Source organism: Phasianus colchicus, chromosome 40 (assembly GCF_987193195.1).
Source record: "Phasianus colchicus chromosome 40, bPhaCol1.hap1.1, whole genome shotgun sequence".
In the NCBI taxonomy this organism is placed as follows: Eukaryota; Metazoa; Chordata; class Aves; order Galliformes; family Phasianidae; genus Phasianus; species Phasianus colchicus.
The window spans coordinates 1,770,190-2,307,320 of record NC_143475.1 but is presented as its reverse complement, the minus strand read 5'-3'; the positions used below and the strand labels follow the sequence as shown (position 1 = coordinate 2,307,320).

Sequence of the window (537,131 nt, the reverse complement as noted above, 5' to 3'; positions counted from 1 at the left end):
AACCCTAACCCTAACCCTAACCCTAACCCTAACCCTAACCCTAACCCTAACCCTAACCCTAACCCTAACCCTAACCCTAACCCTAACCCTAACCCTAACCCTAACCCTAACCCTAACCCTAACCCTAACCCTAACCCTAACCCTAACCCTAACCCTAACCCTAACCCTAACCCTAACCCTAACCCTAACCCTAACCCTAACCCTAACCCTAACCCTAACCCTAACCCTAACCCTAACCCTAACCCTAACCCTAACCCTAACCCTAACCCTAACCCTAACCCTAACCCTAACCCTAACCCTAACCCTAACCCTAACCCTAACCCTAACCCTAACCCTAACCCTAACCCTAACCCTAACCCTAACCCTAACCCTAACCCTAACCCTAACCCTAACCCTAACCCTAACCCTAACCCTAACCCTAACCCTAACCCTAACCCTAACCCTAACCCTAACCCTAACCCTAACCCTAACCCTAACCCTAACCCTAACCCTAACCCTAACCCTAACCCTAACCCTAACCCTAACCCTAACCCTAACCCTAACCCTAACCCTAACCCTAACCCTAACCCTAACCCTAACCCTAACCCTAACCCTAACCCTAACCCTAACCCTAACCCTAACCCTAACCCTAACCCTAACCCTAACCCTAACCCTAACCCTAACCCTAACCCTAACCCTAACCCTAACCCTAACCCTAACCCTAACCCTAACCCTAACCCTAACCCTAACCCTAACCCTAACCCTAACCCTAACCCTAACCCTAACCCTAACCCTAACCCTAACCCTAACCCTAACCCTAACCCTAACCCTAACCCTAACCCTAACCCTAACCCTAACCCTAACCCTAACCCTAACCCTAACCCTAACCCTAACCCTAACCCTAACCCTAACCCTAACCCTAACCCTAACCCTAACCCTAACCCTAACCCTAACCCTAACCCTAACCCTAACCCTAACCCTAACCCTAACCCTAACCCTAACCCTAACCCTAACCCTAACCCTAACCCTAACCCTAACCCTAACCCTAACCCTAACCCTAACCCTAACCCTAACCCTAACCCTAACCCTAACCCTAACCCTAACCCTAACCCTAACCCTAACCCTAACCCTAACCCTAACCCTAACCCTAACCCTAACCCTAACCCTAACCCTAACCCTAACCCTAACCCTAACCCTAACCCTAACCCTAACCCTAACCCTAACCCTAACCCTAACCCTAACCCTAACCCTAACCCTAACCCTAACCCTAACCCTAACCCTAACCCTAACCCTAACCCTAACCCTAACCCTAACCCTAACCCTAACCCTAACCCTAACCCTAACCCTAACCCTAACCCTAACCCTAACCCTAACCCTAACCCTAACCCTAACCCTAACCCTAACCCTAACCCTAACCCTAACCCTAACCCTAACCCTAACCCTAACCCTAACCCTAACCCTAACCCTAACCCTAACCCTAACCCTAACCCTAACCCTAACCCTAACCCTAACCCTAACCCTAACCCTAACCCTAACCCTAACCCTAACCCTAACCCTAACCCTAACCCTAACCCTAACCCTAACCCTAACCCTAACCCTAACCCTAACCCTAACCCTAACCCTAACCCTAACCCTAACCCTAACCCTAACCCTAACCCTAACCCTAACCCTAACCCTAACCCTAACCCTAACCCTAACCCTAACCCTAACCCTAACCCTAACCCTAACCCTAACCCTAACCCTAACCCTAACCCTAACCCTAACCCTAACCCTAACCCTAACCCTAACCCTAACCCTAACCCTAACCCTAACCCTAACCCTAACCCTAACCCTAACCCTAACCCTAACCCTAACCCTAACCCTAACCCTAACCCTAACCCTAACCCTAACCCTAACCCTAACCCTAACCCTAACCCTAACCCTAACCCTAACCCTAACCCTAACCCTAACCCTAACCCTAACCCTAACCCTAACCCTAACCCTAACCCTAACCCTAACCCTAACCCTAACCCTAACCCTAACCCTAACCCTAACCCTAACCCTAACCCTAACCCTAACCCTAACCCTAACCCTAACCCTAACCCTAACCCTAACCCTAACCCTAACCCTAACCCTAACCCTAACCCTAACCCTAACCCTAACCCTAACCCTAACCCTAACCCTAACCCTAACCCTAACCCTAACCCTAACCCTAACCCTAACCCTAACCCTAACCCTAACCCTAACCCTAACCCTAACCCTAACCCTAACCCTAACCCTAACCCTAACCCTAACCCTAACCCTAACCCTAACCCTAACCCTAACCCTAACCCTAACCCTAACCCTAACCCTAACCCTAACCCTAACCCTAACCCTAACCCTAACCCTAACCCTAACCCTAACCCTAACCCTAACCCTAACCCTAACCCTAACCCTAACCCTAACCCTAACCCTAACCCTAACCCTAACCCTAACCCTAACCCTAACCCTAACCCTAACCCTAACCCTAACCCTAACCCTAACCCTAACCCTAACCCTAACCCTAACCCTAACCCTAACCCTAACCCTAACCCTAACCCTAACCCTAACCCTAACCCTAACCCTAACCCTAACCCTAACCCTAACCCTAACCCTAACCCTAACCCTAACCCTAACCCTAACCCTAACCCTAACCCTAACCCTAACCCTAACCCTAACCCTAACCCTAACCCTAACCCTAACCCTAACCCTAACCCTAACCCTAACCCTAACCCTAACCCTAACCCTAACCCTAACCCTAACCCTAACCCTAACCCTAACCCTAACCCTAACCCTAACCCTAACCCTAACCCTAACCCTAACCCTAACCCTAACCCTAACCCTAACCCTAACCCTAACCCTAACCCTAACCCTAACCCTAACCCTAACCCTAACCCTAACCCTAACCCTAACCCTAACCCTAACCCTAACCCTAACCCTAACCCTAACCCTAACCCTAACCCTAACCCTAACCCTAACCCTAACCCTAACCCTAACCCTAACCCTAACCCTAACCCTAACCCTAACCCTAACCCTAACCCTAACCCTAACCCTAACCCTAACCCTAACCCTAACCCTAACCCTAACCCTAACCCTAACCCTAACCCTAACCCTAACCCTAACCCTAACCCTAACCCTAACCCTAACCCTAACCCTAACCCTAACCCTAACCCTAACCCTAACCCTAACCCTAACCCTAACCCTAACCCTAACCCTAACCCTAACCCTAACCCTAACCCTAACCCTAACCCTAACCCTAACCCTAACCCTAACCCTAACCCTAACCCTAACCCTAACCCTAACCCTAACCCTAACCCTAACCCTAACCCTAACCCTAACCCTAACCCTAACCCTAACCCTAACCCTAACCCTAACCCTAACCCTAACCCTAACCCTAACCCTAACCCTAACCCTAACCCTAACCCTAACCCTAACCCTAACCCTAACCCTAACCCTAACCCTAACCCTAACCCTAACCCTAACCCTAACCCTAACCCTAACCCTAACCCTAACCCTAACCCTAACCCTAACCCTAACCCTAACCCTAACCCTAACCCTAACCCTAACCCTAACCCTAACCCTAACCCTAACCCTAACCCTAACCCTAACCCTAACCCTAACCCTAACCCTAACCCTAACCCTAACCCTAACCCTAACCCTAACCCTAACCCTAACCCTAACCCTAACCCTAACCCTAACCCTAACCCTAACCCTAACCCTAACCCTAACCCTAACCCTAACCCTAACCCTAACCCTAACCCTAACCCTAACCCTAACCCTAACCCTAACCCTAACCCTAACCCTAACCCTAACCCTAACCCTAACCCTAACCCTAACCCTAACCCTAACCCTAACCCTAACCCTAACCCTAACCCTAACCCTAACCCTAACCCTAACCCTAACCCTAACCCTAACCCTAACCCTAACCCTAACCCTAACCCTAACCCTAACCCTAACCCTAACCCTAACCCTAACCCTAACCCTAACCCTAACCCTAACCCTAACCCTAACCCTAACCCTAACCCTAACCCTAACCCTAACCCTAACCCTAACCCTAACCCTAACCCTAACCCTAACCCTAACCCTAACCCTAACCCTAACCCTAACCCTAACCCTAACCCTAACCCTAACCCTAACCCTAACCCTAACCCTAACCCTAACCCTAACCCTAACCCTAACCCTAACCCTAACCCTAACCCTAACCCTAACCCTAACCCTAACCCTAACCCTAACCCTAACCCTAACCCTAACCCTAACCCTAACCCTAACCCTAACCCTAACCCTAACCCTAACCCTAACCCTAACCCTAACCCTAACCCTAACCCTAACCCTAACCCTAACCCTAACCCTAACCCTAACCCTAACCCTAACCCTAACCCTAACCCTAACCCTAACCCTAACCCTAACCCTAACCCTAACCCTAACCCTAACCCTAACCCTAACCCTAACCCTAACCCTAACCCTAACCCTAACCCTAACCCTAACCCTAACCCTAACCCTAACCCTAACCCTAACCCTAACCCTAACCCTAACCCTAACCCTAACCCTAACCCTAACCCTAACCCTAACCCTAACCCTAACCCTAACCCTAACCCTAACCCTAACCCTAACCCTAACCCTAACCCTAACCCTAACCCTAACCCTAACCCTAACCCTAACCCTAACCCTAACCCTAACCCTAACCCTAACCCTAACCCTAACCCTAACCCTAACCCTAACCCTAACCCTAACCCTAACCCTAACCCTAACCCTAACCCTAACCCTAACCCTAACCCTAACCCTAACCCTAACCCTAACCCTAACCCTAACCCTAACCCTAACCCTAACCCTAACCCTAACCCTAACCCTAACCCTAACCCTAACCCTAACCCTAACCCTAACCCTAACCCTAACCCTAACCCTAACCCTAACCCTAACCCTAACCCTAACCCTAACCCTAACCCTAACCCTAACCCTAACCCTAACCCTAACCCTAACCCTAACCCTAACCCTAACCCTAACCCTAACCCTAACCCTAACCCTAACCCTAACCCTAACCCTAACCCTAACCCTAACCCTAACCCTAACCCTAACCCTAACCCTAACCCTAACCCTAACCCTAACCCTAACCCTAACCCTAACCCTAACCCTAACCCTAACCCTAACCCTAACCCTAACCCTAACCCTAACCCTAACCCTAACCCTAACCCTAACCCTAACCCTAACCCTAACCCTAACCCTAACCCTAACCCTAACCCTAACCCTAACCCTAACCCTAACCCTAACCCTAACCCTAACCCTAACCCTAACCCTAACCCTAACCCTAACCCTAACCCTAACCCTAACCCTAACCCTAACCCTAACCCTAACCCTAACCCTAACCCTAACCCTAACCCTAACCCTAACCCTAACCCTAACCCTAACCCTAACCCTAACCCTAACCCTAACCCTAACCCTAACCCTAACCCTAACCCTAACCCTAACCCTAACCCTAACCCTAACCCTAACCCTAACCCTAACCCTAACCCTAACCCTAACCCTAACCCTAACCCTAACCCTAACCCTAACCCTAACCCTAACCCTAACCCTAACCCTAACCCTAACCCTAACCCTAACCCTAACCCTAACCCTAACCCTAACCCTAACCCTAACCCTAACCCTAACCCTAACCCTAACCCTAACCCTAACCCTAACCCTAACCCTAACCCTAACCCTAACCCTAACCCTAACCCTACCCTAACCCTAACCCTAACCCTAACCCTAACCCTAACCCTAACCCTAACCCTAACCCTAACCCTAACCCTAACCCTAACCCTAACCCTAACCCTAACCCTAACCCTAACCCTAACCCTAACCCTAACCCTAACCCTAACCCTAACCCTAACCCTAACCCTAACCCTAACCCTAACCCTAACCCTAACCCTAACCCTAACCCTAACCCTAACCCTAACCCTAACCCTAACCCTAACCCTAACCCTAACCCTAACCCTAACCCTAACCCTAACCCTAACCCTAACCCTAACCCTAACCCTAACCCTAACCCTAACCCTAACCCTAACCCTAACCCTAACCCTAACCCTAACCCTAACCCTAACCCTAACCCTAACCCTAACCCTAACCCTAACCCTAACCCTAACCCTAACCCTAACCCTAACCCTAACCCTAACCCTAACCCTAACCCTAACCCTAACCCTAACCCTAACCCTAACCCTAACCCTAACCCTAACCCTAACCCTAACCCTAACCCTAACCCTAACCCTAACCCTAACCCTAACCCTAACCCTAACCCTAACCCTAACCCTAACCCTAACCCTAACCCTAACCCTAACCCTAACCCTAACCCTAACCCTAACCCTAACCCTAACCCTAACCCTAACCCTAACCCTAACCCTAACCCTAACCCTAACCCTAACCCTAACCCTAACCCTAACCCTAACCCTAACCCTAACCCTAACCCTAACCCTAACCCTAACCCTAACCCTAACCCTAACCCTAACCCTAACCCTAACCCTAACCCTAACCCTAACCCTAACCCTAACCCTAACCCTAACCCTAACCCTAACCCTAACCCTAACCCTAACCCTAACCCTAACCCTAACCCTAACCCTAACCCTAACCCTAACCCTAACCCTAACCCTAACCCTAACCCTAACCCTAACCCTAACCCTAACCCTAACCCTAACCCTAACCCTAACCCTAACCCTAACCCTAACCCTAACCCTAACCCTAACCCTAACCCTAACCCTAACCCTAACCCTAACCCTAACCCTAACCCTAACCCTAACCCTAACCCTAACCCTAACCCTAACCCTAACCCTAACCCTAACCCTAACCCTAACCCTAACCCTAACCCTAACCCTAACCCTAACCCTAACCCTAACCCTAACCCTAACCCTAACCCTAACCCTAACCCTAACCCTAACCCTAACCCTAACCCTAACCCTAACCCTAACCCTAACCCTAACCCTAACCCTACCCTAACCCTAACCCTAACCCTAACCCTAACCCTAACCCTAACCCTAACCCTAACCCTAACCCTAACCCTAACCCTAACCCTAACCCTAACCCTAACCCTAACCCTACCCTAACCCTAACCCTAACCCTAACCCTAACCCTAACCCTAACCCTAACCCTAACCCTAACCCTAACCCTAACCCTAACCCTAACCCTAACCCTAACCCTAACCCTAACCCTAACCCTAACCCTAACCCTAACCCTACCCTAACCCTAACCCTAACCCTAACCCTAACCCTAACCCTAACCCTAACCCTAACCCTAACCCTAACCCTAACCCTAACCCTAACCCTAACCCTAACCCTAACCCTAACCCTAACCCTAACCCTAACCCTAACCCTAACCCTAACCCTAACCCTAACCCTAACCCTAACCCTAACCCTAACCCTAACCCTAACCCTAACCCTAACCCTAACCCTAACCCTAACCCTAACCCTAACCCTAACCCTAACCCTACCCTAACCCTAACCCTACCCTAACCCTAACCCTAACCCTAACCCTAACCCTAACCCTAACCCTAACCCTAACCCTAACCCTAACCCTAACCCTAACCCTAACCCTAACCCTAACCCTAACCCTAACCCTAACCCTAACCCTAACCCTAACCCTAACCCTAACCCTAACCCTAACCCTAACCCTAACCCTAACCCTAACCCTAACCCTAACCCTAACCCTAACCCTAACCCTAACCCTAACCCTAACCCTAACCCTAACCCTAACCCTAACCCTAACCCTAACCCTAACCCTAACCCTAACCCTAACCCTAACCCTAACCCTAACCCTAACCCTAACCCTAACCCTAACCCTAACCCTAACCCTAACCCTAACCCTAACCCTAACCCTAACCCTAACCCTAACCCTAACCCTAACCCTAACCCTAACCCTAACCCTACCCTAACCCTAACCCTAACCCTAACCCTAACCCTAACCCTAACCCTAACCCTAACCCTAACCCTAACCCTAACCCTAACCCTAACCCTAACCCTAACCCTAACCCTAACCCTAACCCTAACCCTAACCCTAACCCTAACCCTAACCCTAACCCTAACCCTAACCCTAACCCTAACCCTAACCCTAACCCTAACCCTAACCCTAACCCTAACCCTAACCCTAACCCTAACCCTAACCCTAACCCTAACCCTAACCCTAACCCTAACCCTAACCCTAACCCTAACCCTAACCCTAACCCTAACCCTAACCCTAACCCTAACCCTAACCCTAACCCTAACCCTAACCCTAACCCTAACCCTAACCCTAACCCTAACCCTAACCCTAACCCTAACCCTAACCCTAACCCTAACCCTAACCCTAACCCTAACCCTAACCCTAACCCTAACCCTAACCCTAACCCTAACCCTAACCCTAACCCTAACCCTAACCCTAACCCTAACCCTAACCCTAACCCTAACCCTAACCCTAACCCTAACCCTAACCCTAACCCTAACCCTAACCCTAACCCTAACCCTAACCCTAACCCTAACCCTAACCCTAACCCTAACCCTAACCCTAACCCTAACCCTAACCCTAACCCTAACCCTACCCTAACCCTAACCCTAACCCTAACCCTAACCCTAACCCTAACCCTAACCCTAACCCTAACCCTAACCCTACCCTAACCCTAACCCTAACCCTAACCCTAACCCTAACCCTAACCCTAACCCTAACCCTAACCCTAACCCTAACCCTAACCCTAACCCTAACCCTAACCCTAACCCTAACCCTAACCCTAACCCTAACCCTAACCCTAACCCTAACCCTAACCCTAACCCTAACCCTAACCCTAACCCTAACCCTAACCCTAACCCTACCCTAACCCTAACCCTAACCCTAACCCTAACCCTAACCCTAACCCTAACCCTAACCCTAACCCTAACCCTAACCCTAACCCTAACCCTAACCCTAACCCTAACCCTAACCCTAACCCTAACCCTAACCCTAACCCTAACCCTAACCCTAACCCTAACCCTAACCCTAACCCTAACCCTAACCCTAACCCTAACCCTAACCCTAACCCTAACCCTAACCCTAACCCTAACCCTAACCCTAACCCTAACCCTAACCCTAACCCTAACCCTAACCCTAACCCTAACCCTAACCCTAACCCTAACCCTAACCCTAACCCTAACCCTAACCCTAACCCTAACCCTAACCCTAACCCTAACCCTAACCCTAACCCTAACCCTACCCTAACCCTAACCCTAACCCTAACCCTAACCCTAACCCTAACCCTAACCCTAACCCTAACCCTAACCCTAACCCTAACCCTAACCCTAACCCTAACCCTAACCCTAACCCTAACCCTAACCCTAACCCTAACCCTAACCCTAACCCTAACCCTAACCCTAACCCTAACCCTAACCCTAACCCTAACCCTAACCCTAACCCTAACCCTAACCCTAACCCTAACCCTAACCCTAACCCTAACCCTAACCCTAACCCTAACCCTAACCCTAACCCTAACCCTAACCCTAACCCTAACCCTAACCCTAACCCTAACCCTAACCCTACCCTAACCCTAACCCTAACCCTAACCCTAACCCTAACCCTAACCCTAACCCTAACCCTAACCCTAACCCTAACCCTAACCCTAACCCTAACCCTAACCCTAACCCTAACCCTAACCCTAACCCTAACCCTAACCCTAACCCTAACCCTAACCCTAACCCTAACCCTAACCCTAACCCTAACCCTAACCCTAACCCTAACCCTAACCCTAACCCTAACCCTAACCCTAACCCTAACCCTAACCCTAACCCTAACCCTAACCCTAACCCTAACCCTAACCCTAACCCTAACCCTAACCCTAACCCTAACCCTAACCCTAACCCTAACCCTAACCCTAACCCTAACCCTAACCCTAACCCTAACCCTAACCCTAACCCTAACCCTAACCCTAACCCTAACCCTAACCCTAACCCTAACCCTAACCCTAACCCTAACCCTAACCCTAACCCTAACCCTAACCCTAACCCTAACCCTAACCCTAACCCTAACCCTAACCCTAACCCTAACCCTAACCCTAACCCTAACCCTAACCCTAACCCTAACCCTAACCCTAACCCTAACCCTAACCCTAACCCTAACCCTAACCCTAACCCTAACCCTAACCCTAACCCTAACCCTAACCCTAACCCTAACCCTAACCCTAACCCTAACCCTAACCCTAACCCTAACCCTAACCCTAACCCTAACCCTAACCCTAACCCTAACCCTAACCCTAACCCTAACCCTAACCCTAACCCTAACCCTAACCCTAACCCTAACCCTAACCCTAACCCTAACCCTAACCCTAACCCTAACCCTAACCCTAACCCTAACCCTAACCCTAACCCTAACCCTAACCCTAACCCTAACCCTAACCCTAACCCTAACCCTAACCCTAACCCTAACCCTAACCCTAACCCTAACCCTAACCCTAACCCTAACCCTAACCCTAACCCTAACCCTAACCCTAACCCTAACCCTAACCCTAACCCTAACCCTAACCCTAACCCTAACCCTAACCCTAACCCTAACCCTAACCCTAACCCTAACCCTAACCCTAACCCTAACCCTAACCCTAACCCTAACCCTAACCCTAACCCTAACCCTAACCCTAACCCTAACCCTAACCCTAACCCTAACTCTCAGACCTACCTCCAAGTGTGATCCAAGTTGTGATTATGACAAAGCAAGACACTCCACAGCATTAAATGACTCAGCAATAATACTTGTTAAATCACTATTTTCACAGAATCATATGCACAGAAACTATACCAGCATTTATACCTTGCGAAGTACATCAGGGTTACCCATATTCATTACAATTCCCAAACTTAGTTTACAGCCACAGCATTCATATATTCTGTACATGGCACAATGCAATTTATAGGTGCAGTATCCATACATTCCATATGTGGCACAACACAGCTTACAGGCGCAGCATTACAGAGATTGAATATGTGGCACAATGCAGTTTAGAGATGCAATATACACTTCCTCCATACAGTTTAACATACGTCAGATTAACCAGAGTAAGGTCACAGAGCCTCCATACCGCATTAATGACATTACATTTTCAAAAACATTATGTATTGCAATCCACCTCAAAAGCAGTTTAGATCTCAGCCCATCCAAAACAGAATGCAAGTCTCAGACTGGCCGGAAAGGAAGGCGAATGACCTCCAACGGCCCTTGGGTGTTGCTTACAGGGTTTGGAGCCCTGCGGTACAAACAAACAAAGCAAAGCTAACCCAACCCCATAAGCACAGCTACAGCCTATTTGATTGAGATTAATTGACTGTACATGCTGAAATCAGCACAACTCTCAAAATGGCCACAATGGGGCACGACTCTCAGACTGGCCGGGAAGGAAGGCAAATGACCTCCAACGGCCCTTGGGCATTGCTTACGGGGTTGGGTTAGCCCTGCGGTACAAACAAACAAAGCAAAGCTAACCCAACCCCGTAAGCAAGGCAAAGCTGAAGCCAATTTGGTTCATGCAAAATGACTGCAAAGCTACAGCCTATTTGATTGAGATTAATTGACTGTACATGCTGAAATCAGCACAACTCTCAAAATGGCCACAATGGGGCACGAGTCTCAGACTGGCCGGGAAGAAACACAAATGACCTCCAACGGCCCTTGGGTGTTGCTTACAGGGTTGGGTTAGCCCTGCGGTACAAACAAACAAAGCAAAGCTAACCCAACCCCGTAAGCAAGGCAAAGCTGAAGCCAATTTGGTTTACATTAATTGAATGCAAAACTAAAGCCAACTTGGTTGATGCAAAATGACTGCAAAGCTAACACCAATTTGGTTGAGATCAATTGATTGCACACGCTCAAGTCAGCGCAACTCTCAAAATGGCCACAAAGGGGCACGAGTCTCACAGTGGCCGGGAAGAAACACGGATTGCCTCCAACGGCCCTTGGGCGTTGGTTATGGGGTTGGGTTAGCCCTGCGCTAGAAACGAACAAAGCAAAGCTAACCCAACCCCATAAGCAAGGCAAAGCTGCAGCCAATTTGGTTTACATTAATTGAATGCAAAACTAAAGCCAATTTGGTTGAATTAAATTGAATGCAAAGCCAATTTGGTTGATGCAAAATGACTGCAAAGCTAACACCAATTTGGTCGAGATAAATTGATTGCACACGCTGAAGTCAGCCCGACTCTCAAAATGGCCACAAAGGGGCACGAGTCTCACAGTGGCTGGGAAGGAACACAAATCGCATTGGAAGGAAGCGTTGGTTGGCCTGGGAGTAGAAGGGGGCTAAGGAAGGGTGTGTTGGATCGCTGTGCTGAGGCCAATGGGATGAACTATAATGAGACTGAGTGCCGCGTCCCCACATTGCCTGCAATGAACTTGGGCGGTGGTAGGGGCTTGTGGCAGAGCGAAAGGAAGACTATGGAAAGGGAACGGACCGGGGGATGTGGGTAACGGCTCGACCGAACCGAGCTGGCGGTCAGTGTGGAAAGCCTGGAAAGTGCGGCAAGTCATCGACTGGGAGTACCGAAGGATCTTCACCTGTAATACAGAGAGACACGCTTTAGAAAGAGGAAGGCCGAGACGCAAACGACGCTCACCGTAAGCCCGCCCCCACAAAACATGGGAGCCAAACACTACTCTGACAAATTGAGTAATATTAGGGTTAGGAGTGTTTAACAGGGAAGCTGTAAGTGTTTTTGTTAGTGTTACACAGAAGGTTACAGATGGGTTTAGTGCCCAATTCAAGGGTAGGTTCAGGGTTAGTTTGGACAGTTACTGCAGTTATCTACACAGTCATGGTTACAATTAGCACTGCATTTGGGGTTCAGAGCTCATTAGGATCAGGGTGAAGGTATTAGGGCTAGGTATATTAGGATTATGCTCAGAGTGACCGTTAGGGAAGGCCAAGGCAAAACCGAAAGGCAAGGAGAACACCCGAGAGAACACCAAAACAGAGGGCAAAGGCAAAGATGAAACACAATGGAAGGCAACAGCAAAGGCAAAGGGACGGCGAAGGCGTGGTAACACCAAAGAGAAGGCCTCGGCAGAGGTCAGGCCCGAAGAGAAGGCTGCAGAGAACGCCAAAACAGAGAGCAAAGAGAACAACGCAGAGAAGGCCAAAATGGAGGGCGAGGTCCATGAGAACATTGCATGGAAGGCCAATGCAGAAGGTCAAGGGCGATGGCCAAAGAGAACACGGCAAGAAGGCCAAAACTGAAGGCCAAAGAGAACGCCGTAAGGGATGCCAAAACAAGAGGCCAAAGGGAACGTGGCAAAGAAGGCCAGGAGCAATGGCCAAAGAGAACGCAGCCAGGAACGCCAAAAATGAAGCCAATGAGAACGTCGCACGGAATGCCAGAGCAAGGGGCCAAAGAGGACGCTGTAGGGAATGCAAAAACAAGAGGCCAAAGAGAACGTGGCAAAGAAGGCCAAGGGCAGTGGCCAAAGAGAACGCAGACGGGAACGCCAAAACTGAAGACCGAAGAGAACGTCGCAGGGAACGCCAGAACAGGAGGCCAAAGGGAACGTGGCAAAGAAGGCCGAGGACAATGGCCAAGAGAATGCCAGGGGGAACAACAAAATGGAAGGGCAAGAGAACACAACAGGGAAAGCCAGGGCAAAGGGAAGGAGAACACCGCAGTGAAAGGCCAGAGGCAAGGAGAATGCAGGAAGAATAAGACAGGCAGCATTCGGGGCACCGTGAAATGTAGAAATGAGCTCTGGAAACCCCACCTTGGTCTCGCTAAGTAATGGGTGAACACTGGTGGGCGTGCATTGCCCTTACCTGCTGGGCAGACAATTACCAGCCAGCACAGTGAAGTTCCGGGCATCCCAGGAAATGCAGATTCCGGTCCCTTGCTGTTCCCATGAAGGCCCGCTCATCTCTCCGTGCAGTTGTTACGGCACTCGGGAGGACCGCGGCTCTGCTGCCACCTGCTGAACACAATACAGTAATGAAGGCGCTGCCCCACATATATAGGGCTGCACCCTCTGCATGTTGCTCTAATGATGACACAAGGGAGCGTTAGGGATATAATTAATGCTATTTATACGTTTGAAGGTACAGTTAGTTTAACAACAGTATTCTGCTCTACAATTACAATTAAGGTTACTTTGACAGAAAATATGGGGCATTATTTTTATGTCAGCATTTAGGGTAAGGGACATTTTTAACTTTGGGTTAAGGGTTTGGTTTACAGATACGCTGCAGGTTAACATAATTATTGTGACAACTCCCATTCAGCTGTGGGTTCGGGTCAAGGTTAACGTGAACGCTGCCTCCCAGCCATTCCCAGAGTGCCAAAGGCAAAGGGAAGCAGAACTCCCATGGAAAGCCAAGGTAAATGCAAAGCAAACAGCCAAGGTTAAGGCAAGGGCAAAAGCAAAGAGAGCAGCCAATGGAAAGCCAAGGTGAGAGCAAGGAGAACGCAACAGGAATGGCCAAAATATATAAAGAGACCACAGCAGGAAAGGCCGAGGGCAAAGGACAAGAGAACAAAGCAGGAAATGCCAAAACAGAAGGCCAAGGGAACACGGCATGGAATGCCCAGGCAAGGGCTAAGAGAAAACATGGCAGAAAGTGCCAAAATTGGAGGCCAAAGAGAACGCGACAAAGAAGGCCAATGCAGAATGCGGCTGGAACGCCAAAACAGGAGGTCAAAGAGAATGCCGCAGGGAACGCCCAGGCGAGGGCCAAGAGAACATGGCAGGAAATGCCAAAACAGGAGGGCAAGAGAATGCTGCTGGGAACGCCAAAACCGAATGCTGAAGAGAATGTGGCAACAGAAAGCCAAGGGCGATGGCCAAGAGAATGTGGCATGGAACGCAAAAACAGGAGGGCAAGGGAATGCCCAGGCAAAGGCAAAGGCCACGAGAAGGCAGAAGGAAATGCCAGGAATGATGGCCACGAGAACACAGAAGGAAATGCCAGGGATGATGGCCACGAGAACACAGAAGGAAATGCCAAAACAGGAGGGCGAGAGAACGCGGCAGGGAACGCTGAAACCGAATGCTGAAGTGAAGGCAGCAAAGAAAGCCAAGGGCAATGGCCAAGAGAATGTGGCATGGAACACAAAAACAGGAGGGCAAGAGAGTGTAATAGGAACAGCAAAGGCAAAGGGAAGGAGAACACCGCAGTGAAAGGCCAAAGACAAGGAGAACACAGAAAGAAAAGGACAGGCAGCCGTTTGAGCACCATGAAGTGCAATAAGAGCACTGGGAGCACCATGTTGTGCCATGCTATGGAACGGGTGAACGCTGGTGGGTGTGCATTGCCCTTACCTGCTGGGCAGACAATTACCAGCCAGCACAGTGAGGTCCCGAGGCACCCCAGGAAACGCAGACTTCAGTTCTGGCTGTTCTCATGAAGACCCACGCACCTCCATGCAGTCGTTCCGGCACTCTGGAGCAGCGCAGCTCTGCTGCCACTGTTGGAACAACACAGTACTGAAGGCACTGCCCCCACGTGTAGGGTAGTGCCTCTTTCACAAACGTGCACTGCAGTGCTCCTTTCTCAGAGCAGCGTGGCTGCACTCTGTGCACGATGCTGCTCACAGCAGCACTGCAGCTGGGAACAACAGACGAGGAGAAGGCTCAGGGACCCAACAACATTTTACCTTCCCTCTTCTCTGATAACTGCTCATTAGACACAGCCCTCACCTTTGGTTTGGTAGGTGGGGATTGAGGAAGCAATGCCAGCCCCACAGACCCCTCCCCATCCCACACTGTGATGGGACATCAGGTTCTAGACCACCTGAGGACCCGAACATCCAGGAGTCTTCGGGTCCTGATGAGTCCCAGAGTTCTGAGGGAATTCACCGCTGCAGTCACTGAGCCACTCTTAGTGGTGTTTGAGAAGTCAAGCAGTCAGGTGAAGCCCCTGGTGAGTAACAAGGCAACAGCACACCTGTTATTAAGGATAGGAAACTACCACCACGTCAGTCTCACCTCTGTGCTGGGAACGATCACGGAGCAGATCCTCCCGGAAGTGACCCTAAAGCACACGTTCCAGTGCATCACCACCCTCTGTGTGAAAAGCTTCCTCCTGATAACCAACCTAAGCCTCCTCTGTCTCAGTTTGAAACATTTCCCCTTGTCCTGTCCCTATCCACCCTCGTAAACAGCCATTGCCCCTCCTGCTTATGCCCTACCTTTGAGTACTGGAAGGCTGTGATGAGGTCTCTCCAGAGCTTGCTCTTCTCCAAGAGAAACAATCCCAGTTCCCTCAACATTTCCTCATAGGAGAGGTGCTCCAGCCCTCTGACCATCTCAGTGCCCTCCTCTGGACCCGCTCCAAGAGCTCCACGTCCTTCCTGTGCTGGGGCTCCAGGCCTGGACGCAGTGCTGCAGATGGGGCCTCACAAGAGCTGAGCAGAGGGGGACGATCGCCTCCCTCTCCCTGCTGGCCACCCCTCTTTTAATGCAGCCCAGGATACAGTTGGCCTTCCAGGCTGCAAGCACGCTCTGCTGGCTCATGTCCAGCTTCTCATCCACCAGGATCCCCGAGTCCTTCTCCGCAGGGCTGCTCTCAAGGGGTTCTACGCCCAGTTTGTATAAACATCTGGGATTGCCCCTCATCAGTAACATAAACAGTGGGATCAAGTGCACCCTAATGACATCAAGCTGTGGATGCAGTGACAGCCCAGAGGACAGGATGCCATGCAGAGGGACTCAACAGGCTCAGTAGGGGCACAAACCCAAGTGCAGGGTCAGCAGCTGGGATAGGGAACACCCACCACCAAAACGTGCTGGGGGATGAAAGCATTGAGTGCAGTCCTGCCCCGTAAGGCCTTGGGGGTACTGGTGGGTGGGAGCTGGACACAAACCAGCAATGGGCCCTTCCAGCCCAGAAAGCCAACTGTATCCTGAGCTGCATCCAAAGATGTGCGGCCAGCGGGCGAAGGGAGGCGATCCCCGCCCCTCTGCTCTGCGCTGGTGAGGCCTCACCTGGAGAGCTGCATCTGGGTGTGGAGTCCTCAGTGCAGGGAGACGTGGAGCTGTGGGAGCACATCCAGAGCACAGCCACAGATAGGAACCGAGGGACAGAACACCTCTCCTGTAAGGGGAGAGACCTGGGCTGCTCAGCCTGGAGAAGTGAAGGCTCCGAGGTGACCTGGTAACAGCCTTTCAATGCCTAAAGGAAAGAACAAGGGAAAAATGAGGCTAGATACATGGAAAATGTCTTCCAAGTGAGGGTGGTGGGGCAGTGGAACAGGTTGCCAGAGACGTGGTGGATGCGCTGCCCCTTTCAAGGCGAGGCTGGGTCAGGCTCTGAGCAACCTGCTCCAGCTGTGGATGCTCACTGTGGGAAGTTGGACCGCATCGCAAACCTACCTGCACACAAGCAGAGCACCAATGTGGGGCTCACGGTGTTCATTACCTGCTGCACAGATCTCACACCGCTGATTAGAGGAGCACAGGGAACCCTTAAACCCCATTGAGCTGGGAAATGAAGTCAGAAGAGACACAGAACATAATTTAATACACAGAATGCCCCTAAAAGACTACATTGGTTCAATTAACACGTGGCACTGTGCATCACAGCCATGAAGCAGGATGATGTGGGAGCAGACAAGCCACCTTTGGAGACCCAGATTGGAGATTATGAGGTGAGAAGCACTGAAGAGAAAACAACACACATAGCAGATACAGCTGCTCTAATCCAGCTTGAGATTCCCCCAGAAAGGCAGAGCTCACAGCTCTGAAATAAAGCAGGAATCGCTCCCCCCATTCTAAGTGCTCCCCCACACCCCAAAGGAAGCAGCCTCCAGGTTCAGGCGCTGCCCTTACAGCTACCAGCCCTTAAATGCAGTTAGGATCCCCCAAAAAGGGCAGATCACAGCCCCAAAATAAAAGCAGAGCCACTTACCCCATCCCAAGGACCAACGCTCACCCACACCTAAAGGAAGCAGCTTCCAGGCACAGATGGCTGCCAGCCTCCAACGCAGTCAGGATGCCCCAAAAAAGGGAGAGATCACAGCCCTGCAATAAAAAAGGGATCACCCATCCCAAGGAATAAGACTCACCCCATGCTCTCAGGGAAGCACTCCCCAGTTCAGATGCTGCCCCTGTGCTTCCCAGCCCTTAAATGGGGCCAGGGAGGGGTGGAGCCCGGCTCAGCCCCACCCACAGCCGAACTGCCCCCAGCTGTGCTTGTAGGGCTGCACCCCTCCCAGGTGCTCCATCACAGCTTTGGGCCGTGCCCTCACAGTGCCTATATGGCCATAGGACAAAGATAATGAGCAAAACGAATGCCTGCCAAGGGAGGCCTATGGCTGCATGACCTGCCACAGCCACACACTTTGGTCCCAGTCTGTCCTCGATGCCAGTTGGTGGCTCTTCTAACAGATGGAGGAGCACAGATCTCAGTGCTGGCGCAGCAGAGGCTGAGATCTGTGTGAGCAGCAGCAAAGGCTGAAATCACTGCTGGCAATGCAGAGTGCTGTTTGCACACCCACAGCTCCCAGGGACACTCAGCTGTCAATTCACAGCCCTGCGAATGGGAGCTGCTGAGTCAGGGCCTGAACCACTGATTGATCACCTGAGGCAAGGACTGAGTCAGCTGTGGGAGCACAGGTGAAGGCATTCAGCTGTGAATGGAAGGGTGGAGCCTGGCTGCAGCTCTCCTAGACCCCATTTAAGGGCTGGCTGCCACTGGGGAAGGTTCTCTGCTGTGGTGCTGTGGTTTTTGTTGTTGGTGTTCTGCCTCAGAACATCACGTAAAGTGAGTTGAAGATTTCGAGTGCTGGTCCTTGTTCTGCCTTTACGGGCATTTGGGTTCTCAGAGGGGAGGAGCAGCAGCAGCAGCATTCCTCAGAGTGCAGAGGAGGGAAGGTGGAGCTCCTGGCTGGATGGAAGCAGAGGTATGAGCTTCCCTGTGTAAGAACTCGTGTTTGTCGCTGTTTCCCTCTCGCGTTGTTTGATTTGGTTGGATTTAGTGTGACCTGTTCTCCCAGAAATACAGGACTTCACCGAAAATATGGAAATTCCTCCCAGAAATACCTGTTTATCCCCTGAGATACGGCTTTTTTCTCCCAGAAATACTTGTTTTCTCATTAAAATGTGACTCTTTCTCCTCCTATAACCCCGCACAAATCCTCCAGACCCCAAAGTCCCCCTTGTCCTCCATGCCCCCCCATATACCCTCACGATTCCCCATAGACCCCCCTGACCCCCTACGGATCCTTAAGTCCTCCTTGCCTTCCATGCCCCCACAATCCCCTATAGAGCCCTACATCCTTTATGCCCCCCATAAGCTCCCACCATCCCCTACAGACTCCGGCCCACCCCTTTGTGGCCCCATTGGCACTGCACAGCACCGCCACCACCCACATCCTTTTCCGTTGTGGGGCGGAAGGAAGCGGCGGCCCCACAGTGTGGCAGCAGCGCCATGGCCGGCCCTATAACCGCCCTTATGGGCGTCGTGCTCGGGGGTGAGGGGGGATCCCATATTTGGGGGTGTCCTATGGGGGTTGCTATGGGGTCAGGAGGGTGCTATGGGGTGCTTTGGCCCCATGGTGACCCCACTGTGCCCCCCCCCCCAAGCTCTGTTCTCCCCTATGGGAACCTTCAACATCCATCCGACCCCACAGCGGGTCCTGGAGGTCGCGGGGACCCCCAGCTTTGGTTATGGGGTGCTGACGCTGCCGGAGGGACGGTAAGGATCCACGGCCCTATATGTGACCCCAAATCGCCGTTGGCTGTAGGACTGCCCCATATTTGGCTGTGTTCCCCTACAGGGTGGTTGTGGGGGCTCCAAATGTGGGGCGGTTGTATGGCTGCCAGGTGCAGAGTGGGGAGTGCAGGGAAGTGGAGTTATGGGGTGAGTAGGGCCGGGGTGTGGGCTGGGATTGGGGTGGGATTGGAGTTGTGGGGGGATGGGGTGGGATTGGGGCTAGGATTGGGATGGGGTGGTATTGGGATGGGGTGGGGATTGGGATGGGATGGGGTGGCGGTTGGGGTCAGGGTGGGGCTGAGATTGGGACTGAGGTTGGGATGGGAGGGTTGTGGGGTGGGTCGTGAGGGGGTTGTGGGGTGGGATGGGGGGGGGGGGGGGGGGAGAACGACCCCAATGTGATCCACAGGGAACCGCAGCGCTGCCCATATGGGAATGGCTCTGAGCCGGGATGGGAACAACACCATCGTGAGTAGGGGATGTGGGCTGGGTGGGGGGCAGGTATGGGGCTGATAGGGTGCTGAAGTCTGCCCCACAGATCATCTTTCATGGGGTCTCCATGGGGCGGCTATGGGGCATCTTTGGGGTCTCTATGAGGCAGATATGGGGCTGATGTCTGCCCCACAGATCATCTTCTGTGGATCACAGAGGAACTCTCTGGGGTTTCTATGGGGCGACTATGGGGCTGATGCTCCTATGGGTCTCTATGGGGCAGCTCTGGGGTCTCTCTGGGGCGGCTATGGGGCAGCCCTGAGCCCTGCCCCACATCCCAGGCTTGCGGCCCCGGGCTGAGGTGGGAATGCAACCACAACATCCACGTTGGGGGGGTCTGCACCGTGCTGGACCCCGAACTGCGGCCACTGCAGGTGTTGGAGGCTGGACATCAGGGTGAGACTGGGGGGGGTGTGGGGCTGCCCCCCAAGCTGTGGGTCCCTATGAGTCCCTATGGGTCTCTATGGGGTCCCTACATATCCGTATGGGTCCCCATGTGTCCCCATGTCCGTCTGGGGCAGGCTGTGTTCCCAGCATGGTGGACCTGGTGTTCCTGTTCGACGGCTCTGGCAGTCTGAAAGCACATGAGTTCAAGGCCATCCGGGATTTCATGGTGGAGGTGATGGAGCAGCTGAGCAACAGCTCCTTCAGGGTGAGCACCGGGGGGTGGGGGCCTCTCTGGGGTCTCTGTGGGCCTCTCTGGGGTCTCTGTGGGCCTCTCTGGGGTCTCTGTGGGCCTCTCTGGGGTCTCTGTGGGCCTCTCTGGGGGCCCTACGGGTGTATAGGAGTCTCTATGGGTCTGTACGTGTTTCTGTGGGTCCCTATGGCGTCTCTGTGGTGTCGGTATGGGATGTCCGCACATCCGTTTGTCCATCAGATCGCAGCCGTTCAGTGCTCCGATTTCCCTGAGCCCGTGTGTCTCTATGGGGTCTGTAAGGGGTCTGTGTGGGCGATGTGGGGTCTCCACGGGGCCCCTGTGGGTCCATAGGAGTCTCTATGGGGTCGCTATGGTGTTTCTATGGGGTCCCTATGGGGTATCTGTGGGGCAGCACGGGGCCTCCACGGGGTCGCTGTGGTGTCAGTACGGGACGTCCGTCTGTCCGTCAGTTTGCAGCCGTGCAGTTCTCGGATTCCCCGGAGCCGGTTTTCTCTCTCCGCGATTACTCGGAGCGGCCGCAGCCCCGGGAGCTGCTGCGCGACGTCCGGCAGCAGGGCGGCTTCACCGACACCTTCAAAGCCGTCCAATATGTCGCGTGCGTGTCAGCTGACCGCCCCACGTGACCGCCCGCCCGTCACGTGACCGCCCGCCTCCCTGCGCTCGCTGTGTCTCCTGGCACCCTGTCACGTGACCGCCCGTCTCTGACTTCGGGCCGCGCGACCGCCCGTCTCTGACTTCCTGTCACGTGACCACCCGTCTCTGACTTCGTGCCGTGTGACCGCCTGTCTGTCACGTGACCGCCTTGTCTGTCGTGTGACCGCCTGTCCGGTGACTTCCTGTCACGTGACCGCCTGTTTTCGTGTGACCTCTGTGACCACCTGTCATGTGGCCGCTTTGTCTTGTCACGTGACCACCTGACTGTGAGTTCCTGTGACGTCCTGTCATGTGACCGCCCGTCTCCCCGCACTCACGCTGTGTCTCCCTGCGCCGCATCATGTGACTGTGTCATGTGACCGCCTGTCAGTCACGTGGCCGCGCGCCTCCCCGCGTGGCGCTGTAGGTGCTCTCAAGGCCCCCCGCCGTCCCCGTGTCCGCCCCCCAACCCCCCTCTCCCCGCAGGGAGCAGATCTTCACGGTGGAGAACGGCTCCCGGCCCGGCGCCCGCCGGGTTCTCATCATCATCACCGACGGCGACGCCACCGACAGCGGCACCGTGCAGGCGGCCGAGGAGCGCGGCATCGTGCGCTACGTCATCGGGGTGCGGGGCCCCCGTAGGGACCAGCCCCATGGAGAGGGACCACCCCCATAGGACCCCCCCCACCTGACCCACCCCCCTCCATGGAGACCCCCCACCTGACACCTCCCCCCCATAGGAGCCCTCACAGAGACACCCCCATAGGACCCCCCCCAGAGACCCCTGCTACATAAACCCCCCCCATAGGACCCCCCCCTGCCCCCCCCAACATAAAGCCCCCCATAGAGACCCCCCCCCTCCTAACTCCCCCCTCCCCAGCTGGGTGAGAACTTCAATAACGACGAGAGCAAGAAGAAGTTGGAGCAGCTGGCCTCCCAGCCCAGCCACCATTTTGTCGCCGTGCTCAAAAAATTCGAGCACCTGCAGGGGCTCTTCAGGGAGCTGCAGGACCGGATCTACGCCATTGAGGGTGGGGTCACCTGGGGTCACGGGGGGGTCGTCGTTTGGGGTCACATGGGGTCATCGTTTGGGGGCACACGGGGGTGTTCGGGGTCGTCTTACGGGGTCGTTTGGGGTCACGTGGGGTCATTTGAGGTCATTATTCAGGGTCATATGGGGTCACATGGTGTCATTTGGGGGCGTTTAGGGTCACGTGGGGTCATTGTTTGGGGTCACCATGTGGGGTCATTTGGGGTCACCATATGGGGTCATTTGGGGTCACCACATTGGGTCACCATGTGGGGTCATTTGGGGTCACCATAGGGGTCACGGGTGTAATTTGGGAGCATCATCTGGGGGTGTTTGGGGTCATCATATGGGGTCACTTGGTGTCACTTGTGATCATTTGAGGTCGATCTGGGGACACTAATTGGGATCATTTGGGGTCTTTTGGGGGGCCATCATTGTGGTTCCCCCCCATTTCCAGGCACTTCAGCTCAGCACCGCTTCCATTTGGAGCTCAGCAACGCCGGGATCAGCGCAGCCAGCTTCAATGTGAGGAGACCCCAAATGGGGGGGGGGGTATGGGGGGGATATGGGGGATATGGGGGGGATATGGGCACTATGGGGTCCCTATGGGGTCCCTATGTGTCCCCATGGAGTCTCTGTGGGGCTCTATGGGGTCCCTATGGGGTCTCCATGGGTCTCTCTGGGTCCCCCAGGGCCGGCTGCTGACGGGGGCGGTGGGGGCTGACAGCTGGGCAGGGGGGCTCCTCCAGATCGACCCCCCCCCAGAAAGCTTCATGCCCAACCCAGAAGAGGACGGAGCCAACGCATATCTGGGTGGGTGGGGGGGGGCAATACAAAATGGGGGGAGAAAGTGGGGGTTCCAGGGGGGGAGCAGTTGGGGGGGGAGAAAATGGGGGAAGACAAAATGGGGGGTCCTGTGGGGGGTGGCACAAAATGGGGGGGCCACAAAATGGGGGGGACAGCTGGAGGTCCCATGGGGGGACAAAGTGGGGGGGGACAAAATGGGGAGTTCCCATGGGGGGGGGAACAAAAAATGGGGGCCCCACGGAGGGGAGGGGGCTGAAAACTGGGGAGTCTAGGGGGGTCCAATGGGGACTCAATGAATGGAGGGGGATAGCAGAGATTAATTAGGGTTAATTAACGAGCTGCTGTCAATTACCCTTAGGTTACGCCCTGGTGGGGGTCCCGTGGGCCGAGCGACCCCTGCTGGCTGTCGGAGCCCCCCGGCATCGGCATGTGGGGAGCGTGGAGCTGCTCTGGGGGGGGGACGGGGGGTGGCAGAGACTGCAGAGACTGGATGGGGAGCAGGTGGGGGTCTCTAGGGGGAGTCTATGGGGTGGGGGGATTTATGGGGTCCCCGTGGGGTCTCTATGGGGTGGGGGGACTTATGGAGTCCCCGTGGGGTCTCTATGGGGTGGGGGGATTTATGGGGTCCCCGTGGGGTCTCTATGGGGTGGGGGGATTTATGGGGTCCCCGTGGGGTCTCTATGGGGTGGGGGGACTTATGGAGTCCCCGTGGGGTCTCTATGGGGTGGGGGGGACTTATGGAGTCCCTATGGCGTGGGGGCCCCTATGGGGTCTCTATGGGGTGTGTACAGGGTGAGGGGATTTATGGGGTCCCTGTGGGGTCTCTATGGTGTGTCTATGGGGTGGGGGGATTTATGGAGTCCCTATGGCATGAGGGCCCCTAGGGGGTCTCTATGGGTTGTCTATGAGGTGGGGGTCCCTGTGGGGTGTCTATGGGATGGGAGTCTCTATGGGGTCGTTATGGGGTGCCTATGGGTTGGGGGGATTTATGGGGTCCCTACGGGATCTTTGTGGCGTCTCTATGGGTTGTCCACGAGGTGGGGTCCTGTGGGGTCTCCATGGGGTGTGTGTGGGGTGGGGGTTCCTACGGGCTCCCTATGGGTCTTATGGGGTCTGCACGGGGTGTCTATGGGATGGGGGTCTCTATGGGGTCGTTATGGGGTGCCTATGGGTTGGGGGGATTTATGGGGTCCCTACGGGATCTTTGTGGGGTCTCTATGGGTTGTCTATGGGGTGGGGTCCTGTGGGGTCTCCATGGGGTGTGTGTGGGGTGGGGGTTCCTTCGGGGTCCCTATGGGTCTTATGGGGTCTGCAGGGGGTGGGGGTCCCTGCGGGGTCCCTGCGGGTGCCCACGGCTCCCGCTGTCCGCAGGTCGGCTCGTACTTCGGCTCCTCGCTCTGCGCCCTGGGCGGCGCCGGCCGCTCGCTGCTGGTCGGAGCGCCGCTGTTCTACGATGGGAGGAGGGGGGGCAGAGTGCACGTCTACCAATGGCGGGGGGTGAGCGGGTCACGTGGTGGGCGGGGGTCACGTGGTGGGCGGGGGTCACTTTGGGGGGGCTGAGTGGGTCGCGTGGTGGGGGCTCACGTGATGGGGGGTGTGTCACGTGGGGGTGTCACGTGGGTTTACCCCCCCCATATGCCCCCTTATCCCCACATCTGACTCCATACCCACCCCACATCACACCCCGTAACCCCCCACCCTCTTCCCCCCCATATGACCCCCCATCCCCCCCATATCCCCCAGACCCACCCCATATTCCCCTGTACCCCCGTATCCCCCTACCCCACCATATAACTCCATGTGACCCCATCTCCCCCGTACGACCCCATCTCCCCCCCATACCCACCCTGTACCCCCCGTATGACCCCACATCCCCCCCATATCCCCTACAGGACCGCCTGCAGGCTGTAGGGCAGCTCTGGGGCTCAGCCGGGCAGCCTTTGGGGCGTTTTGGGGCGGCGCTGGCGGCTCTCGGGGACTCGGATGGGGACGGGGAGCCCGAGGTGGCCGTGGGGGCTCCGATGGAGGACGGGGGGCGAGGAGCCCTTTATGTCTACAGGGGGGTGCGGCAGCCGCTGCACGTCCAGGTGGGCACCGCTAGGGGGCGCTATGGGACCGGGGGTGGGCGCAACTATGAGGCGCTGTGGGGTACGGCTATACGGCTACCGCTAGGGGGCGCTATGGGGCACCGCTAGAGGGCGCTATGGGGCGGTGGGCTAATGGCGTACGGCTATGGGGTTACCGCTAGGGGGCGCTGTGGGGTACAGCTGTGGAGTTACTGCTAGGGGGCGCTATGGGGCGGGGGTTGGGCTATGGGTTACCGCTAGGGGGCGCTGTGGGGCACAGCTATGGGGTAAGGCTACGGGGTTGCCACTGTGGGGCGCTATGGGGTGTGAGGTGAGGTTATGGGGTGTGGGGTGGGCTATGGGGCACAGCTATGGGGTGTGGGGTGGGCTATGGGGCGCTATGGGGTGGCTTTATGGGATGGTGGCTCTATGGGGTCGCTTCATGGGGTTTCCTGTGGCCCCATAGCGCCTGGAGGGCCGCGCTTTGGGTTTGGGGTTGCGGCATTTTGGGGCGGCGCTGCATGGGGCCGAGGATCTGAATGGGGACGGAATGACGGACATCGCCGTGGGGACGGATGGACGGGTCGTCATCATGAGGTGGGGTTGGGGTTTGGGGTTGTTTGGGGTTATTTAGGGTTTAAGATTTGGGGTGGTTTGGGGTTGTTTTGGGGTTGTGTGGGATTTGGGATTGGGATGGGATTGGGGTTGTTTGGGGTTTGGGATTGAAGTTGGGGTGGGATTGGGATTAGGGTTGGGATTGGGGTGGGATTGGGGTTGTTTGGGGTTTGGGATTGAAGTTGGGGTGGGATTGGGATTAGGGTTGGGATTGGGGTAGGATTTGGGATTTGGGGTTGGGGTGGGATTGGGGGTTTGGGGTTTGGGATTAGGGTGGGATCGGGGTTGGGATGGCTGTGGGATCATTATGGGATCATTATGGGATGGCTACGGGATCCCCACAGCTCGGTCCCGCTGCTCTCGGTGGCGGCTCAGCTCTCGGTTTCGGTTCGGCGCCTCCCAATCTTCTGGGGTCGCTGTGGGGTGGCTGGCGACGCTGTGGGGCTGCAGCTCTGCTTCCATCCGCATCTGCACAGCCCCACGTACAGCGGTGAGAACCCTACAACCCGGCCCTATAACCTACAACCCAGCCCTACAACCCGGCCCTATAACCTACAACCCAGCCCTCTAACCCAGCCCCACGAGTGACCCCATAACCCCACAAGTGACCCCATAACTGACCCCGTAACCCCGCAGGCCAGCTGCAGCTCCCCATCGTGTTCTTGCTGGCCGTGGACCCCCAGCGCCGTTTGGGTCGGGGGTCTCTGAGTTCCGGATCCCAAAAGTGGGAGGGGCGGCTGGAGCTGCGGGGGGGGCAGCAGTGCCTCAATGAGAGCCTGAGTGTCCAGGTAGGGGGGGGCGACCCTATAGGGGGGGGGAAAATCCCATATTGGGGGCAAAAACCCCATTTATGGGACAGCGACCCCATATGGGGGGCACAGACCCCATTTGGGGTCGCTGACCCCACTTATGGGGCGCTGCCCACCCCACAGCCGTGCCCCGATGACTCCCTCACCCCATTGAGGCTGGCCGTCAATTTCTCCCTGGACCCCACAAACTACTCCACAGACGACCTCAAACCCGTCCTCGACCCCACAGCCACGTCTGTGTGGATCGAGGTGGGGAAGGGGGGATATGGGGGATTTTGGGGGGGTTATGGGGGGTATGAGGTGGGTATGGGGGGGCATATGGGGGATTTGGGGGGGGATATAAGGTGGGTATGGGGTGGGGATTGGGGGATATGGGAGGGTTATGGGATGGCTATGGGGGATCTGGGGTGGCTATGGGGGATTTGCGGGGCTTATAGGGTGGGTATGGGGGATACGGGGTGGTGTGGGGGATATGGGGCCATATGGGGCGGGCATTTGGGGTCAGAGCCGTGAGTGAGGGGAGGTGGCACGGGCAGCTCCCATTCTCCCCCATTCTCCCCCATTCTCCCCCATTCTCCCCCATTCTCCCCCATTCTCCCCACTGCCCCCCATTGCCCCCCGCTCACCCCCATGCCCCCCATTGCCCCCATCGCCCCCCATCGCCCCCCGCTCACCCCCCCGCCCCCCCGCTGCCCGCAGATCCCCTTCGAGCAGCACTGCGGCGCGGACGGGCTGTGTCAGCCGGATTTGGAGCTGTCGGAGGTGGCGCCCCCTGGCGGCTGGGTTCAGCTCGGAGGACCGGCGGCTTCGTTCAGCGCCGCTTTCAGGCTGCGGAACCGCGCCGAGGACGCGCGGAGCGTCAGCGTCTGCATCCGGCACCCCGGCGGCACGGCGCTGCGCAGGGCCAGGGCGGCCGCGGAGGGGGTGCGCGGCCCCACGTGGCCCCACATGGCCCTACGGGGACCTATGGCCATATACGGCCCCAAGGCTCCATGTGGCCCTATGTGGACCTATGGCCCCATCGGAACCCTATGGCCCTATGTGGATCTATATGGCCCCATATGGCCCCATGGCCCCATCGAAACCATATGGCCCTATGTGGTTCTATGGCCCTATATGGCCCCATAAGGGCCCTATATTGCCCTATATGCCCCTATGACCTTATATTGCCCTATATGCCCCTATGACCCTATATTGCCCTATATGCCCCTATGACCCTATATTGCCTCATACGGCCCCATCAAAACCATATTGCCCTATGGCCCTATGTGGGTCTATGGCCCCATATGGCCCTATATGCCCCTATGGCCCTATATTGCCCCATACGCCCCCATCAGAAGCATATTGCCCTATGGCCCTATGTGGTTCTATGGCCCCATAAGGCCCTATATTGCCCTATATGCCCCTATGACCCTATATTGCCCCATATGGCCCCATCAGAAGCATATTGCCCTATGGCCCTATATGGCTCTATGACCCTATATGGCCCCACTGGAGCCTATGGCCTCATTGGTCCCATGTCCTCATATGGCCCTATATGGCCCTACGTCCCTTTATGTCCCCAATGTCCCCATATGGCCCTATATGGCCCTACGTCCCTCTACGGCCCCAATGTTCCCATATGGCCCCATTGTCCCCCCCCAGGACTCAACCCCGGTGCCCATCGACTGCCGGGAGCTGACAGTGGGGACAGACGTGGGGACAGACGTGGGGACAGACGTGGGGACAGACGTGGGGACAGACGTGGGGACGCTGCTGTGCCACGTGGGACATCCCGTACTGCGAGCCAACAGCACTGTGAGCACGGGGGGGATTTGGGGTGGGATTTGGGGTGGGGGTTATGGGGGGGAATATGGGGGAGATATGAGGGATATGGGGTGGGATTTGGGTGGGGGTTATGGGGGGGAATATGGGGGAGATATGGGGGATATGGAGTGGGATTTGGGGTGGGGGTTATGGGGGGGAATATGGGGGAGATATGGGGGATATGGGGTGGGATTTGGGGTGGAGGGATTATGGGGGGATTGTGGGGGGATACGGGTTGGAATTTGGGGTGGGGGTTATGGGGGGGGAATATGGGGGAGATATGGGGGATACGGGGTGGGATTTGGGGTGGAGGGATTATGGGGGGATTGTGGGGGGATACGGGTTGGGATTTGGGGTGGGGGGTTATGGGGGAGGATATGGGGGGAAATGAGTAGCTATGGGGGGGGTATGGGGGCAGAGGGGGGGGATATGGGGGGGTAGGGGTATATGGGGTGCTGGGGGGTCTGGGGCTGACGTTGCTGCTGTGCCCCCCCAGGTGCTGCTGGAGGTGACCCTGGAGGTGACCCAGAACCGATCGTGGGGGGCGAAGCTGCGGGTGTGGGGGAACGCCAGCAGGTGGGGGGGGATTTGGGGGGGTGGGGGGTATGGGGGAGATGTTGGGGGGGGCATTATGGGGGGGTATGGGGGGGATTTGGGGGGGTGGGGGGTATGGGGACGTTATGGGTGGGTATGGGGTACGTGGGGGGGATGTGGGGGGGGATATGGGGGAGTTTAGGGCGATTTGGGGGAATATGGGGGTGACAATGGGGTGTCGTTGTGGGGTGACCCCTCTGTCTGTCCGTCCGTCCGTCCGTCTCCCCCAGCCCTAACGAAGCTGCGGAGACGTTGGGTGACAACACGGCGTGGTGGAGCGCCCCCGTGCGGTACCGAGTGGGAGTGGTGGCCACGTGGTGAGGGGAGACCCCGTAAAAACCCCATGGAGACCCCATAGAAACCCCGTAGGGACACCACAGAGACCCTATAGCCCACTAGGGACCATAGAGAACCCACATCCACCAAAGGGACCCCAAAGGGACCCCAAAGGGACCTCACATCCCCCATAAGGACCCCAGACTGCCCCACAGCCCCTACAGAGACCCCATAGGGACCCCATTGGAACCTATGAAAACCCATAGAGACACCATAGAGACCCCATAGGGACCCCCATAAGGACTCCATGCGGACCCACAACCCACAGAGGGACCCCATGGAGACCCCATAGCTCCCGTAGCGACCCTATAGCTCCCATAGCGACCCCATAGAGATCCCACGAACCCCATAGGGACCCCCAAGACGGCCCCACAGTCCCTATAGTGACCCCAAAGAGACCCCACAGCCCCCAGAGGGATCCCAAGAGGCACCACACAGCCCCCATATGGGCCCCACAGCCCCCATAGGAGACCCCCGGGATGGGACCCCTAAATGGAACCCACCCCTTTTCCCCCCCTCAGGCTGGAGGACTCCACCCCGTACCTCAACTTCACCCCAGGACAAACCCACAGCGCCGTGCTGAGGCACCACTACCAGGTGCTGCCCCCCATCACCCCCCTCATCGACCCCCCCACCCACTTTTCCCCTTCCCCCCCCACTGACCCCCCATTCTCCCCTTCCCCCCCATTCTTCCCTCTCCATTCATTCCTCCCTTCCCCCCCCATTCATTCCTCCCTTCCCCCCCCCTTCATTTCCCCCCCCCCTTCATTTCCCCCCCCCCTTCATTTCCCCCCCCCCATTCATTTCCCCCCCCCCATTCATTTCCCCCCCCATTCATCTCTCTCTCCTTCCACTCATTCATTCATTCATTCACTCCCCTCTCATTCACACCTTTTCTTCCCCCCATTCATACATTTCCCCCCCCTCTCCCTTCATTCTTTCTCCCCCCCCCTTCATTCTTCCTCCCTTCCATTCACACATTTTCCCCCCCATTCATTTTTTCCTCCCCTTCCCATTCATTTTCTCCCCCCCCACTCATTCATACTTTCTCTCCCCCCATTCATACACTCCCCCCCCATTCATTCCTCCTCCCTCCATTCATTCATTTCCCCCCCCCCTCACTTTTTCTCCCCCCATTTCTATTACAGGTTCAGACTCTTCTGCCCCCCCCCCTCGGTGCCCCCCTCCCCAACCTCACCGCCTTCGTCCTCCTGCCCCAAACGCTGCCCCACGGCCTGGCCTGGCAGCCCCACGTGCACCTGGTGAGAGCCTAAAACTGCCCCATAACCACCCCATAGCACCCCATAACCGCCCCATAACCCCCCATACCACCCCATAACCCCCATAGCACCCCATAGCACCCCATAACCCCCCCATAACCCCCATAGCACCCCAAAACCCCTCATAGCACCCCATAACCACCCCATAACCCCCCATAGCGCCCCATAACCCCCATAGCACCCCATAACCCCCATAGCACCCGATAACCGCCCCATAACCCCCATAGCACCCCATAGCACCCCATAGCACCCCATAGCACCCCATAACCGCCCCATAACCCCCATAGCACCCCATAGCACCCCATAACCACCCCGTAACCGCCCCATAACCCCCATAGCACCCCATAACCACCCCATAACCCCTCATAGCACCCCATAACCACCCCATAACCCCCCACAGCACCCCATAACCACCACATAACCCCCCATAGCACCCCATAACCACCCCATAGCTGCACCATAACACCCCACAGCCACCCCATAATGCCCCACAGTGCCCCACAGCACCCCATAACCACCCCGTAACCCCCCATAGCACCCCATAACCGCCCCGTAGCCACACCATAACACCCCCCATAGCGGCCTTTAGCACCCCATATTCGCCCCATAACTGCCCCATACCACCCCATATCCGCCCCATGGCCACACCTTTACACCCCCCATAGTGCCTATAGCACCCCATAACTGCCCCATACCCCCCATAACCCCATAACACCCCATAACCCCCCATTGCTCCCCCACAGGAAAATGGAGACCACTGTGAAGAGATGGGAAAGGAGGAAATGGAGCCGCAATGGGGCCTGGAGAAGGTGAAGTTCTATGGGGTCAGCTATAGGGTGGGGGGCTCTATGGGGTCATCTATGGGGCTGGGGGCTCTATGGAGTCATCCGTGGTGCTGGAGGGGGGGATCTATGGGGTGGGGGTTCCGTGGGATCATCTATGGGGTGGGGGGGAGAGCATTTCTGGGGTGGGGGCTCTGTGGGGTCATCTATGGGGTGGAGGGGGATATCTAGGAGGTCACCTATGGGGTTGAGGGGCCCTATGGGGTCTGACCCCCCTCCCCTCCCACAGGGCTGCGTCCCCCCCGACCCCCCCCTCCTGTTCCGCTGCCCCCTGGGACCCCATGGGGGGGGCAAAGTGCTGCTGAGTGCCAGCGTGAGACCCCCATCCCATAAACAGGTATGGGGGCGGGGGGATGGGGTGGACATGGGGTGGACATGGGGTGGATATGGGGTGGACATGGGGTGGATACGGGATCGCTATGGGGTCCCTGTGGGGTCGCTATGGGGCCCCTTTTTGGGGTCTCTATGGGGCACTACGGTTCCCTGTGGGGTCCCTGTGGGGTCCCTATGGGATCTTTATGGGGTCCCTGTGGGGTCCCTATGGGGTCCCTATGGGATCTTTATGGGGTCCCTGTGGGGCCTCTGTGGGGGCACTATGGGGCCCCTTTTTGGGGTCTCTATGGGGCACTACGGTTCTCTACGTAGGTCCCTATGGGGTCCCTATGGGATCTTTATGGGGTCTCTGTGGGGTCGCTATGGGGCCCCTTTTTGGGGTCGCTATGGGGCACTACGGTTCCCTACGGGGGTCCCTATGGGATCTTTATGGGGTCCCTATGGGGTCTCTGTGGGGTCGCTATGGGGCCCCTTTTTGGGGTCTCTATGGGGCACTATGGTTCCCTACGTAGGTCCCTTTTGGGGTCCCTATGGGATCTTTATGGGGTCCCTTTTGGGGTCCCTATGGGATCTTTATGGGGTTCCTTTTGGGGTCCCTATGGGATCTTTTTGGGGTCCCTATGGGGTCCCTATGGGTCTCTGCTCTCTGCCCCCAGCCCCCGTCCCGCTCCCGGTTCTGCTCCCTGCTCCGCTTCTCCTTCGGTTCCGAGCTGTTCCTGAATGGCATCGCTGGCGCTGAGAGGGGGGCGCAGGTGGGGGGGGTCCTAAAATGGGGGGGGGGTCCTAAAATGGGGGGGGGCGTCGAGAAATGGGGGGGGCCCTTAATGGGGGAGGGGTCTAAAATGAGGGGAGGAGGGGATCCTAAACTGGGGAGGGGTTCCTAAAATAGGGGGGGGGGGCCTTAATTGGGGGGGTCGTAAAATGGGGGGGGGTCTAAAAGGGGGGAAGATGGGGGTTCTAAATTGGGGAGGGGTTCTAAATTGGGGAGGGGGGGGGGTCTAAAATGGAGAGGGGGGTCCAGAAATGGGGGGGAGGATCTTGAAGTGGTGGTGGGGATCCTAAATCGGGGGGGGGGTCTAATTTGGGGTGGTGGTCCTAAAATGGGGGGGGGGTGGATCCTTAATGGGGGAGGGGCTGTAAAATTTGGGGGGGGGTCCTAAGTTGGGGGGGGGTCTTACAGGGGGCGGGGGTCCTAAAATGGGGGGGGGTCCTAAAATGGGGGTGCATAATGAGGGGTGCAGAATGGGGGGGGGGGTCCCTATGGGTGGTTCCCCATGACGTGGGGGGGGGGGGTCACCAATTACTGAGCTAATTAACGAGTAATTAATTACCGCAGGGTGTGACGGAGGTGGAGCTGCTGCCCGCCCCCCCCCCGCTGCTGCTGATGTATTTGGGGGGGGCGGCGGGGGGGGCGCTGCTGCTGCTGCTGCTGGGGGTCGTCCTGCTCAGGGTAATTAGCGGGGGCTTAATTAGGGGATCGTTAATTAAGGGAGGGGGGGGTGCGAGGGGGGGTGTTAAAGGCGAGGGGCTGATGGGGGGGGTAATTAATTGTGGGGGAATCATGGGGGTGGGATGGGGGGGTGGGGATTAAAAGGGAAATTAACTCATTAATTAGTGGGGGTAATTAATTAGGGGGGTCTGATGGGGGGGTAATTGATTATGGGGGTCTGAGAGGGGGGTAATTGATTGGGGGGGGCTGATGGAGGATAATTAATTGGGGGGGGGGGGGGACTTTGATGAGGTGGGAGGTCTAACATGGGTGCGGCCAAAGGTGAATTTATTAATTAGCACTAATTAAGGCTTTTTTAATTGCCTGCAGTGCGGCTTCTTCCGGCGCGGGTACCGGCAACGGATGGAGGGGGGGGGAGGGGAGGAAAAAGACCCGGATGTTGGGGGAGGGGAGGAGGAGGAGGAAGGGGAGAAAAAAGACCCGGATGTTGGGGGAGGGGAGAAAAAAGACCCGGATGTTGGGGGAGGGGAGGAGCAGCTGAAGGAGCACTGAGGAAAATGGGGACCCCCCATTAATCCCCCCCCCAAAATGGACCCTGCTGAGACCCCCACCCCCCTCCCTGAGCCCCCCCCCCACTTTTTGGCCATCGATGCCCCCCCATAAAGCGACCCACAGACCTCACCCCCCCCTCCCAATGAATCCCCCCGTGGACCCCCGCCCCCCCCCCCCAGAATCCCCCTCCCCAAACGACCCCCCCATGGTCCCCCCCCTCCCATGGACCACCCCCAATAGCTGCCCCCCATAGCCTCCCCCCCTTCAGTGGAACCCCATAATAGACCCCCCCAACCCCCCCCCGGTCCTCTCCCCTCCAACAGACCCCTCCTCAAAAGACCCCCCCCCCCAAATAATAACCCCCTGTGGACCCCCCCCCCAATAAAGCCCCCAGCACCCACCCCCCAATAGACTCTCCCCAATTCACCCCCCCCAATGGAAGCCCCCTGCCAATAGCCCCCCCCCATTCTTCCCCCCTCCCCATTTCCAACTTGTGAGACCCCCGGCCCCCCCCCGAATTTCTCTCCCCCCCCCTTCCCCCCCCCCAATTAGCGTTAATTGCAAGTGAATAAAAAAATGTTTCTGTCCCTTTAATGACAGCCTCGTGGGCGGTCCCAAGGAGGGGGCGTGGCCTGCGCCAAGCCCCGCCCCCCGTCATTCACAACCCGAGAGGGGAGGGGGTACAGCTGGCCACGCCCCCACGCCAAAGCCACGCCCACTCCAATTACAAAGCACTGGAAGGGGGCGGGGCCACGATAAGGGGGGCGGGGATGTACGGAAAGGGGCGGAGTCACGTGCATCTGTTGTGGCCAATTGGAGGGGGCGGGGTTACATGGAAGGGGGCGGGGTCTCGGAGGGGGCGTGGCTACAGGGAAACTGGCCTCCGAGGAGCAGGTTCAGAAAGGGGGCGTGGCTACAGGGAAAGGGGCGTGGCCTTTGGATCGATCACGTGGGAGGGCAGGGCTGCACTGATTGGGTGTGGCCATGCGAGGGGGCGTGGCATCTGGTGATTGACACGTTCTGGCCACGCCCCTTCCCCTTAAGCCACGCCCCTTTGTATTGACCCTAACGGCTGCAAGCGGAATGAACGGGGCCGAGTTAATTAACAGAGCTGCTATTTAAGAAAATTAACTGGGGAGCCTTAATTTAATGAAAACCCGTAATTAGGGTCTGCTCAATTAAAACCAGCTAGGAATAACGAAAGGTCCATAATGAGGGTCTTGAGAGGTCAATGGAAGGGGGGGGGGGGCTTGATGGAGGGGGGGGTGGGGTCCTTCCTCTGCCTCCCCCCGAGCAGGCGGGCAGTGCCACGTGACAGGAAGTGACGTCACGGAGGGGGCGTGTCTTAGGCTGAGCCCGCCCCCATCTCGGCCGCCCACTGCTCGGGGGTCAGCGTGCGCTGCTCCAAGGCGTGGATCCGACCCAGGGCTGCACCCAGCGCTGCGTTCACCAACCTGGGGGGGGGGCTGGGGTCAGTGTGGGGCTGGGGGGTGTGGGAGGGGGCTATGGGGTGGGGGAGTGATGTGGGGAGGTGAGGGAGCTATGGGGCTGGGGGGGTTGTGGGGAGGGGGGGGGTTGTGGGGGGTATGGGGCTGTGTGGGGCTGTGGGGTGAGGGGCTGGGGGGTCAGTGTGGGGCTGGGGGGTGTGGGAGGGGGCTATGGGGTGGGGGAGTGATGTGGGGAGGTGGGGGAGCTATGGGGCTGGGGGGGTTGTGGGGGGTATGGTGCTGTGTGGGGCTGTGGGGTGAGGGGCTGGGGGGTCAGTGTGGGGCTGGGGGTTGTGGGAGGGGGCTATGGGGCTGGAGGGACCTATGGGTTGGGAGGCTGGGGGGTCAATGTGTGGGGCTATGGGGGGCTGGGGGATCAGTGTGGGGCTGTGTGGGGTGTGGGAGGGGGCTATGGGGTGGGGGAGTGATGTGGGGAGGGGGGGGAGCTATGGGGCTGGGGGGGTTGTTGGGGTTATGGGGCTGTGTGGGGCTGTGGGAGGCTGGGGGGTCAGTGTGGGGCTGGGGGTTGTGGGAGGGGGCTATGGGGCTGCAAGGGGTGATGTGGGGCTGGGGGGGGCTGTGGGGTGGGGGGCTGGGGGGCTATGGGTGACTGTGGGGTGGGGGCTGGAGGATCAGTGTGGGGCTGAGGGGGCTGTTGGGGGGGTCTATGGGGTGCAGGGGGAGAGGTGTGGGGCTGTGGGTCCCTGTGGGTCTCTATGAATCTCTATGGGCATCTATGGGGTTTCTATGGGTCCTTATTGGGTCCCTATGGGTCTGTCTGGGTCCCTGTTGTGTCTCCATGGGGTCCCTATGAGATCTGTATGGAAACTCTATGGGGTCTCTATGGGTCCCTATTGCATCTCTATGGGTCTCTCTTTGGGGTCTCTATGGGGGTTCTCTGGGTTCCCTACGGTGTCCCTATGGGGTCTTTATGGGGTCACCCCATACCGGTGTCTCTGCAGCAGCCCCATTCCTCTGAACGCCGCCGCCACCACCAGGACCCGGAAGCTGCAGGCGCAGCGCGACGCCGCCGTGTCCTCAACTTCCTGTGGGGCACAGTGAGAGCGCCGCCCCATAGCAACCCCATAACCACCCCATAACTGCCCCATGACCGCCCCACAGTGACCCCATAACCGCCCCACAATCCCAAACCCCATCGCCATGCCTCATAACCCCATATCTCCGTATGCAGGACCCCACAACACCCCGCGGTGAACCCTATAAGGATCCCATAACCCCATAGGGGCCCCACCACCCCATAAGGACCCCATAACCCCACATGCGGATCCACAACCCCATATCCAAACGCATAACCCCACTAACAACATAAGAAAGTCATAAGGGCCTTGTAACCCCATATCCAAACCCACAACCCCATCAACCCCATAAAGACCCCACAGGGACCCCACCACCCCATAAGGACCCCAAAAGGGCCCCATAACCCCATAAGGCCCCATAAGGACCCCATAAATCCATATCTGGACCCACAACGCCATTAATCCCCTAAGGGCCCCATAATCCCTTAAGGACCCCATAGGGAACCCATAGGGACCCCGCCACCCCATAAGAACCCCAAAAGACCCCATAACCCCATAAGGCCTCATAAGGACCCCATAACACCATATCCGGGCCCACAACGCCATTAACTCCATAAGGACCCCATAACCCTTTAAGGGCCCCATGAGGACCCCATAACGCCTTAAGGAGCCCTTAAGACCCCATGAGGACCCCATAACGCCTTAAGGACCTCGTAAGACCCCATAAGAACCCCATAACTCCATATCTGGACCTACAACGCCATTAATTCCCTAAGGACCCCATAACGCCTTAAGGACCCCATAAGACCCCATGAGGACCCCATAACGCCTTAAGGACCCCATAAGACCCCATGAGGACCCCATAACGCCTTAAGGACCCCATAAGACCCCATGAGGGCCCCGCAGCCCCATAAGCGCCCATCGGGAGCGCGGAGCGCTGACCACGTGCTCGGCTCCCAGCTCCTTCCTCAGCCGCTCCCGCAGCGCCTCGGCGCTCAGCTCCAGATCCGCCATGGCGCCGCTTCCGCCCGCCCGGGACAGCTCGGCCAATCGGAGCTCGGATCGGTACCGGAGAAGGCGGGAACTTCCGGGATGGTCGTTCCCGGGAGAGCGCGGGGGGTTGTGGGTAACGAGGCGGATGTGGATCTTTAGCGAGGCGACGGGGTAGGACCGGATATGGTGGGAACTTCCGGACAAACCATTTCCGTTTACGCGCGGGGCATTGTGGGTAAAAAGGCGGAAGTGGATCATTAGCGAGGCAATGGCGGCAGGACCGTAAATGGCGACAACTTCCGGGCGATCCATTTCCGTTTACGCGCGAGGGATTTTGGATAGCGGGGCGGAAGTGCATAAGTAGTGAGGCAACGGGGCTAGGACCGGAAATGACGGAAACTTCCGGCACGAACCGTTTCCGTTTAAGCGCAAGGGATTGTGGGTAGCGAGGCACAGGTACACCATTAGCGAGGCAGCAGGTACGAGCGGCGGAAAAGGCGGGAATTTCCGAGTTAACCATTTCCGTGAGAGCGCGGAGGATTGTGGGTAACGAGGCGGAACTATATCATCATTGTGGCAACGGGAGAAGGACGGGAAACGGCGATAACTTCCGGGCTGGCCATTTCCGTGTGAGAGCGGGGCATTGTGGGTAGCGAGGGGGAAGCGCGCCGTCAGCGAGGCACCAATCACCGTGACCGGAAACGGTGGGGAAGGGTGCATGCGCATTCGCTGCGGCGGTCACGTGGTGCCGCGGTCACGTGACTTTTCCCGCAGCCGGCAGCGATGGCGGACAGCGATGGAGGCGGTGAGCGGGGAGCCGTCGGGATCCGTGGGGACGCGCGGGGACCCCATAGGGACAAATGGGGACACCCCATAGGGACACATAGGGACCCCATAGGGACACATAGGGGGACCCCATAGGGACACATAGGGACCCCATAGGACCCCATAGGGGCACACAGAGGTCCGTGGAGATTCAGAGGGCTCCACTGGGACCCATAGAAACCCATAGAGACCCCATGGAGACCCCATAGAGACACATAGAGACCCCATAGGAACCCATAGTGACCTATAGGGACCATGGAGACCTATTGAAACCCACAGGGACCCCATAGAGCCCCATAGCGCCCCATAGAGCCGCACAGCTCCCATTTCTGCCCCACAGACGAGGACCCCCCCCCCCATCCCGCATGGAGAACTGCCGCAACGGCGCCGCCTTCTGGTGAGTGGGAACCTCAGATCTATGGGGCGCCCCATAGATGTGGGTCGGGCAGTTATGGGGCGCCCCATAGATCTGTGTGTCGGGCACTTATGGGGTGCCCCATAGATCTGTGTTGGGCACTTATGGGGCGCCCCATAGATCTGTGTTGGGCACTTATGGGGCGCCCCATAGATCTGTGTGTCGGGCACTTATGGGGCGCCCCATAACTGTGGCTCAGGCTTTTGGGGCTGTGCAATAACTTCCCCTATGTGGTGATGCTGAGCGCCGCCCACGACATCCTGCGGCCCAATCAGGTGAGGCTCTGCCCCTCTTGGCCCCGCCCCATCGTAGCCCCGCCCCCAATGATTTCACCACGCCCCCTTTCCCCCCTGCCCGATTGGCCCCGCCCCCGTATTTGGCCCCGCCCCCTCGTTGGCCCCGCCCCCTTTCTCCCCCACGCTGTGCCCCCACCCCTTCTGGCCCCGCCCCATTATCTGACCACGCCCCTTGTTTTGGCCCCGCCCCCGCGCTGAGGCTCCGCCCCCTCTGTTGCCCCCAGCTGCCCCCCGCCCCACAGAACGGCTCCAGCCCCGACTGCGGCCCCATCTCTACTGGGGTGAGCGGGGCTGTGGGGCGGTTATGGGGCGGTTATGGGGCGGTTATGGGGTGGTTATGGGGTGGTTATGGGGTGATATGGGGTGTTATGAGGTGGATATGGGGTGGTTATGGGGTGATATGGGGAGCTATGGGGGGCTATGGGGGGCTATGGGGTGGTTATGGGGTGGTTATGGGGCGCTATGGGGTGATATGGGGTGGTTATGGGGTGTTATGGGGTGGTTATGGGGTGATATGGGGTGGTTATGGGGGGCTGTGGGGTGGTTATGGGGTGATATGGGGTGCTGTGGGGTGGGCTGGGGGCGTTACGGGGTGTTATGGGGCTCTATGGGGTGGTTATGGGGTGGTTATGGGGTGCTGTGGGGTGGGCTGGGGGCGTTATGGGGTGTTATGGGGCTCTATGGGGTTATGAGACCCCACTTATGGGTCCAGGCCGCACTTATGGGGTAGAATTGTGGGTCTGGGCTCTCAGTGGGGCAGCCCATAAATCAAATGTCCCTATGGGGCGCCCCACAACTTATGGGGCACCCTATAACTCATGGGACACCCCACAACTTATGGGGCACCCCACAACTTATGGGGTGCAACTTATGGGGCACCCCACATCTCATGGGACACCCCACAACTTATGGGGCGCCCCACAACTCATGGGGCACACTATAACTCATGGGACACCCCACAACTTATGGGGCGCCCCACAACTTATGGGGCATCCTATAACTCATGGGACACCCCACAACTCATGGTGCACCCCACAACTTATGGGGCGCCCCACAACTCATGGGGCACCCCACAACTTATGGGGCACCCCATAACTTATGGGGCGCCCCACACCTCATGGTGTGCCCTATAACTCATGGGATGCCCCACAACTCATGGGACACCCCACAACTCATGGGGCACCCTATAACTCATGGGGCGCCCTATAACTTATGGGGCACCCCACAACTTATGGGGCGCCCCACAACTTATGGGGCAGGCGGTGCTGCTGGCCGACATCCTGCCCTCGTTGCTCGTCAAGATGGCCGCCCCTTTCGGGGCCCACCTGCTGCCCTACAGGTGAGTTATGGGGCGGCCCTATAAGAAGCCCCACGGGGCGGCGGCCCTGCGAGGATCTGTGGGGCGGCCCCATAGAGGCTTCACGCCGTCGCCCCATTGATTTCTGCCCCACAGCATCCGCGTCGTCGCCGTCGCCGTGGCCGCGTGGGGGGGCTGCTCTGTCGTGGCCAGCGGGGCCGGGGTCGGGGTCAGCCTGGGGGGTGAGTTGTGGGGTCGCTTATGGGGTTATGGGGTTATGGGGTTATGGGGTCGTTTATGGGGTTATGGGGTCGCTTATGGGGTCGCTTATGGGGTCGGGTATGGGGTTATGGGGTCGGGTATGGGGTTTTGGGGTCGGTTATGGGGTGGGGGGCTGCTCTGTCGTGGCCAGCGGGGCCGGGGTCAGGGTCAGCATGGGGGGTGAGTTGTGGGGTTGTTTATGGGGTCGCTTATGGGGCGGGTATGGGGTTATGGGGTCGCTTATGGGGTCGCTTATGGGGTGGGTATGGGGCTATGGGATTATGGGGTTGGTTATGGGGTTGTAGGGTTGGTTATGGGGTGGGGGGCTGCTCAGTCGTGGCCAGCGGGGCCGGGGTCGGGGTCAGCATGGGGGTGAGTTGTGGGGTCACTTATGGGGCGGGTATGGGGTTATGGGGTTTTGGGGTCGATTATGGGGTTACGGGGTTGGTTATGGGGTCGCTTATGGGGTGGGTATGGGGTTATGGGGTTATGGGGTCGGTTATGGGGTTACGGGGTCAGGTATGAGGTTGGTTATGGGGTTGTAGGGTTGGTTATGGGGTTATGGGGTTGGTTATGGGGTCGGTTATGGGGTTGTAGGGTCGGTTATGGGGTTATGGGGTCGGTTATGGGGTTATAGGGTTGGTTATGGGGGTGGTATGGGGTTATGGGGTCGTTATGGGGTTGTGGGGTTATGGGGTCGGTTATGGGGTCAGGGAGTTATGGGGTTATGGGGTCGGTTATGGGGTTATGGGGTCGGTTATGGGGTTATGGGGTTGGTTATGGGGGTGGTATGGGGTTATGGGGTCGTTATGGGGTTGTGGGGTTATGGGGTCGGTTATGGGGTTATGGGGTCGCAGAGGGGTGTTTATGGGGTGTTTATGAGGTGTTTATGGGGTTTCCATTTATGGGACGTTTATGGGGTCACACAGCTGTGTTTATGGGGTCTCCATTTATGGGATGTTTATGGGGCCGCACAGGGGTGTTTATGGGGTGTTTATGGGGTCTCCATTTATGGGGTGTTTATGGGGTGTTTATGGGATGTTTATGGGGCCGCACAGGGGTGTTTATGGGGTGTTTATGGGGTGTTTATGGGGTATCCATTTATGGGGTGTTTATGGGGTGTTTATGGGGTTGCACACGAGTGTTTATGGGGTGTTTATGGGATGTTTATGGGGTCTCCATTTATGGGATGTTTATGGGGTCGCACAGGGGTGTTTATGGGGTCTCCATTTGTGGGATGTTTATGGGGTCGCACAGGGGTGTTTATGGGGTCTCCATTTGTGGGATGTTTATGGGGTCGCACAGGGGTGTTTATGGGGTGTTTATGGGATGTTTATGGGGTCTCCATTTATGGGATGTTTATGGGGTCGCATAGGGGTGTTTATGGGGTGTTTATGGGGTGTTTATGGGGTGTTTATGGGGTCGCACAGGGGTGTTTATGGGGTGTTTATGGGGTCTCCATTTATGGGATGTTTATGGGGTCGCACAGGGGTGTTTATGGGGTGTTTATGGGATGTTTATGGGGTGTTTTTGGGGTCGCACAGGGGTGGCTCTGGCCAGCGCCTCGTCGGGTCTGGGCGAGGTGACGCTGCTGACACTGAGCGCGGAGTACGGCAGGTTTGTGGGGTCTGTGGGGTTTGTGGGGTTTGTGGGGTTTGTGGGGTTGTGGGGTTTGTGGGGTCTGTGGGGTTTTGTGGGGTTTGTGGGGTTGTGGGGTTTGTGGGGTCTGTGGGGTTTGTGGGGTTTGTGGGGTTGTGGGGTTTGTGGGGTCTGTGGGGTCTGTGGGGTTTGTGGGGTTTGTGAGGTTTGTGGGGTTTGTGAGGTCTGTGGGGTCTGTGGGGTTTGTGAGGTCTGTGGGGTCTGTGGGGTCTGTGGGGTCTGTGGGGTTTTGTGGGGTTTTGTGGGGTTGGGGGATTTATGGGGTTGGGGGGGTTCTATGTGCTCTTATGGGGTTCCTATGGGGTTGTGGGTGTTTATGGGGCGGGGGGGTTCTATGGGCTTTTATGGGGTTCCTATGGGGTTGGGGGGGTTCTGTGGGTTGCTGTAGGTTTGGGGGGGTTCTGTGGGGTTCCTATGGGGTTGGGGGGGATTTATGGGGTTGGGGGGGTTTATGGGGTTGGGTGGGTTGCTATGAGCTCTTATGGGGTTGCTATGGGGTTGGGGGGTTCTGTGGGGTTCCTATGGGGTTGGGGGGGATTTATGGGGTTGGGGGGGTTCTATGGGCTCTTATGGGGTTGCTATGGGGTTGGGGGGTTCTGTGGGGTTGCTATGGGGTTGTGGGCGTTTATGGGGCGGGGGGGTTCTATGGGCTTTTATGGGGTTGCTATGGGGTTGGGGGGTTCTGTGGGGTTCCTATGGGGTTGGGGGCGTTTATGGGGTTGGGTGGGTTGCTATGGGCTCTTATGGGGTTGCTATGGGGTTGGGGGGGTCTGTGGGGTTCCTGTGGTGTTGTGGGCGTTTATGGGGCGGGGGGGTTCTATGGGCTCTTATGGGGTTGCTGTGGGGTTGTGGGCGCTTATGGGGCGGGGGGGTTCTATGGACTCTTATGGGGTTGCTGTGGGGTTGTGGGCGCTTATGGGGCGGGGGGGTTCTATGGGCTCTTATGGGGTTGCTATGGAGTTGGGGGGGTTCTGTGGGGTTCCTGTGGGGTTGTGGGCGCTTATGGGGCGGGGGGGTTCTATGGGCTTTTATGGGGTTCCTGTGGGGTTGTGGGCGTTTATGGGGTTGGGGGGTTCTATGGACTCTTATGGGGTTGCTATGGGGTTGTGGGCGCTTATGGGGCGGGGGGGTTCTATGGGCTCTTATGGGGTTCCTGTGGGGTTGTGGGCGCTTATGGGGCGGGGGGGTTCTATGGGCTCTTATGGGGTTGCTATGGGGTTGGGGGGGTTCTATGGGCTCTTATGGGGTTGCTATGGGGTTGGGGGGGGTTCTATAGGGTTGCTATGGGGTTTGGGGGGATTTATGGGGTTGGGGGGGTTCTGTGGGGTTCCTGTGGGGTTGTGGGCGCTTATGGGGCGGGCGCTGCTCCGGGGCGCTGCTGACTGTGGGGCCGCCCCACAGCTCGGCGCTGTCGTGCTGGGCGTCGGGCAGCGGCGCGGCGGGGCTGGGGGGGGCGGTGCTGTACGCGGCGCTGACGCAGGGGGGGCTGCTGAGCCCCGCCACGGCGCTGCTGCCGCTGCTGCTGCTGCCCCCCGCCATGCTGGGCAGGTAGGGGGCTGGGGGGGGGGGGTATGGGGGATATGGGGGATATGGGGGATATGGGGTTTGGGGGGGTTATGGGGTGGGATATGGGGTGAGGGGGGGGATATGGGGGGTTATGGGGTGGGATATGGGGTGAGGGGGGGGATATGGGGGATATGGGGAATATGGGGGATATGGGGGATATGGGGGATATGGGGGATATGGGGTGGGGGGGGATATGGGGGAAATGGGGGATATGGGGTGAGGGGGGGGGATATGGGGGATATGGGGGATATGGGGTGGGGGGGGATATGGGGGAAATGGGGGATATGGGGTGAGGGGGGGGGATATGGGGGATATGGGGGATATGGGGTGGGGGGGGATATGGGGGAAATGGGGGATATGGGGTGAGGGGGGGGGATATGGGGGATATGGGGGATATGGGGTGGGGGGGGATATGGGGGATATGGGGGATATGGGGGATATGGGGTTTGGGGGGGATATGGGGTGGGATATTGGGGATATGGGGTGGGGGGGATATGGGGGTTATGGGGTTTGGGGGCATTATGGGGTGGGATATGGGGTGGGGGGGATATGGGGGGTTATGGGGTGGGGGGGGTTATGGGGGGGGATATGGGGGGCATATGGGGTGAGGGGGGGATATGGGGGATATTGGGGGTGTGGGGGCGATATGGGGGGGATATTGGGGGGTTTGGGGGGGAAATAGGGGGGTGAGGGGGGGATATGGGGGATATGGGGGGGGATATGGGGGATATTGGGTGGGGGGGGATATGGGGGATATGGGGTGGGGGGGGGTTATGGGGTGGGGGGGAGATATGGGGGGGGATATGGCGGATATTGGGTGGGGGGGGGATATGGGGGGTTATGGGGTGGGATATGGGGTGAGGGGGGGGATATGGGGGATATGGGGGATATGGGGTGGGCTGGGGGTGTGGGGGGGAAATGGGGTGAGGGGGGGATATGGGGTGGGATATGGGGGGGATATGGGGGGGGATATGGGGGGGATATGGGGGGGATATGGGGGGTTATAGGGTGGGATATAGGGTGAGGGGGGGGATATGGGGGAGGTTATAGGGGTTATGGGGTTTGGGGAGCTTATGGGGGGGGTTATGGGGGGGGATATGGGATGGGGGGGTTATAGGGGGGATATGGGGTGGGGGGCATATGGGGGATATGAGGGTTGCGGGGTGGGGGGGGGTTATGGGGTGGGATATGGGGTGAGGGGGGGTTATGGGGGGGGATATGGGGTGAGGAGGGTTATGGGGGTTATGGGGTTCGGGGGCATTATGGGGGGGATATGGGGTGGGGGAGGTTATGGGGGGGATATGGGGTGAGGGGGGGATATGGGGGGGATATGGGGTGGGGGGCGTTATGGGGTGGGATATGGGGTGGAGTGGGGGCTGGGGTTTATGGGGGGGATATGGGGGGGATATGGGGTGAGGAGGATTATGGGGCGGGATATGGGGTGGGGGGGGGGATATGGGGGGGATATGAGGTGAGGGGGGGGACTGGGGGGTTATGGGGTGTGGGGGGGGATATGGGGGGATGTGGGGTGGGGGGGTGGGATATAGGGTGAAGGGGGGGTTATGGGGGGGGGAAGGGGTGGGATATGGGGTGGGGGGGGTCTATGGGGTGGGTTATGGGGTGTGGGGGAGTTATGGGGTCTCTATGGGGTCTCTATGGGTCCCTATGGGGTTTCTATGGGGCAGCCCCACATCCTCCCCCCCCCCCCCCCCCCCCAGTTTCTTCTTCCTCCTCCGCCCCCCCCGCCCCCCCCCCGAGCAGCGGCCGCTGTTGGAGCCGCGACCCACAAGTGTGGGGCTGAGCCAGGAGGAGAGGAGGGCGGTGCTGAAGGTGGGGGGGGTTATGGGGTGGGGGGGGGGTATTATGGGATGGAGGGGGGTTATGGGGTGGGGGGGGTATTATGGGGTGGCTGTGGGGCAGCCATGGGGCAGCCGTGGGGCAGCTATGGGGCAGCTATGGGACGGCTGTGGGGTCTCTAGGGGCAGCTGTGGGGCGGCTGTGGGGCAGCTATGGGGTATCTATTGGGCAGCTATGGGGCAGCCATGGGGCAGCCATGGGGCAGCTATGGGGCGGCTATGGGGCAGCTATGGGGCAGCTATGGGGCAGCTATGGGGCGGCTATGGGGTATCTATGGGGCAGCTATGGGGCAGCCATGGGGCAGCTATGGGGCAGCTGTGGGGCAGCTGTGGGGCAGCTGTGGGGCGGCTATGGGGCAGCTATGGGGCAGCTGTGGGGCAGCTGTGGGGCGGCTATGGGGTGGCTATGGGGCGGCTGTGGGGTATCTATGGGGCAGCTGTGGGGCAGCTGTGGGGCGGCTATGGGGTGGCTATGGGGCGGCTGTGGGGCAGCTGTGGGGCAGCTGTGGGGCAGCTGTGGGGCAGCTATGCGGTCTCTATGGGGCAGCCATGGGGTGGCTATGGGGTATCTATGGGGCAGCTATGGGGCAGCTATGGGGCAGCTGTGGGGTATCTATGGGGCAGCCATGGGGCGGCTATGGGGTATCTATGGGGCAGCTATGGGGCAGCTATGGGGCAGCTGTGGGGTATCTATGGGGCAGCCATGGGGCAGCCATGGGGTATCTATGGGGCAGCCATGGGGCAGCCATGGGGTATCTATGGGGCAGCCATGGGGCAGCCATGGGGTATCTATGGGGCAGCCATGGGGCAGCCATGGGGTATCTATGGGGCAGCTGTGGGGCGGCTATGGGGTATCTATGGGGCAGCTGTGGGGCGGCTATGGGGTATCTATGGGGCAGCCATGGGGCGGCTATGGGGTATCTATGGGGCAGCCATGGGGCAGCCATGGGGTATCTATGGGGCAGCTGTGGGGCGGCTATGGGGTATCTATGGGGCAGCCATGGGGCAGCCATGGGGTATCTATGGGGCAGCCATGGGGCAGCCATGGGGTATCTATGGGGCAGCTGTGGGGCGGCTATGGGGTATCTATGGGGCAGCTGTGGGGCGGCTATGGGGTATCTATGGGGCAGCCGTGGGGCGGCTATGGGGTATCTATGGGGCAGCTATGGGGCGGCTATGGGGTATCTATGGGGCAGCCATGGGGTGGCTATGGGGTATCTATGGGGCAGCTATGGGGCGGCTATGGGGCATCTATGGGGCAGCCATGGGGCGGCTATGGGGCAGCCATGGGGCAGCTCGGTGTGACTGCGCCTCCCCTCAGGTGCTGCTGCGCAACGCGGCGCCGCTGAGCCTCGTTTATTTCTGCGAGTATTTCATCAACCAGGGGCTGGTGAGCAGCGGGGGGCGGGGTTGTGGGGTTTGGTTGTGGGGTCTGTGGGGTTTTGTGGGGTTTTGTGGGGTTGTGGGGTCTGTGGGGTTTGTGGGGTTTGTGGGGTCTGTGGGGTCTGTAGGGTTGTGGGGTCTGTGGGGTCTGTGGGGTTGTGGGGTTGTGGGGTTTTGTGGGGTCTGTGGGGTTGTGGGGTCTGTGGGGTTGTGGGGTTGTGGGGTTTTGTGGGGTTGTGGAGTCTGTGGGGTCTGTGGGGTCTGTGGGGTTTGTGGGGTCTGTGGGGTTTGTGGGGTTTGTGGGGTTTGTGAGGTCTGTGGGGTTTGTGGGGTCTGTGGGGTTTGTGGGGTTTTGTGCGGTCTGTGGGGTTTGTGGGGTCTGTGGGGTTGTGGGGTTTGTGGGGTTTGTGAGGTCTGTGGGGTTTTGTGCGGTCTGTGGGGTTTGTGGGGTCTGTGGGGTTTGTGGGGTTTTGTGCGGTCTGTGGGGTTTGTGGGGTCTGTGGGGTCTGTGGGGTTTTGTGGGGTTTGTGGGGTCTGTGGGGTCTGTGGGGTTGTGGGGTTTGTGGGGTTTGTGGGGTTTGGTTGTGGGGGTCTGTGGGGTCTGTGGGGTTTGTGGGGTTTTGTGGGGTCTGTGGGGTTTTGTGGGGTCTGTGGGTCTGTGGGGTTTGTGGGATCTGTGGGGTTTGGTTGTGGGGTCTGTGGGGTTCAGTTGTGGGGGTTGTGGGGTTTGGTTGTAGGATTCAGTTGTGGGGTTTGGTTGTGGGGTCTGTGGGGGCTGTGGGGGCTGTGGGGTTTGGTTATGGGATTTCTTTATGGGATGTATAGGATCTGTGGGGTTTGTTTATGGGGTTTGTGTATGGGATGTATGGGATCTATGGGATTTATGGCATTTATTTATCGGATTTATGGGATCTATGGGGTTTGTTTATGGGATTTGTCTACGGGACCTATGGGATCCAGGGGGGACTTATGGGGGATCTATGGGGCTGGGGGCTTTATGGGGCCGCGGGGATCTATGGGGGATCTGTGGGGCAGAGATGTGGGGCTGGGGGCTCTATGGGGCGGGATGCTATGGGGCGGGATGCTATGGGGCCGGGGGTCGCTGTGGGTCCGGCCCCAAAGCTGCCGTCGCCCCACAGCTGGAGCTGCTCTATTTCCCCACATCGTGGCTGACCCACAGCGAGCAATACAGATGGTGAGCTGTGGGGCTGCCCCATAGATGGGGGAGCTGCGCGGGGCTTACGGGGTGCTATGGGGGGATATGGGTGCTATGGGGTGCTATGGGGTGGTATGGGGGGATATGGGGGGGATATGGGGTCTTATGGGGTGTCTATGGGGTGCTATGGGTGCTATGGGGCGCTATGGGGCACTGAGGGGGCGCTATGGGGCGCTGTGGGGCACTGATGGGATGCTATGGGGCACTGATGGGGCGCTGTGGGGCGCTGTGGGGCGCTGTGGGGCGCCGTGGGGCACTGATGGGGCGCTGTGGGGCACTGATGGGGAGCTATGGGGCACTGATGGGATGCTATGGGGCACTGATGGGGTGCTATGGGTCACTGATGGGGCGCTATGGGGCGCCGTGGGGCACTGATGGGATGCTATGGGGCACTGATGGGGCGCTGTGGGGCACTGATGGGGCCCTATGGGGCACTGTGGGGCACTGATGGGGCGCTATGGGGCGCTATGGGGCACTGATGGGGCGCTGTGGGGCACTATGGGGCGCCGTGGGGCACTGATGGGATGCTATGGGGCGCTATGGGGCACTGATGGGGCGCTGTGGGGCACTGATGGGATGCTATGGGGCACTGATGGGGCGCTGTGGGGCACTGATGGGGCGCTGTGGGGCGCTATGGGGCGCCGTGGGGCACTGATGGGGCGCTGTGGGGCGCTATGGGGCGCCGTGGGGCGCTGTGGGGCGCTATGGGGCGCTATGGGGCGCCGTGGGGCTGCCCGCAGGTTCCAGCTGGCCTACCAGAGCTCCGTCTTCGTTTCCCGGTCGTCGCTGCGCTGCTGCCGCTTCCGGCGCATCTGGGTGCTGGCGCTGCTGCAGGTCTGCCCCACAGCCAGGGCTGCCCCATAGCCGCCCCATAGCTGCCCCATAGAGGCACCATGGCTGCCCCATAGAGACCCCATAGCTGCCCCATAGCCACCCCATAGGGACCCCATAGCTGCCCCATGGCTGCCCCATAGAGACCCCATAGCTGCCCCATAGCTGCCCCATACAGACACCATGGCTGCCCCATAGAGACCCCATAGCTGCCCCATAGCTGCCCCATGGCTGCCCCATAGAGATATCATAACTGCCCCATAGCTGCCCCATAGCTGCCCCATAGATACCCTATAACAGTTCTAAGATACCTCAAAACTGCCCCATATGGACCCCATAGAGACCCATAGAGACCCATATGGACCCCATAGAGACCCATAGAGACCCATAGGGACCCATAGGGACCCCATATGGACCCCATAGAGACCCATAGGGACCCATATGGACCCATAGAGACCCCATAGAGACCCAATAGGGACCTCATAGGGACCCACAGAGACCCATAGGGACCCATAGGGACCCCATAAGAACCCTATAGAGACCCACAGAGACCCATAGAGACCCCATAGGGACCCATAGGGACCCCATAGAGACCATAGGAACCCCATAGAGACCCATAGAGACCCCATAGGGACCCCATAGAGACCCGTAGGGACCCCATAGAAACCCCATAGAGTCCCATATGGACCCCATAGAGACCCATAGAGACCCCATAGGGACCCCATAGGGACCCATATGGACCCCATAGAGACCCATAGAGACCCATAGAGACCCCATAGGGACCCCATAGGGACCCATAGGGACCCCATAGAGACCCATATGGACCCATAGGGACCCATAGAGACCCATAGTGCCCCCATCGTGCCCCATAACCGCCCCCCACCTCCCCACAGGGGCTGACCGCAGGGACCCTGCTGTGGGCCGTGGTCTCCCATTGGCTGCCTTCCTTTGGCCCCGCCCTCGCCCTCGTCCTATTGGAGGGGACCGTCGGGGGCGGGGCTTACGCCAACGCCTTCTGCAACGTCAGCGAGGAGGTGCGGCGCTAGGGGGCGCTGTGGGGGGGCTGGGGGGCTGTTATGGGGGGCTATGGGGGGGTATGGGGGGTTATGGGGTATTATGGGGAGATATGGGGGGTTATGGGGGGCTATGGGGTGCTATGGGGGGCTATGGGGTGGGTATGGGGAGATATGGGGGGTTATGGGGGACTATGGGGTGGCTATGGGGGTTGTTATGGGGTGGCTATGGGGTATTATGGGGAGATATGGGGGGTTATGGGGTAGTTATGTGGGGCTGTGGGTTGTTATGGGGCGCTATGGGGTGTGTATGTGGAGATGTGGGGGGTTATGGGGCGCTATGGGGTGGGTATGGGGACATATGGGGGGTTATGGGGCGCTATGGGGTGGGTATGGGGAGATGTGGGGTACTATGGGGGGCTATGGGGTATTATGGGGAGATATGGGGTACTATGGGGGGCTATGGGGTGGTTATGGGGTGCTATGGGGGGCTATGGGGTGGGTATGGGGAGATATGGGGTGCTATGGGGGGCTATAGGGTGGGTATGGGGAGATATGGGGGTTATGGGGGGCTATGGGGTGTTATGGGGGCCTGTGGGGTGGCTATGGGGGTTGTTATGGGGTGGCTATGGGGTATTATGGGGAGATATGGGGGGTTATGGGGTAGTTATGTGGGGCTGTGGGTTGTTATGGGGCGCTATGGGGTGGCTATGGGGTGCTATGGGGGCACTGAGGGGCTATGGGGTGGCTATGGGTGGCTATGGGGTGGCTGTGTGTCTGTAGGGCGGGAGTACGGGGGGCTTTGGGGTGGTTATGGGGTGGCTGTGGGTCCTTATGGGGTCCTTATGGGGTCGCCATGGGTCCCTATGGGTTCCTACGCGACCCCACGTGACCCCCGCCTGGCCCCGCCCCCTCCCCCAGGCCCCGCCCCCCGCGCGCACGCTGGCCGTTTCCGTTTCCGCTCTGTCGGACTCCGTCGGCATCGCGGCAGCGGCGGCGGCGGCGGTGGGGGCGCACCGCCTGCTGTGCCACGTGACCTGAGCCACGTGACAGCGAAGCCCCCTGCGGCACGTGACGCGAGGAAACATTCGACACGTGACCGGAAAAAAGGCCCGCCGTCACGTGACACTACAACCTTCCACCCCCCCCCCCCCCCCCCTTTCGCCCCTTTCCCTGGGGCACGTGACTCCGGAAAAAAGCCCCTCGCCACGTGACCGCTGGAAACATCGCGAGACCGGGAAAAGGCCCCAAGTCACGTGATCCCTTAAACATCGCGAGACGCGAAAAGCTGAAGATGGGGGGGCCTTTGCGTCACGTGACCCCGGAAAACCTCGGGAGACGGGAAAAGCTTTTGTGTCACGTGACCCCGGAAACATCGAGAGACTGAAAAGAAGCCCGCGCCACGTGACTCATTTATTTCCTCGTGACCCCGGAAGCTCCGCTGCACGTGGTCAATAAAGGTCTCGCCCCCCATTGGCCGCCCGCTGTGTGGGCGGGGCTTGAGGCTGGGGAGGGAGCGGAAGTTACGTGTCGCGCTCTTCCGCCGGAAACGGACTGTCGTCACTTCCGTCGCGCCATCTTGCGCGGAGTGTTGAGAGCGCCTGTGAGCGCGGGGGGGAGGGAATCTGTGGGGCGGGGATCCGTGGGGCCAGGATCCGTGGGCCCGAGCTGTGGGGCAGAAATCCGTGGGGCGGAGCTCCGCTCCTCCCATTGGTTGCGCCATTGAGTGGGCGGGTCTTCTGTTGATTGTGGCGCCGTCGCGTTTTGTTGGCGTCACTTCCGGCGGAAAGGGGCGGTTTAAGCGGGGCGGGACTTCCGGCGCGTTCTCTTTTACGGCGTTCGCTTGGCGGCGTGCGGAGCTGCGAGCGCGTGGGGCCGCTGGTGGGGTTTGTGGGGCCGTTTGTGGGGTTTGGGGGCCGTTTGGGGGCCGTTTGTGGGGTTTGGGGGCCGGGTTTGTGGGGCTGGGGGCCGTTTGGGGGGTCGGGGTCGGTGTGGGGCCTGTGGCGTTGCTATGGGGCCCTATGGGGCGGGGTGGGGTTCTGTGGGGCGGCTATGGGGCCGTTATGGGGCCGTTATGGGGCCGGGCTCTGTGGGGTCTGGGCTCTGTGGGGTCAGGCTCTATAGGGCCGGTCTCTATGGGGTTTGGTCTCTGTGGGGCCGCCCCATAACCGTTCCCCCATCTGACCCCGCAGCGCCGTCGTCGCCATGTCGCGATTCTTCACCACCGGATCCGACAGCGAATCCGAGTCGTCTGCGTCGGGAGATGAGCTGAGCTCCAAACCCACGGCGGGGAACTACAGCAAGTGGGGCCATATAGGGCCGTATGGGGCCATATAGGGCCGTATGGGGCCGTGTGGGGCCATATGGGGCCGTGTGGGGCCATACAGGGCCTTATAGGGTCTTATGGGGTCTTATAGGGGGGTTATGGGGTCACATAGGGGGGTTATGGGGCGGTTATGGGGGTGCACTGAGCTCCAACCCCACAGCAGGGCACTACAGCATATATGGGGTCTTATAGGGTTGTATGGGGCTTTATAGGGTCTTATGGGGTTTTATATGGGGGTTATGGGGTCACATTGGGGAGTTATGGGGCGGTGAGCTGAGCTCCAACCCCACAGCAGGGCACTACAGCATATATGGGGCCTTATAGGGTTGTGTGGGGCCGTATAGGGCCGTATGGGGCCTTGTAGGGTTGTATGGAGTCTTTTAGGGTCATGCAGGGTCTTATAGGGTCTTATGAGGTCTTACAGGGGAGTTATGGGGTCACATAGGGGGGTTATGGGGCGGTTATGGGGGTGAGCTGAGCTCCAGCCCCACAGCAGGGCGCTACAGCACTTATGGGGCCATATAGGGCCGTATGGGGTCTTATAGGATATCTGTGGGGTGGGTATGGGGCAGTTCTGGGCTATCTATGGGGCAGGTGTAGGGCCGCTGTGGGGTGGCTATGGGGTATTTTTGGGGCAGTAGTGGCAGATGTAAGGGGCGGTTATGGGGTGGTTTGGGAATATTTGTGGGGTGGTTATGGGGCCGTTATGGGATATCTGGGAGCGGTTATGGGGTCTCTATGGGGCAGCTATGGGGTGGTTAGGGGGTATCTATGGGGCGGTTATGGGGCGGTTATGGGGCGGTTATGGGGCGGTTAGGGAGTGGTTAGGGAGTGGTTAGGGGGTCTCTATGGGGTGGTTAGGGGGTGGTTATGGGGTATTTGTAGGGTGGTTAGGGGGTGGTTATGGGGCGGTTAGGGAGTGGTTATGGGGTCTCTATGGGGCAGTTATGAGGTGGTTATGGGGTATTTGTGGGGTGGGTATGGGGCGGTTAGGGAGTGGTTATGGGGTGGTTATGGGGTCTCTATGGAGTATTTGTGGGGTGGTTATGGGGTATTTGTGGGGTGGTTATGGGGAGGTTAGGGGTTACTTATGGGGTGGTTATGGGGTGGTTATGGGGTGGTTAGGGGGTATCTATGGGGCGGTTATGGGGCGGTTAGGGAGTGGTTATGGGGTCTCTATGGGGCAGTTATGGGGTGGTTATGGGGTATTTGTGGGGTGGTTATGGGGTGGTTATGGGGTATCTATGGGGTGGTTGTGGGGTATCTATGGGGTATTTGTGGGGTGGTTATGGGGAGGTTAGGGGATATCTATGGGGTGGTTATGGGGTGGTTATGGGGTGGTTATGGGGCGGTTAGGGGTTACTTATGGGGCAGTTATGGGGTACTTATGGGGTGTTTGTGGGGCCGCCCCTTTGCAGGCCTTTGCTGCTCAGTGAGGATGAGGAGGACACCAAGCGCGTGGTGCGCAGCGCCAAGGACAAGAGGTGGGGATTTGTGGGGTTTTTTGTAGGGTTTTGTGTGGGGGGGGGGGGGTTGTGGGGGCCACGGTGGGAAGATATGGGGTGGGAGGTGGGGATTTGTGGGGTTTTTTTGGGGGGGGGGTTGTGGGGCCACGGTGGGAAGATATGGGGTGGGAGGTGGGGATTTGTGGGGTTTTTTGTAGGGTTTTTTTTGGGGGGGTGGTTGTGGGGCCACGGTGGGAAGATATGGGGTGGGAGGTGGGGATTTGTGGGGTTTTTTGTAGGGTTTTTTGTGTGGGGTGGGTGTGGGGCCACGGTGGGAAGATATGGGGTGGGAGGTGGGGTGGTTGTGGGGTTTTTTGTGGGGTGGTTGTGGGGTTTTTTGTGGGGTGGTGTGGGGCAATGTCATGGGGTTTCTGTGGGGCTGTATGGGGTCTGTGTGGGATCCTATGGGGTTGTGTGGGATCCTATGGGGTTGTGTGGGATCCTATGGGTCTGTATGGGATCCTATGGGGTTTTCTGGGATGCTGTGGGTCCGCCCCACACATCTGTGGGTCCTGCAGGTTCGAGGAGCTCTGTAATTTGGTTCTATTTTTGTGGGATTATGGTTCATTTTCTATGGGGTTGTGGCTCATTTCTATGGGGTTTATCCCAACTATATGGGTCTGTATGGGTTCCTATGGGTCTGTGTGGGATCCTATGGGGTTGTGTGGGATGCTATGGGTCCGCCCCACACATCCGTGGGTCCTGCAGTTCGAGGAGCTCTCCAACCTGATCCCATTTCTATTTCTATGGGGTCATGGTTTGTTTCTATGGGGTTTATCCCAACTTTTGGGGTCTGTATGGGATCCTATGGGGTTCTATGGGACCCTATGTAGTTCTATGGGATCCTGTGGGTCTGTGTGGGATCCTATGGGTCTGTATGGGATCCTATGGGTCTGTATGGGATCCTATGGGGTTTTCTGGGATGCTATGGGTCCGTCCCACACATCCGTGGGTCCCGCAGGTTCGAGGAGCTCTCCAACCTGATCCCATTTCTATTTCTATGGGGTCATGGTTCGTTTCTGTGGGTTTTATCCCAACTTTTGGGGTCTGTATGGGTTCCTATGGGGTTGTATGGGATCCTATGGGTCTGTATGGGATCCTATGGGGTTCTATGGGATCTTATGGGGTTGTGTAGGATGCTTTGGGTCTCTATGGGTTCCTATGGGGTTGTGTGGGATCCTGTGGGGTTCTATGGGATCCTGTGGGGTTCTATGGGATCCTATGGGGTTGTGTGGGATCCTATGGGGTTCTATGGGATTCTATGGGGTTGTGTGGGATCCTATGGGGTTCTATGTGATCCTATGGGTCTGTATGGGATCCTATGCGGTTCTATGGGATCCTATGGGGTTCTATGGGTTCCTATGGGGTTGTGTGGGATGCTATGGGTCCGCCCCACACATCCGTGGGCCCCGCAGGTTCGAGGAGCTCTCCAACCTGATCCCATTTCTGTTTCTTTGGGGTTATGGTTTGTTTCTATGGGGTTTATCCCAACTTTATGGGTCTGTATGGGTTCCTATGGGGTTGTGTGGGATGCTATGGGTCCGCCCCACACATCCGTGGGCCCCGCAGGTTCGAGGAGCTCTCCAACCTGATCCGAACCATCCGCAACGCCATGAAGATCCGCGACGTCACCCGGTGCCTGGAGGAGTTCGAGCTGCTGGGCAGAGCCTACGCCAAGGCCAGGGGGGTGCTGGACAAGGAGGGGGTGCCGCGCTTCTACGTCAGGCTGCTGGCCGACCTGGAGGACTACCTGAACGAGGTGGGGGGTGGGAGGTGTGGGGCAGGGTGGGGGGGGTGTGGGGCAGGAGATCGGGGGGCTGTGGGGCAGGATGTGGGGCAGGGGGTGCCGCGCTTCTACGTCAGGCTGCTGGCCGACCTGGAGGACTACCTGAACGAGGTGGGGGGCGGGGGGTGTGGGGCAGGGTGGGGGGGGTGTGGGGCAGGAGATCGGGGGGATGTGGGGCAGGATGTGGGGCAGGGGGTGCCGCGCTTCTACGTCAGGCTGCTGGCCGACCTGGAGGACTACCTGAACGAGGTGTGGGGCGGGGCGTGTGGGGCAGGGTGGGGGCAGGGGGTGGGGTGGGTGTAAGGGAGGCTGTGGGATGGTCTGAAGGACTGTTGGAATGGGATGTGGGGCAGGAGGTGTGGGAGCTGTGGGGCAGGATGTGGGGCAGGAGATGTGCAAGCTATGGGGCAGGATGTGGGGCAGGGGGTGGGGGGGATGTGGGGCAGGGGGTGCCGCGCTTCTACGTCAGGCTGCTGGCCGACCTGGAGGACTACCTGAACGAGGTGTGGGGCGGGGGGTGTGGGGCAGGGTGGGGGGGATGTGGGGCAGGGGATGGGGGGATGTGGGGCAGGATGTGGGGCAGGGGGTGCCGCGCTTCTACGTCAGGCTGCTGGCCGACCTGGAGGACTACCTGAACGAGGTGTGGGGCGGGAGGTGTGGGGCAGGGTGGGGGGGATGTGGGGCAGGGGATGGGGGGGATGTGGGGCAGGATGGGGGCAGGGGGTGGGGTGGGTGTAAGGGAGGCTGTGGGATGACCTGAAGGACTGTTGGAATGGGATGTGGGGCAGGAGGTGTGGGAGCTATGGGGCAGGATGTGGGGCAGGAGATGTGGGAGCTATGGGGCAGGATGTGGGGCAGGGGGTGCCGCGCTTCTACGTCAGGCTGCTGGCCGACCTGGAGGACTACCTGAACGAGGTGTGGGGCGGGGGGTGTGGGGCAGGGTGGGGGGGATGTGGGGCAGGGGATGGGGGAATGTGGGGCAGGATGTGGGGCAGGGGGTGCCGCGCTTCTACGTCAGGCTGCTGGCCGACCTGGAGGACTACCTGAACGAGGTGTGGGGCGGGAGGTGTGGGGCAGGGTGGGGGGGATGTGGGGCAGGGGATGGGGGGGATGTGGGGCAGGATGGGGGCAGGGGGTGGGGTGGGTGTAAGGGAGGCTGTGGGATGACCTGAAGGACTGTTGGAATGGGATGTGGGGCAGGAGGTGTGGGAGCTATGGGGCAGGATGTGGGGCAGGAGATGTGGGAGCTATGGGGCAGGATGTGGGGCAGGGGGTGCCGCGCTTCTACGTCAGGCTGCTGGCCGACCTGGAGGACTACCTGAACGAGGTGTGGGGCGGGGGGTGTGGGGCAGGGTGGGGGGGATGTGGGGCAGGGGATGGGGGAATGTGGGGCAGGATGTGGGGCAGGGGGTGCCGCGCTTCTACGTCAGGCTGCTGGCCGACCTGGAGGACTACCTGAACGAGGTGTGGGGCGGGGGGTGTGGGGCAGGGTGGGGGGGGTGTGGGGCAGGGGGTGGGGGGGCTGTGGGGCAGAATGTGGGAGCTGTGGGGCAGGGGTGGGTGCGTTTCTATAGAACTCTATGGCACCTTTGCTGTACCTCCATGGGGAAACTCTATGATGCTTTTGCGGGCAACTCTATGGTATTTCCATGGAGGAAGCTCTATGGTACTTCCGGGGGAGAGCTCTATGGTATTTCCGGGGGTAAGTCTATGGTACCTCCATGGAGGAAGCTCTATGGTATTTCAGGGGGCAAGTCTATGCTATCTCCATATGGGAACTCTATGATTCCTTATGGGGCCCTGTGGGGTTTTATGGGGCCCTGTGGGGTTTTATGGGGCCCTGTGGGGTTTTCTGGATTTGTATGGCTTTATGGGGTCCCTATGATTCCCTGTGGGGTTTTATGGGTCCCTATGGGTCCCTATGGGGTTTTATGGGTTCGTATGGCTTTATGGGGTTTTTATGGGTCCCTGTGGGGTTTTATGAGTTTCTATGGGTCTCCGTGGGATTTTATGCGTCCCTATGGGGTTTAATGGGGTCTTATGGGCTCTCTGTGGGTCCCTGTGGGGTTTTATGTAGTTCCTGTGGGTCTCTATGAGGTTTTGTGGGATTTTTGGGTCTCCATGAGGTTTTTATGGGTTTTTGAGGTTTTCTGGGTCCTTACGGGGTTTTTAGGGGGGTTTTATGGGTCTTTATAGATCTCTATGGGGTCGTTGTTGGTCCCTGTGGGGTCCCTATTGGTTTCTATGGGTTTTTATGAAGTTTTGTGGATTTTTGGGGGGTTCTTGGGGGTTTTGGGGGGTTTTTATGAAGTTTTGGGGGTTTTTGGGGGTTTTTATGAAGTTTTGTGGGTTCTTGGGGGTTCTTGTGGGTTTTTATGAAGTTTTGTGGGTTCTTGTGGGTTTCTATGGGTTTTTATGAAATTTTGTGGGTTCTTGTGGGTTTTTATGGGTTTTTATGAAGTTTTGTGGGTTCTTGGGGATTTTTATGGGGTTTTTATGAAGTTTTGTGGGTTCTTGGGGGTTTTTATGGGTTTTTATGAAGTTTTGTGGGTTCTTGTGGGTTCTTGTGGGTTTTTATGAAGTTTTGTGGGTTTTTATGGGCTTTTATGAAGTTTTGTGGGTTCTTGGGGGTTCTTGGGGGTTTTTATGGGTTTTTATGAAGTTTTGTGGGTTCTTGGGGGTTCTTGTGGGTTTTTATGAAGTTTTGTGGGTTCTTGGGGGTTTCTATGGGTTTTTATGAAGTTTTGTAGGTTCTTGGGGGGTTTTATGGGTTTTTATGAAGTTTTGTGGGTTCTTGGGGGTTCTTGGGGGGTTTATGGGTTTTTATGAAGTTTTGTGGGTTCTATGGGGTTCTTGGGGGTTTTTATGGGTTTCTATGGGTTTTTATGAAGTTTTGTGGGTTCTTGTGGGTTTCTATGGGGTTTGCTGGGTCTCTGCAAGTTTTTATGGGGGGGGCATTTTGTGGGGGGGTTTTGTGGGGTTTTTGTGGGGTCGCTGACCCCTTTCCCCCCCAGCTGTGGGAGGACAAGGAGGGCAAGAAGCGGATGAACAAAAACAACGCCAAGGCGCTGAGCACCTTGAGGCAGAAGATCAGGAAGCACAACAGGGACTACGAGGGGCTCATCAGCGCCTACAGACAGGTGGGGGGCGAGATGGGGGGTGGGGGGGGGGATATGGGGGGCTATGGGGAGGCTGTGGGGTGTGGGGAGGGGAAATGGGGGGTTATGGGGGGCTACGAGGGGCTCATCAGCGCCTACAGACAGGTGGGGGGGAGATGGGGGGCTGGGGGGGGGGATATGGGGGGTGGGGAGGGGAAATGGGGGGGAAATGGGGGGTTATGGGGGGGAAATGGGGGGCTATGGGGAGTGGGGAGGGGGTATGGGGGAGAAATGGGGGGTTATGGGGGGGCTACAAGGGGCTGATCAGCGCCTACAGACAGGTGGGGGGGGAGATGGGGGGCTATGGGGAGTGGGGAGGGGGTATGGGGGGCTGGGGGGGGGAATGGGGGAGAAATGGGGGTTATGGGGGGGAAATGGGGGGCTATGGGGAGTGGGGAGGGGGTATGGGGGAGAAATGGGGGGTTATGGGGGGTTACGAGGGGCTCATCAGCGCCTACAGACAGGTGGGGGGGGGAAATGGGGGGCTATGGGGGGGCTGTGGGGTGTGGGGAGGGGAAATGGGGGGCTGGGGGGGATATGGGGGGTTATGGGGGGCTACGAGGGGCTGATCAGTGCCTACAGACAGGTGGGGGGGGGAAATGGGGGCTGGGGGGGGAAATGGGGGGCTGTGGGGGGAAATAGGGGGTGGGGAGGGGATATGGGGGGGGAAATGGGGAAATATGGGGGGCTATGGGGAGTGGGGAGGGGAAATGGGGGGTTATGGGGGGGGCTACGAGGGGCTGATCACCTACAGACAGGTGGGGGGGGGAGATGGGGGGCTATGGGGGGGAAATGGGGAAATATGGGGGGCTGTGGGGGGGGAAATTGGGGGCTATGGGGGGGGATATGGGGGGTGGGGAGGGGAAATGGGGTGGGGGGGGATATGGGGGGGAAATGGGGGGCTGTGGGGGGGTGGGGATTGGAATGGGGCGGAAATGGGGGGCTTTGGGGGGGCTGTGGGGGGGGAAATGGGGGGCTGGGGGGGATATGGGGCGGAAATGGGTGGGGAGGGGAAATGGGGGGCTATGGGGGGGGGAAATGGGGAAATATGGGGGGCTGTGGGGGGGGAGATGGGGGGCTATGGGGTGTGGGGAGGGGATGTGGGGAGAAATGGGGGGCTGTGGGGGGTGGGGAAGGGAAATGGGGGGGAAATGGGGGGCTGTGGGGCAGCTATGGGGCGCTGTGGGGTCGGTGTGGGGCAGGGAGTGGGGTAGGGTGGTTGTGGGGCAGCTGTGGGGTCTCTATGGGGCAGCTGTGGGGCAGCTGTGAGGCACTGTAGCACTATGGGGTCGGAATGGAGCAGTTATGGGGCAGCTGTGGGGCAGATGTGGGGCCGCCCCATAGCGTGGCTGCTGCCCCACAGAACCCCGAGCAATCGGCCGACGAGGATGAGGAGAAGAAGAGCCGGGACTCCGAGGGTGAGTGTGGGGCGGCCCCATGGATCTGTGGGGCGGCCCCATGGATCTGTGGGGTCTGTGGGGCGGCCCCATGGATCTGTGGGGCGGCCCCATGGATCTGTGGGGTCTGTGGGGCGGCCCCATGGATCTGTGGGGTGGCTCCATAGATCTGTGGGGCGGCCCTATGGATCTGTGGGGTCTGTGGGGCGGCCCTATGGATCTGTGGGGTGGCCCCATAGATCTGTGGGGTCTGTGGGGCGGCCCCATGGATCGGTGCTCTGGGTCTCTGTGGGGTCCTTATGGGGTCTCTATGGGGTCTCTCCCTATGGGGTGTTTATGGGGTGTTTATGGGGTCTGTCCCTATGGGGTCCCTGTGGGGTGTTTATGGGGTCCCTATAGGGTCTCTATGGGGTCTCTCCCCACGGGGTCCCTATGGGGTCTCTATGGGGTCTCTCCCTAAGCGTCTTTATGGGGTCTCTTCCTATGGGGTCCCTATGGGGTGTTTATGGGGTGTTTATGGGGTCTCTCCCTACAGGGTCCCTGCAGGGTCCCTATGGGGTCTGTCCCTAAGGGGTCTTTATGGGGTCTCTCCCTACGGGTCCCTATGGGGTCTTTATGGGGTCTCTCCCCACGGGGTCTTTATGGGATCTTTCTGGGGTCTTTATGGGGTCTCTCCCTATGGGGTCTTTATGGGGTCTCTCCCTGTGGGGTGTTTATGGGGTCCCTATGGGGTCTCTCTCTATGGAGTCTCTATGGGGTCTCTCCCTATGGGGTGTTTATGGGGTCGGTCCCTATGGGGTCTTTTATGGGGTCTTTGTGGGGTCTCTCCCTATGGGGTCTTTATGGGGTCTCTCCCTATGGGGTCTTTATGGGGTCTCTCCCTGTGGGGTCTCTCCCTATGGGGTCTCTCCCTATGGGGTGTTTATGGGGTCCCTATGGGGTCTCTCCCTATGGGTCCCTATGGGGTCTCTCCCTATGGGGTGTTTATGGGGTCCCTATGGGGTCTCTCCCTATGGGTCCCTATGGGGTCTGTCCCTATGGGTCCCTATGGGTCCCTATGGGTCCCTATGGGGTCTCTCCCTATGGGGTCCCTATGGGTCCCTATGGGGTCTCTCCCTATGGGTCCCTATGGGGTCTCTCCCTATGGGGTCCGTATGGGTCCCTATGGGGTCTGTCCCTATGGGGTGTTTATGGGGTCCCTATGGGGTGTTTATGGGGTCCCTATGGGGTCTGTCCGGGTCCCGCAGGCTCGTCCAGCTCCGAGGACGAGGATGATGATGGGCTCAGCGCCGCCGCCTTCCTCAAGAAGAAGGACGGGGGCAGGGCCAGGAGATCCGAGGTGGGGGGCAGCTGGGGGGCAGCTGGGGGGTAATTGGGGGACGGGGGGGTTGGGGGGCAGTTGGGTGGGGTGTGGGGGCACTTGGGGGGCAGTTGAGGGGTAATTGGGGAGGGGGGCAGTTGGGTGGGGTGTGGGGGGCAGTTGGGGAGTAATTGGGGGGCAGGGGGTGTTGGGGGGCAGTTGGGTGGGGTGTGGGGGCACTTGGGGGGCAGCTGGGGGGTGTGTGGGGCAGATGGGGGGCAGTTGGGGGGTAATTGGGGGGCAGGGGGTGTTGGGGGGCAGTTGGGTGGGGTGTGGGGGCACTTGGGGGGCAGCTGGGGGGTGTGTGGGGCAGATGGGAGGCAGTTGGGTGGGGTGTGGGGGGGCAGTTGGGGGGTAATTGGGGGGCAGTTGGGGGGTGTGTGGGGGGGCAGTTGGGGGGCAGTTGGGTGTGTGGGGCACTTGGGGGGCAGCTGGGGGGCATTTGGGGGTGTGGGGGGGTACTTGGGGGGCAGCTGGGGGGCAGTTGGGGGGTGTGTGGGGCAGATGGGGGGCACTTGGGGGGCAGTTGGGGGTGTGGGGGGGCAGTTGTGGGGCAGATGGGGGGCAGATGTGGGGGTGTGGGGGGGCAGTTGGGGGGCAGTTGGGGGTGTGGGGGGGGCAATTGGGGGGCAGTTGTGGGGCAGCTGGGGGGCAGTTGTGGGGCAGATGGGGGGCAGCTGGGGGGCAGTTGTGGGGCAATTTGAGGGGCAGGAGGGGGTCGGGGTCTCTGTGGGTCTGCAGGGCTCCCTATGGGGTCGCTGTGGGGTTTTATGGGTCCTTATGGCGTCTGTCTGGGATGCTGTGGGATTTTATGGGTTTTTATGGGGTTCTTTAGGGCTCCCGTGGGTCTCTATGGGGTTTTATGGGGTTTTGGTGCCAGGACTCAGAGGCGTTGGACTGGGAGGAGTGGGGGGAGCTTTGGGGTCCCTATGGGGTCTCTATGGGTCCCTATGGGATCCTATGGGTCCCTATGGGTCCATGTGGGATCCTATGGGGTTTTTATGGGGTTTTTGGTGCCAGGACTCGGAGGTGTCGGACTCAGAGGAGTGGGGGGAGCTTTGGGGTCCCTATGGGGTCTGTATGGGATTCTGTGGGTCTCTACAGGATCCTATGTGTCCCTATGGGTCCCTATGGGTCCATGTGGGATCCTATGGGGTTTTTATGGGGTTTTGGTGCCAGGACTCGGAGGCGTCGGACTGGGAGGAGCGGGGGGAGCTTTGGGGTCCCTATGGGGTCCCTATGGGTCCCTATGGGGTCTCTATGGGTCCCTATGGGTCCATGTGGGATCCTATGGGGTTTTTATGGGGTTTTAGTGCCAGGACTCGGAGGCGTCGGACTCAGAGGAGTGGGGGGAGCTTTGGGGTCTCTATGGGGTCTCTATGGGATTCTATGGGGTCCCTATGGGATCCTATGGGTCCCTATGGGTCCATGTGGGATCTTATGGGGTTTTTATGGGGTTTTTGGTGCCAGGACTCAGAGGCGTCGGACCGGGAGGAGTGGGGGGAGCTTTGGGGTCCCTATGGGGTCCCTTTGGGATTCTGTGGGTCTCTATGGGGTCCTATGGGTCCCTATGGGTCCATGTGGGATCCTATGGGGTTTTTATGGGGTTTTTGGTGCCAGGACTCGGAGGCGTCGGACTGGGAGGAGTGGGGGGAGCTTTGGGGTCCCTATGGGGTCCCTTTGGGATTTTGTGGGTCCCTATGGGGCCCTATGGGTCCCTAAGGGTCCCTATGGGTCCATGTGGGATCTTATGGGGTTTTTATGGGGTTTTGTACCAGGACTCGGAGGTGTCGGACTCGGAGGAGTGGGGGGAGCTTTGGGGTCCCTATGGGGTCCCTATGGGATCCTATGGGTCCCTATGGGTCCATGTGGGATCCTATGGGGTTTTTATGGGGTTTTTGGATCCCAGGACTTGGAGGAGTGTGGGGAGCTTTGGGGTCCCTATGGGGTCTCTATGGGATTCTATGGGTCTCTATGGGATCCTATGTGTCCCTATGGGTCCCTATGGGTCCATGTGGGATCCTATGGGGTTTTTATGGGGTTTTTGGTGCCAGGACTCGGAGGCGTCGGACTGGGAGGAGCGGGGGGAGCTTTGGGGTCCCTATGGGGTCTCTATGGGTCCCTATGGGATCCTATGGGTCCCTATGGATCCATGTGGGATCCTATGGGGTTTTTATGGGGTTTTTGGTGCCAGGACTCGGAGGCGTTGGACTCGGAGGAGTGGGGGGAGCTTTGGGGTCTCTATGGGGTCTCTATGGGATTCTATAGGTCTCTATGGGTCCATGTGGGATCTTATGGGGTTTTTATGGGGTTTTTATGGGGTTTTTATGGGGTTTTTATGGGGTTTTTATGGGGTTTTTATGGGGTTTTTATGGGGCTTTGGTGCCAGGACTCGGAGGCGTCGGACTGGGAGGAGCGGGGGGAGCTTTGGGGTCCCTATGGGGTCCCTTTGGGATTTTGTGGGTCCCTTTGGGATTGTATGGGTCCCTATGGGTCTCTATGGGTCCATGTGGGATCCTATGGGGTTTTTATGGGGTTTTTGGTGCCAGGACTTGGAGGTGTCGGACTCGGAGGAGTGGGGGGAGCTTTGGGGTCCCTATGGGGTCCCTTTGGGATTCTATGGGTCTCTATGGGTCCATGTGGGATCTTATGGGGTTTTTATGGGGTTTTTATGGGGTTTTTGGTGCCAGGACTCGGAGGCGTCGGACTCGGAGGAGTGGGGGGAGCTTTGGGGTCCCTATGGGGTCCCTTTGGGATTCTGTGGGTCTCTATGGGGTCCTATGGGTCCCTATGGGTCCATGTGGGATCCTATGGGGTTTTTATGGGGTTTTTGGTGCCAGGACTCGGAGGCATCGGACTGGGAGGAGCGGGGGGAGCTTTGGGGTCTCTATGGGGTCCTATGTGTCCCTATGGGTCTCTATGGATCCATGTGGGGGTTTTTATGGGGTTTTTCTGGGGTTTGTCTGCGTTTGTCCAGGACTCGGAGGACTCGGAGGCGTCGGACTCGGAGGAGTGGGGCAGCTCGGGGTCGGGGACGGATTCGGAGTCGGACGAGGAGGAGGGGAAGTTCACCTCGCTGGCCTCCAAGTTCCTCAAGAAGTGCGCCCCATAGCTGCCCCATGGCTGCCCCATAGCTGCCCCATAGCTGCCCCATAGCCACCCCATAGCCACCCCACAACTGCCCCACAACTGCCCCACAACTGCCCCATAGCTGCCCCATAGCTGCCCCATAAGTGCCCCACAGCCGCCCCACAGCCGCCCCATAGCCGCCCCACAACTGCCCCATAACTGCCCCACAGAAACCACACAGCTGCCCCATAGATACCGCATGGATAACCCACAGCTGCCCCATAACTGCCCCACAGGAACCCCACAGCTCCCCATAGCTGCCCCACAGCCGCCCCACAGCCGCCCCACAGCCGCCCCACAGCCGCCCCACAGCCGCCCCACAACTGCCCCACAACGGCCCCACAGCCGCCCCACAGCCGCCCCATAGCCGCCCCATAACTGCCCTACAGCTGCCCCATAGGAACCTCATAACTGTCCCACAGCCGCCCCACAACTGCCCCACAGCTGCCCCACAGCTGCCCCACAGCCGCCCCACAACTGCCCCACAACTGCCCCATAACGGCCCCACAACTGCCCCATAGCTGCCCCACAGAAACCCCACAGCTGCCCCATAGATACCGCATGGATAACCCACAGCTGCCCCATAACTGCCCCATAGCGACCCCACAGCTGCCCCATAAGTACCCCATAGCCGCCCCACAGCTGCCCCACAGCTGCCCCATAACTGCCCTATGGCGACTCACAGCTGCCCCATAGCGACCCCAGAGCTGCCCCATGTGCCCCATAGCTGCCCCACAGAAACCCCATAGCTGCCCCACAGCTGCCCCATAACTGCCCTATGGCAACTCACAGCCGCCCCACAGAAACCCCACAGCTGCCCCACAGCTGCCCCATAGGAACCTCATGACTGCTTCATAACTGCCCCACAGCTGCCCCACAGCTGCCCCATAACTGCCCCACAGCTGCCCCACAGCTGCCCCATAACTGCCCCACAGGAACCCCATAACTTCTTCATAACTGCCCCACAGAAACCCCACAGCTGCCCCATAGATGCCCCATAACTGCCCCATAGGAACCTGCCAGCTGCCCCATGGGAACCCCACAGCTGCCCCATAGATGCCCCATAACTGCCCCATAGGAACCTGCCAGCTGCCCCATGGGAACCTCACAGCTGCCCCATAGATGCCCCAAAATCGCCCTTTTTCACCCCAAATCTCCCCCCATATCCCCCATACCCACCCCATATCCCCTTTTCTCCCCCAAATTCCCCTTTTTTTCCCCATTTCCTCCCCCAAACCCCCCCCGTCCCCCCCCTCTGCCCCTTTTTGCCCAAATCCGCCCTTTTTCAGCCCAATTCCCCCCTTTTTCCCAGGGAGGAGGAGAAGCGGGGCGGGGAGCGGCGGCGGGAGGAGAGGAGGAAAAAATCCCACAGGCGGAGCCAGAGGTGCGAGGAGGAGGAGGAGGAGGAAGGAGAGTGGGAGCGCGTGCGGGGGGGGGCCCCCATGATGAAGGTAGGGGCCGGGGGGGGCTGGGGGGGTATGGGGTGGATATGGGGTGGATATGGGGCTGTGGGGTGGAGTTATGGGGTGGTTATGGGGCTGGGGGGGGGGCTGGGGGGGTATGGGGTGGGGTTATGGGGCTGGAGGGGGGCTGTGGGGTGGTTATGGGGTACTTATGGGGTGGGTTTGGGGTTATGGGGTGGGGTTATGGGGTGGGGTTATGGGGTGGATATGGGGCTGTGGGGTGGAGTTATGGGGTGGTTATGGGGCTGGGGGGGGGGGCTGGGGGGTTATGGGGTGGTTATGGGGCTGGGGGGGGGCTGTGGGGTTATGGGGTGGGGTTATGGGGTGGTTATGGGACTATGGGGTGGGGTTATGGGGTGGGGTTATGGGGTGGATATGGGGCTGTGGGGTGGAGTTATGGGGTGGTTATGGGGCTGGGGGGGGGTTATGGGGTGGCTGTGGGGTTATGGGGTGGATACGGGGCTGTGGGGTTATGGGGTGGGGTTATGGGGCTGGAGGGGGGCTGTGGGGTTATGGGGTAGGGTTATGGGGTGGATATGGGGCTGTGGGGTTATGGGGTGGGGTTATGGGGCTGGAGGGGGGCTGTGGGGTTATGGGGTGGGTTTGGGGTTATGGGGTGGGGTTATGGGGCTGGAGGGGGCTGTGGGGTTATGGGGTGGGTTTGGGGTTATGGGGTGGGGTTATGGGGCTGGAGGGGGGCTGTGGGGTTATGGGGTGGGGTTATGGGGTGGATACGGGGCTGTGGGGTTATGGGGTGGGGTTATGGGGCTGGAGGGGGGCTGTGGGGTTATGGGGTAGGGTTATGGGGTGGATATGGGGCTGTGGGGTTATGGGGTGGGGTTATGGGGCTGGAGGGGGGCTGTGGGGTTATGGGGTGGGTTTGGGGTTATGGGGTGGGGTTATGGGGCTGGAGGGGGGCTGTGGGGTTATGGGGTGGGGTTATGGGGTGGATATGGGGCTGTGGGGTTATGGGGTGGGGTTATGGGGCTGGAGGGGGGCTGTGGGGTTATGGGGTGGGTTTGGGGTTATGGGGTGGGGTTATGGGGCTGGAGGGGGGCTGTGGGGTTATGGGGTGGCTATGGGGCTGGAGGGTGGGCTGGGGGGTGGGGTTATGGGGTGATTATGGGGCTGGGGGGGGGTTATGGAGTGGTTGTGGGGTTATGGGGTGGTTATGGGGCTGTGGGGGTGCTGTGGGGCGGCTGTGGGGCAGCTGTGGGGCAGCTGTGGGGCGGCTGTGGGGCAGCTGTGCGGTGTCTATGGGGCGGCTGTGGGGCATCTGTGGGGCATCTGTGGGGTGGCTATGGGGCGGCTGTGGGGCGGCTATGGGGCAGCTGTGGGGCGGCTGTGGGGCGGCTATGGGGCAGCTGTGGGGCAGCCGTGGGGCGGCTGTGGGGCGGCTGTGGGGCAGCTGTGGGGCAGCTGTGGGGCAGCCATGGGGCAGCCGTGGGGCAGCTGTGGGGCAGCTGTGGGGCAGCCCCCCGGATCCGCGCCCGCAGGAGAAGCCGAAGATGTTCGCCAAGGGCACGGAGATCAGCCACGCCGTCGTGGTGAAGAAACTCAACGAGATCCTGCAGGCCAGGGGCAAGAAGGGCACCGACCGGTGCGTGGGGCGGACCCACACGTGTGGGGCAGGGGTGTGGGGCCGGGGTGTGGGGCTGACCCACACGTGTGGGGCGGGGCTGTGGGGCTGGGATGTGGGGCTGACCCACACGTGTGGGGCGGGGCTGTGGGGCTGGGATGTCGGGCTGACCCACACGTGTGGGGCTGGGGTTGTGTGGGGTGGGGATGTGGGGCTGGGTGTGTGTGGAGCTGAGCCACATGTGTGGGGCTGGGATGTGGGGCTAAGGTGTGGGGCAGACCCACACGTGTGGGGCAGGGCTGTGGGGCTGGGATGTCGGGCTGACCCACACGTGTGGGGCAGGGGTGTGGGGCTGCGATGTTGGGCTAAGGTGTGGGGCAGACCCACACGTGTGGGCGCGGGGATGTGGGGCTGGGCTGTGGGGCTGAGCCACGTGTGGGGCCGGGGTTATGTGGGGCAGGGGTGTGGGGCTGAGACATGTGTGGGGCAGGGGGTGTGGGGCTGGGATGTGGGGCTGACCCACACGTGTGGGGCAGAGGTGTGGGGCTGGGATGTGGGGCTGACCCACACGTGTGGGGCGGGGATATGGGGCTGAGACACACGTGTGGGGCTGGGAGTGTGTGGGGCTGGGGTGTGGGGCGGGGGGTGTGGGGCTGAGACACACGTGTGGGGCGGGGATGTGGGGCTGACCCACATGTGTGGGGCTGCAGTTGTGGGGGCTGGGATGTGGGGCTGAGCCACACGTGTGGGGCTGGGATGTGGGGCTGAGCCACACATGTGGGGCTGGGGTTGTGTGGGGTGGGGATGTGGGGCTGAGTGTGTGTGGGGCTGAGCCACATGTGTGGGGCTGGGGTGTGGGGCGGGGGGTGTGGGGCTGACCCACACGTGTGGGGCGGGGATGTGGGGCTGACCCACATGTGTGGGGCTGCAGTTGTGGGGGCTGGGATGTGGGGCTGAGCCACACGTGTGGGGCTGGGATGTGGGGCTAAGTTGTAGGGCAGACCCACATGTGTGGGGCGGGGAGTGTGTGGGGCTGGGGTGTGGGGCTGCAGTTGTGGGGGCTGGGATGTGGGGCTGACCCACACGTGTGGGGCTGGGGTTGTGTGGGGCTGGAATGTGGGGCTGAGACACAAGTGTGGGGCCTGGATGTGGGGCTGGGGTTGTGTGGGGCTGGGATGTGGGCTGACCCACAAGTGTGGGGCCGGGGTTGTGTGGGGTGGGGATTGTTTGGGGCTGGGATTGTATGGGGCTGACCCACACATATGGGGTGATGCTGTGGGGTGATGCTCTGGATCTATGGGGCGGATCTATGGGGCAGATGTGTGGGGCTGACCCCCATCTATGGGGCGGATCTATGGGGCAGGGCGGCGCAGATGGAGCTGCTGCAGCTGCTGGTGGGGGTGGCCATGTTATGGGGTGATGCTGTGGGTGATGTTATGGGGTGATGCCCTGGATCTATGGGGCGGCTCTGTGGGTCTGACCCCCATGTGTGGGGCGGATCTATGGGGCAGGGTGGCGCAGATCGAGCTGCTGCAGCTGCTGGTGGGGGTGATGCCGTGTTTGGGATGCTGTTATGGGGTGATGTTATGGGGTGATGCTCTGGATCTATGGGGCGGATCTATGGGGCGGCTCTGTGGGTCTGACCCCCATGTGTGGGGCGGATCTATGGGGCAGGGCGGCGCAGATCGAGCTGCTGCAGCTGCTGGTGGGGGTGGCGAAGGAGCACAACCTGGGCGTCCCGCTGGAGGTGAAGATCAAATTCAACATCATCGCCTCCCTCTACGACTACAACCCCAACCTGGCAACCTACATGAAGGTGGGATTTGGGGGATTTGGGGGATTTTATGGGGGATTTGGGGTGGTTATGGGGGATTTGGGGGGCATAAGGGGGGGATTTGGGGTGGATTTGGGGGGGATATGGGGGGATTTGTACGACTACAACCCCAACCTGGCCACCTACATGAAGGTGGGATTTGGGGGATTTGGGGGATTTGGGGTGGGATATGGGGGATTTGGGGGGGATAAGGGGGGGATAAGGGGGGGATTTGGGGTGGTTATGGGGGATTTGGGGTGGATTTGGGGGATGTGGGGTGGGATATGGGGGATTTGGGGGGGATAAGGGGGGGATTTGGGGGGGATTTCTATGACTGGAACCCCAAACTGGCAACGTATATGAAGGTGGGATTTGGGGGGAGATTTGGGGTGGATTTGGGGTGGGATATGGGGGATGTGGGGGATTTAGGGTGGTTATGGGGGGACTTGTGGGGATAAGGGGGGGGTTTGGGGTGGTTATGGGGGATTTGGGGGAGATATGGGGTGGATTTGGGGTGGATATGGGGGGATTTGTACGACTGCAACCCCAACCTGGCAACATATGTGAAGGTGGGGGGGGATTATGGGGTGGGATTTGGGGGATTTGGGGGCTGTGGGGTGGGATATGGGGGATTTGGGGTGGTTATGGGGGGACTTGGGGGGATAAGGGGGGATTTGGGGGGGATGTGGGGTGGATTTGGGGTGGATTTGGGGGGATGTGGGGGGATTTGTACGACTGCAACCCCAACCTGGCCACCTACATGAAGGTGGGGGGGGGATTTGGGGTGGATTTGGGGGATTTGGGGTGGTTATGGGGGATTTGAGGTGGGTTATGGGGGATTTGGGGGGGATATGGGGTGGATTTGGGGGGGATATGGGGGGATTTGTACGACTGCAACCCCAACCTGGCCGCCTGCATGAAGGTTGGGGGGGGGATTTGGGGCATTTGGGGGGGATTTGGGGGGGATTTGGGGGGGATTTGGGGTGGTTATGGGGCATTTGGGGGGGATAAGGGGGGGATGTGGGGTGGTTATGGGGGATTTGGGGGGGATATGGGGTGGATTTGGGGGGATATGGGGGGATTTGTACGACTACAACCCCAACCTGGCAACGTGCATGAAGGTGGGATTTGGGGGGTGATTTGGGGGGGATTTGGGGGATTTGGGGGCTGTGGGGTGGGATATGGGGGATTTGGGGTGGGATATGGGGGAACTTGGGGGGATAAGGGGGGGATTTGGGGTGGATTTGGGGGATTTGGGGGATTTGTACAACTGCAACCCCAACCTGGCAACATATGTGAAGGTGGGGGGGGATTTGGGGTGGGATTTGGGGGATTTGGGGGCTGTGGGGTGGGATATGGGGGATTTGGGGTGGTTATGGGGGGACTTGTGGGGATAAGGGGGGGATGTGGGGTGGATTTGGGGTGGATTTGGGGGATTTGGGGGGGATATGGGGGCATTTGTACGACTGCAACCCCAACCTGGCAACGTACATGAAGGTGGGTTGGGGGATTTGGGGTGGATTTGGGGGATTTGGGGGATTTGGGGTGGATTTGGGGGATTTGGGGTGGGATATGGGGGATTTGAGGTGGGTTATGGGGGATTTGGGGTGGTTATGGGGGATTTAGGGGGGATATGGGGTGGATTTGGGGGGATTTCTATGACTGGAACCCCAAACTGGCAACGTATATGAAGGTGGGATTTGGGGGGAGATTTGGGGGGGATTTGGGGTGGATATGGGGGATGTGGGGGATTTGGGGGAGATATGGGGTGGATTTGGGGGATTTGGGGGATTTGGGGGGCATAAGGGGTGGATTTGGGGGGGATATGGGGGGATTTGTACGACTGCAACCCCAACCTGGCAACGTACATGAAGGTGGGTTTGGGGGGGGATTTGGGGGGGATTTGGGGGATTTAGGGTGGTTATGGGGGGACTTGTGGGGATAAGGGGGGGGTTTGGGGTGGGATATGGGGGATTTGGGGGAGATATGGGGTGGATTTGGGGTGGATATGGGGGATTTGTACGACTGCAACCCCAGCCTGGCCGCCTGCATGAAGGCGGGTTCTGTGGGTCCCTATGGGTCCCTATGGGGCACAGTGCATTTCAATGGGCCGCTCTGTATGGCGGGTCCTTATGGGGTCCTTATGGGGTTTTTTATGGGGTTTTTGTGGGGTCCCCCAGCCGGAGCTGTGGCAGAAGTGCCCTATGGGTTCCTATGGATTCCTATGGGTTCCTATGGGTTTCTATGGGTTTCTATGGGGCACAATGCATCTCAATGGGCCGCTCTGTATGGGACGGTCCTTATGGGGCCCTTATGGGGTTTTTTATGGGGTTTTTGTGGGGTCCCGCAGCCGGAGCTGTGGCAGAAGTGCCCTATGGGTCCGTATGGGGTCTGTATGGGGTCCCTATGGGTTCCTATGGGGCACAATGCATTTCAATGGGCCGCTCCATATGGGGCAGTTCTTATGGGGTCCTTATGGGGTTTTTTATGGGGTTTTTATGGGGTTTTTATGGGGTCCCGCAGCCGGAGCTGTGGCAGAAGTGTCCTATGGGTCTGTATGGGGTCTGTATGGGTTTCTATGGGTTTCTATGGGTCTCTATGGGGCACAATGGATTTCAATGGGATGCTCTGTATGGGGGGGTCCTTATGGGGTTTTTTATGGGGTTTTTGTGGGGTCCTGCAGCCGGAGCTGTGGCAGAAGTGCCCTATGGGGTCCGTATGGGTTCCTATGGATTCCTATGGGTTCCTGTTGGTTTCTATGGGTTCCTATGGGGCACAATGCATTTCAATGGGATGCTTTGTATGCGGGGTCCTTATGGGGTTTTTTATGGGGTTTTTTGGGGTCCCGCAGCCGGAGCTGTGGCAGAAGTGCCCTATGGATTCCTATGGATTCCTATGGGTTCCTATGGGTTCCTATGGGGCACAATGCATCTCAATGGGATGCTCTGTACCAGGGGGTCCTTATGGGGTTTTTTATGGGGTTTTTATGGGGTTTTTGTGGGGTCTCACAGCCGGAGCTGTGGCAGAAGTGCCTGTGCTGCATCGAGGAGCTGCTGGATGTTTTGTTCGCCAACCCCCACATCTTCATTGGGGAGAACGTGCTGGAGGAGAGCGAGAACCTCAGCAACCCCGAGCAGGTGGGTTATGGGGTTTTTATGGGGTTTTATGGGGTTTTATGGGGTTCTGGGGTGCTGGAGGAGAGCGAGAACCTCAGCAACCCCGAGCAGGTGGGTTATGGGGTTTTTATGGGGTTTTATGGGGTTTTATGGGGTTCTGGGGTGCTGGAGGAGAGCGAGAACCTCAGCAACCCCGAGCAGGTGGGTTATGGGGTTTTTATGGGGTTTTATGGGGTGCTGGGGTGCTGGAGGAGAGCGAGAACCTCAGCAACCCCGAGCAGGTGGGTTATGGGGTTTTTATGGGGTTTTATGGGGTTTTATGGGGTTTTATGGGGTGCTGGAGGAGAGCGAGAACCTCAGCAACCCCGAGCAGGTGGGTTATGGGGTTTTTATGGGGTTTTATGGGGTGCTGGGGTGCTGGAGGAGAGCGAGAACCTCAGCAACCCCGAGCAGGTGGGTTATGGGGTTTTTATGGGGTTTTATGGGGTTTTATGGGGTTCTGGGGTGCTGGAGGAGAGCGAGAACCTCAGCAACCCCGAGCAGGTGGGTTATGGGGTTTTTATGGGGTTTTATGGGGTGCTGGGGTGCTGGAGGAGAGCGAGAACCTCAGCAACCCCGAGCAGGTGGGTTATGGGGTTTTTATGGGGTTTTATGGGGTTTTATGGGGTTTTATGGGGTGCTGGAGGAGAGCGAGAACCTCAGCAACCCCGAGCAGGTGGGTTATGGGGTTTTTATGGGGTTTTATGGGGTGCTGGGGTGCTGGAGGAGAGCGAGAACCTCAGCAACCCCGAGCAGGTGGGTTATGGGGTTTTTATGGGGTTTTATGGGGTTTTATGGGGTTCTGGGGTGCTGGAGGAGAGCGAGAACCTCAGCAACCCCGAGCAGGTGGGTTATGGGGTTTTTATGGGGTTTTATGGGGTGCTGGGGTGCTGGAGGAGAGCGAGAACCTCAGCAACCCCGAGCAGGTGGGTTATGGGGTTTTTATGGGGTTTTATGGGGTTTTATGGGGTTTTATGGGGTGCTGGAGGAGAGCGAGAACCTCAGCAACCCCGAGCAGGTGGGTTATGGGGTTTTTATGGGGTTTTATGGGGTTTTATGGGGTTTTATGGGGTGCTGGAGGAGAGCGAGAACCTCAGCAACCCCGAGCAGGTGGGTTATGGGGTTTTTATGGGGTTTTATGGGGTTTTATGGGGTTTTATGGGGTGCTGGAGGAGAGCGAGAACCTCAGCAACCCCGAGCAGGTGGGTTATGGGGTTTTTATGGGGTTTTATGGGGTTTTATGGGGTTCTGGGGTGCTGGAGGAGAGCGAGAACCTCAGCAACCCCGAGCAGGTGGGTTATGGGGTTTTTATGGGGTTTTATGGGGTTTTATGGGGTTTGATGGGGTTTTATGGGGTGCTGGAGGAGAGCGAGAACCTCAGCAACCCCGAGCAGGTGGGTTATGGGGTTTTTATGGGGTTTTTATGGGGTTTTATGGGGTGCTGGAGGAGAGCGAGAACCTCAGCAACCCCGAGCAGGTGGGTTATGGGGTTTTTATGGGGTTTTATGGGGTTTTATGGGGTTCTGGGGTGCTGGAGGAGAGCGAGAACCTCAGCAACCCCGAGCAGGTGGGTTATGGGGTTTTTATGGGGTTTTATGGGGTTTTATGGGGTTCTGGGGTGCTGGAGGAGAGCGAGAACCTCAGCAACCCCGAGCAGGTGGGTTATGGGGTTTTTATGGGGTTTTATGGGGTTTTATGGGGTTCTCGGGTGCTGGAGGAGAGCGAGAACCTCAGCAACCCCGAGCAGGTGGGTTATGGGGTTTTTATGGGGTTTTATGGGGTTTTATGGGGTTTTATGGGGTGCTGGAGGAGAGCGAGAACCTCAGCAACCCCGAGCAGGTGGGTTATGGGGTTTTTATGGGGTTTTTATGGGGTTTTATGGGGTTTTATGGGGTGCTGGAGGAGAGCGAGAACCTCAGCAACCCCGAGCAGGTGGGTTATGGGGTTTTTATGGGGTTTTATGGGGTTTTTTATGGGGTTTTTTATGGGGTTTTTATGGGGTTTTTTATGGGGTTTTTATGGGGTTTTTATGGGGTTATGGGGTTTTTGTGGGTCCCTATGGGGTGTTATGGGGTGCTATGGGGGGTTCTGGGGTGGTTATGGGGTGCTATGGGGTTTTATGGGGTTATGGGGTCTCCATGGATCCCTATGGGGTGGTTATGGGGTGCTGTGGGGGTTATGGGGTCATTTTTTGGTCATTGTTGGGTCTTTTTAGGTCCATTTTTGGTCACTTTGTGGCCATTTTTGGGCGTTTTGTGGCCATTTTTGTGCATTTTGGGGCCATTCAGTCGCACTTGGGGGGGGGGGTGGATCCGTTTTGGGGCATTTTGGGGTGAATTTGGGTGTTTTTGGGTCCTTTTGGGGGTCCATTTCTGGGTCATTTTATGTCCACTTTGGGTCACTTTGGGGCCATTTTGGGGCATTTTGGGGCCATTTTTGGTCACTTTGGGGCCATTTTTGGGCATTTTGGGGCCATTAAGTCGCACTGGGGGGGGGGTGGGTTCGTTTTGGGGCATTTTGGGGTGAATTTGGGTGTTTTTGGGGTCATTTTAGGTCCGATTGTGGGTCATTTTAGGTCCACTTCGGGTCATTTTGTGGCCATTTTGGGGCATTTTGGGTCACTTTGGGGCCATTTTTGGGCATTTTGGGGCCATTCAGTCGCACTGGGGGGGGGGGAGGGCACTTTGGGGTGAATTTGGGTGTTTTTGGGGTCATTTTAGGTCCGATTTTGGGTCATTTTAGGTCCATTTTGGGTCCATTTTGGGTCACTTTGGGGCCATTTTGGGGCATTTTGGGGCCATTTTGGGGCATTTTGGGGCCATTCAGTCGCACTGGGGGGGGGAGGGGGGGTCCGTTTTGGGGCATTTTGGGGTGAATTTGGTCATATTTGGGGTCATTTTAGGTCCGTTTTTGGGTCATTTTATGTCCATTTTAGGTGTTTTTGTGTCACTTTGGGGTCATTTTAGGTGCATTTTTGGTCACTTTGGGGCCATTTTGGGGCATTTTGGGTTCATTCAGTCGCACTGGGGGGGTGGGTGAGTCCGTTTTGGGGCATTTTGGGGTGAATTTGGGTGTTTTTGGGGTCATTTTAGGTCTGTTTTTGGATCATTTTAAGTTCATTTCAGGTCATTTTGTGGCCATTTGGGGGCATTTTGGGGCCATTTTGTGGCCATTTTGGGTCACTTTGGGGCCATTTTGGGGCATTTTGGGGCCATTCAGTCGCACTGGGGGGGGGTGGATCTGTTTTGGGGCATTTTGGGGTGAATTTGGGTGTTTTTGGGTCCTTTTGGGAGTCCGTTTCTGGGTCATTTTAGGTCCACTTTGGGGCCATTTTGGGGCATTTTAGGTCCATTTTTGGTCACTTTGGGGCCATTTTTGGGCATTTTGGGGCCATTCAGTCGCACTGGGGGGGTGAGGGTCCGTTTTGCGGCATTTTGGGGTGAATTTGGGTGTTTTTGGGTCCTTTTGGGGGTCTGTTTTTGGATCATTTTAGGTCCATTTTGGGTGTTTTTGGGTCACTTTGGGGTCATTTTAGGTGCATTTTTGGTCACTTTGGGGCCATTTTTGGGCATTTTGGGTTCATTCAGTCGCACTGGGGGGGTGGGTCCGTTTTGGGGCATTTTGGGGTGAATTTGGGTGTTTTGGGGGTCATTTTAGGTCTGTTTTTGGATCATTTTAGGTCCACTTCGGGCCATTTTGTGGCCATTTTGGGGCATTTTGGGGCCATTTTGAGGCATTTTGGGTTCATTCAGTCGCACTGGGGGGGGGGGTGAGTCCGTTTTGGGGCATTTTGGGGTGAATTTGGGTGTTTTTGGGGTCATTTTAGGTCTGTTTTTGGATCATTTTAAGTTCATTTCGGGTCATTTTGTGGCCATTTTGGGGCATTTTGGGGCCATTCAGTCGCACTGGGGGGGGGGTGGGGGTCCGTTTTGGGGCATTTTGGGGTGAATTTGGTCATATTTGTGGTCATTTTAGGTCCGTTTTTGGGTCATTTTATGTCCTTTTTAGGTGTTTTTGTGTCACTTTGGGGTCATTTTAGGTCCATTTTGGGGCCATTTTGGGGCATTTTGGGGCCATTCAGTCGCACTGGGGGGAGGGGGGTCCGTTTTGGGGCATTTTGGGGTGAATTTGGTCATATTTGGGGTCATTTTAGGTTTGTTTTTGGGTCATTTTCGGTCCACTTTGGGTCATTTTGGGGCCATTTTGGGTCACTTTGGGGCCATTTTGGGGCATTTTGGGGCCATTCAGTCGCACTGGGGGGAGGGGGGTCCGTTTTGGGGCATTTTGGGGTCATTTTAGGTCCGTTTTTGGGGTCATTTTAGGTCCATTTTTGGGTCCATTTTTGGGTCTGTTTTTGGGTCACTTTAGGTCCATTTTTGGCCATTTTGGGGCCATTTTGGGGCATTTTGGGGCATTTTGGGGCCATTCAGTCGCACTGGGGGGGGGTGGGGGTCCATTTTGGGGCATTTTGGGGTGAATTTGGTCATATTTGTGGTCATTTTAGGTCCGTTTTTGGGTCATTTTAAGTTCATTTCGGGTCATTTTGTAGCCATTTTGGGGCATTTTGTGGCCATTTGGGGGCATTTTGGGTCACTTTGGGGCCATTTTGGGGCATTTTGGGGCCATTCAGTCGCACTGGGGGGAGGGGGGTCCGTTTTGGGGCATTTTGGGGTGAATTTGGTCATATTTGGGGTCATTTTAGGTTTGTTTTTGGGTCATTTTAGGTCCACTTTGGGTCATTTTGGGGCCATTTTGGGTCACTTTGGGGCCATTTTGGGGCATTTTGGGGCCATTCAGTCGCACTGGGGGGGGGTGGGGGTCCGTTTTGGGGCATTTTGGGGTGAATTTGGTCATATTTGTGGACATTTTAGGTCCGTTTTTGGGTCACTTTGGGGTCATTTTAGGTGCCTTTTTGGGCATTTTGGGGCCATTTTTGGGCATTTTGGGGCCATTTTTGGGCATTTTGGGGCCATTCAGTCGCACTGGGGGAGGGGGTGGGTCCGTTTTGGGGCATTTTGGGGTGAATTTGGGTGTTTCTGGGGTCATTTTAGGTCCGTTTTTGGATCATTTTAAGTTCATTTCGGGTCATTTTGGGGCCATTTTGGGTCACTTTGTGGCCATTTGGGGGCATTTTGGGGTCACTTTGGGGCCATTTTGAGGCATTTTGGGGCCATTCAGTCGCACTGGGGGGGTGAGGGTCCGTTTTGCGGCATTTTGGGGTGAATTTGGGTGTTTTTGGGTCCTTTTGGGGGTCTGTTTTTGGATCATTTTAGGTCCATTTTGGGTGTTTTTGGGTCACTTTGGGGTCATTTTAGGTGCATTTTTGGTCACTTTGGGGTCATTTTAGGTCCATTTTGGGGCCATTTTGGGGCATTTTGGGGCCATTCAGTCGCACTGGGGGGGTGGGGGTCCGTTTTGGGGCATTTTGTGGGGAATTTGGTCATATTTGGGGTCATTTTAGGTCAGTTTTTGGATCATTTTAAGTTCATTTCGGGTCATTTTGTGGCCATTTTTGGGCATTTTGTGGCCATTTTGGGGCATTTTGGGGCATTTTGGGGCCATTTTGGGGCATTTTGGGGCCATTCAGTCGCACTGGGGGGGGGGGTGAGTCCATTTTGGGGCATTTTGGGGTGAATTTGGGTGTTTTTGGGGTCATTTTAGGTCTGTTTTTGGATCATTTTAAGTTCATTTAGGGTCATTTTGGGGCCATTTTGGGGCCATTTTGGGTCACTTTGGGGCCATTTTTGGGCATTTTGGGGCCATTCAGTCGCACTGGGGGGGGGTGGGGGTCCGTTTGGGGACATTTTGGGGTGAATTTGGGTGTTTTTGGGGTCATTTTAGGTCCGTTTTTGGATCATTTTAAGTTCATTTTGGGGCATTTTGTGGCCATTTTGGGGCATTTTGTGGTCTTTTTAGGTCCATTTTTGGTCACTTTGGGGCCATTTTTGGGCATTTTGGGGCCATTCAGTCGCACTGGGGGGGTGAGGGTCCGTTTTGCGGCATTTTGGGGTGAATTTGGGTGTTTTTGGGTCCTTTTGGGGGTCTGTTTTTGGATCATTTTAGGTCCATTTTGGGTGTTTTTGGGTCACTTTGGGGTCATTTTAGGTGCATTTTTGGTCACTTTGGGGTCATTTTAGGTCCATTTTGGGGCCATTTTGGGGCATTTTGGGGCCATTCAGTCGCACTGGGGGGGTGGGGGTCCGTTTTGGGGCATTTTGTGGGGAATTTGGTCATATTTGGGGTCATTTTAGGTCAGTTTTTGGATCATTTTAAGTTCATTTCGGGTCATTTTGTGGCCATTTTTGGGCATTTTGTGGCCATTTTGGGGCATTTTGGGGCATTTTGGGGCCATTTTGGGGCATTTTGGGGCCATTCAGTCGCACTGGGGGGGGGGGTGAGTCCATTTTGGGGCATTTTGGGGTGAATTTGGGTGTTTTTGGGGTCATTTTAGGTCTGTTTTTGGATCATTTTAAGTTCATTTAGGGTCATTTTGGGGCCATTTTGGGGCCATTTTGGGTCACTTTGGGGCCATTTTTGGGCATTTTGGGGCCATTCAGTCGCACTGGGGGGGGGTGGGGGTCCGTTTGGGGACATTTTGGGGTGAATTTGGGTGTTTTTGGGGTCATTTTAGGTCCGTTTTTGGATCATTTTAAGTTCATTTTGGGGCATTTTGTGGCCATTTTGGGGCATTTTGTGGTCTTTTTAGGTCCATTTTTGGTCACTTTGGGGCCATTTTTGGGCATTTTGGGGCCATTCAGTCGCACTGGGGGGGTGGGGGTCCGTTTTGGGGCATTTTGGGGTGAATTTGGTCATATTTGGGGTCATTTTAGGTCAGTTTTTGGATCATTTTAAGTTCATTTCGGGTCATTTTGTGGCCATTTTTGGGCATTTTGGGGCCATTTTGGGGCATTTTGGGGCCATTTTGGGGCATTTTGGGGCCATTCAGTCGCACTGGGGGGGGGTGGGGGTCCGTTTTGGGGCATTTTGTGGTGAATTTGGGTGTTTTTGGGTCCCTTTGCAGCCGTACCGCGTGCGGGGCTGCATCCTGACCTTGGTGGAGCGCATGGACGAGGAGTTCACCAAAATCATGCAGAACACCGACCCCCATTCCCAGGGTGAGAAATGGGGCAAAAAGGGGCGGCTTTGGGCAAATCGGGGGCGGGGGGGGGAGAGGGGGGGATTTGGGGGGGAAATGGGGGGAATTTGGGGGAAATTGGGGGGGATTAGGGGGAAAAGGGGGGAATTTGGGATAGGATGGGGGGAAAGATGGGAATTTGGGACAGAATGGGGGGAAAAGGGGGAATTTGGGACAGAAATGGGGAAAAAGGGGGAATTTGGGACAGGATGGGGGAAAAATGGGAATTTGGGACAGAATGGGGGGAAAAGGGGGAATTTGGGACAGAATGGGGGAAATGGGGAATTTGGGGGGGGGAATAGGGGAAAAAATGGGGGAATTAAGGGGGGGAAATGGGAAAAATAGGAGAAATGAGGGCCGTGGCTGCAGCGCCCCCTGGAGGCTCGGCGGTCCCCTATGGAGCTGCTCCACCTCCACCCATTCTGCCCCAATTTCTCCCAATTTTCACCCCATTTCTGCCCGTTTTTTCACCAGTTTCCACCAGTTTTGCCCTATTTCTCTCCCTTTACCCCAATTTTGCCCCATTTCTCCCCCATCACCCCCCCTTGCACCCCATTTCCAGCTGCATTCCGCCTGCAGCGCCCCCTGCAGGCTCGGATGTCCCCAATAGAACTGCGCCACCTCCACCCATTCTGCCCCAATTTTGTCCCTATTTCCCCCATTTTTCACCCCATTTCTGCCTGTTTTTTCACCAGTTTCCACCAGTTTTGCCCCATTTCTGTCCCTTTGCCCCAATTTTGCCCCATTTCTCCCCCATCACCCCGCCTTCCAACCCCATTTCCAGCTGCATCCCAGCTGCAGCGCCCCCTGGAGGCTCGGAGATCCCCTATGGAGCTGCTCCTCCTCCACCCATTCTGCCCCAATTTTGCCCCAATTTCTCCCAATTTCTGCCCGTTTTTTCACCAGTTTCCACCAGTTTTGCCCCATTTCTGTCCCTTTGCCCCAATTTTGCCCCATTTCTCCCCCATCACCCCCCCTTCCCACCCCATTTCCAGCTGCATTCCGCCTGCAGCGCCCCCTGCAGGCTCGGATGTCCCCAATAGAACTGCGCCACCTCCACCCATTCTGCCCCAATTTTGGGTCAAAAAAATGAGATTTTGGGTGAAAACAAACGTTTCTTTGCCTGCTTACAGAGTACGTGGAGCACCTGAAGGCTGAGGGCCGCGTCTGTGCCATCGTGGGGAGGCTGCAGCGTTACCTCCAGGCTCGGGGGTCCCCTGAGGAGCTGTGCAGGGTTTACCTGCGCCGGGTCCTGCACACCTATTACAAGTTTGACTACGCGGCCCTGAGGAAGGAGCAGGGATTGGAGGTGAGATTGGGGCGAAATCCGGCGGTTTTGGGCAATTTGGGGGTCATTGGGGTCATTGGAGTTCATTGGGAGGCATTTTATGGGGCTGTATGGGGCTCTATGGGGGTCCTGGGGGGGTTTTTGGGGGTCACATACCCCGTATTACGAGTTGGACTATGCAGCCCTGAGGAAGGAGGAGGGATTGGAGGTGAGATTGGGGCGAAATCTGGCGATTTTGGGCAATTTGGGGGTCATTGGGGGTCATTTGAGGTCATTGGGAGGCATTTTATGGGGGTCTATGGGGGCATTTGGGGGTCCTGGGGGGGTCTGTGGGGGGCACACACCCCTGTTATGAGTTGGACTACACAGCCCTGAGGAAGGAGCAGGGATTGGAGGTGAGATTGGGGCGAAATCCAGTGATTTTGGGCAATTTGGGGGTCACGGGAGGTCATTGGGGTCATTGGAGGTCATTGGGCGGCATTTTATGGGGGTCTATGGGGGGATTTGGGGGCATTTGGGGGTCCTGGGGGGGGTTTTGGGGGGCACACACCCCTATTATGAGTTGGACTACGCAGCCCTGAGGAAGGAGGAGGGATTGGAGGTGAGATTGGGACGAAATCCGGCGATTTTGGGCAATTTGGGGGTCACTGGGGTCATTGGAGGTCATTGACGGCTCTCCATGGGGTCAGTGGGGGCACTTGGGGGATTTTGGGGGGTAAATGGGGGATTTGTGGGGGGATGTGGGGCCCTGTGGGGTGGCTGTGGTGTCTGCTCCTTGCTCTGCCCTATTTGGAGCTCTTATTCTCCCCTTTCTTCTCCCTTTCTCCCCATTTCTCACCCCCATTTCCCCATTCCTGCCCCCCATCTCCCCCGTTTCCCCATCTCACCCCATTCCTGCCCCCATTTCCCCATTCCTGCCCCCCATCTCCCCCGTTTCCCCATCTCACCCCATTCCTGCCCCCATTTCCCCATTCCTGCCCCATTTCTCTCCATCCTGCCCCCCATCTCACCCCCCTTCCTGCCCTCCATCTCACCCCATTCCGCCCCATTTCTCCTCCCTTCCTGCTCCATTCCTCCCCATTCCTGCCCCCCATCTCTCCCCCATTTCCTGCCCCTTTTCTCCCCATTCTTGCCCCCCATTTCACCCCATCCTGCCCCATTTCACCCCATCCTGCCCCATTTCTTCCCCCTTTCTCCCCATTCCTGCCCCTTTTCTTCCCAACCTGCCCCCCATCTGACCCATTCCTGCCCCATTTCTTCCCCCTTTCTTCCCATTCTTGCCCCATTTCTCCATATCCTGCCCCCTATCTGCCCCCTTTCTCCCCATTTCTACCTCATTTCTCCCCATCCTGCCCCCCTTTCTCCCCATCCTGCCCCCTTTCTCCCCATTCCTGCCACATTTCTCCCCATCCTGCCCCCATCTGACCCCATCTCCCCCATTGCTGCCCCCTTTCTCCCCATCTCCCCCCATCTCCCCCCCCACAGCCCCTCCCTCGCACCTCCTCCCACCCCCCAAAGGAAGCAGCAGCAGCAGCAGCAGGAGGAGGAGGAGGAGGAGGAGGAGGAGGGGAGGCAGGCCAGGAAGAGGAGAAGAAACAGCGAGCGGAGGAAGAGGGGGGGGAGGAGAAGAAGGACGAGGAGGAGAAGGAGAAGAAGGAGGAGGAGGAGGAGGAGGAGGAAGACTCGGCAGCCCTGATGGAGAGGCTGTGCAAGTTCATCTACGCCAAGGACCGCACGGACCGCATCCGCACCTGCGCCATCCTGTGCCACATCTACCACCACGCCCTGCACTCGCGCTGGTTCCAGGCCAGGGACCTCATGCTCATGTCCCACCTGCAGGACAACATCCACCACGCCGACCCCCCCGTGCAGGTGGGGCCTGGGGGGTCCCTATGGGGCTCTATGGGGTGATATGGGGTGATATGGGGTGATATGTGGTCCCTATGGGGGTCTATGGGGTCCCAGGGACCTCATGCTCATGTCCCACCTGCAGGACAACATCCACCACGCCGACCCCCCCGTGCAGGTGGGGCCTATGGGGTCCCTATGGGGCTCTATGGGGCTCTATGGGGTGATACGAGGTGATACGAGGTCCCTATGGGGCTCTATGGGGTCCCTATGGGGCTCTATGGGGTGATACAAGGTCCCTATGGGGCTCTATGGGGTCCCTATGGGGCTCTATGGGGTGATATGGGGTGATACGAGGTCCCTATGGGGGTCTATGGGGTCCCAGGGACCTCATGCTCATGTCCCACCTGCAGGACAACATCCACCACGCCGACCCCCCCGTGCAGGTGGGGCCTGTGGTGTCCCTATGGGGCTCTATGGGGTCTCTATGGGGCTCTATGGGGTGATACGAGGTCCCTATGGGGCTCTATGGGGTCCCTATGGGGCTCTATGGGGCTCTATGGGGTCCCTATGGGGCTCTATGGGGGTCTATGGGGTCCCAGGGACCTCATGCTCATGTCCCACCTGCAGGACAACATCCACCACGCCGACCCCCCCGTGCAGGTGGGCCCTGGGGGGGTCCCTATGGGGCTCTATGGGGTCCCTATGGGGCTCTATGGGGTGATATGAGGTGATACGAGGTCCCTATGGGGCTCTGTGGGGTCCCTATGGGGCTCTATGGGGGTCCTGAGGGGCTCTATGGATCACTAAGTGGCTCTATGGGGGTCCCTATGGGGCTCTATGGGGTTATACGAGGTTCCTATGGGGGTCTATGGGGTGATATGTGGTCCTTATGGGGCTCTATGGGGTCCCTATGGGGCTCTATGGGGTGACAGGAGGTCCCTATGTGGCTCTGTGGGGGTCCTGAGGAGCTCTATGGATCACTAAGTGGCTCTATGGGGCTCTATGGGGTGATACGAGGTTCCTATGGGGCTCTGTGGGGTGATACGAGGTCCCTATGGGGCTCCTTGGGGTGATATGTGGTCCCTATGTGGTCCCTATGGGGCTCTATGGGGTCCCTATGGGGGTCTATGGGGTCCCAGGGACCTCATGCTCATGTCCCACCTGCAGGACAACATCCACCACGCCGACCCCCCCGTGCAGGTGGGGCCTATGGGGTCCCTATGGGGCTCTATGGGGTGATACGAGGTCCCTATGGGGCTCTATGGGGTGATACGAGGTCCCTATGGGGCTCTATGGGGGTCTATGGGGTCCCAGGGACCTCATGCTCATGTCCCACCTGCAGGACAACATCCACCACGCCGACCCCCCCGTGCAGGTGGGCCCTGGGGGGGTCCCTATGGGGCTCTATGGGGTCCCTATGGGGCTCTATGGGGTGATATGAGGTGATACGAGGTCCCTATGGGGCTCTGTGGGGTCCCTATGGGGCTCTATGGGGGTCCTGAGGGGCTCTATGGATCACTAAGTGGCTCTATGGGGGTCCCTATGGGGCTCTATGGGGTTATACGAGGTTCCTATGGGGGTCTATGGGGTGATATGTGGTCCTTATGGGGCTCTATGGGGTCCCTATGGGGCTCTATGGGGTGACAGGAGGTCCCTATGTGGCTCTGTGGGGGTCCTGAGGAGCTCTATGGATCACTAAGTGGCTCTATGGGGCTCTATGGGGTGATACGAGGTTCCTATGGGGCTCTGTGGGGTGATACGAGGTCCCTATGGGGCTCCTTGGGGTGATATGTGGTCCCTATGTGGTCCCTATGGGGCTCTATGGGGTCCCTATGGGGGTCTATGGGGTCCCAGGGACCTCATGCTCATGTCCCACCTGCAGGACAACATCCACCACGCCGACCCCCCCGTGCAGGTGGGGCCTATGGGGTCCCTATGGGGCTCTATGGGGTGATATGGGGTGATATGGGGTGATACGAGGTCCCTATGGGGCTCTATGGGATCCCTATGGGTCCCTATGGGGCTCTATGGGGCTCTATAGGGTGATACGAGGTCCCTATGGGGCTCTATGGGGTCCCTATGGGTCCCTATGGGGCTCTATGGGGCTCTATAGGGTGATACGAGGTCCCTATGGGGTCTATCTGGTCCCTATGGGGCTGTAAAGCCCCATATCTCCCCCCAGGACCCCCATAGAGCCCCATAGTCCCCATATCTCCCCCTGAGACCCCCATAGAGCCCCATATCTCCCCCCAGCACCCCCTTAGTGCCCCATAGATGCCCCCAGGACCCCCGTATCTCCCCCTGGGACCCCATATCTCCCCCCAGGACCCCCACAGAGCCCCATATCTCCCCCTGGGACCCCCATATCTCCCCCCAGGACCCCCATAGATCCCCCCAGCATGCCTTCAGAGCCCCATATCTGCCCCCAGCACCCCCTTAGAGCCCCATAGATGCCCCCAGGACCCCTGTATCTCCCCCTGGGACCCCCATATCTCCCCCCTGGACCCCCATAGATCCCCCAGGACCCCCATAGAGCCCCATATCTCCCCCCAGGACACCCATAGATCCCCCCAGCACCCCATAGAGCCCCATATCTCCCCCCAGGACCCCCATAGATCCCCCCAGCAGCCCCATAGACCCCCATAGATCCCCCCGGGACCCCCATATCTCCCCCCAGCACCCCCACAGAGCCCCATATCTCCCCCCAGGACCCCTATAGAGCCCCCCAGCACCCCCATAGACCCCCATATCTCCCCGCAGCACCCCCATAGAGCCCCATATCTCCCCCTGGGACCCCCATAGATCCCCCCAGCACCCCCTTAGAGCCCCATAGATGCCCCCAGGACCCCCGTATCTCCCCCTGGGACCCCCATATCTCCCCCTGGGACCCCATATCTCCCCCCAGGACCCCCTTAGAGCCCCATATCTCCCCCTGGGACCCCCATAGATCCCCCCAGCACCCTCATAGACCCCCATAGATCCCCCCGGGACCCCCATATCTCCCCCCAGCACCCCCATAGAGCCCCATATCTCCCCCCAGGACCCCCATAGATCCCCCCAGCATGCCTTTAGAGCCCCATATCTCCCCCCAGGACCCCCGTAGAGCCCCATATCTCCCCCTGGGACCCCCATATCTCCCCCCAGAGCCCCTGTAAATCCCCATATCTTCCCCCAGGACCCCCATAGATCCCCCCAGCACCCCCGTAGACCCCCATAGATCCCCCTGGGACCCCATATCTCCCCCCAGCACCCCCATAGATCCCCCCCAGGACCCCCATAGATCCCCCCAGCACCCCCTTAGAGCCCCATAGATGCCCCCAGGACCCCCATATCTCCCCCTGGGACCCCCATAGATCCCCCAGGACCCCCACAGAGCCCCATATCTCCCCCTGGGACCCCCATATCTCCCCCCAGCACTGCCATAGATCCCCCCAGCATGCCTTCAGAGCCCCATATCTCCCCCCAGGACCCCCTTAGAGCCCCATAGATGCCCCCAGGACCCCCATATCTCCCCCTGGGACCCCATATCTTCCCCCAGAGCCCCTGTAAATCCCCATATCTCCCCCTGGGACCCGCATAGATCCCCCCAGGACCCCCACAGATCCCCCAGGACCCCCATAGAGCCCCATATCTCCCCCCAGGACCCCCATAGATCCCCCAGGACCCCCATAGAGCCCCATATCTCCCCCTGGGACCCCCATAGATCCCCCCAGCAGCCCCATAGACCCCCATAGATCCCCCCGGGACCCCCATATCTCCCCCCAGGACCCCCATAGATTCCCCCAGCACCCCCATAGAGCCCCATATCTTCCCCCAGGGCCCCCATATCTCCCCCCAGGACCCCCACAGAGCCCCATATCTCCCCCTGGGACCCCCATATCTCCCCCCAGGACCCCCATAGATCCCCCCAGCATGCCTTTAGAGCCCCATATCTCCCTCCAGGACCCCCATAGAGCCCCATATCTCCCCCCAGCACCCCCTTAGAGCCCCATAGATGCCCCCATAGAGCCCCATATCTCCCTCCAGGACCCCCACAGAGCCCCATATCTCCCCCCAGCACCCCCCTAGGACCCCCCCCCCTCCCCATTGCCTGTCTCCACCCTTCACATTTCCCCCCCACCCCCCAGATCCTCTACAACCGCACGATGGTGCAGCTGGGGATCTGCGCCTTCCGGGCCGGGATGATCAAAGATGCCCACAACGCCCTGCTGGACATTCAGTCCAGTGGCAGAGCCAAGGAGCTGCTGGGCCAGGGGCTGCTGCTCAGGAGCCTGCAGGAGAGGAACGCCGAGCAGGAGAAGGTGGGGGGCTGGGGGGGAGATATGGGGGGAAGTAGGAGGGGAGATGTGGGGCAGGCAAGGGGGAAGATGGGGGAGATGTAGGGGGGAGATGTGGGGGAGATGTGGGGGGGAGATGGGGGAGATGTGGGGGAGATGAAGGTGGGAGATGTGGGGGAGATGTGGGGGGGAGATGGGGGGGATGTGGGAGGGGAGATGGGGGAGATATAGGGAGAGATATGGGGGAGACGAAGGTTGGAGATGAGGGGAAGTAGGAGGGGAGATGTGGGGCAGGCAAGGGGGAAGATGGGGGAGATGTGGGGGGATATAGGGGGAGATGTGGGGGGGAGATGGGGGAGATGTGGGGGGGATGTGGGAGGGGAGATGGGGGGGATATAGGGAGAGATATGGGGGAGATGAAGGTTGAAGATGAGGGGATGTAGGAGGGGAGATGTGGGGCAGACAAGGGGGAAGATGGGGGAGATGTGGGGGGATATAGGGGGAGATATAGGGGAGATGTGGGGGAGATGAAGGTGGGAGATGTGGGGGAGATGTGGGGGGGAGATGGGGGAGATGTGGGGGGGAGATGGGGGGGATGTGTGGGGAGATGTGGGGGAGATGAAGGTTGGAGATGTGGGGGAGATGTGGGGGAGATGTGGGGAAGATGTGGGGGAGATGTGGGGGGGATGTGGGAGGGGAGATGGGGGGGATATAGGGAGAGATATGGGGGAGATGAAGGTTGGAGATGAGGGGAAGTAGGAGGGGAGATGTGGGGCAGGCAAGGGGGAAGATGGGGGAGATGTGGGGGGAGATGTGGGGGGATATAGGAGATATAGGGGAGATGTGGGGGAGATGAAGGTTGGAGATATGGGGGGGAGATGTGGGGGAGATGAAGGTTGGAGATATAGGGGAGATATGGGGGGAGATATGGGGGAGATGAAGGTTGGAGATGTGGGGGAGATGTGGGGGGGGAGATGGGGGGATATAGGGGGAGATATGGGGGAGATGTGGGGGAGATGAAGGTTGGAGATATGGGGGAGATGTGGGGGTGAGATGGGGGAGATGTGGGGGAGATGTGGGGGGGATGTGGGAGGGGAGATGGGGGGGATATAGGGAGAGATATGGGGGAGATGAAGGTTGGAGATGAGGGGATGTAGGAGGGGAGATGTGGGGCAGGCAAGGGGGAAGATGGGGGAGATGTGGGGGGATATAGGGGGAGATATAGGGGAGATGTAGGGGGGAGATGTTGGGGAGATGTGGGGGAGATGAAGGTTGGAGATGGGGGAGATGTGGGGGGGAGATGGGGGAGATGTGTGGGGGAGATGTGGGGGAGATGAAGGTTGGAGATGAGGGGATGTAGGAGGGGAGATGTGGGGCAGGCAAGGGGGAAGATGGGGGAGATGTGGGGGGATATGTGGGGGGATATAGCGGGAGATATGGGGGAGATGTGGGGGAGATGAAGGTGGGAGATATAGGGGAGATATGGGGGGAGATATGGGGGAGATGAAGGTTGGAGATGTGGGGGAGATGTGGGGGGGGAGATGGGGGGATATAGGGGGAGATATGGGGGAGATGTGGGGGAGATGAAGGTTGGAGATATGGGGGAGATGTGGGGGTGAGATGGGGGAGATGTGGGGGAGATGTGGGGGGGATGTGGGAGGGGAGATGGGGGGGATATAGGGAGAGATATGGGGGAGATGAAGGTTGGAGATGAGGGGATGTAGGAGGGGAGATGTGGGGCAGGCAAGGGGGAAGATGGGGGAGATGTGGGGGGACATAGGGGGAGATATAGGGGAGATGTGGGGGAGATGAAGGTTGGAGATGTGGGGGAGATGTGGGGGAGATGGGGGGGGAGATGGGGGGGAGATGAAGGTTGGAGATGTGGGGGAGATGTGGGGGGGAGATGGGGGGATATAGGGGGAGATGTGGGGGTGATATAGGGGAGATATGGGGGGAGATGTGGGGGAGATGAGAGTGGAGATGAGGGGATGTAGGAGGGGAGATGTGGGGCAGACAAGGGGGAAGATGGGGGGGGAGAAGGGGTTGACCTCTGACCCCTGTGACCCCAGACCGCCATGTGACCCCTGACCTCTGAATTTGACCCCAAGTGCCACCCTTCCCCCCTCCCACCTGGATCTGCTGTGACCCCCCTGACCCCACGTGACCCCTGACCTCTGACCCCGTGACCTGTGACCCCTCAGTTAGATGCGCATCAACCTGGAGCTGCTGTGACCCCATATGACCCCCCTATGACCCCTGACCCCCGTGTGACCCCTGACCTCTGAGTTTGACCCCAAGTGCCACCCTTCCCCCCGACCTGGATCTGCTGTGACCCCCCTGACCCCACGTGACCCCTGACCCCACATGACCCCTGACCTCTGACCCTGTGACCTCTGACCCCTGAGATGTGCATCAACCTGGAGCTGCTGCAACCCCCCATGACCCCCCTATAACCCCATGACCTCTGACCCCACGTGACCCCTGACCTCTGACCACATGACCTCTGACCCCTCAGATTTGCATCAACCTGGAGCTGCTTCAACCCCCCTATGACCCCCCTATAACCCCCCTATAACCCCATGACCCATGACCTCTGACCCCTGACCCCCGTGACCTCTGACCCCCTGCCCTTTGCCCCCCCCCCCCGCAGGTGGAGAAGCGGCGCCAGGTTCCGTTCCACATGCACATCAACCTGGAGCTGCTGGAGTGCGTCTACCTGGTGGCGGCCATGTTGCTGGAGATCCCTTACATGGCGGCCCACGAATTCGACGCCCGGCGCCGGATGATCAGCAAGCAGTTCCACCACCAGCTGCGGGTCGGGGAGAGGCAGCCCCTGCTGGGTACGGCCTGCCCCATGGCTGCCCCATGGCTGCCCCATGGCTGCCCCATAGCTGCCCCATAGCTGCCCCATGGCTGCCCCATAGATAGCCCATAGATGGGGCATAGAGGTGCCATAGAGTTCTATTGAGGTATCATAGAGTTTCCCATAGAGAGACCATGGAGGTACCATAGAGTTCTGCGGAGGTACCATAGAGTTCTGCGGAGGTACCATAGAGTTTTGCGGAGGTATGACAGATACACCATAGAGACCCCATAGAGACCCATAGAAGATGATCTGTGGGGCAGACATCAGCCCCATAGCTGCCCCATAGACGGGTCATAGGGATATCATAGAGTTCTATTGAGGTATCATAGAGTTTCCCATAGAGAGACCGTGGAGGTACCATAGAGTTCTGTGGAGGTACCATAGAGTTCTGTGGAGGTACCATAGAGTTTTGCGGAGGTACCATAGAGTTCTGTGGAGGTATGACAGATACACCATAGAGACCCCATAGAGACCCATATAGGATGATCTGTGGGGCAGACATCAGCCCCATAGCTGCCCCATAGACGGGTCATAGGGATATCATAGAGTTCTATTGTGGTATCATAGAGTTTCCCATAGAGAGACCGTGGAGGTACCATAGAGTTCTGCGGAGGTACCATAGAGTTCTGTGGAGGTATGACAGATATACCATAGAGACCCCATAGAGACCCACAGTGATCCATAGAGATCTATAGAGACCCCATAGGGATCCATGCAGACCTCATAGAGATCCATAGAGACCCATATAGGATGATCTGTGGGGCAGACATCAGCCCCATAGCTGCCCCATAGACGGGTCATAGGGATATCATAGAGTTCTATTGAGGTATCATAGAGTTTCCCATAGAGAGACCGTGGAGGTACCATAGAGTTCTGCGGAGGTACCATAGAGTTCTGCGGAGGTACCATAGAGTTCTGTGGAGGTATGACAGGTATACCATAGACACCCCATAGAGACCCATAGAAGATGATCTGTGGGGCAGACATCAGCCCCATAGCTGCCCCACAGCAAGCAGTTCCACCACCAGCTGCGGGTCGGGGAGAGGCAGCCCCTGCTGGGTACGGCCTGCCCCATGGCTGCCCCATGGCTGCCCCATGGCTGCCCCATAGCTGCCCCATAGCTGCCCCATAGATAGCCCATAGATGGGGCATAGAGGTGCCATAGAGTTCTATTGAGGTATCATAGAGTTTCCCATAGAGAGACCGTGGAGGTACCATAGAGTTCTGTGGAGGGACCATAGAGTTCTGTGGAGGTACCATAGAGTTCTGCGGAGGTACCATAGAGTTCTGTGGAGGTATGACAGATATACCATAGAGACCCCATAGAGACCCACAGTGATCCATAGAGATCTATAGAGACCCCATAAAGACCCCATAGGGATCCATGCAGACCTCATAGCTGCCCCATAGCTGCCCCATAGATAGCCCATAGATGGGGCATAGAGGTGCCATAGAGTTCTATTGAGGTATCATAGAGTTTCCCATAGAGTTCTGTGGAGGTACCATAGAGTTCTGTGGAGGTACCATAGAGTTCTGCGGAGGGACCATAGAGTTCCATGGAGGGACCATAGAGTTTCCCATAGAGAGACCATGGAGATGCCATAGAGTTCTTGGAGGTCTCCTAGAGATACCATAGAGTTCTATAGAAATCCGCTTCTTGCTCTATGGGGCCGCCCCACACCTGAGCCTAAGGGGCCGCCCCATATCTCACCCTATGGGTCTCCCCAACCCCCTCACCCTATGGGGCCGCCCCATCTCTCACCCTATGGGGCCTCCCCACACCTGACGCTATGGGTCTCCCCAACCCCCTCACCCTATGGGGCCGCCCCATCTCTCACCCTATGGGGCCGCCCCATCCCTGCCCCCCAGGCCCCCCCGAGTCGATGCGGGAGCACGTGGTGGCGGCCTCGAAGGCGATGAAGACGGGCGACTGGCGGAGCTGCCATCGCTTCATCGTCAACGAGAAGATGAACGGAAAGGTGTGGGATCTGTTCCCCGAGGCCGACAAAGTGCGCGCCATGCTCGTCAGGTACGGGGCTGGGGGGGTATGGGGGGGTTATGGGGGGGTATGGGGTGGGAATCAGGGGGATAAGGGGGGATATGGGGGGATATGGGGTGGGAATGGGGGGTTATAGGAAGGTATGGGGGGATATGGGGTGGGAATGGGGGGATATGGGGGCATATGGGGTGGTAAGGGGGGGTTATGGGGGGATATGGGGTGGATAAGGGGGGATATGGGGTGTTATGGGGTGGGAATGGGGGTTATGGGGGGATATGGGGTGGATATGGGGGGTTATGGGGGGCAAGGTGTGGGATCTGTTCCCCGAGGCCGACAAAGCGCGCGCCATGCTCGTCAGGTAGGGGGCAGGGGGGGTATGGGGGCATATGGGGGGATATGGGGGCATATGGGGGGGTTATGGGGGGGGATATGGGGTGTTATGGGGGATTATGGGGGGATATGGGGTGGGAATGGGTGGATATGGAGGGATATGGGGGGATATGGGGTGGATAAGGGGGAATATGGGGTGGATATGGAGGGATAAGGGGGGATATGGGGTGGATAAGGGGAATATGGGGTGGATATGGGGGAATAGGGGGGGATATGGGGTGGATATGGGGGGATAAGGGGGGATATGGGGTGGATATGGGGGGATATGGGGTGTTATTGGGTGGGAATGGGGGTTATGGGGGGGTATGGGGTGGATATGGGGGGATAAGAGGGGATAAGGGGGGTTATGGGGGGGTCAGGGGGGTTATAGGCAAGGTGTGGGATCTGTTCCCCGAGGCCGACAAAGTGCGCGCCGTGTCGTCAGGTAGGGGGCTGGGGGGATATGGGGGGGTTATGGGGGGATATGGGGTGGGAATGGGGGGATATGGGGGGATATGGGGTGATAAGGGGGGATATGGGGTGTTATGGGGTGGGAATGGGGGGTAAGGGGGGATATGGGGTGGGAATGGGGGGATAAGGGGGGATATGGGGGGATTTGGGGTTGGAATGGGGAGGATAAGGGGGGATATGGGGTGGATATGGAGGGATAAGGGGGGATATGGGGTGGGAATGGGGGCATATGGGGGGATATGGGGTGTTATGGGGGTGGGAATGGGGGGATATAGGGGGATAAGGGGTGAATAAGGGGAGATAAGGGGGGATATGGGGTGGGAATGGGGGATATGAGGTGTTATGGGGGGGTAAGGGGGAGTGTTGGGGGGTTATGGGGTGGGAATGGGGGGTTATGGGGTGTTATGGGGTAGGAATGGGTGGTGATAGGGGGATAAGGGGGGATATGGGGTGGGAATGGGGGGCTACGGGGGCATATGGGGGGATATGGGGTGTTATGGGGTGGGAATGGGGGGGGTATGGGGGGGTATGGGGCGGCAATGGGGTGGTTATGGGGCAGTTATGGGGCGGTTATGGGGTGGCTATGGGGCAGTTATGGGGTGGCTATGGGGCAGTTATGGGGCGGCTATGGGGCGGCTATGGGGCGCAGTGGGGCGGCGGTTGTGGGGCGGTTATAGGGCAGTTATGGGGCGGCTATGGGGCAGTTATGGGGCAGTTATGGGGCGGCTATGGGGCGCAGTGGGGCGGCGGTTGGTGCTGACGCGGGCGCCCTGCAGGAAGATCCAGGAGGAGTCGCTGAGGACCTACCTGTTCACGTACAGCAGCGTCTACGACTCCATCAGGTGCGCCTGCCCCACAGCTGCCCCATAGCTGCCCCACAGCTGCCCCACGGCTGCCCCACTGCTGCCCCACTGCTGCCCCACTGCTGCCCCACAGCTGCCCCACAGCTGCCCCATAACTGCCCCACGGCTGCCCCACGGCTGCCCCACGGCTGCCCCACGGCTGCCCCATAGCTGCCCCACGGCTGCCCCATAGCTGCCCCACGGCTGCCCCACGGCTGCCCCACGGCTGCCCCACGGCTGCCCCATAGTGACCCCATAGCTGCCCCACGGCTGCCCCATAGCGACCCCGCAGCTGCCCCACGGCTGCCCCACGGCTGCCCCACGGCTGCCCTATGGCTGCCCCACGGCTGCCCCACGGCTGCCCCATAGTGACCCTATAGCTGCCCCACGGCTGCCCCATAACTGCCCCATAGCTGCCCTACAGCGACCCCATAAAGGCCCCATAACTGCCCCATAGAGACCCATAGAGATCCCAGAACTGCCCCACAAGTGAGGGAGACTCCGTGAGACGCCAGAGCTGCCCCACAAGTGAGAGACCCCACAGCTGCCCCACACTGACCCCCCCGCCCCACTGCGAGGTCCTCCAGCCCCACTGCGAGGTCCTCCAGCCCCACTGCGAGGTCCTCCAGCCCCACTTCCAGGTCCTCCAGCCCCCCTTCCAGGTCCTCCAGCCCCCCTTTCCAGGTCCTCCAGCCCCCCTTTCCAGGTCCTCCAGCCCCACTTCCAGGTCCTCCAGCCCCACTTTGAGGTCCTCCAGCCCCACTTCCAGGTCCTCCTGGTCCCCTTTGAGGTCCTCCAGCCCCACTTCCCAGGTCCTCCAGCCCCACTTCCAGGTCCTCCTGGTCCCCTTTGAGGTCCTCCAGCCCCACTTCCCAGGTCCTCCAGCCCCGAATTCCAGGTCCTCCAGCCCCACTTTGAGGTCCTCCAGCCCCACCGCGAGGTCCTCCAGCCCCCCACTTCCAGGTCCTCCAGCCCCACTGCGAGGTCCTCCAGCCCCCCTTTCCAGGTCCTCCAGCCCCACTTCCAGGTCCTCCAGCCCCCCTTTCCAGGTCCTCCAGCCCCCCTTTTAGGTCCTCCAGCCCCACTTCCAGGTCCTCCAGCCCCACTTTCCAGGTCCTCCAGCCCCCCTTTCCAGGTCCTCAAGTCCCCCTTTCCAGGTCCTCCAGCCCCACTTCCAGGTCCTCCAGCCCCACTGCGAGGTCCTCCAGCCCCACACTGACCCCTCCCACCCCACAGCATGGAGATCCTGGCAGCCATGTTCCAGCTGGACCTGCCCACAGTGCACAGCATCATTAGCAAGATGATCATTAACGAGGAGCTCATGGTGCGTGGGGCGGGGGGGGGGGGGTTGGGGGTCCTTATGGGGTCTCTGTGGGGGGGTTGGGGGTCGCTATGGGGTCTCTATGGGGCTCTATAGGGTTTCTATGGGGTCTCTATGGGGCTCTATAGGGTCTCTATGGGGCTGTATAGGGTTTCTATGGGGTCTTTATGGGGAGTCTGGGAGTCGCTATGGGGTCTCTGTGGGTGGTTATGGGGGTCTGGGGGTCACTATGGGGTCTCTATGGGTCACTGTGGGGGGTTGGGGGTCGCTATGGGGTCTCTATGGGGCTGTATAGGGTTTCTATGGGTCTCTGTGGGGGCTGGGGGTCGCTATGGGGTCTCTGTGGGGTTTCTGTGGGTCACTGTGGGGTCTCTATGGGTCACTGTGGGGGGGTTGGGGGTCGCTATGGGGTCTCTATGGGGCTCTGTAGGGTTTCTATGGGGCTCTATGGGATCTGGGGGTTGTTATGGGGTCTCTGGGTCGCTATGGGGTCTCTATGGGTCGCTGTGGGGTTTCTGTGGGTCGCTATGGGGTCTCTATGGGTCACTGTGGGGTCTCTATGGGGCTCTGTAGGGTTTCTATGGGGCTCTATGGGATCTGAGTGTTGTTCTGGGGTCTCTGGGTCGCTGTGGGGTTTCTGTGGGTCGCTGTGGGGTCTCTATGGGTCGCTATGGGGTCTGTGTGGGGGCTGGGGTCTCTATGGGGCTCTGTGGGTCTCTATGGGTCCCAGTAGATCCCTATGGGTCCCTATGGGTCCCAATGGATCTCTATGGGTCCCAGTGGGTCCCTATGGGTCCCTATGGGTCTCTATGGATCCCGGTGTGTCCCTATGGGTCCCAGTGGGGACCTATGGGTCCCTGTGGGTCCCAATGGATCTCTGTGGGTCCCAGTGGGTCCCTATGGTTCTCTATGGGTCCCAGTGGGTCTCAGTGGATCTCTATGGGTCCCTATAGGTACCTATGGGTCCCAGTGTGTCCCTATGGGTCCCAATGGATCTCTATGGGTCCCAGTGGGTCCCAATGGGTCCCAATGGCTCCCTATGGCTCCCTATGGCTCCAGTGGGTCCCGGTGGGTCCCCGTGGGTCCCGGTGGGTCCCTATGGGTCCCAGTGTGTCCCTATGGTCCCAATGGGTCCCAGTGGGTCCCTATGGGTCCCTATGGGTCCGTATGGCTCCCGGTGGGTCTCTATGGGTCCCAGTGTGTCCCTATGGTCCCTATGGCTTCCATTGTGTCCCTATGGGTCCCTATGGCTCCGTATGGCTCCTGGTGGGTCCCAGTGTGTCCTGGTTGGTCCCATTGTGTCCCTATGGGTCCCTATGGGTCCCTATGGCTCCCGGTGGGTCCCAGTGGGTCCCCGTAGTCCCAGTGTGTCCCAATGGTCCCTATGGGTCCCTATGGGTCCCTATGGGTCCCTATGGGTCCCTATGGCTCCCGGTGGGTCCCCGTGGTCCCAGTGTGTCCCTATGGCTCCCTATGGTCCCTATGGCTCCCGGTGTGTCCCTATGGGTCCCTATGGGTCCCTATGGGTCCCTATGGCTCCCGGTGGGTCCCCGTGGTCCCAGTGTGTCCCTATGGCTCCCTATGGCTCCCGGTGTGTCCCTATGGGTCCCTATGGCTCCGTATGGCTCCCGGTGGGTCCCAGTGTGTCCCCGTGGTCCCAGTGTGTCCCTATGGGTCCCTATGGCTCCCTATGGCTCCCAGTGGGTCTCTATGGGTCGTAATGGGTCCCTATGGCTCCCTATGGCTCCAGTGGGTCCCAGTGTGTCCCTATGGTCCCTATGGGTCCCTATGGTTCTCTATGGCTCCCAGTGTGTCCCAATGGGTCCCTATGGGTCCCAATGGATCTCTGGGTCCCCGTGGGTCCCAGTGTGTCCCTATGGGTCCCTATGGGTCCCAATGGATCTCTGGGTCCCCGTGGGTCCCAGTGTGTCCCTATGGGTCCCTATGGGTCCCAATGGATCTCTGTGTCCCTATGGGTCCCTATGGGTCCCTATGGCTCCTGGTGGGTCCCAGTGGGTCCCTGTGGGTCCCTGTGTGTCCCTATGGGTCCCTATGGCTCCTGGTGGGTCTCTATGGGTTGTAATGGGTCCCTATGGGTCCCAATGGGTCCCTCTGTGTCCCCGTGGTCCCAGTGTGTCCCTATGGGTCCCAATGGGTCCGTATGGGTCCCTATGGCTCCCGGTGGGTCCCAGTGGGTCCCAGTGTGTCCCTATGGGTCCCAATGGATCTCTGTGTCCCAGTGTGTCCCAATGGGTCCTTATGGCTCCCTATGGCTCCCATTGTGTTCCTATGGGTCCCTATGGCTCCCGGTGGGTCCCAGTGTGTCCCTATGGGTCCCAATGGCTCCCTATGGCTCCCGGTGGGTCCCCGTGGTCCCAGTGTGTCCCTATGGGTCCCTATGGCTCCCATTGTGTCCCTATGGGTCCCTATGGGTCCCTGTGTGTCCCTATGGCTCCCGGTGGGTCCCCGTGGTCCCAGTGTGTCCCTATGGCTCCCTATGGCTCCCGGTGTGTCCCTATGGGTCCCTATGGGTCCCTATGGCTCCCATTGTGTCCCTATGGGTCCCTCTGTGTCCCCGTGGTCCCAGTGTGTCCCAATGGTCCCTATGGGTCCCTATGGCTCCCTATGGGTCCCTGTGGCTCCCCGTGGTCCCTCTGTGTCCCCGTGGTCCCAGTGTGTCCCTATGGCTCCCAATGGCTCCCAATGGCTCCCTATGGGTCCCTATGGGTCCCTGTGGGTCCCTCTGTGTCCCCATGGTCCCTGTGTGTCCCCGTGGTGCCAGTGCTGTCGCCCCGCAGGCGTCGCTGGACCAGCCGACGCAGACGGTGATGATGCACCGCACGGAGCCGACGGCGCAGCAGAACCTGGCGCTGCAGCTGGCCGAGAAGCTGGGCGCGCTGGTGGAGAACAACGAGCGCGTGCTGGACCACAAGCAGGGCTCCTTCGGCGGCTACTTCCGAGGTCGGCCCCATAGCGGCCCCATAGCGGCCCCATAGGTAGCCCATAGATAGCCCATAGGTAGCCTATAGATGGCCCATGGCTGCCCCATAGGTAGTCCATAGGTAGCCCATGGCTGCCCCATAGCTGCCCCATAGCGGCCCCATAGGTAGCCCATAGATAGCCCATGGCTGCCCCATAGCGGCCCCATAGCGGCCCCATAGCTGCCCCATAGGTAGCCCATAGATAGCCCATGGCTGCCCCATAGGTAGTCCATAGGTAGTCCATGGCTGCCCCATAGATGCCCCATGCCTGCCCCATAGCCCATGGATAGCCCATAGATAGCCCATAGATAGTCCATAGTTGCCCCATAGATGCCCCATAGGTAGCCCATAGGTAGCCCATGGCTGCCCCATAGATGCCCCATGCCTGCCCCATAGCCCATAGATAGCCCATAGATAGTCCATAGTTGCCCCATAGTTGCCCCATAGATGCCCCATAGGTAGCCCATAGGTAGCCCATGGCTGCCCCATAGCCCATAGATAGTCCATAGTTGCCCCATAGTTGCCCCATAGATGCTCCATAGGTAGCCCATAGATAGCCCATGGCTGCCCCATAGCGGCCCCATAGCGGCCCCATAGCTGCCCCATAGGTAGCCCATAGATAGCCCATGCCTGCCCCATAGCCCATAGGTAGCCCATAGATAGCCCATGCCTGCCCCATAGCCCATAGATAGCCCATAGATAGCCCATAGCTGCCCCATAGCTGCCCCATAGGTAGCCCATACATAGCCCACGCCTGCCACATAGCCCATAGATAGCCCATAGGTAGCCTATAGATAGCCCATGGCTGCCCCATAGCTGCCCCATAGCGGCCCCATAGCGGCCCCATAGCGGCCCCATAGGTAGCCCATAGATAGCCCATGCCTGCCCCATAGGTAGTCCATAGGTAGCCCATAGATAGCCCATGGCTGCCCCATAGCCCATAGATAGCCCATAGATAGCCCATGGCTGCCCCATAGCGGCCCCATAGCGGCCCCATAGGTAGCCCATAGATAGCCCACGCCTGCCCCATAGATGCCCCATGCCTGCCCCATAGCCCATGGATAGCCCATAGGTAGCCCCTAGATAGCCTATAGATAGCCCATGGCTGCCCCATAGATACCCCATAGATACCCCATAGCTGCCCCACGCCTGCCCCATAGATGCCCCATAGGTAGCCCATAGATAGCCCACGCCTGCCCCACGCCTGCCCCATAGCCCATGGATAGCCCATAGGTAGCCCATGGCTGCCCCATAGCTGCCCCATAGGTAGCCCCATAGCCCATAGATAGCCCATAGGTAGCCTATAGATAGTCCATGGCTGACCCATAGCCCATGGCTGCCCCATAGGTAGCCCCATAGGTAGCCCATAGCTGCCCCATGGCTGCCCCACGGCTGCCCCATAGCTGCCCCATAGATAGCCCCATAGCCCATAGATAGCCCATAGCTGCCCCATAGATGCCCATGGTTGCCCCATAGCCCCTGGCTGCCCCATGGCTGCCCCATAGATTGCCTTTAGATAGCCTCATAGGTAGCCCATAGCTGCCCCATAAGTGCCTCTCTGCCCCATAGCTGCCCCATAAGTGCTTCCTTGCACCGTGGCTGCCCCATACGTGCCCCATAACTGCCCTATAGCTGCCCCATAAGTGTTGCTCTGCCCCATAAGTGTTTCTCTGCCCCATAGCTGCCCCATATTTCTCTGCCCCATAGCTGCCCCATAAGTGCTTCCTTGCACCATGGCTGCCCCAAAGCTGCCCCATAAGTTCTTCGCTGCCCCATAAGCGCCCTATAGCTGGTCCCATAAGTGCCGCTCTGCCCCATAGCTGCCCCATAAGTGCCGCTGTGCCCCATAAGTGTTTCTGTGCCCCACAGATCAGAAGGACGGCTACCGGAAGGGGGACGGCGGTTACCTTCGCCGTGGGGCCTACAGACAACAGGAGCGCTCCTCCAACTACTGACCCACAGCTCTGCCCCATAGACCACCCTGCCCCATAGACCGCCCTGCCCCATAGATGGCCCTGCCCCATAGCACAGCCCTGCCCCATAGATGATGGCCCTGCCCCATAGCACAGCCCTGCCCCATAGATGGCGCTGCCCCATAGATGGTGCTGCCCCATAGCACAGCCCTGCCCCATAGATGGCGCTGCCCCATAGATGGCAGCCTTGCCCCATAGATGGCGCTGCCCCATAGATGGCGGCCTTGCCCCATAGATGGCGCTGCCCCATAGATGGCGCTGCCCCATAGATGGTGCTGCCCCATAGATGATGGCCCTGCCCCATAGCTGGCGCTGCCCCATAGATGGCGGCTCTGCCCCATGGATGGCGCTGCCCCGTAACTGCTGGCCCTGCCCCATAGCTGGTGGCCCTGCCCCATAGGTGATGGCCCTGCCCCATGGATGGCTCTGCCCCATAGATGGTGCTGCCCCATAGTTGGTGGCTCTGCCCCATAGATGGTGGCTCTGCCCCATGGATGGCGCTGCCCCATAGATGGTGCTGCCCCATAGTTGGTGGCTCTGCCCCATAGATGGTGGCTCTGCCCCATGGATGGCGCTGCCCCATAGATGGTGCTGCCCCATAGTTGGTGGCTCTGCCCCATAGATGGTGGCTCTGCCCCATGGATGGCGCTGCCCCATAGATGGTGCTGCCCCATAGTTGGTGGCTCTGCCCCATAGATGGTGGCTCTGCCCCATGGATGGCGCTGCCCCATAGATGGTGCTGCCCCATAGTTGGTGGCTCTGCCCCATAGATGGTGGCTCTGCCCCATGGATGGCGCTGCCCCATAGATGGTGGCCTTGCCCCATAGGTGGCGCTGCCCCATAGATGGAGGCCTTGCCCCATAGATGGCCCTGCCCCATAGGTGATGGCCCTGCCCCATGGATGGCTCTGCCCCATAGATGATGGCTCTGCCCCATAGAAGATGGCTCTGCCCCATAGCTGGTGGCTATGCCCCATGGATGGCGCTGCCCCATAGAAGATGGCCCTGCCCCATGGATGGCTCTGCCCCATAGATGGTGGCCTTGCCCCATAGATGGCGCTGCCCCATAGATGGTGCTGCCCCATAGATGGCAGCCTTGCCCCATAGATGGCGCTGCTCCATAGATGGCGGCCTTGCCCCATAGATGGCGCTGCCCCATAAATGGTGCTGCCCCATAGCACAGCCCTGCCCCATAGCACAGCCCTGCCCCATAGATGGCGCTGCCCCATAGATGGCGGCTCTGCCCCATGGATGGCGCTGCCCCGTAACTGGTGGCCCTGCCCCATAGGTGATGGCCCTGCCCCATGGATGGCTCTGCCCCATAGATGGCGGTGCCCCATAGCTGGTGGCTCTGCCCCATAGATGGCGCTGCCCCATGGATGACACTGCCCCATAGCTGGTGGCTCTGCCCCATGGATGGCTCTGCCCCATAGAAGATGGCTCTGCCCCATAGCTGGTGGCTCTGCCCCATGGATGGCGCTGCCCCATAGAAGATGGCCCTGCCCCATGGATGGCTCTGCCCCATGGATGGCGCTGCCCCATAGCTGGTGGCTCTGCCCCATAGCTGGTGGCTCTGCCCCATGGATGGCGCTGCCCCATAGCTGGTGGCCCTGCCCCATAGATGGCGCTGCCCCATAGATGGCCCTGCCCCACAGATGATGGCTCTGCCCCATGGCTCTGCCCCATGGATGGTGCTGCCCCACAGATGGTGGCCCTGCCCCATAGCTGCCCCTGCCCCATAGCTGCCCCTGCCCCATAGCTGGCCCTGCCCCCCAATAAAGTAGTGCTGGTAGCGAGCAGTTTGTGGTTGTGATCACTTGTGGGGCAGGGGGGGTTCTGCCCCATAGATTGGCCCGCTATGGGGCGCGGAGGGCTTCTGCCCCATGGTGTGTGGGGCGCTGGGGGGTCCCGCCCCACATCTATGGGTCCCACCCCACACTTATGGGTCCCCCCCCACATCTATGGGTCTCCCCCCCACTTATGGGTCCCGTCCCACATCCATCGGTCCCCCCCCACATCCGTGGGTCCCACCCCCCATCTATGGGTCCCACCCCACATCTATGGGTCCCACCCCACATCTATGGGGCTGCCCCACATCCGTGGGTCCCACCTCCCATCTATGGGTCCCCCCCCCACTTATGGGTCTCACCCCACATCTATGAGTCCCCACCCCACTTATGGGTCCCACCCCCCACTTATGGGTCTCACCCCACATCTATGGGCCCAACACCCACTTATGGGTCCCCAGCCCCACTTATGGGTCCCATCTCCCATTTATGGGTCCCACCCCACATCTATGGGCCCCCACCCCACTTATGGGTCCCCACTTATGGGTTCCCACCCCACATCTATGGGCCCCCCCCCATATCTATGGGTCCGTCCCCCCCCCACTTATGGGTCTCACCCCACATCTATGGGTCCCACCCCCCACTTATGGGTCTCACCCCACATCTATGGGCCCAACACCCACTTATGGGTCCCCACCCCCACTTATGGGTCCCCACCCCCACTTATGGGTCCCACCCCCCACTTATGGGTCCCATCCCCCCACTTATGGGTCCCACATCTATGGGTCCCACCCCACACTTATGGGTCTGCCCCACACCCGTGGGCCCCACACGCACCCCACAAATCACTTTGGAGCCTTTTATTCCCCCCCCCCCAAAGAATTGGGGGAAAAAAAGCAACAATAAAACCCCCAAAATACCAAAAAAGTGCAGAAACGGCCCCAAATCCGCCACCCCGAGTGGCTCCGCCCCCCAAGTGTGGGTCCCCGCCCCCCAAGTGTGGGTCCCGGCCCCATAGCGCTGAGCTCCGCCCCCCAGCTTGGGACGTTTTGACCCCAAATCGGCATTTCTGACCCCAAAATCGGGGCTCCCTGCCCCCCAAGTGTGGCTCTCCGCCCCATAGCAGCAACTTCAGCCCCAGGTTGGGATTTTTGACCCCCAAATCGGGGCTCTCTGCCCCCCAAGTGTGGGTCCCTGCCCCCCAAGTGTGGGTCTCTGCCCCATAGCAGCGAACTCGGCCCCAAAGTTGGGATTTCTGGCCCCAAATCGAAGCCCTCTGCCCCCCAAGTGTGGGTCCCTGCCCCCCAAGTGTGGGTCTCTGCCCCATAGCAGGGAGCTCAGCTGCAAATTTGGAGTTTCTGCCCCCAAATTGGGCATTTCTGACCCCAGATCGGTGCTCCCTGCCCCCAAAGTTGGTATTTCTGACCCAAAATGGGCATTTCTCACCCCAAATCGGGGCCCCCTGCCCCCCAAGTGGGGGTCTCTGCCCCACAGCAGTCAGCTCAGCCCCCAAAATGGGCATTTCTGCCCCCAAAGTTGGCACTTTTCTGCCCCAAAAATGGGCATTTCTGACCCCAAACTGGAGATTCCTCCCCCCCCCCCCAGTGGACATTCCTGACCCCAAAGTTGGCACTTCCGCCCCCAAAAGGGGCATTTCCGGTCCCCAAAAGGGGTATTTTTGCCCCCAAAAATGGGCATTTCCGGTCCCAAAGTTGGCACTTCCGCCCTCAAAACGGGCATTTTGCCCCCCAAAAACAGGCATTTCCGGTCCCAAAAGGGGCATTTCTGCCCCCCAAAACAGGCACTTCCGGTCCCAAAGCCGCCATTTCCGGTCCCAAAGCCGGCATTCCTGCCCCCAAAATGGGCATTTCCGGTCCCAGACGTTGACATTTCTGACCCGAAACGACCATTTCCGGTCCCCAAAGCAGCCACTTCCGCCCTCAAAGCCGCCACTTCCGGTCCCAAAGTTGGCATTTCTGCCCCATAAAATGGACATTTCCGACCCGAAACGGGCACTTCCGCCCTCAAAGCCTCCACTTCCGCCCTCAAAGCCGCCACTTCCGCCCTCAAAGCCGCCACTTCCGCCCTCAAAGCCGCCACTTCCGGTCCCAAAGCCGCCACTTCCGCCCTCAAACGCTGCCTTCCCCCCCCCTCACCTCCACGGTCTCCTCGTGGGACAGCGGAGCGGCGCCCCTCCCCCCCCCCGACTTTGGGGGCGGCGGCGGCCGCCGTGGGGCGGAGGGGGGCGGCGGCGGCGGTGGGGCGGCGTGGGGCGAGGCGGGGGATGCGGGACGGGGGGCGCCGGGGGGCGGGGAACCACGCGGGGCGCTTCACGGCTCCTCCGCCCCACTGCCGGATCGGGCCGCCCCACAAGTGGGGGATTCCGCCCCATAAGTGAGGGAATCCGCCCCGTAAGTGGGGGATTTTGCCCCATAAGTGGAGGATTCTGCCCCGTAGGGGGGCGATTTTGCCCCATAAGTGGGGGAATCTGCCCCATAAGTGGGGGTATCTGCCCCATAGAGGGCCCAGCCTGCCCCATAAGTGGAGGACTCCGCCCCATAGAGGGTCCAGGCTGCCCCATAGGGGGGCCATCCTGCCCCATAGCGCCGTGCCCCACAGCGGGAGGACCCCGCCCCAGAAGTGGAAAACCCTGCCCCACAGCGGCGGGATGCTGCCCCATAAGTGGAGGAATCCGCCCCACAGCGTCTTCACCCCTCCCCACAGCAGCGCCCGCAGCTGCGCCAAGACGCCCGGCGGCGGCCGAGGAGAACCGGGGGGGGCGGCGGGGACGGGGAGGCGGGAACGGAGCCGAAGCGGCGGGGAGGAAGAGGAGGAGGAGAAGCGCGGCGCGGCGCGGGCCGGGCCGTGTTTGGCCCGGGGGAAAAGGAGGAAAAGGCGGCGCTCCGACGCGAAGCCCAGCGCGGAAAAAGCGGCGAAGACGCGCGGCGGGAGGCGGAGGAGGAACCGGAGCCATAGGCGCCGCGCTCCGCCCCACGCTTCCGGTTTCTTCGCCCACGCTTCCGGTCCCATCGAGTGCGCTTCCGGCGCGCCGCCGGGCCACGCTTCCGGCGTTTCGCGTAGCGCTTCCGGTACGCCGCCGCGACGCGGTTTTGGTGTTCTGTACGGCACTTCCGGCGTGGCGCTGCGCCGCGTTTCCGGCGTTCTGTATGGCGCTTCCGGTGCGACGCTGAGCCACGCTTCATGTGTTCTGTACGGCACTTCCGGCGCGCTGCCTGGCCACGCTTCCGGCGTTCTGTACGGCACTTCCGTTTCAGCGCTGCGCCGCATTTCCGGCGCTCTGTACGGCACTTCCGGCCCGCCGCTGGGCCACGCTTCCGCCGTTCTATACGGCGCTTCCTGCGCTCCGTCCCGCGCTTCCGCCGTCCCGCGCCGCGCTTCCGTCCCCCCGCCGCTCCTCCACGCTTCCGTCGCTCCCCCACCCCTCCGTTCCGCCGCCCCGCCCCACGCTTCCGCTCCCGCGGCCCACACTTCCGGCGCCCGGCGCCCCAAGATGGCGGCCGCCAGGAGGTAGAGCGGCAGGAAGAGGCACGGGGCGGCCAGCAGCACGGCGGCGGGCAGCAGCACGGCGGCGCCGTGGGGCAGAGCGGCGGGGGACGCGCGGGGCCGGAGGGCGGCCAGGACCCACAGCGCCCCCACCGCGCCCCATAGCGGGGCGGCGCTGCCCCACAGCGGCCCGGCCGCGCCCCATAGCAGCGTGACGGCGCCCCACAGCAGCCCCGCGGCGCCCCACAGCGGCTTCATTCTGCCCCACAGCGGGGCCGCGCTGCCCCATAGCGGCCCCACGGCGCCCCATAGCAGCGTGATGGCGCCCCATAGCAGCCCCACTGTGCCCCATAGCGGCCCCGCGGCGCCCCATAGCGCCTCCGCTGTGCCCCATAGCGGCCCGGCTGCGACCCATAGCAGCCCCACGGCGCCCCATAGCGGCCCTCCTGCGCCCCATAGCAGCGCCACGCTGCCCCATAGCAGCCCCACGGCGCCCCATAGCGGCGCTGCGCTGCCCCACAGCGGCCCCACGGCGCCCCATAGCGCCTCCACCGTGCCCCACAGCGGCCCTCCTGCGCCCCATAGCAGCGCGATGGCGCCCCACAGCAGCCCCGCTGCGCCCCACAGCGGCCCAGTTCTGCCCCATAGCAGCAGCGCGGCGCCCCATAGCGGCCCCACGGCGCCCCACAGCGGCCCCACGGCGCCCCACAGCGGGGCTGCGCTGCCCCATAGCGGCCCGGCTGCGCCCCATAGCAGCGCCACGGCGCCCCATAGCAGCGCCACGCTGCCCCATAGCGGCCCCACGGCGCCCCGTAGCGGCCCGGCTGCGACCCACAGCAGCCCCATAGCGCCCCATAGCGGCCCTCCTGCGCCCCACAGCAGCGCCACGCTGCCCCATAGCAGCCCCACGGTGCCCCATAGCGGCCCCACGGCGCCCCACAGGACCCCCACGGCGCCCCATAGCAGCCCCGCAGCGCCCCACAGCGGCCCCATAGCGCCCCACAGCGTCCCCGCGCTGCCCCACAGCAGCCCCACAGCGACCCACAGCGCCTCCCTGCCCCACAGATCCGCCCTGCCCCACAGATCCGCCCTGCCCCATAGACGAGCCCCGCCCCATAGCACGGTCCCGCCCCATAGCGAATCCCTGCCCCACAGCGCAACCCTGCCCCACATCTCCCTGCCCCACAGCGCAGCCCTGCCCCACACCTCCGTGCCCCACAGCCGCGCTCTGCCCCACGGAATCTCCCCGCCCCACAGCTGGGCTCCGCCCCACAGCCCCACGAGGCCGAGGCCGATCCGTGGGGCCTGCAGGAAGAGCAGAGCAGCGCACGCAACACACGCGACACGGACCCACACGCGTGTGCTGGCGCGCGCCGGGGGCGGGGTCACGTGATCCGCCGGGAACACGCGTGTTGCTGCGTGTTCCGCGTGCTCTGCGGGCCTCACGTGGGGGGTGTGGGTCACGTGATCGGCGTCTGTCACGCGTGTTGCTGCGTGTTCCACGTGTGTTCCGTGCTCCATGTGGGTCACGTGATCGGCGTCTGTCACGCGTGTTGCTGCGTGTTCCACGTGCGTTCCGTGCTCCGTGTGGGTCATGTGTGGGGCGTGGGTCACATGTTCCACGTGTGTCACGTGATCGGCGTCTGTCACGCGTGTTGCTGCGTGTTCCGCGTGCGTTCGGTGCTCCATGTGGGTCACGTGATCTGCGTCTGTCACACGTGTTGCTGCGTGTTCCGTGTGCGTTCCGTGCTCCGTATGGGTCACGTGAGGGGTGTGGGTCACGTGTTCCACGTGTGTCACGTGAGCTGCGCCTGTCATGTGTGTTCCTGCGTGTTCTGCTGCGTGTTCTATGTGTGTTGTGTGTTCCGTGTGCCCCGCACGGGTCAGGTGTGGGCTGTGGGTCACGTGTTCTTCGCGTGTCACGTGTGCTTCTGCGTGTTCTACACGTGTCCCGTGTTCCATGCGCCCCACGCGTGTCGCATCTGGGACACGTGTCACGTCACCTGCGTGTGTCATGCGTGTTCCTGTATGTTCCGCGCCGGTTCCGTGTTCCGTGTGCCCCGCCTGGGTCACGTGTGGGGTGTGGGTCACGTGATCTCCGTGTGTCATGCGTGTTCCCGTATGTTCCGTGCGTCCCGCGTGTGTTTTCCCGTGCTCCACGTCCTCCACGTGTGTTGCTGCGTGTTCCACACACACGTGTTCTTCACGTGTTCCATCCTCCGCGTCTCCCACCTGTGTCACGTGACCCACGTGCGTCACGTGTTCTGTGTTCTCTTCTTCACGTGTCGTCACGTGTTCCGTGTTCCCTTCACGTGTCGTCACGTGTTCCGTGTTCCCTTCACGTGTCGTCACGTGTTCCGTGTTCCCTTCACATGTTGTCACGTGTTCTTGGGGCACATCCAGGTCCTCCTGCTGCTGCTGGAGCTCCTGCCCCATAGAAAAGGGGGTCAGACCCACAGATCCCTGCCCCACAGATCCCTGCCCCATAGATCCGTGCCCCATAGATCTGTGCCCCATAGATCCCTGCCCCATCGATCTGTGCCCCATAGATCCCTGCCGCACAGATCCCTGCCCCATAGATCCGTGCCCCACAGATCCCTGCCCCATAGATCCCCTGCCCCATAGAACCCCATAATTCCCCACTTAGGATCGACCCCCCAACCCCACTTATGGGGCTGCCCCACACCCCCACTTATAGGGCCACCCCACACTCCCACTTATGGGGCCGCCCCCCAAGCCCACTTATGGGGCCACCCCACACCCCCACTTATAGGGCCACCCCACACCCCCACTTATGGGGCCGCCCCACACCCCCACTTATGGGGCCACCCCCCAACCCCACTTATGGGGCTGCTCCACACCCCCACTTATGGGGCCGCCCCACAACCCCACTTATGGGGCCGCCCCACAACCCCACTTATAGGGCCGCCCCACAACCCCACTTGTAGGGCCGCCCCCCAACCCCACTTGTGGGGCCACCCCACAACCCCACTTATGGGGCCGACCCCAACCTCACTTATGGGGCCGCCCCACACCCCCACTTATGGGGCCGCCCCACAACCCCACTTATGGGGCTGACCCCGAACTCCACTTATGGGGCCACCCCCCAACCCCCACTTGTGGGGCCGCCCCCCAACCCCACTTACAGGGCCGCCCCCCAACCCCACTTACATGGCCGCCCCCCAACCCCACTTATGGGGCCGCCCCCCAACCCCACTTGTAGGGCCACCCCATAACCCCACTTATGGGGCCGCCCCCCAACCCCACTTGTGGGGCTGCCCCACACCCCCACTTGTGGGGCCGCCCCCCAACCCCCACTTGTGGGGCCGCCCCCCACCTCGTCGTCGTCGTCGTCGTCCCCCAGCGCTTTTCGGATCAGAGCCGCCATTGTTCCCTGCGGCCGCTCGGCCACCACGAACTCGTGCTGTGGGTCAGCGGGGGGTCAGCCCCACTGCGGCCCCATGGCTGCCCCACAGCTGCCCCATAGCGACCCCATGGTGACCCCATAGCTGCCCCATAGGGACCCCACTGGGACCCCATAACCACCCCATAGCAACCCCATAACCGCCCCATAGAGACCCCATAGTGACCCCATAACTGCCCCATACGGACCCCACAGCTGCCCCATAGCGACCCCATAACGGCCCCATAGGGACCCCATAGCTGCCCCATAGGGACCCCATAGAGACCCCATTGCTGCCCCATAGCGACCCCATAGTGACCCCATAGCTGCCCCATAGAGACCCCACAGCTGCCCCATAACCGCCCCATAGCGACCCCATAACTGCCCCATACGGACCCCATAGCTGCCCCATAGAGGCCCCACAGCTGCCCCACAGCTGCCCCACAGCTGCCCCATAGCGACCCCATAACCGCCCCATAGGGACCCCATAGCAACCCCACAGCTGCCCCATAGAGACCCCATAGTGACCCCATAACCGCCCCATAGGGACCCCATAACTGCCCCATAGCTGCTCCACTGCAACCCCACAGCGACCCCACAGCTGCCCCATAGAGACCCCACTGGGACCCCATAACCACCCCATAGGGACCCCATAACTGCCCCACTGCCGCCCCATAGGGACCCCATAGGGACCCCATAGTGACCCCATAACCACCCCATAGGGACCCCATAGAGACCCCATAGCAACCCCACAACAGCACAATAGGGACCCCACAGCACCCCACAGCACCCCATAACCCCCCATAGCACCCCATAGCACCCCATAACATCCTATAGCACCCCATAGATCCCCCCCAGCACCCCATAACCACCCCACAACCACCCCATAACCACCCCATATTCCCCCAGCACCCCATAACCACCCCATAACCCCCCCAGCACCCCACAACCACCCCATAACATCCCATATTCCCCCCCAGCCCCCCATAACCACCCCACAACCACCCCACAACCGCCCCATAACCGCCCCATAACCACCCCATAACCACCCCATAACCACCCCATAACCCCCCCAGCACCCCATAACCACCCCATAACCACCCCATAAGCACCCCATATCACCCCATAACCGCCCCATATCACCCCATAACCACCCCATAACCCCCCCAGCACCCCACAACCACCCCATAACACCCCATATTCCCCTCCAGCCCCCCATAACCACCCCATATCACCCCATAACCACCCCATATCACCCCAAAACCACCCCATATCACCCCATAACCGTCCCATATTCCCCCCCAGCACCCCATAACCACCCTATAACCACCCCATAAGCACCCCATATCACCCCATAACCGCCCCATATCACCCCATAACCCCCCCATAACCACCCCACAACCACCCATAACCGCCCCATATTCCCCCCCAGCACCCCACAACCACCCCATAACCACCCCATATTCCCCCAGCACCCCATAACCACCCCATAACCACCCCATATCACCCCATAACCCCCCCACAACCACCCCAAACCACCCCATATCACCCCATAACCACCCCATATCACCCCACAACCACCCCATATCACCCCATATCACCCCATAGCCACCCCATATCACCCCATAACCACCCCACAACCACCCCATAACCACCCCATAACCACCCCATAACCCCCCCAGCACCCCATAACCACCCTGTATCACCCCATAACCGCCCCATATCACCCCATATCACCCCACAACCACCCCACAACCACCCCATAACCCCCCCACAACCACCCCACAACCACCCCAGCCCCCCCCCCCCGCCATCCCATAATGCCCACCTGCAGCAGCAGCTCGGATCGGGGCCGGCGCTGCGGCGCCCTCTGCAGGCAGCACTGCACGAAGCTGCGGAACGGCGCCGACCTCAAGGGGGGGGCAAAGGGCAGGGGTCAAAGGTCAGGGGGCGAAGGGCAGGGGTCAAAGGTCAGGGGGCGAAGGGCGGGGGCAGCACTGGGGGTGTTATGGGGGATCTATGGGGTGCTATGGGGTGTTATGGGGGATCTATGGGGTGCTATGGGGGGTTATGGGGTGGTTATGGGGTGCTATGGGGGATCTATGGGGTGCTATGGGGGGCTATGGGGGATCTATGGGGTGATTTGGGGGGTTATGGGGTGCTATGGGGGATCTATGGGGTGCTATGGGGATCTATGGGGTGCTATGGGGTGCTATGGGGTGATTTGGGGGATCTATGGGGGGTTCTGGGGGATCTATGGGGTGCTATGGGGGATCTATGGGGTGGTATGGGGGGCTATGGGGTGTTATTGGGTGCTATGGGGATATATGGGGTGCTATGGGGATATATGGGGGATGTATGGGGTGCTATGGGGGATCTATGGGGTGCTATGGGGTGCTATGGGGTGCTATGGGGATCTATGGGGTGCTATGGGGGATCTATGAGGTGCTATGGGGCAGGAATGGGGTGGTTATGGGGTGCTATGGGGGAATATGGGGTGCTATGGGGGATGTATGGGGTGCTATGGGGGATCTATGGGGTGCTATGGGGGGTTATGGGGTGGTTATGGGGTGCTATGGGGGATCTATGGGGTGCTATGGGGTGCTATGGGGGATCTATGGGGTGCTATGGGGGGTTATGGGGTGGTTATGGGGTGCTATGGGGATATATGGGGTGCTATGGGGGATGTATGGGGTGCTATGGGGGAATATGGGGTGCTATGGGGCATCTATGGGGTGCTATGGGGTGCTATGGGGGATCTATGGGGTGTTATGGGGGGTTATGGGGTGATTTGGAGGATCTATGGGGTGATTTGGGGGATCTATGGGGTGCTATGGGGGATCTATGGGGTGTTATGGGGGGTTATGGGGTGATTTGGAGGATCTATGGGGTGATTTGGGGGATCTATGGGGTGCTATGGGGGATCTATGGGGTGTTATGGGGGGTTATGGGGTGCTATGGGGTGATTTGGGGGATCTATGGGGTGCTATGGGGGATCTATGGGGTGATTTGGGGGATCTATGGGGTGCTATGGGGGATCTATGGGGTGATTTGGGGGATCTATGGGGTGCTATGGGGGGTTATGGGGTGCTATGGGGTGTTATGGGGGATCTATGGGGTGCTATGGGGATCTATGGGGGGTTATGGGGGATCTATGGGGTGCTATGGGGTGCTATGGGGGAATATGGGGTGCTATGGGGCATCTATGGGGTGCTATGGAGTGTTATAGGGCGTTGTGGGGTGTCTATGGGGCAGCTATGGGGCAGCTATGGGGCAGCTATGGGGCAGGTTATGGGTCTCACCATCCGTCGCCCCTGAGCTGTGGGGCGCAGCTCTGTGCGATGTGGTACTTATGGGGTGTCTATGGGGCAGCTATGGGGCGGCTATGGGGCGGCTATGGGGCAGCTATGGGGCGGCTATGGGGCGGCTATGGGGCAGCTATGGGGCAGCTATGGGGCAGGTTATGGGTCTCACCATCCGTCCCCCCTGAGCTGTGGGGCGCAGCTCTGTGCGATGTGGTACTTATGGGGTGTCTATGGGGCGGCTATGGGGCGGCTGTGGGGCAGCTATGGGGCAGCTATGGGGTGGCTATGGGGCAGCTATGGGGCAGGTTATGGGTCTCACCATCCGTCGCCCCTGAGCTGTGGGGCGCAGCTCTGTGCGATGTGGTACTTATGGGGTGTCTATGGGGCAGCTATGGGGCGGCTATGGGGCGGCTATGGGGCAGCTATGGGGCGGCTATGGGGCGGCTATGGGGCGGCTATGGGGCAGCTATGGGGCAGCTATGGGGCAGGTTATGGGTCTCACCATCCGTCGCCCCTGAGCTGTGGGGCGCAGCTCTGCGCGATGTGGTACTTATGGGGTGTCTATGGGGCGGCTATGGGGCAGCTATGGGGCAGCTATGGGGCAGCTATGGGGCAGCTATGGGGCAGGTTATGGGTCTCACCATCCGTCCCCCCTGAGCTGTGGGGCGCAGCTCTGTGCGATGTGGTACTTATGGGGTGGCTATGGGGCGGCTATGGGGCGGCTATGGGGCAGCTATGGGGCGGCTATGGGGCGGCTATGGGGCAGCTATGGGGCAGCTATGGGGCAGGTTATGGGTCTCACCATCCGTCCCCCCTGAGCTGTGGGGCGCAGCTCTGTGCGATGTGGTACTTATGGGGTGTCTATGGGGCGGCTATGGGGCAGCTATGGGGCAGCTATGGGGCAGCTATGGGGCAGCTATGGGGCAGGTTATGGGTCTCACCATCCATCCCCCCTGAGCTGTGGGGCGCAGCTCTGTGCGATGTGGTACTTATGGGGTGTCTATGGGGCGGCTATGGGGCGGCTATGGGGCAGCTATGGGGCAGCTATGGGGCAGCTGTGGGTCTCACCATCCGTCGCCCCTGAGCTGTGGGGCGCAGCTCTGTGCGATGTGGTACTTATGGGGTGTCTATGGGGCGGCTATGGGGCGGCTATGGGGCAGCTATGGGGCAGCTATGGGGCAGCTGTGGGTCTCACCATCCGTCGCCCCTGAGCTGTGGGGCGCAGCTCTGTGCGATGTGGTACAGCGCCGCCATGGCGTTGAGGGCAAACAGGGGCGGCTTCCGCTCCGCTGTGGGGCAGCGACGCAATGGGGCGGAGGGACGGCGTATGGGGGCACGTATAGGGACATAAAAACGTATAGGGTCACATATAGGGACATAGAATCGTATAGGATGACATATAAGGACATAGGATCGTATGGGGTCACGTATAGGAACACATATAGGGACATAGAAACGTATAGGGTTACATATAGGGACACATATAGGGACATAGGATCGTATAGGGGCACGTATAGGGACATAGGATTGTATAGGGTCACATATAGGGACACGTATAGGGACATAGAAACGTATAGGGTCACATATAGGGACACATATAGGGACATAGAAACGTATAGGGTCACATATAGGGACACAAGATCGTATAGGGTCACATATAGGGACACATATAGGGTCACATATAGGGACATAGGAGCGTATAGGGTCACGTATAGGGACACAAAAATGTATAGGGTCACGTATAGGGACACGTATAGGGACATAGGATCGTATGGGGTCACATATAGGGACACATATAGGGACATAGAAACGTATAGGGTCACATATAGAGACATAAGATCGTATAGGGTCACATATAGGGACACGTATAGGGTCACATATAGGGACATAGGAGCGTATAGGGTCACGTATAGGGACACAAAAATGTATAGGGTCACGTATAGGGACACGTATAGGGACATAGGATCGTATGGGGTCACGTATAGGAACACATATAGGGACACATATAGGGGCACGTATAGATTACATATAGGGTCACGTATAGGGACACATATAGGGGCACGTGTGGGGACATACAGGGACACGTATAGGGTCACATATAGGGACACATATAGGGTCACATATAGGGACACATATAGGGACACATATAGGGTCACATATAGGGACACATATAGCGTCACAGGGGGTCACATACAGGGTTACATATAGGGACACATATAGGGACACATATAGGGACACATATAGGGTCACATATAGGGACACATATAGGGACACAGGGGGTCACATATAGGGACACATATAGGGACACATATAGGGACACAGGGGGTCACATATAGGGTTACATACAGGGACACATATAGGGTCACATATAGGGACACAGGGGGTCACATATAGGGACACGTATAGGGTCACGTATAGGGACACATATAGGGACACAGGGGGTCACATATAGGGACACGTATAGGGTCACATATAGGGACACATATAGGGACACAGGGAGTCACATATAGGGACACGTAAAGTCATATAGGATCACATAGAAGAACACAGCAGGTTGTACAGCGTCACACGGGGACGTATGGGGTCACCCCTATGACCCCATATGACCCCCATGACCCCCCTTACGACCCCCCGTGACCCTATATGACCCTATATGACCCCACAGCACCTCCTATGACCCCGCATGACCCCGTCCCACCCCATATGATCCCCTATGACCCCATACGACCCCCTATGACCCCATACAACCCTAATGACCCCATGTGACCCCTCGTGACCCCATATGACCCTGTCCCACCCCATATGATCCCCTATGACCCCATACGACCCCCTATGACCCCATACAACCCTAATGACCCCATGTGACCCCTCGTGACCCCATATGACCCTGTCCCACCCCATATGATCCCCTATGACCCCATACGACCCCCTCTGACCCCATACGACCCTGATGACCCATGTGACCCCTCGTGACCCCATATGACCCCGTCCCACCCCATATGATCCCCTATGACCCCATATGACCCCCTCTGACCCCATACAACCCTAATGACCCCATGTGACCCCTCGTGACCCCATATGACCCCGTACAACCCCATATGATCCCCTATGGCCCCATACGACCCTGATGACCCCATATGACCCTGTCGCACCCCATATGACCCCATATGACCCCACACAACTCCCTCTGACCCCATCCCACCCCGTCCCACCCCATGTGACCCCGTTCCACCCCATATGACCCCAATGACCCCCCCGTGACCCCGTGACCCCCCATATGACCCCATGTGACCCCACAGCACCTCCTATGACCCCCTATGACTCCCTAGAACCTCCCCCCACCCCATATGACCCCATATGACCCCGATGACCCCCCATCCGACCCCGTGACCCCCATCCGACCCCCCATGACCCCATACAACCCCATATGATCCCATATGACCCCATACGACCCTGATGACCCCATGTGACCCCCCGTGACCCTATATGACCCCGTCCCACCCCATACGACCCTGAAGACCCCATACGACCCTGATGACCCCATGTGACCCCCGTGACCCCATATGACCCCATATGACCCCATCCCACCCCATATGACCCCCTGACCCCATACGACCCTGATGACCCCATATGACCCCCCGTGACCCCATATGACCCCGTGACCCCCATATGACCCCATCCCACCCCACATGACCCCACACAACCCCCTCTGACCCCATCCCACCCCATATGACCCCATACGACCCCGATGACCCCATCCGACCCCGTGACCCCCCTGTGACCCCGTGACCCCCCGTGACCCCGCACCCAGCTCGATGCAGGTGATGCCCAGCGCCCAGACGTCGGCCCTGACCCCATCCCACCCCATACGACCCTGATGACCCCATGTGACCCTGTGACCCCCATGTGACCCCGTGACCCCCTCATGTGACCCTGCGACCCCATATGACCCCACAGCACTTCCTATGACCCCCTATGACTCCCTATAACCCCGCCCCACCCCATATGACTCCATCCCACTCCCTATGACCCCATATAACCCCATATGACCCCGATGGCCCCCATATGACCCCCCGTGACCCCCATATGACCCCGTATGACCCCACAGCACCTCCTATGACCCCTCATGACCCCGTCCCACCCCATATGACCCCATACAACCCCCTCTGACCCCATCCCACCCCATACAACCCTGATGACCCTATGTGACCCCATGACACCCCAGGTGACCCCGTGACCCCCAGGTGACCCCGTGACCCCCCCGTGACCCCGTGACCCCGCACCCAGCTCGATGCAGGTGATGCCCAGCGCCCAGTCGTCGGCCCTGACCCCATCCCACCCCATACGACCCCCATGACCCCATACGACCCCGTGACCCCCCTTGTGACCCCGTGACCCCCAGGTGACCCCGTGACCCCCCGTGACCCCGTGACCCCGCACCCAGCTCGATGCAGGTGATACCCAGCGCCCAGACGTCAGCCCTGACCCCGTCCCACCCCATATGACCCCATACGACCCTGATGACCCCATACGACCCCGTGACCCCCCAGGTGACCCCGTGACCCCCTTTGACCCCGTGACCCCCCCGTGACCCCGCACCCAGCTCGATGCAGGTGATGCCCAGCGCCCAGACGTCGGCCCTGCCGTCGTAGCGCCCCTCGTCCATGGCCAGGATCACCTCGGGGGCCATCCTGGGGGGCAGCGGGGGCTGTGGGGTGGCTATGGGGGGCTGGGGGGGGTTATGGGGTGCTATGGGGTGCTATGGGGGGATATGGGGGGCTATGGGGTGCTATGGGGGGCTGTAGGGGGCTGTGGGATGACTATGGGGTGCTGGGGGGGTTTATGGGGTGCTATGGGGTGTTATGGGGGGCTGTAGGGGGCTGTGGGGTGGCTATGGGGTGCTGGGGGGGTTATGGGGTGCTGGGGGGGTTTATGGGGTGCTATGGGGGTGTTATGGGGGGCTGTAGGGGGCTGTGGGGTGGCTATGGGGTATCGTGGGGGCTATGGGGTGCTGGGGGGGGATATGGGGTGCTATGGGGGGATATGGGGGGATATGGGGTGTTAAGGGGTGCTATGGGGGATTATGGGGTGCTATGGGGGGATATGGGGTGCTATGGGGTGTCGTGGGGCCTATGGGGTGCTGGGGGGGTTATGGGGTGCTGGGGGGGGATATGGGGTGCTATGGGGTGCTATGGGGGGTTATGGGGGGTTATTGGGTGCTATGGGGTGCTATGGGGGGCTGTAGGGGACTGTGGGGTGGCTATAGGGTGCTAGGGGGGGATATAGGGTGCTACGGGGTGCTATGGGGTGTTATGGGGTGCTATGGGGGGCTATGGGGGGTTATGGGGTGCTGTGGGGTATCGTGGGGGCTATGGGGTGCTGGGGGGGGATATGGGGTGCTAGGGGGGGATATGGGGGGCTATGGGGTGCTATAGGGGGCTGTAGGGGGCTGTGGGGAGCTATGGGGTGCTGTGGGGTTCTAGGGGATGCTATGGGGGGCTATGGGGTGCTGAGGGGTGCTAGGGGGGATATGGGGTGCTAGGGGGAGTTATGGGGTGCTAGGGGGTGCTATGGGGGGCTATGGGGTGCTGAGGGGTGCTAGGGGGGATATGGGGTGCTAGGGGGAGTTATGGGGTGCTAGGGGGTGCTATGGGGGGCTATGGGGTGCTGTGGGGTGCTATGGGGGAATATGGGGACTATGGGGGGCTAGGGAGTGTTATAGGGAGCTACGGGGTGCTATGGGGGGATATGGGGGGCTGTAGGGTGCTGTGGGGTGCTAGGGGGGCGATATGGGGTGCTAGAGGGGGTTATGGGGTGCTATGGAGATCTATGGGGTGCTAAGGGGGATGTATGGGGTGCTAGGGGGTGCTATGGGGTGCAAGGGGGGCTATAGGGGCTATGGGGTGCTATGGGGTGAAAAGGGAGGTAATGGGGTGCTATGGGGGCTAGGGGGGCTACGGGGTGCTATGGGGGGCTGTAGGGGGCTGTGGGGGGTTATGGGGTGCTATGGGGGGCTATGGGGGGTTATGGGGTGCTATGGGGTGCAAGGGGGTGCTGTGGGGTGTCATGGGGTGATATGGGGCTCTATGGGGGACTATAGGGGTTTATGGGGTGCTGTGGGGTGCTATGGGGAGTTATGGGGTTATGGGGTGCTATGGGGCCGATCTATGGGGCAGATCTATGGGGCAGATCTATGGGGCAGGGCCGATCTATGGGGCAGATCTATGGGGCAGCCCCATACCAGTAGGGGGTTCCCACGAAGCTGCAGGCCGTGCTGCTGTGGGGCAGTTCTATGGGGCAGGGCCAATCTATGGGGCAGGGCCGATCTATGGAGCAGATCTATGGGGCAGGGCTGATCTATGGGGCGGATCTATGGGGCAGGGCCGATCTATGGGGCAGATCTATGGGGCAGCCCCATACCAGTAGGGGGTTCCCACGAAGCTCCAGGCCGTGCTGCTGTGGGGCAGACCTATGGGGCAGGGCTGTGCTATGGGGCAGATCTATGGGGCAGGGCCAATCTATGGGGCAGGGCAGATCTATGGGGCAGATCTATGGGGCAGCCCCATACCAGTAGGGCGTTCCCACGAAGCTGCAGGCCGTGCTGCTGTGGGGCAGACCTATGGGGCAGGGCTGTGCTATGGGGCAGGGCCGATCTATGGGGCAGGGTTGTACTATGGGGCCAATCTATGGGGCAGGGCCGATCTATGGGGCAGATCTATGGGGCAGCCCCATACCAGTAGGGGGTTCCCACGAAGCTGCAGGCCGTGCTGCTGTGGGGCAGATCTATGGAACCGGGTTGTGCTATGGGGCAGGGCCGATCTATGGGGCAGATCTATGGGGCAGGGCCGATCTATGGGGCAGATCTATGGGGCAGCCCCATACCAGTAGGGGGTTCCCACGAAGCTGCAGGCCGTGCTGCTGTGGGGCAGACCTATGGGGCAGGGCTGTGCTATGGGGCAGGGCTGATCTATGGGGCAGATCTATGGGGCAGGGCCGATCTATGGGGCAGATCTATGGGGCAGCCCCATACCAGTAGGGGGTCCCCACGAAGCTGCAGGCCGTGCTGCTGTGGGGCAGATCTATGGAACCGGGTTGTGCTATGGGGCAGGGCCGATCTATAGGGCAGATCTATGGGGCAGGGCCGATCTATGGGGCAGCCCCATACCCATAGGGGGTTCCCACGAAGCTGCAGGCCGTGCTGCTGTAGGGCAGATTTATGGGGCAAATCTATGGAACAGGGCTGTGCTATGGGGCAGGGCCGATCTATAGGGCAGATCTATGGGGCAGGGCCGATCTATGGGGCCGATCTATGGGGCAGCCCCATACCAGTAGGGGGTCCCCACGAAGCTGCAGGCCGTGCTGCTTTGGGACAGGGCTGTGCTATGGCGCAGGGCTGTGCTATGGGGCAGATCTATGGGGCAGGGCCGATCTATGGGGCAGATCTATGGGGCAGGGCTGTACTATGGGGCAGATCTATGGGGCAGCCCCATACCAGTAGGGGGTTCCCACGAAGCTGCAGGCCGTGCTGCTGTGGGGCAGACCTATGGGGCAGGGCTGTGCTATGGGGCAGATCTATGGGGCAGGGCTGATCTATGGGGCAGGGCCGATCTATGGGGCAGATCTATGGGGCAGCCCCATACCAGTAGGGGGTTCCCACGAAGCTGCAGGCCGTGCTGCTGTGGGGCAGACCTATGGGGCAGGGCTGTGCTATGGGGCAGATCTATGGGGCAGGGCTGATCTATGGGGCAGGGCCGATCTATGGGGCAGATCTATGGGGCAGCCCCATACCAGTAGGGGGTTCCCACGAAGCTGCAGGCCGTGCTGCTGTGGGCCGCAGACCCGAAGTCGCTGAGTTTGACGCGGCCCCGCGGCGACAGCAGGACGTTGGCGGCCTTCACGTCTCTGTGGGGCAGAATTGGGGGGGGTGTGGGGTGGGGGCAGCTTATGGGGTGGGGATGTGGGGTGGGGGGCAGCTTATGGGGCGGGGGGCAGGATATGGGGTGGAGATGTGGGGTGGGGGGCAGGATATGGGGTGGAGATGTGGGGTGGGGGGCAGCTTATGGGGTGGGGATGTGGGGTGGGGAGCAGAATATGGGGTGGGGATGTGGGGTGGGGGGCAGCAAATGGGGTGGGGGGCAGGATATGGGGTGGGGGGCAGGATGTGGGGCTGAGATCGGGGTGGGAGGGAAGGTTATGGGGTCGGGGGGCAGCTTATGGGGTGGGGATGTGGGGTGGGGAGCAGGATATGGGGTGGGGGGCAGGATGTGGGGCTAAGATCAGGGTGGGAGGGAAGGTTATGGGGTTGGGGGGCAGCTTATGGGGTGGGGATGTGGGGTGGGGGGCAGCTTATGGGGCTGAGATCAGGGTGAGGGGACAGCTTATGGGGTGGGGGGCAGGATATGGGGCTGAGATTGGGGTGGGAGTTCCCAGCTTATGGGGTGGGCAGCTTATGGGGTGGGGATGTGGGGTGCGGGGCAGCAAATGGGGTGGGGGGCAGGATATGGGGCTGAGATCGGGGTTGGGGGGAAGGTTATGGGGTCGGGGGGCAGCTTATGGGGTGGGGGGCAAGATATGGGGTGGGGATGTGGGGTGAGGATCACAATATGGGGCTGAGATCAGGGTGAGGGCAGGTTATGGGGCGGTTATGGGGCAACCATGGGGCAGCTATGGGGCAGCTATGGGGCAGCCGTGGGGCGGTTATGGGGCAGTTATGAGGCGGTTATGGGGCAGCCGTGGGGCAGATTATGGGGCAGGTTATGGGGCAGCTATGGGGCGGTTATGGGGCGGTTATGGGGCGGTTATGGGGCAGCTGTGGGGCAGCTATGGGGCAGCCATGGGGCAGTTATGGGGCAGCCATGGGGCAGCCATGGGGCAGTTATGGTGCAGCTATGGGGCGGTTATGGGGCAGCTATGGGGCAGTTATGGGGCAGTTATGGAGCACCTATGGGGCAGCTATGGGGCAGCTATGGGGCGGTTATGGGGCAGCTATGGGGCAGCTATGGGGCAGCCGTGGGGCAGCTATGGGGCAGTTATGGGGCAGCCATGGGGCAGCCATGGGGCAGCTATGGGGCAGCCATGGGGCAGCTATGGGGCAGCTATGGGGCAGCTATGGGGCGGTTATGGGGCAGCCATGGGGCAGCTATGGGGCAGCTATGGGGCAGCCATGGGGCAGTTATGGGGCAGCCATGGGGCGGCTATGGGGCAGCCATGAGTTGCTATGGGGCAGCCATGGGGCAGCCATGGGGCAGCTATGGGGCAGCTATGGGGCAGTTATGGGGTGGCTATGGGGCAGCTATGGGGCAGCTGTGGGGCAGCCATGGGGCGGCTATGGGGCAGGCGTGGGGCAGACCTGTGTATGACGTGGATGCGGTGCAGGTAGGCCAGGCCCTGCAGCGCCCCATGCACGATGGCGCCGATCTCCGGCTCCAACAGCGCGGGGTGCTGGGCTGTGGGGCACAAATCCCCATGGGGACGCGTAGGGACACGTAGGGACCCCATAGAGAGACCCCATAGGAACACATAGGGACAGACCCCATAGGAACCCCATAGGGACACATAGGGACACATAGAGACACCCCATAGGGACCCCATAGGGACACATAGGAAGACCCCATAGGGACACCCCATAGGGACACATAGGGACACATAGGGACACCCCATAGGGACACCCCATAGGGACACATAGGGACCCATAGGGACACATAGCGACACGTAGGAACAGACCCCATAGTGACCCCATAGGGACACACAGAGAGACCCCATGGAGAGACCCCATAGGGACCCATAGGGACCCATAGCGACACATAGGGACACATAGGGACACCCCATAGGGACAGACCCCATAGAGACCCATAGGAACAGAACCCATAGAGACACCCCATAGGGACCCATAGGGACAGAACCCATAGAGAGACCCCATAGGGACACATAGGGAGCCATAGAGAGACCCCATAGGAACACCCCATAGGGACAGACCCCATAAAGAGACACCCCATAGCGGGACACCCCATAGGGACAGACCCCATAGGGTCCCCATAGAGAGACCCCATACAGAGACCCCATAGGGACCCATACGGACAGACCCCATAGGGACCCCATAGACAGACCCCATAGAGAGACCCCATAGGGACACCCCATAGGGACCCATAGGGACCCCATAGAGAGACCCCATAGGGACACATAGGGACAGACCCCATAGAGAGACCCCATAGGGACAGACCCCATAGGGACCCCATAGGGAGACCCCATAGGGACACATAGGGACAGACCCCATAGAGAGACCCCATAGGGACCCCATAAACAGACCCCATAGGGACAGACCCCATAGGAACCCCATAGAGAGACCCCATAGAGAGACCCCATAGGGACAGACCCCATAAGGACCTCATAGGGAGACCCCATAGGGACACATAGGGACAGACCCCATAGAGAGACCCCATAGGGACCCCATAAACAGACCCCATAGGGACAGACCCCATAGGAACCCCATAGAGAGACCCCATAGAGAGACCCCATAGGGACAGACCCCATAAGGACCTCATAGGGAGACCCCATAGGGACACATAGGGACCCATAGGAACACCCCATAGGAACACCCCATAGGGACACATAGGGACCCATAGAAACACCCCATAGGAACACCCCATAGGGACACAAAAGGACCCATAGGGACACGTAGGGACACATAGGGACACCCCATAGGGACACCCCATAGGGACAGACCCCATAGGGACCCCATAGAGACACCCCATAGAGAGACCCCATAGGGACCCATAGGGAGACATAGGGACAGACCCCATAGAGAGACCCCATAAGGACACACAGAGAGACCCCATGGAGAGACCCCATAGGGACCCCATAGAGAGACCCCATAGGGACCCCATAGAGAGACCCCATAGGGACACCCCATAGGGACCCCATAGGGACCCATAGGGACCCATGGGGACACATAGGGACACATAGGGACACATAGGGACACATAGGGACCCCATAGGGACCCATAGAGACCCATAGGGACAGACCCCATAGGAACACCCCATAGGGACACATAGGGACACCCCATAGGGACCCCATAAGGAGAGACCCCATAGGGACCCCATAGGGACCCATAGGGACCCATAGAGAGACCCCATAGGGACAGACCCCATAGGGACCCCATAGGAACCCTTAAGGAACCCTATAAGGACTCCATAGAGACACAAAAAAACCCATGAAGACCCCATAGGGCCCCGTAAGCAGCAGCCGCCCCACATCCGCCCCACATCCGCCCCCAGCCCCACATCTGCCCCACATCTGCCCCACATCCGCCCCACATTGGCCCCACATCCGCCCTCAGCCCCACATCCGCCCCACATCCACCCCCAGCCCCACATCTGCCCCACATTGGCCCCACATCCGCCCCCAGCCCCACATCTGCCCCACATTGGCCCCACATCCGCCCCCAGCCCCACATTGGCCCCACATCGGCCCCCAGCCCCACATCCGCCCCACATCGGCCCCCAGCCCCACATCCGCCCCACATCCGCCCCACATCCGCCCCCAGCCCCACATCCACCCCACATCGGCCCCCAGCCCCACTCACGCTGCAGCAGATCGGCGGCCGAACCCACACAGAACTCCATGGCGATCTGTGGGGAGATGTGGGGCTGCAGCGCCGCCCTGCCCCATAGCTGCCCCACAGAGACCCCACAGCTGCCCCATAGCTGCCCCATAGCTGCCCCATAGCGACCCCACAGCTGCCCCATAGCTGCCCCACAGAGACCCCACAGCTGCCCCATGGCTTCCCTATAGAGACCCCATAGCTGCCCCACAAAGAACCCACAACTGCCCCATGGCTGCCCCACAGCTGCCCTATAGTGACCCCACAGCTGCCCCACAGCTGCCCCACAACTCTCCCCTATAACTGCTCCCTCCCACCCCATATCCCTCTCAAACTCCCCCATATCCCCCCCAGCACCCCATATCGCCCCACACCTCCCCCTGCCACCCCATATCCCCCCATATCTGCTCCCTCCCACCCCATATGGCCCCCTAACCATCCCATAACCACCCCATATCCCCCCCCATATCTGCCCTTTCCCACCCCATATCCCCTCATATCCCCCCTCCCACCCCATATCCCCCGTATCTGCTCCCCCCACCCCATATCCCCCCCATATCCTCTCCAAATCCCCCCTCCCACCCCATATTCACCCCCTCCCACCCCATATCCCCCCATATCTGCTCCCCACCACCCCATATGACCTTATATCCCCCCATACCCCCTCCCTCCCACCCCATAACCCCCCATACTCCCCCTCCCACCCCACATCCCCCCATACCTCCCCCTCCCACCCCATATGACCTTATATCCCCCCATACCCCCTCCCTCCCACCCCATATCCCCCCATATCCGCCCCCTCCCACCCCATATCCCCCCATATCTGCTCCCCCCGCCCCATATCCCCCCATATCCCCCCTCCCACCCCATATCCCCCCATATTCCCCCTCCCACCCCATATCCCCCCATATCCCCCCCCATACCTGCCCCCTCCCACCCCATATCCCCCCATATCCCCCCTCCCACCCCATATCCCCCCATACCTGCCCCCTCCCACCCCATATGACCTTATATCCCCCCATACTCCCTCCCCCCCACCCCATATCCCCCCCATATCCCCCCTCCCACCCCATATTCCCCCATATCTGCTCCTGCCCACCCCATATCCCCCCATATCCCCCCCCATACCTGCCCCCTCCCACCCCATATCCCCCCATACTCCCCCTCCCACCCCATATCCCCTCATATCTGCCCCCTCCCACCCCATATCCCCCCATACTCCCCCTCCCACCCCATATCCCCTCATATCTGCCCCCACCCACCCCATATCCCCCCCATACTCCCCCTCCCACCCCATATCCCCCCCTAGCTGCCCCCCCCCACCCCACAGGACCCCCGGTGTCTCACCCACACGCAGTGCCCCCTCAGAAACGCCCCCCTGCCCCTGACGGTGTGGGGGTGCTTCAGCCTCTGCAGCAGCTGCACCTCCCTCACGATGTCGCGCCACTTCTGGGGGGGGGACACAGGCACTCAGACCCCAAATGTGCCCCCGGGACCCCAAACGGGACCCACCGACCCACCCCGTAACCCCCACCGCCCCCCACATCCCCCCGTATCCGCAGTATCCTCCCACATCCCCCATATCCACCCCACAACCCCCCCATGACCCCAATACCCCCCATATCCACCCCACAACCCCCCCATGACCCCAATACCCCCCATATCCACCCCACGTCCCCCCCATGACCCCAATACCCCCCATATCCACCCCACAACCCCCCCACGACCCCAATACCCCCCATATCCACCCCACAACACCCCCACGACCCCAATACCCCCCATATCCACCCCACAACCCCCCCACGACCCCAATACCCCCCATATCCACCCCACAACACCCCCATGACCCCAATACCCCCCATATCCACCCCACAACCCCCCCATGACCCCAATATCCCCCATATCCACCCCACAACCCCCCCATGACCCCAATACCCCCCATATCCACCCCACAACACCCCCATGACCCCAATACCCCCCATATCCACCCCACAACCCCCCCATGACCCCAATATCCCCCCCACACCCCCCATATCACCCCATAACCCCCCCATATCCCCAATATCCCCCCTACATCCCCACTATCCCCCCATATCCCCCCACAACCCCACTATCACCCCAAATGCCCCCAATATCCCCCCACTACCCCCCATACCCCCCATATCCCCCCCACACCCCCCAATATCCCCATTTCCCCCCACACACCCCCCATATCCCCCCCATATCCCCCCCATATCCCCCCACACCCCCCATATCCCCCCCATCTCTCCCCCATAACCCCCCTATTTCCCCCCCCACACCCCCAATATCCCCCCCATATCCCCCCCATATCCCCCCCACTCCCCCAATATCCCCCCCATCTCCCCCCCAAACCCCCCAATATCCCCCCCACACCCCCAACATCCCCCCCATATCCCCCCAAACACCCCCAATATCCCCCCACTACCCCCCATATTCCCCCTATTTCCCCCCCACACCTCCCATATCCCCCCACGCCCCCATATCCCCCCCATCTGCCCCCACACTCCCAATATCCCCAATATTCCCCCATCTCCCCCCCACACCCCCAATACCCCCCACATCCCCCATATCCCCCCAATACCCCCCACATTCCCAGTATCCTCCATATCCACCCCATATCCCCCCTACACTCCCAATAGCCCCCATATCCCCCCCACACCCCCAATATCCCCCCAGATACCCCCCATCTCCCCCCCACAGCCCACAATATCCCCCCACTACCCCCCACACCCCCCTATTTCCACCCCACACCCCCAATATCCCCCTTATTCCCCCCATATTCCCCAATATCCCCCCAGATATCCGCCATCTCCCCCCCCACACCCCCGTATCCCCCCCATATCCCCCCATATCCCCCCACTACCCCCCATATCCCCCCTACTTCCCCCCCCACAGCCCCCATATCCCCCCATACCCCCCCATATCCCCCCACACCCCCAATATCCCCCCCATCTCCCCCCCATAACCCCCCTATTTCCCCCCCCACACCCCCAATATCCCCCCATATCCCCCCCCAAACCCCCAACATCCCCCCACTACCCCCCATATCCCCCCTATTTCCCCCCCCACACCCCCCATATCCCCCCACAACCCCAATACCCCACATATCCCCCCCACACCCCCAATATCCCCCCCATATTTCCCCTATTTCCCCCCCCACAGCCCCCATATCCCCCCAATACCCCCCATCTCCCCACCACACCCCCCATATTCCCCCACACCCCCAATACCCCCAATATCCCCCTCACACCCCCAATATCCCCCCCATATTTCCCCTATTCCCCCCCCACACCCCCCATCTCCCCCCAATACCCCCATCTCCCCCCCAAACCCCCCAATATCCCCCTCACACCCCCCATATCCCCCCAATCTCCCCCCCACGCCCCCCACCTCGTTGCTGTGCTTTCCCCCGTAGAACATCCTCTTGATGGCCACCACCTCATTGGTGCGCGTGTCACGGGCCTGCGCACACGCGTGGGACGCATGAGGGACACGTGTGGGACACGGGAGGGACACGGGAGGGACACGCGTGCGACACGGGAGGGACACGCGTGGGACACGGGAGGGACACGTGTGGGACACGGGAGGGACACGCGTGCGACACGGGAGGGACACGCGTGCGACACGGGAGGGACACGCGTGGGACACGGGAGGGACACGCGTGCGACACGGGAGGGACACGTGTGGGACACGGGAGGGACACGCGTGCGACACGGGAGGGACACGCGTGGGACGCATGAGGGACACGCGTGGGACACGGGAGGGACACGCGTGCGACACGGGAGGGACACGCGTGCGACTCGGGAGGGACACGCGTGCGACACGCAGAGACGCAGAGGAGCACGTGAGCGACACGCGGTGACACATGAAGAAAGGTAAGCACACACACGGTAGCATGCAAGGATACAGAAAGGACACATAATAACACGTATGTTGCATGAGAAACATATGAAGAAGAACAGAGACACGTGAAGAGCATACAATGACATGTAGGTGCACGCAAATGACAAACAACGGCAAATAGGAACACGTGAACAACATACAATAACACGTAAAGACTAATAAGTGGCAAAGAATGGCACGTAGGAACACGTAAAGAACATGCAATGTCATGTGAGTGACACATGATGCAAAACAGAAACACGAGAAAGACATGTGATGACACGTAGGCACACGTGACTAACATATGATCACACACAGCCACATATAAACATTGTGCAATGACACATGAGAACATGATTAACATGCAGTGACACACGGGAACACGTGAGCAACATACAACGGCACATGGAGACACATGAAAAACACAGAATAACACATGGGGACATGCGAGTGACATATAATGACACATAAAAACACACAAATAACACACAATAATGCATAAAAACACACAAAAAACATACAGTAGCACGCAGTGACACGAGAAGAACATACGGTGACACGCAAGGACACGCCAGGGATGCGTAACAACACATGGGAATGCTGAAGGGCCACACAACGACACGTAAGGACACGTGAAGGTCACGCAATGACACGTGCAAACACAGGCATGACGTACGATGGCATGTATAAACACAAAATACATGCATCAACACACGGAAACATACAAATAACACGTAACAGCACGCAGAAACATAAAGAACGCATAATAGCACATACAAAGGAAAAAATAATATGCAAAGACATATAAGAACATGTATGTTACACATAATGACGTGTACTTACACATAAAGGACATAAGATGCTGCATGGAAACACGCAAATGACGTGTACTGATGCAACACAACATGTAAATGACATACAGTGACACATGGAAACACGGAAGCAACGTGCAATGACACATCTGGCCACAGCAATGACACACAACAACACGTGAAAACACAGAAGCAACACACCACTAACACGTGGCAAAACAGGCGACACCTGAGTGACATACAGCAGCACGCGCACACGCGTGACACACGCGTGACACACGCCACAACACGCCATCACCCCGCAAAGACACGCAGCGCACACGCAACACCACACACCAACGCTCTGAAACACGTCAGGACGCGGAGCAGTGACCCGCGCCGACACGTAAGGACACGCGTGACGAGGCGCGAGCACACGTATGAGGTCCCGTGACGCCGGCACTCACGCGGAACACGGCTCCAAAGCTGCCCCTGCCCACCTCCCGCAGGTCCTGGAAGCGCCGCGTTGGGTCCTCGGGGCTGAACAGCGCCGGGTCCTGCGGGGCGGGCATGGCCTGCCCCATAGCCACCCCATAACTGACCCCGAAATGGCCCCACAGCCATCCCATAATAACCCCGTAATGGCCCCATAGCCACCCCGTAACTGACCCCGAAATGGCCCCACAGCCACCCCATAATAACCCCGTAATGGCCCCATAGCCACCCCGTAACTGACCCCGTAATGGCCCCACAGCCACCCCATAATAACCCCATAATGGCCCCACAACCACCCTATAACGGCCCCATAGCCACCCCATCACTGACCCCATAAAGGCCCCAGAACCACCCCATAATAACCCCAGAACCACCCCATAACGGCCCCATAACTGACCCCATTGTGGCCCCAGAACCACCCCATAATAACCCCAGAACCACCTCATAAAGGCCCCATAACTGTCCCCATAATGGCCCCACAACCACCCCATAATAACCCCAGAACCACCCCAACACTGATCCCATAATAACCCCATAACCACCCTGTAACTGACCCCATAAAGGCCACATAACGACCCCATAATAACCCCATAATGGCCCCACAACCACCCTATAATGGCCCCATAATGGCCCCACAGCCACCCCATAATAACCCCATAATGGCCCCATAGCCACCCCGTCATTCACCCCATAATGGCCCCACAACCACCCCATAATGGCCCCACAACCACCCTATAATGGGCCCATAATGGCCCCACAGACACCCCATAATAACCCCGTAGCGGCCCCACAACCACCCTATAACAGCCCCATAGCCACCCCATAATAACCCTATAACGGCCCCACAGCCACCCCATAATAACCCCATAACGGCCCCACAACCACCCCGTAACTGACCCCATAACCACCCTATAATGGCCCCATAACCGACCCCATTGTGACCCCATAGCCACCCCATAGATAGCCCTGCCCCATACAGACCCCATAACTGATCCCATTGTGGCCCCATACCCACCCCACAGACCCCACAGACCCCAAACCAACCCCACAGGCCTCCCTCGCACCCCACAGACCCCCCTCCCACCCCATAGACCCCACACCCACCCCATAGACCCCACTCCCACCCCACAGCCCCTAAAGAGCCTCCCCCATCCCACAGACCCCCCTCCCACCCCATAGACCCCACACCCACCCCACAGACCCCACAGTCCCTATAAGCCCCCCTCGCACCCCACAGACCCCCCACTGACCCCTCAACCCCCCTCCCACCCCATAGACCCCACTCCCACCCCACAGCCCCTATAGAGCCCCCCCCATCCCACAGACCCCCCTCCCACCCCATAGACCCCACACCCACCCCACAGACCCCACAGTCCCTATAAGCCTCCGTCACACCCCACAGACCCCACACCAACCCCACAGCTCCCTCTCCCATCCCATAGACCCCACTCCTGCCCCACAGACCCCACAAACCCCACACCCGCCCCACAGACCCCACAGTCCCTATAAGCCCTCCTCACACCCCACAGACCCCACACCAACCCCACAGGCCCCCCTCCCACCCCACAGACCCCACACCAACCCCACAGGCCTCCCTCTCACCCCATAGACCCCACACCCGTCCCACCGCCCCTACAGGCTTCAGTCCCACCCCACAGACCCCACAGACCCCACACCCGCCCCACAGACCCCACAGTCCCTATAAGCCCCCCTCGCACCCCACAGACCCCACACCGACCCCACCACCCCCCTCCCACCCCATAGACCCCACTCCCGCCCCACAGCCCCTATAGAGCCCCCCCCCATCCCACAGACCCCCCTCCCACCCCATAGACCCTACTCCTGCCCCACAGACCCCACAAACCCCACACCCACCCCACAGACCCCACAGTCCCTATAAGCCCCCTTCGCACCCCACAGACCCCACACCAACCCCACAGCTCCCCCTCCCACCCCATAGACCCCACTCTTGCCCCACAGACCCCACAGCCCCTACAGGCCCCAAACCCACCCCACAGACCCCACAGTCCCTATAAGCCCCCCTCCCACCCCACAGGCCCCCCTCCCACCCCACAGACCCCACACCAACCCCACAGGCCTCCCTCTCACCCCATAGACCCCACACCCGTCCCACCGCCCCTACAGGCTTCAGTCCCACCCCATAGACCCCACAGACCCCACACCCGCCCCACAGAGCCCACAGTCCCTATAAGCCCCCCTCCAACCCCACAGACCCCCCACCAACCCCACGACCCCCATCCCACCCCATAGACCCCTCACCGACCCCACAGACCCCACTCCCGCCCCACAGCCCCTATAGAACCCCCCCCCACCCCACAGACCCCACACCCGCCCCACAGCGCCTGTAGGCCGCGGGCCCAGCCCCACAGATCTGCCCCCCCCCCCCGCCCCAAAGCCCACACGAACGCCCCCCGCCCCATAACCCCGCCCCATAGACCCCTCAGCCCCCTCCCCGTGACCCCGCCCACACCGTAGAACCGCCCCCCAACCCCGCCGCCCCGCCCCGCCGTTCCTCACCGGTTCCCGTTCCACCGCCGCCGCCGCCACCGCCCTCTGCAAAATGGCGCCGCGGCTGAGGCGCGCCGGAAGTTCCGGTCCCGCGCGGAGTTGTGCGCATGCGCCGGGCGGCGAGCCACGCCTCTTTACGAGAGACGCTCACATCTCATTGGCTGGAACCGAATCACCGGGAGGCGATTGGTCGACGGGGCCGCGATGTGATTGGTTAACGGTAGATAGAGGGCGGGACTGAGAGCGAAACCGTGAGAGGATCCGCGCGCTGATTGGTTAAAGCGAAGGAGAAGGGGGCGGGTCCGAGAGCTGATTGGCCCGACTGGCCGACGCGCGCATGCGCGGGAAGAGAAACGCAAAGGGCGGGAACAAAATGGCGGCTGTCTTCTGAGGGTGCGCTGCTCTGGGGGGGGCCGGGGGGGGCACGGGGGTCTCGGGGGGGAAATTCGTGGGGCGGGGGGGCGCGGGGGGGCGGGGGGGTCGTTTTGGGGCGGTTGTTGTGGGGTCCGAGGGGTTTTTTGGGGGTGTTTTATGGGGGGGGGCGGCTGAGGGCCTCCGTGGGCCTCGGGGGGGTGGGGGAGGGGCTGGAAGGGTGGGGGGGGGGCTTATGGGGGGGGGTTCTTTGCCCCCCCTCCCCATTTTGTTGTAATTGTGGTCGCCCCCCCAATATTATTTCTTTACGGAGCCCCCCCCGCTTATTTCCTCATTTTGGGGTGCCCCCCCCCCCATATTTCCTCTTTACGGGGGGGTTCATGGGGGTCCCCCCCCCATATATTTTCTCTATAGGGTTCCCCCCCCCCAATTTTTCGCCCTTATTGAGGTCCCCCCCCCATAATTCGTCCCTATAGGGATCCCCCCCCAATTTGTCATTTTTGGGACCCCCCCCCCCAATATTATCTTTCTCTGGACCCCCCCCATATTTCTTCCCTTCGGTGCCCCCCCCCCATTATTTCCTTTCTATGTGACCCCCCCCCTCACCAAGACCCCCCCCCCCAAATCTCCTTACGATCTCTTAATCCCCCCCCTTTTAGGACCCCCCCCTTATAGGACCCCCCCCCCAAAATGGCGGTGACGACCCCAGACGACCCCACACCGACCCTGTGCCCCCCCCCGGACCCCCAGCCATTCCGACGCCCCCCCCCAACCCCCCCAGACCCCCAAACCACCCCCCCAATACCTCCACTTTGAATCCCCCCCCCCAAAATCTCCTCATTTCGGGGTCCCCCCCCCAAAATCCCTTCACTTTGTGCCCCCCCCATCTGTGCGACCCCCCCCCAACGTTTTCTCCTTTTGAGACCCCCCCCAATATTTCCTTTTTTGTGACCCCCCCCCCCCACCAAGACCCCCCCCAAACCTCCTTATCATCTCCTATTCCCCCCCCCTTTTAGGACCCCCCCCTTATAGGACCCCCCCCCAAAATGGCGGTGACGACCCCAGACGACCCCACACCGACCCTGTGCCCCCCCCCGGACCCCCCCAGCCATTCCGACGCCCCCCCCCCAACCCCCCCAGACCCCCAAACCACCCCCCCAATACCTCCTCTTTGAAGCCCCCCCCCAAAAAATCTCCTCATTTTGGGGTCCCCCCCCCAAAATCCCTTCACTTTGTGCCCCCCCCATCTGTGTGACCCCCCCCAACATTTTCTCCTTTTGAGACCCCCCCCCAATATTTCCTTTTTTGTGACCCCCCCCCCAAATCTCCTTATGATCTCTTATTCCCCCCCCCTTTTAGGACCCCCCCCCCCCTTATAGGACCCCCCCCCAAAATGGTGGTGACGACCCCAGACGACCCCACACCGACCCTGTGCCCCCCCCCGGACCCCCCCGGCGATTCCGACGCCCCCCCCCAACCCCCCCCAACCCCCCCACCCTCCCAATACCTCCTCTTTGAAGCCCCCCCCCAAATATCTCCTCATTTCAGGGCCCCCCCCCCAAAATCCCTTCACTTTGTGCCCCCCCCATCTGTGCGACCCCCCCCAACGTTTTCTCCTTTTGAGACCCCCGCCAATATTTCCTTTTTTGTGACCCCCCCCCCCCACCAAGACCCCCCCCCAAACCTCCTTATCATCTCCTATTCCCCCCCCCTTTTAGGACCCCCCCCTTATAGGACCCCCCCCCCAAAATGGCAGTGACGACCCCAGACGACCCCACACCGACTCTGTGCCCCCCCCCGGACCCCCAGCCATTCCGACGCCCCCCCCCCAACCCCCCCAGACCCCCAAACCACCCCCCCAATACCTCCTCTTTGAAGCCCCCCCCCAAAAAATCTCCTCATTTTGGGGTCCCCCCCCCAAAATCCCTTCACTTTGTGCCCCCCCCATCTGTGTGACCCCCCCCAACATTTTCTCCTTTTGAGACCCCCCCCCAATATTTCCTTTTTTGTGACCCCCCCCCCAAATCTCCTTATGATCTCTTATTCCCCCCCCCTTTTAGGACCCCCCCCTATAGGACCCCCCCCCAAAATGGCGGTGACGACCCCAGACGACCCCACACCGACCCTGTGCCCCCCCCCGGACCCCCCTGGCGATTCCGACGCCCCCCCCCAACCCCCCCAAACCCCCCCCCCATCTCAGGGGGGGGCGGCGGGAGAGGAGGAAGAGGAGGAGGAAGAGGAGGAAGAGGAAGAAGAGGCGGAAGACGAAGAGTGGGGGGTGGAATGCAGCGACGAAGAGTTGAATTTGGGGGGGGGCAAAACGTGGCTGCCCCCCCCCGAAGAAGTGCTGAGGTTGTACGAATGCATCGCCCGGGTTGGGGTCCTTCCTCTCGGTGCCCCCCCCCGGCCACGAAGAGCCCCCACCCCTGAGAGACCCCCCCGAAATGAGGAGGAGGGGGGGGGGGAGATGGGCAGCGGCACAGCGAGGAGGAGGAGGAGGAGAAGTGAGTTTGGGGGGGGGGGCAACGCCATTTTGGGGGTCCTGGGGGGCCGGTTGTGGGGGGGGGCGTTTCTTGGGGGGGGTGGGGGGGATTTTGGGGGTGAAACCCCATTTTTGGGGGGGTGGGATGGTTGGGGGGGGGGAGAAATGATTTGGGGGGGGGGGAAACCCGATTTTGGGGTCCTGGAGGGGGGAGGTTGGGGGGGGGCAGCATTTTTGGAGGGGGGGGCGTTTGTTGGGTGGTGGGGGGTGGGATTTTGGGGGGGGGACACCCCATTTTGGGGGGGGGAAACCTAAAGGTGGGGGCATTCTGGGGGTCCTGGGGGGCGGTTGTGGGGGGGGGCAGCATTTGGGGGGGGGGGGCAACCCATTTTGGGGGTCCTGGGGGGCCTGTTGTGGGGGGGGGGCGTTTCTTAGGGGGGGGGGGCGCCATTTTGGGGGTGAAACCCCATTTTTGGGGGGGTGGGGTGGTTGGGGGGGGGGGAGAAACGATTTGGGGGGGGGAAACCCCATTTTGGGGGGCCTGGGGGGCCTGTTGTGGGGGGGGGGGGGCGCCATTTTGGGGGTGAAACCCCATTTTTGGGGGGGTGGGATGGTTGGGGGGGGGGAGAAATGATTTGGGGGGGGGAAACCCGATTTTGGGGTCCTGGAGGGGGGAGGTTGGGGGGGGGCAGCATTTTTGGAGGGGGGGGCGTTTGTTGGGTGGTGGGGGGTGGGATTTTGGGGGGGGGGGCACCGCATTTTGGGGGGGGAACCCTAAAGGTGGGGGCATTCTGGGGGTCCTGGGGGGCGGTTGTGGGGGGGGGCAGCATTTGGGGGGGGGGGGCAACCCATTTTGGGGGTCCTAGGGGGCCTGTTGTGGGGGGGGGCGTTTCTTGGGGGGGGGGGTGGTGGGGGGGGGGAGAAACGATTTGGGGGGGGGGAAGCCCCATTTTGGGGGTCCTGGGGGGGGCCTGTTGTGGGGGGGGGGGGGCGTTTCTTAGGGGGGGGGGGCGCCATTTTGGGGGTGAAACCCCATTTTTGGGGGGGTGGGGTGGTTGTGGGGGGGGAGAAATGATTTGGGGGGGGGGAAACCCCATTTTGGGGGGCCTGAGGGGGGCGGCTGTGGGGGGGGGGCAGCATTTTTGGGGGGGGGGCGTTTGTTGGGTGGTGGGGGGTGGGATTTTGGGGGGGACACCCCATTTTTGGGGGGGTGGGATGGTTGGGGGGGGAGAAATGATTTGGGGGGGGGGGAACGCCATTTTGGGGGTCCTGGGGGGGCCTGTTGTGGGGGGGGGGGCGTTTCTGGGGGGGGGGGGGCGCCATTTTGGGGGTGAAACCCCATTTTTGGGGGGGTGGGGTGGTTGTGGGGGGGGGAGAAATGATTTGGGGGGGGGAAACCCCATTTTGGGGGTCCTGTGGGGCCTGTTGTGGGGGGGGGCAGCATTAATTTGGGGGGGGGGGCGTTTGTTGGGTGGTGGGGGGTGGGATTTTGGGGGGGGGACACCCCATTTTGGGGGGGGGAAACCTAAAGGTGGGGGCATTCTGGGGGTCCTGGGGGGCGGTTGTGGGGGGGGGCAGCATTTGGGGGGGGGGGGCAACCCATTTTGGGGGTCCTGGGGGGCCGGTTGTGGGGGGGGGCGTTTCTTGGGGGGGAGGGGGGGGATTTTGGGGGTGAAACCCCATTTTTGGGGGGGTGGGATGGTTGGGGGGGGGGAGAAATGATTTGGGGGGGGGGGCAATTCCATTTTGGGGGTCCTGGGGGGGTGGTTGTGGGGGGGGCAACCCCATTTTGGGGGGCCTGTTGTGGGGGGGGGGGCGTTTCTTGGGTGGTGCGGGGCGCCATTTTGGGGGTGAAACCCCATTTTTGGGGGGGTGGGATGGTTGGGGGGGGGAGAAACGATTTGGGGGGGGGGAACCCCATTTTGGGGGGCCTGGGGGGCCTGTTGTGGGGGGGGGGGCGTTTCTTCGGGGGGGGGCGCCATTTTGGGGGTGAAACCCCATTTTTTGGGGGGTGGGGTGGTTGGGGGGGGGAGAAACGATTGGGGGGGGGGAACCCCATTTTGGGGGTCCTGTGGGGCCGCTTGTGGGGGGGGGCAGCATTAATTTGGGGGGGGGGCGTTTGTTGGGTGGTTGGGGGTGGGATTTTGGGGGTGAAACCCCATTTTTGGGGGGGTGGGATGGTTGGGGGGGGGAGAAATGATTCGGGGGGGGGGAACCCCATTTTGGGGGTCCTGGGGGGGGGCGCGGTTGTGGGGGGGCAGCATTTTTTGGGGGGGGGGGCGTTTGTTGGGTGGTGGGGGGTGGGATTTTGGGGGGGGGGGCACCCCATTTTGGGGGGGGAACCCTAAAGGTGGGGGCATTCTGAGGGTCCTGGGGGGCGGTTGTGGGGGGGGGCAGCATTTGGGGGGGGGGCAACCCCATTTTGGGGGTCCTGGGGGGCCTGTTGTGGGGGGGGGGGCGTTTCTTAGGGGGGGGGGGCGCCATTTTGGGGGTGAAACCCCATTTTTGGGGGGGTGGGATGGTGGGGGGGGGGAGAAATGATTTGGGGGGGGGGAAACCCGATTTTGGGGGGCCTGAGGGGGGCGGCTGTGGGGGGGGGGGGCAGCATTTTTTGGGGGGGGGGCGTTTGTTGGGTGGTGGGGTGGGATTTTGGGGGGGGGGGGGCAGTTGTGGGGGTCATTGGGGGCCATTTTGGGTAAAAATTGCCATTTTTGGAATCATTGGGGGCCCATTTGGGTTAAAAAATGGCATTTTGGGGTCATGGGGGCCATTTTGGGGTGGAAAATGCCATTTTAGGGTCATTGGGGGCCATTTTGGGGTCAAAAAATGCCATTTTGGGGTCATTGGATGCCACCTTGGGTCAAAAAATTCCATTTTGGGGTAATTGGGGGCCATTTTGGGTCAGAAAATGCCATTTTGGGGTCATTTTGGGGCCATTTTGGGTCAAAAAATGCCATTTTGGGGTCATGGGGGCCATTTTGGGTTGAAAAATGCCATTGTGGGACCATTGGGGGCCATTTTGGGGTGAAAAATGCCATTTTGGGGTCATTGGGGGCCATTTTGGGAAAAAAATGCCATTTTGGGGTCATTGGGGGCCATTTTGGGAAAAAAATGCCGTTTTGGGGTCATTGGGGGCCGTTTTGGGGTGGAAAATGCCATTTTGGGGCCATTGCGAGCCCTTTTGGGGTGGAAAATGCCGTTTTGGGGTCATTGGGAGCCATTTGGGGTTGAAAAATGCCGTTTTGGGATCATTAGGGGCCAATTTGGGTCAAAAAATGGCATTTTGGGGTCATGGGGGCCATTTTGTGTGATTTTGGGGTCACTGGGGGCCATTTGGGGTCAGAAGTGCCATTTTGGGGTCATTGGGAGCATTTGGGGTCATTGAGGACGATTTTGGGTCCGAAAATCCCATTTTGGGGTCATTGGGAGCCATTTTGGGTCAAAAATTCCATTTTGGGGTCATTGAGGACGATTTTGGGTTGAAAAATGGCATTTTGGGGTCATTGGCAGCCACTTTGGGGCAAAAAATCCCATTTTGGGGCCATTTTGGGAGCATTTGGAGTCATTGGGTGCCACTTTGGGTCAAAAAATGCCATTTTGGGGTCATGCGGGGTCATTTTGGGTCAAAAAATGCCATTTTGGGGTCATTGGGCACCATTTTAGGTTGAAAAATGGCATTTTAGGGTCATTGGGTGCCACTTTGGTTCAAGAAATGCCATTTTGGGGTCATTGGGAGCCATTTTGGGTCAAAAAATTCCATTTTGGGGTCATTGGGTGCCACTTTGGGTCAAAAAATGCCATTTTAGGGTCATTGGGGGCCATTTTGGGGTCAAAAAATGCCATTTTGGGGTCATTGGATGCCACCTTGGGTCAAAAAATGCCATTTTGAGGTAATTGGGGGCCATTTTAGGTTGAAAAATGCCATTTTGGGGTGATTGGGGGCCATTTTGGGTCAAAAAATGCCATTTTGGGGTCATTGGGCACCATTTTAGGTCGAAAAATGACATTTTGGGGTTATTGGGAGCCATTTTGGGTAAAAAAAATCCATTTTGGGGTCATTGGGGGCCATTTGGGGTGAAAATTGCCATTTTTGGGAATCATCGGGGGCCGATTTGGGTTAAAAAATGGCATTTTGGGAATCATTGGGGGCCAATTTGGGTCAAAAAATGGCATTTTGGGGTCTTTGTGTTCCATTCTGTGTGATTTTGGGGTCATTGGGCGCCATTTGGGGTCAGAAGTGCCATTTTGGGGTCATTTGGGGAGCATTTGGGGTCATTGAGGATGATTTTGGGTCAAAAAATGGCATTTTGGGGTCATGGGGGCCATTTTGGGGTGGAAAATGCCATTTTGGGGTCTTTGGGGGCCATTTTGGGGTGGAAAAGGCCGTTTTGGAGTCATTGGGGGCCAATTTAGGTCAAAAAATGCCATTTTGGGGTCATGGGGGCCATTTTGTGTGATTTTGGGGTCACTGGGGGCCATTTGGGGTCAGAAGTGCCATTTTGGGGTCATTTGGGGAGCATTTGGGGTCATTGAGGATGATTTTGGGTCAAAAAATGGCATTTTGGGGTCATGGGGGCCATTTTGGGGTGGAAAATGCCATTTTGGGGTCTTTGGGGGCCATTTTGGGGTGGAAAAGGCCGTTTTGGAGTCATTGGGGGCCAATTTGGGTCAAAAAATGGCATTTTGGGGTCATGGGGGCCATTTTGGGGTGGAAAAGGCCGTTTTGGAGTCATTGGCGGCCAATTTGGGTCAAAAAATGGCATTTTGGGGTCATGGGGGCCATTTTGTGAGATTTTGGGGTCACTGGGGGCCATTTGGGGTCAGAAGTGCCATTTTGGGGTCATTTGGGGAGCATTTGGGGTCATTGAGGTCGATTTTGGGTCGAAAAATCCCATTTTGGGGTCATTAGGTGCCATTTAGGGGCCATTTGGGGTAAAAAGAGGCGTTTTAGGGTCATTGGGGGCCAATTTGGGTCAAAAAATGCCATTTTGGGGTCATGGGGGCCATTTTGGGGTGGAAAATGCCATTTTTGGGTCTTTGGGGGAGCCATTTTGGGTCAAAAAATGCCATTTTGGGGTCATTGGGGGCCGTTTTGGGGTGGAAAATGCCGTTTGGGGGTCATTGGGAGCCAATTTGGGTTGAAAAATGCCATTTTTGGATCATTGGGGGCCAATTTGGGTCAAAAAATGGCATTTTGGGGTCATTGGGAGCCATTTTGGGGTGGAAAATGCCATTTTGGGGTCATTGGGGGCCATTTTGGGGTGAAAAAATGCCATTTTGGGGTCATTGGGAGCCATTTTGGGTCAAAAAATGCCATTTTGGGGTCATTGGGAGCCATTTTAGGTTGAAAAATGCCATTTTGGGGTCATTGGGAGCCATTTTGGGTCAAAAAATGCCATTTTGGGGTCATTGGGGGCCATTTTGGGAAAAAAATGCCATTTTGGGGTCATTGGGAGCCACTTTGGGTCAAAAAATGCCATTTTGGGGTCATTGGGCACTATTTTAGGTTGAAAAATGCCATTTTAGGGTCAATGGGTGCCACTTTGGGTCAAAAAATGCCATTTTGGGGTCATTGGGAGCCATTTTGGGTCAAAAAATTCCATTTTGGGGTCATTGGGTGCCACTTTGGGTCAAAAAATGCCATTTTAGGGTCATTGGGGGCCATTTTGGGGTCAAAAAATGCCATTTTGGGGTCATTGGATGCCACCTTGGGTCAAAAAATGCCATTTTGAGGTAATTGGGGGCCATTTTAGGTTGAAAAATGCCATTTTGGGGTGATTGGGGGCCATTTTGGGTCAAAAAATCCCATTTTGGGGTCATTGGGCACCATTTTAGGTTGAAAAATGCCATTTTGGGGTCATTGGGCACCATTTTAGGTTGAAAAATGACATTTTGGGGTTATTGGGAGCCATTTTGGGTAAAAAAAATCCATTTTGGGGTCATTGGGGGCCATTTGGGGTGAAAATTGCCATTTTTGGAATCATCGGGGGCCGATTTGGGTTAAAAAATGGCATTTTGGGAATCATTGGGGGCCAATTTGGGTCAAAAAATGGCATTTTGGGGTCTTTGTGTTCCATTCTGTGTGATTTTGGGGTCATTGGGCGCCATTTGGGGTCAGAAGTGCCATTTTGGGGCCATTTGGGGAGCATTTGGGGTCATTGAGGATGATTTTGGGTCAAAAAATGGCATTTTGGGGTCATGGGGGCCATTTTGGGGTGGAAAAGGCCGTTTTGGAGTCATTGGCGGCCAATTTGGGTCAAAAAATGGCATTTTGGGGTCATGGGGGCCATTTTGTGTGATTTTGGGGTCACTGGGGGCCATTTGGGGTCAGAAGTGCCATTTTGGGGTCATTTGGGGAGCATTTGGGGTCATTGAGGACGATTTTGGGTCGAAAAATCCCATTTTGGGGTCATTAGGTGCCATTTAGGGGCCATTTGGGGTAAAAAGAGGCGTTTTGGGGTCATTGGGGGCCAATTTGGGTCAAAAAATGCCATTTTGGGGTCATGGGGGCCATTTTGGGGTGAAAAAATGCCATTTTGGGGTCATTGGGAGCCATTTTGGGTCAAAAAATGCCATTTTGGGGTCATTGGGGGCCATTTTGGGGTGAAAAATGCCATTTTAGGGTCATTGGGGGTCATTTTGGGGTCAAAAATGCCAATTTGGGGTCATTGGGTGCCACTTTGGGTCAAAAAATGCCATTTTGGGGCCATTGGGAGCCATTTTGGGTTGAAAAATGCCATTTTTGGGGTCATGGGGAGCCATTTTGGGGTGGAAAATGGCATTTTGGGATCATTGGGGGCCGTTTTGGGTCAGAAAATGGCATTTTGGGGTCATTTGGGGAGCATTTGGGGTCATTGAGGACGATTTTGGGTCGAAAAATCCCATTTTGGGATCATTAGGTGGCATTTAGGGGCCATTTGGGGTAAAAAGAGGCATTTTGGGGTCATTGGGGGTCACTTTGGGTCAAAAAATGCCATTTTGGGGTCATGGGGGCCATTTTGGGGTGGAAAATGCCATTTTTGGGTCTTTGGGGGAGCCATTTTGGGTCAAAAAATGCCATTTTGGGGTCATTGGGGGCCGTTTTGGGGTGGAAAATGCCGTTTGGGGGTCATTGGGAGCCAATTTGGGTTGAAAAATGCCATTTTTGGATCACTGGGGGCCAATTTGGGTCAAAAAATGGCATTTTGGGGTCATTGGGAGCCATTTTGGGGTGGAAAATGCCATTTTGGGGTCATTGGGGGCCAATTTGGGTTAAAAAATGGCATTTTGTGGTCATTGGGGGCCATTTTGGGGTGAAAAATGGCATTTTGGGGTCATTGGGGGTCATTTTGGGGTGGAAAATGCCATTTTGGGGTCATTGGGGGCCAATTTGGGTTAAAAAATGCCATTTTGGGGTCAGTGGGCGCCATTTTGTGTCAGAAATCCCCATTTTGGGGTCATCGGGTGCCATTTTGGGATGAAAAACGCCATTTTGGGGCCACTGGTTGCCACTGTGGGTCAGGAAATGCCCCTCGGGGGCCACATTGCCCTGATTTTGGGGTAAAAAAGGCCGATTTTGGTGCATTCTGCCCTCAGAGCTCCGGTGCCCACAGAGTTTGACTTCGAGGACGAACCCACGGCGCCTCGCAGCGCCCTGATGGAGCGCCGCCGCACCCCAGGTCCCACAGATTTGGGTCAAATTCCCCCGGATTTGGGTTTCTCTCTTGTTTGGGGTCGTTTCTGCCCTTTTTGGGGTCGTTTCTGCCTCTTTTTGGGGCCGTTTCTGCCTCTTTCTGGGGTCGTTTCTGCCTCTTTTTGGGGCCGTTTCTGCCTCTTTTTGGGGCCGTTTCTGCCTCTTTTTGGGGTCATTTCTGCCTCTTTTGGGGCCAATTTTGGGCCAAATTCCCCCCAGTTTGGGTTTCTCTCTTTTTTTGGGGCCATTTCTGCCCTTTTTGGGGCCGTTTCTGCCTCTTTTTGGGGCCGTTTCTGCCCTGATGGAGCGCCGCCGCACCCCAGGTCCCACAGATTTGGGTCAAATTCCCCCGGATTTGGGTTTCTCTCTTGTTTGGGGTCGTTTCTGCCCCTTTTTAGGGTTGTTTCTGCCTCTTTTTGGGGCCATTTCTGCCCTTCTTGGGGTCGTTTCTGCCTCTTTTTGGGGCCGTTTCTGCCCTGATGGAGCGCCGCCGCACCCCAGGTCCCACAGATTTGGGTCAAATTCCCCCGGATTTGGGTTTCTCTCTTGTTTGGGGTCGTTTCTGCCCTTTTTAGGGTCGTTTCTGCCTCTTTTTGGGGTCGTTTCTGCCTCTTTTTAGGGTCGTTTCTGCCCTTTTTGGGGCCGTTTCTGCCTCTTTTTGGGGCCGTTTCTGCCTCTTTTTGGGGTCGTTTCTGCCCTTTTTGGGGTCGTTTCTGCCTCTTTTGGGGCCAGTTTTGGGCCAAATTCCCCCCAATTTGGGTTTCTCTCTTTTTTGAGGGCTGTCTCTGCCTCTTTTTGTGGCCATTTCTGCCCTTTTTGGGGCCGTTTCTGCCTCTTTTTAGGGTCGTTTATGCCTCTTTTTGGGGTCGTTTCTGCCCTTTTTGGGGCCAATTTTGGGCCAAATTCCCCCCAATTTGGGTTTCTCTCTTTTTTTGGGGCCATTTCTGCCCTTTTTGGGGTCGTTTCTGCCTCTTTTTGGGGCCGTTTCTGCCCTGATGGAGCGCCGCCGCACCCCAGGTCCCACAGATTTGGGTCAAATTCCCCCGGATTTGGGTTTCTCTCTTGTTTGGGGTCGTTTCTGCCCTTTTTAGGGTCGTTTCTGCCTCTTTTTGGGGTCGTTTCTGCCCTTTTTGGGGTTGTTTCTGCCTCTTTTTGGGGTCGTTTCTGCCCTTTTTGGGGTCGTTTCTGCCTCTTTTTGGGGCCGTTTCTGCCTCTTTTTGGGGCCGTTTCTGCCTCTTTTTGGGGCCGTTTCTGCCCTGATGGAGCGCCGCCGCACCCCAGGTCCCACAGATTTGGGTCAAATTCCCCCGGATTTGGGTTTCTCTCTTGTTTGGGGTCGTTTCTGCCCTTTTTAGGGTCGTTTCTGCCTCTTTTTGGGGTCGTTTCTGCCTCTTTTTAGGGTCGTTTCTGCCCTTTTTGGGGCCGTTTCTGCCTCTTTTTGGGGCCGTTTCTGCCTCTTTTTGGGGTCGTTTCTGCCCTTTTTGGGGTCGTTTCTGCCTCTTTTGGGGCCAGTTTTGGGCCAAATTCCCCCCAATTTGGGTTTCTCTCTTTTTTGAGGGCTGTCTCTGCCTCTTTTTGTGGCCATTTCTGCCCTTTTTGGGGCCGTTTCTGCCTCTTTTTAGGGTCGTTTATGCCTCTTTTTGGGGTCGTTTCTGCCCTTTTTGGGGCCAATTTTGGGCCAAATTCCCCCCAATTTGGGTTTCTCTCTTTTTTTGGGGCCATTTCTGCCCTTTTTGGGGTCGTTTCTGCCTCTTTTTGGGGCCGTTTCTGCCCTGATGGAGCGCCGCCGCACCCCAGGTCCCACAGATTTGGGTCAAATTCCCCCGGATTTGGGTTTCTCTCTTGTTTGGGGTCGTTTCTGCCCTTTTTAGGGTCGTTTCTGCCTCTTTTTGGGGTCGTTTCTGCCCTTTTTGGGGTTGTTTCTGCCTCTTTTTGGGGTCGTTTCTGCCCTTTTTGGGGTCGTTTCTGCCTCTTTTTGGGGCCGTTTCTGCCTCTTTTTGGGGCCGTTTCTGCCTCTTTTTGGGGCCGTTTCTGCCCTGATGGAGCGCCGCCGCACCCCAGGTCCCACAGATTTGGGTCAAATTCCCCCGGATTTGGGTTTCTCTCTTGTTTGGGGTCGTTTCTGCCCTTTTGGGGGCCAATTTTGGGCCAAATTCCCCCCAATTTGGGTTTCTCTCTTTTTTTGGGGTCGTTTCTGCCCGTTTTGTTGCGGTTTCTGCCTCTTTTGGGGCCATTTCTGCCCTTTTTGGGGCCAATTTTGGGCCAAATTCCCCCCAATTTGGGTTTCTGCCCCTTTTTGGGGCTGTCTCTGCCTCTTTTTGGGGCCGTTTCTGCCTCTTTTGGGGCCAATTTTGGGCCAAATTCCCCCCGATTTGGGTTTCTCTCTTTTTTGGGGGCCATTTCTGCCCTTTTTGGGGTTGTTTCTGCCTCTTTTTTGGGGCCATTTCTGCCTCTTTTGGGGGCCATTTTCAGCCCACCTTTCCCCATTTTTGGCCCAACTTCCCCCATTTTCAGCCCAATTTCCCCCATTTTTAACCCAACTTCCCCCATTTTTAACCCAACTTCCCCCCATTTTTGGCCCAATTTCCCCCATTTTCAGCCCAATTTCCCCCATTTTTAACCCAATTTCCCCCATTTCTCCCCATTCATCCCTCAGTGCCTCCCAGCAGCAGCGCGGCCCCATTTTCTCCCATTCTCTCCCCGTTTCTCCCCCCGTTGCTCCGCCCCCATCCCCCCTCCCCCCGAATTTTAACCGATTTCCCCCTTTTTCACCCCATTTTCAGGCAGCGCCGCCCGACGCCGCCGGGAGGCCCGTTTGGACAAAGTGTTGTGGGACATGCAGCGGCACCGCCGCCTGGAGGAGCAGATCCTGCGAACGGGCCGCGACCTGTTCCCTCCCAGCAAGTACTGACCCCAAAAACGCCGCTTTTCGCCCCAAAAAACGGGGATTTCACCCCAAAAACGGACCCGAAACGGAGCGGCGGGGCTGAAAAAGCGCCGCTTTGGGACTTCCGTCGCGTGCTGATGACGTCACTGAAGCCACTTCCGCCCTTATGCCTTCCTTTTCCGGCCGAGCCTCGCTGCTCAGCCAATCAGAAGCCGCCGCCGGCGCGGTTGGACGAAGCGCTGTGCGAGGAGTGGATCCTGCGCACCGCCCGCCGCTTTTTCAGCCCCCCCCGGCAAACGCTGACCCCAAAAAGCTGGGATTTCACCCCAAAAATGGGCCACGGGGCTCCAAAATTCCCCTTGCGCGGCAACAGCGCGGCTTTGAACTGCGGTCGCCTTCTGATGGCGTTCCCGCGCCGACTTCCGGCTTTATTCCCGCCTATTCCGGTCGAGACGCTGTGCTCACCCAATGGGAAACGGCGACCGGCTGCAGCCGGCCAATCAGCACGCGTGGCGAGCCGGCGGCCAACCGGAAGCGTGGTGCTGCGCGGTGCATGCCGGGAGCGGAAGTTGCCCCCTCAGACCCCAAATAAACGCCTCCAGACACCAAGGTGCCGCGTGTGGCCCCTTCTCACCCCGCAAATTCCGCCCCCCAGACCCCAAAGACCCCCGGCTGCCTCCCCAGCCCCAAACAACCGCCCCGCCTTCCATCCCCGTTGTGCACCGACGCCGCCATCAGCTTCCGCCGCCGGTTGTTACCCTCACAGAGCCAACTTCCGCCTTTCGTCCCGCCTTTTCCGTCCGGGCTGAAGCCGTCAACCAATCAGAAGCACCCCTCGCCACACGCCGGAAGCGGAAGTCTCCCCCGCCGGCTCTGACTTCCGGAGGATGAACGGAGCGGCGGATCCCGATGGCGGCGGGGGGAGCGGCTGCCGGCGGCGATACCGGGCCTTGAAGCGGCGCCTGCGGCTGCTGCTCTACGTGAGGGGCGACGGGGTGTGGGGCAGGGCTGTGGGGCCGGGTTGTGGGGCAGGGCTGTGGGGCCGGGTTGTAGGGCCGGCTGTGGGGCCGGGTTATGGGGTTGGCTATGGGGCAGGGTTATGGGGCCGGGTTATGGGGGAGGGTTATGGGGCAGGGTTATGGGGCAGGGTTATGGGGGAGGGTTATGGGGCAGGGTTATGGGGCTGGCTATGGGGCAGGGTTATGGGGTTGGTTATAAGGTGGGTTATGGGGCGGGGTTATGGGGCAGGGCTGTGGGGCTGGGTTATGGGGCCGGATTATGGGGTTGGTTATGAGGTTAGCTGTGGGGCCGGGTTATGGGGCAGGGCTGTGGGGCCGGGTTATGGGGTTGGTTATGAAGTTGGTTGTGGGGCTGAGTTATGAGTCTGGCTATGGGGTTGGCTATGGGGCTGGTTATGGGGCAGGGTTATGGGGTTGGTTATAAGGTGGGTTATGGGGCAGGGTTATGGGGCCGGGTTATGGGGTTGGTTATGGGGCTGGCCGTGGGGCAGGGTTATGGGGCAGGGCTGTGGGGCCGGTTATGGGGCACAGTTATGGGGCAGGGTTATGGGGTTGGTTATGAGGTTGGTTGTGGGGCTGGGTTATGGGACTGGCTATGGGGCCAGGTTATGGGGCCGGGTTATGGAGTAGGGTTATGGGGCTGGCTATGGGGCTGGTTATGGGGCTGGGTCATGGGGTTGGTCATGGCGTTGGTTATGAGGTTGGTTATGGGGCAGGGTTATGGGGTTGGTTATGAGATTGGTTATGGGGTTGGTTATGGGGCCGGGTTATGGGGTGGGGTTATGGAGTTGCTTATAAGATGGATTATGGGGCGGGGTTGTGGGGCAGGGTTATGGGGTTGGTTATGGGGCTGGGTTATGGGGCAGGGCTATGGGGCTGGCTATGGGGCAGGGCTATGGGGCCGGGTTATGGGGCAGGGCTATGGGGCAGGGCTATGGGGCTGGCTATGGGGCAGGGTTATGGGGCCGGGTTATGGGGCTGGGCTATGGGGCTGGCTATGGGGCTGGCTATGGGGCTGGTTATGGGGCCGGGTTATGGGGCTGGCTATGGGGCCGGCTATGGGGCATGGTTATGGGGCCGGGTTATGGGGCCGGCTATGGGGCTGGTTATGGGGCCGGCTATGGGGCAGGGTTATGGGGCCGGCTATGGGGCAGGGCTGTGTGCTGAGGCCTTTCTGTGGGGCCGCCCCCCCATAGGAGCAGGAATGTTTCCAGGAGGAGCTGCGCCGCGCACAGCGCCGCCTGCTGCGCGTCTCACGGGACAAGAGGTGCTGCCCCACAGCTGCCCCACAGCTGCCCCATAGCTGCCCCATAGCCGCCCCATAGCCACCCTGCAGCTGCCCCATAGCTGCCCCACAGCTGCCCCACAGCTGCCTCATAGAAACCCCACAGATGCCCCATGGAGATCCTAAAGAGATCCCACAGCCGCCCCACAGCTGCCCCACAGCCGCCCCATAGCTGCCCCATAGCTGCCCCATAGCTGCCCCACAGCTGCCCCATAGAAACCCCATAGATGCCCCATGGAGATTCTAAAGAGATCGTACAGCTGCCCCACAGCCGCCCCCACAGTCGCCCCACAGTCGCCCCATAGCTGCCCCACAGCCGCCCCACAGAAACCCCACAGATGCCCCATGGAGATCCTAAAGAGATCCCATAGCCGCCTCACAGCCGCCCCATAGCTGCCCCGTAACACCCCATAGAAACCCCACAGGTACCTCCTGCAGATCCCACAGCCGCCCCCCAGATGCCCCACAGCTGCCCCATAACCGCCCCATGGAGATCCCACAGCTGCCCCACAGCTGCCCCACAGCACCCCATAGATGACCCACAGAGACCCCATAACCCCCCCATGGCCCCACATATTCCCCCCCCTGTGCCCCCTAGGACCCCCAAACCCCCCATAGTGCCCCATAGGACCCCGGTGTGCCCCCCAACCCCCCCTGTGCCCCCCTGTGCCCCCCCTCACCCCCCATAGGACCCCATGTGCCCCCCAGGACCCCCACAACCCCCCATAGTGCCCCATAGGACCCCCGTGTGCCCCCCAACCTCCCATCCGACCCCACAACCCCACACGTGCCCCCCATAGGACCCCCCAGGACCCCCAAACCCCCATAGGGCCCCCTAGGACCCCATGTGCCCCCCAGGACCCCCTGTGCCCCCAACCCCCCATAGGACCCCATCACCCCACATGTGCCCCCCATAGGACCCCCCAGGACCCCACAACCCCCCATAGGGCCCCATAGGACCCCCATGTGCCCCCCAACCCCCCCCTGTGCCCCCTGTGCCCCCCATAACCCCCCATAGGACCCCCATAGGGCCCCCATTTGCCCCCCAACCCCCCCTTGTGCCCCCCCCGATCCCCCATAGGACCCCATGTGCCCCCCAGGACCCCCAGGACCCCCCATAGGGCCCCATAGGACCCTCATGTGCCCCCCAACCCCCCATGTGCCCCCCAGGACCCCCATAGGACCCCATGTGCCCCCCAAACCCCCATAGGACCCCCATAGGGCCCCCATTTGCCCCCCAACCCCCCTCATAGGACCCCCCTGTGCCCCCCCCGATCCCCCATAGGACCCCATTTGCCCCCCAACCCCCCCTTGTGCCCCCCCAGGACCCTCCTGTGCCCCCCCTGTGCCCCCCCAGGACCCCCAGGACCCCCTTTGTGCCCCCCAACCCCCCCCGTGCCCCCTTTGTGCCCCCCAGCTTCCTGCTGGACCGGCTGCTGCAGTACGAGCAGGTGGACGACGATTCCTCAGGTAGGGGTAAAAGGTTTGGAGGTCGTATGGTAACGTATCGCGATATATCGTGATATGTCGTGGTATATCGCGACTAACCAGATTATCACGTAGTAATATATCATAACGTGTTATGGTATATCTTGATGTATTGTGGGATAGGTTTATAAATGACGACGTATCGCGACGTGTTGTGTTCTGTGGGCAGTAATTGCAATTGCGTATCGCGATATGTTACAACATAGGATGGCATGTTTTTTGGCAAATCGTAATATGATGCGGTATATATCGCGATGCGTTGCGGGATATGGCAACGTATCGTGATGTTATGCGATGTTTTGCAACATGTCGTGATATATCACAATGCGTTATGGCATATCATGTTGCGACGCGACATTTGGGACATGTCACAGCACATCAGGCTATGACGTTCCACACCGTGAGATCCCGACATATCGTGACATATTGTACTCTATCGTAACATATCACGTTATGTCGTGATGCATCATAGCATATCGCGACGTCATGTCTTATATCTTGATGTATCACGACATATCGCGCTGTCATATCGTGACTTACAGACTCCGACGCCACCGCCTCCTCCGACAGCGATGGGGAAACGCCCAAAGGGGCGGAGCCGCCTCCCCTTAAAAGGTAACGGGGTGGGCGTGGCCTCCACAAGCCCCGCCCTCTTTTTTGCCAACATGGCCGCCACACTCTGCCTTCTCCCCCCCCCCGTCCAATAGGAAGCGCAGCCCCACAGGGGGCGGAGCCTCACCGCCGCCCGCCCCCAGCCTGGCTCCACCCACTTCCTACCTGAGCGCCGTGAGTCACTGCCGCCAAGATGGCTGCCCGCGGGTGGGAGCCGCCATCTTGGGGGGGGGGGCGGAGGGGAGGCGGTGGGAGGAGGAAAGGATTTTGGGTGTGGGGGCGGCCATTTTCTAATGGGAGCCGCCATCTTGGGGATGTGGGTTCCTCCATCTTGTGGGGGGGGTGGGGGCCGCCATCTTGGAGGATGGCAGCCACCATCTTGGGGGAAGGGGGCCGCCATCTTGGGGAGTGGGCACCACCATCTCGGGGGGGGGTGGGGGCCGCCATCTTGGGGTGAGGGTTCCTCCATCTCATGGGAGGGGTGAAGGCCGCCATCTTGGAGGATGGCAGCCATCATCTTGGGGGCCACCATTTTGGGGAGTGGGCGCCACCATCTTGGGGTGCGGGTTCCTCCATCTTGGGGGAGGGGTGGGGGTGGGGGCCGCCATCTTGGATGATGGCAGCCGCCATCTTGGGGGAGTGGGCGCCGCCATCTTGGAAGGGCGCGTCGCCATTTTTGGGGGTGCGATCCGCCATCTTGTGATCAGACCCCACCCCCACGGCTCTTCCTGACCTCTGACCTTTGCCCTTTGCCCCCCCCCCAGCTGGCCTCCCCCCCCTACAGCCCCTTCCCAGCGGATTACCTGGCCCCCCCCGAGCGGCCCCGCGGCCCCACGCGCCGCAATAAGGGATCCCGGCGCCTGCAGGTACGCCATCACCCTGCCCCATAGATCCCAGTCCTGCCCCATAGATCCCGATCCTGCCCCATAGATCCCAGTCCTGCCGCATAGATCCCAGTCCTGCCCCATAGATCCTGATCCTGCCCCATAGATCCCAGTCCTGCCCCATAGATCCCGATCCTGCCCCATAGATCCTGATCCTGCTCCATAGATCCCAATCCTGCCCCGTAAATCTCAGTCGTGCCCCATAGATCCCAGTTGTGCCCCATAGATCCTAATCCTGCCCCATAGATCCCAGTCCTGCCCTGTAAATCTCAGTCCTGCCCCATAGATCCCGGTCCTGCCCCATAGATCCCCATCCTGCCCCATAGATCCCCATCCTGCCCCATGGATCCCAGTCCTGCCCCATAGATCCTAATTCTGCTCCATAGATTGAAATCCTGCCCCATAGCTTCTGATCCTGCCCCGCCCACTTTCTAAGCCCCGCCCCCTTCGCTAAGCCCCGCCCCCCTTCCCCCGCTTAACCCTTTCCTCCCCGCAGCTGCCGGCCGCCCCCCCGCCGTCGCTGCCGTTCCCCCCTCCGCGCGGAATGGGGGGGGGTCCCGTGGCCGCCCCCCCTCCCCCCCCCAAAGCCCCCGGCCCGGTGCCACAAACCGTCCCCCGGCGGCTGCTGAGCGACGGCGGCGACGGCAGCGGCGACGATGGGATGGACGGCGACGACGAGTTGGTCATCGACATCCCCGAGTGAGGGGGGGACCCAAATCCACCATAAATGGACCCAAATCCACCATAAATGGACCCAAATCCACCCAAAATGGACACAAATAGACCCAAAACAGAGAGAAATCGGCCCAGATTGACGCAATGTGGAGAGAAATCGGCCCAAATTGGACCCAAATGCACCATAAATGGACCCAAATCCGCCCCAAATGGACCCAAATCCACCCCAAATGGACCCAAATGCACCATAAATGGACCCAAATCCGCCCCAAATGGACCCAAATGCACCATAAATGGACCCAAATCCGCCCCAAATGGACCCAAATCCGCCCCAAATTGAGAGAAATCAGCCCAAGTTGACCCTAAATGGACCCAAATCTGCCCCAAAAAGAGAGAAATCGGCCCAAGTTGATCCTAAATGGACACAAATCGACCCAAAATGGACCCAAATCTGCCCCACGTGGACCCAAATCCACCCAAAACCGAGAGAAATCGGCCCAAGTTGACCCTAAATGGACCCAAATCCGCCCCAAATGGACCCAAATCCGCCCTAAATGGACCCAAATCCGCCCCAAATGGACCCAAATCCACCATAAATGGACCCAAATCCACCCAAAATGGACACAAATAGACCCAAAACTGAGAGAAATCGGCCCAAATTGACCCAATGTGGAGAGAAATCGGCCCAAATTGGACCCAAATCCACCCCAAATGGACCCAAATGCACCATAAATGGACCCAAATCCGCCCCAAATGGACCCAAATCCGCCCCAAATCGAGAGAAATCAGCCCAAGTTGATCCTAAATGGACCCAAATGGACCCAAATGCACCATAAATGGACCCAAATCCACCCCAAATGGACCCAAATCCGCCCCAAATGGACCCAAATCCGCCCCAAATCGAGAGAAATCGGCCCAAATGGACCCAAAATGGAGAGAAATCGGCCCGAGTTGATCCTAAATAGACCCAAATCCGCCCCAAATGGACCCAAATCCGCCCCAAATCGAGAGAAATCGGCCCAAGTTGACCCTAAATGGACCCAAATCCACCCCAAATGGACCCAAATCCACCCTAAATGGACCCAAATCCGCCCCACATGGACCCAAATAGACCCAAAACCGAGAGAAATCGGCCCGAGTTGACCCTAAATGGACCCAAATCCGCCCCAAATGGACCCAAATCCACCCAAAATGGACCCAAATCCGCCCCAAATCGAGAAAAATCGGCCCAAGTTGATCCTATATGGACCCAAATCCTCCCTAAATGGACTCAAGTCCACCCAAAATGGACCCAAATAGACCCAAAACTGAGAGAAATTGGCCCTAATTGACCCAATATGGAGAGAAATTGGCCCGAGTTGACCCTAAATGGACCCAAATCCACCCAAAATTCAGAGAAATCGGCCCGAGTTGATCCTAAATGGACCCAAATCCGCCCCAAATGGACCCAAATCAGCCCTAAATAAACACAAATAGACCCAAAACGGAGAGAAATCAGCCCAAATTGACCCAATATGGAGAGAAATTGACCCAAATTGGGCCCAAATCCACCCCAAATGGACCCAAATCCGCCCTAAATAAACACAAATAGACCCAAAACGGAGAAAAATTGGCCCTAATTGACCCAAATGGACCCAAATCCGCCCGAAATGGACCCAAATCCGCCCCAAATCGAGAGAAATTGGCCCAAATGGACCCAAAATGGAGAGAAATCAGCCCAAGTCGACCTAAATGGACCCAAATCCACCCTAAATAGACACAAATGGACCCAAAATGGAGAGAAATCGGCCCAAATTGACCCAAAATTGAGAGAAATTGACCCAGATTGGACACAAATCCACCCCAAAATGGAGAGAAATTGGCCCAAATTGATCCTAAATGGACCCAAATCCGCCCAAATCGGAGAGAAATCGGCCCGAGTTGATCCTAAATGGATCCAAATCCGCCCCAAATGGACCCAAATCCGCCATAAATAAACACAAATAGACCCAAAACAGACACAAATGGACCCAAAACGGAGAGAAATCGATCCAAGTTGATCCTATATGGACCCAAATCTGCCCCAAATGGACCCAAATCCGCCCCAAATCGAGAGAAATTGGCCCAAGTCGACCCTAAATGGACTCAAACCGACCCAAAATGGACCCAAATCCACCATAAATAAACACAAATAGACCCAAAATGGAGAAAAATCGGCCCTAATTGACCCAAATTGGACCCAAATCCGCCCCAAATGGACCCAAATCCACCATAAATGGACCCAAATCCACCCCAAATGGACCCAAATCTGCCCCAAATGGACCCAAATCCGCCCCAAATCGAGAGAAATTGGCTGAAGTTGACCCTAAACGGACCCAAATCCACGCAAAATTGACCCAAATCCACCCAAAAATGACCCAAATCCACCCAAAAATGACCCAAATCCATCCGAAATTCACCCAAATCCGCTCAAAATGGACCCAAACCAACTCGAAATTCACCCAAATCCACACGAATTCACCCAAATCCACCCAAAATGGACCCAAATAGACCCAAAACGGAGAGAAATTGGCCCAAATTGACCCAATATGGAGAGAAATTCGTCCAAATTGACCCTAAATGGACCCAAATCCACGCAAAATTGACCCAAATCCACCCAAAAATGACCCAAATCCATCCGAAATTCACCCAAATCCGCTCAAAATGGACCCAAACCAACTCGAAATTGACCCAAATTCTCACAAATTGTCCCAAATCCACCCAAAATGGACCCAAATCCACCCCAAATCGACCCAAATCCACCCAAAATTGACCCAAATCCACCCAAAATCGACCCAAAATTGGATGTGGGGGGGGGGGGAGGGAGGTGAAAAACCTGAAATCCGTGGAAATGTCCCCAAAAATGGCGTGGAAATGGGGCTGGGGGGGGGGGGGGAGGGGCTCGGTGGATTTGTGTCAGCCCAAAATGCCCCAAAATTCCCTAAAATGGACCCAAAATGAAGCCGGAGCGACTCAAAATGGGGACTGGGGGGGGGGGGGGGGGAAGTGACCCAAAATGGCTCGAAATTGACCCAAAATTGGGAGGGGGGGGGGGAATATTGACCCAAAATGGCTCGAAATTGACCCAAAATCGGGAGGGGGGGGGAAACTGACCCAAAATTGGGAGAAATTGACCCAAAATCGGGGGGGGGGGGGGGGAGGGGAGGAAACGGACCCAAAATGGCTCAAAATTGACCCAAAATTGGGGGGGAGGGGTGGAAACTTTGACCCAAAATGGCTCAAAATTGACCCAAAATCGGGAGGGGGGGGGGGAGGGAACTGAGCCAAAATTGGGAGAAATTGACCCAAAACTTGGGGGGGGGGGGGGGGGGGGGGGAAACTGACCCAAAATTGGGAGGGGGGGTGGAAACTTTGACCCAAAACGGCTCAAAATTGACCCAAAATCGGGGGGGGGGGGGGGAGGGAACTGACCCAAAATGGCTCAAAATTGACCCAAAATTTGGGGTGGGGGGGGGGATGGAATCATTGACCCCAAGTTGCCCCCAAACGGCCCCAAATCGCCGTGCCCCCCCCCTCCCCCCCCCCCCTCGGCGCTCCGTTGCGATTTTTGAGGTGAATTTCGTCGCTTTTGGGGTTTTTTGTTTTCTTTGCGTTTCCTTTCGTTTTGCTGCTGCTGCGCCACGTGGTGAGGGCACTTCCGGTCGCGGCGCAGGCGTTTGAGCGTCACTTCCGGCGCGCGGCGCAGACAATAGGCATCACTTCCGGTTTTTTTCCCCGCCCCCCGGGGGGCGCCGCAGCGCGGTTTTATTGGAGGGGGGCGGGGCTTAAAATGGGGGCGGGGCCTCGGAACATCTGTGGGCGGGGCCTGGGGGCGCTATGGGGCAGCCCCACGGATCTATGGGGCACTGAGCCAGATCTATGGGGCAGCCCCACACACCTATGGGGCACTGATCTGGATCTATGGGGCAGCCCCACACGTCTATGGGGCACCAACCCGGATCTATGGGGCAGCCCCACACATCTATGGGGTGCTGACCCGAATCTATGGGGCAGCCCCACACGTCTATGGGGCACCAACCCGGATCTATGGGGCAGCCCCACACATCTATGGGGCACCAACCCAGATCTATGGGGCAGCCCCACACATCTATGGGGTTCTGGTCTGGATCTATGGGGCGCTGAGCTGGATCTATGGGGCAGACCCACACATCTATGGGGCTCTGACCCGGGTCTATGGGGCAGCCCCACACATCTATGGGGCGCTGACCCGAATCTATGGGGCAGCCCCACACATCTATAGGGTGCTGAGCCGGATCTGTGGGGCAGCCCCACAGAATTAATGTTACGCATCTATGGGGCAGCCCCACACATCTATGGGGCGCTGAGCCGGATCTATGGGGCAGCCCCACACGTCTATGGGGCACTGAGCCAGATCTATGGGGCAGCCCCACAGAATCACTGTTACGCATCTATGGGGCAGCCCCAAACACCTACGGGGCTCCGACCCGGATATATGGGGCAGCCCCACACATCTATGGGGTTCTGGTCTGGATCTATGGGGCGCTGAGCCGGATCTGTGGGGCAGCCCCACAGAATTAGTGTTACGCATCTATGGGGCAGCCCCACACATCTATGGGGCGCTGGTCTGGTTCTACAGGGTGCTGATCCGGATCTATGGGGCAGCCCCACACATCTATGGGGCACTGAGCCAGATCTATGGGGCAGCCCCACACATCTATAGGGCACTGAGCCAGATCTATGGGGCAGCCCAACACATCTATGGGGCGCTGAGCCGGATCTGTGGGGCAGCCCCACAAAATTAGTGTTACGCATCTATGGGGCAGCCCCACACATCTAGGGGGCCCCAACCCAGATCTATGGGGCAGCCCCACACATCTATGGGGCACTGAGCCGGATCTATGGGGCAGCCCCACACACCTACAGAGCTCCGACCCGGATCTATGGGGCAGCCCCACACATCTATGGGGCACCGACCCGGATCTATGGGGCAGCCCCACACATCTATGGGGCCCCAACCCAGATCTATGGGGCAGCCCCACACATCTATGGGGTGCTGATCTGGATCTATGGGGCAGCCCCACACATCTATTGGGTGCTGATCTAGATCTATGGGGCAGCCCCACACGTCTATGGGGCACCGACCCGGATCTATGGGGCAGCCCCCCACATCTATGGGGCAGCCCCCCATCTGCACTGTGCCCCCCGCTCCGTGTGCCCCATAGGGGTGGGGAGGATCCATAGGGCGGCTGTGGGGCAGCGCTGCCCCAAACCTGTGGGGAGAAAAACGCCGTGCTGCCCCACAGACCCACGCATCTATGGGGCCCGCCACGAAACCACGCCCCCCTCCAAGCCACGCCCCCTTCCTTAAAGCCCCGCCCATCCCTGACCACGCCCCCTCTAAAAGCCCCGCCCACTCCCGCTCAGCCAATAGCGCCGCATCGTGGCCACGCCCTTTCTTTAGCCCCGCCCCAACTCATGCCACGCCCCCTTCCCACAGCCCCACCAATCAGGCCACGCCCCTTCCATAAAAGCCCCGCCCCCACGCGGTCCTTCCTTCCGTTCTTAGCTCCGCCCATTTGCACCTAAGCCGCGCCCCTTCCTTTAAAGCCCCGCCCAGTGTAACCCCGCCCCCTTTCCTTAGCCCCGCCCACCGCTACGCCACGCCCCTTGTGTTAAAGCCCCGCCCCCCCGCCGACGAAACCACGCCCCCTTTCTCAAAGCCCCACCCACCTCCATTCACCCCAACTCCGCCGCTCCCCCTCCCTCGCAGTGGGGGGGGCCGGAAGCTGCGGCGGCGGGACCGGAAGCGTCGTGAGTCGGACCGGAAGCGCCGTGAGCCGGACCGGAAGCGTCGTGGGTCGGACCGTGGGTCTGCAGGTGGCCTCGCAGTTGGGCGGCCGTGGCGCAATGGACGCCGCAGAGGCGGCAGCGCAGCGAACGGGCGCCGTGGGGCTGCGTGCTGCCGTGGTCCTTCGCCGCGTGGACGCGCAGGTAGGCCGCCGTCGTGAAGCCTGCGGGGGAGCGGGGGGGGAAGAGATGGGGGGAGGTGTGGAGGTGGGGGTCTGGACTCTATGGGGCTGGAGGTCTGAACTCTATGGTGCTGGAGGTCTGGACTCTATGGTACTGGAGATCTGGACTCCATGGGGCTGGAAGTCTGCATTCTATAGTGGTGAAGATTTGGACTCTATGGTGCTGGAGGTCTGGACTCTATGGTAATGCAGGGCTGGACTCTATGGTTGTGTGTGTCTGGGAGCTGTGAGGCTGGAGGTCTGGACTCTATGGTACTGGAGGGCTCGATTCTATGGTAGTGCAGGACTGGTGGTCTGGACTCTATGGTCCTGGAGGTCCGGACTCTATGGTGCTGGAGGTCTGCACTCTATGGTAATGTGTGGCTGGGAGCTTTGGGGCTGGAGGTCTGGACTCTATGGTAATGCAGGGCTGGGAGCTGTAAGACTGGAAATCTGGACTCTATGGTACTGGAGGTCTGGAGATCTAGACTCTATACTGATGGAGGTCTGGACTCTATGGTACTGGAGGTCTGGACTCTATGGTGGCGGAGATCTGGAGGTCTGGACTCTATGGTAGTGGGGCGCTGGGAGCTGTCAGGCTGGAAATCTGAACTCTATGGTAGTGCAGGACATTCCAGCCCCATAACCCCCATTGCAACCCCATAACCCTTCAGCCCCCCATCCCAGCCCCACATCTCTCCACCCCAGCCCCACATCCCCCCATCCCAGCCCCATAACCCCCCACCCCAGCCCCTTATCTCCCATCCCAGCCCCACAATCCCCATCCCAGCCCCACAACCCCCCACCCCAACCCCTCATCTCCCACCCCACAGCCCCCACAGCCCCCCACCTTTGTTGCAGAGGCCGCAGACGTGCGTGGGGCCGTGGCCGATCCCAGCCCCATAACCCCATAAACCCCATCACAGCCCCTTATCTCCCACCCCAGCTCCTCTTCCCCCATCCCAGCCCCACATCCCCCCTCTCCAGCCCCATATCTCCCACCCCAGCCCCACCACCCCCCACCCCAGCCCCTTATCTCCCACCCCAGCCCCTTATCTCCCATCCCAGCCCCATAACTTCACTCCCATCCCATCCCATCCCAGCCCCACATCCCCCCATTCCAGCCCCACCACTCCCCACCCCAGCCCCTCATCTCCCACCCCACAGCCCCCACAGCCCCCCACCTTTGTTGCAGAGGCCGCAGACGTGCGTGGGGCCGTGGCCGATCCCAGCCCCATAACCCCATAACCCCACATCCCCCATCCCAGCCCCATAACCTCATATCCCCCCGCCCCAACCCCTTATCTCCCATCCCAGCCCCTATTCCCCCATCCCAGCCCCACATCATCCCACCCCAACCTCACATCCCCCCATCCCAACCCCATAACCCCCCACCCCACCCCACCCCACCCCTTCCCATCCCATCCCATCCCATCCCATCTCATCTCATCCCATCCCAGCCCCACATCGCCCATCCCAGCTCCTCTTCCCCCACCCCAGCCCCACATGCCCCCATTCCAGCCCCATAACCCCCCACCCCAGCCCCTTATCTCCCACCCCAGCCCCATAACTTCACTCTCACCCCACCCCAACCCCACAACCCCCCACCCCACAGCCCCCACAGCCCCCCACCTTTGTTGCAGAGGCCGCAGACGTGCGTGGGGCCGTGGCCGTGCACCTTCATGTGGTCCCCGATGTAGGCGGCGCTGAGCAGCTTGCCGCAGACATGGCAGGGCACCTTGTCCTCGTGCCGCACCGCGTGGGCTCGCAGCCGGTCCTTGGTGGCAAACGCCGCCTCGCACGTCTGTGGGGCACGGCGGGGGGGTGGGGGGGGGTCAGGGGTTGGGGGCGGGTGGGGGGCTGGGGGTACCTATGGGGTGTCATGTGTGGGGCTGGGGGATGAGAGGTGGGGGTGGGGTGGGGCTGGGGGTATCTATGGGGCTGTTATGTGGGGCTGGGGGTATCTGTGGGGCTGATATGTGGGGCTGGGGGATGATAGGTGGGGCTGGGGGTATCTATGGGGTTGATATGTGGGGCTGGGGGATGATATGTGGGGCTGGGGGTACCTATGGGGTGTCATGTGTGGGGGTGGGGGATGAGAGGGGGGGTTGGGGGTATCTATGGGGCTGATATGTGGGGCTGGGGGCTGATATGTGGGGGTGGGGGATGAGAGGGGGGGTTGGGGGTATCTATGGGGCTGTTATGTGGGGCTGGGGGCTGATATGTGGGGCTGGGGGATGATAGGTGGGGGTGGGGTGGGGGTGGGGGTATCTATGGGGCTGTTATGTGGGGCTGGGGGCTGATATGTGGGGCTGGGGGATGATAGGTGGGGGTGGGGGTATCTATGGGGCTGATATGTGGGGCTGGGGGTATCTATGGGGCTGATAGGTGGGGCTGCGGGTATCTATGGGGCTGACATGTGGGGCTGGGGGTATCTATGGGGCTCATAGGTGGGGCTGGGGGTATCTATGGGGCTGATATGTGGGGCTGGGGGATGATATGTGGGGCTGGGGGTATCTATGGGGTGTCATGTGTGGGGCTGGGGGATGAGAGGTGGGGGTGGGGTGGGGTTGGGGGTATCTATGGGGCTGTTATGTGGGGCTGGGGGCTGATATGTGGGGCTGGGATGGGGCTGGGGGATGATAGGTGGGGCTGGGGGTATCTATGGGGTGTCATGTGTGGGGCTGGGGGATGAGAGGTGGGGCTGGGGTGGGGTTGGGGGTATCTATGGGGCTGATAGGTGGGGCTGGGGGATGCTTATGTGGGGCTGGGGGATGATATGTGGGGCTGGGGGTATCTATGGGGCTGATATGTGGGGCTGGGGGATGATATGTGGGGCTGGAGCCTGATATGTGGGGTTGGGGGTATCTATGGGGCAGCTATGGGGCAGCCATGGGGCATCTATGGGTTATCCATGGGGCAGCTATGGGGCAGCCGTGGGTTATCCATGGGGCAGCCATGGGGCAGCCATGGGGCAGCTATGGGTTATCCATGGGGCAGCTATGGGGCAGCTGTGGGGCAGCCATGGGGTCTCTATGGGGCAGCTGTGGGGCAGCTGTGGGGCAGTCTGTGTCACACTATAGGGCAGCTATGGGGCAGCTATGGGTTATCCATGGGGCAGCTGTGGTGCAGCCGTGGGGTCTCTATGGGGCAGCCATGGGGCAGCTATGGGGCAGCCGTGGGGCAGCCATGGGGTCTCTATGGGGCAGCCGTGGGGCAGCCATGGGGTCTCTATGGGTTATCCATGGGGCAGCTATGGGGCAGCCGTGGGGCAGTCTGTGTCACACTATAGGGCAGCCATGGGGCAGCTGTGGGGCAGCCATGGGGCAGCCGTGGGGCAGCCATGGGGTCTCTATGGGGCAGCCATGGGGCAGCTATGGGGCAGCTATGGGTTATCCATGGGGCAGCTATGGGGCAGCTGTGGGGCAGCCGTGGGGCAGCTGTGGGGCAGCCCTACCTGGCACTTGAAGGGCCGCTCGGTGGAATGCACCTGGCGCACGTGGCTGTTGAGGTGATCCGGGCTGAGGACACAGAAATTGGGTGAAAAAAGGCCAAAATCGGGCAAAGGGGGGCAGAAACGGGAAGAAAAGAAACGGGGAAAGGGAAAAAAAATGGGGGAAAATGGAAAGAAATCGGGCAAAAGAGAGAAAGGAGGATAGGGATCATAGAGACCGAGTGCTAGAGGGGCCAAAAGAGAGCAGGGATCATAGAGACTGAGTGTGAGAGGGGCAAAGGAGGACAGGGATCATAGAGACCGAGTGCCAGAAGGGCCAGAAGGAACAAAGGAGGACAGGGATCATAGAGACTGAGTGCCAGAGGGGCCAAAAGAGGGCGGGGATCATAGAGAGCGAGTACCAGAGCAGCCAAAAGAGGGCAGGAATCATAGAGACTGAGTGCCAGAAGGGCCAGAAGGAACAAAGGAGGACAGGGATCATAGAGACTGAGTGCCAGAAGAGCCAAAAGAGGGCAGGAATCATAGAGACCGAGTGTGAAAACGGCAGAGGAGGACAGGGATCATAGAGAGCGAGTGCCAAAAGGGCCAAAAGAGGGCAGGGATCATAGAGACTGAGTGCCAGAAGGGCCAAAACAGGGCAGGGATCATAGAGACTGAGTGCCAGAAGGGAAGAAGGAACAAAGGAGGACAGGGATCATAGAGACTGTGTGCCAGAAGGGCAAAAAGAGAGCAGGGATCATAGAGACTGAGTGTGAGAGACAAAGGAGTGCAGGGATCATAGAGACTGAGTGCCAGAAGGGCCAAAAGAGGGCAGGGATCAAAGAGACTGAGTGTGAGGAGGGCAAATAAAGGCAGGGATCATAGAGACTGAGTGTGAAAGGGACAAAGGAGGGCAGGAATCATAGAGACCGAGTGCCAGAGCGGCCAAAAGAGGGCAGGGATCATAGAGACTGAGTGTGAAAGGGACAAAGGAGGGCAGGGATCATAGAGACCGAGTGCCAGAGCGGCCAAAAGAGGGCAGGGATCATAGAGACTGTGTGTGAAAGGGACAAAGGAGGGCAGGGATCATAGAGACTGAGTGTGAAAGGGAGAAAGGAGGGCAGGGATCATAGAGACTGAGTGCCAGAGCGGCCAAAGGAAGGCAGGGATCATAGAGACTCAGTGTGAAAAGGGCAAACGAAGGCAGGGATTAAAGAGACTGAGTGTGAAAGAGACAAAGGAGGGCAGGGATTGTAGAGACTGAGTGTGAGAGAAGCAAAGGAGGGCAGGGATCATAGAGACTGTGTGTGAAAGGGACAAAGGAGGGCAGGGATCAAATAGACTGAGTGTGAAAGAGACAAAGGAGGGCAGGGATCATAGAGACTGAGTGCCAGAGCGGCCAAAAGAGGGCAGGGATCATAGAGACTGAGTGCCAGAAGGGCAAAAAGAGAGCAGGGATCATAGAGACTGAGTGTGAGAAGGGCAAATAAAGGCAGGGATCATAGAGACTGAGTGTGAAAGGGACAAAGGAGGGCAGGGATCATAGAGACTGAGTGCCAGAAGGAACAAAGGAGGACAGGGATCATAGAGACTGAGTGCCAGAAGGGCCAAAAGAGGACAAGGATCATAGAGACTGAGTGTGAAAGAGACAAAGGAGGGCAGGGATCATAGAGACCGAGCACCAGAAGGGCCAAAAGAGGGCAGGGATCAAAGAGACTGAGTGCAAGAGGGGCCAAAAGGGAGCAGGGATGAAAGAGACTGAGTGTGAAAGAGACAAAGGAGGGCAGAGATCATAGAGACCGAGTGCCAGAGCGGCCAAAAGAGGGCAGGGATCATAGAGACTGACCGCGAGAAGGCCTTGGGGCAGTGCGCGCAGGCGTAGGGGCGGTGCACGGCGCCCTGATGTCCGCGCAGGTGGTGCCCCATGCGGTCCTTCCGCTTGAATCGCTGCTGACACACCGGGCACTGGAACGGCCGCTCGTCCGAATGGGCCAAACGGTGCCTCCGCAGGTGATAAACGTCACGGAAAGCTTTCCCGCAAGCTTCGCAAGCGTGGCTCTTCCTTTTGCGGGCACTTCCGGCGCCGCTTCCGGTCGTGCCGTCCGACAGCGCCCCCATGAGGATGGGAGGACTGGAAGCGGCGCTGCCGTCCGGGAGCAACGAGACGGCGGCGGATGCGGCGGCGTTGGAGCCTTGCGACAGCGCCCCCATGAGGGCGGGAGGTCTGGCGCCGTGCGTGGCCTGGTGGCGCCGCAGGTTGTAACCGTTCTTGAATTCCTTGGCGCACTGAGCGCAGACGTACGGCCCTTTGCTTTTGGACTTCCGGGTCGGAGGGGTCGCTTCCGGCGCTTGAGAAAGGGGGACTTCCGGTGGAGGAACGGGTGCTTCCGGTAGGGGAGGAGCGGGTTTTAAAGCTCCCGGATCGACGGTGGAAGCGGCGGCGGTGGCGGGGGAGGGGTCGGGAAGCAGCGGGGGGAGCAGCTCCGATGGGGGGAGGGCGTCGGGGGGCGGGGCCACCGCGGGGGGCGGGGCCGGCTGGAGGGAAACGCTCATTGGTTGGCTGCAGCGCGTGTCCCGCCCGCTCGAGGAACGGACCAATCACAGGCCCAGGACCCACAACGCAACGCAATTAGGAACGCCGTAAGCCCCGCCCACTTCCGGCTAAGAGCGATCAAAGGTCACGCCCCCCCCCCCGGTGGGAGGCAACCAGTAAGCCCCGCCCACTCGTGGAGCAAACCAATCACAGGCCAGCACCAGCAGCCCAATACAATAAGAAAACCATAAGCCCCGCCCACTGGAGGAGCAAACCAATCACAGGCCAGCACCAGCAGCCCAATACAATAAGAAAACCATAAGCCCCACCCACTCGAGCAACAAACCAATCACAGGCCAGCACCTGCAGCCCAATGCAATAAGAAAACCATAAGCCCCGCCCACTCGTGGAGCAAACCAATCACAGGCCAGCACCTGCAGCCCAATGCAATAAGAAAACCATAAGCCCCGCCCACTCGAGGAACAAACCAATCACAGGCCAGCACCTGCAGCCCAATTCGATAGGAAAGCCGTAAGCCCCGCCCACTTCCGGCTCAGACCAATCGCCTGCCAAGGAAAAAAGCCACGCCCCCAGGTGAAAGCAACACCCCCTAAGCCCCGCCCACTGAGGGCACTGACCAATCTCTGACGCCGTTCACTAAAAAAACCACGCCCCCCAAACTGGCACTCACAAGCCCCGCCCATTCCAGGTCACCTGACCAATCGATGGACCCGCCCATCACAAAGACACGCCCCCCCGTCCAGATTTCTACACGAGCTCCGCCCAGAATCTGGCCCCGCCCACCACAAAGCCCACCCCTAAACGATGAGCACAGCCAGAAGTCCCGCCCACTCCGGGCTCTGACCAATCACAGATCTCAACAAAGCCCCGCCCACTCCAGGCATTGACTAATGTTTGGCCAGGCTCAGCGCTAAGCCCCGCCCCCAGCAACAAGCACCCTTATAAGCCCCGCCTGCTGTGGGCTCTGACCAATCACAGGCTACATCAAGCACAAAGCCACGCCCAGAACCTATAGACACTCCCACAAGCTCCGCCCACTCGGTGGCCACGCCCCCGCATGTAAAAAACCCTCAAGCCCCGCCCACTCCAAGTCTTGATCAATCACAGGCCACGCCCTCCAGAAAGCCACGCCCCCAAGGGCCAGACACACCCAGAAGACCAACCAATCAGGACCTTCCTTCAAGCCCCGCCCCTTTTAGCTACGCTTATAAGACCTCAGCTCCTTTGGCCAATCAGGCTTTTCCCCTTTAGCTCCGCCCCCTTCAGCATTGCCAATCAGGCCCCACACCCTGCCAAGCCCCGCCCTCTTTCATTCATCCCAACCAGCCCTGCCCGCACAAAACCCCACCCCGGCGTATCCTGGCCAATCAGGGCCCTCCCCCAAACCAAGCCCCGCCCCCATTCAACAAGCCCCGCCCCGTTACACCCAACCAATCAGACCCTGTGCTCAGTAAGACCCTCCCCTTCATCCCCGCCAATCAGACCGCACCCTGTTTAGCCCAGCCAATAAAGCCTCTCCCCGTGTAAGCCCCGCCCCTTTAGCCCCGCCGATTGGACCACGCCCCCGTTAACCCCGCCCCCAATCGGCCCCGCCAATGAGGCCACACCCCCAATAAGCCCCGCCCCTTTCCCCGCACCGGTCAGATCACACCCCCAACAAGCCCCGCCCCTTTCACCCAGCCAATCGGACCGCGCCTTTGTTAGCCCCGCCCCATTCGCTCCGCCCCATTAGGCCCCGCCCCTTTCACCCCGCCAATCAAACCACACCCGGATTAACCCCACCAATCACACCCCGCCCCCCTTTAAGCCCCGCCCCTTTCGCCCCGCCGATTGGACCACGCCCCCTTTCGCCCCGCCAATCGGGCCCCGCCCCCAAGTCAAAGCCCCGCCCCCGTCCTCAGACCCCGCCCCCTCGCTAAGCCCCGCCCCCCGGGGCGGTACCTGGAAGATGAAGCTGCTCCATCCTCCCGCGTCCATGGCGGCCGCCGGGCCGAGATGGGCGGGGCTCCGCGCCCCACGCCGCGCTCCGATTGTCTCAGGCCCCGCCCCCGCCGCGCTCCGATTGGCCGCGCCGCTCGCCCGTCACCTCCCCACCTCCCCCCCCCCACCGTTCCCTTCCTCCTCCCGCTCCGCTCCTCCGCCGCCGCCGCCGCCGCGCGCAAAATGGCGGCCGCGCCCCGCCCCCCCCCTCGGGCCGAACCATTGTACCCTATGAGAGAGGGGGAGGGGGAGGGTGGGCGCCGAGCGGGACCGCCCCCTCCCCCCCCTTCTTTCCCCGCTGTTACCGCGGATCGGCGCGCCGCTGGGCGGCGGGGAGCGACGGGGGACCGGCGGCGGGGAGCGGAACGGCGCCCAACGGGGAACGAACCGAGCGGAGCCGACCGCGCACCGAGCGCCCCTGGGGCGCAGTGACTGAGGGAGGGGGGCGGGGCCAGCGCGTCGCCATGGAGACGGCGGAACCCCGCGCGCTGATTGGCGGAGGGAGGGGAGAGGCGCGAAGGGCGCGAGGGGGCGGGGCTACGCGCGTCGCCGTGGAGACGGCGGAATCCCGCGCGCTGATTGGTGGAGAGGGGAGAGGCGCGAAGGGCGGGAAGCTGGGGGGGCGGGGCCACGCGCGTTGCTGTGGAAACGGCCGAGAGCCGCGCGCTGATTGGTCGGGAGGAGGGCGAGGCGCGAAGCGAGGCCACGCCCACCGCGTGAGGCGTGAGGCGCGGCCGCCATTTTGAGGGCGGACGGGGAGGGGAGCGGAGTGGAACGGCGCGCGGTCTGACGATGGTAAACCGCGCCGGCCAAACCGAACGGGACGGCTAAAGCTCCACGGGGGTGCGGAGGGAACGGCAGGAGCCCCGTAGCGTGGAATGGAGGTACGGTGGGGTCGGCAATGGGGGGTCCGGAGCACCAGAGCAGGCCCAGATCGCCTCAAAGGGCCCAAAGGCATCCCGGGCCACCCGGCGTCACCCCTAAAAACACTCAAATGGTGCCCAATGGGGCGTCTGTGTAGCTTTAAAGACAGTCCAGGAGCATTAAGAGGGCTTTAGTGTGATATAAAGCCATTCTTAGGCACTGAAGTTACCCAAAAGCGCCCCAAAAAGCCATTCTAAGGTGTCAAGGATTCACTGCACGCCATCTCAGGAGCCTCAAAATGGCCCACATTTGCCCCAAAATGTCGTCAGTCGGGGATAAATATCATCCGAAGGGACCCAAAATGGCCCAGATGTGCCCCCAAACCCCCTCAATGTCCCCCAGACCCATTTCAGGACTTCCAGACCCCTTTCAGGACCCCCAGACCCACCCCAACGTCCTTCAGACTTACATTAGGATCTCCAAAACCCCCTCAATGCCCCCATTTCCCCCCCAAAACCCCCATATCCCCCCCGTGCTCCTCATATCCCACCACAGGACCCCCATATCCCCCCTCAGACCCCAATATTCCCCACCAGGACCCCCAGCTCCCCCCATTTCCCTCTCCTGGACCCCCAGCTCCCCCGCGTGCTTCTCATATCCCACCACAGGACCCCCATATGCTCCCTCAGACCCCAATATCCGCTCTCCAAGACCCCCATATCCCCCCCCGGGACCCCTATATCCTACCACCAAGACCCCAATATCCTCCCACCAAGACCCCCATCTCCCCCCATTTCCCTCTCCTGGACCTCCATATCCCCCCCATGCCCCCCATATCCCACCACAGGACCCCCATATTCCCCCTCAGACCCCCATATCCTCCCACCAAGACCCCAATATCCCCCACCAAGACCCCCATCTCCCCCCATATCCCTCTCCTGGACCCCCATCTCCCCCCATTTCCCTCTCCTAGACCCCCATATCCCCCCCATAACCCCCCATATCCCACCACAGGACCCCTATATTCCCTCTCAGACCCTGTATTCCCCCCCAGGACCCCCATATGCCCCCTCAGACCCCAATATCTCCCCCCCCAGGCCCCCCATCTGCCCCCTAAGAGCCCCGTGCCCACGGCAGCAGCCTCCTTCGGATCTCCATGCTGAGAGCAGCGCGTTGCTGGGCACTTAGGACCCCCATCTCCCCCCCCAGCACCCCCATATCCCCCCCATACCCCGCATATCCCACCACAGGACTCCCATATTCCCCCTCAGACCCCCATATCCTCCCACCGAGACCCCAATATCCCCCACCAAGACCCCCATCTCCCCCCATATCCCTCTCCTGGACCCCCATCTCCCCCCATTTCCCTCTCCTAGACCCCGAACTCACCCCCCATACCTCTCATATTCCACCACAGGACCCCCATATCCCCTCTCAGACCCCAATATCCCCCACCAGGACCCCCATCTCCCCCCATTTCCCTCTCCTGGACCCCCATATCCCCCCCATACCCCCCATATTCCACCACAGGACCCCCATATCCCCTCTCAGACCCCAATATCCCCCACCAGGACCCCCATCTCCCCCCATTTCCCTCTCCTAGACCCCCAGCTCCCCCCCATACTCCTCATATCCCCCCCAGGACCCCCATATCCCCCCTCAGACCCCAATATCCCCCACCAGGACCCCCATCTCCCCCCATTTCCCTCTCCTGGACCCCCATATCCCCCCCCATACCCCCATATCCCACCACAGGACCCCAATATGCTCCCTCAGACCCCAATATCCGCTTTCCAAGACCCCCATATCCCCTCCGGGACCCCCATATCCTCCCACCAAGACCCCAATATCCCCCACCAGGACCCCCAGCTCCCCCCATTTCCCTCTCCTAGACCCCCAACTCACTCCCCATACCTCTCATATTCCACCACAGGACCCCTATATCCCCTCTCAGACCCCAATATCCCCCACCAGGACCCCCATCTCCCCCCATTTCCCTCTCCTAGACCCCAGCTCCCCCCCAAAACCCCCCATAGCCCCCCCCAGGACCCCCATACCCCCCCTCAGACCCCAATATCTCCCCCCCCAGGCCCCCCATCTCCCCCCTAAGAGCCCCGTGCCCACGGCAGCAGCCTCCTTCGGATCTCCATGCTGAGAGCAGCGCGTTGCTGGGCGCTGCCCGGCAGCTCTGGGTGCTCCTGTGCCCTCCTGGCCAGGTATGGCAGCACCGCCTCGGGGGGGCCGTAGGGAACTGAACGCAGGGCACGGAACCCGGCACGGCCTGGGGGGGGTGGGGACAGGAAGGGGTTAATTGGGGGTGGGGGGAGGATGGGGTTAATTGGGGGGTGGGGGGGAGGGAGGGGTTAAATGGGGGTGTGGGAAGGAAGGGGTTAATTGGGGGTGGGGGGAGGTTGGGGTTAATTGGGGGTGGGGGAAGGGAGGGGTTAATTGGGGGTGGGGGGAGGTTGGGGTTAATTGGGGGTGGGGGGAGGGAGGGGTTAATTAGGGGTGGGGGGAGGTTGGGGTTAATTGGGGGTGGGGGGAAGGAAGGGGTTAATTGGGGGTGGGGGGAGGTTGGGGTTAATTGGAGGTGGAGTTAATTGGGGGTGTGGGCAGGAAGGGGTTAATTGGAGGTGGGGGGAGGATGGGGTTAATTGGGGGTGGGGGGAGGGAGGGGTTAATTGGAGAGGGAGGCGGGAAGGATGGGGTTAATTGGGGGTGGGGGGAGGATGGGGTTAATTGGAGGGGGGGCAGGAAGGGAGGGAGTAATTGGGGGTGGGGGAAGGAAGGGGTTAATTGGGGGTGGGGGGAGGTTGGAGTTAATTGGAGAGAGGGGCAGGAAGGGAGGGGTTAATTGGGGGTGGGGGAGAGGGAGGGGATAATTGGGGATGGGGGGAGGATGGGGTTAATTGGGGGTGTGGACAGGGAGGTGTTAATTGGGGGTGGGGGGAGGTTGGGGTTAATTGGGGGTGTGGGAAGGATGGGGTTAATTGGAGAGGGGGGCGGGAAGGATGGGGTTAATTGGAGTGGGGGGAGGATGGGGTTAATTGGGGGTGGGGGGAGGATGGGGTTAATTGGAGGGGGGGCAGGAAGGGAGGAGTTAATTGGGGGTGGGGGAAGGAAGGGGTTAATTGGGGGTGGGGGGAGGTTGGGGTTAATTGGGGGCGTGGGAAGGAAGGGGTTAATTGGGGGTGTGGGGAGGTTGGAGTTAATTGGAGAGAGGGGCAGGAAGGGAGGGGTTAATTGGGGGTGGGGGGGAGGAAGGGGTTAATTGGAGAGGGGAGCAGGATGGGGTTAATTGGGGGTGGGGGAAGGAAGGGATTAATTAAGGGTGTGGGAAGAATGGGGTTAATTAGGGGTGGGGGGAAGGAAGGGGTTAATTGGAGAGGGGGGCAGGAAGGGAGGGGTTAATTGGGGGTGGGGGGAGGGAGGGGTTAATTGGGGGTGGGGGGAGGTTGGGGTTAATTGGAGGTGGAGTTAATTGGGGTGGGGGGAAGGAAGGGGTTAATTGGGGGTGGGGGGAAGATGGGGTTAATTGGAGGTGGAGTTAATTGGGGTGGGGGGAAGGAAGGGGTTAATTGGGGGTGGGGGGAGGGAGGGGATAATTGGGGGTGTGGGGAGGGAGGGGTTAATTGGAGAGGGAGGTGGGAAGGATGGGGTTAATTGGGGGTGGGGAGAGGGAGGGGTTAATTGGGGGTGGGGGGGGGTTGGGGTTAATTGGGGGTGTGGGAAGGATGGGGTTAAATGGGGGTGTGGGAAGGAAAGGGGTTAATTGGGGGTGGGGGGAGGAAGGGGTTAATTGGGGGTGGGGGGAGGTTGGGGTTAATTGGAGGGGGGGGCCGGAAGGAAGGGGTTAATTGGGGGTGCGGGGAGGGGGGTTAATTGGGGATGGGGACAGGGAGGGGTTAATTGGGGGTGGAGGCAGGGAGGGGTTAATTGGAGGATGGGGGGAGGGAGAGGTTAATTGGAGAGAGGGGCCGGAAGGGAGGGGTTAATTGGTGGGGGAGGTTGGGGTTAATTGGGGGTGGGGGGGAGGAAGGGGTTAATTGGAGAGGGGGGCAGGAAGAGAAGGGTTAATTGGGGGTGGGGGGAGGAAGAGAGGGTTAATTGGGGGTGGGGGGAGGATGGGGTTAATTGGAGGTGGAGTTAATTGGGGTGGGGGGAAGGAAGGGGTTAATTCAGGGTGGGGGGAGGGAGGGGATAATTGGGGGTGTGGGGAGGGAGGGGTTAATTGGAGAGGGAGGCGGGAAGGATGGGGTTAATTGGGGGTGGGGGGAGGGAGGGCTTAATTGGGGGGGGGGAGGATGGGGTTAATTGGGGGTGGAGTTAATTGGGGTGGGGGGAAGGAAGGGGTTAATTGGGGGTGGGGGGAGGGAGGGGATAATTGGAGGTGTGGGGAGGGAGGGGATAATTGGAGAGGGAGGCGGGAAGGATGGGGTTAATTGGGGGTGGGGGGAGGGAGGGGTTAATTGGGGGTGGGGGGAGGTTGGGGTTAATTGGGGGTGGGGGGAGGTAGGGGTTAATTGGGGGGTGGGGGGAGGTTGGGGTTAATTGAGGGTGGGGGGAGGGAGGGGTTAATTGGGGGGTGGGGGGGAGGGAGGGGTTAAATGGGGGTGTGGGAAGGGAGGGGTTAATTGGGGGTGGGGGAGGTTGGGGTTAATTGGGGGTGGGGGGGAGGGAGGGGTTAATTGGTGTGGGAAGGAAGGGGTTAATTGGGGGTGGGGGGAGGTTGGGGTTAATTGGGGGTGGGGGGGAGGGAGGGGTTAATTGGGGGTGGGGGGGAGGAAGGGGTTAATTGGGGGTGGAGTTAATTGGGGGTGTGGGCAGGAAGGGGTTAATTGGGATGGGGGAAGGAATTTGCCCCAGAATTTGCCCCAAAATTGGGACCAAGAGCCCCAAAATTGGGGGAATTTGCCCCAAAATGGGGACAAAGAACCCAAAATCTCCAGAATTTGCCTTAAAATGGGCACAAAAAAACCCAAATCTCCAGAATTTACCCCAAAGTGGGCCCAAAATCTCCAGAATTTACCCCAAAATTGGCACAAAAAAACAAAATTGGGGGAATTTGCCCCAAAATGGGGACAAACAACCCAAAATCTCAGAATTTACCCCAAAATGGGCACAAAAAAATCCTAAATCTCCAGAATTTGCCCCAAAATTGGGAACAAGAGCCCCAAAATTGGGGGAATTTGCCCCAAAATGGGCACAAAAAACCCAAAATCTCAGAATTTACCCCAAAATGGGCACAAAAAAATCCCAAATCTCCAGAATTTACCCCAAAATGGGCCCAAAATCTCCAGAATTTACCCCAAAATTGGCACAAAAAACAAAATTGGGGGAATTTGCCCCAAAATGGGGACAAAATCTCCAGAATTTACCCCAAAATGGGCACAAAAAACCCCAAATCTCGAGAATTTGCCCCAAAATTGGGAACAAGAGCCCCAAAATTGGGGGAATTTGCCCCAAAATGGGCACAAAAAACCCTAAATCTCCAGAATTTGCCCCAAAATGACAAAAAAAACCAAATCTCCGGAATTTACCCCAAAATGGGCACAAAAAAACAAAATTGGGGGAATTTGCCCCAAGATGGGCACAAAAAACCCAAAATCTCCAGAATTTGCCCCAAAATTGGGAACAAGAGCCCCAAAATTGGGGGAATTTGCCCCAAAATGGGCACAAAAAAACCCAAAATCTCAGAATTTACCCCAAAATGGGCACAAAAAACCCAAAATCTCCAGAATTTACCCCAAAATGGGCACAAAAAAACCCTAAATCTCCGGAATTTGCCCCAAAATTGGGAACAAGAGCCCGAAAATTGGGGGAATTTGCCCCAAAATAAGGACAAAAAACCCAAAATCTCCAGAATTTACCCCAAAACGGGCACAGAAACCCCCAAATCTACAGAATTTACCCCAAAATGGGCCCCAAATCTCCAGAATTTACCCCAAAACGGGCACAAAAAAACCCTAAATCTCCGGAATTTGCCCCAAAATTGGGACCGAGAGCCCCAAAATTGGGGGATTTTGCCCCAAAATAAGGACAAAAAACCCAAAATCTCCGGAATTTACCCCAAAATGGGCACAAAAAAAAAACAAAATTGGGGGAATTTGCCCCAAAATGGGCACAAAAAACCCAAACTCTCCGGAATTTACCCCAAAATGGGCACAAAAAAACCCCAAATCTCCAGAATTTGCCCCAAAATTGGGACCGAGAGCCCCAAAATTGGGGGAATTTGCCCCAAAATAAGGACAAAAAACCCAAAATCTCAGAATTTACCCCAAAACGGGCACAAAAAAACCCAAATCTCAGAATTTGCCCCAAAATGGGCACAAAAAAACCCTAAATCTCCAGAATTTGCCCCAAAATTGGGGGAATTTGCCCCACAATGGGCACAAAAAAACCCAAAATCTCCGGAATTTACCCCAAAATGGGCACAAAAAACCCCAAATCTCCAGAATTTACCCCAAAATGGGCCCAAAATCTCCAGAATTTACCCCAAAATAGGCACAAAAAAACCCTAAATCTCCAGAATTTGCCCCAAAATTGGGGGAATTTGCCCCACAATGCGCACAAAAAACCCAAAATCTCGGGAATTTACCCCAAAACGGGCACAAAAAAACCCCAAATCTCCGGAATTTGCCCCAAAATGGCGCCGAGGAGCACCAACCTCCCCCCTCCCCTCCCTGAAAAAAAGCCGCGCTTCGCCCCCATTGGCTCCAATTGTCCCAAAGCCGCGCCGCTCACCCAGCGCCAATCCCAGGTGCTCCGCCACGCCCTGCAGCTGCGCGAAGCACACCGGGCCTTCGCGGGGGATGCGCAGCTCCTCCATCCTGCGGGCAAGCCTCATTAGCTCCTCTTCATTACCCTTAATTAGCCCTAATTACCCTTCATTAAGAGCTTAATTGGGGGGGGGAGCGGACCTTCGCGCCGCGTGCCGCACCGAGTCCGCGTTGTGCGTCGCCACCACCAGCGCCACGTGGCCGGCGCTCACGTGTTGCAGCGCCAGCTCCAGGCAGGCGGCGTAGCTGCGCGCCGGAAGTGACGTCAGCACCTCGCGCGCGGTGATGACGTCACGCTCCGTCCCGCCGCTTTCTCACCTGCGGTCTGTGTGTTCCCGGCTGGGTTGCAGCGCCCCCGTGAGGCGCTCGTGTTGCAGATAGGCGCCGCGAACCAGCTTGAGGCCGTAGGGCGCCCCCATGCGGCGGGCGGACTGCAGGTCCGAATCAAGGCGGGCCTCGGCGCCCTTGGGGGGGCGGGGGGGAGGGTTTGAGGGGGGGACCCCCATAGAAACCCCATAGGGAGCCATTGAAACCCCACAGAAACCCCATAGGGACCCATTGAGACCCCATTGAAACCCCATAGGGACCCATTGAGACCCCACAGAAACCCCATAGGGAGCCATTGAGACCCCATTGAAACCCCATAGAAACTCCATAGGGAGCCATTGAAACCCCACAGAAACCCCATAGGGACCCATTGAGACCCCACAGAAACCCCATAGGGAGCCATTGAGACCCCATTGAAACCCCATAGAAACCCCATAGGGACCCATTGAGACCCCATAGATACCCCATAGGGAGCTATTGAAACCCCATAGAAGCCCCATAGGGAGCCATTGAAACCCCATAGAAGCCCCATAGGGAGCCATTGAAACCCCATAGAAGCCCCATAGGGAGCCATTGAGACCCCATAGAAGCCCCATAGGGAGCCATTGAAACCCCATAGAAACCCCATAGGGAAACATTGAAACGCCATAGAAACCCCATAGGGAGCCATTGAGACCCCATAGGGGGCCCATAGGGAGCCATTGAGACCCCATATGGAGCCATTGAAACCCCATTGAAACCCCATAGGGAGCCATTTGAAACCCCATAGGGAGCCATTGAGGCCCTATAGAAATCCCATAGGGAGCCATTGAGACCCTATAGAAATCCCATAGGGAGCCATAGAAACCCAATAGGGAGCCATTGAAACCCCATAGAAGCCCCATAGGGAGCCATAGAAGCCCCATAGGGAGCCATAGAAGCCCCATAGGGAGCCATAGAAACCCCATAGCAGGCCATAGGGAGCCATTCAGACCCCATAGGGAGCCCATAGGGAACCATTGAAACCTCATAGAGAGCCATTGAGACCCCATTGAAACCCCATAGAAATGCCATAGGGGGCCATTGAAACCCCATAGAAACGCCATAGGGGGCCATTGAAACCCCATAGAAACGCCATAGGGGGCCATTGAAACCCCATAGAAACCCCATAGGGGGCCATAGAAACCCCATAGGGAGCCATTGAAACCCCATAGAAACCTCATAGGGAGCCATCGAGACCCCACAGAAACCCCATAGGGAGCCATTCAGACCCCATAGGGAGCCCATAGGGAACCATTGAAACCTCATAGAGAGCCATTGAGACCCCATTGAAACCCCATAGAAACCCCATAGGGAGCCATTGAAACCCCATAGAAACCTCATAGGGAGCCATCGAGACCCCACAGAAACCCCATAGGGAGCCATTGAGACCCCACGGAAACCCCATAGGGAGCCATTCAGACCCCATAGGGAGCCCTATAAGGAGCCATTGAGACCCCATAGAGACTGCATGTCATCCTATATAGGCCCCATAGTGACCCCATATCACCCCATAAAGACCCCATGTCACCCCATAGAGACTATATCTCCCTATCTCACCCCATAGGGCCCCATATCACCCCATAGAGGCCCCATATCACCCCACAGAGCCCTACATCTCCCAATATCCCCCCATAGAGCCCTGTATCATGTATCACCCCACAGAGCTCCTGTATCACCCCATAGAGCCCCATGTCACCCCATAAAGCCTCCATATCACCCCATTGAGTCTCCATAGAGCCCCATATCATCACATAGAAGCTCATTTCACCCCATAAAACCTCCGTATCACCCCATAGAGTCTCCATATCACCCCATATTGCCCCATGTCACCTCATAAAGCCTCCGTATCACCCCATAGAGTCTGCATAGAGCCCCATATCACCCCATAGAGTCTCCATAGAGCCCCATATCACCCCATGGAGCCCCATATCACCCCATAGAGCCCCATATCACCACATAGAAACCCATAGAGCCCCATATCACCCCATAGAGTCTCCGTATCACCCCATTGAGTTTCCATATCGCTCCCTATCACCCCATAGAGTCTCCGTATCACCCCATGGAGCCCCATATCACCCCATAGAGCCCCATATCACCCCATAGAACCTCCATATCACCTCATAGAGCCTCATATCACCCCATAGAGCCCCATATCACCCCATAGAGTCTCCGTATCACCCCATTGAGTTTCCATATCGCTCCCTATCACCCTATAGAGTCTCCATATCACCCCATGGAGCCCCATATCACCCCATAGAGCCCCATATCACCCCATAGAGTCTCCATATCACCCCATAGAACCTCCATATCACCCCATAGAGCCCCATATCACCCCATAGAGTCTCCATAGAAACCCATATCACCCCATAGAACCTCCATATCACCACATAGAGCCCCATATCTCCCAATATCACCCCATAGAGTCTCCATGTCACCCCATATCACCCCATAGAACCTCCATATCATCACATAGAGCCCCATATCTCCCCATATCACCCCATAGAGTCTCCATGTCACCCCATATCACCCCATAGAGCCCCCCCTCCCCACCTTGAGGTAGGCCTGGTGCGTGTGCCAGACGCGGGGCAGCCCCCGTTTGTTGTGCCGCCCCATCAGCCCCAGGGCCCAGAGGCGCAGGGCCGGGCCCAGCTCGCTCTGCTCCGCGTCCAGCAGCAGCCCCACGCCGCTGCCCGCCGCCGCCTGCAGCGCGGAGACAGGGGGCAAACGGGGGCGGGGCCATGAAGGGCCAATGGGAAGGGGTACGGCTGGAAATGGGGGCGGGGCGTGGGCAGGGGGCGGGGCCAATGGGAAGGGCTATGGCTGGAAATGGGGGCGGGGTCGGAAGGAAGGGGTGGAGCCAGAAATGGGGGCGGGGGCCAATGGGAAGAGATTGGGCTGGAAATGGAGGCGGGGTCAGGAGGAAGGGGTGGAGCCGGAAATGGGGGCGGGACATGGGGAGGGGGTCCGGCCAATGGGAAGGGCTATGGCTGGAAATGGGGGTGGGGCTTGGATAGGTGGGCCAATGGGAAGAGATTGGGCTGAAAATGGGGGCGGGGCCAGGAGGAAGGGGTGGGGCTGGAAATGGGGGCGGGGCCAATGGGAAGGGCAATGGCTGGAAATGGGGGCGGGGCATGGGGAGGGGGTGGGGACAATGGGAAGGGCTATGGCTGGAAATGGAGGCGGGGTCAGGAGGAAGGGGTGGGGCTGGAAATGGGGGCGGGACATGGGGAGGGGCGGAGCCAATGGGAAGGGGTACGGATGGAAATGGGAGCGGGGCATGGGGAGGGGGTGGGGCCAATGGGAAGGGCTATGGCTGGAAATGGGGGCGGAGCTTGGATAGCTGGGCCAATAGGGAAAGGTACAGCCGGAAATGGGGGCGGAGTCAGGAGAAAGGGGTGGAGCCGGAAATGGGGGCGGGGCTTGGATAGGTGGGTCAATAGGAAGGGGTATGGCCTGAAATGGGGGCGGGACATGGGGAGGGGGCGGGGCCAATGGGAAGGGCTATGGCTGGAATTGGGGGTGGGGCTTGGATAGCTGGGCCAATAGGAAAAGGTACAGCCTGAAATGGGGGCGGGGTCAGGAGGAAGGGGTGGAGCCAGCAATGGGGGCGGGGCGAGCGGAGGGGGCGGGGCCAATGGGAAGGGCTATGGCTGGAAATGGGGGCGGGGCTTGGATAGCTGGGCCAATAGGAAGGGGTACGGCCGGAAATGGAGGCGGGGTCAGGAGGAAGGGGAGGAGCCGGAAATGGGGGCGGAGCATGGGGTGGGGGAGGGGGCCAATGGGAAGAGATTGGGCTGGAAATGGGGGAGGGCCAATAGGAAGGGGCTGAGCCTGGGTGGGGGCGTGGCTCCAAGTTAGAGGCGGGGCCAATTGACGGGGGCGTGGCTTCGAGTAAGGGGCCGGGCCACGGTTTGAGGGCGGGGCATGGATGGGGGCGGGCCAATCGGAAAAGGCGGGCCTCCATGGGGGCGGGGCTTCGCATAAGGGGCGGGGCCAGGGGTGGGGATGGGCCAATAGGAAGGGGCAGAATCAGGAGGGAGGCGGGGCTTTGCTTATGGGGAGGAGCTAAGGGATGTGGGGCTGGGATGTGGGGCAGGGAGGGCGGATGTGGGGCAGGGAATGGGGATGTGGGGCAGGGATGGAGGATGTGGGGCACAATGGGGATGTGGGGCAGGGTGGGGGGATGTGGGGCACAATGGGGATGTGGGGCAAAATGGGGATGTGGGGCAGGGATTTGGGATGTGGGGCAGGGATGGAGGATGTGGGGCACAATGGGGATGTGGGGCAGAGATTTGGGATGTGGGGCAGGGAGGGGGGATGTGGGGCACAATGGGGATGTGGGGCAGGGAGGGGCGATGTGGGGCAGCCCCCCAACCCACGGCAGCCACGTGCTCCAGGCGTTGCAGTCCGGCCCCCAGCGCCCGGTTCTGATCCGCAGTGAGGGATGGGAATGAGGGGGCCTGGGGGGGGGAGGTTGTTATGGGGTTCTGTGGGTTGTTATGGGGTTCTGTGGGTTCTTATGGGATTCTGTGGGTCCTATGGGGTTGTTATGGGGTTCTGTGGGTTCTTATGGGGTTCTTATGGGGTTCTGTGGGTTCTTATGGGGTATTGTGGGTCCTATGGGGTTCTTATGGGGTCCTATGGGGTTCTTATGGGGTTTTGTGGGTTCTTATGGGGTTCTGTGGGTCCTATGGGGTTCTTATGGGGTTCTGTGGGTTCTTATGGGGTTCTTATGGGGTTCTGTGGGGCTCTTATGGGGTTTTGTGGGTCCTATGGGGTTGTTGTGGGGTTCTGTGGGTTCTTATGGGGTTCTGTGGGGTTCTTATGGGGTTTTGTGGGTTCTTATGGGGTTCTGTGGGTTCTTATGGGGTTCTTATGGGGTTCTGTGGGGCTCTTATGGGGTTTTGTGGGTCCTATGGGGTTGTTGTGGGGTTCTGTGGGTTCTTATGGGGTTCTGTGGGTTGTTATGGGGTTCTGTGGGGTTCTTATGGGGTTTTGTGGGTTCTTATGGGGTTCTGTGGGTCCTATGGGGTTGTTATGGGGTTTTGTGGGTTGTTATGGGGTTCTGTGGGTTCTTATGGGGTTCTGTGGGTCCTATGGGGTTGTTATGGGGTTCTGTGGGTTCTTATGGGGTTCTGTGGGGTTGTTATGGGGTTTTGTTGGTTCTTATGGGGTTCTGTGGGGTTCTTATGGGGTTCTGTGGGTTCTTATGGGGTTTTGTGGGGCTCTTATGGGGTTCTGTGGGTTCTTATGGGGTTCTGTGGGTCCTATGGGGTTGTTATGGGGTTCTCTGGGTCCTATGTGGTTGTTATGGGGTTCTGTGGGTTCTTATGGGGTTTTGTGGGTTCTTATGGCGTTCTGTGGGGCTCTTATGGGGTCCTATGGGGTTGTTATGGGGTTCTGTGGGTCCTATGGGGTTGTTGTGGGGTTCTGTGGGTTCTTATGGGGTTCTGTGGGTCCTATGGGGTTGTTATGTGGTTCTGTGGGGCTCTTATGGGGTTCTGTGGGTTCTTATGGGGTTTTGTGGGTTCTTATGGGGTTCTGTGGGGCTCTTATGGGGTTCTGTGGGTGCTATGGGGTTCTGTGGGTTCTTATGGGGTTTTGTGGGTTGTTATGGGGTTCTGTGGGTTCTTATGGGGTTGTTATGGGGTTCTGTGGGTTGTTATGGGGTTTTCTGGGTTCTTATGGGGTTCTGTGGGGCTCTTATGGGGTTCTGTGGATGCTATGGGGTGCTATGGGATCTGTGGGGTTGTTATAGGATCTATGGGGTGTTACAGGTGGGCTGTGGGATATATGGGGTGTTATGGGATCTATGGGGCGCTGTGGGGCTGTGTGGGATCTATGGGGCGCTATGGGATCTATGGGGCGCTGTGGGGCTGTGTGGGATCTATGGGGCACTGTGGGATCTATGGGGTGCTGTGGGATCTATGGGGCGCTGTGGGGTTGTGTGGGATCTATGGGGCACTGTGGGATCTATGGGGTGCTGTGGGATCTATGGGGCGCTGTGGGATCTGTGGGTCCCACCTGCCCCCCCATGACGGCCATGATTTGGTCAACGCTGAAGTCGCTGTGGGGCTCCTGCAGGCGCTGCGACACCAAATCCTGTGGGGCACAAATGGACCCACATCTGTGGGGCTGAGCCACGTCTGTGGGGCTGAGTCACATCTATGGGGCTGGACCGAACTTATGGGGCTGAGTTATATCTATGGGGCTGAGCTACATCTATGGGGCTGAACTGAACTTATGGGGCTGAGCGATGTCTGTGGGGCTGGACTGCACTTATGGGGCTGAGCCACATCTATAGGGCTGAACTGAACTTATGGGGCTGAGCCACGTCTGTGGGGTCCCATTTGAGTCCATTTCCCCCATTTTGGGCCCATTTCCCAACATTTTGGGTCCATTTCTCCCAATTTTGAGTCAATTTCTCCCCATTTTGGCCCCATTTCCCCCATTGTGGCCCCATTTCCCCCCATTGTGGCCCCATTTCCCCCATTTTGGGTCAATTTCCCCCCATTTTGGCCCCATTTCCCCCATTGTGGCCCCATTTCCCCCACTTTGGCCCCATTTCCTCCCTTTTTAGATCCATTTCCCCCCACTTGGGCCCCATTTCCCCCATTTTGGCCCCATTTCCCCCCACTTTGGCCCCATTTCCCCCCATTTTGGCCCAATTTCCCCCCTTTTTAGATCCATTTTCCCCCCATTTCCCCCATTTTGGCCCAATTTCCCCCCTTTTTAGATCCATTTTCCCCCCATTTCCCCCATTTTGGCCCAATTTCCCCCCTTTTTAGATCCATTTTCCCCCCATTTCCCCCACTTTGGCCCCATTTCTCCCCATTTTGGCCCCATTTCCCCCCACTTTGGCCCCATTTCCCTCACTTTGGCCCCATTTCCCCCCATTTTGGCCCCATTTCCCCCCTTTTTAGATCCATTTTCCCCTCATTTCCCCCACTTTGGCCCCATTTCCCCCTATTTTGACCCCATTTCCCCCACTTTGGCCCCATTTCCCCCCATTTTTACCCCATTTCCCCCCCTTTGGCCCCATTTCCCCCCACTTTCGCCCCATTTCCCCCCACTTTGGCCCCATTTCCCACCCTTTGGCCCCATTTCCCCCCACTTTGGCCCCATTTCCCCCACTTTGGCCCCATTTCCCCCATTTTGGCCCTATTTCCCCCTACTTTGGCCCCATTTCCCCCCATTTTGGCCCAATTTCCCCCCTTTTTAGATCCATTTTCCCCCCATTTCCCCCATTTTGGCCCCATTTCCCCCCACTTTGGCCCCATTTCCCCCCATTTTGGCCCCATTTCCCCCCACTTTGGCCCCATTTCCCCCACTTTGGCCCCATTTCCCCCATTTTGGCCCCATTTCCCCCCACTTTGGCCCCATTTCCCCCCATTTTGGCCCAATTTCCCCCCTTTTTAGATCCATTTCCCCCATTTTGGCCCCATTTCCCCCCACTTTGGCCCCATTTCCCCCATTTTGGCCCAATTTCCCCCCATTTTGGCCCAATTTCCCCCCTTTTTAGATCCATTTTCCCCCCTTTTGGCCCCATTTCCCCCCATTTTGGCCCAATTTCCCCCCTTTTTAGATCCATTTTCCCCCCATTTCCCCCACTTTGGCCCCATTTCCCCCATTTTGGCCCCATTTCCCCCCACTTTGGCCCCATTTCCCCCCATTTTGGCCCAATTTCCCCCCTTTTTAGATCCATTTTCCCCCCTTTTGGCCCCATTTCCCCCCATTTTGGCCCCATTTCCCCCCACTTTGGCCCCATTTCCCCCCATTTTGGCCCTATTTCCCCCCCTTTGGCCCCGTTTCCCCCCACTTTGGCCCCATTTCCCCCCCTTTGGCCCCATTTCCCCCCCTTTGGCCCCATTTCCCCCACTTTGGCCCCATTTCCCCCCCTTTGGCCCCATTTCCCCCACTTACACACAGCTCAGCCCCCATCAGCGCCGTCACCTTGAGCTGCATCATGGCTCCTGGCCCCGCGCTGGCCGCCAGCCCCACACCCTGCAGTGCTGCCCCACGGTTCTGCTCGAACCACGCCTCCCTGCGACCCACAGCGACCCACACAGAACAATAGAAGCCCAGAGGGACCCAGAGAGAACAATAAAAACCCATAGGGACCAATAAAAACCCATAGGGACCCATAGAGACACATAGGGACCCATAGAGACCCATAGGGACCCCATAGAGACCCATAGGGACCCATAGAGACCCCATAGAGACCCATAGAGACACATAGAGACCCATAGGGACCCATAGGGACCCCACAGAGCCCCATAGGGACCCATAGAGCCCCATAGGGACCCATAGAGACACATAGAGACCCATAGGGACCCATAGGGACCCCACAGAGCCCCATAGGGACCCATAGAGCCCCATAGGGACCCATAGAGACACATAGAGACCCATAAGGACCCCACAGAGCCCCATAGGGACCCATAGAGACCCATAGAGACCCATAGCGACCCATAGGGACCCATAGAGCCCCATAGGGACCCATAGAGAACCATAGCGACCCATAGAGACACATAGAGACCCATAGAGAACAGTAAAAACCCATAGAGACCAATAAAAACCCATAGGGACCCATATTGAACCGTAGGGACCCATAGAGACCCCATAGAGCCCCATAGCGACCCATAGGGACCCATAAAGACACATAGGGACCCATAGAGACCAATAAAAACCTACAGAGACCAATAAAAACCCATAGAGACCCATAGGGACCAATAAAAACCCATAGGGACCCATAGAGACCCATAGAGAACAATAAAAACCCATAGGGACCCATATTGAACCATAGGGACCCATATTGAACCATAGGGACCCATAGAGACCCATAGGGACCCATAGGGACATACAGAGACACGTAGGGACCCATAGCGACCAATCAAAACCCATAGGGACCCCGTCATTGGCCACGCCCACCCCCGTAGCCCCGCCTCCCCGCCATTAGCCCCGCCCACCCTCATATCCCCGCCGCCCCGCCATTGGTCACGACCGTCTCCCCATAGCCCCGCCCCCTTAGCCATTGCCCCCGCCCACCGCCATAGCCACGCCCACCACTATGGCCACGCCCCCACCATTGGCCCCGCCCACCCACATCAAGACACGCCCTTCCCTTGGACCCGCCCCTTCCGCAACCCCCACCTCCCTTGGCCCCGCCCCTTCCGCACCCCCACCTCCCTCGGCCCCGCCCCTTCCGCACCCCCCCACTTCCTTTAGCCCCGCCCCTTCCGCATCCCCACTTCCTTTAGCCCCGCCCCTTCCGCAACCCCACCTCCCTTGGCCCCGCCCCTTCCACACCCCATCTCCCTCGGCCCCGCCCCTTCCGCCCCCCACCTCCCTCTGCCCCGCCCCTTCTCCCCCACCTCCCTTGGCCCCGCCCCTTCCGCACCCCCATTTCCTTTAGCCCCGCCCCTTCCGCCACCACCACTTCCCTCGGCCCCGCCCCTTCCCCCCATCTCCTTTAGCCCCGCCCCTTCCGCAACCCCCACCTCCCTCGGCTCCGCCCCTTCCGCACCCCCCACTTCCTTTGGCCCCGCCCCTTCCGCACCCCAACTCTCTCGGCCCCGCCCCTTCCCCCCACCCTTTCTCTGCCCCACCCCTTCTGCACCCCACACCCTCCCTTGGCCCCGCCCCTTCCGCTCCCCACCTCCCTTGGCCCCGCCCCTTCCCCCACACCTTCCTTGGCCCCGCCCCTTCCGCCTCTTCCCTCCCTCGGCCCCGCCCCTTCCGCCCCCCACTTCCCTCTGCCCCGCCCCTCACCCCGGCTCCGTGCCGCGGTGCTCCATGGGTAAGGCCAACATGGGGCGGATCCCCACGGCCCGCAGGCGCCGCACGGCCTCCGCCCACAGGGGGGCGCTGTCGCCGCCCACGAAGTGCGCGTACAGCGTCCGCCTCAGCAGCGCCTCCCACAGGCGGCGGCCGGCAGCGCGCCGCGACGCGGCCAATAGCTGCGGGGGGGCGGGGCTAAGGCTGAGAGGGGCGGGGCTATGGGGGAGGGGGCGGGGCTATGCGGTGGGCGTGGCCAATGATGGGGCGGGGCTAAGGGGTGGGCGTGGCCAATGGCGGCGATGGGGGGACATGAGGGGCGTGGCCAATTGAGGGGGGGCGGGGTTATGGGGTGGGCGTGGCCAACGAAAGGGAGGCGGGACGTGCGGGGCGTGGCCAATGATGGGGGGCGGGGCTAAGGGGTGGGCGTAGCCAATGACGGGGGCCAATGAAGGGGAGGCGGGGCTATGGGGTGGGCGGGGCCAATGATGGGGAGGCGGGGCTATGGGGAGGGCGTGGCCAATGATGGGGCGGGGCTATTGGGTGGGCGGGGCCAAATACGTGGAGGCGGGGCTGTGAGATATGGGCGGGGCTAAGAACAAGGGGGCGGGGCGCTTGGGAGGTGGGCGGGGCCAAGTCCAAGGGATTCTCTATGGGGCACTTATGGGGCAGCTATGAGGCACTTATGGGGCCTCTATGGGGCAGCTGTGGGGCACTTATGGGATCTCTATGGGGCACTTATGGGGCAGCTATGGGGTCGCTATGGGGCAGCTATGGAGTCTCTATGGGGCACTTATGGGGCAGCTATGAGGCAGCTATGGGGTCTCTATGGGGCACTTATGGGGTCTCGATGGGGCACTTATGGGGCAGCTATGAGGCAGCTATGGGGCCTCTATGGGGCAGCTGTGGGGCACTTCTGGGATCTCTATGGGGCAGCTATGGGGCAGTTATTGGGTCTCTATGGGGCAGCTATGGCGCAGCTCTGGGGTCTCTATGGGGCAGCTATGGGGCAGCTATGGGGCAGCTATGGGGCCTCTATGGGGCACTTAAGGGACACTTATGGGATACTTATGGGACACTTATGGGGCAGCTATGAGGCAGTTATGGGGCCTCTATGGGGCAGCTGTGGGGCAGTTTTGGGGCAGCTATGGGGCACTTATGGGGTCTCTATGGGGCACTTATGGTGCAGCTATGAGGCAGTTATGGGGCCTCTATGGGGCAGCTGTGGGGCACTTCTGGGATCTCTATGGGGCACTTCTGGGGCAGCTATGGGGTCCCTATGGGGCACTTATGGGGCAGCTGTGGGGCAGCTATGGGGCACTTAAGGGACAGTTATGGGATACTTATGGGACACTTATGGGGCAGCTATGAGGCAGTTATGGGGCAGCTGTGGGGCACTTCTGGGATCTCTATGGGGCAGCTATGGGGTCTCTATGGGGCACTTATGGGGCAGTTATGGGGTCTGTGGGATACTTATGGGGCAGTTATGGAGCAGTTTTGGGGCACTTATGGGGTCCCTATGGGGCAGCTGTGGGGCAGCTATGGGGCAGCTATGGGGCACTTAAGGGACACTTATGGGATACTTATGGGACACTTATGGGGCAGCTGTGAGGCAGTTATGGGGCCTCTATGGGGCACTTATGGGGCAGATATGGGGCAGTTTTGGGGTGTCTATGGGGCAGATATGGGGCAGCTATGGGGTCTCTATGGGGCAGTTATGGTGCAGCTATGAGGCAGTTATGGGGCCTCTATGGGGCAGCTGTGGGGCACTTATGGGGTTTCTATGGGGCACTTATGGGGCAGCCATGGGGTCGCTATGGGGCAGCTATGGAGTCTCTATGGGACACTTATGGGGCACTTATGAGGCAGCTATGGGGCACTTATGGGGTCTCGATGGGGCACTTATGGGGCAGCTATGGGGCAGTTATTGGGTCTCTATGGGGCAGCTATGGCGCAGCTATGGGGTCTCTATGGGGCACTTATGGGGCAGCTATGGGGTATCTATGGGGCAGCTATGGGGCAGATATGGGGTCTCTATGGGATACTTATGGGGCAGTTATGGAGCAGTTTTTGGGCACTTATGGGGTCCCTATGGGACACTTATGGGGCAGCTATGACGCAGTTATGGGGCCTCTATGGGGCAGCTGTGGGGCAGTTATGGGGCAGCTGTGGGGCAGTTATGGGGCAGCTGTGGGGCAGCCGTGGGTCTCACCCTCTCGCTGTGCCTCACGAGGACGGGCAGCGCGCAGAGCCGCAGCACCAGAGCCGCCCTGAGCAATTCTGTGGGGCTGCAGTGACAGAACGGCCGGGGGGCGGCCAGGTCCAGGGGGGGCTGAGAGGATGTGGGGCTGGGGGGGGGCGTGGGGTTATGGGGCGTTGGGGGGGTCTGGGATGTGGGGCTGGGGGGGGTTGTGGGGTTATGGGGGGTTATGGGGGTCTGGGATGTGGGGTTATGGGGGGTTATGGGGCGGGGGGGGGTCGTGGGGGGATGGGATGTGGGGCTATGGGGGGTTGTGGGGTTATGGGGCGTTGGGGGGGTCTGGGATGTGGGGCTGAGGATTGTGGGGGTCTGGGATGTGGGGCTGGGGGGGGTTGTGGGGTTATGGGGGGTTGTGGGGGTCTGGGATGTGGGGCTGGGGGCTATGGGGCTGCAGGGGGTTATGGGGCTGGAGGGGGTTATGGGGCTGCAGGGGGTTATGGGGCTATGGGGTGATGTGGGGCTGTGGGGTGTGGGGTGCAGAGATGTGGGGCTGGGGGTTATGGGGCTGTGGGGGGGCTGGGATGTGGGGCTGGGCGTTGTGGGGTCGCGGGATGTGGGGCTACGGGGGGTTGTGGGGTTATGGGGGGTTATGGGGCTCTGGGATGTGGGGCTGGGGGTTATGGGGCACCGCTGTGGGGCTCGGCCCCATAAGAAGGTCGCTATGGGGCGCGTGGTGCAGCGCAGCATTGTGGAGCTGTGGGGCAGAGCTATGGGGAAGATCTATGGGGCAGTGGTGTGGGGCAGAGCTATGGGGTGGAGGTGTGGGGCAGAGCTTATAGGGCAGAGCTATAGGGCAGAGGCAAGGGGAAGGTCTATGGGGCAGGGCTATAGGGTGGATCTATGGGGCAGAGGTGTGGGGCAGAGCTATAGGGCAGATCTATGGGGCGGAGGTGTGGGGTGAAGGTGTGGGGCAGAGCTATAGGGCAGAGGTAAGGGGAAGATCTATAGGGCAGGGCTATGGGGTGAAGGTGTGGGGCAGAGCTATGGGGCAGATCTATGGGGTGGAGGTGTGGGGAAGATCGATAGGGCAGAGCTATAGGGCAGAAGTGTGGGGCAGAGCTATGGGGCAGAGCTATAGGGCAGAGGTAAGGGGAAAATCTATGGGGCAGGGCTATAGGGTGGATCTATGGGGCAGAGGTGTGGGGCAGAGCTATGGGGCAGATCTATGGGGCGGAGGTGTGGGGTGAAGGTGTGGGGCAGATCTATGGGGCAGAGCTATAGGGCAGAGGTAAGGGGAAGATCTATAGGGCAGGGCTATGGGGTGGAGGTGTGGGGCAGAGCTATGGGGCAGATCTATGGGGTGGAGGTGTGGGGAAGATCGATAGGGCAGAGCTATAGGGCGGAAGTGTGGGGCAGATCTATAGGGCAGAGCTATAGGGCAGAGGTAAGGGGAAGATCTATGGGGCAGGTCTATAGGGCAGAGCTATGGGGCGGAGGTGTGGGGCAGAGCTATGGGGAGGAGGTAAGGGGAAGATCTATGGGGCAGAGCTATAGGGCAGGGCTATAGGGTAGAGGTAAGGGGCGGAGGTGTGGGGCAGATCAGATCTATGGGGCAGATCTATGGGGCAGAGCTATAGGGCAGGGCTATAGGGCAGAGGTAAGGGGAAAATCTATGGGGCAGAGCTATGGGGTGGAGGTGTGGGGCAGAGCTATGGGGCAGATCTATGGGGCGGAGGTGTGGGGCAGCCCTTTATCCCCCCCTGGGGTCACTGATTAACGCGCCCCACACGGATCAGTGGGCAGCTCCACCCCCTTCGTGTGGGGCAGAGAACTCTGCCCCATAGATCATGTGGGGCGGGGGAGGGAGGGGGGCAAAGACCTGTTGTGCCCCATAGAGCTGGAGGTGTGGGGCAGGAGCTCCGTGCCCCATAGATCTCGAGGTGTGGGGTGGGATCCCTCCGTGCCCCATAGACCCATAGATGTGGGGCAGCCCCATAAGTGTGGGGTCAATAGGGACATGATGGGATCCAAAGATGTGGGGCGGACCCATAGATGTGATGTAGCCCCATAGATGTGAGGCAGACCCATAGATGTGGGGTGAGACCCATAGATGTGGGGCAGGACCCATAGATGTGGGGCAGCCCCATAGATGTGATGTAGCCCCATAGATGTGGGGCAGAACCCACAGATGTGGGGTGAGACCCATAGATGTGGGGCAGCCCCATAGATTTGAGGTCCATAGGGACATGAGGGGTTCCATAGATGTGGGGCAGCCCCATAGATGTGGGGTAAGACCCATAGATGTGGGGCAGCCCCATAGATGTGATGTAGCCCCATAGATGTGGGGCAGCCCCATAGATGTGGGGTGGGACCCATAGATGTGATGTAGCCCCATAGATTTGGGGTCCATAGGGACATGGTGGGACCCATAGATGTGGGGCAGCCCCATAGATGTGGGGCGGGACCCATAGATGTGGGGCAGCCCCACAGATTGGCTGCTTTAGAGCCCTCAAAGGCTCCACCCGGAAGGGGCGGGGCTAAGCGCAGACCACGTGACGCGGAAATCCGGCCGCACGCGCGTCCACTTCCGGGTTTTAGCAGCCGCTTCTTTTAAAGCGGCCGCGAAGGCGCCATCCGGAAGGGGCGGGGCGAAGCGCAGACCACGTGACGCCGTCCGTACGGAAGCGGGGGGGGTTCGCACAGATCACGTGACGCCGTCCGTACGGAAACGGCGAGGGGGGGTGGGGGGGAGTTCGCACAGATCACGTGACGCCGTCCGTACGGAAGTTGCCGTACTGACACACTGACCACGTGACGCGGAAGTCCGGCCAATCCCGAGTCCACTTCCGGTTTCTCGCCGCCGCCGCCGCTCTTAAAGGGGCCGCAACGCGGCGCGGCCGTTTGCGGGTTTTTGGGTTTTTTTTTGGGGGGGGGGGGAGGGGATTTTTTGGGGTGAATTCGGGGGATTTGGGGTTTTTTGTTGTTTTTTTTTTAGGGGGGCGATGGCGGGGGGCGGCGCGAACGTGTTCCTCTACGTCCCCAACGTCATCGGTGAGTGCGGGGCGTGGGGGGAAATTGGGGGATTTGGGGGAATTTGGGGGATTTGGGGGAATTTGGGGGGAAATTGGGGGAAAATTGGGGGATTTGGGGGAATTTGGGGAGGGGAGGTGGAGGGGATTTGGGGTGAAATTTGGGGGGGTCATGGGACACAGTGGGGCACAGTGGGATTCAATGGGATCCTGTGGGGCACAATGGGGCTCTATGGGGCCCCATAGGACACAATGGGGCTCTATGGGGCACAATAGGATTCAATGGGGCACAATGGGATCCTATGGGGCTCTGTGTGACCCTATGGGGCACAGTGGGGCACAGTAGGTCTCTATAGGGCACAATGGGGCTCTATGGGGCACAGTGGGGCACAATAGGATCCTATGGGGCTCTGTGGGGCTCTATGGGGCACAATAGGATTCTATGGGGCATAATAGGATCCAGTGGGGTTCTATAGGATGCTATGGGGCACAGTGGGGCTCTCTGGGGCACAATAGGGCACAACAGGACCCTATGGGGCACAATGGGACACAATTGGATCCTATGGGGCACAGTGGGTCCAATGGAGCACAATGGGACTCAATGGGGCGCTGTTTGGGGCACAATGGGTCTCTATGGGGCACAACGGGAGCCAATGGGGCGCTGTGTGGGGCACAATAGGACTCTATGGGGCACAATGGGACCCAATGGGCCAATCTATGGGGCGCAATGGGACCCAATGGGGCGCTGTGTGGGGCACAGTGGGGCACAATGGGCCAATCTATGGGGCACATTAGGAGCCAATGGGGTCCCATAGGACCCTATGGGGCGCTGTGTGGGGCACAATGGGTCTCTATGGGGCACAATAGGACCCAATGGGCCAATCTATGGGGCACAATGGGACCCAATGGGGAACAGTAGGTGTCTATGGGGCACAATGGGTCTCTATGGGGCACAGTGGGACCCAATGGGCCAATTTATGGGGCACAAGGGGTCCCAATGGGGTGCAGTGTGGGGCACAATGGGGCTCTATGGGGCACAATGGGTCTCTATGGGGCACAATGGGGCGCAGTGTGGGGCACAATGGGGCACAATGGGTCTCTATGGGGCACAATGGGGCCCAATGGGGTGCTCTATGGGGTACAATGGGGCTCTATGGGGCAGAAGGGGATCCAATGGGGAACAGTGGGGCTCTATGGGGCACAATGGGTCTCTATGGGCCAATCTATGGGGCACAATGGGACCCAATGGGGAACAGTAGGTGTCTATGGGGCACAATGGGCCTCTATGGGGTACAATGGGACCCAATGGGCCAATCTATGGGGCACAAGGGGTCCCAATAGGGCGCCGTGTGGGGCACAATGGGGCACAATGGGAGCCAATGGGCCAATCTATGGGGCACAGTGGGGCCCAATGGGGTGCAGTGTGGGGCACAATGGGGCTCAATGGGGCACAATGGGGCTCTATGGGGCAGAAGGGGATCCAATGGGGCGCAGTGTGGGGCACAATGGGGCGCAGTGTGGGGCACAATGGGGCACAATTGGTCTCTATGGGGCACAATAGGACTCTATAGGGCACAATGGGGCGCAGTGTGGGGCACAATGGGGCACAATGGGTCTCTATAGGGCACAATGGGGCCCAATGGGGTGCAGTGTGGGGCAGAATGGGGCTCTATGGGGCACAATGGGGCTCTATGGGGCAGAAGGGGATCCAATGGGGAACAGTGGGGCTCTATGGGGCACAATGGGGCTCTATGGGGCAGAAGGGGATCCAATGGGGAACAGTGGGGCTCTATGGGGCACAATAGGACTCTATGGGGCACAATGGGACCCAATGGGCCAATCTATGGGGCACAATGGGTCTCTATGGGGCACAATGGGGCCCAATGGGGCGCACCCGTTTGCAGGCTACGTTCGGGTGCTGCTGGCCGCCGCGTCGGTGCTGCTGATGCCGCGCTCCCCGCTCCCCGCCGCGCTGTGCTACGGCCTCAGCGCCGCCATGGACGCCGTGGACGGGATGGCCGCGCGGTGGCTCGACCAGGGTGGGCGGGACTTCCGGCGGCGACTTCCGGGGGGGGCTTCCGGGATGGGAAGGGTTTCGGGGAACGGCGGCTTCCGGGAGAGGGAGGGGCTTCGGGGTTGGACTTCCGGAAGGGGAGGGGCTTTCGGGTGGTTGGGACTTCCGGACGGGGAGGGGCTTCGGGTGGACGGGACTTCCGGAAGAGGCGAGGCTTCGGTGGAGGGTGGGGTTTCATGGGGGCGGGACTTCCGGGACGGGAAGGGCTTGGGGACACAGCGGCTTCCGGGAGAGGGAGGGGCTTCGGGGTTGGACTTCCGGACGGGGAGGGGCTTTGTGTGGCTGGGACTTCCGGAAGGGGTGTGGCTTCGGGGGGCGAGGACTTCAGGGAGGGGCGGAGCTTCGAGAGTGGAAGAGAGGCGTGAGGGGGGTGGGACTTCCGGGAGGGGAGAGGCTTTGGGGATGGGCTGAGCTTTCCGGAAGAGGCGGGGCTTCGGTGGAGGGTGGAGGACCGGAACAGGGAGGGGCTTCGGGTTGAGACTTCCGGGAGGGGCGGGGCTTCAGTGGGGGTGGGGACAACCGGATAGGGCGGAGCTTCGGGTTGAGACTTCCGGGAGGGGCAGGGCTTCCGGCTGCTTGGACTTCCGGGAGGGGCGGGGCTTCGGGGGACGGGTACTTCCGGGAGAGGGCGGGGCTTCGGGGAGAGCACTGCTTCGAGAGAGGGAGGGGCTTCCGGGTGGGACTTCCGGAAGAGGCGGGGCTTGTGTGGAGGGCAGCGTTTTGTCGGCCTAGGACTTCCGGGAGGGGCGGGGCTTCGGTGCAGGGCGTGACCCTTGACCCCCTGACCGCGTGACCCCTGACCTTTGTCCCCAGGTTCCTACACTGGCCTCCATAACAGCTCCCCCCCCCCCAAGCTCTCCCTGCACCTCCTCGGTTTCCTGACGCCTCGACCTCCCGACCCTTGACCCCTCGTGACCCTTGACCCCGTGCCCTTTGACCCGCAGGCTCCCGGCTGGGCGCCATGTTGGACATGCTGACGGATCGCTGCTCCCTGCTGTGCCTGCAGCTCAACCTGGCCCTGCTTTACCCCAGCGCCGCCCCGCTGCTGCAGCTCAGCGTCTGCCTCGACGTCGCCAGCCATTGGCTGCACATGCACACGTGGGCGGGGCTTAAAGGGGGGCGGGGCTTCGGGAGTGGGCGGGGTTTCGAGGGCTAAAGCTGGGGAAAATGGAGGCCAGCCATTGGCTGTGTGTGAACACGTGGGCAGGGCTTGGAAGGGGGGCGGGGCTTGGGAAGGGGGCGGGGCTTAGAGGCAAACGTTGGGGGAAGCGAAGGCAGCCATTGGCTGAGTGTGAGCACGTGGGCGGGGCTTAAAGGCGGCGGGGCTTCGGGACGGGGCGGGGCTTCGAGGGCTAAAGCTGGGGAAAATGGAGGCCAGCCATTGGCTGTGTGTGAACGAGTGGGCAGGGCTTGGAAGGGGGCGGGGCTTGGTGGGGGGGGCCGGAGCTTGGTGGGGGGCGGGCCTTAGAGGACTGAGTTTGGGGAAAGCGAAGGCAGCCATTGGCTGTGCATAAGCACGTGGGCGGGGCTTAAAATGGGGCGGGGCTACAGGACGGGGCGGGGCTTCGAGGGCTAAAGTTGGGGAAAGCGAGGCCAGCTATTGGCTGTGTGTGAAAACGTGGGCGGGGCTCCCCAATGGGGGGGCTTCGGGAGGGGGCGGGGCTTCGAGGCTAAAGCTGGGGAAAGTGAGGCCAGCCATTGGCTGTGTGTGAACACGTGGGCAGGGCCTGGAAGGGGGGTGGGGCTTGCCGTTGGGGGCGGGGCTTCGGGAGGGGGCGGGGCTTCACGGGCTGAGGTTGGAAATACGGAAGGCAGCCATTGGCTGAGCATGAACACGTGGGAGGGGCTTAAAAGGGGGGGTTGGGTAGGGGGCGGGGCTTAAGAGGGCTGATGTTGGGGGAATGGAAGGCAGCCATTGGCTGCGAGTGAGCACGTGGGCGGGGCTTAAAGGGGGCGAGGCCTGACGGTGGGGGCGGGGCTTGGGGAGGGGGGCGGGGCTTCAAGGGCTAAAGTTGGGGAAAATGGAGGCCAGCCATTGGCTGCGTGTGAACACGTGGGCAGGGCTTGCCGAAGAGGGGGGCGGGGCTTGGCGCTGTGGGCGGGGCTTGGGGAGGGGGGCGGGGCTTAGAGTGCTAAAGTTGGGAAAATTGGGGCCCGCCATTGGCTGTGCTTGCAGATGTGGGCGTGTCTTTGCGTGGGGGGTGTGGTCACGTGGAAGGGGGGCGTGGCTCATCGAGGGGGCGGGGTCTCATCAGTCCCCGCCCCCTTTTTGTTTCCCCCCCCCCCCCCCCACACAGCACCACGTTGGAGGGGGGCGAGAGCCACAAAAATGTGGGGCAGGGGGAGAATCGGCTGCTGCAGCTCTACTATGGGCACAAGGTGCGTGTGGGGCGGGGGGGGGGCGGATGTGGGGCTGGGGGGGGCGGATGTGGGGCGGGGGGGGCGGATGTGGGGCTGGGGGGGGCTGGGGGGGCGGATGTGGGGCGGGGGGGGCAGATGTTGGGCTGGGGGGGGGCGGATGTGGGGCTGGGGGGGGATGGGGGGTGGATGTGGGGCTGGGGGGGGCAGTTATGGGGTGGGGGGGGCGGATGTGGGGCTGGGGGGGGATGGGGGGCTGGAGGGGGCGGATGTGGGGCTGGGGGGGGCGGATGTGGGGTGGGAGGGCGGATGTGGGGCTGTGGGGGGCGGATGTGGTGCCGGGGTGGGTGGATGTGGGGCTGGAGAGGGCGGGTGTGGGGCGGGGGGGGCGGATGTGGGGCTGGGGGCGGCTGGGGGGGTGGATGTGGGGCTGGGGGGTGCGGATGTGGGGTGGGGGGGGACGGATGTGGGGCTGGGGGGGGGTGGGGGGGGTGGATGTGGGGCTGGGGGGGGCAGTTATGGGGTGGGGGGGGGGCGGATGTGGGGCCGGGGGGGGTGGATGTGGGGCTGGGGGGGGGATGTGGGGCTGGAGGGGACGGATGTGGGGCGGGGGGGGCGGATGTGGGGCTGGGGGGGGGCGGATGTGGGGCGGAGGGGGCAGATGTGGGGCTGGGGGGGGCGGGTGTGGGGCGGGCCACTGATATAGGAGCAGCTATGGGGCAGGGGAGGGCAGCTATAGGGTAGTAGGGGGCAGCTATGGGGCACAGGGGCAGTTATGGGGCAGGGGGGGCTGTTACGGGGCTGGGGGCTTCAGTTATAGGGCAGGGAAGCAGATATGGGGCTGGGGGGGGCAGTTATGGGGTTGGTGGGGGACTTATATGGGCGCAGCTGTGGGGCAGGAGAGAGCAGATATAGGGCATTGGGGGGGCAGTTATGGGGCTGGGGGGGCAGTTATGGGGCAGGGGGGGCAGTTATGGGGCTGGGAGGGACAGTTATGGGGCAGGGAGAGCAAATATAGGGCATTGGGGGGGCAGTTATGGGGCTGGGGGAGCAGTTATGGGGCAGGGGGGGACAGTTATGGGGTTGGGGGGCTGATATGGGGGTAGCTGTGGGGCAGGAGAGAGCAAATATAGGTTTGGAAGAGCAGCTATGGGGCAGGAGAGAGGAGATATAGGGCATTGTGGGGCAGTTATGGGGCACAAGGGCAGTTATGGGGCTGGGGGGGGCAGATATGGGCACTGATATAGGAGCAATTATGGGGCAGGAGAGAGCAATTGTGGGGCAGTGGGGGGCAGCTATGGGGCAGGAGAGAGCAGATAGAGGGTGGGGGGGCAGTTATGGGGCTGGGGGGGCAGTTATGGGGCGGGAGGGGGGCAGTTATGGGGCTGGGGGAGCAGTTATGGGGCAGGGGGGCAGATATGGGGTTGGGGGGCTGATATGGGGGCAGCTGTGGGGCAGGAGAGAGCAAATATAGGACTGGAAGAGCAGCTATGGGGCAGGAGAGAGGAGATATAGGGTATTGGGGGGGCAGTTATGGGGCAGGGCGGCAGTTATGGGGCAGGGGGGGGCAGTTATGGGGCTGGGGGGGCGGTTATGGGGCTGGGGCGGGCAGTTATGGGGCTGGGGGGGCAGTTATGGGGCAGGGAGGGCAGTTATGGGCACTGATATAGGAGCAATTATGGGGCAGGAGAGAGCAATTGTGGGGCAGTGGGGGGCAGCTATGGGGCAGGAGAGAGCAGATAGAGGGTGGGGGGACAGTTATGGGGCAGGGGGGCAGTTATGGGGCTGGGGGGGTCGGTTATGGGGCAGGGGGGGTAGATATGGGGCAGGGGGGGCAGATATCGGGTTGGGGGGCTGATATGGGGGCAGCTGTGGGGCAGGAGAGAGCAAATATAGGACTGGAAGAGCAGCTATGGGGCAGGAGAGAGCAGATATAGGACTGGAAGAGCAGCTATGGGGCAGGAGAGAGCAGATATAGGGCATTGGGGGGGCAGTTATGGGGCAGGGGGGGCGGTTATGGGGCAGGGGGGGCAGTTATGGGGCTGGGGGGGGGCAGTTATGGGGCAGCCCCACATTTTTGTTGCCCCATAGGCGCTGCTGTTCACCGTGTGTGCAGCCAATGAGGGTTTCTTCTGCTGCCTCTACCTGGAGTTCTTCTATGGGGGGAGCTGGGGTGAGTTGGGGGGCTGCGGGGTGGGGGGGGGGGTTTGAGGGGGTGTGGGGGGCTGTGGGGGGGAAGTGGGGGGTCTATGGGGGGCTGTGGGGGGAAAAAGGGGGACTAGGGGGGTTATGGGGGGGAAAAGGGGTTATGGGGGGCTGTGGTGGGGAAAAAGGGGGCTATGTGGGGGTTACGGGGGGAGAAAACAGGGTTATGGGGGGCTGTGGGGGGGAATAGGGGGGCTATGGGGGTTATGGGGGGAAAAAGGGGGTTATGGGGGTTATGGGGGGGAAATAGGGGGGCTGTGGGGGTTATGGGGGGAAAAAAGGGGTTATGGGGGGGAATAGGGGGGGCTTTGGGGGCTATGGGGGGAAAAAGGGGGTTATGGGGGGGAATAGGGGGGCTGTCGGGGGGATGTGGGGCGCTATGAGGGTCATAGGGGGGGAAAAAGGGGGTTATGGGGGGAGGAGGGGGTTATGGGGAGCTATGGGGGTTATGGGGGGGAAAAGGGGGTTATGGGGGTTATGGGGGGGGGAAAAGGGGTTATGGGGGGCTGTGGGGGGGAATAGGGGGGCTGTAGGGGGTTATGGGGGGAAAAAGGGGGTTATGGGGGGGAATAGGGGGGCTGTCGGGGGGATGTGGGGCGCTATGAGGGTCATAGGGGGGGAAAGGGGGGTTATGGGGGGAGGAGGGGGTTATGGGGAGCTATGGGGGTTATGGGGGGGAAAAGGGGGTTATGGGGGTTATGGGGGGGGAAAAGGGGTTATGGGGGGCTGTGGGGGGGAATAGGGGGGCTGTAGGGGGTTATGGGGGGAAAAAGGGGGTTATGGGGGGGAATAGGGGGGCTGTGGGGGGGATGTGGGGGGCTATGGGGGTCATAGGGGGGGAAAGGGGGGTTATGGGGGGCGATGGGGGGGAAACGAGGGGCTATGGGGGGATGTGGGACGCTATGGGGGGCTATGGGGTCTATGGGGGGGAAATGGGGAGCTATGGGGGATGTGGGGGCTATGGGGGGGGAAATGGGGCGGTGTGGGGGGCTATGGGGTCTATTGGGGGATTTGGGGGGGCTATGGGGTCTATGGGGGGGATATGGGGGGCTATGGGGGATGTGGGGGCTATGGGGGGGGGGAAATGGCGGTGTGGGGGGCTATGGGGTCTATGGGGGGGCTATGGGGGGCTATGGGGTCTATGGGGGGGAAATGGGGGGCTATGGGGGATGTGGGGGCTATAGGGGGGGAAATGAGGGGCTATGGGGGGATGTGGGGGGCTATGGGGTCTATGGGGGGGATTTGGGAGACTATGGGGGAAATGGGGGAGAAATGGGGGGATGTGGGGGACTGAGGGGAAATGAGGGGCTATGGGGGGATGTGGGACGCTATGGGGGTCTCTGGGGGGGCTATGGGGTCTATGGGGGGGAAATGGGGAGCTATGGGGGATGTGGGGGCTATGGGGGGGAAATGGGGCGGTGTGAGGGGCTATGGGGTCTATTGGGGGATTTGGGGGGAAATGGGGGGTTATGGTGGGGATATGGGGGCTATGGGGGATGTGGGGGCTATAGGGGGGGAAATGAGGGGCTATGGGGGGCTGTGGGGGGCTATGGGGTCTATGGGGGGGATTTGGGAGGCTATGGGGGAGAAATGGGGGGATGTGGGGGGCTATGAGGGGAAATGTGGGGCTATGGGGGGGATGTGGGGGCTATGGCGGGGGGAAATGGGGCGGTGTGGGGGGCTATGGGGTCTATTGGGGGATTTGGGGGGGCTATGGGGGGTTATGGGGGGGATATGGGGGATGTGGGGTCAGTGGGGGGGGAAATGGGGCGGTGTGGGGGGCTATGGGGTCTATGGGGGGGCTATGGGGGGCTATGGGGTCAATGGGGGGGGAAATAGGGAGATGTGGGGGGGCTATGGGGGAAAACGGGGGGCTATGGGGGGGATATGGGGGGCTATGAAGGATGGGGGTCGTTGGGAGGCGGGGGGGGTGAACTCGTGAGGCCGTGACCTTTGACCCTTGCCCTCTGACCCCCAGGCCTGGGCGCCCTGCGGGCGGCTCTGCTGCCATTGGCCGTGCTGAAGGCGCTGCTCAACGCCCTGCAGCTGCAGGCGGCCGCCCGGCGCCTGGCGGCCATTGACCTCAGGGACAGGAAGAAGCGCTGACCACGCCCACCCCCCTTTAAGCCACGCCCCCTCCCCGCCCCCAAAAAGGCCACGCCCCCGTAGGCCACGCCACGCCCCCCCCCCCAAGTCACATCCAATGGGGAAGTGTCGTCGTGAGGGGATAAGCATCCCATAAGCCACGCCCACAAACGCTTAGGCCACGCCCACAAGGCTTAGGCCACGCCCACTTGAAAAGGCCATGCCCCCAGAGGCCACGCCCCCCCCAATTCACATCCAATGGAGAAGAGTTGTTATGAGGGGATAAGCATCCCATAAGCCACGCCCACAATGCTTAGGCCACGCCCACTCGAAAAAAGGGCACGCCCCCAGAGGCCACACCTCCCCCAAGTCACATCCAATGGGGAAGTGTCGTCGTGAGGGGATAAGCATCCCGTAAGCCACGCCCACAACGCTTAGGCCACGCCCACTCGAAAAGGCCACGCCCCCAGAGGCCACGCCCCTTCCAAGTCACATCCAATGGGGAAGTGTCGTCGTGAGGCGATAAGCATCCCATAAGCCACGCCCACAATGCCTAGGCCACGCCCACTAAAAGGCCACGCCCATAGGCCACGCCCCTTCCAAGTCACATCCAATGGGGAAGTGTCGTCGTGAGGCGATAAGCATCCCATAAGCCACGCCCACAATGCCTAGGCCACGCCCACTAAAAGGCCACGCCCCCATAGGCCACGCCTCCCCCAAGTCACATCCAATGGAGGAGTGTCGTCATGAGAGGATAAGCATTCCATAAACCACGCCCACAAAGGCTAGGCCACGCCCACTAAAAAGAACACGCCCCCGTAGGCCACGCCCCCCCAAGTCACATCCAATGGAGGAGTGTCGTCATGAGGGGATAAGCATCCCATAAGCCACGCCCACAAAGGCTAGGCCACGCCCACTAAAAAGGCCACGCCCTCCACAGGCCACGCCTCCCACCCCAATTCAATCCAATGGAGAAGTCCCATAATGAGGGCATGTGTATCCCATAAGCCACGCCCACAACGCGTAGGCCACGCCCACTCGAAAAAAGGGCCACGCCCTCCAGAGGCCACGCCCCCATCGGCCACGCCTCCCACCCCAATTCAATCCAATGGAGAAGTCCCATAATGAGGGCATATGTATCCCATAAGCCACGCCCACAATGCTAAGGCCACGCCCACTCAGCAGGCCACGCCCCCTGTAGGCCACGCCCACCACCCCAATCCAATCCAATGGAGAAGTCCCATAATGAGGGCATATGTATCCCATAAGCCACGCCCACAACGCTCAGGCCCCGCCTACTCGGACAGGCCACGCCCCCTTTAAATAAAGAATGGAGCGGTCACGTGATCCTGGCTTTGGGGTCCCATATTTGGGGGGGGGTCCCGTTTTGGGGTCCCGTTTGCGGTCCCATAATTTTGGGGTCCCATTTTGGGGTCCCATATTTTAGGGTCCCACTTTAGGGTTCCCATATTTGGGGTCCCACTTGGAGGTCCCATATTTTTGTGGTCCCATATTTGGTGTCCCATTTTGGGGTCCCATATTTTTGGGGTCCCATATTTGGGGTCCCATTTTGGGTTCCCATATTTTTGGGGTCCCATATTTTAGGGTCCCTCTTTAGGGTTCCCATATTTGGGGTCCCATTTTGGGGTCCCATATTTGGGGTCCCACTTGGAGGTCCCATATTTTTGTGGTCCCATATTTGGTGTCCCATATTTGTGGTCCCATTTTGGGGTCCCATATTTTAGGGTCCCACTTTAGGGTTCCCATATTTGGGGTCCCACTTGGAGGTCCCATATTTTTGTGGTCCCATATTTGGTGTCCCATTTTGGGGTCCCATATTTTTGGGGTCCCATATTTGGGGTCCCATTTTGGGTTCCCATATTTTTGGGGTCCCATATTTTAGGGTCCCTCTTTAGGGTTCCCATATTTGGGGTCCCATTTTGGGGTCCCATATTTGGGGTCCCACTTGGAGGTCCCATATTTTTGTGGTCCCATATTTGGTGTCCCATATTTGTGGTCCCATTTTGGGGTCCCATATTTTAGGGTCCCACTTTAGGGTTCCCATATTTGGGGTCCCACTTGGAGGTCCCATATTTTTGTGGTCCCATATTTGGTGTCCCATATTTGGGGTCCCATATTTTTGGGGTCCCATATTTGGGGTCCCATTTTGGGTTCCCATATTTTTGGGGTCCCATATTTTAGGGTCCCTCTTTAGGGTTCCCATATTTGGGGTCCCATATTTTTGGGGTCCCATATTTGGTGTCCCATTTAGAGGTCCCATGGGACCAGGGTGGGCTATGGGGGGGCTATAGGGGATCTATGGGGTCAAGGGGAGTCTATGGGGTGGGGGTGGGGGGTCGATGGGGGAGTTATGGGGCTCTATGGGGTCTGTTGGGATCTATGGGGCTCTATGGGGTCTCTCTGGTTCTTTGGGGCTCTATAGGGTCTGAGAGTCTCTATGGGGCTCTATGGGGCTCTATGGGGTCTGTTGGGATCTATGGGTCTCTATGGGTCTCTATGGGGTCTGTTGGGATCTATGGGTCTCTATGGGGCTCCATGGGTCTCTATGGGTCTCTATGGGGCTCTATGGGTCTCTATGGGGCTCCATGGGTCTCTATGGGTCTCTATGGGGCTCCATGGGTCTCTATGGGACTCTATGGGTCTCTATGGTGTCTATGGGCTTCTATGGGTCTCTATGGGTCTCTATGGGGTTCTATGGAGGCTTTTGGGATCTATGGGTGTCTGTGGGTCTCTATGTGTCCCTATGTGTCCCTATGTGTCCCTATGTGTCCCTATGTGTCCCCATGTGTCCCTATGTGTCCCTATGTGTCCCCATGTGTCCCCATGTGTCCCCATGTGTCCCTATGTGTCCCTATGGGCCCCTATGTGTCCCTATGTGTCCCCATGTGTCCCCATGTGTCCCTATGTGTCCCTATGTGTCCCCATGTGTCCCCATGTGTCCCCATGTGTCCCTATGTGTCCCTATGGGCCCCTATGTGTCCCTATGTGTCCCCATGTGTCCCCATGTGTCCCTATGTGTCCCTATGTGTCCCCATGTGTCCTCATGTGTCCCCATGTGTCCCCATGTGTCCCCATGTGTCCCTTTGTGTCCCCATGTGTCCCCATGTGTCCCTATGTGTCCCCATGTGTCCCCATGTGTCCCATGTGTCCCCATGTGTCCCTATGTGTCCCCATGTGTCCCCATGTGTCCCTATGTGTCCCCATGTGTCCCTATGAGTCCCTATGAGTCCCCATGTGTCCCTATGTGTCCCTATGTGTCCCTATGTGTCCCCATGTGTCCCCATGTGTCCCTATGTGTCCCCATGTGTCCCCATGTGTCCCCATGTGTCCCCATGTGTCCCCATGTGTCCCTATGTGTCCCCATGTGTCTCCATGTGTCCCCATGTGTCCCCATGTGTCCCTATGTGTCCCCATGTGTCCCCATGTGTCCCATGTGTCCCCATGTGTCCCTATGTGTCCCTATGTGTCTCTATGTGTCCCCATGTGTCCCCATGTGTCCCCATGTGTCCCTATGTGTCCCCATGTGTCCCCATGTGTCCCCATGTGTCCCTATGTGTCCCTATGGGCCCCTATGTGTCCCTATGTGTCCCTATGTGTCCCCATGTGTCCCCATGTGTCCCCATGTGTCCCTATGTGTCCCTATGTGTCCCTATGTGTCCCCATGTGTCCTCATGTGTCCCCATGTGTCCCCATGTGTCCCTATGTGTCCCCATGTGTCCCTATGTGTCCCTATGGGCCCCTATGTGTCCCTATGTGTCCCCATGTGTCCCCATGTGTCCCTATGTGTCCCCATGTGTCCCCATGTGTCCCCATGTGTCCCCATGTGTCCCCATGTGTCCCTATGTGTCTCTATGTGTCCCCATGTGTCCCCATGTGTCCCCATGTGTCCCTATGTGTCCCTATGTGTCCCCATGTGTCCCCATGTGTCCCCATGTGTCCCCATGTGTCCCTATGTGTCCCCATGTGTCCCCATGTGTCCCCATGTGTCCCTATGTGTCCCCATGTGTCCCCATGTGTCCCTATGTGTCCCCATGTGTCCCATGTGTCCCTATGTGTCTCTATGTGTCCCCATGTGTCCCTATGTGTCCCCATGTGTCTCCATGTGTCCCCATGTGTCCCCATGTGTCCCCATGTGTCCCTATGTGTCCCCATGTGTCCCCATGTGTCCCATGTGTCCCCATGTGTCCCTATGTGTCCCCATGTGTCCCCATGTGTCCCTATGTGTCCCTATGTGTCTCTATGTGTCCCCATGTGTCCCCATGTGTCCCCATGTGTCCCTATGTGTCCCTATGTGTCCCCATGTGTCCCCATGTGTCCCCATGTGTCCCTATGTGTCCCCATGTGTCCCCATGTGTCCCCATGTGTCCCTATGTGTCTCTATGTGTCCCCATGTGTCCCCATGTGTCCCCATGTGTCCCTATGTGTCCCTATGTGTCCCCATGTGTCCCCATGTGTCCCTATGTGTCCCCATGTGTCCCCATGTGTCCCTATGTGTCCCTATGTGTCCCCATGTGTCCCCATGTGTCCCCATGTGTCCCTATGTGTCCCCATGTGTCCCCATGTGTCCCTATGTGTCCCCATGTGTCCCCATGTGTCCCCATGTGTCCCTATGTGTCCCCATGTGTCCCCATGTGTCCCCATGTGTCCCTATGTGTCCCCATGTGTCCCCATGTGTCCCTATGTGTCCCTATGTGTCCCCATGTGTCCCCATGTGTCCCCATGTGTCCCTATGTGTCCCTATGTGTCCCCATGTGTCCCCATGTGTCCCCATGTGTCCCTATGGGCCCCTATGTGTCCCTATGTGTCCCTATGTGTCCCCATGTGTCCCCATGTGTCCCTATGTGTCCCTATGTGTCTCCATGTGTCCCCATGTGTCCCCATGTGTCCCCATGTGTCCCCATGTGTCTCCATGTGTCCCCATGTGTCCCCATGTGTCCCCATGTGTCCCTTTGTGTCCCCATGTGTCCCCATGTGTCCCCATGTGTCCCCATGTGTCTCCATGTGTCCCCATGTGTCCCCATGTGTCCCTATGTGTCCCTTTGTGTCCCCATGTGTCTCCATGTGTCCCCATGTGTCCCCATGTGTCCCCATGTGTCCCCATGTGTCCCTATGTGTCCCTATGTGTCCCCATGTGTCTCCATGTGTCCCTATGTGTCCCCATGTGTCCCCATGTGTCCCATGTGTCCCTATGTGTCTCTATGTGTCCCCATGTGTCCCTATGTGTCCCCATGTGTCCCCATGTGTCCCCATGTGTCCCCATGTGTCCCCATGTGTCCCATGTGTCCCTATGTGTCCCTATGTGTCTCTATGTGTCCCCATGTGTCCCCATGTGTCCCCATGTGTACCCATGTGTCCCCATGTGTCCCTTTGTGTCCCCATGTGTCCTCATGTGTCCCCATGTGTCCCCATGTGTCCTCATGTGTCCCCATGTGTCCCTATGGGTCCCTATGTGTCCCCATGTGTCCCCATGTGTCCCCATGTGTCCCTATGTGTCCCTATGTGTCTCTATGTGTCCCCATGTGTCCCTATGTGTCCCTATGTGTCCCTATGTGTCCCCATGTGTCCCCATGTGTCCCTTTGTGTCCCCATGTGTCCCTATGTGTCCCCATGTGTCCCATGTGTCCCCATGTGTCCCTATGTGTCCCCATGTGTCCCCATGTGTCCCCATGTGTCCCTATGTGTCCCTATGTGTCCCCATGTGTCCCCATGTGTCCCCATGTGTCCCCATGTGTCCCTATGTGTCTCTATGTGTCCCCATGTGTCCCTATGTGTCCCTATGTGTCCCTATGTGTCCCCATGTGTCCCCATGTGTCCCCATGTGTCCCCATGTGTCCCTATGTGTCCCCATGTGTCCCATGTGTCCCCATGTGTCCCTATGTGTCCCCATGTGTCCCCATGTGTCCCCATGTGTCCCTATGTGTCTCTATGTGTCCCCATGTGTCCCTATGTGTCCCTATGTGTCTCTATGTGTCCCTATGTGTCCCCATGTGTCCCCATGTGTCCCTATGTGTCCCTATGTGTCCCCATGTGTCCTCATGTGTCCCCATGTGTCCCCATGTGTCCCCATGTGTCCCTTTGTGTCCCCATGTGTCCCCATGTGTCCCTATGTGTCCCCATGTGTCCCCATGTGTCCCATGTGTCCCCATGTGTCCCTATGTGTCCCCATGTGTCCCCATGTGTCCCTATGTGTCCCTATGTGTCTCTATGTGTCCCCATGTGTCCCCATGTGTCCCCATGTGTCCTCATGTGTCCCCATGTGTCCCCATGTGTCCTCATGTGTCCCCATGTGTCCCTATGGGTCCCTATGTGTCCCCATGTGTCCCCATGTGTCCCCATGTGTCCCTATGTGTCCCTATGTGTCTCTATGTGTCCCCATGTGTCCCCATGTGTCCTCATGTGTCCCCATGTGTCCCTATGTGTCCCTATGTGTCCCCATGTGTCCCTATGTGTCCCTTTGTGTCCCCATGTGTCCCTATGTGTCCCCATGTGTCCCTATGTGTCCCCATGTGTCCCTATGTGTCCCTATGTGTCCCCATGTGTCCCTATGTGTCCCCATGTGTCCCCATGTGTCCCTATGTGTCCCTATGTGTCCCCATGTGTCCCCATGTGTCCCCATGTGTCCCTATGTGTCCCCATGTGTCCCCATGTGTCCCCATGTGTCCCTATGTGTCCCTATGTGTCCCCATGTGTCCCCATGTGTCCCCATGTGTCCCTATGTGTCCCTATGTGTCCCTATGTGTCCCCATGTGTCCCCATGTGTCCCTATGTGTCTCCATGTGTCCCCATGTGTCCCCATGTGTCCCCATGTGTCCCCATGTGTCCCCATGTGTCCCTTTGTGTCCCCATGTGTCCCCATGTGTCTCCATGTGTCCCCATGTGTCCCCATGTGTCCCTATGTGTCCCTTTGTGTCCCCATGTGTCTCCATGTGTCCCCATGTGTCCCCATGTGTCTCCATGTGTCCCTATGGGCCCCTATGTGTCCCTATGTGTCTCTATGTGTCCCCATGTGTCCCTATGTGTCCCCATGTGTCCCCATGTGTCCCCATGTGTCCCCATGTGTCCCTATGGGCCCCTATGTGTCCCTATGTGTCTCTATGTGTCCCCATGTGTCCCCATGTGTCCCCATGTGTACCCATGTGTCCCCATGTGTCCCTTTGTGTCCCCATGTGTCCTCATGTGTCCCCATGTGTCCCCATGTGTCCTCATGTGTCCCCATGTGTCCCTATGGGTCCCTATGTGTCCCCATGTGTCCCCATGTGTCCCCATGTGTCCCTATGTGTCCCTATGTGTCTCTATGTGTCCCCATGTGTCCCTATGTGTCCCTATGTGTCCCTATGTGTCCCCATGTGTCCCCATGTGTCCCTTTGTGTCCCCATGTGTCCCTATGTGTCCCCATGTGTCCCATGTGTCCCCATGTGTCCCATGTGTCCCCATGTGTCCCTATGTGTCCCTATGTGTCCCCATGTGTCCTCATGTGTCCCCATGTGTCCCCATGTGTCCCCATGTGTCCCTTTGTGTCCCCATGTGTCTCTATGTGTCCCCATGTGTCTCTATGTGTCCTCATGTGTCCCCATGTGTCCCTATGTGTCCCCATGTGTCCCCATGTGTCCCATGTGTCCCCATGTGTCCCTATGTGTCCCCATGTGTCCCCATGTGTCCCTATGTGTCCCTATGTGTCTCTATGTGTCCCCATGTGTCCCCATGTGTCCCCATGTGTCCTCATGTGTCCCCATGTGTCCCCATGTGTCCTCATGTGTCCCCATGTGTCCCTATGGGTCCCTATGTGTCCCCATGTGTCCCCATGTGTCCCCATGTGTCCCTATGTGTCCCTATGTGTCTCTATGTGTCCCCATGTGTCCCTATGTGTCCCTATGTGTCCCTATGTGTCCCCATGTGTCCCCATGTGTCCCTTTGTGTCCCCATGTGTCCCTATGTGTCCCCATGTGTCCCATGTGTCCCCATGTGTCCCTATGTGTCCCTATGTGTCCCCATGTGTCCTCATGTGTCCCCATGTGTCCCCATGTGTCCCCATGTGTCCCTTTGTGTCCCCATGTGTCCCCATGTGTCCCTATGTGTCCCCATGTGTCCCCATGTGTCCCATGTGTCCCCATGTGTCCCCATGTGTCCCTATGTGTCCCTATGTGTCTCTATGTGTCCCCATGTGTCCCCATGTGTCCCCATGTGTCCCTATGTGTCCCTATGTGTCCCTATGTGTCTCTATGTGTCCCCATGTGTCCCTATGTGTCCCCATGTGTCCCTATGTGTCCCTATGGGTCCCTATGTGTCCCCATGTGTCCCTATGTGTCCCCATGTGTCCCTATGTGTCCCTATGGGCCCCTATGTGTCCCCATGTGTCCCTATGTGTCCCCATGTGTCCCTTTGTGTCCCCATGTGTCCTCATGTGTCCCCATGTGTCCCCATGTGTCCTCATGTGTCCCCATGTGTCCCCATGTGTCCCTATGGGTCCCTATGTGTCCCCATGTGTCCCTATGTGTCCCCATGTGTCCCTATGTGTCCCCATGTGTCCCTATGTGTCCCTATGTGTCCCCATGTGTCCCCATGTGTCCCCATGTGTCCCTATGTGTCCCTATGGGCCCCTATGTGTCCCTATGTGTCCCTATGTGTCCCCATGTGTCTCCATGTGTCCCCATGTGTCCCCATGTGTCCCCATGTGTCCCCATGTGTCCCTATGTGTCCCCATGTGTCCCTATGTGTCCCTATGTGTCCCCATGTGTCCCCATGTGTCCCTATGTGTCCCCATGTGTCCCCATGTGTCCCTATGTGTCCCTATGTGTCCCCATGTGCCCCTATGTGTCCCCATGTGTCCCCATGTGTCTCCATGTGTCCCCATGTGTCCCCATGTGTCCCCATGTGTCCCCATGTGTCCCCATGTGTCCCTATGTGTCCCTATGTGTCCCCATGTGTCCCCATGTGTCCCCATGTGTCCCTATGTGTCCCCATGTGTCCCCATGTGTCCCTATGTGTCCCTATGTGTCCCCATGTGCCCCTATGTGTCCCCATGTGTCCCTATGTGTCCCCATGTGTCCCTATGTGTCCCTATGTGTCCCCATGTGTCCCCATGTGTCCCCATGTGTCCCTATGTGTCCCTATGTGTCCCCATGTGTCTCCATGTGTCCCCATGTGTCCCCATGTGTCCCCATGTGTCCCTATGTGTCCCCATGTGTCCCCATGTGTCCCTATGTGTCCCTATGTGTCCCTATGGGCCCCTATGTGTCCCCATGTGTCCCTATGTGTCCCCATGTGTCCCCATGTGTCCCCATGTGTCCCTATGTGTCCCCATGTGTCTCCATGTGTCCCCATGTGTCCCCATGTGTCCCTATGTGTCTCCATGTGTCCCCATGTGTCCCTATGTGTCCCCATGTGTCCCCATGTGTCCCTATGTGTCTCCATGTGTCCCCATGTGTCCCTATGTGTCCCCATGTGTCCCCATGTGTCCCCATGTGTCCCCATGTGTACCCATGTGTCCCCATGTGTCCCTTTGTGTCCCCATGTGTCCTCATGTGTCCCCATGTGTCCCCATGTGTCCTCATGTGTCCCCATGTGTCCCTATGGGTCCCTATGTGTCCCCATGTGTCCCCATGTGTCCCCATGTGTCCCTATGTGTCCCCATGTGTCCCCATGTGTCCCTATGTGTCCCTATGTGTCTCTATGTGTCCCCATGTGTCCCTATGTGTCCCTATGTGTCCCTATGTGTCCCTATGTGTCCCTATGTGTCCCCATGTGTCCCCATGTGTCCCCATGTGTCCCTATGTGTCCCTATGGGCCCCTATGTGTCCCCATGTGTCCCTATGTGTCCCCATGTGTCCCTATGTGTCCCTATGTGTCCCCATGTGTCCCCATGTGTCCCCATGTGTCCCTATGTGTCCCTATGTGTCCCCATGTGTCTCCATGTGTCCCCATGTGTCCCCATGTGTCCCCATGTGTCCCTATGTGTCCCCATGTGTCCTCATGTGTCTCCATGTGTCCCCATGTGTCCCCATGTGTCCCTATGTGTCCCCATGTGTCCCTATGTGTCCCCATGTGTCCCCATGTGTCCCATGTGTCCCTATGTGTCCCTATGTGTCCCCATGTGTCCCTATGTGTCCCTATGTGTCCCCATGTGTCCCTATGTGTCCCCATGTGTCCCCATGTGTCTCCATGTGTCCCCATGTGTCCCCATGTGTCCCTATGTGTCTCCATGTGTCCCCATGTGTCCCTATGTGTGCCCATGTGTCCCCATGTGTCCCCATGTGTCCCTATGTGTCCCCATGTGTCCCCATGTGTCTCCATGTGTCTCCATGTGTCCCCATGTGTCCCTATGTGTCCCCATGTGTCCCCATGTGTCCCCATGTGTCCCCATGTGTACCCATGTGTCCCCATGTGTCCCTTTGTGTCCCCATGTGTCCTCATGTGTCCCCATGTGTCCCCATGTGTCCTCATGTGTCCCCATGTGTCCCTATGGGTCCCTATGTGTCCCCATGTGTCCCCATGTGTACCCATGTGTCCCTATGTGTCCCCATGTGTCCCCATGTGTCCCATGTGTCCCCATGTGTCCCTATGTGTCCCCATGTGTCCCCATGTGTCCCTATGTGTCCCTATGTGTCTCTATGTGTCCCCATGTGTCCCTATGTGTCCCTATGTGTCCCTATGTGTCCCCATGTGTCCCCATGTGTCCCTATGTGTCCCTATGTGTCCCTATGGGCCCCTATGTGTCCCCATGTGTCCCTATGTGTCCCCATGTGTCCCTATGTGTCCCTATGTGTCCCCATGTGTCCCTATGTGTCCCCATGTGTCCCCATGTGTCCCCATGTGTCCCTATGTGTCCCTATGTGTCCCCATGTGTCTCCATGTGTCCCCATGTGTCCCCATGTGTCCCCATGTGTCCCTATGTGTCCCCATGTGTCCTCATGTGTCTCCATGTGTCCCCATGTGTCCCCATGTGTCCCTATGTGTCCCCATGTGTCCCCATGTGTCCCATGTGTCCCTATGTGTCTCTATGTGTCCCCATGTGTCCCTATGTGTCCCCATGTGTCCCCATGTGTCCCCATGTGTCCCCATGTGTACCCATGTGTCCCCATGTGTCCCTTTGTGTCCCCATGTGTCCTCATGTGTCCCCATGTGTCCCCATGTGTCCCCATGTGTCCCTATGTGTCCCCATGTGTCCCTATGTGTCCCCATGTGTCCCCATGTGTCCCATGTGTCCCTATGTGTCCCTATGTGTCCCCATGTGTCCCTATGTGTCTCTATGTGTCCCCATGTGTCCCTATGTGTCCCCATGTGTCCCCATGTGTCCCCATGTGTCCCCATGTGTACCCATGTGTCCCCATGTGTCCCTTTGTGTCCCCATGTGTCCTCATGTGTCCTCATGTGTCCCCATGTGTCCCTATGGGTCCCTATGTGTCCCCATGTGTCCCCATGTGTCCCCATGTGTCCCTATGTGTCCCCATGTGTCCCCATGTGTCCCATGTGTCCCCATGTGTCCCTATGTGTCCCCATGTGTCCCCATGTGTCCCTATGTGTCCCTATGTGTCTCTATGTGTCCCCATGTGTCCCTATGTGTCCCTATGTGTCCCTATGTGTCCCCATGTGTCCCCATGTGTCCCATGTGTCCCCATGTGTCACTATGTGCCCCTATGTGTCCCCATGTGTCCCCATGTGTCCCCATGTGTCCCTATGTGTCCCCATGTGTCCCCATGTGTCCCTATGTGTCCCTATGTGTCCCTATGTGTCCCCATGTGTCCCCATGTGTCCCCATGTGTCCCTATGTGTCCCCATGTGTCCCCATGTGTCCCTATGTGTCCCTATGTGTCCCCATGTGCCCCTATGTGTCCCCATGTGTCCCTATGTGTCCCCATGTGTCCCTATGTGTCCCTATGTGTCCCCATGTGTCCCCATGTGTCCCCATGTGTCCCTATGTGTCCCTATGTGTCCCCATGTGTCTCCATGTGTCCCCATGTGTCCCCATGTGTCCCCATGTGTCCCTATGTGTCCCCATGTGTCCCCATGTGTCCCTATGTGTCCCTATGTGTCCCTATGGGCCCCTATGTGTCCCCATGTGTCCCTATGTGTCCCCATGTGTCCCCATGTGTCCCCATGTGTCCCTATGTGTCCCCATGTGTCCCCATGTGTCCCCATGTGTCCCTATGTGTCCCCATGTGTCCCCATGTGTCCCCATGTGTCCCTATGTGTCCCTATGTGTCCCCATGTGTCTCCATGTGTCCCCATGTGTCCCCATGTGTCCCTATGTGTCCCCATGTGTCCCTATGTGTCCCCATGTGTCTCCATGTGTCCCCATGTGTCCCCATGTGTCCCCATGTGTCCCTATGTGTCCCCATGTGTCTCTATGTGTCCCCATGTGTCCCCATGTGTCCCCATGTGTCCCTATGTGTCCCCATGTGTCCCCATGTGTCCCATGTGTCCCCATGTGTCCCTATGTGTCCCCATGTGTCCCTATGTGTCCCCATGTGTCTCTATGTGTCCCCATGTGTCCCTATGTGTCCCCATGTGTCCCCATGTGTCCCCATGTGTCCCCATGTGTACCCATGTGTCCCCATGTGTCCCTTTGTGTCCCCATGTGTCCTCATGTGTCCCCATGTGTCCCCATGTGTCCTCATGTGTCCCCATGTGTCCCTATGGGTCCCTATGTGTCCCCATGTGTCCCCATGTGTCCCCATGTGTCCCTATGTGTCCCCATGTGTCCCCATGTGTCCCATGTGTCCCCATGTGTCCCTATGTGTCCCCATGTGTCCCCATGTGTCCCTATGTGTCCCTATGTGTCTCTATGTGTCCCCATGTGTCCCTATGTGTCCCCATGTGTCCCCATGTGTCCCTATGTGTCCCCATGTGTCCCTATGTGTCCCATGTGTCCCTATGTGTCTCTATGTGTCCATATGTGTCCCCATGTGTCCCCATGTGTCCCTATGTGTCTCTATGTGTCCCCATGTGTCCCTATGTGTCCCCATGTGTCCCCATGTGTCCCTATGAGTCCCCATGTGTGCCCATGTGTCCCCATGTGTCCCTTTGTGTCCCCATGTGTCCCCATGTGTCCCTATGTGTCCCCATGTGTCCCCATGTGTCCCATGTGTCCCTATGAGTCCCCATGTGTCCCCATGTGTCCCCATGTGTCCCCATGTGTCCCCATGTGTCCCTATGTGTCCTTATGTGTCCCTATGTGTCCCCATGTGCCCCTATGTGTCCCCATGTGTCCCTATGTGTCCCCATGTGTCCCTATGTGTCCCTATGTGTCCCCATGTGTCCCTATGTGTCCCTATGTGTCCCTATGGGCCCCTATGTGTCCCCATGTGTCCCTATGTGTCCCCATGTGTCCCTATGTGTCCCTATGTGTCCCCATGTGTCCCCATGTGTCCCCATGTGTCCCCATGTGTCCCTATGTGTCCCCATGTGTCTCCATGTGTCCCCATGTGTCCCCATGTGTCCCCATGTGTCCCTATGTGTCCCCATGTGTCTCTATGTGTCCCCATGTGTCCCCATGTGTCCCTATGTGTCCCCATGTGTCCCTATGTGTCCCCATGTGTCCCCATGTGTCCCTATGTGTCCCCATGTGTCTCTATGTGTCCCCATGTGTCCCTATGTGTCCCCATGTGTCCCCATGTGTCCCCATGTGTCCCCATGTGTCCCCATGTGTCCCTTTGTGTCCCCATGTGTCCTCATGTGTCCCCATGTGTCCCCATGTGTCCTCATGTGTCCCCATGTGTCCCTATGGGTCCCTATGTGTCCCCATGTGTCCCCATGTGTCCCCATGTGTCCCTATGTGTCCCCATGTGTCCCCATGTGTCCCATGTGTCCCCATGTGTCCCTATGTGTCCCCATGTGTCCCCATGTGTCCCTATGTGTCCCTATGTGTCTCTATGTGTCCCCATGTGTCCCTATGTGTCCCCATGTGTCCCCATGTGTCCCTATGTGTCCCCATGTGTCCCTATGTGTCCCATGTGTCCCTATGTGTCTCTATGTGTCCATATGTGTCCCCATGTGTCCCCATGTGTCCCTATGTGTCTCTATGTGTCCCCATGTGTCCCTATGTGTCCCCATGTGTCCCCATGTGTCCCTATGAGTCCCCATGTGTGCCCATGTGTCCCCATGTGTCCCTTTGTGTCCCCATGTGTCCCCATGTGTCCCTATGTGTCCCCATGTGTCCCCATGTGTCCCATGTGTCCCTATGAGTCCCCATGTGTCCCCATGTGTCCCCATGTGTCCCCATGTGTCCCTATGTGTCTCTATGTGTCCCCATGTGTCCCTATGTGTCCCTATGTGTCCCTATGTGTCCCCATGTGCCCCTATGTGTCCCCATGTGTCCCTATGTGTCCCCATGTGTCCCTATGTGTCCCTATGTGTCCCCATGTGTCCCCATGTGTCCCCATGTGTCCCTATGTGTCCCTATGTGTCCCCATGTGTCTCCATGTGTCCCCATGTGTCCCCATGTGTCCCCATGTGTCCCTATGTGTCCCCATGTGTCCCCATGTGTCCCTATGTGTCCCTATGTGTCCCTATGGGCCCCTATGTGTCCCCATGTGTCCCTATGTGTCCCCATGTGTCCCCATGTGTCCCCATGTGTCCCTATGTGTCCCCATGTGTCCCCATGTGTCCCTATGTGTCCCTATGTGTCCCCATGTGTCCCTATGTGTCCCTATGTGTCCCTATGGGCCCCTATGTGTCCCCATGTGTCCCTATGTGTCCCCATGTGTCCCTATGTGTCCCTATGTGTCCCCATGTGTCCCCATGTGTCCCCATGTGTCCCTATGTGTCCCTATGTGTCCCCATGTGTCTCCATGTGTCCCCATGTGTCTCCATGTGTCCCCATGTGTCCCCATGTGTCCCTATGTGTCCCCATGTGTCCCTATGTGTCCCCATGTGTCTCCATGTGTCCCCATGTGTCCCCATGTGTCCCCATGTGTCCCTATGTGTCCCCATGTGTCTCTATGTGTCCCCATGTGTCCCCATGTGTCCCCATGTGTCCCTATGTGTCCCCATGTGTCCCCATGTGTCCCATGTGTCCCTATGTGTCTCTATGTGTCCCCATGTGTCCCTATGTGTCCCCATGTGTCCCTATGTGTCCCCATGTGTCTCTATGTGTCCCCATGTGTCCCTATGTGTCCCCATGTGTCCCCATGTGTCCCCATGTGTCCCCATGTGTACCCATGTGTCCCCATGTGTCCCTTTGTGTCCCCATGTGTCCTCATGTGTCCCCATGTGTCCCCATGTGTCCTCATGTGTCCCCATGTGTCCCTATGGGTCCCTATGTGTCCCCATGTGTCCCCATGTGTCCCCATGTGTCCCTATGTGTCCCCATGTGTCCCCATGTGTCCCATGTGTCCCCATGTGTCCCTATGTGTCCCCATGTGTCCCCATGTGTCCCTATGTGTCCCTATGTGTCTCTATGTGTCCCCATGTGTCCCTATGTGTCCCCATGTGTCCCCATGTGTCCCTATGTGTCCCCATGTGTCCCTATGTGTCCCATGTGTCCCTATGTGTCTCTATGTGTCCATATGTGTCCCCATGTGTCCCCATGTGTCCCTATGTGTCTCTATGTGTCCCCATGTGTCCCTATGTGTCCCCATGTGTCCCCATGTGTCCCTATGAGTCCCCATGTGTGCCCATGTGTCCCCATGTGTCCCTTTGTGTCCCCATGTGTCCCCATGTGTCCCTATGTGTCCCCATGTGTCCCCATGTGTCCCATGTGTCCCTATGAGTCCCCATGTGTCCCCATGTGTCCCCATGTGTCCCCATGTGTCCCTATGTGTCTCTATGTGTCCCCATGTGTCCCTATGTGTCCCCATGTGTCCCCATGTGTCCCTATGAGTCCCCATGTGTCCCCATGTGTCCCCATGTGTCCCCATGTGTCCCCATGCCCCCCTATGGGGCCCAGCGGGCGTCAGGCCGGAGCGCTTTGGGGTCCTTTATTGGCAGCCCGTCCCCCCCCATCCCATAATATGTCAGAGGCGGCGGATCTTCATCTCGCTGCGGCGCAGGGAGTAGTTGAAGCCCTTCCACTGGGCCCAGTTGAGGCCGTTGGCGTAGGAGAGGTGGGCCCCCCCCAGGTAGAAGCCGTTGAGGTTGGAGAAGTGGCAGCTCTTGAACCACCAGGCGCCGGACGACAGCGCGGCGCAGTTCTGCACGTAAAGGTCCTGGTCGCGGTCGAACGTGGAGAACTTCTGACCGTGGTGGTAACTCAGGGAGTCGCCTGCGGGGGGCGGGGGGCCGGAACGGGGCCGTTAGGGGCCGGAAGGGGGCCGGAAGGGGGCGTATGGGGGCCGGAAGGGGGCGCGTAGGGGCCGGAAGGGGGCGTGTGGGGGCCGGAAGGGGGCGTGTGTTTTCCGGGAGGGCGCCTATGGGGGCCGGAGGGGGGCAGATGGGGGCCGGAAGGGGGCGTATGGGGCCGGAAGGGGGCACGTGGGGCTGTAAGGGGGCACGTGGGGCCGGAAGGGGGCTTATGGGGCCGGAAGGGGGCAGATGGGGTCTGGAAGGGGGCATGTGGGGGCCGGAAGGGGGCGCGTGGGGGCCGGGAGGGGGCAGATGGGGGCCGGAAGGGGGCAGATGGGGCCGGAAGGTCGCGTGGGGGCCGGGAGGGCGCCTATGGGGGCCGGAAGGGGGCACATAGGGGCCGGAAGGGGGCGTGTGGGGGCCGGAAGCGGGCAGATGGGGGCCGGAAGGGGGCGTGTGGGGGCCGGAAGGGGGCACGTGGAGCCGGAAGGGGGCAGATGGGGGCCGGAAGGGGGCAGATGGGGGCTGGAAGGGGGCCGTAAGGGGGAGCGTGGGGGCCGGAAGGGGGCTTACGGGGGCCGGAAGGGGGCAGATGGTGGCCGGAAGGGGGGATATGGGGGCCGGAAGGGGGCCGGAAGGGGGCAGATGGGGGCTGGAAGGGGGCAGATGGGGGCCGGAAGGGGGCCAGAAGGGGGCATGTGGGGCCGGAAGGGGGCAGATGGGGGCTGGAAGGGGGCAGATGGGGGCTGGAAGGGGGCCGTAAGGGGGAGCGTGGGGGCCGGAAGGGGGCTTACGGGGGCCGGAAGGGGGCAGATGGTGGCCGGAAGGGGGGATATGGGGGCCGGAAGGGGGCCGGAAGGGGGCAGATGTGGGCTGGAAGGGCGCCTATGGGGGCCGGAAGGGGGCCATAAGGGGGCGTATGGGGGCCGGAAGGGGGCCGGAAGAGGGCTTATGGGGCCGGAAGGGGGCGTGTCGGGGCCGGAAGGGGGCGTGTGGGGGCCGGAAGGGGGCGTATGGAGGCCGGAAGGGGGCGCGTAGGGGCCGTAAGGGGGCGTGTGGGGGCCGGAAGGGGGCGTGTGGGGGCCGGAAGGGGCGGTATGGGGGCCGGAAGGGGGCGCGTAGGGGCCGGAAGGGGGGGTATGGGGGCCGGAAGGGGGCACGTGGGGGCCGGAAGGGGGCGTGTGGGGGCCGGAAGGGGGCAGATGGGGGCCGGAAGGGGGCGCGTAGGGGCCGGAAGGGGGCACGTGGGGGCAGATAGGGGTGCATAGGGACACATATAGGGGCTGTAAGGACACATGGGGTCAGATGGGGGCAGATGGGGACAGATAGGGACCATAGGGGCACATGGGGACACATGGGGGCAGATGGGGACATGTGGGGGCAGATGGGGGCACATGGGGACACGTGGGGGCCCGTGGGGGCACGTAGGGACCATAGGGACCCATAGAGCCCCCTAGACCCCCATAGAGACCCCATAGAGCCCCACAGCAACCCCACAGAACCCCAGAGCCCCCCCTCACCCCACACCGGCGCTGCCGTCCACGAAGCCCCCCACGTGCAGGGTGATAGAGCCCCATAGAGCCCATAGAGCCCCACAGGGACCCCATAGACCCCCATAGACCCCCATAGGGACCCCATAGAGCCCCCTAGACCCCCATTGGGCCCCAATAGAGCCCCCTAGACCCCCATAGAGCCCCATAGATCCCCAATAGAGCCCCATAGAGCCCCCTAGACCCCCATAGATCCCCAATAGAGCCCCACAGAGCCCCATAGATCCCCATAGATCCCCAATAGAGCCTCATAGATCCCCCTAGACCCCCATAGGGACCCCATAGAGCCCCATAGAGCCCCAATAGAGCCCCATAGAGCCCCCTAGACCCCCATAGGGATCCCATAGACCCCCATTGGGCCCCAATAGAGCCCCCTAGACCCCCATAGGGACCCCATAGAGCCCCATAGAGCCCCATAGATCCCCAATAGAGCCCCATAGATCCCCCTAGACCCCCATAGGGACCCCATAGAGCCCCCTAGACCCCCATAGGGACCCCATAGAGCCCCATAGAGCCCCAATAGAGCCCCATAGAGCCCCCTAGACCCCCATAGGGATCCCATAGACCCCCATTGGGCCCCAATAGAGCCCCCTAGACCCCCATAGGGACCCCATAGAGCCCCATAGAGCCCCATAGATCCCCAATAGAGCCCCATAGATCCCCCTAGACCCCCATAGGGACCCCATAGAGCCCCCTAGACCCCCATAAGGACCCCATAGAGCACCATAGATCCCCAATAGAGACCCCCTAGACCCCCATAGATCCCCATGGTTCCCCCTAGAGCCCATAGAGCCCCCTAGACTCCCATAGGGACCCCATAGAGCCCCATAGAGCTTCATAGAGCCCTATAGAGCCCCATAGGGATCCCATAGAGCCCCCTAGACCCCCATAGGGACCCCATAGAGCCCCATAGACCCCCATTGGGCCCCAATAGAGCCCCCTAGACCCCCATAGGGACCCCATAGATCCCCAATAGAGACCCCCTAGACCCCCATAGATCCCCATAGTTCCCCCTAGAGCCCATAGAGCCCCCTAGACCCCCATAGGGACCCCATAGGGACCCCATAGAGCCCCCTAGACCCCCATAGGGACCCCACAAGACCCCCACCGGCGCCGCCGTCCACGAAGCCCCCCACATGCAGGGTGATAGATCCCCATAGAGCCCCATAGACCCCCATAGGGACCCCATAGAGCCCCCTAGACCCCCATTGGGCCCCAATAGAGCCCCCTAGACCCCCATAGGGACCCCATAGAGCCCCATAGAGCCCCATAGATCCCCAATAGAGCCCCATAGATCCCCCTAGACCCCCATAGGGACCCCATAGAGCCCCATAGATCCCCAATAGAGCCCCATAGATCCCCCTAGACCCCCATAGGGACCCCATAGACCCCCATAGAGCCCCATAGACCCCCATAGGGACCCCATAGAGCCCCCTAGACCCCCATAGGGACCCCATAGAGCCCCATAGATCCCCAATAGAACCACGTAGAGCCCCATAGATCCCCAATAGAGCCCCCTAGACCCCCATAGGGACCCCACAAGACCCCCACCAGCGCCGCCGTCCACGAAGCCCCCCACACGCAGGCTGATAGATCCCCATAGAGCCCCATAGAGCCCCATAGATCCCCCTAGACCCCCATAGGGACCCCATAGAGCCCCATAAAGCCTCATAGAGCCCTATAGAGCCCCATAGGGACCCCATAGAGCCCCCTAGACCCCCATAGGGACCCCACAAGACCCCCACCGGCGCCGCCGTCCACGAAGCCCCCCACATGCAGGCTGATAGATCCCCATAGAGCCCCATAGAGCCCCATAGATCCCCCTAGACCCCCATATGGACCCCATAGAGCCCCCTAGACCCCCATAGGGACCCCACAAGACCCCCACCGGCGCCGCCGTCCACAAAGCCCCCCACGTGCAGGGTGATAGATCCCCATAGAGCCCATAGAGCCCCATAGAGCCCCATAGGGACCCCATAGAGCCCCAATAGAGCCCCGTAGACCCCCATAGGGACCACATAGAGCCCCCTGGACCCCATAGGGACCCCATAGATCCCCATAGAGCCCCATAGATCCCCATAGAGCCCCATAGAGCCCCATAGGGACCCCATAGATCCCCATAGAGCCCATAGATCCCCAATAGAGCCCCATAGACCCCCATTGGGCCCCATTAGAGCCCCCTAGAGCCCCATAGGGACCCCATAGAGCCCTATAGAGCCCCATAGAGCCCCCTAGACCCCCATAGGGACCCCACAAGACCCCCACCGGCGCCGCCGTCCACGAAGCCCCCCACATGCAGGCTGTATCCGTCCTCCTCGGCGCTGATGGCGTTTGGGGACAGGGCGAAGCTGCCGTAGGTGGCCGAGGCCGTGTTGTTCTCAAAGTCCTCCAGCTCCACCCGCAGCTCGTAGCGGCCCTGCAGCGTCAGCACGTGGATGGTCTGCAGCCCTGGGGGGGGGAAATGGGGGTCAGGGTGGGGTCAGGGTGGGGTCACTGTGGGGTCATTATGGGGTCACTATGGGGTCACAACATGGGGACATCATGGGGAGAAAATGGGGTCACTATGGGGTCACTATGGGACACAATGGGGTCAGCACGTGGATGGTCTGCAGCCCTGGGGGGGGGAAATGGGGGTCAGTATGGGGTCAGGGTGGGGTCACAGCATGGGGACATCGTGGGGACACAATAGGGGTCACTGTGGGGTCACTATGGGGTCACTATGGGGTCACTATGGGTCACTATGGGGTCAGTATGGGGTCACAGCATGGGGACATCGTGGGGACACAATAGGGGTCACTATGGGTCACTATGGGGTCACTTTGGGGTCACTATGGGACACAATGGGGTCAGCACGTGGATGGTCTGCAGCCCTGGGGGGGCAATGGGGTCAGGGAGGGGTCATTATGGGGTCACTATGGGGTCACTATGGGGTCACAGCATGGGGACATCATGGGGACACAATAGGGGTCACTATGGGTCACTATGGGGTCACTATGGGTCACTGTGGGGTCACTATGGGACACAATGGGGTCAGCACGTGGATGGTCTGCAGCCCTGGGGGGGGATGGGGGTCAGGGTGGGGTCAGGGTGGGGTCACAGCATGGGGACATCGTGGGGACACAATAGGGGTCACTATGGGTCACTATGGGGTCACTTTGGGGTCACTTTGGGGTCACTATGGGTCACTGAGGGGTCAGTATGGGGTCACTTTGGGGTCACAGCATGGGGACATCATGGGGAGAAAATGGGGTCACTATGGGTCACTATGGGGTCACTGTGGGGTCACTGTGGGGTCACAGCATGGGGACATCATGGGGACACAATAGGGGTCACTATGGGTCACTATGGGGTCACTATGCGGTCACTGTGGGGTCACTATGGGGTCAGTATGGGGTCACAACATGGGGACATCGTGGGGACACAATAGGGGTCACTATGGGTCACTATGGGGTCACTATGGGGTCACTATGGGGTCACTATGGGTCACTATGGGGTCAGCACGTGGATGGTCTGCAGCCCTGGGGGGGGGAATGGGGGTCAGGGTGGGGTCAGTATGGGGTCAGGGTGGGGTCACAGCATGGGGACATCATGGGGACACAATAGGGGTCACTATGGGGTCACTATGGGGTCACAGCATGGGGACCTCATGGGGACACAATAGGGGTCACTATGGGTCACTATGGGGTCACTCTGGGTTCACTCTGGGGTCACATTGGGGTCACTCTGGGGTCACAGTACGAGTTCTATGGGTTCTATGGGTGCCGATGGGTTCCCATGGGTGCCATTGGATCCAATGGGTGCCGATGGGTTCCCATGGGTGCCATTGGATTCTATGGGTGCCCATGGGTTCCCTTGGGCGCCATTGGATTCTATGGGTGCCATTGGATCCAATGGGTGCTGATGGGTTCCCATGGGTGCCAATGGGATCCGATGGGTGCCGATGGGTTCTATGGCTGCCCATGGGTGCAGATGGGTGCTGATGGGTTCCCATGGGTTCTATGGGTGCCAATGGGATCCAATGGGATCCAATGGGTGCCAATGGGTTCTATGGGTGCGGATGGGTGCCGATGGGTTCCCATGGGTTCTATGGGTGCCAATGGGATCCAATGGGTGCTGATGGGTGCCGATGGATCCCCCTGGGTGCCATTGGATCCAATGGGTGCCAATGGGATCCAATGGGTGCCGATGGGTGCTGATGGGTTCCCATGGGTTCTATGGGTGCCAATGGGATCCAATGGGTGCTGATGGGTTCTATGGGTGCCCATGGGTGCCAATGGGTTCCCATGGGTTCTATGGGTGCCAATGGGATCCAATGGAATCCAATGGGTGCTGATGGGTTCTATGGGTGCCCATGGGTGCTGATGGGTGCCGATGGGTTCCCATGGGTTCTATGCGTGCCAATGGGATCCAATGGGTGCCGATGGGTTCTATGGGTGCCCATGGGTTCTATGGGATCCAATGGGATCCAACGGGATCCAATGGGTGCCGATGGGTTCTATGGGTGCCAATGGGTGCCAATGGGTGCCGATGGGTTCCCATGGGTTCTATGGGTGCCAATGGGATCCAATGGGTGCTGATGGGTTCTATGGGTGCCGATGGGTGCCAATGGGTTCCCATGGGTTCTATGGGTGCCAATGGGATCCAATGGAATCCAATGGGTGCTGATGGGTTCTATGGGTGCCCATGGGTGCTGATGGGTGCCGATGGGTTCCCATGGGTTCTATGCGTGCCAATGGGATCCAATGGGTGCCGATGGGTTCTATGGGTGCCCATGGGTTCTATGGGATCCAATGGGATCCAACGGGATCCAATGGGTGCCGATGGGTTCTATGGGTGCCAATGGGTGCCAATGGGTGCCGATGGGTTCCCATGGGTTCTATGGGTGCCAATGGGATCCAATGGAATCCAATGGGTGCCCATGGGTGCCCATGGGTGCCGATGGGTGCGGGTGGGCTCCCAGGGGTGTCACGTGACCTCACCCAGCCAATACTCGCCGTCGGCGCGCCCGAAGCCGTAGCGATAATCGTTCCAACCCCGGAAGAAACTGACGGAGCCGTTGAAACGCTTCTGGAACACCTGGGGGGGGGGGGGGGGGGGAGGGGGCACGCTTGCACACGCGTGTGCACACACGGATGGCACACGCGCACACGTATGTTACGCACACACGTTACACGTACACATCTGTTACACGCACGTCTCTCACACACAGACGTGAATGTTGCACGCACAAGCACACACACATCACACACACATGTTACACACACACAAGTTACACACGCACACGTATGTCACACACCCACACGCATGTTACACGCGTGTCCGTACCATCCAGACGTGTCCGTCCGTGCTCATGTCGCAGTTACACACACACACACATGTTACATACACACACATTACAAACACACACACACACAGATGTTACTCTCACACACACACACGTATGTCACACACCCACACGCATGTGACACGCGTGTGCGCACCGTCCAGACGTGTCCGTCCGTGCTCATGTCGCTGTTACACACACACACACACATTACAAACACACACATTACACACACACACACTACAAACACACACACACACGTATGTCACACACACCCACACGCATGTGACACGCGTGTGCGCACCGTCCAGACGTGTCCGTCCGTGCTCATGTCGCAGTAGACGGGCACCGGGAGGCCGGGCCCCATGGGATACACCAGGTAGACGCCGTCGCTCTGCGCCCCCCCCGCGTGCACGTCGTGGCAGTCGCGCGGTGACACGGCGGCGCACGGCAGCGCCGGCACGGCTGGGGGGGCAACGGGGGGTCATGGGGTCAGAGGGGGTCGTGGGGGTCGTGGGGGCAATGGGGGCAGGGGGGTGAATGGGGGCATGGGGGACAATGGGGGCAGTGGGGGTTGTGGGGGCAGGGGGGGCTGTGGGGTGGATGGGGTCAATGGGGGCAGGGGGGGCAATGGGGGCTGTGGGGGGAATGGGGTGAATGGGGGCAGGGGGGGCTGTGGGGTGGATGGGGGCAAGGGGGGGTCATGGGGTCAGAGGGGGTCGTGGGGGTCGTGGGGTCAACGGGGACAGGGGGGTGAATGGGGTGAATGGGGTGAATGGGGGCAGTGGGGGCAGGGGGGGCAGTGGGGTGAATGGGGGCAATGGGGGGTCATGGGGTCAGAGGGGGTCGTGGGGGTCGTGGGGGCAATGGGGGAGGGGGGGCTGTGGGGTGGATGGGGGCAATGGGGTGAATGGGGGGCGATGGGGGCAGGGGGGGCAACGGGGGGTCATGGGGTCAGAGGGGGTCGTGGGGGTCGTGGGGTCAATGGGGGCAGGGGGGGCTGTGGGGTGGATGGGGGCTGTGGGGGGAATGGGGGGCAATGGGGGCAGGGGGGTGAATGGGGGCAGGGGGGGCTGTGGGGTGGATGGGGGCAAGGAGGGGTCATGGGGTCAGAGGGGGTCGTGGGGGCAATGGGGACAAGGGGGGCTGTGGGGTGGATGGGGGCAATGGGGGCAGGGGGGGCAATGGGGGCTGTGGGGGGAATGGGGTGAATGGGGGCAGGGGGGGCAGTGGGGTGGGTGTCCCCAAACCCCCCCCGACCCCAAACCCCCCCGTGACCCCAAATCCCCCCCCCAGACCCCAATCTCCCCCCAATGACCCCAACCCCCCCCGACCCCAATCCTCCCCCGACCCCAAACCCCCCCATGACCCCAAATCCCCCCCATCACCCCAAACCCCCCCCGACCCCAGTTCCAACCCCAAACCCCCCCATGACCCCAAACCCCCCCGACCCCAAATCCCCCCCCCAGACCCCAATCTCCCCCCGTGACCCCAAATCCCCCCCATGTCCCCAAACCCCCCAGACCCCAAATCCCCCCCCGACCCCAATCTCCCCCCGTGACCCCAAACCCCCCCCGACCCCAAATCCTCCCCCCAGACCCCAAATCCCCCCCCATGACCCCAAACCCCCCCGACCCCAAATCCCCCCCGACCCCAATCCCCCCCGTGACCCCAAATCCCTCCATGACCCCAAACCCCCCCCAGACCCCAACCCCCCCCATGTCCCCAAATCCCCCCCCAATGACCCCAAACCCCCCCCGACCCCAAACCCCCCCGTGACCCCAAATCCCCCCCCATGTCCCCAAACCCCCCCCGACCCCAAATCCCCCCCGCAGATCCCAATCCCCCCCCGTGACCCCGATTCCCCCCCATGACCCCAAATCCCCCCGACCCCAAACCCCCCCATGACCCCAAACACCCCCGACCCCCAACCCCCCCTGACCCCAAATCCCCCCCATGACCCCAAACCCCCCCGACCCCAATTCCAACCCCAATCCCCCCCATGACCCCAAATCCCCCGTGACCCCAAATCCCCCCCCCGACCCCAAACCCCCCCTGACCCCAAATCCCCCCCATGACCCCAAACCCCCCCGACCCCAAACCCCCCCAATGACCCCAAATCCCCCCCCCAATGACCCCATGACCCCAAACCCCCCCCACCCCAAAGCCCCGCCCCCAAAGCCCCGCCCCCAAAGCCCCGCCCCCCACTCACCCGCAGAGGCGATGGGCTGCGCCCCCCCCCGGGGCAGCCCCCAAAGCACCGCCACCGCCACCAGCACCTGGACGGGAACAGTGCGGGCCTATGGGGGCACTATGGGGTCACTATGGGGTGGGGGTCCCTATGGGGGCACTATGGGGTCACTATGGGGTGGGGGTCCCTATGGGGGCACTATGGGGTCCCTATGGGGTGGGGGTCCCTATGGGGGCACTATGGGGTCACTATGGGGTGGGGGTCCCTATGGGGGCACTGTGGGGTCCTTATGGGGTCGTTATGGGGTGGGGTCCCTATGGGGTCCCTATGGGGTCCCTATGGGGTCCTTATGGGGTGGGGGCCTATGGGGTCCCTATGGGGTCCCTATGGGGTCCCTATGGGGTCACTATGGGGTCACTATGGGGTGGGGGTCCCTATGGGGTCCTTATGGGGTCTTTATGGGGTCTTTATGGGGTCCCTATGGGGTCCCTATGGGGTCCTTATGGGGTGGGGGGCCTATGGGGTCCCTATGGGGTCCCTATGGGGTCCTTATGGGGTGGGGGGGTCCTTATGGGGTCCTTATGGGGTCCCTATGGGGTCCCTATGGGGCGGGGTCCCTATGCGATCCCTATGGGGTGAGGTCACTTATAGGGCCGCTATGGGGTAGGGTCGCTTATAGGGCCGCTATGGGGTGGGGGACCCTATGGGGTGGGGTCGCTTATAGGGCTGCTATGGGGCTGGGGTCCCTATAGGGTGGGGTGGGTTATAGGGCCGCTATGGGGTACAGTCGCTTCTAGGGCCACTATGGGGCCAGGGTCCCTATAGGGTCCTTATGGGGTACAGTCGCTTATAGGGCCGCTATGGGGCCGGGGTCCCTATAGGGCCGCTATGGGGTGGGGTCACTTATGGGGCCCGCAATGGGGCCAGGGTCCCTATAGGGTGGGGTCGCTTACAGGGCCATTATGGGGTGGGGTGGGTTATAGGGCCGCTATGGGGCGGGGTCGCTTATAGGGCTGCTATGGGGCCAGGTTCTCTATAGGGTGGGGTCGCTATGGGGCTGCTATGGGGTGGGGGTCCCTATAGGGTCCCTATAGGGTGGGGTCGGTTATAGGGCCGCTATGGGGCGGGGGTCCCTATAGGGTGGGGTCGCTTATAGGGCCGCTATGGGGCGGGGGTCCCTATAGGGCCACTATGGGGTGGGGGTCCCTATAGGTGGGGTCGCTTATGGGGCCGCTGTGGGGTGGGATGGGTTATAGGGCTGCTATGGCGCTGGGGTCCCTATAGGGTGGGGTCGGTTATAGGGCCGCTATGGGGTGGGGTCGGTTGTAGGGCCACTATGGGGCCAGGGTCCCTACAGGGTAGGGTGGGTTATAGGGCCGCTATGGGGCTGGGGTTCCTATAGGGTGGGGTTGTTTATAGGGCCGCCATGGGGTGGGGTCGGTTATAGGGCTGCTATGGGGCTGCTGTAGGGTGGGGTCACTTATAGGGCTGCTATGGGGTGGGGGTCCCTATAGGGCCGCTATGGGGCGGGGGTCCCTGTAGGGCGGGGTCGCTTATAGGGCCGCTACGGGGTGGGGTCGCTTATAGGGCCGCTATGGGGCTGCTGTAGGGTCGCTTTTAGGGCTGCTATGGGGCGGGGTCCCTATAGGGCAGCTATGGGGCAGGGTGGGTTATAGGGCCGCTATGGGGTGGGGGTTCCTATAGGGTGGGGTCGCTTATAGGGCCGCTATGGGGTGGGGGTCCCTATAGGGTGGGGTCGCTTATGGGGCTGCTATGGGGCGGGGGTCCCTATAGGGCCGCTATGGGGTGGGGTCGGTTATAGGGCCGCTATGGGGCCAGGGTCCCTATAGGGTGGGGTGGGTTATAGGGCCGCTATGGGGCGGGGTCGCTTATAGGGCTGCTATGGGGCCAGGGTCCCTATAGGGTGGGGTCGCTTATAGGGCCGCTATGGGGCTGCTATAGGGTCGCTTATGGAGCTGCTATGGGGCAGGGGTCCCTATAGGGCCGCTATGGGGCGGGGGTCCCTATGGGGTGGGGTCGCTTATGGGGCTGCTATGGGGCGGGGGTCCCTATAGGGCCGCTATGGGGCGGGGTGATTTATAGGGCCGCTATGGGGCGGGGGTCCCTATAGGGTGGGGTCGCTTATGGGGCCGCTATGGGGCGGAGGTCCCTATGGGGTGGGGTCGCTTATGGGGCCGCTATGGGGTGGGGTCAGTTATAGGGCCGCTATGGGGTGGGGTGGGTTATAGGGCCGCTATGGGGCGGGGGTTCCTATAGGGTGGGGTCGCTTATGGGGCCGCTATGGGGTGGGGGTCCCTATGGGGTGGGGTTGGTTATAGGGCTGCTATGGGGCCAGGGTCCCTATAGGGTGGGGTCGCTTATGGGGCCGCTATGGGGTGTGGTGGGTTATAGGGCCGCTATGGGGTGGGGTCGGTTATAGGGCCGCTATGGGGCGGGGGTCCCTATGGGGTGGGGTCGGTTACAGGGCCGCTATGGGGTGGGGTTGTTTATAGGGCCGCCATGGGGTGGGGTCGCTTATAGGGCTGCTATGGGGCCAGGTTCTCTATAGGGTGGGGTCGCTATGGGGCTGCTATGGGGCGGGGGTCCCTATAGGGTCCCTATAGGGTGGGGTCGGTTACAGAGCCGCTATGGGGCTGGGGTTCCTATAGGGTGGGGTTGTTTATAGGGCCGCCATGGGGTGGGGTCGGTTATAGGGTCCCTATAGGGTGGAGTCGCTTATAGGGCCGCTATGGGGCGGGGGTCCCTATAGGGTGGGGTCGCTTATGGGGCCGCTATGGGGTGGGGGTCCCTATAGGGTGGGGTCGCTTATGGGGCCGCTATGGGGCGGGGGTCCCTATAGGGCCGCTATGGGGTGGGGTCGGTTATAGGGCCGCTATGGGGCGGGGGTCCCTATAGGGACGCTATGGGGCCAGGGTCCCTATAGGGCTGCTATGGGGTGGGGTCCCTTATAGGGCCGCTATGGGGCGGGGTGGTTTATAGGGCCGCTATGGGGCCAGGGTCCCTATAGGGCCACTATGGGGCGGGGGTCCCTGTAGGGTGGGGTCGCTTATGGGGCTGCTATGGGGTGGGGTCCCTTATAGGGCCGCTATGGGGCGGGGGTCCCTATAGGGCCGCTATGGGGTGGGGTCGGTTATAGGGCCGCTGTGGGGTGGGGGTCCCTATAGGGTGGGGTCGCTTATGGGGCCGCTATGGGGCGGGGGTCCCTATAGGGTGGGGTCGCTTATAGGGCCGCTATGGGGCGGGGGTCCCTATGGGGTGGGGTCGGTTATGGGGCCGCTATGGGGCGGGGGTCCCTATAGGGCCGCTATGGGGTGGGGTCGGTTATAGGGCCGCTATGGGGCGGGGGTCCCTATAGGGCCGCTATGGGGTGGGGTCGGTTATAGGGCCGCTATGGGGCGGGGGTTCCTATAGGGTGGGGTCGCTTATGGGGCCGCTATGGGGTGGGGGTCCCCATGGGGTGGGGTTGGTTATAGGGCTGCTATGGGGCCAGGGTCCCTATAGGGTGGGGTCGCTTATGGGGCCGCTATGGGGTGGGGTCCCTTATAGGGCCGCTATGGGGTGGGGTCCCTTATAGGGCCGCTATGGGGCGGGGGTCCCTATAGGGTGGGGTCGCTTATGGGGCTGCTATGGGGTGGGGTCGCTTATGGGGCCGCTATGGGGCGGGGGTCCCTATAGGGCCGCTATGGGGCGGGGGTCCCTATGGGGTGGGGTCGCTTATGGGGCTGCTATGGGGTGGGGTCCCTTATAGGGCCGCTATGGGGCGGGGGTCCCTATAGGGCCGCTATGGGGTGGGGTCGGTTATAGGGCCGCTATGGGGCGGGGGTCCCTATAGGGTGGGGGTCGGTTATAGGGCCGCTATGGGGCGGGGGTCCCTATAGGGTGGGGTCGCTTATGGGGCTGCTATGGGGCGGGGGTCCCTATAGGGTGGGGTCGCTTATGGGGCCGTTATGGGGCGGGGGTCCCTATAGGGTGGGGTCGCTTATGGGGCCGCTGTGGGGCGGGGGTCCCTATAGGGCCGCTATGGGGCGGGGGTCCCTATGGGGCGGGGTCGCTTATGGGGCCGCTATGGGGCGGGGTGGGTTATAGGGCCGCTATGGGGCGGGGGTCCCTATGGGGTGGGGTGGGTTATAGGGCCGCTATGGGGCAGGCGTCCCTATAGGGGGGGGTCGCTTATAGGGCCGCTATGGGGCCAGGGTCCCTATAGGGTGGGGTCGCTTATGGGGCTGCTATGGGGTGGGGTCCCTTATAGGGCCGCTATGGGGCGGGGGTCCCTATAGGGTGGGGTCGCTTATGGGGCCGCTATGGGGCGGGGGTCCCTATAGGGCCGCTATGGGGTGGGGACGTGGCAGTACCTCCATGGCCGCTCGCTCCCCTCCGCCCCACAAGCGGCCCCCAGCCCCCCCGTGGGTGTGGGGTGTGGGGTGGGGGGGTTATGGGGCCCTTTTAGGGGATTTGGGGGGGGGGGGGGGACGTTAACCCCATCGCTGCCGGATGGGAGTCATTAATTACTGCTAATTGCGTTAACGAGCGTCGGTACGGGGTGGGGGGGCACTGTGGGGTTTGATGGGGTCCTGTGGGGTTTTATGGGGTCTCTATGGGTCTCTATGGGTCTCTATGGGGCTCTGTGGTCTTTATGGGGTTTTATGGGGTCGTTATGGGGTCTCTATGGGGCTCTGTGGTCTTTATTGGGTCCCGTGGGGTTTTATGGGGTCCCTATAGGGTGGGGTCTCTATGGGGTTTTATGGGGTCTCTATGGGGCTCTGTGGTCTTTATGGGGTCCTTTGGGGTTTTATGGGGTCTCTATGGGGTTTTATGGGGTCCTGTGGGGTTTTATGGGGTCTCTATGGGGTCTCTATGGGGCTCTGTGCTCTTTATGGGGTCCTGTGGGGTTTTATGGGGTCTCTATGGGGTTTTATGGGGTCCCATGGGGTTTTATGGGGTCTCTATGGGGCTCTGTGGTCTTTATGGGGTCCTGTGGGGTTTTATAGGGTCTCTGTGGGGTCTCTATGGGGCCCTGTGGGGTTTTATGGGGGGTTTTATGGGGTCTCTATGGGGCTCTGTGGTCTTTATGGGGTCCCGTGGGGTTTGATGGGGTCTCTATGGGGTTTTATGGGGTCTCTATGGGATCTGTGGCCTTTATGGGGTCCTGTGGGGTTTTATGGGGTTTCTGTGGGGTCTCTATGGGGCCCTGTGGGGTTTTATGGGGGGTTTTATGGGGTCTCTATGGGGCTCTGTGGTCTTTATGGGGTCCTGTGGGGTTTTATGGGGTCTCTATGGGGTTTTATGGGGTCCCATGGGGTTTTATGGGGTCTCTATGGGGCTCTGTGGTCTTTATGGGGTCCTGTGGGGTTTTATGGGGTCTCTATGGGGTTTTATGGGGTCCCATGGGGTTTTATGGGGTCTCTATGGGGCTCTGTGGTCTTTATGGGGTCCTGTGGGGTTTTATGGGGTCTCTATGGGGTCTCTATGGGGCTCTGTGGTCTTTATGGGGTCTCCGTGGGGTCTCTATGGGGTCTCTGGGGTCTCTACGGGGTCTCTGGGTCTTTATGGGGTCCCGTGGGGTCTTATGGGGTCTCTATGGGGTTTGATGGGGTCTCTATGGGGCTCTGTGGTCTTTATGGGGTCCTGTGGGGTTTTATGGGGTCTCTGCGGGGTCTCTATGGGTCTCTGTGGTCTTTATGGGGTCCCATGGGGTTTGATGGGGTCTCTATGGGGTTTTATGGGTCTCTATGGGGCTCTGTGGTCTTTATGGGGTCCCGTGGGGTTTTATGGGGTTCCTATAGGGTGGGGTCTCTATAGGTTCTTTATGGGGTCTCTATGGGGCTCTATGGGGCTCTGTGATCTTTATGGGATCCCGTGGGGTTTTATGGGGTCTCTATGGGGCTCTGTGGTCTTTGTGGGGTCCCGTGGGGTTTTATGGGGTCTCTATGGGGCTCTGTGGTCTTTATGGGGTCCCATGGGGTTTTATGGGGGGTTTTATGGGGTCTCTATGGGGCTCAATGGGGCTCTGCGTCTCCATGGGGTCTCTATGGGGCTCTATGGGGTCTGTGGGATTCCATGGGGTTTATAGGGTGCCTGTGGGTCTCCATGGGTCCTATGGGGATCTATGGGGTCTCTATAGGGTTCTTTGGGACCTATGGGGTCCATGGGGTCCCTACGGGTCTCTGTGGGGCTCAATGGGGATCTATGGGGCCTGTATGGGATCAGTGGGGCTCCACGGGTTCTCTATGCGATCTCCGTGCGTTTTTGGGGCGCTTTGAGGCGCTTTTGGGGCCGTTTCGGGGGTCCCGCGCCCCCTCCCAGGCCACGGAGGGCGGGACTTTGCTCAGTGCCGCGCTCCCATTGGTCACCGGGGGAACCCCGCGCCATCTCATTGGTCGTCCCGGGAGGGGAGGAAGGGGAGGGGTCAGCCCGCCTCCATCCCATGGTTCCCGGGTGGAGCTGCACAAGATGGCGGCGGGCGCGGAGCACGCTGGGAGTCGCAGTTCTCCGGAGCCCGTTTAGAACGGCGGGAAGCGGAAGCGCGGACTACAGCTCCCGGCATCCCCGGCGAGAGGGAGAGCGGGAGGCAGCCTAAGATGGCGGCCGCGCGCGGTGCATGCTGGGAGCCGTAGTCCCGCGCTCAACTCACCGCCGTTCTGAGAGCGGGAGGCGGGAACTACAACTCCCATCGCCCCGCCCCCCCCGCGCGCGCGGCCGCCGTTGGACCGGAAGTGGAGGCGGAGCCGCGTGGCGTCGCCTCGCGTCGCTTCGGGCGTTCGTGTGTGGCGGCCGTTGCTGCAGCGCGGAGAGGAGATTTGGGTGCGTGGCGGATAGCGGAGCGGAGGCCGATAGGTGAGAAGCGGGAGGGAACCGGGAGGGGGTGGGGATAACGGGGGAGTGGGGGGCGGGAAACGAAACGGAGCGGTTGGGGGGAAGCGGGGGGGGGGGGTAAAGGCCGTGCGCGGTTTGAGGGGAAGAAGCGGCTGGGGGGGGAGGGGGGTTGGGGGAAAAAAAGGGGCTTTTTTGGGGAAAAAGGGATTTTGGAGGGGAAATAAAGGGCGTTTTGGGGAAAAAAAAAGTTTTTTTTTCGGTGGGAAATGGGGGTTGTGTGGGGAGAAGGGCCGTGTGGGGATTTGGGGGGGCGAAGGGGGCGGGGGGTGTTGTGGGGGAAAAAGGGGGGGTTGTGAAGAAAAAGGGGGGGTTTTGAGGAAGAAAATGGGGTTTGTGAGGAAAAAGTGGGAATTTGTGAGGAAAAAGTGGAATTTGTGAGGAAAAAGTGGGAGTTTTGAGGAAAAAGTGGGAGTTTTGAGGAAAAAGTGGGAGTTTTGAGGAAAAAGTGGGAGTTTTGAGGAAGAAAGTGGGAACTTATGAGGGAAAAGTGGGGGTTTTTCAGGAGAAAGTGGAGGTTTTGAGGAAGAAAGTGGGTTTTGTGAGGGAAAAGTGGGGATTTTGAGGGAAAAGTGGGGATTTGTGAGGAAAAAGTAGGAATTTGTGAGGAGAAAGTGCAGGTTTTGGGGAAGAAAGTGGGTTTTGTGAGGAAAAAGTGGGGATTTATGAGGGAAACGTGTGGGTTTGTGAGGGAAAAGTGGGGATTTTGAGGAAGAAAGTGGGAACTTGTGAGGAAAAAGAGGGGATTTGCGAGGGAGAAGTGGGGAATTTGAGAGAAAAAGTGGGGAGTTTTTAGGAAGGAAGTGGGAATTTTTGAGGGAAAAGTGGGGGTTTTGAGGAAGAATTGGAGGGTTTGAGGGAAAAGTGGGGATTTGTGAGGAAAAAGTGGGAACTTGTGAAGAAAAAGGGGGGGTTTTGAGGAAAAAGTAGGGATTTGTCAGGAGAAAGTGGGGATTTTGGTGAAGAAAGTGGGTTTTGTGAGGGAAAAGTGGGAATTTGTGAGGGAAAAGTGGGAATTTGTGAGGGAAAAGTGGGAATTTGTGAGGGAAAAGTGGGAATTTGTGAGGGAAAAGTGGGAATTTGTGAGGGAAAAGTGGGAATTTGTGAGGGAAAAGTGGGAATTTGTGAGGGAAAAGTGGGAATTTGTGAGGGAAAAGTGGGAATTTGTGAGAAAAGGGGAGTTTTTAGGGAGGAAGTGGGAATTTGTGAGGAAAAGTGGGTTTTTGAGGGAAAAGTGGGGATTTGTGAGGGAAAGTGGGGATTTGTAAGAAAGAAAGTCGGGGTTTTGAGGGAAAAATGGGAACTTATGAGAGAAACTAGGGAATTTTAGGGGTAAAGTGGGAGTTTGTGAGGAAAAAGTGGGGGTTTTGAGGAAGAAAGTGGGGGTTTGTGAGGGAAAAGTGAGGAATTTGAGGGAAAAGTGGGGGTTTGTGATGAGAAAGTAGGGATTTGTCAGGAAAAAGTGGAGCTTTTGAGGAAGAAAGTGGGAATCTGTGAGGAAAAAGTGGGAACTTATGAGGGAAAAAGTGGGGATTTGTGAGGGAAAAGTGGGGATTTGTCAGGAGAAAGTGGAGGTTTTAGGGAAGAAAGTGGGGATTTATGAGGAAAAAGTGGGGGGGTTGCGAGGGAAAAGTGGGGAATTTGAGAGAAAAAGTGGGGATTTGCGAGGGAAAATTGAGGGTTTGTGGGGAAAAAGTGGGAACTTGTGAAAAAATTGGGGGCTTTGGGGAGAAAGTAGGGATTTGTCAGGAGAAAGTGGTGGTTTTGAGGGAGAAAGTGGGAACTTGTGAGAGAAAACTGGGGAATTTGAGGGGAAAAGTGGGAACTTGTGAGGAAGAAGTAGGGGTTTGTCAGGAGAAAGTGGGGGTTTTGAGGAGAAAGTGGAAATTTTGGTGAAGAAAGTGGGTTTTGTGAGGAAAAAGTGGGAATTTGTGAGGAAAAAGTGTGGGTTTTGAGGAAGAAAGTGGGGATTTGTGAGGGAAAAGTGGGGAATTTGAGGGAAAAAGGGAGTTTTTAGGAAGGAAGTGGTAATTTGTGAGGGGAAAGTGGGGATTTGTGAAGGAAAAGTGGAAGTTGAGAGAAAACTGGGGAATTTGAGGAAGAAAGTGGGGGTTTGTGGGGGGAAAGTGGGGATTTTTGGGGAAGAAGGTGGGGATTTGTGAGGGAAAAGTGTGGAATTTGAGGGAAAAAGTGGGAACTTGTGAAGAAAAAGTGGGAATTTCCAAGGAAGAAGTAGGAATTTGTGAGGGAAAAGTGGGGATTTGTATGGGAAAAGTGGGGAATTTGAGGGAAAAAGAGTTTTGAGGATGAAAGTAGGGTTTTGAGGAAGAAAGTGGGGGTTTCTGAGGGAAAAGTGGGGATTTGTGAGGAAAAGTGGGGATTTGTGAGGAAAAGTGGGGGTTTGTGGGGAAAAGTGGGGATTTGCGAGGGAAAATTGAGGGTTTGTGGGGAAAAAGTGGGAACTTGTGAAAAAATTGGGGGCTTTGGGGAGAAAGTAGGGATTTGTCAGGAGAAAGTGGGGGTTTTGAGGGAGAAAGTGGGAACTTGTGAGAGAAAAAGTAGGGGTTTGTCAGGAGAAAGTGGGGGTTTTGAGGAGAAAGTGGAGATTTTGGTGAAGAAAGTGGGTTTTGTGAGGAAAAAGTGGGAATTTGTGAGGAAAAAGTGCGGGTTTTGAGGAAGAAAGTGGGGATTTGTGAGGGAAAAGTGGGGAATTTGAGGGAAAAAGGGAGTTTTTAGGAAGGAAGTGGTAATTTGTGAGGGGAAAGTGGGGATTTGTGAAGGAAAAGTGGAAGTTGAGAGAAAACTGGGGAATTTGAGGAAGAAAGTGGGGGTTTGTGGGGGGAAAGTGGGGATTTTTGAGGAAGAAGGTGGGGATTTGTGAGGGAAAAGTGTGGAATTTGAGGGAAAAAGTGGGAACTTGTGAAGAAAAAGTGGGAATTTCCAAGGAAAAAGTAGGAATTTGTGAAGAAAAAGTGGGGGTTTTGAGGAAGAAAGTGGGGATTTGTGGGGGAAAAGTGGGGGTTTGTGGGGAAAAGTGGGGGTTTGTGGGGAAAAGTGGGGGTTTGTGGGGAAAAGTGGGGGTTTGTGGGGAAAAGTGGGGGTTTGTGGGGAAAAGTGGGGGTTTGTGAGGGAAAAGTGGGGGTTTGTGGGGAAAAGTGGGGGTTTGTGTGGGAAAAGTGGGAAAAGTGGGGGTTTGTGTGGGAAAAGTGGGGGTTTGTGAGGGAAAAGTGGGGGTTTGTGAGGAAAAGTGGGGGTTTGTGAGGAAAAGTGGGGGTTTGTGGGGAAAAGTGGGGGTTTGTGGGGAAAAGTGGGGGTTTGTGGGGAAAAGTGGGGGTTTGTGGGGAAAAGTGGGGGTTTGTGGGGAAAAGTGGGGGTTTGTGAGGAAAAGTGGGGGTTTGTGGGGAAAAAGTGGGGGTTTGTGGGGAAAAAGTGCGGGTTTTGAGGAAGAAAGTGGGGATTTGTGAGGTAAAAGTGGAAGTTGAGAGAAAACTGGGGAATTTGAGGAAGAAAGTGGGGGTTTTGCGGAAGAAAGTGGGGGTTTGAGGGGAAAGTGGGAACTTATGAGGGGAAAGTGGGGATTTGTGAGGAAAAAGTGGGGATTTGTGGGGAAAAGTGGGGAATTTGAGGGAAAAAGTGGGAACTTGTGAAGAAAAAGTGGGAATTTCCAAGGAAAAAGTAGGAATTTGTGAGGAAAAAGTGGGGGTTTTGAGGAAGAAAGTGGGGATTTGTGAGGGAAAAGTGGGGATTTGTGAGGGAAAAGTGGGGATTTGTGAGGGAAAAGTGGGGGTTTGTGGGGGAAAAGTGGGGGTTTGTGGGGAAAAGTGGGGGTTTGTGGGGAAAAGTGGGGGTTTGTGGGGAAAAGTAGGGGTTTGTGAGGGAAAAGTGGGGGTTTGTGAGGGAAAAGTGGGGATTTGTGAGGGAAAAGTGGGGGTTTGTGAAGGAAAAGTGGGGATTTGTGGGAAAAAGTGGGGGTCTGTGGGGAAAAGTGGGGGTTTGTGGGGGAAAAGTGGGGGTTTGTGAGGAAAAAGTGGGAATTTGTGAGGAAAAAGTGGGGATTTTGAGGGAAAAGTGGGGATTTGTATGGGAAAAGTGGGGAATTTGAGGGAAAAAGAGTTTTGAGGATGAAAGTAGGGTTTTGAGGAAGAAAGTGGGGGTTTGTGAGGGAAAAGTGGGGGTTTGTGAGGGAAAAGTGGGGGTTTGTGAGGGAAAAGTGGGGGTTTGTGAGGGAAAAGTGGGGGTTTGTGAGGAAAAGTGGGGGTTTGTGAGGAAAAGTGGGGGTTTGTGGGGAAAAGTGGGGGTTTGTGAGGGAAAAGCGGGGAATTTGAGGGAAAAACAGTTTTGAGGATGAAAGTAGGGTTTTGAGGAAGAAAGTGGGGGTTTCTGAGGGAAAAGTGGGGATTTCTGAGGGAAAAGTGGGGATTTGTGAGGAAAAGTGGGGATTTCTGGGGAAAAGTGGGGATTTGTGAGGGAAAAGTGGGGATTTGTGAGGAAAAGTGGGGGTTTGTGAGGAAAAGTGGGGGTTTGTGAGGAAAAGTGGGGGTTTGTGGGGAAAAGTGGGGAATTTGAGGGGAAAAGTGGGGAATTTGAGGGGAAAAGTGGGGGTTTGTGGGGAAAAGTGGGGGTTTGTGAGGGAAAAGTGGGGAATTTGAGGGGAAAAGTGGGGGTTTGTGAGGAGAAAGTGAGGATTTGTGAGGAAAAATGGGGATTTGTGGGGAAAAGTGGGGGTTTGTGGGGAAAAGTGGGGGTTTGTGGGGAAAAGTGGGGGTTTGTGGGGAAAAGTGGGGGTTTGTGGGGAAAAGTGGGGGTTTGTGAGGAAAAGTGGGGGTTTGTGAGGAAAAGTGGGGATTTGTGAGGGAAAAGTGGGGGTTTGTGAGGAGAAAGTGAGGATTTGTGAGGAAAAATGGGGGTTTGTGGGGAAAAGTGGGGGTTTGTGGGGAAAAGTGGGGGTTTGTGGGGAAAAGTGGGGGTTTGTGGGGAAAAGTGGGGGTTTGTGGGGAAAAGTGGGGGTTTGTGGGGAAAAGTGGGGGTTTGTGAGGAAAAGTGGGGGTTTGTGAGGAAAAGTGGGGGTTTGTGAGGAAAAGTGGGGGTTTGTGAGGAAAAGTGGGGGTTTGTGAGGAAAAGTGGGGATTTGTGAGGGAAAAGTGGGGGTTTGTGAGGAGAAATGGGGGTTTGTGGGGAAAAGTGGGGGTTTGTGGGGAAAAGTGGGGGTTTGTGGGGAAAAGTGGGGGTTTGTGGGGAAAAGTGGGGGTTTGTGGGGAAAAGTGGGGGTTTGTGGGGAAAAGTGGGGGTTTGTGGGCAAAAGTGGGGGTTTGTGGGCAAAAGTGGGGGTTTTGAGGAAGAAAGTGGGGATTTGTGAAGGAAAAGTGGGGGTTTGTGAGGAAAAAGTGGGGGTTTGTGAGGAAAAAGTGGGGGTTTGTGAGGAAAAGTGGGATTTTTTGGGGGGAAAAAAGTGGGATTTGGGGCAGTTTGTGAGAAAAAATGTGGAATATTGTGGGAAAGGGGGATTTTGAGGGGAAAAAAGTGGATTTGGGGCAGTTTGCGAGGGGAAAAAGTGGGATTTTGAGGGGAAAAAGTGGGATTTCAGCGAAGGGAGGCAAGGTTTGGGTGTTTTGTGAGGAAAAAGGGAAAACTGGGGAGGAAAAGTGGAGATTTGGGGCAGTTTGTGAGAGAAAAAGTGGGATTTTGAGGGGAAAACAGTGAGATTTGGGGATTTTGTGAGGAAATGCGTGGAATATTGGGGAGGAAAAGCGGAGTTTGGGGGTTTGTGAGGGAAATAGTGGGGGAAAAAGTGGAGTTTGGGTGGTTTGTAATGGAAAAGGTGGGATTTGTGAGGGAAAAGTGGGATTTTGAAGGGAAAAAAGTGGGATTTGGGGCAGTTTGTGAGGAAAAATGTGGAATATTGGGGGAAAAAGTAGAATTTGGGTATTTTCTGAGGGGGGAAAAAGGGGGATTTTGAGGGGAAAAAAGTGGGATTTGGGGCAGTTTGTGAGGCAAAATGTGGAATATTGGGGGAAAGGGGGATTTTGAGGGGAAAAAAGTGGATTTGGGGCAGTTTGCGAGGGGAAATATTGGGATTTTGAGGGGAAGAAGTGGGATTTGGGGATTTTGAGGGGAAAAAATGCAACATTTGGGGAGAAACAGTGAAATTTGGGTCAGATTGTGAAGGGAAAAGGGGGGATTTTGAGGGAAAGAAGTGGAATTTTAGTGAAGGAAAGTGGGGTTGGTGCGTTTTGTGAAGGAAATATTGGGGTGAAAAGGGGGCTGTGTGGGTTCCATAGGGATTCCATAGGGAGTTCCCTGGGGATGTATGGGTTCCATAGGGGCTCCATAGGGGATTCCCTGAGGATGTATGGGTTCCATAGGGATCCCATAGGAGATTCCCTGGGGATGTATGGGTTCCATAGGGGCTCCATAGGGGATTCCCTGAGGATGTATGGGTTCCATAGGCATCCCATAGGAGATTCCCTGGGGATGTATAGGTTCCATAGGGGCTCCATAGGGGATTCCCTGGGGATGGATGGGTTCCATAGGCATTCCATAGGAGATTCCCTGGGGATGTATAGGTTCCATAGGGGCTCCATAGGGGATTCCCTGGGGATGGATGGGTTCCATAGGCATCCCATAGGAGATTCCCTGGGGATGTATAGGTTCCATAGGGGCTCCATAGGGGATTCCCTGGGGATGGATGGGTTCCATAGGCATCCCATAGGAGATTCCCTGGGGATGTATAGGTTCCATAGGGGCTCCATAGGGGATTCCCTGGGGATGGATGGGTTCCATAGGGATCCCATAATGGGTTCTCTGGAGATGTATGGGTTCCATAGGAGTCCCATAGGGGGTTCCCTGGGGAAGTATGGGTTCCATAGGCGTCCCATAGGGGATTCCCTGGGCATGAACCGAGTCCCATAGGGGGTTCCCTGGGGATGTATGGGTTCCATAGGCGTCCCATAGGGGATTCCCTGGGGATAGATGGGTTCCTTAGGGGATTCCCTGGGGAAGTTTGGGTTCCATAGGCGTCCCATAGGGGATTCCCTGGGGAAGTATGGGTTCCATAGGCGTCCCATAGGGGGTTCCCTGGGGATGTATGGGTTCCATAGGCATCCCATAGGGGATTCCCTGGGCATGAACGGGGTCCCGTAGGGGGTTCCTTGGGGAAGTATGGGTTCCATAGGCATCCCATAGGGGGTTCCCTGGGGATAAACGGGGTCCCATAGGGGGTTCCCTGGGGATGTATGGGTTCCATAGGCGTCCCATAGGGGTCCCCTGGGGATGAACGGGGTCCCATAGGGGATTCCCTGGGGATGGATGGGTTCCATAGGCGTCCCATAGGGGATTCCCTGGGGATGTATGGGTTCCATAGGCGTCCCATAGGGGATTCCCTGGGGATGTATGGGTTCCATAGGGATCCCATAGGGGGTTCCCTGGGGATGTATGGGTTCCTTAGGGGATTTCTTAGGGAAGTATAGGTTGCATAGGAGTTCCATAGCAGGTTCCTTGGGGATGTATGGGTTCCATAGGGATTCCATAGGGGATTCCCTGGGGATGGATGGGTCTCATAGGAGATTCCCTGGGGATGTATGGGTTCCTTAGGGGGTTCCCTGGGGATGTATGGGTTCCATAGGGATCCCATAGGGGATTCCCTGGGGATGGATGGGTTCCATAGGCGTCCCATAGGGGGTTCCCTGGGGAAGTATGGGTTCCATAGGCGTCCCATAGGGGATTCCCTGGGGATGAACGGAGTCCCATAGGGGGTTCCCTGGGGATGTATGGGTTCCATAGGCATCCCGTAGGGGGTTCCCTGGGGAAGTATGGGTTCCATAGCCGTCCCATAGGGGGTTCCCTGGGGACGAGCGGGGTCCCATAGAGGGTCCGTCCGGCGTGGGTGTGGGGCCCGGGGGGGCGCTGACGTGGGGGCCCCCCGCAGGGGCGGCAGCGCGGTCGCCATGTACAATGGGATCGGGCTGCCGACGCCGCGGGGCAGCGGCACCAACGGCTACGTGCAGCGCAACCTGTCGGCCCTGCGGCACAAGAGGGAGCGAGCCGAGCCCCGCGCCGACGAAGAGCTGCGCCGTGCCGACGCCGCCGCGCTGCCCAAGCGGCCCAACAGAGACATCCTGGACCACGAACGGAAGCGCAAAGTCGAGCTGAAATGCCTCGAGCTCTCCGAGCTCATGGAGGAGCAGGGGTGAGCGACGCGGGACAGGCAGCCTCGGATCCCTCTGGGCGTTGGGCTGGGCCTGAGTCGGGGGGTGGGGGGGGGAAATGGGGGGGGTGTGAGGGAAAACTGGGGGAAATGGGGTGAGTTTGGGGGTCTGAGGTAAAGATTGGGGGGGAAATGGGGTGAATGTGGGGATCTGAGGTGAATATTGGGGGAAAATGGGGTGAATTGGGGCATCTGAGGTAAAACTGGGGGGAATTGGGGTGAATTGGGGGATCTGAGGTAAAGATTGGGGGGAAATGGGGTGAATGTGGGGTGAATTGGGGGATCGGAGGTAAAACGGGGGTATTGGGGGAGAATGGGGTGAATTGGGGGATCTGACGTAAAGATTGGTGGAAAATGGGGTGAGTTTCGGGATCTGAGGTAAAGATTGGGGGGGAATGGGGGGAAAATGGGGTGAATTTGGGGATCTGAGGTAAAGATTGGGGGAAAAAGGGGTGAATGTGGGGATCTGAGGTAAAGATTGGGGGGAAATGGGGTGAATTGGGGGATCTGAGGTAAAACTGGGGGGTATTGGGGTGAATTGGGGGATCTGACGTAAAGGTTGGGGGAAAATGGGGTGAATGTGGGGAGAATTGGGGGATCTGAGGGAGATCTCCCAGATACCTTCAGATTCCCCCGGCCACTGGGCTGGTTCTGAGTCAGGGGGTGGGTGGCGTAAATGAGGGGGGGGGGGGAATTGGGGGCGATGGGGTGAGTTTGGGGGTCTGAGGTAAAGATTGGGGGGGAAGTGGGGTGAATGTGGGGATCTGAGGTAAATATTGGGGGAAAATGGGGTGAATTGGGGGATCTGAGGTGAATATTGGGGGAATTGGGGTGAATTTGGGGATCTGAGGTAAAGATTGGGGGGAATTGGGGGTAAATATTGGGGGGATGTGAGGTAAAATTGGGGGAAATGGGGTGAATTGGGGGGTCTGAGGTAAATATTGGGGGAAAATGGGGTGAATGTGGGGTGAATTGGGGGATCTGAGGTAAAGATTGGGGGGAAATTGGGGGAGATGGGGTGAGTTTGGGGGTCTGAGGTAAAGATTGGGGGGAATGGGGGTGAATGTGGGGATCTGAGGTGAATATTGGGGGGAATTGGGGGGAAAATGGGGTGAATTTGGGGGTCTGAGGTAAAGATTGGGGAGGATATGGGGTGAATGTGGGGATCTGAGGTGAATATTGGGGGAAAATGGGGTGAATTGGGGGATCGGAGGTAAAACTGGGGGGAATTGGGGGAGAATGGGGTGAATTGGGGGATCTGAGGTAAAGATTGGTGGAAAATGGGGTGAGCTTGGGGATCTGAGGTTAAGATTGGGGGGAATTGGGGGTAAATATTTGGGGGATGTGAGGTAAAATTGGGGGAAATGGGGTGAATTGGGGGGTCTGAGGTAAATATTGGGGGAAAATAGGGTGAATTGGGGGATCTGAGGTAAAACTGGGGGGAATTGGGGTGAATGTGGGGATCTGAGGTAAAGATTGGGGGGAAATGGGGTGAATGTGGGGATCTGAGGTAAAGATTGGGGGAAAATGGGGTGAGTTTGGGGATCTGAGGTAAAGATTGGGGGGAATTAGGGGTAAATATTGGGGGGATGTGAGGTAAAACTGGGGGGAAATGAGGTGAATGTGGGGATGTGAGGTAAAGCTTGGGGGAAAATGGGGGAAATGTGGGGGATGTGAGGTAAAACCGGGGCGAAAAAGGGGAAATGGGGTGAACGGGTTCCTTAGGGGTCCCATAGGGGATTCCCTGGGGATGTGTAGGTTCCATAGGGATCCCATAGTGGGTTCTGCGGAGATGTATGGGTTCCATAGGGGTCCCATAGGGGATTCCCTGGGGATGGATGGGTTCCTGGGGACAAAACCCATCCCCAGGCCCAGCCCTGCAATCTGATGCTGCCCCCAGAGCGAGCTCTGGGGTCTGGGGCTTCTCCTGCCCCACAAAACCTGCCCTTGGCTATGGGGCTGCCCCAAACCCTACTCCCAAACCTACCCCAGGGTACGGGGCTGCCCCCAAGCCCACATCTGGGGCTGTGCCTGACCCCAAAACCTGCCCCCAAACCCACCCCTGGATATGGGGCTGCCCCCCAACCCTACCCAGAAACGCATCTCTGGGTATGGGTCTGCCCCCCCAAACCTCTCCCATCGTATGGGGTTGCCCCCAAACCTACATCTGGGGTCTGGGGCTCTGCCTCTACCCCCAAAACCTACCCCCAAACCCACCCCAGGATATGGTGCTGCCCCCCAAACCTACATCTGGGGTCTGGGGCTCTGCCTGCCCCCCAAAACCCACCCCCAAACCCAGCCCTGGTTATGGGGCTGCCCCCCAGCCCTACCCCCAAACCCACCCCTGGGGTCTGGGGCTGTGTCTGCCCCCCAAAACCCAACCCCAAACCCACCCCTGGATATGGGGCTGCCCCCCAACCCTACACAGAAACACATCTCTGGGTATGGGGCTCCCCCCCAAACCTACATCTGGGGTCTGGGGCTCTGCTTGCCCCCTAAAACCCACCCCAAACCCACCCCTGGATATGGGGCTGCCCCCCAGCCCTACACAGAAACGCATCTCTGGGTACGGGGCTCCCCCCAAACCTACATCTGGGGTCTGGGGCTCTGCCTGCCCCCCAAAACCCACCCCAAACCCACCCCTGGATATGGGGCTGCCCCCCACCCCTACTCCAGGCTCTGGGGGGCCGCCCTCCACCCTATGGAGCTGCCCCCAGCCCCCCATCGCACCGCAGTGGGGCCCTGACCCACCCCGTGCCCCCCTTCCCCCGCAGATACACTGAGAGTGAGATCCAGGAGAAGGTGGCGACGTTCCGCACCATGCTGCTGGAGAGGGACGTGGTGCTGGGCAAGGAGGGGGACGCGCCCGAGCAGCGCCCCACGTGAGTCACCCCAAACCCACAGCGTCACCCCAAACCCACAGCGTCACCCCAAACCCACAGAGACCCCCATGGAATCACCCCAAAGCCACAGCGTCACCCCAAACCCACAGAGACCCCCATGGATTCACCCCAAACCCACAGCGTCACCCCAAACCCACAGCATCACCCCAAACCTGCAGCGACCCCCATGGAATCACCCCAAACCCACAGAGATCCCCGTGGAATCACCCCAAACCCACAGCGTCACCCAAAACTGCAGTGACTCCCACAGTGTCACCCCAAACCCACAGAGACCCCCATGGAATCACCCCAAACACACAGTGACCCCCATGGATTCACCCCAAACCCACAGCATCACCCCAAACCCACAGAGACCCCCATGGATTCACCCCAAACCTACAGCATCACCCCAAACACACAGTGACCCCCACGGAATCACCCCAAACCCACAGCATCACCCCAATCCCACAGTGTCACCCCAATCCCACAGCGTCACCCCAAACCCACAGAGACCCCCATGGAATCACCCCAAACCCACAGCATCGCCCCAAACCCACAGAGACCCCCGTGGAATCACCCCAATCCCACAGCGTCACCCCAAACCCACAGAGACCCCCATGGAATCACCCCCAACCCACAGCATCACCCCAAACCTGCAGCGACCCCCATGGAATCACCCCAAACCTACAGCATCACCCCAAACACACAGTGACCCCCACGGAATCACCCCAAACCCACAGCATCACCCCAAACCCACAGTGTCACCCCAATCCCACAGCGTCACCCCAAACCCACAGTGACCCCCACGGAATCACCCCAAACCCACAGCATCACCCCAAACCCACAGTGTCACCCCAATCCCACAGCGTCACCCCAAACCCACAGTGACCCCCATGGAATCACCCCAATCCCACAGCGTCACCCCAAACCCACAGAGACCCCCATGGAATCACCCCAAACCCACAGCATCGCCCCAAACCCACAGAGACCCCCGTGGAATCACCCCAATCCCACAGCGTCACCCCAAACCCACAGAGACCCCCATGGAATCACCCCCAACCCACAGAGATCCCCGTGGAATCACCCCAAACCCACAGCGTCACCCAAAACTGCAGTGACTCCCACAGCGTCACCCCAAACCCACAGAGACCCCCATGGAATCACCCCAAACACACAGCATCACCCCAAACCCACAGTGACCCCCATGGAATCACCCCAAACTCACAGCATCACCACAGATCCACAGCGACCCTAAACTGCCCCCCCAGCCCCAAAATATCACCTCCAGCACCCAAACCATCTCCTGTCATCGCTTCCTGGAGCCCCAAACCACCCCCCCAGCCCCAAAATATCTCATCCAGGACCCAAACCATCCCCCTCCTCCCCATCCTTTCCCCTCCTGGAACCCCAAACCCCCCCTCTTTGACCCCCTCCCCACATTTTCCCCCCCCCCCAGCGTGACGGAGACGCACCAGCTGGCGGAGGCGGCGGAGCAGAAGAACGAGCGGCTGCGCGCGGCCTTTGGGATCAGCGACAGCTACGTGGACGGCAGCGCCTTCGACCCCGCGCGCCGCAAAGAAGCCGCCCCCCAAAAAGCCCCTGAGGCCCCCCCGCCCCCCAGGTGGGTGCCATTCCCCCCCCCTTCCCCAAACCTCGTGCTGCTGGGCTGCTGCCCCCATTGCCCCCCCCCAGTGTCCCCCTATTACCCCCAGCGTCCTCTATTACCCCCCTGTGTCCCCCATTTCAGTGTCCCTCTGTGCCCCCCCCTGTCCCCCATTACCCCCCAGTGTCCCCCATTACCCCCCAGTGTCCCTCTGTGGCCCCCCTGTGTCCCCCATTACCCCCCAGTGTCCCTCTGTGCCCCCCCGTGTCCCCTATTACCCCCCAGTGTCCCTCTGTGCCCCCCCTGTGTCCCCCATTACCTCCCAGTGTCCCTCTGTGCCCCCCCTGTGTCCCCCATTACCCCCCAGTGTCCCTCTGTGCCCCCCCGTGTCCCCTATTACCCCCCAGTGTCCCTCTGTGCCCCCCCTGTGTCCCCCATTACCTCCCAGTGTCCCTCTGTGCCTCCCCCGTGTCCCCCATTACCCCCCTGTGTCCCCCATTACCCCCCAGTGTCCCTCTGTGCCCCCCCAGTGTCCCCCATTACCCCCCAGTGTCTCCCATTACCCCCCAGTGTCCCTCTGTGCCCCCCCTGTGTCTCCCATTACCTCCCAGTGTCCCTCTGTGCCCCCCGTGTCCCCCATTACCCCCCAGTGTCCCTCTGTGCCCCCCCCGTGTCCCCCATTACCCCCCAGTGTCCCTTTATGCCCCCCCATTACCCCTCAGTGCCCCCATGACCCCCCAGTGTCCCCCTGTTCCCCCCCCCTTTCCCCCATTACCTTCCAGTGTCCATCTGTGCCCCCGCAGTGTCCCCCCATTGCCCCCCAGTGTCCCTCTGTGCCCTCCAGTGCCCCCCCGGTGTCCCTGTGTCCCCCCGTGTCCCCCTTGTGTACCCCCAGTGCCCCCCATTACGCTCCACATCCCTCTGTGCCCCCCCATGTCCCCCCAATGCCCCCCCATAGCCCCCCCGTGTCCCTCTGTGCCCCCCAATGCCCCCCTTGTGTCCCCGTGTCCCCCCAGTGCCCCCCATTACACTCCACGTCCCTCTGTGCCCCCCATGTCCCCCCAGTGTCCCTCTGTGCCCCCCCTGTGTCCCTCTGTGCCCCCCCAATGCCCCCCTTGTGTCCCCGTGTCCCCCCATTACCCTCCATTACACTCCACGTCCCTCTGTGCCCGCCCATGTCCCCCCAGTGTCCCTCAGTGTCCCCCCATTGCCCCCCATGTCTCCCCAGTGTTCGTCTGTGCCCCCCACTACCCCCCATTACCCTCTGTGCCCCCCCCGTGTCCCCCATTACCCCCCAGTGTCCCCCTGTGCCCCCCCCGTGTCCCCCACTACCCCCCATTGTCCCTCTGTGCCCCCCCCATGTCCCCCATTACCCCCCAGTGTCCCCCATTACCCCCCAGTGTCTCCCATTACCCCCCAGTGTCCCTCTTTGCCCCCCCGTGTCCCCCATTACCCCCCAGTGTCCCCCTGTGCCCCCCCATAACCCCCCAATGTCCCCTTGTACCCCCCCAGTGCCCCCCCCAGCATCCCTCTGTGTCCCCCCTTGCCCCCCCAGTGCCTCTTCTGCGCCCCTCAGTGCCCCCCCCTTTGCCCCCCATGTCTCTACGTCCCTCATTGCCCCCCAGTGCACCCTTGTGCCCCCCCCGCTGTCCCCTTTTACCCCCCAATGTCCCCCTTTGCCCCCCGATGTCCCCCTCTAACCCCCCCGGATTCCCACCCTGTCCCCCTCTAACCCCCCTTCCACCCCCCCAAATGATCCCACGCCCCCCCAGCGCCCCTCCTCACCCCCCCATTTCCCCCCCCCCAGCGCGGCGGTGCCCCGGGCCTCCTCCAGCTCTCCTTCGCCGTCGCCCAAGCAGAAGAAGAAGAAGAAGAAGAAAGATCGGGGGCGGTGCGCAGTGGGGCAGAAGGGGTGGGGTGGGGGCAAAAGGGGTGGAATGGGGCATTTTGGGGGGGCAGAATGGGGGTGGGAAGGGGCAGAAGGGGGCAGGAAGGGGCGGAATGGGGGCAAAAGGGGGCAGGAAGGGGCGGAATGGGGGCAAAAGGGGGCAGAAAGGGGTGGAATGGGGGTTGAAGGGGGCAGGAAGGGGCGGAATGGGGGCAAAAGGGGGCAGGAAGGGGCAGAATGGGGGCAAAAGGGGGCAGGAAGGGGCGGAATGGGGGCAAAAGGGGACAGAAACGGGCAGAATGGGGGCAAAAGGGGGCAGGAAGGGGTGGGAATGGGGCAAAAGGGGGCAGGAAGGGGCGGAATGGGGGCAAAAGGGGTGGAATGGGGGCAAAAGGGGGCAGAAACAGGCGGAATGGGGGCAAAAGGGGGCAGGAAGGGGAGGAATGGGGGCAAAAGTGGGCAGAATGGGGGAAAAGGGGGCAAAAGGGGCGGAATGGGGGAAAAGGGGGCAGGAAAGGGGTGGAATGGGGCAGAAGGGGGCAGGAAGGGGCAGAATGGGAGCAAAAGTGGGCAGAATGGGGGAAAAGGGGGCAAAAGGGGTGGAATGGAGGCAAAAGGGGGCAAAAGGGTTGGAATGGAGGCAAAAGGGGGCAGGAAGGGGCGGAATGGGGGCAAAAGGGGTGGAATGGGGGCAAAAGGGGGCAGGAAGGGGCGGAATGGGGGCAAAAGGGGCAGAATGGGGTGGAATGGGGCAGAAGGGGGCAGGAAGGGGCAGAATGGGGGCAAAAGGGGGCAGAAACGGGCGGAATGGGGGCAAAAGGGGGCAAAAGGGGTGGAATGGGGGCAAAAGGGGCAAAATGGGGCAGGAAGGGGGCAGAATGGGGCAAGAAAAGGCAAAATGGGAATGGAAAGGGGCATTTTGGGGCAGAGTGGGGCAAAAGGGGCAAAATGGGAATGGAAAGGGGTGGGAAGGGGGCAAAATGGGGCAGAATGGGGGCAAAATGGAGCGGAACGGGGCATTTTGGGGGCAAAATGGGGCGGAAAGGGGGCAAAATGGGACACTGTGGGGCAGAAAGGGGGCAGACGTGGCCATTTTGGGGCAAAACGGGGCAGTTTTGGGGCTGGAGGCCTGAAGTATTTTGGGGGTTGGGGTCCTGCAGGTCGGAGAGCCGTTCCGGTGAGCGCAAGAAGGCCAAGAAGAAGAAGCACAGGTGGGTCTGGGGGCAATTTTGGGGGGTGGGGGGTGCAATTTGGGGGGGTTTGGAGTTGTCTCAGGGGGAGTTGGGGGGCAATTTGGGGGCATTTGGGGCTCAGCCCCCCCTTTTCATCCCCCCCCCCCCAGGTCGGAGTCGGAGGCCAAGAAGCGGAAGCACCGGTGAGGGGGGGGGGGGGAGGGGGCAGTTTGGGGTAATTTGGGGGGGGGGGGGGCACACATTGTGTGGATGTTTTTTGGGGGGGGGGGCTTGAGGGCGTTTTGGGGGTGGGTGGTGAGTGCAGTTTGGGGGCACTTGGTTCATTGTGGGGCACTTGGGGTGATTTTGGGGCGCTTTGAGGCGATTTTGGGGTTCACAGCCATTGCTTTCCTCACCCCCCCCCCCACCTTCCAGGTCTCCGAGCCCCAAAACCAAACACAAATCCAAAGAGAAGAAGCGGAAGAGGTGAGTGCCCCCCCCAGACCCACAAGGAGCCCCTCAGTGCCCCCCCAGACCCACAAGGTTCCCCCCAGGTTGCCCCCAGACCCACATGATGTCCCCCAGACCCACTCAATGCCCCCCAGATCCCCCCCAGACCCACTCTGTGCCCCCCAGAGCCCCCCCAGACTCACTCAGCTCCCCCCAGACCCACTCATTGCCCCCCTAGATACACCCCCAGACCCACAAGGTAACCCCCAGACTCACTCAGTTCCCCCCAGATTGCCCCCAGACCCACACGGTGCCCCCCCAGACCCACTCAGTGCCCCCAGAGCCCCCCCAGACTCACTCAGCTCCCCCCAGACCCACTCATTGCCCCCCTAGATCCCCCCCCAGACCCACATGGTGTCCCCAGACTCACTCAGCTCCCCCCAGATTGCCCCCAGACCCCCCCAGACCCACAAGGTGCCCCCCCAGACCCATTCAGTGCCCCCCAGATCCCCCCTAGACCCACAAGGTGCCCCCCCAGACCCCCCCTGACTCACTCAGCTCCCCCCAGACCCATTCAGTGCCCCCCAAATCCCCCCTAGACCCACAAGGTGCCCCCCCAGACCCACTTAGTGCCCCCCAGACCCCCCCTGACTCACTCAGCTCCCCCCAGACCCATTCAGTGCCCCCCCAGACCCATTCAGAGCCCCCCCAGATCCCCCCCAGACCCACTCATTACCCCCCCAGACCCGCTCAGTCCCCCCCAGACCCTCTCAGTACCCCAAGACCCACTCACAGGCCCCCCCAATTCCCCCTAAATCCTCCATAACCCCCCCCCCCATCCCCCCATCGCACCCCATAACCCCCCCAATCCCCCCCCCAGGTCCTCCCCGGATGCGGCCGCCCCGAAGCCTCGCCGTGACCGCTCTTCCTCCCCGGGAGCCGCCTCCTCCTCCTCCTCAGGCTCCTCCCGCAGCAGGTGAGTGCCCCCCCCCAATTCCCCCCCCCTTCCCCCCCACCATAACAGCCCCTAAACCCACCCCCCCCTCCCCCGCCGCCCCACAGGTCCCGCAGCGCCGCCCCGAAGGCCCCCCCGCCGCCAGCAGCCGAGCCCGAAAGCGGCCCCGATGCTCCGGACCCCCCCGCCGACGGCCCCCAACAGCCCCAGGTGAGGCCTTTGCGGTGGGGGGGTCCCGGGGCGGTGGGGGGGGTGGGGGGGGGGGCTGTGTGTCTGCGGGGCCGGGCTGCGGGTTCTGAAGGTGGGGGAGGGGGGGTCACGTACCCCGTCATCCCTCACCCCCCTTCTTGTTTTTTTTTTTGTGTGTGTGTCCCCCCTCCGTAGGCGGAGCCGCAGCCGTCACCCCCCCGCCAGCAGCCGCCCTCGGAGCCCCCGGAGCCGACGGCGCCCGTGAGCCCGGCTGCGGCCGAGCCCCCCCCGCCACGCGACGCCTCCGAACCGCCCCCCGCCCGCAGCCCCTCCCCGTCCCCCCCCAAACCCAAAGCCGCCCCCCTCAGCCCCCCTCCCCGCCCTTCCAGCCCCCCTCCCCGCGCCAAATCCTCCCGCCCCCGCCGCTCCCGCACCCGCACCCCCCCCTCCCGCCGCCGCTCCCGCACCCGCTCCCCCCCCTCCCGCCGCCGCTCCCGCACCCGTTCCCCCCCCTCCCGCCGCGCCCGCTCCCGCACCCCGCCGTCCCGCCGCCGCCCGCGCTCCCGCACCCGCACCCCCCCCTCCCGCCGCCGCTCCCGCTCCCGCACCCCGCTCTGGCGCCCCAACTCCACCAGCCCCCTCCGCCTCCCCCTCATCATCCCCCCCCCCGCCTCCTCCTCCGCCGCCGCCGCCTCGTCCCGCTCCCGCTCCCCCCCCGCCCGCCGCCGCTCCCGCTCAGCCCAGCGCTGGAACCGCTCCCGCTCCCGTTCCCGCTGGTCCCGCTCCCGTTGGGGCGGGGGGGGCCGTTCCCGTTCCCGCTCTTCCCGCCGCCGTTCCCGCTCCCGCCGCCGCTCCCGTTCCCGCCGCCGTTCCTCCCGCTCCCCCCGCCGCGGCGGCGGAGGCGGCGGCCGTTCCCGCTCCCGTTCCCGCCGCCGCCGCTCCCGCTCCCGCCGCCGTTCCTCCCGCTCCCCCCGGCGCCGCGGCGGGGGCCGTTCCCGCTCCTCCCGTTCCCGCTCCCTCTCCTCCCCCCGCCCCAAGAAACGTTCCCGGGCCTCCCCCCGTTCCCGCACCCCCCCCCGCCGCCGCCGCCGCAGCTCCACCCCCCCCCGCCGCCGTTCTCCCACCCCCCTCAGCCGTTCCCCCACCCCGCCTCCCCGCGACCCCCCCACTCCTCCTCCCCCCCCCAGCCCGGCTCCGGCCCCCGCCCCCTCCGTCCCCCCCCGACCCAAATGGGTGCCCATCGCCGAGCTGCACCCCGCCACCCCTCAGCCCCCCCCCAAATGGGTGCCCATCGGCGGCTCCCCGGCCCCCCCCGGCACCGAGCCCACCCCCCCGACCAAACCCACCGACGGCACCGAGACCCCGAAAGCGGGCGCCGAGCTGACGGCCCCCCCACCCACGTCCCCGTCGCCGGGTGACGTCCCCAAAGCTCCCTCCGGTGGGGGGGACACCAAAACGGGGACCCCCCCTCAAAACCAAGGGGCGGCCGGGACCCCTCCTCAAAACCAGGCCGCTGCCGGGACCCCCGCTCAAAACCAGGGCGCTGCGGGGGCACCCAAAGGCGACGGGACGGTGCCAGCTGGCCCCAAGAGCGGCGCCGACGGCAAAGCGGCGGCACCGGACGTCCCCAAGGCCGGCGCCGAGGCCAAGCCGGCGAGCGCGGCGTCACCACCCGCCCCCAAAACCAGCGCCGAGGCCACGGTGGCGCCGCAGAGCGTCCCCAAAACCGGCGCCGAAGCCAAGCCGGTCCCAATGGCACCACCGGCTGCACCCAGCGCCGCCACCGAACCCAAACCGGCCACAGCGATGTCACCCGCCGTCACCAAAGAGGCCAAACCGGCGACGACGGCATCACCCGCCGTCACCAAAACCAGCGCCGAGGCCAAACCGGCGCCGGCAACGTCACCGACCGCTGCCAGCACAGCTGCTGACGTCAAACCGGTGACCACGACGTCACCGACGGTCACCAAAACCGACGCCAAAGCGGTGACGGCGACATCACCGGCCGTCACCACAAACACCAGTGAGGCCAAACCGGTGACAACGGTGACACCGAGCGCCCCCAAAGCCGCCGCTGACGTGAAACCGCCGGCAGCCACGCTGAGCAATGAAACGAAACCAGCGCTGCCACAGCAGCAGCTCCCCAAAGCCGCGGCGCCGAGCGTCGCCACGACCGGCACCGACGTGAAGCCGGCAAGCGAACCACCACAGAGCAGCACCAAAACCACCGCCGGCACCACGCCGGTGCCACACGGCAGCCCCAGAGCCAGCGGCGTGACGGTGACACCGCAGAGCGTCCCCAAGGCCACCGCCAACACCGCGCCGGCGGCCCCAACACCGCCACAACAGCCCATCCCTAAAGGCGCAGCCAGCGCCGCGCCGCTGACACCACCACCACCACAACAGCCCGTCCCAAGGCCCGCCGCCAACGCCACGCCGGTGACGCCGCCACCACAACAGCCCCTCCCAAGGGCCGCCACGCCGGTGACGCCGCAACAGCAGCCCGTCCCCAAAGCCACCACCAACACCGCGCCGGTGGCGGCGGCGCCGCCGCAACAAACCGTCCCCAAGGCCGCCAACAACACCGCACCGGCGGCGGCGACGCCACCGCAGCAGGCCGTCCCCAAAACCACCACGGAGGCCAAACCGGTGACGCCGCAGCCCATCCCGAAGGCCAACGCCGCGCCGCCAACACCGCAGCAGCCCGTCCCCAAGGCCGGCGGCACGGACACGGCAACACCACCACCACCACCGACCGCCCCCAAAGCACCGTCGGACACCAGAGCCGCCACACCCGGCGTCCCCACCGAGCCGCAAAAGGCGCCGGCGACCCCGCAGAGCATCACCGACGCCAAACCGCAGCCCAGAGCGTTGGCAGCACCCAACGACGCCACGCCAGCCTCGCCGTCGCCGTCCCCCAACCCCAAATCCGCACCGCCCGCCCTCCCCAAACCCGTCCCGCTGATGGCGGTGACCCCGCAGATGGTGACGGCGCAGGTGGTGATGGCACAGATGGTGACGGCGCAGATGGTGACTCACCTACCGCCCGCCAAACCTTCCCCCATCCTCCCCAAAGCGACGCCGAAAATGATGACGCCGCCGCCGCCACCGCCGGGCCTGCCGCGGGCGCTGGCGGCCGCCAAGCTGCTGGGGTTGCCTTCCTCCCCGGTGGCTTCGGCAATGCATGGCAAAGTGACGCCGCGACCGCTGCCGGCGTCGCCCGTCCCCATGGCCGCGTCGCCCGCATCGCTGGGGCCCGACGCCGCCAGGGTGGCCCTGGCAGCCAACATGGCGGCGGCCAACATGGCGGCAACCAACATGGCCGCCAACATGGCGGCCAACATGGCGGCGGCCAACATGGCGGCAACCAACATGGCGGCCAGCATGGCAGCCAACATGGCGGCAACCAATATGGCAGCGGCCAACATGGCGGCCAGCATGGCAACCAACATGGCGGCGGCACCGGGAGGCAAAATGGAGGCAGCTGGCGGTGCCCATCCGTCCCCCATTGGTGGGGTCACGCAGCCGGCAGCTGGCACGCAGGTGTCACCCATGGGTGCCGGCGGTGGCGCGCAGGCGTCGGCTGTGCCTGCCGGTAGCGCCGCCCAGCTGTCACCCATGGGTGCCGGCAGTGCCGCCCAGACGTCGGCTGTATCCGGCGTCACCGTCACCCAGATGTCAGCTGCGTCTGCCGGCAGCGCCGCCCAGCCGTCACCCGTGGGTGCTGCCAGCGTCACCCAGGCGTCACCCGTCTCCGCTGGCAGCGCCGCCCAGACATCACCGCTTTCCACCGGCAACACCGCGCAGGCGTCACCGCTTCCCACCAGCACCGCCGCCCCGCTGTCACCCGCACCCACCGCCACCACCACCCCCATGTCACCCAGAGCCACGGCACCCCAGCCGTCACCACCGCCCGCCACGGAGACCCCCAAAACCGGCGTCCCCACGCCAACACCACCACTGACCGCCGCCAGCTCTGCCGCCGTCACCGCGTCGCCTCTCGGCGTCACCACAGCGTCTCCCACAACCGCAGCGGTCAGCCAGCCGTCACCCGCCGTCACCCAAACCGCCGCCACGGCGGATGTCAGCCGCTCGTCACCCGGCCCCGCCGTCACCGAAGCGCCGCCTGTAGCCGCCGCCGCGGCCACCACCGACGTCCCCAAGCCGGCCACCGTAGACGGCACCCAATTGGCCACTGCAGCCGGAGCCACCACCGCTGACGGCGCCGTCCCCGCCGAGGCGACGCCCGCCAAGGCCAAGCGCAGCTCCTCATCCTCTTCTTCGTCCTCCTCTTCCTCTTCTTCCTCTTCGTCCTCCTCCTCTTCCTCCTCGTCCGACTCGGATTCCAGCTCCAGCTCCTCCGAGTCCAACCCCGCCTCCCCAGCCCCCAACGTGGGGGAAGGGCAGCAGCAACAGTGAGTGATTGGGGGGGGGGGGGGGGTCACGTGGGGTGTTGGGGTCACGTGTGGGGGGCTTTGGGGTCACGTGGGGCTGTGGGGGGGTCACGTGGGGTGTTGGGGTCACATGGGGGGGCTGTGGGGTCACGTGGGGCTGTGGGGGGGTCACGTGGGGTGTTGGGGTCATGTGGGGGGGGGCTGTGGGGTCATGTGGGGCGTGGAGGGTCATGTGGGGTGTTGGGGTCACGTGGTGTGTTGGGGTCATGGGGGTGCTGTGGGGTCACGTGGAGCTGTGGGGGGGTCACGTGGGGTGTTGGGGTCACGGGGGGCTGTGGGGTCATGTGGGCCGTGGGGGGTCACGTGGGGGGGCTGTGGGGTCACGTGGGGTGTTGGGGGTCATGTGTGGGGGCTATGGGGGGGTCACATGGTGTGTTGGGGGTCACATGTGGGGGGGGCTGTGGGGTCACGTGGGGTGTTGGGGTCACGTGGGGGGGGCTGTGGGGTCACGTGGAGCTGTGGGGGGGTCACGTGGGGGGTTGGGGGTCACGTCAGGGGGGGCTGTGGGGTCACGTGAGGCTGTGGGGGGACACTTGGGGGGGGGCTCTGGGGTCATGTAGGGGGTATGTGGTCACTGGGGTCATGTGGGGGGGGCTGTGTAGTCACGTGGGGCTGTGGGGGGGTCACGTGGGGTGTTGGGGTCATGTGGGGGGGCTGTGGGGTCACACGGGGGGTGAGTGGTCACACGGGGTCACGTGGGGACAGTGTGGGGTCACGTGATTGGGTGTGGAGTCACGTGGGAGGGGTGTGGCGTCACATGGGGAAGCGTGGGTCCCCCCATCCCTACGTATCCCAAGGACCCCTCCCCTTCCCCCATAGCTGCCCCATAGACCCCTCCCCTTCCCCTATAGCCACCCCATAGACTTCTCCCCTTCCCCATAGCCGCCCCATAGACCCCTTCCATTCCCCATAGCCACCCCATAGACTCCTCCCCTTCCTCTACAGCCACCCCATAGACCCCCTCCCCTTTCCCTATAGCCACCCCATAGACCCCCTCCCCTTCCCCTACAGCCACCCCACAGCCCCTCCCCTTCCCCATAGCCGCCCCACAGCCCCTCCCCTTCCCCATAGCCGCCCCATAGACCCCTTCCATTCCCCATAGCCACCCCATAGACTCCTCCCCTTCCTCTACAGCTACCCCACAGCCCTTCCCCTTCCCCATAGCCGCCCCATAGCCCCCTCCCCTTCCCCTATAGCCACCCCACAGCCTTTTCCCTTCCCCACAGCCATCCAATAGACTTCTCCCCTTCCCCATAGCCAACCCATAGACCCCTTCCATTCCCCATAGCCACCCCATAGACTCCTCCCCTTCTTCTACAGCTACCCCATAGACCCCCTCCCCTTCCCCTATAGCCACCCCATAGAACCCCTCCCCTTCCCCTACAGCCACCCCATAGACCCCCTCCCCTTCCCCTACAGCCACCCCACAGCCCCTCCCCTTCCCCTACAGCCACCCCACAGCCCCTCCCCTTCCCCATAGCCGCCCCATAGCCCCTCCTCTTCCCCTATAGCCACCCCACAGCCCCTCCCCTTCCCCTACAGCCACCCCACAGCCCCTCCCCTTCCCCATAACCGCCCCATAGCCCCCTCCCCTCCCCTTACAGCCCCCCCACGCCCCCTCCCGCCTCCCACATCCGCCCCATCTGTCCCCCCAGGCCCGCCGTAGCGGCGCAGTCGGTGCCGCCGGTGCCGGAAGCAGCGGCGCAGGAGGCGGCAGCGGCGGGAGCAGAACGGGAAGGCCGCCCCACCCGGCGCAAGAAACGCACGCGTAGCTCTTCCTCCTCCTCCTCCTCCTCCTCCAGTTCCTCTTCCTCCTCCTCCTCCTCCTCTTCCTCCTCTTCTTCCTCCTCCTCCTCCTCCAGTTCCTCTTCCTCCTCCTCCTCCTCCTCCTCCTCTTCTTCCTCCTCTTCCTCCACCCCGGCCGCCGCCCCTGCCGCCCCGGACCCCGCCCCCTCCTCCTCCCCCACCCCCGCCCCCTCTGCGGTCCCCGCCCCTTCCTCCTCCCCGGCCCCGCCCACTTCCGCCTCATCTGCCCCGCCCACTTCCGCCTCAGACCCCGCCCCCTCCACCCCCACCCCCGCCGCCGCCGCCACCACTTCCTCCTCTGACTCCGCCCCCACCACCTCGGCCACGCCCACCACCACCGCCACCCCCTCCACCACCGCCGCCGCCTCCACCACCACGAGCTCCGCCCCCCGCGCCCCCGGCTCTCTCCTCTCATTGGCTCCCACTCGCCCCTCCCTGGCCACGCCCCGCGCTCCCGGCTCCCTATTGGCCCTCACCCCGACCCGCCCCCCTCGCGGCCCCACCCGCGCCCCCGGCTCCCTATTGGCTCTCACCCCCACCCGCGGGGGCGTGGCCTCTCTCGGCTCCTCCCCCCGCGGCCCCTTCCCGCTGCTGAGGGGCGGGGCCACCTTCTCGCGAAGCCCCGCCTCCCCGTTCTTAGCCACGCCCCGAGGGGGCGGAGCCTGCTTCCCGCGTAGCCCCGCCTCCCCCTTCTTAGCCACTCCCTGCCGCGCCGGGGGCGGGGCTTGCTTCGGTGGGGCGGGGCGAATGGGGCTGGGGGGCGGAGCCTGCGCTCACCGCCTCCAAGCCGGGGGCGGGGCTTCGTGCTCCCCGCGCTTAAGCTCCGCCTCCTGCCTGCACCGCCTGCAGCAGGGGGGCGGGGCCTGCGGCCGCTTAAGCTCCGCCTCCTGCCTGCACCGCCTGGGCTGCGGGGGGGGGGGCCGCCTCACCTCCCCCTGCTGCCACCGCATGGTGGGCGGAGCCTCTTCGGCCACGCCCCCTCGCTCCCCCTCCCCTTTCGCCGCCACCCCCGCCGGCGTCACCTCGTCCCGCCTCTACCAGTACGCCCAGTACGGCCACCAGTACTCCTCCTCCTCCTCCCAGTACAGCGCCTACCAGTACGCCCAGTACTCCCAGTACGCCTCCCAGTACTCCTCTTCCTCCTCCTCCTCCTCCTCCTCCTCCTCCTCCTCCTCCCAATACGCCCAATACGGCGCCAACCATTACACCGCCATGGCCGCCGCGGCCGCTCAATACGCGGCGGCTGTTCAACAACAACAACAGCAACAACAACAACAACAACAACAACAGTCGGCCGCCGACGCCTCCCAGTACAGCGCCTCCCAGTACGCCGCCGACGCCTCCCAGTACGGCACCGGTGACGCCGGGGCTCAATACGCGGCCTGGAGCACCGACGGCAGCGCCGCGTGGGCACAGGCAGCCGCCGGCGGAACCAACACCGGCACCGGCACCGCCGCCGGCACCGCCTGGGGGGCCTGGGTGTCCCCGGCTCCGTAGCATCACCGCCTTCTCCTCTCCACCCCTATCGGGGTCGGTCGGTTGATTTCTTTTTGCATCTTTCCCCCCTCCTCTTTTTCCCCTCAAATCCTCCTCTCTGCTCCCCACCCCCCCCTCTCTGCCCCACCACCACCAAATTCCCGACCCTCCCCACGGCCACGGCGCGGCCCCAACGCCGACGGTGCGGCCCCACGGCGCCCGCCCCACAGGTGAGCTGCTGGTTGGGGGGGAGGGGGTCTGGGGGCGGGGGGGAAGGGCGGTTTGCAGGCCCCAGGTGGGGTTGGGGGGCGTGGAGAGGAGATGTGGCCGCGTTTGTGGGGTGGGAGGGGGGTTGGGGGGGTCCGTGGGGTGAGTGAGTGTTCCTAGGGGGCTGTGGGGTGGGAGATGTGGGGTGAGTGAGTGTTCCTATGGGGTCTGTGGAGCCCATGGGGTGAGTGAGTGTTCCTATGGGTCTGTGGGGTGTTCGTATGGATCTATGGGGCCCATGGGGTGAGTGAGTGTTCCTATGGGGTCTGTGGGGCCCATGGGGTGAGTGAGTGTTCCTATGGGGCTATGGGGTGTTCCTATGGATCTATGGGGCCCATGGGGTGAGTGAGTGTTCCTATGGATCTGTGGGGTCTGTGGGGTGGGAGATGTGGGGTGTTCCTATGGATCTATGGGGCCCATGGGGTGAGTGAGTGCTCCTAGGGGGCTGTGGGGTCTGTGGGGTGGGAGCTGGGAGCTGTGTGGTGAGTGAGTGCTCCTATGGGTCTGTGGGGTGTTCCTATGGATCTATGGGGCCCATGGGGTGAGTGAGTGTTCCTATGGGGCTCATGGGGTGAGTGAGTGCTCCTATGGGGCTTTGGGGTCTGTGGGGTTGGAGATGTGGGGTGAGTGAGTGCTCCTATGGGTCTGTGGGGTCTGTGGGGTGTTCCTATGGATCTATGGGGCCCATGGGGTGAGTGAGTGTTCCTGTGGGTCTGTGGGGTCTGTGGGGTGGGAGATGTAGGGTGAGTGAGTGTTCCTATGGGGCTGTGGGGCCCATAGGGTGAGTGAGTGTTCCTATGGGGCTTTGGGGTCTATGGGGTGGGAGCTGTGGGGTTGAGTGTTCCTGTGGGTCTATGGGGCCCATGGGGGTGAGTGAGTGTTCCTATGGGGCTCTGGGGTCTGTGGGGTGGGAGATGTGGGGTGAGTGTTCCTATGGGGCTGTGGGGCCCATGGGGTGAGTGAGTGTTCCTATGGGGCTTTGGGGTCTGTGGGGTGTTCCTATGGATCTATGGGGCCCATGGGGTGAGAGATGTGGGGTGTTCCTATGGATCTATGGGGCCCATGGGGTGAGAGATGTGGGGTGTTCCTATGGATCTCTGGGGCCCATGGGGTGAGTGAGTGTTCCTAGGGGGCTGTGGGGTCTGTGGGGTTGGAGATGTGGGGTGAGTGAGTGTTCCTATGGGGCTGTGGGGCCCATGGGGTGAGTGAGTGTTCCTATGGATCTATGGGGCCCATGGAGTGAGAGATGTGGGGTGTTCCTATGGATCTGTGGGGCCCATGGGGTGAGTGAGTGTTACTATGGGGCTGTGGGGTCTGTGGGGTGTTCGTGTGGATCTGTGGGGCCCATGGGGTTGGATTTATGGGGCCCATGGGGTCGGATCTATGGGTCCCATGGGGTCGGATCTATGGGGTCCATAGGGTTGGGGCCCATAGGGTTGGATCTGTGGGGCCCATGGGGTCTGATCTATGGGGCCCACGGGGTCGGATCTATGGGGCCCATGGGGTCGGATCTATGGGGCCCAGAGGGTTGGACCTATGGGGTGCATGGGGTCAGATCTATGGGGCCCACGGGGTCGGATCTATGGGGCCCACAGGGTTGGATTTATGGGGTCCATAGGGTTGGGGCCCATAGGGTTGGATCTATGGGGCCCACAGGGTTGGATCTATGGGGCCCACGGGGTCGGATCTATGGGGCCCACAGGGTCGGATCTATGGGGCCCACGGGGTCGGATCTATGGGGCCCATGGGGTTGGATCTGTGGGGCCCACGGGGTCGGATCTATGGGGCCCATGGGGTCGGATCTATGGGGCCATGGGGTTGGATCTATGGGGTCCACGGGGTCAGATCTATGGGGCTCATGGGGTCGGATCTATGGGGTCCATAGGGTCGGATCTATGGGGCCCACGGGGTCAGATCTATGGGGCCACAGGGTCGGATCTATGGGGTCCATAGGGTTGGGGCCCACAGGGTCGGATCTATGGGGCCCACGGGGTCGGATCTATGGGGCCCACGGGGTTGGATCTATGGGGCCCACGGGGTCAGATCTATGGGGCCCATAGGGTCGGATCTATGGGGCCCATGGGGTTGGATCTATGGGGTCCACGGGGTCAGATCTATGGGGTGCACGGGGTTGGATCTATGGGGCCCACGGGGTCGGATCTATGGGGCCCATGGGGTCGGATCTATGGGGCCATGGGGTTGGATCTATGGGGTCCACGGGGTCAGATCTATGGGGCCCACAGGGTCGGATCTGTGGGGCCCATGGGGTCGGATCTATGGGGTCCATAGGGTCGGATCTATGGGGCCCACGGGGTCAGATCTATGGGGCCACAGGGTCGGATCTATGGGGTCCATAGGGTTGGGGCCCACAGGGTCGGATCTATGGGGCCCACGGGGTCGGATCTATGGGGCCCATGGGGTTGGATCTATGGGGCCCATGGGGTCGGATCTATGGGGCCCACGGGGTCAGATCTATGGGGCCCATGGGGTCAGATCTATGGGGCCCACGGGGTCGGATGTATGGGGCCCATGGGGTCAGATCTATGGGTCCCATGGGGTCGGATCTATGGGGTCCATAGGGTTGGGGCCCATAGGGTTGGATCTGTGGGGCCCATGGGGTCTGATCTATGGGGCCCACGGGGTTGGATCTATGGGGCCCATAGGGTCGGATCTATGGGGCCCATGGGGTTGGATCTATGGGGTCCACGGGGTCAGATCTATGGGGTGCACGGGGTTGGATCTATGGGGCCCACGGGGTCGGATCTATGGGGCCCATGGGGTCGGACCTATGGGGCCCACAGGGTCGGATCTATGGGGCTCATGGGGTCGGATCTATGGGGCCCACAGGGTCGGATCTATGGGGCCCACGGGGTCGGATCTATGGGGCCCACGGGGTCGGATCTATGGGGCCCATGGGGTCGGATCTATGGGGCCCACGGGTGCCCATCTATGGGGCCGAGGACTGGAACGTGTGGGGTGATTGTTCCCTTCTCTCTTGGTGGGATCTATGGGGTCCATAGGGTTGGATCTATGGGGCCGGCAGGTGTCCGTCTGTGGGATCTGTCAGGTTGGGATCTGTGGGGTGAGTGGTTGCTGGCACGGAGCTGTGGGGCCGCTTGGGGGTCATCTGTGGGGTTTTGTAGGGTCGGATGGGGGGGCTCTGTGGGGTGGCCCTATAGGGTGGGTTCTGTAGGGTGGCTCTGTGGGGTGGCTGTATGGGGTGGGTTCTGTAGGGTGGCTCTGTGGGGTGGGTTTGTAGGGTGGCTCTATGGGGTGGGTTTTGTAGGGTGGGTTCTATAGGGTGGCTCTGTAGGGTGGGTTCTGTAGGGTGGCTCTATGGGGTGGGTTCTGTAGGGTGGCTCTATGGGGTGGGTTCTGTAGGGTGGCTCTGTGGGGCGGGTTCTGTAGGGTGGCTCTATGGGGTGGGTTCTGTAGGGTGGCTCTATGGGGTGGCTTTGTAGGGTGGGTTCTGTAGGGTGGCTCTGTGGGGTGGGTTCTGTAGGGTGGCTCTGTGGGGCGGGTTCTGTAGGGTGGGTTCTGTAGGGTGGCTCTATGGGGTGGGTTCTATAGGGTGGCTCTGTAGGGTGGCTCTGTGGGGTGGCCCTATAGGGTGGGTTCTGTAGGGTGGCTCTGTGGGGTGGGATTTGTAGGGTGGCCCTATGGGGTGGGTTCTGTAGGGTGGCTCTGTGGGGTGGGTTTGTAGGGTGGCTCTATGGGGTGGGTTTTGTAGGGTGGCTCTGTGGGGTGGGTTCTGTAGGGTGGCTCTGTAGGGTGGCTCTGTAGGGTGGCTCTGTAGGGTGGCTCTATGGGGTGGGTTCTGTAGGGCGGCTCTATGGGGTGGCGGATTGTTCCCTATTGTCTTGCTTGGATCTGTGGGGTCTTGTAGGATCTGTGGGGTCTTGTAGGATCTATGGAGTCTTATGGGATCTATGGGGTCTTATGGGGCCCTGTAGGGTCTGTGGGGTCTTGTAGGGCCTATGGGGTCTTATGGGGTCTGTGGCATCTTGTAGGGTCTATGGGGTCTTGTAGGATCTATGGGGTGTTGTAGAATCTGTGGGGTCTTGTAGGGTCTGTGGGGTCTTGTAGGATCTATGGGGTCTTATGGGATCTATGGGGTCTTATGGGGCCCTGTAGGGCCTATGGGGTCTTGTAGGGTCTGTGGGGTCTTACAGGATCTATGGGGTGTTGTAGAATCTGTGGGGTCTTTTAGGGTCTGTGGGGTCTTGTAGAACCTGTGGGGTCTTATGGGGTCTTGTAGGATCTGTGGTGTCTTGTAGGGTCTGTGGGGTCCTGTATGATCTATGGGGTCTTGTAGGGTCTGTGCGGTCTTATGGGGTCTTGTAGGATGTATGGGGTCTTGTAGGGTCTATGGGGTCTTGTAGGGTCTTATGGGGTCTTGTAGGATCTATGGGGTCTTGTAGGGTCTGTGGGGTCTTGTAGGGTGGGATATTTGGGGCCCAGCGGGTGGCGATCTGTGGGGCCGTTCTTATGGGATCTGTGGGGTGATTGGTCTTACTGTTGTTTGTTGGGTCTGTGGGTCAGTGGGGTCGAATCTGTGGGGCTCCTTGAGATCTATGGGGTCGGATCTGTGGGTTTGGATCTTTGGGGCTCATTGAGATCTGTGGGGTCAGATCTATGGGGTCGGATCTGTGGGGCTCATTGAGATCTATGGGGTCAGATCTATGGGGTCAGATCTGTGGGGTCAGATCTATGGGGTCGGGTCTGTGGGGCTCTTTGAGATCTGTGGGGTTGGATCTGTGGGGTCAGATCTGTGGGGTCGGATCTGTGGGGCTCATTGAGATCTGTGGGGTCGGATCTGTGGGGTTGGATCTGTGGGGCTCCTTGACATCTATGGGGTCGGATCTGTGGGGTCAGATCTATGGGGTCGAATCTGTGGGGCTCATTGAAATCTGTGGGGTCGGAATCTGTGGGGCTCATTGAGATCTATGGGGTCGGATCTGTGGGGTCAGATCTATGGGGTCGGATCTGTGGGGCTCATTGGAATCTATGGGGTCGGATCTGTGGGGTTGGATCTGTGGGGCTCCTTGAGATCTATGGGGTCGGATCTGTGGGGTCGGGTCTGTGGGGCTCATTGGGATCTGTGGGGTCAGATCTATGGGGTCGAATCTGTGGTGCTCATTGAAATCTGTGGGGTCGGAATCTGTGGGGCTCATTGAGATCTATGGGGTTGGATCTGTGGGGTCAGATCTATGGGGTCGGATCTGTGGGGCACCTTGAGATCTGTGGGGTCGGATCTATGGGGTCGGATCTGTGGGGCTCATTGAGATCTGTGGGGTCGGATCTATGGGGTCGGATCTGTGGGGCTTATTGAGATCTGTGGGGTCAGATCTATGGGGTCGAATCTGTGGGGCTCATTGAGATCTGTGGGGTCGGATCTGTGGGGTCAGATCTATGGGGTCGGATCTGTGGGGCTCATTGAGATCTGTGGGGTCGGATCTGTGGGGTCAGATCTATGGGGTCGGATCTGTGGGGCTCATTGAGATCTGTGGGGTCGGATCTGTGGGGCGCTCACTGTTCCCTGTTAAGCTGTGCTTCAATCTGTGGGGTGCATGCGGTGCTCACTTGGGGGGCAGACCTGTGGGGCAGAACTGTGGGATCTGTGGGGCAGAGCTGTGGGGCCTGTGGGGCAGAGCTATGGGGTCTGTGGGGCAGAGCTGTGGGGTCTGTGGGGTCTGTGGGGCAGAGCTGTGGGGTCTGTGGGGCAGAGCTGTGGGGTCTGTGGGGCTGAGTTATGGGGCCTATGGGGCAGAGCTGTGGGGTCTGTGGGGTCTATGGGGCAGAGCTGTGGGGTCTGTGGGGCAGAGCTGTGGGGTTCTGTGGGGTCTATGGGGCAGAGCTGTGGGGTCTGTGGGGCAGAGCTGTGGGGTTCTGTGGGGCAGAGCTGTGGGGTCTGTGGGGCAGAGCTGTGGGGTCTGTGGGGCTGAGTTATGGGGCCTATGGGGCAGAGCTGTGGGGTCTGTGGGGTCTATGGGGCAGAGCTGTGGGGTCTGTGGGGCAGAGCTGTGGGGTTCTGTGGGGCAGAGCTGTGGGGCTTATGGGGCAGAGCTGTGGGGTCTGTGGGGCTGAGTTATGGGGCCTATGGGGCAGAGCTGTGGGGTCTTTGGGGTCTGTGGGGCAGAGCTGTGGGGCAGTTATGGGATCAATGGGGCAGAGCTATGGGGCGCTGTTTCAGTCCCTGGGATCTGTGGGGCGGATCCGTGGGGCCAGTTGTGGGGCTGGTTATGGGGCCGGTTGTGGGGCAGGTTATGGGGCAGGTTATGGGGCCGGTTGTGGGGCAGGTTATGGGGCCGGTTATGGGGCAGGTTATGGGGCGTGCACTGCTTGTTGTGGGGTGGAGCCGTGGGGCAGAGCGGTGCTTCTGGGGTCAGGGCTGCTGGGGGGGGCAATGGTTACTTATGGGGCTGCCTGCCCCACACTTGTGGGGCGAGATGGGGGCCCAGCCCAGGGCCTCCCTGCTATGGGGCTGAGGGGGTGGGGCTGGGGGGGGGGTGAGGTTATGGGGCTGGCAGGGGGTTGTGGGGCTGGGAGGGGATGTGTGGGGCTGGGAGGGCATCTGTGGGGCTGGCAGGAGGTTACGGGGCTGGTAGGAGATGTGTGGGGCTGGCAGGTGGTTATGGGGCTGGCAGGGACTTGTGGGGCTGATAGGGGGTTATGGGGCTGATAGGGGATGTGTGGGGCTGGCAGGTGGTTATGGGGCTGGCAGGGACTTGTGGGGCTGGCAGGTGGTTATGGGGCTGATAGGGGACTTGTGGGGCTGATAGGGGGTTATGGGGCTGGTAGGGGATGTGGGGCTGGCAGGAGGTTATGGGGCTGGTAGGGAACTTGGGGGGCTGGCAGGGGGTTATGGGGCTGATAGGTGATGTGTGGGGCTGGCAGGGACTTGTGGGGCTGGCAGGGGGTTATGGGGCTGATAGGGGGTTATGGGGCTGATAGGGGATCTGTGGGGCTGGCAGGGACTTGTGCGGCTGGCAGGGGATCTGTGGGGCTGGCAGGGACTTGTGGGGCTGATAGGGGACTTGTGGGGCTGACAGGGGGTTATGGGGCTGGCAGGGGGTTATGGGGCTGCTAGGTGATGTGTGGGGCTGGCAGTGGGTTGTGGGGCTGGCAGGGGATCTATGGGGCCTGACGGCAGATCTATGGGGCTGAAGATGTACGGAGCGCGAAAGGGGCCAAAAAACCTATAGGGCCTCTTAGAGGCTCAGATGGGGAGGAAGGGGAAAAGGGGGCAAAGGGGGGCCGGGGGGGGGGGGGGGGGGGAGGAAAATCTATGGGGCGACGTGTGGGGCCAGGCAGGGCCGTGTGGGGCGGGCTGACCCCTATCCCTGCAGCGCCGCCGGGTGCAGCTCGCGCCGAGGAAAAACACTGCAGCCTCTCCCCGGCCCCACGGCGGCCGGCCGGTAGGTGTGGGGCGGAGCCGTGGGGCAGCGCCAATGGGGCGGAGCCGTGGGGCAGGAAGCCCCGCCCCTTTTTTCCCTATTTCCGCCCCCTCCCCCCCCCCCACCCTCCTCACCCTTCATCTCTTCTCTTTGCAGCTCCCCCGGAGCCGGGCCCCGCCCCCTTTCTACCCTAAACCACGCCCCCTTCTCTAAAACCACGCCCCCTTCAACCCTAAACCACGCCCCCCTTCCCGAAGCCACGCCCCTTCCCTGAACAGCGCCCCCTTTGTTTCCTAAACCCCGCCCCCTCCTATCTCAAGCCACGCCCTCTACAACCCTAAACCCCGCCCCTTCTACCCTAAACCCGCCCTTTTCTATGCTAAACCCCGCCCCTTTCTACCCTGAACCCCGCCCCTTTCTACCCTGAACTCCGCCCCTTTCTACGCTAAACCCCGCCCCTTTCTACCCGAAACCCCGCCCCTTTCTACCCGAAACCCCGCCCCTTTCTATCCTAAACCCCGCCCCTTTCTACGCTAAACCCCGCTCCCTTTCTACCCGAAAACCCGCCCCTTTCTACCCCGAACCACGCCCCCCTCTGCCTTGAACCACGCCCCCTCTCAAACCCCACCCCTTTCCAAAAACACGCCTCCTTTCTGTAGCCCCGCCCCCTTCCCCCCTTTGGCCCCTCCCCCTTTTCTGTGCGTTTTACAGATAAAAGAGCTGAGTCGATGCGGTGGGTGTGGTCTGTGGGGGCGGGGCTTAAGGGCGGGGGCGGGGCTTAAGGGCGGGTGGCGGGGCTTAAGGGTGGGGGAGGGGAGCGGGGCCCCGCGTGGGATCTGTGGGGAAATTCAGCCCCACAAGTGCCCCTATTGCCCCACATCTGCCCCATATTGCCCCACATCTGCCCCTATTGCCCCACATCTGCCCCCTATTGCCCCACAAGTGCCCCTATTGCCCCACAAGTGCCCCTATTGCCCCACATCCGCCACACAACTGCCCCACAAGTGCCCCTATTGCCCCACATCCACACCACATCTGCCCCTATTGCCCCACATCCACACCACATCTGCCCCTATTGCCCCACATCCACACATCTGCCCCTATTGCCCCACATCCACACCACATCTGCCCCTACTGCCCCACAACTGCCCCACATCCATCCCACATCTGCCTCTATTGCCCCACATCCACCCCACAACTGCTCCTATTGCCCCACATCCGCCCCACAAGTGCCCCTATTGCCCCACAAGTGCCCCTATTGCCCCACATCCACACCACATCTGCCCCTACTGCCCCACATTGCCCCACAACTGCCCCACGTCCACCTCACAACTGCCCCTATTGCCCCACATCCACCCCACAACTGCCTCTTTTTGCCCTTCAACTGCCCCTGTTGCCCCACATCTGCCCCACAACTGCCTCTATTGCCCCGTATCGACCCCACAACTGCTCCTATTGCCCCACATCCACCTCTACTGCCCCATATCCACCCCACAACTGCCCCTATTGCACCACATCCACCCACATCCACCTCTACTGCCCCATATCCACCCCACAACTGCCCCTATTGCTCCTTCAACTCTTCCTTTTGCCCCACAACTGCCCCTATTGCCCCATATCCACCCCACAACTGCCTTTACTGCCCCACATCTGCTCCTATTGCCCCACATTGCCCCACAACTGCCCCTACTGCCCCATATCCACCTCACAACTGCCCCTGTTGCCCCACATCTGCCCCACAACTGCTCCTATTGCCCCACATCCACCCCACAAGTGCCCCTATTGCCCCACATCCACCCCACATCTGCCCCTACTGCCCCACATCCACCCCACAACTGCCACTATTGCCCCACATCCGCCCCACAACTGCCCCTATTGCCCCACATCCACCCCAAAACTGCCCCTATTGCCCCTTCAACTCTTCCTGTTGCCCCACAACTGCCCCTATTGCCCCACATCCACCCCACATCTGCCCCTATTGCCCCACATCCACCCCACAACTGCCCTTATTGCCCCACATCCACCTCCCAACTGCCTTTACTGCCCCACATCTGCCCCTATTGCCCCATATCCACCCCACATCTGCCCCTATTGCCCCACATCCACCCCACATCTGCCCCTATTGCCCCACATCCACCCCACAACTGCCCCTATTGCCCCACATCCACCTCCCAACTGCCTTTACTGCCCCACATCTGCCCCTATTGCCCCATATCCACCCCACATCTGCCCCTATTGCCCCACATCCACCCCACAACTGCCCCTATTGCCCCACATCCACCCCCATCTGCCCCACATCCACTTGCATCGCCTCCAGGACCCCCCCGGATCACAGCGCAGGAGGAGCAGCCCTGGTACCCCCCCCTTAAAGACCCCCCCAATGCCCCACATCGCCCCATAGGACCCCCAGGTCCCCTCTGTGGGACCCACATCTCCCCTCAGGACCCCCAAATCCCATTGGGGTCCCCTTTAAAGGACCCACGTCTCCCCTCAGGACCCCCAAGTCTTGAGACCCCCCTCAGGACCCCCAAATCCTATTGGGACCCCCTTTAAAGGACCCACATCTCCCCTCAGGACCCCCAAGTCTTGAGACCCCCCTCAGGACCCCCAAATCCTATTGGGACCCCCTTTAAAGGACCCACATCTCCCCTCAGGACCCCCAAGTCTTGAGACCCCCCCCTCAGGACCCCCAAATCCTATTGGGACCCCCTTCTGGGACCCACATCTCCCCTCAGGACCCCCAAGTCTTGAGACCCCCCTCAGGACCCCCAAATCCTATTGGGACCCCCCTTACGGGACCCACATCTCCCCTCAGGACCCCCAAATCTTGAGACCCCCCTCAGGACCCCCAAATCCTATTGGGACCCCCTTTAAAGGACCCACATCTCCCCTCAGGACCCCCAAGTCTTGAGACCCCCCTCAGGACCCCCAAATCCCATTGGGACCCCCTAACGGGACCCACATCTCCCAAATCCCCCCATAGGACCCCAAATCCCCCTATAGGACCCCCAAATCCCCCTATAGGGCCACAAATCCCCCTATGGAGCCACAAATCCCCTTTTAGGGCCACAGATTTCCCTGTAGGACCCCTAAATCCCTCTATAGGACCCTCAGATTCCCTATAGGGCCACAAATCCCCTTTTGGGGCCACAGATTTCTCTATAAGACCCCTAAATCCCTCTATAGGACCCTCAGATTCCCTATAGGGTCACAAATCCCCCTGTGGGACCCCCCATAAGACCCTCAGATCCCCCTACAGGACCCCAAATCCCTCTATGGAGCCACAAATCCCCTTTTAGGGCCACAGATTTCCCTGTAGGACCCCCAAATCCCCCTATAGGACACTTAGATCCCCCTGTAGGGCCACAAATCCCCTTTTGGGGCCACAGATTTCCCTGTAGGACCCCCAAATCCCCCTCTGGGACCCTCAGATCCCCCTATAGGGCCCCAAATCCCCCTCTAGGATCCCCACCTCCCCCTATAGGACCCTCAGATCCCCCTATAGGGCCACAAATCCCCTTTTAGGGCCACAGATCCCCCTATAGGACCCCACATCCTCCTAGAGGACCCCAAATCTCCCTATAGGACCCCCAGGGAACCCTCAGATTCCCCTATAGGGCCCCAAATCCCCCTCTGACATCCCCCTATAGGACCCCAAATCCCCCTGTGGGACCCTCAGATCCCCCTATAAGACCCCCAAATCCCCCTATAGGACCCCAAATCCCCCTGTGGGACCCCCACACCCCCCTTTAAGACCCCAAATCCCCCTGTGGGACCCTCAGATCCCCCCTGTAAGACCCCAAATCCCCCTGTGGGACCCCCACATCCCCCTATAGGACCCTCAGATCCCCCCTATAAGACCCCAAATCCCCCTGTGAGACCCCCACACCCCCCATAAGACCCCAAATCCCCTTGTGGGACCCTCAGATCCCCCCTATAAGACCCCAAATCCCCCTGTGGGACCCCCACACCCCCCTCTAGGACCCCCAGATCCCCCTCTAGGACCCCAAATCCCCCTATAAGACCCCCAGGGAACCCCCACACCCCCCTATAAGACCCCAAATCCCCCTGTGGGACCCTCAGATCCCCCCTATAAGACCCCAAATCCCCCTGTGGGACCCCCACACCCCCCTATAAGACCCCAAATCCCCCTGTGGGACCCCCACATCCCCCTATAGGACCCTCAGATCCCCCCTATAAGACCCCAAATCCCCCTCTGGGACCCCCTCACCCCCCTGTAAGACCCCAAATCCCCCTATAGGACCCCCAGATCCCCCTTTAGGACCCCAAATCCCCCTATAAGACCCCCAGGGAACCCCCACACCCCCCTATAAGACCCCAAATCCCCCTATAGGACTCCCACACCCCCCTATAAGACCCCAAATCCCCCTATAGGACCCCCACACCCCATTATAGGGCAGCTCCCCCCCCCCTATAAGACCCCCACGTTGAGGACGACGCTGGGATCCGCAGGTAGAACAGGGGGGGGGAGGGGGGCAGAGGATGGGTGTGCAGAGCTTTATTTTGGGGTTTTCTTTTTATAGGGGGGGGCAGGGATGTCAGGGTGGGGGTCTTCTTTATGGGGGGGGGTGGGGGGGGGGTCACTGGACGGGGGTCTCGTTGGCCCCCCCGGCTGAGTCCTGAGGTTTCATCACATCCGGGAGTTCGGGGGGGCTGGAAAAGGCGTCGATGCGCAGAGCCTCGAAACACTCGTCTGAAGGGGGGGGGAAGCGACCCCAAATTACCACAAACGGCCCCAAAATGGCCACAAACCGCCCCAAAATGGCCACAAATGGCCCCAAAATGAGCACAGGTGGCCCACGGATGTCACAGAAATGGTCCCAAATGACCCAAAATGGCCCCAAATTGCCCCCAAATGGCCCCAAAATGAGCACAGGTGGCCCACGGATGTCACAAGAATGGCCCCAAATGACCCAAAATGGCCCCAAATGGCCCCAAAATGGCCACAAATGGCCCCAAAATGAGCACAGGTGTCTCAGAGGTGTCACAAGAGTGGCCCCAAATGACCCCAAGTGGCCCCAAATGGCCCCAAAATGGCCACAAAATGAGCACAGGTGGCCCACGGATGTCACAGAAATGATCACAAATGACCCAAAATGGCCTCAAAATGGCCACAAATGGCCCCAAAATGAGCACAGGTGTCCCACAGATGTCACAAGAATGGCCCCAAATGACCCAAAATGACCCCAAATTGCCCCCAAATGGCCCCAAAATGAGCACAGGTGGCCCACGGATGTCACAAGAATGGCCCCAAATGACCCAAAATGGCCCCAAATGGCCCCAAAATGGCCACAAATGGCCCCAAAATGAGCACAGGTGTCTCAGAGGTGTCACAAGAGTGGCCCCAAATGACCCCAAGTGGCCCCAAATGGCCCCAAAATGGCCACAAAATGAGCACAGGTGGCCCACGGATGTCACAGAAATGATCACAAATGACCCAAAATGGCCTCAAAATGGCCACAAATGGCCCCAAAATGAGCACAGGTGGCCCATGGATGTCACAAGAATGGCCCCAAATGACCCAAAATGGCCCCAAATGGCCCCAAAATGAAGCCAGGTGTCCCACGGATGTCACAGAAATGGTCACGAATGACCCAAAATGGCCCCAAAATGGCCCCAAAATGACCCCAAAATGAGCACAGGTGTCCCACAGATGTCACAGAAATGGTCCCAAATGACCCAAAATGGCCCCAAATGGCCCCAAATGGCCCAAAAATGGCCCCAAAATGAGCCCAGGTGTCTCAGAGGATTCACAAAAAAGGCCCCAAATGACCCAAAATGGCCCCAAATGACCCCAAAATGAACCCAGTTGTAGGGCAGCCCCCAAATCCCCCACAAATGCCCCCCCCCCCCGCCCCATAAGTAGTAGGGCAGCCCCCAAATCCCCCATAACTGCCCCCCCCCACCCCATAAGTTGTATGGCAGCCCCCAAATCCCCCACAAGTTGTAGGGCAGACACCCCTCCACCCCCCCCTGCCCCATAAGTTGTAGGGCAGCCCCCCAAATCCCCCATAACTGCCCCCCCCCCGCCCCGTAAGTCGTAGGGCAGCCTCCCCCCCAGCCCCATAAGTTGTAGGGCAGCCCCCCCCGCCCCACAAGTCGTAGGGCAGCCCCCCCCCCCACCCCACAAGTTGCTGGGCAGCCCCCAAATCCCCCATAACTGCCCCCCTCCCCACCCCGTAAGTCGTAGGGCAGCCCCCCCCCCGCCCCACAAGTTGTAGGGCAGCCCCCCCCTCCACTCCCCCCAGCCCCACAAGTTGTAGGGCAGCCCCCCCCCCTGCCCCACAAGTTGTAGGGCAGCCCCCCCCCAGCCCCACAAGTCACAGGGCAGCCCCCCCCAGCCCCATAAGTTGTAGGGCAGCTCCCCAAATCCCCCACAAATGCCCCCCCTCCTGCCCCATAAGTCGTAGGGCAGCCCCACCCCAGCCCCACAAGTCGTAGGGCAGCCCCCCCCCCAGCCCCATAAGTTGTAGGGCAGCCCCCCCCTCCACCCCCCCCCCGCCCCACAAGTTGTAGGGCAGCCCCCCCCCCAGCCCCACAAGTTGTAGGGCAGCCCCCCACCCCACAAGTTGCAGGACAGCCCCCCAAATCCCCCATAACTGCCCCCCCCCCCAGCCCCACAAGTCGCAGGGCAGCCCCCCCCCGCCCCACAAGTTGTAGGGCAGCCCCCCCCTCCACCCCCCCCCGCCCCACAAGTTGTAGGGCAGCCCCCCCCCGCCCCACACGCGGCCCAGCCACCCACCAGCGCTGCGCAGCGCCAGCCCCACGGTTGCGGGCGCCTGGGGCCGCGCCGTCTGGCTGGTGAAGCCGCAGTCGCCCAAAGTCTTCGAGTCGTCCAGCAGCTGCTCGTCCTGCGGGAGGCAGACAGCCCATAATATCCCACAGCCAGCCCATAATATCCCATAGTGCCTCATAGCCAGCCCATAATACCCCATAGGGCCCCCCAGCCAGCCCATAATACCCCACAGCCATCCCATAATATCCCATAGTGCCCCACAGCCAACCCATAATACCCCACAGCCAGCCCATAATATCCCACAGCCAGCCCATAATATCCCATAGTGCCCTACAGCCAGCCCATAATACCCCACAGCCATCCCATAATATCCCATAGTGCCCCACAGCCAACCCATAATACCCCACAGCCAGCCCATAATATCCCACAGCCAGCCCATAATATCCCATAGTGCCCTACAGCCAGCCCATAATACCCCACAGCCAGCCCATAATATCCCATAGTGCCCCACAGCCAGCCCATAATACCCCATAGTGCCTCATAGCCATCCCATAATACCCCACAGCCATCCCATAATATCCCATAGCGCCCCCTCATAGCCAGCCCATAATATCTCATAATACTCCACAGCCATCCCATAATATCCCATAGTGCCCCATGGCCATCCCATAATACCCCATAGTGCCCCACAGCCAGCCCATAATATCCCATAATACCCCACAGCCAGCCCATAATATCCCACAGCCAGCCCATAATATCCCATAGTGCCCCATAGCCAGCCCATAATACCCCACAGCCAGCCCATAATATCCCATAATACCCCACAGCCAGCCCATAATATCCCATAATACCCCACAGCCAGCCCATAATACCCCACAGCCATCCCATAATACCCCATAGTGCCCCACAGCCAGCCCATAATACTCCATAGTACCCCACAGCCATCCCATAATATCCCATAGCACCCCACAGCCATCCCATAATACCCCACAGCCATCCCATAATACCCCATAGTGCCCCACAGCCAGCCCATAATATCCCATAGTGCCCCCTCATAGCCAGCCCATAATACCCCATAACCTCCCATATGACCCCATAACCCCATAAGCGACCCCATAAGTGACCCCACAACCCCACAACCCCCCAAATGACCCCATAAGCGACCCCACAACCCCATAAGCGACCCCATAAGTGACCCCACAGCCCCATAACCCCATAAGCGACCCCATAACCCCATAAGCAACCCCATAACCCCATAAGCAACCCCACAACTCCATAAGCGACCCCATAAGCGACCCCACAACCCCATAAGCGACCCCATAAGCGACCCCATAAGCACCTTGTAGAGGCGCTGCTCCTCGGGCGGCCGCTTGAGGATCCCCTCCACGATGCGCTTCAGCTCCAGCACCGTGCTGGACTCCTTGGCGTCCGTGAAGATCGTCGTCTTGTGCCGCCGGATCATCAGGAACACATCCTACAAACGTCTTATAGGGTCAGTTATGGGGTCATGGGGTTATGGGGTCATGGGTCTTGTGCCGCCGGATCATCAGGAACACGTCCTATAAGTTATAGGGTCAGTTATGGGGTCATGGGGTTATGGGGTCATGGGTCTTGTGCCGCCGGATCATCAGGAACACGTCCTATAAGTTATAGGGTCAGTTATGGGGTCATGGGGTTATGGGGTCATGGGTCTTGTGCCGCCGGATCATCAGGAACACGTCCTATAAGTTATAGGGTCAGTTATGGGGTCATGGGGTTATGGGGTCATGGGTCTTGTGCCGCCGGATCATCAGGAACACGTCCTATAAGTTATAGGGTCAGTTATGGGGTCATGGGGTTATGGGGTCATGGGTCTTGTGCCGCCGGATCATCAGGAACACGTCCTATAAGTTATAGGGTCAGTTATGGGGTCATGGGGTTATGGGGTCATGGGTCTTGTGCCGCCGGATCATCAGGAACACGTCCTATAAGTTATAGGGTCAGTTATGGGGTCATGGGGTTATGGGGTCATGGGTCTTGTGCCGCCGGATCATCAGGAACACGTCCTATAAGTTATAGGGTCAGTTATGGGGTCATGGGGTTATGGGGTCATGGGTCTTGTGCCGCCGGATCATCAGGAACACGTCCTATAAGTTATAGGGTCAGTTATGGGGTCATGGGGTTATGGGGTCATGGGTCTTGTGCCGCCGGATCATCAGGAACACGTCCTATAAGTTATAGGGTCAGTTATGGGGTCATGGGGTTATGGGGTCATGGGTCTTGTGCCGCCGGATCATCAGGAACACGTCCTATAAGTTATAGGGTCAGTTATGGGGTCATGGGGTTATGGGGTCATGGGTCTTGTGCCGCCGGATCATCAGGAACACGTCCTATAAGTTATAGGGTCAGTTATGGGGTCATGGGGTTATGGGGTCATGGGTCTTGTGCCGCCGGATCATCAGGAACACGTCCTATAAGTTATAGGGTCAGTTATGGGGTCATGGGGTTATGGGGTCATGGGTCTTGTGCCGCCGGATCATCAGGAACACGTCCTATAAGTTATAGGGTCAGTTATGGGGTCATGGGGTTATGGGGTCATGGGTCTTGTGCCGCCGGATCATCAGGAACATGTCCTATAAGTTATGGGGTCAGTTATAGGGTCAGTTATGGGGTTATGGGGTCATGGGTCTTGTGCCGCCGGATCATCAGGAACACGTCCTATAAGTTATAGGGTCAGTTATGGGGTCATGGGGTTATGGGGTCATGGGTCTTGTGCCGCCGGATCATCAGGAACACGTCCTATAAGTTATAGGGTCAGTTATGGGGTCATGGGGTTATGGGGTCATGGGTCTTGTGCCGCCGGATCATCAGGAACACATCCTACAAATTGGTATAGGGTCGGTTATAGGGTTATGGGGTCACTTATGGGGTCATGGGGTTATGGGGTCATGGGTCTTGTGCCGCCGGATCATCAGGAACACGTCCTATAAGTTATGGGGTCAGTTATGGGGTCATGGGGTCAATTATGGAGTCATGGGGTCAGTTATGGGGTCATGGGGTCGGTTATGGGGTCATGGGGTCGATTATGGGGTCATGGGGTCGATTATGGGGTCATGGGGTCGGTTATGGGGTCATGGGGTCGATTATGGGGTCATGGGGTCAGTTATGGGGTTATGGGGTCAGTTATGGGGTCATGGGGTCGGTTATGGGGTCATGGGGTCGGTTATGGGGTCATGGGGTCGATTATGGGGTTATGGGGTCAGTTATGGGGTCATGGGGTCGGTTATGGGGTAATGGGGTCAGTTATGGGGTCATGGGGTCGGTTATGGGGTCATGGGGTCGGTTATGGGGTCATGGGGTCAGTTATGGGGTAATGGGGTCGATTATGGGGTCATGGGGTCGGTTATGGGGTAATGGGGTCGATTATGGGGTTATGGGGTCGATTATGGGGTCATGGGGTCACGTATGGGGTTATGGGGTCAAGATTATGGGCTCAGGGCTTATGGGGTCAGGGGTTGTCGGGTTTTGGGGTCAGGGGGCGGGGCTTCATGGCCTCGAGCCTCGCGTTGTGGGCGTGGCCTCGAGCTGGGGGCGTGGCCTCGCTTTTGTGGGCGTGGCCACGGGATGGGGCCACAAACCGCCCCCAATCGCTCTGTGGGCGTGGCCTCGAGCTTTGTGGGCGTGGCTTCATATCGTGGGCGTGGCCTGGCGCAGTGGGCGTGGCCCAACCGGGGGGGGGGGGGGAAAGGGGGGGAGGGGGGGCTCCGAAACGGCGCTTTGTGACTCCAGGCCCCCCAACCCCCCCCGTCAGGCCCCGCCCCCTCCGCCCGTAGCCCCGCCCCCTCCGCCCCGCTCCCCCCGCCCCCACTTCCCCTCCGTTTCTCCCTTCCCCTCCCCCCCCCGCCGGTACCATCTCCGCTCCGCTCCGCTCTGCGCTGCGATCCCGGCACCCCCCGCGACCGGAAGTGCTGCTCGCCTGAACTTCCGGCCCGCTGCTGTTGCCCGCCTCCCTCACTTCCGGTTCCGTTTCTGCCCCTCCCCTCCCCCGCCTACATCCGCTTAGGGCTCAGTGAGGGCGCCGCCATTTTGTGCGCGGGCGCCGTGCGGCCGCCGCCATTTTGGGGGGGGTGGGAGGGGGGAGAGTGGGGAGGGGGCTTTTAGGGCTCTGTGGGGTCGTTTATCGGGCGCTGCTGGGCTCCGTGGGGCTCTATGGGGGCTCTATGCATCTCTATGGGGCTCTAGGCGGCTCTATGGGGCTCTGTGCAGCTCTATGGGGTTCTATGGGGCTCGATGGGGCACTGCTGGGCACTATGGGGCCGCTATGGGGCTCTATGGGGTTTCTATGGGGCTCTATGGGGTTTCTATGGGGTTCTATGGGGCACTGTGGGGTCTCTATGGGGCTCCGTGGGTCTCTATGGGGCTCTATGGGGCACTGCTGGGCTCTATGGCATCTCTATGGGGCTCTATGGGGCTCTATGGGGTTTCTATGGGGCTCTGTGAGTCTCTATGGGGTCTCTATGGGGCTCTGTGGGGTTCTATGGGGCTCTATGGGGCACTGCTGGGCACTATGGGTCTCTATGGGGTTCTATGGGGTCTCTATGGGTCTCTATGGGGCTTTGTGGGGCTCTATGGGGCACTGCTGGGCTCTGTGGGCTTTCTATGGGGCTCTATGGGTCTCTATGGGGATCTATGGGGCACTGTTGGGCACTATGGGTCTCTATGAGGTTCTATGGGGCTCTATGGGGCACTGCTGGGCACTATGGGTTTCTATGGGGGCTCTATGGGGCTCTATGGGTCTCTATGGGGCTTTGTGGGGCTCTATGGGGTCTCTATGGGGCTGTGTGAGTCTCTATAGGGTCTTTATGGGGCTCTGGGGTCTCTATGGGGATCTATGGGGCTGTATGGGGCACTGCTGGGCACTATGGGGTTCTATGGGGTTTCTATGGGGCTCTGTGAGTCTCTATGGGGTCTCTATGGGGCTCTATGGGGTTCTATGGGGCTCTATGGGGCACTGCTGGGCACTATGGGGCTCTATGGGGGCTCTATGGGGTCTCTATGGGTCTCTATGGGATCTCTATGGGGCTTTGTGGGGCTCTGTGGGTCTTTATGGGGTCTATGGGGTCTCTATGGGGATCTATGGGGCACTGTTGTGCACTGTGGGGTCTCTATGGGGTCTCTATGGGGTCTCTATGGGGTTCTATGGGTCTCTATGGGATCTCTATGGGGCTTTGTGGGGCTCTATGGGGCTCTATGGGGCACTGCTGGGCTCTGTGGGCTTTCTATGGGACTCTATGGGGTCTTTATGGGGTCTCTATGGGTCTCTATGAGGTTCTATGGGGCTCTATGGGGCACTGCTGGGCACTATGAGTCTCTATGGGGTCTCTATGTGGCTCTGTGGGACTCTATGGGGTCTCTATGGGGTTCTATGGGGCTCGATGGGGTTTCTGTGGGGCTCTGTGAGTCTCTATGGGGTCTATGGGGCTCTATGGCATCTCTATGGGGCTCTATGGGGTCTCTATGGGTCTCTATGGGGCTTTGTGGGGCTCTATGGGGCTCTGTGGGGCTCTGTGCAGCTCTATGGGTCTCTATGGGGTTCTGTGGGGCTCTGTGGGTCTCTGTGGGTCTCTATGGGGCTCTATGGGGCACTGCTGGGCTCTATGGGTCTCTATGGGGCTCTGTGGGGTCTCACACACTTATGGGTCCCAACCCAAACTTATGGGTCCCACCCCACACTTATGGGTCCCACCCCACACTTATGGGTCCCACCCCACACTTGTGGGTCCCAACCCAAACTTGTGGGTCCCACGCCAAACTTATGGTTCCCCCCCCCATACTTGGGGTCCCACCCCAAACTTATGGGTCCCAACCCACATTTGGGGATCCCACCCCAAACTTGGGGGTCCCACGCCAAACTTATGGGTCCCAAACCAAACTTGGGGGTCCCACCCCACACTTGGGGGTCCCACCCCAAACTTATGGGTCCCACCCCACACTTGGGGGTCCCCACTCCAAACTTATGGGGATCCCAAGCCAAAACTTATGGGTCCCACCCCAAATTTATGGGTCCCACCCCACACTTATGGGTCCCACCCCACACTTGTGGATCCCACCCCAAACTTACGGGGGTCCCAAGCCAAAACTTATGGGTCCCACCCCAAACTTGTGGGTCCCACCCCACACTTATGGGTCCCACCCCACACTTGGGGGTCCCACCCCACACTTATGGGGTTCCACCCCACACTTATGGGTCCCCACCCCACAAGCTCCTGTCGGGACACGTCGCTCCCCTGTCGCGTTGGGGCGTCAACCCCATAAGTCCCCCCCCACACACCCCACACCCCACACCCTACCCTACAGCTATGGGGCGGCGCTTATGGGGCCGAGGGGAGGCGTCGCGACCCCCCGCCCGCCCCACATTTCACCCCATTGAAGCTGTCCCTATGCTGACCCCATAAGCGGGGGAGGTGGGGGAACCCGTCGGGTGACTCCCGGCTCCGCCCCACACATCCCCACCCCAGAAATGTGGGGTGAAATCGGTGGGGCTGAGAGAGGCCGGGATCCCATGGGCGCCCCACAGATCGCCTTCCTCTTCCTCCTCTTCCTCTTCTTCATCCTCGTCCCGAAATCCGCCCCGCTGCCCCACTGCGATGGGGACGGCTGGGAGAACGCAGCGCACGCAGGTGGGTGTGGGGCCGCCCCATAAGTGTGGGGCCGCCCCATAAGTGTGGGGCAGAGCTGCGGGTTCGGGGGGGGGAAGATGTGGGGCAGACCTACGTCTATGGGGCGGCGTTGGGGACGTGGGGGCGCTATGGGGCAGGGTGAGATCTATGGGGTTGTGAGGATGCTATGGGGCTGCCCCACATCTGTGGGGCGGCGCTGGGGACGCTATGGGGCAGGGTGAGATCTATGGGGTTGTGAGGATGCTATGGGGCAGCCCCACATCTATGGGGCAGGCTGAGATCTATGGGGTTGTGAGGATGCTATGGGGCAGCCCCACATCTATGGGGCAGGCTGAGATCTATGGGGTTGTGAGGATGCTATGGGGCTGCCCCACATCTATGGGGCAGGCTGAGATCTATGGGGCTGTGAGGATGCTATGGGGCAGCCCCACATCTATGGGGCGGCGCTGGGCACATGGGGATGCTATGGGGCAGCCCTACATCTGTGGGGCAGTTCTGGGGACATGGGGGCGCTATGGGGCAGCCTCAGATCTATGGGGTTGTGAGGATGCTATGGGGCTGCCCCACATCTATGGGGCAGCGCTGGGGACATGGGGATGCTATGGAGCAGCCCCACATCTATGGGGCAGCGCTGGGGACGTGGGGGCGCTATGGGGCAGGCTGAGATCTATGGGGCTGTGAGGATGCTATGGGGCTGCCCCACATCTATGGGGCGGCGCTGGGGACGCTATGGGGCAGGGTGAGATCTATGGGGTTGTGAGGATGCTATGGGGCTGCCCCACATCTGTGGGGCGGCGTTGGGGACGTGGGGGCGCTATGGGGCAGGGTGAGATCTATGGGGTTGTGAGGATGCTATGGGGCTGCCCCACATCTATGGGGCGGCGCTGGGCACATGGGGATGCTATGGGGCAGCCCCACATCTATGGGGCGGCGCTGGGGGCTCTATGGGGCAGCCTCAGATCTATGGGGTTGTGAGGATGCTATGGGGCTGCCCCACATCTATGGGGCGGCGCTGGGCACATGGGGATGCTATGGGGCTGCCCCACATCTATGGGGCGGCGCTGGGGGCGCTATGGGGCAGCCTCAGATCTATGGGGTAGTGAGGATGCTATGGGGCAGCCCCACATCTATGGGGCAGCGCTGGGGACATGGGGATGCTATGGGGCTGCCCCACATCTATGGGGCGGCACTGGGGATGCTATGGGGCAGCCTCAGATCTATGGGGTAGTGAGGATGCTATGGGGCAGCCCCACATCTATGGGGCAGCGCTGGGGACATGGGGATGCTATGGGGCTGCCCCACATCTATGGATCTATGGGGCAGGCTGAGATCTATGGGGTTGTGAGGATGCTATGGGGCTGCCCCACATCTATGGATCTATGGGGCAGGCTGAGATCTATGGGGTTGTGAGGATGCTATGGGGCTGCCCCACATCTATGGGGCAGGCTGAGATCTATGGGGTTGTGAGGATGCTATGGGGCAGCCCCACATCTGTGGGGTGGTGCTGGGGACATGGGGATGCTATGGGGCAGCCCCACATCTATGGGGCAGGCTGAGATCTATGGGGTTGTGAGGATGCTATGGGGCAGCCCCACATCTGTGGGGCGGCGCTGGCCATGGGATATGGGGGGGATTTGGGGTTGGGGGTTTGGGGGATGTGGGGGGATTTGGGGGGATTTGGGGTTTGGGATTTGGGATTTGGGGGAAACTGGGGGGGATTTGGGGTTGGGGGTTTGGGGTTTTGGGGGAAACTGGGGGGGTTTGGGGTTGGGAGTTTGGGATTTGGGGGGATCTTGGGGGGACTTGGGGTTGGAGGTTTGGTATATGGGGGGGATTTGGGGGATTTGGGGTTGGAGGTTTGGGATTTTGGGGGAAACTGGGGGGGATTTGGGGTTGGGGGTTTGGGATATGGGGAGGATTTAGGGGGGGGATTTTGGGGGGTTTGGGGGGATTTGGGGTTTGGGATTTGGGATTTTGGGGGAAACTGGGGGGGATTTGGGGTTGGGGCTTTGGGATATGGGGGGATTTGGGGGATTTGGGGGGGATTTGGGGTTGGGGGTTTGGGGTTTGTGGGGGGATTTGGGGAGATTTGGGGTTTGGGATTTTGGGGGAAACTGGGGGGGATTTGGGGTTGAAGGTTTGGGATATGGGGGCATTTGGGGGGGATTTGGGGGATTTGGGGGGGATTTGGGGTTGGGGGTTTGGGGTTTGTGGGGGGATTTGGGGAGATTTGGGGTTTGGGATTTTGGGGGAAACTGGGGGGGTTTGGGGTTGGGAGTTTGGGATATGGGGGGATTTGGGATATTGGGGGGATTTGGAGTTTGGGGGTTTGGGATATGGGGGGATTTGGGGGATTTGGGGTTTGGGATTTTGGGGGAAACTGGGGGGGGATTTTGGGGGGTTTGGGGGGGATTTGGGGGGGATTTGGGTTTGGGGGTTTGGGATTTGGGGGGATTTGGGGGATTTGGGGTTGGAGGTTTGGGATTTGGGGGGATTTTGGGGGGATTTTGGGGGGATTTTGGGGGGATTTTGGGGGTTTTGGGGGATTTGGGGTTGGGGGTCCCACTCTGACCCCACCCCCATTTCCCCCCCCTGCAGTGAAGGCGTCGGATCCAGCACGGCAAGAGCCGGGTGAGCCCCACAGCTGCCCCATAGCTGCCCCACAACTGCCCCACAGCTGCCCCATAGCTGCCCCACAGCTGCCCCATGGCTGCCCCACAGCTGCCCCACAGCTGCCCCATAGCTGCCCCACAGCTGCCCCACGGCTGCCCCATAGCTGCCCCATAGCTGCCCCATAACTGCCCCACAGCTGCCCCATAGCTGCCCCATAGCTGCCCCACAGCTGCCCTATAGCCGCCCCATAGCTGCCCCATAGCTGCCCCATAGTGCCCCATAGCGCCCCATTACTGCCCCATAGCACCCCATTACTGCCCCATAGCGCCCCATAACTGCCCCATAGCACCCCATAGTGCCCCATAGCGCCCCATAACTGCCCCATATCACCCCACTATTGCCCCATAGCGCCCCATTACTGCCCCATAGCGCCCCATAACTGCCCCATAGCGCCCCATAACTGCCCCATGCAACCCCATAGAGCCCCACAGAAGCCCACAACACCCCATAGAGCCCAAAAATGCCCCACAGCCACCCCATAGCGCCCCATAGAGCCCCATAGATCCCATAGTGACCCACAGAGCCCCACAGAGCCCCATAGAGACCCCACAGATCCCCCATAGGAACCTATAGAGCCCCCATACGACCCCATAGAGCCCCACAGAGCCCCACAGATCCCCCATACGACCCCATAGAGCCCCACAGAGCCCCACAGATCCCCCATACGACCCCATAGAGCCCCATAGATCCCTCATTCGACCCCATAGAGCCCCATAGAGCCCCCATACGACCCCATAGAGCCCCATAGAACCCCATAGACCCCCACTTAACACCATAGGGACCCACAGAGGCCCCATACAACCCCATAGAACCCCATAAAACCCCATAGAACCCCATAGAGCCCCACAGAGCCCCCATACGACCCCATAGAGCCCCACAGATCCCCCATACGACCCCATAGAACCCCATAGAACCCCACAGAGCCCCCATACGACCCCAGAGAACCCTACAGATCCCCCATACGACCCCATAGGGCCCCACAGATCCCTCATACGACCCCATAGAGCCCCATAGATCCCCCATAGAGCCCCACAGATCCCCCATACGACCCCATAGAGCCCCATAGATCCCCCATACGACCCCATAGAGCCCCATAGAACCCCACAGAGCCCCCATACGACCCCAGAGAACCCTACAGATCCCCCATACGACCCCATAGGGACCCACAGAGCCCCCATACGACCCCATAGGGCCCCACAGATCCCTCATACGACCCCATAGAGCCCCATAGAACCCCACAGAGCCCCCATACAACCCTATAGACCCCCCATACGACCCCATAGAGCCCCACAGATCCCCCATACGACCCCATAGAGCCCCACAGAGCCCCCATACGACCCCATAGAACCCCATAGAGCCCCACAGAGCCCCCATAAGACCCCACAGAGCCCCATAGAGCCCTCATACGACCCCATAGAGCCCCCATACGACCCCATAGAGCCCCATAGATCCCCATAGATCCCCCATACAACCCCATAGAGCCCCACAGATCCCCCATACGACCCCATAGAGCCCCATAGATCCCCCATACGACCCCACAGGGACCCATACAACCCCATAGAGCCCCATAGATCCCTCATACAACCCCATAGAGCCCCCATACGACCCCATAGAACCCCATAGAACCCCATAGGGACTCACAGATCCCCCATACGACCCCATAGAGCCCCACAGATCCCCCATACGACCCCATAGAGCCCCACAGATCCCCCATACGACCCCATAGGGACCCCCCCCTGACCCCCACCCCACACCTCGGTGTCCTCTCAGCCTGCGGTCGCCCCCTGGCTGTGGGGTCCCGGCGCAATGTGGGGGGCGAGGACGCGGATGCGGGGCAGTGGCCGTGGCAGGGCAGCCTGCTGAGGGACGGGACCCACATCTGTGGGGTTTCCCTCGTGGCCCCGCAGTGGGTGCTGACGGCCGCCCACTGTTTCCAGGGGTGAGTGGGGAAACGGGGGGGGGGGGGGGGGCAGAGGGGCTCTATGGGGTTTTGGGGGGTTTTGGGGGGGGTCTGTGCGGCTCTATGGGGTCGTATGGGGGGGTCTATAGGGTTGTATGGGGGCTCTGTGGGGGCTCTATGGGGTCGTATGGGGGATCTGTGGGGTTCTATGGGGCTCTGTGGGGTCGTATGGGGGATCTGTGGGGCTCTATGGGGTCATATGGGGGATCTGTGGGTCCCTATGGGGTTCTATGGGGTTCTATGGGGTTCTATGGGGTTGTATGGGGGATCTGTGGGGCTCTATGGGGTCATATGGGGGATCTGTGGGTCCCTATGGGGTCGTATGGGGAATCTGTGGGGTTCTATGGGGTTGTATGGGGAATCTGTGGGGTTCTATGGGGTCTTATGGGGGATCTGTAGGGCTCTATGGGGTCGTATGGGGGATCTGTGGGGCTCTATGGGGTCGTATGGGGGCTCTGTGGGGCTCTATGGGGTCGTATGGGGGATCTGTGGGGCTCTATGGGGTTGTATGGGGGATCTATGGGGATCTATGGGGCTCTATGGGGTCGTATGGGGGCTCTATGGGGTCGTATGAGGGCTCTATGGGGCTGTATGGGGTCTTATGGGGGATCTGTGGGGCTCTATGGGGTTCTATGGGGTCGTATGGGGGCTCTGTGGGGCCCTATGGGGTCGTATGGGGCTCTGTGGGGCCCTATGGGGTCGTATGGGGGCTCTGTGGGGCTCTATGGGGTCGTATGAGGGCTCTATGGGGCTGTATGGGGTCTTATGGGGGATCTGTGGGGCTCTATGGGGTTCTATGGGGTCGTATGGGGGCTCTGTGGGGCCCTATGGGGTCGTATGGGGCTCTGTGGGGCCCTATGGGGTCGTATGGGGGCTCTGTGGGGCTCTATGGGGTCGTATGAGGGCTCTATGGGGCCTCTATGGGGTCGTATGGGGGCTCTGTGGGGCTCTATGGGGTCGTATGGGGGGTCTATAGGGTTGTATGGGGGCTCTGTGGGGGCTCTATGGGGTCGTATGGGGGCTCTGTGGGGGCTCTATGGGGTCGTATGGGGGATCTATGGGGCTCTATGGGGCTCTGTGTTTCCCTATGGGGTCGTATGGGGGATCTATGGGGCTCTATGAGGCTCTGTGGGTCCCTATGGGGTCGTATGGGGGATCTGTGGGGCTCTATGGGGTCCTATGGGGGATCTGCGGGGCTCTATGGGGACGTATGGGGGATCTGTGGGGCTCTATGGGGTCCTAGGGGGATATGTGGGGTTCTATGGGGTTGTATGGGGGATCTGTGGGGCTCTATGGGGTCGTATGGGGGATCTGTGGGGCTCTATGGGGTCGAATGGGGGATCTGTGGGGCTCTATGGGGCTCTGTGGGTCCCTATGGGGTCGTATGGGGGGTCTATAGGGTTGTATGGGGGCTCTGTGGGGGCTCTATGGGGTCGTATGGGGGATCTGTGGGGTTCTATGGGGCTCTGTGGGGTCGTATGGGGGATCTGTAGGGCTCTATGGGGTCCTAGGGGGATCTGTGGGGATCTATGGGGTCGTATGGGGGATCTGTGGGGATCTATGGGGTTCTATGGGGTCCTATGGGGGATCTGTGGGGCTCTATGGAGTCCTAGGGGGATCTGTGCGGTTCTATGGGGTTGTATGGGGGATCTATGGGGTTTTATGGGGCTCTATGGGGTCGTATGGGGGCTCTGTGGGGCTCTATGGGGTCGTATGGGGGATCTATGGGGATCTATGGGGCTCTATGGGGTCGTATGGAGGATCTGTGGGGCTCTGTGGGGTCGTATGGGGGATCTGTGGGGCTCTATGGGGTCGTATGGGGGATCTGTGGGGCTCTATGGGGTCGTATGGGGGATCTGTGCGGTTCTATGGGGGATCTATGGGGTCGTATGGGGGATCTGTGGGGATCTATGGGTCCCTATGGAACCCAATGGGACCCAGTGGGACCCAACGGTGGCCAACAGAACCCAGTGGTGGCCAACAGAACCCAATGGTGGCCAACAGAACCCAATGGGACCCAATGGGACCCAACAGTGGCCAACAGAACCCAATGGTGGCCAACAGAACCCAACAGGACCCAATGGTGGCCAACAGAACCCAATGGTGGCCAACAGAACCCAACAGAACCCAATGGTGGCCAACAGAACCCAATGGTGGCCAACAGAACCCAACAGAACCCAATGGTGGCCAACAGAACCCAATGGGACCCAGTGGGACCCAATGGTGTCCAACAGAACCCAATGGGAGCCAACAGAACCCAATGGGACCCAACAGAACCCAATGGTGGCCAACACGACCCCGCCGGTAGCCACGGTGGCCTCACCTCTTGCCTCCTCCTCCCCTCCCCCAGGAGTTTGGACCCCCGGAAATATTCGGTTCTGCTGGGGGTCCAGGAACTTTCCGGGCCACGGAGTCACAACAGAACCGTGCCACTGGACCGCCTGCTCCCCCACCCGGCCTACGCGGGGGAGGCCACCAGCGGGGACATCGCCTTAGCCCAACTGGCCCGAGCCGTCGCTTATGGGGCCACCGTAGCCCCCGTTTGTTTGCCCAGCCCTACGTTGAATTTCCCTGCCGGGACCCGATGTGTGGCCACCGGGTGGGGGGACATCGGGGAAGGAGGTGAGAGGGGGGGTCTGTGTGGGGTCCTTATGGGGTCTGGGGTCTCTATGGGGTCTCTGTGGGGTCGTTATGGGGTCTGGGGTCTCTATGGGGTCTCTATGGGTCTTTATGGGGTCTCTGTGGAGTCGTTATGGGGTCGTTATGGGGCTTTGTGGGGTCTGGGGTCTCTATGGGGTTCTATGGGGTCTCTGTGGGGTCGTTATGGGGTCTGGGGTCTCTATGGGGTCTCTATAGGGTCTGGGGTCTCTATGGGGCTCTGTGGGGTCTGTGTGGGGTCGTTATGGGGTCGCTATGGGGCTTTGTGGGGTCGTTATGGGGTCTGGGGTCACTGTGGGGTCGTTATGGGGTCTGGGGTCTCTATGGGGTCTCTATGGGGTCTGTGTGGGGTCATTATGGGGTCGCTATGGGGCTTTATGGGGTCTCTATGGGGCTCTGTGGGGTCTCTGTGAGGTCGTTATGGGGGATGGGGTCTCTATGGGGCTCTGTGGGGTCTGTGTGGGGTCGTTATGGGGTCGCTATGGGGCTTTGTGGGGTCTGGGGTCTCTATGGGGTCTCTATAGGGTCTGAGGTCTCTATGGGGCTCTGTGGGGTCTGTGTGGGGTCCTTATGGGGTCGCTATGGGGCTTTGTGGGGTCGTTATGGGGTCTGGGGTCTCTGTGGGGCTCTGTGGGGTCTGTGTGGGGTCGTTATGGGGTCTGGGGTCTCTGTGGGTCTTTAGGGGGTCTGTGTGGGGTCGTTATGGGGTCGCTATGGGGCTTTGTGGGGTCTGTGTAGGGTCGTTATGGGGTCGCTATGGGGCTTTATGGGGTCTGGGGTCTCTATGGGGTTCTATGGGGTCTCTGTGGGGTCGTTATGGGGTCTGGGGTCTCTATGGGGTCTGTGTGGGGTCGTTATGGGGTCGTTATGGGGCTTTGTGGGGTCTGGGGTCTCTATGAGGTCTCTATGGGGCTCTGTGGGGTCTGTGTGGGGTCGTTATGGGGTCTGGGGTCTCTATGGGGTCTCTATAGGGTTCTATGGGGTCTCTGTGGGGTCGTTATGGGGTCGCTATGGGGCTTTGTGGGGTCTGGGGTCTGTGTGGGGTCGTTATGGGGTCGCTATGGGGCTTTATGGGGTCTGGGGTCTCTATGGGGTCTCTATGGGGTTCTATGGGGTCTCTGTGGGGTCGTTATGGGGTCTGGGGTCTCTATGGGGTCTCTATGGGGTTCTATGGGGTCTCTGTGGGGTCGTTATGGGATCTGGGGTCTCTATGGGGTCTGTGTGGGGTCGTTATGGGGTCGTTATGGGGCTTTGTGGGGTCTGGGGTCTCTATGGGGTCTCTATGGGGCTCTGTGGGGTCTTTGTGGGGTCGTTATGGGGTCTGGGGTCTCTATGGGGTCTCTATAGGGTTCTATGGGGTCTCTGTGGGGTCGTTATGGGGTCGCTATGGGGCTTTGTGGGGTCTGGGGTCTGTGTGGGGTCGTTATGGGGTCGCTATGGGGCTTTGTGGGGTCTGGGGTCTCTATGGGGTCTCTATGGGGTTCTATGGGGTCTCTGTGGGGTCGTTATGGGGTCTGGGGTCTCTATGGGTCTTTATGGGGCTCTGTGGAGTCTCTATGGGGCTCTATGGGGCTCTGTGGGGTCTCTGTAGGGTCGTTATGGGGGATGGGGGCTCTGTGGGGTCTCTGTGGGGTCGTTATGGGGTCTCTGTGGGGTCTCTATGGGTCTTTATGGGGTCTCTGTGGGGTCGTTATGGGGTCTGGGGGCTCTATGGGGTCTCTATGGGGCTTTATGGGGTCTCTGTGGGGTCGCTATGGGGCTCTATGGGGTCTGGGGTCTCTATGGGTCTTTATGTGGTCTCTGTGGGGTCGTTATGGGGGATGGGGGCTCTGTGGGTTCGCTATGGGGTCTGGGGTCTCTATGGATCTTTATGGGGTCTCTGTGGGGTCGCTATGGGGGATGGGGGCTCTGTGGGGTCTCTGTGGGGTCGCTATGGGTCTTTATGGGGTCTCTGTGGAGTCGTTATGGGGTCGTTATGGGGCTTTGTGGGGTCTGGGGTCTCTATGGGGTCTCTATGGGTCTTTATGGGGTCTCTGTGGGGTAGCTATGGGGTCTGGGGGCTCTATGGGGTCTCTATAGGGTCTGGGGTCTCTATGGGGCTCTGTGGGGTCTGTGTGGGGTCGTTATGGGGTCGCTATGGGGCTTTGTGGGGTCTGTGTGGGGTCGTTATGGGGTCGCTATGGGGCTTTGTGGGGTCTGGGGTCTGTGTGGGGCCGTTATGGGGTCGCTATGGGGTCATTATGGGGTCTGGGGTCTCTATGGGGTCTCTATGGGTCTTTATGGGGTCTCTGTGGGGTCGTTATGGGGTCGCTATGGGGCTCTATGGGGTCTGGGGTCTCTATGGGGTTCTATGGGGTCTCTGTGGGGTCGTTATGGGGGATGGGGTCTCTGTGGGGTCTCTATGGGGCTCTATGGGGTCTGGGGTCGCTATGGGGCTCTATGGGTCCCTATGGGTCCCTATGGGGTTTATGGGTCCCTATGGGTCTCTATGGGTTCTATGGGTCCCTATGGGTCCCTATGGGTCTCTATGGGGTCTATGGGGTCCCTATGGGGTCTATGGGGTCCCTATGGGTCCCTATGGGTCCCTATGGGTTCTATGGGTCCCTATGGGTCCCTATGGGGTTTATGGGTCCCTACGGGCCCCCTTTGGTTGGCTGTGGGGCGTGTGTGGGTCTGTGGGTCTCTATGGGTCCCTATGGGTTCTGTGGGTCCCTATCAGTCCCTATGGGTCCCTATGGTGTCTGTGGGTGTCTATGGGTCTCTCTGGGGTTCTATGGGTCCCTATGGGTCTCTATGGGTCTCTCTGGGGTCTATGGGGTCTCTCTGGGTCTCTCTGGGTCCCTATGGGGTTTATGGGTCCCTATGGGTCTCTATGGGTCCCTATGGGTCTCTATGGGGTCTATGGGGTCCCTATGGGATCTATGGGGTCTCTATGTGTCTCTATGGGTCCCTATGGGTTCTGTGGGTCCCTATGGGTCCCTATGGGGTTTATGGGTCCCTATGGGTCTCTATGGGTTCTATGGGTCTCTATGGGTCCCTATGGGTCCCTATGGGTCCCTACATGTCCCCGTGGGTTCTATGGGTCTGTATGGGTTCTATGGGTCCCTATGTGTCTCTATGGGGTTTATGGGTCCCTACGGGTCCCCTTTGGTTGGCTGTGGGGCGTGCGTGGGTCTGTGGGTCTCTATGGGTCCCTATGGGTCTCTATGGGGTCTATGGGGTCCCTATGGGATCTATGGGGTCTCTATGTGTCTCTATGGGTCCCTATGGGTTCTGTGGGTCCCTATGGGTCCCTATGGGGTTTATGGGTCCCTATGGGTCTCTATGGGTTCTATGGGTCTCTATGGGTCCCTATGGGTCCCTATGGGTCCCTACATGTCCCCGTGGGTTCTATGGGTCTGTATGGGTTCTATGGGTCCCTATGTGTCTCTATGGGGTTTATGGGTCCCTACGGGTCCCCTTTGGTTGGCTGTGGGGCGTGCGTGGGTCTGTGGGTCTCTATGGGTCCCTATGGGTCTCTATGGGGTCTATGGGGTCCCTATGGGATCTATGGGGTCTCTATGTGTCTCTATGGGTCCCTATGGGTTCTGTGGGTCCCTATGGGTCCCTATGGGGTTTATGGGTCCCTATGGGTCTCTATGGGTTCTATGGGTCTCTATGGGTCCCTATGGGTCCCTATGGGTCCCTACATGTCCCCGTGGGTTCTATGGGTCTGTATGGGTTCTATGGGTCCCTATGTGTCTCTATGGGGTTTATGGGTCCCTACGGGTCCCCTTTGGTTGGCTGTGGGGCGTGCGTGGGTCTGTGGGTCTCTATGGGTCCCTATGGGTCTCTATGGGTTCTATGGGTCCCTATGGGTCTCTATGGGTTCTATGGGTCCCTATGGGTCTCTCTGGGGTTCTATGGGTCCCTATGGGTCCCTATGGGTTCTATGGGTCCCTATGGGTCCCTATGGGGTTTATGGGTCCCTATGGGTCCCTATGGGGTTTATGGGTCCCTATGGGTCTCTATGTGTGTCTATGGGTCCCTATGGGTTCTATGGGTCCCTATGGGTCCCCGTGGGTTCTGTGGGTCCCTACGGGCCCCCTTTGGTTGGCTGTGGGGCGTGCGTGGGTCTGTGGGTCTCTATGGGTCCCTATGGGTCTCTATGGGTTCTATGGGTCTCTATGGGTCCCTTTGGGTCTCTATGGGTCCCTATGGGTTCTATGGGTCCCTATGGGTCCCTATGGGGTTTCTGGGTCCCTACGGGCCCCCTTTGGTTGGCTGTGGGGCGTGCGTGGGTCTGTGGGTCTCTATGGGTCCCTATGGGTTCTATGGGTCCCTATGGGTCTGTATGGGTTCTATGGGTCTCTATGGGTCCCTATGGGTTCTATGGGTCCCTATGGGTCTGTATGGGTTCTATGGGTCCCTTTGGGTCTCTATGGGTCCCTATGGGTCCCTATGGGTCCCTATGGGGTTTCTGGGTCCCTACGGGCCCCCTTTGGTCGGCTGTGGGGCGTGCGTGGGTCTGACGTGTGGCGCAGAGGACCTGCCGTCGCCGCGGCGGCTGCAGGAGGTGGCGGTGCCGCTGATGGCGCAGGCGCTGTGCCGCCGCCTCTACGGCACCCACATGGGCACCGCGCTGCCGCCGCGCCGCGTCCGCGACGACATGCTGTGCGCCGGCTACCCGCAGGGCATCAGGGACACCTGCAAGGTCAGGGGGCGCAGGTCAGGGGTCAGGGGTCAGGGGGTGAAGGGCAAGGGGCAGGGGGCAGGGGGTGATGGGGTTATGGGGTCCCTATTTGGGATATGGGGTCTCTATGGGGTCCCTATGGGGGTGATGGGGTCCCTATGGGGGTGATGGGGTCCCTATGGGGTTATGGGGTCTCTATGGGGTCCCTATGGGGGTGATGGGGTCCCTATGGGGGGTATGGGGTCTGTATGGGGTTATGGGGTCCCTATGGGGTCCCTATGGGGGTGATGGGGTCTCGATGGGGGGTATGGGGTCCCTATGGGGTTATGGGGTCTCTATGGGGTCCCTATGGGGGTGATGGGGTCCCTATGGGGGGTATGGGGTCTCTATGGGGTGATGGGGGTCTCTATGGGGTTATGCTGTGCGCCGGGTACCCGCAGGGCATCAGGGACACCTGCAAGGTCAGGGGGCGCAGGTCAGGGGTCAGGGGGCAAAGGGCAAGGGGCAGGGGGCAGGGGGTGATGGGGTTATGGGGTCCCTATTTGGGATATGGGGTCTCTATGGGGTCCCTATGGGGTTATGGGGTCCCTATGGGGTGATGGGGTCTCTATGGGGTGATGGGGTCCCTATGGGGGTGATGGGGTCTCTATGGGGTTATGGGGTCCCTATGGGGTCTCTATGGGGGATATGGGGTCCCTATGGGGTCCCTATGGGGGTGATGGGGTCCCTATGGGGTTATGGGGTCCCTATGGGGTCTCTATGGGGTTATGGGGTCCCTATGGAGTCCCTATGGGCTCCTTATGGGGGTGATGGGGTCTCTATGGGGTGATGGGGTCTCTATGGGGTGATGGGGGTCTCTATGGGGTGATGCTGTGCGCCGGGTACCCGCAGGGCATCAGGGACACCTGCAAGGTCAGGGGGCGGAGGTCAAGGGTCAGGGGTCAGGGGGCAAAGGGCAAGGGGCAGGGGGTGAGGGGTGATGGGGTTATGGGGTCTCTATGGGGTCCCTATGGGTCTCTATGGGGGATATGGGGTGTCTATGGGGGGTAGGGGGTCCCTATGGGTTCCCTATGTGGGATATGGGGTCTCTGTAAGGTCTCTATGGGGTTATGGGGTCCCTATGGGGTCCCTATGGGGTGATGGGGTCTCTATGGGGTCCCTATGGGGGTGATGGGGTCTCTATGGGGTCCCTATGGGAGTGATGGGGTCTCTATGGGGTCCCTATGGGGGTGATGGTGTCCCTATGGGTTCCCTATGGGTCCCTATGGGGGATATGGGTGTCTATGGGGGGTATTTGGGGGTGATGGGGTCCCTATGGGGGTGATGGGGTCCCTATGGGGTGATGGGGGTCTCTATGGGGTGATGCTGTGCGCCGGCTACCCGCAGGGCATCAGGGACACCTGCAAGGTCAGGGGGCGCAGGTCAGGGGTCAGGGGTCAGGGGGCGAGGGGTCTGGGGTTGTGGGGTCCCAATGTACCCCAATGTGTCCCCACGTGTCCCTATGGATCTCTATGGGGTCCCCACGTGTCCCTATGTGTCCCCACGTGTCCCTATTGATCCCAATGTGTCCCCACGTGTCCCTATGGATCTCTATGTGTCCCCACGTGTCCCTATGTGTCCCCATGTCCCTATGGATCCCAATGTGTCCCCATGTGTCCCCACGTGTCCCTATGGATCCCAATGTGTCCCCATGTGTCCCCACGTGTCCCTATGGATCTCTATGTGTCCCCATGTGTCCCCACGTGTCCCTATGGATCTCTATGTGTCCCCATGTGTCCCCCCCTGTCCCCCCACCCCCCTGACGCCCCCCTCCCCGCAGGGTGACTCTGGCGGCCCCCTGGTTTGCCCCTCTGATCCCTATGGATCCCAGTGTGTCCCCACGTGTCCCTATTGATCTCTATGTGTCCCCATGTGTCCCCCCCGTCCCCCCGTGTCCCCCACCCCCCTGACGCCCCCCTCCCCGCAGGGTGACTCCGGCGGCCCCCTGGTTTGCCCCTCTGGTCCCTATGGATCCCAATGTGTCCCCATGTGTCCCCACGTGTCCCCATGTGTCCCCATGTGTCCCCATGTGTCCCTATTGATCTCTATGTGTCCCCACGTGTCTCCATGTGTCCCCATGTGTCCCTATGTGTCCCCACGTGTCCCTATGGATCCCCATGTGTCCCCACGTGTCCCCATGTGTCCCTATTGATCTCTATGTGTCCCCACGTGTCTCCATGTGTCCCCATGTGTCCCTATGTGTCCCCACGTGTCCCTATGGATCCCCATGTGTCCCCACGTGTCCCCATGTGTCCCTATTGATCTCTATGTGTCCCCACGTGTCTCCATGTGTCCCCATGTGTCCCTATGTGTCCCCACGTGTCCCTATGGATCCCCATGTGTCCCCACGTGTCCCCCCATGTGTCCCCATGTGTCCCCCCGTGTCCCCCCCCCCCTGACGCCCCCCTCCCCGCAGGGTGACTCGGGCGGCCCCCTGGTTTGCCCGTCTGGGCGGCGCTGGGTGCTGGTGGGCATCGTGAGCTGGGGCGAGGGCTGCGCGGTTCCGAACCGGCCCGGCGTTTACACCCGGGTCAGCTCTTACTCCGCCTGGATCGCGCGGCGTGCGTCCGGCGTCACCTTCGTCACCGGCGGCGCCGCCATCGGCGAGCGGGGAGCCTTCGGCGTCACCATCATCGTCATCGCGGCGCTGGTTGTGAGCGCGGGATTCTGAGCCGTAATAAAAGGGCTGTCATGGCGTCATCATCGGATTCGTCTTCATCTTCAGCCTCATCTTCATCTTCATCTTCATCTCCATCTTCACCTTCATCCTCATCCTCATCTTCATCCCCATCCCCATCTCCATCCTCATCCTCATCCCCATCTCCATCTTCATCCCCATCTCCATCCTCATCTTCATCTTCATCTCCATCTTCATCTTCATCCTCATCCCCATCTTCATCTTCATCCCCATCATCTTCAGCCTCATCTTCATCTTCATCCCCATCATCTTCAGCCTCATCTTCAACTTCATACCCATCCTCATCCTCATCTTCATCCTCATCTTCATCTTCGTCCCCATCCTCATCCTCATCCCCATCCCCATCTTCATCCTCATCTTCATCTTCATCTTCATCCCCATCTTCATCCTCATCCCCATCTCCATCTTCATCTTCATCCTCATCTTCATCTCCATCTCCATCTTCACCTTCATCCTCATCCTCATCTTCATCCCCATCTTCATCTTCATCCCCATCATCTTCAGCCTCATCTTCATCCCCATCTCCATCTTCATCTTCATCTTCATCCCCATCCTCATCCCCATCTTCGTCCCCATCCTCATCCCAATCCCCATCTCCATCTTCATCTTCATCCTCGTCCTCATCTTCATCTTCATCCCCATCCCCATCTTCATCCCCATCTCCATCTTCATCCCCACCCCCATCTCCATCTTCATCTTCATCCTCATCTTCATCTTCATCCCCATCATCATCTTCACCCTCATCTTCATCTTCATCCCCATCTCCATCCTCATCTTCATCCTCATCTCTATCTTCATCCTCATCTCCATCTTCATCTTCATCCTCATCCTCATCCTCATCTTCATCTTCATCCCCATCTCCATCCTCATCTTCATCCTCATCTCTATCTTCATCCTCATCTCCATCTTCATCTTCATCTTCATCCTCATCTTCATCCCCATCTTCATCTTCATCTCCATCTCCATCCTCATCTTCATCCTCATCTCTATCTTCGTCCTCATCCCCATCTCCGTCACCTTCATCTTCATCCCCATCCCCATCCTCATCCCCATCTCCCTCCTCATCTTCATCCTCATCCTCATCTTCATCTTCATCCCCATCTTCATCCTCATCTTCATCCCCATCTTCATCTTCATCTCCATCTTCATCCCCATCCCCATCTTCATCTTCATCCTCATCTTCATCCCCATCCCCATCTCCATCCTCATCTTCATCCCCATCATCTTCAGCCTCATCTTCAACTTCATACCCATCCTCATCCTCATCTTCATCCCCATCCCCATCTTCATCTTCACCCTCATCTTCCTCCTCACCCTCAACTTCATCTTCATCCCTATCTCCATCCTCTCCACAGAGACCCCATAAGCCCATAGAGACCCCATAGGGACCCCATAGGGACCCCACAACCCCATAGGGACCCCATAGAGACCCCATAGGAACCCCACAGGGACCCCACAACCCCATAGGGACCCCATAGAGACCCCATAACCCCAGAGAGACCCCATAGGGAACTCATAGAGACCCCATAGGGACCCCATAGGGACCCCATAGAGACCCCATAACCCCAGAGAGACCCCATAGGGAACTCATAGGGACCCCATAACCCCATAGGGACCACATAGAGACCCCATAACCCCAGAGAGACCCCATAGGGACCCCATAACCCCATAGGGACCCCATAGAGACCCCATAACCCCATAGGGACTTCATAACCCCATAGGAACCCCATAGGGACCCGATAACCCCATAGGGACCCCACAGGGACCCCACAACCCCATAGGGACTCCATAGAGACCCTATAACCCCACAGGAACCCCATAGAGACCCCATAACCCCATAGAGACCCCATAGGGACCTCATAGGGACCCCATAACCCCATAGGGACCCCATAGAGACCCCATAACCCCAGAGAGACCCCATAGGGACCCCATAAGGACCCCATAGGGACTTCATAACCCCATAGGAACCCCATAGGGACCCGATAACCCCATAGAGACCCCATAGGGACCCCACAGGGACCCCATTGACCCTATAGGAACACTTGGGGCGGATGTTCCCGCGGAGTGGGCGGGGCCACGGCTCTAACGCTCCCCATTGGCTGTCGCATCCCGGAAGGGGCGGGTTCTCCGCGCCGCGCTCCCACCGTCAGTAGGGAGGGGCCGCTGTGCCGCCTCTCCCCATTGGCTAATGCCTCCCGGAAGTGGCGTCGCTCCCATCGAGCGTACCCATTGGCCGAGAAGGGGGCGGGATCTCGGAGCAGCCGCTTCCCATTGGTTGGTTGGAAGGGCGGAGGGGCGTGGCCAAAGGTTGGGGCCGGAGCCGTTGGCGGGAAACGGCGCGTGGGGAACTGAGGGTGAGAGCGGAGTTATGGGGTCGTGTGGGGTTATGGGGTTATGGGGTCCTATGGGGTTATGGGGTCCTATGGGGTCCTATGGGGTGGTATGGGGTTATGGGGTCCTATGGGGTCCTATGGGGTTATATGGGGTTATGGGCTTATGGGGTCCTATGGGGTCCTATGGGGTTATATGGGGTTATGGGGTGTGTGGGGTCCTATGGGGTTATATGGAGTTATGGGGTCCTATGGGGTCCTATGGGGTTATGGGGTTATGGGGTCCTATGGGGTCAGATGGGGTCCTATGGGGTCCTATGGGGTTATGGGGTCCTACGGGGTCCTATGGGGTTATATGGGGTTATGGGGTTATATGGGGTTATGGGGTGATGTGGGGTTATGGGGTCCTATGGGGTTATATGGGGTTATGGGGTCCTATAGGGTCTCTATGGGGTTATGGGGTCGTATGGGGTTATGGGGTGATGTGGGGTGATGGGGTTATATGGGATTATGGGGTCCTATGGGGTCGTATGGGGTTATGGGGTTATGGGGTTATATGGGGCTATGGGGTCCTATGGGGTCATATGGGGTTATGGGGTGATGTGGGGTGATGGGGTTATATGGGGTTATGGGATCCTATGGGGTCGTATGGGGTTATGGGGTTATATGGGGCTATGGGGTCGTATGGGGTCGTATGGGGTTATGGGGTTATATGGGGCTATGGGGTCCTATGGGGTTATGGGGTTATGGGGTTATATGGGGTTATGGGGTCCTATAGGATCCTATGGGGTTATGGGGTCGTATGGGGTCTCTATGGGGTTATGGGGTCGTATGGGGTCGTATGGGGTTATGGGGTGATGTGGGGTTATGGGGTCCTATGGGGTCGTGTGGGGTCCTATGGGGTCCTATGGGGTTATGGGGTTATATGGGGCTATGGGGTCCTATGGGGTCATATGGGGTTATGGGGTGATGTGGGGTGATGGGGTTATATGGGGTTATGGGATCCTATGGGGTCGTATGGGGTTATGGGGTGATGCGGGGCTATGCAAACCAATCTATGGGGCGCAGTGGGGCAGAACCTCCCTCCTCACCCCCCCTCCCCGCTCTGCCCCACAGCACCCCACATGTCCCTCCCCCCACCCCGGGCCGCCCCACCCGACCCCACAGCCGGAGCCGCCTGCGTCGCCCCACTGCGCCCCATAAGTTATGGGGTCGGGAACCCCGTTGTTTGGTGGCCCCCCCCGGTTTTGTGGGGTTGCCCCACGGCCACCTGTACGACCCACGGCGGCCGGAGAGTTCCTTCAAGCAGTGCTTCGAATCTATGGGGCTGCTGGGCCGAGGGTCCTATGGGGTGGTGTACAAGGTGTGGGGCGGGGATGTGGGGCCGGGTTGTGGGGTGTGGGGTGGGATATGGGGTGTGGGGTGGAGCTATGGGGCAGAGCTGTGGGTGTGGGGTGGAGCTGTGGGGCTGCTGGGCCGAGGGTCCTATGGGGTGGTGTACAAGGTGTGGGGCGGGGATGTGGGGTGGGCTTATGGGGTGTGGGGTGGGATATGGGGTGTGGGGTGAGATATGGGGTGTGGGGTGGAGCTGTGGGGTGGGGATATGGGGTGGGGTTATGGGGTGTGGGGTGGGATATGGGGTGTGGGGTGGGGGTATGGGGTGTGGGGCGGGGATGTGGAGTGTGGGGTGGGGCTATGGGGCGGGGTTATGGGGTGTGGGGTGGGATATGGGGTGGGGGGTGGGGATGTGGGGTGGGAATGTGGGGTGGGGATATGGGGTGTGGGGTGGGATATGGGGTGTGGGGTGGGGATGTGGGGCCGGGTTATGGGTCTGGGGTGGGGGTATGGGGTGTGGGGTGGGATGTGGGGTGGGGTTATGGGGTGTGGGGTGGGATATGGGGTGGGGAGTGGGGTTATGGGGTGTGGGGTGGGCTATGGGGTGTGGGGTGGGGATATGGGCTGTGGGGTGGGGATGTGGGGTGGGATATGGGGTTTGGGGTGGGGTGTGGGGTGGGATATGGGGTGGGGTTATGGGGTGTGGGGTGGGATATGGGGTGTGGGGTGGGAGTATGGGGTGTGGGGTGGGATATGGAGCTGGGTTATGGGGTGTGGGGTGGGGATACGGGGTGTGGGGTGCGGATGTGGGGTGTGGGGTGGGGTTATGGGGTGTTGGTTGGGATATGGGGTGTGGGATGGGATATAGGGCAGGGTTATGGGGTGTGGGGTGGAATATGGGGTGTGGGGTGGGGATATGGGGCTGCTGGGCCGAGGGTCCTATGGGGTGGTGTACAAGGTGTGGGGCGGGGATGTGGGGCTGGGTTGTGGGGTGTGGGGTGGGCTATGGGGTGTGGGGTGGGGATACGGGGTGGGGTTATGGGGTGTGGGGTGGGGATGTGGGGTGTGGGGTGGAGCTGTGGGGCTGCTGGGCCAAGGGTCCTATGGGGTGGTGTACAAGGTGTGGGGCGGGGATGTGGGGCTGGGTTGTGGGGTGGGATATGGGGTGTGGGGTGGGGATGTGGGGTGGGGATGTGGGGTATGAGGCGGGGATGTGGGGCCGGGTTATGGGGTCTGGGGTGGGGGTATGGGGTGTGGGGTGGGATATGGGGCGGGGTTATGGGGTGTGGGGTGGAATATGGGGTGTGGGGTGGGAATATGGGGCTGCTGGGCCGAGGGTCCTATGGGGTGGTGTACAAGGTGTGGGGTGGGGATGTGGGGCTGGGTTGTGGGGTGAGATATGGGGTGTGGGGTGGGGATGTGGGGTGTGGGGTGGGATGTGGGGTGTGGGGTGGGATATGGGGTGTGGGGTGGAGCTATGGGGCAGAGCTGTGGGGTGTGGGGTGGAGCTATGGGGTGTGGGGTGTGGTTATGGGGTGTGGGGTGGGATATGGGGTGTGGGGTGGGATATAGGGTGTGGTTATGGGGTGCAGGGTGGGGATGTGGGGTGTGGGGTGGGGATGTGGGGTGGGGTTATGGGTTGTGGGGTGGGATATGGGCTGTGGGGTGGGGATGTGGGGTGGGGTTATGGGGTGTGGGGTGGAGCTATGGGGCAGAGCTGTGGGGTGTGGGATGGGCTATGGGGCGGGGTTATGGGGTGTGGGGTGGGATATGGGGTGTGGGGTGGGGATGTGGGGTGTGGGGTCTCCTTATGGGGTCTCCTTATGGGGTCTCCTTATGGGGTCTCCTTATAGGGCAGCTCTATGGGCTCTCCCTATGGGGTCTCTTTATGGGACCCAATGGGACCCAATGGGACTCAATGGGATCCAGTGTCACCCAATGGGATTCTATGGGTCTCAATGGGATCCTATGGGATTCTATGGGATTCTATGGGATTCAACGGGACCCAATGGGACTCAATGGGATTCTATGGGATTCTATGGGTCTCAATGGGACCCAATGGGACTCAATGGGATTCTATGGGATTCTATAGGACCCAATGGGATTCTATGGGTCTCAATGGGATTCAATGGGACTCAATGGGATTCTATGGGACCCAATGGGACTCAATGGGACCTAATGGGATTCTATGGGTCCCAATGGGATTCTATGGGTCTCAATGGGACCCAATGAAACCCAATGGCTCCCTAACCCTAACCCTCATCTCCCCCCCCCCGACCCCCATCTTCCCCCCTCGACCCCCATCTCCCCCCACCCCGACCCCCAACCCTGACCCCCATCTCCCCTCTCCTCAACCCCAATCTCCCCCCCACCCTGACCGCCATCTCCCCCCATCTCACCCCCCCTTCGACCCCCATCTCCCCCCTCCTCGACCCCCATCTCCCCCCCACCCTGACCCCCATCTCCCCCCCCTTCAACCCCCATCTCCCCCCCACCCTGACCCCCATCTCCCCCCCCTTCAACCCCCATCTCCCCCCCACCCTGACCCCCATCTCCCCCCCCTTCAACCCCCATCTCCCCCCTGCTCGACCCCCATCTCCCCCCACCCCGACCCCCATCTCTGCCCCCTTCAACCCCCATCTCCCCCCTGCTCGACCCCCATCTCCCCCCACCCCGACCCCCATCTCTGCCCCCTTCAACCCCCATCTCCCCCCTGCTCGACCCCCATCTCCCCCCACCCTGACCCCCATCTACCCCCCCCCCCAATCCCCCACCTCGACCCCCATCTCCCCCCACCCTGACCCCCATCTCCCCCCACCCCGACCCCCATCTCCCCGCCACCCTGACCCCCATCTACCCCCCCTTGATCCCCCACCCCGACCCCCCACCCCGACCCCCATCTCCCCCCCACCCCGACCCCCCACTCTGACCCTCATCTCCCCCCACCCCGACCCCCATCTCCCCCCCCTTCGACCCCCATCTCCCCCCACCCCGACCCCCATCTCCCCCCCACCCCGACCCCCCACTCTGACCCTCATCTCCCCCCACCCCAACCCCCATCTCCCCCCCATCTCCCCCCACCCTGACCCCCATCTACCCCCCCTTCAATCCCCCACCCTGACCCCCATCTCCCCTCCACCTCCACCCCCCACCCTGACCCCCATCTCCCCCCACCCCGACCCCCATCGATCCCCCACCCCAACCCCCATCTCTCCCCCACCCTGACCCCCCACCCTGACCCCCATCTCCCCCCTCCTCGACCCCGATCTCCCTCCACCCTGACCCCATCTCCCCCCACCCCGACCCCCATCGATCCCCCACCCCAACCCCCATCTCTCCCCCACCCTGACCCCCCACCCTGACCCCCATCTCCCCCCCCTCGACCCCCATCTCCCCCCACCCCGACCCCCCACCCCGACCCCCATCTCCCCCTCCTTGACCCCCATCTCCCCCCACCCCGACCCCCCACCCTGACCCCCATCTCCCCCCTCCTCGACCCCCATCTCCCCCTCCTTGACCCCCATCTCCCCCCACCCCGACCCCCCACCCTGACCCCCATCTCCCCCCTCCTCGACCCCCATCTCCCCCCACCCCGACCCCCATCTCCCCCCCACCCTGACCCCCATCTCCGCCCCCTTCAACCCCCATCTCCCCCCACCCCGACCCCCATCTCCCCCCCACCCCGACCCCCATCTCCCCCCCCCCCCTCGACCCCCCCCCCCGACCCCCATCTCCCCCCATCTCCCCCCCCAGGTCCGCAGCCTGGCCGACGGCCGCCTTTACGCCCTGAAACGCAGCGCCCGCCGTTTCCGCGGCCCATCGGACCGGAACCGAATCCTCTTAGAAGCCTTCCGCCATCGAGCCGTGGGTCGGAACCGACACTGCGTCCAACTTTGGGCCGCCTGGGAAGAACGCGGGCTGTTGTACCTCCAAAGCCAGCTGTGCGCCGACGGTAGCCTGGCAACAACAACAACCACCACAACCACAACAGGCGCACAACGACGCAACCGCCGGGCGATGTGGGGCTGGAGGCTGAGCGCTTACATGAGCGACCTGTTGGGGGCGCTGCGCCACCTCCACGCCCGCAAGATGGCGCACGGCGACGTCAAGCCCAGCAACGCGCTGTTGGACGGAGGCCGGTGTCTGCTGGCGGATTTCGGGTGCGGGGTCGGAGGAGGAGCCGGGCGTTACGCCGCGCCGGAGGTGGCGGCCATGGCAGGGGGGGACGGCGCGACGGCGGAGGCGGATGTGTTCAGTTTGGGGCTGACGGTGGCCGAGGTGGCGCTGGGGGAGCGGGCGGCGGATGGGGAGACGTGGAGGGAGCTGAGGGGGGGGCGGCTGCCCCACGTGCTGCGGGAAGGTGGGTCCCGGGGGGGGCGGGGGGTGGGGGACGTCGGGGCCGGGTGGGTGGCATCGGGTCCAGTTGGGTGGCATCGGGTCCCATTGGGTCCCATGGAGACCCATAGAGTCCCATTGGGTTCCATTGGGTCCCATAGAATCCCATTGGGTCGCATTGGGTCCCATTGAAACCCATTGAGACCCATTGAATCCCATTGGGTCCCATAGAATCCCATTGGGTCCCATTGAAACCCATAGGAACCCATTGAGACCCATAGAATCCCATAGAAACTCATTGGGCCCCATAGAATCCCATTGAGTCCCATTGAAACCCATAGAATCCCATTGAGTCCCATTGGGTTCCACTGAAACCCATTGAGACCCATTGAGTCCCATTGAGGCCCATTGGGTCCCATTGAGTCCCATTGAGTCCCATTGGGTCCCATAGAATCCCATTGGGTCCCATTGGGTCCCATTGAAACCCATTGAGTCCCATAGAATCCCACTGAGTCCCATTGGGTCCCATAGAAACCCATAGAATCCCATTGGGTCCCATAGGAACCCATTGGGTCCCATTGAGACCCATTGAGTCCCATTGGGTCCCATAGAAACCCATAGAATCCCATTGAGACCCATTGAGTCCCATTGAGTCCCATTGAGTCCCATTGGGTCCCATAGAATTCCATAGAAACCCATTGAGTCCCATTGAATCCCATTGAAACCCATAGAATCCCATTGACTCCCATAGAATCCCACTGAGTCCCATAGAATCCCATTGAGTCCCATTGGGTCCCATTGAAACCCATTGAGACCCATTGAGGCCGATTGAATCCCATTGAGTCCCATTGATTCCCATTGGGTCCCACAGAATCCCACTGAGTTCCGTAGAATCCCATTGAGTCCCATAGAATCCCATTGGGTCCCACAGAATCCCACTGAGTTCCATAGAATCCCATTGAGTCCCATAGAATCCCATTGAGTCCCATAGAATCCCATTGGGTCCCATTGGGTCCCACTGGGTCCCACTGAGTCCCACGGGGGCCGGCGGGGCGCCCCCTGCTGGCGGGTTTTGGGCGCTGCGCGGCGCCGGAGGTGGCGGCCATGGCAGGGGGGGACGGCGCGACGGCGGAGGCGGATGTGTTCAGTTTGGGGCTGACGGTGGCCGAGGTGGCGCTGGGGGAGCGGGCGGCGGATGGGGAGACGTGGAGGGAGCTGAGGGGGGGGCGGCTGCCCCACGTGCTGCGGGAAGGTGGGTCCCGGGGGGGGCGGGGGGTGGGGGACGTCGGGGCCGGGTGGGGGACGTCGGGTCCCATTGGGTCCCATGGAGACCCATAGAATCCCATTGGGTTCCATTGGGTCCCATAGAATCCCATTGAGGCCCATAGAATCCCATTGGGACCCATTGGGTCCCATAGAATCCCATTGAGTCCCATTGGGTCCCATAGAATCCCATTGGGTCGCATTGGGTCCCATTGAGACCCATAGAAACCCATTGAGTCCCATAGAATCCCACTGAGTCCCATTGAGACCCATAGGAACCCATTGAGACCCATAGAATCCCATAGAAATTCACTGGGTCCCATAGAATCCCATTGAGTCCCATTGAAACCCATAGAATCCCATTGAGTCCCATTGGGTTCCATTGAAACCCATTGAGTCCCATTGAATCCCATTGAGTCCCATTGGGTCCCATAGAATCCCATTGGGTCCCATTGAAACCCATTGAGTCCCATAGAATCCCACTGAGTCCCATTGAGACCCATAGGAACCCATTGAGACCCATAGAATCCCATAGAAATTCATTGGGTCCCATTGAAACCCATTGAGTCCCATAGAATCCCATAGAATCCCATTGGGTCCCATTGGGTCCCATTGGGTCTCATTGAGTCCCATTGAGTCCCATTGGGTCCCATTGAGACACATTGAGTCCCATTGAATCCCATTGAGTCCCATTAGGTGACCTGGGTCCCATTGGGTCCCATGGAGACCCATAGGAACCCATTGGGTTCCATTGGGTCCCATAGAATCCCATTGAGGCCCATAGAATCCCATTGAGGCCCATAGAATCCCATTGGGTTCCATTGAAACCCATTGAGACCCATTGAGGCCCATTGAGGCCCATTGAGGCCCATTGGGTCCCATTGGGTCCCATTGAATCCCATAGAATCCCATTGGGTCCCATTGAGTCCCATTGGGTCCCATAGAATCCCATTGGGTCCCATTGAAACCCATTGAGTCCCATTGGGTCCCATAGAATCCCATTGAGTCCCATTGGGTCCCATAGAATCCCACTGGGTCCCATTCAGTCCCATTGAATCCCATTGATTCCCGTTGGGTCCCATAGAAACCCATAGAATCCCATTGGGTCCCATAGGAACCCATTGGGTCCCATTGAAACCCATTGAGACCCATTGAGTCCCACTGAGTCCCATTGAATCCCATTGAGTCCCATTAAATCCCACCGAGTCCCATTGAGTCCCATTGGGTCCCACTGAATCCCATTGGGTCCCACTGAATCCCATTGGGTCCCATAGGGTCCCATAGAATCCCACAGAATCCCATTGAGTCCCATAGAGTCCCATTGGGTGCCATTGAAACCCATTGAGACCCATAGAGTCCCATAAAATCCCATAGAATCCCATTGGGTCCCATAGAAACCCATTGGGTCCCATTGAGTCCCATTGAATCCCATTGAGTCCCATAGAATCCCATTGAGTCCCATTGGGTCCCACAGAGTCCCATTGGGTGCCATTGAAACCCATTGAGACCCATTGAGTCCCATAAAATCCCATTGGGTCCCATAGAATCCCATAGAAACCCTATGGGGTCCCTATGTCTCCCTATGGTGTCCCTATGGGGTCCCCATGGGATCTCTATGGGGTTCCTACGTGTCCCTATGGGGTCTCTCTCTATAGGATCTCTATGGGGTCCCTACGCGTCCCCACGGGGTCTCAATGTCTCCCTACGCGTCCCTATGGGGTCCCTATGGGGTCTCTCTCTATGGGGTCCCTATGTCTCCCCATGGGGTCCCTATGGGGTCCCTTTGGGGTCCCTCTCTATGGGGTCTCTATGTCTCCCTATGGGGTCCCTATGGGGTCCCTTTGGGGTCTCTGGTCTCCCCATGGGGTCCCTATGGGGGTTTATGGGGTCCCTATGGGGTCTCTCTCTATAGGATCTCTATGGGGTCCCTTTGGGGTCTCTATGGTCTCCCCATGGGGTCCCTATGGGGTTTTATGGGGTCCCTATGGGGTCTCTCTCTATAGGATCTCTATGGGGTCTCTCTCTATAGGATCTCTATGGGGTCCCTATGGGGTCTCTCCCTATGGTCTCCCTATGGGGTCCCTATGTCTCCCTATAGGGTCCCTATGGGGTCCCTCTCTATGGGGTCCCCATGTCTCCCTATGGGGTCCCTATGGGGTCCCTATGGGGTCCCTACGTGGTCCCTATGGGGTCCCTTTGGGGTCTCTCTCTATGGGGTCCCTATGTCTCCCTATAGGGTCCCTATGGGGTCTCTCTCTATGGGGTCCCCATGTCTCCCTATGGGGTCCCTATGGGGTCTCTATGGTGTCCCTATGGGGTCCCTATGTCTCCCTATGGGGTCCCTATGGGGTCTCTCTCTATAGGATCTCTATGGTGTCCCTATGGGGTCTCTCCCTATGGTCTCCCCATGGGGTCCCTATGGGGTTTTATGGGGTCCCTATGGGGTCTCTATAGGATCTCTATGGGGTCCCTATGGGGTCTCTCCCTATGGTCTCCCTATGGGGTCCCCATGTCTCCCTATAGGGTCCCTATGGGGTCTCTCTCTATGGGGTTCCTATGGGGTCCCTATGGGGTCTCTCTTTATAGGATCTCTATGGGGTCCCTTTGGGGTCTCTATGGGGTCCCTATGGGGTCTCCATGCATCCCTATGGGGTCCCTTTGGGGTCCCTCTCTATGGGGTCCCTATGTCTCCCTATGGGGTTTTATGGGGTCCCTATGGGGTCTCTCCCTATGGGGTCTCTATGGTGTCCCTATGGGGTCCCTACGCGTCCCCACGGGATCTCAACGTCTCCCCCCCCCCCCAGCGGTTCCCCCATCTCTGCTGCCGCTGCTGGCGGCCATGTTGGACCCGGAGCCCCGACGGCGCCCCCCGGCGGCGGCTCTGCTGGACTCGGCGGCGATGCGGAGCGCGGCGAGGTGGCGGCCGCTCAGCCGCCTGCTGGACGTGGCGCTGCGCCGCGGGGCGGAGCTGCTGCAGGTCGGAACCGCGCCCGCCCCACAGCAGCCCCACGGCCGCCCCATGGCTGCCCCATAGCTGCCCCACAGCCGCCCCATGGCTGCCCCATAGATGCCCCATAGATGCCCTATAGATGCCCCATGGCTGCCCAATAGCTGCCCTATAGCTGCCCCATGGCTGCCCCACAGCCGCCCCATGGCTGCCCCATAGATGCCCCATAGCTGACCTATGGCTGCCCCATGGCTGCCCCATAGCTGCCCTATAGATGCCCCATAGCTGCCCTATAGCCGCCCCATAGCCGCCCCATGGCTGCCCCATAGCCGCCCCATGGCTGCCCCATAGATGCCCCATAGCTGACCTATGGCTGCCCCATAGCTGCCCTAGAGATGCCCTATGGCTGCCCCATAGCTGCCCCATAGCCGCCCTATAGATGCCCCATGGCTGCCCCACAGCCACCCCATGGCTGCCCCATAGCTGACCTATGGCTGCCCCATAGCTGCCCTATAGCCGTCCCATAGCTGCCCCATAGCTGCCCCATGGCTGCCCTATAGCTGCCCCATTGCTGCCCCATAGCTGCCCCATAGCTGACCTATAGATGCTCCATGGCTGCCCTATAGCTGCCCTATAGATGCCCCATAGCCGCTCTATGGCTGCCCTATAGCTGCCCCATGGCTGCCCTATAGCTGCCCCATAGCCGCCCCATGGCTGCCCCACAGCCGCCCCATGGCTGCCCCATAGCTGCCCCATAGATGCCCCATAGCTGACCTATGGCTGCCCCATAGCCGCCCCATGGCTGCCCCATAGCTGCCCTATAGATGCCCCATGGCTGCCCCATAGCTGACCTATAGATGCCCTATAGCTGACCTATGGCTGCCCCATAGCCGCCCCATAGCTGCCCCATAGATGCCCCATGGCTGCCCCATAGCTGCCCTATAGATGCCCTATAGCTGCCCCATAGCTGACTTATGGCTGCCCTATAGCTGACCTATGGCTGCCCCATAGCTGCCCCATGGCTGCCCTATAGCCGACCTATAGCTGCCCCATAGATGCCCTAAAGATGCCCCATGGCTGCCCCATAGCCACCCCATATTGGCCCATAACTGACCTAGAGCCGCCCCATAGCTGCCCCATAGCTGCCCTATAGATGCCCCATGGCTGCCCCATAGCTGCCCTATAGCTGCCCCATAGATGCCCTATGGCTGACCTATAGCTGCCCCATAGCCGCCCTATAGATGCCCCTATCCTGCCCCACAGCTGCCCCATAGCTACCCCATATCCTGCCCCACAGCTACCCCATATCCTGCCCAACAGCTGCCCCATATCCTGCCCCACAGCTACCCCATATCCTGCCCCACAGCTACCCCATATCCTGCCCAACAGCTGCCCCACAGCTACCCCACATCCTGCCCCACAGATATCCCACATCCTGCCCCACAGCTGCCCCATATCCTGCCCCACAGCTGCCCCATAGATACCCCATATCCTGCCCCACAGCTGCCCCATAGCCTACCCCACATCCTGCCCCACAGCTGCCCCATATCCTGCCCCACAGCTACCCCATATCCTGCCCCATAGCTGCCCCACAGATACCCCATATCTGCCCCACAGCTGCCCCGCAGATACCCCACATCCTGCCCCATATCCTGCCCCACAGCTGCCCCATAGCCTACCCCACATCCTGCCCCACAGCTACCCCATATCCTGCCCCATAGCTGCCCCATATCCTGCCCCACAGCTGCCCCATAGCCTACCCCACATCCTGCCCCACAGCTACCCCACAGCTACCCCATATCCTGCCCCACAGCTGCCCCACAGATACCCCACATCCAGCCCCATATCCTGCCCCACAGCTGCCCCATAGCCTACCCCACATCCTGCCCCACAGCTGCCCCACAGATACCCCATATCCTGCCCCATAGCTGCCCCATAGCCTACCCCACATCCAGCCCCACAGCTGCCCCATATCCTGCCCCACAGCTACCCCATATCCTGCCCCATAGCTGCCCCACAGATACCCCATATCTGCCCCACAGCTGCCCCATAGCAACCCCACATCCTGCCCCACAGCTGCCCCATTGCCTACCCCACATCCTGCCCCACAGCTGCCCCATAGCAACCCCACATCCTGCCCCACAGCTGCCCCATATCCTGCCCCATAGCTACCCCGCATCCTGCCCCACAGCTGCCCCATAGCTACCCCACATCCAGCCCCACACCCTGCCCCACAGCTGCCCCCCACCACCCCCCCGTTTCCCCCCAGAGGTGCCGCTCAGCCGCCCAGGCCGCGTGCGCTGCGCTATGGGGCAGAGCTTTGGGGCGGCGCCCCCCACTCACCCCGCCCCACAGCCCCCCGCCGCCCCACATCCGGCCGTGGGATGAAGACGAGGAAGAGGAGGAGGAGGAGGAGGAGGAGGAAGAGGAGGAGGAGGAAGAGGAGCAGATCGGGGCTCTGTGGGATCGCGGCCCCAACGGGAGGTGAGCGCTATGGGGCACAAGTGGGGGGCGGCCCCATAGGGTGGCCATAAAGGGGGATCCCATAGGGTGACCCCATAGGGTGATCTATAGGGTGGCCATAAAGGGGGATCCCATAGGGTGGCCCCATAGGGTGACCCCATAGGGTGGCCCCATAGGGGGACCATTAAGGGGGATCCCATAGGGTGACCCCATAGGAGTCCCCACAGCCATAAAGGGTGACCCCATAGGGCGGCCCCATTGGGTGGCCATAAAGGGGGATCCCATAGGGTGGCCATAAAGGGGGATGCCATAGGGTGGCCCCATAGGGTGACCCCATAAGGTGACCCCATAAGGAGACCCCATAGGGTGATCTATAGGGCGATCCCATAGGGCGACCCCATACAGTGACCCCATTGAGCGACCCCATAGGGTGACCCCACAGGGTGACCCCATAGGGCGATCCCATAGGGCGACCCCATAGGGTGACCCCATAGAGCGACCCCATACGGTGACCCCATAGAGCGACCCCATAGGGTGACCCCATAGAGTGACCCCATAGGGCGACCCCATAGGGCGACCCCATAGGGTGATCTATAGGGCGATCCCATAGGGCGACCCCACAGGGTGACCCCATAGGGCGACCCCATAGGGTGACCCCATAGAGCGACCCCACAGGGTGACCCCATAGGGTGACCCCACAGGGTGACCCCATAGGGTGGCCCCTCCATGCTGACCCCATTGATCCGCCCGCAGCCCCACAGCCTTCGGCCCCATTGCCTCCACCCCACAGCGCTGTGGGTCGGCACCCAGGTGAGTGCTGCCCCATAGCTGCCCCATAACTGCCCCATAGCCCTGCCCTATAACTGCCCCATAGCTGCCCCATAACCCCACCCCATAACTGCCCCATGGCTGCCCCATAGCCCTGCCCCATAACTGCCCCATAGCCCTGCCCTACAACTCCACTCCATAACCCCACAACCCACCCCATAACCCCACCCCATGGCTGCCCCATAGCCCTGCCCTATAACTCCACCCCATAACCCCACCCCATAGCCCTGCCCCATAACTGCCCCATAGCCCCGCCCTATAACTGCCCCATAGCTGCCCCATAGCCCTGCCCCATAACTGCCCCATAACTGCCCCATAGCTGCCCCATAGCCCTGCCCTACAACTCCACTCCATAACCCCACAACCCACCCCATAACCCCACCCCATGGCTGCCCCATAGCCCTGCCCTATAACTCCACCCCATAACCCCACCCCATAGCCCTGCCCCATAACTGCCCCATAGCCCCGCCCTATAACTGCCCCATAGCTGCCCCATAGCCCTGCCCTACAACTCCACTCCATAACCCCACAACCCACCCCATAACCCCACCCCATGGCTGCCCCATAGCCCTGCCCTATAACTCCACCCCATAACCCCACCCCATAGCCCTGCCCCATAACTGCCCCATAGCCCCGCCCTATAACTGCCCCATAGCTGCCCCATAGCCCTGCCCTACAACTCCACTCCATAACCCCACAACCCACCCCATAACCCCACCCCATGGCTGCCCCATAGCCCTGCCCTATAACTCCACCCCATAACCCCACCCCATAGCCCTGCCCCATAACTGCCCCATAGCCCCGCCCTATAACTGCCCCATAGCTGCCCCATAGCCCTGCCCCATAACTGCCCCATAACTGCCCCATAGCTGCCCCATAGCCCTGCCCTATAACTGCCCCATAGCTGCCCCATAGACCTGCCCTATAACCCTGCCCCATAGCTGCCCCATAACCCCACCCCATAGCTGCCCCATAGCCCTGCCCTATAACTCCACCCCATAGCTGCCCCATAGCCCTGCCCTATAACTCCACCCCATAACCCCACCCCATAGCCCTGCCCTATAACCCGACCCCATAACCCGACCCCATAACCGCCCCATAGCCCTGCCCTAAAACCCGACCCCATATCCTGACCCCATATCCCGACCCCATAACCCGACCCCATAACCGCCCCCCAGCTCCCCCGACCGCAGCCCCAAATCCCCGGGCCGCCTGCGCCGCGCTCTCACCTTCGAGGAGGATCCGGAGCCCCGCCCCTTAGCCCTGATTGGCCAACGGGATGGAAACGCTGCTTCCGATTGGGCGACGGGACGGGACTGAGTTCCGATTGGCCGACGGCCGGCGGTTGGACCCGCCCACTACAGAGCAGTGCGAAGGGGGGCGTGGCCAAACGCAAGCCCCGCCCACTCCCGCCGCCACGCCGCGATCCTATTGGCTGGCACCAAAGCGGCCGCACCATATAAGGGCACGGGGCTGCCAGCGGCCTATTTTGCATATCCCCGCCCACCGCGATTTGAATAAAGCTTTCATATTCATGAGCTTGGCCCCGCCCCCCACCCCGCCCCCATCGTGTGGGGGCGAATCAATGGGGCAGGGTGGTGGGGGGGGTTCTATAGGGCAGATGTGGGGCAGATGTGGGGTATTTATGGGGCAGATACGCGCCGCTTCCCCCAAAAACCCGTTTTTCTCTGGTTTTTTCTTTTTTCTGTGTTTTTTTACCTTTTTTCCCATCTCCCGCCGCCGCCGCCGCTTTCCAAAATGGCCGCCCTCACCTCACGCTTCCCGCCTTACGCCCTCGCCCCGTCACGTGCTCCCCACTTCCGGCCCCACCTCCCTATCACCGCTCGTTTCCACCGTCACGTGACTACCCACTTCCGGCTCGCGTGCCCCTATCGTCTCTCTTCCCGCCTTTCCCTCCCCGTCACGTGATCCCGCCCCACTTCCGGCCGCCGCCTCCTGAGGCGAAAGCGGCGATGGCGACGGAAACCGACGGAACCCTCAGCGTCTCCTGAGGCGTTTTGGGGTCAGAGTGGGGCGGAGACCCCCACAGTGAGACAGTGACCCCCTCTATGGGGCTGGGACCCGCCTCAGTGGGGCAAAGACCCCCTCAGTGGGGCTGGGACCCCCTTCAGTGGGGCAGGGAACCACCCCTCTATGGGGCTTAGGCCTTTCTGTGGGGCAGAGACCCCCTCTGTGGGGCTGGGACCCCCCTCAGTGGGGCAGAGACCCCCTCTGTGGGGCTGGGACCCCCCCTCAGTGGGTCAGAGAATCCCCTCTATGGGGCTGGGACCCCTTTTTGGGGCAGAGACCCCCTCAGTGGGGCTGGGACCCCCCTCAGTGGGGCAGAGACCCCTCTATGGGGCTGGGACCCCTTCAGTGGGGCTGGGACCCCCCTCAGTGGGGCAGAGACCCCCTCTATGGGGCTGGGACCCCTTCAGTGGGGCTGGGACCCCCCTCAGTGGGGCAGAGACCCTCTCTATGGGGCTGGGACCCCCCTCAGTGGGGCAGAGACCCCCTCTGTGGGGCTGGGACCCCTTCAGTGGGGCAGAGACCCCTCTGTGGGGCTGGGACCCCCCTCAGTGGGGCAGAGACCCCCTCTGTGGGGCTGGGACCCCTTCAGTGGGGCAAAGACCCCCTCTATGGGGCTGGGACCCCTTCAGTGGGGCAGAGACCCCCTCTATGGGGCTGGGACCCCTTCAGTGGGGCTGGGACCCCCCTCAGTGGGGCAGAGACCCCCTCTGTGGGGCTGGGACCCCCCTCAGTGGGGCAGAGACCCCCTCTGTGGGGCTGGGACCCCTTCAGTGGGGCAGAGACCCTCTCTATGGGGCTGGGACCCGTTTCAGTGGGGCAAAGACCCCTCAGTGGGGCTGGGACCCGTTTCAGTGGGGCAGAGACCCCTTCAGTGGGGCTGGGACCCCTCAGTGGGGCTGGGACCCCCTCTATGGGGCTGGGACCCCTCTATGGGGCAGAGACCTCCTCTGTGGGGCAAAACCCCCCTCAGTGGGGCAGGGAACCCCCTTCTATGGGGTGGGACCCCTTTCAGTGGGGCAGAGACCCCTCAGTGGGGCTGGGACCCCTTTCAGTGGGGCAAAGACCCCTCAGTGGGGCTGGGACCCCTTCAGTGGGGCAGAGACCCCCTCTATGGGGCTGGGACCCGTTTCAGTGGGGCAGAGACCCCCTCTATGGGGCTGGGACCCCTTCAGTGGGGCAAAGACCCCTCAGTGGGGCTGGGACCCCCCTCCGTGGGGCAGAGAATCCCCTCTATGGGGCTGGGACCCCTTCAGTGGGGCAAAGACCCCCTCTATGGGGCTGGGACCCCCCTCAGTGGGGCAGAGACCCCCTCTATGGGGCTGGGACCCCTTCAGTGGGGCAGAGACCCCCTCTATGGGGCTGGGACCCCTTCAGTGGGGCTGGGACCCCCCTCAGTGGGGCAGAGGCCCCTTCAGTGGGGCAGAGACCCTCTCTATGGGGCTGGGACCCCCCTCAGTGGGGCAGAGAGCCCCTCTGTGGGGCTGGCACCCCTTTTTGGGGCAGAGACCCCCTCTGTGGGGCTGGGACCCCTTTCAGTGGGGCAGAGACCCCTCTGTGGGGCAGAGACCCCCTCTATGGGGCTGGGACCCCTTCAGTGGGGCAGAGACCCCTCAGTGGGGCAAAACCCCCCTCAGTGGGGCAGGGAACCCCCTTCTATGGGGCTGGGACCCCTTCAGTGGGGCTGAGACCCCCCTCAGTGGGGCTGAGACCCCCGCTATGGGGCTGAGACCCCCCTCAGTGGGGCAGAGACCCCCTCTATGGGGCTGGGACCCCTTCAGTGGGGCTGGGACCCCCCTCAGTGGGGCAGAGACCCCCTCTGTGGGGCTGGGACCCCCCTCAGTGGGGCAGAGACCCTCTCTATGGGGCTGGGACCCCTTCAGTGGGGCAGAGACCCTCTCTATGGGGCTGGGACCCCCCTCAGTGGGGCAGAGACCCCCTCTATGGGGCTGGGACCCCTTCAGTGGGGCTGGGACCCCCCTCAGCGGGGCTGAGACCCCCGCTATGGGGCTGAGACCCCCCTCAGTGGGGCAGAGACCCCCTCTATGGGGCTGGGACCCCTTCAGTGGGGCTGGGACCCCCCTCAGTGGGGCAGAGACCCCCTCTGTGGGGCTGGGACCCCCCTCAGTGGGGCAGAGACCCTCTCTATGGGGCTGGGACCCCTTCAGTGGGGCAGAGACCCTCTCTATGGGGCTGGGACCCCCCTCAGTGGGGCAGAGACCCCCTCTATGGGGCTGGGACCCCTTCAGTGGGGCTGGGACCCCCCTCAGTGGGGCAGAGACCCCCTCTATGGGGCTGGGACCCCTTCAGTGGGGCTGGGACCCCCCTCAGTGGGGCAGAGACCCCCTCTATGGGGCTGGGACCCCTTCAGTGGGGCTGGGACCCCCCTCAGTGGGGCAGAGACCCCCTCTATGGGGCTGGGCCCCCCCTCAGTGGGGCAGAGACCCCCGCTATGGGGCTGGGACCCCTTTCAGTGGGGCAGAGACCCCCCTCAGTGTGGGGTTCTGTGGGGTGGCCATAGGGTCAATGGGGTGGCTATGGGGTCAGTGGGTGGCCATGGGATCTATGGGGTGGCCAGTGGGTTTATGGGGTGGCCATAGGATGTATGGGGTGATAGGGTGGCTATGGGGTCTATGGGGTGGCCAGTGGGTTTATGGGGTGGCCATGGGGTCTACGGGGTGTCTGTGGGGTCAGTGGGTGGCCACGGGATCTATGGGGTGGCCACGGTATCTATAGGGTGGCCATGGGGTCTATGGGGTGGCCATGGGGTCTATGGGGTGTCTGTGGGGTCAGTGGGTGGCCATGGGATCTATGGGGTGGCCAGTGGGTTTATGGGGTGGCCATAGGATCTATGGGGTGATGGGGTGGCTATGGGGTCTATGGGGTGGCCAGTGGGTTTATGGGGTGGCCAATGGGTCTACGGGGTGTCTGTGGGGTCAGTGGGTGGCCACGGGATCTATGGGGTGGCCACGGTATCTATAGGGTGGCCATGGGATCTATGGGGTGGCCATGGGGTCTATGGGGTGTCTGTGGGGTCAGTGGGTGGCCATGGGATCTATGGGGTGGCCAGTGGGTTTATGGGGTGGCCATAGGATCTATGGGGTGATGGGGTGGCTATGGGGTCTATGGGGTGGCCAGTGGGTTTATGGGGTGGCCATGGGGTTTGTGGGGTGTCTATGGGGTCTATGGGGCAACCATGGGGTCAGTGGGTGGCTATGGGGTCTATGGGGCGGCCATGGGGTTTCTGGGGTGGTAATGGGGTCTGTGGGGTGGCCATGGGGTTTGTGGGGTGTCTATGGGGTCTATGGGGCAGCCACGGGATCTATGGGGCAACCATGGGGTCAGTGGGTGGCCATGGGATCTATGGGGTGGCCATGGGGTTTATGGGGTGGCCATGAGGTCTATGGGGCAACCATGGGATCTGTGGGGTGGTCATGGGGTTTGTGGGGTGTCTATGGGGTTTGTGGCGTGTCTATGGGGTCTATGGGGCAACCATGGGGTCAGTGGGCGGCCATGGGATCTATGGGGCAACCATGGGATCTATGGGGTGGCCATGGGGTTTGTGGGGTATCTATGGGGTTTGTGGGGTGTCTGTGGGGTCAGTGGGTGGCCATGGGATCTATGGGGCAACCATGGGGTCTATGGGGCAACCATGGGATCTGTGGGGTGGCCATGGGGTTTGTGGAGTGTCTATGGGGTTGGTGGGGGATATGTGGGGCTGACAGAGTTGCAGTGGGGTCTATGGGGTGGCCATGGGGTTTGTGGGGTGGTAATGGGGTCTATGGGGCAACCATGGGGTCAGTGGGTGTCTATGGGGTCTATGGGGTGGCCATGGGGGTTTCTGGGGTGGCAGTGGGGTCTATGGGGCAACCATGGGGTTTGTGGGGTGTCTGTGGGGTCAGTGGGTGGCCATAGGATCTATGGGGTGGCCATGGGGTCTGTGGGGTGTCTATGGGGTCTATGGGGCAACCATGGGGTCAGTGGGTGGCCATGGGGTCTATGGGGCAACCATGGGGTCTATGGGGCAGCCACGGGATCTATGGGGCAACCATGTGGTCTATGGGGCAACCATGGGATCTATGGGGTGGCCATGGGGTTTGTGGGGTGTCTATGGGGTCTATGGGGCAACCATGGGGTTTGTGGGGTGTCTATGGGGTCAGTGGGTGGCCATGGGGTCTATGGGGAACCATGGGGTCTATGGGGCAACCATGGGGTCTATGGGGCAGCCACGGGATCTATGGGGCAACCATGGGGTCTATGGGGCAACCATGGGGTCTATGGGGCAACCACGGGATCTCTGGGGCAACCATGGGGTCTATGGGGCAACCATGGGGTCTATGGGGCAGCCACGGGATCTATGGGGCAACCATGGGGTCTATGGGGCAACCATGGGGTCTATGGGGCAGCCACGGGATCTATGGGGCAACCATGTGGTCTATAGGGCAACCATGGGACCTATGGGGTGGCCATGGGGCTTGTGGTGTGTCTATGGGGTCGGTGGGGGATCTGTGGGGCTGACAGAGTTGCAGTGGGGTCTATGGGGTGGCCATGGGGTTTGTGGGGTGGCAGTGGGGTCTCTGCGGCAACCATGGGGTCTATGGGGCAGCCACGGGATCTATGGGGCAACCATGGGTTCTATGGGGCAACCATGGGGTCAGTGGGGTGGCCATGGGGTTTGTGGGGTGTCTATGGGGTCGGTGGGGGATGTGTGGGGCTGACAGAGTTGCAGTGGGGTCTATGGGGTGGCCATGGGGTTTGTGGGGTGTCTATGGGGTCTCTGGGGCAACCATGTGGTCTATGGGGCAACCATGGGATCTGTGGGGTGGCCATGGGGTCAGTGGGCGGCCATGGGATCTATGGGGCAACCTTGGGATCTATGGGGTGGCCATGGGGCTTGTGGGGTGTCTATGGGGTCTATGGGGCAACCATGGGGTCAGTGGGTGGCTATGGGGTCTATGGGGCAACCATGTGGTTTGTGGGGTGTCTATGGGGTCAGTGGGTGGCCATGGGGTCTATGGGGAACCATGGGGTCTATGGGGCAACCATGGGGTCTATGGGGCAACCACGGGATCTCTGGGGCAACCATGGGGTCTATGGGGCAACCATGGGGTCTGTGGGGCAGCCACGGGATCTATGGGGCAACCATGGGGTCTATGGGGCAACCATGGGGTCTATGGGGCAGCCACGGGATCTATGGGGCAACCATGGGTTCTATGGGGCAACCATGGGGTCTATGGGGCAACCATGGGGTCTATGGGGCAGCCACGGGATCTATGGGGCAACCATGGGTTCTATGGGGCAACCATGGGGTCTATGGGGCAACCATGGGGTCTATGGGGCAGCCACGGGATCTATGGGGCAACCATGGGTTCTATGGGGCAACCATGGGGTCAGTGGGTGGCCATGTGGTTTGTGGGGTGTCTATGGGGTCAGTGGGTGGCCATGGGGTCTATGGGGAACCATGGGGTCTATGGGGCAACCATGGGATCTATGGGGCAGCCACGGGATCTATGGGGCAACCATGGGATCTGTGGGGTGGCCATGGGGTTTGTGGGGTGTCTATGGGGTCTATGGGGCAACCATGTGGTTTGTGGGGTGTCTATGGGGTCAGTGGGTGGCCATGGGGTCTATGGGGCAACCATGGGTTCTATGGGGCAACCATGGGATCTGTGGGGTGGCCATGGGGTTTGTGGGGTGTCTATGGGGTCGGTGGGGGATGTGTGGGGCTGACAGAGTCTCCGAAAGGATCTGTGGGGTGAACGTGGGGCTTTATTGGGGTCGTGGGGATCTGTGGGTCGCGGCGTCTTCTCAGGTGGCGTCAGCCCGGGGGGCTCCGTGTGGGGCACCAATAAATTATGGGGGGCCGGGGGGGCGCGGCGGGGTCCTGGGGGGCAGAAAAGCACGTAGGGCCACTTATGGGGCAGCAGTGGGGCACTTATGGGGCAGATGGGGGCACTTATGGGGCAGGCAGGGGCACTTATGGGGCAGAGGGGCACTTATGGGGCACTTATGGGGCAGGCAGGGGCACTTATGGGGCAGAGGGGCACTTATGGGGCACTTATGGGGCAGGCAGGGACACTTATGGGGTGCTTATGGGGCAGATAGGGGCACTTATGGGGCAGATGGGGGCACTTATGGGGCACTTATGGGGCAGGCAGGGACATTTATGGGGCACTTATGGGGCAGGCAGGGACACTTATGGGGCAGGCAGGGACATTTATGGGGCACTTATGGGGCAGATAGGGGCACTTATGGGGCAGAAGGGGGCACTTATGGGGCAGATAGGGGCACATATGGGGCAGGTAGGGGCACTTATGGGGCAGAGGGGCACTTATGGGGCATTTATGGGGCAGGCAGGGACATTTATGGGGCACTTATGGGGCAGGCAGGGACACTTATGGGGCAGGCAGGGACACTTATGGGGCGCTTATGGGGCAGATAGGGGCACTTATGGGGCACTTATGGGGCAGATAGGGGCACTTATGGGGCAGATGGGGGCACTTATGGGGCAGAGGGGCACTTACGGGGCACTTATGGGGCAGAGGAGCACTTATGGGGCAGGCAGGGACACTTATGGGGCTCTTATGGGGCAGATAGGGGCACTTATGGGGTAGAAGGGGGCACTTATGGGGCAGATAGGGGCACATATGGGGCAGGTAGGGGCACTTATGGGGCAGAGGGGCACTTATGGGGCAGAGGGGCACTTAATGGGGCACTTATGGGGCAGGCAGGGACACTTACGGGGCACTTATGGGGCACTTATGGGGGCACTTATGGGGCAGATGTGGGCACTTATGGGGCACTTATGGGGAAGAAGGGCACTAATGGGGCACTTATGGGGGCACTTATGGGGCAGAGTTGCACTTATGGGGCAGATTGGGGCACTTATGGGGCAGAGGAGCACTTATGGGGCAGATAGGGGCACTTATGGGGCAGAGGAGCACTTATGGGGCAGATGGGGGCACTTATGGGGCAGGTAGGAGCACTTATGGGGCACTTATGGGGAAGAAGGGCACTTATGGGGCACTTATGGGGCAGAGGGGCACTTATGGGGCACTTATGGGGCAGATGGGTGTACTTATGGGGCAGATGGGGGCACTTATGGGGCAGCAGTGGGCAGAGTGGCACTTATGGGGCAGATAGTGGCACTTGTGGGGCAGTTGTGGGGCAGAGGAGCACTTATGGGGCAGATTTGGGCACTTATGGGGCAGCAGTGGGTCAGATAGTGGCACTTATGGGGCAGATAGGGGCACTTATGGGGCAGAGGGGCACTTATGGGGCAGATAGGGGCACTTATGGGGCAGAGGGGCACTTATGGGGCAGATAGGGGCACTTATGGGGCAGATGGGGGCACTTGTGGGGCAGCTGTGGGGCAGGGCGGGGCTCCATACACGTTCTCGTAGTCGGGGCCGTCGGCGTCGCTGTCGCGGTCGCTGCCTGTGGGGACATTTGGGGACACATGGGGACATTTGGGGACATTTGGGGACACGTGGGGACTTATAGGGACAGTATGGGGACACATGGGGACATTTGGGGACACATGGGGACTTACAGGGTCATATAGGGACTTATGGGGACATATAGGGACTTATGGGGACATATGGGGACATTTGGGGACACATGGGGACATTTGGGGACACGTGGGGACCTATAGGGACGTATAGGGACAGTATGGGGACATATGGGGACATTTGGGGACACGTGGGGACTTATAGGGTCATGTAGGGACTTATGGGGACATATAGGGACATGTGGGGACACATGGGGACATTTGGGGACACATGGGGACATTTGGGGACATATAGGGACAGTATGGGGGCATGTGGGGACAGTTGGGGACATATAGGGACATTTGGGGACACATGGGGACGTTTGGGGACAGTTGGGGACACGTGGGGACTTATAGGGACGTATAGGGACAGTATGGGGACATTTGGGGACATTTGGGGACACATGGGGACATTTGGGGACACGTGGGGACACGTGGGGACCTATAGGGACGTATAGGGACAGTATGGGGACATTTGGGGACACATGGGGACATGTGGGGACTTACGGGGACGTATAGGGACATTTGGGGACACATGGGGACATATAGGGACATTTGGGGACACATGGGGACATTTGGGGACATATAGGGACAGTATGGGGGCATGTGGGGACAGTTGGGGACATATAGGGACATTTGGGGACAGTTGGGGACACGTGGGGACTTATAGGGACGTATAGGGACAGTATGGGGACATTTGGGGACACTTGGGGACATTTGGGGACACGTGGGGTCATATAGGGACTTATGGGGACATTTGGGGACATGTGGGGAGCTATAGGGACAGTATGGGGACATTTGGGGACACGTGGGGACATATAGGGGCATGCAGGGACATTTAGGGACATATAGGGACTTATGGGGACATATAGGGACATTTGGGGACATATAGGGACATATGGGGACGCGTGGGGACTTATAGGGGCATTTAGGGACACATGGGGACATTTGGGGACACGTGGGGATCTATAGGGACATATAGGGCCAGTATGGGGACATTTGGGGACATGTGGGGACATTTAGGGACAGTATGGGGACACATGGGGACTTATAGGGACATATAGGGACAGTATGGAGACATTTGGGGACATGTGGGGACATTTGGGGTCATGTGGGGACATTTAGGGACAGTATGGGGACACATGGGGACCTATAGGGACATATAGGGACAGCATGGAGACATTTGGGGACACATGGGGACATTTGGGGACATGTGGGGACTTATAGGGTCATGTAGGGACTTATGGGGACATATAGGGACATTTGGGGACACATGGGGACATATAGGAACAGTATGGGGACATTTGGGGACACTTGGGGACATTTGGGGACACGTGGGGTCATATAGGGACTTATGGGGACATTTGGGGACATGTGGGGAGCTATAGGGACAGTATGGGGACATTTGGGGACACGTGGGGACATATAGGGGCATGCAGGGACATTTAGGGACATTTGGGGACATATGGGGACACATGGGGACATTTGGGGACACGTGGGGACATATAGGGACTTATGGGGACATATAGGGACAGTATGGGGGCATTTGGGGACACGTGGGGACTTATAGGGTCATATAGGGACATTTAGGGACTTATAGGGCCAGTATGGGGACATGTGGGGACATTTGGGGACATATAGGGACAGTGTGGGGACACGTGGGGACATATAGGGACATGTGGGGACTTATAGGGACATATAGGGCCAGTATGGGGACATTTGGGGACATATGGGGACTTATGGGGATATATAGGGACTCATGGTGACATATAGGGACATTTGGGGACACATGGGGACATTTGGGGACACATGGGGACACATGGGGACCTATAGGGACTCATGGTGACATATAGGGACATTTGGGGACACATGGGGACATTTGGGGACATGTGGGGACTTATAGGGTCATATAGGGACTTATGGGGACATATAGGGACATATGGGGACACATGGGGACATTTGGGGACACATGGGGACATCTGGGGACATTTGGGGACCTATAGGGACTTATGGGGACATATAGGGACAGTATGGGGACACATGGGGACATTTGGGGACACGTGGGGACTTACAGGGTCATATAGGGACTTATGGGGACATATAGGGACATTTGGGGACACATGGGGACATTTGGGGACACGTGGGGGCTTACAGGGTCATATAGGGACTTATGGGGACATTTGGGGACACGTGGGGACTTATAGGGACATACGAGGACATATAGGGACTTATGGGGACTTATAGGGCCGCGAGGGGTTATTATGGGATGCGTGGGGACGCACCGTAACGGGATGCAGGGCTGGAGGTCGTGGTTGGGACGTTGATGTACTCCAGGCTGTCATCTGTGGGGTGGGGGGCGTTATGGGGTGGGGGGTGTTATGGGGTGGGGGGGTGTTATGGGGTGGGGGGACGTTATGGGGTGGGGGGCATCGTTATGGGGTGGGGGGATGTTATGGGGTGGGGGGGTGTTATGGGGTGGGGGACGTTATGGGGTGGGGGGACGTTATGGGGTGGGGGGGCGTTATGGGGTGGGGGGACGTTATGGGGTGGGGGGGCGTTATGGGGTGGGGGGACGTTATGGGGTGGGGGTGTGTTATGGGGTGGGGGGACGTTATGGGGTGGGGGGCGTTATGGGGTGGGGGGATGTTATAGGGTGGGGGGCGTTATGGGGTGGGGGGCGTTATGGGGTGAGGGGCATCGTTATGGGGTGGGGGGCATCGTTATAGGGTGGGGGGGCGTTATGGGGTGGGGGGACGTTATGGGGTGGGGGTGCGTCGTTATGGGGTGAGGGGCATCGTTATGGGGTGGGGGGACGTTATAGGGTGGGAGAGCGTTGCTATGGGGTGGGGGGCGTCGTTATGGGGTGGGGGGCGTTATGGGGTGGGGGGATGTTATGGGGTGGGGGGATGTTATAGGGTGGGGGGACGTTATAGGGTGGGGGGCGTTATGGGGTGTGGGTGCGTCATTATGGGGTGAGGGGCGTTATGGGGTGGGGGGCGTCATTATGGGGTGGGGTGGGGGGACGTTATGGGGTGGGGGGATGTTATGGGGTGGGGGGCGTCATTATGGGGTGGGGTGGGGGGACGTTATGGGGTGGGGGACGTTATGGGGTGGGGGGATGTTATGGGGTGGGGGGATGTTATAGGGTGGGGGGGTGTTATGGGGTGGGGGGACGTTATGGGGTGGGGGGCGTTATGGGGTGGGGGGTGCGTTGTTATGGGGTGGAGGGACGTTATGGGGTGGGGGTGCGTCATTATGGGGTGGGGGGACGTTATGGGGTGGGGGGATGCTATAGGGTGGGGGGGTGTTATAGGGTGGGGGGACGTTATGGGGTGGGGGCATGGGGGTGTGTTATGGGGTGGGGGGATGTTATGGGGTCGGGGGACGTTGTTATGGGGTGAGGGGCATCGTTATGGGGTGGGGGGGCGTCATTATGGGGTGGGGTGGGGGGATGTTATGGGGTGGGGGGACGTTGTTATGGGGTGGGGGGCACTTGTGGGGTGGGGGGATGTTATGGGGTGGGGGTGCGTTGTTATGGGGTGGGGGGACGTTATGGGGTGGGGGGCATCATTATGGGGTGGGGGACATCAGTATGGGGTGGGGGCACTTGTGGGGTGGGGGGCATCGTTATGGGGTGGGGGGATGTTATAGGGTGGGGGGGCGTTATGGGGTCGGGGGACGTTGTTATGGGGTGAGGGGCATCGTTATGGGGTGGGGGGGCGTCATTATGGGGTGGGGTGGGGGGATGTTATGGGGTGGGGGGATGTTATAGGGTGGGGGGCGTCGGTATGGGGTGGGGGGATGTTATGGGGTGGGGGGACGTTGTTATGGGGTGGGGGGAAGTTATGGGGTGGGGGGATGTTATAGGGTGGGGGGCGTCGGTATGGGGTGGGGTGGGGGGACGTTATAGGGTGGGGGGCGTCAGTATGGGGTGGGGGGACGTTATGGGGTGGGGGGACGTCGTTATATGGGGTGGGGGCGTGCTGTTATGGGGTGGGGGCACCCGTGGGGTGGGGGCACTTATGGGGTGGGGGCAGTTATGGGGTGGGGGGCAGTTGTGGGGCAGGAACTCACCCAGGGAGCGGCGGGAAACGTCGGGGACGTTCTCGTACTGCTCTGTGGGGGTGGCTGCGGGGGACAGCGGGGTCAGGGGGGACTTTGGGGTCAGTGGGGTCAATGGGGTCAGTGGGGTCAATGGGGTCAATGGGGACTTAGGGGACATTGGGGTCAATGGGGACTTTGGGGTCAGTGGGGTCAATGGGGACATTGGGGTCAATGGGATCAATGGGGACTTTGGGGTCACTGGGGACTTTGGGGTCAGTGGGGTCAATGGGGTCAGTGGGGTCAATGGGGACTTTGGGGACATTGGGGTCACTGGGGACTTTGGGGTCAGTGGGGTCAATGGGGACATTGGGGTCAATGGGATCAATGGGGACTTTGGGGTCAGTGGGAACATTGGGGTCAATGGGGACATTGGGGTCAATGGGGACATTGGGGTTAATGGGGACTTTGGGGTCAGTGGGAACATTGGGGTCAATGGGGACATTGGGGGCAATGGGGTCAATGGGGTCAGTGGGGTCAATGGGGTCAATGGGGACTTTGGGGACATTGGGGTCAATGGGGACTTTGGGGTCAATGGGGACATTGGGGTCAGTGGGAACATTGGGGTCAATGGGGGACATTGGGGTCAGTGGGGACATTGGGGTCAGTGGGGACTTTGGGGTCAGTGGGGACATTGGGGGCAATGGGGGCATTGGGGTCTGTGGGGTCAATGGGATCAATGGGGCCATTGGGGTCAGTGGGAACATTGGGGTCAATGGGGACATTGGGGTCAGTGGGGACATTGGGGTCTGGGGTCAATGGGATCAATGGGGACTTTGGGATCAGTGGGAACATTGGGGTCAATGGGGACATTGGGGTCAGTGGGGACTTTGGGGGCAATGGGGACTTTGGGGTCAGTGGGGACTTTGGCGTCAGTGGGGTCAGTGGGGCCATTGGGGTCAGTGGGGTCAATGGGGACATTGGGGTCAATAGGGGGACATTGGGGTCAGTGGGGACTTTGGGGTCAATGGGGACATTGGGGTCAATGGGGACATTGGGGTCATTAGGGACTTTGGGGTCAGTGGGGTCAGTGGGGAATTTGGGGTCAATGGGGTCAGTGGGGTCAATGGGGACTTTGGGGTCAATGGGGTCATTGGGGTCAGTGGGGTCAATGGGGACTTTGGGGTCAATGGGGACATTGGGGTCAATGGGGACATTGGGGTCATTAGGGACTTTGGGGTCAGTGGGGTCAGTGGGGAATTTGGGGTCAATGGGGTCAGTGGGGTCAATGGGGACTTTGGGGTCATTGGGGTCAGTGGGGTCAATGGGGCACATTGGGGTCAATGGGGTCAGTGGGGGCAGTGGGGTCAATGGGGGACATTGGGGTCAGTGGGGACATTGGGGTCAGTGGGGACTTTGGGGTCAGTGGGGACATTGGGGGCAATGGGGGCATTGGGGTCAATGGGGTCAACAGGGCCTAATGGGGTCAATGGGGCACATTGGGGTCAATGGGGTCAACAGGGCCTAATGGGGTCAATGGAGCACATTGGGGTCTGTGGGGTCAGTGGGATCAATGGGGTCAATAGGGCCTAATGGGGTCAATGGGGCACATTGGGGTCAATGGGGTCAGTGGGGCCAATGGGGTCAATAGGGCACATTGGGGTCAATAGGGCACATTGGGGTCAATGGGGTCTGTGGGGCACATTGGGGTCAGTGGGGCACATTGGGGTCAATGGGGCACATTGGGGTCAGTGGGGTCAATGGGGTCAACAGGGCCTAATGGGGTCAATGGGGCACATTGGGGTCAATGGGGTCAACAGGGCCTAATGGGGTCAATGGAGCACATTGGGGTCTATGGGGTCAGTGGGATCAGTGGGGTCAGTGGGATCAATGGGGTCAGTGGGGCACATTGGGGTCAGTGGGGCACATTGGGGTCAGTGGGGTGAATGGGGCCATTGGGGTCAATGGGGTCAGTGTGGATCAATGGGGACACATTGGGGTCTATGGGGTCAGTGGGATCAGTGGGGTCAGTGGGATCAATGGGGTCAGTGGGGCCAATGGGGTCAGTGGGATCAATGGGGTCAATGGGGTCAGTGGGGTCAATGGGATCAATGGGGTCAGTGGGGTCAGTGGGGCACATTGGGGTCAATGGGGTCAGTGTGGATCACTGGGGTCAATAGGGCCTAATGGGGTCAATGGGGCACATTGGGGTCAATGGGGTCAGTGGGGTCAGTGGGGCACATTGGGGTCAATGGGGCACATTGGGGTCTATGGGGTCAGTGGGATCAATGGGGCCAATGGGGTCAGTGGGGCACATTGGGGTCAGTGGGGTCAATGGGGTCAATAGGGCCTAATGGGGTCAGTGGGATCGATGGGGTCAGTGTGGATCAATGGGGTCAATAGGGCCTAATGGGGTCAGTGGGGTACATTGGGGTCAATGGGGTCAGTGGGATCAGTGGGGCCAATGGGGTCAGTGGGGTGAATGGGGTCAGTGGGGCCAATGGGGTCAGTGGGGTCAATGGGGTCAGTGGGGCACATTGGGGTCAGTGGGGTGAATGGGGTCAGCGTGGTCGGTTGTTGTGGGTGCGGGTCGCGGTGCGGCGCCCACCGTCGGTGCTGCTGTGCGCCGTGGGGCTGCTGTGGTTGTGCTGCGCCGCGTCCTGGGGGTCCGGGAGCACCTTGCTGGGGGGCAGGGGGCGCTGCTGAGCCACGCCGCAACGGCTGCGGAGCGACACAACGCAACAACAGCGCAACAACACAACCGCACAACAACACAACAACAGCACAACAAACAACCGCGCAGTAACCACGCGACAACACAACAAACAATGACACAACAACCGCACAACAACACAACAACCGCATGACAACACAACAACCGCACAACAACACAACAACCGCACAACAACCACACAACAGCACAACAACCGCACAACAACCGCGCAATAACCACGCGACAACACAACAAACAATGACACAACAACCGCACGACAACACAACAAACAACCGCACAACAACCGCACAACAACCACACGACAACACAACAACCAGCCACACAACAACTGCGTGGCAATGGCACAACAACCAACCACACTACAACCAACCACACAACAACTGTACGACAACACAACAAACAATGACACAACAACACAACAAACAACGACACAACAACCACACAACAACCAACCACACAACAACCGCATGACAGCCGCACAACAACACAACAACCACACAACAACTGCACAACAACCGCACAACAACCAACCACACAACAACCAACCACACAACCAATGACAACTGCACAACGACACAACAACACAACCAACCACACAACAACCAACAACAATCAACGACACTACAACCAACCACACAACAACCGCACGACAACACAACAACCAACCACACAACAGCACAACAAACAACCACACAACAACCAATGACAACAACCGCATGACAACCACGCAACAACAGAACAACCAACGACACAACAACCACCGACACAACAACCACACAACACAACAGTGTCACAACGACACAACGGTGACACAGCAGTGACACAACAACACAACAGCGACACAACACCACAGCAGTGCCACAATGACACAACAGTGACACAGCAATGCCACAACAACACAACAGCAACACAATGACACAACGGTGACAGAACAGTGCCACAACAACACAACAGTGACACAACAGTGACAAAGCAGTGCCACAACGGTGACGCAACAGTGCCACAACAACACAGCGGCGACACAACAGCACCACAACAACACAACAGTGACACAACAGTGTCACAATGACACAACGGTGACACAACAGCACAACAGTGACACAACAGTGGCACAACAGTGGCACAACAGTGACACAGCAGTGTCACAATGACACAACGGTGACACAACAGCACAACAGTGACACAACAGTGGCACAACAGTGACACAGCAGTGTCACAACGACACAATGGTGACACAACAGCACAACAGTGACACAACAGCGCCACAACAACACAGCAGTGCCACAATGACATAACAGTGCCACAACAGTGCCACAACGACACAACACAACAACACAACAGCGCCACAACAACACAGCAGTGCCACAATGACACAACAGTGACACAACAGTGACACAGCAGTGTCACAATGACACAACGGTGACACAACAACACAACGGTGACACAACAGCGCCACAACAACACAGCAGTGCCACAATGACACAACAGTGCCACAACAGTGCCACAACGACACAACACAACAACACAACAGCGCCACAACAACACAGCAGTGCCACAATGACACAACAGTGACACAACAGTGACACAGCAGTGTCACAATGACACAACGGTGACACAACAACACAACGGTGACACAACAGCGCCACAACAACACAGCAGTGCCACAATGACACAACAGTGCCACAACAGTGCCACAACGACACAACACAACAACACAACAGCGCCACAACAACACAGCAGTGCCACAATGACACAACAGTGCCACAACAGTGCCACAACGATACAATACAACAACACAACAGTGACACAGCAACACAACAGTGCCACAACAGCGCCACAACAACACAGCAGTGCCACAATGACACAACAGTGCCACAACAGTGCCACAACGACACAACACAACAACACAACAGCGCCACAACAACACAGCAGTGCCACAATGACACAACAGTGACACAACAGTGACACAGCAGTGTCACAATGACACAACGGTGACACAACAACACAACGGTGACACAACAGCGCCACAACAACACAGCAGTGCCACAATGACACAACAGTGCCACAACAGTGCCACAACGACACAACACAACAACACAACAGCGCCACAACAACACAGCAGTGCCACAATGACACAACAGTGACACAACAGTGACACAGCAGTGTCACAATGACACAACGGTGACACAACAACACAACGGTGACACAACAGCGCCACAACAACACAGCAGTGCCACAATGACACAACAGTGCCACAACAGTGCCACAACGACACAACACAACAACACAACAGCGCCACAACAACACAGCAGTGCCACAATGACACAACAGTGCCACAACAGTGCCACAACGATACAATACAACAACACAACAGTGACACAGCAACACAACAGTGCCACAACAGCGCCACAACAACACAGCAGTGCCACAATGACACAACAGTGCCACAACAGTGCCACAACGACACAACACAACAACACAACAGCGCCACAACAACACAGCAGTGCCACAATGACACAACAGTGACACAACAGTGACACAGCAGTGTCACAACAACACAACGGTGACACAACAACACAACGGTGACACAACAGCGCCACAACAACACAACAGTGACACAATGACACAACAGTGCCACAGCAGTGCCACAACAGTGCCACAACGACACAACACAACAACACAACAGTGACACAGCAACACAACAGTGCCACAACAGCACCACAACAACACAACAGTGACACAATGACACAACAGTGACACAATAGTGACACAACGGTGACACAACAACACAACGGTGACACAACAGCGCCACAACAACACAACAGTGACACTCACACGTATCCGGAGGCGTACACCTCGTTGCTGTAGTCGTCCTCGCTCTCGGGGGCGCACGTGGGGGACCCTGCGGGGACAACAATGTCACCACAGTGTCACCACAGCGTCACCACAGTGCCGCCATGTTGTCACCACATTGCCACCATTTTGACACCATATTGTCACCATGATGTCACCACATTGCCACCACTTTGTCACCATTATTGTCACAATGATGTCACCACACTGCCACCATTTTGTCACCACGTTGTCACCACATTGCCACCATGATGTCACCACACTGCCACCACTTTGTCACCACGTTTTCACCATATTGTCACCACAGTGTCACCACATTGCCACCACTTTGTCACCATATTGTCACAATGATGTCACCACACTGCCACCATTTTGTCACCACGTTGTCACCATATTGTCGTCACGTTGTCACTACATTGCCACCGCTTTGTCACCATATTGTCACCATGATGTCACCACGTTGTCACCATGTTGTCACCACATTGCCACCATATTGTCACAACATTTTGTCACCATGATGTCACCACACTGCCACCATTTTGTCACCACGTTGTCACCACATTACCACCATATTGCCACCATATTGTCACAACATATTGCCACCACGTTGTCACCATGATGTCACCACACTGACACCATTTTGTCACCACATTATCACCACATTGCCACCATATTGTCACAACATTTTGTCACCATGATGTCACCACACTGCCACCATTTTGTCACCACACTGTCACCACGTTGCCACCATTTTGTCCCCACGTTGTCCCCATATTGCCACCATATTGTCACCACGTTGCCACCATGTTGTCCCCACGTTGTCCCCATATTGCCACCATATTGTCACCACATTGCCACCATTCTGTCCCCACGTTGTCCCCACGTTGTCCCCATCGCTCACCTCTGTCCGGCTCCGGGCGGCTGGCAGAGACGCGGCGCTGATGGCAGGGCTGTGGGGACCTGGGGACACCACGGCCCCAAAATGGCCCCAAAATGAACCCAAATGACCCCAAAATGGCCCCAAAATGGCCCCATAGCACCAACCCAAAATGACCCCAAAATGGCCCCCAAATGACCGCAAATGACCTCAAAATGGCCCCAAAATGACTCCCAAAATGGCCCCATGGCACCATCCCAAAATGGCCCCAAAATGACCCCAAAATGACCCTAAAAATGGCCCCAAAATGCCCCCAAAATGGCTCCATGGCACCAACCCGAAATGACCCCAAAGTGACCCCAAAAGACCCCAAAATGACCTCAAAATGTCCCCAAAACGACCCCAAAATGGCCCCCAAATGACCCTAAAATGGCCCCAAATGACCCCAAAATGGCCCCATGGCACCATCCCAAAATGGCCCCCCAAGGACCCCAAAAATGGCCCCAAAATGACCCCAAAACGGCCCCATGGCACCATCCCAAAATTACCCCAAAATGGCCCCAAAATGGCCCCATGGCACCATTCCAAAATGGCCCCAAAATGACCCCAAAATGGCCCCATGGCACCATCCCAAAATGACCCCAAAATGACCCCAAAATGGCCCCATGGCATCATCCCAAAATGGCCCCAAAATGGTCCCCAAAATGGCCCAATGGCACCAACCCCAAATGACCCCAAAATGTCCCCAAAAGACCCCAAAATGGCCCTAAAAATGGCCCCAAAGTGACCCCAAAATGGCCCCATGGCACCATCCCAAAATGGCCCCAAAATGACCCCAAAGTGACCCCAAAACGGCCCCATGGCACCATCCCAAAATGACCCCAAAATGGCCCCAAAATGCCCCTAAAAAGACCCCAAAATGGCCCCATGGCACCAACCCAAAATGGCCCCAATATGACCCCAAAGTGGCCCCATGTCACCATCCCAAAATGGCCCCAAAATGGCCCCAAGGCACCAACCCGAAACGACCCCAAAATGGCCCCAAAATGGCCCCATAGCCCCATCCCAAAATGGCCCCCAAAGACCCCAAAATGGCCCTAAAAATGGCCCCAAAATGCTCCCAAAATGGCCCCATGGCACCATCCCAAAATGGCCCCAAAATGTCCCCAAAAGACCCCAAAACGGCCCTAAAAATGGCCCCCAAATGACCCCAAAATGGCCCCATGGCACCATTCCAAAATGGCCCCAAAAAGACCCCAAAAACGGCCCCAAATGACCTCAAAATTGTCCCAAAATGCCCCAAAAAATGGCCCCATGGCACCATCCCAAAATGACCCCAAAATGGCCCCATGGCGCCATCCCAAAATGACCCCAAAGTGGCCCCAAAACGACCCCAAAATGGCCCCATGGCACCAACCCAAAATGGCCCCAAAATGACCCCAAAATGACCCCCAAAATGGCCCAAAAGTGACCCCAAAAGACCCCAAAATGGCCCCAAAGTGACCCCAAAACGGCCCCATGGCACCATCCCAAAATGACCCCAAAAGACCCCAAAATGGCCCTAAAAATGGCCCCCAAATGACCCCAAAATGGCCCCAAAGTGACCCCAAAGTGACCCCATGGCACCAACCCAAAATGACCCCAAAATGGCCCAAAAGTGACCCCAAAAGACCCCAAACTGGACCTAAAAATGGCCCCAAAGTGACCCCAAAGACCCCAAAATGGCCCTAAAAATGGCCCCCAAATGACCCCAAAATGGCCCCATGGCACTATCCCAAAATGGCCCACAAATGACCCCCAAAATGGCCCCATGGCACCAACCCAAAATGGCCCCAATATGACCCCAAAGTGACCCCAAAATGACCCCAAAACGGCCCCATGGCACCATCCCAAAATGACCCCAAAAGACCCCAAAATGGCCCTAAAAATGGCCCCAAAGTGACCCCAAAGACCCCAAAATGGCCCTAAAAATGGCCCCAACATGACCCCAAAATGGCCCCGTGGCACCATCCCAAAATGGCCCCAAAATGACCCCAAAGTGACCCCAAAACGGCCCCATGGCACCATCCCAAATGTCCCCATCCCAATGTCCCCATATCCCATGTCCTACTGTCCCATTGTCCCCATGTCCCAATGTCCCCATGTCCCCCCCATCCTAATGTCCCCCTCTCCACCCCAAATGTCCCCACCCCACTGTCCCCATCTCCACCCCAAATGTCCCCATCCCACTGTCCCCATCCCCACCCCATTGTCCCCATCCCATTGTCCCCATCTCCACCCCAAATGTCCCCATCCCATTGTCCCCATGTCCCCATCCCAAATGTCCCCATCCCAATGTCCCCATGTCCCATTGTCCCCCCCCCCACCCCATTGTCCCCACGTCTCCATCCCCATGTCCCCCCCATCCCAATGTCCCCCTCTCCACCCCAAATGTCCCCATGTCCCACTGTCCCCATCTCCATCCCAAATGTCCCCATCCCAATGTCCCCGTGACCCAATGTCCCCATCTCCATCCCAAATGTCCCCATCCCATTGTCCCCATGTCCCCATCCCCACCCCAATGTCCCCATGTCCCATTGTCCCCAAGTCCCAATGTCCCCCCCTTCACCCCCCCACCCCATTGTCCCCATGTCCCCATCTCCACCCCAAATGTCCCCATCCCAATGTCCCCCTCTCCATCCCATTGTCCCCATCTCCACCCCAAATGTCCCCATCCCCATGTCCCCATTGTCCCCATCCCCACCCCAATGTCCCCATGTCCCCATGTCCCCCCCCACCCCATTGTCCCCACGTCCCCATCCCCATGTCCCCCCCCATCCCAGTGTCCCCATCTCCACCCCAAATGTCCCCATGTCCCACTGTCCCCATCTCCACCCCAAATGTCCCCATCCCCATGTCCCCATTGTCCCCATCCCCACCCCAATGTCCCCATGTCCCCATGTCCCCCCCCACCCCGTTGTCCCCACGTCCCCACCCTGCGTCTGCGTGTCCCCGTGTGACCCACGAGAGGTGGAGGTTGGGATTCGGGTTCGGGTTCGGGATCGACTCCGGTGCCGGGCCGCGAGCTGGGGGGGGGACGTGGGAGGGGTCTGGGGACAGCGTGGGGACACACAGGGGTTGGGGACATCATTGTGGGGTTGGGGACACCGAGGGGTTGGGGACGTTGTGGGGTTGGGGACATCATTATGGGGCTGGGGACATCCAGGGGTTGGGGACATCATTGTGGGGTTGGGGATGTTGTGGGGTTGGGGACGTAGTGGGGTTGGGGACATAGTGGGGTTGGGGACATTTTAGGGTTGGGGACGTTGTGGGGTTGGGGACATCCAGGGGTTGGGGACATCCAGGGGTTGGGGACACCATAAGGGGAAGCATGGGGACGTTGTGGGGTTGGGGACACTGTGGGGTTGGGGACACCATAAGGGGAAGCATGGGGACGTTGTGGGGTTGGGGACGTAGTGGGGTTGGGGGTGTTGTGGGGTTGGGGACACTGTGGGGTTTGGAACATTTCAGGGTTGGGGATGTTGTGGGGTTGGGGACACTGTGGGGACACTGAGGGTTTGGGGACATTCAGGGGTTGGGGACATCATTGTGGGGTTGGGGACGTTGTGGGGTTGGGGACGTTGTGGGGTTGGGGGTGTTGTGGGGTTGGGGACACTGTGGGGACACTGAGGGGTTGGGGACGTTGTGGGGTTGGGGACATCCAGGGGTTGGGGACGCACAGGGGTTGGGGACACCATAAGGGGAAGCATGGGGACGTTGTGGGGTTGGGGATGTTGTGGGGTTGGGGACGTTGTGGGGTTGGGGACACTGTGGGGACACTGAGGGGTTGGGGACATTCAGGGGTTGGGGACGTTGTGGGGTTGGGGACATTGTGGGGTTGGGGACATTTTGGGGTTGGGGACGTTGTGGGGTTGGGGACATCATTGTGGGGTTGGGGACGTTGTGGGGTTGGGGACGTAGTGGGGACACCGAGGATTTGGGGACATCATGGGGACACTGAGGGCTTGGGGACACACAGGGGTTGGGGACATCGAGGGGTTGGGGACACACAGGGGTTGGGGACATCATTGCGGGGTTGGGGACATTTTAGGGTTGGGGACGTTGTGGGGTTGGGGACATCCAGGGGTTGGGGACACTGGCGTTGGGGACATTGTGGGGTTGGGGACATCCAGGGGTTGGGGACACTGGCGTTGGGGACATTGTGGGGTTGGGGACACTGTGGGGATACTGAGGGGTTGGGGACATTCAGGGGTTGGGGACGTTGTGGGGTTGGGGATGTTGTGGGGTTTGGGACATTTTAGGGTTGGGGACGTTGTGGGGTTGGGGACATTTTGGGGTTGGGGACGTTGTGGGGTTGGGGACGTTGTGGGGTTGGGGACACCGAGGGGTTGGGGACACCATAAGGGGAAGCATGGGGATGTTGTGGGGTTGGGGACACTGAGGGGACACTGAGGGTTTGGGGACATTGTGGGGTTGGGGACACTGTGGGGTTGGGGACACCGAGGGGTTGGGGACATCATTGTGGGGTTGGGGATGTTGTGGGGTTTGGGACATTTTAGGGTTGGGGACGTTGTGGGGTTGGGGGTGTTGTGGGGTTGGGGACACACAGGGTTGGGGACACTTTGGGGTTGGGGACACCATAAGGGGAAGCATGGGGACGTTGTGGGGTTGGGGACGTTGTGGGGTTGGGGATGTTGGGGGGACACTGAGGATTTGGGGACATGATGGGGACATCACTGTGGGGTTGGGGACGTTGTGGGGTTGGGGACATCATGGTGGGGTTGGGGGTGTTGTGGGGTTGGGGGTGTTGTGGGGTTGGGGATCTTGTGGGGACACTGAGGATTTGGGGACATCATGGGGACACCGAGGGCTTGGGGAGACACAGAGGTTGGGGACACCGAGGGGTTGGGGACACACAGGGTTGGGGACACTTTGGGTCTGGGGACACCATAAGGGGAAGCATGGGGACATTGTGGGGTTGGGGATGTTGGGGGGACACTGAGGATTTGGGGACATGATGGGGACACCGAGGGGTTGGGGACATCATTGTGGGGTTGGGGACGTCATGGGGTTGGGGACACACAGGGGTTGGGGACATTGTAGGGTTGGGGATCTTGTGGGGACACTGTGGATTTGGGGACATGATGGGGACACCGAGGGGTTGGGGACATCATTGTGGGGTTGGGGACGTCATGGGGTTGGGGACATCCAGGGGTTGGGGACACTGTGGGGTTGGGGACGTTGTGGGGTTGGGGACATTTTAGGGTTGGGGACGTTGTGGGGTTGGGGACGTTGTGGGGTTGGGGACATTTTAGGGTTGGGGACGTTGTGGGGTTGGGGACACTGTGGGGTTGGGGACGTTGTGGGGTTGGGGACATTTTGGGGTTGGGGACACCGGGGGGATTGGGGACACTGTGGGGTTGGGGACATTTTGGTGTTGGGGACGTTGTGGGGTTGGGGACGTTGTGGGGTTGGGGACATTTTGGTGTTGGGGACGTTGTGGGGTTGGGGACGTTGTGGGGTTGGGGACATTTTAGGGTTGGGGACGTTGTGGGGTTGGGGACACTGAGGGGACACTGAGGGGTTGGGGATGTTTTGGGGTTGGGGATGTTGTGGGGTTGGGGGTGTTGTGGGGTTGGGGACGTTGTGGGGTTGGGGACATTTTAGGGTTGGGGACGTTGTGGGGTTGGGGACACTGAGGGGACACTGAGGGGTTGGGGATGTTTTGGGGTTGGGGACACTGTGGGGTTGGGGACGTTGTGGGGTTGGGGACGTTGTGGGGTTGGGGACGTTGTGGGGTTGGGGACGTTGTGGGGTTGGGGACGTTGTGGGGTGGCAGCACTGACAGCGCACGGTGGAGAGGATCTGGAAGCTGCTGAGCGGCTGTTCCGACATCGGCCTGCAGGGGGCAGCACGGCTACACGTCCGCCCCATTGATCCGCATCCACCCCACTGATCCCCCTGACCCCATAGATCCACACCGACCCCATTGATCCCCCCTGACACCATTGATCCACACCGACCCCATTGATCCACACCGACCCCATTGATCCACACTGACCCCAATACCCCCCTGATCCCAATGTCCCCACTGACCCCATTGATTCCCCCTGACCCCATAGATCCACACCGACCCCATTAATCCCCCCTGACCCCATTGATCCACACTGACCCCATTGATTTCCCCTGACCCCATAGATCCGCATCCACCCCATTGATCCCCCTGACCCCATTGATTCCCCTTGACCCCATTGATCCACAGGGACCCCATTGATCCACACCGACCCCAATACCCCCCCTGATCCCAATGTCCCCACTGACCCCATTGATTCCCCCTGACCCCATTGATCCCTCCTGACCCCATTGATCCACATCCACCCCATTGATCCACACTGACCCCATTAATCCCACTGACCCCATTGATCCACACTGACCCCAATACCCCCCCGATCCCAATGTCCCCACTGACCCCATTGATTCCCCCTGATCCCAATGTCCCCCATTGACCCCACTGACCCCAAAGTCCCCATTGACCCCAAAGTCCCTAATGACCCCATTAACCCCAGTGTCCCCCATTGACCCCAATGTCCCCATTGACCCCAATGTCCCCATTGACCCCACTGACCCCAAAGTCCCCATTGACCCCAATGTCCCCCATTGACCCCAAAATCCCCATTGACCCCAATGTCCCCACTGACCCCAAAGTCCCCATTGACCCCAATGTCCTAATTGACCCCATTGACCCCAATGTCCCCATTGACCCCATTAACCCCAGTGTCCCACATTGACCCCAATTCCCCCATTGACCCCATTAACCCCAATGTCTCCCACTGACCCCATTGACCCCAAAGTCCCTAATGACCCCATTAACCCCAGTGTCCCCCATTAACCCCAATTCCCCCATTGACCCCATTAACCCCAATGTCTCCCACTGACCCCATTGACCCCAAAGTCCCCATTGACCCCAATGTCCCCATAGACCCCACTGCCCCCATTAACCCCACTGACCCCATTGACACCATTAAACTCAATGTCTCCCACTGACCCCAAAGTCCCCATTGACCCCATTGACCCCAAAGTCCCCATTGACCCCATTGACCCCAAAGTCCCCACTGACCCCAATGTCCCCATTGACCCCATTGACCCCAGTGTCCCCCATTGACCCCAATTCCCCCACTGACCCCATTAACCCCAATGTCCCCACTGACCCCATTAACCCCAATGTCCCCACTGACCCCATTAACCCCAATGTCCCCATAGACCCCACTGCCCCCATTGACCCCCCTGACCCCAAAGTCCCCCCCGACCCCACAGCCCCCATTTCCCCCGACCCCACACTCACTTGTCTCTGCTGGTGTCCAGCGGTGCGCCGGGACCTGGGGGGGGGGAAGGGGTGACAGATGTGACCCCAAAGACCCCAAAGGGGCCCCAGTGGCCCCAAAGGGACCCCTATTGCCCCCATTGACCCCATTGTCCCCAAAGTCCCCGTTGCCCCCATTGTCCCCAAAGTCCCCATTGCCCCCACTGACCCCAAAATCCCCATTGACCCCATTGAATGTCCCCCATTGACCCCAAAATCCCCATTGCCCCCACTGACCCCAAAGTCCCCATTGACCCCATTGACCCCAAAATCCCCATTGCCCCCACTGACCCCAAAATCCCCATTGACCCCATTGAATGTCCCCCATTGACCCCAAAGTCCCCATTGACCCCATTGACCCCAAAATCCCCATTGACCCCATTGAATGTCCCCCATTGACCCCAAAGTCCCCATTGCCCCCACTGACCCCAAAATCCCCATTGACCCCATTGAATGTCCCCCATTGACCCCAAAGTCCCCATTGACCCCATTGACCCCAAAGTCCCCCATTGACCCCATTGAATGTCCCCCATTGACCCCAATGTCCGCATTGACCCCATTGACCCCACTGACCCCATTTCCCCCATTGTCCCCATTATCCCCAATGCCCCCATTGACCCCAAAATCCCCATTGATCCCATTGACCCCAAAATCCACATTGACCCCACAGCCCCCATTGCCCCCATTGCCCCCATTGACCCCATTTCCCCATTGACCCCATTAACCCCATTGACCCCAAAGTCCCCATTGACCCCAAAGTCCCCATTGCCCCCATTGACCCCAAAATCCCCATTGACCCCATTGACCCCATTGACCCCAAAGTCCCCCATTAACCCCATTGCCCCCATTTCCCCCATTGTCCCCATTATCCCCAATGCCCCCATTGACCCCAAAGTCCCCATTGACCCCATTGAATGTCCCCCATTGACCCCAAAGTCCCCAATGACCCCAATGTCCCCCATGGACCCCAAAGTCCCCATTGCCACCATTAACCCCATTGACCCCAAAATCCCCATTGCCCCCATTGTCCCCAATGTCCCCATTGCCTCCGTTGACCCCAAAATCCCCATTGACCCCATTGAATGTCCCCCATTGACCCCAAAGTCCCCATTGCCCCCATTGTCCCCATTGTCCCCAAAGTCCCCATTGCCCCCATTGTCCCCATTGCCCCCATTGACCCCAAAATCCCCATTGACCCCATTGAATGTCCCCCATTGACCCCAAAGTCCCCATTGCCCCCATTGACCCCAAAATCCCCATTGACCCCTTTGAATGTCCCCCATTGACCCCAAAGTCCCCATTGCCCCCATTAACCCCAAAATCCCCATTGACCCCATTGACCCCAAAGTCCCCATTGACCCCATTGACCCCATTGACCCCAAAATCCCCATTGACCCCATTAACCCCATTGACCCCAATGTCCTCATTGACCCCATTGACCCCATTAACCCCATTGACGCCAAAGTCCCCATTGCCCCCACTGACCCCAAAATCCCCATTGACCCCATTGAATGTCCCCCATTGACCCCAAAATCCCCATTGCCCCCATTGACCCCATTGACCCCAAAGTCCCCCATTGACCCCATTGAATGTCCCCCATTGACCCCAATGTCCCCATTGACCCCATTGTCCCCATTTCCCCCATTGTCCCCATTATCCCCAATGCCCCCATTGACCCCAAAGTCCCCATTGCCCCCATTGCCCCCATTGACCCCAATCCCCCCAATCCCCCCCTTCTCCCCATTGCCCCCATTGCCCCCATCCCCCCCAATGCCCCCATAGCCCACAATCCCCCCATTGCCCCCATTCCCCCCCTTCCCCCCATTATCCCCCAATCCCCCCAATCCCCCCATAGCCCCCATTCCCCCCATTGCCCCCATCGCCCCCAATCCCCCCAATCCCCCCCTTCTCCCCATCGCCCCCATTCCCCCCATTGCCCCCATTATCCCCCATAGACCCCATTATTTCCCATTGCCCCCATTGCCCCCATTCCCCCCCTTCCCCCCATTTCCCCCATTATCCCCCATTATCCCCCATTCCCCCCATTCCCCCCATTGCCCCCATTGCCCCCCTTCCCCCCACAGCCCCCAATGCCCCCATTGCCCCCCTTCCCCCCATTTCCCCCATTATCCCCCATCCCCCCTTCCCCCCATTATCCCCCCATTCCCCCCAATGCCCCCAAAGCCCCCAATGCCCCCCATTATCCCCCATTGCCCCCCTTCCCCCCAATGCCCCCATTGCCCCCAATGCCCCCATCGTCCCCCTTGCCCCCCTTGCCTCCATTCCCCCCATTGCCCCCCAGTGCCCCCATTCCCCCCATAGCCCCCATTATCCCCCATAGCCCCCATTATTTCCCATTGCCCCCATTGCCCCCATTCCCCCCATAGCCCCCATTATCCCCCATTCTCCCCCATTCCCCCCCTTCTCCCCATCGCCCCCATTGCCCCCATTCCCCCCATTGCCCCCCTTGCCCCCATTCCCCCCATTGCCCCCCATCCCCCCATTCCCCCCATCGCCCCCAATCCCCCCAATCCCCCCATTCCCCCCAATGCCCCCATTCCCCCCATTCTCCCCCCTTCCCCCCAATGCCCCCCATTGCCCCCATTCCCCCCCTTCCCCCCATTCCCCCTCATTCTCCCCCATTCCCCCCCTTCCCCCCATTTCCCCCACTATCCCCCATTCCCCCCCTTCCCCCCATTATCTCCCCTTCCCCCCAATCCCCCCAAAGCCCCCATAGCCCCCACCCCCCCATAGCCCCCCCCCCCCGCCCCCCCACTCACCACGCTGGCGGTGGCAGCGGACGCAGAGCGCAGCCGTCAGCAGCAGCAGCGCCAGCAGCAGGGCTGAACCCCAAAGGGCCTCCATGGGGTCTGAGGGACACCGGGGGGGGCAGGGGGGGGGGTGGGGGGCTGCCCCACAAATGGGGGGCTGCCCCATAAGTGGGGGGTGACCCATAAGCGGGGGGGAAGGACCCATAACTGGGGGGTGTGACCCATAAGTGGGGGCTGCCCCATAAGTGGGGGGTGAACCGTGAGTGGGGGGGGGGCAAAAGTGGGGGGTGACCCAGAAGTGGGGGGAGAACCGTGAGTGGGGGGGGGCAAATGTGGGGGGGAAGGACCCATAAGTGGGGGGTGTGACCCATAAGTGGGGGGTGACCCATAAGTGGGGGGTGAACCATGAGTGGGGGGGGACCCAAAAGTGGGGGGGAAGGACCCATAAGTGGGGGGTGTGACCCATAAGTGGGGGTGTGACCCATAAGTGGGGGGGAAGGACCCATAAGTGAGTGGCTGACCCATAAGTGGGGGGCTGCCCCATAAGTGGGGGAGGGACCCATAAGTGGGGGGCTGCCCCATAAGTGGGTCTCAGTGCCCCAAAATCAGGTCCTGTTGACCCCAAATGGGCCTCAATGTCCCCAAATGGGTCTCAATGTCCCCAAATCGGGTCCCAGTGTCCCCAAATCAGATCCCAGTGTCCCCAAATGGGTCCCAATGTCCCCAAATCAGGTCCCAATGTCCCCAAATGGGTCTCAGTGTCCCCAAATCAGGTCCCATTGTCCCCAAATCAGACCTCACCATCCCCAAATGGGTCTCGATGTCCCCAAATGGGTCCCATTGTCCCCAAATGGGTCTCAGTGCCCTCAAACGGGTCCCATTGTCCACAAATGGGTCTCAATGTCCCCAAATCAGGTCCCAATGTCCCCAAATGGGTCTCAATGTCCCCAAATGGGTCTCGATGTCCCCAAATGTGTCTCGATGTCCCCAAAATTGGGTCCCAATGTCCCCAAATGGGCCCATTGTCCCCAAATTGGGTCCCATTGTCCCCATATCAGACCCCACTGTCCCCAAATGGGTCCCAGTGTCCCCAAACGGGTCCCAATGTCCCCAAATGGGTCCTGATGTCCCCAAAATTGGGTCCCAATGTCCCCAAATGGGTCCCGATGTCCCCAAATGGGTCCCATTGTCCCCAAATGGGCCCATTGTCCCCAAAATTGGGTCCCAATGTCCCCAAATGGGTCCTGATGTCCCCAAAATTGGGTCCCAATGTCCCCAAATGGGTCCCGATGTCCCCAAATGGGTCCCATTGTCCCCAAATGGGCCCATTGTCCCCAAAATTGGGTCCCGATGTCCCCAAATGGGTCCCATTGTCTCCAAATCAGAACCCACAGTCCCCAAATGGGTCCCAATGTCCCGAAATGGGTCCCAATGCCCCAAAATTGGGTCCCAATGTCCCCAAATGGGTCCTGATGTCCCCAAAATTGGGTCCCAATGTCCCCAAATGGGTCCCAATCTCCCCATATCAGGTCCCAATGTCCCCAAATGGGTCACGATGCCCCAAAATTGGGTCCCAGTGTCCCCAAATTGGTCTCAGTGTCCCCAAATCAGGCCCCAATGTCCCCAAATGGGTCTCAGTGTCCCCAAATGGGCCTCAATGTCCCCAAATGGGTCCCATTGTCCCCAAATGTGCCGTCATGTCCCCATATGTGTCCCATTGTCCCCAAATTGGGTCCTGATGTCCCCAAATCAGACCCCACTATCCCCAAATGGGTCCCATTGTCCCCAAATGGGTCTCGATGTCCCCAAATGGGTCCCAATGCCCCAAAATTGGGTCCCAATGTCCCCAAATGGGTCTCAGTGTCCCCAGATGGGTCCCAATGTCCCCAAATGGGTCTCAGTGTCCCCAAATGGGTCCCAATGCCCCAAAATTGGGTCCCAATGTCCCCAAATGGGTCTCGCCCCCCCCCCTTGTCACCCCCCTCCCCTTTTCCCCCCCCTTGTCCCCCCCTCCCCTTGTCCCCCCATCCCCTTGTCCCCCCCCCTTGTCACCCCCCCCCCTTTGTCCCCCCCCCTTTGTCCCCCCATCCCTACCTGCTGCTGGTGCCACTGGTTCCGTCCCCGTCCCCACCCCCCCCCGGCAGGAAACTGCGGGCTCCGCCGTGGGGCAGGAAGTGTGGGGCGGGGGGGGGGCGGGGGGGGGGGGGGTTGGGGGGCCCCATCCTGTCCCAACACCGGGCGCTGTGTCACCGTGTCACCATCGTGTCACCATCGTGTCACCGTCGTGCCGCCGTCGTGTCGCCGTCGTGTCGCCAACAGCACCGGGTCGCCGTCGTTGTCACCGTGTCTCCATCGTGTCACCATCCTCGTGTCACCATCGTGTCACCTCCTCCATGTCACCATCATGTCACCATCATGTCACCATCATGTCACCTCCTCCATGTCACCATCATGTCACCATGTCACCATCACTGTGTCACCATCACTGTGTCACCATCATGTCACCTCCTCCATGTCACCTTTGTCACCGTGTCACCATCACTGTGTCACCATCGTGTCACCACCTCCATGTCACCATCATGTCACCGTGTCACCATCACTGTGTCACCATCACTGTGTCACCATCATGTCACCACCTCCATGTCACCATTGTCACTGTCGTGTCACCATCGTGTCGCCAACAGCACCGGGTCGCCGTCGTTGTCACCGTGTCTCCATCGTGTCACCATCACTGTGTCACCATCATGTCACCTCCTCCATGTCACCATCATGTCACCACCTCCATGTCACCATTGTCACTGTTGTGTCACCGTCGTGTCGCCGTCGTGTCGCCGTCTTGTCGCCAACAGCACCGGGTCGCCGTCGTTGTCACCGTGCCACCATCGTGTCACCATCACTGTGTCACCTCCATGTCACCTCCTCCATGTCACCATCATGTCACCATGTCACCATCACAGTGTCACCATCGTGTCACCATCCTCATGTCACCACCTCCATGTCACCATCACTCTGTCACTATCGTGTCACCTCCTCCACGTCACCATCATGTCACCGTGTCACCATCGTGTCACCATCATGTCACCATGTCACCATCACTGTGTCACCATCATGTCACCACCTCCATGTCACCATTGTCACTGTCGTGTCACCATCGTGTCACCACCACTGTGTCACCTCCATGTCACCTCCTCCATGTCACCATCATCGTGTCACCATGTCACCATCACTGTGTCACCATCCCCATGTCACCAGTCACCTTGTCACCATCACTGTGTCACCACCTCCATGTCACCATCATGTCACCGTGCCATCACTGTGTCACCATCACTGTGTCACCATCACTGTGTCACCATCATGTCACCACCTCCATGTCACCATCATCGTGTCACCATCGTGTCGCCATCACTGTGTCACCTCCATGTCACCTCCTCCATGTCACCACCATGTCACCATGTCACCATCCCATGTCACCATCACTGTCACCATCATGTCACCACCTCCATGTCACCATTGTCACCGTGCCACCACCACCATGTCACCATCACTGTGTCACCACCTCCATGTCACCACCTCTATGTCACCATCATGTCACCGTGTCGCCATCACTGTGTCACCATTGTCACCGTGTCATCATCCCATGTCACCATCACTGTCACCATCGTGTCACCACCTCCATGTCACCATTGTCACCCCCCCACTGCCACCCTGCCACCCCCCCATTGTCACCCCCCCACTGCCACCCTCCCTGTCACCCCCCCATTGTCACCCTCCCATTGTCACCCTCCCCATTGTCACCCCCTCACTGCCACCCCCCCACTGCCACCCTGTCACCCCCCCATTGTCACCCTCCCTGTCACCCCCCCACTGCCACCCTCCCCATTGTCACCCCCCCCACTGTCACCCTCCCATTGTCACCCTCCCTGTCACCCCCCCACTGCCACCCTCCCCATTGTCACCCTCCCATTCTCACCCTGTCACCCCCTCCCTGCCACCCCCCCATTGTCACCCTCCCCATTGTCACCCCCCCCACTATCACCCTCCCATTGTCACCCTCCCTGTCACCCCCTCACTGCCACCCCCCCACTGCCACCCCCCCATTGTCACCCCCCTACTGCCACCCTCCCCATTGTCAACCCCTCATTGTCACCCCCCCATTGTCACCCTCCCACTGCCACCCTCCCATTGTCACCCTCCCTGTCACCCCCTCCCTGCCACCCCCCCATTGTCACCCCCCCACTGCCACCCTCATTGTCACCCTCCCTGTCACCCCCCCCATTGTCACCCTCCCTGTCACCCCCCCACTGCCACCCCCCCAGTCACCTCCCATTGTCACCCTCCCTGTCACCCCCCCCACTGCCACCCTCCCCACTGCCACCCCCCCACTGCCACCCTCCCAGCCACCCCCCCATTGTCACCCTCCCATTGTCACCCCCCCCACTGCCACCCCCCCATTGTCACCCTCCCATTGTCACCCCCTCCCTGCCACCCTCCCACTGCCACCCCCCCATTGTCACCCCCCCCATTGTCACCCCCCCACTGCCACCCCCCCATTGTCACCCCCCCCGTTGTCACCCTTCCCCTGTTGTCCCCACCCCCCCTTGACACCGCAGAGCCGCTCCGGGTTTCAATGGCCTTTAATGGGGTGGGTGGGCGACGTCCCCAACGTCACGCGTGTCCCCAACGTCACGCGTGTCCCCAACGTCACGCCAGGACACGCGTGTGTCCCCAACAGCCGCCCAACGTCACACACAGAGATGTCACACGTGTCCCCAAGGTCACACGTGTCCCCAATGATGTCACACGTGTCCCCAAGGTCACATCAGGGCACGTGTCACCAGTGATGTCACACGTGTCCCCAGTGATGTCACATGTGTCCCCAAGGTCACATCAGGGCACGTGTCACCAGTGATGTCACACGTGTCCCCAGTGTCACACGTGTCCCCAGGGTCACACGTGTCCCCAAGGTCACATCAGGGCACGTGTCCCCAATGTCACACGTGTCCCCAATGATGTCACACGTGTCCCCAATGTCACACATGTCCCCAGGGTCACACGTGTCCCCAAAGTCACAATGGGACACAGGTGTCCCCAATGTCACACATGTCCCCAATGTCACACGTGTCCCCAATGATGTCACATGTGTCCCCAAAGTCCCAATGATGTCACATGTGTCCCCAAAGCCACAATGGGACACGTGTCCCCAATGTCACACGTGTCCCCAAGGTCACATGTGTCCCTGTTGGCACAATGGGACACAGGTGTCCCCAATGATGTCACACGTGTCCCCGATGACGTCACATGTGTCCCCAATGTCACACGTGTCCCCAAGGTCACAATGGGACACACGTGTCCCCAATGTCACACGTGTCCCCAATGATGTCACACGTGTCCCCAAAGCCACAATGGGACACACGTGTCCCCAAGGTCACACGTGTCCCTGTTGGCACAATGGGACACACGTGTCCCCGATGTCACACGTGTCCCCAAGGTCACATGTGTCCCAAATGATGTCACACGTGTCCCCAAAGCCACAATGGGACACACGTGTCCCCAATGTCACACGTGTCCCCAATGATGTCACACGTGTCCCCAGTGATGTCACACGTGTCCCCAAAGTCACAATGGGACACACGTGTCCCCAATGTCACACGTGTCCCCAATGATGTCACACGTGTCCCCAAAGTCACAATGGGCCACACATGTCCCCGATGACGTCACACGTGTCTCCAAGGTCCCACGCGTCCCCGGTGATGTCACGCGTGTCCCTGGAGACATCACACGCGTGTCCCCGGAGATGTCACACGCGTGTCCCCAGGTGTCACACGAGGACGTGAGCCACCGGCACTTTGGTGGAGCGGCCGCCCCGTGGCACCAGGAGGTCCCCATCCGCGTCCTCAGCGCCCGCCGGTGGCTCTGGGGACAAAAGGGACAGAGGTGACAAAGCGGGGGACGGGGTGGGGGGGCGGGGGGGGGACTGACAGGTGGGGGTGACATGTAGGGGTGACATGGGGGTGACAGATGGGGTGACAGATGGGGGACACGTGGGGTGACATAGGGGTGACAGATGGGGTGACAGATGGGGTGACAGATGGGGTGACATGGGGTGACACGTGAGGTGACAGATGGGGGACACATGGGGTGACATAGGGGTGACAGATGGGGTGACATGGGGGTGACACGTGAGGTGACGGGGGACACGTGGGGTGACATGGGGGTGACACATGGGGATGACAGATGGGTGACACAGGGTGACATGGGGTGAAATGGGGGTGACACGTGGGGTGAAATGGGGGTGACAGATGGGGTGACAGATGGGTGACATGGGGGTGACAGATGGGGTGACAGATGGGTGACACATGGGGTGACACGGGGGTGACACATGGGGGTGACACGTGGGGTGACATAGGGGTGACAGATGGGGGTGACACATAGGGTGACAGATGGGGGACACATGGGGTGACGTGGGGGTGACAGAAGGGGTGACATGGGGGTGACATGTGTGGTGACATGGGGGTGACAGATGGGGTGACAGATGGGGTGACATGGGGGTGACATGTGAGGTGACAGATGGGGGACACGTGGGGTGACATAGGGGTGACAGATGGGGTGACATGGGGGTGATGTGGGGATGACAGATGGGTGACACAGGGTGACATGGGGTGAAATGGGGGTGACACGTGGGGTGAAATGGGGGTGACAGATGGGGTGACAGATGGGTGACACATGGGGTGACACGGGGGTGACATGTGGGGGTGACATGGGGTGACATGGGGGTGACACGTAGGGGTGACGTGGAGGTGACACATGGTGACAGATGGGGGACACATGGGGTGATGTGGGGGTGACACATAGGGTGACGTGAGGGTGACAGATGGGGTGACAGGTCACAAGGGGTGACACAAAGGGGTGCCCCACCTGGTCGCCCCACATCCCTGCCCCATAGGGACACCCCATAACCCTACCCCATAGGGCTGCCCCATAGCTCTGCCCGGTCACCCCACATCCCTGCCCCACATCCCTGCCCCATAGGGACACCCCATAACCCTACCCCATAGGGCTGCCCCATAGCTCTGCCCGGTCACCCCACATCCCTGCCCCACATCCCTGCCCCACCTGGGTGCCCCATAGGGGTTCCTCACGCAGTCACCCCACATCCCTGCCCCATAGGGACACCCCACAAACCCACCCCATAGGGACACCCCATAACCCTGCCCGGTCACCCCACATCCCTGCCCCACATTCCTGCCCCATAGGGACACCCCATAACCCTGCCCCATAGGGACACCCCACATCCCTGCCCCATAGGGACACCCCATAGCCCTACCCCATAGGGCTACCCCATAACCCTGCCCGGTCGCCCCACATCCCTGCCCCATAGCCCTGCCCCACCTGGGTGCCCCATAGGGGTTTCCCACATCCCTGCCCCATAGGGATACCCCACAACCTGCCCCATAGGGACACCCCATAACCCCACCCCATAGGGCTACCCCATAACCCTGCCCGGTCACCCCACATCCCTGCCCCATAGCCCTGCCCCATAGGGACACCCCATAACCCTGCCCCATAGGGACACCCCACATCCCTGCCCCATAGGGACACCCCATAACGCTGCCCCATAGGGCTACCCCATAACCCTGCCCGGTCACCCCACATCCCTGCCCCACATCCCTGCCCCACCTGGGTGCCCCATAGGGGTTTCCCACATCCCTGCCCCATAGGGACACCCCATAACCCTGCTCCACATGGGTGCCCAATAGGGGTGCCCCATACCAGAGCCCCATAGGGCTACCCCATAACCCTGCCCGGTCACCCCACATCCCTGCCCCACATCCCTGCCCCACACCCCTGCCCCACATCCCTGCCCCATAGGGACACCCCACATCCCTGCCCCATAGGGATACCCCATAACCCTGCCCCATAGGGCTACCCCATAGCCCTGCCCGGTCACCCCACATCCCTGCCCCACATCCCTGCCCCACCTGGGTGCCCCATAGGGGTTCCCCACCCAGTCACCCCACATCCCTGCCCCATAGGGACACCCCATAACCCTGCTCCACATGGGTGCCCAATAGGGGTGCCCCATACCAGCGCCCCATAGGGCTACCCCATAACCCTGCCTGGTCACCCCACATCACTGTCCCACATCCCTGCCCCACATCCTTGCCCCATAGAGCAGCCCCATAGGGGTTTCCCACATCCCTGCCCCATAGGGACACCCCACAGCCCTGCCCCATAGGGATACCCCATAACCCTGCCCGGTCGCCCCACATCCCTGCCCCATAGCCCTGCCCCATAGGGACACCCCATAACCCTACCCCATAGGGACACCCCACATCCCTGCCCCATAGGGACACCCCATAACCCTACCCCATAGGGCTGCCCCATAGCCCTGCCTGGTCACCCCACATCCCTGCCCCATAACCGTGCCCCATAGGGGTTCCCCACATCCCTGCCCCATAGGGACACCCCATAACCCCACCCCATAGGGACACCCCACATCCCTGCCCCATAGGGACACCCCATAACCCTACCCCATAGGGCTGCCCCATAGCCCTGCCCGGTCACCCCACATCCCTGCCCCACATCCCTGCCCCACCTGGGTGCCCCATAGGGGTTCCTCACCCAGTCACCCATAGGGATACCCCACAACCCTGCCCCATAGGGACACCCCATAGCCCTGCCTGGTCACCCCACATCCCTGCCCCATAACCCTGCCCCATAGGGGTTCCCCACATCCCTGCCCCATAGGGATACCCCATAACCCCACCCCATAGGGCTACCCCATAGCCCTGCCCGGTCACCCCACATCCCTGCCCCACATCCCTGCCCCATAGGGACACCCCATAACCCTGCTCCACATGGGTGCCCAATAGGGGTGCCCCATACCAGTGCCCCATAGGGATACCCCACAACCCCACCCCATAGGGCTGCCCCATAACCCTGCCCGGTCACCCCACACCCCTGCCCCACATCCCTGCCCCACCTGGGTGCCCCATAGGGGTTCCCCACTCAGTCACCCCACATCCCTGCCCCATAGGGACACCCCATAACCCTACCCCATAGGGCTGCCCCATAGCCCTGCCCGGTCACCCCACATCCCTGCCCCACATCCCTGCCCCACCTGGGTGCCCCATAGGGGTTCCTCACCCAGTCACCCATAGGGATACCCCACATCCCTGCCCCATAGGGACACCCCATAACGCTGCCCCATAGGGCTACCCCATAGCCCTGCCCGGTCACCCCACATCCCTGCCCCACATCCCTGCCCCACATCCCTGCCCCATAGGGACACCCCATAACCCTGCTCCACATGGGTGCCCAATATGGGTGCCCCATACCAGCGCCCCATAGGGCTACCCCATAACCCTGCCTGGTCACCCCACATCCCTGCCCCACATCCCTGCCCCACATCCCTGCCCCATAGGGACACCCCATAACCCTGCTCCACATGGGTGCCCAATAGGGGTGCCCCATACCAGCGCCCCATAGGGCTACCCCATAACCCTGCCTGGTCACCCCACATCCCTGCCCCACATCCCTGCCCCACATCCCTGCCCCATAGGGACACCCCATAACCCTGCTCCACATGGGTGCCCAATAGGGGTGCCCCATACCAGCGCCCCATAGGGATACCCCATAACCCTGCCTGGTCACCCCACATCCCTGCCCCACATCCCTGCCCCACATCCCTGCCCCATAGGGACACCCCACATCCCTGCCCCATAGGGACACCCTATAACCCTACCCCATAGGGCTGCCCCATAACCCTGCCCGGTCACCCCACATCCCTGCCCCACATCCCTGCCCCACATCCCTGCCCCACTCACCGTCCCTCAGACGATCCCTGCTGAGGGTGAGCGCCGTGCCCAGGAAGCAGCCGCCCCCCAGCGCTGCCACGAAGGGGGTGAGGAGCAGCGCCTGCTGCAGGGACCGAACCTCCGCCCCATAGGAAAAGGGGGCGCGGGAGCGCAGGGCGTCGCTCAGCTGGGGGTTGGGGGGGGGGCACGGGGTCACCCGATGTCACCCAGTGTCACCCAGTGTCACCTGGGGGCACCCAGGGTCACCCAGTGTCACCCTACAGTCACCTGGGGGCACCCGACTGCAGGGAGCGAACCTCCGCCCCATAGGAAAAGGGACCCCATGACTGCAGGGATCGGGGTGGGGGGGGGACACGGGGTCACGTGGGGTCACCTGATGTCACCCAGTGTCACCTGGGGTCACCCAGAGTCACCCATGGTCACCCAGTGTCACCCTAAGGTCACCTGGGGGCACCCGACTGCAGGGAGCGAACCTCCGCCCCATAGGAAAAGGGACCCCATGACTGCAGGGATGGGGGTGGGGGGGGGGGACACGGGGTCACGTGGGGTCACCTGATGTCACCCAGTGTCACCTAATGTCACCCAGGGTCACCTGGGGTCACCCAGTGTCACCCTATGGTCACCTGGGGGCACCCGACTGCAAGGACTGAACCTCCACCCCATAGGAAAAGGGACCCCATGACTGCAGGGATGGGGGTTGGGGGGGGGGCACGGGGTCACTTGGGGTCACCTGATGTCACCCAGTGTCACTTAATGTCACCCAGAGTCACTTAATGTCACCCAGTGTCACCCAGTGTCACCTGGGGTCACCCACTGTCACCCACTGCGCTTCCACCCCATAGGAAAAGGGACCCCATGACTGCAGGGATGGGGGTGGGGGGAGGACACGGGGTCACTTGGGGTCACCTGATGTCACCCAGTGTCACCTAATGTCACCCGGGGTCACCTGGGGTCACCCAGGGTCACCCATTGTCACCCAGTGTCACCTGGGGTCACCCACTGTCACCCACTGCGCTTCCACCCCATAGGAAAAGGGACCCCATGACTGCAGGGACGGGGGTGGGGGGGGGACACGGGGTCACTTGGGGGCACCTGATGTCACCCAGTGTCACCTTGGGTCTCCTAATGCCACCTGGAGTCACCCAGTGTCACCCAGTGTCACCCAGTGTCACCCTAAGGTCACCTGGGGGCACCCGACTGCAGGGAGCGAACCTCGGCCCCATAGGAAAAGGGACCCCATGACTGCAGGGATGGGGGTGGGGACACGGGGTCAATTGGGGTCACCTGATGTCACCCAGTGTCACCTGGGGGCACCCAGAGTCACCCAGTGTCACCCAGAGTCACCCACTGTCACCCACTGCGCTTCCACCCCATAGGAAAAGGGACCCCATGACTGCAGGGATGGGGGTGGGGGGGGGGACACGGGGTCACTTGGGGTCACCTGATGTCACCCGGTGTCACCTGGGGGCACCCAGGGTCACCCAGTGCCAATAGCTGTCACCTGCTGTCACCCTGCTGTCATCCAGTGTCACCCAGTGTCACCCTGCTGTCACCCAGTGCCACCTGCTGTCACCCTCCTGACACCCTGCTGTCACCCAGTGCCACCTCTGCCACCTGCTGTCACCCACTGCCACCTACTGTCACCTACTGTCACCCTTTTGTCATCCTGCTGTCACCCTGCTGTCACCCAGTGCCACCTGCTGTCACCCTGCTGCCACCTACTGTCACCCAATGCCACCTACTGTCACCCTGCTGTCACCCAGTGCCACCTACTGTCACCTACTGTCACCCAGTGCCACCTGCTGTCACCCAGTGCCACTCTGTTCACCTACTGTCACCCTGCTGTCACCCACTGCCACCTGCTGTCACCCAGTGCCACCCTGCTGTCACCCTGCTGTCATCCAGAGTCACCCTGCTTGCCACCTACTGTCACCCAGTGCTGTCACCCAGTGCCACCTGCTGTCACCCAGTGTCACCCTGCTGTCACCCAGTGCCACCTCTGCCACCTGCTGTCACCCAGTGCCACCTACTGTCACCTACTGTCACCCTGCTGTCACCCAGTGCCACCTCTGCCACCTGCTGTCACCCTGCTGTCACTCAGTGCCACCTGCTGTCACCCAGTGCCACCTACTGTCACCCAGTGCTGTCACCGAGTGCCACCTGCTGTCACCCAGTGTCACCCACTGCCACCTACTGTCACCTACTGTCACCCAGTGCTGTCACCCCGCTGCCACTCCGCTGTCACCCAGTGCCACCTACTGTCACCCAGTGTCACCCAGTGCCACCTACTGCCACCCAGTGCTGTCACCCCGCTGCCACCCCCCCCCACAGCCCCCCACCCCACAAGAAAAAAGGGACCCCACAACCCACCTGGGGACAACGCGACGCCCAGACCCCTCCCCCAACGAAGTCCCCGCTTAATTAACGGCCTAACGAAGGCCCCGTTCACGGCGGTTAATTAACGAAGGGCCGGTTAATTAGGGCCAGCTCACCACCCCCACGAGGTAGGGGCTCCCCGCGTCCCCCAGGAGGTGGGACACCACGATCTGAACCGCCTCCGCTGTCGAGCGCCGCGTCGGGACCACCACGTACTGAGGGGACACGAGGGGACAGTTGGGGACAGCTGGGGACACGTGGGGACACGGGGACAGTTGGGGACATGGGGACAGTTGGGGGCAGTTGGGGGATAGGGGCACATGGGGACACAGGGAGAATTGGGAACAGGGGGACAGTTGGGGACACATGGGGACACATGGGGACACGGGGAGAGTTGGGGGACAGGGGGACAGTTGGGGACACATGGGGACACATGGGGACACAGGGAGAATTGGGGGACAGGGGGACAGTTGGGGACACATGGGGACACATGGGGACACAGGGAGAATTGGGGGACAGGGGGACAGTTGGGGACACATGGGGACACATGGGGACACAGGGAGAATTGGGGGACAGGGGGACAGTTGGGGACACATGGGGACACATGGGGACACAGGGAGAATTGGGGGACAGGGGGACAGTTGGGGACAGCTGGGGGCACGTCGGGACACGGGGACAATTGGGGACACGTGGGGACAGTTGGGGACAGCTGGGGGCACGTGGGGACAATTGGGGACACGCGGGGACAGTTGGGGACAGCTGGGGGCAGCTGGGGGCACGTGGGGACAATTGGGGACACGTGGGGACACGGGGACAATTGGGGACATGGGGACAGTTGGGGACAGTTGGGGGATAGGGGGACACAGGGACAATTGGGGACAGGGGGACAGTTGGGGACAGTTGGGGGATAGGGGGACACAGGGACAATTGGGGACAGGGGGACAGTTGGGGACAGTTGGGGGATAGGGGGACACAGGGACAATTGGGGACAGGGGGACAGTTGGGGACAGCTGGGGGCACGTGGGGAAACGGGGACAATTGGGGACAGGGGGACAGATGGGGACAGGGGGACAGTTGGGGACAGTTGGGGACAGCTGGGGGCACGTGGGGACAATTGGGGACACGCGGGGACAGTTGGGGACAGCTGGAGGCAGCTGGGGACACGTGGGGACACGTGGGGACACGTGGGGACATGGGGACAATTGGGGACACGTGGGGACAGTTGGGGGCAGGGGGACATGGGGACACAGGGAGAATTGGGGACAGGGGGACAGTTGGGGACAGTTGGGGGATAGGGGGACATGGGGACAGTTGGGGACAGGGGGACAATTGGGGGACAGGGGGACAGTTGGGGGATAGGAGGACATGGGGACACAGGGAGAATTGGGGACAGGGGGACAGTTGGGGACAGCTGGGGGATAGGGGGACATGGGGACAATTGGGGGATAGGAGGACATGGGGACAGTTGGGGACAGGGGGACAGTTGGGGGCAGGGGGACAATGGGGGACACAGGGAGAATTGGGGACAGGGGGACAGTTGGGGACAGCTGGGGGCACGTGGGGACACGGGGACAATTGGGGACATGGGGACAGTTGGGGACAGTTGGGGGATAGGGGGACACAGGGACAATTGGGGACAGGGGGACAATGGGGGACACGGGGACAATTGGGGACAGTGTGGGGATGGGGGGACACAGGGACAGTTGGGGACATGGGGACAGTTGGGGGATAGGGGGACACGGGGACAATTGGGGACAGGGGGACAGTTGGGGAGGTAGGGGGGCATGGGTCCCCAAATTTTGGTCCCCAAATGTCCCCTTCCCAGTGTCCCCAGATGTCCCCAAAGTCCCCAAACGTCCCCAATGTCCCCAGATGTCCCCAAATGTCCCCAAACGTCCCCAAATGTCCCCAATGCCCCCCCATGTCCCCAATGTCCCCAGTGTCCCCAATGTCCCCAAAGTCCCCAAATCCCCACCATCCCCAGCTGTCCCCAATGTCCCCACTGTCCCCACATGTCCCCAGATGTCCCCAAATGTCCCCAATGTCCCCAGATGTCCCCAAATGTCCCCAGACGTCCCCAAACGTCCCCAATGCCCCCCCGTGTCCCCAAAGTCCCCAGTGTCCCCAATGTCCCCAAAGTCCCCCAAATCCCCACCATCCCCAGCTGTCCCCAAAGTCCCCAAATGTCCCCAGTGTCCCCAATGTCCCCAAAGTCCCCCAAATGCCCACCATCCCCTGAATGTCCCCAATGTCCCCAATGTCCCCAGATGTCCCCAGATGTCCCCAAATGTCCCCACCCACCAGCAGGATGTCGGCCACGATGGCCCAGTTGAGGGACAGCAGCGTCTCCCCGATGAAGATGAACACCTGCGGGGGGGGTGACAACAGCAACGCGTCCCCAAATGTCCCCAAATGTCCCCATAGTGACCCCAAACGTCCCCATAGTGACCCCATGTCCCCAAATGTCCCCATAGGGAACCCACTGCCACCCCGTGTCCCCAAATGTCCCCAAATGACCCCAAATGTCCTCACAGTGACCCCACTGCCACCCCGTGTCCCCAAATGTCCCCAGATGTCCCCATAGTGACCCCACTGCCACCCCATGTCCCCAAATGTCCCCAAATGACCCCAGATGTCCCCAAATGTCCCCAGATGTCCCCATAGTGACCCTAAATGTCCCCAAACGTCCCCAGATGTCCCCATAGTGACCCCACTGCCACCCCATGTCCCCAAATGTCCCCAAATGACCCCAGATGTCCCCGAACGTCCCCAGATGTCCTCATAGTGACCCCAAATGTTCCCATAGTGACCCCATGTCCCCAAACGTCCCCAGATGTCCCCATGGAGACCCCACTGCCACCCCGTGTCCCCAAATGTCCCCAAACGTCCCCAGATGTCCCCATAGTGACCCCACTGCCACCCCGTGTCCCCAAACGTCCCCAAATGACCCCAGATGTCCCCACAGTGACCCCAAATGTCCCCATAGGGACCCCACTGCCACCCCGTGTCCCCAAATGTCCCCATAGTGACCCCAAATGTCCCCATAGTGACCCCATGTCCCCAAATGTCCCCAGATGTCCCCATAGTCACCCCACTGCCACCCCATGTCCCCAAATGTCCCCAAATGACCCCAGATGTCCCCATAGTGACCCCAAATGTCCCCATAGTGACCCCAAATGTCCCCATAGTGACCCCAAATGTCCCCATAGTGACCCCATGTCCCCAAATGTCCCCAAATGTCCCCATAGTGACCCCACTGCCACCCCATGTCCCCAAATGTCCCTAAATGACCCCAGATGTCCCCATAGTGACCCCAAATGTCCCCATAGTGACCCCATGTCCCCAAATGTCCCCAGATGTCCCCATAGTCACCCCACTGCCACCCCATGTCCCCAGATGTCCCCAAATGTCCCCATAGTGACCCCAAATGTCCCCATAGTGACCCCAGATGTCCCCATATTGGCCCCACTGCCACCCCTTGTCCCCAGATGTCCCCAAATGACCCCAGATGTCCCCATAGTGACCCCAAATGTCCCCAGATGTCCCCATAGTGACCCCACTGCCACCCCGTGTCCCCAAACGTCCCCAAATGACCCCAGATGCCCCCATAGTGACCCCAGATGTCCCCATAGTGACCCCATGTCCCCAAATGTCCCCAAATGTCCCCAGATGACCCCACAGTGACCCCAAATGTCCCCATAGTGACCCCACTGCCACCCCATGTCCCCAAATGTCCCCAAATGTCCCCAGATGTCCCCATAGTGACCCCAAATGTCCCCATAGTGACCCCACTGCCACCCCATGTCCCCAAATGTCCCCAAATGACCCCAAATGTCCCCATAGGGACCCCACTGCCACCCCATGTCCCCAAATGACCCCAAATGTCCCCATAGTGACCCCAAGTCCCCAAACGTCCCCAGATGTCCCCAAATGTCCCCATAGTGACCCCATGTCCCCAAATGTCCCAAGATGTCCCCAGATGTCCCCATAGTGACTCCACTGCCACCCCACGTCCCCAAATGTCCCTAAATGCCCCCAGGACCCCCCCCAGCCCCCCCCACGTCCCCTAAATGCCCCTAAACGACCCTAAATGCCCCCCCCACGTCCCCTAAATGACCCCCCACGTCCCCTAAATGCCCCTAAACGACCCTAAATGCCCCCCCCCGGTCCCTAAATGCCCCCCCACGTCCCCTAAATGACCCCCCACGTCCCCTAAATGCCCCTAAACGACCCTAAATGCCCCCCCCCACACCCCTAAATGCCCCCCCCATGTCCCATAAATGCCCCTAAAGGACCCCAAATGCCCCCCCCAAGTCCCCTAAATGCCCCTAAACGACCCTAAATGCCCCCCCACGTCCCCTAAACGACCCTAAATGCCCCCCCCACGTCCCCTAAATGCCCCTAAACGATCCTAAATGCCCCCCCCACGTCCCCTAAATGCCCCTAAACGACCCCAAACTCCCCCCCCACACCCCTAAATGCCCATAAACGACCCTAAATGCCCCCCCACGTCCCCTAAACGACCCTAAATGCCCCCCCCCACACCCCTAAATGCCCCCCCCATGTCCCATAAATGCCCCTAAACGACCCCAAATGCCCCCCCCACGTCCCCTAAATGCCCCCCCACGTCCCCTAAATGCCCCTAAACGACCCTAAATGCCCCTCAACGACCTTAAATACCCCCCCACGTCCCCAAACTCCCCCCCCACACCCCTAAATGCCCCTAAACGACCCTAAATGCCCCTAAATGCCCCCCCAAACTTCCCCCCCACCCCTAAATGCCTCCCCGCTCGTCCCCTAAATGCCCCTCAACGACCCTAAATGCCCCCCCCACGTCCCCTAAATGCCCCTAAACGATCCTAAATGCCCCCCCACGTCCCCTAAATGCCCCTAAACGACCCCAAATGCCCCCCCCACGTCCCCTAAATGCCCATAAACGACCCTAAATGCCCCCCCACGTCCCCTAAATGCCCCTAAACGACCCTAAATGCCCCCCCCACGTCCCTAAATGCGCCCACTCACGTCCCTAAATGCCCCCCCCCACGTCCCTTAAATGCCCCCCCACGTCCCCTAAACGACCCTAAACGACCCTAAATACCCCCCCCCCAGGTCCCCTAAATGCCCCTAAACGACCCTAAATGCCCCCCCCTCCCGTTCCTAAATTATCCCCCCAGTCCCCCCACGTCCCCTAAATGCCCGTAAACGACCCCAAATGCCCCCCCACGTCCCCTAAATGCCCCTCAACGACCCTAAATGCCCCCCCTCACGTTCCTAAATTACCCCCCCCAGCCCCCCCACGTCCCCTAAATGCCCCTAAACTACACTAAATGCCCCCCCCTCACATCCCTAAATGCCCCCCATGTCCCATGAATGCCCCTAAACGACCCTAAATGCCCCCCCACGTCCCCAAACTCCCCCCCCACACCCCTAAATGCCCCCCCACGTCCCCTAAATGCCCCTAAACGACCCTAAATGCCCCCCCTCACATCCCTAAATGCCCCCCACGTCCCATAAATGCCCCTAAACGACCCTAAATGCCCCCACACACCCCTAAATGCGCCCCCTCACGTCCCCTAAATGCCCCTAAACGACCCTAAATGCCCCCCCCCCCGGTCCCTAAATGCCCCCCCACCCCCCCCCACGTCCCCTAAATGCCCCTAAACGACCCCAAATGCCCCCCCCACGTCCCCTAAATGCCCCTAAACGACCCCAAATGCCCCCCCCACGTCCCCTAAATACCCCTAAATGCCCCCCCCACGTCCCCTAAATGCCCCTAAACGATCCTAAATGCCCCCCTCACGTCCCCTAAACGACCCTAAACGACCCTAAGTACCCCCCCCCCAGGTCCCCTAAATGCCCCCCACGTCCCCTAAATGCCCCCAAATGCCCCCCCCACGTCCCCTAAATGCCCCTAAACGACCCCAAACTCCCCCCCCACACCCCTAAATGCCCCCCCCACGTCCCCTAAATGCCCCCCCCCATGTCCTCAAATGCCCCCCCTCCCCCCCCCCCACTCACATAAGCGGCGGTGACGCCGTAGGGGGCGCAGAGGAGCGCGAGGAGGAGGCAGGGGGCGGCGCCCAGCCCAACTCCCCCCCCCACCCCTAAATGCCCCCCCCCAACACCCCTAAATACCCCCCCACCCCCCAAATGCCCCCCCCCCCACGTCCCTAAACGCCCCTCAACGACCCTAAATGCCCCCCCCCATGTCCCATAAATGCCCCCCCACGTCCCCAAACTCCCCCCCCACACCCCTAAATGCCCCCCCTCACGTCCCTAAATGCCCCCCACATCCCCTAAATGCCCCTAAACGACCCCAAATGCCCCCCCTCACGTCCCTAAAGGCCCCCCATGTCCCATAAATGCCCCTAAACGACCCTAAATGCCCCCCCACGTCCCCTAAACGACCCTCAATGCCCCCAGGACCCCCCCCAGCCCCCCCCACGTCCCCTAAATGACCCTAAATGCCCCTAAACGACCCCAAATGCTCCCCCACGTCCCCTAAATGCCCCTAAACGACCCTAAATGCCCCCCCCCCACGTCCCTAAATGACCCCCCATGTCCCCAACTCCCCCCCCCACGTCCCCTAAATGCCCCTAAACGACCCTAAATGCCCCCCCACGTCCCCTAAATGACCCCCCAGGTCCCCTAAATGCCCCTAAATGCCCCTAAACGACCCTAAATACCCCCCCACGTCCCCTAAATGCCCCTAAACGACCCTAAATGCCCCCCCTACGTCCCCTAAACGACCCCAAATGCCCCCCCCACACCCTTATTGCCCCCCCCACGTCCCCTAAATGCCCCTCAACGACCCCAAATGCCCCCTCCCACGTCCCCTAAATGACCCCCCAGGTCCCCTAAATGCCCCTAAACGACCCTAAATGCCCCCCCACGTCCCCTAAACGACCCCAAATGCCCCCCCCAGGTCCCCTAAATGCCCCTAAACGATCCTAAATGCCCCCCCCACGTCCCCTAAATGCCCCTAAACGACCCCAAACGCCCCCCCCACACCCCTAAATGCCCATAAACGACTCTAAATGCCCCCCCCACGTCCCCTAAATGCCCCCCCCACACCCCTAAATGCCCCTAAATGCCCCCCCCACGTCTCCTAAACGCCCCTAAACGCACCCAGGAACCCCCCCAGCCCCCCCCCGACGTCCCCTAAATGCCCCAAAATGCCCCCCCCATGTCGCCTAAATGCCCCCCCCCCATCCCCCTTCCCCCCCCAACGACCCCCCCCCGCCCCCCCCCACTCACATAAGCGGCGGTGACGCCGTAGGGGGCGCAGAGGAGCGCGAGGAGGAGGCAGGGGGCGGCGCCCAGCCCAACTCCCCCCCCCACCCCTAAATGCCCCCCCCCAACACCCCTAAATACCCCCCCACCCCCCCAAATGCCCCCCCCCACGTCCCTAAACGCCCCTCAACGACCCTAAATGCCCCCCCATCCCCCCCCACGTCCCCTAAATGCCCCTAAACGACCCCAAATGCCCCCCCCACGTCCCCTAAATGCCCCCCCCACGTCCCCTAAACGACCCCAAATGCCCCCCCCAGGTCCCCTAAATGCCCCTAAACGACCCCAAATGCCCCCCCTACATCCCCTAAATGCCCCTAAACGACCCTAAATGCCCCCCCTCACGTCCCTAAATGCCCCCCCAGGTCCCATAAATGCCCCCCCCCATGTCCTCAAATGCCCCCCCTCCCCCCCCCACTCACATAAGCGGCGGTGACGCCGTAGGGGGCGCAGAGGAGCGCGAGGAGGAGGCAGGGGGCGGCGCCCAGCAGCCCGGCGGCGCAGAGCAGCGGATCCGCGTGGGGCCACGACGGCCGCAGCCATTGGCACAGCGACACCCCGGACCCCACGCCCAGCACCCCTGTGGCGCACGTCAGCGCCCCGAACACCAGGCTGCGGGGACACGGCCGCCCCATAACCCAGGGACCCCATAAGGCGGGGACCCCATTGGCCCCAGAACCCACTGACCCCATAAGGCAGGGACCCCAGAACCCACTGACCCCATTGGCCCCATAAGCCAGAGACCCCATTCGCCCCATTGGCCCCAGAACCCCCTGACCCCATAAGGCAGGGACCCCAGAACCCACGGACCCCATTGACCCCATTGGCCCCATAACCCGGTGACCCCATTGACCCCAGAACCCAGGGACCCTATAAGCCAGGGACCCCATAACCCAGGGACCCCACGCCCAGCACCCCCGTGGCGCACGTCAGCGCCCCGAACACCAGGCTGCGGGGACACGGCCGCCCCATAACCCACTGACCCCAGAACCTGGTGACCCCATAAGGCAGGGACCCCATTGGCCCCATAAGCCAGAGACCCCATTGGCCCCATTGGCCCCACAGCCCAGTGGCCCCATTGGCCCCAGAACCCACTGTCCCCATTGGACCCATTGGCCCCATAACCCACTGACCCCATAACCTGGTGACCCCATAAGGCAGGGACCCCATTGGCCCCAGAACCCACTGACCCCATTGACCCCATTGGCCCCAGAACCCAGGGACCCCATTGGCCCCATAAGCCAGGGACCCCATTGGCCCCAGAACCCGGTGACCCCATTGGCCCCATAACCCAGGGACCCCATTGGCCCCACAACCCAGGGACCCCATAACCCAGGGACCCCATAAGGCACTGACCCCATAACCCAGGGACCCCATAAGGCAGGGACCCCATTGGCCCCAGAACCCATTGACCCCATAAGGCAGGGACCCCAGAACCCACTGACCCCATTGGCCCCATAACCCACAGACCCCATAAGGCAGGGACCCCAGAACCCACTGACCCCATTGGCCCCATTGGCCCCAGAACCCACTGACCCCATAAGGCAGGGACCCCAGAACCCACTGACCCCATTGGCCCCAGAACCCAGTGACCCCATTGACCCCAGGGACCCCATAAGACACTAACCCCATAACCCACTGACCCCATAACCCGGTGACCCCAGAACCCAGTGACCCCATAAGGCAGGGACCCCAGAACCCACTGACCCCATTGGCCCCAGAACCCAGTGACCCCATTGACCCCAAGGACCCCATAAGACACTAACCCCATAACCCACTGACCCCATAACCCGGTGACCCCAGAACCCAGTCACCCCGTGCCATCCTGTAACCCCCCACTCCCCCCCATAACCCCCCAAACCTCCCCATACCCCCCCATCTTCCCCCATACCCCCCCATATCCCCCCAAAACTCCCCCAAACTCCCCCAACCCCCCCTTTATTCCCCCCATATCCCCCCCAAAACCCCCCCATATCCCCCCAACCCCCCCCCATTTTCCCCCCATACTCCCCCCAAACCCCGATACTACCCCCAAACCCCCCCATATCCCCCCCATACCCCCTATATCTCCCCCGATCCCCCCCAAAACCCCCCCATAACCCCCCAACCCCCCCTTTATCCCCCCCAAACACCCCATATCCCCCCCAAATCCCCCCATTTCCCCCCAACCCCCCCATATCCCCCTAACTCCCCCATATCCCCCCCAAAACCCCCCCAACCTCCCCTTATCCCCCCAAATCCCCCCCAAATCCCCCAAAACCCCCCCAAATCCCCCATATCCCCCCCAACCCCCCCCCAAACCCCCCTTTATCCCCCCCAAACCCCCCTGTACCCCCCCCATTTTCCCCCCATACCCCCCTCAAACCCCCCCATATCCCCCCCATTCCCCCCCATTCCCCCCCAAATCCCCCTTTATCCCCCCCAAACCCCCCCAACCTCCCCTTATCCCCCCAAATCCCCCCCAAATCCCCCATAACCCCCCCAAACCCCCCTGTACCCCCCCCATTTTCCCCCCATACCCCCCCAAACCCCCCTTTATCCCCCCCAAAACCCCCCCAAACCCCCCCCAAGCCCCCCCTTTATCCCCCCCAAAGCCCCCCAAATCCCCCCCATTCCCCCCCATACCCCCCAAATCCCCCCATATCCCCCCCATATCCCCCCCAACCTCCCATTATCCCCCCCAAAACCCCCCATATCCCCCCCATATCCCCCCAAAACCCCCCCATATCCCCCCAGCCCCCCCTTTATCCCCCCCAAATCCCCCCAGCCCCCCCTTTATCCCCCCAACCCCCCCCAAATCCCCCCCAGCCCCCCCTTTATCCCCTTCAACCCCCCCCATATCCCCCCCAAATCCCCCCCATATCCCCCCCAAACCCCCCCCCCCCCCCAAAACCCACCTCTCCCTGGCGCTGCTCTCCGCCCCCCCCGCGTCCCCCCCCCCCCCCTCCGTGCCATCCTGGACCCCCCATATCTCCCCCCATATCCCCCCCCAAATCCCCCCAAATCCTCCCCAACCCCCCCCAGCCCCCCCTTTATCCCCCCCAAAGCCCCCCAAATCCCCCCATATCCCCCCCATATCCCCCCCAAACCTCCCCATATCCCCCCAAATCCCCCCATATCCCCCCCAAACCTCCCCATATCCCCCCCATATCCCCCCCAACCCCCCCCATATCCCCCACAAATCCCCCCAGCCCCCCCTTTATCCCCCCCAAACCCCCCCAAATCCCCCATACCCCCCCATACCCCCCCCAAATCCCCCCATATCCCCCCCATATCCCCTCCAACCCCCCCCAATTCCCCCCCAAACCTCCCCATATCCCCCCCAAATCCCCCCCAAACCCCCCCCCCCCAAACCCCACCTCTCCCTGGCGCTGCTCTCCGCCCCCCCCGCGTCCCCCCCCCCCCTCCGTGCCATCCTGGACCCCCCATATCTCCCCCCATATCCCCCCCCAAATCCCCCCAAATCCCCCCAAATCCCCCCAAACCCCCCTTTATCCCCCCCAAAGCCCCCCAAATCCCCCCATATCCCCCCCAACCTCCCATTATCCCCCCCAAAACCCCCCATATCCCCCCCAATATCCCCCCCAAACTCCCCATATCCCCCCATATCCCCCCCATATCCCCCCCAAATCCCCCCAACCTCCCATTATCCCCCCCAAACCCCCCCATATCCCCCCCATATCCCCTCCAACCCCCCCCAAATCCCCCCCAACCCCCCCCCAAACCTCCCCATATCCCCCCCAAAACCCCCCCAAACCTCCCCATATCCCCCCCAAATCCCCCCCAAACCCCCCCCCCCCCAAAACCCACCTCTCCCTGGCGCTGCTCTCCGCCCCCCCCGCGTCCCCCCCCCCCCCCTCCGTGCCATCCTGGACCCCCCATATCTCCCCCCATATCCCCCCCCAAATCCCCCCAAATCCTCCCCAACCCCCCCCCAGCCCCCCCTTTATCCCCCCCAAACCCCCCCAAATCCCCCCCAACCCCCCCCATATCCCCCACCAATCCCCCCAGCCCCCCCTTTATCCCCCCCAAATCCCCCCCGCCCCCCCTTTATCCCCCCCAACCCCCCCCAGCCCCCCCTTTATCCCCCCCAAACCCCCCCAAATCCCCTCCAGCCCCCCCATATCCCCCCCAAACCCCCCCCCCCCCCAAAACCCACCTCTCCCTGGCGCTGCTCTCCGCCCCCCCCGCGTCCCCCCCCCCCCTCCGTGCCATCCTGGCCCTATAGAGGAAAGCCGGTGCCCAGAGCGCCAGCGCCCCGCTCACGAACGCCACCGCCGTGAAGCCCAGCGTCGACAGCACGAAGCTGCGGCTGCGACACAACGACAAAGCGCCGCCTCAGCCTCGTCGCGATCGTCGCGATCGGCGACGCGAGGAAACGCAGCGAAACGTCGCCCCCTCCCCTCCCCCCCCCCCAGCCACGCCTCCCACCCGGCCCCATATAAGCCCCATATGGACCTATATGACCCCCCCCCCCCCCCCCGACCCCATATAACCCCCATATGGCCCCATATAAGCCCCCTCCCCCATGGCCCCATATAACCCCCCCCATGACCCCATATGGCCCCATATAACCCCCATATGACCCCATATAACCCCCCCCATGACCCCATATGGCCCCATATAACCCTCCGTGGCCCTATATGGCCCTATATAACCTACCCCCCCCCCCCCGATCCTATATGGCCCCATATAACCCCCCCGGCCCCATATAACCCCACACCCCCCATATGGCCCCATATAACCCCCCCCACGACCCCATATGATCCCCCCCCGGCCCCATATAACCCCCCCTGGCCCCATATAACCCCCCACCATGGCCCCATATGATCCCCCCAGCCCCATATGGCCCCATATAACCCCCCCGGCCCCATATAACCCCCCCCCGACCCCATATGGCCCCATATAACCCCCATATGACCCCATATAACCCCCCCCCATGACCCCATATGGCCCCATATAACCCCCATATGACCCCATATAACCCCCCCCATGGCCCCATATGGCCCCATATAACCCCCCTCCCCCATGGCCCCATATAACCCCCCCCATGACCCCATATGGCCCCATATAACCCCCCCCTATGACCCCATATGACCCCACCCCCCCACGACCCCATATGGCCCCATATAACCCCCCCCTATGACCCCATATGACCCCACCCCCCCACGACCCCATATGGCCCCATATAACCCCCCCCTATGACCCCATATGACCCCACCCCCCCACGACCCCATATGGCCCCATATAACCCTCCGTGGCCCTATATGGCCCTATATAACCTACCCCCCCCCCCCCAGATCCCATATGGCCCCATATAACCCCCCCGGCCCCATATAACCCCACTCCCCCCCCACGACCCCATATAATCCCCATACAGCCCCATATAACCCCCCCCCCCGACCCCATATGACCCCATATGGCCCCATATGACCCCACATCTCCCCCCCACGGCCCATATAACCCCCCCATGACCCCATATAGCCCCATATAACCCCAAATCCCCCCCCCATGGCCCCCCCATAAACCCGCACCCCCATCTCCCCCCACCCTGCTGTCCCCCCCCATAAGCCCCCTCCCCATAACCCCCCCCAATTCCCCCCTATCCCATCACCCCCCCTCCCCACAAGCCCCCCCATTTCCCCCCCCATTTCCCCCCCACCCCATCTCCCCCCCCCACAACCCCCCTCCCCACAATCCCCCCCATTTCCCCCCTTCCCATCACCCCCCCCACAACCCCCCTCCCCATAACCCCCCCCCATTTCCCCCCCATCCCATCTCCCCCCCCCACAAGCCCCCCCCATAAGCCCCCTCCCCATAACCCCCCCCACAACTCCCCCCCCACAAGCCCCCTCCCCACAAGCCCCACCCATAAGCCCCCTCCCCATAACCCCCCCCATTTCCCCCCCTCCCATCTCCCCCCACCCTGCTGACCCCCCCATAAGCCCCCTCCCCATAAACCCCCCCATTTCCCCCCCCTGCTCTCCCCCCCCATAAGCCCCCTCCCCATAAATCCCCTATTTCCCCCCTATCCCATCACCCCACCCCACTCTCCCCCCCCCACAACCCCCCTCCCCACAAGCCCCCCCCACAACTCCCCCCCCCACAACTCCCCCCCCCACAACCCCCCTCCCCACAAGTCCCCCCCATAAGCCCCCTCCCCATAACCCCCCCCATTTTCCCCCTTCCCATCTCCCCGCACCCTGCTGTCCCCCCCCCATAAGCCCCCTCCCCATAACCCCCCCCAATTCCCCCCTATCCCATCACCCCCCCTCCCCACAAGCCCCCCCATTTCCCCCCCCATTTCCCCCCATCCCATCATCCCCCCCCCAACCCCCCTCCCCACAAGCCCCCCCCATTTCCCCCCTATCCCACAACCCCCCCCCACAACCCCCCTCCCCATAACCCCCCCCATTTCCCCCCCATCCCATCTCCCCCCCCACAAGCCCCCTCCTCACAAGCCCCCCCCATAAGCCCCCTCCCCATAACCCCCCCCACAACTCCCCCCCCACAAGCCCCCTCCCCACAAGCCCCCCCCATAAGCCCCCTCCCCATAAACACCCCCATTTCCCCCCCTCCCATCTCCCCCCACCCTGCTGACCCCCCCATAAGCCCCCTCCCCATAAACCCCCCCATTTCCCCCCCCTACTGTCCCCCCCCATAAGCCCCCTCCCCGTAAGCCCCCTCCCCATAACCCCCCCCCATTTCCCCCCCATCCCATCATCCCCCCCCCCAACCCCCCTCCCCACAAGCCCCCCCCATTTCCCCCCCATCCCATCTCCCCCCCCCACAACCCCCCTCCCCATAACCGCCCCCCATTTCCCCCCCATCCCATCATCCCCCCCCCCAACCCCCCTCCCCACAAGCCCCCCCATTTCCCCCCCCATTTCCCCCCATCCCATCTCCCCCCCCCACAACCCCCCTCCCCATAACCGCCCCCCATTTTCCCCCCATCCCATCTCCCCCCCCCACAACCCCCCTACCCACAATCCCCCCCATTTCCCCCCTTCCCATCACCCCCCCCCACAACCCCCCTCCCCATAACCCCCCCCCATTTCCCCCCCTTCCCATCACCCCCCCCCACAAGCCCCCCCCATAAGCCCCCTCCCCATAACCCCCCCCACAACTCCCCCCCCCACAAGCCCCCTCCCCACAAGCCCCACCCATAAGCCCCCTCCCCATAAATCCCCATTTCCCCCCCTTGCATCTCCCCCCACCCTGCTGACCCCCCCATAAGCCCCCTCCCCATAAACCCCCCCATTTCCCCCCCCTGATGTCCCCCCCCATAAGCCCCCTCCCCATAACCCCCCCCCATTTCCCCCCATCCCATCCCCCCCCCCACAACCCCCCTCCCCACAAGCCCCCCCATAAGCCCCCTCCCCATAAACCCCCCCATTTCCCCCCCTCCCATCTCCCCCCATCCTGCTGTCCCCCCCCCCACAACCCCCCTCCCCACAAGCCCCCCCCCCCCCATATCCCCGTGCCCCCCCCCTCACTTTGCAGCCAGCGCCTTGAGGTCGGCCCCCCAGGAGCTGTGGGTCTGGGGTCCGCGCTGGGCTCCGTCCATGGCGCCGCGGGGGGGCTCCCAAACCAGCAGCGCCAACAGGGCCAGGGCCAGCAGGCCCAGGGCGGGGGTCACCTATGGGGTGGGGGGGGGCGTTTTGGGGTCAGTATGGGGTCAGTATAGGGGGGTTATGGGGTCAGTATGGGATCGGGGGGGGCGTTTTGGGGTCAGTATGGGGTCAGTATAGGGGGGTTATGGGGTCAGTATGGGATCGGGGGGGGCGTTTTGGGGTCAGTATGGGGTCAGTATGGGGTCGGGGGGGGCGTTTTGGGGTCAGTATGGGGGGGTTATGGGGTCAGTATGGGGTCGGGGGGGTCAGTATGGGGTCAGTATGGGGGGGTTATGGGATCAGTATAGGGTCGGGGGGGGCGTTTTGGGGTCAGTATGGGGGGGTTATGGGGTCAGTATGGGGTCGGGGGGGTCAGTATGGGGTCAGTATGGGGGGGTTATGGGATCAGTATAGGGTCGGGGGGGGCGTTTTGGGGTCAGTATGGGGGGGTTATGGGGTCAGTATGGGGTCGGGGGGGCGTTTTGGGGTCAGTATGGGGTCAGTATGGGGTCAGGGGCTCAGAATGGGGTCAGAATGGGGTCAGTATGGGGTCAGTATGGGGTTGGGGGGGGCACAGCAGGGCCAGGGCCAGCAGGCCCAGGGCGGGGGTCACCTATGGGGTCGGGGGGGGCGTTTTGGGGTCAGTATGGGGGCGTTTTGGGGTCAGTTTGGGGTCGGGGGGGGCATTTTGGGGTCAGTATGGGGGCGTTTTGGGGTCAGTATGGGGTCAGTATGGGGGGGTTATGGGGTCGGGGGGGTCAGTATGGGGTCAGTATGGGGTCGAGGGTGGCGTTTTGGGGTCAGTATGGGGGGTTATGGGGTTGGGGGGGTCAGTATGGGGTAAGTATGGGGTCGGGGGGGGCGTTTTGGGGTCAGTATGGGGTTGGGGGGGTCAGAATGGGGTCAGTATGGGGTTGGGGGGGGGAACAGCAGGGCCAGGGCCAGCAGGCCCAGGGCGGGGGTCACCTATGGGGTGGGGGGGGGCGTTTTGGGGTCAGTATGGGGGGGTTATGGGGTCAGTATGGGGTCGGGGCGGGCGTTTGGGGTCAGTAAGGGGGCGTTTTGGGGTCAGTATGGGGGGGTTATGGGGTCGGGGGGGTCAGTATGGGGTCAGTATGAGGTCGGGGGGGGCGTTTTGGGGTCAGTATGGGGGGGTTATGGGGTCAGTATGGGATCGGGGGGGGCGTTTTGGGGTCAGTATAGGGGGGTTATGGGGTCAGTATGGGATCGGGGGGGGCGTTTTGGGGTCAGTATGGGGGGGTTATGGGGTCAGTATGGGGTCGGGGGGGGCGTTTTGGAGTCAGTATGGGGTCGGGGGGGTCAGAATGGGGTCAGCATGGGGTCACTATGGCGTCGGGGGGGGCGTTTTGGGGTCAGTATGGGATCAGAATAGGGTCAGTATGGGGTCGGGGGGGGCATTTTGGGGTCAGTATGGGGGGGTTATGGGGTCAGTATGGGGTCGGGGGGGTCAGTATGGGGTCAGTATGGGATTGGGGGGGGGCACAATAGGGCCAGGGCCAGCAGGCCCAGGGCGGGGGTCACCTATGGGGTGGGGGGGGGCGTTTTGGGGTCAGTATGGGGTCAGTATAGGGGGGTTATGGGGTCAGTATGGGATCGGGGGGGGCGTTTTGGGGTCAGTATGGGGTCAGTATGGGATCGGGGGGGGCGTTTTGGGGTCAGTATGGGGTCAGTATGGGGTCGGGGGGGGCGTTTTGGGGTCAGTATGGGGGGGTTATGGGGTCAGTATGGGGTCGGGGGGGTCAGAATGGGGTCAGTATGGGGGGGTTATGGGGTCGGGGGGGGCGTTTTGGGGTCAGTATGGGGGGTTATGGGGTCAGTATGGGGTCGGGGGGTCAGAATCAGGTCAGTATGGGGCACTTATGGGGTCAGTATGGGGTCCGAGGGGGCGTTTTGGGGTCAGTATGGGGTCGGGGGGGTCAGAATGGGGTCACTATGGGGTCGGGGGGGGCGTTTTGGGGTCAGTATGGGGTCAGTATGGGGTCAATAGGAGACATTATGGGGTCGGGGGGGGCGTTTTGGGGTCAGTATGGGGGGGTTATGGGGTCAGTATGGGGTTGGGGGGGTCAGAATGGGGTCAGAATGGGGTCAGTATGGGGTTGGGGGGGGGCACAGCAGGGCCAGGGCCAGCAGGCCCAGGGCGGGGGTCACCTATGAGGTCGGGGGGGGCGTTTTGGGGTCAGTATGGGGTCAGTATGGGGGGGTTATGGGGTCGGAGGGGGTCAGTATGGGGTCAGTTTGGGGTCAGTATGGGGTCAGTATGGGGTTGGGGGGGGGCACAGCAGGGCCAGGGCCAGCAGGCCCAGGGCGGGGGTCACCTATGGGGTGGGGGGGGGCGTTTTGGGGTCAGTTTGGGGTCGGGGGGGGCGTTTTGGGGTCAGTAAGGGGGGGGTTATGGGGTCGGGGGGGTCAGTATGGAGTCAGTATGGGGTTGGGGGGGCGTTTTGGGATCAGTATGGGGGGGTTATGGGGTCAATATGGGGGCATTTTGGGGTCAGTATGGGGTCAGTATGGGGGGGTTATGGGGTCGGGGGGGTCAGTATGGGGTCAGTATGGGGTCGGGGGGGGCGTTTTGGGGTCAGTATGGGGGGTTATGGGGTCAGTATGGGGTCGGGGGGGGCGTTTTGGGGTAAGAATGGGGTCAGTATGGGGTCAGTATGGGGGGGTTATGGGGTCGGGGGGGTCAGTATGGGGTCAGTATAGGGGGGTTATGGGGTCAGTATGGGGTCGGGGGGGGCGTTTTGGGGTCAGTATGGGGGGGTTATGGGGTCAGTACGGGGTTGGGGGGGTCAGAATGGGGTCAGTATGGGGTCGGGGGGGGCGTTTTGGGGTCAGTATGGGGTCAGTATGGGGTCATTGGGGCAAATTATGGGGTCGGAGGGGGTCAGAATGGGGTCAGTATGGGGGGATTATGGGGTCGGGGGGCTCAGTATGGGGTCAGTATGGGGTCAGTATGGGGTCGGGGGGGGCGTTTTGGGGTCAGTATGGGGGGGTTATGGGGTCAGTATGGAGTCGGGGGGGGCGTTTTGGGGTAAGAATGGGGTCAGTATGGGGGGGTTATGGGGTCAGTATGGGGTCAGTATGGGGTCAGTATGGGGTCATTGGGGCAAATTATGGGGTCGGAGGGGGTCAGAATGGGGTCAGTATGGGGGGGTTATGAGGTCAGTATGGGGTTGGGGGGGTCAGTATGGGGTCAGTATGGGGTTGGGGGGGGCGTTTTGGGGTCAGTATGGGGTCAGTATGGGGTCGGGGGGGGCATTTTGGGGTCAGTATGGGGGGGTTATGGGGTCAGTATGGGGTCGGGGGGGGCGTTTTGGAGTCAGAATGGGGTCAGTATGGGGGGGTTATGGGGTCAGTATGGGGTCAATATGGGGTCAGTATGGGGGGGTTATGGGGTCGGGGGGCTCAGTATGGGGTCAGTATGGGGTCAGTATGGGGTCGGGGGGGGCGTTTTGGGGTCAGTATGGGGGGGTTATGGGGTCAGTATGGGGTCGGGGGGGCGTTTTGGGGTCAGTATGGGGGGGTTATGGGGTCACCTATGGGGTGGGGGGGGGCGTTTTGGGGTCAGTATGGGGTCGGGCGGGGCATTTTGGGGTCAGTATGGGGGCGTTTTGGGGTCAGTATGGGGTCGGGGGGGCATTTTGGGGTCAGTATGGGGGCGTTTTGGGGTCAGTATGGGATCGGGGGGGGCGTTTTGGGGTCAGTATGGGGTTGGGGGGGCGTTTTGGGGTCAGTATGGGGGGGTTATGGGGTCAGTATGGGGTGGGGGGGGGCGTTTTGGGGTCAGTATGGGGTCAGTCACCCCATATAGGACCGCGTCACCTCATATAGGGCCGTGTCACCCCATATAACGCCGTGCTGGCCCTATAGGGCCTTATCACCCCATATAAGTTCGTATCACCCCATATAGGGCCGCGTCACCCCTTATAGGGCCGTGCTGCCCCTTATAGGGCCGCGTCACCCCATATAGGGCCGTATCACCCCATATAGGGCCACGTCACCCCATATAGGGCCGTGCCTCCCCATATAGGGCCGCGTCACCCCATATAGGACCGTATCACCCCATATAGGGCTGCGTCACCCCATATAGGGCCGTGCCTCCCCATATAGGGCCGCGTCACCCCATATAGGACCGTATCACCCCATATAGGGCTGCGTCACCCCATATAGGGCCGTGCCTCCCCATATAGGGCCGCGTCACCCCATATAGGACCGTATCACCCCATATAGGGCTGCGTCACCCCATATAGGGCCGTATCACCCCTAATAGGGCCGTGTCTCCCCTTATAGGGCCGTATCACCCCATATAGGGCCATGTCACCCCATATAGGGCCGTGCTGCCCCTTATAGGGCCGCGTCACCCCATATAGGGCCGTATCACCCCATATAGGGCCGCGTCACCCCTTATAGGGCCGTGCTGCCTCTTATAGGGCCGCGTCACCCCATATAGGGCCATATCACCCCATATAGGGCCGTGCCTCCCCATATAGGGCCGTGTCACCCCATATAGGGCCATGCCTCCCCATATAGGGCCGCGTCACCCCTTATAGGGCCGTATCACCCCATATAGGGCCGCGTCACCCCATATAGGGCCGTGTCACCCCATATAGGGCCGTGCCTCCCCATATAGGGTCACGTCACCCCTTATAGGGCCATATCACCCCATATAGGGCCGTGTCACCCCATATAGGGCCGTGTCACCCCATATAGGACTGCGTCACCCCTTATAGGGCCGCGTCACCCCATATAGGGCCGTATCACCCCATATAGGGCCGTATCACCCCATATAGGGCCGTGTCGCCCCTTATAGGGCCGCGTCACCCCTTATAGGGCCGTATCACCCCATATAGGACTGCGTCACCCCTTATAGGGCCGCGTCACCCCATATAGGGCCGTATCACCCCATATAGGGCCGTATCACCCCATATAGGGCCGTGTCGCCCCTTATAGGGCCGCGTCACTCCATATAGGGCCGTATCACCCCATATAGGGCTGCGTCACCCCTTATAGGGCCGTGCTGCCCCTTATAGGGCCGCCCCCCACTCACCCTTAGGGCCCAGTGCCAGTCGGACGCCGCTTCCTTCACCTTCGCCCCCGCGATGTACCCCAAACCGCTGCCCCACGGACGGACACACGGACACACGGACGTCAGCGCGGCCCCATAGACACCCGCCGACCCCATCCAGCCCCATCCAGCCCTTCTGACCCCACAGAATCCCATACAGACCCCATAGAAAGCCAGAGAGCCGCACTGACCCCAGAGAACCCCATAGAGCCCCACTGACCCCATAGAGCCCCATAAAGACCCCATAGAGCCCTACTGACCCCATAGAGCCCCAATAACCCCATAGAACCCCATAGAGACCCCATAGAACCCCATAAAGACCCCATAGAGCCCCACTGACCCCATAGAGCCCCAATAACCCCATAGAACCCCATAGAGACCCCATAAACCCCATAGAGACCCCATAGAGACCCCGCAAAGCCCCACTGACCCCATAGAACCCCATAGAGACCCCATAGAGCCCCATAGAGACCCCATAGAGCCCCACTGACCCCATAGAACCCCATAGAGACCCCATAAACCCCATAGAGCCCCATAGAGACCCCATAGAGCCCTACTGACCCCATAGAGCCCCATAGGGACCCACTGACCCCACAAAGACCCATAGAGCGCCACAGAGACCCCATAGAGCCCCTCTGCACCCCATAGAGACCCCATAGAGCCCCACTGCCCCCCATAGAACCCCATAGGGACCCACTGACCCCATAAAGCCCCATAGAGACCCCATAGACCCCCATAGAGATCCCATAGACCCCATAGAGCCCCATATAGTCCCCATAGAGACCCCATAGAGCCCCACTGACCCCATAGAGACCCCATAGAGCCCTACTGACCCCATAGAACCCCATAGAGATCCCATAGACCCCATAGAGCCCCATATAGTCCCCATAGAGACCCCATAGAGCCCCACTGACCCCATAGAGCCCCATAGAGACCCCATAGACACCATAGAACCCCATAGAGCCCTGCTAACCCCATAGAGCCCCATAGAGCCCCATAGATCCCATAGAGCCCCATCCCCCCCCCACCCCCCCTGACCCCATGACCCCCCTGACCCCGTGACCCCCGACCCCGTGACCTCTGACCCCATGACCCCGTGACCCCGTACCTGCCCAGAGGCACGGCCAGGTAGAAGCAGCCCCACAGAGCCCCATAGAACCCCATTGACACCCCATAGATCCCCACAGAGCCCCACAGAAACCCTACAGAGACCCCATAGAGCCCCACTGACCCCATAGAACCCCATAGAGACCCCATAAACCCCATAGAGCCCCACTGCCCCCCATAGAACCCCATAGGGACCCACTGACCCCATAAAGCCCCATAGAGACCCCATAGAACCCCAGAGAGATCCCATAGACCCCATAAACCCCATAGAGCCCCATAGAGACCCCATAGAGCCCCACTGACCCCATAGAACCCCATAGAGACCCCATAGAGACCCCATAGAGCCCCACTGACCCCATAGAACCCCATAGAGACCCCATAAACCCCATAGAGCCCCATAGAGACCCCATAAACCCCATAAAGACCCCACAGAGACCCCGCAAAGCCCCATAAAGACCCCATAGAGCCCCATAGAACCCCATAGAGCTCCACTGACCCCATAGACACCATAGAGACCCCATAGAGCCCCACTGACCCCATAGAGACCCCATAAAGACCCCATAGACACCATAGAGCCCCACAGAGCCCCATCCCCCCCATGACCCCGTGACCCCCGACCCCGTGACCTCTGACCCCGTGACCCCGTACCTGCCCAGAGGCACGGCCAGGTAGAAGCAGCCGAGGGCTCGGCTGCGCTGGGAGCCTCCATAGAGGTCAGCAATGAGGGTCGGAGCCACGGTAGAATAGGAGGCCTCACCCACCCCCACCAGGGCACGGCCCAGCAGCAGCGCCCAGAAATGCTGTGGGACGAGCCGGGGTCACGGGGGGGTCACGGGGTCACGGGGGGTCACGGGGTCATGGGGTCACCGGGGGCCATTGGATGGGTGGGGTGATGGGAGGTCATGGGGTCATAGGAGGTCATGGGGGCATTGGGAGTCATGGGATCACAAGGGTTCACAAGAGGTCACAGGGGGTCATGGGATCACGGGGTGATTGGGGGTCATGGGGGGGTCATGGGGTCATGGGGGGTCACAGGGTCAAGGGGTCACCAGGGGCCATTGGATGGGTGGGGTGATGGAAGGTCATGGGGTGACAGGGGGTCACAGGGGGTTACATGAGGTCACAGGGAGTTATGGGGTCACAAGAGGTCACAGGGGGTCATGGGGTCACGGGGTCACGGGGTCACCAGGGGCCATTGGATGGGTGCGGTGATGGGAGGTCATGGGGTCATAGGAGGTCATGGGGGCATTGGGACTCATGGGATCACAAGGGTTCACAAGAGGTCACAGGGGGTCATGTGATCACGGGGTGATTGGGGGTCATGGGGGGGTCATGGGGTCATGGGGGGTCACGGGGTCATGGGGTCACCAGGGGCCATTGGATGGGTGGGGTGATGGGAGGTCATGGGGTTACAGGTGGTCACAGGGGGTTACATGAGGTCACAGGGAGTTATGGGGTCACGGGGTCACAAGAGGTCACAGGAGGTCATGGGGTCACAGGGGGTCACGGGGTCATGGGGTCACCTGGGGCCATTGGATGGGTGGGGTGATGGGAGGTCATGGGGTCACAGGGGGTTATAGGGTCACAGGGGGTTACATGAGGTCACAGGGAGTTATGGGGTCACAGGGTCACAAGAGGTCACAGGGGGTCATGGGGTCACGGGGGTCACGGGGTCACGGGGTCACCGGGGGCCATTGGATGGGTGGGGTGATGGGAGGTCATGGGGTCACAGGGGGTTATAGGGTCACAGGGGGTTACATGAGGTCACAGGGAGTTATGGGGTCACGGGGTCACAAGAGGTCACAGGGGGTCATGGGGTCACGGGGGGTCACGGGGTCACCGGGGGCCATTGGATGGGTGGGGTGATGGGAGGTCATGGGGTCATAGGAGGTCATGGGGGCATTGGGAGTCATGGGGTCACAGAAGGTCACAGGGGGTCACAAGAGGTCACAGGGGGTCATGGGGTCACGGGGGGTCACGGGGTCATGGGGTCACCGGAGGCCATTGGATGGGTGGGGTGATGGGAGGCCATGGGGTTACAGGGGGTCACAAGAGGTCACAGGGGGTCATGGGATCACGGGGTGAATCGGGGTCATGGGGAGGTCACGGGGTCACGGGGGGTCACGGGGTCACGGGGGGTCACGGGGTCATGGGGTCACCGGGGGCCATTGGATGGGTGGGGTGATGGGAGGCCATGGGGTCATAGGAGGTCATGGGGGCATTGGGAGTCATGGGATCACAAGGGTTCACAAGAGGTCACAGGGGGTCATGGGATCACGGGGTGATTGGGGGTCATGGGGGGGTCATGGGGTCATGGGGGGTCACGGGGTCAAGGGGTCACCGGGGGCCATTGGATGGGTGGGGTGATGGAAGGTCATGGGGTGACAGGGGGTCACAGGGGGTTACATGAGGTCACAGGGAGTTATGGGGTCACAAGAGGTCACAGGGGGTCATGGGGTCACAGGAGGTCACGGGGTCATGGGGTCACTGGGGGCCATTGGATGGGTGGGGTGATGGGAGGTCATGGGGTCACAGGGGGTCATGGAGGGGTTATGGGGTCAGGGGGTCACAGGGGGGTTACGGGGTCATGGGGGGTCATGGGGCGACATGGGGTCATCGGGGGTCATTGGGGGGTTACGGGGTCACGGGGGGTCATGGGGGTCATGGGGTCATGGGAGGGCATGGGGTCATTGGGGGTCATTGGGGGGTTACGGGGTCACGGGGGGTCATGGGGTCATGGGGGGGTTATGGGGTCATGAGGTCATTGGGGGTCATGGGGGGGTTATGGGGTCATGGGGGGTCATGGGGCGACATGGGGTCATTGGGGGTCATGGAGGGGTTATGGGGTCATGGGGGGGGTTATGGGGTCATGGGGGGTCATGGGGTGACATGGGGTCATTGGGGGTCATGGGGGGGTTATGGGGTCATGGGGGGTCATGGGGGGTCATGGGGTGACATGGGGGGTCACGGGGCAACATAGGGTCATTGGGGGGATACGGGGTGACGGGGGGTCATGGGGGGTCATGGGGTCATGGGAGGGCATGGGGTCATTGGGGGTCATGGGGGGGTTACGGGGTCACGGGGGGTCATGGGGGTCATGGGGTCATGAGAGGGAATGGGGTCATTGGGGGTCATGGGGGGGGTTATGGGGTCATGGGGTCATTGGGGGTCATGGGGGGGTTATGGGGTCATGGGGGGTCATGGGGTGACATGGGGTCATTGGGGGTCATGGAGGGGTTATGGGGTCATGGGGGGGGTCATTGGGGGTCATGGGGGGGTTACGGGGTCACGGGGGATGGCTGTGCCCCACACCTTCCCCCCACCCCCTGCCCACCACCTCCCCACCCCCATCACCCACCTCCAGCCCCCCATCTCCCACCACCCCACCTCCAGCCCCCCATCACCCCACATCCTGCCCCCCATCTCCCCACCGCCAGCCCCCCACCTCCAGCCCCCCATCACCCACCTCCAGCCCCCCATCTCCCCACCTCCAGCCCCCCATCTCCCCACTTTCTGCCCCCCACCCCCCCATCTCCTGCCCCCCATCTCCCCACCCCCTGCCCCCCATCTCCCCACTTTCTGCCCCCCACCCCCAGCCCCCCATCTCCCCACCTCCAGACCTCCATCACCCCAAATCCTGCCCCCCATCTCCCCACCTCCAGCCCCCCAACTCCTGGCCCCCATCACCCACCTCCTGCCTCCCACATCGAGCCCCCCATCTCCCCACACCCAGCCCCCCATTTCCCACCCCCTGACCCCCATCTCCAGCCCCCCACCTCCCCCCCCAGCCCCCCATCTCCAGCCCCACACCCCCAGCCCCCCCACCCCAGACCCCCATCACCCCACCTCCAGCCCATCTCCCAGCCCCCATTTCCCAACCCCAGCCCCCCCATCTCCCACCACCCCACCTCCAGCCCCCCATCACCCCACATCCTGCCCCACATCTCCCCCCCCAGCCCCCCAACCCCAGCCCATCACCCCACCTCCAGCCCATCTCCCCACATCTCCCCCCCCAGCCCCCCACCACCCACCCCCAGCCCATCTCCCCACATCCAGCCCCCCTTCTCCCCACCTCCTGCCCCCCAACTCCAGCCCCCCATCACCCACCTCCAGCCCCCCATCTCCCCACCCCCTGCCCCCAACCTCCAGCCCCCCATCTCCCCACCTCCAGCCCCCCATCTCCCCACTTTCTGCCCCCCACCCCCCATCTCCAGCCCCCCATCGCCCAACCCCCTGCCCCCCATCTCCCCACTTTCTGCCCCCCACCCCCAGACCCCATCTCCCCATATCCTGCCCCCCATCTCCAGCCCCCCACCACCCACCCCCAGCCCATCTCCCCACATCCAGCCCCCCTTCTCCCCACCTCCTGCCCCCCAACTCCAGCCCCCCACCACCCACCCCCAGCCCATCTCCCCACATCCAGCCCCCCATCTCCCCACCTCCTGCCCCCCACCTCCAGCCCCCCATCTCCCCACATCCAGCCCCCCATCTCCCCACCTCCTGCCCCCCACCTCCAGCCCCCCATCTCCCCACCTCCAGACCCCATTTCCCCACTTTCTGCCTCCCAACCCCCCCACCTCCAGCCCCCCATCTCCCCACCTCCAGCCCCCCATCTCCCCACTTTCTGCCCCCCACCCCCCATCTCCAGCCCCCCATCTCCCAACCCCCTGCCCCCCATCTCCCCACTTTCTGCCCCCCACCCCCAGCCCCCCATCTCCCCACCCCCTGCCCCCCACCCCCCCACCTCCAGCCCCCCATCTCCCCACTTTCTGCCCCCCATCTCCCCACTTTCTGCCCCCCACCCCTCCATCTCCAGCCCCCCATCTCCCCACCCCCTGCCCCCCATTTCCCCACTTTCTACCCCCCACCCCCAGCCCCCCATCTCCCCATATCCTGCCCCCCACCTCCAGCCCCCCATCACCCACCCCCAGCCCATCTCCCCACATCCAGCCCCCCATCTCCCCACCTCCTACCCCCCACACCCAGCCCCCCCACCCCCAGCCCCCCATCTCCCCCCCTCCAGACCTCCATCACCCCAAATCCTGCCCCCCATCTCCCCACTTTCTGCCCCCCACCCCCAGCTCCCCATCTCCCCACCTCCAGCCCCCAACCTCCAGCCCCCCATCTCCCCACCCCCAGCCCATCTCCCACCCCCAAATCTCCCAGCCCCACCTCCCCTCCCACCCCCCACCCCCCCCAGACCTGTGGGGTGACAAAGCTGCTCCCCAGGGTGACCCCGACCCACAGACTCAGCCCGACCCCCAGCAGCCTCTTCCTGTTGTATCGGTCGCCCAGGAAGCCGAAGAGCGGAGCCAGCGCCATGTAGCTGCTGATGAACGCTGGGGGGGGGGGGGGAGAATTGGGGGGTGGGACCCCCAAGTGTGGGGCCGGGACCCCCAAGTGTGGGGCTGGGACTTAGAAGTGGGGCTGGGACCCATAAGTGTGGGGCTGGGACCCCCAAGTGTGGGGCGGGGACTTAGAAGTGGGGCTGGGACTCCTAAGTGTGAGGCTGGGACTTAGAAGTGGGGCCCCTAGAAGTGGGTTGGGACCCATAAGTGTGGGGCTGGGACTTAGAAGTGGGGCTGGGACCCATAAGTGTGGGGCTGGGACCCCCAAGTGCGGGGCTCAGACCCATAAGTGTGGGGCTGGGACCTAGAAGTGGGGCTGGGAAATGGGGCTGGGACCCATAAGTGTGGGGCTGGGACTTAGAAGTGGGGCTGGGACCTAGAAGTGGGGCTGGGACCCATAAGTGCAGGGCTGGGACCCCCAAGTGTGGGGCTGGGACCCATAAGTGTGGGGCTGGGACCCATAAGTGTGGGGCTGGGACTTAGAAGTGGGGCTGGGACCCATAAGTGCGGGGCTGGGACTTAGAAGTGGGGCTGGGACCCCCAAGTGTGGGGCTGGGACTTAGAAGTGGGGCTGGGAAGTGGGGCTGGGACCCATAACTGTGGGCCTGGGACGCCCAAGTGTGGGGCTGGGACCCCCAAGTGTGGGGCTGGGACCAATAAGTGTGGGGCTGGGACCCCCAAGTGCGTGGCTGGGACCCCCAAGTGTGGGGCTGGGACCCATAAGTGTGGGGCTGGGACCCATAACTGTGGGCCTGGGACGCCCAAGTGTGGGGCTGGGACTCAGAATTGTGGAGCTGGGACCCCCAAGTGAGGGGCTGGGACCCATAAGTGTGGGGCTGGGACCCCCAAGTGTGGGGCTGGGACCCCCAAGTGTGGGGCTGGGACTTAGAAGTGGGGCTGGGACCCATAAGTGTGGGGCCGGGACTTAGAAGTGGGGCTGGGAAGTGGGGCTGGGACCCCCAAGTGTGGGGCTGGGACCCCCAACTGTGAGGTGGGGAATTAGAAGTGGGGCTGGGAAGTGGGGCTGGGACCCCCAAGTGTGGGGCTGGGACCCATCAGTGTGGGGCTGGGACCCCCAAGTGTGGGGCTGGGACCCATAACTATGGGCCTGGGACGCCCAAGTGTGGGGCTGGGACCCCTAAGTGTGGGGCTGGGACCCATAACTGTGGGCCTGGGACCCCCAAGTGTGGGGCTGGGACCCCCAAGTGTGGGGCTGGGACCCCCAAGTGTGGGGTGGGGAATTAGAAGAGGGGCTGGGAAGTGGGGCTGGGACCCCCAAGTGCGGGGCTGGGACCCCCAAGTGTGGGGCTGGGACCTAGAAGTGGGGCTGGGAAATGGGGCTGGGACCCATAAGTGTGGGGCTGGGACTTAGAAGTGGGGCTGGGACCCCCAAGTGCGGGGCTGGGACTTAGAAGTGAGGCTGGGAAGTGGGGCTGGGACCCACAAGTGTGGGGCTGGGACCCATAACTGTGGGCCTGGGACGCCCAAGTGTGGGGCTGGGACCCCCAAGTGTGGGGCTGGGACTTAGAAGTGGGGCTGGGACCCATAAGTGTGGGGCTGGGACCCCCAAGTGTGGGGCTGGGACCTAGAAGTGTGGGGCTGGGACCCCCAAGTGCGGGGCTGGGACCCCCAGGCGTGGGGCTGGGACTTAGAAGTGGGGCTGGGAAGTGGGGCTGGGACCCATAAGTGTGGGGCTGGGAAGTGGGGCTGGGACCCCCAAGTGTGGGGTGGGGAATTAGAAGTGGGGCAGGGAGTGGGGCTGGGACCCCCAAGTGCGGGGCTGGGACCCCCAAGCGTGGGGCTGGGACTTAGAAGTGGGGCTGGGAAGTGGGGCTGGGACCCCCAAGTGTGGGGTGGGGAATTAGAAGTGGGGCAGGGAGTGGGGCTGGGACCCCCAAGTGTGGGGCTGGGACCCCCAAGTGTGGGGCAGGTCGGTACCGGTCTGCAGGAGCCCGGAGCTGCCGTCCCCAATGGCGAAATATTCCTCGATGTCGGGGAGGACGCCTGCGGGCAGCGGGGGGACGCTGGGGGGCTGCCCCATAGCTGCCCCATAGCTGCCCCATAGCCGCCCCATAGCTGCCCCATGGCTGCCCCATAGATACTGCATAGCTGCCCCATAGCTGCCCCATAGCCGCCCCATAGCTGCCCCATGGCTGCCCCATGGCCGCCCCGTAGATGCCCCGTAGATGCCCCGTAGATGCCCCATGGCTGCCCCATAGCTGCCCCATAGCTGCCCCATGGCTGCCCCATAGATACTGCATAGCTGCCCCATAGCTGCCCCATAGCCGCCCCATAGTTGCCCCATGGCTGCCCCATAGCCGCCCCATGGCTGCCCCATGGCTGCCCCATAGATACTGCATAGCTGCCCCATAGCTGCCCCATAGCCGCCCCATAGCCGCCCCATGGCTGCCCCATGGCCGCCCCACATCCGCCCCACAGCCGACCCCACATCCACCCCACACCCAACCCCACATCCGACCCACATCTGCCCCATACCCGCCCCACACCCGACCCCCCATCTGCCCCACATCCGCCCCACATCCACCCCACACCCGACCCCACATTCGCCCCACATCTGCCCCACATCTGCCCCATACCCGACCCCATATCCGCCCCACACCCGACCCCATATCCACCCCATACCCGACCCCATACCTGACCCCACATCTGCCCCACATCCGACCCATACCCGACCCCATAGCCACCCCATACCCAACCCCATATCCGCCCCACACCCGACCCACAACCACCCCCCATCTGCCCCACATCCGCCCGATACCCGACCCCATATGTGACCCCACATCCGCCCCATAACTAACCCCATACCCGACCCCATATCCGCCCCCACATCCGCCCCATACCCGCCCCACATCCGCCCCACATCTGCCCCACATCCACCCCATACCCGACCCTACACCCGACCCTACACCCGCCCCATACCCGCCCCACATCCGCCCCACACCCAACCCCACATCCACCCCATACCCAACCCCACATCCGCCCCACATCTGCCCCATACCCGCCCCACAGCCGACCCCCCATCTGCCCCACATCTGCCCCACATCCACCCCACACCTGACCCCATATCCGCCCCACATCCGCCCCATACCTGACCCCACATCCACCCCACATCCGCCCCATACCCGACCCCACATCCGCCCCACATCTGCCCCATAACCAACCCCATACCCAACCCCACATCCGCCCCACACCCGACCCCACATCCGCCCCACATCCGACCCCACAACCACCCCATACCCAACGCCATACTCAACCCCATATCCGCCCCACATCCGCCCCACACCCGATCCCCCATCCGCCCCACATCCACCCCACACCCGACCCCACATCCGCCCCACATCCGCCCTATACCCAACCCCACGTCCACCCCATACCCGACCCCACATCCGCCCCATACCTGACCCCATACGTGACCCCACATCCGCCCCATAACTAACCCCATACCCAACCCCATATCCGCCCCACATCTGCCCCACATCCACCCCATACCCGACCCCCCACATCCGCCCCACATCTGCCCCACATCCACCCCATACCCGACCCCACATCTGCCCCACATCCACCCCATACCCGACCCCACATCCGCCCCACATCTGCCCCATACCCGCCCCACATCCACCCCACACCCGACCCCACATCCGCCCCATACCCGACCCCACATCCGCCCCACATCCACTCCATACCTGACCCTACATCTGCCCCACATCCGCCCCACACCCGACCCCCCATCTGCCCCACATCCACCCCATACCCGACCCCACATCCGCCCCACACCCGACCCCACACCCGCCCCACATCCGCCCCACATCCACCCCCCACCCGCCCCACATCCGCCCCACATCTGCCCCATACCCGCCCCACATCCACCCCACACCCGACCCCACATCCGCCCCACACCCGACCCCACATCTGCCCCACAACCACCCCACACCCGACCCCACATCTGCCCCACGTCCGCCCCACAACCACCCCACACCCGGCCCCACATCCAACCCCACATCTGCCCCACATCCACCCCATACCCGACCCCACATCCGCCCCACATCCACTCCATACCTGACCCTACATCTGCCCCACATCCGCCCCACATCCGCCCCACACCCGACCCCCCATCTGCCCCACATCCGCCCCACATCCGCCCCACACCCGACCCCCCATCTGCCCCACATCTGCCCCACATCCACCCCATACCTGACCCCACATCCGCCCCACACCCGACCCCCCATCCGCCCCACATCTGCCCCCCACCCAACCCCACATCCGCCCCATAACCAACGCCATACTCAACCCCATATCCGCCCCACATCTGCCCCACACCCGACCGCACATCCACCCCACACCCGACCCCACACCCGACCCCATACCCGACCCCACACCCGCCCAATACCCGACCCCACATCCGACCCCACATCTGCCCCACATCTGCCCCACATCCGCCCCACATCCACTCCATACCCGACCCCACATCTGCCCCGCATCCGCCCCATAGCTGACCCCACATCCACCCCACAACCACCCCATACCCGACCCCACATCCGCCCCACACCCGCCCCACACCCGACCCCACATCCACCCCATACCCAACCCCATATCCGCCCCACACCCGACCCCATATCCGCCCCACACCCGACCCCACATCTGCCCCACAACCACCCCATACCCGACCCCACATCTGCCCCACGTCCGCCCCACAACCACCCCATACCCGACCCCATATCCGCCCCACATCGACCCCACACCCAACCCCATATCTGCCCCACATCCACTCCATACCCGGCCCCATAACTGCCCCCATAATCGCCCCATACCTGACCCCACATCCACCCCCCATCCGCCCCACACCCAACCCCACATCTGCCCCATAACCAACCCCACACCCGACCCCACATCCGCCCCACACCTGACCCCACATCCACCCCACATCCGCCCCACATCCGCCCCATACCCGACCCCATACGTGACCCCACATCCGCCCCATAACTAACCCCATACCCAACCCCATATCCGCCCCCACATCCACCCCATACCCGACCCCCCATCTGCCCCACATCCGCCCCACATCCGCCCCACACCCGACCCCCCATCTGCCCCACATCTGCCCCACATCCACCCCATACCCGACCCCACATCCGCCCCACACCCGACCCCACATCCGCCCCACATCCACCCCATACCCGACCCCACACCCAACCCACATCCACCCCCCACCCGCCCCACACCTGCCCCACATCCGCCCCCCACCTGCGACGGTGAAGCGGTCCATGTAGTTGAGCAGGTTGATGTAACACAGCACCGCCACCGTCAGCCGCGCGCGCCGTGGGGTGACGCTATGGGGCAGGCCGCTATGGGGCGGGCCGCTATGGGGCAGGTCGCTATGGGGCGGGCCGCTATGGGGCTGGGTTGTGGGGCACCGGCCGTCCCCCGTCGTGTCATCGGGGCGCCGCAGCTCCGGCCCCAAAAGCGACGCCATGTGGGGCAGCCTGGGGGATAAACGCGTTTCTGACCCATAGATTCTGCCCCATAGATTCTGCCCCATAGAGCCCAGCCCCAGAGATTCTGCCCCATAGATCTCCAAAGCCCAGCCCCATAGATCTTCAGTCCCATAGAGCCCAGCCCCATAGATTCTGCCCCATAGAGCCCAGACCCATAGATCTTCAGTCCCATAGATCTCCTGCCCCATAGATCTCCAGTCCCATAGAGCCCAGACCCATAGATCCTGCCCCATAGATCTCCAGAGCCCAGCCCCATAGATTCTGCCCCATAGATCCCAGACCCATAGATCTCCAGTCCCATAGATTCTGCCCCATTGAGCCCAGACCCATAGATCTTCAGACCCATAGAGCCCAGCCCCATAGATTCTGCCCCATAGATCCCAGACCCATAGATTCTGCCCCATAGAGCCCAGCCCCATAGAGCCTGCCCCATAGATCTCCAAAGCCCAGCCCCATAGATCTTCAGTCCCATAGAGCCCAGCCCCATAGATCTCCAGCCCCATAGATTCTGCCCCATAGAGCCCAGACCCATAGATCTCCAGACCCATAGAGCCCAGCCCCAGAGATTCTGCCCCATAGAGCCCAGCCCCATAGATCTCCAGACCCATAGATTCTGCCCCATAGAGCCCAGCCCCAGAGATCTCCAGACCCATAGATTCTGCCCCATAGAGCCCAGCCCCAGAGATCTCCAGACCCATAGATTCTGCCCCATTGAGCCCAGACCCACGGATTATCCAGACCCATAGCTCTCCAGCCCCATAGATCTCCAGTCCCATAGATTCTGCCCCATAGAGCCCAGCCCCAGAGATCCCAGCCCCAGAGATTCTGCCCCATAGAGCCCAGCCCCATAGATCCTGCCCCACTGAGCCCAGCCCCAGAGATCTCCAGACCCATAGCTCTCCAGCCCCAGAGATTCTGCCCCATAGAGCCCAGCCCCATAGATCTCCAGCCCCATAGAGCCTGCCCCATAGATCTTCAGTCCCATAGAGCCAAGCCCCATAGATTCTGCCCCATAGAGCCCAGACCCATAGATCTTCAGTCCCATAGATCTCCTGCCCCATAGATCTCCAGTCCCATAGAGCCCAGACCCATAGATCCTGCCCCATAGATCTCCAGAGCCCAGCCCCATAGATTCTGCCCCATAGATCCCAGACCCATAGATCTCCAGTCCCATAGATTCTGCCCCATTGAGCCCAGACCCATAGATCTTCAGACCCATAGAGCCCAGCCCCATAGATTCTGCCCCATAGATCCCAGACCCATAGATTCTGCCCCATAGAGCCCAGCCCCATAGATCTCCAGCCCCATAGATTCTGCCCCATAGATCTCCAGACCCATAGATCTTCAGTCCCATAGAGCCCAGCCCCATAGATTCTGCCCCATAGATCCCAGACCCATAGATTCTGCCCCATAGAGCCCAGCCCCATAGATCCTGCCCCATAGATCTCCAAAGCCCAGCCCCATAGATCTTCAGTCCCATAGAGCCCAGCCCCATAGATTCTGCCCCATAGAGCCCAGACCCATAGATCTTCAGTCCCATAGATCTCCTGCCCCATAGATCTCCAGTCCCATAGAGCCCAGACCCATAGATCCTGCCCCATAGATCTCCAGAGCCCAGCCCCATAGATTCTGCCCCATAGATCCCAGCCCCATAGATCTCCAGCCCCATAGAGCCTAACCCCATAGATCTTCAGTCCCATAGATTCTGCCCCATAGATCTCCAGCCCCATCGATCCTGGACCCATAGATTCTGCCCCATAGAGCCCAGACCCATAGATCTCCAAAGCCCAGCCCCATAGATCTTCAGTCCCATAGAGCCCAGCCCCATAGATCTCCAGCCCCATAGATTCTGCCCCATAGAGCCCAGCCCCACAGATCTCCTGCCCCATAGAGCCCGGACCCATAGATTCTGCCCCAAAGTTCTCCAGCCCCATAGAGCCCATATCCACCCCATAGACCCCACATCCGCCCCACAGACCCCATATGGACCCCATAGAGACCCCACAGACCCCATAACTCCCCAGCTGCCCCATAGAGACCCCATAGAGACCCCACAGACCCCATAACTCCCCAGCTGCCCCATAGAGACCCCATAACCCCCAGCCGCCCCACAGACCCCATAGAGACCCCATAACCCCCAGCCCCACAGACCCCATACACACCCCATAACCCCCAGCTGCCCCATAGACCCCATAGAGACCCCATATGGACCCCATAGACCCCATATAGACCCCATAACCCCCCAGCCGCCCCATATGGACCCCATAACCCCCCAGCCGCCCCACAGACCCCATAGAGACCCCATAACCCCCAGCCCCATATGGACCCCATATAGACCCCATAACCCCCCAGCCGCCCCATATGGACCCCATAACCCCCCAGCCGCCCCACAGACCCCATAGAGACCCCATAACCCCCAGCCCCATATGGACCCCATAGAGACCCCATAACCCCCCAGCCGCCCCATATGGACCCCATAACCCCCCAGCTGCCCCACAGACCCCATAGAGACCCCTTAACCCCCCAGCTGCCCCACAGACCCCATAGAGACCCCATAACCCCCAGCTGCCCCACAGACCCCACACCCATAGAGACCCCATAACCCCCAGCTGCCCTACAGACCCCATACAGACCCCATACAGACCCCATAACCCCCCAGCCGCCCCACAGACCCCATATGGACCCCCTATAGACCCCACAGACCCCATAACCCCCCAGCTGCCCCATAGAGACCCCACAGACCCCATAACCCCCAGCTGCCCCATAGAGACCCCATAGAGACCCCATAACCCCCAGCCACCCAATAGACCCCATACAGCCCCCATACAGCCCCCATAACCCCCAGCCCCATAGATCCTACGTCCACCCCATAGACCCCATAACCCCCAGCCGCCCCATATGGACTCCATATAGACCCCATCTAGACCCCATAACCCGCAGCCGCCCCACAGACCCCATAGAGACCCCATAGAGACCCCATAACCCCCAGCCGCCCCATAGACCCCATAGAGACCCCATAGAGACCCCATAACCCCCCAGCCGCCCCATATGGACCCCATAACCCCCCAGCTGCCCCACAGACCCCATAGAGACCCCATAACCCCCAGCCGCCCCACAGACCCCATAGAGACCCCACATGGACCCCATAGACACCATAGAGACCCCATAACCCCCCAGCCGCCCCATATGGACCCCATAGAGACCCCATAGAGACCCCATAACCACCCAGCCGCCCCACAGACCCCATATCGACCCCATAGAGACCCCATAACCCCCAGCCGCCCCATATGGACCCCATAGAGACCCCATAGAGACCCCATAACCCCCCAGCTGCCCCATATGGACCCCATAACCCCCAGTCGCCCCAAAGACCCCATATCGACCCCATAGAGACCCCATAACCCCCAGCTGCCCCACAGACCCCATAGAGACCCCATAACCCCCAGCCCCACAGACCCCATAGAGACCCCATAACCCCCCAGCCGCCCCATAGACCCCATAGAGACCCCATAGAGACCCCATAACCCCCAGCCGCCCCACAGACCCCATAGAGACCCCAAAACCCCCCAGCCGCCCCACAGACCCCATAGAGACCCCATAGAGACCCCATAACCCCCCAGCCGCCCCATATGGACCCCATAACCCCCCAGCTGCCCCACAGACCCCATAGAGACCCCATAACCCCCAGCCGCCCCACAGACCCCATAGAGACCCCACATGGACCCCATAGACACCATAGAGACCCCATAACCCCCCAGCCGCCCCATATGGACCCCATAGAGACCCCATAGAGACCCCATAACCACCCAGCCGCCCCACAGACCCCATATCGACCCCATAGAGACCCCATAACCCCCAGCCGCCCCATATGGACCCCATAGAGACCCCATAGAGACCCCATAACCCCCCAGCTGCCCCATATGGACCCCATAACCCCCAGTCGCCCCAAAGACCCCATATCGACCCCATAGAGACCCCATAACCCCCAGCTGCCCCACAGACCCCATAGAGACCCCATAACCCCCAGCCCCACAGACCCCATAGAGACCCCATAACCCCCCAGCCGCCCCATAGACCCCATAGAGACCCCATAGAGACCCCATAACCCCCAGCCGCCCCACAGACCCCATAGAGACCCCAAAACCCCCCAGCCGCCCCACAGACCCCATAGAGACCCCATAACCCCCCAGCCGCCCCACAGACCCCATAGAGACCCCATAACCCCCAGCCGCCCCATAGACCCCATAGAGACCCCATAACCCCCGGCCCCCCAGCGCCCCATAGAGACCCCATAACCCCCCAGCCGCCCCATAGACCCCATAGAGACCCCATAGAGACCCCATAACCCTCCAGCCGCCCCATATGGACCCCATAACCCCCCAGCTGCCCCATAGACCCCATAGAGACCCCATAACCCCCAGCCCCACAGACCCCATAGAGACCCCATAGAGACCCCATAACCCCCCAGCCGCCCCATAGAGACCCCATAACCCCCCAGCTGCCCCATAGACCCCACAGAGACCCCATAGAGACCCCATAACCCCCCAGCCGCCCCACAGACTCCATAGAGTCCCCATAGAGAAACCCCATAGAGACCCCATAGAGACCCCATAACCCCCCAGCTGCCCCACAGACCCCATACAGACCCCATAAGGACCCCATAAGGACCCCATAGAGACCCCATATGGACCCATAACCCCCCAGCTGCCCCATAGACCCCATAGAGACCCCATAGAGACCCAGCCGCCCCATATGGACCCCATAACTCCCAGCCGCCCCACAGACCCCATATCAACCCCATAGAGACCCCATAACCCCCCAGCCGCCCCACAGACCCCATAGAGACCCCATAACCCCCAGCCGCCCCATAGACCCCATAGAGACCCCATAGAGACCCCATAGAGACCCCATAGAGACCCCATAACCCCCAGCCGCCCCACAGACCCCATAGAGACCCCATAACCCCCAGCCCCCCAGCGCCCCATAGACCCCACAGCGCCCCACGTGACCCCCAATTACCCCCCACGATCGCCGCCGCCACCGCCCGCCACGTGACCTCTGCTCACGTGACTTTCCCTCTCACGTGATTCGGGTTCTCTCGCTCTCTGCCCATCCTACTTCCGGCGCGGCGGTGACGTCACCGGAAATGGGGGCGCTGTGCGGCAGCGCGGGGGGTTCTGGGAAATGGAGTCCTGATGGGAAAAATGGGGACAGTGGGGCGCTATGGGGCAGCGCTATGGGGCAGGGGGCTGAGATCTATGGGGCAGCGCTATGGGGCAGCGCTATGGGGCAGGAGGCTGAGATCTATGGGGCAGCGCTATAGGGCAGAGGACTGAGATCTATGGGGCAGCGCTATGGGGCAGGAGGCTGAGATCTATGGGGCAGCGCTATAGGGCAGAGGACTGAGATCTATGGGGCAGCGCTATGGGGCAGGGGACTGAGATCTATGGGGCAGCGCTGTTGGGCTCTATGGGGCGCTGTGGGTCTCTATGGGGTCAGTGGGGTTCTATGGGGTTTCTATGGGGTTTCTATGGGGTCTCTATGGGGTCTCTATGGGGTCTCTATGGGGTCTCTATGGGGCACTATTGATCCCTATGGGGTCTCTATGGGGTTTCTATGGGGTTTCTATGGGGTCTCTATGGGGTTTCTCTATGGGTTTCTCTATGGGGTCTCAGTGGGGTTTCTATGGGGTCTTTATGGGGTCTATTTATGGGGTCTCTCTATGGGGTCTCTATGGGGTCTCTATGGGATTTCTCTATGGGATCTTTATAGGATCTCTATGGGGTCTCTATGGGGTTTCTCTATGGGATTTCTCTATGGGGTCTTTATGGGGTTTCTCTATGGGATCTTTATAGGATCTCTATGGGGTCTCTATGGGGTCTTTATGGGGTTTCTCTATGGGGTCTTTATGGGATCTCCATGTGGTCTCTCTATGGGGTTTCTCTATGGGGACCCTATGGGGTCTCTATGGGGTCTTTATAGGATCTCTATGGGGTCTCTATGGGATTTCTCTATGGGATCTTTATAGGATCTCTATGGGGTCTCTATGGGGTTTCTCTATGGGATCTTTATGGGATCTCTATGGGATTTCTCTATGGGGTCTTTATAGGATCTCTATGGGGTCTTTATGGGGTCTCTATGGGTCTCCCTATGGGGTCTCTATGGGGTCTCTATGGGGTTTCTCTATGGGGTTTCTATGGGGTCTCTCTATGGGGTTTCTCTATGGGGACCCTATGGGGTCTCTATGGGGTCTTTATGGGGTTTCTCTATGGGGTCTTTATGGGGTCTTTATGGGGTTTCTCTATGGGGTCTTTATGGGGTTTCTCTATGGGGTCTCTATGGGGTCTCTATGGGATTTCTCTATGAAATCTTTATGGGGTCTTTATGGGGTTTCTTTGTGGGGTTTCTCTATGGGGTCTCTATGGGGTCTTTATAGGATCTCTATGGGGTCTTTATGGGGTCTCTATGGGTTTCTCTATAGGGTCTCTCTATGGGGTTTCTCTATGGAGTCTTTATGGGGTGTCTATGGGGTTTCTCTATGGGGTCTTTATGGGATCTCTATGGGGTCTCTATGGGATTTCTCACTGGGGTCTTTATGGGATCTTTATGGGGTCTTTATGGGGTTTCTCTCTGGGGCGTTTATGGGATCTCCGTCTCACCCTACAGCTCAGCAATAGGGCAGCTGTGGGTCCGGCTATCTTTAGCCCCACTCCTTATAGGGCGCTGTGGGGCGCCCCCCATCCCCCCCCCCCCCCACCCACCCACCCCCTCCCCTCCCCCCCCCGCTTCTATTTTGGGTCCGTCCCCACCCCCCCCCCATCCCCCCCCCCCCTCCTTTATGGGGGCAATAAAAGGGCCGCCCCATAACGGCCCCATAACGGCCCCATAGCGACGCCACCGCGACCCCACTGAGAGCAGCACTATGGTGAGTGGGGGGGGGGGGGGAAACCCCAAAAGACCCCCCCTCCGATTTTCCCCATAGAAACCCCCCAACGACCCCCCCTCAACGACCCCCCCCCAACGACCCCCCCCCGATTTTCCCCATAAAACCCCATAGAAGACCCCAAAGACCCCCCCCAAAAGACCCCAAATTTCCCCCAAAAGACCCTCGCGGACCCCCCCCCAAAAGACCCCCCCCCCGATTTTCCCCATAGAACCCCATAGAAGCCCCCCCCAAAAGACCCCCCCGATTTTCCCCGTAAAACCCCATAGAAGACCCCAAAGACCCCCCCCAAAAGACCCCAAATTTCCCCCATAGACCCCCACGGACCCCCCCCCAAAAGACCCCCCCCCTATTTTCCCCATAGAAGCCCCCCAACGACCCCCCCCCCAACGACCCCCCCCCGATTTTCCCCATAGAACCCCATAGAAGACCCCAAAGACCCCCCAAAAGACCCCAAATTTCCCCCATAGACCCCCACGGACCCCCCCCCAAAAGACCCCCCCCCAATTTTCCCCATAGAAGCCCCCCAACGACCCCCGCTATTTTCCCCATAGAACCCCATAGAAGCCCCCCCTAAAGACCCCCCCCCGATTTTCCCCATAGAACCCCATAGAAGCCCCCCCTAAAGACCCCCCCCCGATTTTCCCCATAGAAACCCCCCAAGGACCCCCCCCCAAAACCCCCCCCCCAATTTTCCCCATAGAACCCCATAGAAGCTCCCCCCCAAAGACCCCCCCCCAATTTTCCCCATAGAACCCCATAGAAGCCCCCCCCAAAGACCCCCCCCCCAAATGACCCCCACGGACCCCCCCCTAAAGACCCCCCCCCGATTTTCCCCATAGAAACCCCATAGAAGCCCCCCCCCAAAGACCCCCCCCCTATTTTCCCCATAGAAGCCCCCCCCAAAGACCCCCCCGATTTTCCCCATAGAAGCCCCCCAAAGACCCCCCCCCAAAAGACCCCTCCCCAATTTTCCCCATAGAAACCCCATAGAAGCCCCCCCCAAAAAGACCCCCCCCCAAAAGACCCCCGCGAACCCCCCCCAAAAGACCCCCCCCCAATTTTCCCCATAGAAACCCCCCACGGCCCCCCCCCCAAAAGACCCCCCCCAATTTTCCCCATAGAACCCCATAGAAGCCCCCCCCAAAGACCCCCCCCCGATTTTCCCCATAGAAGCCCCCCAAGGACCCCCCCCCAAAAACCCCCCCCCAATTTTCCCCATAGAACCCCATAGAAGCCCCCCCCAAAGACCCCCCCCCAATTTTCCCCATAGAACCCCATAGAAGCCCCCCCCAAAGACCCCCCCCCCAAAAGACCCCCATGGACCCCCCCCAAAAGACCCCCAAATTTCCCCCATTCTCTCCCAGCCCCCCCCCCAATTCCCCCCCCCCCACCCCCCCACGACCCCCTGCCCCACATCTGACCCCACTGACCCCCCCCCAGGCCCCCCCACGACCCCCCCTGCCCCACACATCTGACCCCCCAGCCCCCCCCAAACCCCCCTAGGACCCCCCCAGCCCCCCTGCCCCACATCTGACCCCCCCACGACCCCCCCACGACCCCTTGCCCCACATCTGACCCCTCTGACCCCCCCCCACGACCCCCCCAGCCCCCCCTGCCCCACACATCTGACCCCCCCACGACCCCCTGCCCCACACATTTGACCCCCCCAGCCCCCCCCCACAACCCCCCCACGACCCCCTGCCCCACACATTTGACCCCCCCAGCCCCCCCCACGACCCCCCCCGACCCCCCCCCCACATCTGACCCCACTGACCCCCCCATGACCCCCCCCAGACCCCCCCAGGACCCCCCCAGCCCCCCTACCCCACACATCTGACCCCCCAGCCCCCCCCAAGCCCCCCTGCCCCACACATTTGACCCCCCCACGACCCCCCCACGACCCCCCCCGCCCCACATCTGACCCCACTGACCCCCCCCCCCCCCCCCCACGACCCCCCCCAGGATCCCCCAGCCCCCCTGCCCCACACATCTGACCCCCCCAGACCCCCCCACGACCCCCTGCCCCACATCTGACCCCAATGACCCCCCCCCCACGACCCCCCAAACCCCCCCTAGGACCCCCCCAGCCCCCCCGCCCCACACGTTTGACCCCCCAGCCCCCCCCCCACGACCCCCCCACGACCCCCCCCCCACATCTGACCCCACTAACCCCCTAGCCCCCCCCAAGCTGCCCTGCCCCACACATTTGACCCCCCCACGACCCCCTGCCCCACATCTGACCCCCCCAGACCCCCCCCACGACCCCCTGCCCCCCACATCTGCCCCCCCCACAACCCCCCCACGACCCCCTGCCCCACACATTTGATCCCCCCATGACCCCCTGCCCCACATCTGACCCCCCCACGACCCCCTGCCCCACACATTTGACCCCCCAGCCCCCCCCTAGACCCCCTCATGACCCCCTGCCCCACACATCTGACCCCCCAGCCCCCCCCAAACCCCCCCTAGGACCCCCCCAGCCCCCCTGCCCTACACATCTGACCCCCCCCACAAGCCCCCCACGACCCCCTGCCCCACACATCTGACCCCCAACCCCCCCCAAACCCCCCCTAAGACCCCCCCAGCCCCCCTGCCCCACACATCTGACCCCCCCACGACCCCCCCCCACATCTGACTCCACTGATCCCCCCCCCGACCCCCCCAGACCCCCCCCAGACCCCCCCACGACCCCCTGCCCCACACATCTGACCCCCCCAGCCCCCCCCAAGCTCCCCTGCCCCACACATTTGACCCCCCCACGACCCCCTGCCCCACATCTGACCCCCCCACGACCCCCTGCCCCACACATCTGACCCCCCAGCCCCCCCCACTGACCCCCCCTGCCCCCCTGCCCCACACATTTGACCCCCCCACGACCCCCCCACGACCCCCTGCCCCACACATTTGACCCCCCCACGACCCCCCCCGCCCCACATCTGACCCCACTGACCCCCCCCCCCCCCCCACGACCCCCCCCAGGCCCCCAAGAAGGCGAAGCGCCGCGCGGCCGAGGGCTCCTCCAACGTTTTCTCCATGTTCGATCAGACCCAGATCCAGGAGTTCAAAGAGGTGCCTTAATTGGGGGGGGATTAATTAGGGGGGGGGGGGGTGGCTTAATTGGGCGGGGGGGATTAATTGGAGGGGGGGTGGCTTAATTGGGGGGGGGGATTAATTAGGGGGGGTGTGCTTTAATTGGGGGGGGGGATTAATTAGGGGGGGGGGGGTGGCTTAAATGGGGGGGGGGGGATTAATTGGGGGGGGGGTGCCTTAATTGGGGGGGGAATTAATTGGGAGGGGGGGCAATTAATTGGGGGGGTGCCTTAATTGGGGGGGGGGATTAATTAGGGAGGGGGAATTAATTAGGGGGGCGGGGTGCCTTAATTAGGGGGGGGGATTAATTGGGGGGGGGGTGCCTTAATTGGGGGGGGGATTAATTAGGGAGGGGGGGGGGATTAATTGGGGGGGGGTGCCTTAATTGGGGGGGGGGATTAATTAGGGAGGGGGGAGTGGCTTAATTGGGGGGGGGATTAATTGGGGGGGGGGTGGCTTAATTGGGGGAGGGGTTAATTTGGGGGGGGGGGTGCCTTAATTGGGGGGGGGGATTAATTGGGGAGGGGGGGGTGGCTTAATTGGGGGGAGGGGGATTAATTAGGGGGGGGTGCCTTAATTGGGGGGGGGAATTAATTGGGGGGGTGTGTCTCTGTGGGGTCTCTATGGGGTCTCTATGGGGCTCTATGGGGTCTCTGTGGGGATCTATGGGGCTCTATGGGGTTTCTATGGGGTTTCTATGGGGCTCTATGGGGCTCTATGGGGTTTCTATGGGGTCTCTGTGGGGATCTATGGGGCTCTATGGGGTTTCTATGGGGTTTCTATGGGGTCTCTATGGGGCTCTATGGGGCTCTATGGGGCTCTATGCGTCTCTATGGGGCTCTAAGGGGTTTCTATAGGGATCTATGGGGTTTCTATGGGGCTTTATGGGGCTCTATGGGGTCTCTATGGGTCTCTATGGGGCTCTATGGGGCTCTATGGGGTTTCTATGGGGTTTCTATGGGGTCTCTATGGGGTTTCTATGGGGCTCTATGGGGTCTCTGTGGGGTTTCTATGGGGCTCTATGGGGTCTCTATGGGGTTGCTATGGGGTTTCTATGGGGCTCTATGGGGCTCTATGGGGTCTCTGTGGGGTTTCTATGGGGTTTCTATGGGGTTCTATGGGTCTCTATGGGGTTTCTATGGGGTCTCTATGTGGCTCTATGGGGTCTCTATGGGGTTTCTATAGGGCTCTATGGGGTTTCTATAGGGATCTATGGGGTCTCTATGGGGTCTCTATGGGGTCTCTATGGGGCTCTATGGGGCTCTATGCGTCTCTATGGGGCTCTATGGGGTTTCTATGGGGTTTCTATAGGGCTCTATGGGGCTCTATGGGGTCTCTATGGGGCTCTATGGGGCTCTATGCGTCTCTATGGGGCTCTATGGGGTTTCTATGGGGCTCTATGGGGCTCTATGCGTCTCTATGGGGCTCTAAGGGGTTTCTATAGGGATCTATGGGGTTTCTATGGGGTTCTATGGGTCTCTATGGGGTTTCTATGGGGTTTCTATGGGTCTCTATGGGGTTTCTATGGGGTTTCTATGGGGCTCTATGGGGCTCTATGGGGTTTCTATGGGGTCTCTATGGGGTCTCTATGGGGCTCTATGGGGTTTCTATGGGGCACTATGGGGATCTATGGGGTCTTTGGGAGTTCAATTGACACTTTTAGGGTCTTGGTGACACTTTTGGGGTCATGGTGACACTTTGGGGGTTCAAGCAACAGTTTTGGGGTCTTGGGTTTGGGATGACGCTTTTAGGGTCTTGGTGACACTTTTGGGGTCTTTGTGACACGTTGGGGGTTCAAGTGACACTTTTGGGGTCTTGGTGACACTTTGGGGTTTCAAGTGAGACTTTTGGGTTTGGGGTGACGCTTTTAGGGTCTTGGTGACACTTTTAGGGCCGTGGTGACACTTTATGGGGTCATGGTGTCACTTCTGAGTTTAGGATGACGCTTTTAGGGCCTTGGTGACACTTTATGGGGTCGTGGTGACACTTTTAGGGCCGTGGCGACGCTTTTAGGGCCTTGGTGACACTTTTGGGGTCGTGGTGACACTTTTGGGTTTGGGATGCTGCTTTTAGGGTCGTGGTGACACTTTTAGGGTTCAAGTGAGACTTTTGGGTTTGGGGTGACGCTTTTGGGGTCCTGGTGACACTTTTAGGGTCCTGGTGACACTTTTGGGGTCGTGGTGACACTTTGGGGGTTCAAGCGACAGTTTTGGGGTCTTGGGTTTGGGGTGACGCTTTTAGGGTCGTGGTGACACTTTTAGGGCCGTGGTGACACTTTTAGGGTCTGGGTGACACTTTATGGGGTCGTGGTGACACTTCTGAATTTAGGGTGATGCTTTTAGGGTCTTGGTGACACTTTTGGGTTCGTGGTGACACTTTGGGGTTTCAAGTGACACTTTTAGGGTCCTGGTGACACTTTTGGGTTTGGGGTGACGCTTTTAGGGTCGTGGTGACACTTTTAGGGTCCTGGTGACACTTTGGGGTCTTGGTGACACTTTGGGGGTTCAAGTGAGACTTTTGGGTTTGGGGTGACGCTTTTAGGGTCCTGGTGACACTTTTAGGGTCCTGGTGACACTTTTAGGGCCGTGGTGACACTTTTGGGGTCTTGCTGACATTCGAGGCCAGCTGTCCCAATTCCTGCAGGCTCCGGTTTCCATTCCAAGGGTGGGGGGTTGGGGGGCCGCCGCCGCCCCTTTTTGGGGTCTTGGTGACGCTTTTGGGGTCGGGTGACGCTTTTGGGGTGGGGGTGACATTTCTGGGGGGGTGTAGGGTCCCTATTTTGGTCCTCCAGCTGTCCCCGCTCCGGGGTCGGGTGACACCTTCAGGGTGCAGCTGTCCCTTAAAGGGGGGGTGGGGGTGGGGGGGGCACCTCCTCCTCTCTCCCCTCCCCCCAATGTCCCCAATGTCCCCAATGTCCCCATATCCCTGTGTCCCCATATCCACGTATGGCCCCCATTGGCCCCAATGTCCCCCCATTGTCCCCCAATGTCCCCCACTGTCCCCCATTGTCCCCCCATTGTCCCCCCATATGGCCCCCATTGTCCCCCAGTGACCCCATTGTCCCCCCATTGTCCCCCAATGTCCCCCAATGTCCCCTATTGTCCCCCATTATCCCATTGTCCCCCATTCTCCCCCATTCTCCCCCATATGGCCCCCATTGTCCCCCTGTGATCCCATTGTCCCCCATTGTCCCCCAATGTCCCCTCGTGATCCCATTGCCCCCCCATTGTCCCCCATTGTCCCCAATGTGCCCCCAATGTCCCCTATTGTCCCCCGTGATCCCATTGTCCCCCCATATGGCCCCCATTGTCCCCCATTGTCCCCCATTGTCCCCCATTGTCCCCAATGTCCCCCCATTGTCCCCCATTGTTCCCCCATTGTCCCCCATATGGCCCCCATTGTCCCCCTGTGATCCCATTGTCCCCCATTGTCCCCCAATGTCCCCTCGTGATCCCATTGTCCCCCCATTGTCCCCCAGTGTCCCCCATTCTCCCCCCGTGATCCCATTGTCCCCCCATATGGACCCCATTGTCCCCCAGTGTCCCTCAATGTCCCTCAATGTCCCCAATGTCCCCATATCCCTGTGTCCCCATATCCACGTATGGCCCCCATTGGCCCCAATGTCCCCCCATTGTCCCCCAATGTCCCCCACTGCCCCCCCAACGTCACCCCATTGTCCCCCATTCTCCCCCCGTGATCCCATTGTCCCCCCATTGTCCCCCATTGTCCCCCAATGTCCCCCATTGTCCCCAATGTTCCCCATTGTCCCCCAGTGATCCCATTGTCCCCCCATTGTCCCCCACTGTCCCCTATTGTCCCCCCATTGTCCCCCATTGTCCCCAATGTGCCCCCAATGTCCCCTATTGTCCCCCATTATCCCATTGTCCCCCCATATGGCCCCCATTGTCCCCCATTGTCCCCCAATGTCCCCCATTGTCCCCTTGTGATCCCATTGTTCCCCCATTGTCCCCCATTGTCCCCAATGTCCCCTATTGTCCCCCATTGTTCCCCCATTGTCCCCCATATGGCCCCCATTGTCCCCTTGTGATCCCATTGTCCCCCCATTGTCCCCCATTGTCCCCCATTGTTCCCCCATTGTCCCCCATATGGCCCCCATTGTCCCCAATGTGCCCCCAATGTCCCCTATTGTCCCCCATTGTCTCCCCATTGTCCCCCATATGGCCCCCATTGTCCCCCTGTGATCCCATTGTCCCCCCATTGTCCCCCAATGTCCCCCATTGTCCCTCCATTGTCCCCAATGTCCCCCCAACTTCCCCCCATTGTCCCCCATTGTCCCCCATATGGCCCCCATTGTCCCCCTGTGATCCCATTGTCCCCCCATATGGCCCCCATTGTCCCCCTGTGATCCCATTGTCCCCCCATTGTCCCCCATTGTCCCCCATTGTCCCCCACTGTCCCCCCAACGTCACCCCATTGTCCCCCAGTGTCCCCCATGCTCCCCCCGTGATCCCATTGTCCCCCCATTGTCCCCCATTGTCCCCTATTGTCCCCAATGTCCCCATTGTCCCCAATGTCCCCATATCTCTGTGTCCCCATATCCACGTATGGCCCCCATTGGCCCCAATGTCCCCCCATTGTCCCCCAATGTCCCCCACTGCCCCCCCAACGTCACCCCATTGTCCCCCATTCTCCCCCCGTGATCCCATTGTCCCCCCATTGTCCCCCATTGTCCCCCAATGTCCCCCATTGTCCCCAATGTTCCCCATTGTCCCCCAGTGATCCCATTGTCCCCCCATTGTCCCCCACTGTCCCCTATTGTCCCCCCATTGTCCCCCATTGTCCCCAATGTGCCCCCAATGTCCCCTATTGTCCCCCATTATCCCATTGTCCCCCCATATGGCCCCCATTGTCCCCCATTGTCCCCCAATGTCCCCCATTGTCCCCTTGTGATCCCATTGTCCCCCCATTGTCCCCCATTGTCCCCCAATGTCCCCCATTGTCCCCTTTGTCCCCTATTGTCCCCCATTCTCCCCCCGTGATCCCATTGTCCCCCCATATGGCCCCTATTGTCCCCATTGTCCCCCATTCTCCCCCAATATCCCCCATTGTCCCCCATTGTCCCCCATTGTCCCCAAATGTCCCCATGTCCCTATTGTCCCCCACGTATCCCAATGTCCCCAAATATCCCCAATGTCCCCAAATGTTCCCAATGTCCCAAATGTCCCCTATTGTCCCCCATTGTCCCCAAATGTCCCCATTGTCCCCAAATGTCCCCAAATGTTCCCAAATGTCCCTGTGTCCCCCATTGTCCCCATTGTCCCCCATTGTCCCACAAATGTCCCCCATTGTCCCCAAATGTCCCCAAATGTCCCTGTGTCCCCAAATGTCCCCATTGTCCCCAAATGTCCCTGTGTCCCCCAATGTCCCCATTGTCCCCATTGTCCCCAAATGTCCCCAAATGTCCCTGTGTCCCCAAATGTCCCCAAATGTCCCCATTGTCCCCAAATGTCCCCCATTGTCCCCCATTGTCCCCAAATGTCCCCAAATGTCCCTGTGTCCCCATTGTCCCCCATTGTCCCCAAATGTCCCCAAATGTCCCTGTGTCCCCCAAATGTCCCCAAATGTCCCCATTGTCCCCACATATCCCAATGTGTCCCTATTGTCCCCAAATGTCCCCAAATGTCCCCTATTGTCCCCCATTGTCCCCAAATGTCCCCCAATGTCCCCCAATGTCCCCCAATGTCCCTATTGTCCCTATCGCCCCCCCCATATCGCGATATATATCCCCGCAGGCGTTCACGGTGATCGATCAGAACCGGGATGGCATCATTGATAAGGACGACCTCAGGGAGACCTTCGCAGCCATGGGTAGGGGTGTGGCCCTTTAAGAAGGGGGGCGGGGCTTTTTAAGAAGGGGGCGGGGCCTCGAAGAAGGGGGCGGGGCCTTGGAGAAGGGGCGTGGCCCCTTAAGAAGGGGGGCGGGGCCATTAAGAAGGGTGCGTGGCCTTGGAGAAGGGGTGTGGCCCTTTAAGAAGGGGGGCGGGGCTTTTTAAGAAGGGGGCGGGGCCTCGAAGAAGGGGGCGTGGCCTTGGAGAAGGGGCGTGGCCCTTTAAGAAGGGGGCGGGGCATTTAAAGAAGGGGGCGGGGTCTTTAAGATGGGGACTGGCCCTTTAAGAAGGGGGCGGGGCTTTTAAAGAAGGGGGTGGGGCCATTAGGAAGGGGGCGTGGCCTTGAAGAAGGGGCGTGGCCCTTGAAGAAGGGGAAGACCCTTTAAGAAGGGGGCGGAGCTTTAGAAGAAGGGGGCGGGGTCTTTTAAGAGGGGGCGTGGTTCTTTAAGAAGGGGGCGTGGCCCTTTAAGAAGGGGGCGGGGCTTTTAAAGAAGGGGGTGGGGCCATTAAGAAGGGGGCGTGGCCTTGAAGAAGGGGCATGGCCCTTGAAGAAGGGGAAGACCCTTTAAGAAGGGGGCGGAGCTTTAGAAGAAGGGGGCGGGGTCTTTAAGAGGGGGCGTGGCCCTTTAAGAAGGGGGCATGGCCCTTTAAGAAGGGGGCGGGGCCCTTTAAGAAGGGGGCGGGGCTTTTAAAGAAGGGGGCGTCGCCTTTAAGAAGGGTGTGCCCCTTTTAGAAGGGGGTGTGGCCCCTTTAAGAAGGGTGTGGCCCTTTAAGAAGGGGACTGGCCCTTTAAGAAAGGTGCGGGCCCTTTAAGAAGGGGGTGTGGCCCCTTAAGAAGGGGCGGAGCCTTTAAGATGGCGACTGGCCCTTTAAGAAGGGGCAGAGCCTTTAAGATGGGGACTGGCCCTTTAAGAAGGGGGAGGGGTCTTTAAGAAGGGGGTGTGGCCCTTTAAGAAGGGGGTGGGGCCCTTTAATAAGGGGTGTGGCCCTTTAAGAAGGGGGGTGTGGCCCTTTAAGAGGAGGGCGGGGCCCTTAAGATAGGAACTGGCCCTTTAAGAAGGGGCGTGGTCCTTTAAGAAGGGGCGTGGCCCTTTAAGAAGGGGGGTGTGGCCCTTTAAGAGGAGGGCGGGGCCCTTAAGATAGGAACTGGCCCTTTAAGAAGAGGGCGTGGTCCTTGAAGAAGGGGCGTGGCCCTTTAAGAAGGGGCAGACCCTTTAAGAAGGGGGCGGGGCTTTTTAAGAAGGCGGTGGGGTCTTTAAGACGGGGACTGGCCCTTTAAGAAGGGGGCGGGGCCTTTAAGAAGGGGGCGGGGCCTTTTAAGAAGGGGGCGGAGCCTAAAAAGGGGCAGGGCCAATAGGAAGTGGTGCATATGAGGGGGCAGAGCCCTTTAAGAAGGGGACTGGCCCTTTAAGAAGGGGGCGGGGCTTTTAAAGAAAGGGGCGGGGCCTTGAAGAAGGGGGCGGGACCATGAAGAAGGGGGCGGAGCCTAAAAAGGGGCAGGGCCAATAGGAAGTGGTGCATATGAGGGGGCAGGGCCCTTTAAGAAGGGGGGCGGGGCCTTTAAGAAGGGGGGCGGGGCCTTTAAGAAGGGGGCGGGGCCTTTAAGAAGTGGGCGGGGCGTGACCCTATATGGGGATGGGTGACCCTATAAGGGTAGAGGTGACCCCATAGGGTTTATGCTGACCCTATAGGGTTCATGCTGACCCCATAGGGGTAATGCCGACCCCATAAGTTTAATGCCGACCCCATAGGGGATGACTGACCCCATAGGGTTCATGCTGACCCCATAGGATTAATGCTGACCCCATAGGGTTAATGCCGACCCCATAGGGGATGGCTGACCCCATAGGGTTCATGCTGACCCCATAAGTTTAATGCCGACCCCATAGGGGATGGCTGACCCCATAAGGTTAATGCTGACCCCATAGGGTTAATGCCGACCCCATAGGGGATGGCTGACCCTATAGGGTTCATGCTGACCCCATAAGTTTAATGCTGACCCCATAGGATTAATGCTGACCCCATAAGTTTAATGCTGACCCCATAGAGGTAAAGCTGACCCCATAGGGTTAATGCTGACCCCATAGGGGATGGCTGACCCCATAGGATTAATGCTGACCCCATAAGTTTAATGCCGACCCCATAGGGGTAATGCTGACCCCATAGGATTCATGCTGACCCCATAAGTTTAATGCCGACCCCATAGGATTAATGCTGACCCCATAGGATTAATGGTGACCCCATAGGTTTAATGGTGACCCCATAGGATTAAAGCTGACCCCATAAGTTTAATGCTGACCCCATAGGGTTAATGCCGACCCCATAAGTTTAATGCTGACCCCATAGAGGTAAAGCTGACCCCATAGGGTTAATGCTGACCCCATAGGGTTAATGCTGACCCCATAGGATTAATGCTGACCCCATAGGATTAAAGCTGACCCCATAGGGGATGGCTGACCCCATAGGGTTAATGCTGACCCCATAAGTTTAATGCTGACCCTATAGGGTTAATGCTGACCCCATAGGGGATGGCTGACCCCATAGGTTTAATGCTGACCCCATAAGTTTAATGCTGACCCCATAGGTTTAATGCTGACCCCATAGGTGTAAAGCTGACCCTATAGGATTAATGCTGACCCCATAGGGGATGGCTGACCCTATAGGGTTCATGCTGACCCCATAAGTTTAATGCTGACCCCATAGGGTTCATGCTGACCCCATAAGATTAATGCTGACCCCATAGAGGTAAAGCTGACCCCATAGGGTTAATGCTGACCCCATAGGGTTAATGCTGACCCCATAAGTTTAATGCTGACCCTATAGGGTTAATGCTGACCCCATAGGATTAATGCTGACCCTATAGGGTTCATGCTGACCCCATAAGTTTAATGCTGACCCCATAGGGTTCATGCTGACCCCATAAGTTTAATGCTGACCCCATAGAGGTAAAGCTGACCCCATAGGGTTAATGCTGACCCCATAGGTGTAAAGCTGACCCCATAGGATTAATGCTGACCCCATAGGGGATGGCTGACCCCATAGGATTAATGCTGACCCCATAAGATTAATGCTGACCCCATAGAGGTAAAGCTGACCCCATAGGGTTAATGCTGACCCCATAGGGTTAATGCTGACCCCATAAGTTTAATGCTGACCCTATAGGGTTAATGCTGACCCCATAGGGGATGGCTGACCTCATAGGTTTAATGCTGACCCCATAAGATTAATGCTGACCCCATAGAGGTAAAGCTGACCCCATAGGGTTAATGCTGACCCCATAGGGTTAATGCTGACCCCATAAGTTTAATGCTGACCCTATAGGGTTAATGCTGACCCCATAGGGGATGGCTGACCTCATAGGTTTAATGCTGACCCCATAAGTTTAATGCTGACCCCATAGGGTTCATGCTGACCCCATAAGGTTAATGCCGACCCCATAGGGGATGGCTGACCCTATAGGGTTCATGCTGACCCCATAAGTTTAATGCTGACCCCATAGGATTAATGCTGACCCCATAAGTTTAATGCTGACCCCATAGGATTAATGCCGACCCCATAGGGTTCATGCTGACCCCATAAGTTTAATGCCGACCCCATAGGGGATGGCTGACCCTATAGGGTTCATGCTGACCCCATAAGTTTAATGCTGACCCCATAGGATTAATGCTGACCCCATAAGTTTAATGCTGACCCCATAGGGGTAATGCTGACCCCATAGGTTTAATGTTGATCCCATAGGGTTAATGCTGACCCCATAAGTTTAATGCCGACCCCATAGGATTAATGCTGACCCCATAGGGGTAATGCTGACCCCATAAGTTTAATGCTGACCCCATAGGGTTAATGCTGACCCCATAGGATTAATGCTGACCCCATAGGGGTAATGCTGACCCCATAGGATTCATGCTGACCCCATAGGATTAATGCTGACCCCATAGGATTAATGGTGACCCCATAGGTTTAATGGTGACCCCATAAGTTTAATGCTGACCCCATAGGGTTCATGCTGACCCCATAGGGGATGGCTGACCCCATAAGTTTAATGCTGACCCCATAGGTGTAAAGCTGACCCCATAGGGGTAAAGCTGACCCCATAGGGGGTGGCTGACCCCATAGGATTAATGCTTACCCCATAAGTTTAATGCTGACCCCATAGGGGATGGCTGACCCCATAAGAGTAGGGATGACCCCATAGGGGTAGAAGTGACCCCATAGGATTAATGCTGACCCCATAGGGTTAATGCTGACCCCATAAGGTTAATGCTGACCCCATAGGGTTCATGCCGACCCCATAGGGTTAATGCTGACCCCATAAGTTTAATGCTGACCCCATAGGGTTAATGCTGACCCCGTAAGTTTAATGCTGACCCCATAGGGTTAATGCTGACCCTATAGGGTTCATGCTGACCCCATAGGGGTAATGCCGACCCCATAAGTTTAATGCCGACCCCATAGGGGATGGCTGACCCTATAGGGTTCATGCTGACCCCATAGGGGTAATGCTGACTCCATAGGGGTAATGCTGACCCCATAGGGGATGGCTGACCCCATAAGAGTAGGGATGACCCCATAGGGGTAGAAGTGACCCCATAGGATTAATGCTGACCCCATAGGGTTAATGCTGACCCCATAGGTTTAATGCTGACCCCATAGGGTTCATGCTGACCCCATAAGTTTAATGCCGACCCCATAGGGGTAAAGCTGACCCCATAGGGGATGGCTGGCCCCATAAGTTTAATGCCGACCCCATAGGGGTAATGCCGACCCCATAGGGGATAGCTGACCCCATAAGTTTAATGCTGACCCCATAGGATTAATGCTGACCCCATAAGTTTAATGCTGACCCCATAGGATTAATGCTGACCCCATAAGTTTAATGCTGACCCCATAGGGGTAAAGCTGACCCCATAGGGGATGGCTGACCCCATAGGGTTCATGCTGACCCCATAAGTTTAATGCTGACCCCATAGGTTTAATGGTGACCCCATAAGTTTAATGCTGACCCCATAGGGTTCATGCTGACCCCATAGGGGATGGCTGACCCCATAAGTTTAATGCTGACCCTATAGGGTTCATGCTGACCCCATAAGTTTAATGCTGACCCCATAGGTTTAATGGTGACCCCATAAGTTTAATGCTGACCCCATAGGGTTCATGCTGACCCCATAGGGGATGGCTGACCCCATAAGTTTAATGCTGACCCTATAGGGTTCATGCTGACCCCATAAGTTTAATGCTGACCCCATAGGGTTAATGCTGACCCCATAAGTTTAATGCCGACCCCATAGGGGATGGCTGACCCCATAGGATTAATGCTGACCCCATAGGATTAATGCCGACCCCATAGGATTAATGCTGACCCCATAGGGGTAAAGCTGTCCCTATAGGGTTCATGCTGACCCCATAGGATTAATGCTGACCCCATAGGATTAATGCTGACCCTATAGGGTTAATGCTGACCCCATAGGATTAATGCTGACCCTATAGGGGATGGCTGACCCCATAGGATTAATGCTGACCCCATAGGATTAATGCTGACCCCATAGGTGTAAAGCTGACCCCATAGGATTAATGCTGACCCCATAGGATTAATGCTGACCCCATAAGTTTAATGCTGACCCCATAGGGGTAAAGCTGACCCCATAGGGGATGGCTGACCCCATAGGGTTCATGCTGACCCCATAAGTTTAATGCTGACCCCATAGGTTTAATGGTGACCCCATAAGTTTAATGCTGACCCCATAGGGTTCATGCTGACCCCATAGGGGATGGCTGACCCCATAAGTTTAATGCTGACCCCATAGGGTTCATGCTGACCCCATAGGGGGTGGCTGACCCCATAGGGGTAATGCTGACCCCATAGGATTAATGCTGACCCCATAGGGGTAATGCTGACCCCATAAGTTTAATGCTGACCCTATAGGGTTCATGCTGACCCCATAAGTTTAATGGTGACCCCATAGGGTTAATGCTGACCCCATAGGGGTAATGCTGACCCCATAGGATTAATGCTGACCCCATAAGTTTAATGCTGACCCCATAGGGGTAATGCTGACCCCATAGGATTAATGCTGACCCCATAGGGTTAATGCTGACCCCATAGGGGATGGCTGACCCCATAAGTTTAATGCCGACCCCATAGGGGATGGCTGACCCTATAGGGTTCATGCTGACCCCATAAGTTTAATGCCGACCCCATAGGATTAAAGCTGACCCCATAGGGTTCATGCTGACCCCATAAGTTTAATGCTGACCCCATAGGGTTCATGCTGACCCCATAGGGGGTGGCTGACCCCATAGGGGTAATGCTGACCCCATAGGATTAATGCTGACCCCATAGGGGTAATGCTGACCCCATAAGTTTAATGCTGACCCTATAGGGTTCATGCTGACCCCATAAGTTTAATGCTGACCCCATAGGGTTCATGCTGACCCCATAGGGGGTGGCTGACCCCATAGGGGTAATGCTGACCCCATAGGATTAATGCTGACCCCATAGGGGTAATGCTGACCCCATAAGTTTAATGCTGACCCCATAGGATTAATGCTGACCCCATAAGTTTAATGCTGACCCCATAGGTGTAAAGCTGACCCCATAGGATTAATGCTGACCCCATAGGATTAATGCTGACCCCATAGGATTAATGCTGACCCCATAGGTGTAAAGCTGACCCCATAGGATTAATGCTGACCCCATAGGATTAATGCTGACCCCATAGGTGTAAAGCTGACCCCATAGGATTAATGCTGACCCCATAGGATTAATGCTGACCCCATAGGATTAATGCTGACCCCATAGGTGTAAAGCTGACCCCATAGGGGTAATGCTGACCCCATAGGTGTAAAGCTGACCCCATAGAATTAAAGCTGACCCCATAGGGGGTGGCTGACCCCATAGGATTAATGGTGACCCCATAAGTTTAATGCTGACCCCATAGGGTTCATGCTGACCCCATAAGTTTAATGCTGACCCCATAGGGTTCATGCTGACCCTATAGGGGATGGCTGACCCCATAGGTTTAATGCTGACCCCATAGGATTAATGCTGACCCCATAGGGGTAATGCCGACCCCATAGGGTTAATGCTGACCCCATAAGTTTAATGCCGACCCCATAGGGGATGGCTGACCCTATAGGGTTCATGCTGACCCCATAAGTTTAATGCCGACCCCATAGGATTAATGCTGACCCCATAGAGGTAAAGCTGACCCCATAGGGTTAATGCTGACCCCATAGGGGATGGCTGACCCCATAAGTTTAATGCCGACCCCATAGGGGTAATGCTGACCCCATAGGATTAATGCTGACCCCATAAGTTTAATGCTGACCCCATAGGGTTCATGCTGACCCCATAAGTTTAATGCTGACCCCATAGAGGTAAAGCTGACCCCATAGGGTTAATGCCGACCCCATAGGGAATGGCTGACCCCATAGGGTTCATGCTAACCCCGTAGGGGTAATGCTGACCCCATAGGATTAATGCTGACCCCATAGGGGTAAAGCTGACCCCATAAGAGTAGAGGTGACCCCATAGGATTAATGCTGACCCCATAGGATTAATGCTGACCCCATAGGGGTAATGCTGACCCCATAAGTTTAAAGCTGACCCCATAGGGAGATGGCTGACCCCATAGGGTTAATGCTGACCCCATAGGATTAATGGTGACCCCATAAGTTTAATGCCGACCCCATAGGGGATGGCTGACCCCATAGGATTAATGCTGACCCCATAGGGGTAATGCTGACCCCATAGGGGATGGCTGACCCCATAGGATTAATGCTGACCCCATAGGGGTAATGCCGACCCCATAGGGGTAAAGCTGACCCCATAGGATTAATGCCAACCCCATAGGGGATGGCTGACCCCATAAGAGTAGGGATGACCCCATAGGGGTAGAAGTGACCCCATAGGGTTAATGCTGACCCCATAAGTTTAATGCTGACCCCATAAGTTTAATGCCGACCCCAAATGCCCCCCCCTGCCCCATAGGGCGGCTGAACGTGAAGAACGAGGAGCTGGACGCCATGATCAAGGAGGCCAGCGGCCCCATCAACTTCACCGTCTTCCTCACCATGTTTGGGGAGAAGCTCAAAGGTCAGCCCTGCCCCATAGATCCGCCCCATAGATCCTCACCTGCCCCATAGATCTGCCCCATAGATCCGCCCTGCCCCATAGATCTGCCCCACAGATCCACCCTGCCCCATAGATCCGCCACTGCCACATAAATCCCCACCTGCCCCACAGATCCGCCCTGCCCCATAGATCTGCCCCACAGATCCTCACCTGCCCCATAGATCCTCACCTGCCCCATAGATCCGCCCTGCCCCATAGATCCTCACCTGCCCCATAGATCCGCCACTGCCCCATAGATCTGCCCTGCCCCATAGATCCGCCCCATAGATCCTCACCTGCCCCATAGATCTGCCACTGCCCCATAGATCTGCCCTGCCCCTTAGATCTTCCACTGCTGCCCCATAGATCCGCCACTGCCCCATAGATCTGCCCTGCCCCATAGATCTGCCCTGCCCCATAGATCCTCACCTGCCCCATAGATCTGCCCCATAGATCCCCACCTGCCCCATAGATCTGCCCTGCCCCATAGATCTGCCCCATAGATCCTCACCTGCCCCATAGATCCTCACCTGCCCCATAGATCCGCCCTGCCCCATAGATCCACCACTGCTGCCCCATAGATCCCCACCTGCCCCACAGATCCGCCCTGCCCCATAGATCCGCCCCACAGATCCCCACCTGCCCCATAGATCCGCCCCACAGATCCACCCTGCCCCATAGATCCGCCACTGCCACATAAATCCCCACCTGCCCCATAGATCCGCCCTGCCCCATAGATCTGCCCCACAGATCCTCACCTGCCCCATAGATCCGCCCCATAGATCCTCACTTGCCCCATAGATCCGCCCCACAGATCCTCACCTGCCCCATAGATCCGCCCCATAGATCCACCCTGCCCCAAAAATCTGCCACTGCCCCATAGATCCCCACCTGCCCCATAGATCCGCCACTGCCACATAAATCCCCACCTGCCCCATAGATCCGCCCTGCCCCATAGATCCGCCCCACAGATCCTCACCTGCCCCATAGATCCGCCCCACAGATCCTCACCTGCCCCATAGATCCACCCTGCCCCATAGATCCACCACTGCTGCCCCATAGATCCCCACCTGCCCCATAGATCTGCTCTACCCCATAGATCCTCACCTGCCCCATAGATCTGCCCCATAGATCCTCATCTGCCCCATAGATCCGCCCCACAGATCCTCACTTGCCCCATAGATCCGCCCCACAGATCCACCCTGCCCCATAGATCCGCCACTGCCACATAAATCCCCACCTGCCCCATAGATCCGCCCTGCCCCATAGATCCTCACCTGCCCCATAGATCTGCCCCATAGATCCCCACCTGCCCCATAGATCTGCCCTGCCCCATAGATCTGCCCCATAGATCCTCACCTGCCCCATAGATCCTCACCTGCCCCATAGATCTGCCCTGCCCCATAGATCCACCACTGCTGCCCCATAGATCCCCACCTGCCCCACAGATCCGCCCTGCCCCATAGATCCGCCCCACAGATCCTCACCTGCCCCATAGATCCGCCACTGCCACATAAATCCCCACCTGCCCCATAGATCCGCCCTGCCCCATAGATCTGCCCCACAGATCCTCACCTGCCCCATAGATCCGCCCCACAGATCCACCCTGCCCCATAGATCCGCCACTGCCACATAAATCCCCACCTGCCCCATAGATCCGCCCTGCCCCATAGATCTGCCCCACAGATCCTCACCTGCCCCATAGATCCGCCCCACAGATCCGCCCTGCCCCATAGATCCGCCCCATAGATCCGCCCTGCCCCATAGATCCGCCACTGCCACATAAATCCCCACCTGCCCCATAGATCCGCCACTGCCACATAAATCCCCACCTGCCCCATAGATCCGCCCTGCCCCATAGATCCGCCCCAGAGATCCTCACCTGCCCCATAGATCCGCCCCACAGATCCTCACCTGCCCCATAGATCCGCCACTGCCACATAAATCCCCACCTGCCCCATAGATCCATCCCTGCCCCATAGATCCCGCCCTGCCCCATAGATCCATCCCTGCCCCATAGATCCTCCCTGCCCCATAGATCCTCACCTGCCCCATAGATCTGCCACTGCCCCATAGATCCCCACCTGCCCCATAGATCCTCACCTGCCCCATAGATCCATCCCTGCCCCATAGATCTGCCACTGCCCCATAGATCCGCCCCATAGATCTGCCCTGCCCCATAGATCTGCCACTGCCTCATAGATCATCTCTGCCCCATGGATCCGCCCCATAGATCCCCACCTGCCCCATAGATCCACCACTGCTGCCCCACAGATCCATCCCTGCCCCATAGATCCCCACCTGCCCCATAGATCCTCCCTGTCCCATAGATCCATCCCTGCCCCATAGATCCCCACCTGCCCCATAGATCCATCCCTGCCCCATAGATCCTCCCTGCCCAATAGATCCCCCATCCCTGCCCCATAGATCCCCACCTGCCCCATAGATCCACCACTGCTGCCCCACAGATCCACCACTGCCCCATAGATCCCCACCTGCCCCATAGATCCTCCCTGTCCCATAGATCCATCCCTGCCCCATAGATCCCCACCTGCCCCATAGATCCATCCCTGCCCCATAGATCCTCCCTGCCCCATAGATCCATCCCTGACCCATAGATCCACCACTGCTGCCCCATAGATCCCCTATCCCTGCCCCATAGATCCACCACTGCCCCATAGATCCCCCATCCCTGCCCCATAGATCCATCCCTGCCCCATAGATCCACCACTGCTGCCCCATAGATCCACCACTGCCCCATAGATCCATCCCTGCCCCATAGATCCACCACTGCCCCATAGATCCATCCCTGCCCCATAGATCCCCTATCCCTGCCCCATAGATCCGCCACTGCCCCATAGATCTGCCACTGCTCCATAGATCCACCCCATAGATCCATCCCTGCCCCATAGATCCATCCCTGCCCCATAGATCTGCCACTGCTCCATAGATCCACCCCATAGATCCCCACCTGCCCCATAGATCCACCACTGCTGCCCCATAGATCCACCACTGCCCCATAGATCCCCACCTGCCCCATAGATCCCCCATCCCTGCCCCATAGATCCATCCCTGCCCCATAGATCCATCCCTGCCCCATAGATCCCTACCTGCCCCATAGATCCATCCCTGCCCCATAGATCCCCCATCCCTGCCCCATAGATCCCCACCTGCCCCATAGATCCACCACTGCTGCCCCATAGATCCACCACTGCCCCATAGATCCACCACTGCTGCCCCATAGATCTTCCCTGCCCCATAGATACGCCACTGCCCCATAGATCTGCCCTGCCCCATAGATCTGCCACTGCCTCATAGATCATCTCTGCCCCATGGATCCGCCCCATAGATCCCCACCTGCCCCATAGATCCACCACTGCTGCCCCATAGATCCACCACTACTGCCCCATAGATCCCCACCTGCCCCATAGATCCATCCCTGCCCCATAGATCTGCCACTGCTGCCCCATAGATCTGCCACTGCCCCATAGATCCCTCCCTGCCCCATAGATCCATCCCTGCCCCATAGATCCACCACTGCCCCATAGATCCATCCCTGCCCCATAGATCTGCCACTGCTGCCCCATAGATCTGCCACTGCCCCATAGATCCCTCCCTGCCCCATAGATCCATCCCTGCCCCATAGATCCACCACTGCCCCATAGATCCACCACTGCTGCCCCATAGATCCACCACTGCCCCATAGATCCATCCCTGCCCCATAGATCCACCACTGCCCCATAGATCCACCACTGCCCCATAGATCCCCCATCCCTGCCCCATAGATCCCCACCTGCCCCATAGATCCCCCATCCCTGCCCCATAGATCCTCCCTGCCCCATAGATCCTCCCTGCCCCATAGATCCCCACCTGCCCCATAGATCCCCCACTGCCCCATAGATCTGCCACTGCCCCATAGATCCACCACTGCCCCATAGATCCATCCCTGCCCCATAGATCCACCACTGCCCCATAGATCCATCCCTGCCCCATAGATCCCCACCTGCCCCATAGATCCCCCATCCCTGCCCCATAGATGCCCCCCGACCCCATGCTGACCCCCGCGACCCCACACAGGCGCTGACCCCGAGGACGTCATCATGGGGGCCTTCAAGGTGCTGGACCACGACGGGAAGGGCTCCATCAAAAAGAAATTGTGAGTGGAGGGGCAGGGGTCAAAGGTCAGGGGTCAGGGGTCATGGGGTCAAGGGGTCAAGGGGTCAAGGGTCAAAGGGCTTGGGGTTTGGGGGTTATGGGGTCAATGGGGAAAGGGGTCCATCAAAAAGAAATTGTGAGTGGGGGTCAGGGGTCAAAGGTCAGGGGTCAGGGTGTCAGGGGGTCAAGAGGTCATGGGGTCAGTGGGGTTTGGGGTTATGGGGTCAATAGGGTTTGGGATTATGGGGTTATGGGGTCTGGGGTCAATGGGGAAGAGGTCCAGCAAAAAGAGCTTGTGAATGTGGGTTAGGGGTCAAAGGTCAGGGGTCAGGGGGTCAATGGGGTCATGGGGTCAAGGGTCAAGTGGCTTGGGGTTATGGGGTTATGGGGTCAGTGGGGAAGGGGTGTTATGGGGTCAATTGGGAAATGGGTCCATCAAAAAGAGCTTGTGAGTGGGGGGTCAGGGGTCAAAGGTCAGGGTTCAGGGGGTCATGGGGTCAAGAGGTCATGGTGTCAGTGGGGTTTGGGGTTATGGGGTCAATAGGGCTTGGGATTATGGGGTTATGGGGTCAATGGGGAAGAGGTCCATCAAAAAGAAATTGTGAGTGGGGGGGCAGGGGTCAAAGGTCAGGGTCAGGGGTCATGGGGTCAAGGGGTCAAGGGTCAAGTGGCTTGGGGTTATGGGGTTATGGGGTCAGTGGGGTCAGGGGTGTTATGGGGTCAGTCGGGAAGGGCTCCATCAAAAAGAAAGTGTGAGTGGGGGTTATGGGGTCAAAGGTCAGGGGTCAGGGGTCAAGGGGTCAATGGGGTCATGGGGTCAGTGGGGTTAGTTATGGGGTTATGGGGTCAGGGGGGTTATGGGGTCAATGGGGAAAGGGCTCCATCAAAAAGAAATTGTGAGTGGGGGGGCAGGGGTCAAAGGTCAGGGGTCATGGGGTCAAGGGTCATGGGGTCAGTGGGGTTAGTTATGGGGTTATGGGGTCAGGGGGGTTATGGAGTCTGGGGTCAATGGGGAAGAGGTCCAGCAAAAAGAGCTTGTGAATGTGGGTTAGAGGTCAAAGGTCAGGGGTCAGGGGGTCACTGGGGTCATGGGGTCAAGGGTCAAGTGGCTTGGGGTTATGGGGTTATGGAGTCAGGGGGGTTATGGGGTGTGGGGGGAAGGGGTCCATCAAAAAGAGCTTGTGAGTGGGGGGTCAGGGGTCAAAGGTCAGGGGTCAGGGGGTCACTGGGGTCATGGGGTCAAGGGTCAAGTGGCTTGGGGTTATGGGGTTATGGGGTCATGGGGTGTGGGGTTATGGGGTCAATGGGGAAAGGGGTCCATCAAAAAGAGCTTGCGAGGAGGGGGTCAGGGGTCAAAGGTCAGGGGTCAGGGGTCATGGGGTCAATGGTGTCAGTGGGGTTTGGGGTTATGGGGTCAATAGGGCTTGGGATTATGGGGTTATGGGGTCAATGGGGAAGAGGTCCATGAAAAAGAAATTGTGAGTGGGGGGTCATGGGGTCAAAGGTCAGGGGTCAGGGATCAAGGGTCAAGTGGCTTGGGGTTATGGGGTTATGGGGTCATGGGGTGTGGGGTTATGGGGTCAATGGGGAAGAGGTCCAGCAAAAAGAGCTTGTGTATGTGGGTTAGGGGTCAAAGGTCAGGGGTCAGGGATCAAGGGTCAAGTGGCTTGGGGTTATGGGGTTATGGGGTCATGGGGTGTGGGGTTATGGGGTCAATGGGGAAGAGGTCCAGCAAAAAGAGCTTGTGTATGTGGGTTAGGGGTCAAAGGTCAGGGGTCAGGGGGTCAATGGGGTCATGGGGTCAAGGGTCAAGTGGCTTGGGGTTATGGGGTTATGGGGTTATTGGGTCAGGGGGGTTATGGGGTCAATGGGGAAAGGGCTCCATCAAAAAGAAATTGTGAGTGGGGGGGCAGGGGTCAAAGGTCGGGGGTCAGGGGGTCAGGGGGTCAAGGGTCAAGTGGCTTTTGGTTATGGGGTTTTGGGCTTATGGGGTTATGGGGTCAGGGGGGTTATGGGGTCAATTGGGAAGGGGTCCATCAAAAAGAGCTTGTGAGTGGGGGGTCAGGGGTCAAAGGTCAGGGGTCAGGGGGTCAGGGGGTCTATAGGGTTATGGAGTTTGGGGTTAGTTATGGGGTTATGGGGTCAGGGGGTTATGGGGTCAGTGGGGACATTGGGATCAGGGTGTTTATGGGGTCTATAGGGTTATGGGGTCAGGGGTGTTATAGGGTCAGGGGGGTTATGGGGTCAGTGGGGACATTGGGGTCAGGGTGTTTATGGGGTCTATAGGGTTATGGGGTCAGGGGGTTTATAGGGTCAGGGGGGTTATGGGGTCATGGGGGGAGTAAGGGGGGGGTTATGGGGTCAGTGGGTTATGGGGTCAGAGGGGTTATAGGGTCAGGGGGGTTATGGGGTCAGGGGCGTTATGGGGTCATGGGGGGAGAAAGGGGGGGTTATGGGGTCAGTGGGGACATTGGGGTCAGGGTGTTTATGGGGTCTATAGGGTTATGGGGTCAGGGGGGCTCTTTGGGGTCTTTGGGGTCTTTGGGGACATTGGGGTCAGGGTGTTTATGGGATCTATAGGGTTATGGGGTCAGGGGAGCTCTTTGGCGTCTTTGGGGTCTTTGGGGTTATGGGGTCAGTGGGGACATTGGGGTCAGGGTGTTTATGGGGTCTATAGGGTTATGGGGTCAGGGGGTTTATAGGGTCAGGGGGGTTATGGGGTCAGGGGGGCTCTTTGGGGTCTTTGGGGTCTTTGGGGTTATGGGGTCAGTGGGGACATTGGGGTCAGGGGGGCTCTTTGGGGTCTTTGGGGTCTTTGGGCATATTGGGGTCAGCGTGTTTATGGGGTCTATAGGGTTATGGGGTCAGGGGGTTTATAGGGTCAGGGGGGTTATGGGGTCAGGGGGGTTATGGGGTCATGGGGGGAGTAAGGGGGGGTTATGGGGTCAGGGGGTTATGGGGTCAGTGGGGTTATGGGGTCAGTGGGGACATTGGGATCAGGGTGTTTATGGGGTCTATAGGGTTATGGGGTCAGGGGGGCTCTTTGGGGTCTTTGGGGTTTTTGGGGTTGACCCGGGGGTCCCAAAATTGACCCCCCTCCCCCCCCCCAGCCTGGAGGAGCTGCTGACCACGCAGTGCGACCGCTTCACCCCCGAGGAGGTGAGCCCACAAAAACCCCATAGAAACCCCATAAATACCCCAGAGGAACCCCATAGAAGCCCCATAGAGACCCCATGGAAACCCCATAGGAACCCCATAGAAACCCCATAGAAATCCAGAGAAACCCCATAGAAACCCGATAGAAATCCATGGAAACCCCATAAGAACCCCATAGAAACCCCAAAAATACCCCATAGAGACCCCATGGAAACCCCATAGAGACCCCATAGGAACCCCATAGAAACCCCATAGAGACCCCATAGGAACCCCATAAATACCCCATAGGAACCCCATAGAAACCCCATAGAAACCCCATAGGAACTCCATAGGAACCCCATAGAAACCCCATAGAAACCCCATAGAGACCCCATAAAAACCCCATAGAAACCCCATAGGAACCCCATAGGAACCCCATAGAAACCCCATAGAAATCCAGAGAAACCCCATAGAAACCCGATAGAAATCCATGGAAACCCCATAAGAACCCCATAGAAACCCCAAAAATACCCCATAGAGACCCCATGGAAACCCCATAGAGACCCCATAGGAACCCCATAGAAACCCCATAGAGACCCCATAGGAACCCCATAAATACCCCATAGGAACCCCATAGAAACCCCATAGAAACCCCATAGGAACTCCATAGGAACCCCATAGAAACCCCATAGAAACCCCATAGAGACCCCATAAAAACCCCATAGAAACCCATGGAAACCCCACAGCCCCATAGGAACCCCATAAATACCCCATAGGAACCCCATAGAGACCCCATAGGAACCCCATAGAAACCCCATAGAAACCCCATAGAGACCCCATGGAAACCCCATAAATACCCCATAGAAACCCCATAGAGACCCCATAGGAACCCCATAGAAACCCCATAGAAACCCCATAGGAACTCCATAGGAACCCCATAGAAACCCCATAGAAACCCCATAGAGACCCCATAAAAACCCCATAGAAACCCATGGAAACCCCACAGCCCCATAGGAACCCCATAAATACCCCGTAGGAACCCCATAGAGACCCCATAGGAACCCCATAGAAACCCCATAGAGACCCCATAGGAACCCCATAGAGACCCCATAGAAACCCACAGAAACCCCATAGAAACCTGATAGAAACCCCATGGAAACCCCACAGCCCCATAGAAACCCCATGGAAACCCCATAGAAATCCAGAGAAACCCCATAGAAACCCGATAGAAATCCATGGAAACCCCATAAGAACCCCATAGAAACCCCATAAATACCCCATAGAGACCCCATGGAAACCCCATAGAGACCCCATGGAACCCCATAGAGACCCCATGGAACCCCATAGAGACCCCATAGGAACCCCATAGAAACCCCATAGAGACCCCATAGGAACCCCATAAATACCCCATAGGAACCCCATAGGAACCCCATAGAAACCCCATAGGAACTCCATAGGAACCCCATAGAAACCCCATAGAAACCCCATAGAGACCCCATAGGAACCCCATAGAAACCCCATAAATACCCCATAGGAACCCCATAGAAACCCCATAGAAACCCCATAGGAACCCCATAGAAACCTCATAAATACCCCATAGGAACCCCATAGAAATCCAGAGAAACCCCATGGAAACCCCACAGCCCCATAGAAACCCCATAGAAACCCCATAGAAACCCCATGGAAACCCCATGGAAACCCCATAGAGACCCCATAAATACCCCATAGAAACCCCATAGAGACCCCATGGAAACCCCATAGGAACCCCATAAATACCCCATAGGAACCCCATAGAAACCCCATAGAGACCCCATAGGAACCCCATAGGAACCCCATAGAAATCCAGAGAGACCCCATAGGAACCCCATAGAAACCCCATAGAAACCCCATAGAGACCCCATGGAAACCCCATAAATACCCCATAGAAACCCCATAGAGACCCCATAGGAACCCCATAGAAACCCCATAGAAACCCCATAGGAACTCCATAGGAACCCCATAGAAACCCCATAGAAACCCCATAGAGACCCCATAAAAACCCCATAGAAACCCATGGAAACCCCACAGCCCCATAGGAACCCCATAAATACCCCGTAGGAACCCCATAGAGACCCCATAGGAACCCCATAGAAACCCCATAGAGACCCCATAGGAACCCCATAGAGACCCCATAGAAACCCACAGAAACCCCATAGAAACCTGATAGAAACCCCATGGAAACCCCACAGCCCCATAGAAACCCCATGGAAACCCCATAGAAATCCAGAGAAACCCCATAGAAACCCGATAGAAATCCATGGAAACCCCATAAGAACCCCATAGAAACCCCATAAATACCCCATAGAGACCCCATGGAAACCCCATAGAGACCCCATGGAACCCCATAGAGACCCCATGGAACCCCATAGAGACCCCATAGGAACCCCATAGAAACCCCATAGAGACCCCATAGGAACCCCATAAATACCCCATAGGAACCCCATAGGAACCCCATAGAAACCCCATAGGAACTCCATAGGAACCCCATAGAAACCCCATAGAAACCCCATAGAGACCCCATAGGAACCCCATAGAAACCCCATAAATACCCCATAGGAACCCCATAGAAACCCCATAGAAACCCCATAGGAACCCCATAGAAACCTCATAAATACCCCATAGGAACCCCATAGAAATCCAGAGAAACCCCATGGAAACCCCACAGCCCCATAGAAACCCCATAGAAACCCCATAGAAACCCCATGGAAACCCCATGGAAACCCCATAGAGACCCCATAAATACCCCATAGAAACCCCATAGAGACCCCATGGAAACCCCATAGGAACCCCATAAATACCCCATAGGAACCCCATAGAAACCCCATAGAGACCCCATAGGAACCCCATAGGAACCCCATAGAAATCCAGAGAAACCCCATAGAAACCCGATAGAAATCCATGGAAACCCCATAAGAACCCCATAGAAACCCCATAAATACCCCATAGAGACCCCATGGAAACCCCATAAGAACCCCATAGAAACACCAAAAATACCCCATAGAGACCCCATAGAAACCCCAGAGAAACCCCAGAGAAACCCCATAGAAACCCCGTAGGAACCCCATAGGAACCCCATAGAAACCCCATGGAAACCCCATGGAAACCCCATAGAAACCCCATAGGAACCCCATAGAAACCCGATAGAGACCCCATAGGAACCCCATAGGAACCCCATAAATACCCCATAGGAACCCCATAGAAACCCCATAAATACCCCATAGGAACCCCATAGAAATCCAGAGAAACCCCATGGAAACCCCACAGCCCCATAGAAACCCCATGGAAACCCCATAGGAACTCCATAGGAACCCCATAGAAACCCCATAGAAACCCCATAGAGACCCCATAAAAACCCCATAGAAACCCATGGAAACCCCACAGCCCCATAGGAACCCCATAGAGACCCCATAGGAACCCCATAGGAACCCCATAGAAACCCCATAAATACCCCATAGGAACCCCATAGAAGCCCCATAGAGACCCCATGGAAACCCCATAGGAACCCCATAGAAACCCCATAGAAATCCAGAGAAACCCCATAGAAACCCGATAGAAATCCATGGAAACCCCATAAGAACCCCATAGAAACCCCATAAATACCCCATAGAGACCCCATGGAAACCCCATAGAGACCCCATAGGAACCCCATAGAAACCCCATAGAGACCCCATAGGAACCCCATAGAAACCCCATAGAGACCCCATAGGAACCCCATAGGAACCCCATAGAAACCCCGTAGAAATCCAGAGAAACCCCATAGAAACCCGATAGAAATCCATGGAAACCCCATAAGAACCCCATAGAAACCCCAAAAATACCCCATAGGAACCCCATAAATACCCCAGAGGAACCCCATAGAAGCCCCATAGAGACCCCATGGAAACCCCATAGGAACCCCATAGGAACCCCATAGAAACCCCAAAAATACCCCATAGAGACCCCATAGACCCCAAACCTCCCCCATACGACCCCATAGACCCCAAATCTCCCCCATACGAGCCCATAGGACCCCATAAGACCCCCAAACCTCCCCCATAAGACCCCCCCAGACCCCATAGGACCCCCAAATCTCCCCCATACGACCCCATAGACCCCAAAACCTCCCCCAAATCTCCCCCATACGACCCCATAGGACCCCATAGGACCCCAAACCTCCCCCATAGGACCCCATAAGACCCCCAAATCTCCCCCATACGACCCCATAGGACCCCATAGACCCCAAAACCTTCCCCAGATCTCCCCCATAGGACCCCATAGGACCCCAAAACATCCCCCATAAGACCCCCAGACCCCCAAATCTCCCCCATAGGACCCCATAGACCCCCCAAATCTCCCCCATACGACCCCATAGACCCCAAATCTCCCCCATACGACCCCATAGGACCCCATAAGACCCCCAAACCTCCCCCATACGACCCCATAGACCCCAAATCTCCCCCATAAGACCCCATAGGACCCCAAAACATCCCCCATAGGACCCCATAGACCCCCCAAATCTCCCCCATACGACCCCATAGACCCCAAATCTCCCCCATAGACCCCACTAGACCCCCCCAGACCCCCAAATCCCCCCCATAGGACCCCATAAGACCCCCAAACCTCCCCCATAAGACCCCATAGGACCCCAAAACATCCCCCATAAGACCCCCCCAGACCCCCCCAGACCCCCAAATCTCCCCCATACGACCCCATAGACCCCAAATCTCCCCCATACGACCCCATAGGACCCCATAAGACCCCCAAACCTCCCCCATAAGACCCCCCCAGACCCCATAGGACCCCCAAACCTCCCCCATAAGACCCCATAGGACCCCATAGGAACCCAAACCTCCCCCATACGACCCCATAGGACCCCATGAGACCCCCAAACCTCCCCCAGATCTCCCCCATAGGACCCCATAGGACCCCAAACATCCCCCATAAGAACCCCCCAGACCCCATAGGACACCCAAATCTCCCCCATACGACCCCATAGGACCCCATAAGACCCCCAAACCTCCCCCATAAGACCCCCCCAGACCCCATAGGACCCCCAAATCTCCCCCATACGACCCCATAGGACCCCATAAGACCCCCAAACCTCCCCCAAACCTCCCCCATAGGACCCCAGATCTCCCCCATAGACCCCAAACCTCCCCCATACGACCCCATAGACCCCCAAACCTCCCCCATACGACCCCATAGACCCACAAATCTCCCCCATACGACCCCATAGGACCCCATAGACCCCCAAATCTCCCCCATACGACCCCATAGACCCCCAGATCTCCCCCATACGACCCCATAGACCCCCAAATCTCCCCCATAGGGCCCCATAGACCCCCAAATCTCCCCCATACGACCCCATAGGACCCCATAAGACCCCCAAACCTCCCCCATACGACCCCATACGACCCCAAAACCTCCCCCAATCTCCCCCATAGGACCCCATAGGACCTCATAGACCCCCAAACCTCCCCCATAAGACCCCCAGACCCCCAAATCTCCCCCATACGACCCCATACGACCCCATAGCCCCCCCCCAGACCATCCCAGACCCCCAAACCTCCCCCATACGACCCCATAGACCCCAAAACCTCCCCCATACGACCCCATAGAGCCACAAATCTCCCCCATACGACCCCATAGGACCCCATAAGACCCCCAAACCTCCCCCATAAGACCCCCAGACCCCCAAATCTCCCCCATAGGACCCCAAACCTTCCCCATACGACCCCATAGACCCCAAAACCTCCCCCATACGACCCCATAGACCCCCAAATCTCCCCCATACGACCCCATAGACCCCCAAACCTCCCCCATACGACCCCATAGACCCCAAAACCTCCCCCATAAGACCCCCAGACCCCCAAATCTCCCCCATAGGACCCCAAACCTTCCCCATACGACCCCATAGACCCCAAAACCTCCCCCATACGACCCCATAGACCCCCAAATCTCCCCCATACGACCCCATAGACCCCAAAACCTCCCCCATACGACCCCATAGACCCCAAAACCTCCCCCATACGACCCCATAGGACCCGAAATCTCCCCCATACGACCCCATAGGACCCCATAAGACCCCCAAACCTCCCCCATAAGACCCCCCCAGACCCCATAGGAGCCCCAAACCTCCCCCATAAGACCCCATACGACCCCATAGACCCCCAAACCTCCCCCATACGACCCCATAGACCCCAAAACCTCCCCCAAACCTCCCCCATAGGATCCCATAGGACCCCATAGACCCCCAAATCTCCCCCATACGACCCCATAGACCCCAAATCTCCCCCATAGGACCCCATAGGACCCCATAGACCCCCAAACCTCCCCCATACGACCCCATAGACCCCCAGATCTCCCCCATACGACCCCATACGACCCCATAGACCCCCAAACCTCCCCCATAAGACCCCATAGACCCCAAAACCTCCCCCAGATCTCCCCCATAGGACCCCAAAACCTCCCCCAAACCTCCCCCATAGGATCCCATAGGGCCCCATAGACCCCCAATCTCCCCCATACGACCCCATAGACCCCCAAATCTCCCCCATACGACCCCATACGACCCCATAAGACCCCCAAACCTCCCCCATAAGACCCCCCAGACCCCCCCAGACCCCCAAACCTCCCCCATACGACCCCATAGGACCCCAAAACCTCCCCCAAACCTCCCCCATAGGATCCCATAGGGCCCCATAGACCCCCAATCTCCCCCATACGACCGCATAGCACCCCATAGACCCCAAATCTCCCCCATAAACCCCATAGACCCCCAAACCTCCCCCATACGACCCCCAGACCCCCAAATCTCCCCCGTACGACCCCATAAGACCCCCAAACCTCCCCCATACGACCCCATAGACCCCCAGATCTCCCCCATACGACCCCATAGGACCCCATAAGACCCCCAAACCTCCCCCATAAGACCCCCCCAGACCCCATAGGACCCCATAGGACCCCAGATCTCCCCCATAGGACCCCATAGACCCCAAAACCTCCCCCAAACCTCCCCCATAGGACCCCAGATCTCCCCCATAGACCCCAAACCTCCCCCATACGACCCCATAGACCCCCAAACCTCCCCCATACGACCCCATAGACCCCCAGATCTCCCCCATACGACCCCATACGACCCCATAGACCCCCAGATCTCCCCCATACGACCCCATAGGACCCCATAAGACCCCCAAACCTCCCCCATAAGACCCCATAGGACCCCATAAGGCCCCAAATCTCCCCCATACGACCCCATAGGACCCCATAAGGCCCCAAATCTCCCCCATACGACCCCATAGACCCCCAGATCTCCCCCATACGACCCCATAGGACCCCATAAGACCCCCAAACCTCCCCCATAAGACCCCATAGGACCCCATAAGGCCCCAAATCTCCCCCATACGACCCCATAGGACCCCATAAGGCCCCAAATCTCCCCCATACGACCCCATAGACCCCCAGATCTCCCCCATACGACCCCATAGGACCCCATAAGACCCCCAAACCTCCCCCATAAGACCCCCCCAGACCCCATAGGACCCCCAAACCTCCCCCATAAGACCCCATAGGACCCCATAGGACCCCAAACCTCCCCCATACGACCCCATACGACCCCATGAGACCCCCAAACCTCCCCCAGATCTCCCCCATACGACCCCATAGGACCCCAAACCTCCCCCAAATCTCCCCCATACGACCCCATAGGACCCCATAAGACCCCCAAACCTCCCCCATAAGACCCCCCCAGACCCCATAGGACCCCCAAACCTCCCCCATAAGACCCCATAGGACCCCATAAGGCCCCAAATGTCCCCCATACGACCCCATAGGACCCCATAAGACCCCCAAACCTCCCCCATAAGACCCCCCCAGACCCCATAGGACCCCTCCAACCCCACTCCCCCCTTTCCCCCCCCCCCCCCAGATCAAGAACATGTGGGCCGCCTTCCCCCCCGACGTGGCCGGCAACGTGGATTACAAGAACATCTGCTACGTCATCACCCACGGCGAGGACAAGGAGGGGGAGTGACCCCATAACGCCACCCCATAACTTGTGGGACCCCAGAACGGGACCCCCACCCCCCCCGGGAACCCATCGCCAGACCCCAAAGCGGGATCCCATATCGGGAACCACCCCAAATCCTGGGGCCGTCCCAATAAAGCTGCGCTTTTTCCAGGTGCCTGTTTGACGTTTATGGGGTTTTGGGGGGACTTATGGGGTCTTATGGGGTTCCATGAGGTCTTATGGGGTTCTGGTGAGGTCTTATGGGGTCTTATGGGGTCTTATGGGGTTCCATGGAGTCTTACGGGGTCTTATGGGGGCTTATGGGACTCTATGGGGTCTTATGGGGTCCTGGTGGGGTCTTATGGGGTCTTATAGGGTTCTGGTGGGTTCTTATGGGGTTCCATGAGGTCTTAGGGGTTCTGGTGGTGTCTTAAGAGGTCTTATGGGGTTCCATGAGCTCTTATGGGGTCTTATGGGACTCCATGGGGTCTTATGGGGTTCTGGTGGGGTCTTAAGGGGTCTTATGAGACTCCATGGGGTCTTACGGGGTCTTATGGGGTTCCATGAGGTTTTATGGGGTCTTATGGGGTCTCCATGGATTCTTATGGGGTCTTGTGGGGTCTTATGGGTTTCTGGTGGGGTCTTATGGGATCTTATAGGGTTCTGGTGGGGTCTTATGGGGTCTTATGGGGTCTTAAAGGGTTCTGGTTGGGTCTTATGGGGTCTTATGGGGTTCCATGAGGTCTTCTGGGGCTCTGGTGGGATCTTATGGGGTCCTATATGGTTCTGATGGGGTCTTATGGGGTCTTATGGGGTCTTACGGGATCTTATGGGGTCTTATGGGGTCTTATGGGGTTCCATGAGGTCTTATGGGGTGCTGGTGGGATCCTATGGGGTCTTATGGGGTTCTGGAGGGATCTTATGGGGTCTTATGGGACGCGGCACATCATCACCCACGGCGAGGACAAGGAGGGGGAGTGACCCCATAACGCCACCCCATAACTTGTGGGACCCCAGAACGGGACCCCCACCCCCCCCGGGAACCCATCGCCAGACCCCAAAGCGGGATCCCATATCGGGAACCACCCCAAATCCTGGGGCCGTCCCAATAAAGCTGCGCTTTTTCCAGGTGCCTCTTCGATGTTTATGGGGTTTTGGGGGGACTTATGGGGTCTTATGGGGTCTCATGGGGGTCTTATGGGGTCTTACGGGGTCTAATGGGGTCTCATGGGGTCTTATGAGGTTCCATGGGGTCTTATGGGATCTTATGGGGTCTTATGGGGTTCCATGAGGTCTTATGGGGTTCTGGTGGGGTCTTATGGGGTTCCATGAGGTCTTATGGGGACTTATGGGGTTCTGGTGAGGTCTTATGGGGTTCCATGGGGTCTTATGGGGTCTTATGGGGTTCCATGAGGTCTTCTGGGGCTCTGGTGGGATCTTATGGGGTCTTATAGGGTTCTGGTGGGGTCTTATGGGGTCTTATGGGGTCTTATGTGGTTCCATGAGGTCTTATGGGGTTCTGGTGTGGTTTTATGGGGTCTTATGGGGTCTTATGGGGTTCTGGAGGGATCTTATGGGTTCTTATGGGACGCGGCACATCATCACCCACGGCGAGGACAAGGAGGGGGAGTGACCCCATAACGCCACCCCATAACTTGTGGGACCCCAGAACGGGACCCCCACCCCCCCCGGGAACCCATCGCCAGACCCCAAAGCGGGATCCCATATCGGGAACCACCCCAAATCCTGGGGCCGTCCCAATAAAGCTGCGCTTTTTCCAGGTGCCTCTTCGATGTTTATGGGGTTTTATGGGGTCTTATGGGGTGCAGGTGGGGTCTTATGGGGTTCCATGAGGTCTTACGGGGTTCTGGTGGTGTCTTATGGGGTCTTATGGGATCTTATGGGGTCTTATGGGGTTCCATGAGGTCTTATGGGGTCTTATGGGGTTCCATGGTGTCTTATGGGGTCTTGTGGGGTCTTAAGGGGTCTTATGAGACTCCATGGGGTCTTATGGGGTCTTACGGGGTTCCATGGGGTCTTATGGGATCTTTTGGGGTCTTATGGGGTCTTATGGGGTTCCATGAGGTCTTATGGGGTTCTGGTGGGGTCTTATGGGGTCTTATGGGATCTTATGGGGTTCCATGAGGTCTTATGGGGTCTTATGAGACTCCATGGGGTCTTATGGGGTCTTATGAGGTCTTATGGGGTCTTGTGGGGTCTTATGGGGTCTTATGGGGTCTTATGGGGTTCCATGGTGTCTTATGGGGTTCTGATGGGGTCTCATGGGGTCTTATGGGGTTATGGGGGGGTCTTATGGGGTCTTATGTGGTTCCATGAGGTCTTATGGGGTTCTGGTGTGGTTTTATGGGGTCTTTTTGGGTCTTATGGGGTTCTGGAGGGCTCTTATGGGGTCTTCTGGGACGCGGCACATCATCACCCACGGCGAGGACAAGGAGGGGGAGTGACCCCATAACGCCACCCCATAACTTGTGGGACCCCAGAACGGGACCCCCACCCCCCCCGGGAACCCATCGCCAGACCCCAAAGCGGGATCCCATATCGGGAACCACCCCAAATCCTGGGGCCGTCCCAATAAAGCTGCGCTTTTTCCAGGTGCCTGTTTGACGTTTATGGGGTTTTGGGGGGACTTATGGGGTCTTATGGGGTTCCATGAGGTCTTATGGGGTTCTGGTGGGGTCTTATGGGGTTCTGGGGGGGTCTTATGGGGTCTTATGGGGTTCCATGGGGTCTTATGGGGTTCCATGAGGTCTTATGGGGTCTTGTGGGGTCTTAAGGGGTCTTATGAGACTCCATGGGGTCTTATGGGGTCTTATGGGGTCTTATGGGGTCTTATAGGGTTCTGGTGGGTTCTTATGGGGTTCCATGAGGTCTTATGGGGTTCTGGTGGTGTCTTATGGGGTCTTATGGGGTTCCATGAGGTCTTATGGGGTCTTATGGGACTCCATGGGGTCTTATGTGGTCTTGTGGGGTCTTATGGGGTCTTATGGGGTTCCATGGGTTCTTACGGGCTTCTGGTGAGGTCTTATGGGGTCTTATGGGGTTCTGGGGTCTCATGGGACCGGAAGGGATTGGTTTGACCCCATAGAATGAAGTTGGGGTCCCATTGCCATAGAATGACCCCAATCCCCCCTTTTAGGGTCTTACAGCCATAGGCTGACCCCAATCCCCCCTTTTAGGATCTTACAGCCATAGGATGACCCCAATCCCCCCTTTTAGGATCTTACAGCCATAGGATGACGCCAATCCCCCCTTTTAGGGTCTTACAGCCATAGGATGACCCCAATCCCCCCTTTTAGGATCTTACAGCCATAGGATGACCCCAATCCCCCCTTTTAGGATCTTACAGCCATAGGATGACGCCAATCCCCCCTTTTAGGGTCTTACAGCCATAGGATGACCCCAATCCCCCCTTTTAGGATCTTACAGCCATAGGATGACCCCAATCCCCCCTTTTAGGATCTTACAGCCATAGGATGACCCCAATCCCCCCTTTTAGGGTCTTACAGCCATAGGCTGACCCCAATCCCCCCTTTTAGGGTCTTACAGCCATAGGCTGACCCCAATCCCCCCTTTTAGGATCTTACAGCCATAGGATGACCCCAATCCCCCCTTTTAGGGTCTTACAGCCATAGGATGACTCCAATCCCCCCTTTTAGGATCTTACAGCCATAGGATGACCCCAATCCCCCCTTTTAGGGTCTTACAGCCATAGGATGACCCCAATCCCCCCTTTTAGGGTCTTACAGCCACAGCATAACCCCAATCCCCCCTTTTAGGATCCCATTTCCATCCGATGACCCCAATCCCCCCTTTTAGGGTCCCACAACCACAGCATGACCCCAATCCCCCCTTTTCTGACCCCACAACCATCGCATGACCCCAATCCCCCCTTTTAGGATCCCATTTCCATCCGATGACCCCAATCCCCCCTTTTAGGATCCCACAGCCACAGCATGACCCCAATCCCCCCTTTTCTGACCCCACAACCATCGCATGACCCCAATCCCCCCTTTTAGGATCCCATTTCCATCCGATGACCCCAATCCCCCCTTTTAGGGTCCCACAACCACAGCATGACCCCAATCCCCCCTTTTCTGACCCCACAACCATCGCATGACCCCAATCCCCCCTTTTCTGACCCCACAACCATCGCATGACCCCAATCCCCCCTTTTAGGATCCCACAGCCACAGCATGACCCCAATCCCCCCTTTTCTGACCCCACAACCATGGCGTGACCCCAAAGCCCCCTTTTAATCCCCCTCCCTGACGACGCGGAGGCTGAAATCTATGGGGCGGGCGCTGTGGGTCAGCGACCCCATAGAGACGACGTCGACGTGCGGCCCCATAAAAAGGGGCAGCGCCGCCTCCGTGATGCCGCCGCTCGCCTCCACCACGACCCGCGGGTGTCGCGACTTCAGCGCCGCCGCCGCCGCACGGAGCTCCTGCGGAAACACCGCGCTTGGGGGGCGGCCCCAGAGAGTTGGGGTGGGGGGTTGTGGGGTCGGGCTGTGGGGTGATGGGGGTTATGGGGTCGGTGCATAGAGGGGGGGGTTATGGGGTCGACCCATAGGGAGATGGGGGGGTTATGGGGCCGCCGCCGCACGGAGCTCCTGCGGAAACACCGCGCTTGGGGGGCGGCCCCATAGAGTTGGGGTGGGGGGTTGTGGGGTCGGGCTGTGGGGTGATGGGGGTTATGGGGTCGGTGCATAGAGGGGGGGTTATGGGGTCGACCCATAGAGGGGGGGGTTATGGGGTCGACCCATAGGGAGATGGGGGGTTGTGGGGTCGGGCTGTGGGGTGATGGGGGTTATGGGGTCGGTGCATAGAGGGGGGTTATGGGGTCGGTGCATAGGGGGGGGGTTATGGGGTCGACCCATAGGGAGATGGGGGGTTGTGGGGTCGGGCTGTGGGGTGATGGGGGCTTATGGGGTCGGTGCATAGAGGGGGGGTTATGGGGTCGACCCATAGGGAGATGGGGAGGTTATGGGGTCGGGCTGTGGGGTGATGGGGGTTATGGGGTCGGTGCATAGAGGGGGGGGTTATGGGGTCGAGCCATAGGGAGATGGGGGGGTTATGGGGCTGCCCCATAGAATTGGGGTGGGGGTTATGGGGTCGGGCTGTGGGGTGATGGGGGTTATGGGGTCGGTGCATAGAGGGGGGTTATGGGGTTGGTGCATAGGGGGGGGGTTATGGGGTCGACCCATAGAGGGGGGGGTTATGGGGTCAGGCTGTGGGGTGATGGGGGGTTATGGGGTCGGTGCATAGAGGGGGGGTTATGGGGTCGGTGCATAGAGGGGGGGTTATGGGGTCGGCCCATAGGGAGATGGGGGGTTATGGGGTCGGGCTGTGGGGTGATGGGGGTTATGGGGTCGGTGCATAGGGGGGGGGTTATGGGGTCGGTGCATAGGGGGGGGGTTATGGGGTCGAGCCATAGGGAGATGGAGGGGTTATGGGGTCGGGCTGTGGGGTGATGGGGGTTATGGGGTCGGTGCATAGAGGGGGGGGTTATGGGGTCGACCCATAGGGAGATGGGGGGGTTATGGGGCCGCCGCCGCACGGAGCTCCTGCGGAAACACCGCGCTTGGGGGGCGGCCCCATAGAGTTGGGGTGGGCGGTTATGGGGTCGGGCTGTGGGGTGATGGGGGGTTATGGGGTCGGTGCATAGAGGGGGGGGTTATGGGGTCGACCCATAGGGAGATGGGGGGGTTATGGGGTTATGGGGTCGGTGCATAGAGGGGGGTTATGGGGTTGATGTATAGGGAGATGGGGGGGTTATGGGGTTGCCCCATAGATTTGGGGTGGGGTTATGGGGTCGACCCGTAGGGAGATGGGGGGGTTATGGGGCTGCCCCATAGATTTGGGGGTGGGGGTTGTGGGGTCGGGCTGTGGGGTGATGGGGGTTATGGGGTCGGTGCATAGAGGGGGGGGTTATGGGGTCGACCCATAGGGAGATGGGGGTTATGGGGCTGCCCCAGAGATTGGGGGTGGGGGGTTATGGGGTCGGGCTGTGGGGTGATGGGGGGGTTATGGGGCCGCCGCCGCACGGAGCTCCTGCGGAAACACCGCGCTTGGGGGGCGGCCCCAGAGAGTTGGGGTGGGGGGTTGTGGGGTCGGGCTGTGGGGTGATGGGGGTTATGGGGTCGGTGCATAGAGGGGGGGTTATGGGGTCGGTGCATAGGGGGGGGGTTATGGGGTCGACCCATAGAGGGGGGGGTTATGGGGTCAGGCTGTGGGGTGATGGGGGTTATGGGGTCGGTGCATAGAGGGGGGGTTATGGGGTCGGTGCATAGGGGGGGGGTTATGGGGTCGACCCATAGAGGGGGGGGTTATGGGGTCAGGCTGTGGGGTGATGGGGGTTATGGGGTCGGTGCATAGAGGGGGGGTTATGGGGTCGGTGCATAGGGAGATGGGGGGGTTATGGGGCTGCCCCATAGAATTGGGGTGGGGGTTATGGGGTCGGGCTGTGGGGTGATGGGGCTTATGGGGTCGGTGCATAGAGGGGGGGTTATGGGGTCGACCCATAGGGAGATGGGGGGGTTATGGGGTCGGGCTGTGGGGTGATGGGGGTTTTGGGGTCGGTGCATAGAGGGGGGGTTATGGGGTCGACCCATAAGGAGATGGGGGGGTTATGGGGTCGGGCTGTGGGGTGATGGGGGTTTTGGGGTCGGTGCATAGAGGGGGGGTTATGGGGTCGACCCATAAGGAGATGGGGGGGTTATGGGGTCGGGCTGTGGGGTGATGGGGGGGTTATGGGGCCGCCGCCGCACGGAGCTCCTGCGGAAACACCGCGCTTGGGGGGCGGCCCCATAGAGTTGGGGTGGGGGGTTGTGGGGTCGGGCTGTGGGGTGATGGGGGGGTTATGGGGCTGCCCCATAGAATTGGGGATGGGGGGTTGTGGGGTCGGGCTGTGGGGTGATGGGGGTTATGGGGTCGGTGCATAGAGGGGGGGGTTATGGGGTCGACCCATAGGGAGATGGGGGGGTTATGGGGTCGGGCTGTGGGGTGATGGGGGTTATGGGGTCGGTGCATAGAGGGGGGGGTTATGGGGTCGACCCATAGGGAGATGGGGGGGTTATGGGGTCGGGCTGTGGGGTGATGGGGGTTATGGGGTCGGTGCATAGAGGGGGGGGTTATGGGGTCGACCCATAAGGAGATGGGGGGGTTATGGGGCCGCCGCTGCCCGCAGCTCCTGCCGGAAACACCGCGCTTGGGGGGCGGCCCCAGAGATTGGGGGGCGGTTATGGGGTCGGGCTGTGGGGTGATGGGGGTTATGGGGTCGGTGCATAGAGGGGGGGTTATGGGGTCGGTGCATAGAGGGGGGGGTTATGGGGTCGACCCATAGGGAGATGGGGGTCAGTTATGGGGCTGCCCCATAGAATTAGGGGATGGGGGGTTATGGGGTCGACCCATAGGGAGGTGGGGGGGTTATGGGGCTGCCCCATAGATTTGGGGTGGGGGGTTGTGGGGTCGGGCTGTGGGGTGATGGGGGTTATGGGGTCGGTGCATAGAGGGGGGGGTTATGGGGTCGACCCATAAGGAGATGGGGGGGTTATGGGGCCGCCGCCGCACGGAGCTCCTGCGGAAACACCGCGCTTGGGGGGCGGCCCCATAGATTGGGGGGCGGTTATGGGGTCGGGCTGTGGGGTGATGGGGGTTATGGGGTCGGTGCATAGAGGGGGGGGTTATGGGGTCGACCCATAAGGAGATGGAGGGGTTATGGGGCCGCCGCTGCCTGCAGCTCCTGCCGGAAACACTGCGCTTGGGGGGCGGCCCCATAGATTTGGGGTGGGGGGTTATGGGGTCGGGCTGTGGGGTGATGGGGGGTTATGGGGTCGGTGCGTAGAGGGGGAGTTATGGGGTCGACCCATAGGGAGATGGGGGGGTTATGGGGTTATGGGGTCGGTGCATAGATGGGGGGTTATGGGGTTGATGTATAGGGAGATGGGGGGGTTATGGGGCTGCCCCATAGATTTGGGGTGGGGTTATGGGGTCGACCCGTAGGGAGATGGGGGGGTTATGGGGCTGCCCCATAGATTTGGGGGTGGGGGGTTATGGGGTCGGGCTGTGGGGTGATGGGGGGGTTATGGGGCTGCCGCATAGAATTGGGGGGTGGGGGTTATGGGGTCGAGCCATAGGGAGATGGGGGGGTTATGGGGTTGACCCATAGGGAGATGGGGGGTTGTGGGGTCGGGCTGTGGGGTGATGGGGGGTTATGGGGTCGGTGCATAGAGGGAAGGTTATGGGGTCGAGCCATAGGGAGATGGGGAGGTTATGGGGCTGCCCCATAGATTTGGGGGTGGGGGTTATGGGGTCGAGCCATAGGGAGATGGGGGTGTTATGGGGTCGGGCTGTGGGGTGATGGGGGTTATGGGGCTGCCCCATAGATTTGGGGTGGGGGGTTGTGGGGTCGAGCCATAGGGAGATGGGGAGGTTATGGGGCTGCCCCATAGAATTGGGGGGTGGGGGTTATGGGGTCGACCCATAGGGAGATGGGGGTTATGGGGCTCATGGGGGCTTATGGGGCTGCCCCATAGAGTTGGGGGGGGTTGTGGGGTCGGGCTGGGGGGCGGTGTGGGGGTTATGGGGTCAGTTATAGGGTCAGTGACAGGGTCACTTATGGGGTCAGTTCTAGGGCCGGCTATAGGGTCGGTTATGGGGTCAGTTATGGGGTCAGTTATGGGGTCACGTATAGGATCACTTATAGGGTCAGTTCTAGGGCCGGCTATGGGGTCGGTTATGGGGTCAGTTATAGGGTCAGTTCTGGGGTGCATTTGGGGTCGGTTCTGGGGTCAGTGCCGGGGTCACGTATAGGGTCAGTTATAGGGTCAATTATAGGGTCAGTTATGGGGTCACTTATAGGGTCTGTTATGGGGTCACTTATAGGGTCAGTTCTAGGGCCGGCTATAGGGTCAGTTATAGGGTCAGTTATGGGGTCAGTTCTGGGGTGCGCTTGGGGTCGGTTATGGGGTCAGTGACGGGGTCAGTTATGGGGTCACTTATAGGGTCAGTTGTAGGGTCGATTATAGGGTCAGTTATAGGGTCGGTTATGGGGTCAGTTCTAGGGTCACTTATAGGGTCAGTTCTGGGGTGCGTTTGGGGTCGGTGCCGGGGTCACGTATAGGGTCACGTATAGGATCGCTTCTAGGGCCGGCTATAGGGCCGTTTCTGGGGTCAGTGCCAGGGTGACGTATAGGATCACGCATAGGGCCGCTTCTAGGGCCGGCTATAGGGTCGGTTCTGGGGTCAGTGACGGGGTCACTTATAGGGTCGATTATAGGGTCAGTTCTGGGGTCAGTTATGGGGTCAGTTCTAGGGCTGGCTATAGGGTCAGTTATGGGGTCGGTTCTGGGGTCAGTGCCGGGGTGACGTATAGGATCACGTGTAGGATCGCTTATAGGGCCGGCTATAGGGTCAGTTATGGGGTCAGTTCTGGGGTCAGTGCCGGGGTCACGTATAGGGTCACGTATAGGATCGCTTATAGGGCCGGCTATAGGGCCGTTTCTGGGGTCAGTGACAGGGTCAATTATAGGGTCAGTTATGGGGTCAGTTCTGGGGTCACTTATAGGGTCGATTATGGGGTCAGTTATGGGGTCAGTGCCGGGGTGACGTATAGGGCCGCTTGTAGGGCCGGCTATAGGGTCAGTTCTGGGGTCAGTTCTGGGGTCGGTGCCGGGGTGACGTATAGGATCACTTATAGGATCGCTTATAGGGTCGGCTATAGGGTTGGTTATGGGGTCAGTGATGGGGTCACTTATAGGGTCAGTTCTGGGGTGCGTTTGGGGTCAGTTCTGGGGTCAGTGCCGGGGTCACGTATAGGGTCACGTATAGGATCGCTTATAGGGCCGGCTATAGGGTCGGTTCTGGGGTCAGTGATGGGGTCACTTATAGGGTCGATTATAGGGTCGGTTCTGGGGTCAGTTATGGGGTCAGTTCTAGGGCCGGCTATAGGGTCAGTTATGGGGTCACTTATGGGGTCAGTTCTAGGGCCGGCTATAGGGTCAGTTATGGGGTCAGTTCTGGGGTCAGTTCTGGGGTCAGTGCCGGGCTGACGTATAGGATCACGTATAGGGCCGCTTCTAGGGCCAGCTATAGGGTCGTTTCTGGGGTCAGTGACAGGGTCACTTATAGGGTCGATTATAGGGTCAGTTCTAGGGCCGGCTATAGGGTCGGTTATGGGGTCAGTTCTAGGGCCGGCTATAGGGTCAGTTCTGGGGTCAGTTCTGGGGTCGGTGCCGGGGTGACGTATAGGATCACTTATAGGATCGCTTATAGGGTCGGCTATAGGGTTGGTTCTGGGGTCAGTGACAGGGTCACTTATAGGGTCGATTATAGGGTCGGTTCTGGGGTCAGTTATGGGGTCACTTATAGGGTCAGTTATAGGGTCAGTTATGGGGTCACTTATAGGGCCAGTTATGGGGTCAGTTCTAGGGCCGGCTATAGGGTCAGTTATGGGGTCAGTGATGGGGTCAGTTATGGGGTCAGTTCTAGGGCCGGCTATAGGGTCAGTTATGGGGTCAGTGATGGGGTCAGTTATGGGGTCAGTTCTAGGGCCGGCTATAGGGTCAGTTATGGGGTCAGTGATGGGGTCAGTTCTGGGGTCAGTTCTAGGGCCGGCTATAGGGTCAGTTCTGGGGTCAGTTCTGGGGTCGGTGCCGGGGTGACGTGTAGGATCACGCATAGGGCCGCTTCTAGGGCCGGCTATAGGGCCGTTTCTGGGGTCAGTGCCGGGGTGACGTGTAGGATCACGCATAGGGCCGCTTCTAGGGCCGGCTATAGGGTCAGTAATGGGGTCAGTTCTAGGGCCGGCTATAGGGTCAGTTATGGGGTCAGTTCTGGGGTCAGTGCCGGGCTGACGTATAGGGCCGCTTATAGGGCCGGCTATAGGGTCAGTTATGGGGTCAGTTCTGGGGTCAGTGCCGGGGTGACGTATAGGATCACTTATAGGGCCGCTTATAGGGCCGGCTGTAGGGCCGTTTCTGGGGTCGGTGCCGGGGTGACGCATAGGGTCACTTATAGGGCCGCTTATAGGGCCGGCTGTAGGGCCGTTTCTGGGGTCAGTGCCGGGGTGACGTGTAGGATCACGCATAGGGCCGCTTCTAGGGCCGGCTATAGGGTCGGTTCTGGGGTCAGTGACGGGGTCACTTATAGGGTCGATTATAGGGTCGGTTCTGGGGTCAGTTATGGGGTCACTTATAGGGTCAGTTATAGGGTCAGTTATGGGGTCACTTATAGGGCCAGTTATGGGGTCAGTTCTAGGGCCTGCTATAGGGTCAGTTCTGGGGGTCGGTTATGGGGTTATGGGGTTCTGGGGTCGGTTATGGGGTCGGTTCTGGGGTCGGTGCCGGGGTGACGTATAGGATCACTTGTAGGGCCGGCTGTAGGGCCGTGCGGTGTCGCTTTAGGGCGGTACCCGCGGCTCCACGTTGTCCAGCATGACGACGTCGGCGCCGCCCTGCGCCGCTTCCAGCGCCTCCGCGGCGCTGCCGCACTCCGCCTCCACGCGGCGGCTGAAACCCGCCGCCAGCCGAGCGGCCGCCAGCAGCTGCGGTTCGCGTTATGGGGTCGTGTGGGGTTATGGGGTCGTGTGGGGTCGTGTGGGGTTATGGGGTCAGGGGGTTATGGGGTCATGTGGGGTTATGGGGTTATGGGGTCGGTTATGGGGTTATGGGGTCGGTTATGGGGTTATGGGGTCATGCAGCGGCTGAAACCCGCCGCCAGCCGAGCGGCCGCCAGCAGCTGCGGTTCGGGTTATGGGGTTATGGGGTTATGGGGTCGTTATGGGGTTGTGGGGTCGGTTATGGGGTTATGGGGTTGGTTATGGGGTCGGGGGATTATGGGGTCAAACCCGCCGCCAGCCGAGCGGCCGCCAGCAGCTGCGGTTCGGGTTATGGGGTCGTGTGGGGTTATGGGGTCGTGTGGGGTTATGGGGTCGTGTGGGGTCCTTATGGGGTTATGGGGTCGTGTGGGGTTATGGGGTCGTGTGGGGTCCTTATGGGGTTATGGGGTCGTGTGGGGTTATGGGGTCGTGTGGGGTCCTTATGGGGTTATGGGGTCGTGTGGGGTTATGGGGTCGTGTGGGGTCCTTATGGGGTTATGGGGTCGTGTGGGGTTATGGGGTCGTGTGGGGTTATGGGGTCGTTATGGGGTTGTGGGGTCGGTTATGGGGTTATGGGGTTATGGGGTTATGGGGTCGTTATGGGGTTATGGGGTTATGGGGTTATGGGGTCGGTTATGGGGTTATGGGGTCAGGGGGTTATGGGGTCATGCAGCGGCTGAAACCCGCCGCCAGCCGAGCGGCCGCCAGCAGCTGCGGTTCGGGTTATGGGGTCGTGTGGGGTTATGGGGTCGTTGTGGGGTTATGGGGTCGTTATGGGGTTATGGGGTTATGGGGTTATGGGGTTATGGGGTCATGCAGCGGCTGAAACCCGCCGCCACCCGAGCGGCCGCCAGCAGCTGCGGTTCGGGTTATGGGGTCGTGTGGGGTTATGGGGTCGTTATGGGGTTGTGGGGTCGGTTATGGGGTTATGGGGTCGGTTATGGGGTTATGGGGTTATGGGGTTATGGGGTCGTTATGGGGTCGGTTATGGGGTTATGGGGTTGTTATGGGGTGATGGGGTCGGTTATGGGGTTATGGGGTTATGGGGTTATGGGGTTATGGGGTTATGGGGTCGGTTATGGGGTTATGGGGTTATGGGGTCATGTGGGTTATGGGGTCGGTTATGGGGTTATGGGGTTATGGGGTCATGTGGGGTTATGGGGTTATGGGGTCGTTGTGGGGTTATGGGGTCGTTGTGGGGTTATGGGGTCGTGTGGGGTCGTGTGGGGTTATGGGGTCGTTGTGGGGTTATGGGGTCGTGTGGGGTCGTGTGGGGTTATGGGGTTATGGGGTCGGTTATGGGGTTATGGGGTCGTTATGGGGTTATGGGGTTATGGGGTTATGGGGTTATGGGGTCGGTTATGGGGTTATGGGGTTATGGGGTTATGGGGTTGGTTATGGGGTCGGGGGATTATGGGGTCAAACCCGCCGCCACCCGAGCGGCCGCCAGCAGCTGCGGTTCGCGGTTATGGGGTCGTGTGGGGTCGTTATGGGGTTATGGGGTCGTTGTGGGGTTATGGGGTTATGGGGTCGGTTATGGGGTTATGGGGTTATGGGGTCGGTTATGGGGTCGGGGGATTATGAGGTCAAACCCGCCGCCACCCGAGCGGCCGCCAGCAGCTGCGGTTCGGGTTATGGGGTCGTGTGGGGTTATGGGGTCATTATGGGGTTATGGGGTTATGGGGTTATGGGGTTATGGGGTCCGGTATGGGTTCGGTTATGGGGTTATGGGGTCGGTTATGGGGTCAGGGGGATTATGGGGTCAAACCCGCCGCCACCCGAGCGGCCGCCAGCAGCTGCGGTTCGGGGTTATGGGGTCGTGTGGGGTCGTGTGGGGTTATGGGGTCGTTGTGGGGTCGTTATGGGGTCGTTATGGGGTCATGTGGGGTTATGGGGTCGTTGTGGGGTCGTGTGGGGTCGGTTATAGGGTTATGGGCTCGTTGTGGGGTCGTGATGGGGTTATGGGGTCGTTGTGGGGTTATGGGGTCGTTGGGGGGTTATGGGGTCGTTGTGGGGTCGTGTGGGGTTATGGGGTCGGTTATGGGGTTATGGGGTCGTGGGGTCGGTTATGGGGTTATGGGGTTGTTATGGGGTTATGGGGTCGGTTATGGGGTTATGGGATTATGGGGTCGTTGTGGGGTTATGGGGTTATGGGGTCGTTATGGGGTCGGTTATGGGGTTATGGGGTCGGTTATGGGGTTATGGGATTATGGGGTCGTTGTGGGGTTATGGGGTTATGGGGTCGGTTATGGGGTTATGGGGTTATGGGGTTGGTTATGGGGTTGGTTATGGGGTCAGGGGGTGATGGGGTTGTGGGGTCAGTTATGGGGTTATGGGGTCGGGGGGTTATGGGGTCGGTTATGGGGTCAGGGGTTGTGGGGTTGGGGGTTGTGGGGGGCTTATGGGGTCGGTTAAGGGGTCGGTTATGGGGTTATGGGGTCCGTTATGGGGTCAGTTATGGGGTCGGTTATGGGGTTATGGGGTCAGTTATGGGGTCGGGGTTATGGGGTCGGTTATGGGGTTATGGGGTCCATTATGGGGTCGGGGTTGTGGGGTCGGTTATGGGGTTATGGGGTCAGTTATGGGGTCTGGGGGGTGATGGAGTTGTGGGGTCGGTTATGGGGTTTGGGGTCAGGGGGCGGTTATAGGGTCGGTTATGGGGTTCTGGGGTCGGGAGTTGTGGGGTCTGGGGGGTAATTTGCCCATCCACTCCCATAATTGCCCCCCCTCCCATAATTACCCCCCACCGCCCATAATTGCCCCCCTCCCCCCACCGGAAGTACCCCCTCCCCCCCCGGAAGTGCTCCCCCAAAATTGCTCCCCGCCCCTTTAATTGCCCCACCCACTCCCATAATTGCCCCCGCCCCCCATAATTACCCCCCTCCCCCCACCGGAAGTCCCCCCCTCCCCCCCACGATTGCCCCTCCCCTCTCCATTATTACCCCTCCCCACTCCCTTATTGCCCCCCCCCACCGGAAGTGCCCCCTCCCCCCCCCGGAAGTGCTCCCCCTTCATTACCCCCGCCCACCCCAAAATTGCCCCAAGCCCATGGAATTGCCCCACCCACTCCCATAATTGCCCCCCACCCACAATTACCCCCCCTCCCCCCACCGGAAGTGCCCCTCCCCCCCACCGGAAGTACCCCCTCCCCCACGGAAGTGCTCCCCCTTATTTACCCCTGCCCACCCCAAAATCGCTCCAAGCCCCTGCAATTGCCCCACCCACTCCCATAATTGCCCCCCACCCACAATTACCCCCCTCCCCCCACCGGAAGTGCCCCCTCCCCCCCCGGAAGTGCTCCCCCTTAATTACCCCTGCCCACCCCAAAATTGCCCCAAGCCCATGCAATTGCCCCACCCACTCCCATAATTGCCCCCCACCCACAATTATCCCCCTCCCCCCACCGGAAGTATCCCCTCCCCCCCCGGAAGTGCCCCTCCCCTCTCCGTTATTACCCCTCCCCACTCCATAATTGCCCCCCCCCCCCCACAATTGCCCCCCTCCCCCCACCGGAAGTTCCCCCTCTCCCCCGGAAGTGCTCCCCCAAAATTGCCCCTCGCCCCAGTAATTGCCCCCCCCCCAGAATTACCCCCCCCCGCCCCCCATAATTACCCCCCTCTGCCCACCGGATGTACCCCCTCCCCCCCCCGGAAGTGCTCCCCCAAAATTGCCCCTCGCCCATGTAATTGCCCCACCCACTCCCATAATTGCCCCCGCCCCCCATAATTACCCCCCTCCCCCCACCGGAAGTGCCCCTCTCTCCACCGGAAGTACCCCCTCCCCCACCGGAAGTGCTCCCCCTTATTTACCCCTGCCCACCCCAAAATTGCCCCAAGCCCATGCAATTGCCCCACCCACTCCCATAATTGCCCCCCACCCACAATTACCCCCCTCCCCCCACCGGAAGTGCCCCCTCCCCCCCCGGAAGTGCTCCCCCTTAATTACCCCTGCCCACCCCAAAATCGCCCCAAGCCCCTGCAATTGCCCCACCCACTCCCATAATTGCCCCCCACCCACAATTACCCCCCTCCCCCCCACCGGAAGTACCCCCCCCCCCGGAAGTGCTCCCCCCTTACCTCCCTCATCCGAAGCCCCGCCGCATCCCTATGCGTGTCCTTCACCATCAGCATCCCCCCAAGGTCGTAACGATGGGGGTCGGCCCCACCCACCCACAACCCGTATTTTTCCACCAATCGGAAGCCGGGCGTGGTCTTCCTGGTCCCGCCCACCACCCCCCCCCACCCCAACCCCCTCCCCACCTCCACCGCCCTCCGCGCCGCCGTCGCCGTCCCGCTGCACCTCCCCAACACCTCCAACACCACCCTCTCCCCTTGCAGGATCCGAGCCGCCGACCCCCGAATTTCCGCCACCACCGTCCCTGGGGTCACGTGACATCCTTCCGGAACTTTCCATTCAGATCTACAACCCAATTCGGCCCAAACGGCGTCGGCGAAGGGAAGGCCGGCCAAAAGACCCGGGGATTTGCAGACGATGCGAGCGAGGCGTGGGTTCAAACCAACCAGGAGGGCGGCGGGGTCGGGGCCCGGGCAGTCCTCGTGCAGCCAATGGCGGGCCAGGGTGTGCAGGTGGGGAGGGGGCAGCAGGGAGGATAGAGGGGGAGGGGTGGGGAGGGGGTTCACGGCGGTGGGATTCATGGTGGCAGTGGGGTTGGCGGCGGTGGGGTTGGTTGTCGTGGGGTAGGTGGTCATGGTGGGGTTGGTGGTGGTGGTGGGGTTCATCATGGCGGCGTTGGGCATGGAGGTGGGGTTGGTGGTGGTGGGGTTGGTGGTCATGGTGGGGTTGGTGGTGGTGGTGGGGTTCATCATGGTGGGCTTCATCATCGTGGGGTCGGTGGTGATGGTGGGGTTCAACATGGCAGTGTTGGTCATGGTAGAGTTGGCCATGGTGGGGTTGGTGGTGGTGGTGGGATTCATCATGGCGGCGTTGGTCATGGAGGTGGGGTTGGTGGTCATGGCGGGATCCATCATGGCGGTGGGGTTGGTGGTGATGGTGGGGTCCATCATGGCGGCGTTGGGCATGGAGGTGGGGTTGGTGGTGGTGGTGGGGTCCATCATGGCGGCGTTGGGCATGGAGGTGGGGTTGGTGGTGGTGGGGTTGGTGGTCATGGTGGGGTTCATCATGGCGGTGGGGTTGGTGGTGATGGTGGGATTCATCATGGCGGCGTTGGGCATGGAGGTGGGGTTGGTGGTGGTAGTGGGGTCCATCATGGCGGCGTTGGGCATGGAGGTGGGATAGGTGGTCATGGTGGGGTTCATCATGGCGGTGGGGTTGGTGGTCATGGTGGGGTTCATCATGGCGGCGTTGGGCATGGAGGTGGGGTTGGTTGTGGTGGGGTTGGTGGTCATGGTGGGGTTCATCATGGCGGTGGGGTTGGTGGTGATGGTGGGGTTCATCATGGCGGTGTTGGGCATGGAGGTGGGGTTGTTGGTGGTGGTGGGGTCCATCATGGCGGCGTTGGTCATGGAGGTGGGGTTGGTGGTCATGGTGGGGTCCATCATGGCGGCATTGGTCATGGAGGTGGGGTTGGTGGTGGTGGTGGGGTTCATCATGGCGGCGTTGGTCATGGAGGTGGGGTTGGTGGTCATGGTGGGGTTCATCATGGCGGCGTTGGTCATGGAGTTGGGGTTGGTGGTGGTGGTGGGGTCCATCATGGCGGCATTGGGCATGGAGGTGGAGTTCATGGTGGTGGGATCCATCATGGAGGTGGGGTTGGCCATTGGGGGGTTGGTGGTCATGGTGGGATTCAACATGGCGGTGTTGGTCATGGTAGAGTTGGCCATGGTGGGGTTGGTGGTGGTGGTGGGGTTGGCCATGGTGGGGTTCATCATGGCGGTGGGGTTGGCTGTGGTGGGGTTGGTGGTGATGGTGGGGTTCATCATGGTGGGGTTGGTCATGGAGGTGGGGTAGGTGGTCATGGTGGGGTTCATCATGGCGGTGGGGTTGGCCATGGGGGGTTTGGTGGTGATGGTGAGGTTCATCATGGCGGCGTTGGGCATGGAGTTGGGGTTGGTGGTGGTGGTGGGGTCCATCATGGCGGCATTGGGCATGGAGGTGGAGTTCATGGTGGTGGGATCCATCATGGAGGTGGGGTTGGCCATGGGGGGGTTGGTGGTCATGGTGGGATTCAACATGGCGGTGTTGGTCATGGTAGAGTTGGCCATGGTGGGGTTGGTGGTGGTGGTGGGGTTCATCATGGTGGGGTTGGTGATGGTGGGGTTCATCATGGTGGGGTTGGTCATGGAGGTGGGATAGGTGGTCATGGTGGGGTTCATCATGGCGGTGGGGTTGGTGGTCATGGTGGGGTTCATCATGGCGGCGTTGGGCATGGAGGTGGGGTTGGTTGTGGTGGGGTTGTTGGTGGTGGTGGGGTCCATCATGGCGGCGTTGGTCATGGAGGTGGGGTTGGTGGTGGTGGTGGGGTTCATCATGGCGGCGTTGGTCATGGTGGGGTCCATCATGGCGGTGGGGTTGGCCGTGGTGGGGTTGGTGGTGATGGTTGGGTTGGAGGTGATGGCGGGGTCCATCATGGCGGCGTTCGTCATGGTGGGGTTGGTGATGGTGGCGGGGTCCATCATGGCGGCGTTGGTGGTGGTGGGGTTGGTGATGGTGGGGTTGGTGGTGATGGTTGGGTTGGTGGTGATGGCGGGGTCCATCATGGCGGCGTTGGCCGTGGGGGGGTTGGTGGTGATGGTGGGATTCATCATGGCGGCTTTGGTCACGGTGGGGTCCATCATGGCGGTGGGGTTGGCCATGGTGGGGTTGGTGGTGATGGTTGGGTTGGAGGTGATGGCGGGGTCCATCATGGCGGCGTTCGTCATGGTGGGGTTGGTGATGGTGGTGGGGTTCATCATGGCGGCGTTGGTGGTGGTGGGGTTGGTGGTGATGGTTGGGTTGGTGGTGATGGCGGGGTTCATCATGGCGGCGTTGGGCATGGAGGTGGGGTTGGTGGTGGTGGTGGGATTCATCATGGCGGCTTTGGTCACGGTGGGGTCCATCATGGCGGTGGGGTTGGTGGTGATGGTGAGGTTCATCATGGCGGCATTGGGCATGGAGGTGGGGTTGTTGTTGGTGGTGGGATTCATCATGGCGGCGTTGGTGATGGTGGCAGTGGTGGCGGCCATGTTGGTGACGGCGGCCATGTTGGTGACGTCGGCCATGTTGGTGTCAGCCACGTTGGTGGTGTTGGCCTTGGTGATGTCAGCCATGTTGGTGACGTCGGCCATGTTGGTGGCGGCCATGTTGGTGGCGGCCATGTTGGTGGTGTCGGCCATGTTGGTGACATCAGCCATGTTGGTGACGTTGGCCATGTTGGTGGTGTTGGCCCTGGTGATGTCGGCCATGTTGGTGGCGGCCATGTTGGTGGTGTTGGCCTTGGTGACGTCAGCCATGTTGGTGACATCAGCCATGTGATTGTCAGCCATGTTGGTGGTGTTGGCCTTGGTGATGTCGGCCATGTTGGTGGCGGCCATGTTGGTGTCCGCCATCTTGGTGACGTCAGCCATGTTGGTGTCGGCCATGTTGGTGACGTCGGCCATGTTGGTGGTGTTGGCCTTGGTGATGTCGGCCATGTTGGTGGCGGCCATGTTGGTGGTGTTGGCCTTGGTGATGTCAGCCATGTTGGTGGTGTTGGCCTTGGCGGTGTCCGCCATGTTGGTGTCGGCCATGTTGGTGGTGTCAGCCGTGTTGGTGGCGGCCATGTTGGTGGCAGCCATGTTGGTGGCGGCCATGTTGGTGGCGCTGCTCACGGTGAAATCATTGGTCACGGCAGTGCTGTTGGTTTTGGCCCCATAGATCTGGGGGTCCAGACCCCAATCCCACCCCATAGATCTGTGGGTCTTGCCCCATAGACTTGGAGATCCAGGCCCCAATCCCAACCCACAAATCTGGGGGTCCCGCCCCATAGATCTGGGGATCCTGGCCCCAATCTCGCCCCATAGATCCATGGCTCCCAGCCCCACTGATCTGCCCTATATCGGCCCCACAGCTGCCCCATGGCTGCCCTATATCAGTCCCACATCTGCCCCACATCTGCCCCATAGCAGCCCCACATCTACCCTATAGCAGCCCCATAGCTGCCCCACATCTGCCCTACATCAGCCCCACATCTGCCCCATCGCTGCCCCACAGGTGCCCCACATCTGCTCCATAGGTGCCCTATATCAGCCCCACATCTGCCTCATATCAACCCCACATCTGCCCCATAGCTGCCCCACATCTGCCCCACAGCTGCTCCACAGCTGCCCCACATCTGCCCCATATCAGCCCCATATTGACCCCACATCAGCCCCACATCAGCCCCACATCTGCCCCACATCTGCCCATCTGCCCCACAGCTGCCCCATAGCTGCCCCATAGCTGCCCCATAGCTGCCCCACAGCTGCCCCATAGCTGCCCCATATCAGCCCTACATCTGCCCCATAGCTTCCCCATAGCTGCCCCATAGCAGCCCCACATCTGCCCCATAGCAGCCCTGCAATCTGCTCCATATCAGCCCCACGTCTGCCCCACATCTGCCCCATATCACCTCCACATCTGCCCCATAGCGACCCCACATCAGCCCCATAGCAGCCCCCCATCTGCCCCACATCAGACCCACATCTGCCCCACATCTGCCCCATAGCTGCCCCATATCAGCCCTACATCTGCCCCACAGCTGCCCCACATCTGCCCCATAACGGCCTCACAGCAGCCCCATACCTGCCCCACATCTGCCCCATATCAGCCCCACATTGACCCCACATCAGCCCCCTAGCTGCCCCGCATCTGCCCCATAGCTGCCCCATAGCAGCCCCACATCTGCCCCATAGCAGCCCTGCAATCTGCTCCATATCAGCTCCACATCTGCCCCATAGCGACCCCACAGCTGCCCCATAGCAGCCCCCCATCTGCCCCACATCAGACCCACAGCTGCCCCACATCTGCCCATCTGCCCCACAGCTGCCCCACATCTGCCCCACATCTGCCCCATATCAGCCCCATATTGACCCCACATCAGCCCCACATCTGCCCCACATCTGCCCATCTGCCCCACAGCTGCCCCATAGCTGCTCCACAGCTGCCCCACATCAGCTGCCCCCATCTGTCCCATAGCAGCCCCACATCTGCCCCATATCAGCCCCATAGCTGCCCCATATCAGCCCCACATCTGCCCCATAGCTGCCCACCATCAGCCCCATAGCAGCCCCACATCTGCTCCACAGCTGCCCCACATCTGCCCCACATCAGCCCCACATCTGCCCCATAGCTGCCCCACATCAGCCCCACATCTGCCCCATAGCAGCCCCACATCTGCCCCATAGCAGCCCCACATCTGCTCCACAGCTGCCCCACATCTGCCCCACATCAGCCCCACATCTGCCCCATAGCTGCCCCACATCAGCCCCACAGCTGCCCCATATCAGCCCCACATCAGCCCCACATCTGCCCCACATCAGCCCCACATCTGCCCCATAGCAGCCCCACATCTGCTCCACAGCTGCCCCATAGCTGCCCCACATCAGCCCCACATCTGCCCCATAGCAGCCCCCCGTCTGCCCCATAGCAGCCCCATGTCTGCCCCACATCTGCCCCATAGCAGCCCCACATCTGCCCCATAGCTGCCCCACATCAGCCCCATAGCAGCCCCACATCTGCCCCATAGCTGCCCCACATCAGCCCCATAGCAGCCCCCCATCTGCCCCCCATCTGCCCCATAGCAGCCCCACATCTGCTCCACAGCTGCCCCACATCTGCCCCACATCAGCCCCACATCAGCCCCATAGCAGCCCCCCATCTGCCCCATAGCAGCCCCATGTCTGCCCCACATCTGCCCCATAGCAGCCCCACATCTGCCCCATAGCTGCCCCACATCAGCCCCATAGCAGCCCCACATCTGCCCCATAGCTGCCCCACATCAGCCCCATAGCAGCCCCCCATCTGCCCCACATCTGCCCCATAGCAGCCCCACATCTGCTCCACAGCTGCCCCACATCTGCCCCACATCAGCCCCACATCAGCCCCATAGCAGCCCCCCATCTGCCCCATAGCAGCCCCATGTCTGCCCCACATCTGCCCCATAGCAGCCCCACATCTGCCCCATAGCTGCCCCACATCAGCCCCATAGCAGCCCCACATCTGCCCCATAGCTGCCCCACATCAGCCCCATAGCAGCCCCCCATCTGCCCCCCATCTGCCCCATAGCAGCCCCACATCTGCTCCACAGCTGCCCCACATCTGCCCCACATCAGCCCCACATCAGCCCCATAGCAGCCCCCCATCTGCCCCATAGCAGCCCCATGTCTGCCCCACATCTGCCCCATAGCAGCCCCACATCTGCCCCATAGCTGCCCCACATCAGCCCCATAGCAGCCCCACATCAGCCCCATAGCAGCCCCCCATCTGCCCCACATCTGCCCCATGGCCTCTTCCCTCCCCCCTCCCCACAGTCCCCCCCTCCCCCCCCCAGCAGCGGGGGTCCAAAGTTCGCCCCAAATCCTCCACGTCCCCAACCCCGCCCTGAGACCCCACTGCTATGGGGCAGAACTCACCTCTATGGGGCAGAGCTCACCTCTATGGGGCAGAGCTCACCTCTATGGGGCAGAACCCACTGCTATGGGGCAGAACTCACCTCTATGGGGCAGAGCTCACCTCTATGGGGCAGAACCCACTGCTATGGGGCAGAACCCACCGCTATGGGGCAGAACCCACTGCTATGGGGCTGAACTCACTGCTATGGGGCTGAACTCACCTCTGTGGGGCAGAACTCACCTCTATGGGGCAGAACACACAGCTATGGGGCAGAACTCACCTCTATGGGGCAGAACCCACTGCTATGGGGCAGAACTCACCTCTATGGGGCAGAGCTCACCTCTATGGGGCAGAACCCACTGCTATGGGGCAGAACTCACCTCTATGGGGCAGAGCTCACCTCTATGGGGCAGAACTCACCTCTATGGGGCAGAACCCACTGCTATGGGGCAGAGCTCACCTCTATGGGGCAGAGCTCACCTCTATGGGGCAGAACTCACCTCTATGGGGCAGAACCCACTGCTATGGGGCAGAACCCACCGCTATGGGGCAGAACCCACTGCTATGGGGCTGAACTCACTGCTATGGGGCTGAACTCACCTCTGTGGGGCAGAACTCACCTCTATGGGGCAGAACACACAGCTATGGGGCAGAGCTCACCTCTATGGGGCAGAACCCACTGCTATGGGGCAGAACTCACCTCTATGGGGCAGAGCTCACTGCTATGGGGCAGAGCTCACCTCTATGGGGCAGAACCCACTGCTATGGGGCAGAACTTACCTCTATGGGGCAGAGCTCACCTCTATGGGGCAGAACTCACCTCTATGGGGCAGAACCCACTGCTATGGGGCAGAACCCACCGCTATGGGGCAGAACCCACTGCTATGGGGCTGAACTCACTGCTATGGGGCTGAACTCACCTCTGTGGGGCAGAACTCACCTCTATGGGGCAGAACCCACTGCTATGGGGCAGAACTCACCTCTATGGGGCAGAACCCACCTCTATGGGGCAGAACACACAGCTATGGGGCAGAGCTCACCTCTATGGGGCAGAACCCACTGCTATGGGGCAGAACTCACCTCTATGGGGCAGAACACACAGCTGTGGGGCAGGACTCACCTCTATGGGGCAGAGCCCTCTGCTATGGGACAGAACACACAGCTATGGGGCAGAACCCACTGCTATGGGGCAGAGCCCTCTGCTATGGGGCTGAACCCACAGCTGTGGGGCAGAGCCCTCTGCTATGGGGCTGAACCCACTGCTATGGGGCTGAACACACAGCTATGGGGCAGAGCCCTTTGCTATGGGGCAGAACCCACAGCTATGGGGCAGAACTCACCTCTATGGGGCAGAATCCTCAGTTATGGGGCAGAACCCTCTGCTATGGGGCAGAACCCACAGCTATGGGGCAGAACCCATTGCTATGGGGCAGAACCCACCTCTATGGGGCAGAACCCTCAGTTATGGGGCAGAACCCTCTGCTATGGGGCAGAACTCACAGCTGTGGGGCAGAACCCACCTCAATGGGGCAGAACCCACAGCTGTGGGGCAGAACTCACAGCTGTGGGGCAGAACCCACCTCAATGGGGCAGAACCCACAGCTATGGGGCAGAACCCATCTCTATGGGGCAGAACCCAGAGTTATGGGGCAGGACTCACCTCTATGGGGCAGAACCCATCTCTATGGGGCAGAACCCACAGTTATGGGGCAGAGCTCACCGCTATGGGGCAGAACCCATCTCTATGGGGCAGAACCCAGCGCTATGGGGCAGAACCCGGCGCTATGGGGCAGAGCTCACCGCTATGGGGCAGAACCCGGCGCTATGGGGCAGAACTCACCTGTTTAGGGCCGAACCCGGCGCTATGGGGCAGAGCTGTGGGTCCCGCACCCCACTGACCTTCAGGGCAGCAGAGCGAGTTGTAGGGCGATGGGGGGCGGGGGTCCAGGGGGGCTCGGCCCCATAACTCCGCCCATAGGGGGGTGGGAACCCAGAAATGTGGGGCGGGGCGTGTGGGGCTGAGCACTGGGAGCTGCAGCCCCATAAGTGTGGGGCACAGCCGGGTGTGGGGCAGCCCAGAAGTGTGGGGCAGACCCCCAAATGTGGGGAAACCCCATAAGTGTGGGGCAGCCTATAAGTGTGGGGCAAACCCCATAAATGTGGGGCAGCCCCATAAGTGTGGGTCAGACCCCATAAGTGTGGGCACCCCATAAGTGTGGGTCAGACCCCCAAGTGTGGGGCAGCCCCATAAGTGTGGGGCACCCCATAAGTGTGGGTTAGCCCCATAAGTGTGGGGCAGCCTATAAGTGTGGGGCAAATCCCATAAATGTGGGGCAGCCCCATAAGTGTGGGTCCGACCCCATAAGTGTGGGGCACCCCATAAGTGTGGGTCCGACCCCATAAGTGTGGGGCACCCCATAAGTGTGATGCAGCCCCATAAGTGTGGAGCAGAAGCCCAAATGTGGGGCAGTCCCATAAGTGTGGGTCAGAACCCCATAAATGTGGGGCAGCCCCATAAGTGTGGGGCACAGCCAGGTGTGGGGCACCCCAGAAGTGTGGGGCAGACCCCCAAATGTGGGGCAGTCCCTTAAGTGTGGGTTGGACCCCATAAGTGTGGGGCAGCCTATAAATGTGGGTCTGACCCCCAAGTGTGGGGCACCCCATAAGTGTGGGACACCTCATAATTGTGATGCAACCCCACAAGTGTGGGGCAGCCCCATAAGTGTGGGGCACCCCATAAGTGTGGGTCAGCCCCATAAGTGTGGGGCACCCCATAAATGTGGGACACCCCTTAAATGTGGGGCACCCCATAAGTGTGATGCAGACCCATAAGTGTGGGTCTGACCCCATAAATGTGGGGCACCCCATAAATGTGGGTCCAACCCCATAAGTGTGGGGCAGCCTTTAAGTGTGATGAAGCCCCATAAGTGTGGGTCAGACCCCCAAGTGTGGGTCAGCCCCATAAGTGTGGGGCAGCCCCATAAGTGTGGGGCAAACCCCCAAATGTGGGACAACCCCATAAGTGTGGGGCAGCCTTTAAGTCTGGGTCAGACCCCACAAGTGTGGGTCAGCCCCCAAAATGTGGGTCCAACCCCATAAGTGTGGGTCAGCCCCATAAGTGTGGGGCAGCCTTTAAGTGTGATGAAGCCCCATAAGTGTGGGTCAGACCCCTAAGTGTGGGTCAGCCCCATAAGTGTGGGTCAGCCCCATAAGTGTGGGACACCCCATAAGTGTGGTGCAGACCCCCAAGTGTGGGGCACCCCATAAGTGTGGGTCTGACCCCATAAGTGTGGGGCACCCCATAAATGTGGGTCAGCCCCATAAGTGTGGGGCACCCCATAAGTGTGGGGCAGACCCATAAGTGTGGGTCAGACCCCATAAGTGTGGGGCACCCCATAAATGTGGGTCAGCCCCATAAGTGTGGGTCACCCCATAAGTGTGATGATGCCCCATAAGTGTGGGTCAGCCCCATAAGTGTGGGACACCCCATAAGTGTGGTGCAGACCCCCAAGTGTGGGGCACCCCACAACTGTGGGTCTGACCCCATAAATGTGGGTCCAACCCCATAAGTGTGGGTCAGCCCCATAAGTGTGGGGCAGCCTTTAAGTGTGATGCAGCCCCATAAGTGTGGGTCAGACCCCCAAGTGTGGGTCAGCCCCATAAGTGTGGGTCAGCCCCATAAGTGTGGGACACCCCATAAGTGTGGTGCAGACCCCCAAGTGTGGGGCACCCCATAAGTGTGGGTCTGACCCCATAAATGTGGGGCACCCCATAAATGTGGGTCAGCCCCGTAAGTGTGGGTCAGCCCCATAAGTGTGGGTCAGCCCCATAAGTGTGGGTCAGACCCCCAAGTGTGGGTCAGCCCCATAAGTGTGGGACACCCCATAAGTGTGGGTCTGACCCCCTAAATGTGGGGCACCCCATAAATGTGGGTCAGCCCCATAAGTGTGGGGCACCCCATAAGTGTGGGGCAGACCCCCAAGTGTGGGTCAGCCCCATAAGTGTGGGACACCCCCTAAATGTGGGGCACCCCATAAATGTGGGTCAGCCCCATAAGTGTGGGGCAGACCCCCAAATTTGGGACAACCCCATAAGTGAGGGTCAGCCCCATAAATGTGGGTCCAACCCCATAAGTGTGGGTCAGCCCCATAAGTGTGGGGCAGCCTTTAAGTGTGGGTCAGACCCCATAAGTGTGGGGCACCTCATAACTGTGGGTCTGACCCCATAAATGTGGGTCCAACCCCATAAGTGTGGGTCAGACCCCCAAGTGTGGGTCAGACCCCATAAGTGTGGGGCACCCCATAAGTGTGATGATGCCCCATAAGTGTGGGTCAGACCCCCAAGTGTGGGGCACCCCATAAGTGTGGGACACCCCATAAGTGTGGGGCAGCCTATAAGTGTGGGGCACCCCATAAGTGTGGGTCAGACCCCTAAGTGTGGGGCACCCCATAAGTGTAGGACACCCCGTAAATGTGGGGCACCCCATAAGTGTGGGTCAGAACCCCACAAGTGTAGGTCAGCCCCATAAGTGTGGGGCAGCCCCATAAGTGTGGGTCAGCCCCATAAGTGTGGGTCAGCCCCCCAAATAAGCCGCGAGCGCCGGTTGTTTTTGGGGTTCCCTTTATTGGCAATAAATAAGCAGCGCCCATTTGGGGCCGCCCCATAGCGGGTTGTAGGGCGGCCCCATAGCGGGTTGTGGGGCCGCCCCATAGCGGGTTGTAGGGCCGCCCCATAGCGTTGTTGTAGGGCCGCCCCATAGCGGGTTGTGGGGCTGTGGGGTCACTTCCTCTTCTTCCGGAGCTCCTCGGCGTCGCCTGTGGGGTGGAAATGGGGCGGATTTGGGGTCAGTTGTGGGGTCGCAGTGGGGTTTTGGGGTCGGAGTGGGGTGTGGGGTCACAATGGGGTCATAGTGGGGTTTTGGGGTCACAATGGGGGGCAGTTATGGGGTCACAATGGGGTCAGCAGGGGGGTTATGGGGTCGCAATGTAGTGTGGGGTCACAGGGGGGTTTTGGGGTCACAATGGGGTGTGGGGTCACAATGGGGGGCAGTTATGGGGTCACAATGGGGTCAGCAGGGTGGTTATGGGGTCGCAGTGGGGTGTGGGGTCACAATGGGGTCAGCAGGGGGGTTATGGGGTCACAATGGGGTCAGCAGGGGGCTTATGGGGTCGCAATGTAGTGTGGGGTCACAGGGGGGTTTTGGGGTCACAATGGGGTGTGGGGTCACAATGGGGGACAGTTATGGGGTCACAATGGGGTTTTGGGGTCAGCAGGGTGGTTATGGGGTCACAGTGGGGTGTGGGGTCACAGGGGGGCAGTTATGGGGTCACAACGGGGTGTGGGGTGACAATGGGGTGACAGGGGAGCAGTTATGGGGTCACAGTGGGGTTTTGGGGTCACAATGGGGTCAGCAGGGCGGTTATGGGGTCACAGTGGGATGACAGGGGAGCAGTTATGGGGTCACAATGGGGTTTTGGGGTCACAATGGGGTGTGGGGTCACAATGGGGGACAGTTATGGGGTCACAATGGGGTTTTGGGGTCAGCAGGGTGGTTATGGGGTCACAGTGGGGTGTGGGGTCACAGGGGGGCAGTTATGGGGTCACAACGGGGTGTGGGGTGACAATGGGGTGACAGGGGAGCAGTTATGGGGTCACAGTGGGGTTTTGGGGTCACAATGGGGTCAGCAGGGCGGTTATGGGGTCACAGTGGGATGACAGGGGAGCAGTTATGGGGTCACAATGGGGTTTTGGGGTCACAATGGGGTGTGGGGTCACAAGGGGGCACAGTTATGGGGTCACAATGGGGTCAGCAGGGCGGTTATGGGGTCACAGTGGGGTGTGGGGACACAGGGGGGCAGTTATGGGGTCACAACGGGGTTTGGGGTCACAATGGGGTGACAGGGGAGCAGTTGTGGGGTCGCAGTGGGGTTTTGGGGTCGCAGTGGGGTTATGGGGTCACAATGGGGTGAGCAGGGCGGTTATGGGGTCACAATGGGGTTTTGGGGTCACAATGGGGCACAGTTATGGGGTCACAATGGGGTGTGGGGTCACAGGGGAGCAGTTAGGGGGTCACAATGGGGTTTTGGGGTCACAATGGGGCACACTTATGGGGTCACAAGGGGATATGGGGTCACAATGGGTCACGGTTATGGGGTCACAGAGGGGTGTGGGGTCGCAGGGGCACAGTTATGGGGTGGCAGTGGGTTATGGAGTGGATATGGGGTGATAGGGAGGCAGTTATGGGGTCACAAGGGGATATGGGGTGGATATGGGGTGACAGGAGGCAGTTATGGGGTCACAAGGGGATATGGGGTGGATATGGGGTGGATATGGGGTGACAGGAGGCAGTTATGGGGTCACAGTTGGGTTTTGGGGTCACAATGGGGTCAGCAGGGCAGTTATGGGGTGACAATGGGATATGGGGTGGATATGGGGTGTGGGGTGACAATGGGGCGTGGTTATGGGGTCACAGAGGGGGTGTGGGGTCACAGGGGGGCAGTTGTGGGGTCACAACGGGTTGTGGGGCGACGAGGGGTGACAGTTATGGGGTGACAGTGGTTATGGGGCGACCATTGACAGTTATGGGGGTGACGCTTATGGGGTGGCCGTTGTGGGGTGATGCTTATGGGGTGACAATGGGGTTATGGGGTGGCAGTTATGGGGTGAGAGTTATGGGGTGATGTGTGGGGTTATGGGGTGATATATGGGGTTATGGGGTGATGTGTGGGGTTATGGGGTGATGTGTGGGGTTGTGGGGTGATATGTGGGGTTATGGGGTGATGTGTGGGGTTATGGGGTGATGTGTGGAGTTATGGGGTGATGTGTGGGGTTATGGGGTGATATATGGGGTTGTGGGGTGATGTACGGGGTTATGGGGTGATGTATGGGGTTATGGGGTGATGTGTGGGGTTATGGGGTGATATATGGGGTTATGGGGTGATGTGTGGGGTTATGGGGTGATATATGGGGTTATGGGGTGATGTATGGGGTTATGGGGTGGCCGTTATGGGGTTATGGGGTGATGTATGGGGTTATGGGGTGATGTATGGGGTTATGGGGTGGCCGTTATGGGGTTATGGGGTGATGTATGGGGTTATGGGGTGATGTATGGGGTTATGGGGTGATGTGTGGGGTTATGGGGTGATATATGGGGTTATGGGGTGATGTGTGGGGTTATGGGGTGATGTGTGGAGTTATGGGGTGATGTGTGGGGTTATGGGGTGATGTGTGGGGTTATGGGGTGATATATGGGGTTATGGGGTGATGTGTGGGGTTATGGGGTGATGTGTGGGGTTATGGGGTGATGTGTGGGGTTGTGGGGTGATATGTGGGGTTGTGGGGTGATATGTGGGGTTATGGGGTGATGTGTGGGGTTATGGGGTGATGTGTGGGGTTATGGGGTGATAAATGGGGTTATGGGGTGATGTATGCGGTTATGGGGTGGCCGTTATGGGGTGATGTGTGGGGTTATGGGGTGATGTGTGGGGTTATGGGGTGATGTGTGGGGTTATGGGGTGGCCGTTATGGGGTTATGGGGTGATGTGTGGGGTTATGGGGTGATGTATGGGGTTATGGGGTGATATATGGGGTTATGGGGTGATAAATGGGGTTATGGGGTGATGTATGCGGTTATGGGGTGGCCGTTATGGGGTTATGGGGTGATGTGTGGGGTTATGGGGTGATGTATGGGGTTATGGGGTGATATATGGGGTTATGGGGTGATGTGTGGGGTTATGGGGTGATGTATGGGGTTATGGGGTGATGTATGGGGTTATGGGGTGGCCGTTATGGGGTTGTGGGGTGATGTATGGGGTTATGGGGTGATGTGTGGGGTTGTGGGGTGATAAATGGGGTTGTGGGGTGATGTATGGGGTTATGGGGTGGCCGTTATGGGGTTGTGGGGTGATGTATGGGGTTATGGGGTGATGTGTGGGGTTATGGGGTGATGTGTGGGGTTGTGGGGTGATATGTGGGGTTATGGGGTGATATATGGGGTTATGGGGTGATGTGTGGAGTTATGGGGTGATGTGTGGGGTTATGGGGTGATATGTGGGGTTATGGGGTGATGTATGGGGTTATGGGGTGATGTGTGGGGTTATGGGGTGATGTGTGGGGTTGTGGGGTGATAAATGGGGTTATGGGGTGATATGTGGGGTTATGGGGTGATGTATGGGGTTATGGGGTGATGTATGGGGTTATGGGGTGGCCGTTATGGGGTTATGGGGTGATGTATGGGGTTATGGGGTGATGTGTGGGGTTATGGGGTGATGTGTGGGGTTGTGGGGTGATAAATGGGGTTATGGGGTGATGTGTGGGGTTATGGGGTGATGTGTGGGGTTATGGGGTGATGTATGGGGTTATGGGGTGGCCGTTATGGGGTTATGGGGTGATGTGTGGGGTTATGGGGTGAGAGTTATGGGGTGATGTATGGGGTTATGGGGTGATGTGTGGGGTTATGGGGTGAGAGTTACGGGGTGACACTTATGGGGTGTCAGTTATGGGGTTGTTGCTGTTGTAATGGGGTTGCTGTTGTCGTTACGGGGTGGTTGTGGGGTTGTTGTTGTGGGGTTGTTGTTGTGGGGTTGTTGTTGTGGGGTTGTTGTTGTGGGGTGGCTGTAGTTACGGGGTTGTTATGGGGTTGTAGTTATGGGGTGGCTGTAGTTATGGGGCTGCTGCTGTTGTGGGGTTGTGGTTATGGGGTGGCTGTAGTTACGGGGTTGTTGTGGGGTTGCTGTAGTTATGGGGTTGTTGTGGGGTTGTAGTTACGGGGCTGTTACGGGGTGGCTGTTGTGGGGTTGTTGTGGGGTTGTTGTTATGGGGTTGTTATGGGGTTATTGTTGTAGTTATGGGGTTGTTGTGGGGTTGTAGTTACGGGGTTGTTTGTTGTTATGGGGTGGCTGTAGTTACGGGGTTGTTGTTATGGGGTTGTTGTGGGGTTGTGGTTATGGGGTGGCTGTAGTTACGGGGTTGTTGTGGGGTTGCTGTAGTTATGGGGTTGTTGTGGGGTTGTAGTTACGGGGCTGTTACGGGGTGGCTGTTGTGGGGTTGTTGTGGGGTTGTTGTTATGGGGTTGTTATGGGGTTATTGTTGTAGTTATGGGGTTGTTGTGGGGTTGTAGTTACGGGGTTGTTTGTTGTTATGGGGTGGCTGTAGTTACGGGGTTGTTGTTATGGGGTTGTTGTGGGGTTGTGGTTATGGGGTGGCTGTAGTTACAGGGTTGTTGTGGGGTTGCTGTAGTTATGGGGTTGTTGTGGGGTTGTAGTTACGGGGTTGTTAGGGGGTGGCTGTAGTTATGGGGTGGTTGTGGGGTGGCTGTAGTTGTGGGGTGGCTGTAGTTATGGGGTGGCTGTAGTTGTGGGGTGGCTGTAGTTGTGGGGTTGGTTGTAGTTACGGGGTTGTTGTTATGGGGCTGTAGTTGTGGGGTTGTTGTGGGGTGGCTGTAGTTATGGGGTGGCCGTAGTTGTGGGGTGGCTGTAGATGTGGGGCTGTAGTTGTGGGGCTGGCTGTAGTTGTGGGGTGACTGTAGTTGTGGGGTTGTTATGGGGTGGCTGTAGTTATGGGGCTGTAGTTGTGGGGCTGTAGTTGTGGGGTGACTGTAGTTGTGGGGCTGTAGTTGTGGGGCTGGCTGTAGTTGTGGGGCTGTAGTTGTGGGGCTGTAGTTATGGGGTGGCTGTAGTTGGGGGCTGTAGTTGTGGGGCTGTAGTTGTGGGGCTGTAGTTGTGGGGCTGTAGTTATGGGGTGGCTGTAGTTGTGGGGCTGTAGTTGTGGGGCTGGCTGTAGTTGTGGGGCTGGCTGTAGTTGTGGGGCTGGCTGTAGTTGTGGGGCTGGCTGTAGTTGTGGGGCTGTAGTTATGGGGTGGCTGTAGTTGTGGGGCTGTAGTTGTGGGGCTGGCTGTAGTTGTGGGGCTGGCTGTAGTTGTGGGGCTGGCTGTAGTTGTGGGGCTGTAGTTGTGGGGCTGGCTGTAGTTGTGGGGCTGGCTGTAGTTGTGGGGCTGTAGTTGTGGGGCTGGCTGTAGTTGTGGGGCTGGCTGTAGTTGGGGGCTGTAGTTGTGGGGCTGTAGTTGTGGGGCTGTAGTTATGGGGTGGCTGTAGTTGGGGGCTGTAGTTGTGGGGCTGTAGTTATGGGGTGGCTGTAGTTGTGGGGCTGTAGTTGTGGGGCTGTAGTTGTGGGTTGGCTGTAGTTATGGGGTGGCTGTAGTTGTGGGTTGGCTGTAGTTGTGGGGCTGGCTGTAGTTGTGGGGCTGTAGTTGTGGGGCTGTAGTTGTGGGGCTGGCCGTAGTTGTGGGGTGAGCGTTACCTGAGGAGCCGGCGGCGGAGGAAGGCGGAGTTACGCTGCGGGGCGACAACGCGGTGCCACGGGGTTATTATGGGATGGCGCAGCGGGGTGAGGAATTATGGGATGGCGCGGGGTGGTGGGGGATTATGGGATGGCACGGGAGGATTATGGGATGGCAGGGGATGATGAGGGATTATGGGATGGCACCAGAGGGTTATGGGATGGCGTGGGAGGATTATGGGATGGCAGGGGGTGGTGGGGGATTATGGGATGGCATGAGAGGATTATGGGATGGCAGGGGATGATGGGGGATTATGGGATGGCAGGGGATGGTGGGGGATTATGGGATGGCACCAGAGGATTATGGGATGGCACCAGAGGGTTATGGGATGGCAGGGGATGGTGGGGGATTATGGGATGGCAGATGAACATTATGGGATGGCACCAGAGGATTATGGGATGGCAGGGGGAGGTGGGGGATTATGGGATGGCACCAGAGGATTATGGGATGGCAGGGGATGATGGGGGATTATGGGATGGCAAGGGAGGATTATGGGATGGCAGGGGGTGGTGGGGGATTATGGGATGGCGCGGGATGATGGGGTTATGGGATGGCAGGGGATGATGGGGGATTATGGGATGGCACCAGAGGATTATGGGATGGCGTGGGATGATGGGGGATTATGGGGTGTCAGATGAACATGATGGGATTATGGGATGGCACCAGAGGATTATGGGATGGCAGGGGGTGGTGGGGGATTATGGGATGGAAGATGAACATTATGGGATGGCACGGGGGGATTATGGGATGGCAGGGGATGGTGGGGGATTATGGGATGGCACCAGAGGATTATGGGATGGCACCAGAGGGTTATGGGATGGCAGGGGATGGTGGGGGATTATGGGATGGTAGATGAACATGATGGGATTATGGGATGGCACGGGAGGATTATGGGATGGCAGGGGATGATGGGGGATTATGGGATGGCAGATGAACATGATGGGATTATGGGATGGCACGGGAGGATTATGGGATGGCAGGGGATGATGGGGGATTATGGGGTGGCACAGGATGATGGGGGATTATGGGATGGCAAGGGAGGATTATGGGATGGCAGATGAACATGATGGGATTATGGGATGGTGCGGGATGATGGGGGATTATGGGATGGCACGGGAGGATGAGGAATTATGGGATGGTGCGGGATGATGGAATTATGGGATGGCAGGGAATGATGGGGGATTATGGGATGGCACCAGAGGATTATGGGATGGCACGGGATGATGGGGGATTATGGGATGGCAAGGGAGGATTATGGGATGACACAGAGGGCATCATGGGGTGGCGTGGGAGGATTATGGGATGGCAGATGAACATTATGGGATGGCACCAGAGGATTATGGGATGGCAGGGGATGATGAGGAATTATGGGATGGCGCGGGATGATGAGGAATTATGGGATGGCATGTGATGGGGGATTATTATGGGATGGCACAGTGGGCATCATGGCATGGCGCGGGAGGATTATGGGATGGTGCAGGATCATTATGGGATGGCGCAGGATGATGAGGGAGGACAGTGGGGTCAATGGGGTCAATGGGAGGATATGGAGTCAATGGGGGGGTCAATGGGGTCAGTGGGGTCAATGGGGTCAGTGGGGGGGACAATGGGTTCAATGGGGGGGACAATGAGGTCAATGGGGTCAGTGGGGGTCAATGGGGTCAATGGGGGGACAGTGGGGTCAATGGGAGTTCAATGAGGTCAATGGGGGTCAATGGGGTCAATGGGGGTCAATGGGAGGATATGGGGTCAAGTGGGGGATTTGGGGTCAATGGATCGGCCCCGGTGACACGATGACGTCAGAGGCGGTGATGACGTCACAGGTGGTGATGACGTCACAGGTGATGACGTCACTGGGGGTGGGGGGAGGGGGAGGAGGGGGGGAGGGGGCAGCACTGACCCTCCAGGTAATTCCGGGCGATGAATTTCAGCACCTCGTCCAATAGGATCACAGGGAAGGAAATGCGGAGCACAACCAGCCAATGGGCCAGGTCCAGGTGGGTCAGCTTAAAGATCATCTGTGGGGCAGGGAGAGACCCCATAACGACCCCATAACGACCCCATAACGGCCCTATAACGACCCCATAACAACAACCCCATAGAGATCCTATAAAAAGCCCATAGAGACCCTATAAGAGATCCCATAGAGATCAGTGGGTCAGGTCCAGGTGGGTCAGCTTAAAGATCATCTGTGGGGCAGGGAGAGACCCCATAACGACCCCATAACGGCCCTATAACAGCCCTATAACGACCCCATAACAACAACCCCATAGAGATCCTATAAAAACCCCATAGAGATCCTATAAAAGATCCCACAGAGGTCAGTGGGTCGGGTCCAGGTGGGTCAGCTTAAAGATCATCTGTGGGGCAGGGAGAGACCCCATAACGACCCCATAACGACCCCATAACGGCCCTATAACGACCCCATAACAACAACCCCATAGAGATCCTATAAAAACCCCATAGAGATCCTATAAAAGATCCCACAGAGGTCAGTGGGTCGGGTCCAGGTGGGTCAGCTTAAAGATCATCTGTGGGGCAGGGAGAGACCCCATAACGACCCCATAACGACCCCATAACGGCCCTATAATGGCCCTGTAACGACCCCATAACAACAACCCCGTAGAGATCCTATAAAAACCCCATAGAGATCCTATAAGAGATCCCATAGAGATCAGTGGGTCGGGTCCAGGTGGGTCAGCTTAAAGATCATCTGTGGGGCAGGGAGAGACCCCATAACGACCCCATAACGACCCTATAATGGCCCTATAACGACCCCATAACAACAACCCCATAGAGATCCTATAAAAACCCCATAGAGATCCTATAAGAGATCCCATAGAGGTCAGTGGGCCGGGTCCAGGTGGGTCAGCTTAAAGATCATCTGTGGGGCAGGGAGAGACCCCATAACGACCCCATAACGGCCCTATCCCCCCTCTGACCCCATATCCCCCTCCATGTCCCCCCTCTGACCCTATATCCACCCCATATCCCCCCTCCTGACCCCATACCCACCCCATAACCCCCTTCTAACCCCACATCCCCCCTTCCTTATCCCATATATCATCTCCTGACCCCGAATCCATTCCATATTCCCCCTATGACCCCATATCCCCCCATATCCTCCTCTCCTGACCCCATATCCCCCCTCTGACCCCATATCCTCCCCTCCTGACCCCATATCCACCCTATATCCCCCTCTCCTGACCCCATATCCCCCTCCTGACCCCATATCCCCCTCTCCTGACCCCATATATCATCTCCTGACCCCGAATCCATTCCATATCCCCCCTATGACCCCATATCCTCCCCATATCCCCCCCATATCCTCCTCCTGACCCCATATCCCCCCCATATCCCCCCTCCTGACCCCAAATCCACCCCATATCCACCCCATAACCCCCCAACCCCGTACTGGCAGCGGATCCACGTATAGGATGACGAAGTGCAGGGACATGGACAGACAGATGGACCCCACACACATCCCTACCTCCTGACCCCATATCCACCCTCCTGACCCTATATCCACCCCATATCCCCCCTCCTGACCCCATATCCACCATATATCCCCCCTCCTGACCCCATATCCCCCTCCTGACCCCATATCCCCCTCTCCTGACCCCATATATCATCTCCTGACCCCGAATCCATTCCATATTCCCCCTTATGACCCCATATCCCCCCATATCCTCCTCCTGACCCCATATCCACCCTATATCCCCCCTCCTGACCCCATATCCCCCTCTGCTGACCCCATATATCCCCTCTTGACCCCGAATCCATTCCATATTGCCCCTATGACCCCATATCCCCCCATATCCTCCTCCTGACCCCATATCTCCCCTCTGACCCCACATACCCCCCTCCTGACCCCATATCCCCCCCATATCCACCCCATATCCCCCCTCCTGACCCCATATCCACCCTATATCCCCCCTCCTGACCCCATATCCACCCCATAACCCCCCGGCCCCGTACCGGCAGCGGATCCACGTATAGGATGACGAAGTGCAGGGACATGGACAGACAGATGGACCCCACCAGCCAGATGTTGACCCACGGCGGCATCCGTACCAGGGATTGGTTCTCTGATAGGCTGCGGGGTTTGGGGGCGGGGAAAAAAGGGTCACCCCATAGGGCCTCAACCACCCCATAGGGCCTCAACCACCCCATAGGGCCTCAACGACCCCAATGAGCTCCATAGGGAACACAGGCACCCCATAGAACCCCATAGGGAACACCGTGACCCCATAGGGCCTCAACAACCCCATAGGGCCTCAATGACCCCATAGAACCCCATAGGGATCACCGTGACCCCATAGGGCCTCCACGACCCCATAGAGCCCCATAGGAACTCTGGCACCCCATAGGGAACATTGTGACCCCATAGGGCCTCAATCACCCCATAGGGAACACCATGACCCCATAGAACCCCATAGGGAGCACCGTGACCCCATAGGGCCTCAATGACCCCAATGAGCCCCATAGGGAACACTGGCACCCCATAGAACCCCATAGAGAACACCGTGACCCCATAGAGCCCCATAGGGAACATCCTGACCCCATAGGGCCTCAACGACCCCATAGAACCCCATAGGGAACACCGTGACCCCATAGGGCCTCAACGACCCCATAGAGCCCCATAGGGAACACTGTGACCCCATAGGGAACACCGTGACCCCATAGAACCCCATAGGGAACACCGTGACCCCATAGGGTCTCAACGACCCCATAGAGCCCCATAGGGAACACTGTGACCCCATAGGGAACATTGTGACCCCATAGAACCCCATAGGGAACAACGTGACCCCATAGGGCCTCAACGACCCCATAGAGCCCCATAGGGAACACTGTGACCCCATAGGGAACACCGTGACCCCATAGAACCCCATAGGGAACACCGTCACCCCATAGGGCCTCAACAACCCCATAGGGCCTCAACGACCCCAATGAGCCCCATAGGGAACACAGGCACCCCATAGAACCCCATAGGGAGCACCGTGACCCCATAGGGCCTCAACAACCCCATAGGGCCTCAACGACCCCATAGAGCCCCATAGGGAACACTGTGACCCCATAGGGAACACCGTGACCCCATAGAACCCCATAGGGAACACCGTCACCCCATAGGGCCTCAACAACCCCATAGGGCCTCAACGACCCCAATGAGCCCCATAGGGAACACTGTGACCCCATAGGGAGCACCGTGACCCCATAGGGCCTCAACGACCCCATAGAGCCCCATAGGGAACACCATGACCCCATAGAACCCCATAGGGAACATCCTGACCCCATAGGGCCTCAACGACCCCATAGAACCCCATAGGGAACACCGTGACCCCATAGGGCCTCAACGACCCCATAGAGCCCCATAGGGAACACTGTGACCCCATAGGGAACACCGTGACCCCATAGAACCCCATAGGGAACACTGTGACCCCATATGGCCTCAACGACCCCATAGAGCCCCATAGGGAACACTGTGACCCCATAGGGAACATTGTGACCCCGTAGAGCCCCATAGGGAACACTGTGGCTATGGGGTGGTTATGGGGTGGCTATGGGGTGGCTATTCGGCAGCTATGGGGTCTCTATGGGGTCTCTATGGGGTCTCTATGGGTCTCTATGGGGTATCTATGGGGTCTCTATGGGTCTCTATGGGTCTCTATGGGGTATCTATGGGGTCTCTATGGGTCCCTATGGGGTCTCTATGGGTCTCTATGGGGTCTCTATGGGGTCTCTATGGGGTCTCTATGGGGTCCCTATGGGGCTGATGCTTCTATAGGTCTCCATGGATCTCAATGGGTTTCTATGGATCTCAATGGAACTCAATGGGTCTCTATGGCAGTCAATGGGTCTCTATGGGTTCCTTATGGGGTGGCTATAGGGCTATAGGGTTATGGGGCGGTTATGGGGTCTCTGTGGGGTCTCTATGGGGTCTCTATGGGTCTCTATGGGGTCTCTATGGGGTCTCTATGGGGCTGATGCTTCTATGTGTCTCCATGGAACTCAATGGATCTCAATGGAAGTCAGTGGGTCTCTATGGGTTCCTTATGGGGTGGCTGTAGGGCCAGAGGGTTATGGGGCGGTTATGGAATGGTATGGGGCAGTTATGGGGCGGTTATGGGGTCTCTATGGGGTCTCTATGGGGTCTCTATGGGTTTCTATGGGGCTGATGCTTCTATGGGTCTCCATGGATCTCAATGGATCTCAATGGAACTCAATGCATCTCAATGGAAGTCAGTGGGTCTCTATGGGTTCCTTATGGGGTGGCTATAGGGCCAGAAGGTTATGGGGCAGTTATGGGGTCTCTATGGGGCAGCTATGAGGTCTCTATGGGGCTGATGCTTCTATGGGTCTCCATGGATCTCAATGGATCTCAGTGCAACTCAATGGATCTCAATGGAAGTCAATGGGTCTCTATGGGTTCCTTATGGGGTGGCTATAGGGCTATAGGGTTATGGGGCGGTTATGGGGTGGTTATGGGGTGGTTATGGGGTCTCTATGGGGTCTCTATGGGGCTGATGCTTCTCTGTGTCTCCATGGATCTCAATGGATCTCATTGGAACTCAATGGAACTCAATGGAAGTCAGTGGGTCCCTATGGGTTCCTTATGGGGTGGCTATAGGGCCAGAGGGTTATGGGGCGGTTATGGGGCGGTTATGGGGCAGTTATGGGGTCTCTATGGGGCAGCTATGAGGTCTCTATGGGGCTGATGCTTCTATGGGTCTCCATGGATCTCAATGGATCTCAGTGCAACTCAATGGATCTCAATGGAAGTCAACGGGTCTCTATGGGTTCCTTATGGGGTGGCTATAGGGCTATAGGGTTATGGGGTGGTTATGGGGCGGTTATGGGGCAGTTATGGGGTGGTTATGGGGTCTCTATGGGGTCTCTATGGGGCTGATGCTTCTCTGTGTCTCCATGGATCTCAATGGATCTCATTGGAACTCAATGGATCTCAATGGAAGTCAGTGGGTCTCTATGGGTTCCTTATGGGGTGGCTATAGGGCCAGAGGGTTATGGGGTGGTTATGGGGTGGTATGGGGCAGTTATGGGGCGGTTATGGGGTCTCTATGGGGTCTCTATGGGGCTGATGCTTCTATGGGTCTCCATGGATCTCAATGGAACTCAACGGAACTCAATGGCAGTCAGTGGGTCTCTATGGGTTCCTTATGGGGTGGCTATAGGGCTATAGGGTTATGGGGTGGTTATGGGGTGGTTATGGGGTGGTTATGGTGTCCCTATGGGGTCCCTATGGGGTCCCTATGGGGTCTCCATGGGGTCTCTATGGGGCTGATGCTTCTCTGGGTCTCCATGGATCTCAATGGAACTCAATGGAACTCAATGGAACTCAGTGGGTCTCTATGGGTTCCTTATGGGGTGGCTATAGGGCCAGAGGGTTATGGGGCGGTTATGGGGTGGTATGGGGCAGTTATGGGGCGGTTATGGGGTCTCTATGGGGTCTCTATGGGGCTGATGCTTCTATGGGTCTCCATGGATCTCAATGGATCTCCATGGGTCTCAATGGATCTCAATGGAACTAAATGGATCTCAATGGAAGTCAGTGGGTCTCTATGGGTTCCTTATGGGGTGGCTATAGGGCTATAGGGTTATGGGGCGGTTATGGGGTGGTTATGGGGTGGTTATGGGGTCTCTATGGGGCAGCTATGGGGTCTCTGTGGGGCTGATGCTTCTATGGGTCTCCATGGATCTCAATGGATCTCAGTGCAACTCAGTGGATCTCAATGGCAGTCAGTGGGTCTCTATGGGTTCCTTATGGGGTGGCTATAGGGCTATAGGGTTATGGGGCAGTTCTGGGGCGTTTATGGGGTGGTTATGGGGTCTCTATGGGGTCTCTATGGGTCTCTATGGGGCTGATGCTTCTCTGTGTCTCCATGGATCTCAATGGATCTCAGTGCAACTCAATGGATCTCAATGGAACTCAATGGGTCTCTATGGGTTCCTTATGGGGTGGCTATAGGGCCAGAGGGTTATGGGGTGGTTATGGGGCGTTTATGGGGCAGTTATGGGGTGGTTATGGGGTCTCTATGGGGTCTCTATGGGGCTGATGCTTCTCTGTGTCTCCATGGATCTGAATGGATCTCATTGGAACTCAATGGAACTCAATGGAAGTCAGTGGGTCCCTATGGGTTCCTTATGGGGTGGCTATAGGGCCAGAGGGTTATGGGGCGGTTATGGGGCGGTTATGGGGTGGTTATGGGGTCTCTATGGGGCAGCTATGGGGTCTCTGTGGGGCTGATGCTTCTATGGGTCTCCATGGATCTCAATGGATCTCAGTGCAACTCAATGGATCTCAATGGAACTCAATGGGTCTCTATGGGTTCCTTATGGGGTGGCTATAGGGCCAGGGGGTTATGGGGTGGTTAAGGGGTCTCTATGGGGTCTCTATGGGGTCTCTATGGGGTCTCTATGGGGATGATGCTTCTATGGGTCTCCATGGATCTCAATGGATCTCATTGGAACTCAATGGAACTCAATGGAAGTCAGTGGGTCTCTATGGGTTCCTTATGGGGTGGCTATAGGGCTATAGGGTTATGGGGCGGTTATGGGGTGGTTATGGGGTGGTTATGGGGTCTCTATGGGTCTCTATGGGGTCTCTATGGGGCTGATGCTTCTCTGTGTCTCCATGGATCTCAATGGATCTCATTGGAACTCAATGGAACTCAATGGAAGTCAGTGGGTCTCCATGGGTTCCTTATGGGGTGCCTATAGGGCTATAGGGTTATGGGGTGGTTATGGGGCGGTTATGGGGCAGTTATGGGGTGGTTATGGGGTCTCTATGGGGCTGATGCTTCTCTGTGTCTCCATGGATCTCAATGGATCTCATTGGAACTCAATGGATCTCAATGGAAGTCAGTGGGTCTCTATGGGTTCCTTATGGGGTGGCTATAGGGCCAGAGGGTTATGGGGTGGTTATGGGGTGGTATGGGGCAGTTATGGGGCGGTTATGGGGTCTCTATGGGGTCTCTATGGGGCTGATGCTTCTATGGGTCTCCATGGATCTCAATGGAACTCAACGGAACTCAATGGCAGTCAGTGGGTCTCTATGGGTTCCTTATGGGGTGGCTATAGGGCTATAGGGTTATGGGGTGGTTATGGGGTGGTTATGGGGTGGTTATGGTGTCCCTATGGGGTCCCTATGGGGTCCCTATGGGGTCTCCATGGGGTCTCTATGGGGCTGATGCTTCTCTGGGTCTCCATGGATCTCAATGGAACTCAATGGAACTCAATGGAACTCAGTGGGTCTCTATGGGTTCCTTATGGGGTGGCTATAGGGCCAGAGGGTTATGGGGCGGTTATGGGGTGGTATGGGGCAGTTATGGGGCGGTTATGGGGTCTCTATGGGGTCTCTATGGGGCTGATGCTTCTATGGGTCTCCATGGATCTCAATGGATCTCCATGGGTCTCAATGGATCTCAATGGAACTAAATGGATCTCAATGGAAGTCAGTGGGTCTCTATGGGTTCCTTATGGGGTGGCTATAGGGCTATAGGGTTATGGGGCGGTTATGGGGTGGTTATGGGGTGGTTATGGGGTCTCTATGGGGCAGCTATGGGGTCTCTGTGGGGCTGATGCTTCTATGGGTCTCCATGGATCTCAATGGATCTCAGTGCAACTCAGTGGATCTCAATGGCAGTCAGTGGGTCTCTATGGGTTCCTTATGGGGTGGCTATAGGGCTATAGGGTTATGGGGCAGTTCTGGGGCGTTTATGGGGTGGTTATGGGGTCTCTATGGGGTCTCTATGGGTCTCTATGGGGCTGATGCTTCTCTGTGTCTCCATGGATCTCAATGGATCTCAATGGAACTCAATGGATCTCAATGGAACTCAATGGGTCTCTATGGGTTCCTTATAGGGTGGCTATAGGGCTATAGGGTTATGGGGCGGCTATGGGGCGGTTATGGGGCGGTTATGGGGCCGTCCCGTTACCTGTTGAGGGCGTTGCACATCTCGATGGTGACGAGGACGGACAGAGCCATGGTCATGGGGACGGGGGACTCAAAGATGTCGCAGTCGATGCCCTCGAACTCGGCGCTGTGGTGGGTGCACTGCATGAAGTGCGTCTGCGGGGCGGTTATAGGGTCGGTTATGGGGTTGTTATAGGGTCAGGTATAGGGTCAGCTGTGGGGTGGGTATGGGGTGGGTATGGGGTCAGCTATGGGGTGGGTATGGGGTGGGAATGGGGTCAGCTATGGGGTGTGCACTGCATGAAGTGCGTCTGCGGGGCGGTTATAGGGTCGGTTATGGGGTCGTTATAGGGTCAGGTATGGGGTGGGTATGGGGTGGGTATGGGGTCAGCTATGGGGTGTGCACTGCATGAAGTGCGTCTGCGGGGCGGTTATAGGGTCGGTTATGGGGTCGTTATAGGGTCAGGTATAGGGTGGGTATGGGGTGGGTATGGGGGGCGTATGGGGTGGGTATGGGGTGGGTATGGGGTGGATATGGGGTCAGCTATGGGGTGTGCACTGCATGAAGTGCGTCTGTGGGGGGGTTATAGGGTCGGTTATGGGGTCGCTATAGGGTCAGCCATGGGGTCAGCTATGGGGTGGGTATGGGGTGGGAATGGTGTGGATATGGGGTGTGTATGGGGTGGGTATGGGGTGGGTATGGGGTGGATATGGGGTCAGCTATGGGGTGTGCACTGCATGAAGTGCGTCTGCGGGGCGGTTATAGGGTCGGTTATGGGGTCGTTATAGGGTCAGGTATAGGGTCAGCTGTGGGGTGGGTATGGGGTGCGTATGGGGGGGGGTATGGGGTCAGCTATGGGGTGGGTATGGGGTGGGTATGGGGTCAGCTATGGGGTGTGCACTGCATGAAGTGCGTCTGCGGGGCGGTTATAGGGTCGGTTATGGGGTCGTTATAGGGTCAGGTATGGGGTCAGCTGTGGGGTGGGTATGGGGTGGGTATGGGGTCAGCTATGGGGTGTGCACTGCATGAAGTGCATCTGTGGGGTGGGGATGGGGTCGTTATAGGGTCAGCCATGGGGTCAGCTATGGGGTGGGCATGGGGTGGATGTTGACCCCCTGACCCCACAGATGACCCCATGACCCCTGTTGACCCGAGAAACAGTGACATTGTCACCCTTTGACCCGGTGACCCTATGACCCCACTCACCCCATGACCCCGTGACCTCGTGACCCCAGATGACCCCATGACCCCTGTTGACCCCAGGACCCTGTGATGTCATCACCCCATGACCCCATGGCCCCACTCACCCCATGACCCCGTGACCCCGTGACCTCGTGACCCCAGTTGACCCCATGACCCCTGTTGACCCCAGGACCCTGTGATGTTGTCACCCCGTGCCCCCGCTCACCCCATGACCCTGTGACCCCGTGGCCCCGTGACCCCACGACCCTGTGACCCCCATGACCCCATGACCCACGTGACCCCATGACCCAGCTGACCCCGTGACCCCTGTTGACCCTGGCACCCTGTGACGTCGTCTCCCCAAGACCCCACTGACCCCAAGACCCCGTGACCCCGTGACCTCACTCACCCCATGACCCCGTGACCCCGTGACCCCAGATGACCCCAGATGACCCCGTGACCCCGCAGCTCACCAGTTGGTGGTAGGTCAGATTGGGGCCGTCCTCCGCATACAGGAACCACCAGGCAGCAGCGCCCACCGTGGCCGCCCCCACGTAACCTATAGGGCACAGCGTCTCAGCGACCCCATAGGGACCCACGGGGCACTCGGCGACCCCATAAAGGTCCATAGGGCACTCAGCGACCCCATAGGGACCCACGGGGCACTCGGCGACCCCATAAAGGTCCATAGGGCACTCAGCGACCCCATAGGGACCCACGGGGCACTCGGCGACCCCATAAGGCCGCTGTGACCCCATAGAGACCCATAGGGCACTCAGCGACCCCATAGGGACCCACGGGGCACTCGGCGACCCCATAGGGTCACAGAGACCCCATAAAACCCATAGAGCACTCGGCGACCCCATAGGGCACTCAGCGACCCCATAAAGTTCCATAGGGCACTCAGTGACCCCATAGGGACCCATGGGGCACTCGGCGACCCCATAGGGTCACAGCGACCCCATAAAGTTCCATAGGGCACTCAGCGACCCCATAGGGACCCACAGGGCACTCGGCGACCCCATAAAGGTCCATAGGGCACTCAGCGACCCCATAGGGACCCACGGGGCACTCGGCGACCCCATAGGGCCACTGTGACCCCATAGAGACCCATAGGGCACTCAGCGACCCCATAGGGACCCACGGGGCACTCGGCGACCCCATAGGGTCACAGCGACCCCATAGAGACCCACAGGGCACTCGGCGACCCCATAGGGTCACAGCGACCCCATAAAGTTCCATAGGGCACTCAGCGACCCCATAGGGACCCACAGGGCACTCGGCGACCCCATAAAGGTCCATAGGGCACTCAGCGACCCCATAGAACACATATGGGACCCCATAGGGCACACAGTGACCCCATAGGGACCCGTAGGGCACTCAGTGACCCCATAGGACACATAGGGACCCCATAAAGGACCATAGGGCACTCAGTGACCCCATAAAGACCCATAGGGACCCCATAGGGCCACAGCAACCCCACAAACAACCTGATGACCCCATAGATGACCCGATGACCCTACAGATGATCCGATGACCCCATAGATGACCCAACAACCCTACAGACAACCTGATGACCCCATAGATGACTCAATAACCCCACAGCCAACCCGATGACCCCACAGACAACTCGATGACCCCATAGGTGATCCAATGACCCCATAGACGACCTGATGACCCCATAGATGACTCAATAACCCCACAGCTGACCTGATGACCCCACAGATGACCCAAAGACCCCACAGACGACACGATGACCCCACAGCCAACCCAATGACCCTACAACCAACCTGATGACCCCATCGATGACTCGCTGACCCTACAGGCAACCCGATGACCCTACAGACAACCCGATGACCCCATAGATGATCCAATGACCCCACAGCCAACCCAGTGACCCCACAGACAACTCGATGAGCCCATAGGTGACCCAATGACCCCATAGACGACCAGATGACCCTACAGACAACTCAATAACCCCACAGACAACTCGATGACCCCATAGATGATCCGATGACCCCACAGCCAACCCGATGACCCTACAGCCAACCTGATGACCCCGTAGATGACTCAATAACCCCACAGCTGACCCGAAGACCCCACAGACAACCTTATGACCCCATAGGTGACCCAATGACCCCACAGATGACCTGATGACCCTACAGACAATCCGATGACCCCATCAATGACTCGATGACCCTACAGCCAACCTGATGACCCCATCGATGACTCGATGACCCCGCAGCTGACCCGAAGACCCCACAGACAACCTGATGACCCCATAGACGATCTGATGACCCTACAGCCAACCTGATGACCCCATCGATGACTCAATAACCCCACAGCTGACCTGAAGACCCCACAGGTGACCTGATGACCCCACAGCCAACCCAGTGACCCCACAGACAACTCGATGACCCCATAGGTGACCCAATGACCCCATAGACGACCCGATGACCCCACAGCCAACCCGATGACCCCATAGGTGACCCAATGACCCCATAGACGGCCCGATGACCCTACAGACAACTCGATGACCCCATAGGTGACCCAATGACCCCATAGACGACCCAATGACCCCACAGCCAACCCGATGACCCCATAGGTGACCCAATGACCCCATAGACGGCCCGATGACCCTACAGACAACTCGATGACCCCATAGGTGACCCAATGACCCCATAGACGACCCGATGACCCCACAGCCAACCCGATGACCCCATAGGTGACCCAATGACCCCATAGACGGCCCGATGACCCTACAGACAACTCGATGACCCCATAGGTGACCCAATGACCCCATAGACGACCCGATGACCCTACAGCCAACCTGATGACCCCATCGATGACTCGATGACCCCGCAGCTGACCCGAAGACCCCACAGACAACCTGATGACCCCATAGACGATCTGATGACCCTACAGCCAACCTGATGACCCCATAGATGACTCAATAACCTCACAGCTGACCTGAAGACCCCACAGGTGACCTGATGACCCCACAGCCAACCCAGTGACCCCACAGACAACTCAATGACCCCATAGGTGACCCAATGACCCCATAGACAACCCAATGACCCCACAGACAACTCGATGACCCCATCGATGACTCGATGACCCCGCAGCTGACCAGAAGACCCCACAGACAACCTGATGACCCCATAGACGATCTGATGACCCTACAGACGACCTGATGACCCTACAGCCAACCTGATGACCCCATCGATGACTCAATAACCCCACAGCTGACCTGAAGACCCCACAGCTGACCTGATGACCCCACAGCTGACCCGAAGACCCCACAGACAACCTGATGACCCCATAGACGACCTGATGACCCCACAGACGACCCGATGACCCTACAGCCAACCTGATGACCCCATCGATGACTCGATGACCCCGCAGCTGACCCGACGACCCCACAGACAACCTGATGACCCCGTAGACGATCTGATGACCCTACAGCCAACCTGATGACCCCATCGATGACTCGATGACCCCGCAGCTGACCCGAAGACCCCACAGACAACCTGATGACCCCGTAGACGATCTGATGACCCTACAGCCAACCTGATGACCCTACAGCCAACCTGATGACCCCATAGATGACTCAATAACCCCACAGCTGACCTGAAGACCCCACAGGTGACCTGATGACCCCACAGCCAACCCAGTGACCCCACAGCCAACCCGATGACCCCATAGGTGACCCAATGACCCCATAGACAACCCAATGACCCCACAGACAACTCGATGACCCCATAGGTGACCCAATGACCCCATAGATGACCCGATGACCCCACAGACAACTCGATGACCCCATAGATGATCCGATGACCCTACAGACAACCTGATGACCCCATCGATGACTCGATGACCCCGCAGCTGACCTGAACACCCCACAGACAACCTGATGACCCCATAGACAATCTGATGACCCTACAGACGACCTGATGACCCTACAGCCAACCTGATGACCCCATCGATGACTCGATGACCCCGCAGCTGACCAGAAGACCCCACAGACAACCTGATGACCCCATAGACGACCTGATGACCCCACAGACGACCCGATGACCCTACAGCCAACCTGATGACCCCATCGATGACTCGATGACCCCGCAGCTGACCTGAAGACCCCACAGCTGACCTGATGACCCCGCAGCTGACCCGAAGACCCCACAGACAACCTGATGACCCCATAGACGACCTGATGACCCCACAGACGACCCGATGACCCTACAGCCAACCTGATGACCCCATCGATGACTCGCTGACCCTACAGCCAACGTGATGACCCTACAGCCAACCTGATGACCCCATCGATGACTCGATGACCCCGCAGCTGACCCGACGACCCCGCAAGTGACCCGATGACCTCAAGCTCGACCCTTTGACCCCTTCCCCGACTCACCTCCGATGGCCAAATAACGGAAGAAGAGCCAACCGCTGATCAGGGGCTCTTTGGGGCTCCGGGGGGGTTTGTCCATAATGTCCAAATCGGGGGGGTTGAAACCCAAAGCCGTGGCTGGGAGTCCATCGGTCACCAGATTGACCCACAGCAGCTGAACCGGGATCAGCGCCTCCGGCAGCCCCAGGGCCGCCGTCAGGAAGATGCTGGGGGGGGGATCGGGGGGTGGGGGGGGCGAAGAGGGGGAGAAATGAGGGGGGTTGGGGGGTGGGGGGGTGGGAAAGAGGTGGGAGGGGGGAGAAAGGGGGTAGAAATAGGGAAATGAGGGGGGATGGGGGAGAAATGGGGGGAGATGAGGGAGAAATGGGGGGAGGTGGGGGAGATGGGATGTGGGGGGGACGGAAAGGGGGAGAAACGGGGGGGGTTGGGGGGTGGGGGGGTGGGAAAGAGGGGGGAGGGGGGAGAAAGGGGGTAGAAATGGGGGAATGGGGGGGAATGGGGGGTGGGGGGGCAGAGAGGGGGAGAAACGGGGGGGGTTGGGGGGTGGGGGGGTGGGAAAGAGGAGGGAGGGGGGAGAAAGGGGGTAGAAATGGGGGAATGGGGGGGGATGGGGGGAGATGGGGGGTGGGGGGGACGGAAATGGGGAGAAATGGGGGGGGTTGGGGGGTGGGGGGTGGGAAAGAGGTGGGAGGGGGGCGAAGGGGGTAAAGATGGGGGAATGGGGGGGGATGGGGGGAAGTGGGGGAGAAATGGGAGGTGGGGGGGTGGGAAAGAGGAGGGAGGGGGGAGAAAGGGGGTAGAAATGGGGGGATGGGGGGGAATGGGGGGGGAATAGGGGGAGATGGGGGGTGGGGGGACGGAAAGGGGGAGGAATGGGGGGGGTTGGGGGGTGGGGGGATGGGAAAGAGGTGGGAGGGGGGAGAAAGGGGTAAAGATGGGGGAATGGGGGGGGATGGGGGGAAGTGGGGGAGAAATGGGAGGTGGGGGGGTGGGAAAGAGGAGGGAGGGGGGAGAAAGGGGGTAGAAATGGGGGGATGAGGGGGAATGGGGGGGGAATAGGGGGAGATGGGGGGTGGGGGGACGGAAATGGGGAGAAATGGAGGGGTTGGGGGGTGGGGGGTGGGAAAGAGGTGGGAGGGGGGAAAAAGGGGGTAGAAATGGGGGAATGGGGGGGAATGGGGGGTGGGGGGGGCGGAGAGGGGGAGAAACGGGGGGGGTTGGGGGGTGGGGGGACGGGAAAGAGGGGGGAGGGGGGAGAAAGGGGGTAGAAATGGGGGAATGGGGGGGGATGGGGGAGAAATGGGGGGAGATGAGGGAGAAATGGGGGGAGGTGGGGGAGATGGGATGTGGGGGGGACGGAAAGGGGGAGAAACGGGGGGGGTTGGGGGGTGAGGGGTGGGAAAGAGGGGGGAGGGGGGAGAAAGGGGGTAGAAATGGGGGGATGGGGGGGGAATGGGGGGGGAATGGGGGTAGATGGGGGGTGGGGGGGACGGAAATGGGGAGAAATGGGGGGGTTTGGGGGATGGGAGGGTGGGAAAGAGGGGGGAAAGGGGAGAGATGGGAGAGAAATGGGGGGAGATGTGGGATGGGGGGGTGGGAAAGAGGTGGGAGGGGGGAGAAAGGGGGTAAAAATGGGGGAATGGGGGGAAATTGGGGGAAATGGGGGGAGATGGGGGGACTGGGAGGGACTGGGAGGCACTGGGAGGGACTGGGAGGAAGTAAATGGGAAATGGGGGGAATGGAGGGGACGTTGGAGGGGAAATGGTGGAGAATGGTGGAACTGGGCCATACTGGGAGGAACTGGGAGGGACTGGGAAGGACTGGGCGTTACTGGGGGGAACTGGGAGGGACTGGGAAGGGCTGGGGGTGAATGGGGGGATATGGGAGGGACTGGGAGGCACTGGGAGGAACTGGAAGGGACTGGGAGGAAGTAAATGGGAAATGGGGGGAATGGAGGGGAAGTTGGAGGGGAAATGGTGGAGAATGGTGGAACTGGGCCATACTGGGAGGGACTGGGAAGGACTGGGAAGGACTGGGCGTTACTGGGGGGAACTGGGAGGGACTGGGAAGGGCTGGGGGTGAATGGGGGGATATGGGAGGGACTGGGAGGCACTGGGAGGAACTGGAAGGGACTGGGAGGAAGTAAATGGGAAATGGGGGGAATGGAGGGGAAGTTGGAGGGGAAATGGTGGAGAATGGTGGAACTGGGCCATACTGGGAGGAACTGGGAGGGACTGGGAAGGACTGGGCGTTACTGGGGGGAACTGGGAGGGACTGGGAAGGGCTGGGGGCGAACTGGGAGGAGTTGGGAGGAAGTAGATGGGAAATGGAGGGAATGGAGAGGAAATGGTGGGGAATGGTGGAACTGGGCGGTACTGGGAGGGACTGGGAGGCACTGGGAGGAAGTAAATGGGAAATGGGAGGAAGTAGATGGGAAATGGGAGGAAGTAGATGGGAAATGGCGGTAATGGAGGGGACTGGAGGGGAAATGGCGGGGAACGGTGGAAATGGGCTGGACTGGGAGGGACTGGGAGGCACTGGGAGGAAGTGGATGGGAAATGGGAGGAAGTAGATGGGAAATGGGGGGAATGGAGGGGACTGGAGGGGAAATGGCGGGGAATGGAGAGGAAATGGTGGGGAATGGTGGAACTGGGTGGGACTGGGAGGCACTGGGAGGAAATAGATGGGAAATGGGAGGAATGGAGGGGACTGGAGGGGAAATGGTGGGGAACGTTGGAACTGGACGGGACTGGGAGGCACTGGGAGGCACTGGGAGGAAGTAGATGGGAAATGGGGGGAATAGAGGGGACTGGAGGGGAAATAGTGGGGAATGGTGGAACTGGGCAGGACTGGGAGGAAGTAAATGGGAAATGGGAGGAAGTAGATGGGAAATGGGAGGAAGTAGATGGGAAATGGGGGGAATGGGGGAGACTGGAGGGGAAATGGCGGGGAATGGAGAGGAAATGGTGGGGAATGGTGGAACTGGGTGGTGCTGGGTGGTGCTGGGAGGAAGTAGATGGGAAATGGGAGGAATGGAGGGAACTGGAGGGGAAATGGTGGGACTGGGCGGGACTGGGAGGCACTGGGCATTACTGGGAGGAAGTAGATGGGAAATGGGAGGAAGTAGATGGGAAATGGCGGGGAATGGAGGGGACTGGAGGGGAAATAGCGGGGAATGGTGGAACTGGGCAGGACTGGGAGGAAGTGAATGGGAAATGGGAGGAAGTAGATGGGAAATGGGAGGAAGTAGATGGGAAATGGGAGGAAGTAGATGGGAAATGGCGGGGAATGGAAGGGACTGGAGGGGAAATGGCGGGGAATGGAGAGGAAATGGTGGGGAACATTGGAACTGGACGGGACTGGGAGGCACTGGGAGGCACTGGACGTTACTGGGCGGAACCGTTGGGCTCTGTTGGGTGCTGCTGGGTGCTGCTGGGTGCTGCTGGGTGCTGGGTGGGGGGGGGGGCTCACCAGACCACCTCCCCGACGTTGGAGGAGATGAGGTAGCGGATGAACTGCTTCATGTTGTTGTAGATGGCCCGGCCCTCCTCCACCGCCGCCACGATGGTGGAGAAGTTGTCGTCGGCCAGCACCATTTCCGAGGCCGTTTTGGCCACGGCGGTGCCGGATCCCATGGCGATGCCGATCTCGGCCTTCTTCAGAGCCGGGGCGTCGTTCACGCCATCGCCTGTCTGGGGGGTCATGGGGGGTGGGAGGGGGGGGATGGGGTCAGTGGGGTCGTGGTGGGAAGCGATGGGGTCAGTGGGGCTCAATGGGGTCAGTGGGACTCAATGGGGTCATGGGAGGAGCCAATGGGGTCAGTGGGACTCAATGGGGTCAGTGGGGTCGTGGTGGGAAGCAATGGGGTCAGTGGGACTCAATGGGGTCATGGGAGGAGCCAATGGGGTCATTAGGACCCAATGGGGTCAGTGGGGTCGTGGTGGGAAGCGATGGGGTCAGTGGGACTCAATGGGGTCAGTGGGACTCAATGGGGTCATGGGAGGAGCCAATGGGGTCAGTGGGGTCGTGGTGGGAAGCAATGGGGTCAGTGGGACTCAATGGGGTCATGGGAGGAGCCAGTGGGGTCAGTGGGACTCAATGGGGTCAATGGGACCCAATGGGGTCGATAGGATCATGGTGGGACCCAAAGGGGTCAATGGGACCCAGTGGGATCAATGGGACCCAATGGGGTCAGTGGGGCTCATTGTGGTCAGTGGGACTCAGTGGGGTCATGGTGGGACCCAATGGGGTCAATGGAGCTCAATAGGGTCACGGTGGGACCCAGTGGGGTCAATGGGACTCAATGGGGTCAATGGTGTTAATAGGATCATGGTGGGACCCAGTAGGGTCATGGTGGGACCCAATGGGGTCAATGGGGCTCAATGGGATCAATGGGACTCAATAGGGTCATGGTGGGACCCAGTGGGGTCAATAGGACTCAATGGGGTCAATGGGACTCAATAGGGTCACGGTGGGGCCCAGTGGGGTCATGGTGGGACCCAATGGGGTCAATGGGGCTCAATGTGGTCAATGGGATTCAATAGGATCATGGTGGGACCCAGTACCCAGTAGGGTCGTGGTGGGACCCAATGGGGTCAGTGGGGCTCAATGGGGTCAATGGGACTCAATAGGGTCATGGTGGGACCCAGTAGGGTCATGGTGGGACCCAGTGGGGTCAATGGGGCTCAATGGGATCCATGGGACTCAATGGGATCAATGGGGGTTAATAGGCTCATGGTGGGACCCAGTAGGGTCATGGTGGGACCCAATGGGGTCAATGGGGCTCAGTGGGGTCAATGGGGTTAATAGGCTCATGGTGGGACCCAGTAGGGTCACGGTGGGATCCAATAGGGTCAACGGGGGTGGTTTCCCCCCACCCACCATGGCGGTGATCTCGTCGAAGGACTGCAGGAACTCGACGATCTTGGATTTGTGGGTGGGCTCGACGCGGGCGAAGCAGCAGGCCCGGCGACAGGCCTCCCTCTGCTCGGCGGGGGGGAGGTCATCAAACTCCCTCCCCGTGTACGCCTTCCCCGAAACCTCCTCGTCCTCCGAGAAGATCCCGATGCGGCGGCAGATGGCGATGGCCGTCCCTTTGTTGTCCCCCGTGATCATGATGACTCGGATGCCGGCGTCGCGACACAGTTGGATGGAACCCATCACCTCCTTCCTGGGTGGGTCCAGCATCCCGACGCAGCCCACGAAGGTCAGGTCGGTCTGGTTGGGGGGTTCAAAGTGGGGTTTTGGGGGGGAAACTCGGAGGTTGTAGGGAGGGGGGGAGGGGGGGTTGTGTGCTGTTGGGTGAGGTAGAACCTCGTGGGGGTGATGTTGGGTGGCCTAGAACCTCACAGAGGAGACATTTGCCACTGTTGGGTGACCTAGAATCTCACAGAGGAGACATTTCCCACTGTTGGATAACCTAGAACCTTGCAGAGGAGACATTTTCATTGTTGGATAACCTAGAACCTCACAGAGGAGATATTTCCCACTGTTGGGTGGCCTAGAACCTTGTGGAGATGGCATTTCCCACTGTTGGATAACCTAGAACCTCACAGAGGAGACATTTCCTACTGTTGGCTGACCTAGAACCTTGTGAAAATAACATTCCCCACTGTTGGGTGACCCAGAACCACACCAAGATGGCATTTCCCACTGTTGGATGACCTAGAACCTCATGCAGATGACTCAAACTTCTGCTGGATGACCTAGAACCTTGTAAAAATGACATTCCCCACTGTTGGATGACCTAGAACCTCGCAGAGATGGCATTTCCCACTGTTGGGTGACCTAGAACCCTGTGAAAATAACATTCCCCACCGTTGGATGACCTAGAACCTCACAGAGATGGCATTTCCTACTATTGGCTGACCTAGAACCTTGTGAAAATAACATTCCCCACTGTTGGGTGACCCAGAACCTCACCAAGATGGCATTTCCCACTGTTGGGTGACCTAGAACCTCACAGAGGAGACATTTCCCACCGTTGGGTGACCTAGAACCTCACAGAGATGGCATTTCCCACCGTTGTATGACCTAGAACCTCACAGAGGAGACATTTCCTACTGTTGGCTGACCTAGAACCTTGTGAAAATAACATTCCCCACTGTTGGGTGACCCAGAACCACACCAAGATGCCATTTCCCACCCATCAGACAACCCGGAACCACACCGAGACGCCCCGACCCACATCCAGACGCCCACCAAACCCCCCCCCTCCCCCCCAAAAAACGCCCCCCAGCCCCACCCCTCACCTCGTACTCGGCGAATTTGGTGGAATCTTCCAGCAGCATCTCCTCCTTCTTGGGCGGGGTGTCTCGGGTGGCCAAGGCCAGGCAGCGCAGGGTGTCCCTCCCCGTCCCCCACTCCTTGATGACCGCCAGGATTTTCTCCTTCACCGCCGGCGTCAGCGGGACGCGCGTCGTCCCAACCCGCACGTAATTGCAGCGGTCGATGACGCCCTCGGGGGCACCCTGGGGTGGGGGTGGGGGGTCATGGTGGGACCCAACGGGGCCAATGGGACCCAGTGGGGTCAGTGGGACCCAATGGGGTCAATGGGGTCGTGGTAGGACTCAATGGGGTCAATGGGACCCAATGGGGTTGTGGTGGGACTCAGTGGGGTCAGTGGGACCCAATGGGGTCAATGGGGTCATGGTGGGACTCAATGGGTTCAATGGGACCCAATGGGGTCAATGGGGTCATGGTGAATCCAATTGGGTCATGGTGGGACCCAATGGGGTCAATGGGACCCAATGGGGTCAATGGGGTTGTGGTGGGACTCAGTGGGGTCAATGGGACCCAATGGGGTCAATGGGGTCGTGGTGGGACCCAACGGGGCCAATGGGACCCAGTGGGGTCAGTGGGAACCAATGGGGTCAATGGGACCCAATGGGGTCAATGGGGTCATGGTGGGAACCAATGGGGTCAATGGGACTCAATGGGGTCAATAGGATCATGGTGGGACTCAATGGGGTCAATGGGATCCAATGGGGTCAATGGTGGGACCCCAAAAGTGTCATCCCCACCCGCACGTAATTGCAGCGGTCGATGACGCCCTCGGGGGCACCCTGGGGTGGGGGTGGGGGGTCATGGTGGGACCCAACGGGGCCAATGGGACCCAATGGGGTCAGTAGGACCCAATGGGGTCAATGGGACCCAGTGGGGTCAGTGGGGTCATGGTAGGATCCAACGGGGTCAATGGGGTCATGGTGGGAGCCAATGGGGTCAATGGGAACCAATGGGGTCAGTGGAACCCAATGGGGTCAATGGGGTCGTGGTGGGACTCAATGGGGTCAATGGGATCCAATGGGGTCAATGGTGGGACCCCAAAAGTGTCATCCCCACCCGCACGTAATTGCAGCGGTCGATGACGCCCTCGGGGGCACCCTAGGGTGGGGGTGGGGGGTCATGGTGGGACCCAACGGGGCCAATGGGACCCAAAGGGGTCAATGGGGTCATGGTGGGACTCAGTGGGGTCAGTGGGGCTCAATGGGGTCAATGGGGTCGTGGTAGGATCCAACGGGGTCAATGGGGTCATGGTGGGACTCAGTGGGGTCAGTGGGGTCATAGTAGGATCCAATGGGGTCAATGGGGTCATGGTGGGACTCAGTGGGGTCAGTGGGGTCATGGTAGGATCCAATGGGGTCAATGGGGTCACGGTGGGAACCAATGGGGTCAATGGGACCCAATGGGGTCAATGGTGGGACCCCAAAAGTGTCATCCCCACCCACACGTAATTGCAGCAGTCGATGACGCCCTCGGGGGCACCCTAGGGTGGGGGTGGGGGGTCATGGTGGGACCCAACGGGGCCAATGGGACCCAGTGGGGTCAGTGGGAACCAATGGGGTCAATGGGACTCAATGGGGTCAATAGGATCATGGTGGGATCCAATGGGGTCAATGGGACCCAATGGGGTTGTGGTGGGACTCAGTGGGGTCAATGGGACCCAATGGGGTCAATGGGGTCGTGGTGGGACCCAACGGGGCCAATGGGACCCAGTGGGGTCAGTGGGAACCAATGGGGTCAATGGGACCCAATGGGGTCAATGGGGTCATGGTGGGAACCAATGGGGTCAATGGGACTCAATGGGGTCAATAGGATCATGGTGGGACTCAATGGGGTCAATTGGACCCAATGGGGTCAGTGGGGTCATGGTAGGATCCAACGGGGTCAATGGGGTCATGGTGGGAGCCAATGGGGTCAATGGGGTCATGGTGGGACACAGTGGGGTCAATGGGGTCATGGTGGGACCCCAAAAGTGTCATCCCCACCCGCACGTAATTGCAGCGGTCGATGACGCCCTCGGGGGCACCCTGGGGTGGGGGTGGGGGGTCATGGTGGGACCCAACGGGGCCAATGGGACCCAGTGGGGTCACTGGGGTCATGGTGGGAACCAATGGGGTCAATGGGGTCATGGTGGGATTCAATGGGATCAGTGGGAACCAATGGGGTCAATGGGGTCATGGTGGGACCCAACGGGGCCAATGGGACCCAATGGAGTCAGTGGGGTCGTGGTGAATCCAATTGGGTCATGGTGGGACCCAATGGGGTCAATGGGACCCAATGGGGTCAGTGGGGTCATGGTGGGAACCAATGGGGTCAATGGGGTCATGGTAGGACCCAATGGGGTCAATGGGACCCAATGGGGTTGTGCTGGGACTCAGTGGGGTCAGTGGGACCCAATGGGGTCAATGGGGTCAATGGGACCCAATGGGGTCAATGGGACCCAATGGGGTCAATAGGATCATGGTGGGACTCAATGGGGTCAATGGGACCCAATGGGGTCAATGGGGTCAATGGGACCCAATGGGGTCAATGGGGTCATGGTGGGACTCAGTGGAGTCAGTGGGGCTCAATGGGGTCAATGGGGTCATGGTGGGACCCAACGGGGCCAATGGGACCCAATGGGGTCAATGGGGTCAATGGGACCCAATGGGGTCAGTGGGACCCAATGGGGTCAATGGGGTCATGGTGGGCCCCAATGGGGTCAATGGGACCCAATGGGGTTGTGGTGGGACTCAGTGGGGTCAGTGGGACCCAATGGGGTCAATGGGGTCATGGTGGGACCCAATGGGGCCAATGGGGTCATGGTGGGACCCAATGGGGCCAATGGGGTCATGGTGGGACCCAATGGGGTCAATGGGGTCATGGTGGGACCCAATGGGGCCAATGGGACCCAATGGGGTCAGTGGGGTCATGGTGGGACTCAGTGGGGTCAGTGGGGCTCAATGGGGTCAATGGGGTCATGGTAGGATCCAACGGGGTCATGGTGGGACACAGTGGGGTCAATGGGACTCAGTGGACTTATAGGGTGAATCTATGGGGTGGGTCTATGGAGTGAATCTATGGGGCGGATCTATGGGGTGAATGTATGGGGCAGATCTATGGGGCGGATCTATGGGGTGGATCTATGGGGTGGATCTATGGGGTCAGCCTATGGGGCGGATCTATGGGGTGGCTGTGTGGGGCAGCTGTATGGGGTGGATCTATGGGGCGGATCTATGGGGTGGATGTATGGGGCGGCTGTATGGGGCGGATCTATGGGGCGGATCTATGGGGTGGATCTATAGGGTCAGCCTATGGGGCGGATCTATGGGGCGGATCTATGGGGTGGATGTGTGGGGCAGATCTATGGGGCGGATCTATGGGGCGGATGTGTGGGGCAGATCTATGGGGCGGATGTGTGGGGCAGATCTATGGGGCGGATCTATGGGGTCAGCCTATGGGGCGGATCTATGGGGCGGCTGTATGGGGCGGATGTATGGGGCAGATCTATGGGGCAGATCTATGGGGCAGATCTATGGGGCGGATGTGTGGGGCAGATCTATGGGGTGGATGTGTGGGGCGGATGTGTGGGGCAGATCTATGGGGCGGATCTATGGGGCAGATCTATGGGGCGGATGTGTGGGGCAGATCTATGGGGCAGATCTATGGGGCAGATCTATGGGGCGGATGTATGGGGCGGCTGTATGGGGTGGATGTATGGGGCAGATCTATGGGGCAGATGTGTGGGGCGGATCTATGGGGCAGATCTATGGGGCAGATCTATGGGGCGGATCTATGGGGCGGATGTGTGGGGCAGATCTATGGGGCGGATCTATGGGGTGGATCTATAGGGTCAGCCTATGGGGCGGATGTGTGGGGCGGATCTATGGGGCGGATCTATGGGGCAGATCTATGGGGCGGATGTGTGGGGCGGATGTGTGGGGCGGATGTGTGGGGCAGACCTTCACGAACATCTTGTTCCCCACGGCAGCCCGCGACGCTTTGGCGGGGGAGCAGAAGACCGACATGGACTTCCGGTCCCGCGAGAACTCCAGCGTGAACTCCTTCTTCATCAGCTGCTTAATTACCTGCGGGGGGGCGGGGTCACGGGGTCATGGGGGGGTCACGGGGTCACGGGGTCATTGGGGTCAGTGGGGTCAGTGGGTTGTATGGGGCCGTATGGGGATATAAGGGATATAAGGGGATATAAGGGGATCTATGGGGCCGTATGGGGCCATATGGGGATATAATGGGATATAATGGGATATAAGGGGATATAAGGGGATTTATGGGGCCGTATGGGGCCGTATGGGAATATAAGGGGAAATAGGGGGATATAAAGGGATATAAGGGAAAATAAGGGGATTTATGGGGCCGTATGAGGATATAATGGGATATAAAGGATTTATGGGGCCGTATGGGGCTATAGAGGGATATAATAGGATATAAGGGGATCTATGGGGCCATATGGGGTTACAAGGGGATATAAGGGGATCTATGGGGCCGTATGGGGCCATATGGGGTTACAAGGGGATATAAAGGGATTTATGGGGCCGTATGGGGCCATATGGGGATATAAGGGGATATAAGGAGATATATAGGGCCGTATGGGGCCATATGGGGATATAATGGGATATAATGGGATATAATGGGATATAATGGGATATAATGGGATATAATGGGATATAATGGGATATAATGGGATATAAAAGGATATAAGGGATATAACAGGATCTATGGGGCCATATGGGGATATAATGGGATATAAATGGATATAAGGGATATAACGGGATCTATGGGGCCGTATGGGGCCATATGGGGTTACAAGGGGATATAAGGGGATCTATGGGGCCGTATGGGGATACAAGGGGATATAAGGGGATCTATGGGGCCGTATGGGGCTATAGAGGGGTACAAGGGACACGAGGGACATTATGGGATGCATGGGGCACTGACGGAGTTGCAGGCGTTGGCGCGCTCCACTTTGGAGAGGCTCCGCACGTCGGTGTTGAAGACGTTCATCTTCTCCACCAAACACGTCAGCGCCGTCTCCGTCGCCTCCCCCACCTTCTCGTAAATCCCTTTGGCCTGCGGGGGCACTTATGGGGTCAGCGGGGGCACTTATGGGGTCAGCGGGGCACTATGGGGTCAGCGGGGTGGTGGTGGGACTCAATGGGGTCAATGGGACCCAATGGGGTCAATGGGGTGGTGGTGGGATTCAATGGGGTCAATGGGGTCGTGGTGGGATTCAATGGGGTCAATGGGGCACTTATGGGGTCAGCGGGGGCACTTATGGGGTCAGCGGGGGCACTATGGGGTCAGCGGGGCACTATGGGGTCAGCGGGGTGGTGGTGGGACTCAATGGGGTCAATGGGACCCAATGGGGTCAATGGGGTGGTGGTGGGATTCAATGGGGTCAATGGGACCCAATGGGGTCAATGGGGTGGTGGTGGGATTCAATGGGGTCAATGGGACCCAATGGGGTCAATGGAATCATGGTGGGAGCCAATGGGATCAGTGGGACTCAAAGGGGGTCAATGGGACCCAATGGGGTCAATGGGGTGGTGGTGGGATTCAATGGGGTCAATGGGGCACTTATGGGGTCAGCGGGGCACTATGGGGTCAGCGGGGCACTATGGGGGCACTGGGGTGGTGGTGGGACTCAATGGGGTCAATGGGACCCAATGGGGTCAATGGGGTGGTGGTGGGATTCAATGGGGTCAATGGGGTCGTGGTGGGATTCAATGGGGTCAATGGGGCACTTATGGGGTCAGCGGGGGCACTTATGGGGTCAGCGGGGGCACTATGGGGTCAGCGGGGCACTATGGGGTCAGCGGGGTGGTGGTGGGACTCAATGGGGTCAATGGGACCCAATGGGGTCAATGGGGTGGTGGTGGGATTCAATGGGGTCAATGGGGCACTTATGGGGTCAGCGGGGCACTATGGGGTCAGCGGGGTGGTGGTGGGACTCAATGGGGTCAATGGGACCCAATGGGGTCAATGGGGGGGTGGTGGGATTCAATGGGGTCAATGGGATACAATGGGGTCAATGGTGGGAGCCAATGGGGTCAGTGGGAATCAATGGGGGCAGTGGGGTGGTGGTGGTACTCAATGGGGTCAATGGGGCACTTATGGGGTCAGCGGGGGCACCATGGGGTCAGCGGGGCACTATGGGGGCACTGGGGTGGTGGTGGGACTCAATGGGGTCAATGGGACCCAATGGGGTCAATGGGGTGGTGGTGGGATTCAATGGGGTCAATGGGGCACTTATGGGGTCGGCGGGGGCACCATGGGGTCACTGGGGCACTATGGGGTCACTGGGGTGGTGGTGGGACTCAATGGGGTCAATGGGACCCAATGGGGTCAATGGTGGGAGCCAATGGGGTCAGTGGGACTCAATGGGGACAGTGGGGTCGTGGTGGGATTCAATGGGGTCAATGGGGCACTTATGGGGTCAGCGGGGGCACTTATGGGGTCAGCGGGGCACTATGGGGTCAGCGGGGTGGTGGTGGGACTCAATGGGGTCAATGGGACCCAATGGGGTCAATGGGGTGGTGGTGGGATTCAATGGGGTCAATGGGACCCAATGGGGTCAATGGTGGGAGCCAGTGGGGTCAGTGGGACTCAATGGGGGCAGTGGGGTGGTGGTGGGACTCAATGGGGTCAATGGGGCACTTATGGGGTCAGCGGGGGCACCATGGGGTCACCGGGGTGGTGGTGGGACTCAATGGGGTCAATGGGGCACTTATGGGGTCAGCGGGGGCACCATGGGGTCAATGGGACCCAATGGGGTCAATGGGGTGGTGGTGGGATTCAATGGGGTCAATGGGACCCAATGGGGTCAATGGTGGGAGCCAATGGGATCAGTGGGACTCAAAGGGGGTCAATGGGACCCAATGGGGTCAATGGGGTCGTGGTGGGAATCAATGGGGTCAATGGGGCACTATGGGGTCAGTGGGGTGGTGGTGGGACTCAATGGGGTCAATGGGACCCAATGGGGTCAATGGTGGGGACCAATGGGGTCAGTGGGACTCAAAGAGGGTCAATGGGACCCAATGGGGTCAATGGGGTCGTGGTGGGACTCAATGGGGTCAATGGGACCCAATGGGGTCAATGGGGTGGTGGTGGGATTCAATGGGGGTCAATGGGACCCAATGGGGTCAATGGTGGGAGTCAATGGGGTCAGTGGGACTCAAAGGGGGTCAATGGGACCCAATGGGGTCAATGGGGTGGTGGTGGGATTCAATGGGGTCAATGGGGCACTATGGGGTCAGTGGGGTGGTGGTGGGACTCAATGGGGTCAATGGGACCCAATGGGGTCAATGGTGGGAGCCAATGGGGTCAATGGGATTCAAATGGGGTCAATGGGACCCAATGGGGGCAGTGGAGTCGTGGTGGGACTCAATGGGGTCAATGGTGGGATCCAGTGGGGTCAGTGGGACTCAATGGGGGCAGTGGGGTGGTGGTGGGATTCAATTGGGTCAATGGGGCACTTATGGGTCAGCGGGGCACCATGGGGTCACCGGGGTGGTGGTGGGACTCAATGGGGTCAATGGGACCCAATGGGGTCAATGGGGTGGTGGTGGGATTCAATGGGGTCAATGGGGCACTTATGGGGTCAGCGGGGCACCATGGGGTCACCGGGGTGGTGGTGGGACTCAATGGGGTCAATGGGACCCAATGGGGGCAGTGGGGTGGTGGTGGGATTCAATGGGGTCAATGGGGCACTTATGGGGTCAGCGGGGGCACTTATGGGGTCAGCGGGGCACTATGGGGTCAGCGGGGTGGTGGTGGGACTCAATGGGGTCAATGGGACCCAATGGGGTCAATGGGGTGGTGGTGGGACTCAATGGGGTCAATGGGACCCAATGGGGTCAATGGGGTGGTGGTGGGATTCAATGGGGTCAATGGGACCCAATGGGGTCAATGGTGGGATCCAGTGGGGTCAGTGGGACTCAATGGGGGCAGTGGGGTGGTGGTGGGATTCAATGGGGTCAAAGGGGCACTTATGGGGTCAGCGGGGGCACCATGGGGTCACTGGGGCATCATGGGGTCAATGGGGTCGTGGTGCGTCCCAATGGGGTCAATAGGACCCAATGGGGTCAATGGGGTCATGGTGTGTCCCAATGGGGTCAATAGGACCCAATGGGGTCAATGGGGTCGTGGTGCGTCCCAATGGGGTCAGTGGAAGCCAATGGGGTCAATGGGGTCGTGGTGTGTCCCTATGGGGTCAATGGAACCCAATGGGGTCAATGGGGTCGTGGTCGGAATCAATGGGGCCAATAGGACCCAATGGGGTCAATGGGGTCATGGTGCGTCCCAATGGGGTCAATGGGGTTGTGGTGGGTCCCAATGGGTTCAATGGAAGACAATGGGGTCAATGGGGTCGTGGAGGGACTCAGTGGGGTCAGTGGGGCAGTATGGGGTCAATGGGACCCATTGGGGTCAATGGGATCGTGGTGGGACCCAATGGGGTCAATGGGGTCGTGGTGCATCCCAATGGGGTCAATGGAACCCAATGGGGTCAGTGGGGTCATGGTGTGTCCCAATGGGGTCAATGGGGTCGTGGTGTGTCCCAATGGGGTCATTGGAAGCCAATGGGGTCAATAGGGTCGTGGTGGGTCCCAATGGGGTCAATCGGATCCAATGGGGTCAATGGGGTCGTGGTGTGTCCCAGTGGGGTCAATGGAACCCAATGGGGTCAATGGGGTCGTGGTGTGTCCCAATGGGGTCAATAGGTCCAATGGGGTCAATGGGGTCGTGGTGCATCCCAATGGGGTCAATGGGGTCGTGGTGTGTCCCAATGGGGTCAGTAGGATCCAATGGGGTCAATGGGGTCGTGGTGTGTCCCAATGGGGTCAATAGGACCCAATGGGGTTAATGGGGTCGTGGTGTGTCCCAATGGGGTCAATGGGGTCGTGGTGTGTCCCAATGGGGTCATTGGAAGCCAATGGGGTCAATAGGGTCGTGGTGGGTCCCAATGGGGTCAATCGGATCCAATGGGGTCAATGGGGTCGTGGTGTGTCCCAGTGGGGTCAATGGAACCCAATGGGGTCAATGGGGTCGTGGTGTGTCCCAATGGGGTCATTGGAAGCCAATGGGGTCAATAGGGTCGTGGTGGGTCCCAATGGGGTCAATCGGATCCAATGGGGTCAATGGGGTCGTGGTGCGTCCCAATGGGGTCAATAGGACCCAATGGGGTCAGTGGGGTCGTGGTGTGTCCCAATGGGGTCAATAGGTCCAATGGGGTCAATGGGGTCGTGGTGCATCCCAATGGGGTCAATGGGGTCGTGGTGTGTCCCAATGGGGTCAGTAGGATCCAATGGGGTCAATAGGGTCGTGGTGTGTCCCAATGGTGTCAATAGGACCCAATGGGGTCTATGGGGTCGTGGTGTGTCCCAATGGGGCCGAAGGGGGGTTTTGGGGTGGGGTTTGGGGGGGCTGACCTCGTTGTAATCCAGGGAGGAGTCGTTGCAGAGGGCGCAGATGGTGGCCAACTCCACCAGGCCGTCGTATTGGCCGGCCTTGATGTGCTTCTCGTTCTTCAGCCTGGGGGGGGGCGGGGGGGGGGAGACCCCAAAATATGAAGTGGGGGGGGGAGAACCCAAAAGAAGGGGTGAGAGGGGGGGGGGACCCAAAATAAGGGGTGAAGGGGGGAGGAGATGGGGGAGAACCCAAAATATGAGGGGAGGGGGGGGAGACAAAATAAGGGATGAGGGGGGGGGAGACCCCAAAATATGAGGTGAAGGGGGGGGGACCCAAAATAAGGGGTGAAGGGGGGGGGAGATGGGGGAGAACCCAAAATATGAGGGGAGGGGGGGGAGACAAAATAAGGGATGAGGGGGGGGGGAGACCCCAAAATATGAGGGGAGGGGGGGGAGAACCCAAAAGAAGGGGTGGGGGGGGGACGACCCAAAATAAGGGGTGAAGGGGGGAGGAGATGGGGGAGAACCCAAAATATGAGGGGAGGGGGGGGGAGACCCCAAAATAAGGGGTGAAGGGGGGGTGACCCAAAATAAGGGGTGAAGGGGGGGAGATGGGGGAGAACCCAAAATATGAGGTGAGGGGGGGAGACCCAAAATAAGGGGTGAAGGGGAGGGACCCAAAATATCAAGTGGGGGGGGACCCAAAATAAGGGGTGGGGGGGAGACCCAAATAGGGGATAGGAGGGGGGGGAGACCCCAAAATAAGGTGGGGGGGGGGGAAGTCCAAATGTGGGGTGAAGGTGGGGGAGACAAAATAAGGGCTGGGGGGGGGGGAGACCCCAAAATATGAGGTGAGGGGGAGGGGGACCCAAAATAAGGGGTGGGGGGGGAGACCCAAAATATGAGGTGGGTGGGAGACCCCAAAATAAGGGGTGTGGGGGGGGGGAGCCCAAATGTGGGGTGAAGGGGGGGGGAGATGGGGGAGAACCCAAAATATGAGGGGAGGGGGGGGGAGACCCCAAAAGAAGGGGTGAAGGGGGGGGGACCCAAAATAAGGGGTGAAGGGGGGAGGAGATGGGCGAGAACCCAAAATATGAGGGGAGGGGGGGGAGACAAAATAAGGGATGAGGGGGGGGGAGACCCCAAAATATGAAGTGGGGGGGGGAGACCCCAAAATAAGGGGTGAGAGGGGGGGGGGACCCAAAATAAGGGGTGAAGGGGGGGGAGATGGGGGAGAACCCAAAATATGAGGGGAGGGGGGGGAGACAAAATAAGGGATGAGGGGGGGGGAGAACCCAAAATATGAGGGGAGGGGGGGGGGGACACAAAATATGGGGTGAAGGGCGGGGAGACCCCAAAATATGGGGTGAAGGGGGGGAGAAACCCAAATAAAGGATAGGAGGGGGGGAGAGACCCCAAAATGAGGTGATGGGGAAGTCCAAATGTGGGGTGAAGGGGGGGAGACCCCAAAATAAGGGGTGAGGGGGGGGGACCCAAAATATGAGGTGGGGGGGACCCAAAATAAGGGATGAAGGGGGGGGGAGAGACCCCAAAATATGAGGTGAGGGGGGGGACCCAAAATAAGGGGTGAAGGGGGGGGACCCAAAAAAAGGGGTGGGTGGGGAGACCCCAAAATAAGAGGTGAAGGGGGTTGAGACCCCAAAATAAGGGGGGGGGGACACCCAAAATATGGGGTGAGAGGGGGGGTGGGGACCCAAAAGAAGGGGTGGGGGGGAGACCCCAAAATATGAGGTGGGGGGGGGACCCAAAATAAGGGGTGAAGGGGGGGGACCCAAAAAAAGGGGTGGGGGGGGGAGAGACCCCAAAATAAGAGGGGAGGGGTGGGAGACCCCAAAATAAGGGGGGGGGGGACACCCAAAATATGGGGTGAAGGGGGGAGGAGATGGGGGAGAACCCAAAATATGAGGGGAGGGGGGGGAGACAAAATAAGGGATGAGGGGGGGGGAGAACCCAAAATATGAGGGGAGGGGGGGGAGACAAAATAAGGAATGGGGGGGGGGGACCCAAAATATGAGGGGAGGGGGAGACCAAATGTGGGGTGAAGGGGGGGGAGAGACCCCAAAATATGAGGGGAGGGGGGGGAGACCCCAAAAGAAGGGGTGAAGAGAGGGGGGAACCCAAAACAAGGGGTGAAGGGGGGGGAGAGACCCCAAAATATGAGGTGAGGGGGGGGGACCCAAAATTGGGGGGGAGGGGGGGGAGACCCCAAAATATGAGGTGGGGGGGAGACCCCAAAATAAGGGGGGGGGGACCCAAAATAAGGGGTGAAGGGGGGGAACCCAAAATATGAGGTGGGGGGGGGACCCAAAATAGGGGGGAAGGGGGGGGACCCAAAAAAAGGGGTGGGGGGAGAGACCCCAAAATAAGAGGTTAAGGGGGTTGAAACCCCAAAATAAGGGGGGGGGTGGGGGGGATCCAAAATATGGGGTGAAGGGGGGGGGGACCCAAATAGGGGATAGGAGGGGGGGGACCCCAAAATATGAGGGGAGGGGGGGAGACCCCAAAAGAAGGGGTGAGGGGGGGGGGGGACCCAAAACAAGGGGTGAAGGGGGGGGGAGAGACCCCAAAATATGAGGTGAGGGGGGGGGACCCAAAAAAAGGGGTGGGTGGGGGGGTGAGACCCCAAAATAAGAGGGGAGGGGTGGGAGACCCCAAAATAAGGGGTGGGGGGGGGGACACCCAAAATATGGGGTGAAGGGGGGTGGGGACCCAAAATAAGGGGTGCGGGGGGGGGAGACCCCAAAATAAGGGGGGGGACCCAAAATAGGGGGTTGAGGGGGGGGAGACCCCAAAATAAGGAGTGAAGGGGGGGGAGACCCCAAAATATGAGGTGGGGGGGGACCCAAAATAAGGGGTGTGGGGGGGGAACCCAAAATATGGGGTGAAGGGGGGGGAGACCCCAAAATAAGGGGTGAAGGGGGGGGAACCCAAAATATGGGGTGAAGGGGGGGGAGACCCCAAAATATGAGGTGAAGGGGGGGGAGACCCCAAAATAAGGGGGGGGGGACACCCAAAATATGGGGTGAGAGGGGGGGTGGGGACCCAAAAGAAGGGGTGGGGGGGAGACCCCAAAATATGAGGTGGGGGGGGGGACCCAAAATAGGGGGTGAAGGGGGGGGAGACCCCAAAATAAGGGGGGGGGACCCCAAAATAAGAGGTTAAGGGGGGGGGAGACCCCAAAATAAGGGGGGGGGGACACCCAAAATATGGGGTGAGAGGGGGGGTGGGGACCCAAAATAAGGGGTGGGGGGGGAGACCCCAAAATATGAGGTGAGGGGGGGGGACCCAAAATAGGGGTGGAAGGGGGGGGAGACCCCAAAATAAGGGGTGAAGGGGGGGGAGACCCCAAAATAAGGGGGGGGACCCAAAATAGGGGGTTGAGGGGGGGTAGACCCCAAAATAAGGAGTGAAGGGGGGGGTGACCCCAAAATATGAGGTGGGGGGGGATCCAAAATAAGGGGTGTGGGGGGGGAACCCAAAATATGGGGTGAAGGGGGGGGAGACCCCAAAATAAGGGGTGAAGGGGGGGGAACCCAAAATATGGGGTGAAGGGGGGGGAGACCCCAAAATATGAGGTGGGGGGGGGGACCCAAAATAAGGGGTGAAGGGGGGGGACCCAAAAAAAGGGGTGGGTGGGGGAGACCCCAAAATAAGGGGGGAGGTGGGGGGGATCCAAAATATGGGGTGAAGGGGGGGTGGGGACCCAAAATATGGGGTGGGGGGGGAGACCCCAAAATATGAGGTGGGGGGGGGGACCCAAAATAGGGGGTGAAGGGGGGGGAGACCCCAAAATAAGGGGGGGGGACCCCAAAATAAGAGGTTAAGGGGGTTGAGACCCCAAAATAAGGGGGGGGGGGACACCCAAAATATGGGGTGAAGGGGGGGTGGGGACCCAAAATAAGGGGTGGGGGGGGAGACCCCAAAATATGAGGTGGGGGGGGGGACCCAAAATAAGGGGTGAAGGGGGGGGACCCAAAAAAAGGGGTGGGTGGGGGAGACCCCAAAATAAGGGGGGAGGTGGGGGGGATCCAAAATATGGGGTGAAGGGGGGGGGACCCAAATAGGGGATAGGAGGGGGGGGGACCCCAAAATATGAGGTGGGGGGGGGGGACACAAAATAAGGGGTGGGGGGGAGACCCCAAAATATGAGGTGGGGGGGGACCCAAAATAAGAGGTAAAGGGGGTTGAGACCCCAAAATAAGGGGGGGGGGGACCCCAAAATATGAGGTGAGGGGGGGGGACCCAAAATAGGGGGTGTAGGGGGGGGAGACCCCAAAATATGAGGTGGGGGGGGAGACCCCAAAATAAGGGGTGGGGGGGGGGACCCCAAAATATGAGGTGAGGGGGGGGGACCCAAAATAGGGGGTGAAGGGGGGGGAGACCCCAAAATAAGGGGGGGGGGGCGACCCAACTGTGGGGTGGGGGGGGGAGACCCCAAAATTTGCGGTATATTGGATCAGTAGCAGGGGAAATGCCACTAATTAGTGGCACTGTGGTTAATTGGGGTGGGAAATGCCACTAATTAATGGCATCTTGGGGCATTAAGAGTGGGAAATGCCACTAATTAGTGGTACATTGGGTCATTAGTAGTGGGAAATACCACTAATTAGTGGTATATTGGGTCATTAGGAGGGGAAATCCCACTAATTAGCAGCACATTGGGTCATTAGGAGTGGGAAATGCCACTAATTAGTGGGATATTGGGTCATTTACAGGGGAAATCCCACTAATTGGTGGAACACTGGCTAATTGGGGTGGGAAATCCCACTAATTAGTGGTATATTGGATCATTAAAAGTGGGAAATCCCACTAATTAATGGCATATTGGGTCATTAGGAGTGGAAAATGCCACTAATTAGTGGGATATTGGGTCATTAGGAGGGGAAATGCCACTAATGAGCAGCACATTGGGTCATTAGGAGTGGGAAATCCCACTAATTAATGGCATATTGGGTCATTAGGAGTGGAAAATGCCACTAATTAGTGGGATATTGGGTCATTAACAGGGGAAATCCCACTAATTAGTGGCACATTGGGTCATTAGGAGTGGGAAATCCCACTAATTAGTGGGATATTGGGTCATTAGGAGTGGGAAATCCCACTAATTAGTGGGATATTGGGTCTTTAGGAGTGGGAAATGCCACTAATTAGTGGCTAATTGGGTCATTAGGAGTGGGAAATGCCACAAATTAGCAGCACGCTGGCTAATTGGGGAGGGAAATCCCACTAATTAGTGGCTAATTGGGTCGTTAGGGGTGGGAAATGGCAGTGATTAGCTTTGCGTGCGTTAATGAGGGTGCTAATGAGGCTAATTAGCACTCACACGTCGCCCTCGGGGGCGTAGGTGGAGCCGGTGATGGAAAACTCGTTAAGCGTGCAAACGTCGCCCTCCACCTTGTCCACGATGAACATCTGGGGGTCAAAGGTCACGGGGTCAGAGGTCACGGGGTCAGAGGTCACGGGGTCAAAGGTCAGCCGTGGGGTCTGGGGTCGGGTGTGGGGTCACGGGTTGGGGTCAGGGGTCTGATGTGGGGTCAGGGGTCATTGAAAGGTTCTGGAGTTGGGGTCGGAGGTCAGGGGTCAGAGGTCAGAGGTCAGCCTTGGTCAGGGGGTCCGGCATGGGGTCAAAGGTCAGCCAGGGGGTCAGAGTCAGATATAGGCTCAGAGGTCAGAGGTCAGAGGTCATGGGTCAGGGGTTAGCTTTGGGTCAGGGGTCGGGCATGGGGTCAAAGGTCAGGCAGGGGTCAGGGGTCAGCCTTGGGGTCAGGGCGTCAGGCATGGGGTCAAAGGTCAGCCAGGGAGTGAGGGGTCAGGGGTCAGATGTAGGGTCTGTATGGGGTATCGATGGGGTCTCTATGGGGTATGGGATATTTGTGGGATCTCTGTGGGGTTTCTATGGGGTCTCTATGGGATTTCTATGGGGTATCTATGGGATATCATTGGGGTCTCTATGGGGATCTGTGGGGTCTCTATGGGGTCTCTATGGGGTTTCTATGGGGTATCTATGAGGTCTGTATGGGGTCAGTATGGGGTCAGTATGGGGTCTGTATGGGGTCTGTATGGGGTCTGTGTGGGGTCTGTATGGGGTCAGTATGGGGTCAGTATGGGGTCTGTGTGGGGTCTGTGTGGGGTCAGTAAGGGCTATCTATGGGGTCAGTATGGGGTCTGTATGGGGTCTGTATGGGGTCAGTATGGGGTCAGTATGGGGTCTGTGTGGGGTCAGTACGGGCTATCTATGGGGTCTGTATGGGGTCTGTATGGGGTCAGTATGGGGTCTGTATGAGGTCTGTATGGGGTCTGTATGGGGTCTGTATGGGGTCGGTATGGGCTATCTATGGGGTCAGTATGGGGTCAGTATGGGGTCTGTGTGGGGTCAGTATGGGGTCAGTATGGGGTCAGTATGGGGTCTGTATGGGGTCAGTATGGGGTCAGTATGGGGTCTGTGTGGGGTCAGTATGGGGTCACTATGGGGTCTGTGTGGGGTCAGTACGGGCTATCTATGGGGTCTGTATGGGGTCAGTATGGGGTCAGTATGGGGTCAGTATGGGGTTTGTATGGGGTCAGTACGGGCTATCTATGGGGTCTGTATGGGGTCTGTATGGGGTCGGTACGGACTATCTATGGGGTCAGTATGGGGTCAGTATGGGGTCAGCATGGGGTCTGTGTGGGGTCAGAACGGGCTACATATGGGGTCAGTATGGGGTCTGTATGGGGTCAGTATGGGGTCAGTATGGGGTATTTATGGGGTCTGTATGGGGTCAGTACGGGGTCTGTGTGGGGTCTGTGTGGGGTCAGTATGGGGTCAGTATGGGGTCAGTATGGGGTCTGTGTGGGGTCTGTGTGGGGTCAGTATGGGGTCAGTATGGGGTCAGTATGGGGTCAGTATGGGGTCTGTGTGGGGTCTGTGTGGGGTCAGTATGGGCTGTCTACGGGGTTTGTATGGGGTCAGTATGGGGTCAGTATGGGCTATCTATGGGGTCTGTATGGGGTCAGTACGGGGTCTGTATGGGGTCAGTATGGGGTCACTATGGGGTCTGTATGGGGTCAGTACGGGCTACATATGGGGTCAGTATGGGCTATCTATGGGGTCTGTATGAGCTATCTATGGGGTCAGTATGGGGTCAGTATGGGGTCTGTATGGGGTCTGTATGAGCTATCTATGGGGTCAGTACGGGCTGTCTATGGGGTCTGTGTGGGGTCTGTATGGGGTCAGTATGGGATATCTATAGGGTCTATCTATGGGGTCAGTATGGGGTCTGTATGGGGTCAGTACGAGCTATCTATGGGGTCAGTATGGGGTCTGTATGGGGTCTGTATGGGGTCTGTATGGGGTCTGTATGGGGTCAGTATGGGGTCTGTATGGGGTCGGTACGGACTATCTATGGGGTCAGTATGGGGTCAGTATGATGTCAGTATGGGGTCTGTATGGGGTCTGTGTGGGGTCAGTATGGGGTCAGTATGGGGTCTGTATGGGGTCTGTACGGGGTCTGTATGGGGTCAGTATGGGGTCAGTATGGGGTCAGTATGGGGTCTGTATGATGTCAGTATGGGGTCAGTATGGGGTCTGTATGGGGTCAGTATGGGGTCTGTATGATGTCAGTATGGGGTCTGTATGGGGTCTGTGTGGGGTCAGTATGGGGTCAGTATGGGGTCTGTATGGGGTCTGTATGGGGTCGGTACGGACTATCTATGGGGTCAGTATGGGGTCAGTATGGGGTCAGCATGGGGTCTGTGTGGGGTCAGAACGGGCTATTTATGGGGTCAGTATGGGGTCAGTATGGGGTCAGTATGGGGTCTGTATGATGTCAGTATGGGGTCTGTATGGGGTCTGTGTGGGGTCAGTATGGGGTCAGTATGGGGTCTGTATGGGGTCTGTGTTGGGTCTGTGTGGGGTCAGTATGGGGTCAGTATGGGGTCAGTATGGGGTCTGTATGGGGTCTGTATGGGGTCTGTATGGGGTCAGTATGGGGTCTGTATGGGGTCTGTATGGGGTCAGTATGGGGTCTGTATGGGGTCTGTATGGGGTCGGTACGGACTATCTATGGGGTCAGTATGGGGTCAGTATGGGGTCTGTATGATGTCAGTATGGGGTCTGTATGGGGTCTGTGTGGGGTCAGTATGGGGTCAGTATGGGGTCAGTATGGGGTCTGTGTTGGGTCTGTGTGGGGTCAGTATGGGGTCAGTATGGGGTCAGTATGGGGTCTGTATGGGGTCTGTATGGGGTCTGTATGGGGTCAGTATGGGGTCTGTATGGGGTCTGTATGGGGTCAGTATGGGGTCAGTATGGGGTCTGTATGGGGTCTGTATGGGGTCTGTGTGGGGTCTGTATGGGGTCAGTATGGGGTCTGTATGGGGTCTGTATGGGGTCTGTATGGGGTCAGTATGGGGTCTGTATGGGGTCGGTACGGACTATCTATGGGGTCAGTATGGGGTCAGTATGGGGTCAGCATGGGGTCTGTGTGGGGTCAGAACGGGCTATTTATGGGGTCAGTATGGGGTCTGTATGGGGTCTGTATGGGGTCTGTATGGGGTCAGTATGGGGTCTGTATGGGGTCTGTATGGGGTTGGTACGGACTATCTATGGGGTCAGTATGGGGTCAGTATGGGGTCAGTATGGGGTCAGCATGGGGTCTGTGTGGGGTCAGAACGGGCTATTTATGGGGTCAGTATGGGGTCTGTGTGGGGTCAGTATGGGGTCAGTATGGGGTCTGTATGGGGTCTGTATGGGGTCTGTATGGGGTCAGTATGGGGTCTGTATGGGGTCTGTATGGGGTTGGTACGGACTATCTATGGGGTCAGTATGGGGTCAGTATGGGGTCAGTATGGGGTCACTATGGGGTCAGTATGGGGTCAGTATGGGGTCTGTATGGGGTCTGTATGGGGTCTGTGTGGGGTCTGTATGGGGTCAGTATGGGGTCTGTATGGGGTCTGTATGGGGTCTGTATGGGGTCAGTATGGGGTCTGTATGGGGTCGGTACGGACTATCTATGGGGTCAGTATGGGGTCAGTATGGGGTCAGCATGGGGTCTGTGTGGGGTCAGAACGGGCTACATATGGGGTCAGTATGGGCTATCTATGGGGTCTGTATGAGCTATCTATGGGGTCAGTATGGGGTCTGTATGGGGTCAGTATGGGGTCTGTATGAGGTCTGTATGGGGTCTGTATGGGGTCAGTATGGGGTCAGTATGGGGTCAGTATGGGCTATCTATGGGGTCAGTATGGGGTCAGTGTGGGGTCGGTATGGGCTATCTATGGGGTCAGTATGGGGTCAGTATGGGGTCAGTATGGGCTGTCTATGGGGTCATTACAGGCTATCTAAGGGGTCAGTATGGGGTCAGTATGGGGTCGGTATGGGCTATCTATGGGGTCACTATGGGGTCAGTATGGGCTATCTATGGGGTCAGTATGGGGTCAGTATGGGGTCTGTATGGGGTCTGTATGAGCTATCTATGGGGTCAGTACGAGCTATCTATGGGGTCAGTATGGGGTCTGTATGGGGTCAGTATGGGGTCTGTATGAGGTCTGTATGGGGTCTGTATGGGGTCTGTATGGGGTCGGTACGGACTATCTATGGGGTCAGTATGGGGTCTGTATGGGGTCAGCATGGGGTCTGTGTGGGGTCAGAACGGGCTATTTATGGGGTCAGTATGGGGTCTGTGTGGGGTCAGAACGGGCTATTTATGGGGTCAGTATGGGGTCTGTGTGGGGTCAGTATGGGGTCAGTATGGGGTCTGTATGGGGTCTGTATGGGGTCTGTATGGGGTCAGTATGGGGTCTGTATGGGGTCTGTATGGGGTTGGTACGGACTATCTATGGGGTCAGTATGGGGTCAGTATGGGGTCAGTATGGGGTCTGTATGGGGTCTGTATGGGGTCTGTATGGGGTCTGTGTGGGGTCTGTATGGGGTCAGTATGGGGTCTGTATGGGGTCTGTATGGGGTCTGTATGGGGTCAGTATGGGGTCTGTATGGGGTCGGTACGGACTATCTATGGGGTCAGTATGGGGTCAGTATGGGGTCAGCATGGGGTCTGTGTGGGGTCAGAACGGGCTATTTATGGGGTCAGTATGGGGTCTGTGTGGGGTCAGAACGGGCTATTTATGGGGTCAGTATGGGGTCTGTGTGGGGTCAGTATGGGGTCAGTATGGGGTCTGTATGGGGTCTGTATGGGGTCTGTATGGGGTCAGTATGGGGTCTGTATGGGGTCAGTATGGGGTCGGTACGGACTATCTATGGGGTCAGTATGGGGTCAGTATGGGGTCAGTATGGGGTCTGTATGGGGTCTGTATGGGGTCTGTATGGGGTCTGTATGGGGTCAGTATGGGGTCTGTATGGGGTCTGTATGGGGTTGGTACGGACTATCTATGGGGTCAGTATGGGGTCAGTATGGGGTCTGTATGGGGTCTGTATGGGGTCTGTGTGGGGTCTGTATGGGGTCAGTATGGGGTCTGTATGGGGTCTGTATGGGGTCTGTATGGGGTCAGTATGGGGTCTGTATGGGGTCAGTATGGGGTCAGTATGGGGTCAGCATGGGGTCTGTGTGGGGTCAGAACGGGCTATTTATGGGGTCAGTATGGGGTCTGTGTGGGGTCAGAACGGGCTATTTATGGGGTCAGTATGGGGTCTGTGTGGGGTCAGTATGGGGTCAGTATGGGGTCTGTATGGGGTCTGTATGGGGTCAGTATGGGGTCGGTACGGACTATCTATGGGGTCAGTATGGGGTCAGTATGGGGTCAGTATGGGGTCTGTATGGGGTCTGTATGGGGTCTGTATGGGGTCAGTATGATGTCAGTATGGGGTCTGTATGGGGTCTGTGTGGGGTCAGTATGGGGTCAGTATGGGGTCTGTATGGGGTCTGTATGGGGTCTGTATGGGGTCTGTGTGGGGTCAGTATGGGGTCAGTATGGGGTCAGTATGGGGTCTGTACGGGGTCAGTATGGGGTCAGTATGGGGTCAGTATGGGGTCTGTATGGGGTCGGTACGGACTATCTATGGGGTCAGTATGGGGTCAGTATGGGGTCAGCATGGGGTCTGTGTGGGGTCAGAACGGGCTATTTATGGGGTCTGTATGGGGTCTGTATGGGGTCAGTATGGGGTTTGTGTGGGGTCAGTATGGGCTATCTATGGGGTCTGTATGGGGTCAGTACGGGCTATCTATGGGGTCTGTATGGGGTCAGTATGGGGTCTGTGTGGGGTCAGTATGGGGTCTGTATGGGGTCTGTATGGGGTCAGTACGGGCTACATATGGGGTCAGTATGGGGTCAGTATGGGGTCTGTATGGGGTCTGTATGAGCTATCTATGGGGTCAGTACGGGCTGTCTATGGGGTCTGTGTGGGGTCTGTATGGGGTCAGTATGAGCTATCTATGGGGTCTGTATGGGGTCAGTATGGGGTCTGTATGGGGTCAGTACGGGCTACATATGGGGTCAGTATGGCATCTGTATGGGGTCAGTATGGGCTATCTATGGGGTCTGTATGTGATCAATATGGGCTATCTATGGGGTCAGTACGGGCTATCTAAGGGGTCAGTATGGGGTCAGTATGGGGTCAGTATGGGGTCGGTATGGGCTATCTATGGGGTCAGTATGGGGTCAGTATGGGCTATCTATGGGGTCAGTATGGGGTCAGTGTGGGGTCGGTATGGGCTATCTATGGGGTCAGTATGGGGTCAGTATGGGGTCAGTATGGGCTATCTATGGGGTCAGTATGGCTATGAATGGAGTCTGTATGTGATCAATATGGGCTGTCTATGGGGTCATTACAGGCTATCTATGGGGTCAGTATGGGTTCTGTATGGGGTCAGTAAGGGGTCAGTATGGGGTCAGTATGGGGTCAGTACGGGCTACATATGGGGTCAGTGTGGGCTATCTATGGGGTCAGTCTGTGATCAACATGGGCTGTCTATGGGGTCATTACAGGCTATCTAAGGGGTCACTATGGGGTCAGTGTGGGGTCGGTACGGGTCCGTACGGGGTGAGCATGGGGTCAGAAGGGGCGGACCTTGCAGACCGACATCTGGTTGGTGGTGAGGGTGCCGGTTTTGTCGGAGCAGATGACGGAGGTGCAGCCCAAGGTTTCCACGGAGGGGAGGCTGCGCACGATGGCGTTTTTCTTCGCCATCCGCCTCGTCCCCAAAGCCAGGCAGGTGGTGATGACGGCAGGCAGCCCTACAGAAACCCCACAGCAGGGGCTGCGTCACCCCATAGCCGCACCCGAGCCGTGGGACCCCGTAACGACCCGTAGGATCCCATAGAATTCCCATAAAAACCCATAGGAACTCCATAGGAACCCATAGAACCCCCATAGGAACGCAGAGAAACCCATAGGAACCCATAGAACCCATAGAACCCCCATAGGAAGCCATAGTAACCCATAGAACCCCCATAGGAACCTATAGGAACCCAGAGAAACCATAGGAACCCATGGGAACCCATAGGAACGCACTGAACCCCATAGGAACCCATAGGAACCCCATAGAACTCCCATAGGAACCCATAGGAACCCATAAAACTCCCATAGGAAACCATAGAACCCCCATAGGAACTCATAGGAACCCATCAAACCCCATAGGAAACCATAAAACCCCCATAGGAACCCAGAGAAACCCAGAGAAACCCATGGGAACCCATGGGAACCCATAGGAACCCATAGGAACCCCATAGGAACCCCCATAGGAACCCATAGGAACCCATAGGAACCCATAGAACCCCCATAGAACTCATAGGAACCCATCAAACCCCCATAGGAAACCATAGGAACCCATCAAACCCCATAGGAACCCATAGAACCCCCATAGGAACCCATAAAACCCCATAGGAACCCATAGGAACCCATAGGAACTCATAGGAACCCATAGAAACCCCATAGGAACCCATAGAAACCCCATAGAACCCCCATAGAAACCCATAGGAACCCATAGAACCCCCATAGGAACCCATAGGAACCCATAGAACTCCCATAGGAACCCATAGAACCCCCATAGGAACCCATAAGAACCCATAGGAACCCATAGAACCCCCCCATAGGAACCCATAGAACCCCCATAGGAACTCATAGTAACCCATCAAACCCCATAGGAAACCATAGAACCCCCATAGGAACCCATAAAATCCCATAGGAACCCATAGAACCCCCATAGGAACCCACAAAACCCCATAGGAAACCATAGGAAACCATAGAACCCCCACATAGGACCCCAGAAAACCCCCATAAGACCCCATAAGACCCGACAAAAGCCCTCATAAGACCCCTCTAAGACCCTATAGGACCCCAGAAAACCCCTATAGGACCCCTCTAAGACCCCCAAGGACCCCCTAGGACACCTCTAAGACCCCACAAGACCCCATAAGACCCCATAAGACCCCCATAAGACCCTATAAAACCCCTATAGGACCCCTCTAAGACCCCCTAGGACCCTCTAGGACACCTCTAAGACCCCATAAGACCCCATAAGACCCCCATAAGACCCTATAAAACCCCTATAGGACCCCTCTAAGACCCCCTAGGACCCTCTAGGACACCTCTAAGACCCCATAAGACCCCATAAGACCCCCTTAAGACCCTATAAAACCCCTATAGGACCCCTCTAAGACCCCATAAGACCCCATAAGACCCCATAAGACCCTATAAAACCCCGATAGGACCCCTCTAAGACCCCCTAGGACCCCCATAAGACCCCTCTAAGACCCCCTAGGACCCCAGAAAACCCCTATAGGACCCCTCTAAGACCCCCTAGGACGCTCTAGGACCCCTCTAAGACCCCATAAGACCCCAGAAAACCCCTATAGGACCCCTCTAAGACCCCCTAGGACCCTCTAGGACCCCTCTAAGACCCCATAAGACCCCAGAAAACCCCTATAGGACCCCTCTAAGACCCCCTAGGACCCTCTAGGACCCCTCTAAGACCCCACAAGACCCTATAAAACCCCCGTAGGACCCCTCTAAGACCCCCTAGGACCCCCTAGGACACCTCTAAGACCCCACAAGACCCCATAAGACCCCCATAAGGTCCCATAAAAGACCCCTCTAAGACCCCATAAGACCCCCTAGGACACCTCTAAGACCCCATAAGACCCCATAAGACCCTATAAAACCCCCGTAGGACCCCTCTAAGACCCCCTAGGACCTTCTAGGACCCCTCTAAGACCCCATAAGACCCCATAGGACCCCATAAGACCCCCATAGGAACCCATAAGACCCCTCTAAGACCCCATAGGACCCCAGAAAACCCCTATAGGACCCCTCTAAGACCCCCTAGGACCTTCTAGGACCCCCACAAGGCCCCATAAGACCCTATAAAACCCCGATAGGACCCCTCTAAGACCCCCTAGGACCCTCTAGGACACCTCTAAGACCCCATAAGACCCCATAAGACCCCCTTAAGACCCTATAAAACCCCTATAGGTCCCCTCTAAGACCCCATAAGACCCCATAAGACCCCCATAAGACCCTATAAAACCCCTATAGGACCCCTCTAATACCCCATAAGACCCCATAGGACCCCTCTAAGACCCCATAAGACCCCATAAGACCCCCATAAGGTCCCATAAAAGACCCGTCTAAGACCCCCTAGGACCCCCTAGGACACCTCTAAGACCCCACAAGACCCCATAAGACCCCCATAAGACCCTATAAAACCCCTATAGGACCCCACTAAGACCCCCTTGGACCTCCTAGGACACCTCTAAGACCCCACAAGACCCCATAAGACCCCACAAAAGCCCCCCATAAGACCCCCCTCTCCTCCCCACCTTCGGGGATGGCGGCGACGGCGAGGGCGACGGCGATCTTAAAGTAATAAATGGCGCCTCGGATCCAAGAGCCGCCGTGGACGGGGTCGTTAAAATGGCCGATGTTAATGAGCCAAACGGCCACGCAAATGAGGGAGATGACTTTGGACAGCTGCTCCCCAAACTCGTCCAGCTTCTGCTGCAGGGGGGTTTTGTCCTGTTCCGTGGCTGCCATCTCGTCACGGATCTTCCCGATCTCCGTGTTCACCCCCGTGGCCACCACGATGCCCACGGCTTTGCCTGCGCCGATGTTGGTGCCCTGAATTGGGGAGGGGGTCCCGAAATTAGGGGGGGGGTCCCGGAATTGGAGGGGATCTCGAAATTAGAGGGGGGGTCCCAGAATTAGAGGGGGGTTGGGGGTCTCTGGGTTCATCCCTGTGGCCACCACGATGCCCACGGCTTTGCCAGCCCTGATGTTGGTGCCCTGAATTGGGGAGGGGGTCCCGAAATTAGGGGGGGGGTCCCGAAATTAGGGAAGGTCCCGGAATTAGAGGGGGTCATGAAGTTAGAGGGGAGTTGGGGGTCTTTGGGTTCATCCCTGTGGCCACCACGATGCCCACGGCTTTGCCTGCGCCGATGTTGGTGCCCTGAATTGGGGAGGGGGTCCCGAAATTAGGGGGGGGGTCCCGAAATTAGGGAAGGTCCCGGAATTAGAGGGGGTCATGAAGTTAGAGGGGAGTTGGGGGTCTTTGGGTTCATCCCTGTGGCCACCACGATGCCCACGGCTTTGCCTGCACCGATGTTGGTGCCCTGAATTGGGGAGGGGTCCCGAAATTAGAGGCAGGTCCCATAATTAGGGAAGGTCCCAAAATTAGAGGGGTCTTGAAGTTAGAGGGGGGTTGGGGGTCTTTGGGTTCATCCCTGAGGCCACCACGATGCCAACGGTTTTCCCAGCCCTGATGTTGGTGCCCTGAATTGGGGAGGGGGTCCCGAAATTAGGGGGGGGTCCCGGAATTGGAGGGGATCTCAAAGTTAGAGGGGGTCTCGAAATTAGATGGGGATGGGGGTCTCTGGGTTCATCCCTGTGACCACCACGATGCCCACGGCTTTGCCAGCCCTGATGTTGGTGCCCTGAATTGGGGAGGGGTCCCAAAATTAGGGGGGGGTCCCAGAATTAGAGAGAATGTCAAAATTTGGGGGAGGTCCCAGAATTAGAAGGGAGGTCCCAGAATTAGAGGGGGGTTGGGGGTCTCTGGGTTCATCCCTGTGACCACCACGATGCCCACGGCTTTGCCAGCCCTGATGTTGGTGCCCTGAATTGGGGAGGGGTCCCGAAATTAGGGGGGGGGGTCCCAGAATTAGGGCAGGTCCCAAAATTAGAGGGGGAGGTCCCAAAATTTGAGGGGTCTTGAAGTTAGAGGGGAGTTGGGGGTCTCTGGGTTCATCCCTGTGGCCACCACGATGCCCAGAGTTTTGCCAGCCCTGATGTTGGTGCCCTGAATTGGGGAGGGGTCCCGAAATTAGGGGGGGGGTCCCGGAATTGGAGGGGGGTTGGGGGTCACCATGGGGACACTTTGGGGGCACATCGGGGTCACTTTTGGGGACACTTTGGGGACATTTTGGGGACACACTGGGGACATTTTGGGGTCACCATGGGGACACTTTGGGGACACCATGGGGTCACTTTTGGGGTAACCCTGGGGACACCTTGGGGACACTTTTGGGGACACTTTGGGGACATTTTTGGGGTCACTTTTGGAGTCACCATGGGGACACTTTTGGGGTAACCCTGGGGACACATTGGGAACACTTTTGGGGACACCATGGGGACACTTTTGGGGTTACTTTTGGGGTCACCACGGGGACACTTTGGCGATACACTGGGGACACCTTGGGGACACTTTGGGGACACTTTGGGGACACTTTTGGGGTCACTTTTGGGCCACATTGGGGACACATTAGGGACACTTTGGGGACACTTTGGGGACATTTTTGGGGTCACTTTTGGGGTCACTTTTGGGGCACATTGGGGACACTTTGGGGTCACCATGGGGACACTTTGGGGACACACTGGGGACATTTTGGGGTCACCATGGGGAAACTTTGGGGACACCATGGGGACACTTTTGGGGTAACCCTGGGGACACCTTGGGGACACTTTTGGGGTCACTTTTGGGGGCACCATGGGGACACTTTTGGGGTCATTTTTGGGACACATTGGGGACACTTTTGGGGACACCCTGGGGACACTTTGGGGACACCATGGGGACACCTTGGGGACACTTTGGGGGCACATCGGGGTCACTTTTTGGGACACTTTGGGAACACTTTGGGGCACACTGGGGACATTTTGGGGTCACCCTGGGGACACTTTGGGGGCACATTGGGGACACCATGGGGACACTTATGGGACACTTTTGGGGTCACTTTTGGGGTCACTTTTGGGGACACCATGGGGACACTTTTGGGGTAACCCTGGGGACACCTTGGGGAGACTTTGGGGACACCATGGGGACACACTGGGAACATTTTGGGGTCACCGTGGGGACACTTTGGGGGCACATTGGGGGCACATTGGGGACACCATGGGGACACTTTTGGGGCACTTTGGGGACACTTTCAGGGCAATTTGGGGACACTTTGGGGACACTTTGGGGACACTTTGGGGTCACCATGGGGACACTTTTGGGGACACCATGGGGACACACTGGGGACATTTTGGGGTCACCGTGGGGACACTTTGGGGACACTTTGGGGACACCATGGGGGCACACTGGGGACACAGAGGGGTCACCGTGGGGACACTTTGGGGACACCATGGGGACACCATGGGGACACCATGGGGACACTTTGGGGTAACCCTGGGGACACATTGGGGACACTTTTGGGGACACCATGGGGACACCTTGGGGACACTTTGGGGTCACCATGGGGACACACTGGGGACATTTTGGGGTCACCGTGGGGACACCTTGGGGACACTTTGGGGACACCATGGGGACACACTGGGGACATTTTGGGGTCACCGTGGGGACACTTTGGGGACACTGACGGAGAAGAGCATGTTCTTCTTGTCCTGGTTGACGGCACGCGGATCGGGGACGGGCTCCGTGTGTTTGATCACCGACACCGACTCACCTGCGGGGCGTTGCACACGCGTGTGTCACGGGCGTGTGCCCCATTCACACACCAGCGTCCCATCCCCACCCTTTGCTCCCATTCGTGCACAAACGCATGCGTGTCCCGTTCACACGTCTGTGTCCCGTTCACAAATCTGTGCCCCATTCACACATCTGTGCTCCATTCACACATCTGTGCCCCATTCACACACACAGCTGTGCCCCATTCACACATCTGTGTCCCATTCATACATTTGTGTCCCGTTCACAAATCTGTGCCCCATTCACAAATCTGTGCCCCATTCACACATCTGTGCTCCATTCACACAGCTGTGCCCCATTCACACACACATCTGTGTCCCATTCACACATCTGTGCCCCATTCACACACAAATCTGTGCCCCATTCACACACACATATGTGCTCCATTCACACATCTGTGCCCCATTCACACACAAATTTGTGCCCCATTCACACACACAGCTGAGCCCCATTCACACATCTGTGTCCCATTCATACATTCGTGTCCCATTCACACATCTGTGCCCCATTCACACACATCTGTGTCCCATTCACACACACAGCTGTGCCCCATTCACACATCTGTGCCCCATTCACAAATCTGTGCCCCATTCACACATCTGTGTCCCATTCACACACACAGCTGTGCCCCATTCATACATTTGTGTCCCATTCACACATCTGTGCCCCATTCACACAGCTGTGCCCCATTCACAAATCTGTGCCCCATTCACACATCTGTGCTCCATTCACACAGCTGTGTCCCATTCACACAAATCTGTGCCCCATTCACACATCTGTGCCCCATTCACACACGCAGCTGTGCCCCATTTGCACACACATCTGTGTCCCATTCACACATCTGTGCCCCATTCACACACACAGCTGAGCCCCATTCACACGTTTGTGTCCCATTCACACATCTGTGTCCCATTCCCACACACAGCTGTGCCCCATTCACATATCTGTGCCCCATTCACAAACACAGCTGTGCCCCATTCATACATTCGTGTCCCATTCACACACATCTGTGCCCCATTCACACACACAGCTGTGCCCCATTCACATATCTGTGCCCCATTCACAAACACAGCTGTGCCCCATTCATACATTCGTGTCCCATTCACACACATCTGTGCCCCATTCACACACACAGCTGTGCCCCATTCACAAATCTGTGCCCCATTCACACACACATATGTGCTCCATTCACAAATCTGTGCCCCATTCACACAGCTGTGCCCCATTCACACACAGCTGTTTCGCATTCACACACACATCTGTCCCATTCACACATCTGTGCCCCCCTTTGCACACTCACTCCCCTTTCCACACTCATTTCCCCCCATTTGCACACCTTGTGCCCCCCTTTGCACAACCACACCCCTTTTCACGCCCTGTCCCCCCCTTACACACTCACTCCATTTGCACACGGTGCCCCCCTCGCACGCCCACACCCTTTGCACGCTCACCCCACCCTTTGCACACCCGCACCCACCTGCACGCCCATGCCCACCCTTTGCACACCCACTCCCCCCTTTGCACACCCGCTCCCCCCTTCGCACACCCGCTCCCCCCTTTGCACTCCCACGCCCCCCCTCGCACAGCCACAGCCATTTGCACACCCACGTGCCCCCCCCCTTTGCACACCCACCAGTGAGGATGGACTGATCGACGCGCAGCGTGGTGGATTTGATGGAGATGATGCGGATGTCGGCCGGGACTTTGTCACCCACTGCGAGAGGGGGGGGTTACTGGGAGAACTGGGAGAACTGGGAGGGACTGGGAGGGTACTGGGAGCACTGGGAGGGACTGGGAGAGCTGGGAGGGACTGGGAGGGTACTGGGAGGGACTGGGAGCACTGGGAGGGATGGGGAGGGACTGGGAGGGTACTGGGAGGTACTGGGAGGGACTGGGAGGGTTACTGGGAGGGACTAGGAAGGTACTGGGAGCTCTGGGAGTTACTGGGAGGGACTGGGAGGGTACTGGGAGGGACTGGGAGGGACTGGGAGGGTACTGGGAGAGCTGGGAGGGACTGGAAGGGTACTGGAAGCACTGGGAGGGACTGGGAGGGTATTGGGAGAACTGGGAGGGACTGGAAGGGTACTGGGAGCACTGGGAGTTACTGGGAGGGTTACTGGGAGCACTGGGAGGGACTGGGAGGGTACTGGGAGCACTGGGAGGGACTGGGAGGGACTGGGAGCACTGGGAGGGATGGGGAGGGACTGGGAGGGTACTGGGAGGGACTGGGAGCACTGGGAGGGATGGGGAGGGACTGGGAGGTACTGGGAGCACTGGGAGGGACTGGGAAGGACTGGGAGGGTATTGGGAGGTACTGGGAGGGACTGGGAGGGTTACTGGGAGGGACTAGGAAGGTACTGGGAGCTCTGGGAGTTACTGGGAGGGACTGGGAGGGTACTGGGAGCACTGGGAGGGACTGGGAAGGACTGGGAGGGTATTGGGAGGTACTGGGAGGGACTGGGAGGGTTACTGGGAGGGACTAGGAAGGTACTGGGAGCTCTGGGAGTTACTGGGAGGGACTGGGAGGGTACTGGGAGCACTGGGAGGGACTGGGAAGGACTGGGAGGGTATTGGGAGGTACTGGGAGGGACTGGGAGGGCACTGGGAGGGTACTGGGAGCACTGGGAGGGACTGGGAGGGTACTGGGAGAAATGGGAGGGACTGGGAGGGTACTGGGAGGGTACTGGGAGAACTGGGAGGGACGGGAAGGGTACTGGGAGGGTACTGGGAGCACTGGGAGGGACTGGGAGGGACTGGGAGCACTGGGAGGGATGGGGAGGGACTGGGAGGGTATTGGGAGGTACTGGGAGGGACTGGGAGGACTGGGAGGGATGGGGAGGGACTGGGAGGGTTACTGGGAGGGTACTGGGAGGGACTGGGAGGACTGGGAGTTACTGGGAGGGACTGGGAGGGTACTGGGAGGGACTGGGAGCACTGGGAGTTACTGGGAGGGACTGGGAGGGTACTGGGAGGGACTGGGAGGACACTGGGAGGGCACTGGGAGCACTGGGAGGGACTGGGAGCACTGGGAGTTACTGGGAAGGACTGGGAGGGTATTGGGAGGTACTGGGAGGGACTGGGAGCATTGGGGGAGTACTGGGAGAACTGGGAGTTACTGGGAGGCAACTGGGAGCTACTGGGAGCTACTGGGACATACTGGGACATACTGGGACGTACTGGGAGACACTGAGAGTTCTGGGGACGCAGCAGGACCTGTCGGGTCCTAAGCGGTGCTACTGGGAGCAAACTGGGAGCTACTGGGAGGCAACTGGGAAGCAACTGGGACTTACTGGGACCTACGGGGACCTACTGGGATGTAGTGGGTCCTACTGGGACAAACTGGGAGCCACTGAGATCTATGGAGACACTGATTGCTCTGGGGACGCAGCAGGACCTGCCGGGTCCTAAGAGGTGCTACTGGGAGCAAACTGGGAGCAAACTGGGAGCTACTGGGAGCTACTGGGACATACTGGGACATACTGGGACCTACTGGGACTTACTGGGACATAATGGGAGGTACTGGGACATACTGGGACACACTGAGATCTATGGAGACACTGATTGCTCTGGGGACGCAGCAGGACCTGCCGGGTCCTAAGAGGTGCTACTGGGAGCAAACTGGGAGCAAACTGGGAGCTACTGGGAGCTACTGGGACCTACTGGGACCTACGGGGACATACTGGGATGTAGTGGGTCCTACTGGGACAAACTGGGAGGTACTGAGATCTATGGAGACACTGATTGCTCTGGGGACGCAGCAGGACCTGCCGGGTCCTAAGAGGTGCTACTGGGAGCAAACTGGGAGGTACTGGGAGCAAACTGGGAGCTACTGGGAGCTACTGGGACCTACTGGGACCTACTGGGACCTACGGGGACCTACTGGGATGTAGTGGGTCCTACTGGGACAAACTGGGAGGTACTGAGATCTATGGAGACACTGATTGCTGTGGGGACACAGCAGGACCTGCCGGGTCCTAAGAGGTGCTACTGGGAGCAAACTGGGAGCAAACTGGGAGCAAACTGGGAGCTACTGGGAGCTACTGGGAGACAACTGGGACATACTGGGAGGTACTGGGAGGTACTGGGACATACTGGGACATACTGGGACACACTGAGATCTATGGAGACACTGATTGCTCTGGGGACGCAGCAGGACCTGTCGGGTCCTAGGAGGTGCTACTGGGAGCAAACTGGGAGCAAACTGGGAGCTACTGGGAGCTACTGGGAGCTACTGGGAGCAAACTGGGAGCTACTGGGAGCTACTGGGAGACAACTGGGACATACTGGGAGGTACTGGGAGGTACTGGGACATACTGAGATCTATGGAGACACTGATTGCTCTGGGGACGCAGCAGGACCTGCCGGGTCCTAAGAGGGGCTACTGGGAGCAAACTGGGAGCAAACTGGGAGCTACTGGGACATACTGGGACATACTGGGATCTACTGGGACATACTGGGACATACTGGGACATACTGGGAGGTACTGGGAGGTACTGAGATCTATGGAGACACTGATTGCTGTGGGGACGCAGCAGGACCTGCCGGGTCCTAAGAGGTGCTACTGGGAGCAAACTGGGAGCAAACTGGGAGCTACTGGGAGCTACTGGGAGACAACTGGGACATACTGGGAGCTACTGGGACTTACTGGGACATACTGGGAGGTAGTGGGACTTACTGGGACGTACTGGGACATACTGGGACACACTGAGATCTATGGAGACACTGATTGCTGTGGGGACGCAGCAGGACCTGTCGGGTCCTAAGAGGTGCTACTGGGAGCAAACTGGGAGCAAACTGGGAGCAAACTGGGAGCTACTGGGACATACTGGGACATACTGGGACCTACTGGGATGTAGTGGGTCCTACTGGGTCACACTGAGATCTATGGAGACACTGATTGCTGTGGGGAGGCAGCAGGACCTGACGGGTCCTAAGAGGTGCTACTGGGTGCAAACTGGGAGCAAACTGGGAGCAAACAGGGAGCAAACAGGGAGCTACTGGGAGCTACTGGGACATACTGGGACATACTGGGACCTACTGGGACTTACTGGGACATAATGGGAGGTACTGGGACATACTGGGACACACTGAGATCTATGGAGACACTGATTGCTCTGGGGACGCAGCAGGACCTGCCGGGTCCTAAGAGGTGCTACTGGGAGCAAACTGGGAGCAAACTGGGAGCTACTGGGACATACTGGGACATACTGGGACCTACTGGGACTTACTGGGACATAATGGGAGGTACTGGGACATACTGGGACACACTGAGATCTATGGAGACACTGATTGCTGTGGGGACGCAGCAGGACCTGCCGGGTCCTAAGAGGTGCTACTGGGAGCAAACTGGGAGCAAACTGGGAGCAAACTGGGAGCTACTGGGAGGCAACTGGGAGCTACTGGGAGACAACTGGGACATACTGGGAGGTACTGGGAGGTACTGGGAGGTACTGGGACACACTGAGATCTATGGAGACACTGATTGCTGTGGGGACGCAGCAGGACCTGTCGGGTCCTAAGAGGTGCTACTGGGAGCAAACTGGGAGCAAACTGGGACATACTGGGAGCTACTGGGAGCTACTGGGACATACTGGGAGGTACTGGGAGCTACTGGGACATACTGGGAGCTACTGGGAGCTACTGAGACATACTGGGACTTACTGGGACATAATGGGAGATACTGGGACATACTGGGACACACTGAGATCTATGGAGACACTGATTGCTCTGGGGACGCAGCAGGACCTGCTGGGTCCTAAGTGGGGCTACTGGGAGCAAACTGGGAGCAAACTGGGAGCTACTGGGAGCTACTGGGACATACTGGGACATACTGGGAGCTACTGGGACTTACTGGGACATACTGGGAGGTAGTGGGACATACTGGGACACACTGAGATCTATGGAGACACTGATTGCTGTGGGGACGCAGCAGGACCTGTCGGGTCCTAAGAGGTGCTACTGGGAGCAAACTGGGAGCAAACTGGGAGCTACTGGGAGGCAACTGGGACATACTGGGAGACAACTGGGACATACTGGGAGGCACTGGGACATACTGGGACATACTGGGACACACTGGGATCTATGGAGACACTGATTGCTGTGGGGACGCAGCAGGACCTGTTGGGTCCTAGGAGGTGCTACTGGGAGCAAACTGGGAGCAAACTGGGAGCAAACTGGGAGCAAACTGGGAGCTACTGGGACCTACTGGGACCTACGGGGACCTACTGGGATGTAGTGGGTCCTACTGGGTCACACTGAGATCTATGGAGATACTGATTGCTCTGGGGACGCAGCAGGACCTGTCGGGTCCTAGGAGGTGCTACTGGGAGCAAACTGGGAGCAAACTGGGAGCTACTGGGAGGCAACTGGGAAGCAACTGGGACCTACTGGGACCTACGGGGACCTACTGGGATGTAGTGGGTCCTAATGGGACAAACTGGGAGCCACTGAGATCTATGGAGACACTGATTGCTGTGGGGACGCAGCAGGACCTGTCGGGTCCTAAGAGGTGCTACTGGGAGCAAACTGGGAGCTACTGGGAGGCAACTGGGAAGCAACTGGGACATACTGGGACATACTGGGAGCTACTGGGACTTACTGGGAGGTACTGGGTCCTACAGGGACAAACTGGGAGCCACTGAGATCTATGGAGACACTGATTGCTCTGGGGACGCAGCAGGACCTGCCGGGTCCTAAGTGGGGCTACTGGGAGCAAACTGGGAGCAAACTGGGAGCTACTGGGAGCTACTGGGAGCTACTGGGACATACTGGGACATACTGGGACCTACTGGGACTTACTGGGACATACTGGGAGGTAGTGGGACATACTGGGACATACTGAGATCTATGGAGACACTGATTGCTGTGGGGACGCAGCAGGACCTGTCGGGTCCTAGGAGGTGCTACTGGGTGCAAACTGGGAGCTACTGGGAGCAAACTGGGAGCTACTGGGAGCTACTGGGACATACTGGGACATACTGGGACCTACTGGGACTTACTGGGACATACTGGGAGGTAGTGGGACATACTGGGACATACTGAGATCTATGGAGACACTGATTGCTCTGGGGACGCAGCAGGACCTGCCGGGTCCTAGGAGGGGCTACTGGGAGCAAACTGGGAGCTACTGGGAGCTACTGGGAGGCAACTGGGAAGCAACTGGGACATACTGGGACATACTGGGAGCTACTGGGACTTACTGGGAGGTACTGGGTCCTACAGGGACAAACTGGGAGCCACTGAGATCTATGGAGACACTGATTGCTCTGGGGACGCAGCAGGACCTGCTGGGTCCTAAGTGGGGCTACTGGGAGCAAACTGGGAGCAAACTGGGAGCTACTGGGAGCTACTGGGAGACAACTGGGACATACTGGGACCTACTGGGACTTACTGGGACATACTGGGAGGTAGTGGGACATACTGGGACATACTGAGATCTATGGAGACACTGATTGCTGTGGGGACGCAGCAGGACCTGCCGGGTCCTAAGAGGTGCTACTGGGTGCAAACTGGGAGCTACTGGGAGCTACTGGGAGGCAACTGGGAAGCAACTGGGACATACTGGGACATACTGGGAGCTACTGGGACTTACTGGGCGGTACTGGGTCCTACAGGGACAAACTGGGAGCCACTGAGATCTATGGAGACACTGATTGCTGTGGGGACGCAGCAGGACCTGTCGGGTCCTAAGAGGTGCTACTGGGAGCAAACTGGGAGCAAACTGGGAGCTACTGGGAGCTACTGGGACATACTGGGACCTACTGGGACTTACTGGGACATACTGGGAGGTAGTGGGACATACTGGGACATACTGAGATCTATGGAGACACTGATTGCTGTGGGGACGCAGCAGGACCTGCCGGGTCCTAAGAGGTGCTACTGGGAGCAAACTGGGAGCAAACTGGGAGCAAACTGGGAGCTACTGGGACCTACTGGGACCTATGGGGACCTCCGGGGACCTACTGGGATGTAGTGGGTCCTACTGGGTCACACTGAGATCTATGGAGACACTGATTGCTGTGGGGACGCAGCAGGACCTGCCGGGTCCTAAGAGGTGCTACTGGGAGCAAACTGGGAGCAAACTGGGAGCAAACTGGGAGCAAACTGGGAGGTACTGGGAGGCAGCGGCTGCTCACCGGCCACCTCGGCGATGTCCCCCGGCACCAGGTCCCGGGCCTTGATGCGCTGCACGGCCTTGCGGTCGGCGCGGTACACCTTGCCCATCTCGGGTTCGTATTCCTTCAGGGCCTCGATGGCGTTCTCTGCATTGCGCTCCTGGGGGGGGGAGGGGGATTGGGGGGGTGAGTTTGGGGTGGGTTGGGGGGGGGGTCGTGATGGGGGGGGTTGTGGGGTTTTGGGGTCGGAGCCGTAGGGATGCATAGGAGCCCCATATGGACCCGTAGGGAGATGTGGAGATCCTGTATGGACTCCATAGGGATCCATAGGGAATCATAGAGAGCCTGCAGGGACCCCATAGAGATCCCAGAGGGACCCCATAATGATCCCATGGGGACCCCATAGAGATCCCATACAGATCCCATAGGGACTCCATAGGGACCCCATAATGATCCCATAGGGACCCCATAGGGACCCCATAGAGATCCATAGGGAATCATAGAGATCCCATATGGACCCTTTAGAGATCCCATAGAGATCCCATAGGGACCCCATAGGGACCCCATAATGATCCCATAGAGACCCCATAGAGATCCCATACAGATCCCATAGAGGTCCATAGGGATCCATAGAGACCCCATAGAGATCCCCTAGAGATCCCAGAGGGACCCCATAGGGACCCCATAGGGACCCCATAGAGATCCCATAGAGATCCCATAGGGACCCTATAATGATGCCATAGGGACCCCATAGAGATCCCATACAGATCCCATAGAGGTCCCAGAGGGATCCATAGAGACCCCATAGGGACCCCATGGGGACCCCATAGGGACCCCCTAATAATGCCATAGGGACCCCATACAGATCCCATACAGATCCCATAGAGGTCCCAGAGGGATCCATAGAGACCCCATAGAGACCCCATAGAGACCCCATTGGGACCCCATAGAGATCCCATAGAGATCCCATACGGACCCCATAGAGACCCCATTGGGACCCCATAGGATCCCATAGAGATCCCATAGAGATCCCATAGGGACCCCATAGAGAACCCATAGGGACCCATAGGGACACGTGGAGATCCCATAGAGACCCCATAGGGATCCATAGGGAGTGCGTGTGGGGTGAGGGGGGGTCGTGGGGGGGGTGAGGGGGGCTTGTGGGGTGAAATGGGGGGGTATTGGGGAGATTGGGGGTGGGTTTGGGGTGGGGGGGGGGTCGTGATGGGGGGGGTTGTGGGGTATTGGGGTCGGAGCCGTAGGGATGCGTAGGAGCCCCATATGGACCCGTAGGGAGATGTGGAGATCCCATAGGGACTCCATAGGGATCCATAGGGAATCATAGAGAGCCTGTAGGGACCCCATAGAGATCCCAGAGGGACCCCATAATGATCCCATGGGGACCCCATAGAGATCCCATACAGATCCCATAGGGACTCCATAGGGACCCCATAATGATCCCATAGGGACCCCATAGGGACCCCATAGAGATCCATAGGGAATCATAGAGATCCCATATGGACCCTTTAGAGATCCCATAGAGATCCCATAGGGACCCCATAGGGACCCCATAATGATCCCATAGAGACCCCATAATGATCCCATACAGATCCCATAGAGATCCCAGAGGGATGCATAGAGACCCCATAGAGACCCCATAGAGATCCCCTAGAGATCCCACAGGGACCCCATAGGGACCCCATAGGGACCCCATAGAGATCCCATGGGGACCCCATAGGGACCCTACAATGATGCCATAGGGACCCCATAGAGATCCCAAACAGATCCCACAGGGACCCCATAATGATCCCATGGGGACCCCATACAGATCCCATAGAGATCCCATAGGGACCCCATAATGATCCCATAGGGACCCCATAGAGATCCCATACAGATCCCATAGAGGTCCATAGGGATCCATAGAGACCCCATAGAGATTCCCTAGAGATCCCACAGGGACCCCATAGGGACCCCATAGAGATCCCATAGAGATCCCAGAAGGACCCCATACAGATCCCATAGGGACCCCATAATGATCCCATAGGGACCCCATAGAGATCCCATAGAGATCCCAGAAGGACCCCATACAGACCCCATAGGAACCCATAGGGACACGTGGAGATCCCATACAGACCCCATAGGGATCCATAGGGAGTGAGTGTGGGGTGAGGGGGGGGTCGTGGGGGGGGGGGTTGTGGGGTGAAATGGGGGGGGGGGGTATTGGGGTCGGAGCCCCATATCGCCCCATATCGCCCCATATCCCCCCCATATCGTCCCATATCGCCACGTATCACCCCATGTCACCCCATATTGTCCCATATGGCCCCATATCGCCCCCATATCCACCCCATATCCACCCCAAATCACCCCATATCACCCCATATCCCCCCCATATCCCCCCCATATCGCCCCATATCGCCCCCATATCGCCACATATGGCCCCATATCCACCCCATATCCACCCCATATCACCCCATATCACCCCATATCGCCCCCATATCGCCCCCATATCACCCCATATCCACCACATATCACCCCACATCACCCCATGTCACCCCATATTGCCCCATATCACCCCATATCCACCTCATATCACCCCATATCATCCCCATATCACCCCATATTGCCCCATATCGCCCCCATGTTGCCCCATATCGCCCCATATCCACCCCATATCCACCCCAAATCACCCCATATCGCCCCATATCGCCCCATATCACCCCATATCCACCTCATATCGCACCATATCACCCCCATATCACCCCATATCACCCCACGTCACCCCATATCACCCCCATATAGCTCCCATATCACCCCATATCCCCCCATATCCACCCCATATCCACCCCATATCGCCCCATATCGCCCCATATCACCCCATATCACCCCCATATCACCCCATATCCCCCCATATCCACCCCATATCGCCCCATATCGCCCCATATCACCCCACGTCACCCCATATCACCCCCATATTGTCCCCATATCGCCCCCATATCACCCCCATATTGTCCCCATATCCCCCCATATCCCCCCCTATCCACCCCATATCCACCCCATATCGCCCCATATCGCCCCATATCGCCCCATTTCCCCCGTTGCCCCCACCTGCCAGACGCCGACGACGGCGTTGGCGATGAGGATGAGGAGGATGACGAAGGGCTCCACGAAGGCTGTGATGGTTTCCTCCCCTTCCTCAAACCACGCCAGGACCTGCAGGGAAAAACGGGGGGGGGGGGGGTCAGTTAAGTGGGGAGGGGTGGGGGGGCAGCGATATGGGGGGGGATATGGGGGCGATATGGGGCGATAGGGGGCGATAGGGGGGGGATATGGGGTATTTGTGGGTCTCTGTGGGCTGATATGGGATGTGATGCGGGGGGGGCAGGGATATGAGATGGGGGGCTTGGGGGGGGTCACTGAAATGGGGGGGGCAGTGAAGTGGGGGGATATGGGGCGATATGGGGCGATATGGGGTATTTGTGGGTCCCTATGGGGCGATATGGGGCGATGTGAGGGAGCAGGGATGTGAGATGGGGGGGTTTGTGGGGGGGTCACTGAATTGGGGGGGGGATATGGGGCGATATGGGGCGATATGGGGCGATATGGGGTGATATGGGGCGATATGGGGCGATATGGGGTGATGTGGGGGGGGCAAGGATGTGATATGGGGTGGTCAATGAAATGGGGGGGCAGTGAGGTGGGGGGGATATGGGGGCGATATGGGGCGATATGGGGCGAATTGGGGGGGCAGGGATGTGATATGGGGAGGTTTGGGGGGGGGGTCACTGAATTGGGGGGGGGATATGAGGCGATATGGGGCGATATGGGGGGATATGGGGGGGCCAGGGATGTGATATGGGGGGGCTTCGGGGGGGTTACTGAAATGGGGGGGCGATATGGGGCGATATGGGGTATTTGTGGGTCCCTATGGGGCGATATGGGGCGATGTGAGGGAGCAGGGATGTGAGATGGGGGGGTTTGTGGGGGGGTCACTGAATTGGGGGGGGGATATGGGGCGATATGGGGCGATATGGGGTGATATGGGGCGATATGGGGCGATATGGGGTGATGTGGGGGGAGCAAGGATGTGATATGGGGTGGTCACCGAATTGGGGGGGCAGTGAGGTGGGGGGGATATGGGGCGATATGGGGCGATATGGGGGTGATACGGGGGGGCAGGGATGTGATATGGGGGGGTTTGTGGGGGGGGGTCACTGAATTGGGGGGGGGATATGAGGCGATATGGGGTGATATGGGGCGATATGGGGTGATATGGGGCGATATGGGGGGGGCAGGGATGTGATATGGGGGGGCTTGGGGGGGGGTCACTGAACTGGGGGGGGGCGATATGGGGCGATATGGGGTATTTGTGGGTCCCTATGGGGCGATATGGGGTGATGTGGGGGGGCAGGGATGTGAGATGGGGGGGTTTGTGGGGGGGTCACTGAATTGGGGGGGGGATATGGGGCGATATGGGGCGATATGGGGCGATATGGGGCGATATGGGGCAATATGGGCGGGCAGGGATGTGAGATGGGGGGGTTTGTGGGGGGGTCACTGAAATGGGGGGGGGCGATATGGGGTATTTGTGGGTCTCTATGGGGCGATATGGGGTGATGTGGGGGAGCAAGGATGTGATATGGGGTGGTCAATGAAATGGGGGGGCAGTGAGGTGGGGGGGATATGGGGCGATATGGGGCGATATGGGGGTGATACGGGGGGGCAGGGATGTGATATGGGGGGGTTTGTGGGGGGGGGTCACTGAATTGGGGGGGGGATATGAGGCGATATGGGGTGATATGGGGCGATATGGGGTGATATGGGGGGGGCAGGGATGTGATATGGGGGGGCTTTGGGGGGGTCACTGAAATGGGGGGGGGATATGGGGCGATATGGGGCGATATGGGGGGGCACGGGGAGGCTGATGGGGGGGGTGACAGGTGGGGGGGGTGACAGGAGGTGGGGGGGACGTGGGGGGGTGACATGGGGGGGGCACGGGGGGGGTGATGGGGGGGTGACAGATGGGGGGGGATGTGGGGGGGGACATGGGGGGGGGGACGGGGGGGACACTTTGGGGGGGTGACAGGTGGGGGGGTGACATGGGGGGGTGACAGGGGAGAGTGGTGACATGGGGGGGTGGTGACACGGGGGGGTGACACGTGGGGGGGGTCGTGACAAGAGGTGACAGGAGGGGGGGTGACATGGGGGGGTGGCAGGAGGGGGGGGATGTGGGGGAGGGCATGGGGGGGTGATGGGGGGGTGACACGTGGGGGGAGTGGTGACAGGAGGTGGCAGGAGGGGGGGGTGACATGGGGGGGTGGCAGGAGGGGGGGACGTGGGGGGGGGCACGAAGGGGGGTGATGGGGGGGTGACATGGGGGGGTGACATGGGGGAGGGGCACGGGGGGGGACAGGGGGGGGTGATGGGGGGGTGACATGGGGGGGGTCGTGACAGGAGGTGACAGGAGGACGGGGGGGTGACATGGGGGGGTGGTGACACGTGGGGGGGTGACATGGTGACGGGGGGGTGACGTGGGGGGGTGACAGGAGGGGGTGGACACGGGGGGGGGGTGACATGGGGGAGGGGCGCGGGGGGGGACATGGGGGGGTGACACGTGGGGGGGGTGGTGACACGGGGGGGGGGTGAAACATGGAGGGGGGTGACAGGTGGTGACAGGAGGGGGGGTGGACACAGGGGGGTGGCAGGAGGGGGGGATGTGGGGGGGGCACGGGGGGGGGGATGATGGGGGGTGACAGGTGGGGGGGTGACATGGGGGGGGGGGTGACAGGAGGTGACAGCTGAGCTGGGGCCGCACCGAGGATCTCATTGCAGGTCCTTGAAGGGCAGCCAATGTCACGGCGGGGGGGGGGGGAGGGGGGGGGATATGGGGGGATGTGAGGGGGGGGTTGTGGGGGGGGATATGGGGGGGATGTGGGGTGACTATGGGGCGGATGTGGGGGGGATATGGGGGGGATATGGGGGGGATGTGGGGGGGGATATGGGGCAGATATGGGGTGACTATGGGGCGGATATGGGGGGATGTGGGGGGGATGTGGGGGGGGATATGGGGCAGATATGGGGGGGATATGGGGGGGATGTGGGGGGGATGTGGGGCAGATATGGGGGGGATGTGGGGGGATGTGGGGTGACTATGGGGCGGATATGGGGGGATGTGGGGGGGATGTGGGGGGGGATATGGGGCAGATATGGGGGGGATATGGGGGGGATATGGGGGGGATATGGGGGGGATGTGGGGGGGATGTGGGGCAGATATGGGGGGGATATGGGGGGGATGTGGGGTGACTATGGGGCAGATATGGGGGGATGTGGGGGGGGATATGGGGGGGATGTGGGGTCGCTATGGGGGGGTTATGGGGGGCATATGGGGGGGATGTGGGGGGGATATGGGGCAGATATGGGGCAGATATGGGGTGACAATGAGGCAGATGTGGGGGGGATGTTGGCGGGATATGGGGGGGATATGGGGTGACTATGGGGCAGATGTGGGGGGGATATGGGGCAGATAAGGGGGGGATGTGGGGCAGATATGGGGTGACTATGGGGCAGATGTGGGGGGGATATGGGGCAGATAAGGGGGGGATGTGGGGCAGATATGGGGTGACTATGGGGCGGCTAAGGGATATCTATGGGGCGGCTATGGGGCAGCTATGGGGTCGCAATGGAGTGGTTATGGGGTCGCTATGGGGTCGCTATGGGGTGGCTATGGGGTTGCTATGAGGTCGCTATGGGGTCACTGTGGGGTCCCTATGGGCTCGCTATGGGGTCGCTATAGGGTCGCTATGGGGTCGCTATGGGGTCGCTATGGGGTTGCTATGGGGTCGCTATGGGGTCACTATGGGGCGGCTATGGGGTGGCTATGGGGCAGCTATGGGGTCAGTATGGGGCGGCTATGGGGTCGCTATGGGGCAGCTATGGGGTATCTATGGGGTCTCTATGGGGTCGCTATGGGGTCGCTATGGGGTATCTATGGGGCGGCTATGGGGTGGCTATGGGGCAGCTATGGGGTCAGTATGGGGCGGCTATGGGGTCGCTATGGGGTCTCCATGGGGTCTCTATGGGGTGGATAAGGGGTGGCTATAGGGTGGCTATGGGGTCTCTATGGGGTCGCTATGGGGTCGCTATGGGGTGGCTATGGGGCTGCTATGGGGCGGCTATGGGGTCTCTATGGGGTCGCTATGGGGTTGCTATAGGGTCGCTATGGGGTCGCTATAGGGTCACTATGGGGTGGCTATGGGGTCGCTATGGGGTGGCTATGGGGTGGCTATGGGGTCGCTATGGGGCTGCTATGGGGTCTCTATGGGGTCACTATGGGGTTGCTATAGGGTCGCTATGGGGTCGCTATGGGGTCTCTATGGGGTCCCTATGGGCTCGCTATGGGGTCGCTATAGGGTCGCTATGGGGTCGCTATGGGGTCGCTATGGGGTTGCTATGGGGTCGCTATGGGGTCACTATGGGGCAGCTATGGGGCGGCTATGGGGTCTCTATGGGGTGGCTATGGGGTGGCTATGGGGTCGCTATGGGGTCACTATGGGGCAGCTATGGGGCGGCTATGGGGTCTCTATGGGGTCGCTATGGGGTGGCTATGGGGTCGCTATGGGGCTGCTATGGGGTCTCTATGGGGTCACTATGGGGTTGCTATAGGGTCGCTATGGGGTCGCTATGGGGTGGCTATGGGGCTGCTATGGGGCGGCTATGGGGTCTCTATGGGGTGGCTATGGGGTGGCTATGGGGTCTCTATGGGGTCACTATGGGGTTGCTATAGGGTTGCTATGGGGTCGCTATAGGGTCACTATGGGGTGGCTATGGGGTCGCTATGGGGTCGCTATGGGGCGGCTATGGGGCGGCTATGGGGCAGAAGGGCACTCACGAAGGAGATGCAGGCGGCCAAGAGGAGGATCCGCACCAGGAGGTCCTCAAACTGCTCCACCACCAGCTCCCAAATGGTTTTACCTGCGGGGGGGGGCACCCTAATTAGCGGGGGGGTTAATTAGGGGGGGTGGGGAGTGTGTTAATTAGGGGCTGGGTACGTTAATTACGGGGGTTATATCTTAATTGGGGAGGGGTGGGGGGTTGGTTGGGGGTAGGAGGAATTGATGAAGGGGGGGGGTGATGTTTATGGGGAGGGGTCACGTTAATTGGGGGGGATGTGCTAATTGGGGGGTTATGCTAATTGGTGGGGGATATGTTAATGGGGGGAGGATGTGTTAATTGAGTGGGGAGACGTTAATTAGGGGGGTGCTCACCTTCCTCAGCCGGCAGCTCTGTGGGGGGAGGGAAAGAAGAGGGGCGGTTAATGGGGACAAATGAACCCCACTGACCCCATTGACCCCATTGACCCTATTGACCCCATTGACCCCATTGACCCCACTGACCTCAATTGACTCCACTGACCCCATTGACCTCAATTGACCCCACTGGCCCCATTGGCCCCATTGACCCCACTGACCTCAATTGACCCCACTGACCCCATTGACCCCATTGACCTCATTGACCCCATTGACCTCAGTTGACCCCACTGGCCCCATTGGCCCCATTAACCCCACTGACCTCAGTTGACCCCTATTGACCCCATTGACCCCTCATTGACCCCACATTGACCCCACTGACCCCAATTGACCCCACTGACCCCACTGACCCCAATTGACCCCACTGACCCCACTGACCCCTCACTGACCCCAATTGACCCCTCATGACCCCATTGACCCCTCATTGACCCCACATTGACCCCACTGACCCCAATTGACCCCCACTGACCCCATTGACCCCTCATTGACCCCACTCTCCCCAATTGACCCCCACTGACCCCTCATTGACCCCTCATTGACCCCAGTTGACCCCTCATTGACCCCATTGACCCCCACTGACTGCATTGACCCCATTGACCCCTCCTTGACCCCATTAACCCCAATTGATCCCTACTGACCCCTCATTGACCCCAATTGACCCCATATTGACCCCATTGACCCCACATTGATCCCATTGACCCCAATTGACCTCTCATTGACCCTACACTGACCCCAATGACCCCATTGACCCCACATCGACCCCATTGACCCCAATTGACCCCCACTGACCCACTGACCCCTTATTGACCCCACATTGACCCCAGTTGACCCCCACTGACCCACTGACCCCTCATTGACCCCACATTGACCCCACATTGACCCCAGTTAGGCCCCACTGACCCCCACTGACCCCACATTGACCCCATTTAACCCCAATTGACCCCACATTGACCCCACTGACCCCAGTTGACCCCATTTAACCCCATTTGACCCCATTTGACCCCCTGACCCCACATTGACCCCAGTTGACCCCCACTGACCCCAATTGACCCCATTTGACCCCTCATTGACCCCTCATTGACCCCACTTGAGCCCCACTGACCCCACTGACCCCAATTGACCCCATTTAACCCCATTTGACCCCAATTGATCCCCCTGACCCCATTTGACCCCTCATTGACCCCACTGACCCCAATTGACCCCACATTGACCCCAATTGACCCCACTGACCCCTCATTGACCCCAATTGACCCCACTGACCCCAATTGACCCCACATTGACCCCATTGACCCCCCATTGACCCCATTGACCCCACATTGACCCCATTGACCCCCCTGACCCCCTTCGTTCCCCCGATTACTCCCTGCTACTTCATTATCCCAATTAAACCCCACCACCCTAATTACCCCCATTCCCCCCATTAATTACCTCAGTTCCCCTAATAACCCCCCACCCCTCCCTCATTACCCCTAATTAACCCCCCTCTCATTACCACAATCCCCCACCAGCCCGTTAATTACCTCAATTCCCCCAATTAATTACCGCAATTCCCTTCATAACCCCGCTAATTACCGTAATTACCACAATTAACCCTCCTAATAGATCTCCTCCAAATCACCGCAATCCCCCAATTACGCCCTAATTAATTACCTTCGTTCCCCCAGCAGCCGCTCCTGCAGCTCATTAAGCACCACAACCCCCCCCACTAATTACCGCAATCCCCCCATTTCCCCCTAATTAATTACCTTCGTTCCCCAAATGGAACCGCTGCCCCACGTTACCGTAATCCCCCTAATAGACCCCCAGAATTACCCACAAAACCCCGCAACGCCCATTACCGTAATCACCCGAATAGAAGCACCCCCCCCCCAATCAAATCACCATTAATTACCGTAATTGCAGTCCCCAAATTACCGTAATTCCACTAATAGACCCCCAAATTACCGTAATCCCACTAATAGAGGCCCAAATCCCATTCCCAAATTACCGTAATCCTACTAATAGACCCACCAAATTACCGTAATCCCACTAATAGAGCCCCCAATTACCGTAATCCCACTAATAGATCCTCAATTCCAATCCCCAAATTACCGTAATTCCCCTAATAGACCCCCAAATTACCATAATCCCACGAATAGACCCCCAAATTACCATAATCCCACTAATAGAGGCCCAAATCCCATTCTCAAATTACCGTAATCCCACTAATAGACCTCAATTACCATAATCCCACTAATAGAGCCCCCAATTACCATAATCCCACTAATAGATCCTCAATTCCAATCCCCAAATTACCATAATTCCACTAATAGACCCACAATCCCAATCTCCAAATTACCGTAATTCCCCTAATAGACCCCAATTACCATAATTCCCCTAATAGACCCCCAAATTAGCATAATCCCACTAATAGAGCCCCAATCTCAATCCCCAATTACCATAATCCCCCTAATAGACCCCAATTACCATAATCCCACTAATAGACCCCCCGAATTACTGTAATCCCACTAATAGACCCCCAATCTCAATCCCCAATTACCGTAATCCCACTAATAGACCCCCAAATTACCATAATCCCACTAATAGAGCCCCCAAGTTACCATAATTCCCCTAATAGACCCCCCAAATTAGCATAATCCCACTAATAGACCCCCAATCTCAATCCGCAATTACCATAATCCCACTAATAGACCCTAATTACCATAATCCCACTAATAGAACCCCCAAATTACCGTAATCCCACTAATAGACCCTCAATCTCAATCCCCAATTACCGTAATCCCCCTAACAGACCCCCAATCCCATTCCCCAATCACCATTGCCCCCCAATTACCGTAATCCCCCTAATAGAACCCCCCCAACAAAAATCCCCATTAACTCCCACCCAGCCCCCCCCCCACAAAACAATTAACCTGACCGACTTAATTAACTCAAGACAGAGCCCCTGAATTACCATAATCTCCCTAATAGAACCCCCCACCCCCCCTTAACCCCTCTCCGACCCCCCAAATTACCGTAATCCCCCGAATAGACCCCCAAGCCCATTCCCCAATCACCATCACCCCCCAATTACCGTAATCCCCCTAATAAACCCCCCCCCAAAAAAAACCCAATAAAAATCCCCATTAACTCCCACCCTACCCCCCCCCAATTAACCCGACCGACTTAATTAACTCAAAACAGCCCCCAATTACCGTAATCCGCCTAATAGACCCCCAATCACCATCGCCCCCCAATTACCGTAATTCCCCTAATAGACCCCCAATCACCATCGCCCCCCAATTACCCTAATCCCCCTAATAGAACCACCCCCCGCAACAAAAATCCCCATTAACTCCCCCCCAACCCCCCCCAGCCACCCCCCCCCAAAACAATTAACCCGACCGACTTAATTAACTCAAAACAGCCCCAAATTACCGTAATCCCCCTAATAGACCCCCAATCACCATCGCCCCCCAATTACCGTAATCCTCCTAATAGAACCACCCCCCCCAACAAAAATCCCCATTAACTCCCACCCTACCCCCCCCCCAATTAACCCGACCGACTTAATTGACTCAAAACAGCCCCAAATTACCGTAATCCCCCTAATAGAACCCCCCCCAACAAAAATCCCCATTAACTCCCCCCCAACCCCCCCCAGCCACCCCCCCCCCCAAACAATTAACCCGACCGACTTAATTAACTCAAGACAGACCCCCCCGAATTACCGTAATCCCCCTAATAGACCCCCAATCCCATTCCCAAATCACCGTCGCCCCCCAATTACCGTAATCCCCCCAATAGAACCCCCCACCCCCCCTTAACCCCTCTCCGACCCCCCCGAATTACCGTAATCCCCCGAATAGACCCCCAAGCCCATTCCCCCAATCACCGTAATCCCCCTAATAGAACCCCCCCAACAAAAATCCCCATTAACTCCCCCCCAACCCCCCCCAGCCACCCCCCCCCCAAACAATTAACCCGACCGACTTAATTAACTCAAGACAGACCCCCCCGAATTACCGTAATCCCCCTAATAGACCCCCAATCACCATCGCCCCCCAATTACCGTAATCCCCCTAATAGACCCCCAATCACCATCGCCCCCCAATTACCGTAATCCCCCTAATAGAACCCCCCCCCCCAACAAAAATCCCCATTAACTCCCCCCAACCCCCCCCCCCCCCCAAAAACAATTAACCCGACCGACTTAACGAATGACCCCCCCAGCTCACCGTTGTGGCCGTATTTCTCCAAAGCGCGGCGCACCTGCTCGGCGCTCAGCCCCACGTTTTCATTCACCCCAAAGAAAGCCAAGCATTGCTCGGCCGTTTTGGCGTGCGCGTTTTCCATCCTGTTTTGGGTTTTAATTTTTATCCTAAACCCCCCCCCCCCACCCCGCCGACCCCAAACCGCCCCCCCCCCCCCCACACACCCCCAAAAACCCTTTAAATTCAAAAAAAAAAAAAAAAAAAATTAAAAAAAATCGCCCCCTTTTTTCTTCTTTTCTTTTTCCTTTTTTCTTCCTTTTTTTTCTTTCCCCCCCCCCCGGCTTTTTTTTTTTTCTTTTTTTTTTTTTCTTTTTTTTTTTATCCCCCCTCAACCGCCCGACGCCGCCGCCGCCGCCCCACCGACGGGTGGGGATGGACGACAGGGGGGCTTATAGGGGGGCGGCCCCCCCCCACTTTTTCCCTCCCTCCCCACCCCCCCCCACCCCCATTTCCCCGCCCCAAAACCACGTGACGGGAACGCCCCCCCCCCCTTTCCCCGCCCCCCTTTCTGAGACCCGCCCCCCCCCCTCCCCCCCCTCCCAATTCGGTCACTCCCCCCCTTTTCGGTCCCCCCCCCCCCCCATTTCGCCCCCCCCCCCCCATTTCCGAACCCCCTTTTCGGTCCCCCCCCCCCATTTCGCCCCCCCCCGCTTACCCCCCCCTTTTCGGTCCCCCCCCCCCCCATTTCGCTCCCCCCCCCCATTTCCGAACCCCCATTTCGCTCCCCCCCCCCATTTCCGAACCCCCATTTCTGTCCCCCCCCCCCATTTCCGAACCCCCATTTCGGTCCCCCCCCCCCCCATTTCGCACCCCCCCCCCATTTCCGAACCCCCATTTCTGTCCCCCCCCCCCCATTTCGCCCCCACCCCCCCCCATTTCGGTCCCCCTCCCGGGCTTTCGGTCCCCCCCTCCCCCATTTCGCCCCCCCCCCCCTTACCCCCCCCTTTTCGGTCACCCCCTCCCCCCCCATTTCTGTCCCCCCCCCCATTTCGCCCCCCCCCCGCTTACCCCCCCATTTCGGTCACCCCCCCCCCCCCATTTCTGTCCCCCCCCCCACCATTTACCCCCCCCCCCCATTTCTGTCCCCCCCCCCTTTTCGGTCCCCCCTCCCCCATTTCGCCCCCCCCCCCCTTACCCCCCCATTTCGGTCCCCCCCCGGGCTTTCGGTCCCCCCCCCATTTCTGTCCCCCCTCCCCCATTTCGCCCCCCCCCATTTCCGAACCCCCATTTCGGTCCCCCCCCCCCCAGACCATTTAGCCCCCCTCCCCCCATTTCAGTCCCCCCCCCCATTTCGGTCACCCCCCCCCCATTTCGGTCCCCCCCCCGGCTTTCGGTCCCCCCCCCATTTCTGTCCCCCCCTCCCCATTTCGCCCCCCCCCCCCCCATTTCCGAACCCCCCCCCCACCCATTTCGCCCCCCCCCCCTTACCCCCCCCTTTTCGGTCACCCCCCCACCCCCCCATTTCCGCACCCCACCATCTTTTCTGACCCCCCCCCCATTTCGGTCCCCCCCTCCCCATTTCGCACCCCCCCCCCATTTCCGAACCCCCATTTCTGTCCCCCCCCCCCCATTTCGCCCCCACCCCCCCCCATTTCGGTCCCCCCCTCCCCATTTCGCTCCCCCCCCCTTACCCCCCCCTTTTCGGTCCCCCCCCCCCCCCATTTCGCCCCCCCCCCCCATTTCCGAACCCCCATTTCGGTCCCCCCCCCCCATTTCGCCCCCCCCCCCTTACCCCCCCCTTTTCGGTCCCCCCCCCCCCCATTTCGCTCCCCCCCCCCCATTTCCGAACCCCCATTTCTGTCCCCCCCCCCATTTCCGAACCCCCATTTCTGTCCCCCCCCCCCATTTCCGAACCCCCATTTCGGTCCCCCACCCCCCATTTCGCCCCCCCCCCTCACCCCCCCCATTTCGGTCCCCCTCCCGGGCTTTCGGTCCCCCCCCTCCCCCATTTCGCCCCCCCCCCCTTACCCCCCCCTTTTCGGTCAGCCCCCCCCCCATTTCTGTCCCCCCCCCCATTTCGCCCCCCCCCCCTTACCCCCCCCTTTTCGGTCAGCCCCCCCCCCCATTTCTGTCCCCCCCCCCCATTTCGGTGTCCCCCCCATTTTTGTCCCCCCCCCCCATTTCGGTCCCCCCCTCCCCATTTCGCCCCCCCCCCCATTTCCGAACACCCATTTCTGTCCCCCCCCCATTTCTGTCCCCCTCCCCCATTTCGCCCCCCCCCCCCCCTTACCCCCCCCTTTTCGGTCAGCCCCCCCCCCGCATTTCTGTCCCCCCCCCCACCATTTACCCCCCCCCCCATTTCTGTCCCCCCCCCCATTTCTGTCCCCCCCTACCCATTTCGCCCCCCCCCCCCATTTCCGAACCCCCTTTTCGGTCCCCCCCCCCCATTTCGCCCCCCCCTTACCCCCCCCATTTCGGTCACCCCCCCCCCATTTCTGTCCCCCCCCCCACCATTTACCCCCCCCCCCCATTTCTGTCCCCCCCCCCATTTCGGTCCCCCCCCGGGCTTTCGGTCCCCCCCCCATTTCGGTCCCCCCCCCCATTTCGCCCCCCCCCCCCATTTCCGAACCCCCATTTCTGTCCCCCCCCCCCCATTTCGCCCCCACCCCCCCCCATTTCGGTCCCCCTCCCGGGCTTTCGGTCCCCCCCTCCCCCATTTCGCCCCCCCCCCCCTTACCCCCCCCTTTTCGGTCAGCCCCCCCCCCCATTTCTGTCCCCCCCCCCCATTTCGCCCCCCCCCCCTTACCCCCCCCTTTTCGGTCAGCCCCCCCCCCCCCGATTTCTGTCCCCCCCCCACCATTTACCCCCCACCCCCATTTCTGTCCCCCCCCCATTTCGGTCCCCCCCTCCCCATTTCGCCCCCCCCCCCCCATTTCCGAACCCCCATTTCTGTCCCCCCCCCCACCATTTCGCCCCCCCCCCCCCCCCCATTTCGGTCAGCCCCCCCCCCCCATTTCTGTCCCCACCCCCACCATTTACCCCCCCTCCCCCATTTCTGTCCCCACCCCCACCATTTACCCCCCCCCCCCCATTTCTGTCCCCCCCTCCCCATTTCGCCCCCCCCCCCATTTCCGAACCCCCATTTCTGTCCCCCCCCCCCCATTTCGCCCCCCCCCCCTTACCCCCCCTATTTCGGTCATCCCCTCCCCATTTCGCCCCCCCCCCCATTTCCGAACCCCCGTTTCGGTCCCCCCCCCATTTCGCCCCCCCCCCCTTACCCCCCCTTTTCTGTCCCCCCCCCACCATTTCGCCCCCCCCCCATTTCCGAACCCCCATTTCTGTCCCCCCCCCCCATTTCGCCCCCCCCCCCAACCCCCCCTTTTCGTTCCCCCCCCCCCATTTCGCCCCCCCCCCCATTTCCGAACCCCCATTTCGGTCCCCCCCCCCCAGACCATTTAGCCCCCCTCCCCCCATTTCAGTCCCCCCCCCCATTTCGGTCCCCCCCATTTCTGTCCCCCCCCCCATTTCGGTCCCCCCCCCCCCATTTCGCCCCCCCCCCGACCCCCCCCATTTCGGTCCCCCCCTCCCCATTTCGCCCCCCCCCCCATTTCCGAACCCCCATTTCGGTCCCCCCCCCCCCCACCATTTAGCCCCCCTCCCCCCATTTCGGTCCCCCCGCCCACCATTTCGCCCCCCCCTCTTACCCCCCCCATTTCGCCCCCCCTCCCCATTTCTGTCCCCCCCCCCCATTTAGCTCCCCCCCCCCTTACCCCCCCATTTCGATCACCCCCCCCCTTTTCGCCCCCCCCCCCATTTCTGTCCCCCCCCCACCCCATTTCGCACCCCCCCCCATTTCGGTCGTCCCCCCCCATTTCTGTCACCCCCCACCCCATTTCGCCCCCTCCCCCTAATTTCTGTCCCCCCCCCACCATTTAGCCCCCCCCCCCCATTTCGGTTCACCCCCCTCCCCATTTCTCCCCCCCCCCCCATTTCGGTCCCCCCCCCCACCATTTCGGTGTCCCCCCCCCTATTTCTGTCCCCCCCTCCCCATTTCGGCCCCCCCCCCATTTCTGTCCCCCCCTCCCCATTTCGGATCCCTTCCCCATTTCGGTTACCCCCCCCCCATTTCGCCCCCCCCCCATTTCCGCCCCCCCCCCCCCCATTTCTGTCCCCCCCCCCCCCACCATTTAGCCCCCTCCCCCCCATTTCGGCCCCCCCATTTTGATCACCCCCCCCCCCCCCCCCGGGATTTCGGTTCCCCCCCCCCTAATTTCGGACACCCCCCCCCCCATTTCGGTCACCCCCCCCCTCCTTTCACGCCCCCCTCCTTCCTTCCCCCCCCTTTTCAGTCGCCCCCCCCCATTTCTGTCCCCCCCCCCATTTCGGTTACCTCCCCCCCTTCCGTCCCCTCCCCCCCCATTTCTGTCCCCCCCTCCCCATTTCGGCCCCCCCCCCCCTATTCGGTCCCCCCCCCCCCCTTTTCGGTCGCCCCCCATTTCGGTCCCCCCCCCGCATTTCGGTCACCCCCCCCATTTCCATCGCCCTCCCCCCCCCCCCCTTCCTCCCCCCTCCTTCTCCCCGCCCCCCCCCCCTTTTTCGGTCACGCCCCCCCGCCCCCCCCCCCCCCTTCCTTATAGGGGGAAGCCGTGGTGGTCCCCCCCCAATGGGACCCCTCCCCAAAATGGGAAGCAATGACCTCCAGTGACCCCCAATGAGACCCCCCCCAAATGCGACCCCCCCCCAAAATTGCACCCAATGACCCCCAATGCGACCCCCCCCAAATGGGACCCCCCCAAATGGGACCCCTCCCCTTATAGGCCCCCCCCTCAAAATGGGAAGCAATGACCTCCAGTGACCCCCAATGCGACCCCCCCCAAGTGGGACCCCCCCCCAAGGCGACCCCTCCCCAAAATGGGAAGCAATGACCTCCAGTGACCCCCAATGAGACCCCCCCCAAAATGCGACCCCCCCCCCCAAAATTGCACCCAATGACCCCCAATGCGACCCCCCCAAGTGGGACCCCCCCCAAATGCGACCCCCCCCCCCAAAATGGGAAGCAATGACCTCCAGTGACCCCCAATGAGACCCCCCCCAAATTGCCCCCCCCCCAATGAGACCCCCCCAAAATTGCACCCAATGACCCCCAATGCGACCCCCCCAGGTGGGACCCCCCCCCAAATGGGACCCCTCCCCTTATAGCCCCCCCCCCCAAAAATGGGAAGCAATGACCTCCAGTGACCCCCAATGAGACCCCCCCCAAATGCGACACCCCCCCCCCAAAATTGCACCCAATGACCCCCATTGTGACCCCCCCCAAATGGGACCCCCCCCAAATGGGACCCCTCCCCTTATAGGCCCCCCCCCCAAAATGGGAAGCAATGACCTCCAGTGACCCCCAATCCGACCCCCCCCCCAAATGCGACCCCCCCCCCCAACCTTGCACCCAATGACCCCCAATGCGACCCCCCCCCAAGTGGGACCCCCCCCAAGGAGACCCCTCCCCAAAATGGGAAGCAATGACCTCCAGTGACCCCCAATGCGACCCCCCCCAAATTGCCCCCCCCCCAAATGGGACCCCCCCCAAAATTGGACCCAATGACCCCCAATGCGACCCCCCCCCAAGTGGGACCCCCCCCAAATGGGACCCCTCCCCTTATAGGCCCCCCCTCCCCAAAAATGGGAAGCAATGACCTCCAGTGACCCCCAATGCGACGCCCCCCCCAAAAAGGGACCCCTCCCCTTATAGCCCCCCCCCCCAAAAATGGGAAGCAATGACCTCCAGTGACCCCCAATCCGACCCCCCCCCCAAATGCGACCCCCCCCCCCAACATTGCACCCAATGACCCCCAATGCGACCCCCCCTCAAGTGGGACCCCCCCCAAGGAGACCCCTCCCCAAAAATGGGAAGCAATGACCTCCAGTGACCCCCAATGCGACCCCCCCCCAAATGCGACCCCCCCTCCCCAAAATTGCACCCAATGACCCCCAATGCGACCCCCCCAAGTGGGACCCCCCCCAAAGGGACCCCCCCCAAAATTGCACCCAATGACCCCCAATGCGACCCCCCCCAAGTGGGACCCCCCCCCAAGGAGACCCCTCCCCAAAAATGGGAAGCAATGACCTCCAGTGACCCCCAATGGGACCCCCCCCCCAATGCGACCCCCCCCAAATGGGACCCCCCCCAAGGCGACCCCTCCCCAAAATGGGAAGCAATGACCTCCAGTGACCCCCAATGCGACCCCCCCAAAATTGCCCCCCCCCCAAATGGGACCCCCCCCAAAATTGGACCCAATGACCCCCAATGCGACCCCCCCCCAAGTGGGACCCCCCCCAAATGGGACCCCTCCCCTTATACGCCCCCCCCCCAAAATGGGAAGCAATGACCTCCAGTGACCCCCAATGGGACCCCCCCCCAATGCGACCCCCCCCAAATGGGACCCCTCCCCTTATTGGCCCCCCCTCCCCAAAATGGGAAGCAATGACCTCCAGTGACCCCCAATGCGACCCCCCCAAAATTGCCCCCCCCCCCAATGCGACCCCCCCAAGTGGGACCCCCCCCCAAATGGGTCCCCCCCCAAAATTGGGACACCCGACGCCCCCCTCCCCTCAATTAATGCCCCCCCTAATGACCCCAATTAAGGGACATCCAGTGCCCCCCCCCCACTTAATACCCCCTAATGCCCCCCCCCCTCAATTAATGCCCCCTAATGACCCCAATTAAGGGACACCCAACGCCCCCCCCCATTTAATACCCCCTAATGCCCCCCCCTCAATTAATGCCCCCTAATGACCCCAATTAAGGGACACCCAACGCCCCCCCCCTTCAATTAATGCCCCCTAATGCCCCCCCCCTCAATTAATGCCCCCTAATGACCCCAATTAAGGGACACCCAACGCCCCCCCCCACTTAATACCCCCTAATGCCCCCCCCCCTCAATTAATGCCCCCAAATGCCCCCCCCCTCAATTAATGCCCCCTAATGACCCCAATTAAGGGACACCCAACGCCCCCCCCCTCAATTAATGCCCCCCCTAATGCCCCCCCCTCAATTAATGCCCTCTAATGACCCCAATTAAGGGACACCCAACGCCCCCCCCCCCCACTTAATACCCCCTAATGCCCCCCCCCTCAATTAATGTCCCCTAATGACCCCAATTAAGGGACACCCGACACCCCCCCCCCCCCCCCCGGCGTTATTTCTGGTCCTGATGGACAGGCAGCTATGGGGGGCTGTGGGGCTGGGATCTGTGGGGCTGGGATCTGTGGGGCTGGGGGCTATGGGGGGCTATGGGGGGCTATGGGGGGCTGTGGGGTTGGGATCTGTGGGGCTGGGGGCTATGGGGTGCTATGGGGGGCTGTGGGGCTGGGATCTGTGGGGCTGGGATCTGTGGGGCTGGGATCTGTAGGGCTGGGATCTATGGGGTGCTGTGGGGCTGGGATCTGTGGGGCTGGGATCTGTGGGGCTGGGATCTATGGGGCTGGGGCTATGGGGTGCTATGGGGCTGGGATCTGTGGGGCTGGGATCTATGGGGCTGGGGGCTATGGGGGGCTATGGGGGGCTATGGGGGGGATCTGTGGGGCTGGGATCTGTGGGGCTGAGATCTATGGGGCTGGGATCTGTGGGGCTGGGGGCTATGGGGGGCTGTGGGGCTGGGATCTGTGGGGCTGGGATCTGTGGGGCTGGGGGCTATGGGGTGCTGTGGGGCTGGGGTCTATGGGGTGCTGAGGGGTTATGGGGCTAGGATCTGTGGGGCTGGGATCTATGGGGCTGGGGCCTATGGGGTGCTGTGGGGCTGGGGGCTATGGGGCTGGGATCTATGGGGCTGGGATCTATGGGGCTGGGCCTATGGGGTGCTATGGGGCTGGGATCTGTGGGGCTGGGGCTATGGGGGTGCTATGGGGCTGGGGGCCATGGGGTGCTGTGGGGTTATGGGGCTAGGATCTGTGGGGCTGGAATCTGTGGGGCTGGGGCCTATGGGGCTGGGATCTGTGGGGCTGGGGGCTATCGGGCCGGGATCTATAGGGCAGGGCAGGCCCCCACAGCCACCCCATAGAGACCCCATAGAGACCCCATAGGGACCCCATAGGGCCTCATAGAGCCCATAGAGACCCCATAGCGCCCCATAGCGCCCCATAGAGCCCCATAGCACCCCATAGAGCCCCATAGAGACCCCATAGCGCCCCATAGCGACCCCATAGAGCCCCATAGCACCCCATAGAGACCCCATAGAGACCCCATAGCGCCCCATAGCGCCCCATAGAGCCCCATAGCACCCCATAGAGACCCCATAGCACCCCATAGAGCCCCATAGAGACCCCAAAAACCCACAGTCCCTATAGAGACCCCATAGAACCCCATAGCACCCCATAGAGCCCCATAGCGCCCCATAGCACCCCATGGAGACCCCATAGCGCCCCATAGCGCCCCATAGCACCCCATAGAGCCCCATAGGGACCCCATAGCGCCCCATAGAGATCCCATAGAGACCCCATAGCGCCCCATAGCACCCCATAGAGACCCCATAGCGCCCCATAGCGCCCCATAGAGACCCCATAGAGACCCCATAGAGCCCCATAGAGACCCTATAGAGCCCCATAGCGCCCCATAGCACCCCATAGAGACCCCATAGCGCCCCATAGAGACCCTATAGAGCCCCCATAGCCACCCCATAGAGACCCCATAGCGCCCCATAGAGACCCCGTAGAGACCCATAGAGCCCCATAGCGCCCCATAGCGCCCCATGGAGCCCCATAGCACCCCATAGAGACCCCATAGCACTCCATAGCACCCCATAGCGCCCCATAGCACCCCATAGAGACCCCATAGCACCCCATAGCACCCCATAGCGCCCCATAGCACCCCATAGAGCCCCATAGCGCCCCATAGAGACCCCATAGAGACCCCATAGAGCCCCATAGGGACCCCATAGCGCCCCATAGCGCCCCATAGAGACCCCATAGTGACCCCATAGAGCCCCATAGCGCCCCATAGCGCCCCATAGCGCCCCATAGAGCCCCATAGCACCCCATAGAGACCCCATAGCGGTTATGGGGTGGGGGCCGGGGGGGGCCATGTCCTCGCTGTGGGGTCACCGGAGGTCACGGGACCCCCCCCAAAGGACCCCCTTCTCCCCCTCCCCCCCAGGGTGTGGGGCTGCCCCATAGCTGTGGGGGGGGGGGGGGGGGTGTAGGGTTGCTGCCCCCTGAGCTCCGGCACCTGCTGTCACCCAGCTCTGGTTACTGGGGGGGTGGGAATGATATGGGGGGGGCTCTGCCCCATAGCCTGCCCCATAGCCTGCCCTATAGGCTGCCCCATAACCTGCCCCATAGCCTGCCCCATAGCCTGCCCCATAGCCTGCCCTATAGCTTGCCCCATAGCCTGCCCCATAGGCTGCCCCATAGCCTGCCCTATAGCTTGCCCCATAGGCTGCCCTATAGCCTGCCCCATAGCCTGCCCCCTGCCCCATAGCCTGCCCTATAGGCTGCCCCATAGGCTGCCCTATAGCCTGCCCCATAACCTGCCCCATAGCACACCCCATAACCTGCCCCATAGCATATCCTATAGCCTGCCCCATAGCCTGTCCCATAGCCTGCCCCATAAGCTGCCCCATAACCTGCCCCATAGCCTGCTCCATTGCCTGCCCCCTGCCCTATAGCCTGCCCTATAGGCTGCCTTATAGTCTGCCCTATAGCCTGCCCCATAGGCTGCCCCATAGGCTGCCCCCTGCCCCCTGCCCTATAACCTGCCCTATAGGCTGCCCTATAGCCTGCCCTATAGCTTGCCCCATAGCCTGCCCCATAGCCTGCCCCATAGCACACCCCATGGCCTGCCCTATAGGCTGCCCCATAGCCTGCCCCATAGCCTGCCCTATAGGCTGCCCTATAACCTGCCCCATAACCTGCCCCATAGCCTGCCCCATAGCCTGCCCCATAACCTGCCCCATAGCACACCCCATGGCCTGCCCTATAGGCTGCCCCAAAGCCTGCCCCATAGCCTGCCCTATAGCCTGCCCTATAGGCTGCCCTATAACCTGCCCCATAACCTGCCCCATAGCCTGCCCTATAGCATGTCCCATAGCTTGCCCCATAGCCTGCCCTGTAGGCTGCCCTATAGGCTGCCCCATAGCCTGCCCCATAGCCTGCCCCATAGCCTGCCCCATAGGCTGCCCTATAACCTGCCCTATAGCCTGCCCTATAGCCTGCCCTATAGCTTGCCCTATAGCCTGCCCCATAGGCTGCCCCATAGCCTGCCCCATAGGCTGCCCCCTGCCCCATAGCTTGCCCTATAGCTTGCCCCATAGCCTGCCCCATAGCCTGCCCCATAGGCTGCCCCATAGGCTGCCCTATAACCTGCCCTATAGGCTGCCCTATAGCCTGCCCTATAGCTTGCCCCATAGCCTGCCCCATAGCCTGCCCCATAACCTGCCCCATAGCCTGCGCTATAGCTTGCCCCATAGCCTGCCCCCTGCCCCATAGCTTGCCCCATAGCTTGCCCCATAGCCTGCCCCATAGGCTGCCCTATAACCTGCCCTATAGGCTGCCCTATAGCCTGCCCCATAGCCTGCCCCATAGGCTGCCCCATAGGCTGCCCCATAGCCTGCCCTATAGCTTGCCCCATAGCCTGCCCCATAGGCTGCCCCCTGCCCCATAGCTTGCCCTATAGCTTGCCCCATAGCCTGCCCCATAGCCTGCCCCATAGCCTGCCCCATAACCTGCCCCATAGCACACCCCATGGCCTGCCCTATAGGCTGCCCCATAGCCTGCCCTATAGGCTGCCCTATAACCTGCCCCATAACCTGCCCCATAACCTGCCCCATAGCTTGCCCCATAGCCTGCCCTATAGGCTGCCCTATAGGCTGCCCCATAGCCTGCCCCATAGCCTGCCCCATAGCCTGCCCCCTGCCCCATAGCTTGCCCTATAGCTTTCCCCATAGCCTGCCCTATAGGCTGCCCCATAGCACACCCCATAGCCTGCCCCCTGCCCCATAGCCGCCCCATAGCGTGACACAGACTGCCCCATAGCCTGCCCCATAACTGCCCCATAGCCACCCCATAGCTGCCCCATAGCTGCCCCATAGCTGCCCCATAGCTGCCCCATAGCACACCCCACAGCCCCCCCGCCCCATAGCTGCCCCATAGCAGCCCCATAGCACACCCCACAGCCCCCCCGCCCCATAGCTGCCCCATAACCCCCCGACCCCATAGCCTGCCCCATAGCTACCCCATAGCCCCCACCGCCCCATAACTGCCCCCATAGCTGCCCCATAGATGCCCCATAGCCCCCCCCACCCCATAGCTGCCCCATAGCCCCCCCCCCGCCCCATAGCTTCCCCATAGACCCCCCGCCCCATAACTGCCCCATAGCTGCCCCATAGCTGCCCCATAGCTGCCCCATAGCCCCCCCCCGCCCCATAGCTGCCCCATAGCTGCCCCATAGCCCCCCCGCCCCATAGCTGCCCCATAGCCCCCCCCCCCCGTCCCATAGCTGCCCCATAGCCCCCCCCCCCCCCGTCCCATAGCTGCCCCATAGCCCCCCCCCCCCCGCCCCATAGCTGCCCCATAGCGATGCCCTGGGGGGGGGGGTCAGGGTGCACTGCATTGCCCCTATATGGAAATGGGCCCAAAATAGAGCAAGGGGGGGGGAGGGGGGGACAGGTGGGGGGGGGGGGGGGAGGAGAAGCCTTACAGCTGCTGCCCCCCCCCCCCCCTCCCCCCCCCCCCCGCGGTGGGGAGACGTGGGGCGGTGGGGGGGGAGGGGGGGAGGAGAAGGGCTTAAATGGGGTCAAATGGCCCCAAACTGCCCCAAAACGGCCCCGAAATTGGGGTGAATTGAGCCCAAAAGGGTCAAAATGGGGGAAATGGGCTCAAAATGGGGGGAAATGGGTCCAAAATGGCCCCAAATTGGGGGGAATTGAGCCCAAAATGCTCAAAATGGGGGAAATGGACAGAAATTGGTCAAAATGGGGGAAATGGGCTCAAAATGGTCAAAATGGGGGAAATGGGCTCAAAAAGGGGGGAAATGGGTCCAAAATGGCCCCAAATTGGGCTGAATTGAGCCCAAAAATGGTCCTGAATGTGGGGAAATGGGTCCCAAATGGTCAAAATGGGGGAAATGGGCTCAAAATGGGGGGAAATGGGTCCCAAAATGGCCCCAAATTGGGGTGAATTGAGCCCAAAATGGTCAAAATGGGGGAAATGGGCTCAAAATGGGGGGAAATGGGTCCAAAATTGCCCTAAATGGGGGTGAATTGAGCCCAAAATGGTCCTGAATGTGGGGAAATGGACACAAAGTGATGGAAATGGGGGAAATGGGCCCAAAATTGCTTTAAATTGGGGGAAATTGACCCAAAATGGGCCCCAAATGTGGGGACATGGGCTGAAAATTGCACTAAATGGGGGAAATGGGCTCAAAATGGGGGGAAATGGGTCCAAAATGGCCCCAAATTGGGGTGAATTGAGCCCAAAATGGTCCTGAATGTGGGGAAATGGACACAAAGTGATGAAAATGGGGGAAATGGGCTCAAAATGGGTGTAAATGGGTCCAAAATGGCCCCAAATTTGGGGTGAATTGAGCCCCAAATGGTCAAAATGGGGGAAATGGGCTCAAAATGGGGGGAAATGGGTCCAAAATGGCCCCAAAATTGGGGTAAATTGAGCCCCAAATGGTCAAAATGGGGGAAATGGGCTCAAAATGGGGGGGAATGGGTCCAAAATGGCCCCAAATTGGGGTGAATTGAGCCCAAAAATGGTCCTGAATGTGGGGAAATGGACACAAAGTGATGGAAATGGGGGAAATGGGCCCAAAAATTGCTCTAAATTGGGGTAATTGACCCCAAAATGGTCCTGAATGTGGGGAAATGGGTTCCAAATGGGGGGAAATGGGTCCCAAAATGGCCCCAAATTGGGGTGAATTGACCCCAAAAATGGTCCTGAATGTGGGGAAATGGACACAAAGTGATGGAAATGGGGGAAATGGGCCCAAAATTGCTTTAAATTGGGGTAAATTGACCCAAAATGGCCCCAAATGTGGGGACATGGGCTGAAAATTGCACCAAATGGGGGAAACGGGCTCAAAATGGGGGAAAATGGGTCCAAAATGGCCCCAAATTGGGGTGAATTGAGCCCAAAATGGTCATGAATGTGGGGAAATGGACACAAAGTGATGGAAATGGGTGAAATGGCCCCAAAAATGGCCCTAAAATGGGGAAATAGACCCCAAATTGACCAGAATTGTGTGAATTGGCCCCAAAAATGTCTCCAAAATGGGGAAATCAACCCAAAATGGACCAAAATTGGGTGAAATGGCCCCAAAATGGCCTCAAAATGGACCAAAATTGGGTGAATTGGCCCAAAAAATGGCCCCAAAATGGGGAAATAGACCCAAAATGGACCCAAAATTGGGTCGAATGGCCCCAAAAATGGGGAAATAGGCCCAAAATGGACCAAAATTGGGTGAACTGACCCAAAAAATGGCCCCAAAATGTCCCCAAAATGGGGAAATAAACACAAAATGGACCAACATTGGGTGAAATGGCCCCAAAATGGACCAAAATAGACCCAAAATGGACCAAAATTGGGTGAATTGGCCCAAAAAGTGGCCCCAAAATGGGGAAATAGACTCAAAATGGACCAAAATTGGGTCAAATGGCCCCAAAAATGGCCCCAAAATGGGGAAATTCACCCAAAATGGACCCAAATTGGGTGAAATGGCCCCCAAATGGACCAAAATAGACCCAAAATGGACCAAAATTGGGTCAAATGCCCCCCAAATTGATAAAAATTGGATAGATCCCCAAATCCACCCCAAAATATTCCCCCCAAATTGGACCCCAAAATCCCCCAAATGGCCCCAAATCTTTCCCAAAATGCATCAAAATGCCCAAAAAGCACCAAAAAGTCCCAAATTGCACCAAATCATCCCCAAATCGATCCAGCAATGCCAAAACTGCCCCAAATTGACCCAAAACTGCCCCAAATTCACCCCCAAAATGGCCCTAAAAACCCCAAATTCGCCCCAAATTGACCCAAAATCCCCCAAAGTGCCCCAAAATCTCCCCCCAAAATCCCAAACTGTCTCAAATTCGCCCCAAATCAACCCCAAAATCCCCCAAACTGCCCCAAAATCGCCCCCAAAATTCCCAAACTGCCCCAAATCCGCCCCAAATTGGACCCCAAAATCCCCCAAACTGCCCCAAAATCGCCCCCCAAAATCCAAAACTGCCCCAAATTCGCCCCAAATTGACCCAAAATCCCCAAAGTGCCCCAAAATTGCCCCCAAAATTCCAAAACTGCCCAAAATTGGACCCCAAATCGACCACAAAATCCCCCAAACTGCCCCAAAATCGCCCCCCAAAATCCAAAACTGCCCCAAATCCACCGCAAATTGGACCCCAAAATCCCCAAATCGACCCCAAAATCCCCCAAACTGCCCCAAAATCGCCCCCAAAAATCCAAAACTGTCCCAAATTTGCCCCAAATTGACCCCAAAATCCACCAAAGTGCCCCAAAATCGCCCCCAAAAATCCAAAACTGCCCCAAATTTGCCCCAAATTGGACCCCAAAATCCCCCAAACTGCCCCCAAAATCGCCCCCCAAAATCCAAAACTGCCCCAAATTTGCCCCAAAAATGGCCCCAAATTGCCCCCAAAATAACCCCCAAAATTGCCCCCAAGTTATCCCAAAATTACCCCAAATTGCCCCCAAATTACCCCAAAATGGCCACAAAATAACCCCAAAATTGCCCCCAAATTATCCAAAAATGCCCCCAAAATTGCCCCAAAATTACCCCAAAATGGCCCCAAAATGGCCCCAAAATTATCCCCAAAATTACCCCAAAATTACCCCAAATTGCCCCCAAATTACCCCCAAATGGCCACAAAATAACCCAAAAATTGACCCCAAATTATCCCCAAATTACCCCCAAATGGCCCCAAAATAGCTCCCAAAATTGCCTCCAAATTACCCCAAAATGGCTCCCAAAAATGCCCCCGAATTACCCCAAAATTGCCCCCAAATTACCCCAAATTGCCCCAAAAATGCCCCCCAAATTGCCCCAAAATTGCCCCAAAATTACCCCCAAATGGCCCCAAAATTGCTCCCAAAATTATTCCCCAAATTACCCCAAAATTGCCCCAAATTGCCCCAAAATGGCCACAAAAGAACCCCCAAAATTGGCCCAAAATTACCCAAAAATGGCCCCAAAATTACCCCAAATTGCCCCAAAAATTGCCCTAAAATTACCCCAAAATTACCCCAAAATGGCCCCAAATTGCCCCCAAATTACCCCCAAATTGCCTCAAAATTACCCCCAAATGGCCCCAAAATAGCTCCCCAAATTACCCCAAATTACCCCAAAATGGCCCCAAAATGGCTCCCAAAAATGCCCCCAAATTACCCCAAAATTGCCCCCAAAATTACTCCCAAAATGGCCCCAAAATTACCCCAAATTGCCCCCAAATTACCCCAAAATGGCCACAAAATTGCTCCCAAAATTATCCCAAAATTACCCCAAAATACCTCCAAAATTACCCCAAATTGCCCCAAAAAAGCTCCCCAAATTGCCCCAAATTGCCCCAAAATGGCCCCAAAATTATACTGAAATTACCCCCAAATTACCCCAAAATGGCCCCAAATAACCCCAAAATAGCTCCCAAATGTGCACCAAAATTATCCCAAAATGGCCCCCAAAATGGCCCCCAAATGGCCCCAAAATTACCCCAAATTTGCCCCAAATTTACCCCAAATTGCCCCCAAAATTACCCCAAATAACCCCAAAATCATCCCCCAAATTGCCCCCAAATTATCCAAAAATGGCCCCAAAATAGCTTCCAAAATTGCTTCAAAATTACCCCAAAATGGCCCCAAAATTACCCCCAAATTACCCCCAAAATTACCCCGAATTACCCCAAAAAATTGCCCCAAATGGCCCCATAATTACCCCAAATTGCCCCAAAATTACCCCAAATGGCCCCAAATTACCCCAAACTGCCCCAAAATCGCTCCCAAAAGTGCCCCAAATCCCCCCAAAATGGCCCCGAATTGCCCCAAAATAACACCAGATTCCTCCAAAATAACCCCAAATTGCCCCAATTTGCCCCAAATTACCCCCAAATCTCCTAAAATTGCCCCCAAACGGCCCCATGTTTCCTCAAATAACCCCAAAATAATCCCAAATTTCCCCCAAATTATCCAAAATTCCCCCAAATTGACCCCGAA

General features: G+C 59.5%; 21 protein-coding genes and 1 long non-coding RNA gene across 56 annotated transcripts; 11 read left to right on the top strand and 11 right to left on the bottom strand.

Moving 5' to 3' along the window:
- Window positions 1–10,749: 10,749 nt before the first annotated feature.
- Window positions 10,750–16,781, bottom strand: LOC149913247 (uncharacterized). Of its 2 annotated transcripts, none has more exons than XR_016461389.1 (5): window positions 16,086–16,781; window positions 15,595–15,814; window positions 15,217–15,362; window positions 13,721–13,872; window positions 10,750–12,474 (listed from the first exon to the last, which is right to left on the bottom strand). It is a non-coding gene; the product is annotated as an uncharacterized LOC149913247 (long non-coding RNA). The 2 variants fall into 2 exon arrangements; XR_016461390.1 differs by having other exon boundaries at window positions 13,721–13,869.
- Window positions 16,782–19,161: 2,380 nt separating this feature from the next.
- On the top strand, window positions 19,162–33,985 carry LOC116240934 (integrin alpha-L-like). Of its 6 annotated transcripts, none has more exons than XM_090130336.1 (29): window positions 19,162–19,367; window positions 19,480–19,591; window positions 19,674–19,756; window positions 20,019–20,077; window positions 20,623–20,753; window positions 21,209–21,354; window positions 21,879–22,017; window positions 22,273–22,423; window positions 22,880–22,947; window positions 23,115–23,235; window positions 23,588–23,730; window positions 24,601–24,726; window positions 25,122–25,316; window positions 25,762–25,892; window positions 26,255–26,400; window positions 26,547–26,698; window positions 26,843–26,968; window positions 27,419–27,643; window positions 28,364–28,434; window positions 28,471–28,516; window positions 29,022–29,101; window positions 29,350–29,436; window positions 29,977–30,052; window positions 30,604–30,717; window positions 31,479–31,544; window positions 31,807–31,914; window positions 32,567–32,662; window positions 33,247–33,360; window positions 33,730–33,985. In XM_090130336.1, the coding sequence occupies exons 1-29, from the start codon at window positions 19,177–19,179 to the stop codon at window positions 33,910–33,912; spliced, it is 3,486 nt and encodes a 1,161-aa protein (XP_089986462.1). In that variant the 5' UTR covers window positions 19,162–19,176; the 3' UTR covers window positions 33,913–33,985. The 6 variants fall into 6 exon arrangements, with proteins under 6 accessions (XP_089986462.1, XP_089986460.1, XP_089986461.1 ...); XM_090130335.1 differs by adding an exon at window positions 20,383–20,497 and having other exon boundaries at window positions 19,234–19,367; window positions 28,364–28,516; window positions 33,730–33,983; XM_090130334.1 differs by having other exon boundaries at window positions 28,364–28,516; window positions 33,730–33,984.
- A 492-nt stretch (window positions 33,986–34,477) lies between these two features.
- LOC149913246 (bolA-like protein 2) lies at window positions 34,478–37,535 on the bottom strand. Its single transcript, XM_090130393.1, has 3 exons — window positions 37,379–37,535; window positions 36,348–36,445; window positions 34,478–35,366 (listed from the first exon to the last, which is right to left on the bottom strand). The coding sequence occupies exons 1-3, from the start codon at window positions 37,448–37,450 to the stop codon at window positions 35,258–35,260; spliced, it is 279 nt and encodes a 92-aa protein (XP_089986519.1). The 5' UTR covers window positions 37,451–37,535; the 3' UTR covers window positions 34,478–35,257.
- Window positions 37,536–37,626: 91 nt separating this feature from the next.
- Window positions 37,627–51,573, top strand: CLN3 (CLN3 lysosomal/endosomal transmembrane protein, battenin). Of its 4 annotated transcripts, XM_090130389.1 has the most exons (14): window positions 37,627–38,234; window positions 38,595–38,651; window positions 38,869–38,944; window positions 39,190–39,246; window positions 40,225–40,304; window positions 40,419–40,504; window positions 42,068–42,140; window positions 43,584–43,730; window positions 45,467–45,578; window positions 46,926–46,994; window positions 48,127–48,182; window positions 48,944–49,037; window positions 49,928–50,068; window positions 50,969–51,200. In XM_090130389.1, exons 2-14 carry the CDS (start codon window positions 38,620–38,622, stop codon window positions 51,086–51,088), a joined length of 1,143 nt encoding a protein of 380 aa, XP_089986515.1. In that variant the 5' UTR covers window positions 37,627–38,234; window positions 38,595–38,619; the 3' UTR covers window positions 51,089–51,200. The 4 variants fall into 4 exon arrangements, with proteins under 4 accessions (XP_089986515.1, XP_089986514.1, XP_089986516.1 ...); XM_090130388.1 differs by lacking the exon at window positions 48,127–48,182 and having other exon boundaries at window positions 50,969–51,573; XM_090130390.1 differs by lacking the exon at window positions 46,926–46,994.
- Window positions 51,563–101,886, top strand: LOC116241591 (eukaryotic translation initiation factor 3 subunit C-like). Of its 4 annotated transcripts, none has more exons than XM_090130385.1 (22): window positions 51,563–51,650; window positions 52,240–52,350; window positions 53,792–53,857; window positions 55,448–55,637; window positions 58,679–58,804; window positions 60,186–60,240; window positions 61,467–61,558; window positions 64,557–64,678; window positions 66,021–66,159; window positions 67,668–67,771; window positions 69,425–69,566; window positions 72,575–72,700; window positions 79,740–79,833; window positions 80,987–81,162; window positions 82,627–83,013; window positions 87,120–87,293; window positions 89,920–90,109; window positions 92,005–92,164; window positions 93,751–93,816; window positions 95,053–95,140; window positions 97,936–98,098; window positions 99,988–101,886. In XM_090130385.1, exons 2-22 carry the CDS (start codon window positions 52,253–52,255, stop codon window positions 100,071–100,073), a joined length of 2,844 nt encoding a protein of 947 aa, XP_089986511.1. In that variant the 5' UTR covers window positions 51,563–51,650; window positions 52,240–52,252; the 3' UTR covers window positions 100,074–101,886. The 4 variants fall into 4 exon arrangements, with proteins under 4 accessions (XP_089986511.1, XP_089986510.1, XP_089986513.1 ...); XM_090130384.1 differs by lacking the exon at window positions 51,563–51,650 and adding an exon at window positions 51,814–51,928; XM_090130387.1 differs by lacking the exon at window positions 51,563–51,650 and adding an exon at window positions 51,851–51,933.
- Window positions 101,887–101,929: 43 nt separating this feature from the next.
- On the top strand, window positions 101,930–102,950 carry LOC149913245 (uncharacterized). The gene has a single exon (XM_090130333.1). It carries the CDS (start codon window positions 101,949–101,951, stop codon window positions 102,948–102,950), a length of 1,002 nt encoding a protein of 333 aa, XP_089986459.1. The 5' UTR covers window positions 101,930–101,948.
- TAOK2 (TAO kinase 2) lies at window positions 102,793–131,800 on the bottom strand. Of its 9 annotated transcripts, none has more exons than XM_090130377.1 (13): window positions 131,416–131,800; window positions 128,850–128,957; window positions 127,100–127,171; window positions 125,036–125,137; window positions 123,671–123,716; window positions 121,439–121,535; window positions 119,878–119,991; window positions 116,689–116,780; window positions 113,285–113,378; window positions 110,613–110,694; window positions 108,719–108,805; window positions 107,758–107,808; window positions 102,793–107,697 (listed from the first exon to the last, which is right to left on the bottom strand). In XM_090130377.1, the coding sequence occupies exons 2-13, from the start codon at window positions 128,952–128,954 to the stop codon at window positions 103,375–103,377; spliced, it is 5,265 nt and encodes a 1,754-aa protein (XP_089986503.1). In that variant the 5' UTR covers window positions 128,955–128,957; window positions 131,416–131,800; the 3' UTR covers window positions 102,793–103,374. The 9 variants fall into 9 exon arrangements, with proteins under 9 accessions (XP_089986503.1, XP_089986505.1, XP_089986501.1 ...); XM_090130379.1 differs by having other exon boundaries at window positions 107,758–107,805; XM_090130375.1 differs by having other exon boundaries at window positions 102,793–107,805.
- A 2,151-nt stretch (window positions 131,801–133,951) lies between these two features.
- On the top strand, window positions 133,952–145,428 carry PAGR1 (PAXIP1 associated glutamate rich protein 1; the record flags this gene model as incomplete). The annotated part of the gene is given in 4 exon segments (XM_090130332.1): window positions 133,952–134,236; window positions 134,239–134,282; window positions 141,836–141,918; window positions 144,716–145,428. Coding segments are annotated over 4 exon segments (540 nt in total), but the record flags the coding sequence as incomplete, so codon positions are not given.
- Window positions 145,429–145,458: 30 nt separating this feature from the next.
- Window positions 145,459–153,751, top strand: INO80E (INO80 complex subunit E). The gene is made up of 7 exons (XM_090130341.1): window positions 145,459–145,799; window positions 147,035–147,105; window positions 148,541–148,593; window positions 149,154–149,226; window positions 149,319–149,397; window positions 149,988–150,089; window positions 150,604–153,751. Exons 1-7 carry the CDS (start codon window positions 145,707–145,709, stop codon window positions 150,808–150,810), a joined length of 678 nt encoding a protein of 225 aa, XP_089986467.1. The 5' UTR covers window positions 145,459–145,706; the 3' UTR covers window positions 150,811–153,751.
- Window positions 153,752–154,339: 588 nt separating this feature from the next.
- MAZ (MYC associated zinc finger protein) lies at window positions 154,340–165,293 on the bottom strand. Of its 2 annotated transcripts, XM_090130287.1 has the most exons (6): window positions 164,719–165,293; window positions 162,070–162,758; window positions 160,248–160,311; window positions 158,423–158,594; window positions 156,513–156,793; window positions 154,340–156,052 (listed from the first exon to the last, which is right to left on the bottom strand). In XM_090130287.1, exons 1-5 carry the CDS (start codon window positions 164,752–164,754, stop codon window positions 156,519–156,521), a joined length of 1,236 nt encoding a protein of 411 aa, XP_089986413.1. In that variant the 5' UTR covers window positions 164,755–165,293; the 3' UTR covers window positions 154,340–156,052; window positions 156,513–156,518. The 2 variants fall into 2 exon arrangements, with proteins under 2 accessions (XP_089986413.1, XP_089986414.1); XM_090130288.1 differs by lacking the exons at window positions 154,340–156,052; window positions 156,513–156,793 and adding an exon at window positions 158,302–158,340 and having other exon boundaries at window positions 158,392–158,594.
- Window positions 165,294–170,398: 5,105 nt separating this feature from the next.
- Window positions 170,399–186,564, bottom strand: LOC116241682 (hydroxyproline dehydrogenase-like). The gene is made up of 9 exons (XM_090130331.1): window positions 186,512–186,564; window positions 182,517–182,741; window positions 180,672–180,792; window positions 178,773–178,850; window positions 177,128–177,208; window positions 175,299–175,448; window positions 172,719–172,864; window positions 172,542–172,646; window positions 170,399–172,451 (listed from the first exon to the last, which is right to left on the bottom strand). Exons 1-9 carry the CDS (start codon window positions 186,562–186,564, stop codon window positions 172,139–172,141), a joined length of 1,272 nt encoding a protein of 423 aa, XP_089986457.1. The 3' UTR covers window positions 170,399–172,138.
- A 1,092-nt stretch (window positions 186,565–187,656) lies between these two features.
- On the top strand, window positions 187,657–197,820 carry CDIPT (CDP-diacylglycerol--inositol 3-phosphatidyltransferase). 3 transcript variants are annotated; one of them, XR_016461365.1, is made up of 7 exons: window positions 187,657–187,773; window positions 189,656–189,790; window positions 190,770–190,923; window positions 192,123–192,204; window positions 194,275–194,356; window positions 196,367–196,671; window positions 196,791–197,820. XR_016461365.1 is itself a non-coding variant. In XM_090130353.1 (6 exons), exons 1-6 carry the CDS (start codon window positions 187,725–187,727, stop codon window positions 196,492–196,494), a joined length of 630 nt encoding a protein of 209 aa, XP_089986479.1. In that variant the 5' UTR covers window positions 187,657–187,724; the 3' UTR covers window positions 196,495–197,820. The 3 variants fall into 3 exon arrangements, 1 of the variants encoding a protein (XP_089986479.1); XR_016461366.1 differs by having other exon boundaries at window positions 196,367–196,930; window positions 197,398–197,820; XM_090130353.1 differs by having other exon boundaries at window positions 196,367–197,820.
- A 14,501-nt stretch (window positions 197,821–212,321) lies between these two features.
- Window positions 212,322–226,227, bottom strand: LOC116241325 (microfibril-associated glycoprotein 4-like). 2 transcript variants are annotated; one of them, XM_090130305.1, is made up of 6 exons: window positions 226,150–226,220; window positions 221,798–221,885; window positions 219,890–220,050; window positions 219,242–219,338; window positions 216,528–216,710; window positions 212,322–212,692 (listed from the first exon to the last, which is right to left on the bottom strand). In XM_090130305.1, exons 1-6 carry the CDS (start codon window positions 226,153–226,155, stop codon window positions 212,445–212,447), a joined length of 783 nt encoding a protein of 260 aa, XP_089986431.1. In that variant the 5' UTR covers window positions 226,156–226,220; the 3' UTR covers window positions 212,322–212,444. The 2 variants fall into 2 exon arrangements, with proteins under 2 accessions (XP_089986431.1, XP_089986432.1); XM_090130306.1 differs by having other exon boundaries at window positions 212,323–212,692; window positions 221,798–221,864; window positions 226,150–226,227.
- A 1,757-nt stretch (window positions 226,228–227,984) lies between these two features.
- LOC116241801 (uncharacterized) lies at window positions 227,985–261,237 on the top strand. The gene is made up of 14 exons (XM_090130330.1): window positions 227,985–228,631; window positions 236,592–236,852; window positions 239,645–239,752; window positions 241,209–241,373; window positions 243,163–243,246; window positions 244,404–244,454; window positions 244,586–244,618; window positions 244,851–244,901; window positions 245,746–245,841; window positions 245,928–246,030; window positions 246,205–246,411; window positions 247,048–250,424; window positions 252,119–253,975; window positions 255,646–261,237. The coding sequence occupies exons 1-13, from the start codon at window positions 228,396–228,398 to the stop codon at window positions 253,764–253,766; spliced, it is 6,420 nt and encodes a 2,139-aa protein (XP_089986456.1). The 5' UTR covers window positions 227,985–228,395; the 3' UTR covers window positions 253,767–253,975; window positions 255,646–261,237.
- A 4,735-nt stretch (window positions 261,238–265,972) lies between these two features.
- ELOB (elongin B) lies at window positions 265,973–272,184 on the bottom strand. The gene is made up of 4 exons (XM_090130420.1): window positions 272,056–272,184; window positions 269,506–269,640; window positions 268,173–268,281; window positions 265,973–266,123 (listed from the first exon to the last, which is right to left on the bottom strand). The coding sequence occupies exons 1-4, from the start codon at window positions 272,056–272,058 to the stop codon at window positions 266,011–266,013; spliced, it is 360 nt and encodes a 119-aa protein (XP_089986546.1). The 5' UTR covers window positions 272,059–272,184; the 3' UTR covers window positions 265,973–266,010.
- A 111-nt stretch (window positions 272,185–272,295) lies between these two features.
- On the top strand, window positions 272,296–289,342 carry LOC149913240 (serine protease 27-like). 4 transcript variants are annotated; one of them, XM_090130416.1, is made up of 6 exons: window positions 272,296–274,825; window positions 277,424–277,456; window positions 279,269–279,437; window positions 281,809–282,080; window positions 286,696–286,809; window positions 289,244–289,342. In XM_090130416.1, exons 1-6 carry the CDS (start codon window positions 274,666–274,668, stop codon window positions 289,246–289,248), a joined length of 753 nt encoding a protein of 250 aa, XP_089986542.1. In that variant the 5' UTR covers window positions 272,296–274,665; the 3' UTR covers window positions 289,249–289,342. The 4 variants fall into 4 exon arrangements, with proteins under 4 accessions (XP_089986542.1, XP_089986544.1, XP_089986543.1 ...); XM_090130418.1 differs by lacking the exon at window positions 286,696–286,809 and adding an exon at window positions 287,229–287,249 and having other exon boundaries at window positions 289,244–289,311; XM_090130417.1 differs by lacking the exon at window positions 289,244–289,342 and adding an exon at window positions 288,755–289,237.
- A 2,444-nt stretch (window positions 289,343–291,786) lies between these two features.
- PKMYT1 (protein kinase, membrane associated tyrosine/threonine 1) lies at window positions 291,787–307,557 on the top strand. The gene is made up of 7 exons (XM_090130359.1): window positions 291,787–291,879; window positions 292,972–293,218; window positions 296,944–297,550; window positions 301,593–301,765; window positions 304,005–304,219; window positions 304,952–305,008; window positions 306,205–307,557. Exons 2-7 carry the CDS (start codon window positions 293,177–293,179, stop codon window positions 306,344–306,346), a joined length of 1,236 nt encoding a protein of 411 aa, XP_089986485.1. The 5' UTR covers window positions 291,787–291,879; window positions 292,972–293,176; the 3' UTR covers window positions 306,347–307,557.
- Window positions 307,558–312,326: 4,769 nt separating this feature from the next.
- LOC116241233 (uncharacterized) lies at window positions 312,327–337,393 on the bottom strand. Of its 6 annotated transcripts, none has more exons than XM_090130494.1 (12): window positions 337,334–337,393; window positions 335,249–335,338; window positions 332,451–332,484; window positions 330,955–331,007; window positions 328,083–328,197; window positions 325,133–325,191; window positions 324,214–324,280; window positions 321,253–321,326; window positions 318,678–318,731; window positions 316,886–316,945; window positions 314,446–314,491; window positions 312,327–312,938 (listed from the first exon to the last, which is right to left on the bottom strand). In XM_090130494.1, exons 2-12 carry the CDS (start codon window positions 335,331–335,333, stop codon window positions 312,908–312,910), a joined length of 678 nt encoding a protein of 225 aa, XP_089986620.1. In that variant the 5' UTR covers window positions 335,334–335,338; window positions 337,334–337,393; the 3' UTR covers window positions 312,327–312,907. The 6 variants fall into 6 exon arrangements, with proteins under 6 accessions (XP_089986620.1, XP_089986615.1, XP_089986616.1 ...); XM_090130489.1 differs by lacking the exon at window positions 312,327–312,938 and adding an exon at window positions 312,945–314,163 and having other exon boundaries at window positions 314,408–314,491; XM_090130490.1 differs by lacking the exon at window positions 312,327–312,938 and adding an exon at window positions 312,945–314,163 and having other exon boundaries at window positions 314,408–314,491; window positions 328,083–328,173.
- Window positions 337,394–339,855: 2,462 nt separating this feature from the next.
- SPNS1 (SPNS lysolipid transporter 1, lysophospholipid) lies at window positions 339,856–384,780 on the bottom strand. Its single transcript, XM_090130488.1, has 13 exons — window positions 384,407–384,780; window positions 379,137–379,375; window positions 375,813–375,878; window positions 373,729–373,865; window positions 369,175–369,326; window positions 367,402–367,468; window positions 362,220–362,362; window positions 358,883–359,035; window positions 355,146–355,335; window positions 349,735–349,800; window positions 347,550–347,648; window positions 345,067–345,223; window positions 339,856–341,152 (listed from the first exon to the last, which is right to left on the bottom strand). The coding sequence occupies exons 2-13, from the start codon at window positions 379,363–379,365 to the stop codon at window positions 341,058–341,060; spliced, it is 1,554 nt and encodes a 517-aa protein (XP_089986614.1). The 5' UTR covers window positions 379,366–379,375; window positions 384,407–384,780; the 3' UTR covers window positions 339,856–341,057.
- Window positions 384,781–386,208: 1,428 nt separating this feature from the next.
- LOC149913238 (myosin regulatory light chain 11) lies at window positions 386,209–418,872 on the top strand. The gene is made up of 7 exons (XM_090130402.1): window positions 386,209–386,312; window positions 389,313–389,402; window positions 395,177–395,252; window positions 403,263–403,367; window positions 407,463–407,541; window positions 410,651–410,699; window positions 418,621–418,872. The coding sequence occupies exons 1-7, from the start codon at window positions 386,310–386,312 to the stop codon at window positions 418,723–418,725; spliced, it is 507 nt and encodes a 168-aa protein (XP_089986528.1). The 5' UTR covers window positions 386,209–386,309; the 3' UTR covers window positions 418,726–418,872.
- Window positions 418,873–422,896: 4,024 nt separating this feature from the next.
- On the bottom strand, window positions 422,897–442,796 carry QPRT (quinolinate phosphoribosyltransferase). Its single transcript, XM_090130340.1, has 4 exons — window positions 442,688–442,796; window positions 434,397–438,078; window positions 430,135–430,266; window positions 422,897–423,166 (listed from the first exon to the last, which is right to left on the bottom strand). The coding sequence occupies exons 2-4, from the start codon at window positions 438,066–438,068 to the stop codon at window positions 422,975–422,977; spliced, it is 3,996 nt and encodes a 1,331-aa protein (XP_089986466.1). The 5' UTR covers window positions 438,069–438,078; window positions 442,688–442,796; the 3' UTR covers window positions 422,897–422,974.
- Window positions 442,797–445,450: 2,654 nt separating this feature from the next.
- On the bottom strand, window positions 445,451–521,099 carry ATP2A1 (ATPase sarcoplasmic/endoplasmic reticulum Ca2+ transporting 1). Of its 3 annotated transcripts, XM_090130289.1 has the most exons (23): window positions 520,941–521,099; window positions 516,682–516,699; window positions 516,306–516,388; window positions 511,526–511,630; window positions 508,439–508,577; window positions 501,937–502,017; window positions 500,195–500,280; window positions 497,164–497,461; window positions 494,414–494,580; window positions 487,739–487,827; window positions 482,416–482,518; window positions 477,926–478,057; window positions 476,932–477,057; window positions 472,960–473,178; window positions 471,590–471,925; window positions 470,180–470,400; window positions 466,712–466,914; window positions 462,771–462,856; window positions 461,137–461,270; window positions 455,162–455,279; window positions 453,084–453,201; window positions 451,144–451,178; window positions 445,451–445,661 (listed from the first exon to the last, which is right to left on the bottom strand). In XM_090130289.1, exons 1-22 carry the CDS (start codon window positions 521,056–521,058, stop codon window positions 451,174–451,176), a joined length of 2,985 nt encoding a protein of 994 aa, XP_089986415.1. In that variant the 5' UTR covers window positions 521,059–521,099; the 3' UTR covers window positions 445,451–445,661; window positions 451,144–451,173. The 3 variants fall into 3 exon arrangements, with proteins under 3 accessions (XP_089986415.1, XP_089986417.1, XP_089986416.1); XM_090130291.1 differs by lacking the exons at window positions 445,451–445,661; window positions 451,144–451,178; window positions 453,084–453,201 and adding an exon at window positions 453,319–453,372; XM_090130290.1 differs by lacking the exons at window positions 445,451–445,661; window positions 451,144–451,178; window positions 453,084–453,201 and adding an exon at window positions 454,014–454,067.
- Window positions 521,100–537,131: the final 16,032 nt, after the last annotated feature.

Excerpts from the sequence above, each read along its gene's own strand:
- LOC116240934 (XM_090130334.1), top strand. The coding sequence starts at position 19,177 with ATGCCCCCCATAAGCTCCCACCATCCCCTACAGACTCCGGCCCACCCC. Across the intron at positions 26,969-27,418 it reads CCACGTCTGTGTGGATCGAG|ATCCCCTTCGAGCAGCACTG; the intron begins GTGGGGAAGGGG and ends CGCTGCCCGCAG. Across the intron at positions 28,517-29,021 it reads TACTGCGAGCCAACAGCACT|GTGCTGCTGGAGGTGACCCT; the intron begins GTGAGCACGGGG and ends GTGCCCCCCCAG.
- LOC116241233 (XM_090130489.1), bottom strand. The coding sequence starts at position 335,333 with ATGGAGGCCCTTTGGGGTTCAGCCCTGCTGCTGGCGCTGCTGCTGCTG. Across the intron at positions 324,281-325,132 it reads CCGCCCGGAGCCGGACAGAG|GGTCCCCCACGTGCGCCCCC; the intron begins GTGAGCGATGGG and ends TTGTCCCCGCAG. Across the intron at positions 314,164-314,407 it reads CCCCACAGCTGCCCCACAAG|TGCCCCATAAGTGCCCCCAT; the intron begins TGCCCCCATCTG and ends TCTGCCCACTGC.
- PKMYT1 (XM_090130359.1), top strand. The coding sequence starts at position 293,177 with ATGGGGCTGCTGGGCCGAGGGTCCTATGGGGTGGTGTACAAG. Across the intron at positions 293,219-296,943 it reads CCTATGGGGTGGTGTACAAG|GTCCGCAGCCTGGCCGACGG; the intron begins GTGTGGGGCGGG and ends CTCCCCCCCCAG. Across the intron at positions 297,551-301,592 it reads GCCCCACGTGCTGCGGGAAG|CGGTTCCCCCATCTCTGCTG; the intron begins GTGGGTCCCGGG and ends CCCCCCCCCCAG.
- ATP2A1 (XM_090130289.1), bottom strand. The coding sequence starts at position 521,058 with ATGGAAAACGCGCACGCCAAAACGGCCGAGCAATGCTTGGCTTTCTTT. Across the intron at positions 511,631-516,305 it reads TGGCCGCCTGCATCTCCTTC|GTCCTGGCGTGGTTTGAGGA; the intron begins GTGAGTGCCCTT and ends TTTTCCCTGCAG. Across the intron at positions 494,581-497,163 it reads CGTCGCCGCCATCCCCGAAG|GGCTGCCTGCCGTCATCACC; the intron begins GTGGGGAGGAGA and ends GGGTTTCTGTAG.
- LOC116241682 (XM_090130331.1), bottom strand. The coding sequence starts at position 186,564 with ATGGGGCAGAGTTCTCTGCCCCACACGAAGGGGGTGGAGCTGCCCACT. Across the intron at positions 175,449-177,127 it reads GCCTGGAGCACGTGGCTGCC|GCGGCGGCGGGCAGCGGCGT; the intron begins GTGGGTTGGGGG and ends TCCGCGCTGCAG. Across the intron at positions 172,865-175,298 it reads CGCACCAGGCCTACCTCAAG|GGCGCCGAGGCCCGCCTTGA; the intron begins GTGGGGAGGGGG and ends CGCCCCCCCAAG.
- LOC149913240 (XM_090130416.1), top strand. The coding sequence starts at position 274,666 with ATGTGGGGTGAAATCGGTGGGGCTGAGAGAGGCCGGGATCCCATGGGC. Across the intron at positions 274,826-277,423 it reads GGAGAACGCAGCGCACGCAG|TGAAGGCGTCGGATCCAGCA; the intron begins GTGGGTGTGGGG and ends CCCCCCCTGCAG. Across the intron at positions 282,081-286,695 it reads GGGGGACATCGGGGAAGGAG|GCGCTGTGCCGCCGCCTCTA; the intron begins GTGAGAGGGGGG and ends CTGATGGCGCAG.
- LOC116241801 (XM_090130330.1), top strand. The coding sequence starts at position 228,396 with ATGCTGGGAGCCGTAGTCCCGCGCTCAACTCACCGCCGTTCTGAGAGC. Across the intron at positions 245,842-245,927 it reads TCAGGCTCCTCCCGCAGCAG|GTCCCGCAGCGCCGCCCCGA; the intron begins GTGAGTGCCCCC and ends GCCGCCCCACAG. Across the intron at positions 246,031-246,204 it reads ACGGCCCCCAACAGCCCCAG|GCGGAGCCGCAGCCGTCACC; the intron begins GTGAGGCCTTTG and ends CCCCCTCCGTAG.
- SPNS1 (XM_090130488.1), bottom strand. The coding sequence starts at position 379,365 with ATGGCGTCGCTTTTGGGGCCGGAGCTGCGGCGCCCCGATGACACGACG. Across the intron at positions 362,363-367,401 it reads ACTGGCACTGGGCCCTAAGG|GTGACCCCCGCCCTGGGCCT; the intron begins GTGAGTGGGGGG and ends CCCACCCCATAG. Across the intron at positions 349,801-355,145 it reads ACGGCGTCACCGCCGCTTAT|GTGTTCATCTTCATCGGGGA; the intron begins GTGAGTGGGGGG and ends CCCCCCCCGCAG.
- ELOB (XM_090130420.1), bottom strand. Across the intron at positions 268,282-269,505 it reads AGGAGCAGCGCCTCTACAAG|GACGAGCAGCTGCTGGACGA; the intron begins GTGCTTATGGGG and ends TGCCTCCCGCAG. Across the intron at positions 266,124-268,172 it reads GCTGGCGCTGCGCAGCGCTG|ACGAGTGTTTCGAGGCTCTG; the intron begins GTGGGTGGCTGG and ends CCCCCCCTTCAG.
- LOC116241325 (XM_090130305.1), bottom strand. Across the intron at positions 216,711-219,241 it reads CGACGGCGAGTATTGGCTGG|GGCTGCAGACCATCCACGTG; the intron begins GTGAGGTCACGT and ends TCCCCCCCCCAG. Across the intron at positions 212,693-216,527 it reads CTTCGTGGACGGCGGCGCCG|GCGACTCCCTGAGTTACCAC; the intron begins GTGGGGGTCTTG and ends CGCCCCCCGCAG.
- MAZ (XM_090130287.1), bottom strand. The coding sequence starts at position 164,754 with ATGGACGCGGGAGGATGGAGCAGCTTCATCTTCCAG. Across the intron at positions 158,595-160,247 it reads AGCGGCCCTTCAAGTGCCAG|ACGTGCGAGGCGGCGTTTGC; the intron begins GTAGGGCTGCCC and ends CGTGCCCCACAG. Across the intron at positions 156,794-158,422 it reads CTGCGGCCTCTGCAACAAAG|GCTTCACGACGGCGGCCTAC; the intron begins GTGGGGGGCTGT and ends GCTCCCCCGCAG.
- INO80E (XM_090130341.1), top strand. The coding sequence starts at position 145,707 with ATGAACGGAGCGGCGGATCCCGATGGCGGCGGGGGGAGCGGCTGCCGG. Across the intron at positions 147,106-148,540 it reads CGCGTCTCACGGGACAAGAG|CTTCCTGCTGGACCGGCTGC; the intron begins GTGCTGCCCCAC and ends TGTGCCCCCCAG. Across the intron at positions 149,398-149,987 it reads CCACTTCCTACCTGAGCGCC|CTGGCCTCCCCCCCCTACAG; the intron begins GTGAGTCACTGC and ends CCCCCCCCCCAG.
- CLN3 (XM_090130388.1), top strand. The coding sequence starts at position 38,620 with ATGGAGAACTGCCGCAACGGCGCCGCCTTCTG. Across the intron at positions 42,141-43,583 it reads CTGAGCGCGGAGTACGGCAG|CTCGGCGCTGTCGTGCTGGG; the intron begins GTTTGTGGGGTC and ends GCCGCCCCACAG. Across the intron at positions 50,069-50,968 it reads TCTGCAACGTCAGCGAGGAG|GCCCCGCCCCCCGCGCGCAC; the intron begins GTGCGGCGCTAG and ends CCCCTCCCCCAG.
- LOC149913246 (XM_090130393.1), bottom strand. The coding sequence starts at position 37,450 with ATGGCGGATCTGGAGCTGAGCGCCGAGGCGCTGCGGGAGCGGCTGAGG. Across the intron at positions 36,446-37,378 it reads AGCTGGGAGCCGAGCACGTG|GAAGTTGAGGACACGGCGGC; the intron begins GTCAGCGCTCCG and ends TGTGCCCCACAG. Across the intron at positions 35,367-36,347 it reads GGGCTGCTGCAGAGACACCG|GTTGGTGAACGCAGCGCTGG; the intron begins GTATGGGGTGAC and ends CCCCCCCCCCAG.
- LOC116241591 (XM_090130385.1), top strand. The coding sequence starts at position 52,253 with ATGTCGCGATTCTTCACCACCGGATCCGACAGCGAATCCGAGTCGTCT. Across the intron at positions 81,163-82,626 it reads GGAAGGAGCAGGGATTGGAG|CCCCTCCCTCGCACCTCCTC; the intron begins GTGAGATTGGGG and ends CCCCCCCCACAG. Across the intron at positions 98,099-99,987 it reads CTTCGGCGGCTACTTCCGAG|ATCAGAAGGACGGCTACCGG; the intron begins GTCGGCCCCATA and ends TGTGCCCCACAG.
- TAOK2 (XM_090130374.1), bottom strand. The coding sequence starts at position 128,954 with ATGCCCGCCCCGCAGGACCCGGCGCTGTTCAGCCCCGAGGACCCAACG. Across the intron at positions 110,695-113,284 it reads CAGCTCAGGGGCGACGGATG|GTCGGCGCCGTTCCGCAGCT; the intron begins GTGAGACCCACA and ends CCCCCCCTTGAG. Across the intron at positions 108,806-110,612 it reads GATCCGAGCTGCTGCTGCAG|CACGAGTTCGTGGTGGCCGA; the intron begins GTGGGCATTATG and ends GCTGACCCACAG.
- LOC149913238 (XM_090130402.1), top strand. Across the intron at positions 389,403-395,176 it reads AGATCCAGGAGTTCAAAGAG|GCGTTCACGGTGATCGATCA; the intron begins GTGCCTTAATTG and ends ATATCCCCGCAG. Across the intron at positions 395,253-403,262 it reads GGAGACCTTCGCAGCCATGG|GGCGGCTGAACGTGAAGAAC; the intron begins GTAGGGGTGTGG and ends CCTGCCCCATAG.
- CDIPT (XM_090130353.1), top strand. The coding sequence starts at position 187,725 with ATGGCGGGGGGCGGCGCGAACGTGTTCCTCTACGTCCCCAACGTCATC. Across the intron at positions 190,924-192,122 it reads CATTGGCTGCACATGCACAC|CACCACGTTGGAGGGGGGCG; the intron begins GTGGGCGGGGCT and ends CCCCCCACACAG. Across the intron at positions 194,357-196,366 it reads CTTCTATGGGGGGAGCTGGG|GCCTGGGCGCCCTGCGGGCG; the intron begins GTGAGTTGGGGG and ends TCTGACCCCCAG.
- LOC149913245 (XM_090130333.1), top strand. The coding sequence starts at position 101,949 with ATGGGGCGCGGAGGGCTTCTGCCCCATGGTGTGTGGGGCGCTGGGGGG.
- QPRT (XM_090130340.1), bottom strand. The coding sequence starts at position 438,068 with ATGGCCGCCACCAACATGGCTGCCACCAACATGGCCGCCACCAACACG. Across the intron at positions 430,267-434,396 it reads CGGGGCTTCGGATGAGGGAG|CTGCTGGCGGCCGCTCGGCT; the intron begins GTAAGGGGGGAG and ends CGCGAACCGCAG. Across the intron at positions 423,167-430,134 it reads TGGACAACGTGGAGCCGCGG|GAGCTCCGTGCGGCGGCGGC; the intron begins GTACCGCCCTAA and ends GTGTTTCCGCAG.